The 493,417-nt window shown below is 42.8% G+C and overlaps 10 protein-coding genes, 3 long non-coding RNA genes and 2 pseudogenes across 33 annotated transcripts; 7 read left to right on the top strand and 8 right to left on the bottom strand.

The window, feature by feature from the left end:
- Positions 1–5,913: 5,913 nt before the first annotated feature.
- LOC133511275 (zinc finger and BTB domain-containing protein 14-like) lies at positions 5,914–12,600 on the bottom strand. Its single transcript, XM_061840037.1, has 2 exons — positions 12,450–12,600; positions 5,914–9,891 (listed from the first exon to the last, which is right to left on the bottom strand). Exon 2 carries the CDS (start codon positions 9,869–9,871, stop codon positions 8,687–8,689), a length of 1,185 nt encoding a protein of 394 aa, XP_061696021.1. The 5' UTR covers positions 9,872–9,891; positions 12,450–12,600; the 3' UTR covers positions 5,914–8,686.
- Positions 12,601–16,316: 3,716 nt separating this feature from the next.
- On the bottom strand, positions 16,317–64,291 carry epb41l3a (erythrocyte membrane protein band 4.1-like 3a). Of its 10 annotated transcripts, XM_061838750.1 has the most exons (22): positions 53,597–53,853; positions 42,613–42,797; positions 41,219–41,362; positions 40,289–40,393; positions 40,159–40,201; positions 39,933–40,008; positions 39,609–39,827; positions 38,255–38,342; positions 35,561–35,713; positions 35,384–35,481; positions 33,804–33,979; positions 31,972–32,162; positions 25,705–25,890; positions 25,309–25,365; positions 24,026–24,502; positions 22,586–22,627; positions 21,501–21,569; positions 21,289–21,372; positions 21,090–21,188; positions 20,357–20,437; positions 19,963–20,078; positions 16,317–16,581 (listed from the first exon to the last, which is right to left on the bottom strand). In XM_061838750.1, the coding sequence occupies exons 2-21, from the start codon at positions 42,784–42,786 to the stop codon at positions 19,968–19,970; spliced, it is 2,673 nt and encodes an 890-aa protein (XP_061694734.1). In that variant the 5' UTR covers positions 42,787–42,797; positions 53,597–53,853; the 3' UTR covers positions 16,317–16,581; positions 19,963–19,967. The 10 variants fall into 10 exon arrangements, with proteins under 10 accessions (XP_061694734.1, XP_061694727.1, XP_061694733.1 ...); XM_061838743.1 differs by lacking the exons at positions 22,586–22,627; positions 24,026–24,502 and adding an exon at positions 51,972–52,075 and having other exon boundaries at positions 53,597–53,849; XM_061838749.1 differs by lacking the exons at positions 22,586–22,627; positions 24,026–24,502; positions 53,597–53,853 and adding an exon at positions 64,268–64,291 and having other exon boundaries at positions 42,613–42,770.
- Positions 61,533–63,058, top strand: LOC133511294 (uncharacterized). The gene is made up of 3 exons (XR_009797859.1): positions 61,533–61,685; positions 62,022–62,188; positions 62,257–63,058. It is a non-coding gene; the product is annotated as an uncharacterized LOC133511294 (long non-coding RNA).
- A 2,990-nt stretch (positions 64,292–67,281) lies between the features above and the next one.
- Positions 67,282–79,903, bottom strand: LOC133510953 (transmembrane protein 200C-like). 2 transcript variants are annotated; one of them, XM_061839478.1, is made up of 3 exons: positions 79,795–79,903; positions 74,798–74,895; positions 67,282–68,670 (listed from the first exon to the last, which is right to left on the bottom strand). In XM_061839478.1, exon 3 carries the CDS (start codon positions 68,635–68,637, stop codon positions 67,282–67,284), a length of 1,356 nt encoding a protein of 451 aa, XP_061695462.1. In that variant the 5' UTR covers positions 68,638–68,670; positions 74,798–74,895; positions 79,795–79,903. The 2 variants fall into 2 exon arrangements, with proteins under 2 accessions (XP_061695462.1, XP_061695463.1); XM_061839479.1 differs by lacking the exons at positions 74,798–74,895; positions 79,795–79,903 and adding an exon at positions 73,450–73,520.
- Positions 79,904–80,106: 203 nt separating this feature from the next.
- Positions 80,107–88,443, top strand: LOC133510954 (uncharacterized). The gene is made up of 3 exons (XR_009797745.1): positions 80,107–80,215; positions 83,252–83,339; positions 88,409–88,443. It is a non-coding gene; the product is annotated as an uncharacterized LOC133510954 (long non-coding RNA).
- A 556-nt stretch (positions 88,444–88,999) lies between these two features.
- Positions 89,000–300,747, bottom strand: LOC133510523 (receptor-type tyrosine-protein phosphatase mu-like). Of its 8 annotated transcripts, none has more exons than XM_061838533.1 (34): positions 300,284–300,747; positions 258,398–258,520; positions 239,229–239,503; positions 232,928–233,006; positions 229,687–229,802; positions 228,038–228,212; positions 219,295–219,588; positions 195,395–195,703; positions 193,224–193,333; positions 185,138–185,339; positions 183,778–183,880; positions 167,754–168,027; positions 165,627–165,663; positions 163,994–164,068; positions 159,099–159,234; positions 154,433–154,462; positions 144,136–144,386; positions 142,203–142,283; positions 142,093–142,119; positions 135,371–135,561; positions 129,879–129,966; positions 127,713–127,789; positions 118,615–118,651; positions 108,925–109,022; positions 105,269–105,385; positions 103,811–103,965; positions 103,458–103,593; positions 98,896–99,045; positions 97,547–97,720; positions 96,958–97,089; positions 94,265–94,390; positions 92,207–92,370; positions 91,017–91,152; positions 89,000–89,598 (listed from the first exon to the last, which is right to left on the bottom strand). In XM_061838533.1, exons 1-34 carry the CDS (start codon positions 300,357–300,359, stop codon positions 89,545–89,547), a joined length of 4,608 nt encoding a protein of 1,535 aa, XP_061694517.1. In that variant the 5' UTR covers positions 300,360–300,747; the 3' UTR covers positions 89,000–89,544. The 8 variants fall into 8 exon arrangements, with proteins under 8 accessions (XP_061694517.1, XP_061694519.1, XP_061694518.1 ...); XM_061838535.1 differs by having other exon boundaries at positions 98,896–99,039; XM_061838534.1 differs by having other exon boundaries at positions 135,371–135,558.
- LOC133510526 (uncharacterized) lies at positions 110,947–147,358 on the top strand. The gene is made up of 4 exons (XR_009797630.1): positions 110,947–111,908; positions 121,420–121,512; positions 130,720–130,804; positions 146,436–147,358. It is a non-coding gene; the product is annotated as an uncharacterized LOC133510526 (long non-coding RNA).
- LOC133511612 (5S ribosomal RNA) lies at positions 134,851–134,969 on the bottom strand (annotated as a pseudogene).
- On the top strand, positions 170,093–170,211 carry LOC133511588 (5S ribosomal RNA; annotated as a pseudogene).
- A 41-nt stretch (positions 300,748–300,788) lies between the features above and the next one.
- On the top strand, positions 300,789–331,766 carry rheb (Ras homolog, mTORC1 binding). 2 transcript variants are annotated; one of them, XM_061838543.1, is made up of 8 exons: positions 300,789–300,964; positions 326,628–326,699; positions 327,620–327,687; positions 329,037–329,119; positions 329,191–329,247; positions 329,367–329,414; positions 329,495–329,576; positions 331,201–331,766. In XM_061838543.1, the coding sequence occupies exons 1-8, from the start codon at positions 300,931–300,933 to the stop codon at positions 331,291–331,293; spliced, it is 537 nt and encodes a 178-aa protein (XP_061694527.1). In that variant the 5' UTR covers positions 300,789–300,930; the 3' UTR covers positions 331,294–331,766. The 2 variants fall into 2 exon arrangements, with proteins under 2 accessions (XP_061694527.1, XP_061694526.1); XM_061838542.1 differs by lacking the exon at positions 300,789–300,964 and adding an exon at positions 322,346–322,669.
- LOC133511410 (leucine-rich repeat-containing protein 30-like) lies at positions 306,224–307,123 on the bottom strand. Its single transcript, XM_061840296.1, has one exon. The coding sequence runs from the start codon at positions 307,121–307,123 to the stop codon at positions 306,224–306,226; it is 900 nt and encodes a 299-aa protein (XP_061696280.1).
- Positions 331,767–451,739: 119,973 nt separating the features above from the next.
- LOC133511003 (lymphocyte antigen 6S-like) lies at positions 451,740–452,612 on the bottom strand. Its single transcript, XM_061839565.1, has 4 exons — positions 452,568–452,612; positions 452,412–452,469; positions 452,107–452,226; positions 451,740–451,846 (listed from the first exon to the last, which is right to left on the bottom strand). The coding sequence occupies exons 2-4, from the start codon at positions 452,458–452,460 to the stop codon at positions 451,740–451,742; spliced, it is 276 nt and encodes a 91-aa protein (XP_061695549.1). The 5' UTR covers positions 452,461–452,469; positions 452,568–452,612.
- Positions 452,613–452,876: 264 nt separating this feature from the next.
- On the top strand, positions 452,877–466,573 carry LOC133511002 (gamma-crystallin N-A-like). Its single transcript, XM_061839564.1, has 6 exons — positions 452,877–452,886; positions 453,765–453,856; positions 453,958–454,062; positions 464,117–464,365; positions 464,769–464,914; positions 466,384–466,573. The coding sequence occupies exons 1-6, from the start codon at positions 452,877–452,879 to the stop codon at positions 466,517–466,519; spliced, it is 738 nt and encodes a 245-aa protein (XP_061695548.1). The 3' UTR covers positions 466,520–466,573.
- Positions 456,938–463,866, bottom strand: ly97.3 (lymphocyte antigen 97, tandem duplicate 3). 2 transcript variants are annotated; one of them, XM_061839464.1, is made up of 4 exons: positions 463,809–463,866; positions 459,272–459,344; positions 457,338–457,460; positions 456,938–457,245 (listed from the first exon to the last, which is right to left on the bottom strand). In XM_061839464.1, the coding sequence occupies exons 2-4, from the start codon at positions 459,318–459,320 to the stop codon at positions 457,133–457,135; spliced, it is 285 nt and encodes a 94-aa protein (XP_061695448.1). In that variant the 5' UTR covers positions 459,321–459,344; positions 463,809–463,866; the 3' UTR covers positions 456,938–457,132. The 2 variants fall into 2 exon arrangements, with proteins under 2 accessions (XP_061695448.1, XP_061695447.1); XM_061839463.1 differs by lacking the exon at positions 463,809–463,866 and adding an exon at positions 460,657–460,781.
- A 4,278-nt stretch (positions 466,574–470,851) lies between the features above and the next one.
- On the top strand, positions 470,852–490,058 carry acvr2ba (activin A receptor type 2Ba). Of its 2 annotated transcripts, XM_061839074.1 has the most exons (11): positions 470,852–471,567; positions 475,689–475,905; positions 479,891–480,006; positions 481,499–481,650; positions 483,476–483,619; positions 483,701–483,844; positions 485,090–485,238; positions 485,311–485,425; positions 487,714–487,852; positions 487,938–488,068; positions 489,538–490,058. In XM_061839074.1, the coding sequence occupies exons 1-11, from the start codon at positions 471,516–471,518 to the stop codon at positions 489,730–489,732; spliced, it is 1,554 nt and encodes a 517-aa protein (XP_061695058.1). In that variant the 5' UTR covers positions 470,852–471,515; the 3' UTR covers positions 489,733–490,058. The 2 variants fall into 2 exon arrangements, with proteins under 2 accessions (XP_061695058.1, XP_061695056.1); XM_061839072.1 differs by having other exon boundaries at positions 483,476–483,844.
- The last annotated feature ends 3,359 nt before the right edge of the window (positions 490,059–493,417 follow it).

The following is a 493,417-nucleotide window of genomic DNA, read 5'->3' as shown; positions in this document are numbered from 1 at the left end:
AAAGCCAGGGAAAGCTCTTTTTTTTCCCCAGCTATTTTTAAAAAAAAAAATTAAATATTGAAATTCATGCCTAATATATATTATTTAATAGTTTAGATTTGTTTCTAACATTTTTATAATCGAATTTATTTTTCCCATGATATACATTGTTTCCCTTGTGTGTATTTTAATCTTATTTATGATTTTTTTCTAATAATTTTGCACTTTGTATTTTCCCTCTTTTTTTATTTTCCAACTAATAATTGACATTTTACCCCCTCATTTCTCCGTATACAAATGCCTTACTCTCTAATATTTTACATTATTTCATATTTTACAGTATTTTACTTTTAACGTTTTTCAAAAATCTCAGTTGGATATTTGCCCTGCATTGAAAACAATACCTAAAATTTTTGCCATTTTTTCCAACAATTTTATTATTATCTAATATATATATATTTTCTGGAACATTTTTGTTTCAGATTTCTGTATTATTCTCTAGTATTTTTTTAAATTCCAATAAAAAAAAATCTCCCCCCACCCCCTGCGAACATAACTCTTAAGTATTCCTGGTATGCAGACTTTGGCCACCAGGGAGCAGTGTAGCCATACAACGCCTAGATTTGCTGGTGAAACAATTTTGCCTGTGATTGTCCAGTACAAAAAAAAAGAACAAAGTTTATGATAAAATATAAATACAAAAATATTGTGACAGTTTCCCTGTCCGGTATTATGCGATATGAGAAGTTTGATCAGGTTTTTATGTCACCCTTACATGGGCTTATGCGAGCGGGGGACAGCAAAAGTGCTCGTGGAACTACGAAATCGACACTGAAGATGAAAGCTTGTGTAACGTCCACGATGACATACGGGGGAGATTTTATTGATTTTTATTTTCTCTCCAAAGTCACACTAACCCAAACTATCAAGAAACTTCTCTCAAATGACTGCAACCCTCCACAAAAGCCACTTTTTAATGTCGTTTAGATGGCTGTCAAACAAGGCCCCAAATTCTGATTCGCGGTACAGCCGGGCAGCGACACTTTGGACGTCGTCATCTGACCCCTCCCCCTAAACAAATCATGCCTCGATAGACGCTCGGCGGAAACGCCCACAAATTCGTCGACACACCCTCTGAAACCTCATAACGAGCAACGGTATATTGTTTTACTGCTTGTGTTCAAATAGAAGTTGTTTTAAGGTTTGGCTACTTCAATGCTTATTTCATTAGCCCAGCTATGGCATTTTGCATTGTGTGTCAGCATTAAGACAGGTAGTTTGTTGAAATATACAACCGATAATTCTCTTTGTTTTATGTTTACTTTGATAGTAAACGTCAACTGGGAGCAGCCTTAAAGAGCTCAAAATATAATAATGTTATTATTATTGTTTTTTTAATTATACACTATCTGCCAAACTGCTGCTTGTTGTCAGGCTCACTGTCGCCGTCTCGAATTTCTGTTTGGTGGGCCCACGTGGGACCAGGTGGGACCACTGGAAGGCCACGTGAACCGAGTTGCGCTTGCCAGAGTGTCCAAAAAGACACTCAACACGTTTTCATATCCATGTTTAGCGTTTTCGTCAGCCGACATCGGCCGGGGGAATTTCATTCAGGAAGGTGTGTGTGTGTGTGTGTGGGGGGGGGGGGGTCGACCTCCTCCACGGCTGACAGGGGTGACGTGCCGGATGAAGGACAACGGCCTGCACTGTGTATGTGCAGCACCCCCCCCCCCCCAAGCATTTATCGCGACAGAGGAGGAGGACGACGAGGTGAGTGACGAAGACGAGGGTAAAAGGAAAGCGAGATTCCACACGTCGGTATAAAAACATTTCGGTTTACTTTGCAATTCATTTTCAGTCAACCCCCCCCAACTTGCCCCCCACCAGTCTTTCCTGCTTCAGTGAAAGTTTGCTTTGGTTTGACTTTGATGTTATCTTCGTGCCTTTTTCGAGAGACCAAGACAAAATCAGACAGCCAGCAGGACTTTTTTTTAAAAAACTATTTTGAAATTTTAGGGGTTATCAATTATGCATTCAATTTTTGATATACTAATAATATTAAAAAATTGAATGCATAATTGATAACCCCTAAAATTTTAACACACATTTTAATGTTTTGTATCATTATAAATTATAATTTTTTCCCATTTTTATTTTGTTTTCTGCCAGATATTTCCCATATTTTAGTTGTAGTTTTCTTCAAACATTCACATTTAAAATGAATAAATTTCAAAACGTTTGCATTTGTGTAATATTTTGATTGCATTTTTCATCTAATGTTTTGATGGTATTATTAATGTAGTATTTTGATAATGATCTTATTTTATATTTGGTTCAATATTTTTAAATATCTAACGTGTATACTTTTCAAGTTTAGTTTTTTGTATTTTCCCCCCAATTTTTTTTATTTAAATTTCCATCTAATATCATTTGTGAATTCTGTTATGTATATATTTTGTGAGTATTTTTAAAATGTTTTTATTTTGCAAAATATCTTTTACATTCATGTATTTTTAATCTATGTTTTTTGTGTAATACATTGTGTTTTCTAATTGGTTTGTCATTTTGCCTTAAAAAATGTATTAAAAATTGTAACCCTATATTTTCATATTTCTATATAATATTTTTGGTGTTCTTTTTAAAAATTCTTTCACAAAAATAAAATACAATTTTTATCTGATGTTGAATAACATTTTGGGTCAAATTTTGTTCAAAGATTTTATTTTCTACATCCCATAAAATTGACACATCGGATTCGAGATCAAATACCCAGTATACATGACAAAAAAAAAAAAAACAACGAAAATTAAACAAGAACGACGCAAAGTAAAAATAAATTCTGAGTGCCACTCTTTTTTTTTCCTTTTTAATTTCCATGTGTTGGAACCACTGATCTATAAACCCCCCCCCCCCCAAAAAAAAAAAAAACAAGACTGCATAGGGCATCCACATCGAGCGGTGTGTCGATTGGTTGAAGCCAGCTGGCCGCCATCTTGGTACTCCCAAAACGTGTGACAAACTGTTGACAGGTTGGATGACGGCGGGTTTTTTTTCCTCAAAGTTTGGCATGTAGAATTAAAACTAGTCGTGTGAACTTGACATTTTTCAGTTCTGGTAACATGAACGATCTTTAATTCGACTTGGTGCAAAGGAAAGACATAGAACACCGTGACTACCAAGAAACCTTGGACGATTTCCGTGACAAGTTAACTTTTCCCAAAATTAAGCGCCACTATCACAACATAGCAAAAAAAAAAAAAAAAAAACAGCATTCTTTTGTCATAAAAACATTCAATTTTTAGTCAATCAGCTCGATATATTTTTGGAAATAAGGACTCGCAATGGGAATACATGCTAAACGCATTGTTCATTTAATGTTTAAAAAAATTACAAAATTTTAAACTTGTTTCCGTGCATTTGAAAATCAAATTCAATTTGCAGAATTCTGGATTATGAAATTCTCAAAAATGTGTTTTCTTGCTTATCCACCGACGAAGTTTGGGAAAATATTTACATCGCTTTTTTGCAAAAACTGTCGACCTATCAAAGGTGAAGCAGAGTGAACGGTGAACAACAACCGTAAACAAAACTTTGTTCAAGTGAATTAAGATCATCATAAAATGAAAAATTTAAAAAACCTGTAAAAACAAACTTTAAGAGTGTCAAAGTAAATCTTTCTAATTTACCTGTGGAACGTTTTCTCACAGCCACGAAACTGGCGATTAACGCACAGGTCGGCATGGGCGTTTTGGGAGTATCAAGATGGCGGATGGCGACTCCAGTTTTGGTGGCCAATGAGCTATTTTTTTTTTTTTTTAGATCAGCGTTCCTTCCGTTCGTTTAGTTGAAGTAACACAAATGGCGGAGGTAAAAGGTCACCCCCGCCCATCTGCAAAGATCCACCTTGTGCTGACAGTCGCGAACGAGCGCCCACTCTCTCTCTTTCTCTCTCCTCTACGGAAAATTCCTCAATCCCGATCTGCAACTCTTGAATTTACGCAACGCAAATCTCACTTGATTGATGGTGCTCGCGCTTGCTTTCTGTTGCATTTTTTTTTTAAATCCGCTTTGGTTACACGGAATTCGTATTTGAGGGAGGCGCCGGAGGATCTCTCCGCTCGGCAGGGTGAAAAGTGCACGTGGAGTTGTGTATCTACACTTCCTTATATTTATATATTACTATGAACGTGTATGTATGTAAAAGAGAGATGAATGTAATTAAAGTTGTGTGTGTGTGTGTGTCTTTTTTTTTTTTTTAATTAGACGCTGTTCTTTTCTGGGAAGTCTGTGGCGGTCCTGGGTGGAGCCTCAGTGGAGACAGGAGGCTTGCGGTTGGGCCTACGGAACCACGCCGGCACCAGTAATGGAAATCTTGTGTGTGTGTGTGTGCATATATCCTACTCACACACACACAGTGTCATGGACTGTTTTGTCACATTAGGATAAAAAGCTACGAAACACTCGGCCGCAACACGGTGGAGTAGATGGTAAAGCGTTGGCCTCACAGTTCTGAGGTCCCAGGTTCAATCCCGGACCCGCCTGTGTGGAGTTTGCATGTTCTCCCCGTACCTGCGTGGGTTTCCTCCGGGCACTCCGGTTTCCTCCCACATCCCAAAAACACGCAACATTAATTGGACACTCTAAATTGCCCCGAGGTGTGATTGTGAATGCGATTGGTCATTTGTCTCTCAGTGCGATTGGCTGGCGACCAGTTCAGGGTGTACCCCGCCTCCTGCCCGTTGACAGCTGGGATAGGCTCCAGCACTCCCCGCGACGCTCGTGAGGATAAGCAGCAATGAAAATGAATGGATGGACACTCAGCCACATCAGACAGTGTAGACAAGAATATATGTGCATATTAAACACACTCACAAGCAGTGTGTGACAGTTTGTGCCGCACTAAGACACCAAAAAACAAGAACACGCAATCATCACAATCCTGCGTGTACAACAACCTCGATAATTAATCCAAACGAACAAACACACGTTGTTGTGCCAGACTAAAATTACATAAAAAAAAAAAAAAACATGAACATATGGACAAGAATGTGTGTAACCGCATTGCAAATTTGACTTCACAGACGGGTTGTTTCTCGCTAAAACAGAAAGATGAGAAACATCCACACAATTTACCAGCATCATCTCGTGTGGACAAGAAATTGTGAGCACCAAGCCGCAGAATTTGCATTTAACACGCATACACACAACTTCATGGATTGTGCCGCACTACAAGCGGAAAGACAAAAATACACACACACAGCATCAGGCGACTCACGTCAATGCAGACAAGAATGTGTGTGTACCCCGCACACGCACGCGCGCAGGCTGTCACGAGCCGTGCCAGACGACGTGAGCAATCATATTGCAATATGATTTGCGGCGAACACGCACGCTCGTGTAAACACGATGGCGTGTTTTAGTACAAGTACAATATACAAAAAACTTCACAAAGCACGTACTGCACCTAAACGGCGACGACGTGCACACTCGCGTGCGCGTCCACACGCACGCCTCATGAAAGCGAACGCACGCAACCGGTGCGCTCGTGCACGTCAGCCCAGGCACGAAAGCACGCTGTCATTACGCATGCGTGCGCACGTACACATGCCTGCGCACGCATATATATGTGCGTTTAGCCACGCTCTTTAAATCCCTCTCGGGCCTTCAGGAGCACGCGCTCGCATGTGACGTCACATCCGCCCAAACCATGCCAGACTGACGGAAGTATGAGTTTTTTTGGGGTTTGTTTTTTGGCGAAGAAAGCTCAAAAAGAAGTTCGGGTCGTTTCCGCTGTGTGGTCGTTTTCAAAACGGGCGAAGAGCGCCGCCTAGCGTCTCCTCAAGTGCGTGACCGGGGGCCCCACGGGGGCGAGCACGAGCCCGTCCTCGTGAGACGTCAAGCCGCTCGCGCCGGAAGCGTCACCAAAATAAAAAAGAACACCCAAAACAAGCTAGAGCTTTTATTTTAAAAGGACAAAAGATTATGATATCATATTCAGGAGACAGTGACAGTTGATTTTGTTTTACTTCCAAATACAAACGAGTCATATTTAGATGAGTGTTGCAGTAGGTCATTAAATATACAAAAATATACTTGTATCCTGTGAGTTGAGTTTAACTTGTGAGTTATACAAAAATCACATTAGACTATAGTAAAAGCTTTGGTGAAATGTAATTTCCCTCCCCTCTCCCTGATTATCTTCTATTTTTTTAACTGGGAAAATAAATTAACCAAAAAAAAAAAAAAATAGCAAGAGCACACAATTAAAAATAAAGGAGTCTTGAGGCCACACTGAAAAGGGCAGGAAAAAAAAAGGAAATATCACAATTGAGCATTTTGCAAGAAATTATTGTGATGCCAAAGAAAACCAATGAGAATTAGTTTGTAATGCATCACTTTACAAAAATTGTTTTAAAAGAAAGTCTCATGAGAAAGGTAGTACTCTTTTTAAACAAAAAGTTATGTTAAAAGAATGCAGTCATTTTTTGGCGGAGAAAGTCTTATAACAACAATAAAATCAAATGCCTTTAATTGACTTTTTTTCTTTAGTTCTGAAAATTCATATCCATTATGAGAATAAAGTGGTTTTTTTTTGAAAAGGTGCTGTTTTTCTCTTTATTGCAGAAAAAAAAAATCACATCACATGAACACTATGAATTTATTGTAAAATATCTCATTTCTCATTAATCAACTTTTTTCAGTGTCCTTTTACGGTGGTAGGATTGAATTTCCTTTTGGGTGCGGCCTTAAAATCGCTCCTCGCCGATTTAAAGGTGCACTCTCGACGGCGACGGAAAACAAATCAAAAACGGTGTTTTACTGTCAAAGCGTCAAGAGTGGGACAACGTTCTTAATATTCATATATTTATATACGTATGTGCATAATTCCTTGTCGTGAACTCTAAATTGTGCCGCAAGCTAATCGTTAAGCTACAGTATATACAGACTGACGAGCGCGTGCCCGTTACTGTATGACAGTAAATTAGTCGCCGGCGTTCCGACGCGTCGCCGTCATCGGCGCGTGACAAGACGGCGGGGAACGGCCGCCTCGCTTTATCGTACAGAGCCGCCGATCGCTACGGACTATAAACGCGTCCGTTTAAAAACACCCACGTGAATATACGCAACTAAAGTTAGAAAGGACAAATGGGGAAAACAGAACTTTGCATTGCCTGTGTACAAATATGTCTCTGTGATATTAAAGAAATATCATGTTCATTGTCTATGTTCCAGGCCAGGCTAGCTAGTCGCACTAGCCGCGCAAAACAAGCCGTTGGCTCCGCGGTAGACGGGGGCGGGGCGAGAAGAGTGACTCCACCCCCAATCGGAAGTAGTTTCAACTTTTTGTGCAGTTTGAGCCCAATGTTAGAAAACTTTTAGTAATGACACCTGACAAGTGTTTCAATCCTCCCGTTGTGTTGTCACTCATATTAATCATTGAAAATATGGAGTAAAAAAAAAATAATAAAATGAGTAAATGTACTTTACTGGCCTTGTTTTTCCTTTTCTAAAAAAAAATATTCTGTTCAATGAGTCCCATTTCTCAAAAATACACAACACTATCATACTTTCTAAAGATTGTTTCAATGAGCTGCTCAAAAATGAATACATATTTTTTGACAGTTCAAATTAAATTCATACAAGTGGATGAAAATTAAGTCTAAACGTCCCCTGCACAAATGTCAAAAGGTCAAGCCAAACCATTTCAAAACACTTTCCATTACTGTGCCATAACGTATAACCAAACAAAAAATGAAAGTAAAAATAATTCAGATAATGTAGTTGCAGAAGTCTTCACACCCTCTTGAGAAGTGTTTAAAAATAACCAATCCCATTCAAATTTACTGTGAAAGTGACATGAGGACACAGATGGCACCATTTAAACTGATCACGTTAACTGTAAAGAAGGTTCAGATTTTCCAGGATGCTTTTCTTGTCATTAATATTACAAATGTTTTAAAATGCTGTGTTATTTTTTTTTACATCACAAAAAATTGACATTTGAACAGGGGTGTGTTAACTTTATATCAGGGGTGTCAAACTCGTTTTTAATCACAAGCCACATGGTAGTTAGGGATCCCCTCAGAGGGCCGTTATTAACCGCCTCATCATATTTACAAATGAAATTTATGAACTAGTTTTAGAATCAGAAATCAACATTAACATGAACTATTGTTAATGTTTGGTGACAAAAATAATTGCAATAGCTCAGCATTTATGACAGTTTGAAGTTTCTTTGTGAGGCACAAAAAAAAAAAAAAAAAAATCATTTGGTGGGCCAGATCTGGCCCCCAGGGCCTCGAGTTTGACACCTGTGCTTCGTATCCACTTGCATAAAATAAAATGAAAAAAATCCATGCAAATTTTGATGGTGCTTGTTTTACCTTCAAATTATAAAAAAAAAAAAAAAATCAAAGAAATCGAAAATGCGGAGGGGTTTCATGTCGCGTGGGCATGATGACACAACAGGAGGGTTAAACTCTGAGCGTGTGCATATATATTTATAAAATATGTTTTCATTAAGCTCGCCTTGGCAATCGTGACACCAACAAAAGTAATAATGAGACCGTACATCCAACAATGATTTGTGAGAGAACTAAACATTGATTTTACACGTGGAAACAAAGAAGAGTCTTTCGCGACTGGCGGACCTGGGCTTTTTTTTTTTTTTTTTTTTTAAACGCGCACACACACACGCGCACCAGTCTCAGCAGTCGGAGTTGTGCGAGTGCGCTGCCGCCGCCGCGGCCGCGGCCGCTTCCAGTTTCCAGTCCCGTTGGTCGTCGGTGGTGTGCTGCGAGGCGGCGGGCGACAGCGACATCTGGCGGCGCGGGTTGCCGCTATGCATGGTGTTCCAGTGGCGCTTGAGGTCCGAAGCCTTGATGAAGGCCTTGTCGCAGGAGCCGCAGTTGAACGGCCGCTCGCCGCGGTGCTGCCGCTCGTGGTCCTTCAGGTGCGACTTGTGCTTGAAGGCCTTCTCGCACAGCTGGCAGGCGAAGGGCCGCTCGTTGCTGTGCACGCGCTCGTGCCGCTTCAGGTCGGGCCCGCGGATGAAGGCCTTGCCGCACACCACGCAGCGGTGGGGCTTGAAGCCCGAGTGGATCTTCAGGTGCTCCTTGAGGTGGGCGGCGGTGGTGAAGGCCTTGGGGCAGTGCTCACACCCGTACGGCCGGTTGGCGGTGAGCAGCCGCTCCTTCTTGGCGCCGTGCTCCAGCGGCTTGGCCCCGGCGCCGGGGAGCGAGCCGTGGTCGCGGTGGCCGTACAGCAGGTACTCCAGCTTCATGTCGCCGGAGGACGACGAGCCCCAGCCGTGCACGTGGGGGTCCTTGGGCAGGCCCGTGTTGTAGCCGTGCGGCTGGGGCACGTGCGAGCCCCCCGCGCCGCCCATGCCGTCCATGGTGGTGTCGTAGAAGCTGTTCTTGCGCACCTCTTCCATGGCCAGCTCCTTGAGGATGGCGTCCTGCGCGCGCAGGCCGTGATCGCCGGGCGGCGCCTGGTTCTCGCGCGTCTTCATGTTGGTCAGCTCGCGCTTCTGCGAGCACAGGTTGTCCAGGAAGTTGATGCCCAGGATCTGGCCCGACGACATCATCATGTTAATGTCCTTCTTGCGCACGGCCAGCCGCGCCGTGTACATGTAGTTGAGCACCTCCTCGAAGATGTCCGAGCGGATGAAGTCGAGCTCTACGATGGAGTTGTCCTCGTCGTTCTGCTTCTTGAACAGCTTCTTGAAGTAGTTGCTGCAGGCCGCCAAGACGCAGCGGTGAGCCCGGAACTCGATATTCTCCACCACCACCACCACGTCGCAGTGCTCACCTTCCATGCGCTGCTGGTTGAGCATCTTCAGGAAGGTCGCCTTGTGGTCGTAGTCGATGTAGCGCAACAATTCAGACATGGTGTCGAAGGGGGAGCAACCTGTAAAAAAAGGGGGCGGGGGGGGGAGGGGGAAGCGTAGGGGAGTGAGTGAACTCCTGTGAGACGCGACATTGAGTCAACACGGGCCACCTTGGGTACACACAAGTAAAGGAATTTGAAAATCTATGAGGGGAAAAAAAAAAAAAAAAAAGAGGACCACGGCCTTTTTTTTTACCCCCTTAAATAAAAAAAAAAAAAAAAAAAAATCACATTGTGTTATTTTCATATTCGGTGAATGAAAAGTAACCAAGCAGTAAAAATTACATACAGAATTTTTAGTATCAAGTCAGGCCACGACGGAGGGTTTCTTAATTTACAGGTGGTCAGTTTGTTGTTGACGCCGCGTTGAAATTCAAAGATTACTTTCATATTTCGGTGGAATACAGAATATGCATAGTTTGTGTCAGTAGGAATATGGATTTGATTGCAAATTTTTCCGCCTCGTTACTTTCTGCCCGCCCTGAAGAGCAGGTCACGTTGACCCATCCCAGAAAAAAAAAATTGTCCTGCAGGTATTTTGCTTTTCTTTTCCATAATATAAAACACAATGACAGAATTCATAGCGTTTTTCTATTATTTGATGACAGTTTACAGCAACACTTTTGAAAATGTAATATTTCTAATGACAAATGTAGTCTTCTGCTTTTTTTATTCCACAAAATGTGAAAATAAAAATCAGAATTTGCATTGCATTATTAGACCACTTGAAAGCTCAATTACAAAAAAAAAAAATAATAAAATCTATCTTGTGTGTGGAGTCCGTGCGCTTGTGCTGGTTTTTTGTGAGTACTACTCCGGGTCCTCTTTCAATCCAAAAACCTGTTCAATTCATTGAAAAGACTAAAAACTGTTGTATTGTACGCTTGATGATATGTGCCTTGTGACAGGCTGCTGACCAGTCCTCCTCCTCCTTTTCTGGCTAGAATATCACTTATGAGCCGAGTGAGTAATAAACGGGTATCCCCCCACCCCCTCAAAAGGAAAAGTTTCTTTTCGATCACTATGCGCACTTACACGCATTTACTGACCACGGGGTCAACCGTAAAGCACAAACATGCTTATGCAGAAGCTGCTATCAGCCACAGCTCTCGCACTAGATTCTCACATGCGGATCCCGTATTTTTCTGAACATTTTATGCTCGCAACATGTTTATTTTGTTGAAATGTGTTTTAATCATTGTGAAGGATGTACTTGGCCGTGAAAGCTGATTCTGAACTGCTTCGGATCCCCCCCGGCTCACATACTGCATGTCCACAATGTTAACGTGGATATTTGAATTCAACAACCGCCATCAAAGGCAGTGAATGTTAAATATAGTCTCTTTCTATTGCAGGTTGACACTAGTCGCGGGTGGTTAAAGATTCCGGACTATGGAAGTAGATTAGTGCCACACCATGATTTGAATTTGAAATGTAAAGTGATCACATTTTCAATAGTTTCTACAATTCGCTGTCTAAAATTCACCAGGCAGAACAGGCAGCCAATCACAGTTACGCTTTCTTAGTCACGTGACGTCACATACTAATAAAGCCTAACTGGATTGGTTGGGTGTTCAGTTCTGACCTGAAGTTAACCCTGGCCTGGTGGCACAGACGGTGAATTTCAGACACCAAATTGTAGCCCGTGGAATTGCTAACATGGGGAAGTTACACTGAAATATAACTCTTGAAAATGTGATCACTTTAACATTTCAAAATCAAATCCTGTTTTCTGTGGCAGTTCAAATCCCGTTTCACTTGACATTTCAAATTCAAATCCCGGTGACACTAATCTACTCCCATACTCTGAAACGGATCTCTGTACCTGCGGGCCTTCCCCTCAGCACCTCCATAAACCTGGTCTCCACCTCCTTCCCAATGTCGCCCACATTCTCGCTTTGTCTCCATTTGAACTCACACTGCCGATTCCATGCAGAATGTCTGCATTTTCGACTCTGCCCACTCCAGTTCCGACTTACTTTGACATATTACAGTCCCGTCACAGCAATTTCTTTTTACTTTTGCTGGTTCTTTTTTGTCCAATCATACCTGACACTTTCCTCCACTAGCGCCCCCCCCCCCCCCCCCACATCAACCCCCAAGTATTTCAACTCCTGCATCTTCTCCACCTCAAACACTTGCCAAACATTAACCACCGGCATCCATTTAATTCACATTCACACACACAAACAAACCAAACAAAAATAAAACTCGCTAAACAATCCAAGCGAGGGGTTAAAAAAAAAAAAAGCAAAAAAATAAAATCGAGGACGACGTGCGCGAGTCATAAGCAAAAATGTACTTTCGTTTAGATTTCGTGGTGTGTCAAGGCTTTGGCGCTGCGTTCGAGGCTCGCGTGACAAGCGCGCGCGCGAGAGAGAATATTTCACATTTCACTGCGCCCAGCCATTTTGACCAAGCTCAAGCTTCGCTCGCATGTTGTTCGCAGACGAGGAAGGAGGAGGAGGGGAGGGGGGAAGCGAAAGGAGCGCGGAAACGCAGCCGACGTCCGACCTCGACACCTAAACAACCTTTTTATTGCGCAGCCGTTCGAAGAGGAAACGAAAAAAGGTTCCTACCCGAAGTCCGAATGCGATTGCCCTTGTTGTCACGCAAGGCGAGTCGACGACGAATCCACACTGGCTGCTGCTGCTGCTGCTGTCGTTTTTCCTCTTCCTCCTCTTTCTTGTTGTGACTACCGCGCCGCGCAGGAAACGGCGCTGTGTTCTTGCGCCGCCCGCAGCACCGGAGACGCTACTGCAGCCAAAGATCGGCGAGGAGAAGTACGAGAACTCACTCAGGGAGTGTGAGACGTTAATCGAGGGGGTCGTTATGTTATTAGTTATAGTATATACAAAAAAGGCTTTTTAAATATGAAGAAAAATATTTTGTCCCATTATATTTGTTGTAAGGAATCACTGATGGTGTAGTGGTACACACGCCTGCTTTTGGTGTAGGCAGTGTGTGTTTGAATCCCGCTCGGTGATGGTGTTGATATCTGTCCTGTGACTGACTGCTGACCAGTTCAGGGTGGAGGCCACCTTTCCCCCGAAGCTAGCTGGGATAGGCTCCAGCTTTCCCGCAACCCTTGTGAGGATAAGCTATTTGGATAATGACATGTCATTATATTTATTATGGGTGGCACAGTAGATCAGCTGGTAAAGCATTGGCTTCACAGTTCTGAGGTCCCAGGTTCGATCCCGGACCCGCCTGTGTGGAGTTTGCATGTTCTCCCCGTGCCTGCGTGGGTTTTCTCTGGGCACTCTGGTTTCTTCCCACATCCCAAAGACATGCAACTTTAATTGGACACTCTAAATTGCCCGTAGGTGTGATTGTGAGTGCGACTCTATTTGCCCGGTGGCAACCAGTTCAGGGCATACCCCGCCTCCTGCCTGTTGACAGCTCAGATCGGCGCCAGCACTCCCCACGACCCTTGTGAGGATAAGTGGCTAAGAAAATGGATGGATGGATACATTTATTGTCAAAAGCCGCTTTGTAACAACATGAAAAAGTTGGAATAACTTGAAGACAATTTGCTATTTTGGAACAGACCTTAGCAACATATTTGCTTTTGCAGACCCAGTAAAATAATGTGGTGGGCTGCAGCTGGCCCGAGAGCCACGAGTTTGACAACCGCTCATGGAGTAGAGTGAGAGAGAGAGCGAGACCAAGAGGGAGACAGAACCATAGAAAGCGCAAGAAACAGACCGCTAGATAGAGATAGAAATCTATATACTGTATAACTATAAAGAGAGAGGGAATTGTAGGCAGAAATAGAGATTGATAGAGACAGCGAGAGATGGTTAGAGTGACTATGATAGACAGCACTAGAAAGATGGAGCGAGCGCAAGATAGAGACAGATAGATATAGAGCAAGAGGCAGACAGCGTTAGCTAGAGAATGATAATTTATTCACAAAGAAAATTGCCTAACCTATGAATAATCTAAGCGACGCACGTGCAGTTGGGGTCAAATTTGAGCTGCGATATTAAACAACCGTGCATTTTATTCCGTCACATTAATACGACCTTTCTTAACATGACCAAAGATGCACAAAAAGTGAAAATATTGTATAGATGCTGCAATGTTTGTGTGCACGGAGGACATTCCGGGTCAAATGTGAGCGGCGTCAACTAAAATTAACTTTTGGGTTCATCAGTGTGTATTAAATCAAGAGAAAAATGAAAGGGTAAAACTGGGGCAGAGCGTAATTGTATTTTTTTTTTTTTTAATGTGACAGCGGACTGGTAAAAGTGTCTAAGAGGGAGCTTGAAACAGTCCGGAGAACAGTTTCATCCAATCTTGAAACAGTGAGAGAGTAAAAAAAAAAAAGCTCGAGATGATAATACATTCATAAATGGAATGAACAGAGGTCACACAAAGGTCAGAGTGCTTTTGAGTCCCCACATTAGATGTTTTCATCCATTTATTATTGTCAGAAAGGCTATGAATACTTAAAAAAAAAATCTTCATTGTGTAGTTCAGAATTTGCGTGTGAGGACTTTTTTTTGACCTCGGCTATAATGCGTGAAAATTATTAATTCCATGCGCTCTACACTGCACTAATGTTTTGAAACTGCATATATAAATAGGGCGGTGTTATGAAATATAAAACAAATAGGAGAGGGAAGTGACCTTGTTTTCTAGGACTTTCTCGCAAGCAGTTTATTTATTTCCGGCACGTTGGCCTTCCACCGGTGGGTGGAGCCTGCCTGTGCAGTTTTTTTTTTTTTTTTATGACCTCGGGCATTTTTAAAATCCTGTTATGATCAAGGCTGTTAAAGTCAATACAAATTCAAAACCGGGCAGCATGATGAATCAACTGGAAAGCGTTGGTCTCACAGTTCTGAGGTCCCGGGTTTGATTCCGGACCCGCCTGTGCGCAGTTTGCATGTTCTCCCCGTGCCTGCGTGGCTTTTCTCCTGGCACTCCGGATTCCTCCCACATCCCAAAAACACGCAGTATTAATTATGACACTGAGCCATCGATGGTGTGGTACACATGCCTGCCTTTGGTGCGGGCAGCGTGGGATCGATTCCCGCTCAGTGATGGTGTCAATATCTGCCCTGCAACTGACTAGCCTCCAATTCAGGGTGCAGTCTGCCTTTCGCCCAAAGCTGGCTGGGATAGGCTCCATCTTTCCCGCAACCCTTGTGAGGATAAGCGGCTTGGATAATGACATGACATTAATTGGACACTCTAAATTGCCCCTAGGTGTGAGTAAGTGGAGCTGTTTCTCTGTGTGCCCTGCGATTGGCGGGCGACCAGTTCAGGGTGTACCCCGCCTCCTGCCCGTTGACAGCTGGGAAAGGCTCCAGCATGCCCCGCAACCCGTATGAGGACAAGCAGCTTGGATAATGACATGACATGAATTGGACACTCTAAATTGCCCCGAGGTGTGATTGTGAGTGTGGCTTTTTGTCTCTAGGTGCCCTGGGATTGGCTGGTGACCAATTCAGGGTATACCCTGCCTCCTGCCCGTTGACAGCTGGGATAGGCTCCAGCATGGCCCGCAACCCTTGAGGATAAGCATCTAAGAAAATGGATAGATGGAAAATAACGTTGACTTATTTTTTCCTCCCAAAGACATTTATTGTCCTTTGCATGTAGAAAAAAATTATAATGCCTCAAAAAGCTGATCCAGGACTGATTCCATGTGTTAACTGGGACTCTTTCGGGAAGATGGCTTGAAATGACTTCCTGATTATTTTCCAATATGTCGCTGAGCGTTCATGTGTACTGTTGTGATTGACATCTCCACTCAATTTCATGTTACATTCAAATTCAGTTTTTTTTAAACAACAGATCCCTTTGAATATTTTCTGGAAGCGGCTCATTGATTCAACGGCTTTCCTGGACCATAATATACCCCATGTGCCTTAGGTTGGCAACCACCTGAGTGCACCGTTAGAAATGACGAATATTACACTCGTTCCTGTTGTGACGTGTCAATGTTTTTATTCACCGGGGAGAAGGAAACTGCAATTCAAAACAAGACACACATGGGCTACATTTCCCACACATGGTGAGAAAAACGTTACTTGGCGATGGAGACGGGGCACTACGAGTGGGTGGGGGTTGGGGGGGGGGGCGAACAGCGGACACATTCAAATCATTTCCTTGGCCTCTTGCCCATGAAAAGCCTCGTCAGGGCTTTGATGCTAACAAACACACAAAAACACCGATTGTTAAAAAAAAATGCAGTTCAAGTAAAAATGACAAAAAAAAAAAAAAAAAAAAAAAATCAACAGTAAGCGATCACAGAACGTGGCCCGGTGTTTGTATTTAGTGGCATACCTGACAGGAAATCAGTCTACAGAAAAGTTAAATAGTGCACGCGCTAAATGTTTATGCAGCCTCTATCTGGAGTGATGGCTTTTACTTCATAAATAAACAAAAAAAAAGCTGACTACAATAATTACTTTCATAAAAATGCTTTAAAGTCATAAGGCAGTGAAAGCAACTTGCTTTAATTATTACTTTTAAATCGTACAGCTTTCTGGGATAATCTCATATGGGTGTAAGATGGTGATATCAATAATGCCGTATCGCCTCCTTCGCCGCATGCGTTCCTTTTTTCTTTTTTACATCTGCAGGTTGGATGATTGAGACTAGTGGGCAAGCTGGAAAAGGAGGAGGAGGAAGAAGAGGAGAAGAAGAAGTTTCAGGTCCCGCCTTTAAATGTGGAATTCTGGGATGTCGCGGTTACTCCTGGAAGAGTTGAAGAAACAAGAAGTCAGTGCATCAAAGTCTTCGGAACGTCAGCTCGCCCACCCCCCCGCCAAGCCATCCGGGTCCCAAATGTTGCAAATATTGGCGTGAACTTTCCCCTTTTGCACAGGCCGTTCACAAAATGGCCGCATCAGGGAAGAAGGTGACGATCACGAGATGACGCCGCGGCCACCATCTGCACTGATGTTTAAACATTGCTTTCAACGCGATACAGCAAATTTTTTTGGGTCTTCTTATGTAGTAGTCGCATGGGGGGCGCGTGCAAAAGGTACTCCAGAATCCTGGGACAGTTGTGTCAACTTTCACACAACTCCCTTCTCCCGCCGTATTACGTTGAAAGCAAAGTCACAGATGCCGGAACTTCCTTTCGGAGCTGATACGTTTGCAGGGTCCCTGCTTGACACTCATCCCGTTCCACAGACCACCCGCAAGATCACGTCAAATTAGTAGAAGGGATGCATTGTGGGAGTTAACATTCACACTGCCGGACACCAATACATCAGAACCTCCAAAGTTGAACGCCGCTAAGCAGAACTTGATACTCCAAAGTGGAGTTTTTTTATTGCGTTAAGGTTTTTCCAGTCTAGTAAACTTGTGTTTACACTTGTCGTGAGACATGTTGCAATTGTGAAAATTCAAATTTGTTTTCTTGTCATAACAACATCTAACTTCCATTTCCATTATTCCACATGGGAACATTTGTTTTGATTACTGTCCCTGATCGACTTTAAGAGGTTCCATTGTACGAGGTTATAGCAGCGTCAGAAAAATAACATCTACAGTAAAGCCTCGGTTCTCGAACGTCCCCGTTTTCGGACAAATCAGTTGTCGAATGTGAGGACCACCGTATTAACCCCCAATCATGGCTCCAAAGAAGGAGAGTTGCTTGTTTAAAGTTATACTGCACTCTTGTTCAAAAAAAAAAAAAAAAAAAAAAAAAAAAAAAAAAAAAAAACTTCACAAGGCTGGGGTTCTGAGTCACTACAGATACGGCAGTGCACTCCCAGCCTAGTGTACTCTTCTACTAAAGCATCATTTTAAGCAAAAAATAAATATATTTCTTAAATAATTGTTTTATATAGAGTATTTAAACTATACATGTATTTCTACTATGCAGTTTATTATCAAGAAAAGCCAACAAAATGCTTTAAAAAGCCAATTTTTTAAAGCTTGGAACGCATGATTTCTTTTTCCATTCATTGTAATGGGAAACATCGATTCGGTTTTCGAACAAATCACTTCTCGAACCGTTTTCTGGAATGGATTGTGGTTCAGAACCGAGCCATCACTGTACTTCGCCTGGATAGCACACAGGTTTCCTGGGCGCTGCCGGCAGCGATGTCATCGAACCAATTTTTTTTTTTTTCCATTTGAGTACCAAGCAAGCTAAGACAAGTTAGCTCGCATTTTTTAAAAACCAGAAGTCAAAATCTCACAATACCCGAACAATTAGAATTTTCCAAGTGCTATATCCACTCCGTTGCCGCCCCGACACCGTGTGCGCATCCACGCGTAGCGAAGGAAAACGTTCGCCATCATGTTAGTAGTTGTACTCAGTAGTAAAACGTACACGAATGCACCGAGCGCGAGGCGGCGGAGACAAACGCCGAACATTCCCATGTGGTGAGTCACACGCGCACGCTGGCAAACAATTCCAAACTTGCAACACATTTGGAAGTCGCCGCAGTTGATCCAGACAGCCCACAAGTTGTTACATTTGATTAAACGCGATGAGAGCGGGACTGATGAGTGTTATCCCTGGTAGAAAACTTGATGCTTACTATGGATGGTCGAACGTTACTCTCGTCTTAAATCGTCATCCAATCGGACGCCTTCAGAGGTGCAGCCTCACCCCCCCACCAAAGGTTTCGGGACCCAGTGCTAACATACTCATCATGCTTAATTTGAGCATTTTCCCCACTTTCTGATCAATGCCGGCTAAGACTTGATTATCGGATGTCTCGATAATGTCCTGAAGGATTATCCAATTGGGTGATGGTTTGGCGATTTTTTTTTTTTTTTTTGTCAGGGTTGACAATCAAATATTAAACCTGTTCAATATCTATAATCACATATTTTGGTGTATGTTATACAAGAACATTTATTGATTGAAAGTTAATGAGAGGCAGTTGAAATGCTTAGAGGTGTTTGCTAACCAAAATTTAACAAATTGCCCCGAGGTGTGATTGTGAGTGTGGCTTTTTGTCTCTAGGTGCCCTGGGATTGGCTGGTGACCAATTCAGGGTATACCCTGCCTCCTGCCCGTTGACAGCTGGGAAAGGCTCCAGCATGCCCCACAACCCTTATGAGGACAAGCAGCTTGGATAATGACAATTGAACACAGCCACATCTCCAGTTCTAAGGTGTGCGCACTTTTGTAGCCATATCCTTGGAGTTGTTTATTTTTTACTTGCCCTCTTGAAAAGATTTTATTTCCTTTTCAATTTTATTTCCCCAAAGTTATCGGTCACAACGGCGGAACAACTTCAAATGATTTATCTGACTATTTTTCCCATTACAAAATCCTGACATTTGAACAGGGGTGTGTAGACTTTTATGCACTGTAACCGCAGCATAGCAACATTTGTCTGGAGATTTTGGACAAAATGTTATTTTTATTTATTTATTTATTATTATTTATCCAAAAACGTTCAGAATTAGACATCAGCCAGACTGTGTTGATTTTCTTCTTTCCTGTGCTCAGCAGGTTATTGCGGCAATTATATATGTGGGCTGATTTCGCTTGAAGCTAACTGAGGCTACACCAGTTTTTGACTCAAGTCTGTTGCAGAGGAGTTCCTGAGGCAGCTTTCCGCCGACTGAGGCACGCCCGTGTACGCTTCGGATCAGATTCCGGCAGGATATCGGCATGTTTGCGGGATCCGGTCGAGCAGGTCTTTCACCTCCCTGTGACTGCTGTTACCTCTTTTGTGAGGCTACGCAATGCATGTCAACAAATCCGTGTTGTTTAGACCTGTGTAACATTGTAATGCAAAAAAAAAAACAAAAGAAAAAACAAATCGGGCCTGTTGCCCAAATTTGTACTAAAGAGGGCCAAAGACGTGGGGCGATTCATTAATGTCCAGCAGGATGAATGTGTTCCCACAACACGAGATTGCATGAGAATGCCAGCAGCTTTATGAAAAGAAATTGCAGGGCTTGTCGTAACATGTTGAGATGTAATATCCCTTGTATGCGTGCACCACGGCTGACCTTTTTGCTCCCCCGGCACAACAACAAAATGCATTAGCATGGAAGTACTGTTAAAAAAAAAAAAAAAAAGGGGGGGCGACTGGTTGGGTGATGGAAGAAAAGCGGGCATGCCAGAAGCGGGGAGCAGGACTGGACTGGCTGTCTTACCTGGGTCAGTCCTCCCCCTCCTCTGCTGTGATCTCTGTCTCTTTATGTACCACTACTTTGGTCACTGACATGTCAGGATGCTGCTCTTTAGCCTCCTTTATGGCCTGAGCCAGAGCCTACATGTGTGCAGGTGCAGTGCCAGAAGGGGGGTCACCAGGAGAGGGGACAGAGAACGGGATGGGGAGGGGGCAGGGATAGGAAGTCACAATTATCCAGATTTTCCAAAATCAAAAGTTAAATTCATTTGTTTCGAGGCAGCATGCTTCGCCCCTTTGATTGCAAGTGGATCAGTTGGCGTGCTGAATGGGGATTAAGATGTTTTGATTTCAAAGTTGTTACTGACATCCAATTCAAACAAAGCAAAACCAAAAAAAGCATTTTTAAAGTGAAATACCTCATCGTGGTCGATGTCTGAGTCTCCCGTGATGACGATCCGTTTCTCAATTCTTGTCTCTGAAATGCCTCCTTTCACAGTCTGCGAGATAAGAAAACGCACACATTTAGACCTTGGACAACACTAAACTGAAATAAAAATAGGAGGGGGGGGGGGATTGCCTACAGGCCCAAAACACAGTAAATTAAGCGACAAAAGTAACAAAAATAAAGAAAAAAACGGCACGGTGGAGCAGCTGGAAAGCGTTGGCTTGGGGTCCCGGACCCGCCTGTGTGGAGTTTGCATGTTCTCCCCGTGCCTGTGTGGCTTTTCTCCTGCCTGCCCCCCCCCCAAAACATCCCAAAATAATGCAACATTAATTGCGCACTCTAAATTAAGTCTAGGTATGCTTTGTCTCTATGTGCCCTGGGATTGGCTGGCAACCAGTTCAGGGTGTACCCCGCCTCCTGCCTGTTGACAATAGGGAAAGGCTCCAGCCCTGGCGTGACCCTCGTGAGGATGAGCGGCTAAGAAAATGGATGGATGGATAAACAGAAGCTGCGACGATCTTAACTGGAATTCAGAGTAAACTTAGCCCAAACTATATTCCCGGACCAAAACACATCACAAATGTCCTGCAATTCAGTGTGAAAGGGGATTAATATGTCATGGCATGACAAAAACAAAGCAAAAAATAACAAGGTAAAATTTCTACTTATTAGACCAAATCCAACTGCCACCAATGAACTCTGACCTTCGTGATGTGTGTGGTGGTGGTGGTGCTGGTGGTTTCCGAGGTGATGGTCTGGGCGCTCAGTAACACCCCGGGGTCTGTGTCGCCGTTCATGTCGCCCTTTCGACAAATATCGGGACAAAATGGAAAAAGGCCAAGTTTGAAATGTAACTCAAATTATAGCAGCTTTTGATCACAGAAAAGTGTTATTGGCACATACCACTGCAGCCTCGTATGTGATGGTTTTGGTCTCAGTATGAACCACGGGGGTCTCCTTGGGGCACACCATGCCCCCTTCGGTACCCTGCTCGAAAAAAAAAAAGAGGAAAGGAACATTTATCAACAAAACAAACTCTAGGAGGCGACACAGAACTCTCTGCGGTCTTCTATGCCGATTTAGCACATCTTTTTGTCTTCGGTGTGGATACTCACTGTACAGTCTTGTGGTGCTGCGATTGTTTCTGTGGCAACGAGGATTTTCTGCTCCTTTTCAGTTGATGCCTGCAGATGACATGATGATTGCATCACAATAGGAATGTATGACGACGTGTGTGTGTGTGCGCGCGCAAAAATGTTATTCTATAAATTTATAACTGAATGACAACATATTTTATGAAGTATCATGAGAATGACCTTGGCATATCTTAAGGGAAAAAGTGCAAAATAGTGGTAGAAAGTGGTAATCGTAAGACAAAAAGGTAATTTTGGGACAAAATTTGTACTTTAATAGAAAAGGGTTATTTTATACCCCCCAAAAAAAGCATGTATGTGTATTATAATATATAATATAATATAAAATCATCTATATCTCGCAAAAAACCCTCCAAAACAAAAATCACCTTTCTACCGTAATTCCCGGCCTCCAAAGCACACCTGGTTACAAGCCTCACCGAGTACATTTGTCAAGGAAATACCATCTGGTACATACATATGCCGCAGCTGTGTGAAAGCCGCAGGTTCCCACATTGAAACACGAGATATGGATATTTACAAAGAAAGATGGTAGACAGAAAGAGTTTAACACTAGCGCCGTGCTAAAGCTAGCGGCAACGCTAAAGCTAGCACTGACAATAGCGCTAACGGGGCCAGTCAAAATAAAACTTGGCGGTAAATACCACTGAGACACGCCAGTAACACACCAGCAACACGCTAGCACAGCGCTAACAGAGCCGAGTAAAAGTCACTTCCTCGGCACATATATTCCACCAGTCTCTTTTCTGCTCGAGTGCCCCCTCATGGCAGTTAAAAAAAATGCACAAATTAGCTGCATCACCCCATAAACTGCAGGGTGGAAAGCGTGTGAAAACAGTCGCGGCTCGTAGGCCGGCAATTACGGTACTTATAATTCGATTTTTTTTTTGTGCCCTAATTAACACTCCTATAAAGCAAACAACAAAAGGAACATGGCCTTCCTCATTTCCGCCCATCACCTTGTGCAGAAAATAAGATGCATTTTGACTACGGCAAAAAGAAACCTAAAAAAGTCAGCTTGAGACCAACCAGCAAAGTGTGGTCACCTTTTCGGAAGTCACAGAAGAAGAAACCCATCCGAGAGTCGACTGGCAACGACAAGACATTGGATACAACGAGGAAAGAAGGAAGAAAGAAAGGACAGTGAGATGGGATATCAAAGCAAAAGGAAAAAGAGCGGAAGAAAGGTGGGGAAGTTTCTGATCGATTGTATGGACCTCTGCGGTCAAACTTCTTTCTTTTGTGCGTCTTTGCAGGTAGAGCCATATAATCTTTTCAGAGAGGAGGACTGGGATGAGGTGGGAGAAAAGCCGCAGCATGGCGGCGGGCCAGGTGGCGCTACTGAGTAATTCATGGAGCCTGCTCAAATAAATAAATCAATAGAAAATGGTGCAGCACTGCAAAGGTGTGCCCACCCGCTCGTTTTCCTTATCAGCGGTGGGAGAAGAAGCTAAGTAAGGAAAAGCAAAAAAAAAAAAAAAAAAAAATAGGACATGATTTAGGATGGACAGACCATGTGGAAAAGTTATTTTGTTAAAGTTTTAATTTCACGACTTATAAAGAATAATTTTCATGAGGGGGAAAAAAAGGTACACATTTTATGAGACTAAAGTCTTAATTTTATGATAATTCTGTTAAAGAATATCGCAAAAATCAAGCCGGCTTTTCTTTTTTAGAGCAGTGCAAATTTGACAAGAATAAATGTCATTTTTAACAATATAAAAGCAATTTGACCAAAAAAAAAGTAAATTGTAATATGAAAAAGTTGGAAAAAGGTATTAAAATGACAATTTTTCACTCTGGAAAAAAACCCAGCAAAATAGTTATGTATTTTTTTTATAGGAAGTCTTTTTTTATATTTTTACAAGAGTAGGAATAAAACTGTAAATTTGAGGGAAAGTAGAAATATTACAAAAAAATATTTTAAAGTCAAAGTTCGAATTTGACAATAAAGGTATAATTCTGCTTCATAGAAGAATTTCAAAAATGAAGTAATTTCACCCAAAAGATTATAATTTTTATGAAATAAAATAGTCATCTCTTTGCCAAAGGTATTTAGCAATTTTTAAAGAATCAACTTTTCTACAATCAAGTAATGTAATGAGAAAATAAGTCGTGAACATTTTTTTAAAACTATGAAAACCTAACATTGTACCATAGTGGAAATAAAGCAAAATGGTGCAGCAGAGTCAAAGCGTGTCCCCTACACACTTGTTTTCCTTATCTGCTGTACGAACAGCTGATAAGTAAGGCAAGTTCCGTTTTTTAAAATCTCTAAATCCCAAAACAAATCACGTGCTGTCAAAAAAAAAAAAAAAAAAAAAAAAAAAAGCAACAGAAAACACTGGCGTGAGGGTAAATGTTGGTGGTTAAGGGGACAAGTTAGCCATGCACAGCGCTGGATTTTTTATTATTGTGGTTATTCAAGGGCTGCGTGGGCTGCTGCCGGAGGGGAGGCAATGCGGCAATGCTTTTCATACAGTTACCACTGCTAAGGGCGCCGTCCCGGGGAGTGCAATCTGAGCCACGTCGAGCTTGGACAGCTCAAAGGTCTTCGCCGTCTCCTCAAAGGTCTTCGCCGTCTCCTTGGTCGGCACGCGGAAGACCTCAGACTCCTCTGCCCTCGCCACCTCCGACACCCACGAGGCCATTGCTTTCTTGGGAGAGCCTTTGACCTGAGTCGCATCTTCCATCTTGCTCATGAGATTTTCCGTCTCCGCCTCGGCCTCCTTCAAGATGATGAGCATGCCTCTTTTGTCAATGATGGCCTGGGTCACTTCCTCCCTGACGAGCTTCGCCACGGACTTCTCTGACAAGTCGTCTTGGGAGCTGGGGGTTTTCTCTTCAGCCACGAAAACGTCGTCGTCTGTCGTAGCCGACGGGCTAATTTCCAGCGGCCCCGAAGGGGGCGCTCCATCCGCTACTGTACTATCTGCAGTGCAATTCAGCAGATATCCCGCTGCCTAGGGAGACACTTATCTTATTTGAAATGATATTCTCATGAAATGGAGGAATTGCTGTAGATTTGCGGAACGTCAAAATGAAGAATTCTGAAATTGCTGGCGACGGGTTTGGGGCATACCACGCCTCACGCCTGCTGCTGGCTGGGATAGCCATTTGGAAAATGGATGGATAGTTTTTACCTGGCAGCTCGCTGCTATATAACAATAGCTTTAAGAATGTCTTTTTTTTTGGCTGCTATTTGGGAAAGTTCAGATTTAAGGTGATTTCTTAACATTTGAGGCCTTTAAGAAAAAAGACTGCTATGTCAGATCTTAAGTTTTTTTTTTTTTTTAAAGACTACAGCATTTGTTTTGAATATGGGAACTTGAAGCTGTGAATTTAAGAAGTATGTCATAAGATTATTTAAGGGTTTCATGTTGTAAAAAATGCTTTATTAGAACATTGAAATGGCAGATTAAAGAATTCTTCTAGGGAAAAACTATTTTTAAGACTAAAACGGCAGATGTAAGGTATGACATGTGTGTATTATTAATCTATTAAGGATTTTCAATTTGAAAAATCTAATTAAGGACTTTTTAAATACTGCCAGACAGTCATCTTTTGGGGTGGGGGGGAACCATACAGCTGGAGAGATCCTTTCAGACTCCAACCGCATAACAGACAAATAACTTTTATAATCACACAATGAGAAGAAGGAAAGTCACATTTAGAGCCAAAGAGGGAAATGCCAGCTTTGTAGAAACACAATGCAAAATGACACGTGCAAACAAGCCCATAAAAAAAAAAAAAAGTAGAGAAATGTCACCTCAATGACTTTTGGTTCCGCCTTCCTCTCATCTCCGGTGGGCTCCTCGCTGTCATCCTGTAGGAACAAAAAAGGAACAAGAAAAATAAATTGAAAATTGACCCGCAGTTTAACACTTACTGATCTGAAAAACTGTCATTTTTTTCATCAGTCAAGTTTAGCGGAAGTGGTCCAGAGAAAGTGTTGCAGTGACCATGAGGAAAAAAAAAAAAAAAAAAAAAAAAAAAATCAATGAAAAAGTTTACAACGTACAGAAATCATGTGGTCAAGCTGCTACTGGCAAAGACTCGTTTCCGTTTAATGCGGAGCACTAACTCTTTTCCTTTTTTAAAATATATTGTTCCGCTTATTAGCACACACAAACCCGTACGTCATGATTGCTCATCCGTTGCTTACATCCCGCAGGTCGAGAGGTTCTATCATGGGGGGCTCATCCGCTCGTGCCGAGTGCGCCGGGGACGAGGAGAGCCTTCGCTCCCACTCGGTGAGACCTGGGACGCCGGCGTCCGTTTCCAGGAAGGAGCGCTTCAGCTCGCTGATGTTGGTGTGGTGCTTGACCATCTCAGTGGGGGGTTCTGTGTCCTGCGGTGTGCAGGCCAGGTGACCATGATAAGAGGGGGGGACGGACGGCGACAGCCATGCTTCATGTACACAATGTTATCTTGCAAACTTAAAAAAGGGGCAAAAATAGGGATGGAAAAATGCCAAATAATGAATAAATGGAGAGAGGAATTGGAACCCAATGGTGTAGATGCTTTGGAAATGACTCATAAGTTAAGGTGGAAGCTCCAAGGTCAAAAACCGTTAACGCTAGTAACGGTCATACAAATTTTAAAAGAAGTAAGAAAACCATTCCAATGTTACAAAAATTAAGTTTTTTTCAAATTTAATAAAAAAAAAAAAAAAAAAGGTTCATTGTGCATTTTTTCATGAGAAATTTTTTGGGGGAACTAAAAAATAGCTTTTGGAAGACAAGTATTTTTCTAAATTAAAAATAATTTGGTTACAACAAAATAATGTGCAATTTGATGTTAAAAGTTCATTTAAAAAAATCATGCTATAAGAATCAAGTTTACATTTTGTGAGTACTAAGTAAATTTTTAATTTAACAAGGATGACAATTATTTGAGCAAAAAAAGAAAATTGTCCAAAATGAGTATAAAATTGTGTGTGTGTGTCTATATATATATATATATATATATATATATATTATATATATATATATATATAAAAAAGATGGTATTTTAGTTTGGGGTTTGCTCCATTGCCAACCAGATTTCCGGCACTTCAGCCTCTGGACTTTTATGCGGCTTTGGATTCATATTTTTCCTCCAAAAACAGCTGACTTTCAAATCATACAACTTCAATGTAAAGGTTCAAATCCAAAAAGTGGTAAGTTCAACCAAAAGCAGCCAAAATGCATTCAGATCAGGACCACATTCAAAAATTAAGCAGACGCAGTGAGTCACAGAGCTCGGGGGTGCAACTACCAAATCCTTCTCGCGCCATAAACACCGATTCAGTTGCTGCCGTTTCATGTCTGAATGGTCACAGGAGCAACTCGAGATGCTCATATGCACACAAGAAACCCAAGACACTGCACAAAACACGGCCAGGTCAGTAGTGTTAGGATTATTTTGCTTTTCTTACCAACCTCCAGCATCAGATTACTGTGCTTGACAAAAACATTTTCCCCTTTTAGCCGTCTTATGACACTACACTGCAGGGGAGGAAAAAAAAGACAGGGTTGGTTTCCGCACGACTAAAAACCGAACACAGATTGAAAAACCTGCAACCAGGAAGCCTGGCCAAATAAGATAAATCAAATGGGCTGACCAGTACAGAAGAAGCCAAAATGGAGGGGGGGGGGGGGGGGATTTAGACAACGAAATGTGTGGAGCGAGGGCAGCAGGCACCGAAGCGCGCGATGGTGTGACAAGACGAGGTGTACCTGAGTGCGCATCTCAGAGTCGTCGTCCACATCCGACTGACAGCGAGTGAAGACATTGTGATATGAGCAAAAGGGAGGTCAAGTGGTGGTGGCGGTAAATGCAGGGGGGAAAAAAAAAATAAAAATAAAAAATAAATAAAAATTAAAAAAAATCGGATGTGGGAATATACGGAAAGGAGGATTGGAGACGGCAAGGAAAATCAGTGTCAGTGACTCCGCTTCAGGTAGAAAGAAATAATGTAATGTTGCCTCGTGTTGTGGAGGAGTATTTGGGCCACAGTGAAGGAAAAAAAATTATAAAAGAAATTGAAATTTCATGAGAATTAAGTGAAAGTGTCAAAATTTCCCACACATCTTACGGTGAGTGCTTGTCGTATGACAACTGGTCTAGTAAAATAAATTCTCAATATTAGATATAAACTTCATTTGACTAAGATTACAAGTCTTAATTTGAAATGTAAAATTTCCTTAAATTTTGTGATCAGCCGTTTTTTTTGTCTTTCAAAAGTTACAGCTTCAATCTTGGATATTGGCAATTTTTCTTCACTCAATATTTTCAAATACTCATGTCAGAATATTATCACTTTTCACTTGCAAGATTCAAACGCTCTTTCAATTACAACTTTTCTATTTTTAAATTTACATTATGACTAAAAATTACACATCTACTGATTCTGTTCATAAGTACTTTGTCCTGATGTTTTTTCTTGCAATAGAATGACCCCCCCACCTCAAGTATTTTTTTCCTTGGAAAATTACAGTTTTATCCTCATAACAAGGCAAGTATTTTTTCCCCCATTCGAATTTTTTGCCGCAAATTTACCACCAAACAACTCGATTCTTTTAAGAGGATAAGCGTTCGTCTTGTGCTATTTTTCTCTGAAAAGACTTTCCTCTCCTCACAATATTACAAGACTTTTCTCTAAAATGCATTGCAACATTGCATCTAACTGATTTCTCCACAAAACCAACCTTATTCATGTAGAAATACATTTTTCTCTTTAAAAAAACTCCGGCCCCCAGCCCTCACTTCTCTAAGTTTTGCCTTGTTCCCCTTACAAAATTATATTTATCACAAAATTACTTTGTCATAAAAACACAAGCGATTTTGTTGTATGGTAATATTTCTCTCTGACAACTACACCTTTTCGCTCACGATTGTACAAAACTTTGCTCTAACGTGACACTATCGATCTTTTTTGAGAAGTAATATTTCAACTTTTTTTCCCCCACCCAGAATCTATCCATTTTCTTAACCGCTTATCCTCACAAGGGTCACAGGGAGTACTGGAGCCTATCCCAGTATCAACGGGCAGGAGGCAGGTTTCACCGTGAACTAGTTGCCAGCCATTCGCAGGGCACCTATAGACAGTCGCACTCACAGTCACACTTAGGGGCAATTTAGCGTGTCCAATAAATGTTGCATGTTTTGTGGATGTGGGAGGAAACCGGAGTGCCCGGAGAAAACCCACGCAGGCCCGGGAAGAACATGCAAACTCCACACAGGCGGATCCGGGATTGAACCCGGGCCACCGAAAATCGGGACTGATAATTTAAATGTGCTGCATTTTTTCTTCAGTGTGGCCCTTTGCACTTATTGCGTGTGTGTTGAATCATACTTATTATTGACAAATGTTCCTCATGCACATTTAAAGGAAAATACAATTGACATCTACAACTCAGCATATGTCTCATTCGTGCCTTGAAAACGACGCAGTGTTCCCCTCTACATACAAACCTCTGTGGCGGTCATGTCGCCGTCGAAGGCAAAGTCAGTTTGTTCGCTGTCGGTCTGTTTAGTCAAAGCCGTGGAAAGCATTCCCAGCCGCAAGAAGAAGGAATACAAACAAAACAACACCCCGACATTGTAAAACGCTTGTGAATAACGTTTGTGAATAACAACTTGAGTCTTTATAACGAGGGATGGGAACAAAATGGAAATGAACATTTTTTTTCCCTAGTCAGACAAACACAGCAGAGAAGGTTCTCAAAACAACAAAGAAAGGGGAAAAAAAAGAGAAGGCAAATCAAAATACGGTAGCAAGCATAACAGACTCAGAGGAAATTGAAACCTTCAGTCAGTCAATTTTCGTGGCTGAATTTGCAACCTGACTTCCAGGCCCTCCTCTCCATGCACATTTGACACATCTCTGCATTACACCGTGCGGATTTAGAGAGACCCAAGGTCGTGCATTCATACTTTGGGTCGAGGGAATTACCATTTCAATGCCGAGCAATGCAGCGGGTCAAGAATAATGGAAGCGTTTTCATGCAGTCTGTACTGAAAGGAGTCATAGATAAGAACAATGACATGGAGACGGGTTAGGCACAAAGCTGTGTGTTTCAATGGGATTTAGCTGGGGATTAGTAACTAAACGTAGGGCACTTAAAGGGGACATATTATGGAAAAGAGATTGTTTCATTATTTGTTTACAAATAGCTGGGTTTACCTGGCCAGCCAGTGTGAAATTACACAACCAAGTAATCTTTTGCGAGCTCCCTTGCTCCAAAAATCAGCGTCTCGGGTTGTGAAGAATTTTGTTTGCAATTGACGACAAAAAAAAAAAAAAAAATGAAATTCATCGAGGTGTGTTAAAAAATAACCCCACAGCTCAGTGGTTTGAGCATTGGTTTGGTAAACCAGGGGTCGTGAGTTTGTATCCCACTGGGGCCTGCGGTCCCCCGAGAGGGGTTGCACCAGGAAGGGCATCCGGCGTAAAAACTGTTCCAAACAAATATGAGCGTTCGTCGGAGATATCACGCTGTGGAGACCCCTAACGGGACAAGCCGAAAGAAACTCACTCACATCTAGATGTGTTCAACAACTCAGGACAGAGCACCTTTTGCTTGAGCCACGCACTTTTCAAGTGAGGAAAATTGACTGTTGTTTTTGGTTTTCTTTTAAGCTCTGACAATGTTTCGGTCATCAACTGCTGTCGGTACCCTTGGCCGAATCTGTTCCAAATAGTTGGATTTGCTACGCTGATCAATTTTCCCTCTTCTGTTTCAAAATGCTTTGGTTTTCTTCCATAGACACCTCTCTGCTCTTCATCTTTGCTCAACAACAAATGCAGTCTTCAAAAGGTAAAACTCAAAGCCATAAACAAGCCTTATCTCATGATTCAGAAATCAATCTAAAAGGCAACACCTGAATAGCTGGAAACACCAGTCACTCATGTGCTCAAATTCTTTTGCTCGCTTGAAAAGCGGCCGGCTTCAAACACAAAGGTGCGCTGTGCTCAAAAATCAAAGAAATTGACCTTGTTGTAACTACATTTTTGGAAGGGACTGTAAACTAAGATTAAAAAGGTGAGTAGAATTGAAGTGTTACCGCAGATTAGCGTGGCGGGCTGCTAACTGACGTAAACTTGTATAAATTTTTCTTCACACAAAACTGAACTGCTCTACTTCTGCAGACTTCGACTTGCCAAACAAAAGATGCACTGACAAATTTCAGCTAGGCGAGAAAAAATTGTGCGTGATATTTCTTGACCTTTGTGGTAGTCTGACAAAACTATATCCCAGACATGTTATTAAGACGCCTGAGAATTGCTTTAAATTGTAAAAAAAAAAAAAAAAAAAAGAGCATAGCATGTCTCCTTTAGATTAAAAACAAAACTAAAAAAAGCTGCCTGTGAGTGTCTAACCCTCTCGTTAAGACAGTCAAACATGAAATGGTGACTTTGCTGGATGATGACGAGCGTGAGGTTCTGAAAGTTAAGACAGACACTGGGACAACAAGTCTCCAGGTCGGCTCTGGACTGGCGAGACAGTAGAGCGCCATACGGGACAGGCGTTAAAGGAGTTCAACTCTTACACACCTCCTCTTCCTCTGAACTGTCATGGTAACCCTGGGCTATGCAGGCGGTCAGCGAGGCTGCCTTGGGCTCCAGGTAGCAGAGGCACAGCGCCAGGGGGAAGGAGAGGGTGAGAGCATAGGGCACGGAAAAGGAGGTGGAGAGCAGGAAGAAGAAGATGAAGAGGAAGCAGGGGATGAGCGACGGCGACTTGATGGGCACAAAATTCTGCGCACATTCTGGCAAGAAGCGCATCTCCGACAGGTCGGGGAAGCTAAGGTAGCCGTTCTCGTCCAGGACGGATGACAGGTCGGGCAGATGCAGGGAAAAGGAGAAGAGCGTTCCGCCGCGCTCCCTGGCGCTCTGCTCCAAGCGCTGCTTGCGGGCCGACAGCAGCAGCGCCCGCTCTGCCAGCAGGGCCGCTTGGCGCTCCGAGCGAGCCTGCTGGCGGCGGCGGCCGGCGCTGTCCTTGGCCGGGCTCACCGACGAGGCCCGTTTGCGCGCGTTCTCCCCGCGCCGCCGCCGCACTTTTGTCGAAGACACGGGGGATGAGGGGAGTGACAGCTCGGAGCTAAGGGGGCTGGTGGTGAATGCGCGGGGGGAGCGCTGATGGGGGGAGAAGATGTGTGTGCGTGCGTGTGTGTGAGTGGCAATGGGGAAAGGAGGCCAATATGCATGAGCACACGCGTAAAAGTGTGGGGTTAAAAGGAAGGACAGGGGGGGAAAAAAGCAAATTAGTAAAGCACACAGAAGATGAAAAGCAAAGTCTAAATTAGAAGCAAGTGAGATATTTCCATCAGCCACTACAAGATCTTGAAAACTTCAAAGTTGTAAATAATAAAGAAAACTACCACGGCCTCTAAAAAAAGCTTCTTTGTGTCTTGATAGCGGGGATGCTGCCTGCCAGGGGTTTACCTTAGGTTCTTGTCTGAGCGGCATCACACTGCCGGCGGCAGGTTCCGTCGTCTCGGCGCAGGCATCCTCCTGCTCTGCCTTCTCTTCCTCAGCCTTCTTCTCGGCGGTCACCGTCGTGATGATATCTCCCCTGGCATTGGTGTCGCCGTCGCTGTCCTTCATCAGACTCTCGTGGTTCTCCGTGATGGGTGCTGGAACACGCAAGGACAATGACCGATGAGGTCTGGAAAGGAGCCGGCGTCAATTTGTCGACAATTTTATCATCAGGATGGAAACATTACTGTGGTGAACTGAAAGGCTCAGCGGCTCACGTGATACCGGTTTCCCCAAAAAACATCCAGTTTAGTAGCCAGGTCAATTTCAAGTGGATCCACAAATAAGATTAAAAAAAGAAGACAAGAAGTATGCCAACTTGGTTTGAGTGACACATTTTAGGTGCACTTTCCTTCACAAGCAAATATGTCCGTGAGATTTCATTGCTACCAAATTTGAACTGTATGCACTACACAGGTGGGGGATTTAAATTGTAATAATTTGGTCTTTGTGTAAGGATGGAGGCCGGCATTAAAGTTTGATGACTCATTAAAGTCAGCTATTTTGGTTGGATGTGGATGTCGTAGTTTCCACATTTCCAGGGGACTTTTCAAAGACTATAATGCTTGAAATTCAATTTGAACCAAATTACATTAAAAGATGGGTGAGGCAAAACCAAGGACATTATGGGTTGTTGGCTCAGCAGTAAAGTTTGATGAATCATCATGAAACCATGATTACCGTAATTTCCAGCCTATAAACCGCGACTTTTTTCACACACTTTCAACCCTGCGGTTTATGTGGTGATGCAGCTAATTTGTGCGTTTTTCTAACGGCCGCAAGGGGGCACTCTAGCGTAAAAGATAAGAGTGAGACCGGTGGAATATGTGCGCCGAGGAAGTGACTTTTACCGGTCCGGCCCTGTTAGCGCTACGCTAGCGTGTTACTGCCGTGTCTCGGTGATTTTTATTTTTTTAAACTGGCCCTGTTAGTGCAGCGCGAGTGTTAGCGCATTGGCGCTAGCGTTAAACTCTCTATGTACCGTCTTTCTTTGTAAATATCTTGTGTTTCAATGTGGGCACTTGCGGTTTTTACACAGCTTCGGCGTATGCATGTACCAAATGCTATTTCGTTTACAAATGTACATGGTAGGGCTTGTAACCAGGTGCGCTCTGTAGACCGCGAATTACGGTACCCAAAAATCTGTTTTTGCAGGCATGTTCACAACATTACATTTGTTAGACATGCCTTATATCACAAGATTCACCAAAAAGTGAATAAGAAAAAAAAAAAAACACAGTCAATCTGACATTTTGGTTTAAAGAATTTTTGGTTTCTGTCACTTCATGTGACATAACGACAAAAAATTTAACAAAAATGTTTATTTATCATGAACAGACACATTGAGTAATTTGCAAGAATAATGCTTGTCCATTTGCGCCTTATTTGAGGCATTGGAATTAAGATGGATAAGTGACGCTAAATTGAGAAAAATTTGGATGGGTGAAGCATGGTGATGATGTTTGAAACACAAATCAAAAACTATTTCAGGCGATTTCCAGTAGGAACATGAAAATAGGTAGCCATGTCTTTCATGAGTTGTTTGACGTAGCCAAATTTGGCTCAAATTTAAAGATTTAATGATTTTTTTTCCTGTCACATCAAAATTTGACCCACGTGAACTCAGACAGATGTGCACTGCAACACTGGACGACTTGTTTTATTTTCGTCATTGCATGTGGGCTGAGTCTAGCAACAAAGTTTGATGACTTGCCATAATTCGTATGCAGTGACCTCACCTCCGTCCAAGCTGCGCGACATGTTGTAACGTTTGCTGGCGGAGCGCTCGAAGAAGGGGGCGGGTCGCATAATCTGGGAGCTCGCCCTTCGGGTTTGGGCCTGCGTCCTGCCGCTGTAGCGGAACTTGGAACCGAGGGTGAGAAACTTCTTTGGGGGCGCCTCTGGAGACACGAGCCTGTCAAAGGTTACAAATGTATACAAAGATGTGAGTAACAGTGAAAGATTTTTTTTTGCTTATTTATTTTAAAGCGACAAGCCCTGGGACTTGTGTTAGATGGAATTCATTACTCATGGCAATACCAAAAGAAAGGACAAGTTCATTTGGGACAAGATGGAAATCATCCACTAAAGAATTATGGTGTAAATTTGTGAAGTGGCCTCATTTAAAGTAGAAAGACCACAGCAGTGAGTACTTCAGCAACAGCAGACATTTTGTGAACAAAAATACAGGTTTGGACATCATGTGAGTGGTGTCATGCATTACGGGATTTTTAAAAAAATTTAGTCAGCAATTTTTTTTTTTCTATTGGCTTCATTGCACTCTGAGCCAGAGCTAGAACTGACCAGATTATGTTTATTTTTTACTTTCATTTTTGGTTCCCATTCCTGTTGCCAACATTTTTGCAAAGAAAATAACTGATTTAGAGATAATGTGACTGACGTCATGCATTAAAGTCAACGTGTGTTTTTTTTTAATCGTTTTCCACTTTATGATTCACATATCCATTGACTTGATTGGGCTCTGGCAGAGCTGTTATTCACCAATTTTTTGTGGACAAAATAGATGATGTGGGGCAATTGGAAAGCATTGGCGGGTTCCATCCTGGATCCGCCTGTGTGGAGTTTACATGTTCTCCCCGTGCCTGCGTGGGTTTTCCGCGGGCACTTCGCTTTCCTCCCACATCCCAAAAACATGCAACATTCATTGGACACTCTGAATTACCCGTAGGTGTGATTTGTGAGTGTGGCTGTTTGTCTCTATGTGCCCTGCGATTGGCTGGCAACCAGTTGAGGGTGTACCCTGCCTCCTCCCCGTTGACAGCTGGGATAGACTCCAGCACTCCCAGCGACCCTTGTGAGGATAAGCGACTAAGAAAACAGATGGATGGATAACTGATTATGTGTATTTGAGTCATGACTGCAGTTTTACTAGTTTAGTTTTTTACAGTTTTTTTCAAGTTCAAATTCATATAGTCAATTCAGCTTCAGCTGGTACTGACTTGTTGGCTTTTGTCAAAAAAAAACTTTTGACTTGAGATATTCTGCAACTAGTTTTGAATGACCATTTGTACTAATACTTGTTTTACAATCTACATCTTACTATTTTAGATGTTTTGTAATTCTGGTGGCATGATAGGAGTTTCAGCTAAGACTAGTCATGATGAACAAAGGACTAATTTCATTTTATATATATGTTTCGGGGACTTGGGTCCATCTGCTTCTGATGTTTGACAAAAAGACAATACGATAGCTTCTTGTACTGCTGACTGAATAGATGACAAATGAGTGCTTAAAGATGTTCTTGGAGCACATACGGTCGCAAAGCGCCAAATAAGAATGTTCTATTTGAAGATCTTACCTGAAGAAGGTGTGGTGTTCAACGCAAACCTTCCAGAGCCGTTTGGCAGCACGATGGTTGGGAAGCTTGAAGCCGATGGTGCTTTCAAACTGCTCAAACTGAACACCCAAAACCCTGGTCAGACTGGCTAAAACAAGTGCAAAGGTTTTGATGATAGTTTTTACAACAGTAATTTACCTCGCCGGGCCGGATTTTGATGTAGAAGTTATTCCTCTTGTAGGAGATTTTGAGGATTTTGGGCCAGGCGAACCGGTTGATGCGCAACCTGTCCCTGTAGATGAGAAGACCACTGGCGCACACTCCCAACATGATCTCCACGCCCTCAGAGTCCTGAGAATAAACACGCCGCGGGATGATAAATTGCGCACACAACAACACACTCTGCATGAGACAGCGCTGACTATCTTATTGGGGTAAAGCAGGCAGGTGGTGAGTGGAATCAAGCAAATGGTTCTGCTCCCTCGTTATAGGACTGGAGGGGGCGCCAAAGCAAGAATGGCGAATGACATTACGCTCTCGGGTGGAAGCCATTTGCGAGGGGAGAGCCCATCCAAAGCGGGAGGTCTTACAGGGATGGTGAAAAGTGTGTTCAACCACATGCACATGTGTAAACGGCACACGTATGCACAATAAGCAGCCGCTTACCTCTCCCTCGCCACGAGCCAAGCCTTGATAGAGACGCCCTACCAACTTTGCATTTCGTGAGAGAGGAGACAAAAGAGGGAGGCTGGTCTGATACGCTGGATGACTTCTTTATCATTTACCAAGAAGATAATCCTGTCCTGGACATTTGGCAACAACGCTCACGCTATCTCATCCAGGCTACGTTATCAACTACCCTCATCGGATATAAATCCGCAAATGGAATACTCGGTCGCTGGTTTGTACTTTGACCGGTGATAACAAATGCATGTGTGCAATGGAGCTGTCGCAAAGATGCCAACCGGCTCCCCTCGCAGGCCGAAGAAAAAGTGGTGGAATGATGAGTCAGCAGGTGCAGCAGCAGTCGTGGTGGTGGTGCAGGTGAGGCATCGCAGTGTGCAAGTCAAACAAATTTGTCTCAAGCTACTTTTAATTACATATCAAATTATGACAGGTAAATGCCTTTATAGCGACGATTCCCATTTCCCCGATTAGAAAAAAAAGTTAACTGTATTTCCAGTAATTTCAGACCCAAGTCCTATCATGATGAGCAGAAATTTGATGCACCCAAATGGTTTATAATTGCCCACAGATTCCACAAGATGACAGCAAACCACTACTTTTCTACTAGACAGGACTTTGAACACAAAAAGAGAGAAAATGAGTCCCCCCCCCTGCCCCCCAATAACTGAATAATTAATCATGAACAGGCAGGGAAATACTGTACCTCAGTTCATAGACAATGACATTCATACAGTTTAATTTCTGAACTGCTAAAAACAGGCACAATGAAACTGTTTCTCATGTAAATTCAAGTGTAGCATGTAAATGAATTCCTGTCCCAGTGTAAAATATGATCTTACGTTACACTCCTGAACCTTGTTTCACTGACTAACTTCACTGAACTTTGGAAGAAAGAGGGCTATTTTAGTTTGAAGCGCCCATTTTGGAGTCACTTTGGCCATTTCCGGGAGCCCATTAAAAATCGACTAGTGCGAAAGATTTTGATAGTCTATTTCAATGTTTAACTGCAAATGTAAATTGTAAGAATATTGTGACAGTGAGCAGCTGAACTCATTTGGCGTTATTGCTAACCAAAACAGGAGCATCTACTGTAATTAGGCAAGTAAAAATTTTTTCAGATCAGTCAAAAGTTCACATCTGTGTAGATTCCTCATCATTCAGGTCTTGGTAATCTGCAGAGGTTTAAATATGGGAACTGGACTGTTCTTGTTTATTGAAAAACTAAATTTTAGCCATGGAGTCTCATTATTGATGCCTTGTGTGCAGTTGGCTCTTCAATGTAGGGAGCCTCCATGTTTGTTTGTGAAGATTTTATTAAAAGGCACCTAGTATTCCTTGTTGTTGAAATTTCTCAATTATAGCGGTCCACTTGACAGTTGTAATATTCTGGTAACACTGTTTTAACATTATAGTGACGCCTCGGTTCTCGACCACAATGCGTTCCAGAAAACAGTTCGAGAAGTGATTTGTTCGAAAACCGCATCAATGTTTCCCATTACAATGAATGGAAAAAGAAATAATGCGTTCCAAGACTAAAATATTAGGCTTCTTAAAGCATTTTTTAAACTTTCCTGATAATAAACTGCATAGTAGAAATACATGTATAGTTTAAGTACTTTATATATATATAAATATATATTAAAAAAAGACATTTAATTTTTTGCTTAAAATGTATGCTTTAGTTGTAGAGTAGGCGAGGCTAGGCGCGCATTGCCATATCTGTAGTGACTCGGCCCCCAGCCTTGTAAAATTTTTTTTATTAACAAAAGTGCAGAATAACTTTAAACATGCAACTTGCCTTTACGTTATGTCATTTCCGGATTTTTTTTTTTCTGGGTGGTGTTCGAATTGACAACAAAAGGCGTCGTGGTGGGACAGCTGCTTGCAAATCGTGTGATGTTATTTCCAGGTTTTTTTCGGGGGTGGGGGGGGGCGTTCGAATCGACTATAACAAAACGCGCCGTGGGTGGGACAGTGTACCGGTTTTCATTCAAAAACAGAAGCAAAAAAATCTTGAAATTTTCGTTCGAAAACCGATTTTTTCGAAAACCGATTTGTTCGAAAACTTGGGACATTCGAGAACCGAGGCTTTACTGTACTCCAAAAATAGTGATCTGCAGTTGAGCAAATAAATGAATGAGCCCCCTCCTGTTGTGCGTAGTGACAAAGCAAGCATAAATCCATAAACTACAGCATTCTGATTACCTTAGCGTGGTGCAGATCCACACCGTACATGGACAGCTTCTTTGCATTTTCCAGGAAATGCATTTCGGCTTCAGCCGGCGTCATCCCCCTGATTGGACGACAACACCATACAAGAGAAGCATTGTTTAGATTGACAACACTGTGAACAGACAACACTGGAGAATTGAATCAATTCCAACAGGAAGCAGACTTAATTCAGTTGCATCGAATAAAGTGAATCAATTTCCTCTTGTTGTGTTCATGGATGTTTTCAGCTGAATCTCCACCAAGCTGCTGTGTGTGCATCCATTTTTAGCCATGGCGGCCTTTATGTGAGAGCCTCACACTGAGTGCCACTGTCCTGCGTCTCTGATCCGTTGACTACATTAAATTACTCACAAATCGTTGTGATGCATAGAGAACATGACGCTCAAACACACAACAATGGCATTTTTTTTTTCCATTTGTGGAAAGACAAACCCCATTTGACGGGAACATGAGTTGCCCTCCAGAGAAGGATCACACAAGATGCTACCAAAATGAACAACTTAAAACATTCGCATTCCTAAAAGATTGCATCACGATAACCTACGAATCATAGCATTTCCTCATATAGTGGCTCGTGCCATCTATGTATGCCAGGAATCCATGAGAGTTAAATTGTTTATTGAAGGGAGGCCTTTCTTGTAGATGAGGATTTTTCTAAAAAATAAATACATTTTTTGTAAGAACAAAAGAAGGCATGTGTTCGAAGTGCTGGTTTTATTTATTCACTATATGAGGAAATACGGCATTTACATTCTACTCTGCTAGTTCTGGTACATAGAGATGGTGAAAAAAATCTCGAGCGTACTCGAGCGGAAAAGGCAAGAGTGAGACCGGTGGAATATATTTGCCAAGGAAGTGACTTTTACCGGTCCGGCCCTGTTAGTGCTGCGCTAGTGTGTTACTGCTGTGTTTCAGTGATTTTTATCGGTATGTTTTTTTAATTTTATTTTTTAACTGGCCCTGTTAGCACGGCACTAGAATCAGCATGGCAGCGCTAGCCTTAAACACTATCGTCTTTCTTTGTAAATACCTCGTGTTTCAATATACGCACTTGCGGATTTTACACAGCTGCGGCGTATGTATGTACCAAATGGTATTTCCTTTACAAATGTACTACTACTACTGTAAATCCCTGCAATGAAGGAAGCGTAATTTGTGGTATAGACATCGATCTTACCACATGATTTCACAAGACATTGTGAAATAGAATTTCAGGCACCAATTGGGAGGAAAAAGGTCAATTAAAGTGCAGCGTTCCTTTATTCTAATAGGCACTATTTGAGGTAATACTTTATGACTGTCCCGTCACAGAGCTCAGACCACTCACTTGTAGGTCTTGTGGAGCTCCATGACTTTCTCCTCCAGCTCTTTGGTCTGGTTGGGTGCGAAGCGCAACTCGCTGACGTAGTCACTGCCCAGCTCCTCCGGGTCGTAGTCGCCCAGCTCTGACTGTACCGTGTACGACCCCAGGACGGTGTGGGTGGCAAAGGAACAGGGAAGGCGGCCCGAGACCACATCGTCTCGGAGCTGCAGGCACAGGTAATATCTACAAGGGTAGGGAGAAAGGCGTTACTTAAAAAGAAGTGAGATTTGTAATCATATTATGCCAGTAATGACTGAAAAGTACACAAATAAAAGTAAGTCTACTCACCTTGTGATATCTTCTGTCAGCTGGGAGGGGTCTGGAGGGTAAAACTTTACATTAAATGCAAAGTTCCAGGGGCCAGCTGAGAACCAGAAAGATGTTTAGACAGATTTTTTCCATCAGGCAAGATTTGGACTCTTGTATTATTATTGGGGGGGAAAAAGATTTTAAAAAGCATTGCATGAGAACAACATGAAGACATAATAATAATAATAATAATAAAAACGCATACTCCTGATCTGCTTTTTCAGGTCTTTGGTAGGATCCAGCCAATTCTGCCAAAGACAAAAGGAAAAAAAAAAAGTTTTTCCTGAAAATAAACCAAGACGTGGCCTTGCCAGGGTCATTTATGGTACAATTACCTTCTGTTTCTCCAGATCTCTGTATGTCATTCCAAAGTAGTCCTTCTCCAACAGATTGAGGTGATCGCACACTTTGTCGAAGAGAACCTGGCCCTTGATCCGCTTCTGTGAGAGAATAAATGAGTAATCAACAAAGTCGACTGATTGGTACGCCGTCTTTCATCTTCGACAGCCATCAACCAATTTGAGAACTTTACACTCTTTCCGAGTACACCTCTATGTAATGAAAGGATAATATAATCTAATGCTTAGAAATATTGGAGAAAGTACAAAAGAAAGGGATATTGATCAACTAACAAAGAATACATTTCTCAATGTTGATAATCATGTCATTCAATCAACTGTTTTAAATTGTGAAAAAGCATACTTGGTCTCCTTCAAGGCAAAAAAATAATGTCACAAGATGGCAGCATATTAACACAAATGTGTCCTAATAATGATAAGTGAGCTCCTATCTATATTACAGTACTATTACAGCAACTAGCATGAGGATAGCCTTATGTTATTTGGATAAAGTAATTATTAATGGCACCTGATGGTAGCAAATGACAGTAAATGGGTCATAATAATGGTAAGCACATTTGGACCACAATATCAGTACAGGTACAGTAAATACTTCTGCCACTATTTCCTCCCACAACCCAAAAACATGCACGGTAGGTTAAATGAAGACTCTAAAGTGACCGCAGGTGTGAATGTGAGTGTGAACGGTTGTTTGTATGTGCCCTGGCGACCTATTCAGGGTGTACCCCGCCTCACGCCCAGAGTAAATTGGGATAGGCGCCAGCATAGCTGCAACCCTTGTGAGGATAAGTGGTATGGAAACATAATGGATATATTTATTTAGACCTTCCCCATTCATTTATTACTAGAGATGAGCAAAGACCACCAACCCATCTGTGGCCCTGAACTCCTTTCACGGGGTCTCACCTCCACGTTCAGAGTGTAGTCGGAGCCATCTGGCAATGTCACCTTACACTGCATGATCTTCACCTTCTTCACTCCTTTTAAAGGAGACCTGGAAAGACGACTGGTGGATGACTGGCGGGAATCTTGGTCGTCTTCTTGCGTCTCCTGACGGGTGATGATCAAACAAGTACATATTTTGCCAGATAAATGATTTTACATTGAAAATAAAATTTTGGAGACCTGACAGACCAGACTTCCCGTGCAGTTTCCCTTTGCCTAAATGCTTCATGTAGATGTTTTAAACAAAACCACCAGTTCTGTCACATGTCAGCAAGCTAAAAATAGAGCCAGCTTGAGTTCCTGACACTATTTAATAAACATGTTTCACATACTGTTTCAATTATTTTTCTGTTATGGAAACTACCACAAAGGCCCCAAAAGTCAGTAGCAGTAATTAAAAAAAAAAAAAAAATAGCATCAAACTTGGAGAACTTTACGTATGCGATATGAGCCAATGATTATTCATATTTTATTCCTCCGTAAAAACATCTCTTCCGTAATTCCACTCTGAAAAAAGCCACACGTCATAGGTCAGTGGGTTGCGGCTTTTTCTCCATTTAAATTGGGACATTGACCAAACAAATTCATCCTTCTTGTATTTCTCCTCAATTTTTCAGCCAAAATATGAAAAAGGACAGCTGGGAGTTAATCCGCATCCTCATACCAAACGCTGTTACCAGGAGTGTGCATTTCACTTTGGCAGAAGAAATGTGTTGGTACGGATGATAAAATAAAAGCATCCAACCAGCTGCGACGGCTGCGGAAAAAGCCACAAATGTACTGTACATAAGGTTCGCACGTTTGCCTACAGTCTTACATGACGTAATGATTACAGAAATATCGTCACATATTGCACCGGAATAAAGTATAAAAAGTGGCGGAAATTTTGGAGAAACATTCAATTGGGAATTTTAGTCAATATTCAGTGTGACACTTTCCATAAGGTTAAAAGGTATTTTAAAACCTCAATGCTCTTGCAGTGTGAGTGGTAAAAATACATAACTGATTGATCTGTTCTTTAACAGTGTTGCTAGGAAGATTTGACCTCAGGCTGGTGGGTGGGGACGGATGGGCTAATAGGGAATCCTAACAACCATGGAATGCACTCAGGTGATTACAAAATTCCACATTTCCTTCGAAGGTTCCACCACAGAAGTAAGAACTGTATATTAAAAAGTGAGAGTTCATGCTAAAGTGCGTAAGTGATCCATTACCAGTCGAACGTGAACACATCCCTACTTTGTCATGTGCTCCTCTACAGGCTGAGAATGACCACTTTTCCACACCAAAGGCACAATTGACTCAGGCTGGGCCACGTTTTACAGTTTAGATATGATACAAGTGGACGCTCTGACCTGTTCTTTCCTGGCCGGCGTGCTGTGTCCAACAGCGGCAGGAAGCTGCTCGGGGTGGTTCTGAGGCGAGGCGGCTTCGGCGGCTTTCGGGTTCTCTTTGGGAGCCCCCGTACTCTCCTCTTGCTGCTGCTGGTGCTGCTTGGCCTCAGAGTCCGTCCCTGATTCGGTTGTCATGGTAAATTATGCTGGAGCGGAAGAAGACGAGGAGGGTAAAAGGGGAAAAAAAGCAGATGAGTCAGCTGACCACTTAAGCAGCGCGCATTTGTTTCAGCTGTTAACCTGATGGAGGCTCTGGTTAGACAAGCAAAATAAAGATGCCAAATTAACATTTTTATACCATAACATACTTGATGTAGATGTTTAGTCCTGTTATGGATTTTAGTTTATGTTTCTACTTCCTACTTCCCTTTACTGGTACTGACCAACGTTTTGTGAACAAAAGAATTTTAAATTGGATTCTTGTATCGTTTTATTTTGGTAGGTTTTTCATTTGCAATTTGGTTCCCATTACTGTTGGCTCCATATGCCGCATAAAGGGGGCTGGTGATACTGACCAAACATTCATGAGCAAAAGAACTTACTGTAATTTCTGGCCTATAAGCCGGGACTTTTTTCCACACACTTTCAACCCTGCCGTTTATGTGGCGGTGTGGCTAATTTGTGCATTTTTCTAATGGCAGCAAGGGTGCACTCGATCGGAAAAGGTAAGTGTGAGACCAAATATATGTGCCGAGGAACTGACTTTTACCGGTCTGGCACTGTTAGCGTTGTGCTAGCGTGTTACTGCAGTGTCTCAGTGATTTTAGCCAGTATGTTTTTTTTTTTTTTTTTTTAACCGACCCTGTTAGCGCGGCGCTAGCGTGAGCGCGGCGCTAGCATTAGCGTTAAACTCTCTGTGTACCGTATTTGTCGCTATCTCGTGTTTCAATGTCTGTTTCAATGTGGGCACCTGCGGCTTTTACACGGCTGCGGGCTATGTATGTACCAAATGGTATTTCCTTTACAAATGTACTCTGTGAAGCTTATAACCAGGTGCTCTGTGTAGGCCGGGTATTACGGTAGATATGGTTGTGTCTGATCACTTGAGACCCATTCATTCATTTGTGCAGTCTGCTTAGGAGGAGAATTGAGTGAAGACGTAAACTGCTACGCTAGTTTCTCACACTAGCTGCAATCCACTTATTGCATGTAATCAAATGGTGTCACGTAATTTTTTTCTCAGTTTTGCATGACAGTGGTTGAATTAATTGCAGACTTGTCTACTCATTCTCAATAAAGAAATGTGTAAAGATGGAGACATTTTGTGAGATCTCACAAAGCTATCTCGGGTTCGAAGGACAGCTCAGTAAACGAAAACTAAAAACACGTTACATCCCACAGGTCCTAAACCGGTCTAATAAGAGGAAACACATGACGGCATGTTTTGCCAAAGAACGATGACAGATAGTATTTGGGGCTCTGGGGCCCACTGGTTGTAACTACCCGCAGGCTGGGCTCGAGAGATCAGAGAGCATGTACGCAGGATTTGTGGGTGTCTGCTACTGCGGGGTTGCTAGTAGTGGATGATTACCATTCTGCAGCCACCCTTCTCCTCCTCCCTCCGGTTCTATTTATAGGATGCTGTTTATTCCGCGGTAGGGAGGATGTCGGGGACACCGGATCGACAAAGGCAGCACTGTGGTCTGAGGTGTTCCCCCGAAAAAAATTCTTCGCACAGCGACTGAGAAGATGACACTCAAAGATAAGGATTCAAAGGATAAGCTTAAAATAAAGACGACGAGAGGCCCGCATTACTCCTTTTTGCACTAACGACACTTACATATGTTTTATGAGACCTTCACATTCCAGGCTTCCGGCCCAGATCCAGAGGTCTTACAGAATTTGTACCAAAGTGCAAGGAGCCTGTCTGGATCTATGTACAAAAGTATTACCATTACGATAAAACTGTGATCGTCAGTCAAGGGCAATACGTTATCTGTATACAAAAAGACCTTTGTTCAAAACTGAAACAACATAATCCCAAATAATACGGGTGATTGTTGTTACTGAAGTCTCCATTTTTGTATTAACACAATTTATTGCATATTTATACGTCACTATTTCTGTCTCACACCAAATGGACAACATCAACACATTCACTTTTCATACAAATATTAAAGAGACCAAAAAGATCCTATCATCAAACACTAGCCAGACTGTTGGAACTTCAAACTGTAAACTACTGTACTTGAGATCATGTCAGCACAACCGAAACAAATGAACCAGCAAAGCAGAAATGACTGGTGTTGATTTAAAAGCGGCAGTAAATTTCACCTCGGCAACTAAACAGAACACTCAAAGAGTCTCGGGTGTTTGCAGCAATTCCGAAATTGCTTTCCGTCAGCGTATGCCTCTTGGAACACTTCAAACATACTGATTGGGTTGCTTTAAAATATCCAGACTCTGTAACTTTGACAGGGTGTAAAAAGTTGATTACGAAATAAAGTTTACAAGCTTTTGTGCAAGGAAGTGATTAAGTCACATGATCCAAATAGCAGTAAAGCTGACCTTTGCCTATACTATAAGGGAAAAGACCATTTCAGCACGATAGAAACGAGAGGAACAATACGTTCAGTCATTGGTGACAGGCGCTTCACAACAAAGGACACAAGACGTCTTGTGCGTGGACCGCTATACGCATTATGTGTAAAAGAAAGACACATTCATAACCCATTTTGTGATAGTATAAAGAGAAGAAGGAGATCCAATTCAATTGACAACAATAGTCAGTCCAGTCTAAGCTTTGACAAGTTACTTTCAGAAAGTGTTCGGTTGAAAGGCATTGCCCCAAAAATTTGTTGGAATTAAGGCCTTTATCACTCTAAGTATTTTATTTTGTTAGTCATGGAGTATGCGCCAGAAACAAGGTGTGCAGACGTTTGACAATCGGATTTGTTTCTAGTGCATCTCAGACTGAAAAGTATACCAGGAGTTGTGAATCCTTGAGCACTTGTTGCTTTCTAACTAGCGGTTGGTAGGCTACATTAAATTAGCTAACGATGTTTATGCTGCCTTGTGTTGGCCAACACAGACGTGCTGTTACAGTAGAGACATTGCACTTTATCTTCCTTTTATAGGTGTGAAATAATTATAAAATGTGGACATTTGTCTTTTATAGACAGCTTCCTGCTAATTAGCATTGCATCAACTTATTTCTACAGCGAATGGTCCGCAGTAACATTTGTGTGGAAAAATTGTCCCTAAAAAGCGTTGCGCCACAAATTATGGGTCAAACTTTTTCAAGAATCCAATTACTGTAATTTCCGGCCTACAGACCACACCTGATTATTAGCCTCACCCAGTACATTTGTAAAGGAAATACCATTTGGTACATACGTAAGCTGCACCTGTGTAAAAGTCGCAAGTGCACACATTGAAACACAAGATATTTACAAAGAAAGATGGTACACAGAAATAATTTCCAAAGTTTTAATAACCAGGCCAACTCCTCAGTCGCAACACAGTAGCACAGCACTTAAGAGGCCCAGTTTAAAAAAAAAAAAAAAAAAAAAAAAATTACAGGAAAAAAAACATACCGAAATCACTGAAACGCACCAGTAACAGCAGCAACATGTGGTGCTAACAGGGATGTTAAAAAAAAATAGCGGTAAAAATCACAGACACAGTAGTAACACAGCAGCAACACACGAGCGTGGTGCTAACAGGGATGTTTAAAAAAATATCGGTAAAAATCACTGAGACACAGTAGTAACACAGCAGCAACACGGTAGCACAGCGCTAACGCTAGCGCAGCACGAACAAGGTGGGTTAAAAAAAAAAAACATACGGGTAAAAGTCACTTCCTCGGCACATATATTCCACCGGTCTCACTCTTACCTTTTCCGCTTGAGTGCCCGTTTGAAAAAATGCACAAATTAGAGTCATGACCACATAAGGCGCAGGGTTGAAACTGTGTGAAAAAAGTCGCGGCTTATCGGCCAGAAATTACGGTATTCGAATTCATCGATTAAATGTTTCAGGCCTCATTGCATGTAGCCTGGAAGCATGTCCAAATACATTAAAGTTATCTACAAATGCCATCTTCGCTATTTGTGCTGCTGCAGTCAAGTGTCACCCATTTGTCCACAGGTCAAAATTTTCTCTTTGCATTCCTTTGAGGAACAGGAGAAACCAGTGATGACCTAATTTCCAAAACAGCACCATTAATATACTATTGATCCTTATATTCCTGACTGCCCATCCCAATTTAAAATATTACAGGTGAGGCAAGTTAGGTGTGCTCAATTGAAGTATTCTTACATGTCTCCAACATCGAAACAAAGCATCCTCCCGGGAAGCATGAAGTCTTCTGTTGTTGCCAAAATAAACCAAGAGGAGCTGATAACATCCATCAAAAAGATATTTAAGTCAAAATAGCATAACAAATGTTTCTCATCCACATCGCATGGCTACATTATATCAATGTCACCAAGCGCGTCACTGCTGGCCGGACGGATGTCAATCTCATTTTGAAAGGTCCATTTGAGATCATGTCACATATGCAGAGGATGAGGGGTGACCATCTGCGCTGAGTGCTATTAGCCAGAGTACAACACAGCTGGGCCCCCCCACCACACTTACGAGCAGCCCGGAAGCGCACGGAGGCTACATCGCCTGCATTTTTCTGACACGTCACTCTGGCCATATGCGACGCTGGCCCCTCCCGACACGGGCCGGCGGGAGCCGACAGCTGCCGTGCGCAATCCCTGCCACTGAAACAGGAAACCGCCGTGCGGGGTCTGGACGTTTGGATTGAGAGCTTCCAGATCCCCAAAGTGCTTTTAAGTGGCCTGAATTGCAAACACAAGGAAGGCTGCGCTATTGATTTGTTTGGTCCAAAACAACCTGTTTGCTTGTCTGTAATGATGGGATTATCCCAGAATCTTCATTTACACCCAATCACTTCGCATTGAATTTGAGGCCTTTAAATATTTTTTATCTTGAATCAGGACACTGGTTGACCTCAGATTTGCTCGGATTGAAAAGCAATTATTCCAATGAGAAATAATTTGATAATGGAAACTGTCTCCATCCTTAACTGTGATTGACTGTACAAGTTCAAATTTACCACAAGCCACATTGGCAGTGGAACTGCACTTGGGCTGCCACAAATGATTATTTTGAAGTCACAAAATATTTTGGCGATTAGTTGACAAAACAGATCATAGTGTACCCCACCAGCAAGCAGCTTCTTTTATACAGCCATCATTCCAGTTTGAAATGTGTGAAGGTCAAAGATAATAGAAGCTGGTTATTAAAGGTTAAATGTACTATCAGCACACCTGGCACATTTCTACAAAACACAACATATTCAGGCCTTCAACATTTGTATGTAAATGAAACCAGAAAATTGACAACCACAACAAGGGTCACTAAAAGAAAACTCCTTAAGATTTCTTTTTTCGCAAATATTTTGTATTAAACGGAATAAATCTGCATTGTGTTTCCTCTGCAGCCACATCCGCAACAAGTAGACCAGACCTGAGTGAAACATGGGACGCATCACTCAAATATGAACAGTAAGTAAGTTTCTTTTGACTTATCCCGTTAGGGGTCGCCACAGCGTGACATCTCAGATGAACGCTCATATTTGTTTGGCACAGTGTTTTACGCCGGATGCCCTTCCTAACGCAACCCAACTTGGGGAGTAGAGATACGAACTCACGACCCCTGGTTCACCAAACAAATGCTCTAACCGCTGAGCTATGGGGCCTCATTTAAAACGGCGTGTCATCTCAGATGAACGGTCTTATTTGGTCGCATCACCCAAATATGAACGGTGTACCAAAATTAATGGAACCTAAAGTTGCATTCGGTAAGAGAGTTTTCACCACAGGTACCAGATTGCACTGAAAAGTGGTACTGGATGGGTCAAATATTTAATGATGTAATGCAAAAACACACACATTACCGAACAGTATTGAACCTTACTTGACTGTCAAGTTGGGGGAGTGGGTTTTCCCCATATTTAATTTTAAATATTTAGCGATGTAACACCAAGAAATACATCCCAAATGTAGTTGTATAAAAAAAGTGAAGTGATAAATGTTGGAGTCTTTCCACAACTACTAAAGCCTCCACAAATCTACCACTGACACCAGATTAGACTGGAAAGTGAGACGGTAGAGGTCATTTATTTTTTGGCACAATAACGAAAAAAAATGCGCAATGTACCAAACTGAATAAACCTTAGTAGTCAACAGCACAGCGCTTTTCAGCAAAGCTTGGATCGCCGAGAATGTTTCGACCCCTGGCTACACCCTCCACAGGTCTACCAGATGACACGGAAAAGTGGGGGTGCAACAACGGAACGCTCTGCCCAAGCTTTGTAAATTGACAACACCGCCCAACTTTAGCTCCATCTATTGTGATTGTTGAAAAAATAAATAAAATAAATTGGTCCTTTAATGTTTTAACAAATACTGTCTCGCAAAGTCAACTAAAGTCTTGCGTAATGTCACGCTTGTTGGTAGAACAAATTTAAAAGTTACGTTGACTTTAGAGGAATTTTGTTTTGTTAGCACAACTTTAAGTGTTTTTGACTGAGTGGGCTTCTTTTCCAAGCGAAGATGAGGAAAACATTCCCAGTTTATGCTTTCACATCCTCCTGCTTTAGTCCAGAGTGTCGTACTGGTCTTAACAATTCCAGACATCCAAAAAAGCCGTGATCTGTTTTCATCATCACAGCGTTCAGCCAGGACACTCGATCTAAGCGAGACCCGTATTTCACATACGGAAACTACAAGGTCGTCCAAGTAGCTGTAAAACTCCTCTTTTTGTATGTGTACCTGGCAACAAATACTGCAAAGATATCGCCGAGTCAGCTAAAGGGCTTTATGTGGATCCATCGCAAAACTTCCGTTGATCTTATTTTTGTGACACAAACTCTAAAACAGTATCTCCAAGGTGACACGTTTTGAACATACACACATTGCGAGCGTCCTCTGGATACGGCACAACGACACGTCTCCACCTGCCAATCTAGATTGTGTTTCTGTCGCGGTGGGTTGGCGAGGTCAGCTCCATAAAATTATCACCATTCCATGCTTACAATTCCCTCGTACCATGCCAGTAACAATTCTCTTTTAATCAGCTCGAGGGCAGACCCACCTTCAGCAAACATTGCGCGACATTTCAATGAAAAGCCTTTGAAAAAGGGCGACCAGCCGTATAAAAAAAATATATAAAATAAATGCATGCATACACACAGTGATAAACTTAGCTAGTTAGTGGGAACAAGTCTTACATGAATGCAGTTTCTTAGAAATGTAACAATGTTTGAGGAGCTAAGACCAATGAATCGCATTCCAACATAAATGTAAATGCTTCTGATTGTGTTTTCACCATCAGAAAAAACCTTGCTGACCCTGAGGGGCAACCACAAGTACAGCGGTGCCTTGACTTATGGAGCTCAAGTCGTTCTGTGTCCACGCTCGTATCTCAAAACACTCGTATCCCAAATAATGTTTTCCCACTGGATGAAATTACCATTACCGTAATTTCCGGCCTATAACCCGCGACTTATTTCACACACTTTCAACCCTGTGGTTTATGCGGCGATGCGGCTAACTTGTGCATTTTTTCCTAACAGCCACAAGGGGGCACTCGAGCGTAAAAGATCGAATATATGTGCCGAGGAAGTAACTTTTACCGGTCCGGCCCCGTTAGCGCTGCGTTAGCGTGTTACTGCCGTGTGATTTTTACCGGTATGTTTTTTTTGTTTTAACCGGCCCTGTTATCGTGGCGCAGCTAGCATTAGCGCGCACAGTGGCGCTAGTGTTAAACTTTCTGTGTACCGTCTTTCTGTGTAAATATTTCGTGTGTGAATCTCGGTTTCAATGTGGCCACTTGCGTTTTTTACACAGCTGCGCTCAGTGTACCAAATGGTATTTTCTTTACAAATGTACTGGGTGAGGCTTATAACCAGGTGCGCTCTGTCGGTCGGGAATTACGGTAATTTGATCCATCCTCCCGAAAACACATTTTGTAACTTGTGTTTGTAAAAAGAAATCAAACACTTTACAGTATTGCACTTTATAAAAACATACAGTAGGGGCTTTATTAAATAGAATGTATAAAATTAAATAGCATCAGTGCATAATGCTGCAATAATCATTGACAACGTGCTACTTCTGGTGTGTGGGCGATGACCACCGGGGGGATTATAATAAAACAATGTATATAATAAAACAATGAAGAGTTTCATGAGTGACTCAGAATGGTGCAGTAATAGTTTTTTTCCCCCCCAGAATATATAGAACATAGGCATCAATCGCAAGACCCTGGAGCCATATCTGGCCCAAATCATTTTATGTGGCCCCCAAAAGAAAGAAAAAATTGATTACTGAGGAACCTACTCCACTCCTCATGCTGTGCTTCTCCCAAATAACATTCAATTTGTGTCATTTAAATGCAATTTTGAGGTCAAATTATGCAATTTCAAACGTTACGCTGATTTACATTAAATTGGAGAACATTTTGGAATTTTGGCCCATGCAAACTTATTGGTGGATATTTTAAGTGAAACTTGTCTGCCAATCTGAGAAGGGAAAAAAAAAAAACAAAACTCAATTTCTCTAGAGGCCTTCCACTAACACTTTAGATTATTGGTGCATTAAAGTGGCAATTCCCACCACTCTTAGTATTTTGATAGATTGTCATTTTGAGGAAATTCAGTCATGTTGCTAATAATATTACCCATCTACATGTATTGCTGCACTCTTTGTCTTCAAATCTCTGTTCTTTGGGGGTTATTTTTACCCCAACGTTGATAGTTGTTTCATTCGCATGTCTTTTGGCGTTTTCTGTTTCATCTTAGCATTAACTTTGCAGACATTCTGCTGTTATGTGGTTTCCCTAAATACAAAATGTGTAATTATGTTTAAAATTCAACTGGGAATGCATTCAAGACTTAGAAACAAGAATTTGCTCTCTTATTTGAAGAAGTGTTCACTAGGTGCCGCTTTGTTGTGAAGTTTGCTGCGACTAACGCTTGAAGGTCAAATTTGTGCCAGGACCTCAAAACATCGGCTGAGCAACAGCTCGTGCCTTGAAATACTTGTAAGTCGAGGTTCCGCTGAGGTAATCAATCCACCGGATCAGACTTCATTGGTGAACTGGGAGAATAAAGCATCGGCTGAGCGGCAGCTAGTGTCGGGAAAAACTTGTACGTCGAGTTACCGCCAAGGTAATCAGTCAAATCGGATGAGATTTGGCTGACGAATTTAGAGCAGATCATTCCTATAGACTGTTTTCGACTGACATCAGACACCTTCCGATTAGAACGCGGGTGCCATCTTGGTTTGGTGAAACACACGTACCTAAATGCAGGAATAATTTCAGGAAGGCGTATGAATGGGGCCACACTGCTATGTTATTGGTTGCTCAAACGGGCGTTGTAAATCATCTTTCTTTCCACTGCCACCTGTGATCAAGAACCAGTGCGAGAAAACGGAGCAGTTAGCAACCAAATGGCGACTACTGTGGCTGTCTCGTATTAGCAGAACCGATCTAGCAGCCAAGCACAATACTCGTGTGTGAATGCAATTCATGTCTCTAAAATCTGTATTTTCTGTTTTATTACAATGTTTGCAAAAACGAGTTAGTGCACCGCTAGCTGTTTCGTTATTAAAAAAGTAGCTTTGGAATTGGAGAAAAAAGTGCGGGCTCCAGTTGGGACTCATTCCGGTCGAACCTATCTCTCTCTCCCTCTTGGTAACAAAAATAAAAAATGATAATCTATACCTCTCTTGTTGGTATAATCAACATAATTTAACACAATGCTGACTCTAATCACGCGGTACATATTTAATTTGCATTGTGCGCTTCATTAACTTTAGCAGTGTGCTCACTATGGATACCGCTGCATGACAAACCCAGCCATTGATGAATTAGTTTAAGGCTTCCAGACCTTTGTAATTCTTTAGTTGGTTCACAGTATAAGCACTTGTCGAGAAGAGGACATAGTGGACGATGTCTGGATAGGTGACCGACGCTCACATTTGTGTGCTCCATTTGTCTTTCTCCAAAGCATATGGGTCGATATTGTCGAGCAAAGCGCACTTCTTGTCGTAACGGTTTCTTGAAACAACATCTAACAAGCACCGATAACTTTTCAAAGTCTTTTTCGCCATCCTGCGTCACTTATAACAGTCGGACGAACATTTGTGTAACTATATGCAAAAGCATTAGTGAACCCATCCAACACAGGCCAGGTGCCCCGGATGTAGTTACGTGGTCGAAAACAGTCTATGGGTTGAAAACTCCCCAGAAATCGAGAATGGAAAGGCAGCTCAAGAGATACACACTGATGAAGCAGATGAATGGACAACAAGAGGCACAATGTTGAACAACAACAACAGGCCAGTGTGCGTCTCAAAGGAGAGCCGCTCCACCGCCTCAAGATCAGCTCGCGTAAGGGATGAGAGGATGCGAAAGGAGCCCCAACGACCGAGTGCCACCCTAACCACGCCTACCCGCACTGCAGATCAAAACCAGCCCAACAATGTGCGCCGCCCTGGCTGTCGATAACCTTCCAAATTCCGAACCCCCTCGCTACTCGACCGCGACGGGGCCACAACCGGAGGCGTCATTTTGTGCCTAAAGTTGAGTTCCAGAGTTGTTTTCCATTGACTTCCCCTCCACCCCCCCCAACTCTCGCCTCGAGGCTGATACGGCAAGGCAGCTAGCTCACCTTTTTTAAGTGTCCCTTGAAATAGCCCCACGACAACTTTAGCCACTCATGCTAACGCCCGGTTAGCACAACGTAGGGGGGGGGGGAATTGTTATTTGAACGCTGCTATTCCCGACGTTAAACATCATTGTGTGTCACCTACGTGCCGTCCACGACCCTGAAAGCGGCTGCTCTGACGTGACGAAGCGCTCCCCCCCTACAATTATGAACCGTGACGATACATGAAAAGGTGACAAAATCGTTTTTCATTACCAGTACGAAGACGTTCCTCGCTGGGCTGGTTACGCGGGTTGCACGCGCCGTGCTACGGCTTGTGTTCCCTGACAGCGCGGCTCGCTCGCTCACTCGCTCGCTCACTCACTCACACACACTCCGCCCTCAGACGCAAGCCGCGCCGCGCCACCAGCTCCAAGAGAATTGTGGGAAAATCCAGGCGCGCGCGCGCCCGCACCCACACACCGGCGTTGCGTGCGCGTCCTCGCACGCGCTCCCGCGCACGACCAATTAATGGGACGAGGCTGATTTTTACAGGGAATGAGACAGCACTGTTTCAAAGGCGACCAGTGACGTCACGGGTCGCCTTTGCTGCGTTCAGTGGTTAGACTAAAAAAAAAGGAATATCAAAAATTTTCAGTGATGCAGTAGTCATCGTCTCATTTTCCCATACATTCCTTTAAAAACGTGAATTCTACATAACACGTTGCTTTCTTTAATCCGGCCTTCCGAGAATTCACACGAGCAAAAGACCTGTAATGTTTGTTGCATTAATTTATAAAAAAAATGGCCCTGCTAAAGTTGTCTATAGAACATTTCTAAAGAATTTCCAAAGAACTATAAACCTTTTGGACCCAAGTCCTATCGAATTTCTATAGAAATTATTTTGTTCTGTAGAAATTCTATAGAAGATCACAGCCAAGGTTTTATCGAAAAAGTTCTGTACAAATTCTAGAGAACATTTTTCACAGGGGGGTTGATTTAAAATGTGACAATTAATTTAGAAATCTTGTATTTCACTACATAATCAGTACGTTGATTTATTGTACATAAAATTGGGCAAATAACATGTTAAATGTGCATTAATAATTCATTACATATAATAGATGAATAAAATTGCAAAATGCAACAACACTTTTTGTCACATTTTAACATACTGGGCTGGTCAATATATGGCCTGCGGGTCACATATGGCCCAGTCCATTGATTTATTGTACATAAATTTGGGAAAATACCATGTTAAATGTGTATTAATAGTTCATGACATGTAACAGATGAATAAAACTGCAAAATGCAACAACACTTTTTGTCACATTTTAACCTACTGGGGTGGTCAATATGTGGCCTGCGGGTCACATACGGCCTAGTCCATTCTTCAATCCCTGCCCACACAGGATTTACGCTTGCAAGAGTCCTTGTAATATTTCTTGCATTTTTTTAATAAAAAAATAGGTATTTTAAAAATAAGTTTTCAATTTTAAAATTCTTTTTTTACTTCATTCACATCATTGAATATTTGGTAGATTTATTGTTAAAAATGCTGTAAGTATGAAATAAAAAATTACATGATAAATTAAAGCAATATATATATATAAAATTGGTTCTTTTTAGCTGCATATAGTGACAACACTGCAGAAATTACAGTAATTACGATTATTATTATATTATTATAATTACAAGGGTGCTGAGGGGGTATTAAAAAAGATAAGTTGGAGGTAGTGTATTTGTTATTTTACCAAGCATTTCAATTTATCACAATAATGAAGCTGAACAGCAGATCAGTGCCAGTCTTGAGCAGTCTGGTCAGTCCGAAACAGTGTCAAGACCAAGGCTTTTTGGAGTCAAGTCCGAGACAAGACCAAGACCTTCAAAATGCGGTCTCCAGTCCTGTCTGGTCTCGTGTCTGGAGTGTAATAATCAAGATAAGTGGTATAGAAAGTGATGAAAGGCCGGTTTGCACATTTAGTGTAGCAGTAGCGCAGATGACATGAGTTTGATTCCTGGCCAGTGTTGCAATTCACTGCCACTGCTCCTTCTAAACACCAGTAATAATAATTTTTAAAAATGGGTGTGTTGCATCAGACTTAAAAACTGTGCCCAAAACAATCATGGAAGTTACTTGCCACGACAACCTCGAGATACAATTTAAAAGTTGTACAATAATGGAAACCACACCGAATTTTGACCCGCAGAAATACATCCCCATTCGGACTGAAATCTGAAACGTATACCGCAAAAACCAAAAGCGTCGCCTGTGCCATCAGCAAAAATCTCGCAAGACTTCGCGTTTATGAGCAAAAAGGATGATAACGCACCACTTTGTGGCCGTGTCACTTCACGTTCTCCATGTCAGGTGTCTCCAAAAGGAAGCTACATTAGCTGTATACATGGAATATGGAGACAAGTTGGGAACTCCAGTACAACAAGTCCTACATCCATCTTAGCCGCTTATCCTCACAAGGGTCACGTGGGAGTGCTGGAGCCTATCCCAGCTGTCAACATACACAACTAACTGGTTGCCAGCCAATCGGAGGGCACATCGAGACAAACAGTCGCACTCACAACCGCACCTTGGGGCAATTTAGAGTGTCGAATTAATGTTGCATGTTTTTTGGGATGTGGGAGGAAACCGGAGTGCCCGGAGAAAACCCACGCAGGCACGGGGGAGACCATGCAAACTCCACACAGGCGGGGTCGGGATCAAACACGGCTCCTCAGAACTGTGAGGCTGACACTTTTACCAGCTGATCCACTGTGCCGCCACGAAACAAAAAAATTAATAAAAGAAAAGTAATTTGTAGATCATTCCGATGAGATAAAAATATACAAATCACTTTCTGGGACTGTTGAGTCAAAGCTGGCAAATGTAAATAAACCGCAGGCAGACAGCCCCGCCAAACTAAAAGCAGCCATCAATCATTTAGGTGTCCCTGGAGACGTCAAGCAGTGAGGTTTACCGCCGCACGGCTCTCGACAAAAGTGCCTCCATTACGCCTTTGCCATTCAGTGTCATTCTGGGCAACTGTCACCATGTCTGACAGCACTTATCTTCTTTTTACACTTGTGTGACCAGTAAGAATGTAGAGTGGCAATTAGGCCATTATACTTTATATGCCCTGATCACAAAATGATAAGGGTGAAAAATAATAGAAATATCACAGTAGATGAAATAGGCGGCACGGTGGATCAGTTGGTAAAGCGTTGGCCTCACAGTTCTGAGGTCCCGGGTTCCACCCTGGACCTGTCTGTGTGGAGTTTGCATGTTCTCTCCGTGCCTGTGTGGGTTTTCTCCGGGCACTCCGGTTTCCTCCCACATCCCAAAAACATGTATTCATTTGACACTCTAAATTGCCCCTAGGTGTGATTGTGTCTATGTGCCCTGCGATTGGCTGGCAACCAGTTCAGGGTGTGCCCCGCCTCCTGCCCGTTGACAGCTGGGATAGCCTCCAGCACTCCCTGCGATCCTCGTGAGGATAAGCGGCTAAAGAAAATGGATGGATGGAAGAAATAAAATAATAGAATAGAAAAATATAACAGCATTTAAAAGTTACATGAATAATGACCAAATATGAGAAGTACAAATTTAAAAAAAAAATGAATTTAAAAAGACAAACTGTGTGGTGAATAGAAAAATGATAAAATAAGAATTATAATGATAAAATATCAATACAAAATACAGATGATGTTCAAGAAAATTACGAAAATATGTAACAAAGACGAATAAAATGTTGGGAAGAAATATAAAAATATAAAAATCCTAAAGTGACAAAATTCAAAAAGGTGTAGCCGGAAATACCTAAAAAAAAAAAAAAAAATTACACTTGTGTTACGCCTTGGTCATTAAAGATTTGTATATATTATTAATGGGCATAATAATCAATAAATCGATCATTGATCATTAAGATCGTGTGAAGTTGTTGAGGCAGACTTGAGTCAATTACTCAGATCCAACCAGAAGACCTGATTCAGTCTTGATTAGTTTGTCGTCAAAATGTGAATGTTTTCTTGTGAAGAACATTCATGAAATTCATATTGCTTGATGTGAAATGCAAGCTTTTAGGTGATCGCTTGAATGCATCTCGCACTAAATATTGCAAGACAGAGAGACACACCAAGGCAGGTTTTGGATAGAGTTGTTCCCTTGAGGTGTTTTTGTGTCTTTCTTATCCCTCCCGGATCCCGCAGGTCAAACGTTTTTACTTTTATTTCATTTAATTGCCAACTCGCCGCGTGCCAGCACATACACACGTCCGGCATATTGGCAGCAATTTCCGTGAACGGTGACGGGAGACGTGGCCGGCGTGCTCTAAATAGGTGATTGTTAACCCGGGCTAATTGTAGCACGGCTCATTAAGCAAGCGCGTTAAAATCCAGAGGGAGAGAGTGAGGCATGCCTGCGTGCAGCCTGACGACAGAGGTAGCAAAATATTCCTTTATTCCCACAAAGCAACGCCAGGGGATTATTTTTCCACTTTGACATCGTGGACAAGTACCACAATGTCACAAAGTCATCCTGACTATGATGTGATGCCTCCATTAACTGTGAACAACTCTTTGAGTCAACATCAAGCGCTAGGCACAGGTGTCAAACCCAAGGCCCGGGGGCCAGATCCGGCCCGCCGCATGATTTTGTGTGGCCCGCGAAGGCAAATCCAGTCTGTCAACTTCCACGATTCTTGTGAAAATCTGTACCAAATGTCATAGAATAAATGATAACGTCGAGATATTATAAGCGTTTTTGTGTTACCAAACAATCGTTGAAAAACATTGATTTCTGATTCCAAAACTAGTTGATAAATTTTGCGTGCAAATATGATGAGGTGATTAAAGATTTTTATTGCAGCCCTCTGAGGGAAACCGCAACTACAATGTGGCCTGCGACAAAAATGTATTAGACACACTTGTAATACAAAACAATACACGTGTCAGCTGTGTTGATGCCAACTGTCCCCTTTGGAATCAAAATGTGTTCGTGCGCACGTTAACCTCGTGGCGCAGGCTGGCTCAGCATAACGACAGCCGACATGTGACTCTGCTTCGCTTATGCGGCTGCTTAAGTTGTCACTTTTTCGCTGCACACACACACACACACACTTCCCTGTTCCTTTTCCTGTGCTGCTGTTCATCTCCCAACCTTGACCCCATTTAACCCCGCGTCAGGCACCAGCTTTGTGCCGAACGACCGAAAGCACCTCCTTGTCGACAACTTTGCGCTGAATAAAAGATTGCGAGGCCTTGTTGACCGCGTTCTAATCGCACCCCGCTGTCAACTGAGTTTGCTGACGAAGCAATTGCACCGCTGTCAAAAAACTTGCTCCAGACAGCTAATCGCACCCCCCGGTAACATATTTGCAATGAATCAATCACATTCCGCGCAACACCAATTTCCCACCAAACAACAACGGATCGCCAAGCCACCGAGCACTCCCACCGCGAACAAATTCCCCCGACATAATGTTTGTGCCAAGCAAACGATTGCACCTTCCCTCGAGATCGCAAGAAACAACAGTTTGTGCCTCCTTGGTCTAAAACCACGTCGCGAACAACCAACTGCATCACTAAACAACCGACATCACAGCCCTTCCAAGGACAACATTTTGGTGAACAACAACTTTATATCAATGGACCTTTCTAATGGTGATCTTAAGCTCCGCCCCTTAGCCATGTCCCACAAGCTTGGAAAATGGCGATTGAACAGAACAGGTTTGAAGTCGATTCTGTATTGCGTACTCCAGGTAATATTGGGGTAAGTTCTTCGCCAAATGCGGCAGACTTGTCCAAAAGAGTTCTACAGAGAGGTCTCAACTATTTCACGCAAGGATATGTACACGGAATTAAGATTTTGGACAAAGCACGACGCAATGTCAGAGTAACAGCGAAACGTTGGCAATCGATGCAAAAAAAGTTTGATGCCTCACAAACTTCATATTGAAATGCAACAGGATAAAATTGTGGAATCGTACTGCGCATGTAAAGCAGGGTGAGTACTTTTTACTTGGAAAGATCATGAGTAATATCATTGTAGTCTTTAGAAGTGAGTGGGTGTATTCTTTGACTTCACTCATAATCGAAGCCAGTGCTCTGTCTAAAAAGTCAGATGTGATACAAATAGGCAAGTACACATTTCTTTTGCATGACATCTTGCATTTACACTTCGTCAACTGTGTTTTAGGCTTTGGAAAATGAATCGACCGGGCCCCTTGTAACCTAGCAGGATATCGTTCATCAAAATTGCACGTTCCCCAAGCGCATCTGAGGACCATTTTCTTCGTGACATCAACTTTTCCAAGCGCACACTACTTACAACCAGCATTGCTTGTGAGCCAATAGGGCGAGAGCGGCGTGTCAAGCCAGGGGTTAAGACAATGCAGCTATCTGATTGGCTATTATTGTCTGAGTGAAAGGTCCATCGCACCCTGCACACAACCAACTTTTTGCCAAACAACCGATCGCACCGTCACTAGGTCGTTAATAAACAACCGATAACACCTTTCCCTTGACAACTTTGCACTAAAGAATCGGTCACACCCCCAAACTTCAACTTCACGACACCCAACTGATCGCGCTCACTGTTTGTAATGATTTATGTATTTTATTTGCCGTATCTAAAAGTCATCTTCTTCCCTGTTGTACACTGCAGCTTTTAGCGTCTCATTCCCGACTGAGCTTGGATGCGGCAGCTTGAACTTGATGAACTGCAAACAGGTTGGCTCCCAGCCTGCTTGTTTTTATTTGACCTTCATTTAGTCAAAGCTACCGCCGCCTGCAGTCCGGCACCATTCGGCAGCCGGGTCAGCGAGCACACAAATGGCAACATTAAAACCCGATTTGGACGAACAAACTGGGCCAAAGGTCCCTCATCGCCTCCCCGTGAGCGCACAGTCAGCATGAGGAAAGTACGTCTTATCGCGTGCGGTTGTAAAAAAAAATTGTTTTTGCAACCTTTGGAAAATGACTAACACTGACACTAATGATTGTGACTGCACAGGAAACAGTTTTGAAAGAAGGGAGGGGCTATAATAATAATAAAAAAAAAAACTGCTACAGTCAATGAAACGGGTTGATCTTCAACCAGAGTTGCAAGTTAGGACAAGACACCAAGAAACTCACTAGAGATCCCATAAATGGAGACGTTTTATGAATGATAATTGCTTGAAAACTTGTTGGAAGTCCTCGACCAATGACAGTTTAGCACCAAACGCACCCAAGGCAACAACTTTGGCCAAACAATCAATCGCACCTGTTGAAAAATTCACTGAACAACCAATCACAACCTTCGCAATTAGCACCGAACAAGTGATCACATCTGCCTGAACGTTACTGTGAACAACCGATTGCACACCCATCCGCAATTTGTTTTTGGGTGTGGGGGGGCATCCGAAGGGCGGAACGGTGGATCAGCTGGTAAAGCGTTGGCCTCGCAGTTCTGAGGACCCAGGCTCGACCCCGGCCACGCCTGTGTGGAGTTTGCATGTTCTCCCCGGGCACTCCAGTTTCCTCCTACATCCCAACAGCATGCAACATTAATTGGACACTCTAAATTGCCCCTAGGTGCGATTGTGAGTGTGGCCGTTTGCCTCGATGTGCCCTGCGATTGGCTGGTAACTAGTTCAGGGTGTACCCCGCCTCCTACCCGTTGACAGCTGCGATAGGCTCCAGCGCTCCCTACGACCGTTGTGAGGATAAGCGGCAAAGAAAAACAGATGGATGGATGGATGGATGGGACATCCAAAAGTTATCGAGCCTTCAGAGAACCTAACACATTTTCGTAGACATCGACAACGGTTTAGTCTTCGGTCACTTTAACATTTTCTTTCCTGTACACTTAAAAAACAAGCTAATATTCAAAGAGCAGATCAAACGTTCCTAAAATTCAGAGGCAAATTTGAGTTTTTGATGAACCTCACGTAATTCCCCCCCCCCCATACATATCAAAGACATCCCCAAAAATATCCCAATCTCAGGCTAATCGTCATCCCCACTATAAATAGCCAACTCAGGAGCGGCCAACTCTTATTTATCGGCGTCAAGTGATCAGAACTACGCGTGTGCTGCGATAAAACCTCTTGCAACTGTCTTATCTCGCCACTTGACAGGTTAGGATTATCTCCCGTGGACCCTAAAGGCATCGCGTGCACTTGTGTGTTTTTAAACGCGTCAGCAATTCAGTAGGAAGGAATGACAAACTGTTGATCACATCACTCAGCACATCTGCGCATCGAATGAGATCCTACAAGTCTTTCAAAAAGCTAGTTGTAATATTGTGACTCACTCATGCGGCGGAATATGACCAATATTTATTCAAGTGATCAACGACTCTACCTGATCTAATTAACAAAGGCTTTTGGTGATTTGATGATCTAATTAGCTTCTGCTGGTGTACCTAATGAATTGGCCCATCCTATAATGCAATCATGGAATAGCTGCCAAATGATCAATATGAAATATTTAAAAATGTAAAATGAATATTATAAATGTAAAAAATATATACACTACTACTAATAATAATAAAATAAGTTATTTCATACATTTGTCTTACACAATGTGATTAGGAAAAATAATTCAAATGAATGAAAATGTTAAGCTATGACTAATATTGTTTTATTCTTGTATATTCTGAATGACAGACCGAGGAGTGATTTGATCCTAAATATTTTTCTTTTTTGTGCATTAACTTGTGTAGCAGCTCCAGTGTGATGAGCTCCATTTTCTACCCTCCTCCTCCTCCCCCTGAAGCACAATGGGGAGACGTATTGATCGTAACCTGACGTGACAGCGCTATTGATCGGCAAGCCTGAGATGAACAGTGAGAGACAGGCAGCGAGCCGTCACTTGCTGGTGACATCGGGGGTAAGTAAGAGTCTGTAAACGCCTCACGGTAAACACAGTTTAAAAAAAAAAAAAATGCTGCACTGCAGGTCAAAAAGGGAAACTGGGAATTCCCTGCTCTCAATCCCCCGCAAGTACAAGCCTAGCTGCATCCCATTGGGCTGCTCGGGAGGGAAAACAGACTTAAGTGAGTTCAACATGAATAGTGGTTTTACCTTTTTTAAAACCCAAACTCACTCAAAACCAGATTAAAAAACAAGAACCCCTGCTCCCTGTTCCAAAGCCTGTTTTAAAACCATAACTTGAAAAGTAATAGTTTAAATATCCTCCCAATGAAATTGCGCGAGGCATTCACGCTCGAGGAAAATGAAATTGAAGTTGGACGGAGCGCGACCACGACAGCCGGCATCCTCAAAACACGACTCTCACGGACTTTGGCCCGAGTTTATCTCCCTGGTCCAGTACATTCACCTTAATCGTCCACTTCACTCATAAACCAACAGAAGGTCCACATGGTCACAGACCCATGATGAGCAATACATTTTTTAAAAAAGTCATCAGTCGGTCAATCTTTCTCACTTTTCATTTGTTCAAAATTGATTTTGTAGTCAGCATAAACACCCTGAATAAACATTGCATTTCCATGGGTAATTTAGTGTGTGTGTGTGTGTGTGTGTGTGTGTGTGAAAAAGAACAACAACAAAAAAACATGAAATCACTTGAAAGGCCACTGATGCTGATGTTTGTTTCTCCAACAAATCTTCATGAGTCAGTGTGACCTGCTGCATGTTTTATTGTCAATTTATTTTTTCAATCATTTATGTCTTATCTACCTACTTATATAAAGTTTTTTTGCATTTTTTTCCCCTGATTTTTGTCTTTTAAAACATGTCAATGCACGCCCTTCATGTTTTATCATCATTTTTAAAAATAAAAAAAAAAAATGTTGAAAATTGTTTCATCTTCCATTTTTTTCTACATTTGAAAAAAAAATTATCATTTTAAAATCAGGTAAATTTGACATTACATGCAGGTCATTAAAAAAATGTGTTTTAAAAATTTTAAATATGTATCAAAATTTTTCAATTGTTAAGTTACTCTATTTGTTTTTCATGCTCTCTGCGTATATAATATGACATAAAATACAATAGGAAAAGTTGTCTATTTACATGAAAAATATTTTACTGGATTTTTCAACTTTGAAAATAGGTGACTGTGAGACCCTGAATGTTAAATTCCATAACAATAGCAATAAAATGTTAAAACATTAATAAAAAGGAGAAGCTTTATCCTTTTGATTTTTTGTTTTTGTTTTGAAAACATTTTTTCTTTAGTTTTACAGTTTAAAAATTGGTCAGTGTATGCACATTTCATCAACAAGAATACTGTAGTTGTTGGGATTTTTTTAAAACGTTAACAATTACAATAAAAAATAAGCATCAATTTTGATTCCATTTAATCAAAAACAAAAGGATTTTTAACTTTTCAAAATGTCTGCTACATATTTAAGCACTAAAAATAATTAAAAGTACTTTAAAAAAATACATTTAAAGGCAGGTCAGAATGTGGCAACAAAATTAAATATATATATATATATTATATATATATATATATATATATATATATATATATATAATTATCTTAAAGCTCCTGTGACGTTTTGTGCGTTTTTGCTGTTGCACCAAGACGCATGTACTCCGTATGCTTTGTTGCCAGAAGGCGTGACGCTCACGTTTATTTTGCTCCCGTGAATGAATCAGGACTCACCATTTGACATTCCGGCCGGGCAGGAAGGGGGGGTTGCAGGCGAGAGTGTGGGATGGGGCGTCGGTCACGTTTTGCAGGAGCAGGCCCAAGCAACAGAAACACACATTAAAAATACAATCAGATTCTGTATTTGTACCCTCAGAAGTGGAAGGTGTAAAAAAACAGCCCGACTAAGCCCCTGCACGTGCTGTTATTTATGTACATCATCACGAACAGACAAAGATATATTCTGTACCTGACTCTTTTGAAAAATAGAAACAAATAATGATTATTTTAAAAAAGCTTCCCGGCTGTGTTGGAGTCACCTGGCAGAAGAAAGGAAGTAGCAGACACCTGTTAAGTCCGCCGTCTTCCCTTTTAGCCAAGAGGAACCGAGCCTGGCCGGCCGTAACCCCGCCCCCTTCTCCTGTCCCGGAAGCCGGAGCTCCGCCCACACCGCCCCTTTCGGTACACTACTGCCGCTCAGAGGCGACTTGAAGGACTGCGGGGAATAAACTCATGGTTCAACTGCAGCTTTTGGCCGCTGGAGGGCAGTCGGGCTGTAAATAAGCGATTCATACGCCAGAGAATTGGAAAAGAAGCAGAGCGCGGCACATTCCGAGCCGTTTCCTCTCCTGTGTTTATATTATATCATTACATTATTCAACACCAACCACGAAAGGTGATTGCACAAGAGACATTCCATGAGTGATGAAATACAGCAGAACAGCGCTGGGACTTTAAACTTGGATTAAATAACACGCTGCCTCACAGGCGATCCAGCCATTTGGCCTACAGCAATAGCCATTAGTTATTTTACATAAAATGTGTCATTATGATAATAATATATATTTTTTAAGTGTCCTTCCATGAGTTTTTTTTTTAATTATTCAGAGTAAAAATTAGCTTGAAACAAATGAAAATTGTTTAGTTACATTTTAGTCATGTTTTCAGTCTAATCAGATTAACTTTTGAATAGAAATAATACAAATAATCTTGGTACTATTTTAAAATTAAATTGAACTGGTTGCTTTTCATTGCTAAATATTTACTCACTTGTTTTTGTTTCTTTGTGGATAAAGTTGGCAGGAGATGGCTAACACACAACTTGGTCTTGTTAATTCACACTCAAGCAAGAGTAAACCTGAAAAATAGTGGCCTACAAAGGTGATAAATGAGTAAGTGAGAAAATACTTTGTTGATGTACGATTGAAGATATCAGAATGTTCAGACATCTTGAGTTTTAGCTCCCTTTTTAACAGGGGCAGACGCTATGCCAACGAGCTAACGCAGCGAAACGAGTTCACAGAACTCCACGTCATTTGGCTTCATTTTGGATTTCCGTGAATTAACTAAATGATATGATAACGTGATGCAACTTCACGTGAGTCAGATTATTTCACCAAATGATCCCACAGAAGTGAAACAGTAAAACAACCTTCATTTGTTTCAGTTTTTGCTAACAGCGAAGCTGACACTGGGGCTGCTCGGCACGTTGCGCTTAACATGCACGCCGCTAACGACACTGTCTGACTGTTAGTTGTGGTGGCGGACCCGGATAACTAATTAGATACACAAACTAACCATCCAGCTAGCGTAGCTGTTGTATAAATCAGAATCACAGCCGTAACGATATCCACTATACAACCTCACTACCTTTTGTGTGAAATGGCTTAATTTTCCAAAATTTAGGGTCCCACGGTTATAAAAAATGTGGCAATGAATCTAAAACTGACATAAAAAGACTGAAACTCGTTTCATCATCCTTTAATGGTTGTCCGTGATGCAAGTGAAACTATTTGGCGCAAACAATCTACTTTGCGTTCGCTTGTGCACAAAAAAAGGACACCGACCGTGTCGGGGGGAAGCGGGGTCAAAGGGGTGCGGGAGTGTTGGTCGGCGGTCGCAGTTCAAAAGTTAGTCCGCCATGAAGTGAAACGTGCACGCCGGCTCCTAAATCAAACGTCTACCTGAGATTCATCTTGACAAGTGTAGACTGTTTTAGATTGATGCTACAGGTGCGTCAGTCGCCTTGCAGTCACGTATGAACTTCTACGAGCTACTATTTTTTTCCTCCAACTCTACCGCTGTACAAAAAAAAAAAAAAAAAAAAGCTGGAATCTGATCCTGGTTGTTGTGTACAGACCCTTCGAACGTCTCTAGTATTGCTCTTGCTACATTGAGAAAATAGAAAAAAATCACATCTGAACGGTTGAGCTGTGGTGTGTGCAGAAAAGGAGGCTCCTCGCCCTTTGAGGCTTCGTCGCGGCGTCCACGCTCGCTTCCGGAAGGTACGGAGCAAAGACGTGGACCGGCGCCCCTTTCACACTGGCCATCCAAGCAGGTATTTTTTCCAGCTCGTTGTCCCGCGTCCGCGTGGGATGCGAAGAATCAAATTGACCCGCGATTGTGCTGTCGCCAGAGAGGGGTTAGCGGAAAAAAATGGAACCGCCCCCTACCGGCGTGCTATCCATCTTGTAAGGTAGTGGGATAATTGAGGGGGGAAGTAGACCTACAAATTTGACATCCTCCGACGTAATATCAGAGGTGCAACGGAAGCTGTGGGAAAAGGAATTGGGGAAGAAACCTTGAAAAACAAAAGAAAACTTGGTGTCCTGGATGCTGATGCTGAGGATGTACATAATTATCTGAAGGCATGAATCCGCAATGGCTTTGTGAACGCTCACGACAGACACGACAATGTCATTTTCTCTGAAAGCCGGAGCCAAATAAACGCCGGGTTCACCAGTGGACTGTTTGAAAGGGGGTTCTAAAAGTTTTTCTGGATTCCACAGAGGTGCTGGGCCTCACTCATCCCTGCGCGTCCTCAGCCCTTTTCTCCCGGCTCAGTCGCTGCTACGACTCACCACCCCGAGATTGCCCCGCCCCGACGCGGTCTCCGCAATGTGATCCGAGCTTCTCAGGAGTTTTTAAGGGTTCAAGATTTCTAGTATCGAAGGTGGACAGAAGCTACGAGAGAGAGAACAGCAGAACGCTGGCGATCTGAGCCTTTTCAACCAATGTTGACCTGTGAATTTGTCCGCCGGAGGGTAGTGTGAAAGAGGCTTATAAGAGCTTTGAAGGCTTTGGAATTTGCCAGCTTCCGGCGCGGTATGAGAGGTGTAGGTCCGCTTGTGTGTGAGGACCAATCCTCACGACTCGCTGGCTACGCTCCTTTCGGGTTGTGAGCAAATGTAGCCGTCTCAGATGCTAATGCTGACCGAGCATCTAATTAACTCAATGCGCGAACCCCAAGCGGCGATGTGAATATTTCAACATCCCGGTGCCCGAAAGCCAGAACCGAATAATTACTGGTTTAATGGTTAAGCACTGTGAAAGGGGCTTCGGAGAATTGATCAGGATTTGCTTTAGGATTCCACAGAAGTGTTGGGCGTCGCCTGTCCCTCGTCCCCCTGAGTGTCCTGCTCGACCGCCGCCGCTGCTACTTCCTGCTCGCCGTCCCCCCCTAAAGAAGCGTCCGGCGCGTCGAAGGACTCTCCCCCGAGGTCGCTGAGTTTGATGTAGCCCTTACTGTTGGAGCGTTCCAGGCGGGGGCAGCTGAAGCGCCTGCCCCGCTCGCTCTGGTGGCAGGCCGTCACTGACAGGCTGCAGCGGCGCACTGACCTGGGCGCATCTGTGAGTGAGTTGAGGGACAGACGTGAGCCCATGGCCTTTGTGGCCGGGGACGGCGGGAACAACTGGGGCAACCCGGGAACGGGTACGTCCTCGTGCGGCGGGCTCGTCTCCACTTCGTCGCCCTGTGCTTTCTCATGGTCCTTCTCTGCCTCAATGACCACATCTTCCTCCGCCTCACAATTGTTGAGTTTAATTACAGGGAGGGTGAAGGCGTTTACCGAGGAGGTGACGATGGAGGTGGGGTCCCACTGGCGGGGCCGAGGGGCCTCCTCACTGCCGTTACTGTAGTCCTTATAGATGCTGTACACTGTGTCTGTGAAGGTCTGGACGTCCTTGGACCAGCTACGCGATGGACGACGGAAGACCTCGTCACTGCCCAGTCCGGCAGAAGAGGGCCAGGAGCTGCACCCTGCTGGGTGGCCCCCTGACGGCGCCTCCGCGCTCTTGGACTGGGTGTAGTTGACCAAACCGTTGAGAGGCGAGTACTCCTTGGAGCGGACGCTGTGCAGGTCAATGACTGTGGAGTAGATGTCCCTCAGGTTGATGATTTTGGTTTTCTTGTCACGATTCTCATGAAGGACGGCGTTGGCGCAGATGAAGAGGAAAATCCCAATGCCCATCACCAGTGGTCCAAAGACTTTGAGGTTGTCTGAGTACAGGTAGTTGTCCAGAAAGTCACACAGGAAGCTGCAGTGGGCAGAAGACGGGGCCGGGTTGCTGCCGTTGGAGTGGCTCTGGTTCAGCACCTTAGGAGGATCTCGGTCCGCATTGGAGGATGCGTTGGGGCTTTGGGAGTAACTCATTCTACCGTGCTGCACCCCAGTCCGTCTGCGCTCTTGGTACTGCTGCTGGTTCTGGCTGGGCCAGTACCCCAGCACAGCCATGGAGATGCCCACCATGAGGACCACGAGCCCGACGGCCGCCACCAGGCCGGCGGGTGAGCACAGGTTAAGTTTGCCCTTCACCACCACCACATCGTTCTTCTTCTTCTTCTTGGATTTCCGCTTCTTTTTGTTCTCTGCGCGGTTTTTGGAGCGCAGGGAGTCCTGGCGCCGGTTCATGCGCAGCAGGCCGCCCGTGGCAATCATGGCGGCGCTCGAGCAATAGCCTTGTCACTCAACCTGGAGGTGGGACACAAAAGGCAGAACGTGAGGCAGATGGCAGACGCCTGTTGTAAACCAGAGATTATAAGCGTAATCCAGATTCATCACAGCGGATGGATGGATTAGCAACTGGTGTTCCACCACCAGATGTTCAAAGGGAACTGCTGCTACTGTGACAAAATGCTTTCCAGCTTGGGTTTTACATTTGGCAGAGTACCGCTTCATTTGTAAAATGTACGAAACAATTGGATTCTGGCAGGCAGGTGTTTTGGGTTCAACTTCCATCGTGTTCCAAGCCGTACAGAGTAGTGCAGACATTGTGAAAATGGTTTGAGTAGCAATTAACTTCTCAGGAGTACAGAACACTCAGTTCCTGGTTTGGTATTTAAGCAACCGACTGCCTGTCATTCACATAATTATGCCCCCATTGGTCAATGGGGCTGTTAGTATTGAACCTCATGAAATCTGCCTGGCAGCAATGAATCAAGTTTGTGTAAAAATCTCTCACACGCAAGATCATCTTTGTCATAGCAGTCCTGGGAATCAATTCCATTCGCCTGATATTGACGAATTGATTTAGTATCGATCCATCCTGCAGTAATACCAGAAGCAGAGGGTAGGTTGCGAACTTCTGATACCGTCGATATTGTGATACTGATACTTTAAAACATCAAAGAAAAGGAATATAAATGACAACCCTCCCAATTTCACATGAACATCTATAAACCCAATACCAATGAAGTTGGGATGTTGTGTTCAACAAATAAAAAACAGAATACAATGATTAATTTTCCTTTGTGGTCTGTAGGACACGTCGTCCACAATTTCCAAAACCAATTTGAAATGTGGACTCGTCAGACCACAGAATACTTTCCTAATTAGATGAGCTCGGCCCAGAGAAGTCGGCGGCATTTCTAGTTGTTCTTGATAAATGGCATTTGCTTCGCATAGTAGAGTTTTAAATTGCACTCATGGATGTAGTGCCCAAGTGACATTGGTTTTCTGAAGTGTTCCTGAGCCCATGTGGTGATACCCTTTACACATTGATGTTGGTCTTTGCTGCATTTAACGTTGGTTTTTGGCCTTGCCTCTTACGTCCAGACTCTCTGCACCTTTTTATCATATTATGGACCGATGAAATCCCTCAATTCCTTTCAATTGTGGGTTGAGGAACATTGTCCTGAATCTGATTGACGATTTTCTCATGCAGTTGTTCACAAAGGTGAACCTCACCGCATCTTTGCTTGTGAACGAACGAGAATTTCAGCGACGCTCCTTTTATACGCAGTCATGGCCGCCGCCTTTGTTTGTTCACCTATGGGATGTTCCAAACAAGTGTTTGATGAGCATTTGTCAATGTAGTCTTTCTTTTTTGCCACCCGTTCCAGCTTTTTGGAACATGTTGCAGCCATAAAATTTTCAAGTCCATGATCATTTTCTAAAAACAAAGTTTCACTTTGAACATGAATCATCTCGTCTTCGTAGTGTATTCAATTAAATATTGGTTGAGCATGATTTTCAAATTGGCACGGTGGATCTGCTGGTAAAGCGTTGGCCTCACAGTTCTGAGGAGCCGGGTTCGATCCCGGCCCCACCTGTGTGGAGTTTGGATGTTCTCCCCGTCCCTGCGTGGGTTTTCTCGGGGCACTCCAGTTTCCTCCCACATCCCAAAAACATGCAACATTAATTGGACACTCTAAATTGCCCCTAGGTGTGATTGTGAGTGCGGCTGTTTGTCTCCATGTGCCCTGCGATTGGTTAGCAACCAGTTCAGGGTGTACCCCAACTCCTGGCCGATGACGGCTGGGATAGGCTCCAGCACTCCCAGTGACCCTCGTGAGGCTAACCGGCAAAGATAATGGACGGATGGATGGATTTGCAAATCATTGTATTCTGTTTTTATTTATGTTTAGCACAACGTCCCAATTTAGGTAGAATTGCGTTTGTACCTCCTTGGGAAGGCCTGGATTCCAGATCGTTTCGGCCACTAATATTGGAAGAAGGAGAGACAGAAAGGAGGCTCTATTTTTCAACACCGGGAGAAAAAAAAAAACGGACACAAAGTCAACAAGTAAGGTCTTAGGCAGCATTTTAAAAGCGTACACCTTGCAAAAATAGAAGCGCTACCGATTATTTTGAGCTTCAGTGGGCGAGTCAATCCGGTCGGGTTTGACCTAGAGGAGGAAAACGCACCACTTCAGCTTTATTACTCATCAAAAAAAAAAGCCAACCTGACGCCGCTGGATTTATACTCTGAAAAGAGGGAACGAGGAGAGACCGCTTTCCACGGGTCCATCTGGGTGAGCGTCTCCATCTCCGGGCCGGGCCTCGGCGCCGGCGAGAGTATGTGATGCGTCCAGACAGGAGGCCAGCGGGCGAGTTGAGCCCACCTACGCCCTCCCACCCACAATCCTTCCTGCTCTCGAAGCAAATCAATTTCAGCGTCGGCGTGCTTGGAGATGACAGCCACGCACGCACACACACACACACATGCTGGTAGGACACTTCATTAGGTACACCCTTGCAAGTAGACACTCGTGTGTGAGGCCTATTCCACAACCTGTCCCGTCTAGGCCACAATATTAGGTACACACGTGAAAAACAAAAAATCAGACTTGGAACAAAACACCTCAGCATTAATTTTTTGGGGGTTAGTATATAAGTATTGATAACCTACCTGTGGTACATTTAGTTGACGAGACAATTTGAAAACACACAACTGTCTGCAGAGGGCGAAACCGTCTCAAGAGACTTGAGGCTGTAGTTAGGGCGCAAAGGCTGTAAAACGAGGTCTTAGATTTGTTATTTTTAATAACTAAACATTTCCCTGCCTCCAAAACTGTTCACATCACGTCGAGATGTTGTGTATTTTATGGTGATTTTGAAAGTGTTGCCTGAGGGGGAAAAGGAACAACGAATGTAGTATCAGTGTTGTTGTCTGCGCCACAGCAAGCTCAACAAGAGTTAGCTTGTTAGCCATGTTTGAAAAAAATAAATAAAAATCACTTCCTCGTTCCAAACCCGACGCTTGTGATTGGCTCTCTTTGGTCATGCGCCATTCTGTTGTCGTCTCAAGCATGACATCCATCCATTTTCTTTTGCTGCTTATCCTCACAAGGGTCGCGGGGAGTGCTGGAGGCTATCCTAGCTGTCAACGGGCAGGAGGCGGGGTACACCCTGAACTGGTTACAAGCTAATCGCAGGGCACATAGAGACAAACAGTCGTACTCACAATCACACCTTGGGGCAATTTAGAATGTCCAATTAATGTTGCAAGATTTTGGCATGTAGGAGGAAACCGGAGTGCCTGGAGAAAACCCACGCAGGCACGGGGAGAACATGCAAACTCCACACAGGCGGGGCCGGGATCGAACCCGGCTCCTCAAAACTGAGACCAATGTCAAGCTTGACATACTTTTCTAAATATGACCTCAAGTCACCATCTTACGGTAAAACCTATTATTAGTTTGTCTGAAATTTCCAAAAAAGTCAGACTTATTGAACACATTTGAACACAAAAGAAAATTACATTTTGAACAGTTTCATCTTTATAATTTTGGACTTTTATAACGGAACATTTACTTCTCTGGTTTGAAAGAGTATTATTTAAATTATGCAGATTTGTCATTAGGTCAACATGGTACCATGCTCGACACATTTTTTAAAATGATGTATTTACATCTTATTATGTAATTAACATTTTATTAGTATATAATGTGATATACATATTTATTTCCAAAATATCAATCAATACTTTTAATAATTCTATTAATATTTAGAAAGATTCCAAATGGGAACAAATGTAATTAGTTTTATTACTTTGTGAAAGTATATTAGTTACACTGTAATATGACATTTCCAACAGGACTACTCGTAACTGTACCCAACTATATTTGCAATGTTCTTCCCAACACTGCACATCAAACAAAATGGAATTCTAATATGCATCAAGAGAAAAATTGTTCACATTGAACCTCGTTAGCTTTTGCAGGGGTACCTAATGAAGTGTCTCGTGCACACGTGTAATTACTGAATGACGCCCTTGTCCGCTAATTACACTGTAATAATTAGACTGCTGGTGGTGGGCGAGGTATTTTTGCACGGATACATTTTCTCCTTTTGCATCATATTCATGCAGCATTATCAAAGCGTGATGGTGGAGGGTTTTATTAATATTTTATTTTAGGTCGAGCGGGTTAAGGGTTGGGGCCTCATGAGTGGGTGCGGACCGTTTTGCGTTTCTGCAAAGCTGCTCGATTCGGTTCGGGTGTAAATGTTGGGAAGATGATGAAGAGGAGGAGGAAGGGTGGAGGGTGGTGGGCAGGAGGAGGGTGGGTGCTTTATTTTAGCGCAATGTTGCACGAGTAATGTTCTGTTGACATGACGGCACATCTGTTCCCCCTCTGTAAATGTGTGTACCGCGTTGTACATAAACGTGTACGCGTTCGTGTGTGGGTATGTGTGTGTGTGTTTGCGTGCCTGTAGCTGAAAATGTCCAGAAACGACGCACATGCGAGGAGGCTCCAAACACGGCCGAATTTGGGCACACGAGCTGCGGACGGGTGAAAAAAAAAGACACAATCATACGCGTCTTGTGCTCGCGCGTAATTATTTAATACACGCAAGAACCATAAAAACAAAAAAAGTTCGGCTGCATCGCTCGCAACGGTGGCGCGTACGCGGTCTTCCCAAAATGCGGCGCAACCACTTTAATTGAACAAGGTGCTGTGTAAATGTACAACATGTACATTGACTGAACGCTGTTATAGAGACGGCTGTGCAGTAGAGCGGGCTTACCTGCTTAGAAATTGGGGGCATCCTCAAAAGGAGGCGTCGTCGTCGATGTGCGCCACTTTGGCGGCGGAGCTGCAAGCGAGAGAGAGAGAGGGAGAGAGGGAGAGAGAGAGAGAGAGAGAGAGAGAGAGAGAGAGAGATAGAGAGAGAACGCTCACAATGGATGCGCCTGAAGCTCAAAGGCGAAAGGAGACGAAGCAGGCGAGCAGGGGCGGGCCGAGCAGGAGAGGAAGAGGGGGCTGCGCTCCTCGATGCCGATTTGTCATCTTTGACTTGTATGCGCGATGGCTTGCAATCATCCAGACCTGCACACTCGGCTCTCGTCCAGTGCGAGAGCAGCACGCATGTGTTTTTCGTTTTTTTTTTTTTTTTTGGCAGCCCAATGACAAATGATGGATTCGATTTTAGTCGCCCGTTGTCCATCTGTCCATTTTATTCACACTTATCCTCACTAGGATCGCGGGGAGTGCTGGAGCCTATCTCGGCTGTAAACGGGCAGGGCACATAGAGACAAAAAGAGACAAAAAGCTGCACTCACAATCACACCTACGGGCAATTTAGAGTGTCCAATTAATGTTGCATGTTTTTGGGATGTGGGAGGAAACTGGAGTGCCCGGAGAAAACCCATGCAGAAACGGGGAGAGCATGCAAAGTCCACACAGGGAGGGCTGGGATTGAACCCGGGACCTCAGAACTGTGAGGGGAACGCTTCCCAGCTGCTCCACCGTGCTGCCTCTAATTTATTCAGATTCATATATTTGTTAATGGATCTGCATATTTGCGAATTTATAAATGCTGGGTTTTTTTTTTCGTTTTGTTTTTTTTTACAATTTTTAATATTTATTCATTCTTGTGCTGAATTATTTCGCTCATTTTTATGATTCATGTCTTATTTGACTTGTTTGCGGCTCTTCTGGGGGACAATGGAGGATTAAACTGATCGAGATGACTGACGGTCAGATGTATTTAACGCTAAGGAAGATTTAAAGGGAATTGAGTGGCAGTCTCTAGCATGTATGAATCAATAAAGGGGGAGGTGGGGGGGGATCAATTCTCAGCACTCTGCAACCGAGGAGCCAATCAACAGCCCCTCTGATGATGACCACAGAACAGCAATGTTTTTGTATTGTAACTCTTCTGCCATCTTCTTCTTTTCCTTTCGGCTTGTCCCGTTAGGGGTCGCCACAGCGTGCCATCTTTTTCCATCTAAGCCTATCTCGTGCATCCTCCTCTCTAACACCCAGTCTCCCCGTGTCCTCCCTCACAACATCCATCAACCTTTTCTTTGGTCTTCACTGCATATCACAATATCATCTCCAAACATCATGGACCAAGGGGATGCCAGTCTAACCTCATCTGTCAGCCTATCCATTACCACAGCAAACAGGAAGGGGCTCAGCGCGGATCCCTGATGCAGTCCCACCTCCACCTTAAACTCTTCTGTCACACCTACGGCACACATGACAATATTCAGTTGAACAAGTTGGTCAAAAACTCCACAGCCACCTCTCCAAAACGCTTCCAAACCTCCACAGGAAGTAGCAGCCATCATGAATCATAACATGGCAATGCATAACGGGACGTGGCTACTTTCTGCTTTCCGCTCCTTTGTCCCTGTAACCCAATTAGCGTCCCGTTCCATTTGCAGCAGCGCCCGCCTGCTGTCAGAGACGCATGGCTGCCCTCCCGACCCAACCCCAGTAAGTCCATCTGTCTCGGTGGCCCGCATCGGTCAACAATCGCTCACATTAAGCCGGATGGAACCCGGACGGACTTCAGGTGTTTGATTTACGAGCGGCTAACGCGGTGAATGCGGATTGTGCGCCGTGATGAAGGTCAAGCCCATTGAAGTGCTGTCGGCGAAGCTCCCTGCAGACATTTCGGGTCCCCTTGTGGGATTTGTTGACACATCTGGGAATGGTGCACACTGGGAAATAATCGCTGGGAGTTTGCCGTTGAATTATTGGACTGCAGCAGCCGCAGATTAAATAAATCACATGCGATACAATTAAAGTTCTTCCCTAGTGAGGGCCCGCTTCCTCGGCCGGCTCAGGTGAGTGTAATTAGATGGGGACGCCTTGTTAGTAAATTATTCAAAGCCGTTGCGGCAAGTGGGAAAAGTACACAGAGGTAAGTAGTTGGGATCTTTTGGAGTTTGCCGCTGGGCACACCCGTGCTAAATTGTGCCATATTTGTCGATGCGAAACGAAGAAACGGGCCCGCCTGTGTATTAACGACCAGGGCCGTCGCTAGGTGGAGCACATCTCCAGGGCTTTCCCCCTGATATAAATGTAGATATTTGCTGATCGATAATGCTGGATTGTTCATTTTCAATAATTACTGTATTTTCTGCACTATAAGGTGCATCCAAAAGCTTTTCATTTTCTCAAAAGCTGACAGTGCACCTTATAATCAGGTGCGCCTTATATATGGATCAATATTGAGCCTTTCGTGCAGCTCCATCTAATGGATGCATAACATAACCCCAGCCTCTACTTTACCATCTATTCTATGCGCTTTATTATGCGGTGCACCTTATATATGGAAAAAAAAGTTTTAAAATAGGGCATTCATTGAGGGTGGCCTTATAGTGCGGAAAATATGGTATGGTTTTAAAAAATATATATTTTTGTGTTGAAGAAGACTTGTTTGTGCTAGGAGACTTTCAAGGGTGTCTTCACCCAGCCCTCCGAAAAAAAAGAGTTTCGCAAAATATCCATAGTTAATCTCTAGATGAAAGAAAAAAAATCCAATTCTGTAAAATATATTTCATCTAACTATTTTTAGTACTACTTATTTATAATTAGGGATGTTTGAGACCGATACCAGTACAAAGTATTCCCTTTTGAGTACCCACCAGTCCCAGTCGCAACTAGAGATTTTCAGACGCACAAGATGAGACACTGATGTGTCAAACCTTCACAGTACAGCGCCAACTAGTGGTGAGGAGGACTTAAACGTCTCTTTTTTTTCACCTTAAGAATGGGTGGCTGGTATCGGGAGCATTCAGGAGTACCAGACACCTGGAAATGGGGCGACACCTGGAATAGATACCCACCAGTCCCTATTTAAGAATAATAATTTACCAATTTTTAAATGAAACAAATTATTATTATTATTATATTATTTTAATGCACTCTTTAATTTAATTTTAATTGTTACACGTGATCCATTTTCTGCAGCTATTGTCGTGACTTCGGTCACAGGTACCCAGATTCAAATCCCAAACCTCAGAACTGTGAGGAAGATGGTCTAACCACTCGTTTGCCTTGTTGCCCAGATGTGGAACAGCTCCACCAACCCCCCCCACCCCAACGCCCCCCTGCCCACCTCGTTTGATGTTTGTTGTTTGTCCCTAAAGAGATGACCTATATTATGTCGAGATGAAAGAAAACGCCCCCCCCCCCGCACTGACGCCTTGGCGGTGAGGCGAGAATAATCTCCGATTGCGCAACTGCGGCCTCGACGCACTTAAAGCAGAGAAAACAAAACAAAAACATGGCCCCTGAGCTCAAGGGAATCCAAAAGTGGCGCTGATGAGGATTCAAAGTAATTTGAGCAAACTCAGCTTTTATGGAAACTTCTGGCAAAAGTTGGATTTGCTCTCGTTTCTCAATCTCCAAACCGAACTCCAGACTATGAACTCATCCAACAAACCTCTGGGGAGCGCTTGTCTTCCCTGCAAAAATCCAAGCCTGGATTTTTAGCACCGTCTCAATACCAAAGTACTTCACTTACATGGGTACACACATTCACGGTCAAGATACTAAATATTAACCCCTGCATGCGTTATTGATAAATGGAGCAAACGTGTGGATAATGCCCGAGTAAAGATGCCATTACATCCATCTATCCATTTTCTTTTGCCGTTTATCCTCACAAGGGTCGCGGGGAGTGCTGGAGCCTATCCTGGCTGTCACCGGGCAGGAGGCGGGGTACACCCTGAACTGGTCGCCAGCCAATCGCAGGGCACATGGAGACAGACAACAGGTGCACTCACAATCACACCGAGGGGCAATTTAGAGGGTCCAGTTAATGTTGCGCAGTGCCCGGAGAAAACCCAGGCAGGCACGGGGAGAACATGCAAATTCCACAAAGGCGGGGCCGGGATGGAACCCAGGTCCTCAGAACTGTGAGGCCAACGCTTCACCAGTTGATCTACCGTGCCGCCAAGATGACATTACATTACATACAATAATATTTACATTCACTGTGGTTACTGCTATCCCCAAAGGCCATTTTAGGCACCCCCCCGCCCCTCTCTTGAGGATAAGCGCACGAGAAAATGGAGGGATTAGTGCTCCAAATGTTGCATCCTGTCCTTCCCTTCACCGTTGCCTCGGGAAGAAGAGTCGGCCGCAGGGCTGCTGGGTTACCGTGGCAACCGTTTCACAATGCTCGGCAAAAGACCTGAGAACTCGTTCCTCTTTTTTGTTTTTTTTTTCTTCCATCTGGGCCTCTGGGCAAAAGTGATGGCTGCCGGATGATTCCCCCCCTCTCCTCCTCCACAGGATGCACACTTTGCAAAAAAAATGAAAAATTGTCAGACATAATCTGCAGCTGATTTTGCACATTTTTGACATGTCGGCCAGGAGGCCTGTATGTGTCCCGCTGGAGTGAACGGCCCAATCAGGAGAGAAGAGCGATATGACAAACCGGGCCCAAGTGAAGGAGGCCATGTTGGAGGGGACCGTCGCCATGGATACCAAAACGGCAACGTCACCTGAACAGGTTAATCTGGTGCAAGCTGTGACCTTCAGTAACCTTGCGCCTCTTTGGCTTTGGATGGTATCGAATCGAATGAATTGTATCACTCTGAATTCAAAGTGAATGGCATCATGCAAAATTTTATGAAATTGAGTGGTATGGTGCAATATTTACATACTTGCAGCGGCTTGAACTGCAACTGTACTGTACCAAATCAAACTGTATGGTATCTACTTATATTGTGCTGACTGGTATGATAGCAAATTGAAATGACTTCATCTGCATGGTACTGAATTGACCTGTATCGCACTAAATTGTAACAAAAGGAACTGTATGCTAATTTGATCTGAATGGTACCAAATTGTAGTGTATCGTGTTAAAATGTACAGTTTCATATTGAACATGATAGTATTGAACAGTAAATTGGAATGTGTGGCATATACAAGTGCTTGGAATGGGTCGAACTGTATGGTATCAAACTGTATCGTATCAAAATCACCTGTATGGTATCAATTTATCACGCATTGAATTGCGTACCGAATTGTACCGAATTCAAGTCATTGTATCGAATGTACCGACTTGAACGTATCATACTGCAGTGATGCCTCAGTTCTCGACCACAATCCATTCCAGAAAACGGTTCGAGTAATGATTTGTTCGAAAACCAAATCGATGTTTCCCATTAGAATGAATGAAAAAAAGAAATAATGCATTCCAAGCCAAAAAAGTTGACTTTTTAAAGCATTTTTTTAGCTTTTTCTGATAATAAACTGCATAGTAGAAATACATCTATAGTTGAAACACTTCATATAATAAAATAATTACTGAACTATATATTTTTTTGCTTAAAATGTATGCTTTAGGAGTATGCTAGGCTGGGAGTGCATTGCCGTATCTGTAGCGACTTGGCAAACTTTTTTTTTTATAAACAAAACTGCATAATACCTTTAAATAAGCAACTTGTCTACTTTGGCGCCATGATTGGGGGTTAATACGGTCATCCTTGATAAGAAGAAAAACAACAGTCACTACCACAAAATGTCTGTGTACAGGGGCTGCGTTATACAGGCTAACAAAAGTGCGCTGGTTGCGGCGCACGCGTTATGTCATTTCCGTTTTTTTTTTCTGGGAGGGGCGTTTGAATTGACAATAACAAAACGCGTCGTGGTGGGTCAGCTGCTCGTGCCGCATGCAGTATCTTATTTCCGGGTTTTGTAGGGGCGTTCGACTACCGATATTCGTTCGAAAACAGAATTAAAAAAAAAATCTCAAAATTTTCATCCGTACGAGAACCGAGACTTTACTCTATTTCATGGAATATATTGTTAAGGGATCAAACTGTCATACGAAATCCGACTGTACATGTAACAAATTAAATATCGGATTGTACCAAATTAAACTCCGGTGAATTGTATTGCATCGGCCTGTATCATACCGAATAATATCAAACTGCATGATATCAGCAAGTATCGAATCCTACTGAATTGTACTGAAAGCAACGGTATTGTTCATCAAAATTGCGCATAATAATTAAACGACCCAAAAGCGAAAAGCAAAGAAAAGTGCACGGTGGCGCATTCCGTCATGCGACACATCTCGCAGTCTTGTCAGCTTGTCAGAGCGAGAATAGAAGCTGCTCACCACTTTGAGGAGCAAAGCGCCGGAGTTTCAAAGACTTTTGAGGAGTTGCGCGGCCGTTTCCGTCGCGGCCGGTCGACTCGACACGGACACTTGACTGCTTTTGTGTGCTGCCTCTTTGGAGGCGGCTCGTCTTTTCACATGCTAATGACTTCCTCCGCCGGCGTTATTAACCTCGCCGACCGGGAGGACTGCCGGGAATGACCGAGCGACGGCGGGAGATCGCCTTTGTCAGCGTTTAACGGCCAGTACACGACGTACCGTAATACAGTCCAGAGGCGGGCACGGCGGTGATGTAACAGCGCATCCTTGAGCCGCATCCTCCACAATGGCAGCCCATAATGCCTATCGACTATGTGTCATCTACGCACCGGGGAAGGTCACAGCGGGGTCGACACTTTCACCGACAGGAAAATTCTGAAAGGTATACGGTACATCCGCTACTACAGAGTACAGTACGGCATCCACTCGACGTGTGTAGTAAGAATTGTATCAAACTTACCTGAAATGCTCCGAATTAAACTGTCTTGTGTTGAGATAGGCTCCAGCACTCCCCGCGAAGCCCCTGTGAGGATAAGCGGCAAAGAAAATGCATGGACGGATGGTATCAAAATGAACGATGTTGTGCCACATCGGAATTGCCCTGCATCAAATTTGGATCGGATCGAACTGCATGCTAACGAATTGTCTCATGCTTAGCGCGAACTGAACTTGATGCGTCTGAATTGTATCAATTTCAATTTGGGGGAAGAAACTGAATTGAAGCACATTATATCAAATCATATCAAATCTACTAATTTTGTATATAAAGTTGAACCAAAGGCTGACATTGGATCTCACTGAACTGAATTCCACGCCATCCCATCATACTGGATCAAACCAAACTGCATCACACTAACACTGAATTGTAACAAATTGCATCTACATACATACATGCATATGCACATATATAATATATACGCACAGTATACAGTATATATGGATTTGTACAGTGTCCTATCATATGGTACACCACTGAGATTATATCACATCACAGGTGTTGAACTCGAGGCCTGGGGGCCAGATCCGGCCCGCTACATGATTTTATGTGGCCCACGAAGGCAAATGAAGTGATGACATGATTCTTAAAATTGTCATATTAATAATAATGTCGAGATACTGCAAGAATTTATGCGTTACCAAACATGAACAACAACTGAAAAACTCCTTATCCTTGATTTGTGACTCAAAACTAGTTCAATAAATTTCTTGTGGAAATATAATGAGTTGAGTAAAGACTTTCATGCCCTCACAATTTCAGCAGCCCTTGGAGGGAAACCATAACTACCACGCGGCCCTGACAAAAATGAGTTTGACACACCTGTATTAGATGATGAAGCAGTTTGTGGTATCACGTTGTATCACAGTAATGGCGATCAATAACTACGGATGCCACTTTATATTCTGCCACGCGGCGGGGGGAAGAAAAATAGCATAAACAAGAGGAAGGTGAACGTTAGCTGGCCGAGACCCAAATGCTGATTCCTCAACTTTCCTCCACTGTCAAGTACCCCCCCCCCCAAAAAAAAAAAAAAAAAAAAAAAAAGAAGCAAGGAGACTGCGCGTGGCTGGCGTTGTTTGCAACGTGACTTTCTTTGTCGCTTTGGCTCATTTAGCAACAAAGGCAGAAGGATAAAAAGGGGGAAGAAGTGTTAGAAATGAAACACAATGAACAGCTGATTAAAAGTACTGAAATTAATATCACTAAAACAGATATGAATATTCAAATGTTTTTAGAAACCAGCCTTATCCATCCATCCATCCATCCATCCATCCTTTTTCTTTGCCGCTTATCCTCATGAGGGTCGCAGCAGTGCTGGAGTGGGGTACACCCTGAACTGGTCGCCAGCCAATCGCAGTGCACATATAGACAGATAACCAATCACATTCACAATCACACCGAGGGGCAATTTAGAGTGTCCAATTAATGTTGCATGTTTTTGGGATGTGGGAGGAAACCAGAGTGCCCGGAGAAAACCCATGCAAGGCACAGGAAGAAATCGCAAACTCCACACAGGCGGGGCCAGGATCGAACCCAGGACCTCAGAACTGTGAGGCTAACGCTTTCCAGGTGATCCACTGTGCTGCCTCTGAATAAACATCTCAAGATATATGGATATATATAACGTATGGAAACAAATTTAAAAAACAATATACTTTTACTAATAAATTCCTTACCACTAATAAACTAAATAAGAATACAAAATATTGACAATCAAATATGACCGCAAAGATAACATAAAAATGCCTTTATAAAGTCAAAAGGTCTGGCATTCTAATAAATAAATATAAATACATAAAACAAAAATGTTTGGTTGTAAACTTTTGAAGTCTTTAAAAACACTTTCAAATAATTTTGATAAAGATCTTAATCGGCGGCGGCATGGTGGATCAGCTGGTAAAGCGTTGGCCTCACAGTTTTGAGGAGCCGGGTTCGATCCCGGCCCCGCCTGTGTGGAGTTTGCATGTTCTGCCCGTGCCTGCGTGGGTTTTCTCCGGGCACTCCGGTTTCCTCCCACATCCCAAAAACATGCAACGTTAATTGGACACTCTAAATTGCCCCGAGGTGTGATTGTGAATGCGATTGGTCATTTGTCTCGATGTGCCCTGCGATTGGCAGGCAACCAGTCCAGAGTGTACCCTGCCTTTTACCTGTTGACAGCTGGGATAGGCTCCAGCACTCCCGTGACCCTCGTGAGGATAAGCGGCAAAGAAAATGGATGGATGGATATTAATCGGCGTCCTGGGACGACTCCACTTGTTGCAAGAAATTCTACCAAATGTACATGTCATGAACGCAGTCAAGCTGGCGTGATCGCGGCACCTTGCGGGAACCGAACGAGCGCGCTGCCCGCGTCGCCACCTCACCCCAATTTCCCGAGTCTCTCACTTTGAACGCTCGGCGGCTCAACACGACGCCGCTCGCCAGATAAAGGAACGGACTCCGCGTCGCCATGGCAACAGATGAAGAGACGCGGCCCTCGGTGGAACGTGGGGGGGAGGGGGGGGGCACCGCCGGTTCACTCGTCAGGAAAAGCTGCCATGGCAACAGACTTATCACAAGCGAGGGGCGAAGAGGAGGAAGAGGACGCCGGGTGCCATGGCAACGTGGCTGGCCTGGGCAGGAAGTGACATCGGCTTCGATGAGGACTTGACCCCGGCTATATTTCCTGCAGAAATGACGGAAGAAGATGGCAGAAAAAAAAACAAAAAGCAAAAAAAACCCACGGCTGCTGCAAGTGGTGACGTCGCTTGTTGCTAGGCAGAAATGGTGTGGCACCATTTCCAGAAAATCACGCGTGAATATGTCTCGTCTACACCTCACTCGTTTGTCGCCACGTGGGTGGAGGGAGAGAGGGAGCGGGGGGGGGGGGAACAATAGTGCTCATTATGCCGATTCTCCTTGTCCTTTCTCTGCCAGGATTGGCAGCTCAGTCTGGGTTGTGATGTCACCGATACCGCGTCGTCGTCGTCATCATTCCCCTGTGGAGTAGAGCACACCTGTAAAGGTAAAAGGGGTATTTGTGGGAGGAAAAAAAAAAAAAATCACCTCACCCATTGCAAACTCCTGAATGCTTAAAAAAATTACATTTCTGTAATTACATGAGGAAAACACTGTAAAATACAACCGTGTTACATAGGAAAAATGACCACAAACTCCGTTCCTATAATGAAAATCTGATCATTTTTAAAATATATATATATTTTCCAGAATTGGAACAAATGAGCATTTATCAAAATATATAATCACAGCAAACCTTATAAAAAAAATTCAAAAAAATTAAATACAAACAACACATTGTTTAAACATGAGAATAAAACTATTTTTAAACTTAATATTACAAATACGTTTGTACAAAGAACAAACAGACAAAAACCTGACTGCTAATAAATACCTGATTAAAAGTAAACTACCGGGAGTCCTCGGTCTACGACTGAGATCCGTTCCTAGAGTACTGACTTCACTCGAGTTTCGACTTAAGTCGGATTCCGCCATTAAAGTCAGAATTTACATCAAAATACATTCTATAAAAAAATAAATACATTGAAATAAACAAGAGAAGAAGAAGGGGAGGCTGTGCTAAGCTATCGCAAAGGAACCTGGTCCTCAATCCTCTCCATCTCGACAAGATTTGTGATCAATGCATCCGACATAGGAATGGAACCTTTCACAAGCGCTAATAGCCCCGTCACACCATGACGTTCTGGTCAACGTTCTCTGAACATTTCAATCGTTCTATTTTTCAGCGTTCTCAAACGCGGATGACAAATCTGGCGTGTGATTAACGTGTGTCTAACGCACGAGAAGCGTGTACCCCTAAAAACCATTAGCGTGTGCTAACGTGTCACTGGCGCGCGACGAGCGATTTGTCAATGTTAGACGAGCGTGTTGAGCGTGTGACTAAACGGGTGAATAACGACAGAATAGCGTTTTGCTGGCGTGTAAATTTCACAGTGGAACGGGAACGAAAACGTTGGAAATTTCATACTCACTTCAGTTGTTCTTGTGAGTTTGAAAAGTCAGCATCATGCCGCCTAGACGAAAAAAAGGTGGTGTGCGGACTTCAGCAACTAGCGCTGCAAGTAAGAATGCAAAGCATCGGTTTATATACCCGTCCGTATGCATGGACGTTCGGGAAACGACTTTAGTTACACGCCGTGTGCGCTAGGGGATTGTTCAGCGGTCGTTGACAGGTCGCCAGTGAGCCGTTCACTGCAAAGCAAACGATTAAGTAACAACCAAGTAACGACTGACTAACAATAGCCAAACGCGTGCGACGCTCGGCGAACGTTAGTAAAACGTTCCACGAACGTTCTTGAACGTTCTGCAGCGTTTAAAATTAAACACGGATGAACGCTGGTCTCGTTGAGAAGTTTTGTGCATGTTCAAAACTTTTTTCCGGACCGGCGTTCTCCGCCGATTCCCAGTGAACAATGACGTTCACTACCGACCATGGGCGACTACCAACGTTTCCTCAAACGCTGACCAGAACGTCATGGTGTGACGGGGCCATTCGATACGGGCTTTGTCTTTAATAATTGTCACCACGGTGGAGCGACTGACGCCTTGGTGCTGTTGGTGTCTCTCCTTTCTCCAATCTTTGTATGATCTTGACCTTCGTTTCCATGGTAATGGATTTTCTTTTGGCTGCAGAAGCATTTCTAAAAAGACAGAGCTTTTTTCTTTGGGGCCGTAATGTCGAAAAAGGAGGGCGAAAAATGCAAAGATACTCCCGGCGCACAAACACCGGACAAGCGTTAGCCAGACAAAATGGCGGACGGGGGACGGGCATTGTAAAGTCGAAACTTCGTAGGTCAACACCGTCTTAACCCGAGGACTCCCTGCATAATAAAAACTGCCTTTGTACAAGGATCTTCTTTCACGTAACAAAGACCTTACCGCTTTTGAGCTCCTCGTGCCCTTTGCAAGATAAGTAAACAAACAAGTCACGTTACATCTTGGCTCGCATCGGCACGGGGAAAAAAAACTAAACAGAATGGATTTTCCAGAGATGCGAGCACTTGATGTGTTTATTGTACATCATCGATCCAGTGCACGTGACGGGATTATGTGAAGTTGCCGACGAACACCCCACCATCACCAAATTTTGTTAGTACCGTAGTAGCCAGGGGGGTCACCCAAAGTTTTGTCCGATACCGTTAAACATTTAGAAGGTGATAATAAACGAAATTATGTGAAAAAATGGGAGACACTTGGCATAGAGACCCATATTTCATGCTGAAGTCGATGTTTTCGCCGATAAGAAATTGGACCATCAACCCGCTTCCGCTTGTCTCGGACAACTGGATCTACACATGTATCTGGTTGCGTTAGTTGTCGAGATTTACAGTGAAGCGTAGAAAAGTCTGGACTATTACAAATACTTTGTTGCTGGATCTGTTCTCATCAGGAATTGATCCCACATCATGACGGGTTGACGGCTTGGGAACACGGAAGCGTGTTCGGCCAAACGTTAACCTTTGCCGAAATACATCGATCTTTTCAGCTAGTATTCAATACAAATACCAATATTTAAATAAATGACCCCTGGTTTGACACAAAGTCACATTCATTAACTATGATTGGGGGGGAAAAAAAAAAGACAGCAAGTCGGCTCCTCCGTACATGGAAGCGTATTACGGCCACACATTAAACTTCAGACTTTTTTTTTTTTTTTTTAAATATGCATTGCTCTCAAACGAGTTCATTGTGTGTTTAAAAAAAAGAAAATAAACCGCCGGGATAGGCCTCAGCCCCCGTACATGGAAGCGTGTTGCGGCCACACGTTAACCTACATAAACATCACTGTGACCGACGGTTTATTTTCTTTTTTTTAAATACGCACTGGACACATTTGAGAACAATGCATATTTAAAAAAAAAAAAAAACATCTGTCGGGGAGAGGTTTACTAAAGTTTAATGTGTACGTTGGTTGTTTTTTTTTTTTTTTTTTAACCCATTGTTCTCAAATGAGCCAATTTGGCATTAAAAATACTTATTGGTAATTTGAGATTGAGAAGAATAATTCCTACCTGAAATGAAGCGATCGCTACACAGGCGTGTGTGTATTTTGGTTGGGCACCACCCATCACGTTTAATTACCGAAATCCATTGATCTTTTCTGGAATTTTTAGATTGTATCCCATAGAATGACCTCTTTGAATATCTATCTCGTCTGTTGTGACAACCAACAGCACAACACGTCTCGGGTATTGTAAATATTTAGCTCCGGTTCAATGTCCCCCATAATGTCAAGCAGCTCCGTTTGACCGGCAATATGGTGCCATGAAAATACAAGGTGAAACGTAAATAAAAAAAATAATAAAAAAAATCCACATTCACACAAGTACGTGTCATATAGTTAATGCAAAGTCTCTTTTCGCCACTTTACTATGGCAACCGCCATTTTGCCCAATAGAAATAAACAGAAAAAAAGTTCTTGAGTTTGCTTCTCTCACCAGTTAGCGACTAAACCCAATACACAACTTATAAAACCTCATGACAGCTAAAATTCAGCATAACAGAAATAAGTGTGTGGATGTGAGTGCGCGTGCACACAAACACGCACAGATACACACAAATGAAAAGCATCGCGAGCCACTTCATCTTTCATCGCTCAATTATTCATATCCGGTCTTCAGCGCGGCAGCAGGGAGCGCGTGTGGAAATATCCTGTTGTGCTCATTAAATATGCACGCGCTCATTATCGGCGCGCAGACTTTTTGGCAGCCTATTTGCATGTTTGAGGACGCGCGCAAACGAGGGAGCCGGCGCCCCGCTGATCTTGATTTGACTCGACGACGTTAAGACCATGAAAAATTCAGCCGCTAAAGTCACGCCGGCTATTTTGGGAGACGGAAACGGGCATTATTGCATCAGGGGATGCGAGGGGAAGGCGGCGCCTTGGTGACCGTTTCCTGTTCTACGGTTAGCATCGCGCTTCATACATCACTTTATCCCCGAAGTGCTCGCTGAGCTGAATTCTGGTGAGATTTGCAGGTGTCACGGGCAGGATTATTATTACTATTATTACTATTTTATCGATTACTCACTACAACTGCATGTGAGGTACTTTAGGCTTTAAAAGGCGGGTCCAGCGTGGTGAGTGACGTGGGTGTCGAAGAATGAGAGTGTAGAGATGGCTGACTGTTTCTCTTACACTTTTGTTTTTCAATATAATTATTAAATATTTCCAGCCCAAGCTCACAATAGCAGTATGTTTCAACCTTAGCATTAGCATTAGCACTTGTGTACATATGTTGCGTTGATGCTTGTGGACTTAAAGGCCCGGTCGCTTCCTGCTCCTCATCTTCCCTTGGTTTCTGTTCAGCGCGTACTTTACGTGTGTAATAATTCACCAGCATACTTGTGATTAAAAACGAATTTCCAACCAGCAGCAACGCCAGGGGGCCTCATGCAGAAGGAGCTGACAAAAGAGAGAAGCTTTAAAATTGGTGCGACAAATTCAAACGGAACACATTTGAAGAACGGAAAGGGAAAATGGCCACTCGTTAGCAAAGGGAGGAAGCAACCGGGTCCTATTTGCATAAAACATACTTCATGAGTTCTTCTTAAGGCTGCTTTCGTAATATTGCAGTAAAGCGTTGTAGGGTACTGACCTCTAGTGGTGGAAAACCTCACTTCATCTTCATTGGTCACATCGTTAGGCACACCGATTGTGTCCACTGGGAAGCCATATTTCATTTCCAAAAGTAAACAGATGATTTAGTTGTACATGCAATGCAATTAATCACAATAAAATGAAGGAAAATAATTTTAATTTTAATTTGAAACTTTGTTTCAGCTCGAGTTATCCCCCAAGCTTTAGTTTTTTATTTAAAAGCGCTCCATAGATGTATAATGAAATAAAAATAATTAAAAGTGTCAATTTTAAATAAATGAAAAATAATAGCGAGCATGAAAAACAGCAAGACAATAGAATAAAATTTGAATTAAAAGTTATTGTAAAAAAAATCAATACAACTAATGAAAAATGAAAATTTCATTCTGATAAAAATAAACATGGTTTCAGTATCCATCCACCCATCCATCCATTTCTCCTCACATGGGTTTCAGAGGTTTGAGTATTCAGCCATCCATTTTCTTCACCGCTTGGTTGTGGGAAGTGCTGGAGCCTATCCCAGCTGTCAGCGGGCAGGAGGCGGGGTACACCCTGAACTGGTTGCCAGCCAATCACAGGGCACATCGAGACTAACGGCTGCAATCCCAATCACACCTTGGGGCAATTTAGGGTGTCCAATTAATGTTGCATGTTTTTGGGATGTGGGAGAAAACCCACACAGGCACGGGGAGAACATGCAAACTCCACACAGACAAGTCCAGGGTGGAACCCGGGACCTCAGGACTGCGAAGCCAACGCTTTACCAGCTCAACCACCGTCCCGCCATGTTTCAGCGTAATAGATAAAAAAAGAAATCAGAAATATTACAGAGCAAAAATGTAACATTCATAATAAAATGTATAGCATGAAATAAAAGGAAATTCAAATAAAAATTGTGTATTAAAGTAGTCATTTTTGTATGTAATTCCTCAAATGTCCAACAGATGCCCCCACCGCACCATTTTCACTCAGTCACACAAAGAGACACGTGACACAATTCATCTTGTGTAACATTGATAGAATCGCTTTACTATTTACAAGCCGTCATACAGGAAGACCAAAAGGAAAACGCGCACGATACGGTACATAAAACAAAAACCATGTAAACATATGATTGTCACTCACTGCCAGTCACAAACAAAGTCCAGAAATAAATAAATCTACATTAATCTGTACAATATGCACACGAAGAGAGTAACTTTGGGTCCCCACGTAAAACAAAACAAGCGGACGTACACGGGTCGCGATCACAGCAACATCCAGCCACCTTTTTTTCTTCTTTTTTCGTTTTAATAAATTGATCACCAGTGCATCTTCCAAAAAAAAAAAAATGAAAATTAAAAAAAAAAAAATAACAGGAGGTCATTTCATTATGTACAGGTAGAACAACACGTTCTCATTCCATAAATGTGTGGGGATCCTTGTCCGGTCGGGATCAAGGCAACAAGCGTAGGTCGGCGAGGGGATCGAACGGGAGGACTGTGTGTGTGTGTGGTGTGTGTGTGTGTGTGCTGGCAGGCTAGCGAACAACACACTCGGCACGTCGGACACGTCGTCAAAGTCTTTGGAGTCTCTCGCTTGGCTTGAGGAGTCAGCCGGAATTCAAGTATTCCAGAGCCACTTCGTAGCAGAACTTGTACTGCTCCTGCATCGGGAAAAGGCGGACGGACAACAGTTCAGAAGGACGGGTTTTTGCACCTGCGCACACAACACTGGTGAATAGACTGCTTTAAAATTGTAGCGCTGCGTGTCTGACGAAAACCAAGAGGATGCAAAAATTGCTCTATTCGTGTAAAAGGGAAGAGGAATGTGTTGAAATATGAGGATCTTGCACTAAAACGCCGACACACTCCGAATGTTCTCAGTCGTGCAGAACGACGTCCTTGTGTCGTTTCTCCACTAGTGGGCGCCCTGACGCCTTTCAACCCAATGCGCATCTTTCCCGATGGCGGTCTTCCCGTCCCGGTTCTCGCGCAAGCCTTTGCAACAGGGCTCGGGAACCTTTTAGGCGGAGAGAGCCATAAACGGCAAATATTTTAAAATGTAATTCCAAAAGAGCCATCCAATGTTTTTAAAACTAAATACAAATGTGTTCGTACATTTTATGTAAGACCAAATCTTTATGAGTACAATAAGTCTCTAAATTCATTTAAATAATATTATACTGTTGCTGACCAATGACGACAAAAGTACTTTTTACCATTAATGCGACTTCGTTGCTGATGGCTTAGTCGTCTGTTTCATACGTTATTAAAGGTCCACTGTCATGAAATGCATGATTTTTAGTATGTTATTGATGGAAAAAAATGGCAGCCAGTGTGGTCCCATGCCTTTTTTCCCCCCACCACAAAACATGATTTTGACGTTTATACGGCTTTTAGTAAATCCCGCCATGAAAATTTTCTCAGGAAGCAGGAAGTGACGTAAAGGACACCGTCGCACCCTAGTGGACTCGTTTGTTTCCATTAGTTTTACCTACGGTAAGCTAGCTCGTTGTTCCTTCGTGTTAGCCAAAATGCCGGCTCGTTGCATTGCTGGATATTGCTCGAACACTGGGGAGGATGGATTTACCCTTCGTAAGTTTCCAAGAGACCCGGTTCGTCGTGAAAAATGGATTGCGCGGGTGGAATTGACGAGAGCTTTGTGGGTTTCAAATGACAGGTCGGTGTGTATACAACTACAAAAAAAAAAATATATATATACTTTGGGGGGGGGACCACGTAATCTGTCTCTCATAACATAACAAAAGATCCGCGTATGTATGACATGGATGCTAAATGTCTGGATGTGTGCGTCGGATGGCTTCCGCGTCGGTGCACATGTGGTGCAAAAATGTCGGCGAACTTTTTTCTGACCACGCCGTCACGCGATCGACCAGAACTTCCTCGCGATCGACACATTGAGCACTGTGCGAGCCATACGCAACCACCAAAAGAGCCAGGTGTGGCTCGCGAGCCACAGGTTCCCGACCCCTGGTTTACAACAACAACGGCGGTTTACGTTCGTCCTGCAAAAGCGCCCGAGCAAGATTTTACAGCAAAATTAGGGGGTGGGTTGGCTCACCAGTAGGTCCACCATGTTGGGCTTGTTGTTCCGCAGCGTCTTGACGGCGTGAAAGACGTCGACGGCGCGCTGGTGCTGCAGCATCTCGCACACGATGCTGATGGCGCAGAAGGTCCCGCTGCGCCCGCCGCCGTTCCTGACGAGGCACCCGCGTTAACTATTAGCATTAGCAAGGCCAAGGAGGGTTGTACAAATAAACAAGTAAAAGTCAATGAAATGTACATTTAATTGTCCCTTGAGGGATTAAACTTGTATTCCAAATGGTAGAAGATCCACCCATCCATTTTCTTAGCCGCTTATCCTCACAAGGGTCGCGGGGGAGTGCTTTTGTCATCCATGATTCGATTCAAACCATGAGTCATAGCTGCCAATTTGATTCAAGGATGAAATGAATCAGTGGCGATTCAGCAACTCCATCTATCCATTTTCTTTGCTGCTTATCCTCACGAGGGTCGGCGGGATTGCCGGAACCTATCCCAGCTGTCAACGGGCAGGAGGCGGGGTACACCCTCAACTGGTTGCCAGCCATCGCAGGGCACATCGAGACAGACAACAGCCGCACTGACAATCACACCTGCGGGCAATTTAGAGTGCCCAAATAATGTTGCACGTTTTTGGAATGTGGGAAGAAACCGGAGAGCCCGGAGAAAACCCACGCAGGCACGGGCAGAACATGCAAACTCCACACAGGCGGGATTGAACCCCGGACCTCAGAACTGTGAGGCCAACGCTTTACAGCTGAGCCGCCGTGCCGCCATGATAGAAGATACATTGAATTATTATTTCCAATTAATTAGTATTCAATTTTAGATGTGATTATATTTTGTATTTAAATTGGTTATTTTTATCTATATAAAAGGTCGAGGGGGGTGCTGGCACCCATCCCAGCTGACTACACCCTGAACTGGTGGCCCTCCAATCGTAGGGCACACACACGTATAAGCAAACAATCATTCACACCTACGGGCAATTTGCAGACATCAAATAACCTACCCTGCAACAGTTCTCCTCTTCTGATTAGTTACTGGTGTAAACTTTGACTTTTCGGCGGAAAGCCTTGTTTTATTTTGTACATAAAAATCCAAAGAGACCAACACTTGGGAAGAGAACGTCCGGGTGCAATAAATGCGAGCGTCCACTAGGTGGAAGTGTTGCCACTCTAAGCCGAGTAGGTTTGTTGTGGGACTTACAAACAGTGGACCACAGTGCGTCCCTCGCCGCCGTCGTACTCGTCCTGCCACTTGTCCACCTGGCGGATGAGCTTGAGGAAGGAGCGCTTGGACATGGGCGTGTCCCGGTACATGGGCCAGCCCAGGAACTGGAACTGCTGCACCATGCGGTACCCGTCCTGGGGCTGAGCGAAGCACAGAACGGTCAAAATGCGGAAGGTGACGACTACACAGAAGATGTGCCTGCGTGTAGGTCTTATAGACTTCTTGGTGGGGGGAGGGGGGCCGGCCCCCAGACAGGTCGGATATCTTTGTATTTAGTGCACAAATTAGCACCACTTTGGACCAAACAAATTGAATGCAGAATTGAGGATGGCAACAGGAGAAGTTGCAAAATGGGTATTGACGTACGCAATCAGGCTGGAGGGAAACACTTCTTTTTCTCTAATTTGTTTGAGGAACAATTTGGACAAAAAGTGAGTTCGTCAGCAGCGGGTCGGCATTTAAAGTTTCCTTACGCGTATTATTCCCGAACCGACAATGGGGGAGCATTGCCAAATTGGCAGATGGTAACCGGTTTTTCTTTCCCAGAACTTGACGGCAGTGCTCCGATTTGTACATTTTTTTCGAAAAAGGATCTGTTTTTCGGAACGCACACGGCGCAAGGCCTGCAAACTACCGAGGCGGGAACCGATAGCTCCCGTCCGTCTCTTGGGGCCCCGTACCAGCGAGTAGCCACTAGTTGCCTGACAGAGAACCGAGAGTCGTTGCAGCGCTGCAGTTTTGTCATTGCTACGGGCCAATGTCCGCTGTATCTCGGGGACCGCCTTCGGCTCGGGGCCCCGAGGCAATCGTCTACGTTGCCTTTCCTGTGTCGGAATCTGTGTGAGACGCCAAAAGCGAAGGGCGCCGTGGCTCCCAGGAGACCGGCACTGATGGATGAGCACGGTTACCGCGGGAGACACGCGGTTAAGCAATCAGCAAAGATCCAGACGCTCGAAATCGCACCCCAGACACGTGGATCGATATCTGCCGTCAGCCGTCGCCTGCGATCGGATGAGCCCGGACGCGGCACGTACGCGCAAGACGTTCAAACGGTGCAAAGGTCGGGGGTTGAAGTCGCCTTTTGGCAGAGTTGATGGGCGTGACGTAAGGGGGGAAAAAAGATTTATCATGAATTAATAAAGATAGATGACATTTCTAGAGAACAAAACAGTAAAAATATGTATTTAATGTGAAAGGGTTTTTTTTTTGTTCAGGAAATGTTTATGATTATACAATAGATTTACCAAAAATGTCTGAGAAAAAAAAAACCTCAATGTTGGAAAATGTATTTTCTAAAAGGTTCTCAATGTAAGTTTCAGTCCAATTGTTATGTACACCTGCCCAATAAAAAGATTAAAAAAAGAAATAAAAACACTAAAATGACAAATTAAATTTAGCTAAAAATTGTTTAAAATAAAATATAAACTTATCTTTCATTCAAGAAAATATTTTCCCCCAAAAGTTAAGAAAAAAAAAATTAAAAATGCTTTTCAACAGTAAAATTTTCATTATTATTTGATCATGTATAATTATGATGTATTATTATTGTTTAATATTTATTTGGCATTTTAATTACAAGCTTAACTTATTGCATATTTGAATGATTTGTGATTTTGGATGGTTGATTCTTTTTTGTTCTGCATTTTGGCAATACACAGTGTTTATATAATATACATGATTACACAAACAGTATTTGAATATTTTTTGTTTGTTCTCGCAAAACTTGGCTAACAAAACAAAAAGGCCAGTTCGCGCAAGTTCCTGCGACAATGTTGATTGTGCTCTATTAGAGTAAAACAAAAAAAAATGGAAAAAAAAAAAAACAAAAACCAAAAAACAAGCGAGCTAACAGAAGGCCTCGGCCTCTGCACAGCTTGAACGCACAAATGGCGGCGACTGAGTGGGATGTGTGAGGTGTGCCGGCAGAATAAATTGTCACAGGGAGGAAAACAAGTTGGGAGGAAAACTTACAAAAAAAAAATAAAAAAAAATAAAGGGAAGCAAAAACTCACTAAACATTTAGCGTGCGCGTACCCGAGCTGCGTTATAGATGCGGAATATTCTGCTGATGATGTCCTCCTCCAGGTCGGCGGACACAAACTCCACCTGGATGGGTCCGTGACGGTGGACGCCGTTTTCGGGCCAATACTGAGGGCACAACTGTGGACAGATAAAAAAAAAAAAAAAAAACACGATGCGTCACTACATGGATCAAAATAGAAGATCATGTCTTTGAAAGAAAAATAAAAAAAAAACATACATTTCTTTGAAAAAAACCATGAAGAAAAAAATATTTATTTATAAAGATGAATCTTGAGAAACAATCTGCTGACATGTTTTTTTTTTTAAATTGTCACATGGGGAAAAAAAAAGTTATAGTATATATATATATATATATATATATATATATATATATATATATATATATAAAGTTGAAGTTTTATGCTACTTTTTAAATGGTCGTGCTTATCATAAAAAAATCAGACTTTTGAGGAAAAAAAATATTTGAGGAATAAGTCAAGGATGTTCCCCCCCAAGAAATTATTTTTTGAGAAAGTTAATTTTTGGCAGATATTTCAAAAGACTGGAGAAAGTCTGGAGAAAATATGTACAAAAAAATGAAACAATTGAAAGCAAACATTTTTTCAATTAAAAAAAGTCGCATACTACATTTATATACACTACTACAAAAAAAACAAAAGCAAATTATTGCTGTTGTATTGTAATTATTTTAATAGAAAAAAATTTTCAAGAAATAAAATTGTTTTTTTTTTGGTAGAGAAATTACAAAACTTTTTTTTTGACAACCACATCATGACTTTTTTGAAGCTGCCATATTATTCCCAAAAAATTTAGGAACTGTTGCCATTTTCTTGTCATACTGTACACTCACCTCCCCCAATTGATACTATGAAAAAAAAAAAAAAAAACTAATGAAGACATCAGCCATATTTGTATATTTAAAAGAATGCTTCGGTCTGGCGCTTCCCAGGAGAAGCACGAGTGTGTGTATTTTGTGCGCGGGTATCCCACATGTGGATCGCTCGCACGGGAACACCACACGGAGAGACGCTCACTCACTCGCTCGCTCGCTCACACGACGGCGAACAAACAAGAAAAAAAAAAAAGAAAGAAAAAAGCCCACTTGTGAAGGGTTGAAATCGCGCACACACACACACGCAAGTGCACAACGTACACAATCTGCGTTGTGTGCTGATGTGTGACGAGCACGGATGGAGACGGTGACGGCCGACACGGCACGCTCCCTCGCCACCGCCGCCAGGCGCACTTCCTGCCCGCCTCCCCGCCTCGGTCGTCTACAGTGAGAATTTCCAATGAAAGGCTTCCCCCTCTTCCTCGGCCGGGGAGGGGGCGGAGGAGGGCTGCCGGCTTTGATGGGCGGCTGTTATGACGGAGCCTCGGGCTGAGAAATGTGGAGAGCGACCGGAGCAGCTCGCTCAGCTCACTGATACGCAATATTTTTTTTTTTTTTTTTTTTTTTACCCACATTTCATTGCTGTTGCACGACACAGGAGGCCCTTGGACTTCACCATATTTCTCATTGGTTGAGAACACGTTCCCACTGACATTTTGGACTTTCAACATACTTTTTTCTTATATTAACCCAGTAATAACTATATAATACTCTATCAGTTAAATAAATTCATGCATTTCTTTTCATTTTTATTTATCTTTTTCATTCAAAAACCTTTCAAATCAAAAGGTACTTTGTTTCATTTACTTTTTTTCCCCCTAAATGATCAAAAGGATTCAATTTTAACATTTATATAAAATTTAAAAAAACATTAAAAAAAAAGAAACAAATTGCAAATTAAATTAATAATAAAAATGAAAGAAAATTAAATTACATTTTAAAAAGTAAAAAAATCAAGATTAATTTCTAGGGATTGGGAAGATAAATAAATAAAGGATGATTAAAATGAAATAATGCAAATAAATATTCATTAAATAGAAAAAAAACTAAAGCTAAAATGTAAATTAAAAACTAAGTAAGTTAATCTGTTCTAATCTTTTCCGAGCATTTTTTTAGTCCTGTAGCAGAATTAAAAATAAACTGATTTTAAAAAGTCAAAAAATGTAAATTTGATTTTAGCGATTGGGAAGCTAAAAAAAAATATTAAAATTAAAAATGCAGATACATTTTCATTAAATAGAAAAAAAACTAAAGCTAAAATGCAAACTAAAAACTAAGTAAAATAATCTTGAAGATTTTACTTAGTTTTCACATCATTTTTTTAGTCCTGTAGCAGAAACAAAAATAAACAAATTAGATTTTAAAAAGTAAAAAAATAAAAATTTGATTTTAGGGTCTGGGAAAATAAAATTAATAAAAAAAGGATTATTAAAATAAAAAGATGCAGATACATTTTCATTAAATAGAAAAAAAAACTAAAGCTAAAATGTAAACTAAAACTAAGTAAGTTAATCTGTAAGCTTTTCCTGGCATTTTTTTAGTCCTGTAGCAGAAACCTGGAGGTTTTGTACTAACTCTCACTGGAGGGTGTGTACACTTGTGCAACCAAATTACCAAAGAAGATTTTTTGCTTCAGCTCTTGAAATTATTATTTTTCTAAATGGTGGCAAAAAGTTTGAAATGATTCATCTTGATGTCATTTGTTGCGATCACAAAAGCGTGCCGTGGAGACGAAATATCCACTGCAGCTGTTTTGTGGTCACGATAGCGTGAAAGGGGGCTTAGAGCGCACCTGGGCCGGGTCGACGTCGTTGAGCATGACGATGGAGGTGCAGTGGTAGTCCAGAACCAGCCTCCAGAAGTCCTTAACCGTGTTGGGCAGAGGATGCTGCGTCACGATGAACGCGGATGGCTGCTTGTAACTCTGCCGAGGAGGAGAGAAACAGACACGTCGGACGTTTGGAACATTCCGGACTGAGTTGTAGGCGCGCAGTCGTCGGAGCGTAGTGCAAGAACTCCATAATGCAGTGTTCAAGCCGAGGAGACGCGATGTTTCTCCGAAGGCTGACACGGCCACCATCTGGCGGGCAAAGCTGACGCGCCAGATGGTGGCTTTGACCGAAGAGACCCGAAAGAGACAGAAACCGTGTGGAAAAAGGTCGGGCGCTCATAAAAATGAAAAAAAAAAGCTACATTAATGACAACAGGATGACGGCTTTAGCACGATCGCTTGATAGCTACAGGATGCTAATCTGTTGCGTGGTTACGGAAGTTCTTTGCTACTATTTGAATGGAAAAAGCTGCCGCTAACATCCACGCTAATCTCTCCGGCGACTGTTCGACAACTGCGATGAAACTGCCGGACAACGGTTGTTTCTTACGTCCATGAGGGCGGCGTTGATGTAATTGGAGCTCTCGCCGTCGATGGTGATGAGGAAAGGCAGGCAGCGGTCGGGCGGCAGCACGTCCATGCAGCGGTTCTTCTCGTGGTTCCTGGGAAGCAGCGCGATGCTGCAGTCCTCCACCCGCAGCGTGGGCGTCACCATGTTCAGCGTCTGCGACAGTGGGAAGGAAAAACACCAGCAGGCTAGTTAGCCACATGCTAACAGTATGGGCGAGGACATTTTACGATTAAGGTGAGTTTTTGGGGCATCCAATTTCTCAGTTTCGAGATAAGTTCCCTGAACTAATTGAATATGTCAACTGCGACACACGTTTTATACTTTCGGTAGCAAGTGACCCTCGCAGAAAGCAGGAAATAGTGAAGAATGTTGACTCGCGTTTCAAATACGAAAATCTATCGCCATCTGGTGGATAATTGCAAAAAATAACATTTAAAACCCACCGAAAGATCGCATTTTATTCCCATAAATGAAGAATAAAAAAATGCAGTTTTCAGTGTGACTTTTGTTGTTTAGAACTTTTGATTTTGTCTACCGAAGTAAAAATGGCATTTTATTGAAATTATTCCAATTGTTTTTTTTTTTACATAAAGTATGAAAATTCACTCAAAATTGGGAATTAATTTTTGAAATTTCACATCAAAAGATGAGTCAGTTTGAAGTGTGTTAAAAAAAGTTTTGTGGAATTTGACTTTTTATATTAAAAGAAACAAACCAAAAAAAATCAAAGCCCACATTAAGGCATAAATTTCAATAATGACCAACAATTCCTTAATTCTATACATCACCAATGTATTGATTTTTTTAATGGAAAAAAAATACATATTTTTGCCACCTTGACATTAACTGTGAAAAAAAATTAAAGTAAGAAAAATATATACTTTACGAAAATTATACATTTTTATTTGGTCGTTTTGTCATAAAGACCTCAAGTGTCTTTTTTTTTTTAAACTAAATTTTAATGAATATAAAAGTGAATTGCATATAAAGGCAAATATTGTTAAAAATATATACTTGACCAAAACAATACATTTTTATTTGGTAGTTTTGCAATAGAGACCTGAAGTGTCTTTTTTTTTTTAAACAAAATTTTAATGAATATAAAAGTGACTTGTATATAAAGGCAAATATTGTTAAAAATATATTTGAGTCATTTTCAGTAATAGGAATATATATTTTTTAATATTCTAATATTTAAAAAATGTCTAATTTATAACTGTTACAATAAAAATATAAAGTATTGAATTATTAGTTTGGGTTTTTTTTTTTTTTAAATCATATAGTATCTTGAGGGGTAGTTTTTGGGACAGTGAAAATTTGGGCCTTACCCGGAACTCCTCCTTGATGGGGCTGGAGTTGGTCTGCGGGTCCAGTCGGTTCATGTCGTAGTAGACGGAGCGGAACTGCCCGGCGGGGATGGTGGTGTCGCCGCACAGGCACGCCTCCAGGATGGCGTCGTGGATGAAGACGTACTGCTCCTGCGAGACAGGGCATCCTCATTGCGAATCCGTGTCATTCAAAACAACAACAAAAAAAAAAACAAATACAGGACAGAGACGGGACAACAAACAACCCCAAAATTGTACATTCAGTGAGAAAATTGCAAACGTGCTTTTTAAGACCTTTCCATGAACCGGCCATGTTTGTTCCCGTGCCCCCCGCACCCCCCGGGGCTGTTTACTCTGACTAATGTTTGTCTTTGGGTGCATGTTTAAAGGTCACATGACATATTTTGCTGTGCTTTTTCAGTACTGCAGGAACTACAGTACCTCCAATACTTTGACCTTTTTGAGCCGCTCCCCCCTGACCCAAATTCCACACTGACAACCCCGGAGCGTTGCCGGTTTACAATTCCGGCGTCTTTCATAATGTTCCGATCAAAGATACGCGAACAGAGTTGCCAACCCCTTTTGTCACGACCAAAGCAAAAACTTTAAAAAGCAAAGCCTGTTTAAAACTCCAAAAAAAAATAGGTCTACAATGGACCTGCATTCAAGATTCGTCCTCACCACCTGCAAATAGCAAAAATCTGTAAATAACTGCCGCCCTTTATTAATCCAGCCATCAATTATCCGAGGCGCTTATTATTTTTTTAAATTATCTTTTCAAATTGATGCAAAGAACCGCAGTAGATGGAAAAAAGAAATAAAACACTGCAAAGAAGGGTTTTCTGAAAAAAAAAAAAAGTTCACCCCCCCAAAAAAACAAAAAAAAAAAAATCCAGAACAAAACTAAAAAAAATGCGAGTACCAATATTTGGTGCTACACTGCCGACATTTGCTCCACAAGAGCATTATTATCTTTGTAAAAGATGATTTAAAATGCAGGCCCAGTTTGCAGGTGTACGTAATGAGGACTCTACGACCCAAACTACCGTAATTTCCGGCCTACGAGCCGCGACTTTTTTCCACAAGCTTTCAACCCTGCGGTTTATGCGGTTATGCGTCTAAGAATGAGACCGGTGGAATATATGTGTCGAGGAAGTGACTTTTACTGGCCCTGTTAGCGCTGCGCGAGCGTTAGCACTGTACTTGCGTTTTGCTGCTCTGTTACTAGCGCGTCTCCGTGATATTTACCGGTAAGTTTTATTTTAACCGGCCCTGTTAGCATTAGGGCTAGCATTAGCACAACGCTAGCGTTAGCACTAGTGTTAAACTCTTTATGTGTACCATCTTTCTTTGTAAATATCTCGTGTTTCAATGTGGGTTTCAATGTGGGCACTTGCGGCTTTTACACAGCCGCGGCGTATGTATGTACCAAATGGTATTTCCTTTACAAATGTACTCAGGGAGGCTTATAACCAGGTGCGCTCTGTAGGTCGGGAATTACGGTACACAGAATGAAGCAGGAAATGGCGAAATGTCCCCCCCCCCCCCGCCTCCTCCTCCTCTTGCTCGTCGTTCCATCAATCAGTCAAGCCGCCGTCACGGTGACAGCGCTCGGGGCTTGATGGAAATCTGTTCTGAAGTGACATTTTCAGCCGACACCCGCTTGTCGTCTCCCGGTAAAATCCGCATGCACGCACAAGGTCGGAGAGAGGAGGGCGATTTGAAAGAAAACACGCGCCGCAGTTTAGCTCGGCAACGTCGGGAACGCGACCTTCTGACCGCCGCTTCCGCCGTTGCGCTCGAGCCGCCGTCGATCGAGTGGCACGGAGCTACAAACCGGCCAGTCGCGACGGAGCAGGCCCACGAGGCCGGGAAAAAACAAACAAAACTTCACAACAACAACAACAAAAAATGTTCTTTGGGTACATTTCGTCACTGAGCTTGAAGAGAAGTGAGTCAGAAGTGTAAGCCTAACAACAGTCCTCAATTAAAAGATCATAATGGTTCATATTTCATATTTCTTAATTGTTTTTCGTTTTATTTATTTCATTATTTTTAATTTTATTTTATTTGTTGTTTTTGTGTCACAGAATCAGAAAAATACAGTTGAGCCATAAATTAAATAAGGTAAATATAAATGAAGATTAGATTAAATAAACATTTTATGTATTTAATTGTGGCTTTAAACATTTTAGAAACAATAATTGAACACTTTATTTGTTGTTATTTTGTATATTAAATTAAAAAAAAGTTAATATTGTTTGTTGTTGTCTTTAAAAATTATTTCATACTTATTTTGTGCTGAAGTGGTAATTATTTTCTATTATTTTTCATAGTTTTTATTTGTGATTTTCAGAATAAAATTAAACATAAAATAATTAAAAAAATAAAAATAAATGAAAAATAATAACTAATATAATTAAATATATAAAAAAGCATCGCCGAACAAGGAATAAAAAAATTGATATATAATTCCTCAAATAATTATCTCATTTTTTTAACTCATTAAATGTTAGGCATTATGTATTTTGATTTTTTCCCATAATGTAAAACATAAAAAAGCTACACAGCCAGAAAAAATAAATATATAAATATGTAATAATTACATTTCTATTTAAAATACTCAATCTAAATTAATGAATTGAAATGTTTTTCAATCCCCAACACATATAATAATATTTAGCTATACATCAGACCAGTCTGTCGAGGGGAAAAAAACGACCGCAGGGGGGTCACGGGGCGAACTCGGTTTTGGGACAGTTTGAAGGTCACCCAACTTGAGGAAAGTGAGTCAAGGCTAGCGGCGCTCAGGCAGCGGCGCAGCTCCAATGTTCGCCCATTAAGCCCAACGACGCTTGCCGATTCCAAAGGGAATTACGAGCAAACGATGCGTTCAAGTGGCGCCAGATGGCCGCTGTTGAGGAAAGTCCTTTACCCGCTTATAAGCCTCTAAAGCGCTTTTATGACAGCGGGCGTACATGCCAGGCGAACGTGCGCCCGCCGCAATAAACGCCTTTTGTGAGCAACGCTCAGGTGAAAGTGGCAAGAAAGCGACACCACATTTGCGTGAATAATAAAAATGAAAAAAAAAAAAATCCCGTTTGTGTCCTGAATACGCTGCCATTTGTGCATTTGGTGGAGAAGCGCTACATGGAGAAAACGTTATCATATTTCACAATTAATACAGAGGAGTGTTGACCGGGATTCTGCCGCTTCTTTCTGGCCTTTCTCTAGAAGTTGCCAGGAAAAATGTGTTGTGTGAATACTGACATTTATCTATTCATTTTTTGAATCGTGCCTCATGAATTCTGGCTAGCAACATGAGATCACACGCAAGACAATACTGCCATTTGGGATTAGGGCCATATTTATATTTGACATTTGAGACAGAGGAGTGATTACATGGTTCTTGCCGTGACTCCCTTTCTTTTTGATGCTCCAACATGCCGTAATTCCCGGCCTACAGAGCGCAACGGGTTACAAGCCTCGCCGAGCACATTTGTAAAGGAAATACCATTTGGTACATACATACGCCGCAGCTGTGTTAAAGCTGCAAGTGCCCACATTTAAACCCACATTCAAACACGAGATATTTACAAAGACGGTACACAGAAAGAGTTTAATGGTAGTGCTAACGCTAACGCGAACACCGCGCTAAAGCTAATGCTAACAGGGTGGGTTAAAAAAAAATTACCGGTAGATATCACTGAGACACGCCAGTAACACAGCAGCAACACGCTAGCGCAGCGCTAACAGGGCCGGTAAAAGTCACTTCCTCTGAACATATATTCCATCGGTCTCGTTCTTTCCTTTACCACTAGAGTGCCCCCTTGCGACCGTTAGAAAAAATGCACAAATTAGCCGCATCGCCACATAAACCACAGGGTCGAAAGCGTGTGAAAAAAGTCCAGGCTTGTAGGCCGGAAATTACGGTACAGTATCAGGCCGTTACCCAAAGTTCCTCCGAAAGGCTTTTAAAAAAAAAAAGAACAAACAAACAAACAAAAAACAAGCAGCCCCATGAAATCTGCTTAGCAACAAGTGATTGTAGGCAAACACGCCACATGAGCCAGTGTTGAAAAAACAAAAGAAAACATTTCATAATGGATGAATAGTCGACATTAAATGGGCAACGCTGACAGGAATATTACGAGATGTTTCCCTGTGAATACGCCCTGGCAAGTAGTTACCATGGAAATGTGCAATATTTATATTTCATGCCGGATCTTCCCCCCCCCCCCCCCAATATGGGACAACTGAGCCCTCTGCCCCAAGATGTCAAAAAACATGTCGTGGCCACGACTGGTGTGACACAATTTTCTTTAAGCAGCAAAATTGTGCCGGGCGCATTCTGACCACGTGAGTTATTCTGTTCAATATTTGAGACGGCGATTATGCACATGAATATGTGTGCCTGTATTTTATTTTATTGTTTCAAGTCATTTTCATAATGTGTGTCAGTCTGAGTTTGACTGGGTTCCTGGTGGCCCGCTGTCCTCTTTCCGGTTTATGAGGACCCGATGCCAAGCAACCCACCCCTTTGGTCCCGGAACCCGACCTACCTCAGTCTGGACCATGTTGACACGACGCGATCGAAGCTCCCGGACACAGTTATAGATGTCCACCACGCCTTCGCGCTCCGCCATGTCCAGCATGATGTCGATGACGATGAAGCAGCCCGTCCGACCGGCGCCGGCGCTGTGGAGACACGGCGGAGGTTTGAACAAGAGAGAACAACTCCACACAGGATTTGAACCCCGTGTGTCTGTGTTACGATAGCAGAAAGTTGCTTCTCTAAAAACGAGATGAGATAAAACCCTCAAGAATTGACTCACTAACTCAACTTGTCTTCCTATTTACTGTTTTAAAAAAATTACATGGCACAAGTATGAATTTGTGAGCATACTCTGCGTACCTGCAGTGCACCACCATGGGCCCGGCGTTGCTTAAGGTCTTGGACTTGACGCGGCGGATGAAGCCCAGCAGCCCCGTGGAGTGGTAGGGCACGCCGTGATCCGGCCAGCCCGTGAAGTGGAACTGACGGATCTCTCGGATCTCGTGAGCGCCCCGCTGGGGAATGGCGACAGACACACGGTCGCCGTGGGAACAGATACACGCGAGCGTTCCAAAAAATGGTTTACCTTGTGGTCTAGAGAAATTACAAGTCATTCATTTTCATTGTCGTACGTCGTGTATTATGAATAACTGGCGAAGAGCATATGACAGTTTTTGTCACTCTTCAAAGTACTTCTCACAGTTCTGTTTATTTCTATTGTGCATGCTGATGGTTAGCATTAATAAATCTTACGGCCACGCTACCGTGAGAACGCCCGATCTCGTCAGATCTCGGAAGCTAAGCGGTTTTGTGCCCTGGTTAGTAAGTACATGGATGGGAGACCGCCTGGGAATACCAGGTGCTGTAAGCTTCTCTCCCCGGCTAAAATGCAGAGGGGTTGCGTCATGAGGGGCATCCGGCGTAAAACTGTGCCAAACAAATATGCGTTCATCTGATATGACACGCTGTGGCGACCCCTAACGGGACAAGCCGAAAGGAGAAGAAGAAGATGGTTGTCATTAATAACTGGAAAGGGGAACGATCGTTGGGTGACTGCCTGAGATCGTGCAAGATCAAGTCTATCACCAACATTTCCGTGTCTCTGAAGATAAAGTCTCAAGTGGGGGATATCATGAATAACTGATGAGGAGAAATCGCTTTAATCATATGATACATACATGAAAAATGTGCTCACGAGATTCTATGGGCTCCCAAAATTGAACCCAAAAAACAGGAATGTTAATAGCTGGCATATAGCCCACTAGCCATTGTTGTGTTGAATGTCTGTAGATGCTAGCTGCAGTAGCAGCCCTAGCGGCAGGTGCTAGCTAGCTTCCGCACCGCCCCGGAATACCGTTTCAAAAGAAAGTGAGGTCTGTGTGAAATGTTTTCAAGGTAGCCAACTGGGGACAGTGTAAAGTAAGGGGTAGTGTACCAGATAAATCGGAAAAAAATAGATAGCGAGTGCTGTTACACTGACGCTCCATCCAGGACTTGGGAAGTACACCCAGACAGTTACGAAATCGCTATAAATGCACACATGACGACATTATGATTCTCAATGAGTGACAAAAATGTACCGCGTTTATACATTTGTAACATGACAGATCATGTAGGAATGATACTAGCTAACACTTTTTTTTTTTCACCCCACAACCCATCAGTGCAAGTTGATACAATGTGATTCCCCGCTTTTTCCTTATTCCTATGTATAGTACGCTTTATAAACTGAAGCTTTTTTAAACAAGAAACTGCGTCTTGTACATGGGAAATGACAGCACACTGCGTGGGACCGAACGTGCCGGGTCAGAGCCGTACCTTCTCCACGGCGAAGGTCCGGATGACGTACTCGGAGAGAAGTTCGGTCTCGATGAGCGTCACCTTGATGTCTCTGTAGATCTCCGTGTCGTCCGGCCAGTACTTACAACACTTCACCTAAAAAATGAAAAAAAAAAAAAAATTAAAATTAAGTGCACGTGATAAATCACATCTGATGAGTGCAGTAAAGCCACACGGCGTGCAAGTTGTAAAAATAATTGGCACGACACGCCGCCGCCTGATCTCTCAGCTCTTCGGACACGTCAGGATGAGCCGGGCGGCCCCCTTGTAAAAACTTATCCGCTTTGGGTGTGTTGGGGGGGTGGGGGGTTGGGGTTATCCATTTGCACGTTATTGCTTTTCATCCATCGGCGCGTCGGCCATGGGAAAATGAGGCAAACGGTACAGAACTTGAGCGGCCGGGGAAAAGGCAGAACATGAAAAAAAAAATGGATGAGGGAAAGGGAGGTGGCGGTCCAATAATGATGTGAAATAATAAACCCTGGGCTGTTAAGAACAGATTTCCCTACAGGAATCTAAAACACTCCAGTGGAAATATTACTGGTATTAGCCATAATAAGAGTGCAGAATTACCCGCCCTCTTCCTCCTCCTCCTCCTCCTTTTCTCCAATTAAACTGTTGCTAGTGAGGAAGATGGAGGGATGACGAAAAAGCACATTCACTGGTCCTCCGAGGGGCCCGTGAAAGGGTTAGGAGTGAAATGAGAATTTGAGAACTAGCACGGACGCACACATGCATGTGCACGCGCACACACACGTGCACGCACACACACACACACACACCGCGTAATCCCCCAGACGACATCCACTTCCAGCCATTCGGAGGCCATTACATGATCAGATGTCGGAATGACCCGCTGCACTCAGCCACGATTTGGCCTCATTAAGGTGGGGCTACGTCTTTTACACGGACTGGATTATTTCCAGTCGTCTTGTTTGCTTTTATTGTGAAATGCGGCGGGTTGTCGTGAATAAATGACAAGGACCAGCCGCGTCGCACGAATTACGCGGGTGCGCGTGCCTCCGCAAGGACATTTCCATGCGACTAAGCATGTCGTGGATTTATTGACAAGCACATCTCTAATCGTCAAGTTTATTTCTATCGGGCAAAGTGGCAGTTATCGATCAGTAAAAAGGTCTTAAAATAATTGCGTGCTCATTTGCCTGGGCATCTACAGTGAAGACAATAAGTATTTGAACACCCTGCTATATTGCAAGTTCTCCCGGTTAGAAATCATGGAGGGGTCTAAAATTTTCAGCGTAGGTGCATGTCCACTGTGAGAGAAATAATCTAAAAAGAAAACTCCAGAAATAATGTATGATTTTTTTTTTAATGATTTATTTGCGCGACCCAGCTGCAAATAAGTATTTGAACACCTGTCTACCAGGTAGAATTGTGACCCTCAAAGACCTGTTGGTCCGCCTTTAAAAGTCCACCTCCACTCCATGTATTATCCTGAATAAAGACACCTGTCCACCCCGTACGATCAGTAAGACTCAAACTTGTAACATGGCCAAGACCAAAGAGCTGTCCAAAGACACCAGAGACAAAATTGTACAACTCCACACAGCTGGAAAAGGGCGACAGAGAAATTGCCAAAAAAAGGTCCACTGTTGGAGCAATCATTAGAAAATGGAAGAAGCTAAACATGACCGTCTATGTCAATCGGAGTGGAGCCCCGTGCAAGATATCACCTCGTGGGGTCTCAATGATCCTTAGTAAGGAGAGGAACCAGCCCAGGACTACACGACAGGACTTGGTCAATGACCTGAAAAGAGCTGGGACCACCGTTTCCAAGGTGACTGTTGGTAATACACTAAGACGTCATGGTTTGAAATCATGCATGGCACGGAAGGTTCCCAAGAACATGTCAAGGCCTGTCTTAAGTTTCCCAATGACCATTTGGATGATGAAGAGGTGTCATGGGAGAAAATTTTGTGGTCAGATGAGACCAAAATGGAACTTTATAGTAATAATTCCACTCACTGTGTTTGGAGGAAGATGAATGATGAGTTCCATCCCAAGAACACCATCCCTACTGTGAAGCATGGGAGTGGTAGCATCATGCTTTGGGGGTGTTTTTCTGCACATGGGAGTGGATGACTGCACTGTATTCAGGAGAGGACGACCGCGGCCATGTATTGTGAGATTTTGGGGAACAACCTTTATTCCCTCAGTCAGAGCATTGAAGATGGGTCGTGGCTGGGTCTTTCAACATGACAATGACCCGAAGCACACTGCCAGGAAAACCAAGGAGTGGCTCCGTAAGAAGCATATCACGGTTCTGGCGTGGCCTCGCCAGTCTCCAGACCTAAACCCAATAGAAAATCTTTGGAGGGAGCTGAAACTCCATGTTTCTCAGCGACAGCACGGAAACCTGTCTGATCTAGAGAAGATCTGGAGGAGTGGGCCAAAATCCCTCCTGCAGTGTGTGCAAACCTGGTGAACAACTGCAGGAAACGTTTGTCCTCTGTAATTGCAAACAAAGGCTATTGAACCAAATATTAACATTGATTTTCTCAGGTGTTCAAATAAATAGTTGCAGCTGCATCACACAAATAAATTGTTAAAAAAAAAATCATACATGGTGATTTCTGGATTTTTCTTTTGAGATTATCTCTCTTACAGTGGACTTGCACCTAATGATGAAAATTTCAGACCCCTCCATGATTTCTAAGTTGGAGAACGTGCAATGTAGCAGGGTGTTCAAATACGTATTTTCTTCACTGTACATTGCAAGTGCAAATGTAACCGGATTATTAATTTCCAATCATTGGGATGATTTCTATTGTGCAAGTTGGGAGGTATTTTGATGACCAGGACCCGTGATTGCGTCATTGTGCCATTTACATACATGACAGAGCGTGTTGAGGATTATTTTTGTACTCCATGGATAATTTGGGCGCCCTGACGCGACTAGATTATTTCTAGCTGTTCCGTTTTTATTAGTAATGTGCAAGGCGATAGCCAACGTGTGCGAATCGAAGGCAATTTGCTCGCTTCTTTCAATAAAAATCAGGGTACGGCATACATCAACACGGTCCAGGTGCCGTAGCGCGTGTGTGCGGCAGGATTTCCCAAAAATTCATCAGGCCAGCGCAGCGAGCAGATGGCCCGCCGCGCTACACTCCGGCGACTTTACGAGTTAGCCCGACGGCGCAGCTGCAGCTGCCATTGGCCAGGGATCATATAGCGGTTGCTCGTGGGACACCCACGGGGTGTAGAGGACGCCGCCCGCCGCCACTAAGCAGGTGCGCAGAAGGTGAGGGGCGGGGCTCGGCGGGTTCGGAAGCGGTCTAATGAGGTACCGGGAGAGTAGCTGGGGGTGGTGGGTGGGGTGGGGTGGGGGGGAGTGGGCGATGTGAATCATTGAGCAGCTCTGCTACGCTGCAAAATCAGCAGAAATGTGAAAAGGTGCGCTTGTTTCTCAGCACCTTTCAGCCACCGGGGCGCTTTAATTAACAGCTCTGCGCCGCTCTCGAACGCCGCTCGGCGATTCAAGTGCGGCCCGTTACGGGTTGCGGGAGAGAAGTTGCGCCGCGCTGTTTAAAAATCGTCAACCGTTCCTCCTCGCGTCGGAGCCCAGGAGGGACGGCGTGAAAGGGGCCGGGAAGTCGAGCAGGTGCGCTACTCACCCGGCCTACTTCTACCAAGTTGGTCACCATGACAATGGCCGCCGTGTTCTCCTGCCACACCATCCGCCAGAAGTCCAACACCGTCTCCTGCATCGGGCCTGCAGACGGAGAAGAAACTCAAGAAAATGACAACTGCAACCTAATTATTTCTCCACCATATCGTAGATTCGTGCTGTAAATTGTCGATTAATGAGTTATTCACTCCCAATTATTTGGGTTAATTAGAGTGAGGAATATTAGTTTAATCAAGCACGAGTGTTTGAAATTATTACAAATTAATTAGCGCATGCAAATCAAGGCGACACAGAGGTCTCCGACCTACACCAATTACCTGGAGAAATTAGTCAAATTAGGTAGACGCGCAATTGCAAAGTTGATTATTGAAATGAAAATGAAAATTGGCTTACTTGTTGATTGGATGCATTATAATTACATGCAATAAGAATCGGGTCAAAAACATGTACAGTACAGGCAAAATGTGTGACAATATATAATTACACACCATATTCAACACGAATGGCGACAGATTATTTTAGTAGGGGTGCAAAAAAATGGATGTGATAAATGTTGCTGCATGCTTTGAATGGGTAAGAAGAAGAAGCATCATAATATTGATGAATTTAAAATATTGAAGGCCCCTTTTCCCTTCCTCCATGCATCCCAACATAAATGAATACATGTCCTTAGTGTCAAGATTTCAAATTAATGTACAGTGGTGCCTTGGTTCTCCAACACAATCCAGTTCCATAAGGCTGGTTGAAAACCAAAACGTTCGAAAACCGAAGCATGTTTTCCCATTACAATGAATGGAAAATGAAATAATGCGTTCCAAGCCTAAAAAAAAATTTATTTTTTTTTAATGATTTTTTAAAGCTTATCCTGATAATAAACTGCATAGTAGGGACGCATATATAGTTTAAATACTTTATGTAATTAAATCATTTAAAAATATATCTATCTTTTTGCTTAAAATGTATGCTTTAGCCTAGTAGAATATGCTAGGCTGTGAGTCCATTGCCGTATCTGTAGCGACTGGGCCCCCAGCCTTGTAAACATTTTTTTTATTAACAAAAGTGCAGAATAACTATAAACAAACAATAAAGAGGGGAAAAAACTAATTATTTATTTGCACAGAAAGTACGTAACGTAAAAAAAAATGCAGCTAGAGGTAGGGTTCATGGAACAAAAGAAAAAAAGCAACGCAAAACAACAGTTTCAGATGTCTTCGGTAGGGGTGACTCGCCCCTTTTTCACAAAGAAGCAATCTAATGTTTGTTTCTGCCATCTTTTAAGCACTTTTCTGAAGTGGAATTCTGCTTTATTCAGGTGATGAAGTTCTACAAAATTATGGATGTCGTTCTATTTAGCGCAGATAGCTTTAAGAGAGATCCTTCCTGCCTTCAGCCTCATCAGACGACATCTCCTCCCTTCCTCGCCAACACCATCCCCAGCTAACTGCTGCTCGTTGACGAAAATAAGAAGCAACTTTTCGACTTCCTCCAAGATCTGTGGCCTCTGCTCGGTCAACACGGTTGCTTCTTTAGGAACATCGCTTGCTTTGAGTGCATCCTTCTGTTTCAGGATGGCGCTGAGCGTCGATTTCGTCATGCCATACTTCTTCGATAGCTCAGAAACACGCACACCAGATTCGTGCTTGGCTATCAAATCCATCTTGAAGTCGACAGTTTTACGCACCACTTTCCTTTTTTTTTTTTTACCGATTTTCGTTCGAAAACCAAAGCAAAAAATTCTTGAAATTTTTGTTTGAAAACTGAGGTACCACTTTATTTAAATTTTTTTTTGGTCCAACAGGTGGTGCTCGCTTCCCCCACTCAACGCACGTAGCAAATATTTCACACTTCCTCGCGACTGAAACGATGAAGGCGACATTGTTGCTCGGCGTATTTTGACATTTCAGTTCTTGATTGTGTTTGATCTGTTTTTTTTCATGGCATTTAAACACCTCTTTGTTCAGCTGCACTTGTTTGAAACGCTCCAATCTGTCGCTCCTGTCGGTTCGGTTTGTGACTCCTGCCAAGCGTGTTCTTTGCACAACAACATTTTAACGGTTTGATTTATAAAAACACAAACGACCAAATGACCTTCTGTTTTGTTCTGTTAAGAAAAACAAAAATAAAAGTTATACAAATACCCCCGTGCGCGTCTTTTCGCATAAAAAAAAAAAAACTATAACAAAAAAAAAAGAACTTTGGAGAACCGGCATCATCCCACCCGACCACCTCCCACACTTCTCGTTCCCGTGGGAAGGGAGAGGAAGGAGAAGTTTAGGCGAAAGAGAAGCAGGACAGCTGGTGTGTAGGTAGCACTTGGCATTATTATGATTTAAAAAAAAAAACAACAACAACAAAAAAAAAACACAACATGCACTGGGGGTCTTCTTGCCAAGCTGCATCCCGGATGACTTTCTTGTTATTATTGCGCACAGGACCAGAAGAGGAAGACCTACTGCGAATCTATTTGAATATTAAGAGACATAAAATTACTAACACAGCAATCCACGGGGGTTAGGTATCCCCGCAATAGGCGAAAACCATGAAATAGTGACCACGTACCTTTTGTATTATTTACGCATATATTTTAAAGCTTTATGAACCTCCCTCGACTCATTAATCTTCCACACACTCCAATGAAGTTCTACTTTACTCTTCTAAACACTCTCTATACTCTGATAAAATGTGAAAATTTTGAGTTTTCTTTCTTGTGCGGGGCCTCGGCATTGCGGTGAAATCTGATGCCCCCCCAACCCCCCCATTTTTGATGACTCATTCTCCGGATTGAGCGACAAAGTCAGGCACGGTCGTACGCGAGCACATTAGCGCCGCTAATGAGACACGTGCGCCTATTTTACTCCTCCTCGGTGGTAAAACCTTGCCGAGGGGGCCGCTTCCTCGCACTCTCGGAGATCGAAGCGGAAGAAAATGGAAGCGTTTGAGCGCTCGCTCGCTCGCTCTGGGAGCGGCAAGGTGAGAGCGGTGTTTTTTTTCTTTTCTCCCCCCCCTTTGTCTGCAAAGTTTGCAGACGAGTTGCTTTCAACTGCGAGGGTGGGCGGCGGCGTCGCGGGGGTTGCCGTTGTTTCTTCGTCGGAGGCAAAGGAGACTTGACGGCTGCGGTTAGCTCTGGGGCCGCGTAGGCTGGTCGCGGATCAATCTGCGTTTGCCTGGCGGCGTTTAACAAAATGGCCGACAGATTGTAGAATTGTCACAATGTTACATTCACATAAGTGACAAATGCGCACTTAACCCCAAAACATCTTTTTCATGGCATTATAGTTCTTCAAACACTTTCTCCGGTATTTTCAGATTTTTGTTCCTATGGACAGCCTGTCATGAGCAAGGCTTGGCCACTGCCAAGAGGGGCGTGGCCAGGCCACTGCTCTGGGCGGTGACACCTGTCACCGGTCACAGCTGTTCCACATTTGGACTGTAATTAGACAGGCATTTAAGTTTCTGTCACTGGCATTTGCCAGTTTGTTGCCTTACGTTAGTGAGTTGCATTCACTGCCTGTAGGACTCTACGCTTCTACGAGTAAGTTAGAGTAACCCTAGTCATAGCGATTCTGTGCCCTTTTGTTTGATCCTGTTCTGTTGAGATAGTTTGCTTCAGAGCCATCGAACCCTTCCTGAATGTGTTTTGGATCCCGGTAGCCTAGCATTTCTGTATTTCTGCCTTGTCGGACTGCTACACCGTGTGTGACCCCCTTTCCGGAATAAACCACGTTGATCATTATGCCTCTGCCTCGAAGTCCTGCGTTTGGGTCCGCCCCCGCACCGTTGACACAGCCCGATCGCTAAAATGTTACCAAAGTGAAAGTTGAAAGCTTGAAGTGGAAGCAAACGAAAACGGCAGGTGGCACTTTTAATTCGGGCCTGACTACTTCGCTACCTTAACAGCTTTGTGGAACAAATACAACGTCAGGTATCCTGAAAGTGAGCGATTGATCAAGTGTGCAGCTAGAAAATAATCAAATGTCACTTAATTACCAGATAAAAATATTATTCAACTACAAATGTACTTTTGCTGATCTATCAAAGACGGCTGGAGATACAATAAATCTTTACATCCACCAGCTGCCATTCACACAAAAGTAGCTTTGTGCTTAGAAAAACAAAACCACATTTCAGTACATTTAATAAGTACATTTGTGAAAAGATAATTTTTTTTTAATTATACTGTGTGGAGTTGGCATGTTCTCCCCATACATGCCTATATTCTCTCCTGGAAATCTGTTTTCTTCCCAAATCCCCCCCAAAACATGCCATATGTTACAAACGCTATCTATATATCCATCCATCCATCTATTTTCTTTGCCGCTTATCCTCACAAGGGTGGCGGGGATTGCTGTAGCCTATCCCAGCTGTCAACGGGCATGAGGCGGGGTACACCTTGAACTAATTGCCGGCCAATCGCAGGGCACATGGAGACAAACAGTTGCACTCACAATCACACCTATGGGCAATTTAGAGCGTCCGATTAATGTTGCGTATTTTTGGGAAGTGGGAGGAAACCGGAGAGCCCGGAGAAAACCCGCCCAGGCACGGGGAGAAAAGCAAACTCCACACATACACCGTATTTTCCACACGATAAGGCGCACCTAAAAGCCTTTCATTTTCTCAAAAGCCGACGGTGCGCCTTATAATCCGGTACGCCTTATATATGGATCAATATCGAACCTTTAGTGCAGCTCCATCTAATGGATTCATAACGTAACCCCCAGCCTCTACTGTAACGTCTATTCTATGCGCCTTATAATCCGGTGCGCTTTATATAAGAAAAAAAGTTTTGAAATGGGCCGTTCATCGGGGGTGCGCCTTATAATGAGGTCCGCCTTATAGTGCAGAAAAAACACTAAAAAGTTAAATACAACTGAACTATATTTGTCAAAGTGATTCTTATAACAATAGAGGGAGCCACATTTCGAGAATTACTGCTTTACTGTAAATTACAAATATTTGTTGATTTTATCTATTTTTTTTCCCTATATTTCCAAGCCAAAATACATTTTGGGATTGGACACCCTCTTGTCCCTGGCAGTAGCTGGTAACTGTTGCGGGAAAAAAAAGGTTGGCGGCGGGCCGACCGAATTGATCAGCGCCTCGTAAAAGCGAATCGAGGTGAGACTTTTAATGCAGCGAGTAAATGAGCTGCGCCGCGGATACATCAAAATAGGTAATGAGCGGGCGAGCTCGGGCGATGAGGACTTTTAATGGAGTGACAGCTGCTGCACCTGTCGTCGTCACCTTGACGCCGCAGAGGGACTTCGTCGGTAGCTCCAAAAGCTAATGAGCGCCGCTGTCGGCCATATTCGGCTTTGAGCTTCGCCGGCGCTTTTCCCCGCTTTAGCCGAGCGGCTGTGTGGCCCCGCTTTGTTTCCGCGTCATCAGCCGAATAATTCATAGATGGAGGTCGCTCTCTTTCTCCCGGAGAATACAGATTTTTTTTTTTACCAAACGGGTTGTGGAGGGGGAGGCAACCAGGTGTGAATCCGCAATATGCAGAATGTCACATGACCAACAAAGCCACGGGATAGCTGACTTCCTGCGTATGCTACACTGATGAGCAGGACTAGGATTGATATTGTGACCGTTTGAATCCCAACTTGCTGAAATTTAATTTTCATCATGGAAGAAGTGATAGAAGTCAACGCAAACAAGACCTAAGCATCAGTTATTACCATCTTTGGTATCTGTGTGGTGAGTACCTTAAAAAAAAAATGTAGATGTTGAAGGTTCCCATGGGTGCTGTGTAACGCTAGACTTCGTTTTTCCCCGTTTTGCCAAATGCAGAAGTAGGTTGCATAAATAGAGCCATAAAATCAAATCATGACCTTTGTTCACGTCACGATACTGCCCGTCTAGCAAAGCATTGTTCAATGCTAAGTCGATTGGAGACGACACGAAAATATCTTACAGCGCGACGCCCAGAGTCCTGTCCGATACCGTTAGACATTTAGAAGGTGAAAATAAACAAAGCTGTGTAGAAAAATTAGATAAACTCGGCATAGAGGACCCGTATTTAATGCCGAGGTCGATTTTTTCGTTTCCGCTTGTCTTGGAAAAATGGATTTACACATGTATCTGGTGAGTAAGTCGTCGAGTAGAAAAGTCTGGACGCATACAAATACTTCGTTGCTGGATCTCGATCGCTCTTTTCAGATAGTATTCAATACAAATACCAATATTCAAATAAATGAGCCCTGGTTTTACACAAACTCGCATTCTTTAACGATGATTGAGAAAAAAAAAAGAATTATGAATTTGTCCCCACGGAACGTACACGGAAGCGAAGCGATTGCAGCCACACTTAACCTCCGTAAACCTCTGCGAATTTTTTTTTTTTTTAATACTTGGCATTATAAATACTTCTTCGTAATTTGAGATTGAGAAGAATAATTCCTACCTGAAATGAAGTGATTGCTACACAGTTGTGTGTATTTTGGTTGGGCACCATCCATCATGTTTAATTGCTGAAATCCAGCGATATTTTCTGGTCTTTTCAGCTAGTATCCCATAGAATATTGTTTTTTTAATATCTGTTTCGTCTGTTGTGACAACCAACAGCACAACAACTCTCGGGTATTGTAAATATTCTCCTCCGGTTCAACGTCAAGCAGCTTTTTTTGACCGGCAATATGGCGCCGTGAAAATTGTGACGCCACGTCTACGGGCTCTATATCGGATTAAAAGTGCCTTTTCATATTTTCTAAATTTAATTTTGAAATTTTGCCCATCAAACTTCACCCTCCATATTACCAACTGTTCACCTTTATGTTTTGGTTTTATTTTTATACCAGGTCAACTGCCATTTTCTTTTTATTCTTGAAATTCAAAAATGTTCTCACTTCAACTCGCATCCCGTCTCATTTGTGTTCCGATTTTCTACAGCAGCTCGTTAATGCAAAAAACTGGTTTGGCTTTGATTAAAAGTGTTGTATTATTTGTATTCTTTCCACGGTTCTGCACTAAACTTCCCTCAGTTCTGGTTTCCCTTTCGATTTCGACTGTGGCCCGGGAGGCAGAATACGAGTCCGTCTTGAATTAAAAGTGCCCTCCGTCATGTTCCTTTTATTATCCTTGAAGCTCAAAATGTTCCCTCTTAAAATGTTCTCAGACTAAACTTCTTTCGCTTCCCGTCTGTCTTCTGTTCTAACTTTTATGCCGTGTCGTTTAGGTGCCAAATTCGCCGGGTTGAGTTTCAAATTTCGGCCCTGTGCCACCGTGCGATTTCTGTCTTTGTGTTTTAATCCATAGATACTTCGTTTAGGGAAAAAGCTAGTTGAGCCTGAATTACAAGTGCCTTCTGCCATTTTATTTTCATTCTTCTAACTCAAAATGTGGCCACATTTCCAAAACATCAGTTTTAAATAAGTTAAAAGCGCAAAATGTACCCACAAAAAATTGTTACCTTCAATTTCAATTTCCTTCTGGTCAATTTAAGCGGGAAACTAGTCAGGCGTTAAACAAGCGCGCCCGTGGCAGTGTTTACTGACACTTTGTTTCCTTTATTTCAAAATTTAAAGCGTCCTCTCAGGCAACAAACTAGTCTGCTAAATGTCGTGTTATTCTTTAAGCTCAACGTGCCCCACGTTCGATTCCTCCTCTCAACGATCCAAAATAAGACAAATTGATCTCGGGGAGGCTGCGGCGGCGTCACGTGCGCGCGTTTGGCTGGGCGGTCAGCGCCGTTGCGGGCGCGTCTGGTGAACAAACAGAGCCTCGGCTTTAATTGAGACGCTGAGGAGTAGCGGCGCCGCGCTAATGAACAGCTAATTATGCAACTCCCAGTTCCCCCCGAGCAGCTTGCGAATGCATTAAGGCCTCCTCTTCGCTAAAGACCAACAACAACAACAACAAAAAAAACAGCCTACTGTTTTCCTCTTTTTTTAAAAAAACTTAATATTTTTTTTTTACCATGGAAGTAAGGTACTCAATCTCCAGCCTTCGTGGGCTACGTCAGATGCAAAATTGGTAACCATTGCGCATCAGTCACTTGTTAACCTACAGGCCGATGCTAAGTGGTTGTCGCCTCGTAAGTCCGCCGGGCGGGAGAAACACAGTGACAAAATGTGTCCGCGCATGTCAGATCATCCATTTGTTTATTTTTAATGCCACGGACCGATTAATAGCTGCTGCCGCACAGATGGAAGAGAGACCGACGAACGTGACGACGCATGCAACAGCATTTCACGTACCCTCCGATGGAAAACATCAAACATCACAGGTTTAGAACAACCACAAGGAAATGATTCAAATGAAGTGTAATAGTTCACTTTTTTGTTACAACCTTAAGGCGTGGCCATTGGGGCCGCAAACTCGTCGGGCCTGAACCAAAACTGCCCTTTGCCATGTGGTTTTCGACTGACGTCACACCCCTTCCGATTTAGAATGCGGGCGCCATCTTGGTTTGGTGAATTCAAGTAAACAAACCGTAACTGAGCAGGAATCATTTCAGAAAGGCGTACGAAAGGGGGCGCACTGCTATGTTATTGGTAGCTGAAACGAAAATGGCCGTCGTAAAGCGTCTTTCTTTCGACTGCCAGCTGCGATCAAGAACCAGTGCGAGAAAACGGAGCAGTTAGCGACCAAACGGCAACGACTGTGGCTGTCTCGTTTTAGCAGAGCCGATTTAGCGGCAAAATCATTCCCTCACGTCCGAGTTTGCTCAGAGCATTTTGTTCTTGGTAAGTATTGGATACCTTTTAGAATTTCACACCTACTTAGCTGTAACTAAGTTTTGTGAAGGAGAAGTATTCTTTAGGGCCAAGGGCCTACATAATACTCGTGTGTGAATGCAATGCATGTCTCCAAAATCTGTATTTTCAGTTTTATTATAATCAGTTTGCAAAAGCGAGTTACCGCGCCGCTGGCTGTTTTGTGAGTTGAGAGAAAAATGTAGCCGTGGAAGTGGAGAAAAAGGTGCAGACTCCACTTGGGACTCGTCCCGATCGAACCTCTCTCTTTCGCTCCCTGTCTCGGTAACAAAAATGAAAATAATAATCTACACCTCTTTCGTTGGTATAATCAACGTAATTTGACACAACACTGACACGGTACATATTTAAATGGCATTGGTTGCTTACAATGGATACCGGCGCGTGACGAACCCAGCCATTGATGGATTGGTTGTAGGCCTCCAGACCTTTGTAATTCTTTAGTTGGTCCAGTTGTTATAAGCGCTTGTCGAGAAGAGGAGATAGTGGACGATGTCTGGATAGGTGACCGACGCCCACATTTGTGTGCTCCATTTGTGTGTCTCCAAGGCACGTGGGTCGATATTGTCGATCAAAGCGCACTTCTTGTCGTAACGGTCTCTTGAAACAACATCTAACGAGCCCCGATAACTTTCCAAAGTCTTTTTAGCCATTCTGCGTCACTTTTAACAATCGTACGAACATTTGTGTAACTCCGGTCTGCAAGCAAAAGCCATAAGCTCTATGAATGGTGCGTAAGCGTCAGTAGAGTGAACCCATCCAACATGGCCAGGTGCCCCGGATGTAGTCACGTGGTCGAAAACAGTCTACTGTTTTCCTTTTACCTCCATTAACTTCACTTCCTGTTTACTTCTATAACAACCCGTTTAGGCAGAAATCTAGCGGGCCTTAATTTATTCACTTTTGATGTTAAAAACATGCAAGCAGCACACAAGTCAGGCCTGAATCAAACGCGCGCTTACCTTGCGTGGCGATGTAGTGATTTGGCCTGTGGTAACCCTACGAAGAGAAAGGAAAAAAACATATATAAACATTTTGTTTGAGTGACAGCAAAAGATCAAAGCAAAATGTCCCCGTTGAGCATTTTTTTGCATGATGTGCATTAGTGTGGAGCAGGGGTCACCAACGCGGTGCCCGCGGGCAAATGGTAGCCTGCGAGGACCATATAACGCGCCCGTGAGGTATGTTCTAAAAATGCCATAGCCCACAAATTGTTACTATCATTTGTGCTTGAAATTCTGAATCTGACTTGCTTACGTAAATTAAAATTTGTACATACCTGTAATGTCATTTACTACAATAAATTAAAACGAAAATATTTTGTGTAATGAACTGAGTCTGAAGTTTGCCGCAAACAAGTCACGTGGCCCTTCATACGATCGGTGCTCACGAAGTAGCCCTCGGCCTCAAAAAGGTTGTTGAGCCCTGGTGTTGAGGTAGGTGTAGGTGTGTCAGAAGAATATAAGGTGGAGGTGGGACTGCATCAGGGATCCGCGCTGAGCCCCATCCTGTTTGTGGTAGTAATGGATAGGCTGACAGGTGAGGGTAAACTGGAAAGGAGAGGAATGAAGATTAGCCGAAGTAAAACAGAACGAATGTGAAGGGCGGAGGAGGAGGAATGAAGCTACAGGGAGAAGAGATGGCGAGGGTGGAGGACTTCAAATACTTGGGGTCAACAACACAGAGCAATGGAGAGTGTGGTCAGGAAGTGAAGAAACGGGTCCAAGCAGGTTGGAACAGCTGGCGAAAGGTGTCTGGTGTGTTATGTGACAGAAGAGTCTCTGCTCGGATGAAGGGCAAAGTTTATAAAACAGTGGTGAGGCCGGCCATGATGTACGGATTAGAGACGGTGGCACCGAAGAGACGACAGGAAGCAGAACTGGAGGTAGCAGAGATGAAGATGGTGAGGTTCTCGCTTGGATGTTGTGAGGGAGGACATGAGGACAGTTGGGGTTAGAGAGGAAGATGCACGAGATAGGCTTAGATGGAAAAAGATGACACGCTGTGGTGACCAAAAATGGGACAAACTGAAAGAAAAAGAAGAAGAAGAAGAGGTGTGGACGTGGCCACCTACACACCAATCATAAACGTGTGATACATACACACACGTACGCACACCTCAGGAGCGAAGCGCCAAAGTGTCGATAATCCCCCGCGATACGACCAACGGGACCAGTCTTCACAACGGGCTTCCAGTCTGCGGGATTACGCTAATCCCTTCGAGTTGCGCTTGCCCAAATTCCTTGTTTTGTCCCCGGAGACGGCAGGCGGAAAACAAAACATCAGGAGGACTTAAAGTCTTCCTTCCCCCCATCATCATCATCATCATCGTCGTCACCTTCCTCCCTTATTCACCGGAGCCGGACCGCTGACGAACGCGAGCGGACGCAAAAAGGATCCTTCCCGGTCTTTTGTCCTCCATTTTTAATGACTCCTTTATCTTGTTTGCGCTTTCATGTGACGTCCCGTCAGGCGGCGTCGCCGCATTAGATGCGTGTCAGGTGAGGAAAATGGACGCCGGAGAAAAAGAAAGTCAACAGCGGAATAAATCACGCGCTAAAAGGGAATAAAACATGCTTGGCGGTTGTCTCCCCCCGCCCCCCCTCGCTGCTGTGATCACTTACATGTTGTTTTTGTGATCGCCGCGCATTCTCGCCACTTATCTGCGCGGCCTGTCTGAAACGTTCAGCAGAAAGTAACGTTCGCCCGCAGGCCTCGATTTGCGTTCTCTGACTGAATTAGCACACGGCTGCTAATGGGAGCTTCAAAGCCACAACTGTAATATGCACTCCCCAACCCATCTTTTTTTTTTTTTTTTACAAATATACGCTTGAGTGGATGGATGAAATAAGACTACTGTAAATAGCCAAAAGCTGCAGACGTTATGCACATCAACCGTAAATCCCATAAAAATTGCAATGGTTGAAACAAGACTGGATAAACTCCCTAATAGTTGTGCTAGCAAAAAAAAAAAAAAAAAAAAGCCTGCTTATGAAGGAGAAGGGACTTTTATCGGTTTCCAATAATGCACTATTTAAAATAAACATTAAATAACCATTAAATTTGCCAGATTAATAGAAAACTACCATAAACTCGATACTCTCTATACTCTCTCTAACCTTAACCAGGGGTGCCCCAGACTTTTTTTTTACCCCAGGATCTACTTTTCAAGCAGCCAACCTCTTGCAAGCTACCAACATTTACGGTTAATGTTATGTTGCCTTCTATATTTAAAATACAGAATTAGCTTTTTGGGCACTGTCCGTCTTGTCGATGTTTTTATTCTGGATCAGGCTGTGCCAAGGTGGAATTTGAAAATGACACACCATCTCATCCTGCACTTTCAACTTTGGCTTCAGACCAGACCTTTCCCACTCGGAAAAGAGAAAATCTTGTCTAGTTTAACCACTTTTTCTTCGATTATTCACATACTCGGACAGTCATTGCATCCTAAAACAACCCGTTTCAACTTTCAACTCACTTTTTAACGTTCTCCATAAATATCAAAAGTAAACATAAGCAGCATGTCTAGCTCGTATTTGCTCTACGTTGCCCAGACTGTCGCTAACTCAAGCAGCGGTGGTGGACGCTGTCATGATAAAACACATTGATGGGGTGTATGTACTGTAAGATTTGAAATTATGAGTGTACGTCTTTAAGAGTGGGGGAGGGGGTGTGTGTAAGGTAAACTAGGAAAAAGAGAGTGTGGCGGAGTTCCGTGTGCTGCCTGAAAGAAACCAGTGGCTTCTTCTTTTCATATTTTGCAGTACGTATGTGAATTGTGCCATTGGTAGTAACAACCAGTCATCCCTCACTCACCACCACTCAGCACCCCTGCTCGAAACTCTGTACATGCAAAGGTAAGAAAGACCATGATTCTCTAAATTAGAATCAGCATAAAAGTTGCAAGTTAAAAAGAGATCTCAAAATTGATCACGGGTTAATAGACGAATTTAAAGCTCACAAAATTTGCACAAATGAAAAGATCCCCCTCCATCACAGTTTATATGTTTTTCCAATTTTATCATCTTTGATGTGAGGTATAATTAGCGATGAAAATGCCCAAAATATCCTTTTCCAAGCTATTCTAATTAGTCTTTTACCCCTGACAGTTGAGACGGTCAGATTTCTCATTATAACGCCACAAAGTTGGACTGGTTAGATATAAAATAAGACCCCTGCTAATCCCTCACAATTGACACAGGTTAAAAGACGAGTGTAAATCCCCTAAGAATTGCACTACTTAAAATAAGATGAACATAAATCCCCTGCAAAGCTGAAAAACATAAAATACGGATTCCATAAATCCCATTAAAAATGACACTAGTTAAAACAAGACTACTGTAAACCCCATAAAAGTTGCACTGGCTGAAATATGAGCAAATATTCCACTACTTAAAACAAGACCCGGTTTCCTTCCACATCCCAAAAACATGGAGCATTAATTGGACACTCTAAATTGCCCGTAGGTGTGATTCTGAGTGCGGCTGTTGTCTGTCTCCATGTGCCTTGCGATTGGCTGGGAACCAGTTGAGGGTGTCCCCCACCTCCTGCCGGTTGACAGCTGGGATAGGCTCCAGCACTCTCCGCGACCCTTGTGAGGATAAGCGGCTAAGAAAATGGATGGATGGATGTACAAAATGTCCCTTTAGTCAAAGTGAGCATGCATGTAAACGTATTCCTTAATCAATAACATTTTAAATCAAGAAATCGATAAATTTAAAATTTAAAATTTTAGCTGTCTCAGAATCGAATTGGCGAGGTTATGCGACCTCAGCAAAATATCAAGTTAAACGTTTATGTGCACATCGTGCGAAGACTCTCCGTGAGGTCCACTCTCAACCCAGGCTAAACGTAGCTCCTCCCCAACACGCAAAGCTGGTCTCCGAGTCGAAGTATGTCGTTTCAACATACTTCATTAACACCAATTAATATTCTGACAGAGATTAGAGATAGATGGATGGATGAATATACTTTTCCATGGTTCGAACCCCAGCTCCACCTGTGTGGAGTATGCATGTTCTCCCTGGACCTGCGTGGATTTTCTCCAGGTAGCCCATTTTCCAAAGTGTGGTAGGTTAATTGAAGACTAAACTGACTGTAGGTGTTAATGTGACTGCAAATTATTGTTTGCTTATTCGTGCCCTGTGATTGGCTCGCAACCAGCTCAGGGGGTGCTCCGCCTCCTGCCCGTTGACAGCTGGGATACGCTCCGGGACTCCCCGCGACCCTCGTGAGGATAAGCGGCAAAGACAATGGATGGATGGATGGATAAAACAAGATCACCGTAAATCCCCCCCAAACTGAAGAAGTTAAAAATACAACAACCGTAACTCTCCTGCAAAATGTTGCACCGTCGGCTTCGCTAACGCTAATTCCGATCTTCTTTTCTTGATCCGCCATAATATAATGATGGCCAACGCAGTTGGTTTATCGTGAGTGCTTTTGCATCCGCGCGCTAATATGCAATCAGGGCGAGGGCGCGCTTTCGTAGCCTAATGACTCGACATGTTTGGGGTACATTGACTCGCTTACTGCCGAGCCCTCGTGAAGACCATCATCATTATCATCTGGCGGCTTCTGTGCAATAACAAAAACAGTGGGGATGTTGCCTGTGCGGGCTTTTATCGGCACGTTCTGATGAGTTAGACGCTAGCAAAAAAAAAAAAAAAAAAAAAAAAAAAAACCAACAACATTTGCCGTCTGTCTGCACTCTCTCGAATACGCGCGCGTTCTTGACTTTAAGTGGGCCTCGGTCGGCTTTGTGCGCTGCAGCATAATAGCCCATAAAACCAATAGCGGCCAAAGGTAAATAATTGAAGGCGCACCTCGCATTATGAATTGATGCGGGGAGGGCGGAACAAGAGATTACAAATGAGCGCGTCGGGCAGGTACATCGCCAGGCTATTAGCCGCTCGTCTTCCTCGCGGCGGCGTTTGTGGCGAATCGGGTCATAAAAGCCAGCGAGGCCGCTTTGTAACGCGTTTCGCGTGCCTTTTTAACGACTGCGGCGTGGCGTAAAAGGCGTGGGGGGGGGGATAACATCGTGTGGGATGCAAACTCTTATGAAGGACACATGAAAAATATAAATAAGAATAAAATGAATTCAACAAGACATCTGAAAAAAATGAGAAAAAAATGATAAAAAAAATCCAATGTAGTTTTTAGGTGCGGCTGGAAAGCGTTGGCCTCACAGTTCTGAGTTCCCGGGTTCGATTCTAGCCCTCCCTGTATGGAGTTCACATGTTCTCCCCGTGCCTTGCGTGGGTTTTCTCCAGGCACTCCGGTTTCCTCCCACATCCCCAAAAAAAAACACTCAACATTAATTGGACACTCTAAATTGCCCCTAGGTGGGATTGTGAATGCGATTGGTCGTTTGTCTCGATGTGCCCTGCGATTGGCTGGCGACCAGTTCAGGGTGTCTCCAGCCTCCTGCCCGTTGACAGTTGGCATAGGCTCCAGCATTCCCCGCGGCCCTCGTGAGGATAAGCGGCAAAGAAAATGGATGGATGGATAAAAATTCAACGTAGTTCTTCACGCCCAAACAATAAGAAATTCAGAAAAAATTATTTTACAGGAAAAAAAAATCTGCAAGTATATACACACACAAATGAATGCAGGAATAGTGACAAAATATCGAAATAAATACATCGTTCATTTTTAAGGCTGGATGAATTTTTTTTTGCAAAAATCTGATGAAATAAAGCAAATGAAATAATATCTGAAAAAAAGAATTACGAAATCATTCATCCAGCCTACCCGTTATCCAAACTGCTTGTTCGTATGAGTATTTCGGGTGTGCTGGTGCCTCTTCCAGCTGACTTTGGGTGAGAGAAAGTGCACACCCTAAACTGGTTACCAGGCAATTGCAGATTATGAAATTACTGATTGTTGAAACTGTGCATTTCTTAGTCGCTTATCCTCACGAGGGTCGCGGGGAGTGCTGGAGCCTATCCCAGCTGTCAACAGGCAGGAGGCGGGCGGGGGACACCCTGAACTGGTCACCAGCCAATCGCAGGGCACATAGAGACAAACAGCCGCACTCACAATCACACCTATGGGCAATTTAGAGTGTCTTAATTAATGTTGCATGTTTTTGGGATGTGGGAGGAAACCGGAGTGCCCGGAGAAAACCCACGCACGCACGGGGAGAACATGCAAACTCCATACAGGCGGGTCCGGGATTGAACCCGGGACCTCAGAACTGTGAGGCCAATGCTTTGCATACAATAAAATAAATTGTATAAATAATACCCAGCCATCGATTTTTTTAACACCCCTTATATCCTGTTCAGAGCTGCAGCCTAGCGCATTCGATTTTGGGCATCATGCCGACACAAACCGACCGGTCATCAGTGACCTGCTCACATTCACACCATGACTGAGCAGGAAGTGAAGCGATCCCGTCTGGCCCAAAGTCAGGGGAAGGTTCAGAAGTGACCCGTATAAAAAAACAAATTAAATACTGTATCCACGGATAAGTGGAAGAAAATTGAGGAATTAAAATGAATTATTATCTTTTCTATGCTCTGCCCGCCATCGGTAAAGAAAAACTCGAAAAGGTGGAGAGTTGGACCCCTGGATGGGTTTGGAATAGAGAATAAAAAAAAAAAAAAAAAATCATGCAAAAATTACATATAAAAACACAAACAAAAATGAAAAATTACATACAAATAAAAATCTCTCCCCGCTGGCTTTGTGCACGTAACAATGGCAGCCCTCAGAAAAGGAAGCTCACCTTGCCGCGAGTGTGAAGGTCTCAGAAATGTTGAAGTTTTTCCGCTTCGCAACAAGAGCATAAAAAAAAAAAAAAAACCCCAAAGAGCAGCCTTCTTTCTCGTGCCGGAGAAATTGGAGATTTGTGAAGGTCTGGCGAGAAAATTAAAACAACAAAGATAACATCCCTCGCTTGAATCGCGGTGGAAGGATGACCTCCGACGAGGAGGCCCGGTGGCCGCGACGCGACACCCGAGGATCGTCATCATTAAGTGTGCGACGAGAACTTACGGCGAGGTGGGAAAAGTGGGACGCCAGAGGTCCCGCCAAAGTGACACGCAACTTTAAGACACGCGTTTAAATTCTTTTCAGAATTCTTAACCCTCTGATACGTGAATTATCATAGCCTTGCTTTTAAATTCTTCACAGGACATGGAAAAAAGAAAAAAATGACAGTTTTTTTCCCCCCAAAACATAAAGTTACAGACATGCCGATCCAGTGGACTACAGAATTCTTTAAAGATGGTCACCGTTCGACTGTTATATGGATTTTTTCCATTTTCACAATTTCCCAAGAGAAATTTCTTTTGAGGTCTTGCAAAAATTAATATTTTGTGTTTCAGGCAAGGCTGAGCTGACCTTAAAATATTATCTTGGTATTTATCTATTTCAAGTCTGTTGTTTTATTTATAATACCCCCCCCGCTTGACATTTCATTTTTTTTTTTTTTTTAGTTTTGCACTTTTTTCTTCAAATAAGGTTTTAAATGTTATGTTTTTCATCTCCTCTAAGCATTAACTTGGATTGACTACAACAGAATTCATGCAAATCATAGGAAAATAAGCACTTAAATATACAAAATGGGTGGCACGGTGGATCAGCTGGTAAAGTGTTGGCCTCACAGTTCTGAGGTCCCAGGTTCAATCCTGGACCCGCCTGTGTGGCGTTTGCATGTTCTGCCCGTGCCTGCGTGGGTTTTCTCCGGGCACTCCGGTTTCCTCCCACATTCCAAAAACGTGCAACATTAATTGGACACTCTAAATTGCCCCTAGGTGTGATTATGAGTGCGGGTGTTTGTCTCGATGTGCCCTGCGATTGGCTGGCAACCAGTTCAGGGTCTACCCCGCCTCCTGCCCGTTGACAGCTGTGATAGGCTCCAGCACTCCCCGCGACCCTTGTGAGGATAAGCGGCAAAATAAAATGGATAGATGGATGTAACATAGCATTTAGCCTGCTAGCTTAATGCTAACACTAACACTTGGGAGGGAATGGAGAGAACCTATTAAAGCAAACTGATATTTGAACAAATGCTGCAGCAACGCATTTAGACGTTCAATGTCATAGCACGGCGGCACGGTGGTACAGCTGGAAAGCGTTGGCCTCACAGATCTCCCCGTGTCTACGTGGCTTCCCTCCGGGCACTCCGGTTTCCTCCCACATCCCAAAAACATGCAACATTAATTGGACACTCTAAATTGCCTCTAGGTGTGGATGTCTCTATGTGCCTTGCGATTGGCTGCCAACCAGTTCAGGGTGTGCCCCGCCTCCTCCCCGTTGACAGCCGGGATAGGCCCCAGCACTCCCCACGACCATTGTGAGGATAAGCGGCAAAGAAAATGGATGGATGGATATACAAAATGTCCCTTTAGTCAAAACGAGCACGCATGTAAACTTATTTCTTAATTAATAATATTTTAAATCAAGAAGTCGATAAATTTAAAATAATAAATCATAATCGCGGCATCTCAGAATCGAATAGGCGAGGTTATGCGACTGCAGCAAAATATCAAGTTAAACGTTTCTGTGCACATCCTGCGAAGACTCTCCGTGAGGTCCACTAACAACCCAGGCTAACCTTCGCTCCTCCAAAACACACAAAGCTAGTCTCCGAGTCGAGACGCATCGTTTCAACATACTTCCTTGACACCAGAGATTTGGTGGCACCTCGTTGTATCGTGAGGTGTTTCAAAACGAGGCACAAGATGCTGTACCACAGCGATTCTCGAGTTGGCGTCGAAGCCTTGCTGGAGGTCCTTCCTTCTCGTATTTAGTATCAAGATCTTTTTCCAAGCATGTGTTTGCTCTTTTTTTTTTTTTTTTTGTAATGTCTCTCCGAGCGCTGTCACCCTCTGATCTTTATTGCTCTTAATTCAAGCGCACACTGATACGGCGGCCCTCTGCATTTGTGTGTGCGTGCGTTTGCGTGCGACTCGTCCCCATCCCTCAGGGCCCCCCCGTGACGGCGGCACCGGCGTCCTCCCCGCCACCCCCCGAGAGGAAGCGGCGGTGACCTTTTTGCGTCGGCGGGGCTGGCTGGTGTGCGCGAGTGCGTGCGTGTACTTACATCAACGTAATTTGCATTAATGTAATCGGAGCTCTGTTCGCCCTCCGGGGCCTGCAGCCTGACACGCGAGTGATCATCTGGAAAAAGAGGCAGAGGAAGAAGAAAGCAGCACGGAATTAATGACATTAACCAGGCCACAACATGTTGAGGGGGAGGAGGAGGATGAAGATTGACCGTCACTCTTTAAGGCTTCTCATCCTCGTGCTCACCTGTGCAACGTTGAACATCCGCCATATTCACCTCACCTCAACTTACCGGCTATGGAGATCGTGCGCCTACGTCGTAAAATCACATGACTTTTGTTTACGTCGCTATATTGCCGGTCAAACAAAGCATTGTTGCAAGTTAATCCCGTTGAGATGAAACGAAAATACGTCTTATAGCACGAGAGTTTTGTCCGATACTGTTAAACATTTAGAAGGTGATAATAAACAAATGTACGTGGAAAAATGAGAGACACTTGGCATAGAGGATCCATATTTAATGCCGAAGTTGATGTTTTCCTCGATAAGAAATTGGACTGTTAATTTGCTTCCCTGTCTTGGACAACTGGATCTACACGTGGATCTGGGGAGTAAGTCATCGAGATTTACACGGAGGTGTTTTGAAAGCGTAGAAAAGTCTTCGTTGCTGCATCTGCTCTCAATCCCAGGAATTAATCCCACTCAGCCACTAGATTTTTTCAATACAAATACCAATATTTAAAGAAATGACCCCTGCTTTTACACAAACTCCCATTCATTAACTATGATTGGAAAAAAATTTTAGGACAGGGAGTCATCTTCTCTGTACACGGAAGCGTATTGCGGCCACACATTCATCTCGATCTGTGAGAGACGGTTTATGTTTTTTTAAATACGCATTGTTCTCAAATGAGTCAATTTGGTGTTACAAATAATTCTTGATCATTTCAGATTCTTAAGAATAATTCCTACAGGAAATGAAATGATCATTGGGCACCATCCGACCCGTTTAATTGCCGAAATCCATCGACCTTTTCTGGTCTTTTCAGCTGGTATTCCATACAAAGATCTGTTTGAAGAACTGTTTCAACTATTGTGATAACCACCAACACAATAGGTCTCGAGCATTGTGAAAAATCTGATTAGGTTCGACTCCCGCGCTGCCTAGCAGCTTTCTTTGACCTGCAATATGGCGGCGTGAAAACGGTGATATCATGTGCACGATCTCTATACCTCGAGATGGAAAAACGGGGCTCAGCGGTCAAGAGTTTCCCCACAGATGATAAAGTAATTGATGCTGTAAAAGAGTACTTGGGGGGGCCAAGACTCCACGACTGCATCATTATCTGTGCCATAAAATATCAAATATGTCTTCTTTGCTATTTCTTTGGCTTCTTTTGTTATACCAACACTGAAGGTTATAAAATTTGGACCCCAAAAATAGCAAATATTTTATAATTGGCAGCTTGGTGAATCAGTTGGAAAGCGTTGGCCTCGCAATTCCGAGGTCCCGGGTTCAATCCCGAACCCGCCCGTGTGGAGTTTGCATATTCTCCCACGTGCCTGCGTGGGTTTCCTCCCACATCCCCCCCAAAACATGCAACATTAATTGGACACTCTAAATTGCCCCTAGGTGTGATTTTAGGTGCGACTGTTTGTCTTGATGTGCCCTACGATTGGCTGGCAACCAGTTCAGGGTGTACCCCGGCTCCTCCTGTCAGTAGACAGCTGGGATAGGCTCCAGTACTCTCGCGACACTCGTGAGGATAAGCGGCTAAGAAAATGGATGGATGGATTTTTTTTAATCGCTTTTAAAGCCCATTTTAGTTTCATACCCATTTGATCAAATGTGGCTTTTCGATTGCCCGTTCATGCCTTACGGTTCTCCGCCAATAGCACAGCATAATAACAAGAGCCCATGAGCCAACAATCCAGACCTTGGTACCAATTTTATCCCATCCTTTTGTGTAGGAATATCTCCTGAATTCAACAAGCAGAATTGCTGAGGGCACTGTGGGAAGATAAATATGTAACCGTGGAGCAGAAAGGTCAAAGCTGCTTTGGCTGCGCTGATAATAAAACTCTCGCTTCTTATCCGACGTCGCAAACGCGGTCGCAATAAATCAGCCGGTGGTGGAAAAGGGAGAAAAGAAAAAAAAAGAAAAAAAAAAATCACGAGTGAGGCGTGTTGTTGCGTACGCACATGCAATAATGTTGCCGTATCGGTTCTTCATGCGGTTCTCGTCCTTCTTGGCTGAGTCCCACGGCGCCGACTGTCCCTCGAAGAAACGCTACGAACAAAGACAACGGCGGGAGGTGAGACGCGGCGGCAATTGGAAGCCCTTAAAAAATAAAAAGCCGGACCGACAGTGCATAACAAATGTTTTACACCGTAAAGACTGCAGCGGTCATGACCAAAAACCCTTGAAAACAGCAGGAAAACAATGAAGTGCTCACTGGAAGTCGAAAGGGTACACATTAAAGTTATTTGGGCGTAGATTTTTTTAAAATCAATTAAATCTAATAAACACCAAATGAATTTCCCTCTCTAGTCGACTGAATTGTGAGAATCTTAACATTTCAAAATTTGTTTAAATTTGGAAGTTTTTATTAATTCAATAGATGACTAATTCACAAGGTTAGATTTGAATCAGAACAGTTTTGCACACACTGGAAATGGAAAGTCCACATGAAAATTCTTCATGAAAAAGCAGATTTGCTGTGTGCAACTTCATTTGAACATTTACAATATTACATACAATAAAGCCAATTTGTTTTTGTCATGTATGATTTCCAATGAGCAAGTAAGACAATTGGCAGCAACGTTCTGCTCGTTATTGATGTGATGTCACAGGATGTAAAACAAACGGGATATGAAGTGCATTACGCCTCAGAAAGCTTTTGAAAAGAATCCATCGTAGCGCCTTCCGCTGTTTGGCGTCCCAGAATTGTGAAGAAATTACAAAAAAAAAAACAAAAAGACACATTTTATGATAACTATATTTCCATAATTTCCGGCCTAAAAGATGCCACTTTTTTCACAGGCTTTCAACCCTGTGGATTATGCAGTGATGCGGCTGATTTGTGCATTTTTTCTCACGGCCGCAAGGGGGCACTCGAGCGGAAAAGGTAAGAATGAGACCAGTGGAATATATTTGCCATGGAAGCGTTAGCACTGTGCTAGCGTGTTGCTGCAGTGTTACTGACGTGTCTCAGGGATTTTTACCGGTAAGGGTTTTTTTTTTTTTTTTTAACTGGCCCTGTTAAGTGTTAGCACAAGCTTTAGCACGGCGCTAGCTTTAGCGCTAGCGTTAAACTCTTTCTGTGTACCGTCTTTCTTTGTAAATATCTCGGGTTTCAATGTGGGCACCTACGGCTTTCACACAGCTGCGGCGTATGTATGTACCAAATGGTATTTCCTTTACAAATGTACTGGGTGAGGCTTGTAACCGGGTGCGCTCTGTAGGCCGGGAATTACGGTATTTCCTTTGAGGGGGAAATACTTTTGAAATAAGAAAAACTTGATTATCTACCAGGGACTGTGTCTTTGGTGTTTCCATGATTATCCAATTCTGACTTTTTCTTAAATCCAAACTTTTTATGTATTTTACAAAAAACAAAGAGATTTCTGCTGCGGACGTGACGTCGACGCGTGCGCACAAAACAGGACGTCACATTGCACATCTGCACAAACATGAAGTTTACGGGTGTAAATTTGACCGCTCCCGTATGTCTTGTCATAAATTTTAAATATGTCCAACTGGGGTCATCATTTCGTTATAAGTTTGAAGCATCTTTTCGCCACTGACACTTTTGTGCGCCTATTTTGTCAAACATTGCGACGTTTGTCACCGGGGTGAGCGCGACGTGTAGAATTCTTTTCAAAAGCTTTACACAAATTACTAGCACATCTGACACAGCGCAAATGTCACATTACATCTATCAAAATGCACATGTGGGGGTTGGGTGGGGGGTGATGGGGAGTCATCTGGTTTGGTAAATGCCCTTTTGGTTGTGTATGTGCATCTAATTTGTCATCTACTGTACACGAAAAAAAAAAAAAAAAAAACAACAAAAAAACGTTAGTGGTCTTACCTCGTTGATCTGATCCAAAGTTAAGGTACGAGAAGGGACATGGGTCAGAAAGAGATATAGCGGTAAGTCAACAGCACCACACGCTCCAATTCGCTCAGCAGTAAAGAAGAAGAAAAAGGGCATTAACCTGAGGACACGGTGATGTCATGGCGAAGCCGCGACGTACGAAGATGGAAGGGGGGGTGGGGGGGTTGGGGGTCGTGGGTGGTGGGGTATTTTGTGGTTTATGCCAGGTTGGTTTTGGGCGCGTGAAACCGAAACACACTCGCTGGATTGCGCCTGGAGGGACGCCCAAGGCGGCACAATGATTCCTCCCGTGGTACAGGTGGCCACGCGTGTTGTTCGATCCTCTTTTGCCGCTTCATTCAAATTCAATTCATTTATTTAACATTTCAACAATGTACTTCATATTTTTACTTTTGCGGTTCTCTGTTTCCCTAGATACGAGTCCGCTATTGTATTTAATTATAAATCAGTCATTATTACGTCCGCTAAGCACGAAGGATGTCGTTTATAACGCAAAATGAAAAATAGACACGTTTGAAAAATAAGCGCTATCAGGCTAGGTAGGGCATCATCGCTTTATAAATTTTGGCTTAATGTTTAACGTTTACAGGGAGTTTGTGTTAATTTCGCCATAAATGGCCACATTTGTTGTTAAATCTATCAAAACTTAAACATCATACTCAGCCCCATAAGTATATTTATGTATAGCGGACGTGACCCTATCAAATGTGTATAATAGCTGACCCGCCAGTTTATAGCGCTTGCGCCACTAATACTACAAATCCCAGAATGCTTTGCTAGCATGTTGGCGCATCAGTTTCACAACATATTTTAAATATCAGACCTATAGTTTTTATCCATTTAAATAAGAAACAAATACCACTGATGTGGTTTTCTCATTTTTCTACAATTAGCTTATTCCCAATTCAGTTGAGTTTATATTCACATGTCATGGTTCACCCATTACATATTTGGAGGGAAGGGAAAACATGCTAAACTGCAGTCAATTTTCAAAAAATATGACGTCTTCCTTCAACTTTGTCACAATTTGACACCACTGCTCGAAAAGGAACGCAACATTTTGGCACAATGGATATTTTCTACTTTTGTGCTTTCTTTTTAAAAATAAATATTTAACTCTGAAACATAAGACTGCTTTCTTTAAATTTCTACTTTTTTTAAAAATTTCTTTCCATTATTTTTATTATTATGAAGTGACTTTTATCTTTAATTTCAGATTCTGTTTTTGCCTGTGAAGACTAGAACCTTGCTTGTTGCAGTGGTAGCCAAAAAAATAAAAAATAAAAATCAGAGAGCTTTCTATACTTATGCATGCCAAGTAACAGAACCACAAAATTTAATAATCACCTCTGCCACGAACCTCCAGCTTTGTTGCCCACAATGAAGACTTATAAAACATTTGTTAAAGATTTTCCTGGACTTTGTGTTGTGGTTGAAAAGCCAGTTTGATGTTTTCAAGAGAGATTTGATGATTCAAGGGAAGTAAGGCAAAAGTTCCAGAGGGCGAATGGGAAGAAGGCAGCATTTGACAGAAAAGTGCACAACAACCACGAACAGTAAAAAAACAAAAACAAACCCCCCCCCAAAAAAAAAAAAAAAAAAAACACCACCAACAACATAAGACATTGCAAACAAGCTGAGATGGGTGAAACATTAACAATTTATCCTGAAAGTGCAGCAGAGGTAAAGCAGGCAGAACACAAACGAAGGCATCCACAACATTCGATGAAGCGTCGCAGCCGCATGTCCAGACCCACTAAAGTCTTTTAAAATACCGTAGCAATTGTTTAGCATCTCTTTGGGCAACATTGTGTTTTGGATCATAGTAAAAAACTGCTAAATTTGGTTATTTTGGAGGAATTTTCATTTGATTTTGGTAGGATTTTGTTTCCATTTTCTTTTAGCATTACCATTTTTTTTTTTTAAAGGAAAATTACAGTGGTTTGGAGTAACAATGTATCCAAATGGTTATGTAATATGTACTCTATCTTGATAATGAGATGTTAAATCCTCTCTCATTTAATAGTGTTTTGAGAATTTTTTTTTATCGACAATTATGAATTTTCAGGGGCGCTGCCATTTTTGCGAGTCACATGACCTACGTGCGCAGATGTGGCGTGTACCGTGCCGCAACAAAGGCTCGATTACACCGTTATGCCCAGCGCTGATTTCTCGGATTTATCCTCATCTGATGAAGAAATAGCAGTATTGGTTGATCGGGAAGACGAAGAAATACTTCCATACAGATTTGAACCTGTGTTGAATACTCGGATGGTTCTTCAGGCGGAGTGAGGCGGAGTCTGACGAGCGAGCTCCGCCAGGTGGCAGAGCCGCGAGCTTGCTCCGCCGAGCCACCGATACTGCTATTTCTTCATCAGATGAGGATAAATCCGAGAAATCAGCGCTGGGCATAATTTTGTCCCATCGTAATCGAGCGTTTGGAACCCCACGCAACACGTCACATCCACGCACGTAGGACTTGCGAAAATGGCGGCGTACCTGAAAATTATAATTGTCGATAAAAATCTTCTCAAAACGCTATTAAATGAGAGAGGATTTAACATCACATTATCAAGATAGAGTACATATTACATGACCTATTGGATACATTATTACTCTAAACCACCGGAATCTTGCTTTGTCAGAAACTATTCCTTTAGAATTTTTTTTTGTACACAATTCAGTTTTTTTTTCTTTTAATTTCAAAGTGTAGGTATTGTACGTTTGTATATGTAGGTATTAAGTAGAGTAAGCAGTGATCATCGTGCTTTTGTCTCAAGTTGACTTGACTATTGTAATGGTCTTCTGACTGGACTCCCCCTAAAAAAAGGGCATTAAACATTTAGCTGCAGCTCATTCAGAATGCCGCAGCTCCGGTTCTTTCCACTGGCTCCCAGTCAGCTTAAGAATCTTCGTCGTCTTCTTTTCCTTTCGGCTTGTCCCGTTAGGGGTCGCCACTGTGTGTCATCTTAGATGAACGCATATTTGTTTGGCACAGTTTTACGCCGGATGCCCTTCCTGGCGCAACCCTTCTGCATTTAGCTGGGGAGAGAAGCTTACGGCACCTGGTATTCCCAGGCGGTCTCCCATCCAAGTACTGACCAGGGCCAAACCCGCTTAGCTTCCGAGACCTGACGAGATCGGTCCTTCTCAGGGGAGCATGGCCGTCAGGTCGCAGTCAGTTTTAGAATAGTTAATAGTTAATAATTTTAAAGTGCTGCTATTGGTCTATGAATCACTTCATGAACAACGCACAATTGAGTTACCTGGTGTATGAAATGTGCTTTATAAATACATTTTCTTGCTTTATCGGGGATTAAGGTATGGTCCCCACCCTTCCATACCGATGATTAGCTTCCGACGACTATTGCCGTTGGCTTCAGAACCCCCCGTGAACCTCTTCGTGGAGGAAAAAATGTTGGGATTTATGAAGTTTAGGCAACGATTCCACCAATGACTTTCTTCACAGTACCGATTGGCCCATTGTTATATTTGACTTAAAGAAAATGATTTTAAAAACCCAAGTGTACGTGTGGACATGCGGGCTGGCTTTTGGGACACCCATCCGCCTACCTCGTACTCCTCCTTGAAGCCGTAGCCCTCGGCGCACTTCATCTGCGTGATGTGCTGCAGCAGGTCGGCCACGCGGATGGCCGGGTGCAGCTGGCCGCTCTGGTACGGCACGTCGACCGCCTCGCGCTTCCTCAGCGAGTGCGACTGCACCAGGCTGCTGGTGTCGCTGCCCATGTTCTGACTCTCGTCTGCTTCACGGAGCACAGGGACAAGGGCCCGGGGGGGGTGAGCGCGGCAAAGCGGCAAAACGGAGCGACTCGGTGACACGACGTTGGAAAGCGCTAACCGCTATGTTGTGACATTCTGGCTCGCCGCAGATGGCCGCTTATCTCATTTAAACGCTCAGCATTATGTCACACGGCCACCAGATTGACAAACAACTCTCCAAAACAAGTAATCTGCTTGTAATCGATGGTCAAAAACAACAATAACATGAAGTAAGAGGGTGAGTCATGTGGTGGGAAAAGGTTCAAGTCTATCTGCCTCTGAATATATCGACCGATGCCGCGTTCTGACTTTTAGTTTTAGTTAAAATGACCACTGGCACAAAAAGCTCGACTACAGAAATTAGCTTTTGTTTAGTCAACTGTGATTTTGTACTATCGTACGAACCCTGGTGACCCTCAGTTCACTTGGGGTCAAGGGTTGAGTTCACATACTGGTTCTGTGAAGTGGTTGTCTAGCCGATGAACTCATGAAGTTTGCCTCACTTGATCTCAAGATGAGTGTTCAAAATTCAGACTTTTGGTTCGGCTGGTTTGGAAAGTGGTGCACTAGGTGGTCCTGGTGCAGTTCTCTTGAGGTGAATCGCGCGTTCATACTTTGGTTCAGTTATGTGAACTTAATTCCGTCAAGTGTAAACCTTTTCATGCCAAACTGCTTTGAAGAGTGTGTCTCGTCCCGATTACAAGTGAATTGTGCTATAGTTCGGCTCGCTTGAACTTTAATGTCAAGGCTGCACGGATCGGCATTAAAACACTAAATCCGTGAATAACTACAGTAATTTCCGACCGATAAGGTGCGACTTTTTTCACACGCTTTCAACCCTCTGGCTAATGTGGTGATGCGGCTAATTTGTGCTTTTTTTTTTTTTGTAACGGCCGCAAGGGGCCACTAAAAGCGGAAAAGGTAATAGTGAGACCGGTGGTATATGTGCCAAGGAAGTGACTTTTACCGGCCCTGTTAGTGCTGTACCAGCGTTAGCGCAGTGCTAGCGTGTTGCTGCTGTGTTACTGGCGTGTCTCAGTGATATTTACCAGTAAGTTTTATTTTAACCGGCCCTGTTAGCGCTAGTACTGTGCTAGCGTTACGCTCTTTCTGTCTTTGTAAATATCTCATTTTTCAATGTGGGCACCGCGCTAGCGTGTTACTGCCGTGTCTCGGTGATTTTTACCAGTATGTTTTTTTTTTTTTAACTGTCCCTGTCAACGCAGCGCTAGCGTTAGCACGGCGGCGCTTGCGTTAAACTCTCTGTGTACCGTCTTTGTAAATATCTCGTGTTTCAATGTCGGTTTCAACGTGGGCACTTGGGGCTTTTACACAGGTGTGGCTTATGTATGTACCAAATGGTATTTCATTTACAAATGTACTCTGTGAGACTTTTAACCGGTTGCGCTTTGCAGGCCAGGAATTACGGTAATAACTAAGTATAGAAATCCTCAAATGCATAGGAACTAACAAAAAAAAAAAAAACAACAAAATAATCTGTACCACTACGTACTACAATTGTGAAATCCAAACTCAAAAAGAGGATATTTTGCGTGTGCATTTTTTTAAAATTGCACCATGTCACAAAAAAAAAAAAACCCCGCCAGACGCTAAATTCACATAACAGCAACTAATATAGATTTGTGAAAACCAACAGGTTTGTTTGGTTGACCTTTTGAACGACAAATACCCAGTTAGTGGCAGACGTGAGGCACAGATGTAGTTGGGGTGGTGGTGGTGGTGTAGAGGCGGGGGGGGGGGGGGATTGGTGGGGGCGTGCACCCAGAAACATGGAGGAAGTGGTCGTGGGGCAGAAGGCTTTCGGTGGCGAAGCATCATACAAACAAAGCATCAAATCCACCCTAGCTGACCTGTTCTTTCGATAATAATAATAAAAATAATGAAAAAAAGAAAATAGCCCGGGAGGGAGGCGGAGATGGGGGCGGGGGTGTGTGTGTGTTGTGTGTGTGTGTGTGAGGATGCTGCCGTAAGGCACACGGATCATGCTATGCTCGTGATGCTAATGGTGGCATGGGATGGAGCGGGACAGGGAGGGGTGGAGTGGCGAGGGGAGCGGTGAAATGCTAACACTGGTCATGCAAGTGATGTCACAAAATGTCGGAAGCGGGTCGCTTGCTGTACGACAGAACGACGTCCAACCTCCCCTACCCCCCCAGCCCCCATTCCCGCTTCCCCGACCCCGGCCCACCCGGGGGCCCCACATTGGAGAACTTACCATTAATGGGCACTTTTTAGAGAGCAGATACACAAGAGGTGACAGATATGGAAAAGAGAGAGAGAGGGGCAGAGAGGAGGAGAGAGGGAGAGAGAGAAAGAGAAAGAGGGGATCATCAACAATACAGCATGAGAATCTGGTACAGTGTTCTGAATGCTACGCTACACGCGGACCACCGCGGCACGAAATAATACTTCGGCCCAGTAAGGGTGGAGAGGGGATTATGAGAAAATGGGTACGGGGGGCTGATGGAAGGTGGGGTCATTTGCATGACAAAAGCAACATTTACCAAATAAGGGAGTCGTGGATTTAAAGGAGCGAGAAGGATATGGTCGGATTTGGATCGCTGGGATTGTGGAATGGTGGCAAAGAAATTTTGAATTTATACCAAAAAAAAAAAAAAAAAAAAAACAGATGGGAGTTTGGGGCTTAGTAAAGAAATAAAAAGCGGAAATAGTTTCTCTTAAATAATTTAATCTAATGTCTGGATTTGGATTGCCATGTGATGACGTAAATCATGATTTAAAGCATAATGTGGGCATTATGTAACGTAAAAAAAATTGTAGGATTTCACCCAAAAATATTTAATTTAAAAAAAAAAAAAATCAAAATGTCAAATAATAGAAAAATATTTATTTATTTATTTGAGCTTTTTACAGGCCATATTTGGCATTTTATACCGTTGGGATTGTGAATAGTAATATCACAATGATTTAGATAAAAAAAAACAAATATGAAATCACATTTGATCTGAAAAATGTAACAATGCCATTCAAATTCTAAAATCTGTTCTTTGAAAGAAAATGTTTAGTAAATTTACTATTAATTTGCAATGTCTATATTTAGGTCTGTAGAAATTTATACAAAAATTATGGATTGGTGTTGGTGTTGAATTGAAATAAATACCCCCTTTCTTGAGAACATCAAAATATGTAAACTGAATATATCGGACATATTTGTATAAACTTCATTCTCTGGTGGGCATTGACAGTGGTTGAATTATTCTTACACTTGTATTAAAGTTAAAATTCAGATTTTTTTTTTCCCATGTCAGCATTGTTGGAAAAAAAATGGCGACAATTTGATCCCTGGAACGTCATATTTCTACTCGTCAACATGAATTTTCATGATTATTTCGACGAGTGTGACTGCCGCAACCTCGTGCCAACTGCATCGCGCTTCATTAAAAAGTAACCGAGGCATATGGCACTGATGAAAGACAGCGCTTTAAGTTACGCGCGCTGTTAAACTCCGCTTCCCTTTCTTCTTCTGGAGGGCGGGAAAAAAGTGTGGCACGACGCCCCCAATTTGTCGTCGTGTGATGCGTTACGGGGGCCCGCGTCCTTTTATCATTCCATTTCATCGGGGCGCGAGGAGCAAAACACAAACAAGTGGGCCGCCGACGGCGCGGGGACGACAACATTAAAAAGAATAATAGAGGAGCTCGTTGTTTTGCGGTGGGGGGGGGGGGACCCGAGGGGGAGGGGGCTAAATGAAGAAAAAGGAGGGGAAGACATGGATGTTTTTGTTGAAGGGAAAAGCGCTAATGCTCGTTTCCGCCTCCCAAGCTGCGTTTATGCACATCTGCAAATGCTAAAATAGTAAATCGGAGCCCATCGCCACCTCCAAAACCACTCCACCTCCACCCCCCCGTCCACAATCTGTCCATGCACATGACAGGTCAAGCACGTATGTGACATCACACGCCGATGGGATGCAGCAAAGCCGCCCTCCCCCGCCACCTCCTTTGAGCGGGAAGATGAACAATGAAGTGGTTTAGGCTGGGGGTGTGCAGGCAGGTATGATTGTGAAGATCTTGGAAAGGGAAAAAAAATTACGAAATAAAAGGCCAAACAAAGCTGAAATGATGGAGGGGGGGGGGGGGGCGATGAGGAGAATCTGTGCTTTTCAGTCCCCAAAAATGTAAACGAGTCGCGGCGAATGCGATAAGAAAAGAAACAAGGCCACGAGCTAAAAGGCTAACTGCTCGTGTCAAGGTTGCGCGTCGTCATCTCGCCCCTTAATTCTGAAAATGTATTTTTCACTTCCATCACTGTGCTTCTTTTTATGGCATTTTTGTCACGCGGCACACGGCGATCGCACTCGTGCTCTCGTGCCGCACTTCATTTTCACGGGAATGTGTAGCACACACTCGTCACACTCTCGCTGCACTTTGTCAGGCTTTTTTGTTACAGTCTGTGCTCTTTTCAGACTTTAAAAAAAAAAAAAATACTACATTGCTCTCACGTTCTCTGTACGTCCAACCATCCATCTATCCATCCATCCATTATCTACCACTTTTCCGGGTCAGTTTGTGGGGGAAGTAGCTTCAGCACGGATACTCAGACTTCCCTTTCCCCAGCCACTTCTTCCATCCCGAGGTGTTCCCAAGCCAGCCGAAAGACATAGTCTCTCCAGCGTGTCTTGGATCGTCTTCGGGGTCTCTTTCCGGTGGGACATGCCCGGAACACCTCACCCTGGAGGCGTCCAGGAGGCATCTGGATCAGATGCCCCAGCCACCTCATCTGGCTCCTCTCAATACGACGGAGCAGTGGATCGATACTGAGCCCCTCCCTGATGACCGAGCTTCTCACCCTATCTCTAAGGGAGAGCCCGGACACCCTGCGGAGGAAACTCATTTCGGCCGCTTGTAGCCGGGATCTTGTTCTTTCGGTCACGACCCGCATCTCGTGCCCACAGGTGAGGGTAGGAACGTAGATCAACTGGTAAATTGAGAGCTTCGCCTTTCGACTTAGGTCCCGCTTCACCACAACGGACCGATGCAAAGTCCGCATCACTGCAGACGCCGCACCGATCCGTCTGTCGATCTCCCGCTCTGTTCTTCCCTCACTCGTGAACAAGATCCCAAGATACTTGAACTCCTCCCACATGGGGAAGGATCTCATCGCCCGACCTGGAGAGGGAACGCCACCCTTTTCCGACTGAGGACCATAGTCTCGGATTTGGAGGTGCTGATTCTCTGTATGTCTGCTCTCACTCTGTTCATGGGGTTGACTTTACGACTCTGCATTGGCATTTAAACGCTTGATTTCACATTACTAATAATCACGTGTCTTTGGCATCTCATCTACCGATTGGCCAATTTGCAGAGGACTTTCAACTTGCCCGTCAACTGCCGTCACCAGACACACTGTGAGGCGGCGAACGTTCAGACGGAAAAGACGACACAGTTTTCACGTCTGCTTCGGCAATTCCAATCGCCAGCATCGTCTCGAAATTTTCGTACCGGGGGGACCACAGGACTGGCACCGAAGAGCGAGAGAAGCGGCACGAAGTGAGGCTCCGCTGACGTTGACCGTGTTGAGCAGGCAGAAGCCGCAGATCATGGAGGAAGTTGAAAAGTTGCTTTTAATTTTCATAAACGAACAACAGTTAGCCGGGGATTGTTTCAAAGATTTCGTTCACTTGAGTTCCGAGTTAATGTTTTTGGATACGTTACTTTTTGTAAAAATAAAAAAAAATATTTAGCCCCCCCCCCGATTATTGCTTGTTTAAAGTTATTCTGCACTTTTGTTAATAAAAAAAAAAAAGTATACAAAGCTGGGGGCCGAGTCGCTACAGATACGGCAATGCACTCCCAGCCTAACCTGCTCTACTACTAAAGCATGCATTTTAAGCAAAAAATAAATATATTTCTGAAATTATTTTATTATATAAAGTATTTAAACTATACATGTATTTCTAATATGCAGTTTATTATCAGAAAAAGCTAAAAAAAAGGCTTTAAATAGCCCAATTCTTTCAGCGTGGAACGCATTATTTCTTTTTCCATTCATTGTAATGGGAAATATCTTTTGGTTTTCGAACAAATCACTTCTCGAACCGCATTCTGTAACGGATCTTGGTTGAGAACCGAGGTTGTACCGTATAGAGTTATATTGTTCGATCTTTCTACTTTCTCACTGTTGACTGATGTCACTTCTCATCCCGAGCGCTTTCTTATGCTTTTGCACAACATGCTGTTGTCACGCATTGTCAGGCTCTAACCCCATGCCTCTTTTCTCTGGCTTTTATCTAGCACATGGCTGTCAAGGTTGATTCTTTTCCCAACGTTTGTGCCACCTGCAGCTGCTGTCGCACGCAACCCCCCTCCCCAAAAAAAAGTCCCGAAACAGAAGCACATAGTGAAAGAAGTGAACAATATTCTTGAAGAATAGCGACGAGATTTCTGGGTTGTGACATCTCGCACATATCCTCATTAATCCTCATTAACACGTCGTCTACAGCATAAGAGAAAGGGGGGGGGGCGGATTCTCACCTAAGATGGCGGTCGGCACAAACGGATCTGAGGGCAGCGTTTGGAGGAGGAGAAGAGTTGCGGTAAATACAAAAGAAAAACTGTGAGTTTAGCGTTCCATCTTTCTGTACCTGGGTAAAAGGCGCTGGTCGGGATGGAGGTGCTGAGCGTGTTGGCTTTGGGCAGCGTGAAGGAGGACGGCGATGATCCGGCTGCAGACAAAAATAAAAAGAAGCGAGATTTAGGAGGAAATTGAGCAAAGAAGGCCTTGTACACAAGCGTTCAGTATATTCTGATTACAGTTTTTCAGTCACTGTGATTTGACGCACGCTATCGCACTTGCAAATCTGCACGGTCGAGCACGAAAAGTCACGCGCGTAAAATTTGTCACGAGTAGAAATACATAGACACTGAAAGACGTTATGTATTTTGTGTAGTCTTGACCAATGTTCCCTCTAAGCTGCGCAATTACGCAATTTCCGCACACTCGGTCCACATGAAAACCGATCCAGCGCAGTGAACCACAGCCTGACGTCTTTTTTTGTTTTTTAACATGGATGCACACGGTCTCTAACAACGAGCACCGCCCCCCCTCCGCTCTTAAAGGGGTACACTCATAATTAAACAGAACACACACCCGCAACTTGATAGCTGCGGGCATGACCGTTGGACCGCACCTGTAACTTTATATCTGCGGGCATGACTGACCACACTCTTAGATTTTTCAAATTTGAGTGACTCGTACTTCATCCGATTGAGGGCTTTATATAGCACACCGCTGTTACGCTCTCACTGCTTCTTTTTAAGTCTATGTAGCACATTTTTCTAGTTTTTTTCCCCCACTCAATGATACCAGGCTTTCTGTGCATCTTTTTCATGCTTTGTCATGTTCTGCTCCTTTTTGAGACACACATCACAGGTTTTGTCACTCCTTGTGCATACTTATCAGGCGATTACGTAGGATACAACTGTCTGATTTTCCCCCATTCTCGTGCTTCTTTTTCAGGCATTTGAGTCACACACCACCATCATACCATCATACACTCTACACATCTTTTCTGGCATTTGTGTCGCACCCTGCTGCTGCGTCACATTGTCCTGCTGTGTTCTCCGTAGTCAGCCTTCTCCGCATAACTCTGACAGGCTTTGTCACTCTCTGTGCTTCATTTTCAGGCTTTGATTGGGGACACCAATCAGTCACACTGTCACTCTGCGCTTCTTATTCAGGCTTTTGTGTAGCGCACCACCACCTCGCGCTTCGTTACTTGTCTCGCTTTGTGCTTCTTTTTCAGGCTTTTGTGCAGCGTGTGATTTAAGCGCAACCAAGAAGCTCAGTCGCCCCCTGTCGATGTTTGTTTATGAATTTTTCCCGGGTGAGCACAGAGGCCACAGTAACCATCAAGTGAACATGTGGATTTAAGAGGGTCAGTATGGCGGGGATTAAGCACAAAATAAAGTGGATTGCGGATAGGGAGTAAAAATTCTGGAGGCAATATGGTCGATGTCGAGACGCGCAAAGACCATTATTACGAGTCAAATGTCTAATCTATCACTTATTAATCCCAAACGGCACTGTCACTTAAGGTCGCCAGCAGCTACCCTGATCACAAGTCAGCCGTTTAAATCTTAAAAGCTCGCAGACAACAAATCCGGAGTCCACGCCGACAGACAGTTAATCAAGGTCAACGCGTCATTGGGGCTCCCACCCGGCAGGGGCCTGCGCGCGGGCAGGACCGCTCCGTTTGTTTAATCAGACGCTCGGGAGGCGGGATTACCGCGGGTCGAGCCCCTGGGCGCAGATTTAGCCCAGCTGCCCATCAACAAGGGGATTAAGTGGACCCTGCGAGGGGCCGAAACGAAGCAGTCAGCAACGTCACAATGCATGCACGGTGCTGGGTGTGGACGTGAGGTCGGTGCTTCCAACATTGGAGGCCAGCATTTTCAACCCCAAAAAAACACTTTCTAGAATTTGCTGGATGTGTGTCATATGCGCTAGCTGCACATAGTACAGGAGAGAGAAATTAACACTATCAAAAACTGATTCAACTTTTGCCCACATCTTACCTCGGCCGTTGAGGGTGAGCGCGCATTCGCTGCGCGCGTTGAGGGTGAGCGCGCACTCGCTGCGCGCGTTGATGGTGGTGAGCGCGCACTCGCTGCGCGCGTTGAGGGTGTGGCTGTGCGTGTCCATGAAGGAGAGCGCCTCGTCGCAGTTGGTGCCTTGCTCCGTGTAGCTCTTGTCCATGGAGTTCACCATCACAGTCATCTCTTGGCGGGTGCTGTTCAGCGTCTCTTTGCGCTTCTTGGCCAGTTTCCTTCAAAAGAGGAGAGATAAAAAAAAGAACCAATGTAATAATAGTATAATAACAATGTAATAAAACTTTAATGAACTTTTAAACATGGCATCATCCATCTAGTTAGTATAACTGGATCAAATTTAGCAGAAACTACAGGAATACCCTTAACCAGTGGTCCCAACGTTTTTTGTTTTTTTTTGCACCAGGTACAGGTTTCACGAAGATATTTTTATGTTATGACAGACATAGAAACACCCAAAACAAAATGATTAGATACATTGTACAGCTTGCTATTACATGAAATTTAAAATGTGCACGTCAAACTTAAATAACACCCTAAAACCAAACCAAAGTAAATGACTACTCATACATTCCAGAAGTCATTTGTCATGAGAGGGTGGGTTACTTATTGAGTTCTGGTTTGTGGTCGCATTAACTTTAATTAGGGAGCAGATGACTTCGGCAGCTTTAAAATGAAACAAAAACGTGTGATAATATGGAGGAGGTGGGACATCTTGACCCAAATCCATCAGAAGCCCAAGTGATTGAAAGTCCACCATCTTGGACAGAGCAGTGTGAAGCCCCACTGTTGTGTGTATTCTGACCCACTTTTGAGAACAATACAAAACTATATATATATATATATATAATATATATATATATATATATATATATACACACACACACAAGCCTCATCAAGGACGTTTGTAATTGAAATTCCATTTGGTTACATACATACGCCGACGCTGTGTAAAAGCCACAAGTGCCCACAATGAAACCCGAGATATTTACAATGAAAGAGCCTAGAAACAGACAGAAAAAGCTTAATGCTAGCGCTCACGCTAACAGGGCCGGTTAAAATAAAACTTACTGGTAAATATCACTGAGACACTCCAGTAACACAGTAGCAACATGCTAGCACAGCGCTAATGCTAGTGCAGCACTAACAGGGCCGGTAAAAGTAATTTCCTCGGCACATATATTCCACTAGTCTCATTCTTACCGCAAGTGCCCACATTGAAAGCGACATTGAAACACGAGATATTTACAAAGAAAGTTGGTACATAGAGAGTTTAACGCTAGCGCCGCCACACCAACACTAACACTAGCGCTGCCGTGCTAACAGTAACGCTAGCGCCGCCGCACTAATCTTAGCACCGCGCTGACAGGGCCGGTTAAAAAAACAACATACTGGTAAAAGTCACTGATACATGGCAGTAACACACTAGCGCAGCACTAACAGGGCCGGACTGGTAAAAGTCATTTCCTCGGCACATATATTCCACCGGTCTCACTCTTACCTTTTCCGCCCTCTTGCGGCCGTTAGAAAAAAATGCACAAATTAGCCGCATCACTGCATAAACTGCAGGGTTGAAAGCGTGTGAAAAAAGTCACGATTTGTGGGCTGGAAATTACGGGATATAAATCTATACATGTATAATTCCACAATTTTAGTAAGATACGTTTTATTTCTGTACTTTCTTTTTAAATGCTTTTAAATGTTTTATGTAATGTCGAGCACACCGAGTTACCTCATGTAAGATATGTGCCATATAAATTAGGAGGCCTTGCCTCAAAATATTAGATTTATTAAGGTTTTTTTCTAGCCTTTCTGCACGAGAAAACTTTTTTTTTTGCAAAGGAATTTATAGTTATATGAAAGCAAAGAAAAAATTTGCAACATTTTACATTTTTATAATCAGGAAAGCATAATACAAAAAAAGTGAAATGTGGCTTTATAAACTGCCTGCACCGCACTACATTTTGCATCGCTTGTCCTGTCATCGACGGGCGGATAAAAGCTTAAACAATGATTAATAGCAAAATCATAATCCACAGCGAGCGAGCGAGCGGAGACGAAAGACTCGTTTAATCAATGTGATTTCTTTTGTGGTCGTCCTCCTTTTTAATTAGCCATGCTTATTGTTTTACTCTTTGATTCACAAAGCCTCATCTCGTCTCTGTATTTTTCATAACTTTATCGCACCGCTCGTCCGAGTCAAACCTTAAAACACCAGAAAGCCATTCAAACTTAAAAATCTGGAATTTCTTTCCTCTTTTTGACAGAATAAAAAGATTTCCCAAAAGAGACGCTCTCTGAAGCTGAGCCTGACCCCAGGAACGGAGGAAGAAGAGAATAGAAGAGCGTCCCCGGGGCGATTAATAAAACATGGATTCAACGCTCCGTTATTCCACAAAAAAAGTAGCTGGAACTCTGTCGGAATGATCGCCTTGCGTTGATGACCCCTCCGCTGCGCTCTCCTGCTGCTTTGTTGTCGCAGATCTCCTCTGTTTGTTCAATTTCCCGGCACATGGCCGCCTCGGGGAGACCCCCCGCTTGCGCCGAAGTCCTCCGCGCTACGCCGACGCGTGGTAAATTCCCCGGCGAGCAAAAAAGCGACAAAGATGTGACATTTTCACGACGGCAAACGCTCGCTCTTTTTAATCAGCAATTAAGAGCGTAGACAAAAAGACGTTGTTGTCTGTAATTGCGACACAGGAGGAGGTGGCGAGCGAGAGGGGGGAGCTTCGAACGGAGCCCGCCGTGAAGAAATGAACAGTTTTTGGGTATGCGCCGATTGTTACATACAAGTCACTAACGCTGACATTGCACAGCTAAAAACATCAAGAAAAAATAGAAACTTCAACGCAACTGCATACCCTGTACACAATTCCCTATCATCGAAGCCAGGGGTGTCAAACTCGTTTTTGTCGCGGGCCACATTGTAGTTAGTTTCCCTCAGAGGGCCGTTATGACTGTGAAACCATCAAAAGTATTTAATAGTATTGTCACATTACACACGAAATTTACGAGCTCGCGTTAGATTCAGAAATTGAGGGGAATGCGTTTTTTCAACGATTCACATTTGGTTGAGCAAAATTGCTTGGAATAGCTCAATGTTATCGTTTATGATATATGACAATTTGAAATTTGACTTGCAGATTTTCACATGACTCATGATTTGCTTCCGCGGGGCACATAAAATAATGTGGGGGGCCAGATCTGGCCCCCCGGGCCTTGAGTTCGACACCTGTGATCTAAGCAATGTGACACGAAAATGCAGAATGAAACATGCATTGTTTTAATAAAAAACGTGTGCTTGTGAAGTGCAGTTATTATTTTTTCCCCCACTTAGTGTCCCCATTATTTTCAACTGTAGTATCTGTGACGTAATGTGTACGGCTGTAAAAGGTGGAGTCTGCCCTAGTAAGTAACGTGGGGGTCAGTGAATGAAAAAAAAAAAATTGAATAGATATTGTGCTGCTCCTTCTGGTGTCGATGAAAGTTCCATTACAAGCTCCAGTAATATTAGTCATACTTTCCAGCGGATAAAGAATGTGTGCCCGTGAGCGTTCCGATACTATCTGGCACTGCTCCTCTGTTTGTGTCCAAGTACCCGTTGCCAAAAATGAATCAGTGACACAGCTGCTATTTTGTTTTGTTGTCAGATGAGACCAAAATGGGACTAATTCCACTAAACGTGTTTGGAGGAAGACGAATAATGAGTTCCATCCCAAGAACACCATCCCAACTGTGAAGCATGGGGGTGGTAACATCATGCTTTGGGGTTGTTTTTCTGCACATGGGACAGGACAACTGCACTCACTATTGTGAGATTTTGGGGAACAACCTCTTTCCCTCAGTCAGAGCACTGAAGTTGGGTCGTGGCTGAGTCTTTCAACATGACAATTATCATCTATAATCTATCAGATAGAATTCTGACGCTCAACGACCTGTTAGTCCGCCTTTAAAAGTCCACCTCCACTCCATGTATTATCCTGAATCAGATGCACCTCTGTGAGGTCGTTAGCGGCATAAAGACACCTGTCAACCCCACACAATCAGTAAGACTCAAACTTGTAACATGGCCAAGACCAAAGACCAAAACCAAGGAGCGGATCCTTAAGAAGCATATCACGGTTCTGGCGTGGCCTCGCCAGTCTCCAGACCTAAACCCAATAGAAAATCTTTGGAGGGAGCTGAAACTCCGTGTTTCTCAGCGACAGCACGGAAACCGATCTGATCTACAGAAGATCTGCGTGGAGGAGTGGGCCAAAATCCCTCCTGCAGTGTGCGCAAAACCTGGTGAACAACTACAGGAAACGTTTGACCTCTGCAGTTGCAAACAAAGGCGAATATACCAAATAATAACATTGTTTTTCCTCGGGTGTTCAAATACTTATTTGCAGCTGCATCACACAAATCGGAAAAAAAAAATCATACATGGTGATTTCTGGATTTTTCTTTTTAGATGATCTCTCTCTCAATGTGGACATGCAGCTACGATGAAAATTTCACATCCCTCCGTGATTTCTAAGTGGGAGAACATGCAATACAGCAGGGTGTTCAAATACTTATTTTCTTCACTGAAGTTGCACCGTTTCTTAAATTTTTTTTGCCACATATTTTGATCCAGCATGTCTATAAACGAGTTTTGTTTGGACTTTTAAACGGGATGCCCTATTTTTATATGAATGTTGATGGGGGTGCGTGGCTTCGAAATGTGTTTTTCCTTTTTTTTTTTTTTTGCAATATAGCAGGGTGTTGAAATACTTATTTTCTTCACTGTACCTTGCAGAATAAAAGAAATGAAATTTGGGGTCTTTGCGCACGACTGAGTGACATTCCAGTTGAGTTTTTCAGCATCTGCTACCAGTGGGGGAGGCGCCGCACAGATGAAGGGAAGCTGCTTGCTCGGCAGCGCGGCTGATGAAGATGAACGACGGCGCTAATGCTGCGCTAATTTATATGAGGGGGGAATTTAATGATGGATGACTGGATTAACGACTCTTACGCGCCACCAGAGATAAGTCGGAGAAAAGTGCGCTGTAAAATGTTTGCGCGACTTGACAAATGGGAGCGGTCCTCGCGTCGCGATACCGACAACAAGCGCTGTCGAGGCTTGTGAAATTAATCGGAGGGAATGTGACATTCTCCGCATAACGTTAGATTGATAATAATAAGTTTTTCATACTGCTCATGTGTACAATAAAGATTCCGTACTACTTCGTAGGTTGGGGTATGTTCCTCAGTGGGAGCTGCACTTTTTCTTAGCGTGACGGGGAAAAAAAAATGAATTCTTTCGGCTTGTCCTGTTACGACATCTCAGATGAACGCTCATATTTGTCTGCCGCAGTTTTTACGCCGGATATGACTAGAAATAACTCGGAAAGTGAAAACCAAGGGGGACATTCGGTCATTGTACGGACTGTTTTGTAAAATTACTGCAATGCCATTTTTTTTTAATGATACTGTAAACCTGTACAAAAAAAATAAATCCAATTGGTGGACAAAGTACATCATACGACTAGAATTTTTTTTCCCCACAGAGTATAAACATCCATCCATCCATCCATCCATTTTCTTTTCCGCTTATCCTCACAAGGGTCGTGGGGAGTGCTGGAGCCTATCCCAGCTGTCAACAGGCAGCAGGCGGGGTACACCCTGAATCGGTCGCCAGCCAATCGCAGGGCACATAGAGACAAACAGCCGCACTCACGATCACACCTCGGGACAATTTAGAGTCTCCAATGAATGTTGCGTGTTTTTGGGATGTGGGAGGAAACCGGAGTGCCCGGAGAAAACCCACGCAGGCATGTGGAAAACATGCTAACTCCACACAAGCGGGGCCGGGATCAAACCCGGGTCCTCAGAACTGCGAGGCCAACGCTTCACAGCTGTGGCACTTGAAAATAATCTATGATGAAAATATTTCACGGCACTTGGTAGAATTAAACCGTACAATGCACGTGGATATACAAACACTTTAATGTGATGCACAAAAATATTACAAAAAATAATCCAACAACACAAAAGATGCCACATATCCGAGTGAGTTAACCAAATGATCAAAAATGAGAAGAGCGTCTACACATGGGATGGATGCACAAGGCACCGCGCAGTTGAATGCTAAATAAAAAAAAAACGAGTGAGTTTTGAAGCTCCGCCTTGAAAGCGTCACTTCCCGCCGTCGCCGTTTCCCCATTCAGTTGTGGGCTGAACTCCTGCGGCTCGGAGCTTCAGACTCCGGCACTAATGAGGCGTGACTGATGTTGTCGCCCGCGGCGTTTATGCCTTGCCTCCGCAAACACCTCCGTGCGCTCGCTGTCTCGTCTATTGTTGTCCATGGACTCTATTTTATTTATTTTGGTTGTCGTGCTTTCATTAGATTCATTTTGCGGTCATTCAACGTATGACGGCAGTTGAGCCCTGGATTAATCACATCCTGGCTATATTTTTTTTCAATTTTATTATTATTTTTTTAAATCTAACAATTGAACAAAGGGAGCGTCTGGCATCATAGAGTGCTTTAATGCACACTTTTTTTTTTTTTTTTTTTTAAAAAAGGAAAGAACCAAGTTCAGAGTGAATTGCTCTTTTTGTACAGAATTTTGAAATGGCCCGCTGACCTTCTTGAAGAACTCAGAAATAAACAACAGAAATGAAGGCAATGTTTAGATTTAATCCACATTCAAAACATTTATGGAATGAATGTAAATGTCATTTATTATGATCGGTCAAGGCAAATGGTGATTACGGTGGTTTTAAAAAGTCACGTTCTCAAAAGCGCTAAGACTTTCCATATTCTGAACCACTTCACGCACCCATCACTCCTCATCAAATTTAAGCAGCTGCGGCGTATGCATGTACCAAATGTACTCGGTGAGGCCTGTAACCAGGTGCGCTCTGTAGGCCAGGGAATTACGGTAATGTGTACTTCTACTCTTGAAACACATCAGACTACTTACACAATAGAAATGTGGTTACCTTCCTAAAACATATGGCACCAAGCGTGCTTCCGCTCCCCTTAACTAAGGAACCAATGACCGTGCCTTTCCTGTTGCAGTAGGTTCAGAAAAGACCAGGGACGAGATAACAAAACGATTCATAAAAACACAATAAGGTTTGATATGTAAGGAAGCAAATCAGGTTCCTGATAAATAATGAAAGTAATACTAGAAATTTCAGTTTGATTATTATTCTTCGTTTTGAACGAATGCAACAACAGCACCTTTGGATGTGTGGAAAACAACATTTTTTTCAGGTAGGGGGATTAGTTAAAACCGCAACAGTTTAAAATCCTATCAATGTTATTCCCAACACCCCCCCCCCCCGACATCCTGCCCACCTTCCTCCCGCTTCCTCATCCTGCCTGCTCATCATCATGCGGCGCAGCGACTCCGCTGAATCTGCCAGGCTGCTTGTACCAATTAGCGTGACTCTTGCCGCGCGCGTGCCGCGCTGCCTTTAATGAAGGCGTTTGTTCGTCCGGGTTGTGCGCGCTGGGGTTTCACACACACACACACACACCGCGTTTAGCGTACCTCCTGCCTCTCGACAGCGCATCCACCCATTATTTATGACATGGTTATATACGAGTGCTATAAAAAGTAAGCAAGGGGACGAGCTTGGACCAGCCACTAGCGTTAGCATCCCACTAAGGCTCCAATTTGCTGCTTTGGTTGTAGAGTTTTTGGTTTGCCGTGCAATAAACTACTATTTTAGTTGTTGTTGTAAACGCAGATAATAGAAGCAACATCAATTGCATTAAAATTTCCGATCATTTTGGTTTCACTTCTTATAAAGACGTTACGAGAAAGTACTGTTGTTAACTTTCACAGAAGAGGACTAACATGTCTTAGTGACTAGTTTTAGAACTACATTTCTCCAATTTGCAAATACCATATTTAGTTTCCTACATCTTGCCATTTTTATAGCACCTCCCGTTAGAATAGCAACATGGAAACTACAGGCATTATATTATTCAAGTGCAAATGTTTCACAAAATTTAGTAACCTTTTTAATCTCCTATATTTTGCAAATTTGTAAAGCAACCACTGAAATTGTAGATGCAGTTATTCTCTCCACAGAAAGGCACTAGTTTGAACGAACCACAAGTGGTTAGCATCAGATTTGAGCTTCTCTTCACCGGCCAATCACGTATTAGAACAGTTTCTTAGGTTTCACCGTTTTTAATAAATGTATTCTACGTTAGCCACCTGGAATTTTAAATGATTACACCCTGATCCAAAGAAGTGTTAGGTTGAATTAGCCGCTACTGTTAGCATTATGTCTGAGCTTCATGTCACAAGCTTATGCTAGCACATTTTTGACTTATTCTTCATATATTCTGAAGACAGCTACTCACCCATGAACTAAAAATGGAATTTGTTGCTCGTGTTAGAGCCATATTGACTTCCACTTGTTTCATTTGCTACCATTTTTGTCAAGATTTTTTTTTTTTGTTGTCCATTTTTGACTGCACTTATGATAGATACACAGAAGAGATAGAAGAGACCGAGCCTGGACTAGTTGCTCGTTTCAGGATGACATCACGTGCCAAGTTGAACTTAACTTAAACTAGCTAATATTATTGCATTGTTGTTTTCCAATATTTCACCGCATTATTGCATTCTTGTCACATCTACATGCAAATGTCGAGCGCTATTGGAAACTTGAACTGGAACTAGCCGTTCGCATTAGCATCCCATTTCGGCCTTGTACACAGACTTTGATTTCTTATATTATAATGAAATCATCTAAATGAATCCATACATTCAGATGAGGTTTAGGACACTCTCGTTGGCTGCTGTTTGATGGTTCATTCACACCCTCACGGGACCTCGGGAGTCCTTGAACGCGATTCCACCATGCCAGCACGCCAATACCCCCTGTGCACCGGGCAGCCAGGCTGCTGATTAAAAAGCGACGCTTTTGACGGCACATGTAAGCGCATGCCTAACGAGCATGCCGAGTGACTTCAGTTGGTTGCCACTCCTGGCGGTGGTGGCAGAAGTGCATATTTTGGCGATGGCACTTTGATGCACGCACATCAGCATTCACAGGCTTCATCAATCATACAGGTGACTGCTTGTGTTAAGGAAAGACGCGCCACAGGAGCACCTATAACTAATTATTCATTGAGTGTTAAAACATGGATGAGAACAACTGTCGCAAGGCGAAGAGTTTGCATTTCATTGAATAAACCTGACTGTCCACCGAATAAGGCCACTATATACCAAGTGATCTGATTGCTAGCATAAGCGCAAAACACGCCTGCAGTAGGAACTCCATATCAAGTTTGGATTAAGGTAATTTGTGTATAATACTAAACATTTTTCCCCCTCAAAAATGCAAAAGTCAATAGAGAGCATTATACATAGGTATAAAGTAAACTTTTATTTTTTTTTTATGCTGTATAAAACGCGGTTCTCTTTACACGGCCTCGCTGTTACAGAGATTTTGTGTGTGTGTGTGTGTTTTTTTTTACAGTGTATAGGTAGCCTTTAAAAAAAATAATAAATTAATAGCGTATGAACGTGCAATGTATTCTACATCTTGATTCGCTCAGGGACAACCCACATTTGGTGTCAATCAATCTCCTTGATGCCAAGTGTCCTGTACAGTAAAGAATGCGTTCGGATTGTCTAATTTACATAACATCTTAATAACATAACACAATAACATAACATCTTAACACAAATAAGAATCTTTTTGTCAGTAAATGTGTGTTATTATGACATTATTTTTTTTTTGCAGACGTGAACGATATGCTGAGTGTTGAGCGCACCGGCATTATCTGCAGGTACATTATGGGATGTCCTTTGAAGTGAGGCAGCCGCCGTGCCGTCCCAGCGATCAACGCAGATTATCTTACAAAGATGCTACGCAGCACAATGTGAGCCTCCTCGCTATTCATGGCTATTTTTTTTTTTATTATTTTTTGTTTCATTGTTTTGTGCGTGTTAGCGATATTTGAATGGGGAACTTGAATAATAACCTCATGGTTTACACGTGTGGTAAGCCGAAAGCATGCCGGGGAGAGGAAAAAAAATGAAATCAGGTAAGCCAAACAAAAAGCATGAGATAAAAAATGTGGGAGGATGACGTGGGGGGGGGGGGAGAACAACTGCATGCTAAATATGTGAGACGTGCTCAAGAAGCTAATCCTGCAAACGTGGCGTGTATATGGAGGTGAGGTAAGTAGGCTGGTGGGTGTGTTTGCATGCGGTTCAGAGAGAAAGCATGGAGACGAACATGGGCGCAGAGTTTGGTTACTTACAGGTAGTAAGTGTAGGAGTGAACGGTTCTTCTGCCGAGTGGGGTGGTGGTGGTGGTGGTGGTGGTGACGGTGGTGGTGGTGGTGGTGACGGTGACGGTGGTGGTGGTAGTTTTTTTTTAAGCAGTGGAGCACGAGGAGAGAAGGGGGAAAGAGGACGGGGATGGAATGGAAAGAAAAAGTAAAAATATATTAATGTTTTTGGAATTTTAAAAAAAGAACAAAATCAAGACATGGTGGCAACGCGTGGAGGCTTGACTTTGTGAGGTGATTGCAATGAGGTTCACCAGAAACCGTGTTCTCCCGCGTGGAGGCCGTAAAACTGAACAGTTTTCGAAAGCCACGTTTGAAACAATTAGCTCGACTGGTCACGAAAACCTGTCCTTGAAAAGATGACTGCTTTTCATTGGGGATGCGGGTTTAACGAGATTTTCTTGATAAATTGAATTAGTGGAACAATGAACATCCTTCAGAAACATTTGTCCTCTCGTTTAACAAAGGATAGGTGGTGGGCCGGATGTCCTTGCGCAATTAAACGGGAAAATTAACACGTTTTTTTTTTTCAATTTCTTTTTTAACAACTTGCTCTGTTGGCGTGCAACAATTGTTCTTTAAAACACATACATCCGCTTTAGACTAAGGATGGACGGTCAACTTAGTTTCCTAGATCGATTAAATGTGAAAATTCATGATTGTTCCTCTATTCAAATATTTGAAACACTGTTTTAAAGTAGCCACCAGGATTGTTACTGTTGCTGTGCTTCATCAACAGTACAGGTGATGCCTACCGAGTTACAGCTAGTTATAGTACTGATGTATAACCATGTTTTTGACACGTACAGTGAAGAAAATAAGTATTTGAACACCCTGCTATATTGCACGTTCTCCCACTTAGAAATCACGGAGGGGTCTGAAATTTTCATTGTAGGTGCATCTCCACTGTGAGAGAGAAAGATGGAACTTTTTGGTCATAATTCCACTAAGTGTTTGGAGGAAGATGAATAATGAGTCCCATCCCAAGAACACTATCCATGCTGTGAAGCATGGGGGTGGTAACATCATGCTTTGGGGTTGTTTTTCTCCACATGGGACAGGACGACTGCACTGTATATTAAGGAGAGGATGAACGTGGCCATGTATTGTGAGATTTTGGGGAACGACCTCTTTCCCTCAGTCAGAGCATTGAAGATGGGTCGTGGCTGGGTCTTTCAACATGACAATGACCCGAAGCGCACAGCCAGGAAAACCAAGGAGTGGCTACGTAAGAAGCATATCAAGGTTCTGGCGTGACCTAGCCAGTGTCCAGACCTAAACCCAATAGAAAATCTTTGGAGGGAGCTGAAACTCCGTGTTTCTCAGCGAAAGCCCAGAAACCTGCCTGATCTAGTGAAGATCTGTGTGGAGGAGTGGGCCAAAATCGCTCCTGCAGTGCGTGCAAACCTGGTGAACAACTACAGGAAATGTTTGACCTTTGTAATTGCAAACAAAGGCAACTGTAACAAATATTAACAATGATTTTCTCAGGTGTTCAAATACTTATTTGAAGATGTATCACACAAATAAACCGTTAAAAAAAATAATACGTAATTTCTGGATTTTTCTTTTTAGATCTCTCTCACAGTGGACATGCACCTATGATGAAAATTTCAGACCCCTCCATGATTTGTAAGTGGGACAACTTGCAATATAGGAGGGTGTTCAAATACTTATTTTCTCCACTGTATGTCCGATGGCCGCCAGAACCTTTTCAAATGAAGTACACCCGCTTTAGATTAGGAATGGCCTTCTAACGAGTTATGGTTTGGAAACCATAATAACACCTGTCATGATGTAAACAAAAATTGCATTTCATCCCATAAACATCTCTGTCCGACAAAATAAAAAACAGCTTTCATAATAAAGTATTTAGTATTGGAACTGTTGTACAAAACCTGCATGTTGGCTTTAGAATTAGTACACTCGACAAAAAAAGGTTCTCAAAACAAGTTAAAAAAATGTTTTTTTAAAAATTGGACATTTTATCCCAAAAATTGTTATCCCACTGTGGAAGTAATATAAGTACTTGATTCCAAAAATAATAGCTTGTATCTTAAAAGAAGACAAGTTTTAAAATAACCACAGCGAGATGTTGTCAGTAGAAATAAACTGGTAAAATTGGTAAGATTGTTTTTGCAGTGTATTTTATTATAAGCGTTATGTTATTTCATACCCATTTCTTTTACTCCTGATAAAAATGGAAATGTAATACACATATTATCATTAATAACACAAAAGAAGGTCCACATCTGACCTCGCAGGTTGGACCTTAACGAGGCGCTCGTATGTCCGCGCACGCGACTTCCACCGGCCCAACCCGACACCCCCGGTCGGCCCGACTCATTTGCGGTAAATTCTCCGGCCTCGGTTTTGATTGACTCCGAGTGAAAACAATTACTGCTCCGGTGGGGATTCGCGGGGAGAAATGAAAACTCTTTATTAGCGGGCGACAAAACACAAATCAATAAACAGTTTTTACCACCCGTACCCTGTATCTCAACACATTTAGCTCACGAGAATAACGATAAGAATGAAAGGACAGGAAAGAATCGTGTCTCTCTGAATTATTAGAATAGAGAAGTAATACAGCAAGTTCACTTTACTTTTCCCCATCTGTCTATTATAGAGCTCGTGCACGTGACGTCACCATTTCCATGGCGCCATATTTCCGGTCAAAAAGAGTTTCTCGACAGTGTGGGGGACATTGAATCGGAGGAGAAGATTTACAATACCCGAGACATGTTTGTGCTGTTGGTTGTTACAACAGATGAGAATGATATTCGAGGTAATTTTATGGAATACCAGCTGAAAATACCAGAAAATATCAATGGATTTCCTTAATTAAACGTGATGAATGGTACTCAACCAAATACAAGACTGTGGAGCGATCACTTCACTTCAGGTAGGAATTGTTCCCCTCAATCTCAAATTCCCAAGATGTATTTATAATGCCAAGTTGGCTCATTTGAGAAGAATGCGTTTAAAAAAAAAGAAAAAAAAAACCCGACTGAGTCATCTCCAACGTACACAGAAGCGTGTTGCGGTCACACATTAAAAATCGGTAAACCTCTCCCCGACAGACTTTTTTTTTTTTTAATATGCATTATTTAAAAAAAGAAAAAAAATTGTCGGTCACAGAGAGGTTTACGTAGGTTAACGTGTGGCCGCAACACGCTTTGCGTACAGAGGAGCCGACGCCATCTTATTTTTTTTACCGCATTTTTCTCAAATGAGCCAACTTGGCATTATAAGTACTTCTTGGGAAACGCAACGGGGGAGCCGACTCGCTTGTCCTCTTTTTTTTTCTTTCCCCAATCATAGTTAAAAGGTCATTTATTTAAATATTGGTATTTGTATTGAATTCTAGCTGAAAAGATCGATGGATTCCGGCAAAGGTTAATCTGGGCAGAGGTTGCAAATTTGCAACAGGTTTATATTGAATCGAAAATTTTAAGTATCATTTTTTGAAAGATTTTTCTCTCTGCAAAATTTTATTTGGTCCACAGAGGGTTAATGTTTCACCGAACACGCTTCCGCGTTTACGAGCCGTCAAAACCGTCAATTAACAGTCAAATTTCTTATCGGCGAAAACATTGACTTCGGCATTAAATACGGGTTCTCTATGGCGAGTTTATCAAATTTTTCCACGTACCGTCGTTTATTTTCACCTTCTAAATGTCTGACGGTATCGGGCAAGACTCTGGGCGTCGTGCTACAAGACGTATTTCCGTGTCGTCTCCAACTGACTTAGCATTGAAGAATGGTTTGTTTGACCGGCACTTCTGGCCAGTGACGTGATTTGATGACGTAGGTGCACGAGCTCTATACCCGCTTCCAATAGGGGCTCATTTGGAGGAATTCCCTAATAAGAGTTTGCCCTGGCACGAGTCCTGAAATGCCCCCAAAATGTTTGTTTCAAAGCAACATAACTGACTTCCTGTTCAGTTTTGGGCACGGATTCTCGAGTCTTGTTTTATGCAACCTGTTATGAGAAACATTTCCACGCAGTTGTACGTTGAACGGATAAACTGGCTGAAGCTCCCCTGAAACTTCTGCTTAAATTCCCCAAAATTGATTGGATTGTTTGTGGCTATTCCAAAATTTGTATGTCTCAGACCCCCTAAACCAATTACGCCCCCCCTCCCTCCACCAGGGGTTGAGGATTGTATTTTCTCAACCCGCCGACCCACCAAATCCGTCACATCTTGTGACGCCCTTGGATAAACTGTTATAAAGCGCATGAAAGAATTTTCTGTTCTCGCGCAACGTGACGTCTCACACAGCAACAGAATTGAAATATTTAAAAAAAAAAAAAAAAAAGTATAAACAGTCACTGTGGAGGAAAGGGATGCTTGATATTTGCAGAGCTTCGCTTCTTATTACTGCAGCTGCATGAGGAGAGGGGCCTTATGTAAACATAGCCTTTAGCGACGCATTCATACACTTCCAGAATATTAGAATATTTCTTGACGGCTTATCTCCTTCGCGCGGTTTCGCGAGCTCCCCCGACGGCATTTTGTCGGAGGGCGCGGCGTCAAGGGATTGATATTGCCCCAATTGGGGGCGTGACCGCTGGACTGAATTATTCACAACAACAGCACGGAAAGCGGGACACAAAGAACTGACAGCTCACCTCTTTTTCATGAGGAGCACCACGCCGAGAAAGATGATGACGAAGAGCAGGATGCCGGCGATGACCCCGGCGATCTTCACCGTGTGGTCCGTCTGCTTCTCCGGCTCAACGGCGTCGGGCTTATGGGTGGCGGCACCTGTTGAATGGACAGAATTTTGCTCAATTAATAGTAATCAATAAAGAACGTAATTCGAGCACTTTCGACTGCACTTGTTTCCCAAAAAGAAGACAAACTATTATGTTCACCTTTTCTAAAAATATAAGAATTAAGCTATTACAGTATGTGGGATTCTATACCCCCCCCCAAAAAAAAAAATAAATAAAAATCTATTGCGTCATTGTTTTGCCTATTTAAGCATTATTGCAGAAGTCAAAGTTTGGAATTTGATGCTGCACTTTCCTAACAAGAAAAGATTTAAGTGATATGTTGGTAAATATTTAGTGTCTTTTTTTCATGGTATACATATTTCATTACTATATTATATTATATTATATATTTTATTATTATTACAAATACATATTTATTTGAGTCTTTCATTTTTTGGCTTGCAGTGTGATGCTGTATTTTCCTAAAAAAGGAATGATTCAAGCTGCTAAAAATCATTACACATTTTGTTTTGATCTTATTTCACACATTTAGTTTGATTAGGTTTGATTTACAGTACTGCTAGCAGTTTGTATTTTTTGTTTAGTTTAAAATGTAATTAAATGTCTTGTTTTGCACTTTGTTCCCTTACTGTAACTCGTGAACCCAAATCGGGTTGCTAATAATAGTTTTATTAGATTTAGTTACTTACCGTATTTCTCGGCCTACAGAGCGCACCTGGTAACAAGGCTCAACAAGTACATTTGTAAAGGAAATACCATTTGGTACATACATAGGCCGCAGTTGTGTAAAAGCCGCAAGTGCCCACACTGCAACCAACATTGAAACGCAAGATATTTACAAAGACGATACACAGAAAGAGTTTAAACGCCAGTGCGGCGCTAATGCCAGTGCCGCGCTAAAGCTCGCACTGACGGGGCTGGTTAAAATAAAACTTACCGGTAAATATCACTGAGGCACGGCAGTAACACAGCAGCAACACGCTAGCACAGCGCTAACGCAAGCGCAGCACTAACAGGGCCGGTAAAAGTCACTTCCTCGGCACATATATTCCACTGGTCTCATTGTTACATTTTCTGCTCGACTGCTCCCTTGTGCCCGTTCGAAAAAAATGCACAAATTAGCCGCATCCCCGCATACACCGCAGGGTGGAAAGCATGGGAAAAAAAAAAAAAAATCACTGCTCGTAGGCCAGAAATTACAGTAATATATAATAGGGCTAGCACAGTTCTGTCAGAGGAATATTTTGGGTTTATTTGGAAGATGCATCCACATTTTGCATATTAATACAATAACCTGGAAAGAGCATAGAGGATTTCTCCAGTTTTGATGCATTCATAATTATTCTCCATCCTAATTTTTTATCAATTTACTTTGACATAACGATATTAATTAACGCTACAAAACAGTGATCAGCAACATGATTGTCAAACTCGGCCGCCATGATCCAACCACGCTAGATGGCTTCGCCGTGGTCAAAGATGCTTTGAATATTACCGTCGGCCATTTGTCTCATATACACGGTTCAAATCTCTCGGATGCGTGCGTCCTTGACAGCTCGACAGGAATAGCTAAAATGAGCATAAAATGGCCACTTTGAACCAAAATGCCAGACTGTGTCTTTTCTGGCTTGGGTTTCGAGACTTTCTGGAGGGTCTACTCATGTTGGACGAAGAAACAGGAACAGACCCTCCTCGGTCGAGGTAATAAATAAAAAGCAGATCTTGTTAAAATTCTGCCGGCTCCCCGCTAGCCGTGCGAATCGCTCGGAGAATCTCAATCCCGCCGGGGGGGGGGGGGGGGTGGTTGAGACGGGAATACAGACGAGCCTCTTCCTCTTTCCTGACGAGTTCAAAGTGCGGATTTGTCACACAGTCGTGGTGAAGTTAGGGGAAAAAAAAAGCGGTGAAATGTGGCATCAGCTCCATCAGTTCGCGACTGATTGCTACCGTGTCAGTCTGGGCAATGGAATGGTGGGTGGGGGGAATCTTGATCGGGGCCCACCAGAGCGAGAACAATATCTCACTGGGATGAATGTGCTCCTTTTTCTCCTGATAGGGAGACAACATAGCTTCGCATTTGCCTGACGTGGTAATTCGCCATTCTATATTTAGCGACGCAGATGTTTAGGCGCAGGACACTTCTTATCGCCCCAAAACTCTATTCCCCACTATTACACCTTGGCTATATCTACACACTAGCAGATGCGTAGCGTTTTGGTTATTTCAGGCGTTTAAAAAAAAAAAAAAAAAAGTATCTTCTCGGGTTTTTATCTTCTCCGCCCTGCATCTTTTGTATATCGAGCCCAGAGCGTTCGAGCCGCAAATGTGATTAAGTGAGGGTGAACTTATCCGGCTTCGAGCTCGGGTCGGGAAGTCTCCGAGAGGACAATGCAGAGTTGCCGACATTTATCTACGCTGCGAAAGCTTTAATCACGTCGGCGGTCCTCACCACGGTGGCGTGTCGGCTGTTTAGCTTTTAGCCACTTATGCATGAATTCTCCAAATGTTCACATATTTAGTATTTTGTAAAACGTTTGAAAAAAAATAAATATTAGATGGGCTGTGGGAAACGATTCAATTTCAGTTCATTTGTTCAAGATGTTTTACATATTACGACAAATAATGTATCTTTGGTAATCTATTTATGCCAGTAGATGGAGTCGGTGCAGTTAAACTTTGTATGCACCTGTTGTCATTTATACAACAGAAGAGCATTGTTATATTTCAGTAAATTTGGAATTTGAGACACGGGATCATCATTATTTCAGAATATATACACTTTTTATAATTTTTTTTTTATTATTAGTAGTGTCCCTTGATCTTTTCCCAATAGCAAAGATATGTCCAGAATTCTTGCTTTGAACCAATACAGCTGACTTCCTGTTTGTTTTTAGCCACAACTAACATGTTTTTGTTGGTCATATTATAAAAAACATGTCAAAATTTCAAGTTGCTTAAAAAAACAGGCGTCAGGGACTTAAAATCATCGTTTACATGGCCAATCCCTCAAATGGTCATTAAAGATTAAACATATCATGCTTCACCCAACATTCAATAGCACAGGCCAAACAAGCTTTAAAATCGTATTACATCATCCATCTGTTTTTGTCCTTTGAGCCATGCCATAGAATATATTTAACATACATATATATATATATATATATATATATATATGTATTTTTTTTTTGCTCAACCTGTTAAAATAGGTCTGCATATTTTCACTGACAAAACTCACACCCCACATTGCTGCTTTCCTTGTTCACAGCCTCGTCACTTCCCGGCTGAACGGTTGCAGATCTTTCCCGTTTGGTCTCCATATTCCCACAGACACACCCCATTACAACCCCCTTTGGCTGCTTGTCCGATCCCGCATCCGCTAAAACACACCGACGTGCACCTTCAAGGCCCCGCTATCTCTCATTGACCTCCTTCAAGTTGCCATCTCCTCCTGTTTTCTGAGATCGTCGTCCCCTGTCCAACTCACTGTCCCTTGAGGATTTCTTAAAACTGTTTGGATGGTGACCTTGTATGCCATGAAAAGCAAATAATCTTCTTCTTTTCCTTCGGCTTGTCCCGTTAGTGGTCGCCTCAGCGCGTCATCTTTTTCCATCTAAGCCCATCTCCTGCATCCTCCTCTCTAACACCCACTGTCCTCAAGTGCTCCCTCACAACATCCATCAACCTTTTCTTTGATCTTCCTCTCGCTCTTTGGCCTGGCAGCTCCATCCTCACCACCCTTCTACCAATATACTCACTCTCTCTTGTCGCTGAACATCTCCAAACCATCAAAGTCTGCTCTCTCCAAAACATCCAACTTTGGCTGTCCCTCTAATGAGCTCATTTCTAATCCTATCCAACCTGTTCACTCCGAACGAGAACCTCAGCATCTTCATTTCTGCCACCTCCAGTTTGGCTTCCTGTTGTTTCTTTGGTGCCACCGTCTCTAATCTGTACACCACGGCCGGCCTCACCACTGTTTTATAAACTTTGCCCTTCATCGTAGCAGAAACTCTTCTGTCACATAGAACACCAGACACCTTTCGCCAGCTGTTCCAACCCGCTTAGACCCGTTTCTTCACTTCCTTACCACACTCAACATTTCTATGGATTGTTGACCCTAAATATTTGAAGTCGTCCACCCTCGCTAGCTCTTCTCCCTGTAGCCTCATTCTTCCCCCTCCACCTTTCTCATTCACGCACATATGTTCTGTTTTAGTTCGGCTCTAATGAAATATTATTATAGGTCTACAAGCTGAGGAGCCAAAGTGTCCATGGCCACCAGAGACTGTGATTCTGCCACAGTCATCTTCTTCTTTCTTCTTTTCCTTTAGGCTTGTCCCGTTATGGGTCGCCACAGCCTAACTCGTGCATCTTCCTCTCTAACACCGACTGTCTTCATGTCCTCCCTCATAAAATTCATCAACCCTTTCCATCCTCAGCACCCTTCCACCAACATACTCACTCTCTCGCCTCTGGACATGTCCAAACCATCGAAGTCTGCTCTCTCGAATCTTATCTCCAAAACATCCAACTTTGGCTGTCCCTCTAATGAGCTCATTTCTAATCCTATCCAACCTGCTCGCTCCGAGCGAGAACCTCAACATCTTCATTTCTGTCACCCCCAGTTCCAGACTCTGCCGCTGTCATGATCGACTAAATTTCACGCACCTAAAGTGGAACTGGTTTTCGGCGACTGAATCCCTCCCCAAAATTACCGCTTTCATTAACATGCCTGGCTAATGGTTAGAAATAGAAAATATTGCGGCAATGGTCATGTCGGTTCTGACCTGTGAGCTGGTGGTCACCGGCTGCCGGGGCGATTCGGAGGTATGGCGTTGTGAGCTGAGTCACGAGGATGGCGGCTGAGTGCGGTAAAGGTGAGTAGATCCACAAAGCCATGCAGCAGGTAACGAGAGACAGGACACACACACACAAAAGAGAGAAGCCACACTATCTAAAATTAACACTGCTGACTGCCAATATGAGTAACATTAAATGGACAAAGGTATTTGGAATAAATGTCATATAACCTATCGAAAGTCAACAGGCAATAAGAAAAAGCTGATATATGACAATCTGATGGATATGTTTTTTCCAGTCCAAAATTAGTCTGATGATCAAGTGATTGAACAATTTTGTCCCAAATAAATGTATAGTCTTCCTTGAATTGAAAATGTTTGAAAATCGACTGATTTGGATTTTTTTCATCGACACTATTGCTATTCTATTCTATAGTATCTCTCTTTTTCTGATATGTGCCACATCTTGGCTCAGGTAGTAAGGCTTTGAACACTTCATTTTTTTATTAGTATTTTGGAACTTTATCAAAACTATAACCATATTGGGTTTTAATTCTATAAGACAAGAGTTGGCCAAGGTAGATGGAGTCCACAATGGGATTTTCCAGAATTCTCGCATCGGAACAGCAAAGGTGACAGAACTACTGTCCTCAGCGAAGAAAGAAAGCAAATGATATTTCATGATCTCTGACAAATATGACTTATAACAAATGAACAGGGATTGACGTCTCGGCGGGTACCGCGAGATAACCAAACAAATAACACCACCATCGATTAATCCAGTGGTTCCCAAAGTGGGGTCCACGGACCCCCAGGGGGTGAAAAACGTCTTTCCAGGGGGTCCGCGACACGATGTCTGAGACAGAGTAATAATAAAATATTTTTCTGAAGAAAAGAACAAAAAAATCCAGCAGCATTTTGACCACCATTTTACACCTGATGAATTGTCTGGAAAAGAGGAATCATGGGTTCAAGACCCTTTTGGCTTCGATCTCGACACGATGCACGACGACGACGACGACAGAAAGGAAGAACTCATCGAACTCCGTCATTCAGAAGCCGTCCGTCAACAATTTGAGAGCAAGTCAAACAGCACCTTTTGGTGCGAGGGGTTGGAACTGTTCCCAAAACTCACCAAATCAGCCGTGGAATACTATGTTCCCTTCGTTTCTACGTACAAGTGTGATGCGGGGTTTTCAACTCTATAAGATGTGAAGACGAAAAAACTCAATCGTCTAATCATGATGTGAGAATTGCTCTTTCCAGTGTTGAACCACGTTTTGATTTATTGTGCAAAAATAAAAAGCAAGACCACATGAGCCACTAAAATTGAGTATTTCTTTGTACCACATTGGCATAGCTGTGTCCGGCACTACATTATTAGCGAAAGTTGAGGTTGGGGAGCCCCGGGAGCTTTTTGAACGACTCACCGGGGTCCGGGCCCGGGTTGACTTTGGGAACCACTGGATTAATCGAAGCTGACTCGACTATCATCACCTCAGCGTCGACTACGCTAAAAACAAAAGCCGTTGAACCTCGACAAATCAAGTGTTTCTGTTAATGTGTTAATTTGTTAGAATTGCGTACACACAACCTAAAACGGACTCTTTCGGGGTGTTACCTTTGGTGGCAACTCTGACACAGTCGATCTTGGTTTCCTGATCAAAAAAAAAAAAAAAAGAGAAGAGAAGAGGCAGGACAAAAAAAAGTTGTTATATAAGCTGGGTGTACAAATCCCAATAATAATTGTGAGCAGCCCACTTTAAACTCATCCGGTAGCAAATAAACCTTGTGCAACTGAATGACTGCAACAAAGAAACGGACTTGAACGAGAAGAACTTTCGCGCGGGTTGGCGGTGGTGAGCAAGAACCCGTGACCGACCTTGTGTCTGAATGTATTAACCCTCCCCCCCTACAAAAAAAAAAAAATAAAAAAATTGTTTTGGCCTCTAAAATGGAGACAGAAGTTTTCCAAACATTCAAGTACTGAAAAGAATAAAGGACACAGGCAATAACAAGCAGGCCGTGAGCCACACAAAGGACAGACATGTTGTGTCCCTGAGGTGGGCCTAACTGCTGAAAGGTCGGCCAATGATGGAGGTAGACACTCACTTGCCACTTTAATATCCAAGAGCAAAGCATTCCATCTTTACAAAGATAACTAAAGTGGTTACTTCAATTTGGCGCTTCGTGGCAAGTAATCAAAGGTTCAGCTCACATCCGAGCACGTGGATGCCCGCCCGTGTTGTTCGGCTTGGCCTTTGAGTTGATGCAATTAGCAATTAGGGAAAAAAAAAATATATTCATTTTTAACATTGAGGAAATTATTTTCTTCAAATCGAGGAATTTGGTCCCATGAAAAATTCTTCAAACTGGCTGACCTCCTGTTCAATATCATGTATTTGTCCTCAGGATTTGTTCACATTCCCCCCAATGATTCACACCCAATTTGGTGTTGATCGGTTAAGCTAGTTTTGGGGGCCACTAGCCACAACGAATGTGCCCACACAACATGTCCTCCCAATTTCATGTTGATCTTGTGGTGTTTTTTTTCTAACTTTCTACACGGCACTACAAACTGCTGTTTCTGGTACCCCCAAATCACGATTTTACGTCGTAACTTCCACACCCAGCGACTCACGCAGGAAAAGTTTGCTTAAGTGTTCTATTCCGGAGTACCAACCGGCTAATTGAATTCAACCAGGGCCTCGCGCGTTATTACCGCTGCCCTCCCGGAACGGACGTGCCGCCGTTGCTCAAGGAGGCTGGCGGCAGCACATTCTCATTCGGCTCTGGCGGCTCGCGCGCTCTGCAAATTGCTATCGAGCGTCTAGCGAGGAGGGAGGGGAGTGAGGGTCACATAGCTTCAACTCGAAGATGGGGGTAGGAGCCTGTACGACCGGTAGGCTGGCCCCGCCGTCGCGCGACGCTAGCGACACTTAACCGCCGCAATGCCTTAGATGCAAGCCATTTGGTATTATTAAGATGACCACAATCCAGTCGGTATGGGTTTCGTTCCTTCACTGACTTAAAACAAGGGGGCAGTACATTAGCAATATATAGGCAGAGTTTCATAAATGACTCAGCAAGCTGCATTAGCTGTTTTGAAAAGGCAAAAGAATATAAGATTGTGCATATTTAATCCATCTACTTGTAATGCTTCACCATTAATGCTCAAATATTTTCTGCTTAAATGACGATGCTCTTTTCAAATATGCAAGCACTTAAGTAGCAGACATTAAGACGATTTTAAATACAGAACAGACTTTTTTAGTTTGACAAATGCAAACTGGGAATGGCCAGAAACAGCTTGAAGACTTTTTTTTTTTTCTTCCAGTAATTGGTCGCAATTTGCCAAACTGTTGCTTGTTGTGAAGTCAGTTTGCTATCAATGTAGCGCCTGTATCTCACGGGTTTGCCTGCAAGTCAAAGCGAAAATAAATGGTAAAAAAATAATAATCCATACAATAATTGAGTTACAAGCACTTACAAATAGGGTCAAAGCACCACTGTACTGGTTATTGTTGCAAATGTTCGTGTATGTCACATCTTTTGTAACCTACTGGTTATTGTTGATGTATCTGACTTTGAACATACTTGTTGCTGACACAACATGTCTGCCTTTATTGGTCTTCCTTTCAACATCCTGGTTATTGATTTTATGCATCTACATTCCGGTTACCGGTGTGCTGCTTCTGCTTCGTCACAATATTTTTCTTCTACCCACCGAGACGCTGTCAAGTCTCACCCCGTTTGCGGTGCTGACAGCCTGGTAGTAGATGCTGTAGCTCTTCTGAGGCAGCAGAGGTGCGTTCCAGTATCCACTGTAGGTCTTGTTGTCGCCCACCGTGAAAGGTTGGGAACCGTAGATCCCGCTGGTGGGGAACTGGGCGGCGAAGTAGTACTGTGAGTTGAGCTGGGTCGCGTTCTGAAAGTGGATGGGCACTGGGTAGCAGCGCAGGATCTCAGCTGTGCCCCGCGTCCGTCTTGGACGCTCCTCCTCCACCACCACTTGATAGGCACTGCGAAAACAATGCCACATGAGATAAAAAACAACAATGGCCGGCAAAACCAGTTTTCCCAAATCAACACTAAAATTGATGGACAAATCTATCATAATAGGACCCCCGAAAAGGTCTCATGGACCCATATACCTGAAACAGAACAGGAAGTCGGGATTTTAGTTTGAAACCCCCCTCTGCGCTCATTCTAGGAATCTCATGGACTTCGACGGTTAGCAAATAGCAATTTCTGCCAAAATCAGCCTAAATCGAAAACAAGCCAGCGTCAAAATGTGATAATGCGCACATTTTCCTCAACTTGGCTATAATATCAAATAGGAGGCTTTTCTTGCCAATTTACTGCATGGTTTCTGTCAAACTCTCCACCACACAACATTACAATACTTTGGAACCAACCAAAAACCTTTAGTTTTGGAAATATTTATGTTGGTAAATTTTTTTACAGCGAAAAACAGCCTTTCAGAGCAAGTTGCGCACATTTTCCTCAACTTGGCTATAAAATCACATGGGATGCTTTTCTTTGCCCATTTTCTGCATGTTTTCTGTAGAACTCTCCACCGAAAACGCTTGGAGGGTACATTTATCACAGCTTCCACCCCTGGTAACTCGTTTCACTAAACAACAGGAAGATTTGGTGGACATTTCCTTCCTTTGGACGAATATCAGGGCAGTGATATACGTCGATGGACGACAACAAGGGCTTTTGCCAAAATTGCCGACAATTGAAAGCAGGTTGGCGGCACGGTGGACTCAGCTGGTAAAGCATTGGCCTCACAGTTCTGAGATTCTGGATTAAATCCCGGACCCGCCTGTGTGGAGTTTGCATGTTCTCCCCGTGCCTGCGTGGGATTCCTCCGGGCACTCTGGTTTCTTCCCACGTCCAAAAAACATGCAACATTAATTGGACACTCTAAATTGCCCCTATTGAAATTGAGTTGCGGGTGTTTGTCTCGATGTGCCCTGTGATTGGGTGTACCCCGCCTCCTGCCCGGTGACAGCTGGGATAGGCTCCAGCACTTCCCGCGACCCTTGTGAGGATAAACGGTGAAGCGGTGGTGAAAGCAGGTTTTTAGGCCAGATGGGCGATGCTAAGTTGCAACACATTCTTGTCTGTGCCCTCTAATGTGGGTTTAGCATGGCATCTAGGTTGGATAATCATTATTTTATGACAACAAGAGTATGCTCAATGCCGCTTACAGTTTTACAAATTTCACCAATTGACAAAATAGGGCGGACATGTCTATGAGAAAAGGATGCACAAAAAAGTTGCAAGGACCAATGGGCAAAACTGAAAAGGAAGTCACCCATTTTGGGTGAATTCCAGTGCTCTGATCCTGCTTTGATGAACTCTTAACTAAGGAATCCTCCCAAATGAGCCCTAATTGGAAACAGATATTCGGGACAGATAAGCGATGTTTAATTGTGAAGCGTTCCTGCCGATACCCTCTAATGTGGACTGAAAATGGCATCAAGGTTGTACGATCAAGCTGTGGAATCGCCATGAAAAATGGGGTGCGAGGGCTCGTTCAGTTGCTTCCTTGTGCTGTTTGCTTTTACCCTTTTGACCCCCCGCGACTGTAATTAGAGGCATTACCCTCTTTCCCTCGGCGGGATTAACTATTTCATCATTTCGAGCTGCTGATAAACAGGCGAACGGCTGCACAAGTGAGGGCCCTCGTGATGAAGTGTCAGGTTTAAGAGTGCATGCTCTACACGCTAAGGCGTGCTTCATCATCCTAGTTCCCACCTCGGGGAACAATTAATCATCTACGGTACGTGTGTGCACGATCATCAGATTGCACGTTAGCTAACGTGTTTAGTGGGTTTGCTTCAAACTTGCAAGGTCAGCTGCACACATTGATATGAATGCTTGAGGATCTCAATATGACATACTGTATAGTTGCCAACTATGATAGAAGATTGAACGGATGATCATCAAATCAATTTCCAAAATATAGAATGTTCAAGCAGAAAAAAAACAATACACCATATTTTGAGACCATTTTAGAAGGATCTGCAAATTTGATCTTAGATTAAATTTACCCATATAGAATGGTCATTATTATATTATGGCCACGCTACCCTGAGAACCCCCGATCTCGTCAGACCTCGAAAGCTAAGCGGGTTTGGCCCTGGTTAGTACTTGGATGGGAGACCGCCTGGGAATGCCAGGTGCTGTAAGCTTCTCTCCCCGGCTAAATGCACGAGGGATTGCGTCAGGAAGGTCATCCGGCGTAAAACTGTGCCAAACAAATATCCGTTCATCTAAGATGACACGCTGCGGCGACCCCTAACGGGACAAGCCGAAAGGAAAAGAAGAACTTTTGAAAAGGCTTTTTAAAAAATATTACAATAAAAAGGTGACAGAATGCTGAGTGATCCCTTTGCAGGGTATAAAATTCCAATTACTGTACTTTACAAGTACTTTACTGTAACAATTTTTTTGAGAAAAAAAATTGAGAGCACAATCTGTATACACAGTAGGTCAAAGAAAAGTGAAAACATTGTAACATTGTATACACATACCAGTGCCCAATGGTGTGAAAAGGTGTAGTCATTCCAAAATATGCAATTTTGTACATTTGTATATATAATAGTGTACTTTTTTTGAAGCTCACTGAGTGTGTGTTCTGAAATTTTGAGGGGGGGGGGAGCGAGAGAGAGAGAGAGTGAGTGAGCAAGAGAGATAGAGAGCAAGAGAGAGAGAGAGAGTGCAAAAAAGAGCGAGTGAGCGAGATAGAGAGTGAGCGAGAGAGATAGAGAGGGAGACAGAGAGAGAGCAAGAGAGAGAGAGAGAGTGTGAGAGAGAGAGAGAGCGAGAGAGTGAATGAGCGAGAGGGATAGAGATAGAGAGGGAGAGAGACAGAGCGAGAGCGAGAGAGAGAGTGTGAGAGAGATTGAGTGAGCAAGAGAGAGAGAGAGCGAGAGAGAGAGAGCAAGAGTGAGTGAGCGAGAGAGATAGAGAGGGAGAGAGAGAGCGAGAGAGAGAGAGTGTGAGAGAGAGAGAGACAGAGAGAGATCAGTGAGAGAGAGAAAGAGAGAGAGAGAGAGAGAGAGAGAGAGAGAGAGAGAGAGAGAGAGAGAGAGAGAGGAGAGAGAGAGAGAGAGAGAGACTGGAAGAGGAAGCAAGCTAACTGTCACGATGGCTACAGTAAGTCCCACAGGAGCTGTGATTTGTTCTTTAATAATAAACCCCAAGATAATGGACGCGGGTCTCCCGTGGTCATTGAAGACGCCAGGGTATTAATTACAATATAATACCATATCATTGAGCAATGATATGAGTCCATCATCTTTGCTTTTTGCTAATACAAGAATGAGCAGAAAGGCCTGGTGAGAAAGCACAAAGTCCAATGTTTCTTTGAAAAACCCAATGCAAGTTGAATAAATTTGACAATATTTCCAAATGTTCTGACTGAGGACACAACAACTGTGATATAAAAAATACTCAGTTAGAATGTTGAGACAATGTGAAATGGCATTGAAACAATGCGAGAATGTTTCAGAATACTCACACTAAAAAGTATAACACACATACATATTTTGTTTCATACATTACAAATATGAAGCAGACTCTTGGTATTGCAAACACATTTTTTACAAAAACCCATTTCCACCGTCGCAGGACAACCTCGGCGCAAACAAGGCAGCTGCGAGCGGTCTCTGCGTCGACCTGCCACTTGTCGATAATCGCGGCGGGTTAGCAACGCGCATTCTAAACCGGTCCGAGCGAGTCTCCGCTCCGATTCCAATTAGCCAACCCAGCGGACAAAGTGGTCTCTGTCAGATACACAGAAGGGGCCAAAGTGACGAGGGGGAGAGGAAACGGGCAGAGCGGGTCGACAAGTTAGCACCAACTCCGAGTCAAATGTTAATTTTAGTCTCTGCTGTAGGCTGCGAAGAAAATGGATGTTCATAATTTTGACACTTTATTCAAACCTTGCAAACTTTTTTTGACCCAGCCGCCTCCCAGCCCCAAAACAGCAGATTGACTAAATCTGTACTTTCTGTTCTGCATATCAGCAGCTTGCAGTGGTGGTGGTTGGGGGGGAAGGGGGAGGGGGGAAAAATTCACAAATAATAAAAAGGAGACTCCTAGAGGTGTCTCTGTGTGATATGACGACGGGGCTGCTTCATGCATGATTTAATGATACAGCGCAGGGACGGCTGCTTTTCCTTTCCCGCGGCAAAGTAGCGAGTGCCAAAGGCGAGGAGGCTCCCGGGGTTAAGAACTCGTGTCATGTGCAAATCACGACCTGCTGCTCCGCATCTGCGTGCGTTCGATTCGGGGAGGCTCACAGGCTAGAACGGTAAACATTTGCAACAGTTTGTTAACAAGGAGAAGCAACGACGACTTCACCAGATGATTTAGGGTGGGGTGGGAAGCAGTTATTCTGTTCATAATTCTCAATAATAACAATCGCTGCGGTCTGATTAATGTGAGCCTTTGTCACCAGCTCACAGTTAAGAAGTCGACTCACTTGGACCGGCCCATAGCGTAGGATACAAACGCATGGATGTCAAAGTAATTGAAAATAAACAACAAAAACCTTCAATTTAATGGTAAATTCGAAATAAATGATCCAAATTCAATCCCGACCAACGTGGGCGTCAGGAGAAAAATCCGCTCCAGTGAGAGTTGGAGGTCCTGGCTGGAAGATGCAAAACTGAGATCAACAAACTGGACACGCTCTACAACACAGCTGCACCTAGAAATTCTGTTCATAAAAGTTGAACAGAATCGGTGACAAAGGGAAGCCTTGGCAGAGCCCAACCTTCACCGGAAACAAGTCCGATTTACTGGTGGCAAAGGAGACCAAGCTCGGGAACCGAACAGCCTGTATCAAGGGATCCGGTACCCCATACTCCTGAAGCACCCCAAAAACAGATTCCATGAGGAACACGGTTGAACGCTTTCTCTAAGTCCACAAAACACGTGGACTGGTTGGGCGAACTCCAATGCACCGTCGAGGACCCTGCAGAGGGTGAATAGCAGACAAAAACTGCACTGCTCCTTTTGAATCTTAGATTCGACTTCCCAACAGAACCTTCCTTTGCGGCACCTCTGAATAGACATTAGCAGGGAGGCCAACGAGTGTGATCCGCCTGTAGTTGGAACACATGCTTTGGTCCCCTTTCTTGAAAAGGGGGACCACCATTCCAGTCTGCCAATTCAGAGGCACTGTCCCTGATGTCCATGCGATGATGCAGAGGCGTGTCAACTCGGACAAACCTTTAAGAACTTTGGGCAAATTTCATCCACCCCGGGGACTTGCCATCAACGAGCTTTAAACACATTGGTGACCTCAACCCTAGAGATCGCAGAGCCCGCCTAGAAGACCTCAGACTCTGCTTTTTCTTGGGAAGGCATGCCAGTGGAATTGAGGTCTTCGAAGTATCCTCCCCACCGATTCACAGCGTCCTGACTTGAGGTCAGCAGCGCCTCATCTCCACTATACACAGTATTGATGGCACACTGCTTCCCCCTCCTGAGACGCCGGATGGTGGACCGGAATGTTCTCAAAGCAGTCTAGAAGTTGTTCTCCACGGCCTCACCAAACTCCTCGCACCCCCGGGTTTTTGCCTCAGCGACCACAGACGCTGAGTTCCACTTGGCCAGCCGGTACCCATCTACTGGCTCAGGAGTCCCACAGGCCGAAAAGGACCAATAGGGCTCCATCTTCAGTTTGAGAGCATCCCTCAGGGCTGGTGTCCACAAACTGGTTCGGTGATTGCCAGCAAAACGGGCACCGACTGCTTTATGTCTGTGAATGCTAAGCTTACTCAAATTTTCTCACAGTCGCAGCTGAACGGACGAGTGTCGCAGAGTTTTGTTTGGCTCCCCGCCTATCCCCCCACCGAGTTTAAGAAGAAACTACCTTTTGGATTCATACGTGATGGTGTTGTGGAATAAACGTTTTTGATTACGACATGGTAGCCAATCAGCATAAAATGCTAATTTTTGGCGGACACTCATCAAGCCGATCAGATCTATTTTCAAGCCCTTGAGACTTGTGGGTTATCTTTGACGTGTTCACCCATTTCTATGTTCCTAAGTACAGTTATTATTGGGGGGTGAATTAAAAAATTAACCACTTTTCACGTCACAAACTTAAGATGATGGACATTTTGGATTGAAGGACACCTCTTGGGCGAATTTAGAAGATTTCATCAATTCCAAGCAGGTATCCGTGACATCTGCAGAACATAGCTTGAAAGTTTGATCATTTTGATGACTAATTGATGAAATCATTGCTTGCATTATTTTTCTTCCCCAAGAATTCACATTTGCTCAATTCACCGTTGCTGTTGTCCCTTTTAGCGATTTCACGCTTTGGGTGGTTAAAAGGACCTAATCACAGATAATAACTAACAGCGCCATCTTAAAAACCGTCTGTATGAAAAGATTGATTTGATCCCAGCTGTTAAAAGTGGTTCGGAACAAGGTGGCGCGGTCCCGCCGCAACATGCGCCGACACCAATTAGCACCCCCACCGCCTCTTCCCACCCGGGCATCATAGATTTCTCCTCCGCAGACCAATTATGCTGGATTGACTCGCCCTCGAGTGGACAGAGGCCACGGCAGTCAGATTTATTGTTCATGTGGGCTGATAACAGGGGCGGCGGCCCCTCCATCACCGTCTTGACTCGCGCTAATGCTAACGAGGGATGATTTAAGGCGGCCGTAAACTTAACGACTCCGGACCAGACATCGGTGCAGCTCACGCTGTAACATAAGGTGCAAAGACTTTTGGATCACGTTTAATCACAGCTATTAACACGTGCCTGCCTGAACCAAAAAAAAAAAAGAAAAAGTTATTGCTTATTTTCAGGGTGTGTCAAATCATTTAGCACAGTCAAGTGTAGCTTCCGTAAGTTTTTTCACCCGCTTTCAACCCTGCGGTTTATACGGTGATGCCGAAAATTTGTGCATTTTTTTCCTGACAGGCGCACGGGTGCACTCGAGCGGAAAAGGTAAGAAAAAGACCTGTGGAATATATATGCCGAGGAAGTGAGACTTTTCCCGGCCCTGTTAGCGCTGAGCTAGCGTTAGCGCTGTGCTAGTGTGTTGCTGCTGTGTTACTCGTGCGTCTCAGTGATATTTACCGGTAAGTTTTATTTTAAGCGGCCCTGTAAGCGTTAGCGCGCGCTGGCATTAGCACTGGCATTAAACTCTTTCTGTGTACCGTCTTTGTAAATATCTCGTGTTTCAATGCGAGTTTCAATGTGGGCACTTGCGGCATTTACACAGGTGCGGCGTATGTATGTACCAAATGGTATTTCCTTTACAAATGTACTCGGTGAGGCTTATGACCAGGTGCGCTCTGGAGGCTGGGAATTACGGTAGTCTGATGCTACAGTCGAGGGGAAGTACATACTGGAGAGCATTTGCAAATAAAAACAAGCTTACCACAAGTAAATATATTTTTAAAAATTACAAAAAAAAAAAATCATTAATCAAATATTTATCGATAAAATCATTTATATATAATTTATTAAAATGAATATATATATATATAAATACACACACACACACACACACAGGATATCCATTCATCCAGCTTCTGACCGCTTATCCAAGGTTTATTTGAATGTTTATGAATTTAATACTTTTCTAAAAAGAACATCCATTCATTGTCTGAGGCGCTTATCCTCACAAGGGTCACGGGAGTGCTGGAGCCTATCCCAGCTGTTAACGAGCAGGAGGCGGCGTACACCCTGAACTGGTTGCCAGCCAATCGCAGGGCACATAGAAACAAACCACCATTCGCACTCACAATCACACCTACGGGCAATTGAGAGTCTCCAATTAATGAACATGCAAACTGCACACGGGCGGGGGCTGGATTTGGACACCGGTCCTCAGAGCTGTGAGGCAGACGCTCAAACCCTAAAAATGTGAAATGAAAAATTATTTGCAAAATGCTATATTTTTTCGATTCCAAAATCTCTGGGAATGTAAAATATGAATAAAATGTATAAAATATATTTTAACAACATTAAAATGTGTTTGAGCAGAAAAGCCCCAATAAAAAAAAAAAAAAAAAAATCTGTGGTGAGAAAATACATCAAAATCTTATTTTCTTACCCTAAAGGCGCTTGCTTATTTTAGCACTGTGCCAAATCACTTGCCACGCTCCTGTGCAGATAATCTGACGCTACGGGGAACAAGCAAGCATCTCATTTGCAAAAAAAAAACAAACTACACTTTGCAAGAGAGCGAGAAAAAGAAAAGGCGTGTATATTAAACATCTCTGCTGGCTGGAGGCAAAGGTGACGCCGGCAAAAGAGGTCTGATTTAGTGGCGGCGGAGATAAGCGGCGGCATCTCGAATCGTTTATTTCCGCGCTAGCTTGTAAACGTTTATTTTGACGCGAGGGTGGGTGGATTCTGGCCGACGACGAAGGGGGCAAACGTTCTAGTGACATTATTGATAGACATTCGTCTTAATCCTCTTAAAGGAACAGTGTCCCCTCTGGTGAAAAATGTTCCCAGGGATTAGCAGCCCAATCTGCGCGGTATATATATATATATATATATATTTTTGTATGATAGCAATTAGCTTCTCCTCGGATAATCTCTGATAGGACTGTAATTCGGACAGTGCGGCAGATGCTTAACGGACGGCCGCCACGGCGCCATCATGTCGTCTTCCGGCGGGCTTCCTGCGGAACATCTCCGAACGGCCGCAGGCGCCATCAACTCCCAAACCCAATCAGCGTGCCGCGTGATCAAATCAAATATACTCTTGCTGCTCTGATGCTATAAACTAGAAAAAAAAAAAAAGAGTGACCGAATCCATCTCACGCTTCTTTCCCTAAAAGGGCTTTAAAAGTGATTTTCTAAAGTGTTCCATTTCAGAAATGAATTAAAGGTGAATTAAAGTTCTTTTTCCCCAACAACATGCACATCCTTCTGTGTCAATGATTTGATTTCCTTTTTGGTCATTTGTGAATGTGAGTCATTACAGATGACACCCCCCCACCCCCCCCCCCCCCACACACACACAATTTGAAACGATTCACAGGCAATTGAAATCATCTGCAACATGCTTTTGTCAAAACAACCCAAGAAGTGACAATGACTCCACTTTTCAACAACTTTTCCCAGCCCCGTCGCAATTGGCCCATTTTAGTAGAAGGTGAGCCTGTTTCTTGAGAAACTGCGTTTCCCCTCTAAAGCAGGGTCAACACTGAGCACAGCTTTCATGACCGTAACAACATGGGGGTCAAAAATGATTTTCAACTGTTTGATATTTTAAAAATCGTACAAATGTATTACAATTTTTTTCAACTATTAATGATAGAAAAGAGTACATGCGTTAATGTTTAAATTATTTAAATGAAAACAATGTTTCCATTTTTGTTTTATTTTTGCAAAAACTCATCCATGTTTTTTTCTCAAGTAGACTTGACTACTGTAATGGTCTTCTGACTGGACTCCTAAAAAGAGTATTAAACAGCTCCAGCTCATTCAGAATGCTGCAGCTCGCGTTCTGACCAAAACAAACGGGTCAGAGCATATAACGCCAATCCTAAAGTCCTTGCACTGGCTCCAAGTCAGCTTTGGAATAGATTTTAAAGTTCTGCTACCGGAACATGCAATTCTGATGATAATCCTGCTAGGTTACAAGAGGCCCGGCCGATTCATTTTCCAAAGCCTAAAACGCAGTTGACGCAGTGTCTACGATGGGGTTAAGGCTTGCGGAAGAGTGCACGTACAAGTGAATATGGACACCATCAACAAACACAAGGCTGTATGATCGAAGGTAAGTGAGGGAAATATATCGTCGCTGAATTTGATTGAATTATTATCAGTGCGTTATAAACTCCCGAAGAACAATTTTCACTTTGTTAGCGTATAACTGACCTGCCGAATGAAGTGTGCACTCGTGATCTTCCCAAGTAAAAAGTACTCACCCTGCTTTACATGTGTAGTACGATTCCACTATCTTATCCTGTTGGATTTCAATATGGCGTTTGTGAGGCGTCAAACGTTTTTTCATGGATTGCCAACGTTTCGGTGTAATTCTGACATTGCGTCCTGCTCCGTCCAAAATCTTAATTCCGTGTACATACCCTTGTGTGAAATAGTTGCGACTTCTCTGTAGAACTCTCTTGGACAAGTCTGACGCATTTGGCCAAAAAACATACCCTAATATTATCTGGAATACGCGATAGTGAATCAACTTCAAACATGTTCCGTTCGATCGCCATTTTGAAAGCTTGTGGGACATGGCTAAGGGGGCGGAGCTTAAGGTCGCCATCAGCAAGGTCCATTAAAAAGGTGCAGAGCCGGGGGCAATAAGTATACCCACACCTGTTCGGCGCCTCTCGCCGTAGCCAACTCCAGAGTTGAAGAATTTCCAACCCCTCTCATTAGGACTGGTACCAGTAGAGGTGTGGAGAGGTGAGTCCGAATGATATCGAGCCGGAACTTATCGAGCTCACACACCAGGTCTGGTTTCTTGCCTGCCAAAGAGGTTCCACCTCACTCGAGTCAACTTCTGTAGCCAGTGATCGGATCACTAAGGTCCCTGCCTTCAGCCACCGCCCAGCTCGCACAACTCCTTAAACTTGACAAATACTACACTATACTACTATCTATGCTATGTGCAACCATGTGCCCGCAGGCACCATGTTGGTGACCACTGGTATATAGAATATGTGGTCATCAAAATACATATACATAGTATGCATTCGTTTTCCACTTCAACAATGAGTACCAATCAATTCATAAATAAAAATGCTCCCGAAATGATCAGCTTCGATCGTCTCAGATTCAATCTATGCAGGTATACCTAATATTGCGGTGAAAGAAAAATGCGCATGACAAAGCTGATGATGGCACAAAAAATTAAAAGGGAGGAAAGAAGTAGGTCTAAGAAAGCAGAAGTTATTGTCTCCAAAGACTTTTTGGGCTGGCGGTAAACAAAAGCAGCAGCCTGCTGCGCTAATTAATGGAAGCTGCGATTCACCACGCGCTTCGTCATCATTTGAGCTTTGTAATTTGCCCGCTGACGGGACGCCAGCCGGATCGCTCCCCCCGGATGGTACCTGCGAGCCGATTAAAAAGCCATCCTTCTTGCCGCGGAGGCACGGCGCGCTAAACACTGAAATTGTACCGACTCGAGGTAAGACTGCTGCGGAAATGCAGATTTGAGTCTCTTGCACACGCCGCCCGCCCGGGAGGGGGCTCGGCTGGGGCGCTCGTGCTCACCCAGTCACCCTCAGAGTCTGGTACAGTGGAGCCCTTGCCCATTCGCGGTTCACCGTTCGTGGCCCCGGATATTTGTGGGTATAGAGCACGCGCACGTGACGTCACCATTTTCATGGCGCCATATTGCCGAGGAGAATATTTACAATACGAGAGACGTGTTGTGCTGTTGGTTGTCACAGCAGTCGAGACAGACATTCAAAGAGATCATTTTACGGAATACCAGCTGAACAGACCAGAAAATTTCCATGGATTTTGGCAATTAAACATGATGGATGGTTCCCAACCAAAATACACACACTCTTGTGTCGCGATTGCTTCATTTCAGGTAGGAATTATTCTTCTCAATCTCACCAAAAAGTATTTATAATACCAAGTTGGCTCATTTGAGAACAATGTGTATTAAAAAAAAAAAACGCTTCCGTGTACGTTCCGTGGAGAAGACTCCGTCCTCTTTTTTTCTTAAATCATAGTTGATGAATGCGAGTTTGTGTAAAACCAGGGGTCGTGTATCTAAATATTGGCGTTTGTATTGAATACTAGATGAAAAGAACGATGGATTCTGCCAAAGGTTAATGTGTGGCCAATCACGCTTCCGTGTTCATGAGCTGTCAACCCATTATCATGTGGGATTTATTCCTGATTGAAAACAGATCCAGCAACAAAATATTCGTATGCGTCCAGATTTTATATGCTTTCAAAGTTTTTCGTGTAAATTTGGACGACTTCCTCACCAGATCCACGTGTAGATCCAGTTGTCCAAGACAAGCGCAAGCGAATTAACAGTCCAATTTCTTCACGGCGAAAACATTGACTTCTGCATTAAATACGAGTCCTCTGTGCCGAGTTGATCAAATTTTTCCCACGTACCTTTATTATTTTCACCTTCTAAATGTCTAACGGTATCGGACAAGACTCTGGGCGTTGTGCTACAAGACATATTTTCATGTCGTCTCCAACCGACTTAGGATTGAACAATGCTTTGTTAGACCGGCAATATGGCGACGATAACAAAAGTCACGTGATTTTATGACATAGATGCACAAGCTCTATTGCTTTTCAAGTTTTTTTTTTTTTAATAATGCATTGGATTTTCATGATCGCAGAGGTCTTAAATTGTCATCTAAATAGTTAGACATGGCGTCTTAAAATGTGAAACTTGCATTGTCCCACAATCTGCCTGCGTAGGCAGCTCATTACTGACGATGCAGTACACACATCGGAACGAAAATGATCACACCACAGCAAACTGAATAGCATACCCAGCAAATAATAAAACGAATGAAAAATGACTCAGGAAATCATTTGCACTAAACGTGCACTTTAAATGCTATTTACATGCTCCCAGCATGCTTTGCGGCACTAAGGCCCTCCTTAGTGCCGCAAAGCATGCTGCACACAGTGGCAGGCAGCGCGTGGGCCAATGTGAGCTTCTTCTTCTTACAGATGTGGAATCCAATTGTTCCTCACTGCCTCGTGAGCGCCATCAAATGGTAGCTTACATACGCATTAAAACAGGTCATGGCATGCATGCTAACAGTGTAACCAGTGTGTTCAAGGGTACTTCATTGGACAAGTTACACAACTATTGTGCACGTAAGGTATGCTGTCCATTTTGGAGAAAATGTAACATGGTTAAAGATCCACTGTCATGAACTGCATGATCTTTAGTATGTTATAAATGGAAAAAATGGCAGCCGGCATGGACCCATCCGTTTTTTCACTACAAACCATGATTTTGGCGTATAGGACTTTTTGTAACTCCCGCCATGAAAATCCTCTTGAGGGATTTGGTTTTGAGAAGAAGCAGAAAGTGACATCAACAGCAGCAGCGCACTCAGGCTGGCTCATCTGTTTCTACTAGTTTTACCTGCTGGAAGGTAGCTCGTTGTTCCTTCGTGTTAGCCAAAATGCCGGCTCGTTGTATTGCCGGATATTGCTCGAACGCTCGGGAGGATGGAGTCACTCTTCATATTTTTCCGAAAGACCCGGTTCGTCATGAAAAATGGATTGCACAGGTGCACAGAACAAGTGTTTCGTGGGTTCCAAATGACAGGTAGGTGTGTGTACGGCTACTAAAAAAATAATAGCTGGGGAGGACGTATTCCATAAATCAGGGGTGCTAAATGTGTCTATGTACCAACCCAGCCGAAGCCATGATCGTGATCATCGCGGCGCCGGGCCGCGTTAGCCCATTTCCCCCGCGGAGGTGGATCGGACGGGGAGGCGGTCTGGCCGCGGCGTCGTCGTCGCTCATGGGTGACGTTTTTATCAGTGCCGCCCGGAGGTGGATTGGGTGGGGAGGTGTTTGGGTGCGTGCGGTTTGGACGTACTCCGCATATCATCTAAATATGGCTCAAAACAGTAAGGTAATATTGCCCCGGTCACTTCACTCGGTTGTGAGATGTTCTCTGGGCACAGCGTGTTTTCAATGGCGAATGTCCCAGTGTGACATCACGGACCAAAGATGCAGCCAACATGGCGACCACTTGGATGTCGTCGAATGAGACTTCCGCAACTTTGCGCATGGATGACACGCTCTCCGCTCATATTTATTTCTTCGTATAGCCATTGAAGTGAATAATGCTATATGTATTTTTCATGACAATATCTATTTTAGAATGTTTATAGGTATTACACTTGACCATTAAGTGCATCCTATGGTTGCAAAAATACGATACATTACAGTTAAATTAATATTGCGTCCATTTTCCACCGATTGCGGGGGTGTAAGGAACGTAACCCCTCTGAATAATGGGGGGAACACTGCACTTCTTAATGAGAGCTCCAGAGCTAAGTTCCCTGCCCAAACGGGGACAGTCACGCTCACCTCATCGCACTCCCCAAAAAGTCAGGTTCGTTTTGTTAATGAGGGGCCCAGAGCAATGCGACCAGGCCTGCTCAAATAAGTGCCTGCCCAACAGAGGCCTCAGCTGGACTACTCATGCTCAACCAGTTGTCCCATGTCTGGTTCTTTTTTTTTAAATGACTGATCCAGAGCAAAGTGCCCAGGCCTGCCCAGGTCGTTCGCCCTCTAGACAAGCTTCAGATTGGGGATACGTGCTCAATCAGTTTCCTCCCTAGTCTGATTCTTTTTGTTTCTTTTCTCTCAAAGACCACATATTAAAGAACCTGCTAGCTAAGGCCATTATAAATATGTATTTCATATTTGTTTGTGGTGGCACAGTAGCTCAGATGGCAAAGTCTTGGCCTCACAGTTCTGACGTGCCGGGTTCAATCCTGGACCCGCCTGTGTGGAGTTTGCATGTTCTCCCTGTGCCTGCGTGGGTTTTCTCCGTGTACTCCGGTTTCCTCCCACATCCCAAAAACATGCAACGTTAATTGGACACTATAAATTGCCCCTAGATGTGATTGTGTCCATGTGCCCTGTGATTGGCTGGCAACCAGTTCAGGGCGTATCCCGCCTCATGCCTGTTGACAGCTGCGATAGGCTCCGGCACTCCCCGCGACCCTCGTGAGGATAAGCGGTGAAGAAAATGGATGGATATTTGCTTGTGTTTTCAGTAAACCACAATACTAACTTAAAGGCATTGCAAAGTACATTCAGAGATTTGTTTCTAAATAAATTAAATGTTTGAAGATAATTTCTGAAAACACCCCAAGACACAGAGCTATGTACGACTAAATTATGGAAAGATTTCACTTTTCACGATTGTTTTTGGGCACGGCGAAAACAGTGTCATCCAGCCTGAGGCCTGCCCTGCCCCTCACCCCCCAGAAGTAGTTTTTGTTGACGGGTGACAGCGGCACGTAGTTCAAGCACATTCAATGGACACGCCCGCCGTGTTCGCAAGCAGAGAGAACGGCCTGAGTTTTCATCATTTTTAAGGCTTTCATGTGTGGCAATTTTTGGACAAGGGTGTTAACACTTCTCTGTGGTGTGTTAAATTTACAAGTTTGAAAGTATTTATTGTAATTCCACAGGGATAGTAGCTAAAAATCTACAGTTGTAATGACTAAAACATATCCTACAATTGTTTACAATGCTGTTCAACTCAACGGGCATCCAATGGACTCAGATGGGATTTCATGCTCACCTGGACCCTTAAAAAAATTCAACTTTATTATTTTTTTAAAGTGAAAAGTCTTTGGCATCTTTCAAAAATGGTTACCACTGCAATAATCTGCCATTTTTTTTTTTTCAGCCCTGTTAATAGACTGACAGTGTTGTGCCTTCAGCGAACCAAAACGATGACTCTGCTCAACGGCGGACACAAACCCGCTAATAACGCCCGGTAAACGCTCCGACAAAACCGGTTCAAAAGAGATCCTCGGCTGCCTGGCAGCCCGTTGTGGTCCGGGGTGAGAGTCCCCGCTAACATGAAAGACTCGCAGAGGCGGGACGTTTTGGAGCGAGCTCGTGCCAACCGCTCCTAAATTTCTTCTCATCTTCAAAGCCAAAATGCACAAAGCTCTGAGGAGGAAACTCTTTGATAATTCTCCCACCAATGTTGTAAAGCTCTTTAATGTTGTTTTTCGGGTTTGGTCTGCGGTTTTACTGTGAAGGCGTACCTCACTGGAGCGCCCCTGCTCTGGGCCGGCTTCAGCAGGACCGTCACCGTGCTGTCCGTCTGGTTTAGTGACGTCTCCTGGTCGTATGCCGGCATGGACGGAGCTGGGGGAGGAGGTTGAAAAGTCGAATTTTGCAATTTTGAAAGCTGATTATCGTTTAAAACATAAATTTGTGAAATACCAACAGCACACACATACTGCAATTATTTTTTCTGTAGAACAAAAATATAAAAAAAAAAAGAACCAATTCCGTTTCCAAATATAATGTCTATAATGTATGTACAGTGAAGAAAATATGTACTTGAACTCCCTGCTATATTGCAAGTTCCCCTCCTTAGAAATCATGGAGGGGTCTGAAGTGTTCATCGTAGGTGCATGTCCACTGTGAGAGAGCTAATCTAAAAATAAAAATCCAAAAATCACAATGTATGATTTTTTTAATGATTTATTTGTGTGATACAGCTGCAAATAAGATCAGATCTAGATCAAAGAGGTTTCTGGGCTGTCGCTGAGAAACACGGAGTTTCAGTTCCCTCCAAAGATTTTCTATTGGGTTTAGTTCTGGAGACTGGCTATGCCACGCCAGAATCTTGATATGCTTCTTACGGAGCCATTCCTCGGTTTTGGTCTTTGGTCTTAGCCACGTTACAAGTTTGAGTCTTAGTGATTGTGTTGGGTGGACAGGTGTCTTTATGCAGCTAACAACCTCACACGGGTACATCTGATTCAGAATCATACATGGAGTGGAGGTGGACTTTTAAAGGCGGACTAACAGGTCGTTGAGCGTCAGAATTCTAGCTGATAGACAGGTGTTCAAATACTTATTTGGAGCTGTATGACGCAAATAAATCATTAAAAAAAATCATGCATTGAGATTTCTGGATTTTTCTTTTTAGATTGTCTCTCACAGTGGACATGCAGCTACGATGAAAAATTTCAGACCCCTCCATGATTTCTAAGCGGGAGAACTTGCAATATAGCAGGGTGTTCATATACTTATTTTCTTCACTGTATGTTCTATGGTCCTCACACAGTTTTTTTTTTTTTAACCACAATTAAATCAATTGTTTTTTTTTTTTTGAAGAGTAATGCAAATCAATTTGAAATGATAAAGTGATCTTGTGTCATATTTTGAGATATAGCCAGGGTTTTGGCTATTCATAGAGGCAATTATAAAAATGTGCACAAAATCCTCAAAAGCATAACTAGCCGAACTAAACTAGTCGAGAACTGGCATATCAATGCATTTGCATAAGGCAGTAGAGGAAAAAAAAAAAAGTATAAATCGTATCGTTCCATTTTTCATTGACATGACTTGAACGAGCTTCATGGTTTATTCAGCAGACCCACAGACGCCGACCTGAGATCTTGGTGGTGAACTGGGTGACCACGGCGGGGCCGTAGCCCTTGGCCGTGCTGGCTCGCAGGGTGAAGGAGTACGTGGAGCCCGGGTGGAGGCCCGTGAAGGCGTGGGCGGTCTCGTTGCCCGCCTTGGCCACTTTGCCACTCTGGTTGGACAGGTCCAGCTCGGGGTCGAAAGAGCTCACCGCCTTGTAGGAGATCTGTGAGGGAGATGAATATTCAGTGGAGTGTGGGTGCTGCTGCGCTCCGGGTTCTGCATCTCCAACCATTTTGACTAGTCTTGAGAGAATCGAGCAGGATTTCATACCCAAAAAAAACAAACTACTGTACAGTTAAATCGACTCAAGTTTGGACGGATGTTCAGGGTGTCCGCATCTGCATATTTGATTCAGCTGTTTATAAATATGTAGACCGTGGTATTTGCTGGTCCAATTACACGGGCAGTTGTCTTCTTAAATATAATACCGCTGAATATTATTGCTACTGTTCACATTCACTTGCGTGCATTTAAAGTATGAGACTACCAATGTACAGTACATTCACATGTATATATTGTTTGTATATTTATGGACAACTAATGTATACATATGATTTATCTGCTCCATACAATTCTGCCATCTATTCTTGCTGCAGTTCACATTGACTTCTGTTTATGGGATTTATTGTTTGCCACATATTCTCTCTACATATTGATACATACAATATGTAGTTGGTTTGCTACGTACAACACTTCCGACTATTAACTTTGTATGCATTGGCTCTATTTATTCATGTCCAGTTTGCCATTTATGCAGACATTTGTAGTAGGTCAGTAGTTTTTGGCCGCAGACAATGCTGCAGACTATTTGCTGTATATGAATCATTTATTTATGGACAATTTGCCAACCCTATACTGTATATAGTGTACTTGTTGCAGCGTGCAACACTGCTTTCTATTGTTGCTATTGCTACTCATTGAATTCTTAAAATACATCGGATTCATCCAAGCGCAGTGGCTTTTACAAAATTACAGAATATAAACCTTTTATTGATACATTTTTTTATGCATACAATGATGCTGACTGTGCTGACTGTTTTTCTTATGTACCTTTGCATACATCAATATACATCCATCCATTTCCTTAGCCGCTTATCCTCACAAGGGTCACGGGGGTCCTGGACCATATCCCAGATGTCGACGGGCAGGAGGCGGGGCACACCCTAAACTGGTTGCCAGCCAATCGCAGGGCACATAGAGACAAACAGCCGCACTCATAATCACACCTAGGGGCAATTTAGAGTGTCCAATTAATATTGCTTGTTTTTGGCATGTGGGAGGAAACCAGAGTGCCCGGAGAAAACCCACACAGGCACGGGGCGAACGTGCAAACTCCACACAGGTGTGTCTGGGATTGAACCCTGGACCTTAAAACTGTGAGGCCAACGCTCTACCAGCTGACCCACCGTGCTGCCCCAATATACCAATATACAATAATTCATGTAGAGCACAGTTGTCAAACGCAGGGCCCGGTGGCCAGATATGGGCTGCCCCATGATTTTATGTGGCCTGCAAAGGTAAATAAAGTATGTAATGCGAACTTCTACGATTCTTGTGAACATCTGAAAAAGTCACATGGTCATATATCATAAATGACGACGAGATATTACAAGCATTTTTGTGTCACCAAACATGAATGGTTGAAAAAACCCATTGCCCTCGATTTCTGATTCCAAAACTAGCTCATAAATTTCCTGTGTAATATGATGAGGTGATTGAAGATTTTTATCATTTCACAGTCATAACAGCCCTAAGAAGGAAACCGGAATCATATCAAATATCTGATTTATACCCTGCGGACTTTGTATCGGTCCGTTGTGGTAAAGAGGGAGCTAAGTCGAAAGGCGAAGCTCTCAATTTACCAGTCAATCTACGTTCCTACCCTCACCTATGGGCACGAGCTGTGGGTTGTGACCGAAAGAATAAGATCCCGGATACAGGGTGACCGGGCACTCCCTTAGAGATAGGGTGAGAAGCTCGGTCATCCGGGAGGGGCTCAGTTTCGAGCCGCTGCTCCTCCGCGTTGAGAGGAGCCAGATGAGGTGGCTGGGGCATCTGATCCGGACGCCTCCCTGGTGAGGTGTTCCGGGCATGTCCCACCAGAAAGAGACCCCGAGGACGACCCCAGGACACGCTGGAGAGACTATGTCTCTCGGCTGGCTTTGGAACACCTCAGGATCCCTCCAGAAGAGCTGGAAGAAGTGGCTGGGAAAAGGGAAGTCTGGGTATCCCTGCTGAAGCTCCTTCCCCCGCGACCCGACCCGGAAAAGCGGTAGATCATGGATGGATGGATGGATGGATGGATGGATGATTTATACCCTCATACGAAAGAGGCCTGGGTCAGATTTGAGGGGAAAAATTGAATTGTACTGTTCACTTTGACATGGAAAAATGGACAAAATTGGATTTGAATTGTCATGTGAACATAGCCAAAGGGTGCGAACGAGGCTGTTCTGTGTATTTAGTTGATGGCTCCCTGCCGTACTACTTCTTTCCCCAACTTGTTTATTAAGAGCTTAAGTGGCGAGGTTACAGCCCATTTGTCAATTCCCCCCCCCCCCCCCCCCCCCCCCCGCGCCGTGCACACGGCTAATGTGTTGATGATGCCGTACGCATTTATATTTTATGCGTTTGTGACGCTTCATAAATCCCGACAGCCGGTATCAAGGAAGAAGAAGAAAAAAAAAAAAAGCAAAGCAATATTACGCGGAACGGAATTTGCCGACATGTTTTCCATTATTTCTGGCTGTCACATTCATTAGGACAGCGAGAGAGGCGCTGACGTGTAATTTCAAACTGAGACGTTGCGATACGTGCTCGTGTGCCGCAGACAAAAGGACTAAATGAGCGAAGGCTTCAGAGCCTTCCCAAACTTGATGGACACAAATTACGCGGCGCTCCCTCCTCTCCTTTGTGTGCCTTAATTGGAATGATAATGGAACTCTTCCTTTTTATGAGAAGCGCGTGTGGCGTTTTCTTGAAGTGGGAACTGGAGTTATTCTAAATGGATATTAGCAAAAGCACTCGCCTTAATGCCTCCCCGCGGATCCGACACAATGAAAGGCACTGCCACTTCCTGGCCGCCGCGACTCGTAGCTGACAATCGGGCGTGTTGTGGCCGCCGCGGCCGCTGCTAATTTTAAAAATGTCAGGAACAAAAACCTCCTTGACGTTAAGTCGCAAGTTTGGAGCCGTCTGAACTTTTAAATGCAACACGAGAGTCTGGAATACGTGAACAACATATTCGGAACATTTAACAGCCTGAATGCCGGTCTTCAACAGTCTTGGATGTTACCCCTAAAATCCTGTTTTGTGTGTTACCCCTTATATACTGCATATAAATGGCAAACTATACATGAATCACGAGATTCTATAAAAGCAAAATTGAATTTGAACAGCAGCAAGAACTGGTTAGCACATCTGCTTCACAGTTCGAAGGACCAGGGCTTATATCCTAGCCCCTAATGTTTGGAGTGTGCACGTTCTTCCTGTGCCTATGTGGGTTTTCTCTGGGTACTCGTGATTCCACATTCCACAACCACACATGGTAGGTTGATTGAAGACTCTAAATTGAATACATGGAAATGATTGTCTGCGCCCTGCGATTGCCCGGAGACCAGTTCCGGATGGACCCTGCCTCTGGTCCGAAAATAGCTGGGAAAGGCTCCAGCACGCCCGGGTGAGGAGAAGCGGTACAGAAAATAAATGGATGGGTGTATAGACAGAGATCAAAGTGAACGGCAGCAACAACAGTCGGCCCTCATTTTTCTCTGGTCTTGTCACCTCCAGTGACAGGCAAAAGCTAAGGCCAAAGCGCTCCCATTGTAGTCCGCTGCAGACTAATATTCCCAATTACATCTGTGTGTGGATAGCGGATAGCTGCCAGTGTTCAAAGAGTACTAAACAGCCTCTGACGTCGGCGACGACAACGATCCTGACACCCTAGGAAAAACATGTTGGATCAATACCGTTCATGTAATGGACCGATTTAGAGTTCAAATTGTGAATTTCGCCAAAAGGCCACTTACTGGCATGTATCATACATGAATAAATACCATATCAACAGATGTGACTGTGAACAGCAGCACAAATAATTAGCACCATTAGATGCAGAAAAAAAGTAGTAAATTGTATCAATGATGATATATATCCTGTATGTGAGTCGTAAACTCTACATGAATAAATATTATACACCCAACAGTTTATAAAATTGAATGTAAAGACCAGCACGATTAAGCAGCACCAAGCAAATAAAGATCACCAATGTCTTATCACCAGAAGAGTGGTCACAATAGATTAGGGGTGCCCAGACTTTTTTACTCCAAGATCTACTTTTCAAGCAGCCATTCCCTCGCGACTTGGTAATGATGATGCTCCCAAACTGTTTTAAGGTTAATATTATGTTGCCTCCTATATCTAAAATACAGAATTAACTTTTTGTGCACTGTATTGTCTATGCTTTCATCCTGGATCAGGCTGTGCCAAGGTGGAATTTGAAAATGACACACCATCTCGTCCTGCACCTTCTACATAGGCTTCAGACCAAACATTTCCCACAGGGAAAAAGAGAAAATTTCGTCCCAGTTAACCACTTTTTCTCCGATTATTCACATACTCCGACAGTCATTGCAGCATTTCTTTTTTAACTTCCACCATTAATATCGAAAGTAAACATAAGCAGCATGTCCAGCTCGTCTTTGCTCTACGTTGCCCAGACTGTCTTGCTAACTAAAGGAAGCGGCGGTGGACGCTGTCATTATAAAACACATTGATAGGCTGGTTAAGTACTCTAACATTTGTCGGGGGTTTGTGTAAGGTAAACTTGGAAAAAAGAGAGTGTGGCGGAGCAGCGGTCCCTGTTCGAGAAAGTTCCATGTGCTGCCTAAAAGAAACCAGTGGCTTCTTCTTTTCATTTTTTATAGTATGTATGTGAATTGTGCCATTAGATGTAACAACCAGTCATCCCCTACTCATTGAAACACGTTGGAAAATGCCACAAACTGAATAGCTGTATGTTATACTTTCAATTTGCATTGAATTATTAAATTTTTTTTGCACGCAACGCAGAATATCTGAGAAGAAACTGCATCGGCGGTGCACCACTGCGCACGTACGCAGTTTAGAGGGAACATTGGCTGACGTCTTTTTTATTTTTGGCACGCGGTCCCGCGATCGACCAAAACTGCCTCGATCGCAATCGACGCATTGAGCATCTCTGCAATAGATTTTATAATTATAATACACACACACACACAACTACACAATGCTATAGATGTGGCTGTGAGTTAAAAAAAAAAAAAAATCAGTCCCATTGTATAAGGTCACAATTACTTGTTGGATTGTCTAATTTTCACGTTATTGGAGTGAATAAAAGCCTGAAGTTTCAGGGCCGTTGCAGTAAGTGGTGGGATCTGAGACCCTGAAGGCAGTTATGTTATGGAAATTGGATCACACCCGCGCATATGCACACACACTCACGCACACTTTCCTTTCACGTGTTGCATGAAATTTTAAAGAAGATAAACAGCCGAGACGTGTCGCTGTTTAAGCCATTAAAGCCAACCTGTGTGTGTTGTATTTTCTTTTTTTTTTACTGACATCGTCTCTGCATCCGCTCGACTAAACAAAGCCTCCCGCCGTCACTTAATCCTCGCTCTCGTCCAATGAGAGGAGAACCCCGCTAACCCAGTCAAAATAACGACAGCACGGCGAGCAAACAGCGACCGGGGATGGAATCAATCTGTGGGAAAGGCGGCGGGGATTACTTCCCAAACCGTCGGCTTGGTGAAGATCAATCTGCGTGTGGGTGTGTTGCCGTGCGCTTGCCCTGATGGAGGCATGAACAAGGATGGCGAGCGGCCTTGAGTAAACATTTGCTCACCGCGGCGGCCGCGTCGCAAGAGATTGCGCTTTCGATAGAGTTCAAAGGGCAAAAGAGGAGTTTCGTGCGCTTGGACAAGTGCCCGATTTTTTTTTTTTTTAATGCATCACGAATAAGCGTAGTTAGTCTATATTTGTACTTGTGTGTATTTTCAAATGTGCACAAGTGTATTGACCTTACATTATGATGGCGACAGCAATTTTTTGCACCTGGACAAGTGTCGTATTGATTTTACGCATTACTATTGAGTCCTTTTTATCCTTGTATGATTTCATTTTTTGATTTTTACATTTTCCAAGCACAAGTGGTTATCTTATTTTTTACACTTGTACGAGTGTCGTTTTTTTTTTTTTTTTTTATACATCACATTCGAGATCGGTTAGCTTATTTTCGCATTCGTGCAAGTGTCTAATTGTTTTTATGTTATTATTGAGAGTTTTTAACTTTTGTCATTTTACAGTCAAGACTGGTTAGCTTATTTTTATTATTTATGTTTTTATGTTATTATTGAGAGTTTTTAACTTTTGTCATTTTACAGTCAAGACTGGTTAGCTAATTCTTATTTATCTTTTTATTTATTTTCTGTACAAATGTCTTATTGTTTTTATGAGTCACAATTAATGGTTTATGTAGTTTTAGATTCATCCACCTTTTTTACGTGTTATGTATATCATATCATCACATCATATTTCGACTTGAAGTTGTACCTTATTGTTTTTACGCCTACTGTTGAGTGGTTTCCTTAAAGGTCCACTGTCATGAAATGCATGATTGTTATGAATGAAAAAAAGCCAGCCGGAATGGACCCATCCGTTTTTTCACCACACAACATGATTTTGACGTATATGGCTTTTTGTCACTCCCGCCATGAAAATCCTCCCAAGGGATTTGTTTTCGAGAAGAAGCAGGAAGTGACATTAGTAGCAGACGGCCACTCAAGCGGTCTCGTCTGTTTCCACCACTTTTACCTGCTGGAAGGTAGCTCGTTGCTCCTTCGTGTTAGCCAAAATGCCGGCTTGTTGTACTGTTGTAATACTTTTCAAAAAGACCCGGTTCATCATGAACAATTGATTGGACGCGTGCAATGGAAGAGAGCTTTGTGGGTTCCAAATTACAGGTAGGTGTGTATACAGCTACTAAAAAAAAAAAAACAATAGCTGGGGGGGAGATGTAATCCTCTCATAAGGTAACAAAAGATCTGCGCACATAAATCATGGGTGCGAAATGTATCGATTTACCTGTCGGCGCCTTGCACAGCTTCGGACGAGGGTCACAGCTTCGGCCGGGCTGGCTCATACATACTGTCTGGGAGTCTGTTAGTTAGTTAGAAGTGATCCGCATATCATCTAAATATAGCTCGAAACAAAAGGGTAATATTGCCCCAAACACTTCCATTGATTGTGTCTGCGGCGGACGGCTTCGGCCGGACTGGCTTACACATACTGTCTGGGAGCCTGTAGTTAGTTAGAAGTGATCCGCATATCATCTAAATATGGTTCAGTCACTTCACTCAATTGTGAGATGTTCTTTTCTTTGAAAAGAGCTTCCATGTCCCATAGTAGGCGGCACAGCGTGTTTTCAATGGTGAATGTCGCTGTGTGATGTAATGAACAAAGGATGCAGGCAATCCGGCGACCACTTGGAAGTCGAATGAGACTTCCGCAACTTTGCGCATGGATGACGCGCTCTCCACTCATATTTATTTTTTCGTATGGACATTGAAGTGAATAATATATGTATTTTTCATTACAATACCTATTTTAGAATGTTTATAGGCATGACACATGACCTTTAAATCTATATGCATTAAGCAGAGCTGTTACTTCTTTTTTTACACTTTTAGGTCTGTCATTTGTAATTAAAAAAAGGAAAATGGATGAATACCTATTATCTGTTTTATAAAAAGCTTGTACTCATTCCTTTTTGGCGTCACAGTGGCACAACTGGTTAGTGTGTTGGCGTCATAATTGTGAGGAAAAACATGCATTAATTGGAAACTCTAAATTGCCCCTCGGTGTGATTGTGTGACTGTTGTCTCTGTGAGGATAAGTGGTTCAGAAAATGGATGGATGCATCATTTCTCATTATTTTCATTGGATATAGTAGTTGTGGTAGAAACCCAATTCGACTGAACTAAATTGACAAATATTTTTAGTGCGTGCGTACCTCATATTTCGTGATGATGCCGTAGGTCTGCGCCGGCTCTCGCCATGTGACCACAATCTTCTCCTCGTAGGCGCTGCCCTGGATGGACTCCAGCGGTACAGCGCCGGGCACTGCGGGGACACAAACACGTGGAACAGATTAGTGACACCGATAAATAAAAGTCGCGCGCGTCGTCGTCACTGCGATTTATCCCGGGCCCGACAATCATCCAAAGAGCTTTTCAAGGACGTCCATTACACAAATGGCCATTGGCCAAAGTCAAAGATATTTTAATGGAAATATTTCAAGGGGTTGACATTATCGACACGCATGCCGCGTGTCGTACGGCGGAGATGAGTGTAAATAAAGGAGGGGGGTGCAACATCTCTTATGTGAGGACTTGGGTGTTTGGGTGTAGGATTTATAACTAAGTATTTGAACACCCTGCTATATTGCAAGTTCTCACACTTAGAAATCATGGAGGGGTCTGAAATTTTCATCGTAGGTGCATGTCAACTGTGAGAGAGATCATCTAAAAAGAAAAATCCAGAAATCTCAATGCATGATTTTTTTTTAATGATTTATGTGCGTGATACAGCTGCAAATAAGTATTTGAACACCTGTCTATCAGCTAGAATTCTGACCCTCAAAGACTTGTTAGTCTGCCTTTAAAGGTCCACCACCGCTCCATGTATTATCCTGAATAAAGACACCTGTCCACCCCGTACGATCAGTAAGACTCAAACTTGTAACATGGCCAAGACCAAAGAACTGTCCAAAGACACCAGAGACAAAATTGTACAACTCCACACGGCTGGAAAGGCCTACGGAGAAATTGGTGAAAAAAGGTCCACTGTGAGAGCAATCATTAGAAAACGGAAGAAGCTAAACATGACGGTCAATTTCAATTGGAGTGGAGCCTCATGCAAGATAACACTTCGTGGGGTCTCAATGATCCTTAGAATGGTGAGGAATCAGCCCAGGACAACACGACAGGACTTGGTCAATGACCTGAGAAGAGCTGGGACCACTGTTTCCAAGGTGACTGTTGGGAATACACTAAGACGTCATGGTTTGAAATCGTGCATGGCACGGAAGGTTCCCCTCCTAAAAAATAGGTTACATGTCAAGGCCCGTTTTAAGTTTGCCAATGACTATTTGGAAAGTTTTGTGGTCAGATGACACCAAAATGAGACTTTTTGGCCATAATTCATTAACTGTGTTTGGAGGAAGACGAATGATGAGTTCCATCCCAAGAACACCATCCCTACTGTGAAGCATGGGGGTGGTAGCATCATCATGCTTTGGGGGTGTTTTTCTGCACATGGGAGTGGATGACTGCACTGTATTAAGGAGAGGACGACCGCGGCCATGTATTGTGAGATTTCGGGGAACAACCTTTATTCCCTCAGTCAGAGCATTGAAGATGGGTCGTGGCTGGGTCTTTCAACATGACAATGACCCGAAGCACACTGCCAGGAAAACCAAGGAGTGGCTCCGTAAGTAGCATATCAAGGTTCTGGCGTGGTCTAGCCTGTCTCCAGACCTAAACCCAATAGAGAATCTTTGGAGGGAGCTGAAACTCCATGTTTCTCAGCGACAGCCCAGAAACCTGTCTGATCTAAAGAAGATCTGCATGGAGGAGTGGGCCAAAATCCCTCCTGCAGTGCGTGCAAACCTGGTGAACAACTACAGGAAATGTTTGACCTCTGTAATTGCAAACAAAGGCTACTGTACCAAATATTAACATTGGTTTTCTTAGGTGTTCAAATACTTATTTGCAGCTGTATCACACAAATAAATCGTAAAAAAAAAAAAAAAAAAAAATTCTGGATTTTTCTTTTTAGATGATCTCTTTCACAGTGGACATGCACCTACAATGAAAATTTCACACCCCTCCGTGATTTCTAAGTTGGAGAACTTGCAATACAGCAGGGACTTCAAATACTTATTTTCTTCACTGTAGTTGCACCTTTTATTAGAATGTTTGCCACATGTTTTGATCCACCATGTCTATAAACAAGTTTTGTTTGGACTTTGAAATGGGATGCCATATTTTTATATGAACGTTGACGAGGGTGCGTGGCTTCGAAATTAAATAATTACATAATAATATATAATTAAATAAAAAAAGGTGTCCCAGCCAAGCGGGCTCTCGGGCGGGCAACTACCCGAACAGCTCTGCAGCTCACCGTCTTCGTCCGTCTGCACCTCCAGCTCGGCGCTTTCCTTGATGCCCTCCGGGTTGCGCAGCACCAGCTTGACGCTGAGGTTGGTGTAGGGGGTCAGGTTGTGGATGGTGTGCTGCGAGTCGCGCCCCTGCGCTTCGTAGCAGACCTCCTCGCGGGTCTGGTCCTTCCCGCCCACCCGCGAGCGGTACTGCGCCGTCAGGTTGTAGCTGTGGCAGCGTGTCACGTTGTAGCCCAGCGGCTCCCAGCGCACCGTCACCTGCTTGGACTGCACGTCCAGCACCTCCAGACGGCGGGGCCCGTGCATGGGCTCTGCGGGGACAAGACGGAGGAGAGAGTGTGAGGCGACATGCATAAAATCAATTAGGCCTCATGAAATGCCGGGTGGTCCGCGTTAGTCTCGGCAAAACGAGGGAAATGGATGCGGCGCGTGTGGCGGCACAGCCTCCGCCGCTGTTCTTTTCTCCGTTCTCAACATTTGACACCGGGTCAAATTTCATTTGTTTGAAGTTGATGCGCTTCCTGTTTTAAAGGCGCAGCGTGAGAGAGCGAAGAAGCAAAAGGCGACATCCCGTGCCGACACACTCCCGCCACAACCCCACGGCGCTGGCTCTAACCCGCCACAGGGAGCGCAGCATGTTTTCACAGGGCACCGGTTTTTTTTTTACCCCAAATGGCGTGCGGCTATTAATGGCGCCCTGTATGGATGTAGTCGGTCACCGGCAATGGTGATAATTACACGTTTCAGATGAAATACATTTTCTACGAATACTTGTGGGTTTCTTCGGAGTGCTGAGACTGCAAAGTCACACACAATGTGGATTGCTCTGGACTGTTGATTAATTCTAGTAATATTATTTTGTATTAATTTCAAATATTTGTTGTCATATATACTATAATTTTGGGCCAATAAGACACGACTTTTTTCACATGCTTCCAACCCTGTGATTTATGCGATGATGTGGCTAGTTTATGCATTTTTTTTCTAGCAGCCGCAAGGGGGCACTCGAGCAAAAAAGGTAAGGGTGAGACCGGTGGAATATATGTGCCGCGGAAGTGACTTTTACAGGTCCGGCCCAGTTAGCGCTGCGATAGCGTGTTACTGCCATGTCTCAGTGATTTTTACCAGTATGTTTTTTTTTTTAACCGGCCCTGTTAGCGTGGCGCTAGCGTTAGCATTGCGCTAGCATTAGCGTTAAACTCTCTGTTCCGTCTTTCTTAGTAAATATCTCGTGCTTCAATGTGGGTTTCAATGTGGGCACTTGCGGCTTTTACAGAGCTGCGGTGTATGTATATGCCAAATGGTACATTTAGATTTTGCATGAAATTCTACATTTTCACTGAGGAAGCTTTACCAGGTTATTTTGGGACTGAAATTTCCGGCATATAAGCTCTGACTTTTTTCCACACGCTTTCAACCCTGCAGTTTATGCGGTGATCTGACTAATTTGTGCATTTTTTCTAACGGCCGCAAGGGGGCACTCCAGCGGAAAAGTTAAGAGTGAGACCGGTGGAATATATGTGCCGAGGAAGTGACTTTTACCGGACCGACCCTGTTAGCGCTGCGCCAGCGTGTTACTGCTGCATCTCAGTGATTTTTACCGGTATGTTTTTTTTTTTTAACCGGCACTGTTAGCGCGGCGCTCAGCGTTAGAGTTAAACTCTGTGTACTGTCTTTCTTTGTAAATATTTCGCGTTTCAATGTACTTGCGGCTTTTACACAGCTGCGGTTTATGTATGTACCAAATGGTATTTACTTTACAAATGTCCTGGATGAGGCTGTATATATATATATATATATATATATATATATATATAATATATATATATATATATATATATATACACACACACACACACACACACACACACATACATACATACAGATAGATACATGCACTTTATTTTTTCTTAATGCTTTCCCCCAATAAATATTATCTGTCTTAATATTCATATTTTAGTATTAAGTTTAGTATTTTTTCTCATATATTTCCCCTTTTTGAAAATGATTTTGTCATAATATTTTTGGCATAAAAGTATTTCTCTGTATTCCAATCACGGAATAATGAGAATGATAAGGATAATAATTTGGAGATACAATTTTCATCAGAAAGTAACCGGCGATTTATAATGTTTGTATAGATACCGTACTCGCAATATCCCGCCCCCCCCCCCCAACCCCTACAAGACAGTGTCCGTCGGACAGCACCTTCCTTCCTTTTCCATTTATTAGCGCAATGAATTCCAGCCGATAAGGAGTTGGCCCACCGTGGTGCCACATGACCCCCTCAAGTCATCCTATCACCTCTAACCATTCCGCTTCCTCCGTTGCGTTTTCCGAGGCCCCCCCCCCCCGATACCTAATCCTTATTTTGCCGCCGTCCCGCCTCCCTGACAAGAAGGTGACGCCGGGCGGCAGCGAAGGTAATGGGATCAATTTCCATTCCAGGTTAAATTTGCTGCCCGTTTCTCTGGGACTTAACACTTTAGCAGCTATTAGGGAGGAGACGGGGGCTCCATTTTGGCTCCCGTTCCTCCCCTGGGACGCTCGGTCCTGGCGGCGGATCGGGCGCCCGGCCGTGTTTAACATTCATTGTGTGCAGCGAGCTGGGTGATTGTGTTGTCGGAATCTACACCGAAACACTTTGGGATGCTGGGGGGTGGGGGTGGGGGGTGAACATTGCAACATCTGGAAAGAAGAGTTACAAGACACGTGGAGAAAAAAAAAAAGAAAAAATGAGGGTTACATTCGGGAAACGATGCCATTACGTTAGATTGGGAGACCCGAACTAACGCTAGGAGAAAGCGGCGGCCTCCAGACGGCTCAGCGACAGACGGAGCAGCTGCGAAGCGGTGGATGCTTTCCCTCCCGAAAGAGAAGATGAAACGGCGTCGCAAAACCGCCACCCTCCGGGTGCGGTAGCGGCGGCGTGGCAGTTCACACGCGCAGCTAGAGCGCTACAAACATGCCAGTCTGCAAAGTGGAAAACATCTGTCTGGAGGGGGGAATGTGCAAACCAAGGATTTTATGCGGCGGCCTGAAAAAAAAAATGGTTTGAAATGAACGGGAAGCGCAATACAAGTAAAACCCCCACCTAATTGCAAGATCACCAAGTTTACATTTTTTTTCTGTGGTGTCTAAATTTAATCTTAACATTAACCAGAAGAAGGGCTGGATTGCAATATGCAGTCGTTTTGATGTAATACACTTTTTTATGTATTTATTTCTGAGTGATGGAGAAGATACAGACATGCAACTCTCAGTTTCAGGAGGCAGGACACCCTCTGCCTCACATTAAGGGTATGTTTACATTTTAATCTACTGTAATTTTCAGCCTACAAGCCGCCACTTTTTTCCCCACACGCTGCGGTTTATAAGGTGATGCGGCTAATTTGTGCATTTTTTTCCTAACGGCCATAAGTGAGCACTCGCACGGAAAAGGTAAGAGTGAGACGGAAATATATGTGCCGAGGAAGTGACTTTTACCGGCCATGTTAGTGCTGTGCTGGCGTTAGCTCTGTGCTAGCGTGTTGCTGCCGCGTTACTGCCATGTCTCAGTGATTTTTACCAGTAAGTTTTTTTTTTTTTAACCGGCCCTGTCAGCGCCACACTAGTGTTAAACTTGCTGTGTACCGTCTTTAAATATCGCATGTTTCAATGTAGGTACTTGCGGCTTTTGCACAGGTGCGCCGTATGTATGTACCAAATGGTATTTCCTTTACAAATGTACTGGGTGAGGCTTATAACCAGATGCGCTCTGCAGGCAGGGAATTACGGTAGTTAACATAACAGCTTAAAAATGAGCAGTTGTGTTTACCTCCCTCTAACGTGGAAATATTAGCCGACAGAGGTTTGACGTCTAACTTGAGAAAGCATATTGCGGGAATTTAATTTTTTTTTAATTTTTTTTAAATCTGTCCTCAACATTTATTTATCCTAATATTTCTGTATTGTTTTGTCACTTGTTTTTCAATAGTATTCTATGTATTTTCCCCAATAATTGTCCAGTAACTAATATTTTTTATATTTAATTAGGATTACAAATATTTTGCAAATGTGTTTTGTTTCATATTGCATTGTTGTAGTATTTTGTCCATCCATCCATCCATCCATCCATCCATCCATCCATCCATCTTCTTCACCACTTGTCCTCACGAGGGTCACGGGGAGTTCTGGAGCGTATGTAGTATTGTGTAATTGCTATAATTATTTCAATTTTTGATGATTTGCCCGTTTTTTTGTATTTTTTCAGTTTTTTTCATTTTACGTCACATTTGGATCATTATTCTTTTTGCAAGTAACATGATATCATATCCAGTGTATCGATATACATTTGTATTATTTGTCTTTTCTCTATTTTTCATTTTAAGTAATATTTGAAGCCTCATTCTTTTTGCAAGCAACCTGAAATCCTCAGTACAAGTTGCACAAAAGATGGCTAATAATGCTCGACGTCCAAAAGCAAACAGTCTGGTGTTGTGACATTTTCTCCGTCTGCAGTTTGTCGACACACGGGCCCATTTTGTTGACACACGGAACCATTTATCAGAGGCGTTCCACCTAGATGCAAGTGTGACAGCCCGCACAAATCACAGCGAAGGGGCTTGTCTGCTTGAGATTCACACTTTCCCGCTTTTGTCCTCTTTTTTTTTCCTCCCCCTTTCCCTCCAAGCTTTAATTTGATTTGTGTGGCCAGCCACCCTGCAATTCTGCCACTGTTTAGCAGATCCCTTTCGGCCCAGTGCAGCTCCCAGATAGTTCCGCAAATGAAAGACCTTAAAAACTTCCATTTTCTGGTCAGCTCACCACCATGAGACGCTTGTGAGGTCCATCTTTTCCTCCGTCGAATTTATCTTTTGCCCCTTTTCCACTGCATGGTACCTAGCTGCAGCATTTACTATTTCTAGTTGGTAGGCCAACTGAAATCGAGCGTTTTCTACAACTGGCAATCAGGCTTTCAAACCTCTGTGGGGTTATTTTTGCCCACTCTTTCTCGCAGAATTGTTTCAATTCAGCAACAATGGAGGATTTTCAACCGCAAATGGCCTTTTTAAGGTCATGTCAAAGTATTTCAATGGGGCACTCAAATACCTTCATTTTGCTTTAATTTGGTTTTCCACCCATTCAGATGTCGACTTGCTGGCGTATTTTGGATTATTTTGTCGAGTTGATGCCCGAAAATACACCTTAGGGATTTTCTTGTAGCACGAAATTCATAATTCCATCTATCGCAGGTTCCTTCCTTCCTCCATGTTCCCTTCCTGGGTTCCTTTGTGACGATATTTTTTTTTAGGCAGGTCCAGTCCTGGTAAGGTTCACCATTGTTCCATGTGTTTTTTTTCATTTGAGGATAATGGTAATAATAATAATTTGAGATAATGGTGAGGCGGAACGGTGCATCAGCTGGCAAAGTGTTGGGCTCACAGTTCTGAGGTCCTAATCCTGGCCCCGCCTGTGTGGAGTTTGCATGTTCTCCTCGTGCCTGCGTGGGTTTCCTCCGGGCACTCCGGTTTCCTCCCACATCCCAAAAACATGCAACATTAATTGGAGACCGTTTGTCTCAATGTGCCTTGCGATTGGCTGGCAACCAGTTCAGGGTGTACCCCGCCTCCTGCCCGTTGACAGCTGGGATAGGCTCCAGGACTCCCCGTGACCCTCGTGAGAATAAGCGGCAAAAGAAAATAATGGATGTTAATAATAATAACACACCCAACCATGATTTTCACCATGCCATTACGCCGCGAATACATACTAGCAAGCTTTATGTAAGATTTGCTCCTCGATTCTTGCATGAGCACGGACTGTACCACAACGCGATTGAAGTCACACCTTCCCTCTTCCACATCTCACACAAGGTCTTGTGGCTTTACAGGGTAAAAGTAGCGACAATAGTGAGTGTAATACACCCTGTGGAAAAAGTACCAAGAGAACATCTTCACATCTGAAAATGAGCTCCGGCAGACAAATATCACCTGCAACGCTGAGAAAATTGAATCATTGGAATTTGACATTTACATTTTCACCCCCCCCCAACCCTTCATCATTAAGGTGTGACATTTGAATCATGTTGTCACAAATTAACAGCACATTAGCGCCACTTGTCAAACGTTTTTTTTTTTTTTTTTTTTTTTGTGCATAAGAAATCAAGGGACTCCATGACTGCGTATTAGAACAGCAATTTTCAACCAGCGTGCCGTGAGAAATTATAAAATTTAATGTGATTGCTGTTTCTTTGTTCATATATCTATGGAAGTGATGCATAATGACAAAACAAATACTTTTTTGAATATATATAGTTTGTTGACGTGCCACAAGATTTTTCAATGGTAAAGTATCTGGTGTGGTTCCATAAAGGTTAGAAATAGCTGTACCATGAGAACTGCATGTATCGTAATTCCCGGCCTCCAGAGCGCACCTGGTTATAAGCCTCACCGAGTACATTTGTTAAGGAAATACCATTTGGTACACACATACGCCGCAGCTGTGTAAAAGCCACAAGTGCCCACATTGAAACCCACATTGAAACAGGAGATATTTACAGAGAAAGATGGTACACAGAGAGTTTAATGCTAATGATAGTACTGTGTTAATGCTAACGCTAGGGTTAAAAAAAAAACAAAAACATATACCGGTAAAAATCACTGAGACACGGCAGTAACATGCCAGCGCAGCGCCAACAGGGCCAGACCGGCAAAAGTCACTTCCTCGGCACAAATATTCCCCCGGTCTCACTCTTGGCTTTTCCGCGAATGCTAACGCTAGCGCTGCTATGCTAACACTATTGCTATCGCCATGCTAACGCTAATGCTAGCACTGCCACGCTAACAGTAATGCTATCGCCGCGCTAACAAGGCCAGTTTAAAAAAACAAAAACAAAACATACCTGTAAAAGTCACTGACACACGGCAGTAACACACGAACGCAGCGCTACAGGGCCGGGCCGGTAAACGTCACTTCCTGGCACATATATTCCGCCAGTCTCACCCTTACCTTTTCCGCAAGAGTGCCCCCTTGCGGGCGTTAGAAAAAAAAAATGCACAAATTAGCCGCATCACCGCATCAACAGAAGAGTTGAAAGCGTGTGAAAAAAGTACCGGCTTATCGGCCGGAAATTACGGTGCATACTAAGTTTTAAAAGATATGTTGTGATCCATCTTTCCCTCCTCCATTTGTGTGCTGAAGCGCTACACACGCAACATCTGCTTCTGCCTGGCTGTTGCACGGATGAGCAATTAGCTTATCAGATCATCCCCGGGCGCCACAAGCACACAGAGTCTTTATCGGATCCGCATCGATTAAGTACGAAGACGCCGCTGACTCCCAAACATGGGTGAGAACACTTTGCCGGTGATTAGACATCAGCGTGGCTATGAGGCTAGCTCCCATCTTGGCGCCTAAATAACCAATGTGTGGTTGCGCATATTGTAAAACAATATGATACATTGAAATACAAACTATTTTTTTTTCTTGCGAAATTGAGCTTTTCACAATTTTGTCTCAATGCAAATGAAAACTAATCCTTTTGGGATTGCAACAATTATTAACTTCTCTTTATATCTATGTACATTGTACAGAAAATGTATTTATATTAACATGAATCAATGTTCAATGCTTGTGAATGGATACGAGGGACTCATATTATGACATGATTTTGAACTTTGTATCAATATGAAGATTTAATGCTAATGTTTCAATACCGCATCATAATATATGTTGCATTGTGAAATCAATATTTTCTTCCTCCTCTCGATTGACATTGGATTCGTAGGTAAGGATAGAGGACAGTTAAATGTAACTATAACAATATGTAGTTGTACCCATACTTAAAACATCCATATCTCGACAGTTGTGTACTGATACTGTGTCATAACAGAAAACAACGCATGCACAATATCACAAAACATTGTGGTATTGAGATTTTTTCTTCATGTCCATTTAAATTGCAATTTTTCCGAGTCGATAACCTTTACAGTATGCATCGATACTGTATGACAAAGAAAACCAATACATTATCATACCGATGTTTTGTCCAGTCTGCAGATAAAACAACAATATTTTATGGCTGGGTATAGATATCAAATCATAAAATAATACAATACGAAGCGATATCTATATTTTGTCATACGTCGATAAAACACATATTTGACTATTTGTTTTGATACTGCACCATACAATACAAAAAAGCAATACTTTACAATAATGTTCTGATACCCCTTTGTTAAAAACAGATTGATATTTGGTGCACATAATACGATGTACATGAATATATTTAAGTATACAGCCTCTGGGTAAAACTGGATATTTGGTTTTTGTGTTATTGTAATATTTTGTATATTTAGTCCCACCCCTTGAGAAACAATAATTTGAAGCTCGTGTATTCTGTATCATAACAGAAATTGAAAGGAAACAAAATGTATATTTTGTTCGTATAAAATCAGTTTCACTCAATAGTGTATACAGTGATAATTACAATACACGGCTCATATCACATATCATCAATATAATATACTGTAGCGCCGGAGAAAAGGAGTCGGAGGCGGAGTGTCGGACACAGAAACAGAACTTGCTTTATTGTTCGACATCACCAAACTACTCGCATAACGGCGGGAACTCTGTTAACCTTTCCTCCGGAAGCGCAACAACAAAAACAGTCCGTGCGGAACCCCGCACCCCAACTCGAGGTCCCGCGGGTGAATTATGTAAACACCACACAAGCCCCCCCTGAATTCACCCATAGTCAAAATCCTTGTGCCGTGGAGGGATGATGACCCGACCCCGGCGAGTGTGCATTGTAGGGGCCGATGGGGGCGGGGCCGCACTGTCCATTGAGTCACGGGACAAGGGCTCAGGCGGGGTCAAGGGTACCCCGGCGGGCGCAGGGGCACAGGGCAAAGGGGGACGACCCCGACGCGGGGGGAGGGCCAACCCCAAAGGCTGGGCATTGTCCAGGTGCGCGGGTTTGACCCTGTCCACGGAAACAGTCTCGGGTCTGCCGCCAATGTCCACGAGCAGGCTCTTATCCCCGTGCTCCAGGACCCTGAACGGCCCGTCGTATATGGGGGGCGGAGAGGTCCACGGTGGGCGTCATGACGAACAAACACAAAATCCGCAGAGCGCAGGTGACGGGGCAGCCGGGCAGCTGGGGTGCCATGTTGCGACGTGGGAACCGGCGCAAACCCTTTTGCGGCCTCCAGCAGGGAGGACCGTTGCCTGGCTGCGGACCAGGGCGCTGTGGCGTCCGGGATGAATTCGCGGGGACCCGCAGTGGCTGGCCGTAGACGAGTTCGGCGGATGAGGACAACAGGTCCTCCTTGGGGGCACACCTGAGGCCGAGCATGACCCACGGGAGCTTATCCAACCAGTTGCCGTCCGTCAAGCCGGCACGCAGGGCTGCTTTCATGGAGCGGTGGAACCGCTCGCAAAGACCGTTCGCCTGGGGGTGATAGGCGGTAGTGCGGTGCAGCTTGACCCCCAAACTCTCAGCGACTGCGTTCCAGAGTTCAGAGGTAAACTGAGGGCCACGATCTGAAGAAAGGTCGCACGGTGTCCCGAAGCGTGCAACCCACGTGCCGATGAACGCCCGGGCCACGTCTGACGACGTTGTCGAGGAGAGGGGAACGGCTTCGGGCCAGCGGGTCGTCCTGTCCACCATGGTGAGCAAGTAGGTGAATCCGTGCGAGGGAGGAAGTGGACCTACCAAGTCAACGTTGACGTGGTCAAACCTCCTCTCGGGGACAGCAAAGGGCTCCAAGGGGGCTTTTGTGTGGCGATGCACCTTAGCCCGCTGACAGGCCACGCACGAGTCGACCCAGGCCTGCACATCTTTCTTGAGACCGCGCCACACGAACTTCTGGGCCACCAGCCTCACGGACGGTTCCTTCCGGGGTGGGAGAGGTTGTGGACCGCCTCGAAAACAGCTCTTCGCCAGTTTGCAGGGACCAGCGGCCGAGGCTGGTCAGCCGAGAGGTCGCACAGCAACCTGACGCCCGAGTCACCAACCGCGACTTCCTCCAGGCGCAAACCCGTGTCAGAAGTCTTGAGGGCCTGCACCCCGTGGTCCGAGGCCTGGTCTGCGCTCATGCGGGAGTAGTCGAGACCCAGATGCACAGTGCCGACGATCGCCCTGGAGAGGCAGTCCGCGACCACATTGGATTTGCCGGCGATGTGTTGGATGTCCGTAGTGTACTCAGAGATGAACGACAGTTGGCGTTGCTGGCGGGCGGACCATGGCTCGGCCACCTTGGACATGGCGAAAGTGAGGGGTTTATGGTCCACATATGCCGTGAACTCACGGCCTTCCAATATGGAGCGGAAGTGGCGGATCGCCAGCCAGAGGCCGAGGAGCTCTCTATCGAACGTGCTGTATTTGCGCTCCCTGGGGACCAGCTGACGGCTGAAAAAGGCAAGCGGTTGCCAGGCGCCGCCGACCCACTGTTCGAATACGGCTCCAACAGCGTAGTCCGATGCATCGGTAGTGAGAGCGACAGGGGCCCCGTGGGTCGGGTGAGCCAGCATAGCGGCACGACTCAGTGCGGCCTTCGTAGCCTCGAAGGCTTCCATCCTCTCGGCCGTCCATTCAACGTCCCGGTTGGGGGCCTTGTCTTTAAGAGCCTCATAGAGCCGGCGCATGATGTGGGCCGCCCGGCGGATGAACCGGTGGTAGAAAGTCACCATCCCCAGGAACTCCCGGAGGCCCCGAGCCGAGCGAGGTCGGGGAAAAGCGGAGACGGCCTCCACCTTTGCCGGAAGGGGGGCGGCGCCGTTCTTGTCTATGAGGTGCCCGAGGAACTGGATAGAGGGCACCCCGAAAACACACTTTGCCGGGTTGATGATCAGGCCATGCTGCTCAAGTCTTGCGAAGAGGTCGTGGAGGTGCATCAGATGTTCATCCTCCGAGGAGCTGGCGACGAGGATGTCATCCAAATAGACGAACACAAATGGCAAGTCCCTGAGCACAGAATCCATTAAACGCTGGAAAGATTGTGCCGCGTTTTTAAGACCAAACGGCATCCTCAGAAACTCGAACAGTCCAAACGGAGTGATTACAGCTGTCTTGGGAACGTCTGAGGGGTGCACGGGAACCTGGTGATACCCGCGCACCAGGTCGACCTTGGAGAACAAGATTTTGCCTGCCAGGTGGGCTGAGAAGTCCTGAATGTGTGGAACAGGGTAGCGGTCGGGCGTAGTGGCGTCGTTAAGGCGGCGGTAGTCACCACACGGTCGCCACCACCACTCGGTTTAGGGACGATGTGTAGTGGCGAGGCCCACGGCTATCCGAGCGGCGGACGATGCCCAGACGCTCCATGTTGGCAAACTCGGACTTAGCGACTGCTAGCTTCTCGGGATCAAGCCGTCGGGCCCTCGCGTGGATCGGGGGGGCCCTTGGTCTCAATGTGGTGCTCGACCCCATGTTTAGTCGTGGCAGAGGAGAAAGTGGGCCGTGTCAAGGCAGGGAACTCACCAAGGAGGAGTTGATACTTGGTGCCGTCCGATAGCGAAGTGGAGAGACCACCATAAGTCGCCTCATTGCGGACGCAGGCGACCGTGGAAAAAGTCAGTGCATCCACCAGACGGCCCCTCTTAACATCCACCAGCAGCCCGTGGGCACAAAAAAAATCAGCGCCGAGGAGAGGGAATGAGACATCCGCAGTGACAAAGTCCCATGTGAAGCGCTGACTCCCGAAACACAAGTCCACAGTCCTCATGCCATAAGAGCGGATAGGGGAGCCATTAGCGGACAGTAGGGGTGGCCCATGAGTCCCGCCAGCGGCGTCCTCCGCAGTGGCCGTCAAGACGCTCCTCTGGGCGCCGGTGTCACAAAGGAATTTGCGCCCGGAAAGGTTGTCCTTGACGAACAGCAGCCGGCTCTTCGCGCCCACGCTCACGGCCGCTGCGAAGCGTGGGCTTTGGCGTTTCCCGACGCGTCGTAGTTGCAAGGGGCGCGGCACCTCTTCGCTTTCGCACCGAAACGGGCATGGAAGTAGCACAAGCCTGTGCCGGCACGGCCGTCGGTGCCGAAGGGGCCCCTGCTGGATGCCACCCCCGCGCCCGAAAGTGAGTAACTGCGCGTCGCGGCCAGCGTCTCAGGGGAGAAGCGCTGGGTTGCCAGGAAGAAACGGTCGGCCTCCTCGGCCAGGGCCCGAGGCTCAGTGATAGTACTGTTCGCGAGCGCCGTCTGAACATGCGGTGGCATTTGCCTGAGAAACAGTTCCATGAAAATGAAATTGGGCTCTTCCGTGCCCAGCAGGTTTAGCATCATTTCCATGAGTACGGAAGGTTTGCTGTCCCCCAGTCCATTAATAGCCAACAGACGTCGGGCACGTTCCGGCCGTGAAAGTTCAAAAACCTTGAGAAGGTGAGCCTTGATCCCAGCATACTTATCTCGGGCCGGGGGAGAGGTGATGAAGTTCACTGCTCTGGCCGCCGTTGAGCTCCCGAGTGCTGAGACAACGTGGTAGTAACGCGTGGAATCATCTGAGATCCCGCGGAGGGCGAACTGAGCCTCAGTCTGTGCGAACCACGCTGCCGCGGACGTCTCCCAAAACTCCGGCAATTTGAGGATGGCGGTTGCCATGTTCGTTTCAGTCTCGAAAACGCCGGGACTGACGTCGGGGTCACCAGTGTAGCGCCGGAGAAAAGGAGTCGGAGGCGGAGTGTCGGACACAGAAACAGAACTTGCTTTATTGTTCGACATCACCAAACTACTCGCATAACGGCGGGAACTCTGTTAACCTTTCCTCCGGAAGCGCAACAACAAAAACAGTCCGTGCGGAACCCCGCACCCCAACTCGAGTTCCCGCGGGTGAATTATGTAAACACCACAATACCGTAATTCCCGGCCTACATAGCGCACCTGGTTATAATCCTCATTGAGTACATTTGTAAAGGAAATACCATTTGGTACATACACAAGCCGCACCTGTGTAAAAGCCACAAGTGCCCACATTGAAACCCACATTCAAACACGAGATATTTACAAAGAAAGATGGTACACATAAAGAGTTTAACACTAGTGCTAATGCTAGCGTTGTGCTAATGCTAACGCTAGCGCTGCATTAACGCTAACGCTACGGTTAAAAAAAAAAAAACACATACCGGTAAAAATCACTGAGACACAGCAGTAACATGCCAGCGCAGCGCTAACATGGCCGGCCCGGTAAAAGTCACTTCCTCGGCCATATATTCCCCCGGTCTCACTCTTGTCTTTTCCGCTCAAGCGCCTCTTTGCAGCTGTTACTAAAAAAACGCACAAATTAGCGGCATCACCGCATAAACCGCAGGGTTAAAAGCGTGTGAAAAAAGTCCCGGCTTATAGGCCGGAAATTTCGATAGTATCTATAGTTTGTCTCGCATTTTAGTAACACTGAATATTTGACATTTGTCTATCGATAATGATATGATACATAAACAGGAGAAGGTGGCATGTGTTTGGATCACTGATGTAAAGAAAAAAAAATACAAAATTTTATCTGGTTGGCATGCTGGCCTATCAGTGACAAAATGTCAATGAGCAACATTTAATCACGGACTGTTTTTTTGCCCCCTCCAGGTGAAAAGATCGGAGGTTTGTTTACTGCCTTCTATTACACCATGGCGGCGGCTCCGGCGCCAGCTATTGAGGTAATGACACAGCTTGGACACTCAGGAAATCATTTTCATATCCTGCACAAGCGAGACGTAATGATAGCTGCTGATAACCGACAATCAGAGTGACTGTTCAAGTGTTAAAGAAGGGGGGGGGGGGATTTTTTAAAATGGGGATGAAATGGAAAAGGGTATGAAATGCTTGCGTGCAAAAGAACAACAACGATAAGATATCAATATCACGATGCATTTGTATGGGTTTCTTTTCTATTTTGACCCTCAAAGAAAATCATGACACTAGTGTCAATCATCAAATATCATTTTCACTATGGGAGGGGAAAAATGAGGATATTGTGGCTTATGGTATCATTTGCTGCTATGATACAGTATCAATACACAATTGTCAAATGATAAGTTTCAAGTTGAAGTGGGATAAACTCATTTTTAATTTTTATACAGTATTGATTAATGTTTGGCTGAAACTATCAGAGATCAACTTGAGTAATTCAATTATGAAAAAAAAGTTTGAAACATAATTTCTGGTTCAAAGCTTCGCAGGGATCATATTTCCACGATGTTATTACTGTGAAATCCATCACTAGATAGTAATAAGTTGGCCCAATGGCAGCAAGCACGGAGGAAAATGTTTGTATAAATTTTGTATTATTTCAGACAATAAAAGGAAGATAAAGTGAAACGTGAACCACAACAGCTCATCTACGATTGGTATCACAAAGTCACGTTATATTATTATTATTATTATTATTATATAATATTGCCTGGAGTCACTTATTGAACAAACGGGTAACTAAATAGTCTGGATGACAGCTCAAATGGTTAATAGCCAGTCGACGCAACACATTTTAATTCCCCGATGCCGAGGTCACTCACCAGGCCAGCCCCGACTTTTTAAAGCCATACACGCTCAAAGTCACAGATAAAACAGTAGAATGTAAGGATGGTGGCCACAAGTGGACAAAAAAATAAAAAATAAAAATACATGCACCTCACAAGCATGTTTATTAATGTAAAATCAATTTCCATCGATCCATTTTATTTGTGGCTTATCCTCATGAGGGTCGCGGGGAGTGCTGGAGCCTATCCCAGCTGTCAACATACACCCTCAACTGGCTGCCAGCCAATCACAGGGCACATCGTGACAAACAGTCGCACTCACAATCAGACCGAGGGGCAATTTAGAGTGTCCGATTAATGTTGCATGTTTTTGGGATGTGGGAGGAAACTGGAGTACCCAGAGGAAACCAACGCAGGCACGGGGAGAACCTGCAAACTCCACACAGGTGGGGCCAGGATCGAACCTGGGTCCTCAGAACTGTGAGGCCAATGCTTTACCAGCTGACCCCACCGTGCCGCCTCGTAAAAATCAATTTGTTTCTGATTAATGGATTAACTGATGGGAATATAGGTTGAATATGTCATTGAGTTTTTACAAGGGGTGGGTCAAAATATTGATATTGTAACATTTTCTGTTATGAAAGAATACAGATAAATGTTACATGTTCTGTTTTAACTAATTCACCACCGCTTTTGTCTCAGCTGGAAAGCGACGGCCTGACAGTTCTTAGGACCCGGGTTCGATCCGATCGTGTGGAGTTTGCATGTTCTCCCCGTGCCCGTGTGGGTTTTCTCCGGGCACTCCGGATTCCTCCCGCACCCCCAAAAACATGCAACATTAATCGGACACCCTAAATTCCCCCTAAGTGTGATTGTGAGTGCGGCAGTTTGCCTCCATGTGCCCTGCGATTGGCTGGCAACCAGTTCAGGGTGTACCCCGGCCTCCTGCCCGTTGACAGCTGGGAAAGGCTCCGGCACTCCCTGCGACCCTTGTGAGGATAAACAGCTAAGAAAATGGATGGATGTCTTGTAATACGGTATTGATACAGAAAACATCTTTAACATCATACCATATTGCAATTTTCCCACTGTGGAACTAATTTACCCCTTTTCCGTTGTGTTACTTTGCATTAGGGTTGAGCGCCACCCCCCCGAGGAAGAAGTCGGTGTTGGCAACGACGGCAACAAGTGGAAAGAAGCCCTCATCTTGACAGGCGTGCGCGTCTTATGACAGATGGCGTTTAGGCAGCGCACGTGCGTGTTCCTTGCTGCTCCTACATCGGCCTCTACATCCATTACCAAGTCAAAGAGAAATGCTAAGGAGGAGGGGGAGGGGGTAATCCCCCCCCCCCACCTCCACACACACCTATATACAATATCCATATACACACACATATAGGCTGGGCGGTACACCTTGGGGGCGTGGATAATCACCAGGATTTATTGAATGGTGCTGGCCGCTCCTCACTCTATCAAGTCGTTCTTTATAGGCCCGCTGATAAATGATACTGCCACCCTGACTGAGGATGGAGGAGGCAGTGGGGGGACGGGGAATGAGGGGGGGGGGCGGCAATGAAAGTACAAAATGAGGCGTTGCTCCGGCCTGAGCCGTCTTTACTCCCCCCAACCCCACGAAGCAGTGAAGGTGGAGATGGATGGGTGATTGTCTCCCGTCAAAACAACAGAAATGAAACGCAGTGCAATACTTTCTTTTTTTCTGCAACTATACACAGTATACAGCACTGGCATTATTTGACATATGACATTATTTGTAGGAACTAGCGTCATTTCCGGCCGATAAGCCGACAACTTTTTTCACACGCTTTCAACCCTGCAGTTTATGCGGGGGTGCGGCTAATTTGTGCATTTTTTTCCAACGGCCGCAAGGGGTCACTCGAGCGGAAAAGGTAAGAGTGAGGCCGAGGAAGTGACTTTTACCGGTGCGGCCAAGTTAGCGCTGCGCTAGTGTGTTAAAGCCGTATCTCTGTTATTTTTACCAGTATGTTTATTTTAACTGGCCCTGTTAGCACAGCGCTAGTGTTAACATTAGCGCGACGCCGCACACACACTCTCTCTACCGTCTGTCTTTTTAAATATCTCGTGTTTCAATGTGGGCACTTGCAGCTTTTACACAGCTGTGGTGTATGTATGTACCAAATGGCATTTCCTTTACAAATGTACTGGGTGAGGTTTATAACCCGGTGCCTTCTGTAGGCCGGGAATTACGGTACATTGTCTTGACGATATATGTGATTAGAGCCATGTATTGTAATTTTTACTATATACACTATTGAGTGAAATTGATTTTATATGAACAAAATATACATTTTGTTGCATTTCAATTTCTGTTATGATACAGAATACACAGGCTTCAAATTATTGTTTATCAAGGGGTGGGACAAAATATTCTATAAAATATTACAGTATCAACACAAAACCCAAATATCCAGTGTTACTCAGAGGCTGTCTACTTAAATATATTCATGTATATAGTATTACTGTATATGCACCAAATATCCATCCGTTTTTGTCTGTAGGCCAGGAATTATGGTAAATACTTTTTTTTGGACCAATTCAAAGAAATTGGATAACTTTCCACAGTAGACCTGATAACCTCCTCGCCTCATCATTTAATAGACTAACACCATTTTGCTGTCCAAACAAATGCCGAGCAAAATGATTTTTGCCTTCTCGCAGGCGCTGAAGGTCACTAGATTATTCATGTTTAGTCGGGACACATCAGGATGAATGGTCCCAAACCTGCTGCACCGCCCCCCCACCCCCCCCACAACCCCTCTGTGGTCCCACGACCAGGCTGCCAGTCAAACTGCAAAAGACGGATGACGCCGGTGGCCGCGGAAGCTGCTCTTGATCTTGTCCGGCTTCTCTCCCTGACAGGCCGGGCCGTCGGCCTCGGATCCTAATTGAGCGGTTAGGACTGGCGGGGCTGGATTTCGATACATCACGGCGGTTCCGGACAGGACGGGACACACTTCCTCGCTCCCCCCGCTTTGCTCGTCTGAGAGAGCTATAATAAAAATCTGTGGGTCCACCTCTGTTGCTTTGCAAATTGAGCACAAAAAAAAAAAAAAAAGGGAAGGATGTCTAACATTCAATCAGAGAGCAAGGCAGCAGCGGCCTTGTGAGGTTTCACATCAAAAGCAGAGGTGCGTACCATTGTTCTCGGCCGCTATTTGCTTGAAACCGAAGAACGACTTCTTTGCTTTCAAAGGCTCGCAGGAGCATTTTATTCTTGTTATCCTCGCTTAAGTGCACGGATCTTATAGATTGCTAACTTTCAAATGTCTCCATTTTTCAGCATTTGGCAACAGCACTCTCGCTTCCATTTATCTGCCAAGTTTAACAAGCCCGCACTCCAAATGATCAGGCGGTGGCTCCGGCAGAGCATCTCGCAGGGTGGTAACTCACACTTTTCGGTGACACTGTCGAGGGTCCGTCGTCGCGCCGAGAAAACCACTTGCAGCCCCCAGCGAGGAGGCGGATTCAACTTTTAACAACTCTGCAGTGAAGTTTGCTTGTTGAATCCCAGCAGTGGAGAAAGTAAAACACTCCAAAATAGCTCGATAATATACAGCGGCCCCCGAGATCAGACAGACGGGCTAACAAAAAGATACAAGAAAACCACTTGCAACCAGATACTTTTTAATCTTTGACAAAAATGACTAAAATTACTTCACATTACCAAATCAGTTGTGAAACAATGTATGAGAGACTTGATATGATATACCGTAATTCCCGGCCTACAGAGTGCACCTGGTTACAAACCTCACCGAGTATATTTGTAAAGGAAATACCATTTGGTACATACGTACGCCGCAGCCGTGTAAAAGCCGCAAGTGCCCACATTGAAACAGACGTTGAAACCCGAGATATTTACAAAGACGGTACACACAGAGCTTAATGTTAGTGCCGCTGGGCTAACGCCGCCATGCTAACGCTAATGCTAGCGCCGCCGTCCTAACGCTAACGCTAGCTCCGTGCTAACAGGGCTGCTTATAAAAAAAAAAAAACATACTGGTAAAAATCACTGAGACACAGCAGTAACACGCTAACGAAGCGCTAACAGGGCCGGACAGGTACAAGTCACTTCCTCGGCACGTGAATTCTACCGGTCTCACTCTCCCTTTTTCCGCACGAGTGCCCTCCTTGCGTCTGTTGGAAAAAAAATGCACAAATTAACCATATCACCGCATAAACTGCAGCGTTGAAAGCGTGTGGAAAAAAATCGCAACTTATAGGGCGGAAATTACGGTACATTCCACCTATTTTCCAGCTATCTGTGCAACTGGAGTCAGGAGCTATTTTTTAACACAGACTTTGCAGGAATATTTTTTTTGTCCCCTGGGGGGTAAATCCTGTCATCATATGTAATTATGACCCCTAATATGCATACATTTTCACCAAGAGAGACGCAGTTATTTAAAACCAATTCGTGTCCATTTTTGGGACATCATGATATTCACGCATTATATCATTCAGTATATCAAAATATTAAAGTGTTTTAATATGAAGCCATAATTTGGTATCAAGAGAGGTTAACTCATCGGTCAATGTTAGCACCGAGCTATTTCCTTTTCTTTCCTTACCCAACATGGCTGCCTCAAGTACACATGGAGCGTTTTCCAAGAGAAGAAAGGGAGAAACCAAGTTTGTCTTCAAAATGCTAATCCATCAGTATTATTAATGCATAAGTGTTGTTCTAGAATGAGAATTAATTAATAAACATATCTCTAGTATCTACCACTTCACAGAACTGATAACATAGCAACATCTTTTTTGCCCTTTGTTTTATGCGTTAAACAAAAAATAATTATTAATTAATTATTTAATATAGTTATTTCCTTGATTGTGGCCTGTTAGGAGACTTTTATCTCAATAAGGCAAAAAAATGAATGGGTTCAAATTAAAATTTGCGAGCAGCGATCATCGGGGACCTTACGCAGGCCCCTTTATTATGGCGAATCCGGGAAACTGTTTACAAACTCATCAACTGACTCGGACCACGAAAAAGAAACATATTCGCGAAAAAACCCCCGCCTGCCCGACGGCCGTCTGCGTTCCCGTGTGATGCTTGGAGATGGACTCCATCCATCTCCTCGTTTTTACCCGGTGAGATGCGTCTAATTAACACTCCCGTGAATGAAAAGCCTTCCTCGGCGTACCGCCTCCAAGAACATCACTCGCCGCATACAATGGCGAGCCGTCATGTGAAGTACAGCATTGGCGAGGGTTTGTGAAAAGACTGAATTTGTCGGCCCTGGGAGAAACAAAAACAACGAAAAAAAAAAAAAAAAAAACTAGACGGGACCGAGTTCTATGGGAGGTTGTGGGAGAATGGCAATAAAGTCTTTTTTTATCCAGATTATTATCACAGCCAGTTGGAAGAAGAAGAAAAAAAACGGTGTTGCTATAATGTCAGCTCCGGGAAAAGGCGATTTGTGCGTTGCTCAAGGACGCGTCTTCACACGAGTGGCACCGGAGAACTGACAGTATAGACTCTTCATTATGGTTATTTCCCCTCATCTTCAGACACCCGAGTTATCTGTTCTCTAAAAACCCGAGCAACCGTCGCAAGTGCATTTACGATACGGTACATAGTTGAAAATGGATATAATTTATTGATGTTTGCAATTCAGACGCCGCAAATGTTTAGAAGCTGGTCTCATCGTTTTGGCAAATGTTTGAGGGTTGTAAGAACACAGTGGGGGTTGGGGGGGGGGTGAATATGGATTCCGTGCATACCTTGGTTTGAAGGTCACAGCTGGATCCATTTGGATCATATTTTATTCTTTTGGCAGATATTCATAGTAAGTTTCTTTCGGCTTGTCCCGTCTCATCTCAGATGTTTGTTTGGCGCAGTTTTTACGCCGGATGACCCTTCCTGACGCAACCCCTCTTGGGGAGCAGAGGCCCAGTGACATACGAATTTACGACCCCAATGCTCTAACCACTAAATTTCTCTACTTATGTCCAATTCTTCATTGGCACTCACTTTTGCCAGCTACCAGGCAAGCATACGGGCACATCACCCCCCATCCCCCCTCCCCCCTAAGTAAGAAAAAACTGTTGTTATCAAAGTGTGCTGATGACTGCGTGCTAACAATCATCATGGCGGCTGTTTGTCACCTCCACTCGGGAGCCTCTGGAGAACTCGAGTAGCATAAATTTAGTGGCACTCTTTGGCGCTCTCGGCTCATGTTTATAAATTCAAACCGAAGTGCTTCTCAAGGTCTTTAAATGTTTTCTATTCACCACCTTTAATTATTCATGCGCTATCTGCTGTAATTTTTCCCAGTTATTATTTTTTTGTATTTTTTTAACCTCCTCTCCCACTCCCTCCATCCTTTCCGCTAAATTATGGATGTCGCTCTCCCCCTCGCTCGCTCCGAAGCACTCATTCAGTCGGCTCGCGTCGCTCATAACATCTCCCCAAACACGACAGCCGAGACGTGATTTATTCGACGTTTTCCGCCCCTCCTGTAAAAGCTTTATCTCGGATTTCACGCGCCTCCTGAGTGGGGCGGCGGCGAGCGTTTCGCAAAGTGCTTCACTTTGATTTATGCTCTCGAAAGGGTTAATTCTTTTTTTTTTTCCGTAAATGACAGTTCATGAAGATTTACACTGAATGTGGTGTTTATGTCTGGAAATAAGGGCATGTTGGCAGCAATAGTTTTTTACTGAATAAAGACATACAGTGGCAGCTTATCTTATGACAATATCTGTTAATCGGCTAACCTTTTAAGAATTTGAACTAAAATTGGACCCACACATTTTTGCCAAAAGGAAAATGTAGCCCCACTAGTATTACTAGCTTTCGTTATCGTTAAGTAGCTCGCCACATCACACGAAATCTCACAGGGTTTTTGATGGAGAAAATGTAGTCTGCAACATTAGCTTTTCATGCTAGTCGCTAACTATCTAGCTATTACAGTATTTGAGCTGAAAACGTATGACCACACGTGGGATTCTGACTGAGCAAAGATGTAGATTGCATGTTAGCTTGTCGTGATGGCTGCCTACAAGCTCGTCATTAACTAGCTAGCCAAAAATTACATTACCCTTTACTAGCTTGTGATGAACTAACTGGCCACTTCAATATGTGAATTTCAAATAAACAACCTTCCTGACACATCAGTGTACAAGATACAGACTGTGATGTTGTCTTTTGATGCCACGAACAAGCTGGCCACGAAACAGGCGAACCATATCAGCACCGGACCGGAAAATTTACGACCATGTGCGAGACGTTGCCCTATGTCAAAGGTTTTTAACCGAGTAAAGTTGTAGACCTTGCTATTAGCTAGGCCCAAACTACTTAGCCACTTCAGTGTTTGAGACAATGTACAACCTCACAAGACAAGTGTACGCCTCAATTTTTTACCGAGTTACGATGCATACTTTTACATCATCTTCTTACACTACTCACTTAGCCACTTGGCATTTCAACTGAAAATGTACAACATACAGAGCGATGCCAGCGTAGGTCTTTTTTTTTTTTTTTTTTTTTTTTTTTTTTAACTGAGTTAAGACATACATCGCTAAGATAGATTTTCACCCTTGTCACTAACTAGCAAGTCATTTGAGGTTTTAAGTTGAAAATGTAGAGGTGACACGGTGGATGACTAGTTACCATGTCTGGTTAACAAATCTGCCTCACAGTTCTGAGGACTGAGAATATAATCCCAGCCTCTCCTGTGTGGAGTTTGCATGTTCATGCCTTTGTTGTATTTACTCTAGTTTCCTCCAACATCCCGAAAATACGCAGGTTAACTGAAGTATCTAAATTCACCGGAGGTGTGAATTTGCACGGGAATGGTGGTTTGTTTACACGTGCCTTGCTAATGGCTGGCAACCAGTTCAGGGTGAACCCCGCGTCTTGGATAAAAGATAACAGGGGCAGACCTCAAGCATGCTTGCGACCCTTGTGAGGATGAAGCAGTACAGAAAATGAATGGATGGATGATAAGGTGATAAAGTGAAAGCTTCCAGGAAGGGGGGCGGGGCATTTTACTGATCCATATTATTCTTTTTATATAATTTGCTAATGTGATTTTATTTTCTGTCATTGATTGAGATTTGACAGCTAGCATTTTGCAGTTTGAGGTTGGACTTTCCTAAAAAAAAAAAAAAAAAAAAAATCCATTTAAAAAAACTGAAATATTACCACAGTTTTCCTTTTTAATTTATATTACTTATTTGATAAGCTTTCACAGTTTACAAACTTATGCTGCATTTCCCTAAAAAGAACAAACTTTTGTGTAGATTTTTTTCATTTATTTGAGACATTTAGTGGATAATTTAATGCTATTAGTTTCATTTTTTTTTTAAATGTAATTAAATGCATGTGTTTAGACAAAAAAAAAAAAAAACTTTATTTTTTATTTTTAGGGGATTTTAGTCTCTTATTCCACTGAATGTGAACTGTATCCTTTTTAAACAAAAGTACACACCCGACTGTGTTTTTACTCTGTTGGCATCAGCCTTGTGACCTCTTTCGTGACAGTACACTATGTCCACGGTAGCTCCAAACACCTGTTCGGTCTCCACATCTATCATGTTTGGTGACTTCACTCCCATCTGCTTGGTCTTTGGTTTGGCGTGAACGGCCGTGAGGGAGGGAATCCGCTTTTTAATCGGGGCTCAGACCTCACTTACAGGAAGCGGAGGGAGGAGTTGAAGTCACCGCACCGACCTGCTTACTTAGGATTTAGCTCTTACTGTGTGACAAAATGGCTCAATGAGACGTCAGCTTAATTCACAAGTCTTTGATGGCGTGAAATCATAGACCACAATGCTAGCTTCTCATGCTAGGTTCTGAATAGCAAGCCACGCCAGCCTTTGAAATAAAAGGTACACTATACAGCAGCATACAGCACAAATTCTGGACTGACTGAAGAAATAGATGTTAGCTTCACACCTTAGCCTGAAACCAGCTACCCACTAACTAGCTAATCACTTCATACAGTTTCACCGCATGACCTCATGCTTGGCGCCATCTTAAATCACAACTTTTTGACTGACTGAAGACGTACATCTCTAGGTTAGCTTCCCATGTATCCAATGAAACTAGAAATCTACGAGCCCACGTGAGACGACATATGTATCTCACCATCGACACTCTACATTAGCTTCTCCCGTTATTTGGGAACTAGCTAGCCACTAATAGCTAAGTACTTCGGTGTATGACTAAAAATGTACAAATTCACATGGGTTTTACACAGACTGAAGATGGCGCACCAAATTAGCTTAATGCGCTAGCGACTATCTATCTAGGCACTTCATGTACAACACCACGAGATATCAACAAAGTTGTCCAGTTTCAACAACATTACCCTCTTATGTGAGCTGCTAGAGCCTTGTTAAAGACCTCAGTATAAAAACCTACCATTAGCATGCAGATTAAAATTACCACAAAATAACCATAATAAGAAAGTTTACTCACCGGCACATCTGGTCCGGGCCCTCAGTGGCGGTCCAGGTGCACCAGTGCCACCCTCCAGAGGCCTGGTGAGCAGCACGCTGATCTCATACTCGGTGTCGGGGTCCAGGTGTCCGATCTTGTGCGTGGTCTTGTCAACGGGCTGCAGGTCGTACATGGTGCCCGACACCGTACGGTATTCCACCTCCCGGTCCACGATGGGTCCGTCGCCATTGATGGAGTTGGCGTTGAGTTGGATCCACAGATACGTGGCACCCACAGCGGTTAGCTGGGGCGGCGCAATTGGCACTGGAGGCTCTGGAGGGGTTAGAGGTACGTGTACGTTTGGTACCTGATGATAATAATTAAAATAATTTAACTTTTAACTTTTGAGTCGAAAGCAATTTCTTTGTGAAAACCGCTTTACACTTCACACCAGAAATTAAAAACATTCCGTCTTTGTAGGTAATATGGGAGTCGCTGATGTCTGACAACTATTTATACTTCACAGTATACGCCGCCACCGATGTAACTTTCTGATTATGGGGTCACGCGTCACTGTGTGAAAACGGACACGGCGGCGGAAACGTCTCACTTGGTTGGCCCTGTGAGAGGGACTGCTGTGAATATGTGACAACCTTGACAGTGACCTTTTCCTCCGACGAGTCGCCGTTATTTGTCTAATTTGGCTCGAACCTTGTTCCGTCTCCTCCTTAATGAGCCTTCTACAAATGTCAGCACAGGTTCTTTCATCTGAGACTGGCATTTCGATTAGACGATTGTGTTCAGCAATACTAAGTTGGCCACAACTTCTGTAAGTCGATTTATTGTTCTGTATAGCTCCGATGATATTTACTAGCTTTATTTCATTGAGTATTTTACACAGTTATAAAATGCAAAATGTATGTTGTTTTAATCAAATCTAACTCACCACACTGACATATTTCATATTTTAAACAAACTCCTCCTAAGGACTACACTGTAAATTTACATTCATTTATGGCACATATTTACAAATGTACAATACAGTATTTGAATTATATTGAATGTTCTATACATGAGAAATGTCCCATATCGACATCCCAAGTAATCCATCCATTTTCTTAGCTGCTTATCCTCACGAGGGTCGCTGGAGCCTATCACAGCTGTCAAAGGGCAGGAGGCGAGATACACCTTGATCTGGTCACCAGCCAATCACAGGGCACATGGAGACAAACAGCCGCACTCACAATCACACCTACGGGCAATTTAGAGTGTCCAATTAATGGTGCATGTTTTTGGGATGCGGGAGGAAACCGGGGTGCCTGGAGAAAACCCACGCAGGCACGAGGAGGATATGCAAACTCACACAGGCGGGTCCGGGATTGAACCTGGGACCCCAGAACTGTGAGGCCAAGGCTTTCCAGCTGTGCACTATGCTCCCCCATTCCAAGTAATATTCTGTACAATTCAATGTTCTATTGATGTTCTATACAAAGCGAATTTACAATATTTAAATCGTACTTAATATTCCATACAACACTAATGTAGCATATTTACATCATGTACACAATGTTTTATACAAATTACATTTACAGTTAATGCACCTGTTTGAACACATATTTCACATTTCTATACACCTAATTGAACATTTGTTTAATTTAATACACAAATACAATTGACTGTATTTACATCATACGTAATGTTCTACAGTGATTCCCAACCAGTGTGGACATTAGTGTGCTGAGCTCCTTTCAGGTGCGCGGTGAGAAATTATAGCATTTTTTTTCTTAAATGCTCTAAAAATCATTTCCTAGAAATGAAGTATTTTTATTCATCTTTTTATGCCACTAAGGGATAGTGACAGAAAAGTAATTAAGGAAATACATACAGTAATTAATTAACGTATCCGCTTTTTGTGACATTTTTGTTTGTTGGCGTAATGTGAAAATTTTCAAATTATAAAATACGCGTATGTCCGTTGACTCCATAAAAGTTGGAAATCACTGTTCGATACAATACTAATTTGCATAGTTACAAATCTAACGTATTCTAAAGGAAGTAGGGTGGAGCACACACTGATCTCAAGTCAGGTTAGGTTCTTTAAACTGCGTCTAATTCGAACTTTCAAACATCGCCTCAAGTCTACCAGCTAATTCACCAGACCTCAAGACTGTCGGAGGGCCCTGAGTATGGCTTTGTATTGACGGGTTTTGGGGGTCTAGTGTCTTTTTAAGATGCAAAATTCAACAACCCACGATGAGAAAATGAGAAAAAAAAAAAGTGTGTTTTTCGGGCATGCACGAGGAGATTAGCCTTTCCAAACTTTTGAAACCAAGTTTCCCCACTTCACCCCAATGCAAGAGTTGGAACACACACACAAAAGCCCAAACATTAGCTGTCCTCTCACGGGTAAACTTTCCAAAATATTTCCTGCCACATTCCATTCAGACAGCGGGAGCGCAACGCCTGTCCACCGCGACACAAAAGCCAAAGCGGTTTACGGTGATTAAAGCGCGGAGGTGCGCAAAACCTGGCGTGTTGAAAATTACAGATTAACCGTGTGAAATACACTCAAGTGCTGGCACACGTCGGAGGTATTAATGACTTGCTTTTCCCAGCGCTGGCGAGCTCGACCGTGCGTCGGCTTGGAGACGGCCGACAGTGGGCGTGCGACATGGGCGGCCAAACGCGGGGGTCGGCGAGCAGCTGCCTTTGCGATGTTTGACCACACGGCCGAGCGGAACGGCGACAGCTGCTTCCTCCTCAACTGTGACATCTGCAGACTAACAACAGCTACTTCTATATACTGTACGCGTTGAATGTGTGAAAATAAACCATATGTCCCAAGCTGGACCATTACGGGAAAACAGAAGATGGTGGATTTTGTAGCCGTGAATCCTCTTAAAGGAACTTTTCACAGTATAAAAATGTTTTCATCTAATCGTAAAAGTGTGCTTTTGTGCATTTTTTATCCAAAATGAATCATTCTGAAAAGGGAAGATATCTTATTATTCATACAGTGATGCCTTGGTTCTCGACCACAATCCGTTCCGGAAAACGGTTCGAGAAGTGATTTGTTCGAAAACCGAATCAATGTTTCCCCATTATAATGAATGGAAAAAGAAATAATGTGTTCCAAGCTTAAAAAATTTGGCTTTTTAAAGCATTTTTTTAGCTTTTTCTGACTGCATAGTAGACATTATATATTATATTATTATGTATAGTTTGAATACTTCATATAGTGAAATAATTTCAGAAATATATTTATTTTTTTCTTAAAATGTATGCTTTACCAGTAGAGTACGCTAGGGTGGGAATGCTTTGCCGTATCTGCAGCGACACGGCCCCCAGCTTTGTAAACTTTTTTTTATAAACAAAAGTGCATAATAACTTTAAACAAGCAACTTGCGTTCTTTGGAGCCATGATTGGGGGTTAATATGGTCGTCCTCCATACGAAGAAAAACAACAGTCACTACCGGGACGTGTCTGTGTACAGAGGCTGCGTTATACACAATAACAAAAGTGCGCTGGTTGCGCCGTGCACGTTATGTCATTTCCGTTTTTTTTTTTTTTTTTTTTTTTTTTTTTTTCGGGAGGCGTTCGAATTGACAATAACAAAGCGCATCATGGGTTGGTCAACTTCTTGCGCATTGCGCAATATGTTATTTTCGGGTTCTGTCAGGGGCGTTCGAGCACCGATTTTCGTTCAAAAAAAAAAAAAAAAAGTGAAATTTTCGTTCGAAAACCGATTTGTTCGAAAAACGGGGACGTTCAAGAACCGAGCCTTCACTGTATTTAAAAAAAAAAGTCTCCTGCAATCTTTAAAAATGTACACATTTCTTTGCAATATTGTACCTAACGTTTTGTACACACTTCAACTATATGATCATAAGAGAAGGCTTTTTTTTGTAGTTATAAATAATTATAATGAACACTTTTTGTTTTTGAATTCACAAAAGTGAAGGAACTTTTAGCTAAAGATCAAATCCCCACAAATTTTTGTGTGAAATTAAAAAACTTATATAGGAAGGCTGTTGGCGCATGAAATTACATTTTTGCATGAAATTATACTTAAATCTCGCGCAGAAGAAGTGACTGCTTTGGTAGAAATCAGAACCATACATACCAATATTCTGTAGAAAATAATTTCTTTTATAAGGTTATTTTGTTTGAGAAAAGACTTGTCAGAATTAATGAACTAGGGGAAGAAAATAGAAATCATTTAACATTGAAATCTTTATAACGGAACCATTTTTGAAAAAAAAAAAAAAAAAAATTCCAACTGGTAGGTTTACGTGGCTAACAAAATTCCTACAGACCAAACTTATTAAAAGGTTCTACTATTCTACTTAATCTTCACGAATTCCACATACTTAATTGTATTTAAAAAAAAGAAAAAAAGTACATTCAGAATCATCAAACTAGAATTTGGTAAATTCAAAATAATCTGAATAATATCCTCACAATAGACTTTTGAATGAAATTCCACCAAAACTTAATGAAGGAAGAAACTCAAATTCACATGTGGCATTTTGGTAAAAAAAAAAAAAAAAAAAAAGTTTAGCCATAGCCAAATGAGGAAATAAATATAAATAATAATAGATAAAATAAAATAATATATTTTAACCAACTAAAAAAAAAAAAAGGAAAAAAAAAAAAACACTTTTTTTTTTTTTAACTCACTGAATTCCAGAAAGAATAGTTCAAGTTCATGCAAACGTGAACACCCAAGTACACGCGGAGCCTTTCATCTGTCAGAGTGTTGTCACGGTCCTGTTGATTGATTGTAATAATAATAAATCCTACTTTCATTTGCCGAGAGCCTTCTCTCTCAATAAGATGGGGGGGGGGGGGGGGTCCTCGCGACTCTCCTAACCGGCCTGCAAAAGACAATCGATCGCTTCTGGGAAGATGACCAGCGATTCTGGCTTCGTTTTTTTTTTTTTTTTTGTCCCCCCGCCCCCTCTTCTCAGTGGCTATTCTCATTAGCGCCGACGCGGGCCAGAACGCTCAGCTGGAGCTCTGTGAACTCGGGGGTAAAAGGAGTACGGGTCTAGACGGGGGGAATAATTATCCGCCCTTTCAGAACCACTACGGGAGAGCCCATCAAGAGGATGGAAAGTGGTGGTTTGGGAGTGGGGGGGGGGGGGGGGGCAAGCGGGCTGATCCATATGGCACGGCACAGTTCCACATAAATCTGGCATGAAAATCAGGGCTGATTATCAAGGATAATCAAGCATTCATTCTCCTCCTGTTGACCAAGGCGGCGCTGTACTGTAATGAGGCGGGTTGAAAAATCCACAGTCAGTGGTCACTCCCGTACACATTTAATGGAGGATTTACGAGTCATTGCTACGAGGAATGAGGTGGGGTGGGGGGTGTGGATCGTGGGGTTAAGCACTTGTTTTACGGTGGCGGATGTGGAGATAAGAGGAGACACTTGGAAGCGTTAAAACGACAGCTTTTTTTTTATTGGGTGGGGGAGGAGGAGAACATGAAGGCACCTTAAGATGACTTTTATATTTCTGCTAATGCGCTATTTAGCCGTCGCTTAAGTGCTAAAGATGCGGGGGTTGTATTGGGACACACGAATGCGGTCATATTTCATATTTCTCAACGATTACCTTCCAATCGTCTACTCCGAGCATAAGAATAAGCGAATAAGAAGTGCTTGCGTGAATTGGTCCGTGGTGAAAAATAAGGTTGGGGACCACTTCTCTGTCATACAGTACTGTACATTATAAAAAAGATAGTCACATAATTAAACACAATGTAAAGAATTAAAAAGTTTGTTTGTCATGATTACCGTATTTTCCGCACTACAAGGCGCACCGTCAATTTTCTCACAAACTGATGGTGCGCTTTAGAATCTGGTGCGCCTTATATATGGATCAATATTGAGCCTTTAGTGCAGCTCCATCTAATGGATGCACAAAGTGAATCTGTAGCTGCAGTAATAATTGTTGTTTCTCACGGTTGAAGAAGGGTTGACTTATCGAGAAATAACGACATGCTTGCAATAGACAAACATTTTGCATGCAATTGTACTGCATTTTCACTGAGGGAGCTCTACCAAGTTATTTGGGCACTGAAATACCGTAATTTCCGGCCTATAAGCCGCGGCTTTTTTCACACGCTTTCAACCCTGCAGTTTATGCGACGATGCGGCTAATTTGTGCATTTTTCCTAACGGCTGCAAGGGGGCACTCGAGCGGAAAAGGTTAGAGTGAGACCGGTGGAATATATGCGCCGAGGAAGTGACTTTCACAGCGCTGCGCTAGCATGTTACTGCCGTGTCTCAGTGATTTTTTACCAGCATATATATATTTTTTTTAAACCGGCCCTGTTTGCGTGGCGGCGCTGGTGTTAGCGTTAAAGGTGTGTACCGTCTTTCGTTGTAAATATCTCGTGTTTCAATGTCGGTTTCAATGTGGGCACTTGCGGCTTTTACACGGCTGTGGCCTACGTGTGTACCAAATGGTATTTCCTTTATAAATGTACTGGGTGAGGCTTAAAACCAGGTGCGCTCTGTAGGCTGGGAATTACAGTAATCAAAACTGAAACACGTGTGAAATTCCAACAAATGGATACAAATCAATAGGAAAAAAAATTAAAATTCTACTAAATTATAATTTAAAAATTATAAATTTCACACAGACCCACATCAACAAAATACCATGCATATGCTTTATAATACATACCACTAAATGCTCATACAGATGCTGTGATTTTTGTAATACCCAAATCCTCATATTACGCAACATTTTCCACCAAATTCTACTAAAATTACAAGAGATTAACATTTTTTGAACAAAATTCTGAACAGGGAAGGTTTTTTTTTTTTTTTTGTAGCCCTTATCTCCCTCGCCCACTCTGTTGTGTCCATTCCCGCGTGATTGACAGAGCTTGATCTGCGGCAGCAGGATTAAACCTATCAATCACATAAGGCTCGGAGACAAAAAAACCCAAAGAGAAGGAGACTGAGGTAGAGGGGAAAAAAAAAAAATCAGGGCAGTAAATTCAATTGAGAGCACACGGAGAAGATTGAGGTGAAGAAATATAGGAGGCCATTATTGGACGACTATAGGGGCTGTAAGGAAAGTGAGGCCTTGCAGCGAGAGACGACTCCATAAATTCATATCAAATGACTGCAGGAGTCAAACATCAGTGAAGCTACTGTAAACCCGCCTACCGCTTGCCTTTGTGATCCTTTAAAGTGCCATTGTGCTCAGTCAAGGACGGACCCTATTTTACAGGGAAAAAGTCCTCCAGATAACAAATCACCATATAAAAAAATAAATAAAAGTGTGTGTGTATGGGGGGGGCTGAAGAGCCCTAAAGTATATTTACACAGCTTTTGCTTTGTGTTTATCTCCCACAGACTTTGCGTGAAGGTAACTTCTACTGACTGCGGCTGAATTTGAAATGTTTCTGAATTATGACTAACTTTTGAGGAAAACAAATCTTTCAAAAATTGGGACATCTCTAATTGACCTTTTAAATTGTGGTATGGAAAAACACACACACACACACACACACACACACACACACACACACATATATATATCTATATATATATAGATATATATATATATTATTTTTTTATAAAGGAGGGCTGATTTGGGTAATAACCAAACCCTAAAAATAGACATACCATTTGTAGGAAATGTTTTTTTGTGAGAGATGACCAAATCGGTTTATTTTTGGACGTGGATTGTTGAAAATTTTTGTTGTCGTTGTTGTTGCTCTGATCATGACAGACAAGCCTACCAAATTTCAGATTGCGAAATGAAACACACTTCGGAGTATCTAAATCTGTAAGTGATTGTGAGAAGATTGGTTTCGATGTACCATGAATAGTCGGTGGGGACGTTCGAGGTCCCCACTCTCGAACAGAAAAGATTTTTTTGCTTCTGTTTTCGAAGGAAAATCAGTACTCGAACGCCCCTGGCAAAACCCGTAAATAAGATAACGCGCGCGGTCCGACCGGCTGACCCATGACGTGCTTTGTTATTGTGTATAACGCAGCCTCTGTACGCAGACGTGTCCCGATAGCTACATTTACTGACTGTATTTTTTCTTCCTATTGATGACTATTAACCCTCAATCATGGCTCCAAAACTAGATAAGTTCTTTGGGAAAAGGTTAAAAAAGGAACTTCCAGGGGGCGAGTCACCCATACCGAAGAGATTTGATACAGTAGTTGATAATTTTGCCTTGCTTTTTTATTGTCAACTCTAATAATGCTCTGTTCCATGAGCATTTCTACATTTTTGTTATGTTTCAAAGATTTCGTTAACTTGACTTACGAGTTAATGTTTTGTAAAAATAAAAAAACAATTCTTTGCTTCCCCCCCCCCCCTCATTATTGCTTGTTTAAAGTTATTCTGCACTTTTAACAATAAAAAAAAAAAGTTTACAAGGCTGGAGGGCGAGTCGCTACAGATACGGCAATGCATCCCAGCCTAGCCTATTCTACTACTAAAGAATAAATTTCAAGCAAAAAATAAATACATTTCTTAAATTATTTAATTTTATAAGGTATTTAAACTGTACATGTATTTCTACTATGCAGTTTATCATCAAGAAAAGCTTTAAATAGGCAATTTTTTTAGGCTTGTAACGCATTATTTCTTTTTCCATTAATTGTAATGGGAAATATTATTTTTTTTTTTTTAACAAATCACTTCTCGAACTGCCTTCTGGAACAGATTGTGGTCGAGAACGGAGGTTGTACTGTAGTTTGCGTTTGAGTGTGTGGACAGATTCTGCCTCAATACTCACGCTTGATGGTGAGTTCCCCGTAGTTGGAGACGCCGACCCCTTTGTCTGAGTGGACGATGCACCGGTAGCGGCCCGAGTCGCCCTTGGTGGTGTTCTCCACGTCGAAGGTGCCGATAAAGCGGCGGTTATTCCAAGGTTTAGTAGCCTTCATCGGGGCCTCCCGTCCGCCCATTCCCTGTTTGAACACATACACGTACGCACAAGTGGTTTCGCCTTGTGTGATGTAGAATCTCTAGTTTTTGTTTGTTTGCGAGGAATACATTAATCCCACTGCAACGGACAGAAAGGCAGCAGTTTCTCCCCAGCTGTCACCCTTCACAGTTAGCAGATGGGGGGTAGAAAGAGCATTTGTTCATTAGAAATGTTTCTCCACCGCTGTCATCGAGCTGGAATTTGGCCTAATGTTTGTTTTGCAGCTCTGGAGCTAATGAGAACACATTTGTGAAAATGATGGAGTACCTGGCGCGGGGACCTTTTAAGAACAACGATCACACGAGTGACGGCACGTTGGTATTGTGGGCCGAAAAGGTTCTGGCCTGCAGATGCACCACGTTTGTCCTTCGGATCAAGGTCGACCGTAGGCTGCCGCGTGCCAGATATAGAAGGCGCTCTCCACAGAGCCCGGCCGGGGCGTCTATCTGGGTTAAGCATGTACGGCACTGACACCTGTAATCCCTCTCTTGCCAGGCGGCGGGTTACACGGAGGATGGAATGAAGCAATGTGTGAATGTCACTGTTTGAACTTTGGACTTGTCACTCAGATTTCAAGACAAAAAGAAAAAAAGGAGATTTCGAAGGCTGTGTTGCAAAGAGTGAGTCCAGACGAAAATTGAGGAAATTGTGAGACAGAGTTAAGAGCATGGGATCTCGAGCCACCTTTCCGCTTGCCTCGTCAAGAAATCCTTTGTTTCGGCTGTTATGTTTCTGCGAAAAAAGACTTTCTCCAAACCGAAAATTATGATTTTCAGTGGCCGAAAATATGTTGCATGCCTCGTGCCTCAAGTGTCTGTCTACAGACCAAGACCAAGGCTCTGTTAGTACTGAATGGACAGGTAAAAGTGAGACAATAACTTTGTGAAGAGAGATAGAAAATAGCCGAACCACCTTTCCGTTTGCCTCGTCACGAAATCCTTTGTTTCGGCTGTTTTGTCTCTGCAACAAAAGACTTTCTGCAAACCAAAAATGATGATTTTCAGTAGCCGAAAATATGTTGCGTCCCTGGTGCCTCTAGTGCAGGGGTCGCCAACGCTGTGCCCCCGGGCGAATGGTAGCCTGCGAGGACCATATAAGCCGCCCGCGAGGTATGTTCTAAAAATACCGTGGGCCACAAATTGTTACTATTATTTGTGCTTTAAATTCTGAATCTGACTGAATCAAAATTTTAAAATCCCTGTAATGTCATTTACTACAATAAAATAAAACAAAAATATTCCATGTACGTGTGATGAATGGAGTCTGAAATTTGCCGCAAACAGGTCAGGTAGCCCTTCATACGATCGGTGCTCACGAAGTAGCCCTCAGCCTCATAAAGGTTGCTGAGCCCTGCTCTAGTGTCTGTCTCCAGACCAAGACCAAGGCTCTGTTAGTACAGGTAAATGTGAGACTCGCATGTAACCTCGTGAAGAGAGATCGAGCATAGCCCCCCGTACCTGAAGCCATAGCCGGAAACTGTCCCGCTTGCGTCCGTTGACGGTGCAGTGAAAAGACGCCGTCTGCCTAGCGTTGACCTCCACTCCCTTTATCGTCAGAAAGTGTGGCGTGTTCACTGAGGAAAAAAAAAAAAGACTTTATCAGGCAAGTGCGTTGAATGCAAAGCGGAATTAAACTGTAGAGTTGAATGTCAGATGTGTGCCTGCGCGCCGGGAAGGAAATTACAACCACGGCGGTATGGCTCGCGTGTGAACGTGAACGGATGAATGCTGCACTTTTGCTTTAGTATGTGCGCCTCAAAACGCCTCAGGCCCCAAATCGCTCGGTTGAGGAATAGGCGGCCACCTAAATCTCCAGAACAAGACACAAGAGGCCGTTCTGATGCTAATTGCGCTATTGCTTGACTTCCCCCCGCGTGCCCTGAGTTAATGATACGGCTCTTACAGAAGCATTTTCTTATTGATTGCGCGTGCTGCAGGTAGACGGTAAGGAGTCAGGATGAGGATTAGAGTTACATGGAGAGGTAAAGGTTACGGTTCAAATTAGGTGTCAGGGTTACAGCATAATAGAGTTTATGTTTTAGAGGTTATGCTTAGCAAGAAAGTTTGGGATCAGGGTGAGGGTTTGTGTTTGGGGTAAGGGATCGACTCTAAGATGCGGTTTCAGTGGCAGGTTTAGTTTTTTTTACATTAGTTTGGGGATAGAGCTATGGTTAGAACCCTGAATTTGTATTTCAAGCGTGGGAATTTTGTGGGTTAGGCGATAAGGTTAGGATTACGACAAAGGACCAGGGTCGGTATTTGGAGCTAAAAGGCCAAAGGTAGGGTCAGCTGCTATTTGCGCTGATCCTTCATTTCATTCCAACACGAAATGAAGCAAAGTGCTCTTAAGAAAAAAAAAAAATTGCAGGAAACAACTTGTGTGGAACATTTTTATGAGTGCAGGAAAAATTAGGGCAATCTTGCCAGGCGACCTTGATTTAAAAGCCTCGGAGAGGAAAAAAAAAAATCTAATTCTAATCGCTTTCATCGCAAAGACTTCCACGAGTCCTTTAGATTTTTTTCTTTTATTTTTTTTACAACCTCATTCTTCAGCAGCGTCCTCTATCAGTTCAGTCACTGCCAAGAGAAGACGTGTCTATTTTTTCCCTCTGCTTTAATGATGAGGGAACGTCACAGCATAATCACACCTTTGTCTTGGATATTCCTAATGGCCGTTTAATTAGAAAATGAATGCTTTTGTGCTGTTGCCTATCAGTCAAAGAGAGGTGATTGCCACTGAGAGCAACATTGATCCTACCTTATGCCCCCCACCCCCCGTCGCACTTAAACATTGATCGGGTCGCAAAAGGCCTCATTGATCGCCTTGGATGTATTCAAATGCAACACGTATAGCCATACAAATCTATTGTATTGACAGCATTTGTAGGAATTGGGTCGCTTTCAAAGTGTTGGGGCGTCTCTAACATTTAACAAGCAGCGTGCGATACGACTACTGCATGAAGGCCAAAACAAAGTCTAAATCAATGAGTGAAAACCCACGCAAGCTATCGATTTAGACTTCAAGATCAGACCGTGAAAACCCTCTCAGTCTAACACTGGAGTTCACTCACACGGTTAGGAACAGAGGCTAGGGTTAGGGATAAAATCCTGTGTGCACTAGTGATTTAGACTAGAGATTCAAAGAGCCAAAGTGTCTCACTTCCCAATCAGTAGCACTATTCTGACTTTGGGCTAGGGTCGGTAATACAAGTGTTTGGGTTAATGCAGTCACGAGTACAAAAAAATAGATATTGAAAGACGTCGCTTATTTTGTGTAGTCTTGATGTTAATTTGTATGTTTATTTCATAAACGTTAACCAAACAAGCCTGCTCCTAAACAATCGGTATTCACCCGGAAACAGGAAATGCAAGTGAACCGGACCGAGCAAGTCCAGAAGTGATGACGAAAGCGCATGTTCCGAGGTGCTTCACGTACTGCGAGGGCATTTACGTCGAAAGTCATCAACATCATGAGCCATATCAAAGGAAATTCAGTTACACCAGGGGTGCTCAATGCGTCGATCGCAAGGCACTTTTGGTTGGTTCTGTGACTGCGTAACGCCCCCCCCCCCCAAAAAAAAAAAAAAAAAATACGTGAGAATATCATCCACCTATCGCTTGATTCAGGTGTGTACGAGCACACGCACTTAAAGGTGTGTTCTAGCAAGCCGGTAGTCCCACGATGCGTGCCCCCCACCCCCAACAACACATCATGACTGCCGACAGGAATGTTTGTTACAATGTAACGCTAGCTTGTTGCCACTCACGCCGATTATGTTGAACTAAACTTTCAGCATTTTCAAAAGATTGCGGGTATAGACCGTTCGTGTTTATTCCTTGACAGGCCAGCACATTTAACTTTTCTTCAGATAAAGTTTGTCAGATCAAGAATTTTTAATCGATGAAAAATTTTAAATACCGTTTTATATTTCTATTAATATCAGTTGAAATTAGAAATGATCATTTCTGAGTTTGAAATTTTCGTTTTCTATTTTAATTATGCATTCCATCTCTAATCACACCCGCAGGTTTATCTGCGGGCATTACTGACCACAGCCGTACTTTTTTCAAATGTGACCGACTGGGTTAACGGTTTCGGGATTAGTGGGAAAGGTTAGTGTTAGGGTTGACGGTGAGGACTACCGTTTTTTTCCAGATCACTAGCCGCTACTTTTTTCAGGTGCTGTGAACCCTGTGGCATATTTAATGATGCGGTTGAAATATTGTTGGATATTTTATTTATTTTTTTTGGTCGCTAGTGGCTTTGAGTTTAAAAGTACAACAAAAAACTTGCTCGAACGAAAAGGTTAAAACATGGCCCTTCCCTATCGGGTTTGGCTATGTGCATACGCCTCCAATGTGTAAAAGAAGATGACAGAGCGCCTAAGAGACGAGCTGCTTTGCTGCAGATCCTCAAGGAACGAGAGCACGAAGTTGGTATTCGTTTTTCATTCAACTTTTCTTTTCAACTTTTCTTTTTTTTTTTTCCTGTGCTACAATGTCTCACTTCGGCATCCCGAGCAAACCACACACTTGTAAATCTTAAGGGAGCTCCAAGGAGAACGTTTTTGCGACTGCCCTTTACGTGGCGGGAGAGCCTTGAAGAGAACAACAGTGTATATTTGGAGCGGTGTCATGCAAGGGACAATGGCTTTTTGATGATGTTTTATGATGGAGGAGAAGGAAAGGGAGGACTTACTGCACTGGTGGCCTTGGACCAGGACATCTTTGATGGCTAGCATGCCGCGCTGCCCGGAGGTTACAGCTTCAAACACGATCTGGGGAGTAGATACGATTCATGAGGCAGGCCATAAAAAAATGAGACGCGATCTGAGTGCTTAGACGAGAGACTTAATTTAATTATTTTTGTAATACGTCCACGATGATGTGCAGTGTGACATGCAAGACTATTGTTTCCATTTTTTTTTCCCCTCGTGGCTCGGTTTGCTTTGAAATCTGGTGTCCGTTGGGCATGCTTGTCAAGCAAAGTCACCTTCAATCCGGTTAGTCAATTGCAGTTGCGTGGGGAAGGTCATTCGTGGTATACACGTATACAGAAAATGTGTCACGAAATGTGGCCATTTGGCTCAAATTCACCTCGTCATCTGAATACCATTTTGGAACAGGGGAGAAAAACAAAGAGCGATAGGAGCTGTTATATGAAAAAAAAAAAAAAACTCCAGTTCCAATGATATTGGGATCCTGTAAAAATTGTTAATAAAAAGTTTACAGCTATGAATAAGAGCTAGGCTTTATGGTGTGTAATTTTGTGTTAAGACCAAGGGACGACTAGGTAGGAGTTTCGAGACTGGGGCTAGCGTTAGCGATTAGGGTCACTGAATAAGATGGGATCTGTGTTAAAGTTTGTCATGAGCGGGGCTTGGCCACTGCTGAGAGGGGTGCGGCCACGGCACTGCTCTTGCGCGGTGAAACCTGTCACCGCTCACGCCTGTTTCACATTGGGATTGTAATTAGACAGGCATTTAAGTTGGAGTTTTTGCCAGTTCGTTGCCCTGAGTTAGTGAGTTGCATTCACTGACAGTAAGAATCTCCACCGCTGCGAATAGTGTACTGTTGAGCTATCCTCGTCACAGCGTTTCTGTGCCACCGCAGTTTAGTCCTGTCTTAGTTTATGTTTTATAGTCAATGTCGAGTCCTTGTTCGTGTTTCCTTGTTTGTCTCCTAGTCATCAGACCTGGCTTCACATTTTTGGATCCTGCCTTTGCTTCGCGTTTGGTGCGTCTGCCTTCTCAGACTGCTATGACCCCGTTTCCTTGAATAAACCACGCCTAACATCTTGCTCGTTTCTCGGAGTCCTGCATTTGGCTCCAGCCCCTCACCGATAGTCCGTGACAGTATTGCCACAGTTAGGGTTAAGAATTTTATTTCACGGGAATTGAAATTTGATGCACAGCTGCTGCTGTACGTCAAGCGTTCCAAGGGAGAGAACTCTTCTTGCCATCGTGATATCCAAACTCCAAAAGGAGCCACACAACTGTTGCGCTGGAAACAGCAACTCCGTTCTGTGACACGCGCTGGCGGATAAAAATAAAAATAAAAAAATTGTGCACAGGCCTGTGTGAGGGTGTGTCCCTACAGAATGTCAGTTATTTACTTGCTGGTCTATGTGATAAAAAAAGGAAACCGACTGTCCGTGCCTTCCCAAACTCAAGCTGGGGCCCACCGACTGCTTCACACTCCCTGCCACGACACGTGCTCTGCATACCGTAAGTCTATACATACAAACATATGCATTAACTGTCTTCGTTCCCATATTACAATGCCACACTGATTTGCTTCCCAGCGTCCTTCGCCGAGCATCTCTGATTCCTTTTGGAGCCTTTGAATGCGGCGGCGGAGACGTGTCTCATTGTCATCTGGGAGGCTGGATGCCTTCAGATAAGGCGCTCTAATAATTATTAATTCCACGCTCGAATATGAAAGGGAATAGCAGGGGGCCACCGATGATGGCCTCATTACGGTCTAATTTAAAGGAAATTAAAAAGCCGAGCACTTCGTTCATCGCCATCAGACAAATGAACTGGACCCCGGCGCCTAATTGAAATCCTTTTGTTTGCGCAACAGACATCAGTCAGCCCGTCTTAACGGCTGCAATATAATTGATTCAGGCGTCATTGATAGCGCCCGGCGTAATTGGGACCGACCTCACATACGGGGAGAGGGATCGCGAGCCGCAGACGTTGTCACCACAACAAAGTTCAGCTTCCTCATTTGTCAGAGGGACGGGCGGCTCGTCAACGCTGCAGTGCCCCCCCCCCCCCCCCCGGTCCCCCCGTCCCCGAGGGACGTGGCTAAGTAGTACATTACAGCGGGATTGATTACCTCCGCCATTGGCCCCATTTTATTGAAATCAAGATGGATGAACATATGCCCCCCCCCCCCCCCCCCCGAAATCCAGGACAGCTCAACAGACATCTAAAAATCTTTTGTAAATATTCAGCGCTAATTTTTCGGGATAACCCTGCAAATAAGTGATTCTCCATGCTGTGAACGCCTAAAAAGCTTTGCAGGTAATTAAAAAAAATAATCAAGACTCAGGTGGCTTCCCTCTGACAATTGTGTACTTTAGGTGCAATTAAAGATACATATAATTAGTGCTGTGTAATTAATTAGCGACAGTTGCAAGCTTCTTTTTTTTTTGTGGCTGCACGTTGAATGAAGATCATTACCCTCGCCGTTCCATCACTCAGTGCTGCAGCGGGTTCATTTTCGATTCATAGTTCGGTCTGCAAACGGCGGAAAATTGGGTCACGCAATTACTGTAATCGTTCCTTGCCAGTTAATCAGGAAATTCAGAAAAATCATGACAAATATCCACCTATCTACATTTTTTTCAGTGAAACGTATTCTCATCCATTTGCTGAAAACCATACCTAGACTGATTTTTGGTGCTCTGGAAAGACCTTAAGATGCAACAAAATGGCACTGTGACAATGCTAGTAGATGTTGGTGTCAAGGAAGTATATGCTTAGAGGAGCAACTCTAACCTAAGTATAATGTAGTCCCCCCCCCCCCCCTCTGCTGAGTAGTTATCAAATTATAGAGACCTTACCGTTTCTTGACAAGTGATAATTTTAAATTGAGACTTATATTTTTCATCTGTATGATCCATTTTTAAGGGTAGTGTAAGATGATATTTTAGTGTTTCGAGAGCATATTTTGTGCCATATTTACAAAACTATTATAAACAGAACTGTATCCAAAAAGGCGTCACGGTGGGCTCAGCTGGAAAGCGTTGGCCTCACAGTTCAGCAGTCCCGGGTTCGATCCCGGCCCCGCCTGTGTGGAGTTTGCATGTTCTCTCCGTGCCTGCGTGGGTTTTCTCCGGGCACTCCGGTTTCCTCCCACATCCCAAAAACATGCAACATTAATTGGACACTCTAAATTGCCCTTAGGTGTGATTGTGTCTATGTGCCCTGCGATTGGCTGGCGACCAGTTTAGGGTGTACCCCGCTTCCTGCCCCTTTGACAGCTGAGATAGGCTCCAGCACTCCCCGCGACCCTCGTGAGGATAAGCAACGAAGAAAATGGATCTCTTGGATTTTGTTTTGTGTTGAGAGCGGACGTCACAGTGTTGTAAAGTGTTTTTTTTTTTTTAAAGAAGAAAAACATTGGTACATCAATGATAAACGGAATGTAAAGAATTAAACAGTTTTCCTCACATTTTTTTGCATTATAACAACTGAGTTCAGTACTCCGCCTCCTGCCCGAAGAGAAAAAGACAAAGATAGCGGTGGAGAACAAAAAAATTAAACAATTCTTGGTCTGACTCATTTGTTTTCATTGCCAGCACGCAAGGTTTGTCTGCATGTACCGGCATGTTCCATTTGTTTAAACCTCAAAATAAATGACCTATAATCAGTTTTCATTATTATATCTCTATTATTTCAACAATGCAACAAAACATAAAAATTAAATCATGGAATTTAAACTTAAAACCGCATTGTACAGCAGAGTTGTCACATGATGCGTCATTCTCTCCAGGATGCGCTCAAGGAAAAATAAACAATGAATCATGAACGCTTATTATGTGATCTGGATAGTGAGCTAATATCGACACAGCATGTGTTGCCTTCATCATAAGGCTAAAACAGGGCTTTTCATTTTTTGGCCCATTATGGGTCTTTCAACATTTTGGGTCGGCGATCCTTGGTCGATGTGTTGCTCCACCATCAGCTAGCGGACGTTAGCGCTCACGCACCTACGTCACGTGACTGGCCATACTGCCGGTCAAGCTAACCATTGCTCAATGCTAAGTCGGTTGCAGACGACACGAATATGTCGCCCAGTTTTGTCCAATACTGTTAAACATTTAGAAGGTGATAATAAACAAAGGCATGTGAAAAAATGAAAGACACTCGGCATAGAGGACCCGTATTTAATGCTGAAGTTGATGTTTTTGCCAATAAGAAATTGGACTGTTAACCCGCTTCCGGTTGTTTTGGACAACTGGATCTACACACAGATCTGGTGAGTTCGTCGTCGAGATTTGCACAGAAGTGTATAAAAGTCTGGACGCATACAAATACGTCGTTGCTGGATCTGTTCTCAATCAAGAATAAATTCCACAAAGTGATGGATCCACTCAGATTTTTTCAATACAAAAAACAATATTTAAATAAATGACCCCTGGTTTTTACACAAACTCGTATTCATTAAATCATGAAAAATGATGAAAAAAAAAAAGACAGCGAGTCGGCTCCTCGAACATGGAAGTGCGTTGCGGCCACATGTTAAACTTCAGTAAACCTCTCCGTGACAGACTTTTTTTTTTTTTTTTTTTCCCAAATATGCATTGTTCTAAAATGAGTCCAATGCGTATTTAAAAAAAGAAAATAAACTGCTGGGATAGGCTTCAGCCCCTGTACACGGAAATGTGTTGCGGCCACATGTTAACCTACGTAAACCTCTGTGTGACCGACGGTTTATTTTCTTTTTTTAAAATTGCATTGGACTCATTTGAGAACAATGCATATTAAAAAAAAAAAAAGTCTGTCTGGGAGAGGTTTACCGAAGTCTAATGTGTGGCCGCAACACGCTTCCGTTTACGTTGGAGACGACTCCTTGTCTTTTTTTTTTAAACACATTGTTCTCAAATGAGCCAACTTGGCATTATAAATACTTCCTGGGAATTTGAGATTGAGAAGAATAATTCCTACGTGAAATGAAGTGATTGCTACACAGTTGTGTGTATTTTGGTTGGGCTCCATCCATCACATTTAATTGCTGAAATCCATCGATATTTTCTCGTCTTTTCTGCTGGTATCCCATTGAATGATCTCTTTGAATATCTGTCTCGTTTGTTGTAACAACCAACAGCACAACAAGTCTCGGGCACTGTGAATGTCCCCCACCCACAGTGTCGAGAGCTCTTTTTGACCGGTAATTTGGCGCCGTGAAAATGGTGACATCACGTGCACGAGCTCTATAGGGAATATTTTACATGGTTGCTTTGAACACACAAAGCATAAATATCTGCTTTTGTTTAGATTCACAGTAAAGTTCATTTTGGTCACTCAGCCGCAGCCCTTACTACTTATATTTTATACAACCAGTTTATTTTGACACACTCTTATGTTTTTATACAATACAGTGCTATTTTTCTTTATTAAAAAAAACTGTGGCATATTATGGGAAGTTGGAACACTTCATGGGATTTCAATATCCACTTTTTCAAGCGGAAAATGTATTTGATGTACGAGTTAATTAAGTTAAGATCTTGGTCACAGAACAAAAACTCCTAATTTAAACTACAATTCTACATGTAGTTCATGCAAAATAGTCGCTCAAGTTTCGATTTGGAAGCATCTGAGCAGACTGGGATTGCATTAATTTTTTCCATACACGGCTCGGGGTGCCGTTGATAGTCAAACTCTCTTAACCGTTGCCTCCTGCTCTCTGGTGTCCGTGCACCTCTCATTAAGCGCCCTCTCCTATCTTGTGTTCGGCAGCGGGAAAACTCAGCAGCGTCCCTTGTTAACCGAGCTATCGGCCTGCCTTTGGTTTCCCCTCTCAACCGCCACCCACCTACCACATAATTCATTTACAGAGCAGCCCCCACCTCCCCCCCCCAAACCCACGTCTGGAGGTTAAGGGGTCTCTCTGCATCAATTAACATTTGGTGGACTCGGAGAAGAAGCCCTGCGAAAGAGTAATGGGGGAGGGGGGGGGTGTGAAATCACCCTGCCCCGGCCGCCGGTGGTGCGCACCGGTAAGTGAAAATGAGTTTCAGAAATGGGGACGAGATGGAGGAGCGAGTGAACAGATTACCATGGATACCGAGGGAGCCCGGCGAATCAATACGAGGTGTTTTCAATGGGGCGACATTGTTTGGGCCTCCTCAAAAGAAGCCCTGTGTCGAGCTCGGTCTCATTAAGACACTTTAATGACTTTGGCGTCGTGACAAAAAGCCCTGTGCAATGACTCCTCTCGTTATTCACCGCGTGAGGAAAAGAAGGAGAACGCCGGCGTTTCCTCACCTGGTAGAAGTTCGGCCAGTAGGTGCTGACGGCCAGCTCCACCTGACCCCAGGCACGGGACGCGGAGGCCGACACGTTCCACACGGGCGTTCCCATGGGGCTGTTGTTCTCTTTGATGTAGACGTTCAGGTGGCCCGGGTGGCCGTTGTCCCGGCCGCCGATGTAGTAGTGGAAGATGACGCAGTGGGTGTCGTTCTCCCGCAGCTGGGGGGTCAGCAGTAAGGCCTTCTGTCCCGAAAAGCGTCCAGATGTGTTGACCATCATGAAGGCTGCACCTGCGACGTGAACAAAAAGGGATGTCAACAACTAAAAATGGTCCTTGATAGCCGCTTTTCCTCCCAGCGGACACAAGTCGTTTGTCCGTGGCTACAACCTTGGGGACTTGTGCTACTAGTTTCATTTCTTATCGCCCATCTGTCTGGCTCAAATCCGATAGCAAAACGGACAAACTCTTAAGGGTGACTCTTTGAAGGATTACTGAAAATGGCCAAATAACCGTAAAATGGCCAAACTGTGAAGACGTCTCCTCCTTTTTTTGGGGAGCTAGACAATAACAAACGTGCCAAAAAAATGCTGTGTTGCAAAAGCAAAACAGGCTTGAAGATATTTTTGGATGGAGGGTTATTTTTCTGCCGACACGCATTGGTGAAACCCCCAACATAGCGTCGTTATATTGAAAGCTTGCAACAGAGCGTCGCCAATCAGTCTAATACATGCGGCTCAACTTTGGTCGCAATTGGTCAAATTTTCAAGGAGGATTTACTCAGTGGAATTTATCAAAAACAACCTATAATGGCCTTTTTCAAAAAATATGACAAGCTTCCTATATCTGCTCCTGTGTCACCTCCCCCCTCAGACCTCGCTTTGTCATGTAAACATGACAGGACCCCCCCTCACGACTCCCCGCCACTCACTCGTTATCTCAAGTCAGAGGCAGATGGAATCGCAAAGCGTTACGCGCGCTGCACAACAAGACAAGCGGAGCGAGCTGCACTCATTGACTGAACAAATAGGCTATTGTGAGAGAGCGCCGGGGCGAGGCTGGTGATGCACTCGGCGTTATTTGCCCCCGTTTCCAGCGCCGCAACGCCCAAACTCTTCGCCAGATGTTGACTTTCACGACAGAAAATTCGGCGCTTTCAGCTCCAGCGCAGTCTCACATTGGCAATTTAAAAAAATAAAAAAAAAAAAAAAAAAAAAAAGGATAATGACAAAAACAAATGTGGTATCTTGTCAGTTTGCCAGCATAATACTTCTCACTTTTGCTTTATTGGCACCACACGAGGAGCATTAGTTTAACTTTTAATATCCAACCAAGCAATAAAAGCTAAACGGGGGCATTTATTGATTTCCCATCACTTCCTCCGGCTCCCTCGCTAAAGCAAAACAGTCACCACAAATATCTTTCATCTTTAAGACGGCCTGTTTTGTATTCTTATTGACGGTAATAGTCGCAGAAGTCAATTTATCAAGCGATAAGAGCATTTTCTCATTAAAGCACTTAAGGAAGCTTTCGGTATTCTGCTGTAATTATGCCTTTAATTTAGACCTACTACGATAAGATAATCCTTTATTCGCCAACGTTACTGTACGTGCAACTCATGATACAACTGGCCATCAGTTAAAAGATAACGCCAAAATCTACAGTTCAAATCCAGAACCGTCTCTAATCCGTACATCATGGCCGGCCTCACCACTGTTTTAGAAACTTTGTCCTTCATCCTAGCGAAGACTCTTCTGTCACATAGAACACCAGACACCTTCCGCCAACTGTTCCACCCCGCTTGGACGTGTTTCTTTACTACCTTACCACACTTTCCATTGCTCTGTATTGTTGACTCCAAGTATTTGAAGTTATCCACCCTCGCTATCTGTTTTACTTCGGCTAACCTTCATTCCTCTCCTTTCCAGTGCGTGCCTCCATCTTTCTAATTGTTCGTCCGCCTGCTCCCCGCTTTCACTGCAGATTACAATATCATCTGCGAACATTATGGTCCAAGGGTATTCCAGTCTAACCTCATCTGTCAGCCTATCCATTACCACTGCAAACAGGCAGGGGCTTAGAGCTGATCCCTGATGCAGTCCCACCTCCACCTTAAATTCTTCTGATACACCAACGGCACATCTCACCGCTGTTCTGCTGCCCTCATACATGTCCTGTACTATTCTAACATATTTCTCCGCCACACCAGATTTGCGCATGCAGTACCACAGTTCCTCTCTTGGTACTCTGTCATAGGCTTCTTCTAGGTCTACAAAGACAAAATGTAGCTCCTTCTGACCTTCTCTGTAATCCCCCTTTAGTCATAAGTCAATCACAAAAACTGCCTTTTACCATCTGAAGAACATATCCACAGTGAAGACTTGTATGTAAGAGAGAAGGTGTCCTTTGGTAAGGCAACCGGTTTTACTGGGGACACCATCTCAGTTGTGTGGTTCCCAATTAGGTAGCTGGGAGTTGGTTGGTTGGTTAGGGCTGATGGGCCACTCAGGACAAGGAATTTGAGAGACAGAAGTCTTTAAAACTGAACTAGTGCCCTTTTGCATGGCCCTTCTTTGCTGGGTTCCATCACCTCACTCGTGGTTCACCTTCACACCTTGCTAAGCTTCCCCGAGGTCCTGAGTGTAAAACTGATTACTCGATAGTCTCATCTTTAACGGACGCTCCTTTTTATCGGGAATTTTAAAAATTGTGCTATTCAAGAATGTATGTTCTGCGCTATGGGGGCATTTCCATGGCAACTAAGCAAACTGCAGGATGCAACAGCTCTAGAGATGACCCAGAGCAAGCTAGTTTAATTTTTTTCCCCCCTTTTTTGGGGTGGTGGTGTTTGATGAATAAGTCATGTAACAGGTGCAGCGAGGCTCGGGAGAGATTGAGAAAGTTGGGAAGGGCCATCTGGTACCGAAAAGGTTAGATCCTGAGGCTAGGGAAGCATTTTGATCCAAAGATGGCGACGCCACTAAATGCTCCTGATTAGAGAGGCCGTCCTCGTTATGGTTGCCCTGGCGTGGCTCATTGTAGTCGCTCACGCTGCGTTTGTCTTTCATCAAAGCGACATTATTTCGGAAACGGGAAGCGGCACTCCAATGCGAGCTGGCTTCGAGGCGTTTCAGGTGTCGCTTGGCGTGAGACGGCGGCTGATGTTTCGCTAATAACGCTCGACCATCTGTTGTGAGGCGAGGCGTCAACACTTCTCGGTGACTTGATGAACTGTTGAGTTGAGGCTCGCATTGCAAAGTCATATCTCTAGACTCACGTTTTCGCATTATAGCAAAGCGCCCCTTTTGTTTGGAAATTAGTATGGTGGAGTGGGAGTGGGGGCTACAACCACAATCCCCTGCCCGAGCTGCTTTTTTTGTAAGCCTCTCTAAATGAATAAATAATAACACACAATAGGTGCATATTATGGAAAATTGACTTTTTAAATGTTTGCACAGATATAGTTGGGGTGGTGGAGTGCATGCAATTAAACAACCAAATAAATATTTTTCCCACATATAGATTAAGGGGCACAACTTCGTCATAGTTCTGAGGACCGGTGTGACGGTCTGAGCGCTCCCGGTATTGCAAAATCTCCTTGTGATTAATGCACATGCACGTCTGAAACATCCCCATCCAAGCTTCAACTTGTCGCCGAGTGTTCACGTTCGCTGTGGACGTCTCAGAAAGACGAACACAGCGAACGTACATACATGTGTATATCTTTTTTTTTTTTTTTTTTTTCCCCAAATCAACTTTTGTTTTACGGTTAGGGGAGAGAGACTGAGCTTCCCCCGGTCGGAGCCAGGAGAAGAAGTGCACGGTCCTTCCTTCTGAAGATGAAGATGTGTGTCGGATGTCCCGTGCAAACCACAAATTAGGTTCCAAAGCACACATTTGGATTGTTCAGTCTTGGCAATTATCTGCACTTTACCGCATTAAATTAGTGACGGCAAATTAGCTGTAAGGTCACGGATGTCACTTTGCTGAATAGAAGACGAAGAAAAAAAAAAAAATCACTTTTCCTTGACAGTCAGCCATCATAATAGTACAGTTGCCATTGTCACCAATTTCCATTCACTCTTCCGCTACGATGTGTGAACCTGCTACAATCGCCACCGCCTAATTAGTCTGCAGAAGCATAAGAGCAAATGATAATGACATTATGTTAACATTGTGCTAATGGACTGGGATTTTTTATTTTTATTTTTTAAACAAACAAACAAACAAGTGTGTGTGTGTTTTCTTTAATGGTGGCGTGTTCGAGATCAATTAAAAAACAGAGCAAGCTCTCAAGGCTGCCTTCACTGTGCTACTCAGACCATCAGATTTCTTACCATTACAAATGTAGGCCACCTTCACCTTCCATTACAATGACGGGGTGCAGAACGCACGCGGCGAGGCTATGAAATATGAATTAGATTAGAAAATGAAGTGCCCTGCGTCAGATGAGGCTGACGTCAATGTTGCAGCTCTCCACAGGTGAATGTGGAAAACTGATGGGTGGCCGATGCTTCGAAGTGAAAAAGTGAACATTTTTGATTCAATTCACTGATCATGAAGAATTTTGTCGATTAATCATATCCTGATAATTACTTTTTTTTGTGATGAAACAATACATGAATGTATAGTATTATTGTAATTAACGATATCATGTCCCAGGTGAGGAGTGGGGAGAAATGGATGGATACAAGTGTCAAATTTTGATCAGTTTTCACCAGGATTGCAACAAAATATTATTATGATCTGTTAATTTTGATACAGAATCAATGCAAAAGCATTAAATATTGTTCAGTTTTAACTAGCGGTGTGACAAAATATATATTTTTTCAATACACAAGGTTCAAATAGTTTAGCTAGGAGTGGGAGAAAACTGTAAATCCATATCACATTGTTTCGTATCATTTTCTTCTGATGCAATATCAAAACATACTGTAAACAGTAAAATCAGTTTCAACTCTGGTTGACGGAACACCGTATCCTGTCTTGTTTCGTTTATGTATTTATGCATCAACGGCATCAAATATGTTCTAATTGGGGATATTTTTTCATAATAGTATTAATACTTCAAAGCAAGAAACTATCAACAGTGCATTGCATCCAATAGTTTCATTTATGATACAGTATCCATACAGTGCAAACCGTTGGACATAAAAGTGACACATCTTAACTGTAAAAACAATGCACTCAAAAAATTATTTTTTTAAAATGTAATTGCAGTGATCGAAGTGTACAGTTAGAAGGTATTTAGACGAATTCGGAGCTGAATGATGCTCTGAGCAGAAGATATAATTTGCAATAATGACGAGCGCTCATTATTTCTCCCATGCACGGGTCCTGAACTCAGAGGAAAAATCATATATGCGTGCGGTGGGTGGTGGTAACGGCGATGAGGCGGGGTTGAATGAAAATGAAGGGGGGCGCTTTAAAACCCCAAAAGCCTGCAGGTCTCATTTGCTCATAAAATTCTGAGAGGTCGCAGCGGCAGAAAAGCGCGCTTGCCACTCAGGGAAATGTCAATGAAGACGGGGCCCGTCCTATATGCCACCAATCAAAAATGGCTCCCACTGCTAATATGGCCCAACATGAAAGGCGGCCTGATAAAAAAATAAAAATAAATAATAAAAAAAAAAGACGGCCTACATGCTTACCTCAAACCGTCAATCAGGACCACTGAGCCGGCCTTCTTCCTTCATTCGACTGCAACAATTCATCATAGTGTGTGGCAGGGCTAGTAGTTATCGTGGTTTTTCAGACTTTCCTTGTTCTTTGTTTTATTTGGCTCAATGAGCGAGATGGGACTGCGCAGGCACCGTGCGGGAGGACTGCGGCGAGTGAAGAGCGAGTGCGTACGAGCGTGGCAATGGCGACCGCGGAAGAGTAGCGATTACAGCTGGATCAGTTGACAGAGGATGTGTGGAGTAGCTAATAAAGCCATCCTGGAGATGGGCTGCGCTAAAGGCTCAATGTTGACCCATGTATAAGACGCACCTGATTATAAGGCGCACTGTCAGCTTTGGAGAAGATTAAAGGCTCTTAGGTGCGCCTTATAGTGCGGAAAATACGGTACGTGTATATAATCTAGGACATCTGAAATTTTCTGACAATCGGGTCACGCATATGCACAAACATGCGAAAAGGTAACTGCAGCTGTGCTAACAAGCTAGTCAGAGAGTTCATTGCAATTTTCTTTTTAATCTCTCAGTGTTTCCTTCTAAACTTAAGGGTATAAAAATTAAATGGGGGAGCTGGACCAACTAAGAAGAGGGAAAAATTTACAACTCTCATACGGAATGCGAGGAAGAGAATTTTTCCGTTCCACCCTAACTGATGAACATTTGGAAGTGTGCTTGAGTACTGTCCGTACTATGATTGATTCATTTCAATGCAAGTCACTGGTGTAAACTAGGGTATTAACGAAAAATAATAAAAATTTTGTTGTGTTGTACAAGATTGGCTCATGTGGTGTTGCAAGATACATAAAAAAAAAAAAAAACTGTTGAGCTGTGTCTGCAGTCCAAAATTTTAGCTCACCGGTAGTGTTCTGCGCTCTAAACCAGAGACATGGTCGCGATCCCCACCCAAAGTTCCGTAATTTCTCGAGTATAATGCGTCCTGAAGTATAATGCGGACCCCCAAAGTTGACTTGAAAAAAAAAAAAAACAAACAAACGGGAAAACCTTTCTACCAATGTACAATGCGCACCCCCAATTTGCTGCTATGTATATCCTCAAAACATTTGGAATTATCTGTATTTCCATTTTCTATTTCGACATTTCTTTTAAAAGCAGCTGCACAGCGAGCCCTTGTGGTCAACATTTTTTGTCTCCGTTTAATTTAAAACAAACTCACGGGCAGTCGTTTCTATATTTGGTACAGTAGCAACAAATATGCTACGCTAATGATCATTCAATGCAAAGCTTCCCCCACCCCACCCTCTTGAGGAGGTCAGAGTTCAGGTTGATGGCGCACATTACCGTAATACATATATAAATATGTAACAGAAGACGTCGAATATCATATCAAAATTTATATGTATACCTTTTTTTAACCACTATGTACCTGTATGCGACGATACAATGTGATTGTATTTTTTATTTTTCATCCATACCGAAATATTATGGGCTCTAATGACTTTTTGAAAATATTTTTGGAAAAAAATTGGACATTATTTTCAAGAAATTACGGTAGATCGCGTAGGATTGGCTGCTTCAAAAGTAGATCTTGGGGCAAAAACGTTTGGGCACTGCCGACTAAGACGACGACGCTGCACACGGTTTAGCCACTAGCAAGCCTAGCTCATCTTAGCGCCTAGCGTTCCCCGGCAGTTCCTGAGCAGCCTCTGTGGTCACTTCCAACTCCAAAGTCAGAGTTGCTTGAGCCATTTTTCCACTGAGGGAGATTTAACGACGCCATCAACAAGCAATATCGTGACTAGTCGGTAGGGTACAAATCTACACTTACTGTCATGCTCCTGGGATCCTGCCCAGGCTGGGCGTGGCCAGCCAATTAGTCGGCACACACCTGCACCTTGTTTTGGCTGATTACGCCCGGTACTTATAGGACTCAGTGATGACTGGTCCTCAGCCAGATCGTTGAGGTTCATGCCCCGTTCCAGCACGCCCGTATCTCTGATAGTATTCCTGTGTGCACCGACCTCCGTCTGTTCTCCAACCGACCCCGTAAGCCAGCCTCCTTTGACACTATTGCCTTCCTTGATCGATCTCACGTGTACCGACTCCTGCCTGCCCGCTGATCTGCTCTCAATATCCGACGTCCTGATTACCACTGCTATACCTGACTGCCTGCCCGATCCCTAACCTTGGATTAATAAATGTTTTTTCCCCGGATTACCCCTGCGTCTCCCGAGTCCTGCATTTGGGTCCACCCTCCATTCCGATGGGTCGTGACGCTTACTCAATCGAGAGAAAATTGTAAAATCTACAATGTGCATTGCGCAAACACTACACTCCAAATTAATACTGATATTTGATGCCTGCAATTTCAATAGCACCAATGTGCCATCTTAAAAAGCAGTATGGATAATTGTCTTTGCTGCAATCAACGTGTGATTTGTGGGCGATTACACAAGAGAAGCGACTGCCGTGAGTTACCTGTCGGCATCATTAGCAACAGTGACACGCCGAAGTTGAAATATGTAAATACGCTCTCTGTTCTCCGAGCCATTTTAATCCTGTTTGTCCAAATCTCGTTTTCCGCGACACCCTACGCATGCACAAACATTCCAAATATCCCAGCATGCATCTCCACCCAAGAATTAATCCACAAATGTATAGCGATGACATAATTTGACGTTCCGTTTGGTCCTCTAATCGTATAATGGGCTTTCTCCTTAACCTTGCCAAGTCTGCGGTGGGACCTCACACAAACTTGTGAATGGCTCTAAAAGCAATTAGCTTATTTTGTGAAACACCGCGTATCCCCCCCCCCCCCCAGCTGCATCCTTCCGCTGCCTTCCCACCCACTGTGGCAAATCTCATTTTTGCCTGATGTGATTTGAATTCTGATTCAATTCAAGATGTCCTTACAGTCATCCTTCCTTCCACTCTTTCACTTCAAGGTGCATCCAAAAACAGCAGACCACCTGTTGTAGGGGGACAACTCGTTTTTTAAGATTTTGCATTGGGATTTTGTTTGAAATGTCTTTTATTTAAAACAAAAAAAAAATTAAAATGCTTGATTTTGTAAAATAATCTTTTTATATTGCTGCATTTAAAATTTTTTTCAAAATGACTTATTGTTTTTTGTTACCATAATTCATTCATTTATTGAGAATATGCCGATTGCGTAAATTAACACTTTGGAAAGGTTTTTCAAGTAAATTGGAAAAAAAAACAAATCCATCCATCCATACATTATCCGAGCCGCTTATCCTGACAAAGGTCGTGGGAGTGCGAGAGCCTATCTCAGCTATCTTCGGGCAGGTTCCCATAACAATAATGATTTTTTTTTTGTTGTACGAATCGTAAATCACAAATTTCTAAAAACAAGAAACTTTCTTGAAAATACATTTATTTTGTCACAATGATAATAAACACAAATTGGTAAAAATCTAGCATATCATGTAAGTACTTTAGGTGTTGCTGATGTTGCCCAATAGTCCACCTAATTTCATTTCATCTATTGTGGGGCTATGGTTGTTGTAATTTTTTCATATTTTGGGAGGAATTTTCCCCTCCATTTCCTCTGCCGCTAAAATTTCCAAGTTGTGCTACTTCAACCGATCCATCCATTTTCTTTGCCGCTTATCCTCACGAGGGTCGCGGGGAGTGCTGGAGCCTATCCCAGCTGTCAACGGGGAGGAGGCGGGAGTACACCCTGAACTGGTTGCCGGCCAATCGCAGGGCACATCGAGACAAACAGCCGTACTGACAATCACACCTATGGGCAATTTAGAGTGTCCAATTAATGTTGCATGTTTTTGGGATGTGGGAGGACACCGGAGTGCCCGGAGGAAACCCACGCAGGCACGGAGAGAACATGCAAACTCCTCACAAGCGAGGCCAGGATTGAACCCGGGTCTTCAGAACTGTGAGGCCAACACTTTACCAGCTGCCCCACCGTGCCGCCTGCCACTTCAACCATGGGATGCAAATCTATCTTGCGTGGTGAACTCAATCATCCAGACCCTTGTGCCGAAGAAAATCTCGCCCTCGTGATTGTTTCCATCGTCACGTTATACTTGTAACCGCCACACGAATGGCAAGTAGCCTTGTTTATGCCTCCATGCAGCTCTGATTACAGGCTTGGGCATCTTTAGGGGGGCTCAGCCCGATTCAAAGGCCGTTAATACCCACCCCTGCCTTTTCATTTTATTTATTTATTTGAGCAGCGCACCAGCTGACTCTCAAGCAGCCGCGGCCCGGCCTTCCCGAGGGGCTCGTTGCGGGGAATCGCATCCAAAAAGGATGCCGGAAGAGTCTCAAACTGAGATTAATTAGGGTTCGTGTATTACGTCGGGCACAATGGAAAGTGCAGCTCCTGCTTAATGACTTATTGTCTCGCTCCAAATATGTTGCGCGCCGGCAAATTGAACGTCCTCGTCGGGTCTTTTGTTTTGAAAGCGCAGCCTTGTTTGGCTGGTGACACCGAACATAATCGTGCAGGACTAGTCTAGTGTCATCTCTATAAATATTCTAAAATAGATATTGAAATGAAAAATACATTATTTACTTCAATGTCTATACGAAAAACTAAATATGAGCGGAGAGCGCGTCATCCATTCGCAAAGTTGCGGAAGTGTCATTCGACGACATCCAAGTGGTCGCCATATTGGCTGGATTCACTGTCCGTGACATCACCCTGGACATTCGCCATTGAAAACACGCGGTGGCCCCAATCATAGGACACGCCCCTTCAGACAGGGAAGCTCTTTTCGAAGAAGAGAACATCTCACAACCGAGTGAAGTTAACAGGATATGTGCAGATGATATGTGGATCACGGGCAAACCACCTCTGCGCGGCGGTGATAAACGCCCACTTCCGCGGCGGACATGAGCCACCGCGGCGACGAGCCATCTTGGCCGACAAGGCCGGCGGCAGATCCTTCTAAGGCTCGGCCTTGTCGTCAAGGCCGGTAGCGATCCACAAGACCTGCGGAGACCGTCCTTCAGCAGCTGCTGCACAGAAGCCTTACGATGCGCACATCGACACATTTAGCAACCCTGATTTATGGATTATGCCCTGCCCCCAACTATTGCTGTTTTTTTTAGTAGCTGTACACACACCTACCTGTCATTTGGAACCCATGAAGCTCTCGTCCATTGCACCCATGCAATCCATTTTTTCATGATGAACCGGGTCTCTTGCAAACTTGAGAAGGGTAAATCCATCCACCCGAGTGTCCAGCAATGCAATGAGTCGGCATTTTGGCTAACACGAAGGAACAACAAGCTACCTTCCTGGAGGTAAAACTCATGGAAACAAACGAGTCCACTTGAGGACGGTCCTGCCATGTACGTCACTTCCGGCTTCTTCTCGAAAACAAATCCGCCGAGAAGATTTTCATGGCGGGAGTTACAAAAAGCTGTTTACGTGAAAATCATGGTTTGTGGTGAAAAAAATGCATGGGTCCATGTTGGCTGCGTTTTTTTTTTTCATTAACATACTAAAAATCATGCATTTCATGACAGTGGCCTTTAAATCTGACAACATATGTTGGTGCAAGTTTTGTCGAAATTACGGGTGAAAAGCCACCAGTTGGGAGCAGTTTTTGACGACTCCACTTTCCGGTTTTTCATGATAAAAACCACAACAGAAACAAAACAATGAACTACAAGAAAATATTCAGCCTAATAAAATAAATGACGCCCACCGCAAAGCATAATGAAGCGGACTTATGCGACGCCAAAGCTGAGCACGAGGTTCAACTCCACTTTACGTCCATACAACCTCTTCACTTGTAACTGCAGCGTGGGGGGCTCCCCACAGCGATATTTGAAATTAAAATAAGACGATCAATTTTAATTATGTGAGCCTTTCCATCAGCCGCACGCACGCCGGAATTAATTAGAATGCATTGTAGTCATTCGAAGGCCGCCGCTCTGCTTAAAATGCACAGACGCTGCCAGACACCTGAGGAATGGCACTAATGGAACGACAAAGTTTTCATGTTCTAACAAAGCCCCTGATGGATGTTGTTTTCCCTCGCCAGAGGACGGATTGCGGCAGGCCTCGATTGTGTCTGGCCTCCCCTCGGTGACATGCTCAATTAGCGCGGCCCTCGCTAATTTTAAGCAGACCCTGATTTGCTCCGTGTGGCCACACACACAAAGGAGAAATTTACTTTCCACTTCTGATCAATGTCAAGGCGCGCAAGAACGAGTAAAAGGTCGGAGTGGAAATCGGAAAAGGGTGACCTACAAATTAACACCTCGCACGTGCTCTAAATTTATTGCAAAGTTAAAATGTTGCAATTAACTCGACTGTAATTAAATCTACTTGTCAGTTCACCACCACATTGCGCCTCGGAACCTTAGCTTTCGTATGGCCTCATTTTTGTAGAAATTCACAAGCTAACTTTTGTCCTGGTTTCTACACACCCAGTCGGTTTTGGTATCCAAAAAGAACTTTGGCCATACATTTCCCAAAAGAAAAATGCATATTTAAAATGAAAAGTCTGTAACGGAGAGGTTTACTGAAGTTTAACGTGTGGCCGCAACGCGCTTCCGTGTACGAGGAGCCGACTCGCTGTCATTTTTTTTCTTCCAATCATAGTTAATGAATGCGAGGTTGTGTAAAACCAGGGCCAATGGAAAGGCATAACGATGTAACATCCTGTCTAAAGTCAGAACTTCAAAATGAAATAATTTAGGAAAGCAACAGCTTCATCACAGTTTCTTTTTAGTATAGACCTCGTGCACATGACGTCACCATTTCCACGGCGCCGTATTGCTGGTCAAAAAGAGTTGCTCGACAGTGTGGGGGACGTTGAACCGGAGCAGAATATTCAATGATCGAGACTTGTTGTGCTGTCGGTTGTTACAACAGACGAGACAGATATTCAAAGAGGTCATTCTACGCAATACCAGCTGAAAAGACGAGAAAAGATCGATGGATTTCGGCAATTAAACATGATGGATGGTGCCCAAACAAAATAAACAATATGCCTGTGTAGCGATCGCTTCATTTCATGTAGGAATTATTCTTCTCAATCAAATTCCCAAGAATTATTTATTATGCAAAGTTGGCTCATTTGAGAACAGTGTCGCCTCGCTGTCTTTTTTTTCCCCAATCACAGTTAATGAATGTAGGTTTGTATAAAATCAGGGGTCATTTATTTAAATATTGGTATTTGTATTGAAAAAATATGAGGGGCTCCATCACTACGTGGGATTTATTCTCGATTGAGAACAGATCCAGCAACGAATTATTTATATGCGTTCAGACTTTTCTACGCTTTCAAACTTTTCTGTGTAAATCTCGACGACTTACTCGCCAGATCAATGTGTAGGTCCAGTTGTCCAAGACAACCGGAAGCGGGTTAACAGTCCAATTTCTCATCGGCAAAAACAACTTGGGCATTAAATATTTCTCCTCTATGCCAAGTGTACCTTTGTTTATTTTCACCTTCCAATATAGGACACAACTCTGGGGGTCGTGCAACAGTGAAGAAAAAAAGTATTTGAACACGCTGCTATATTGCAAGTTCTCCCACTTAGAAATCAAGGAGGGGTCTGAAATTTTCATCGTAGGTACACGTCCATTGTGAGAGAGATCATCTAAAAAGAAAAATCCAGAAATCACCATGTATGATTTTTTTAAAGATTTATTTGTGTGATACAGCTGCAAATAAGTATTTGAACACCTGAGAAAATAAAAGTTATTATTTGATACAGTAGCCTTTGTTTGCAATTACAGAGGTCAAACGTTTCCTGTAGTTTTTCACCAGGTTTGCACACACTGCAGGAGGGATTCTGGGCAATTCCTCCACACAGATCCTCTCTAGATCAGACAGGTTTCTGGGCTGTTGCTGAGAAACACAGAGTCTCAGTTCCCTCCAAAGATTTTCTATTGGGTTTAGGTCTGGAGACTGGCTAGGCCACGCCAGAACCTTGATATGCTTCTTACGGAGCCACTCCTTGGTTTTGGTCTTTGGTCTTGACAATGTCACAAGTTTGAGTCTTACTGATTGTGTGGGGTGTCCAGGTGTCTTTATGCAGCTAACGACCTCACAAAGGTGCACCTGATTCAGGCTAATCCATGGAATGGAGCTGGACTTCTAAAGTTGGACTAACAGGTCTTTGAGGGCCAGAATTCTGGCTGATAGACAGGTGTTCAAATACTTATTTGCAGAGGTATCACAAATCGTTAAATAAAAAAAAAAAACACATACATTGTGATTTCTGAATTTTTATTTTTAGATCATCTTTCTCACAGTGGACATGCACCTATGGTGAAAATTTCAGACCCCACCATGATTGCTAAGTGGGAGAACTTGAAATATAGCAGCATGTTTAAATACTTATTTTCGTCACTCTGTTTTCGTGCCGTCTCCAACCGCCTTTGCATTGAAGAATGCTTTGCTAGACTGTCAATCTGGCCAATCACGTGGCTTCGGTGACCTAGGTGCACGAGTTCTATAGCAAAAGCTTCCTCAGACTTTCTTTTGGCCCATCGTGGCTTATATAGCAGATACACTCAATCAAATAAAAGCACAAAATAGTGGTGTGCGACTGCTAAATAAGTCAATATGTGGCCAAAGAAAGTGGAAACGAGGAAACCAAATCGTACTGGTGCGCCATTATTTTGAAGGCCTGACTTGCTTTTGACAAGATATTACACCCGTGTTTCCTCAATTTGTCAGAGTGCCGCTGAGCAGACTGGGACGGTTGTCACGACTGCCTTGCAGGGTTAATAAAAAGCTTTCATTCTGGAATAGGCCTCGCCGTCTCTTCACACCATTTTCACAAAATACGAGAAAAAGTTCAGAGTTAACGAAGAAGTCGAGAAACACTTTAAAAAAAAGAATAAATCAAAAAAAGAACTTGCAGCAATGTATGAAAATAGTTCCCACTCTCCTTTCCGTCATTTTTTCATACGCTATCACATCAAATCTTCAAGCAAGGTAAAAGTGATGTTAAATCATGGGTCCAAACTATGGCCTGGGGTCTATTTGCAGTCAATGGATCCATTTTCAATGTTCCGCAGCAAAAGAAAAAAAAAAGTGGAGATTAGCATCATGAAACGTGTGGATTTTCGAAAAATTTGTAGATTTGCGTGAGTGGTATATGAAGATATATCAGTTTTAGAAGCAAGTATGATTTCTACCACTTTTCTCTCATGTGACGGTCTGATTTGTGAACATATCACATGATGCTAAGCAACTCCTTTAAAAATGATCAGGTTACTACAGATTGCTCTCGGTTTGGTTCTGAACTCGGAGTTGGGAATCAACTTCTGTTTAGTGCAGGGGTGAAATTAGTCGTATAAGTGTTGTACAGTAACTATTGTATATTGTAAAAACAAAATAGGATTGCTTGGTTGATTTATTTTAGCATGTTCAATAAAGGAAAGTTGAAGATTTGGACCTTGCATCCCTCGATTATTGTAGGTGCGGCCCTCAAACGAAAACATTTTTGGGGTTTCTTGGACAAAATAATTGGCTATAATTACATTATTTCCTCTGGAAATATTGCTTTGTACAAACTCAGTTCCAATTAAATTGGGGCAGTGTGTTAAATATAAATAAAAATCAAATACAATGATTTGCAAAACAAGTTCAACACATTTAATTGAGAACGTTCCAAAGACATTTATTGTTCAAACCAATAAACTTCATTGTTTGTAGAAAATAATCATTAACTTACATTTATGGCTGCAACACATTCCAAAAATTTTGTTGATAGAATTCTTTCCCATTCTTGCTTGATGTGCAGGTTCCACTGTTCAACAGTCCGGGGTCTCCATTGTAATATTTTATGCTTCATAATGCTGCCTAACCCTAACCTGGACTGCAGGCAGGGAGTACCCGCACTCTTTTTTTGACGAAGCTACTCTGTTGTGTAGAATGTGGTTTGGCATCGTCTTACTGACATAATCAGGGGTGTCCATGAATAAGACGTTGCTGGGATGGCAGCAAAACCTGTATGTATCTTTCAGTATTAATGGTTCCTTCACAGATGCTGCCTTTGGAACTTTGTGCCCATAACAGCCCGGACGGTTCTTTTCTTTTGTAGCCTGGAGGACATGTCGTCCAAAATTTCCAAAAACGATTTGAAATGTGGACTCGTCGGAACCACAGAACATTTTTCCACTTTGCATCAGTCCACCTGAGACGAACTCAGGCCGAGAGAAGCCGGTGGCATTTCTGGGTGTTATTGATAAATGGCTTTTCCTTTCCGCAGGAGAGTTTTAAGTCGCACTTACAGATGTAGTGCCGAACTGTATTTACTGACGTCGGTTTTCTGAAGTGTTCCTGAGCCCATGTGGTAAAATCTTTTAGACATTCCTTGTTGGTTTGCCGCGAACATGCAGTGATTTCCCCAGATTCTCTAAACCTTTTGATGTTATGGACTCTATATGATGAAACTCCTACATTCCTTGCAATGGCATGTTGAGGAACTTTGCCCAAAAGCTGTTTGACTATTTTCTCACAAACCTATTCACAAAGAGGTGAACCTCACCACATCTTTTCTTGATGCAATTCAGGGAAGCTTCTTTTCCAGTGAAGAAAATAAGTATTTGAACACCCTGCTATGTTGCAAGTTCTCCCACTTAGAAATCATGGAGGGGTCTGAAATTTTCATCTTAGGTGCCTGTCCACTGTGAGAGAGCTAATCTAAAAATAAAAATCCAAAAATCACAATGTATGGTTTTTTTAACAATTTATTTGTGTGATACAGCTGTAAATAAGTATTTGAACACCCGAGAAAACTAATGTTTATCTTCAGTACAGTAGCTTTGTTTGCAATTACAGAAGTCAAAAGGTTTCCTGTAGTTGTTCACCAAGTTTGCACACACTGCAGGAGGGATTTTGGCCCACTCCACCACACAGATGTTCTGTAGGTCACACACGTTTTTCTTTTTAGATCATCTCTCACAATGGCGATGCACCGACGCTGAAAATTTCCGACCCCTCCAAGATTTCTAAGTGGGAGAACTTGCAATATAGCAGGGTGTTCAAATACTTATTTTGTTCACTGTACACCCTATCATGGCAATCACCTCTTCCCAATTAGCCTGTTCACCTGTGGGATGTTCCAAACAGGTGTTTGATGAGCATTCGACAACTTGTTTTTTTTTTTTTGCCACCTGTCTCTGACTTTTTAGAACGTGTTGCAGCCATAAAATTCCAAGTTAATGATTATCCGTCAAAACAAAGTTTATCAATTTGAACATTAAATATCTTGTCTTTGTAGTGCATTCAATTAAATCCAGGTTGAGCATAATTTGGACATGATTATTTTCCGTTTGTATTTATGTTGGGTTTGTATATTGCTTTCGTACAATTTGTTTTTTGTCAAACTTTGCAAAAAAAAAAAAAAAAAAGGTTCCGTAATCGAGAGTAAAAACAAAAGTAATGTAATCCCTCCTTTCACCCGTAACAACCACCATCTCGTACAACAGAAATAAACAATGACTAGAAATAAGCCACAGTTAAACGAACACTTCCCGCTTTGTCTAACGTATCACCTCCCATAAAAAAGCAAATCTGTGCAGGCTTATACGCCACCGCTCCCACATTCAGCTTTTTCCTTTTTGTTTGTTTTCCAACACTGCCAGATTAGTATGTTGCACATCTTTCTCCATTTCTCGGCACTCAACCTGTCACGTCAAATTGTCACCTCCGCCTCCCCCCTCTTCCATTTTGAGCACTCCAAAAAGGATGGAGAAATGTATCGAGCACGAGTGCCGAAATTGTTTTACGCTCTGAATGCGTTCAGGTGCCACAAAAAGCCTTCGGCGCCTCCCGATTGCCGCTTCGCTCTTAACCCGTACTTAGGATTCTCGGCGAAAATGACCTCTCACAAGAGATTGTTATCCCAGCTTGTGTCTGTGCCATGACGGGGGGAGGTAATTGAAGGCATCGGCGCTTGAAACATTTTTTTTTTTTTTTTTTTAAAGAAACTGCTTGGAGAAGGTGCAATTTGTCCATCACTGAGCATCGACTATTCATCAGATTTGGTAAAGAACATTTTTAGGGGGGGGGATATATATCACAAGTGCTTGTTGTCATTGTTAACATACATAATATAAGATCTCCCAGGTGTCTCAATCACGTATCCTTGAGATAAGAAAACACATCACAACACATCACCAACAGACTTCCACCGCATCAACAAGTAAAACATCCAATCATCCGCTATGAGAAATCAACTTTAAAATTTTCGGTTGTCAAGTCAATGCACATCTGCTTACCTTGTTAGCTTTGACATGATAGAAAGAGTGTCACAACTGTGAGGCATGTAAATGTTTCTGTATGTTTGTTTATGTTTTCAGAGGCAAGCCAGGGGTCACCAACGCGGTGCCCGCGGGCGAATGGTAGCCCACGAGGACCATATAAGGTGCCCGCAATGTATGTTCTAAAAATATCATAGGCCACAAATTTTGACTATTATTTATGCCTTAAATTCTGAATCCGACTTCCTTACGTGAATCAAAATTTTAAAATACCTGTAATGTCATTTCATTTACTACAATAAATGAAAATATTTTATGTACGAGTAATAAACTGAGTCTGAAATTTGCTGCAAACAAGTCACGTGGCCCTTCATACGATCGGTGCTCACGAAGTCGCCCTCGTCCTCAAGAAGGTTGCTGAGCCCTGGGCTCGACACTTGAAAGTGGCTCTGGATCTTGGCCCACCCTTACTGCTCATGGTATTGATCTTGAAATATGTTGATGAGGCGACCATTAAGGATTATATACATATGTACACACACACACACACACACACACACACACACACACACATAGTGCATATTGGTGACCCAATTATCTGTCTACAAGCTATTACAAAGGTCACTGCTCCATTTGTATCCACCCTTTAAAAAAAAAAACCTGCGGTTCATGCGGTGATGCGGCGCTAGCATTAGCGTAGCAGGGGGGTCACCAACACCATGCCCGCGGGCGCATAGTAGCCGGTGAGGACCACTTAAAGTGCCCACAAGGCATGTTCTAAAAATAGCACAGGTCACAAATTGAAATTACTATGATTATTAATTGTGCTTTAAATTTTGAATCTGACTAGCTTACATTAATGAAATTAAAATATCACATATAATATAAAGTCTTTATATATATATATGTGTAAAATACAAAGAGTTCTGTTATTTTGGAAGTTTGCGGCAAACAGGTCGGTGCTCACGAAGTCGCCCTCAACCTCAAAAAGGTTGGTGACCACTGGCGTAGCTAATGCTAGCACCGCGCTAGCGTTAAACTCTTTCTGTGTACCGAGGTTTATAACCAGGTGCGCTCTGTAGTCCGGGAATTACGGTATGTATTTGATGTAAACGTAATACTTTTGTGACAAACTACAGTCCTGTGTGTATAAAATACCTGTGTGACTCTGACAACTGCTTTCAGCACAACAGGGTGGGTTGGGAGAAGATGGAACATTTTATCCATATTCCAACGTACCAATAATTTGCGCTCTTCTCTTATTGGTCACAATAAATGGGAAGAAAGGGACTAGTAACTTTCTTATTAGTTTCGGCATCCCCACCTGAGGGCATCCATGGATCAAACGAAGGCTTCTCTCTGGTGTTCACCTGCTCCCAGTCGAGGTCGTCGTCTCTGCCTTGGCTGTAGCCGCAAGCAGCCAACGGCTTCGCGAAGTTGCAATCACCTGCGACAAAGAAAAAGAATTTAAAACTCGACAGAGAAATAATCATATGCACGAGAAATACTATATAGTAGGGTGCGTCAGGAACAAAATGTCCCATAACAGAATTCGATCGTTCGTTCGTTGTTAATGATTGGTGGTGTTATCAACTTACACGATGAAAAACAATAACAGCCCTAAGAAATAGTTAAGGATGTTCACCACTTTTTTTGTTTTTTACCCCAACAGAAACAAGTATGAGGATTCAATCAAGGACCAATATCAATACAGGGAGTCCTCGGTCTAAGACGGTCTCGATCTACGATGTTTTGACTACAACGCCCGTCCCCCGTCCACCATTTTGTCTGGCTAACGCTTGTCCGTGTTTGTGCGCCAGGAGTATCTTCATATTTTTCGCCCTCCTTTTTAGACATTTTGGCCCCAATTAAGAAAGCTGTGTGTTTTAGCAACACTTCTGCAGCCAAAAGAAAATCCAGGACCATGGAAACAAAGCTCAAGATCATAAAAAGATTGGAAAAAGGAGAGACACCAACGCCACCAAGGCTTCAGTCGGTCGACCATGGTGACAATTATTAAAGACAAAGCCCTTATTTTAGCACTTGTGAAGGGTTCCATTCCTGTCAGACACAATGTTCACAAAACAAGGACCTTTGATACTTGTCGAGATGGAGAGGATTGAGGACCAGGTTCCTTGGCAATAGCTAAGCGCAGCCTCCCCTTCTTCTTCTCCGTAAACCTCTCAACAGTAATGCTAAGTACATCATCTCGTTTATTTCAATGTATTTGTTTTTTTATACAAAATATATTGATGTAAATTCTAACTTTAAGGATGGAATCCGACTTGAGTCGAAATTCGAGTTAAGTCGCAACTGTGAGAACGGATATCAGTCGTAGACCGAGGGCTCCCTGTATTGATAATTCATAAAATTTTGGAAAAACACCTCTTTTTCTGACACCCGATTATTCGGCTCAGTGTCAAACTCCTGGCAAGGAGCGCTTACTTGATGATGTTGCAGGAGTCTTAAATTGAGCCTAAGTTAGTTCAGTTTGCTGTTTCTTATTGCCCCGACAAAAGAACACGACTGCACTCGTGTAATCGATTCCTACAAGCAACCTTAAATGCCACGTGGAGGAATACAGCTGTATTTCTGCTCTGAAATGTGCTTTCAACACACAAAACTCGACAAAACAAACAAGTATGAGCATATTAATCCATCCAACTGTCCATATTCCTGTCTGCTGTTCCTGTGAGACAGCAAGGCCAAAACAATACAACATTTCTTCTGACATTCTGCAGCATAAAGGCTACAAGCTGACGGGCTTCTTCTTTTTTTCTTTGCCTTGTTTTCCAATTCATCTTGCCGGTGACATTTTCAGCATAACGCGCAAATGAGCAGCGATCACAGGATAATTAATATCCAGCTGGATAGGGCAGCCGCTAATGATTTATTTGACGACTTGTCTGCTTTCGGCTCGTGGGGTGTGGGTAGAGGTACAAAATGCCAAAGTATCAGAGGTAACGTGTTGAGGAATGGTTTATTTTTTTGTGATCATTAAAGCCAAAGATGTGACCTCCTGCAAGCTAACTTTAGTTTTCTGCTGTTAGCGAGAACCAATAAATGCATCAAGCAAAAAAAAAAAAAAAAAAAAAAAAAAAAAAAAAACAACATTTATGTCGTGGGCCACACTGCAGGGACCATAATAATGTTTGTCTCGTCATATTACATTACAAAAGGATGGATTTTTGTAATCAGAATTGAGGGACAACTCAGATTACTGTAAAAGGGGGTTCGGTAACCCCGCAAAAGTGCTTGAAATATCAGAATATTATCAGATCTGAACATTTGAAACTTTGGTGCAGATTTTAGCAAGATCTAGGGAAATGATTTGCTTTTGTAGGCCACAAAAAAACGTGGCAGGTTGGATTTTGTCCAGGGTTCTCGAGTTTGACACCTGTGATCTAAGCAATAGCAATGTAGATGAACGAGTTAATATAAAAATGTTACCAAGCCAAAAATGGAATGAATGGCTCAATTCTTTTTTTTTTTTTTTTTTTTTTTTAACGGTGACTGCCATTTAATTATACAAAAAACAATGACATTGTTGTATCTCCTCGAACATTGCTACAGAAAAATGTGATGCAATATAATGTAAAAAAATATGTAAATCATGAATATTGTTGGAATCATGGACATCCAACGTATCTATGAAACATTTTGATGAGATTTAAGGCTAATCAAAGAACAAATAACTAAAATAATAAATATAAATAAATGAAATATATAATATAATAATAAAATAAATAAATAAAAAAGCATTTGCCAAAATTTGAGTGTGAAAAATAATTTTAAAAAATTCTGCGTAGCACTGAAAACAATTAGCATAGACATTATTACAACCTCAACTTTACGATGCAAAAATTTGCAAACAGAACCACAAAAATGTCCGTACATAATTAGTACATCCAATGTCACAGTGTACATTTTTTCTAAATTGAAATTTAAAATTTTTTGTAATTAATACTGTACCACAACAAACACCAGTGTACATTAGTAATACATCCTTGAACACTACAATGGAACCACGAGATGAGATTTTGAGCAAACCATTGGAAAGATAGCATCATTAATGCCACTTAAAATGTTGCAGTGTAAAAATTTAAGAACAAAGAGCACAGTAGACATCTCTTCCAAGGTGACTGAAAAAAAATTGACGTTATTTGAAAGAGTGCATGCATATATATTCAGCACTTCAAAAATATTTAATGTAGGCATTTAGAAATAAAACACCGATATCTGCTACGAGAGCCTTTCTAATAAATACAAATATCCATTGCTGTGATGCAAGTTGGAGAGCATTTACGTGGTTCCTTGGCCATGGCTTCACTGCCACTGGCTGGCTTCCATCAATATTTGCACTCAATAGTCCCAAGATCCTTCCCCTCCTCTTTCCTCAGTCAGAAGCGCCCTCCCCTCCCCCTTCTGGGCAGACCACCATCCTGTCACAGCACGACCGCATTCAAAAGGAGGTGGCTTTTATCGGTTAAGGTTGATATTCAAAATCGATGGCTTCGGCCAGCAGCAAAATGTATTCTAACTCGGTGGGAGAAGCGGAGGCGGGGATGGGGTGTGTGTGTGTGTGGGGGGGGGGGGTGTAGTCATCAAAAAGAATACACACAAAGCGGTGAAGTTTGTGTGTGGGTGTGTGTGTGTGTGTGTGGGGGGGGGTTCTTTCTAAGCCAACTTTTCATTTAATAATGAATCAGAAAGGTCTCGCTCCATTGCCTTCAAAGGACATCATCAACACTTGTGTGCTATTAATGATTCACTGGGCGCGCATACAAAAGACATCCTCATCAGACCTTATCTCTTTAGAAAATGAAAGACGGATACAACACTCCGCTTCTCTTGTATGGCAAATGTATTCATTCGCAGTTCTGGTGAGCTAATATGGGAGATGTATCGTATCGATTGCTGGGAGGCCTTCATTTGGGGAAAAAAAAAATAAAAAAAATCAGTTTTAGATCTTTCGCAATATTGCTGTTATTTCTCCATAGATTATTCACTCAACTGAAGATCCAAGAGGCGGGACTGGCGTCAATTTAAATATATTTCAAATCCGGTTTTCTATTCCTCTTTCCAATTCGGTTCCAAATGATTCGTAACTCCTATTCTTGAGTAAAAAACAAAAGTGGTGTAAATAAAGGCTGTTCAAACTACTGTCATCCATTATTTTTTTGCAGCCTGCACACACTAAAATGAACATTCGACAGAACTTGTGTTGTTTGACTGTATTGCTCTACAACAGGCGTCAGAAACCTATGGCTCGCGGGCCGTACCTGGCTCCTTTGCTGGTTGCATACGGCTCGCAGAACCCTCATAACGACGTGCTGTACATGTAATTTCTGTCGTGCAGAGAAAGTTTGTCCTAGCGGGGTTGCCGTAGTTTGGGGCGGCAGTTGACGTCCACAGTCGCAGAAGGGTACAACGCCGATCGTGTCGCAACAACTAAAACACGATTGACAAAGAAAAAAGGACGAAGAGTACCAAAGTTTTCAACAAGAATGGACAGCCTTCGTGGAGAGGGAGGGTTCTGCTCACAGATGGGGAGTATTCCAAAGCATTCGTACTCCACTTTGCCAATAAGACAAGATAATCAAACGAATAAAAGACACGCCTTTGTCGGGAAGAACTGTTCGCCATCGCACCGGCGTGATGGCAAATCAAACTGAATTCTGTTCACGATGAATGGATGGAAGTCTCGACGCCTGCGTGAAGCTTAATCTGACGACGTGTGAAAGACTAAAAAGCCATCAGGCAGCACCAGATGTCGCATTAATGGTATGAAGTACTTTTGTCATCATAATGACTTATTTTGCTTTAAAAGTGTTTGTCTTAGATGAATGCGCAAATACACCTGTACTGTACTTAGTTTTTAAAATACCATATGGCTCTTTCAAAATTACATTTGAAAATATTTGACATTTATGGCTCTCTCAGTCGAAAAGGTTCCCGACTTTCTACGCTGGGTGGCAGGCCAAGAGAAGAATGCTCTACACATTGCTCACTTCAGTATTTTGAACAAATTGCTCATTAATCGGTAGTGCCATTGCCCCCCGCCCCCAAATAAAATCACTTATTAAACATATTTTGAAATAGTATCACACCTTCAGAGGATCGGGGTTCAAATCCCGGCCCCCCGCCTGTGTGGAGTTTGCATGTCCTCCCCGTGCCTGCGTGGATTTTCTCCTGGCACTTCAGTTTCCTCCCACATCCCAAAAACGGGCCTCAATTGGCAACCCTAAATTGCCCCTAGGTGTGATCGTGAGTGTGACTGTCGTCTGACTCTATGTGCCCTGCGATTGGCCGGCAACCAGTTGCCTCTAGCAGTCCCGTGACCCTCGTGCGGATAAGCAGCTCAGAAAATCAGTCCTTCAAATAACGTAGCCTCCAGTACACTGATGGATTTGTTTGTGTTAAATTAAAGATGTCAAAGTGGCCCACCAATTTACAAGTTATATGTGGATTAAATCGGAATTTCTGTATGAATTTTAATTCCATTGACTTCTCCAAACATTACCATATCTCGTATCATAGCTACGGATATCGCAGATGGAGGGGGAGAGGATGGTGTCGACTATGAGGGAGACCTAAATAGAAATTTCATCATACAGTACCAGGAGGCTTAATTTTCTCAAAAGCAGAGGGTGAAGGCACGTTTGGAGGGAGACATCTGTGAGCTGCGAGGGCTGAGCAGTGGCTTCGTTCGGTACTAGGAGGTTACGGGGGTCACCAGTGGGAAAATTACAAATATCGCTTCTTATTGAGTCATTTTTTCTGGATCTTGTCACCTGGATATGAGACAAGCTTTCCAGTGGGCCCCCAATCCACCAGCGCAAAAGGGGCCGAAGATGCCCTGCATGCAGATGAAGGCATCAATCAATGGCGTCGGATTGCCACATCGCCCCCGCGGGTGGTTGATATTTTCGCCGCGGCGCGCCCGTCGCCATCCGGCGAAAAACGCCGGGCCCGCCGCGTGTGCCGAGAAACAATTCATACCGGAGCGACAACACGCAACAGTCTATGTTCTCACGCCGAGTGCATTTCAAAGAAATCTATCCATCTTTTTCCCCAGATGGAGCCAGAGGCCAGAATCAATGTCAAACCCTCTGCACCGCTGCCAATTTCTCCTAAAGATTTTCACCTCCAAGTCAGACTTAAAAGGCCTTTTGTTCCAGTACCTGTAACAAAAAGTCTACTTTTTTTCCCCCCCGCCAAAGTTTGTCGCTGTGCAGCGGTATGCTATGCTTTTATCTTCTGAATGTGGGGAGCTTCGTGGAGGACAAAGACATTTCAGCAGTGCATTTTATTTATTTCATAGTGAATATATGTGGTACTGAAAATGACGGTATTGAAGCTTTGTAGTATAAAATGTAGCCCAAAACTGCTTACCTTATTTTTTCATAACCGCAAATATATCCAGTAGTACCTTCACTTACAAACATCTCTAGTAACAAAAAAATTCAGGTTACAAAATGCCTCGTCTCTAGTTATGAAGGAAAATTCAGGATATGAAAGGAAAAAAAAACGCACTGGATTCGCAGGCCCCAAATTCCACTAAAGGTAAACATCCTGTATCTTGGTTTGTGTGGCGAGAAAGAGCTGCTCTCCCATTGGTTATCCCTCCAGCATCTTCCTGGCATCTTATTGGCTAGGAGGGACGTCAATCTTTACCCATGATGCTTTAGGTTTCCTTTGAACAAATCAACTGCATCATGCTAGCGCAGATTGGTAAAAAAAAAACCCATCTTTTTCATAGGTTTAGCGTGTGTGCTTTTTTTGCACTATTATTCATCTTTATTCACCATCAGCCCCAAGAAACTTTGGTGGAATTAACGTGTGCATGTGTACATTCGTACGTACGTTTTCTCTCAGCTGTCAAAACGTTTGCCTCTTTCTCCATCCCCAATGATGCCTTTTGCTCGTCAGTCACCCTTCCAAATACATTGTTGCCCAACGCCAAATGTAGATAAAATTGTTTATCTTTCTTTACATTATGAACTTTTAATGCTTATTGTTGGTGGTGGTGGTGGTGGGGGGGAGTTCGTGGGGCTTGGAAGAGCTTAGACTGTTTACATGTAAAAAAGTGCTTCTACCTACGGAAAATTCACTTTCCAAAACGTCTTCCGGAACGCATTAACTTCGTAAATAGAGGTACTACTATATACAGCACAGGTGTCAAACTCAAGGCCCGGGGGCCAGATCCGGCCCACCACATGATTTTATGTGGCCTGCGAAGGCAAATCATGGATGTCAACTGGCATGAATCTTGTTCAAAATTTCAAATGGTCACATCATAAATGATAGCGTTGAGGTATTGCAAGTATTTTTGTGTTACCAAACATGAACAATAGTTGGAAAAACCCATTAGCCTTGATTTCTGATTCCAAAACTAGTTCATAAATTTCATGTGTCAATGTCATGAGGCGATAAACGATTTTTAAGTCTTGGCCTTCATCACAGCCCTCTGAGGGAAACCAGAACTACAATGTGGCCCGCGACAAAAATGAGTTTGACACCCGTGGTATACAGTATAATTAGGACCAGGTTCAAATCCTGGCCAGACCTGTGTGTAGTTTGCATGTTCTCTGCGTGCCTACGTGAGTTTTCTCCGGGCATTCCGGTTTCCTCAACATGATCACTTGGGACATTATCAAGATTTCATCCAATATCACTATAGTCATATTTGATGAAATCTGACGCAAATAATGTTGGACAATGACATAAAGTAAAAAAAAACAAAACTATTTCAATCTCACTATGGAAGAATATACTGTAAATCCTAGAAATGGAGGATAAAGATTGATACATCCGTCATTTTGTAAAACCATTTCGAGATCCCAACTGAAAAATTTCTAGAAATTGTTGACACAGTTGGCGGTGGACATTATTCCACTGTACTGGCCGATGTGATGAGATTCAAAGCTTATAATTTCAATAAATGGCTGGCAGGAGTTCAAAAAGAAATTGACATTAAGACCTCCTATTGAAAACTCTGTCCCACGTTGCAATCTTACTAAAAAGTTAACGACTGTGCAAGGTCGCGGTCTTGAGAAGACAAGACAAAAATAGGACGTCGCCATTGTCGAGGAGCCTCATTCTGTCACGCGTGGCACCATCAAATGAATTTGATCCAATCTCTTCATATTTGAGGCCAACTTTTTTTTAAATATCTCGACAAGCCGTCAATCAAAGCGGAACTCCAGGAAGAACTAATTAGCAAAATGTTTGCAATTATCACCACAGGACACCCATACGCAAGGAATATCACACGAAAAAAAATGAGTCATCCAAACTCTATATTTGTCTTAATAGGTGAGGGACGGGGACTGATTTGAAGCAGTTCCTTGACAGGTTCAGTGATCGAGAATGTTGAGCCCGACTGGGAAAGAAAAAACAAATCCTTCAAAACGGGTTCACATCAGACTAGAAGGCTGCCCGTCATTGTCAAATTCCGTAGAAGGATGCGCGTGACGTGTCGCGTGACTGCAAAGCGCATCCATCAAGTTTACGGCCACGGTTTTGCCGCGCACAATATAGCCGGGTGGGGGGCATTCTTTACTGTAATGAATTTCCGCAACATATTTTGGAAAAAGCCTCAAAACATTCCGCCGCGCAGATGGCTTTGTTTTGCAAAAACGGCGATGAAGAGCGCGCCGCTTAGCTCGGCAGATTACCCGTGGAAACGTTCGCTGCTGACTTATTTATTTCCCGGCGAATCAATGCGACCGACGGCGAGACGTGATTGATAATGATATTGAGATTGATTGTCTAAATCCCCTCCTGCAGTTCAAAGTCCCCAAACAGATAATATATATACATGCAATTCAGTGCAGAGATGGCTCTTGGCAGGAGCTGCGAATAGATAAGTGAAATAGGGCCGGAGTGAAAAGGCCCATCGGTCCCTAAAGAGCTTAAAAGCGGCAGGATTCCGCAGCTCAACGCTGGCCGCGCTAGAGGAAGATAGTAGACATTGGTTTTAAATTACCCGAGATTGCCTCTTGCTCTTGGTCTTCGGGGGCCACCAGCAGCAGGCGAGATGTTTGTTAAAACAAGTGTAGTCTTGGAGGCGGATTGGGCCGACGGGCAGACCGTTTTCCCCGGTAGGTTGGGCGGGTTTGGAAGGCCCGGTAATTGGCGGGATTGGCGTGGCGTGTTTAACGAGGTCTCGCGGCGATATTTGCCAGTAAGACTGAAGCGGTCCTGATTACAATATTTTTGTTCCCCAGAGGCAAAAAAAAAAAAAAAAAAAAGATACCATCAGCCTACTCCAAGTATGGATAAAAATGACAGCATGTCTGCATGCGAGTGTCTGGGCGTAAGCTGTGGCCCACAACAGGTTTTTGCGCAAGTGTAATAATTGTTTTGTGATTGCATTTTAATCACTTCGTTCTCAGGAAAGTAAGTATATTGTAAAAAATTTAAAAACTCCAACCCCTTTCCCATCTTGAAGCTTTTCTATTCCGAGAAGTGGTACGTTTTTGTCTTCTTTTTATAAGGAAGTATGGAACAGTCACAATTATTTTGCTCTAATTATAATAATGGGTGGGGGTCGGTTGCGAAGACGGGAAAGCATTGGCCTCATAGTTCTGAGCACCCGGGTTCAATTCCAGCCTCGCCTGTGTGGAGTTTGTATGTTCCCCCCGTGCCTACGTGGGTTTCCTCCGGGCACTCCGGTTTCCTCCCACAGCCCAAAAACACGCAACATTAATTGGACACTCTAAATTGCCCATAGGTGTGATTGTGACTGTGGCTGTTTTTCTCCATGTGCCCTGCGATTGGCTGCCAACCAGTTCAGGGTGTACCGCCGCCTCCTGCCTGTTGACAGCTGGGATAGGCTCCAGCACTCCCCACGAGCCTCGTGAGGATAAACGGCTAAGAAAATGGATGGAATCAATCTTGAGGCACGGCTGCCGCAGAGCGAAAAGGAGGCGGAGATTTACAACACTTCTCGGATAGTTCAAATGTGACAGTTAATATATTATCGAAAATGGATGGATGGATAATAATGGGTGTTTTTTTTAATGTGGGAAGAAGCCAGGGTAAAACTCTGAATCTCAAAGTTGGAGACAGACATGCTAACGACTACTCAGCCTAGCTGCAACTAGCGACTAATAATCTATAATTAAAATGCACATTCCCCACACTTAATTTGTAACAGAGATTCAAATAATCAAAGCCACAATAATCTTCACAAGTGTATTGGACATATTGGGGGAAAATAAAAAAACAAAAAACAAAACGGCCAATGGCAAGTGAACGTCCTACTGTCCACTGGCTCCAGACACGCAAGGATGGTTTAGAGTGAAATTAGCCTCCAGCATCGATTCCCAACAGCACCAAACTCAATACTCCCAGGATATGAGGAGCTGAAACTTCTTCCACTTTCGCATTTCATCCAGGTACAGCCTTGGCAATCAAACAACGCTGGGAAGTAGAAGTACAAGAGAAAGAAAAACTGGTTTCCGCTGAATAATACCGGCAGATCCTTGGACTGGGAGATCTCTAGAAGGCGGAAGAAGAAAGAGCGCTGTGCTAAATCCCTCCCCCGCCCCCGCAGACAACAACATCCAGACTCGAAAGTCGATGACCCTTCAGTGTAAAGCTCCCCGATCCTCCCGAGCTCCACTAAATCAACAATTCTTTGAATTCTGCCTGAGCGGCGCTACGAACAGCAGGTGAAATGCTAATGTCGCTATCAGTAGATTTACCCCACGGTCCTCCCCCCCCCCCCTTTCCCCCTTTTCTTTTCTTCCTTCCGTGTCTTTCCCAGCATCTAATTTGTCAGACAAGACGATAACAATAGCAGAAATTAGTCCGGAGGGAGGAGTTCACGCAAAAAGGAAAGCATTACCGCGTTTGATCACGGAATAAACAAGAGGACTCTTTTGTGTTGTGGAACAAATGCTTAGTTCTGTACTAGCGAAAGATTCAAGGTTGAAAGTCAAAAGTAGAAACGACGCGGCTAATTAGAAAATGACAAGAATGGTGGAAACTATTCCCCTTGGGGGGGGGGGGGGAATCTGGGTTATTGTGTTATCGTTTGGAATTACCAGAAATATGAACAATCTACTTTGATGTCATTAGTTATTGCCTGTAATTTACTTACAGTCAACACTGCCCTCAATAGCGTGTAAACAACTGTATATTTATGATTTATTCATGTGTTACTGTCGCACCACCAGTGATCGGTAATTACTGCTTTAATTACATAGCTACATTTAGCTCACCCTCACATCTTCAAATACAGTGTGCTTGGTTTAGTCCAGTGTTTTAATCCATGTATAGATGTCAATTCACTGCTTGATTATTAAATTTGATATTTTTGCTGTATTGTTTCCAAATAGCTACTTTCCAGGAAGTCTCCCCAAAAAAACCCTTCAACTTGACATGATAATCGAACTATTTTCACTCGCTATTGTCTTAAAAAATAATAATAATGAGTCTTGGCGGCACGGTGAGTCAGTTGGAAAGCGTTGGCCTCACACTTCTGAGGTCCCAGGCTTGATCCCAGACCCGGTTGTGTGGAGTTTGGATGTTCTCCCCGTGCCTGCGTGGGGTTTCTCCGGGCACTCCGGTTTTCTCCCACATCCCCAAAACATGCAACATTAATTGGACACTCTAAATTGCCCCAAGGTGTGATTGGGATTTCAGCCGTTATTCTCGATGTGCCCTGCGATTGGCTGGCGACGAGTTCAGGGTGTACCCTGCCACCTGCTCGTTGACAGCTGGGATAGGCTCCAGCACTCCCGTGACCCTCGTGAGGATAAACGACTAAGAAAATGGATGGATGGAATCAATCTTGAGGCACGGCTCCCGTAGAGTGAAAAGTAGGCGGAGCTTTACAACAAATGCGATCTATTTTGTACGCTTCAAACTGGTTAATAACGTTACAGACGTCGTGGGGACGGGCCAAATGTATCAATTTGTAAAAACGTCAAATTTAACCATATTTAGACATGCCAGTTTAGCTTTTTACAGTGATGATACACTCTTGCTGCCTTTTGTTCACATTCACAGCTGCAGAAAAAGCACCCACCATAGTATTCCGTTAATGTATACAGACTAATGATACAATATATAATTTTTTGCGACACACCATCCCTGCTGGCTATTCTTTCTTCTTTTGTTTCCAAGACATTTAAAAGTACAGTATATGCCGTTTGTATCAATCCCCTGCTAAGTCAAAATGTAAGACGTCAGGAATGAACTTATTCAGTGATATGTATATATATTTGTTGCTGCGTACACTGCTACTGACAACTTGCTGTTGTTCTATTTCATATCTGCAAATGTGCATTATTTATGATTACTTATTTAGTCAATCCACTGCAGATTAATACTCCTGGTTTCTATCAGATAGTCTAAATGCTGTCAACATTCACTCCTGTATACTGTTAATCGAATCTATTCATGCATTTTGTCATTACCATAAATATACACACCACTGATACATTAGATTTTTGCTCATTGCATGGAATACTCCTAGAGGATGATCTAATTCATTTCCATGGTTATCAGTCTGTATAGCCACCACGCGCAAGAAGACGACAGGTGCGAGCTGGGGTCAAAGGGTGGCAAATGACGTAGGCCTTGACAGATGCAGTCGAAGAGATTTCAATCCCGCTGAGAGAACGAGAGCGCTCTCGAAAAAAAGGCCCGTCTTGAGGCGCTCACCTGCTCAGTTCAAACGCGTCGGGGCTCTTTGTTTCTTGTGCTAAAGCCCCCCGAATCATCTGGAAGGCTTCGTCTTCCCGGGTTCAATGTTGAAAGCTCGGGGTCCCCTTTCGAATGGACTCGCTGTGCTCAACTCTTAACAACATCTTCAAATCTGCTCTTCATCCGTCTTATACAGTTTCTACCTGTTCCCTGACAAAATAGCACAGTGCAATTAAGTCAAGTGGCATGAATAAGTCACGCCAAAGAAGAAAATTCCCCGAGTCGCATTAATAGTATTAATCTTTAAAACCAATTATTATTTGACAGCTGCTGACCCATTTTCTGCTTTTAGAGTCTTGTCAAATCCTGCCAGCATCCCAGAGTGGCGGGATTTACGAAAGTACCTCTTTTCGAATTAAATATATGTGAAATATGTTTCCTTGCGCCGTTGGTGGGACACATTGTCACACCCTGCTGGTCCAACCAGTATTAATTTTGGGAACATATACTGTAAATTATCGCATGATTCGTCATTATTTTACACAACTGTAATTGCACTGGACTGTGACCGTGAATCGCGAACGGGTAAGGGCCCTCTGTATAATCTTAACGTGGGGCGTCGACGCACTCTAGCTGCTCTAAATGCTACGAGACTCTGCATCTTTGCACAACTATGAATCTTATAAAGGATATCCATTCATCCACCCATTTTCTTAGCTGTTTATCCTCACGAGGGTCGCGAAAGTGCTGGTGCCTATCCCAGTGTCATGAGCAAGATGTGTGGCCACTGCCAAGAGGGGCGTGGCCACACATCTTGCGCCTGTCACCGCTCACAGCTGTTTCACATTGGGACTGTAATTAGTTATTGTGTTAGTGAGTTGCATTCACTGCCTGTGGGACTCTCCGCTCTACGCGTAAGTTCGAGTAACCCTCGTCACAGCGATTCTGTGCCCTTTTGTTTGTTACTGTCCTGTTGAGTTGTTAGTTTGCCTCATAGCATGTCTTTTGGATCCCGCCGAGCCTCGGGTTTCCGTACCTCTGCCTTGTCGGACTGCTACACCGTGTATGATCCAGTTTCCGGAATAAACTACCTTGAACGTTATGCCTCTGCCTCGAAGTCCTGCATTTGGGTCCGCCCCCCGTACCGGAGGTTCCTGACGCCCGGCTATCTTTGGAAAGGAGGCGGGGTACACCCTGAACTGGTTGCTAGCCAATCGCAGGGCGTAGAGAGACAGACAACAGTCGGACTCACAATCACACCTTGGGGCAATTTAGAGTGTCCAATTAATGCATGTTTTATTGGATGTGGGATGAAACTGGAGTGCCTTAATAAAACCCAAGCAGCCACGGGGAGAACATGCAAACTCAACACAGGCGTGCCCGGGATTTAAACCCTGGTCCTCAGAACTGTGAGGCCAATCCTCTATAGCTGCTCCCTCTAAAAATGTCTTCTTCTTTTCCTTACGGCTTGTCCCGTTAGGGGTCGCCACAGCGTGTCATCTTAGATGAAAGCTTATTTTTGTTTGGCACAGTTTTATGCCGGATGCCCTTCCTGACGCAAGCCAGGAGAGAAGCTTACAGCACCTGGCATTCCCAGGCTAAAAATGTATTTATAATAAATAACGGATCTTTGTTCATCTATTTATGCGAATGAGGCATAGTCACAGACAGAACAAATTAAAGATCGTGAACAACACGCAGTAAGACAAACAGATTATTCTTCACGTTTCTACAAATGCTACCATTTTGATGAGACTTTTAGGACACAAATCATCTCCACATAACATAATTATATCTTTAAAACGTATTTCTGACATTTGGTTGGACCCCAAATTTAAATGTGCTTTACAAGGTGCTGCTGTTTTTGCTAGCAACAGAGTTCAAATTTTATCCATTGACACATTTTGTAATGACAGATGTTCAGAATGTTGACAAAGGAACAAAATGCTAAGACTAAATGTGCTTCAGGTGGTGCTACTGTTTTGGTTAGCAAATTTTAAACGTACGCGCAGAACATTCCGGAGCGATTCCATGTGAAGCAAATCATCTAACAATATGGTGATGGTCCATGCATTCCATTTTTGTACTCCTTTTTTGGTTAGCAACTGAGTATAAACGGGCTTTAAAGGGTGTCTGGAAATGATATCATCTATGAAAAAAGGAGGGTGTCTCATGACTAAAGTCTAGACTTTACTAGACTAGAGTGAATAATGACCTTAAAGACAAAACTATCCATCCTATCTATTGATTGATCACAATAACTATTAAAAATGTGTAAATAAATTCCTGCTGCCCGTCGGTACGACAACACCTCAAAACTTTTAAATCCAAATTGATTCGTAGTGCTGGGGGGGGCAACCTTCCGTCTGTCAAATCTAATCCGTCAATCTCTGGACAAAATGCGGCTGCAAAGGTCATGCCGCTCATAATAATAATCATATATTTGAGGAAATGCGTCTCATACAGTCAGGCGTCACTAGGAGAGGTTCCTGCTTGACCGTCCCAGAGGCGGTTGGGCTTATATTGGTTCGACCCGAGGCGGCGATTCAATCACGGATTGAGGGAGAGCTGCCAAAATGCTCTTTCACACCAACGATGTGAGGGGCTGTCATACGTCAGAACATCAAAGACATGAAAGACGGATGTAAAACACACTGTAAACTTGCCAAAATATTCACTCAGACATTGAAATGACGCATGTCATACTTTGGGAATTGGAACAAATTTCCTTATATTGTCATGAGGAAAATTAATTAGTAAAAAGTACCAACATAAGCAATACGGTACTCGTACTTACTATGTATTGGATTACAAAAACACTTAAGTCAAAAAAATACAATGTGATGTAGCAATTTGATAATGCATCCATTAAAAATGTTATTGTGAGTATGAATGTTGTCTGTCTCCATGCGTGAGGATAAGTGTCTCAGAAAATGGATGGATGGATAAAAAGTGTCTTCATTGGCCATATTGTCACTTTATCTACATGATAAATTACAAAAATGTTTAAAGGTCTCGGGAATTCATTAAATTTGTGCAATTTCATGATGCAGCTCCTTTCGTTGTTGGAAAATATGGATAATGAGCAGAGGCAGGTTGAGTCAAATACTTTACTGTGCTGAGCCCATGACCAAGTTTTGACAAGTACACTGTGGAAATTTGATCTAACCCTTTAGACCTTGAAAAAGACCTTATGGTGCACAACCCAAAATATTATTATCTATTAAATACAGCACATCATAAAAGTCGGGGTTTATTGTCAGAAAAGCATTGACCTTTTGTAACAGTATGACTACAACATGAGTATTTCATCCATCCATCCACTTTCTTAGCCGCTTATCCTCACAAGGGTCGCGTGAATGTTGGATCCTATCCCAGCTGTCAACGGGCAGGAGGCGGGCTACACCCTGAACTGGTCTCCAGCCAATCGCAGGGCACGTAAAGACAAACAGCCTCACGCACAATCACACCAATGTAACTACGAGTAGTCAGAAAGATTTTGTCTACAATATTAATGTATTGATAAAAATAAGTCCCAACGACCGCTGATCCTTACAAGGGTCACGGAAGTGCTGGGGCCTATCCCAGCTGTTGACCACCACCTGAACTGGTTGCCAGGCATTGGCAGGGCACATAGAGACAAACAATCGGACTCACAATCACACCGATGGGCAATTTAGAGTGTCCAATTAATGTTGCGTGTTTTGGGGATGTTGGAGGAAACTGGGGTGCCTGGAGAAAACCCACGCAGTCACGGGGAGAACATGCAAACTTCACATATGGAGAACGGGATTGAATCCGGGTCCTCAGAACTCTGACGCCAATGCTTTCCAGCCGCACCACTATGCCGATGAGTATTTCATCTCAGAGGAATAGAAGTTGAAAAATATTTTGGCTGGTCTCTAGCGCTATTAAAGAAATGAACATTTTAAGGTCACCTTTTGATTTTGGAAAAAAAAAAAAAAAAACAAATTCATTAAAATTGAGCAATTTGGCGATTCATCCAATTTTTTTCCTTATTGAGATAAAAGTCTCCTAACAGGCCACAATCATTGAAATAACACTTCTTTTTTGTTTATGATTAAATTACATAACTTTACTCATTTATAATCTTGTCCCAAAAATCTAGCCGCTAACTTTGACCGATGAGTTATCATCTCCTGATTCCAAATCATGGCTTCAGATTATAACACGTCAATATTTTGATATACTGAAGGATATAATGCGTGAAAATCATGATGTCCCAAAAATGGGACGCTGCCCACGAATGGGTTAATTATTAAAAGGTAATGGTATTATTGTTCCAGTAGTCACTTGCAAAATAACATACAGATCATGAAAAAACATCTTTATCGGTGATTTGATGGCGCACCCATCTTAATTAAAATTGTCAAAATAAAATGTTTTATTACCATGCATATCATCAGTACTGACCCTAAATCTCAATTTTTTGGGGGAAAATTGATTCAGTTTTTAACAATTTAACACAACATCCATCTTAGAAAGAAAAATTATCAGTATCAAGCCAACTGATATCAGTATTGGCATCAGTGGTGAACTCTCTTTGAATCTCACTTCAAGCGTTCACCCGTGAAGTGTGAAAATTACTCGAGTTTTGCTCACGCACACAGAGTACATATTATTAACCTTGAGTTAGTACATTGCTTACAAGCAGAAACAGACCCGCTTTGGGGTGGTTGGGCCCATGGCTAATTACTCGCCGGGACCACGACAAAGCCACTTAGACGACAATGCGACGGAACAAACCGCAACGATTGGTGACACCGGCCGTCCTCGGCGGAAGCCTGAGACGACATGATATCGGCGCGTTTCACCATTCCTGACGCAATCATGTCATCGCCATAACATGGAGGGAGACAAGAGACAACAACGTCTCGGCAACTATAACGACAGCTCGGATGGAGAGGGAAATAAAAACGCCTGACAGTGAAAACAGGATTCTTTATTTTATTTTTTTTACAAGACAGTTTTAAGTGCTATATTCAAGTAATCCACAGCAATTTGTCACATTGACAGCAGTGTTGCAACACTTGTACGGGGCCTGGCTGTGGGCCACTGGCCGTGAAGGACTTTTTTTCATGTTTGTTTGTTTTGACTTTGCTAAGCTGTTCCACGTGAGCATTTTGATACCTGGCAACTTTACAAAGCAGTGACCTAGTATTGTTAATTTTTAAATATTTTCACAAAAAACAAATAAATATCCACGTCTGGCCAGTGGGGAACACAAACTGCATACAGTGCATCCGAAAAGTATTTATATCGCTCGACTTTATCCACATTTTTTCATGTTCTAGTTTTATTCCAAAATGGACTGAAAACAAATATTCTCCATATAACACCCTATAATGACAACGTGATTTTTGTTTTTCATGTGTACGAATAAATTTGGAAAAAAAAATAAGAAAGTACATGTTGATGTATCTTTGTTAGCAAATATAAGCTTAAGTCTTTTTCAATTAGGGGCCACTTACCACTTATTAACAAATTACTGTAATTTCTCATTTAACCAGTTATACACTCAAGTATAATACACACCTCACGGTCTGGCCCTGTGAACAGCAAGGGTCCACTGTACATCTATCACTTTTTTCTTTGATTTCGGGGGGATCGGGGGGGTTTGGAACACATTAGGCTGTTTACATGAAAAAAGTGCTTCTACTTACGAAAAATTCCCTTTGCGAAACGACTTCTGGAACGCATTCATTTCGTAAGTAGAGGTACCATTGCGTACAGTATCATGAAGACCGGGGTCCAAATCCTAGCCAGACCTGTGTGTAGTTGGCATGTTCTCCCCGCTGCGTGCGTGGGTTTTCTCCGGGCACTCCAAAATCATCACTGGGGACATGATCAAGTTCTCATCCACACTAAAAGTAAATGAGCTTCTTTCGGCTTGTCCCGTTAGGGGGTCGCCACAGGGTGTCATCTTAGATGAACACTCATATTTGTTTGGCACAGTTTTTAATGCCGGACGCCCTTCCTGATGCAACCCCTCTTGGGGAGTGGAGTCACCAGTGAGAAACGAACTCACGACCCCTGGTTTACCAAACCAATGCTCTAACCACTGAGCTAAGAAATCCTGGTATTCCACTTTGCTAAAAACAAATGATTGAGATACACATTTGAGAATCTTCAAAAGTTTTACTTTAAATGTCATTTCCAATTGGATTCTGTTCCCTTACTGTACCCAGTGACCCAAACCTTAGATATCGTCATTTTCGGCGTACATTTATTATTGTCCATGATAATTTTCTTGCGCTGCTCGGCTAACAATACACCTGAAATGACTTTGGAGATTTATGTTTCAATGTTGCCATTCTTCACCCGTTTCAATTCCTTTTTTAATGCTCTGAACAAGACCTCAATGATGTGACCTGAAGTGAGGGAAGGACAATGGATGTCTGCCAGCTTGCCTTATCTCTTCCTCCACACAACCGGTGCGCATCATTGCGGCTGTGCAGCGCGGCCTTTATGGACGAGACATCATCAGTATTGCCTTCCAAATCAACGCTTCACAAAAGGAAAGAAGAATAGGAGACAGTGCAGTTATCTTCACCAATCTCTGGTGGGTATTTTTCTCCTCTTTATCCACCTGTCAACTGATTGTCTGCATTTTCCGCAACCTTTCTTGCTTCTTTTTAATGGAATTAGCTCGAGATGGGTTTTTTTGACCTTGACAAGCTAAAGTTTCGTCTTCTTCTTCTTACGTGACTGAAGTAAAACACCAGACCGAAAAAGATTCTGTGTGGCGTCCATTTTACTCGGCAGGGGTGAGGTGGGAGGGGGTGGAATTCGTTTCCGACGACACGCGCCGCGAATCGGAGCGACATTTCGCGTCGTTCCACTGACAAGTGACGACCGGCAATGCATCCGGGCCGGCTGCCAGCGCGCTGGAGTAGGAAGAGCCGTGGGCGAGGTGGAGGAGGAAGAGGGAAGGAAGGGGAGAGTCTTCAAGGAGACAGAGGTTTAGCAGTGACTGACTCCCTCCGTCAACAAAGTCTCCTACGCTTCGTGCAAAAGATGTGACAGTCAAGCTGCGCTGATTTGCAGCCTGATGCATGTGACTCATCCGGCAGTCACGCCGTATCATAGCATCCATGATATGATCAAAAAAAAAAAAAAATGCCATGTGGCAAAAATGCAGTACAGCTAAGCTAAGCAAAGTTCCTCGCTAGGCTTTACAGCGATTTGATCGGTGAGATCGGTATTGGCTAATCATGAGCATTCAATGCTGATCGGTTGATCGGCTTTGTCGTAATTCACCGATCCGATCAATGACGTCAAGAGACATTTACTCCGCGACCCCATCGTGGCCAGTATATTTGAATCCAAAAATGGGATTATCTTTAGCATTCTCACCTCCTTCGACAGTAGAACTGTAAATATCTGACGGTCAATAAAGTTATTTAAAAAAAAAAAACAAAAAAACATCGGCTGGATGGAGAGAAGAAGGCGGAGTGACAACACGTAAAGCGTGGATCAGACTACAAGACAAATTTGCTCTCCCAAGTATACTGTGTCAGACCACTGAAACAAAATCCTGTATTTCGATACCAGCACATCCCGTTTTTTACCATCAGTGGGCTTTTATCTGGTCAATGCAAACGTGACCGGATACAGTCGCTACCGTGGGGAAGACAATGCGAGTGGATCGCAGCAACTATATTATAAGAGGACCTAAGAGGTCGTTTAAATAGACTAATTGGTCTATCTCGTGATCAGATCGGTTATCGTTTTTTTTAAACTCACTAGTTGGCCCTAAAAATTCTGATGATGTAAAAGCCTGGTCCTCACAGTTGGTGGTATGCAACTGAAATATGAACAAGTAATACTAAAATACAAGTATTTCCCAGTCTTACTTACCAATATAACAATACCAGTCCAACAGATTTATATCTACAGGTTTTCACCTGTACTATCAATGAAACATTATTTTTGACAAAAGTATTCCAGAAACATTGTACAGTCGTTAACTCAAGCAATAATTCTATATTTAAAACATCCCTGGTGCACTACCCAATTTCGCTCTTCTGAATCAGTTCTATATCACACCGGCCATGACTGCAACATGAGCATACCATACCACAAAACGAGTATTGCCAGGATGTTGGTGATGTAGTACCTCAAAAGTCATCAAATAACAATAGATAATAACCATTTAATCTCAATCGCGTTTAAAAGGAAAATCTACGTAGCGTGACCACAATAGGTACACCGCAATAAATAGATATGTTACTCTACTCATATTTTGTGGATATTATTGTCCATCCCCATCAGATTTGAGTCCATTTCTCTCATCTCAAGGTCAAGCAGGTTAAGAAAACTTTACTTTTCGCCGCTGGTGTGAAAGTAAAACATACAGCAGCCATAAATAAACACTAATTGGTAGCTAATTTTCTTAGCTCTTCCCTTGCTTGATTCAGCGCCTTTGGGCTTGCCCATGAATTATTCATGGGGATGGCAAAACAGCTTCATGTAGACCCCTACGAGGCACCGCACATTCATTACGGTATCACGCCGAGCGATTCCAGGCACCGTCGGCTGGTATTAGAATAATATGCATATTGGGTCCTCTTCCTTTTTTTTTTTTCCTGGAGCGTTTGGCAGGCCGCAATAGCGCTTCCGCTGGCAGCCACTGAGAGGGATGCGGTGGCCCTCGTGGCTGACAAAAAACCCTTGTTTTGATCGAGGGTTGAGAGAGCGGGGAGAGGGGATTAGATTTGTGGTGGTCATGCTGGCGGGGGGCGGTGAGTCGTGCGTTCCTAATTTCTGGAGGTCCCTGAAGGCACCGCATGCACGTCTGGGTGGAAGAGAGTCTCCGGAGAACCACAATGTGAACTATGCACTGCTATGAGGCTGGCTTTTTTCCCCCCACCATGATGCATGCTTTGCGCCTCTACGAAAAGTGCAGACGCAAAATAGGGGAATGAAGTGTAACCACAAATGTCTCCGTTTACAAGTAGAATCAGAGGCATAACGGGACAGCAGCTGTGTTAAAGGCAATTGCAAGTCAAAGCTGGCATTTTCTCCATGCTTCACTGCTGTGTGTGAAAGGTAATCCAGGAGAATGTACCAGAAGGACAATCCAAAGTGGTCCAGACGCTGAGATCATTTTTTCGACCAGCACATACTACTGTTAAATCACTGATGGTGTCTCTTTACAATTTTAACTTAAAATGTTAATTTGAAACCCCAATTTCAAAACCGAATTTTGACGTAAAACCTTAACTTGAAGCCACAAATCTAGCTCAAAATCTGAACCATGGATTGAAACCCTAATTTAACACCTCAAACCTGCCTTGAAAGTTAACAACCCAGGCTTGAAGTCCTAATTTGAAACCCCAAATGTGGTCTGATGGATGACTTTAGAACCCTAACCCAGGTTTGAATTGATTGACATTTTATTCCTTTCTTTCTTTTAACGAACTCGCTATCCGGTGACAAATATGAATGGAGCAATTAGCCATTGAAGTGCACTTGAAGTCAATTTGGAATTCTCCAAAATTTAGGCATTTGAATTTCCAGCACATCAGTCCTTCAGATATTCACGCAAGAATGTAATGTATGTCATGTACGTCATGAGTGGCCCTTCAGAATGCTCTGTAAAAACGTTTTTTTGTGCTGTCAATTATATGCAGTTACATTCAGCCCAACACTTGCAACAATCTGATGCCGCCAGTCTGATTGCGTGTGAGGTTGCCGAAAGAAATTATCCTTCGACCAAAGTGGACTTCCCAAAGCGTGGCTGCCAATATTAAGCAGCGTTAGCATCAACGCTGGGCACGACAGAGCGGAAGACGACCCGACAGACCACGAAACAAGAGCGAGGTAGCCTGATTAGCGGCAGAATTTGTGGCTTGAATCTGCAGCGTGTGGCTGCTGATTTCAAGTCTTGTGTTCAAGGGTACTGCTCTTAAGACTTTTGATTGCACTGAGAAAATTGCCGCTGAGAAATGAGTGTTATATTTAAGACAGCACGAAGCAAATCTTAAAGCCTAATTTAAAACCATACCCTAGTCCTGACTTGAAACATTTGAAATGCTAACTTTACATGCTAATTCTGTCTTGATCCACTAATTTTGAAGGCCAAACCCTTGCTTGAAAGCTTTAACCTAAATCCTAACCCTGTCTTGGAAACCTAAATTAAAACCCTACCCTAACCCTAACTCCAACCCTGGCTTCCAACAAAATTTAAAACCTTAACCCTGCCTCGGAAAACTGTGAATGTTGCCTTTAAACAATGATTAAAATGCCAACCGTGCCTTGAAAACCAACATTTGACCTCAAATTTGAAACCCGAACCCATACTGGAAAGCCTAAATTTATAAACCGAACTTGAAATGCAAACCCAGTCTTGACACTCTCGTTTGTAATGAAGATCCTGCCTCGAAACCCCAATTTTAATCCCAAAGCCATACTTGAAACCCTAATTTGAAAAGAACACACTAAATCCCTGATTGGGTTTAGGATAGGCAGGACTGGAGCAAGTGGGGTGAAACAATTAAGCGTGCGGCTCGCAGCAAATTGGTATGCATCCACACAGGCGGACGTCAGCAATGTCAACGCAAGCGTTTCCCCGCTAGTTTTCAAGAAACATCCGAGCACGCGTGGCCAAGCGACTCAGCCTTTCTGCATCCGAGGGCGAACCTTACAAGGTGTGACAGAATAATTGGAGTGATGAAACTTTGCAACGGCCTCCGAATGATGTCGTAAATCCTGGAGGAGCACAAAGGTGAATTATCAGAGGAAATGTCAGCTCCGCCCATTGGCTGAGAAGCCTCATCGCCACGACTGTGAGCAAGCGTTGCAGTCTGGAGTTACAAGTGAGGTTTTGTTTTTCCACATCATGGACTGTCAACTGTACCGTATCCAAAAATGACAACAACAAATCCAAATAATCACTTCACACAATGGCACAGGATAAAGTTTACCCCATGAACACCTGTTTCATTTCATTATGTCATGCGTTCCCCTAACTTTGGTTTGAAACCATACTTTCCCAAAACACTTATTTTATCCTTTGCAGAAAGACTATTTTGAAATCTTAACCCAGGAAATTTACCGCAACCAAGTTTTCGAATCCAACCTTGAAACCTTCATTTTTAATCAGAACACTAATTACAAAGCTATTCCTGTCTCGAATCCCCACTTTCAAGCCCTAAACAGGGCATGAAAGGTTAATATGAAACCTTACCCCTATTGGAAACCCTGAACCAGGCTTGAAAGACTAATTTGAAATACCCACACCACTGCTTTCAAACCCTTACTTGAAAGCCTATCCCTAGTTTAAACCCAAGCCTTAGTTTCGAAACCTTTAAAACCTGAACTTGAAGTTCCTACCTTAACCCATTCATGGACAGGGCGGCAATTTTTTGCCTTATTGAGATAAAAGTCTCCTAACGGGCCACAATAAAGGAAATAACACTTCTTTTTCATTTATGGTTAAGTTATATGATAACTTTACCAATTTATAATCCTGCCCCAAAAATAGGACCCTGCCCGTGAGGGGGTACTTGGGTTTTCTTAGTAGATCGTCCCAAAAGCCAGAATCAGATTAAAACACTTAAATATTTTGATATACTGAAGGATATAATGTGTGAAAATCATGATGTCCCCCCCCCAAAAAAAATGTGACTCTGCCCACGAATGGGTTAGGTAAAACCTTCAACATAATTGGAATCACCAACCCTTGCTTGAGACCTTGAACTTTTTTTGAAACCCAGACTTTAAACTGTAATTTGAAACCCTAAACTTGAAACCCTAATCCATTCTTGAGCCCTCATTTTCTACCTCTAAAGTTGAAACCCAACTTTATAACTCAGATACATTCCATATTTGTATTTATTTCTGGAAGCGCCCAGATTCCCAATCAGAATTTTGCCACTTTAAAGAATGTATTACAAAATCCAGCCTCGGTGGAGATACCACAGTCCAATCGACAATGAACTTCCACCCTTGCCGACGACAATTAGGACGATTAGAATGAAATTGCAGGCCGCTTTTGGTGTGGGTCAAATTGCCTGTAATGATGATGCATAAAAAGCATTTGACACATCTTCAGGAAAATTGCCCACGTTCGAGAAACACAGTTAGCGCTCGGGCATAGAATAGGCAAAGCGACACATCACTCACCGCTCAATTGTGATGAGACAAGGATGCTAAAATTGACATTTGAACTAGCGGGGCCGGCCTTCGAAGTGAAACACCTCATTATCTCCCGGGTAACGAATGCGCATGAATGCATTCACCCCCCCAAAAAAAAAAAAAACGATAAAACTAATCCTATTCTTAATCCATTTTTTTGGAGTCAGGTGTCTCGGGAGGAGCTTGGCCACCTTTGGGGATTGCATCCAATTAAAAATGTGCTGCTCAAACTTAACCGAGCAAACCCGCCTCCTCTGCTCCTCGCCGGGAAGCGGCGTTCTACCTCCCCTGTTTCATCTCGCAGAAGAGAAAAATCACATATTTTTTCGTGGTGTCACCGCTGACTGGGTCTCTAATTACGCATTCGCACATAATCTGGTATGGAAATGTCTTCTGGTTTTTCTTTCATGTGCGCATGTAGAACAGGCAAGCTTCACGCATATGCACACGCACACACACACGTACACAAACAAAACACAGACAGTGGGCCGCTCGAGTAAACCTCACTTGGCATTAATGCAAGTTCAAGCGGGTCAGTGCATGCACTTCAGATACAACATTCAGGACCAGAAAAGACCTTAAGGGCCAAACAAGCTTAGCCTCAGCGGTGAGGAGTTAAACACCTTCCAATCTCAGGGTGTGAGTTGGTGATGCGGTTTTGTTTGAACATAACGTACAACTTTTAATTCAGACTACATGGCTGACATCGCATTTCGGCAGTTAAATACCAGGCCTTTTGTATCAAGTATGTATCAATGTGACTGCAGTTTACATACATTAGTGATGTATAACTTGCAAACCAAATGAATGCTGCATTCTCTCACAACAAGTCTTACGTAAAGATTTTTTAAAATATCATCTTAAAAGGGAGTTAGCAATTTTCATATGTAAATCTCTTCACAGTGAAATGGCAGTTGTACGAGTGAAACGTGTGAAAAAGAAGGAACGAAAGCATCCCTCTCTGACCCCATCTTGTATCACTTATTTAATTTTTAAGAAACGACTCTAGCTCACAAAAAATAACCAATCATAGACACAATGTACAAGCGACAAAATGTCATTTGCCGCGCACCCATCAGCGCATTCATGGCAGGTACACGGCCTGCCTCGTGCCGCCGTGTCATCTTGGGCTTCAGGAGCTTTACTGAAACTACGGCAGAATATCAACTTCCAAAAAATCAAAAAGGACCCATCCCTCACTTACAAACAACTGAGAATAAGATTAGCATACAGAAGCGTTAAAGGTACCTAAATGGATGCAGACGTGATGTAGAAATACGTACATTTGTCAATTTAGATTTTTTGATTTATTGCACATTCCAAAAAAGAAAACTTCGAACTAATAATATGAAGTGTTGTACTAAACCACCATTACAAATATCATGCTACCAATGTAGCCACTGTGGTTAACGTCAGCTAACGTTGCTAATGGTATCTTAACATTGCTAGACTGCTCCTATTTTGAAGAACCTCGAAGCATTCTGAGTAATCATATATATGCACTTTGATTATCATAAACCATTATGAATGGCCACGTTTGACATCTGCACTTGTGGACATTGGATTTGGTCAGTGATTTAGGTTTATTGAAATGAGGCTACATTGAAATCCTGCAAGCAGTTTTAACATTTCTAACATCTGCTTTAACAATGAAACTGAATTTTGGATCTGTGAATGACAAATTTCAGTTTCTAATTTCCCTTTCAAAATTCCACTGTGAGACAATAATTATCTTAGAGGTTATATCTAATATATATAATATCATAGAGGCACAATCAGAAGAGGATTTGCTAACCCTCACAGCTGCCAAGACATCTCCCGTAAAAGAAAACACAGGACATTCTTTAGATAATTTTCTTTTTCTTTTTCTTTCCTTTCCTGTGATTGTCTGTGCAAAAGACACCGGACCACTGACTCATTGTTTACACGCCAGCATGTACAAGCCATCGTGGTCAGCGACTGCAGGATGGCCTATTATCGTGCTATGACAGGAGGCGGCCGGGGAACGGAGGCCTTGGCGAGACCGCGGGCCCGAATAATTGGTGCCACCGCTGCGGAGGGGATTGAACAAGGCGCTAACCAGACTGGCAGTCTGGACCTCGTACCGGTGAATTAAGCCCAGTCATGATCATTTGCAGAAGACGAGAAGGGAAAGTGTGGGATCAAAAGCCTGCAAAAGCAAAGAAATCCAGCTGGTCATTCAAAGGTTGATTTCTACCAGAACCTTCTTTTGCCTCCTCGTAACACACTTGTGAACTCTCTTTCCCATTTTTGTCAGGGATGTCAGCCATATTATGCTGTGCCGGTTCTGCGGGAGGGGCAAACATCCTAAATTCTAAAAAGCATTCATCTTAGGTTAATTGAAGATTCTATAATGTCCATTGGTGTGAATGTGACTATGAAAGGTTTTTTGTTTTTTTTTTTTGCCGAAGGTGCCCTGCAGTTGTCATGCAACTAGTCGAAAAATTAAACAAAATAAACCCCCCAAAAAATCAACAAGCATAAACATACAAGTTCAACTGTAGAACCAAAGTAAAGGGTGGAAATTAAAAACTAACAGGTCAAAGTTAAATGATGTTAAAAATGTAGAAAAAAAAAAAAATCACCACTATCTTTTGTCATCTCTGCACAAATACTGGCTCTATTCATGATAACTGCATCATGCTATTCTCATCCGTCCCATTAAAACGAAAAGATTTCTGCCAATGCTGAACTTTAAATAAAGAAATTCACAATGGCATTTTTATTCCACGGTAGTGGAATAATCAATCAGTATCAAAAAGAGAACTTGCGTTCATACAGATCAGCACTTTAGATTAAATAATGTGAAAATTTCATCTCAATTCATTGAAGTAGGACATTTTTCATTGAGTCGACCCAAAGCAGGAATGCTGAAAATATAAAATCTGTTAAAATATATATATATTTTAAAATTTGAACCCAAAAATTGTGAATATTAGAAAAACATATCTACAAAGAACAAAATCTTGGCATTTTAGATGAGCAAATACAACTGTCAGATAGGCAATGTCTCTTGTTCTTTGTTCTTGTTTATTCTTTGTGCTGAATGTCATACCAAGGCGCCACCGACTACCAGAGACAATTTTTTTGTGTTGTTACAAGCTGATTCTGTTTCTTACCCACAGGTACAGTTAGTGGGGTTGAAGAACTCATTGTGATAACCTACACCATAGATACATATTTGCAACCCTAAACCTAACAGAGCCTTAAAACACCTAAAGTCAGTAGTTTTTGCAAGCCTCACGTTGTAAGTCGGCAAAATAAAAAATACTACAGTTTATTAAGATTTACATTCGCAAAAAGCTGAGCCTGCCAACCTAATCCAAGACAACAAATTGTCACCGAGGTAAAGGCACGTAAGAGGATCATTTACATGCATAAAAAAAAAAAATGGGTTTCAGGTGGAAATCCAGCTCTTGTCCCTGGCCTCTTTGTCTGAATAAATTTCAGTGCCTACCTCCAACTGGAATCCTATTATGACTAATTCCACATTAAGATCTACTAGGAGTGGCAATGGGGAAATCTGTGGTTAGCCCGGAGACTCGCTCAAAGACTTACAGGAGGAAAGGAAAAGATATATTTACATTTGAGCCAAGGTGAGGCTACAGCAGCCGGTTAAATTGAGGGAGAAAATATTCATAAGGGACTTCAAAACACTTTAGCTTTTGGAGAGCACCAAGTAAATTATGATGGTGCTCTCAAAAGGCCACGTTAACGGCTTTCTGTTATAATATGTGACGCGAGAGTGTGGCAAAACAAAGTCTGGAGGGGATGCAATGTAATATGTATTAAGTACAAAATCTACAAATTATTGAGCCATAACCGAAACCATCTAGTCAAAACATAAAACGATTTAAAGAAAAAAAATTTAAATGTCAAGTAAAAAAATAAAACTATTGAAAAGAAGGAGTGAAAAAACAATTTTTTTTAATTCAACTGTAAATAAGTAAATGAGAAAGTATTGCAAAAAAAGAATATTAAAAACAATTAAATAAAATGAAAAATAAAACTAACGTTCAATTAAAACAATATGGACTACAGTAAAAATAATACATATACAGTAAGAAAAATGAAGACAACATGTAGAACAGTAAAAGTATTAAGTAAAAATCTAAAACAAAGTGTAAATGTAAAGCTCAAATAAAAAAAAATGTTCTTTAAAAAAAAGTTAAAAGGAAAAAAAATAAAAGAACTAAAATTATGTAGGGAAAGCAAATTAGCAAGAAAAGTGTCAATAAGTAAAATAACTTAAAATTAAAAAAAAAAAAACATGTGACTAAATCAAAATGGAAAACTAAAAGTTTAAAAAAAAAGTGAAATTTGTTTTTGAAAATTAAAAACTAAACCCTACTATGATAAAACTAAGTAAAAAAGATTAATAGACATTAAAAAACAAAACAGATAAATGGAAAACTTTTGTAAAAAGTATACACTATAAAGTAAAAAGCTATATTAAGTTGTTGGCGAATTATTGCATTCGGGTTTGCCACAGGGAGTCACTAGTCACATGATTTGTCACGGTTTATAGTAAGAAATAATCGACAATGTATCAGGTAAATAAGTAAAACTGTTGAAGGAAAAACAAACTAAGATTGGACCCAGCTTGATTCTGTAATAGTGTTACATCACCTGTCAGACTCGCTTCGCTTTTTGTTTTTGGAGAGGCACGTTCTGTACTCAAATGTGTTGAACTTTTTTTTTGGTCCCTCCCCACCACACGTCACACGACTCCGGCGGCCTTGTAATTTCTCTGCATGATTACAGGGTGGGATCGCAGCGTTGGGCCAAGCGTCATCTTTCCTTGATTATTGTTTGCCTGTGCATCTGGTGCTTGCCAACGAAGGGAGCGACGGAGCGAGAGTTGGCGTGTTTGGCGTCGCCCCGTTTGCTCAGCCAGGCTAATAAAAATGAACTTGACACTGGTGATGTCTACCACCAGCTTTATGAACACATTCAGGGCTTGAAATAATTGCTCACAAATGAATGGCACAGAAGGGCAACTGGAAATAAATAATGTTGCCTGTTCCTGTGCTTTGTAAATGAAATTGAGCCGGAAACCAATCCGGGCAATCAAAGCAAAGAAATTTCTCTTCAGGATAAAACGGTAACATTACAAATACAAGCAAAAATATCAGAATGCGAGGAGGTTGGGTTTAGGATTTAGGGTTATGGTTAAGGCTACCGTTTCTTGGTCAGGGTTCGGTTCAGTCGTGCAACACGAGGTGGTGGGTCAAGATTAGGTTTACGGTTTTGTGGCTACTGTTTCACAGAGACCATGTAATGATTGAGATTAAGAAAATAAAGATCTATCCCTCGAGACAGAGTAGGCGTGGGCAAAGCTTTTATCGTTTTCAACCTCACCTTGGTCTTAAAATCACGAGATTAAGTTGAAAAAGATTTGATACAAACATTCACAAAATGTATTGGTCATACTACATAAGTACAGATTTAAATTAATAGACTGAAATACATTTTGAGGTCTGAATATTGTGGTTATGTATCAGGGTTGGGGTTTATCAGTTAGGGTTAGCGCTTTGCAACATGGAGGTATTAATTATGATTTGGGTAGCACAAGGGTCTGTTCTCCACGTGGTGGTTGGTGCATATTATTATTCTGTTTGGTCGAGAAGCATTTCAGAACATCATTGACATTTAACAACTGTCAGACGTGCATTAAAAGTTTGTACAGTTTTTCCAAGTAACGAGCTGTCTCTTGATCGATTTTTGTTTTCTTTGCGATCCCAGGCAAAACTTTCCGTGCGAGCGACCTACCGATCAATTGCAAGGGGGTGGAGCCACGTGGCACTCCACATAAGAATGTGACATGGTTAGCAACGTAAGCGTTCAAATAAATACACTATTGGTCCCTAATCAAAGGGCCACAGATACCACAGTAGCATGCGTGACATCTCTGAGGTATTCATTTGCCACGAGACCAGTCTATGATAAAATTGCATCAAATCTCACATTCTACATCATTTGTGGATGCTTCTGTTTTGCCCTTCAAAATTTGGATGCAGCTCCTCCTGTTAAATTCACGCAAGAGGAGGTTTGGCTACGTATGGTCATTGTCCTGACCGAGAGTTGGTGAATTTTATGAAGCACTCTGTGACTTTTTGCAGTCTGCCCATTTTGCCATCGTGTTGCTGTGGTTCCAGAAACCCTCACACTACTCAACAATTTTCACAAAACACAAGTCTCTGGGCAGATATAGCAGCACAAATGTTTGATCCAGCAAATTAGCATTTTCACAGTCATCTCTTTATGTATAACGTTTAATGTTAAAGGAACATGTTTGATTTAGATTTCGATAAGAAATACAAGAAATTATGGTAATTGTATTTGTTTTGTGTGTAAACGTCAACAGACTAGCAAAAATCAGCTAAACGCAAACACTGTGCATCAAATTGTTCAATATCCGTTCCTTGTAAAAATTGACTGCTTCGCTTTTAGGATTCATAACTCAAAATCCTGCTCGGAATACAAGACAAGAAAATCAGACAAACTGAAAGCTCGTATCTTGAAAAACTCGGAAGTTCTGTCACTCGCAAATCGAGGTACGAAACAACACCATTTTAACTTGGGCACTTACACTGCTACACCATAAACTGAGCAACTCTGATTTGGTGTTAACTTCCATAACCGCATACAGCGATCTATACTTTTCTTTGCATTATATTGAGAAGTCTCACTCACTGCGTTCTCCAGCCTTCAACTAGTGATCAATCCCCACGACAACTCCATTAAAAGCACCTTTTCGAAGGCATCCAACAACGGAACTGAAAGCTATAATACGTGAATTTTTCCAGCAAATAGTTATTACATTTAACAGGACAGTTCGCAAGTACATGAGTTTTGGAATGGTGAATTGGTGTATTATTGAAGGTGAAATGAAGGGACAAGAATTTAATGATCTACTTGATAAGAGGTCAATTATTACATGAAGAATAAGCTTGTCCGAGGGTCATTGACATTATAAAAACTGTATATATATATATATATATATATATATATATCCATCCATTTTCTTAGCCGCTTATCCTCACAAGTGTTGCGGGAGTGCTGGAACCTACCCAAGCTGTCAAAAGGCAGGAGGCGGGGTACACCCTGAACTGGTCGGCAGCCAATCGCAGGGCACATCGAGACAAACAACCACACTCGCAATCACACCTAGGGGCAATTTAGAGAATCCAGTTAATATTTTTGGGATGTGGGAGGAAACCAGACTGTCCGGAGAACACCCATGCAGGCACGGGGAGAACATGCAAACTCCATACAGGCAGGCCCGGGATTTAACCCGGGACCTCAGAACTGTGAGGCCAACGCTTTACCAGCTGATCCACTGTGCTGCCCTGTATATATATATATATTGTTTCAAATATTTGGTTTTGTTTTTCTTCTTTTTGCTTCCGAGGTTCTCACTATGTACCCCCCTCCTTTTGGAAGATGGTGATAATTAAAAGGATCCCTGGAGCACGAGTCACACCGAGGACGAAGAGTCCGGGCAGAGGGTGAGGTTTAGGGTCTGACTGCAGACCAACTGTCACGTGTCTACAAAATAGACAGCACAGCACGGGCAACTGGAGTATAATCAGCGATATTGGTCAATAATGCATCATGAGTGCCTTTTCATACAAATCTATGATGCCCCCCCCTATCTCTCCATTACTCAGAGGCCCAACTGTTGCACCATTCATCCTTGGGGGACGGCTTCATTATCGAACAGTTAAACGGTCAATAGGTGGAGCGCCGGGCGGCCTTTTTAGCGCAAGGGCAAACGGCCCACTGCAAACGACTGGCGAGCCGGGCGAGGCCCTAATGCATTAATGAGCGCGTGTGACGTGCGCTAATGTGACTGCAACAGATTCACGCTGACAGTAATGGAGGATTTTGCCCCCGGTTGCACTCATGAGTGCGCCCCTGCCCTACGCGCGCACAGACCCAGGCGAGCACCCCCTCCTCACTTAGCCCGGCGGATGGAAGCGATGGAGGCATGTTCACCTTTCCTGCCGCCGGAGCCTTGACACACGCTTAATAAATAACAGGAGACAAGGTGGAACAAGCAGTAGCGGCACACCCCCGCTCGCCCTACATACACCCCCTCCGTGCTGCTACTTGGAGCAGCCGCAGTTAACAGCAACACTGGTAGCTTTTTGGCAAGTCGCCTCCTGATACAGAAAGATTCGGCACACATTTCTCAAACTTTTTAAACCACGCAGCCCCTTCAACTTCTCAAAAAAAGAGGTTCCACTATATACATCCTCATTAGAACGTCATTAAAATAAAGTCATCATGTTTACTAATGCTAAAAAGATCAAATGTCATAAAACAGGCTTAACCAAGGCTTAAAGTCCCAACATAGTGAAAATTAAGATTCCTAACGTAAAATTTCACAAACATCACAGTGTTGTTAACAAGCCTCCCTAATTTCAGTCACTCACATTTGAAAAATGTACGGGTGTGGTCAGTCATGATCACAGATAAAGTTGCGGGTGTGATTAGGGACGGGATCTCAATACCTTAAAATAACTTACTGGATTAATATAACACAAATGTAAATTAAAAATAAAATAAACAAATACATAACTAAAATGGAAAAAAAAATTCAAACTGAAATTAGTAGAACATGATATAAAACGGTATTTAAAATTTTTCATCAATAAAAATTCTTGATCTGACTAACTTTATCTGAAGGAAAGTTAAATGCGCTGGCCTGTAAAGGAATAAACACGAACGGTGTATAGTCGCAATGTTTTGAAAATGCTGAAAGTTTAGTTCTACATAATCAGTATTGTTGTTGGGGTGAGGGGGACACGCAACACGGGACTGCCGTTAATAGGAGACCGTTTTGCTAGAACACGCATGTATGTGCGTGCGCTCGACATATTGGCCACACCAGAATCAGCCGATGAGTTGGATGATAGTCTAACATGTCTTTTTTTTTTTTTTTTTTTTTTTTGGGGGGGGGGCACGCCGTCACACTGTCTCGCGACTTTCGACGTAAACAGGCTCGCAGTACGCGCTTTCGGCCTAACTTCCGTACATGCTCAGTACGGTTAACTTGCATTTCCTGTTTCTGGGTGAATACTGATTGTTTAGTTAACAACGTTAAAGAAATAAACACGTAAATTAATGTCAAGACCACACAAAATAAGCGACGTCTTGCAATATTATTTTTTTCTACTCGTAACAAATTTTACGCGCGCAATTTTTCGTGCTCGACTGTGCAGATTTGCCAGCACGAAGGCGCCCGAGCGCAGTCGCGCTTGTCAAATGTGAGTGACTGTAATTTGAATCACTGAAACAATCAGATAAGGAATTAGGAAAGCCATGTAATAAACCCGCTACTGACATTTAATTCAAGCCATGCGGTAAGTCAACGTCATTCACAGTTGTGTTAGCAACATGTAAAGATTTCCTAAATATATGTCATGTCATTATCCAAGTCGCTTATTCTCACTAGGGTTGCGGGAAAGCTGGAGCCTATCCCAGCTAGCTATCGCCAGTCAGTTGCAGGGCAGACATCGACACAGTCACTGAGTGGGAATCGATCCCACGCTGCCCGCACCAAAGGCAGGCGTGCATACCACTACACCATCAATGACGCTTCTCATTATCCAAGGCGCTTATCCTCACTAGGGTTGCGGGAAAGCTGGAGCCTATTCCAGCTAGCTTCGGGCGAAAGGGGGACTACATCCTGAACTGGTCGCCAGTCAGACGCAGGGCACATATCGACACCGTCAATGAGCGGGAATCCCACGCTGCCCGCACCAACGGCAGATGTGTGTACCACTACACCATCAGCAACCCAAGTTTGGAAAATGTATATGGATAAGTGGAGTTCTTGATTGAACGAACCCACGACAATCAACTGCTCATTACTAAAGAACGGAAAAAGCTCGAAACAAAAGAAAATCTCCTCTTTCTTTTGGTAGATTCTGCATTTATGATGTCACAACATTCTGTGGGTCCTGAAAGATCATTCATCCATCCATCCATCCATTATCTACCGCTTTTCCGGGTCGGGTTGCGGGGGAAGTAGCTTCAGCAGGGATACCCAGACATCCCTTTCCGCAGCCACTTCTTCCAGAGGGATCCCGAGTCGTTCCCAAGCCAGCTGAGTGACATACTGTAGTCTCTCCAGCATGTCCTGAGTCGTCCTCGGGGTCTCTTTCCGGTGGGACACGCCCGGAACACCTCACCAATTAGGCGTCCGGGATCATCTGAATCAGATGCCCCAGCCACCTCATCTCAATGCGGAGGACTAGCAGCTCGACACTGAGCCCCTCCCGGATGACCAAGCTTCTCACCCTATCTCTAAGGGAGAGGCCGGACACCCTGTAACCGGGATCTTGTTCTTTCGGTCACGACCCGCAGCTCATCCTCATAGGTGAGGGTAGGAGCGTAGATTGACTGGTAAGTTGAGAGCTTAGCTCCCTCTTTACCACAACGGAATCAAAACAAAGTCCGCATCACTCCAGACGCTGCACCGATCCGTCTGTCGCTCTCCCGCTCCATTCTTCCCTCACTCGTGAACAAGTCCCCGAGATACTTGAACTCCTCAACTTGGGGATGGATCTCATCCACGACCTGGAGAGGGCACGCCACCCTTTTCCGACTGAGGACCATAGTCTCGGATTTGGAGGTGCTGATTCTCATCCCAGCCGCTTCACACTCGGCTGCAAATAACTCCAGTGAGAGCTTGAGATCACGGCTAAAAGAAGTCAACAGAACCACATCCTCTGCAACGTGCAGAGATGCGATGCTGAGGCCACTAAACCGGACACCCTCTACGCCTCAGCTGCGCCTGGAAATTCTGTCCATAAAAGGCGGGGACCTTGGCGATCCGATCCCCAGCTACAGAAACTAGCTCTAGGGACATGGAATGTCACCTCTTTCTCAGAAAGATCATTCAAAACGTGTTAAAATGTTTGACCGTGTGTCAAACTGCTTTGCAAATGGCTGGCAGTGAATGAGTTAATCATGGCAAACGTGATCAAATAATCGGACAACAGATATTCCCTACCTTTTTAAAACTCACACACAACATTCAACCTACAGAGAAAGATGGCAGACTTTTCTTAATATTTCATTTAGATGGATTCTTCCTCCTCCCGGTCATCACCATTAATAACAATCGAGAGCCTCGGACCATTAATTAGTGCATTTATCCTCAGTGCCAAGCCACCTACGACGCACACGAGCGTGACTGGCTGCATACCAACTTGTTTTTCCCCCCGCCACATTTTTTTTCCCCCTTACATGTGTTGACGCAATCGCACAATTGTTCAAGCACGCCTAGCAGACACACAAACAGTCTCCACACCGCTCGCTTCATTACACTGCCCCTGTGTCGGACTGCGTGCAATTCATTAGTTTTCAGCCCCCTTCCTTCCTTCCTCCTCGCGCCGTAATTAGAGCAACTCTGTTTGTCCGGCATCCTTCACTCAGCTGCATCATCTCAAGGCCAATTATCATTCCGCGGCAACAGCTCCCCTCATAACGCCGCCGCCTCAAGAGTCGACTTCAGAACTATTACTGCCTCTCAAGAATGTAAATAAAATGGCTGGCAAATCAGCGGCTAATGATCGAATGTGGAGTGGCACCCGCGGGACCCGCGAGATGAGGACTGATGAGTTTGGGCCACACTTGCTCGCGAGAGCTCAGGATGGGCCGGGTTTATTTTACACCGCTACGTCTATTTATGGACGGGTTCTTTTTTTTTTTTGTGTGTGTGATGGTGCTTCACTTCATAGCGATTTCACATTCCCTGTGGTTCTTTTTTCTTTTCTTTTCAATGCAATACAGTGGTTGTCAAATATGGAATTCAACCAAAAAAAATATGCCTATAAAGTCACACACTAAACTGGCTGCTGCAGTGATAGGGACAGAAAGTAAACACAAAGTGAGCAAAGTTTGGCATGGGCCTACTTTCAAATTTATTCGATGGGTCTCATCTTCTCTTAATTCCAACATTCCCATCTTGACTGCACAGGTCAAAATGCCGAAATGACATGCGTGTCGTCATTACGTTGTTAGACTAGTCATTATTCAAGCCCCTGTCCACTTTACGGTTTGTACCCTCACTCAACTCGATTTAGGAAAAAACACAAGCTGAAACTTGTACTTTGCATCACCTGCCAACCTCAGAGTTGACAAATCAATGACTTTAATTAATCCATCCGTCCATTTTCTTAGCCGCTTATCCTCACGAGGGTCGCGGGGAGTGCCAGAGCCTATCCTAGCTGTCAGCGGGCAGGAGGCGGGGGGTACACCTGGAACTGGTAGCCGGCCAATCGCAGGGCACATGGAGACAAACACCCGCACACATACACACAATCACACTTAGCAAAGCAAAGCAAATTTATTTGTATAGTGCATTTCATACACAAGGTAACTCAATGTGCTTTACATGATTAAAGGCCTTTGAAAACAAAGAGATAAAACATTTTAAACGGCATCAAAACAAACAAGACAAACAAAATATTTAAAAAAGACAATTAACACCGCATATTGTGCAAGTAATATGATCAAAAAGTGGATATATTCTAAAAATCATGAGAAAAAAAAAAGTTTTCAACCTGGATTTAAAAACATTCACACTTGGGGCTGACGTCACCTCTGTTGGCAACTTATTCCATTTGTGTGCAGCATAATAGCTAAATCCTGCTTCACCATGTTTGCTATTTGACCCGAGTCAGTAGATCTCAGAGCTTAGGGGCAATTTAAAGTGTCCAATTAATGTTGCATGTTTTTGGGATATGGGAAGAAACCAGAGTGCCCAGATGAAACCCACCCAGGCACAGAGAGAACATGCAAACTCCACACAGGCGGGTGATTGAACCCGGGACCTCAGAACTGTGAGGCCAACACTTTACCAGCCGATCCACCGTGCCGCCTGCTTCAATTAATTTTAGTAGAAATTCCCAACACAAATCATGTCTGTGTCAGACCATATGAGCAACAAATTAGATGGGACCTAACTATTAGTTTATTCTACTTTTTGTTACCAAGTACTGTAATCAAAAATTTCTTAATCGAAAACTAAACTCACGCTTTAATCTTTTGCTCGGATTTGTTTACATAACGCGTAACTCATGGTCGTTCCCTCAACCTGCATTTTTTTTTTTTTTATACTTCCAAACTAATCCGCCTCAAATCCAATTTTTATATCCGGACCTTCAAGCCACAAAAGCACTCAAGTCAGGAATGATGAGTATACAATCACCCCCAAACCCAAAGATTACATGCCTGTTTGTCATTCAAGATGGAGGCATGAGACGCTAGATAATGTGCAAATGTGCCACGTTTACGTTTTGGGTCTTTTTTGTTAGAGTTCTCCCAGCAGTTAAAAAAAAAAAAAAAAAGCATAATGCTCCCGTCAGTCATCAGCTCAAAAGACATTAAAATAGCAGCACTTAGCATTTCAGAACTTCAAGTTTCTTCTCAGAATTTGAAATCAACACAATCAATCTAATTTTTTTTTCCCCGCTGGGGTTGTGGGGGGGGTGTCCACAAAACTTATGCTGCACTGGGCAAAAAAAAAAAAAAAAAAAGCTTTCCACCGCCTTAATTACCATCATAATAAAAGTGTCTGAGAAGCAAAGTTACAGAAGAACGTAGACACCTCAGTGGCTGCTTTGTACTATCATCAATCCTCCAACATGGTTGGTGGGGGGGGGGGGGGGAGAAGAAATCATGCATATTTAAATTAATTCTGCGCCGGCACCCACAAAAGGAAACTGCCATCCGTCAGGACACCTTGCGGAAAAACTCTATTAAATCCGAGTCAGCTGGGAACGAGGAAAAAAAAATGAGCGAAGAACTAAATGATTGCTTCCAATTAAGTTGTTTATCTCACTGAGGAACGTATGTGCCGCTTCTCTTTCGTTTGAGTGTGCACGCCAATCAGGCCCGACTGAGTTGCTCAAGAATGACTAGCTGTGATCGGCGCGTGGTTCGTCCCTAGAACAACGATGGGCAATGTAACAAAACACGTCTCTCTGGAATTTCATGCGGTGGGTCCCAAGAGATATTATATACAGAGAGGAGGAAATTAGTTATATCCCAACGGCCAAAATGGCTTGCTGTACCGTGGAAAAGGAATGCAAGCAGGAGGAACAGCAACTTTACTGAGTGAAAGTTACACTAACAGTTAATGTCCAACTAAGTTTGCCCCCTAAATAGGAGCAAGATTTTGTGTTTTTGAATCAATTTAAATATTACTACTCAAATACTTGGCACCAGAAGGCAAAGTGTGCATTTCCTCAAGGCCTCCATAAACAGGTTGATGTGGATAAAGTACCGTAATTCCCGGCCTACAGAGCGCACCTGGTTACAAGCCTCACTGAGTACATTTGTAAAGGAAATACCATTTGGTACATACATAAGGCGCAGCCGTGTACATGCCGCAAGTGCTCACATTGAAACCCACATTGAAAATGAGATCTTTACAATGATGGTACACAGAAAGAGTTTAACACTATCGCAACACTAGCGCCACGCTAAAGCTAGCGCTAACGCTGCGCTAATACTAATGGGGCCATTTAAAATAAAACATACCGGTAAACCCTACTTAAAAAAAAAAATTCTATAGTATTTGTACAGAAAAACTTGTTCTATAGGACTTTGGCTGTGATTTTGTACATAATTTCTATTGAACAATAGAATTTCTGTAGAAATTGGGTCCTAAAGTTCTATAGTTCTTTAGAAATGTTCTATAGAATTTTTTTTTTTAGCAGGGAATATCAGACACGCCAGTAACACAGCAGCAACACTCTAGCACAGCGCTAACGCTAGCCCAGCGCTAAAAGGGCTGGTAAAAGTCACTTCCTGCCACATATTTTCCACTGGTCTCGTTCTTCATTTTCCACTCAAATGCCCCCTTGCGGCTATTTAAAAAAAAAAAAAAAAAAAAAGCACAAATTAGCCACATCATCGCATAAACCGCAGGGTTGAAATCGTGTGAAAAAAGTCGCGGCTTGTAGGCTGGAAATTACAGTACTCGAAACAAGAAGTAAAGAAGGAGAGTTTTTCAGAGCATTGTTTTTATATTTTTTCATGTTTTTTCTCTACTAATTAGTACAAGCTCCAAAAGTCTGCTGCCTAATTGGACTGCTCAAGATAGAGACACCAAAGAAACAAAAGGTTGGCTCGGGACCGTTTTTCAGGAAAATATATTCACCTAATTGATAGAAGAACACAAAGTACGTTCACAGTACAAGCTCAACAACTTAACCGCCTAAATGGACTGAAGTAGGGGTCAAAGTTTGCTGTGGGATGATTTTGGAAGAAAAAAATAAACTACATGCCAGCAAAAGTGTAAGCAAGAGTCCAAATCCAACTAATACTCAGAAATCAGAAAGGCAAGTAAACAGGAAGCGAGTTGAGTTTCATCCGGATTGATGTATATAAAAAAAAAAAAAAAAAAAATTGTGTTTCAGCACTTGACATCAAATAGCAGCGTTCACAATAACACAATCCAGTACCGTATAACTTGCTTCCTAAACTATCCGCTCTTGAGCTCAAAACAACAAATGAACAAAAAGTTATTTTTAACGTGGATTTTACGACTTGGCAATAAAAAGCAAGAGTACATAGCACAACCTCAAACAGTTTTGCTGCCCAAACAGGACGCGGCAAACATTGAAACAGGAAGCAACTAATAAAGGAGAAAATTTTGGTGCTTATTGGGGGAAAAAAGAAAACACACACACACACACACACACTTGGAAGCAGGAAGCAGAATATGCAATATTCCAAACTACAAGCCCAATCAATTTGCTGCCTTGATGGGCTGCTGTTGACATCAAAATAGGAGGTTAAATGAAGAGGAGGAAACTTTGGTGCTAAATTAACATGCGAAAATTGGTTTCGCTACTTTGTATTATGCAATTACAACAACGCCTGCCTAAATGGACTGCGGGAGAAATGGAAAATTGAGATAATTAGTCTGGGAGCACAATTTAGCGTGGAAATAATTTGTAAAAATGAATTTGACTACAGGATAAAGGAGAATATGCAGTATACAGTATAGTACAACTGCCGTTGCGATTCAGACAGCCTTTTCTTTTTTTCGACTGGACATCCCTAATAGAGACATCGGAGGAAAAACCTTTCAGGGGGGAGGAAAAAAAAAATGGTCGTTGTCGCGTGGCGGAGAAATCCAGGCCCAACACAACATGATTTATCGTTGTCTCCGAGCATCCTGGGCACCAGAAGACAAACGCGTGTTTGTGTGTCGGGGGGTGGGTGGGCGGTGGGGATTCCACACAACAGGGAGGGAGGGGAGAGAAAAAAAAAAGATGGAAAAGGTAAAATTTCAAGATGGGTTTGAGGGCCCCAAGTGGACCAACACACTGTGCGTGATCTGATTAGTGCATGAGCTGTTAGTACATCCCCTCCATAGCAAACACACTGGCCTGATGCATGGCTGATCCGTCACCTCACCGGGGAAAGACTGAAATATTGATTTCTTCCTAGTTAATATATTTACACACACACACACACACACACACACACACACACAAACTTGTGTGCAATTAGTAGGGCGTTTATCGACAACTCCAGCACCACCAGGGAGCCCCCTGCCAATAAACGGCTGCACCCTCACTCAGGGATTCTTTGGCGCACAATCTAATAAATAGTACATTTTTAAGAAAGAATATTACTGTATATGATTCTTCAGCAAGTGTTTTAAGTTTCCATCTGCTCCGCATCACTCCATCCACCGACGCCGCCGCACGCGTGTGCAATACTGCCCCCAACAGGACCCCCAGGGTAGCGCTTGTTGTAGTCGCTCAGCCAACTTTTTAAATATGAGCTCGAGGGGGAGATATTCGGGGTTATTTAGGAGATGAATCGATTATATCGGCCCTCCATTATCGCTCATCAGCGGGAGAACAACGTCCTCTTCTGCTGTCGGTATGTGCACTTCAGGGATCCTCGGGCGTTGCATTACTGAGCAGAACCAGAACTCCCCTAACACCCCCACAAAAAAAAAATAAAAAAATGAATTTTGCATGAACTTTGAGTTAAACTAACAAATATAAACACATGACACAAAATCAATCCCAGGAACAGTTATCTTAAAATATGAGTGTTTTGTGAATTAAATCATAAGGTTTGTTTCCCCGTGTTATTTTAGCAGGTAACAGTCGGGACACTGGAATCCCTCGGAGATTAATCATATTAGAAATGGCAACTTATAAATGTAAAGTTAGACGCGCACAAAACAGTCAACCCACTCCACCCGGCCCCGTTGGCGTACGCGGCGAGGTGGTCGCACCTGTTCTGAATCCTGCCCCGTATTGACGCAGCTTTTCTTTTTCTTTTCATAATTCAAATTGTTTTTGCTTTCACTTACCTTTAAAAACTTCTCCGCGGGCGGAGAGCAGAAGAAGCGTGATGGCGGCGAACCCCCAACCGACAACTTTATCCATGTCGACGGCGCCGTGGCGACCGCGGCTTTGGCAAACGGCAACTCTTCGGCGCTTGTCTCACAACTTGGACTGCTCGAATCCTTCAAATAATAACAATGACAATAACGGGTGGGGGGGGGGGGGGACAAAACCTCCGCGGTTGTCCTTGTGGTCTTTTATTTTATTTTTTATAAGCGGGCTGTCGTCGCCCGGTGCCACCGCCGCTTCTTCTTCGCGTCCACGCTCCTCGGCTCCGCGTCCACACTCGCAGGAAGACTACGAGCGAGTCCTGATACTGCACACTCGCGCGTGGATGGAGTGAGTGGTGCCTTCGCCGCTGTGTGGGGGCCGTGTAGCCGAAAGAGGGCGCGTGTGAGCGGGGAAGACGGAGGAGCGAACCCCCCCCCCGTCATGCTCTGAGCTGGGCGAAACCCTTCAGGTAACCAAGCACTTTTGTACAATTGTGGATTACTTTCAGAACTGCTATCAACTATATTTGACATCACTTTCGTATTTTACTCAACTCTGTCCGTTTGTATTGGTGTTTTTATGAGCAATTTAGCTTTTGGTTTGATCAAAGCGATTTCCCAAAATGGCGTCGTCTTCTTTACAAGGCTACACACCTGGTAAGTCATTAAGCCAGAAAAGAATAACGAGGGGGGAAATTTACAATCGATAATTTTGTTTCGTGGCTAATCCGTACATATTTATGCTTAAATATGAGCAAATTAACTAAAACTATCAGTTAAATTTACTATTTTAATCGATAACGGGCTTTACTTTGACTCTTGTGACTCTCTTGTTGTGTATTAGGGTTAGCTACATTATCTCTCAAGTGAAATTTCAGGATAACCCTAAAATGTACTCCAACGTTTAGACGTGAACTTAATTTAACTTTTCTAAACTTTTGAATGCACAACTCACAATCTTGACACTTGCAATGTACATAAATCATAACTGATACCGTGAAACCGTATTAAAGGATAACTATTAAAAGAGTCAATGAAAATGCAGTATAAGATAAAGATGGTGTTTTTCACAGCATTTCATCTTTTATATATATATATATATATATATATATATGTGTGTGTGTGTCAGAAGACCCCGTGCCTGCGTGGATTTCCTCCAGGGACTCTGGTTTCCTCCCACATTCCAATAAACATGCAACATTAAATGGACACTAAATTGCCCCTAGGTGTGATTGTGAGTGGGGCTGTATGTATGTATGTGCTCTGCGTTTGGCTGGAAACTAGTTCAGGGTGTACCTCGCCTCCCATTGAAAGCTGGGATAGGCTCCAGTACTCTCCGTGACCCTCGTGAGGATAAGCGGTGAAGAAAATGGATGGATATCCGTCAGAAGAATTTAAGGTGGAGGCGGGATTACATGAGGGATCCGCGCTGAGCCCCTTCCTGTTTGCGGTGGTAATGGATAGGCTGATAGATGAGGTTAGACTGGAATCTCCTTGGACTATAACGTTCGCAGATGATATTGTGATCTGCAGTCAAAGCAGGGAGCAGGCGGAGGAACAATTAGAAAGATGGAGGCACGCACTGGAAAGGAGAGGAATGAAGATTAGCCGAAGTAAAACTGAACGAATGTGAAGGGAGGAGGAGGAGGAGGAGTGAAGCTACAGGGAGAAGAGATGGCGAGGGTGGAGAACTTCAAATACTTGGGGTTAATGATACACTGTGAGTGTGGTAAGGAAGTGAAGAAACGGGTCCAAGCGGGGTGGAACAGTTGGCGGAAGGTATTCTATGTGACAGAAGAGTCTTCGCTAGGATGAAGGGCAAAGTTTCTAAAACAGTGGTGAGGCCGGCCATGATGTACGGATTAGAGACAATGGCACCGAAGAGACAACAGGAAGCAGAACTGGAGGTAGCAGAAATGAAGATGTTGAGGTTCTCGCTTGGACTGAGGAGGTTGGATAGGATTAGAAATGAGCTCATTAGAAGGACAGCCAAAGTTGGATGTTTTGGAGACAGGATTCGAGAGAGCAGACTTCGATGGTTTGGACATGTCCAGAGACGACAGAGTGAGTATATTGGTACAAGGGTGCTGAGGATGGACCTGCGAGAGGAAGACCAAAGAAAAGGTTGATGGATGTTGTGAGGGAGGATATGAGGACAGTTGGTGTTAGAGAGGAAGATGCACGAGATAGGCTTCGATGGAAAAAGATGACAAGCCGAAAGGAAAAGAAGAAGATTTCATGTTTTGTATGCTCAGGTACTTTTTTTTTTTTTTAAAGGTTTAAAGTAATGATGGAGGAAAAACATGAACTTTAAAATTATAAATGCCCGTATTGATGCAGAAGGTGACACAAGGCCGACATGGTTCGTAGTTATTTCGGCCGCCGGATCGTTGTGCATTGCCATGCCGACGTCCAATAAATGAGCAAGAATGCACAAAAATACCAGCTAGAGCACAACCGCTTGCTTTGTGAGACGCGTTGACCAAAAATGTGCGCGGCTCAAGCGCTGATATTGACAGCAACGTCATGAAATCCATACTCCTCCATCATACCGCTGCCACCGCCTGCACCGGGGCCGAAAATCCGTTAAACAAACACGATGAGGTAAATGAGAGGTAATAATCAAGTGTAGTGTTGTTTGTTGACAAGTGCCACATGGGAGGGCTTCCTTGGTGTCGTGCAATTCAATGGCACGGCTTCAAACTTGAAGCAACGGGGAGGCTTTCTTTTATATTATCCTTCTTGATTGTCAAAAGGCTCCGTGTGGCATTGATTAGCTGTCAAAAGGCACCCAGCAACGATACTAACGTTTTTACACAATTTTAAATTGGGGCCTCTCTAAATTGCCCTTAGATGTGTTTGTGAGTGCGGCTGTTTGTCTCCATGTGCCCTGTGATTGGCTGGCAACCAGTTCAGGGTGTACCCCGCCTCCTGCCCCTCGACCCTCGTGAGGATAACCGGTGAAAATAAAGGGATGGATGGATGAATGTCATCCATAAAAACATGCCCGAGTTGATCAATAACATCAATTAATCGCTCAGCCCTGCCTTCAATATTCATTCAATAATTCAATAATTTCACTGACATTTTTTTAGTACTCAAAATAATTTCTATTAAGTTGATCTACATTACAAAATAATACTTTGAAAGTAGTAGAATTTGGAGTTGGACTGCAACAAATGCCTGAAGTCAATCAAAATACAGAATTCATTTTGTGTGACATTGGATGCACCCATTCCAACGGGTCTTGTTCTTGTGTGTGTGTGTGTGGGGGGGGGGGGCTTTTACGTGATTTTGGTAAAGTTGATGCCAAAAATAATAACTGTAGAACAGGAAATGGAACCACCTGTGAGATAGGAAAGGATTTGAGACAGACAAATTACTTTGTTTTAATAGAACAAGGTATAAGATTAGCAGACCTATAGCATCATCACGAAATATGAGGTACGGACGCACTTAAAATATTTGTCAATTTATCCATCCTTCCAATATCCAAGCCGCTTATCCTCACAAGGGTCACGGGAGTATTGGAGCCTATCCCAGCTGTCAATGGGCAGGAGGCAAGGTACGCCCTGAACTGGTTGCCAGCTAATCGCAGGGCACGTAGCGACAGACAACAGTCGTACTCACAATCAGACCTTGGAGCAATTTAGAGTCTCCATTAATGCATGTTTTTGGGATGAACTGGAGTGCCCGGAGAAAACAGCCACAGGCACAGGGAGAACATGCAAACTCCACACAGGCGGCTGCGGGATTTGAACCCCGGTTCTCATAACTGTGTGGCCAACGTCTACAGCTGCTCCACCGTGCCGCCCCATTCAATCCATGTTTATCTTAAAGATCACAAAAATCTGTCTCTGCCTCATGATGTCCACACTTGAGCCTTCTATTTTACATTTTTGTCAATGGGCGGCATGGTGGAGCAGCTGTAGAGCATTGGCTTCACAGTTCTGAGGACCGGTGTTCAAATCCTGGCCCCGCCTGTGCGGACTTTGCATGTTCTCCCTGTGCCTGCGTGGGTTTTCTCTGGTTACTACAGTTTCCTCCCACATTCTAAAAAACATGCATGAATTGGTGACTCTAAATTGCCCCTCGGTGTGATTGTGCCCTGCGATTGTCTGGCAACTAGTTCAGGGTTTACTACGCCTCCTGTCCGATGACAGCTGGGGTAGGCCACAACTCTCATGAGGATGAGCAGCGCATAAAATGAATGGATGGACTCTGTATTAGATGGTCCTACTAGAGTAGTTAGTTGGAGGACTACTTAGTACTTGAGTCATCATTCTGCCAGAGAGAAAATGTATGTAATAACCAGTAACCTCCAGCAGAGGTCACTTTTCTGCCTTTGCCGGTGTCTTGGTGCCGAAATGATAGCGAACGCTGGAGAATCTTTGAAAATTTATATTGTATGGTTAATACATGCACAGAAATCCACAAATCAGTAATAATATAATACTTCTTGTGAAAAAACCCGGTTATAAACATCTGTGCCAGATTCATGACGGAAGTATGTGTCAAGGGTCATCAAATAATCAGCCAAATAAGATTTCAATTCTGAAATTTTGTTATAATGCCATGCAGAAACACTGCCAGAAATTTTCTTTTGCGTTCATTTGATATGCACATACAGTAATGTTGTAGGAGTTTGCACTATAGTTAATCCATTTTGGTGAGGAGAAAAAAAAAGAGGAGTACACTTGTTGAATCTGTTTTTCTCCGATATACAGTGCATGCATTTTTTTTTTTTTGAAGGGGGGGTGTCTTAACTACAAGGAAAGTTAATCATGTTATACTATCCCCACTAAATATTTGTGCTGCAAGAATGATCCAAATACCACGCTATCAACTTTGGTCTTTATTGATTTGTAACACTGCTCGTTACCTTTGCTTCAGTTTTTTTCGTCTGTATGCGCTCTGCAACCTCATCAAATATAACTAGAACACCTTACAACTTATTGTATTAAAACTTAAAGTAGTAATAGAGTGATAATGACACTGTGTGTACTTTGAGTTTCATCACAAAAAGGTAATGGAAAGGAAAGGTAATTAGAAGTCATTCCGATTTAGCAATTTGATGATGCATCCACCTTCATTTTGAGAGAATATTATAAATGCGATAACTGGCCTTTATCGACTTGGACAGAGGCCATGGAAATTCCTCCATCTTTAACAATTTGATGATGCATCCACTCATAAATGTTAAGTATGGTTATCGGTGGTATATCGACAATACTTTGGTTTTTTTTTTCCTTTGTATTAGGTCACAAAAACTCTTAAAGTCATGAAAATATATTCAGATTTGCCAATATGAGTTGTTTCTAATAAATTCAGTTATTGGTGATACTACTGCATTTACTGTACCTACTATTGGATCACCACTATTGCAGTATCCCATGACACTAAAAGACCTTCAACAACTTCACATTTTAACACTTATTTACAAATAACTTTTCAGTCCAAGCAACAGCTTCACTGATATTTCCATTGCATACTCAAGTAGTCATTTAGGAATCTTCCCATTATGTATCACACACTGGAGATCTTCATCTCCTCCTTCTTACATAATTTTTTCCCTTCATGCTTTACTGTACTTTTCACTGACTGATCCCCATGACCTGATTGCGACAGACCATGTGTTTGTTAGCTGTCACCCCGCCAACCACTCACCACTAACGAGCCTCCAAAAGTGGACCTGTGAATTTTTGCTACCTCCTATTAACCCTCAACTGACATGCTCTGCATCACGCGCATGGTCGCCGTTTGTACGTGTTTATTTACAGTCAACGATACTTGAAATCTATTTGTGTTACTGCAAGATGGCCTGTGATGTAACACTGATTGTGGAATATGTGATCGGGCAGGTATGTAGTGTCCGTGAGCACCCGTGCGTCCAGCGTCGCACTTGTTGATGGAGTCTCACGTTGGTTTGAGGTAGTTATACAGGGAGCTTAGTCCTCCTTGCAGTACCTCCTTGATGGGCTTGAGCAGGGGGTTATGGATAATATGGAGACCCTTGTCCAAAGGGTGGCAAGCCAACCTCCTGAGCCTGATCAACAAGTACATCTCCACCGGCACGTTTTGCAGTTCATTGAAGTCCACATTGAGGAGCTCTAAGGACTCAAGGAAGCACAGGGTCTTGGGAAGTGTGTGGATGCTGTTCCCTTCCACGATAAGGATCTTGAGATTGACCAGGTCCTGGATCTGGTCGGCGATGGTCTCCAGGCGGTTGCAAGCCAGGTGGAGGAAGACCAGCCCCTTCATCCTGTAGACACAAGTAGGGATGTGGCTGATGCGGTTGTGGCTTAGGTTGAGCTTGGTCAAGCTACGCATGGCTGCCAAACTACCAGGCAGGGCGCTAATCTGGTTGTTGGCCAGGCTGAGCACCTCCAGACAGGTGCAGGAGCCGAGCTCCTCTGGGACCTCGCTCAGGCGGTTGCGACAGGCGAAGAGCACACGGAGCTTCTTCAGGAGGCCAATTTCGGGTGGCAGGCATGTGAGGTTGTTGCCCCACAGGTTAAGCACCACAAGGTTGTCCAGGGCACTGAGGGCTGGTGGTAGCGAGCAGAGGTAGTTCATAGAGAGGTTGAGCTTTTGGAGATCGCGCAGCTCCCACAGTTCGGCCGGGGCATCATCAAGACCACGCATGGACAGGCTCAGGGTGCTGTAACCAAAGTGTACCGTAGCGTGTCTGCGGATTTTCTCCGCGGCTGAGGACAGGCTGGTCTGGTCGCTGCTGTTGCTTCTCCGGCCTCCTTGTATTATGCTGGTCTCGCTCAGCTCCTTGTTGGAGAACCCATGAGATTGCTTCCCGCCCATTGCGACGGGTGTCCGGGTGTGATTCCCTGATGCTGAGTTGTTGCTCTCTGGACCGCATCAGTGGTGCTAGTGCTGAATGTGTTCTGAGCTGCACGCCACTGTGGGGGGCTTGCACACGGTTTGCTTGTCCCCAGACAGTATGTGTCTTACAGGGTTTCATTCCCCAGCTGGCCCTGTCACTTGTCAGGTCCACAGATAGAAGCATGCTCCCCACCCACTCTGCAAGCGGGGGTGGGTTCTGTATCAATGCCATGACCTCATACTCAGACACAGGGGGCACACACACACACACACACACACCACATGACAATTTGTGTACTTGTGTTGATCTTTTCACCCTTGTCCCTTGGTAGAGGAGGGGGGGACCTTTTGATTTAAGGCACAACATGTGACCATACGTAATCTCCTTTGTCCGCACTCTCAAACAGGACGGATGTTTTGCCGCGACTTAAACTTGACACCAAGGAGGCAGAAGTAGCACTTCTCAAAGGCATTAACAGAGCCTCCACTGCAGACGTGCGACACGGAACATTCCTGCTAAGCTTCCCGGAAACTTCCACTGCAGGATGATGGCTTTCATCTGGTCCCTAAAAGGGCAAATCTCTCCCTCACAGATTTTGGGAAAAATGAATCTCCTGAAGACAGTTTTTCCTTGCAACATGAAATTTTGGAGACATGTCGATCATGAGATTTTCAAGAACCCATGCCTGAAAAAACACGGGATGTCTGGGATTTGAATTTGAAGCGGGCACCATTGGACCTTCATAAATCAACTTGTTCTGGAGATTTTTGTCCACTTGCAATGAAATCTGAGGCCTGGACATATGGGCGACACTAAACTCCAAACACTTAACATTATGTGTAGGCGGAGCAAGGCAGAAGTGTTTGATAAATCACCATGAAACCCTAAACTATAACTCATTTAATACCAAAGGCATAGTTGTACGTCATTAAAAAACAACCTTATCTTATTTTCCCAATGTTGTAGTTCTACTTCCTTTTTTACTCCATAGACAACAGAAGGTGTTGACTTTACTCCTCACCAAAAGATTTAGTCTGAGCAATTTTAATGCCCGTAAAAATTGACTCTAGATGGCACAAGTGCATATAATAAGAGAACAAGACCTGGGGGGGGGGGGGGGGGGGTGTTACCTTCCTATTGCCTTGCAAAACAAAATAGGTAATGGAAAGTCGTGAACATGTACAAACAAGAAAGAAAGACAATTGACAATCAAGGATTGTCTGGGGAAGAAATCATCATCAACGAAGGTGAGAAGAGTAGAAAATAAAGACTTTATGACTCTTTGGCGCACGGTGATAAAGAAGACACACACCACCACCTAGCAAGCTTCGAGTTCCCCCGGGCTGCTTGCTTCATGGAGATCACGCTCCGTTTTGCACTTTTGAGGAGGACGAGAAGGAGACAAGTGAGTCGGAGCTCGATCTGGATTCATCTGATTATTGGATCCCGACAAAATGCTACTTCATATCTTGAACAATCATCAAATAATCTGATATACGTTTAAAAGGTGATTGTGTGTGTGTATGAGACAGAGTGAGATGGGGAACTTCCACACTGTAACACTATAGCAAAATATTTTTTGGTAACTGCGTAATCCGATAAATTACAGTTGACCCAATACCAGAGGTGACACGATTGGTCCCAGCAAATGAGGCATGGAGCACTCAGGAATGTGGAAAAAGAAATGCACATGAAGTCAGGCACCTTATAACAGTGACCCACCAAGTTGGCTTGATGGGAAGCTAAATAAACAAACTGAAATATTTGAAACACACCAACAAAAAGTTGAGGCCAAAAAGACCCCGAGCCAAGGCCACCGTAGCAAAGACCACAATTTCCTGTAGTGAATTTTGTGTGCCCTTGTACAAAGGCACATATTTTATTGCATATCATATGAAAACAATTTATTCATTGTAGATGCACGTGGACGCACTCGCAGATCCAATGGACATAGATGGGACTGCATCAGGGATCATTTCTGAGCCCCTTCCTGTTTGTAGTGGTAATGGATAGGGTGACAGATTAGTTTAGACTGGAATCCCATGATGTTTGCAGATGACATTGTGATCTGCAGTGAAAGCAGGGAGCAGGTGGAGGAACAATTAGAAAAGTAGCCGCATCCACTGGAAAGGAGGGGAATGAAGATTAGACAAAGACATATTTGCATGAATGAGGGGGGGTTGGGGGGGAAGACTGAGGGAGACTCCAGGGAGAAGAGACAGTTGGGGTGGACGACTTCAAATACTTGGGGTCAACAATTCAGACCAATAGTGAGTGTGGTGAGGAAGTGAAGGAACCGGTCCAAGCAGGTTTGAACAGCTGGCAGAAGGTGTCAAGTCTGTTATGTAACAGAAGAGTCTCTGCTATGATGAAGGGAAACGTTTATACAACAGTGGTAAGGTCAGCCATGATGTACAGATAAGAGAGTGGCAGAGCTGGTGTTGGTGAAAATGAAGATGTTCAGGTTCCCTCTAGGAGTGAGCAGGTTGGATAGACTTGGAAAACAAGATCATTAGAGGGACAGCCAATGTTAGATTTTGGCAACAAAGTGAGAGAGAGCAGACTTCGATGGTTTGGACACGTCCACAGAAGAGCGGGTTGGTAGATTGTAATTTGCTATAAGAGTGATGAGGATGGAGCTGCCAGGCAAAAGAGCGAGCGGAAGACCAAAGAGAAGGTTGATTGGATGTTGTGAGGGAAGACATGAGGGCAGTGGGTATTAGAGAGGAAGAGGAAGATGGTCTTAAATGGAAAAGATGACACATTGTGACGACCCCAAACCAGACAAGCCAAAAGGAAGTGAGGAATTTTGATAAAACCTGTCTGTCCGATCACAAATTACTCCAGAACAGAAAAAGGTAGAAACAGACTTTTGTTGTTGTTGTTTGAATGATGGAAGTCTAATCTTTCATTTGGTAGGTGCCATGTATGTATAGCCGTAGAAAACAATATAGTAATAGCTCGTTTTTCACAGTTGGTTAGGAGCAGAACCACCCGCGAAAAGTGTGTGTGTGGGGGGGACACAAAGCAGTGAATCCGCAAAAGTGACTCTCGAAGTAGCGAGGGAACCTTGTTTTCTGTCTGCCTTGAAAGATTATCTAAAATGGATGGGAGTGAGAGAGGTTCTCATTTGAAAAATGGCAGGGATTGAATGAACTCAACAACTCAACTCCACAAGGTCCCAGCAAAAGCCGGTATGACGGTCTGAGCACTCCCCCGTGCTGAAAAGTCTCCTTGTGATTAATGCGCATGCGTTACTAACAGGGGAACTCTGGGTACGTAGCAGATGCTTACTGGGAAATCACCCGGTCTCATAGTTCCTCTTCTTCTACATTGAGGGAGCCAACATATGTTATAACCTAACCTTAAAACAAAAGTTGATAAAAAAGATATACACATATATGTATGTTCGCTGTGTTCGTCTTTCTGAGACGAACATGAAGACTCGGCGACAAGTTGTCGAATGGCACATGTTGAAGCATGGATGGGGATGTTTCAGACTGGTCGGATGTTTACAAAATAAACGCGCATGCGCATTAATCACAAGGAGACTTTTTAGCACCAGGAGTGCTCAGAGTGTCACACCGGAGGAACTGCGTTTAAAGTTTTAAATGCGCCCACAACTGCCAGAAGACGCAATTACACGAATCACTTCTTGCAAGGTTAGGCGTTCCAATATTTTTTTTTCCTCAGAAACGTGTAACCGTTATTAATAATTAATGTTCTTTGGCAAAAGTTGACAAGAATGATTCTCGTATCCAGACGTCACTCATCACGTTAGAACTATTATGGTTGGTCAACGTGACTTGATCCAATTTTCCAGCAGACGCTACAGAACGGAGGCCGCATTTAACTTTGGCCGAAGTCATCATTTCTGGCTGTGCTCGATAATCAAAAGAACTTGGATGACTTAGCAGCCATTTCCAACTCCAGGATACTCGCCGCACTGCCTGCCAGCTACATCAGCACTTATGAGTGGCAGCTGGAATACTGACTTTGCTGAATTGGACATTAGAGATGGTTAGAGTGCGCTGTAGCTTGTCGCAGCTGCGCGTTTTAAAATAAATGATCGGTCTTTTTATAACACCCGGTTGGTGAGTAGAAACTGAGTTTATGACCTAAAATCATGATAAAGCCCAGTAGTGATTATGAATCAAGGCCAGAAGAAGAATGGTTCTTGATATTGTTAATGGTGTTTTTACTTTAGTGATTCAATAGTAGAATTGATTCATTTTCATCATTTATCATACCCGTGCTGTATTTTGAAATATCAGGGCCCAAAGATTCATCTGTGTGAAGACCCTTTTGGATTTCATGTATCCAGCCATCCATTCATTTTCTGAACCTCCTAATATCATTTAAATTATGAATCACATTTTCAGGGCGGTGGGGCAAAATAAGACCCAAAACATTTTTTTTTAAAAATGCTGTTAATCTGGTAATTCAGAAAATGACCCCTCAAAGGGCATATGGTAGTGGTCTCAGAAGTGTTAATTACCTCTAGACACCAGCTTCACCAACCAACATGAAATTTGGTGGACGTCTATCATAACCAGATCTGCAAAAAAAGTCTCAAGGAGGTGTCCTTGAAATTAAACAAGTATAGTTCCGTTTTGCTTTGAAACAGCCGAGACGTCCAAACCTAGTACTTTGACAGACTATCATCCATCCATCGATCCATCTTCAACCGCTTCTCCAGGTCGGGTCGCGGGGGAAGTAGCTTCAAGAGGGATACCCAGACTTCCCTTTCCCTAGCCACTTCTTCCAGCTCTTCCGGTGGGATCCCAAGGCGTTCCCAAGCCAGCTGAGTGACATACTGTAGTCTCTCCAGCTTGTCCTGGGTCTTCCCCGAGGTCTCTTTCCAGTGGGACATGCCCGGAACACCTGACCAGGGAGGCCTCCGGGAGGCATCCAAATCAGATGCCCCAGCCACCTCATCTGGCTCCTCTCAATGCGAAGGAGCAGCGCCTGGACTCTGAGGCCCCCCCGATGACCGAGCTTGACCCTGTGGAGGAAGCTCATTTCGGCCGCTTGTCACGACCCACAGATGTGCCTCAATTTGCAAATATCCTTCAAATGCCACCTTTGCTGCCAGAGTATAAAGGGTTGACCAATATGAGGATTCACCATCAAAAAAAATTCTGAATATTGTCACTGTTTTTCAGCTTTATTGCCAGGATAATTTAATTTCCTTTTTCCCAGCCTCGACATGCGTTTTTGCGATTGTTTTTATCCTTGTGAAAAATTAAGGGATCTTTCTTCTTCTTTTTTTTTTTTTTTTTTTGCCGATTGCCATCTGAGCATGGCTTCAAAGTTTGATGATCATTTGATGAAAGAAAATAATTTGAAAGGGTGTACTCATTCAACATTGTTTCATATCTATAATGCATCGTTCTGACAACTGTTTCAAATACATTGACCCACTCGTGTCTAAATTAAATAACAGCCGCATTAATAAATGTCTTTCTGACTTTCCTGATCAAAACTGAGCCTTCTCTTCGTTTTGATGCTGAATTTTTGTATCAGATTAGTATTGCCTAGTGCATCTCCAACGGGTAAGACCATGCGGAGTTATTATAGCACTACATAACCCCTCAAAGAAGATCTTATTTGTCACCCCGGCGGGGTGTGCAACTGTGCCGGTTCTCATTTCAGCGCTAATGACACGCCGTATTAAAAAAAAAAAAAAAAAAAAAAAAAAAAAGTGTCTCGCAAATGCACGAGGAATAGCGGATCCCATTTTATGGTCATTTAAATGTCAAGCTGTTTTCCCACGTTTCTTCCTCCGGGGTGCGTGGAAAAAAAAAAACACATGCATGGGATAAAAGACGCGTTTTTAATGAAGAGCAATGAACCCAGTGGTCACGTTACGGCGACAAGTCATTGTGACATCTCTCAAGGCGTTGACTGAGCTCCCTCGCTAAGTCCAGCTTCTTGCTAAACCCTCTTCGAGCACGTGAAGCCTTTTCTGCATATTTGATTCCGTGTGATCCGAGCCTCGCGTTGCTGCTGCGGGACGTGGTGTCACCATACAGCTGAGGTGTCAATTTTCATATAAATAAATGAGCGCATCCTTTCTTGATAATGCATTTGATGCTCAGGGATATGTGGACAGGAATACAATGGATTAGTGCCAGGAACGAGACGTTGCACCACCAGTTTAGATTTAGATGTCTTTTTGTGTGATCCCAACACAGAATTGTACCATCGTTGGCAAATAGGAACTGTGCAACAATAACCATAGAACAGGAAAACCAGTTTAAAACAGAGCTACTTTTGGGTACTGTTGGAGGACGCTTCTTTCCTCCGCGTGTTCATTAAATTTCGGTTAGTGAGAATGTTAGTTATCCAAATACAGGCTGGAGATGATGAACAGTTTCTTCGATGCTTTTTACTTACAGAATATTATGAGTTACAGACAACGGCTGTAGGAGCTCACAAGTGCAAAGGTACAGAGAGCGCACACATGTTTTATCTTGTCTTAATGTCGGAACATGGGCGGTATCTAACGTATTGCACAACATCGGACAAAGAGTTTCTGTCTAAACCGGTTCTAACTGGCAATGCATTTCCAGTATACAGTTCGGCAAGGTTAGCTTACCCGAAGAGCATCACATGACCTGGGAATTGCCCCATGCAGCACTTCTGTGTAGCATGTGCGTAGCCTGCTGCGGACATATCAAAAGAAGTTGCTGCAGAGGGAAAGCCACTGAGCTCACCTCTCATGATTGGACCTTTTTAGTCACATGTTGTGATGATGTATCCACTGCTCCTCCCAGCTATTCCCCTGCTCTCTCGATCGATTTTTCAGCCTTAAGTGTATCGTGTCGTTATGTGGGTCCATTTATTCAAGCAAACGGGCTTCCACGGTCGCAATTTTTGTTACTTTGTTGTTTGTTACGGAAAGGAAAGTGAAAAACAACAATTGGAAATGGCCAAAATGTGCTGAGGAAACCCCACCCTGTGGCGTCCTAGCCAAAACTAGCCGTAGCGGCACCTCTGACTTGGAGAAGAACTGCAGTACATTTTCAAAAATTAGCGCATGGGTTGCCCTTGAGTATAAATGCAAACTACGCAAAGGAGCGCCACACGCGGATGTATAAAGAAGCCATTACTATAATTATATAGAATGATTTAACAGAGTGGGAAAGTGAGGAATATTATTAAGCAACACTTTATGACGATAAAGTTTTGCAAATGTTGACGTGGGGAGGAGCTTCCCAATCTAGCTTTGCTCATACAAGCTTCCGATTGGGACTCTCGAGTAGGAGTTAAAAAGCCCTGTAATTTTCCTCAAAATGGATGCTTCAAACCAACATGGCTTAGTTCCAAAACAATTTTCAAGTCTGGGTCTGACTCCTTGAGATTTTTATGTTTTTGGGGGTTTATGCATGTACTTTTTGACAGACCCACTCCCCCCAATTTTATATCAATCTGTGAAACTCTTGTCCCTCGTGAGGATAAACGGTGAAGAAAATGGATGGATGTGAAACTCTTGTTGCGTGTAAATTTTCCCAGCTTTAATGTAATACTACTGATCGGGTATAGGTGTGACCTGTGATGGAAATATATTTTTGACAAGAATACACGTGTTTGTATGTTTTCACTAGTGTGGATGTGGTAGTGGTTACTTTCTTCCTTTTTTTTTTTTTTTTTTAGTTTATTTTCAACTTGTCCCTGGTTTTATATATTATTATCTATTTATTTTATTTATATATTTTTAAAAATAGGAAATGGAAAATTGAAAAAGAATTGTTCTTCTTATGTATCGGAACCAATATGAGAAATGGCGTAGTCTCAGCACGCCGGGTCTTCAGATTAACACAGTAGTCACTGTCGCACTTGGACTAACCGTGTGATCACAAGCATAACAATTACTTGCAAGCGTGAAATACAGTGAAGCTTCAGTTTCACCCTATCGAAAGACCGACATCTTAAACGTTCTCCAGTCTTTAGCAAAGGGCATCATTTCTGAATGCAGCTCATGTAATGGATCTCAGTTGCATGTCCACTTGCGCCTGATGTGGTCTTCACTGGCTTTACATACCTTCAAGTGCTCATTCATTACCTTCAAGGCCTCGCCACCACAGAATCTGCAATGAGGCTTTTTGAAGTGTGAGAAGTACCTGGCAAACACTTGAGCTCCTTACTGTCTCTACATGACTCCCTGAAGGCCACACCACCAACTGGGGAAACTCCTTCGGTCAGAAGACGGGACGAGTTAGGGTCAGAGAAACTAGACATTTTCATGCCGCGAGGCCCTCTGAGGATTGGGGCCATTAAACGGGGCATAGCAAGTAGAAGCGGGTGAGCTAATCATGATCAATTTTTCACGAGTCGCATATAGGAATATTGAGATCGGTGGACACATCTCCTGTTTAAATGGAGCATTATGAAAGCAAAGAATCTTTGAAGGTCTGAATCTACGGAACGACCTTCCACTGACCATCAGACAAACACCCTCTCATTTATTTTTAAAATCCACCTCAAAATTTTTATTCCACAGTTTTGAACACGGCTTCTGTGCTTGCTGTGTCTTATTTGTATCGTTTAATTAATTTTATTGTTTCAGCTTTTTGTTTTGTTTCTACATAATGTGATGTGAAATTGTTTTAGTTGCAATTGTTCTTTTTTGAGGGTTGACTTGAAATGCTCTAGTTTTTGATGGTGGTGGGGGGGTGTTTGCTAGTGTAAATAATGGAGTTATTATAACGTCGGCATTAGAAAACTTTGAAGCTAGTCGATAAGGCAGCCCAAACAATTGAGATAGGCATCCTCCGTGTTCTTGGATGATTATCCTTCCTTATCGAAGAAATGAAATTCTACAGTTTTGTCATCTACTAATCTTGCTCCAGGCTGACTATAAGTAGTTAGCGCTTTGGCGAGATACAAACGGCGAAACAAACTGGGCCGACATGATGAATGGACGATAACGACACCCAGGGGAGCGCCTGATCCAGGTAACTCCTGCGTATCAAGATCGCATCTGTTGTGTGTGTGGAGAAGCTAACTGGGCTCCGAGTGGCTGCATCACAGTTTTCTGAGGCAGCAGAAGAGATGACGCCGATGTGGTTGTGACGGCAACAGACGGGTTGATGAAATACCACCGAGGAGCCTAAATGAGTCCCACAGCACTGATATTAGTGGTACTGCGAGTATAGCAGTCAGTTTGACTGATTCTGATGACAGGTCCTGTAAGCACCTTCCGTGAGACTGAGATCGATCTGTGTTTAATGCTACCAAACATGTAGGTTAATTTCAGTCTCGAAATGATCTTCAAATTAACATTGACAGTACATAACATTAACATTTACATTTTTTCTTTAATTGTCTTAAAAATACATGGTTTTGATGCAAAGTGTGCACAGTCTACCCTGGTCTATTTGGGGGTGAGGTGGTTTCTGGGGGTCGTGGGCCGTGACAACTCTTAGTGTGGATGCTGCCTTTCCGGGCACGGGTTGCAAATTTGTAAGAGGTTTAATATAATTGAGAATTTTAAGACCAGAGTATCATTTTCTGAAAATATCAGATTTTTCTCTGCAAAATGTTATTTGGTCCAGAGAGGGTTAATAGTAATAATTAGTTAGCCTTTCCGCATTGGAGAGCCATGCAACTATACTCGCTGTGGGTATGAACGCATTTGTGTGTTTGTATGGTTGTGTGTGTGTGTCCTTGCGTGGGGTTTTTAATTTGTTATATTGCTGTTAGTTTTTTGTAAAGCTGGAGGTGGCAGAAATGAAGATGTTGAGGTTCTCGCTGGGAGTGAACAGGTTGGATTGGATTAGAAATGAGCTAATTCGAGGGATAGCCAAAGTTGGGTGTTTCGGAGACAAGGTTAGAGAGTGCAGAATTCGATGGTTTGGATGTGTCCAGAGGTGAGAGAGTGAGCATGTTGGTAGAAGGGTGCTGAGGACGGAGTTTCCGGGCAAAAGAGAGAGAGGAAGACCAAAGAAAAGGTGGATGGATGTTGTGAGGGAGGACATGAGGACAGATGGGATGAGAGAGGAAGATGCACGAGATAGCCTTAGATGGAAAAAGATGACATGATCTGGCGATCCCTAACGTCACAAGCCAAAAGGAAAAGAAGAAGACTATGTATGAAAGGAGCTTTACAAAAAGTTTGATTTGAAGGCTAAAGTGTTTCTTATTGTTGACAAAAACACACTTAGTTCACAGAAAGCAAAATTGTGTTTACAAAACAAATGGACAGCACGGTGATCTGCTGGTAAAGCGTTGGCCTCACAGTTCTGAGGTCCCGGGTTCAATCCCAGACCCGCCTCTGTGGAGCTTGCACGTTCTCCCCGTGCCTGCGTGGGTTTTCTCCGGCCACTCCAGTTTTCCTCCCACATCCCAAAAACGTGTAACATTAATTATACACTTGAAACTGCCCCTAGGTGTGATTGTGAGTGCGGCTGTTTGTCTCGATGTGCCCTGCGATTAGCTGGCGACCAGTTAAGGGTGTACCCCGCCTCCTGCCCGTTGACAGCTGGGATAGGCTCCAGCACTCCCCGCAACCCTTATGAGGATAAGCGGCTATGAAAACGGATGGACAGATGGATGTTTACAAAACAAATGTTGTGCTTGTTGAAAATTAACCCATTCATGGGCAGGGTGGCAATTTTTTTGCCCTATTGAGATAAAAGTCACCTAACAGGCCACAATCAAGGAAATAACACTTCTTTTTCGTTTATGGTTAAGTTATATGATAACTTTACTAATTTATAAGACGCTGCCCTCGAGAGGGTACTTGGGTTTTCTGTGTAGATCGTCCCAAAAACCAGAACCAGAATCAGATTAAAACGCTTAAATATTTTGATGTACTGAAGGATGTAATGTGTGAAATTCATGATGTTCCAGAAATGGGACGCTGCCCACGAATTAAATGGTTGAAAACATACAGTAGACACCCAGTTCACTAAAAATAAAACTGTTTACGAAAACATGGTAAACATTTTTTGAAGACTAAATTGTCTTTAAGGTACAGCAGGTTCTTAGACGACGTGCTGACACCAACACACATTAACGGTCGAAACATTAGAAATAAAAGTAAAGTTTTCTCTGTGTCTGGTTTGAGACCTTTTGAGCATATTCCTGTAAATTATCACAAACAGGGGCTCTGTTACACAGCAGGGCAGTGGGGTTAGCTGGATAAGATTTACTAATGAGTTCCGCAGCAGCGGGACGGCACAGAGAAAATTCCCGCTTTGAAAACGGCAACTAAGGCTCTGAATTAGACCGCGTTGACGGCGGCTGGACTAAGGCCTTTAAGGTATGTCAAGTGCAATGGACCGAGCTACATTTCAACGTTCTCATTTCCGTCCATCCTCGTTCTGCGGCGGATTATTGTTCTGGCATGGCTGCGTCAAACAATGGGATGTGACGGGACTCTCTTCTGGAAAATAATGGCACTTGCCAGAGCGTATCAATGCCATAAATGTTTCTCGCCGCACTGATATGGTAATCACTGAATCTCCCACAATGGCACCCTGTGCGGGATGCCTTTTCAGGCTCGTGTGACTCTGGACATCACCCAAGTGCTAAAATCCAAACCGCTCAAAAAAGACCTTCTTTCTTAGAAAAATTACAGTACTCGTACATGTGCAGGAAAACAGCAGCTGGGATTATCTTGCCAAGAGAGCACGGTGCACATGCTGAGACGTGAGCGCCATTGTCCCAGTTAAATATGCAATTCTGTTTTCACGAGCGTGGGTCCAGGTGCCCGTCGGTGGCCCCAGTCCAGCTGGAGGATGTGGCTGATTCACTTCGGCCGGTTTGCAGCCTGGCATACTAATGGAGTGCGACAAGGCTCAAACTCCTGCCTGGTGTCCACGGGTATGCGTGACGAGAGGATTACCCAAGATATGTTGCAAGTCGCACACATAACCACTTGCCACATTTAAGGAGCAGTAATTTCTGAGTTGTGGGGTGGGGAGTTATCTACAGCTTCCCCTAAAAAGGGATCATTAAATCTAGTCGTTCCTGGTTGGACCTAAAATATGTAATCACATTATCAGGGATGGTCACCTTTCGGACACTTTTTGAGTTATGATTCTCGGAAAATGCTCAGAGTGAAATCTCAAAAGGGGACTCTTTCTGTGCCAGAGTTCTTTGTGGGTCTCTGTTCGGTCTGTAGCCCTGTTCACTCATTTTACTCGACCAAACAGACCACAAGAAGGGTGAGAACAAAGATGGTTTCATATGCCGTCAAGTTCTGTTCTGACCATGACCAAACCATGCTGAGGTTAATTTGGAGATCTTGCACCAGTTGGTTCAGTCCCCACACGAATTTCCTTACGTAATGTAACCAAACGGACCGTATCAAAAGGATTAACCCACTAGGGGGTACTGGATCAACGTCTAATTGTGTTTTCAATCTTATCAAACTCCGACAGATTTCATTTGATGGTCTCTGATTGATTGGTTTGTTTCGGACCAATTCACTCTACCTGACCAAATGTACTGCAGCAAGTCGTACGGTGAAGATGGTTTAATCTATCTGTTGGACCAGATCAATGTCCGATCATATTCTTTCTGCTACCAGACCACACCAAAGTTTGTTGGTCTTGGATCACTTGATTCAGTGCACACTTTTTTTTTTTTTACCTGGCTAAATGCACCACACAGAGGGTGACAACAAAGACCGTCATTTGCCAGTTGGACCAGATAGAGGTTGGATGACGCTCTCACCACAACCAGACCGCGCCAGATTTCTTTTGGCGATGTCAAATCACTTGGTTTGGTTTGGACTCGTCTGTTTTACGTGACTAAATGAACCGCAACAAAGGGGGAAACCAAGAGCCCGGTTGGGTATAAAGACGGCGTTGCAATCTCATCGGAGGCGAACCACGCCAGAGTCCGTCTGGTGGTGTCGGACCACTTGGTTCGGTCCGCAGGTTTAATTCCCTTGACGCATCGAAGCACACTGATTTGGAATACAAAAATTGGTTGGAGATCAAGGTCCTTACCATTTTGGTGGTCTCCCACCAGTTTATTTAACCAGCAACTGGGTTTGCTTACTTCACCCGACCGACCAATCTCCCTTTCAAGAAATGGGTTAGTTTCGAAAGTGAAACCACACTCGTCTGGGCACCATCATGGAAGGCCTCTGTACCCCAAAGAGCTCAATGTATTATTTCACCAAGGCTTGTTTTAAGCCTTTCATTAAAGTGAAACAATCTTGTCACACACCTGTTGCTAGTTCTAGAGAGGGGTATTTATCGTCAGCCGCTTTCAGCGCACGCTTAATCCCAGGCCGCTATTACCAGCGTGACCTATTCATGGTCATCATTTTATGTGATTGTGTAGTACGTACCCCTACAGCCTTCTCCATCCACTATCCATGCTTTTTTTCTATTCTTTTTTTTTTTTTAAACCGAATCTCATTGAGACACAACAGTCTACTCCTGACAATCCAGATTTCCTCCCTCATGTGCTGAAGTGTGTGAAGGCAAAACACTTGGGTCTGACCAACCGGGGGCCTTGGACATTTTCCCTGTGTCGTTGGTACAGAGGGTTGGAAAAGCTACTTTGCTCTGGCGTGTAGTGTTTGGAGAGTGGTGTTGAAAAACATTTGGGCTTTCTTACAAGGAAACACCAAAAGAGGACTGAATGCCATCCTCTCATCACCTTTGCCTTGAATTCCACCATCTGCCCGCGGGGCTTAACCCACTAATTGTGGCCGCACTTCCTACGCCATTGTCGCATGCCTGCGGCTGCCTTTTCCGAGGCACGGTTATATTAAGAAGTGAGTTTTTTTAGTGCAACGGACGTCACGCCATCAGCTGAAATGATCCGCGTTTGTCTTACGGCCGCCTGATTGATGTCCCTGTGGTTCCTGTGGTTCGGTGTGAAAGAGGCTTTGGCTGAGTCTGGCTTCTTATTAGATAGTGCCAAGGATGGACCTAAACAGTAATTAGGACAGTGGGTTGTCATGGTAATGTGCAATATATACAGTGGCCTATAATAGCGCGTTTGAAGAGAGACTGGTACAGAATAGGTTCCTTTTGAGATATGTCACAATGGGGACATCTATTGGCGAACTTCGGTCAAGACAACACATTTGGAAGTATTTTTGAGGGGAATCTTCTTCAATTTCGTTTTGGTACTACTACTTATTTGTGATTATTTGACGTGTTAAATGTGGTGTATTTTTTTTTTTTATTTTACTGAAACTACTAAACCTTTCCTACAAAACTGATTACTGAAAATGCTAAAATAATACTGAAGCAAAATGGGATGTTTGTCATGAAATCTTGTTTTATGATTTAAAAAAAATATTATTGAACGAAAATTTAATCAACACATTTTTCTTGTGGTGTGAATGTTAGTTTGTTTCTATGTTCCCTGAGATTAGTTGGCGACCAGTTCTGGGTGTACGTGGGATAGGCTCGAGCATTCCCACGGCCCGTTTGAAGAGAAGCATCTCAGAAAATGGATGTATGGAACCCTTTTTTTTTTTATTCAAAGCAAAAATACTGAAACTTTAACACTTATTTTAAATGTAGAACAAAGGAGAAAAATATTAACTCTACATTTGTATTTAATGTATTAATACGATATTTAAAAATGGTAGTTTTATTATTTGAGCTGTTTTTCAGTTTTCTACAATTTTTTTATTCATCACTACAATGTTGGTGTGAACCCTTTTTTTAAAAATTGTATTCAATATAAATTTAGCTATTTTATTAAAATAACATTTGTTCACTTGTTACCTGTTAATGCTATTGTTAAAAAGATTAAAAAAAACATGGAATCGTATTTTTAAAATAAATTATGTAATTCAACTTTTGATTTAATCCCGCAATTTATTGACAAAATGATAATTCTCACTTTTATATTGTTGCTGCTCCTCTTCCGAACAGTAATGATCATAAAAACCATCGCAATCAAATATATTGACCACAATACACATTGTCACCGTGTTGTAAAATGTAAATAAAATCTCCAATTGAAAAGAAAACCAACGGCAGCTCGTGTCGTCCTCGTAGAAGCATCTTTGCTTCCAGGCCCCCAAAAAAGATGTCAACGACATTGCGTTCGCGTCACGATGCTCGCGTCGACCAATCACGTCCTCCATCTGGACGACTGTTATATGACGAACAGCCACGTCGTCCAATCGTAGCCTTGAAACGGCCCTTCCAGCACGCCTCCTTTCACGGCGCAGCCAATCAGGGCGGAGCACTTATTACTAATTCATTTCAATGCGAAGGGGAGTGACGCAGATATCGAAAACCCCAAAGCTACTCCACTCTTTCCGGTGCATGACCTGAAATAAACTCCGCATATCAACCGCCCCTTAGTTCCCCTCCTCACCCCGGGCTGCGGGCGCGAAACCTCGGGCGGAGGACATCGCCGGTTTCGCGGACGGGGACTGTATGTGCCAGTCGCCGCCCTCCTTGGGATTGGGGGTGCCATACCGGTTGGAGGTTGCGGTCGAACCCCGAGGACTCGATGCGATAACCAGTGGCTAGACATGCCGCAGCCCAAGTCACGAAAGCTCGCCATCCTCGGCTACCGATCCGTAGGTGAGAGCCGGTCACGCCGACGATAAGCGACGGTCCGCGATCCCCGGGTAACGCGCGCTTCGGCCGGGCTCGGCTGCGGAGTGGGCCCGTGGTACTCGCACGATCGCAGCATCCCTCCAGCAGGTGAGGGCGGCCCCGGCGTCACAGGCCTCCGCCTTAAAAACCCACATAGGTTCGTCGTCAAACCGCGACATGTCCGCGAGTGGACACCCCCCCCCTCCCCCATCCCCTCACACACACGCACAACCACCAAGCTAAGACGCGACGGGGGAGTTTGAAGCATGACTGACCGATTGTGTCGCCGCTAGCACGGCAAACGGGCGCAGTTGGGATGCGGTTAAAAAAAAAAAGAAAGAAAGATGGAGGCCCAGGGTGATGGATGCTCGGATATACAATTTGTACTGTCGAGTTGTAGAGGTTTGATTTTACATTTTTATATATTAAATTGGTAACTATCCTTCATATTTCCCCACTTGCATTTTAGTTGATGAATTAATATTTTTATTCCTCGTCCCTTGTTAGGAAAAATCTGCTCAGAAACCGGATGAATGAATATTTTTACAATTTTATAATGTAAAGTTCACAAGTGGGCGGCAAGCTGGGTCAGCTGGTCAAGCGTTGGCCTCACAGTTCTGAGGTCCCGGGTTCAGTCCCGGCCCCGCCTGTGTGGAGTTTGCATGTTCTCTCCGTGCCTGCGTGGGTTTCCCTCCCACATCCCAAAATCATGCAACATTAACTGGACACTCTAAATTGTCCATAGGCGTGATTGTGAGAGCGATTGGTCGTTTGTCTCCATGTGCCCTGCGATTGGCTTGCAACCAGTTCAGCGTGTGCCCTATCTCCTGCCCATTGACAGCTGAGATAGGCTCCAGCATGCCCTGCGACCCTCGTGAGGATAAGCGGTGAAGAAAATGGATGGATGGACGTTCACAAGTGATGCCAGAATACGCAGGTAGGGCTAAAAATAGCGACACATAACATCTATCCATCCATTTTCTTTGTCGCTTATCCTCACGAGGGTTGCAGGGCGTGCTGGGGCCTATCTCAGCTGTCAACGGGCAGGAGGCGGGGTACACGCTGAACTGGTTGCCAGCCAATCGCAGGGCACATCGAGACAAACGACCAATCGCACTCACAATCACACCTATGGGCAATTTAGAGTGTCCAATTAATGTTGCATGTTTTTTGGATGTGGGAGGAAACCGGAGTGCCCGGAGAAAACCCACGCAGGCACCGAGAGAACATGCAAACTCCACACAGGCGGGGCCGGGATCGAACCCGGGACCGCTGAACTGTAAAGCCAACACTTTCCAGCTGCCCCACCGTGCCACCCAACACATAACATAGTAGGTATAATTTTACTACAATTTACAGGTTCTTATTCTGATGTGCATCACTTTTAATAAACACTTCCAAAATTCATTCTTAAGTTACAGTTGAATAAAGATATGATTATGATTCCAAAAATAGAGTTTTAAGGGAAGTGTTAGGGTGTCCATCCGGGGTTAGGGTTTCTATCTGGAGTTGTGGTTTCAAGTCTGGGTATGGGTGGAGACCCTAAAAGTGGTGATTTGCCCTTTCCTGTCTTCGTTTTAGGCATTGTTTCCTTCCTCTCACGCTTTCATCTCTCCTTTTTAACATCATTTCCATCATTCCTCTCTACCTCCCTTAATTGAGGAAATATTTGTTTCGTAGGGACTATTGACGAGGCTTTACATCAAGATTTTTGGGGTTGATCTGTGAGTTAAAAAAAACAAAACAAAAAACAATAAGGGATCCCTGAGCCGATCACAAGATGGAGCAATGTGTCCATTTAAATGACTTGTTCATTTACTGCATCTACTCATGTACTTACAGTGAAGAAAATAAGTATTTGAACACACTGCTATATTGCAAGTTCTCCCACTGAGGTCTCATGTAGGGGTCAAAAATATTCATCGTAGGTGCATGTCTGTGGAGACAGTCCCTGGTAAAACCCGTCATGGAGGGGCTCCTCGTTCCAACGGGTCTCGGCAGCACGGATCCGGAATTCAATGGCGTAGTCGGACACGCGGCGACGTCCTTGACGAATTGTCATGAGCGAGGACGCCGCCTGGCGTTCCGGAGCCGCGTACTGGAAAACCTGGGCGAGTGCGCAGACGAACCTCGTCCGTGAACGGCAGATCTCCGAGTTACGACTCCACTCGGCAGTGACCCACGCCTCCGCCATCCCCGTCATGTGGGAAATGACGAAGGCGATAAGGGAACGGTCCGTGGGAAAAGCGGCCGCTTGCAGTTCAAAATGGAGGTCGCACTGCGCCAGGAAGGGCTTGATGTTGCCGGAGTCGCCTGAGAACCGCTCTGGTCGGGAGAGCGGAGTTATGCCGGGACGGGGAGGCTCCGTAACAGGCGGAACGACCCTCGCTGGCGTAGCAGCCGCGCTAGCTTGAGAAGCTAGCCACGGTTCCAGCTGGGCGCAGAGCTCATGGATCTGTTGGCTAGTAACCTGGAGAGCAGCCTCTTGCTCGACCAGGCGTTTGCCCTGAACTTGCAGCGCACAGCGGCTGGCTTCGGAGTCGGCTGGGTCCATGTAATGGCTAGATCGTTCTGTCAGAGGCCGCTCCTATCCTGCCAGAGGCGTGGTTCGTGTCCGGCTTCACCTTTCATGCTCCTGGCTTCCTGTCCAGGCTGGGCTTGGCCAGCCAATTAGTCAGAGCACACCTGCACCGTGTTACAGTTGATGACGCCCAGTATATATAGGACTTGGGGGACGACTTGTCCTTCGCTAGATCGTTGTCCTTGATGCCTCGTTCCCGCACTCCTGTTTTCCTGACTTCTGCTCTTCGTGTACCGACCCACGCCTGTCCACTGACCACCCTCGTAAGCCTGCCGGACTCTTACTTCTGCCTGGTTTGGACTGCCTACCTGAACACTGACCTTGGACTGAATAAAGGTTTCCTCTGCACCGTCTGCGTGTCTCTGGAGTCGTGCATTTGGGTCCGCCCTCGTGCCGCGTTCATGACACTTTTACTCACAAGGGTCGCGAGAGTGCTGGAGCCTATCCTATCAACGCGCAGGAGGCGGGGCACATTTCATTCATTCATTTTCCGAGCCGCTCATCCTCACAAGAGTCATGGTGGATAGTCAGACAGTCCGGGCAGGAGGCAGGGTGCTCCCTCAACCGCTTGCCAACCAATCGCAGGGCACAACACCCGCACTCCCAATCACACCAAGGGGCAATTTAGAGTGTCTAACGAATGCATGATTTAGGGACGTGGGAGGAAACCGGAGCGCCTGGGGAAAACCCACGCAGGCACGCGGAGAACATGCAAACTCCACACAGGCGTGGCCGGGATTTTAACCCGGGTCCTCAGAACTGTGAGGCCAACGCTCTACATCTGCGCCCTCTATTTATAATCAGTAACTGATGAATGGATTGATAAATAATGTATCTTTGCCCATCTATTTATGCCAATGAGGCATAGTGACAGACAGAAGAAATTAAAAATCTTACATTCGATGGCAGGAAGTACATATGCTAATGTGTCTACTTTTTGTCACATTTTTGTTTGTAAGTGTGCTGTGACATTTTTCAATTGTAAAGTATGTATGTGCCTTGGCTCCATAAAGGTAGCAAATCACTTCTCTGGTCAGATCATATATTCAACAAGATGGCAGCACGTCTGCATGCTAGTACTAGCTTGCGAGGCTACGTAAGGTTTTGTCGCTCGCTTGCGAGCTGTCGGATTAAAAGTACGTGAACATACCTCAAGCAAGTCTTCCACGGACCTCCTCCCCCGTCTTGACCACAGGTTTATCAGACACTTTTATAAGACATTCCCCAAAAATGGTGATGCTACAATGAAGAGAAAAGTATTGAACAACAATGTAAATTATTAGATTGAGTCTACCTGTCTAGTGGGTCGCCTCGGGTTTCTGACGATTGCTGTTATGATTTCTCCCATCTTTTCTTTTCCAGGCAAGTCCTCTTTGACCATTCAGTTCGTTGAGGGCCAGTTTGTGGACTCCTATGACCCCACAATAGAAAACAGTAAGTAGTAAGAGGATGATAACTTTTTTTGTCTTGTTTTCCATCAGTATTTTGCTTGTTGTACATTTGGATAGGGATTTGCATATTGGCAAATTCGAACAAAATTTTACACATACAATTTTTTTTAACGGCAGTATTTGAAGGATTTGGCAGCCATCTCAGTAGCATGTCTTTGACACGTTTTTGTCAACATACCCAGAAGATTAAAAAAAAATAAAAATAACAATGAACACTTTACACATTGTTTTGACCTTGATTGAGCAGTTTTGAGTAAGCGGTCCTTTCTCGAGCAGAATTCATCATTTGCAGGGTGATGAATTACACGGTGGATCAGCTGGAAAGCGTTGGCCTCACAGTTCTGAGGTCCCTGCTTCAATCCCGGACCCACCTGTGCGGAGTTTGCATGTTTTCCCCGTGCCTTGCGCGGCTTTTCTCCGGGCACTTCGGTTTCCTCCCACATCCCAAAAACATGCAACATTAATTGGACACACATTTGAAGAATTGATTGCCAGATGAGCAAACGCTCAACTGTTTGAGTACAAGCCATTAAAAGTACCTTTTATGTAACAGGAGGATAACTTCAAGCGCGTCTGTCACATTTGCAACAATCCATCAGATGTTGCAGACTTAACACAGTCCAAAGTTTGTTTGAAGGTTTCACGGCTTTCCCCTGGCGAGCCCGACGTCTGGCAACTGCGCGGCGAGCCTCTATAAATAATTTGCAAGCGGTTAACGTAAAAGCAAAGTGTCAGCGTTCTCTCTGCGGCGCATCGGCGGGCACGATATCGACGCGTTCCCGGACCCGATGAACCTGGGTGGGGATGGATCCGTTCCAAAGAGTGTGTGGTGCATTTCCAAGACGTTGCGGAGATACGACTGTCTTATGCGTTGTCTTTTTCTTTTTGCTCTCCCCCCTGCAGCGTTTACTAAAATGATCACGATAAACGGACAAGAGTATCATCTTCAGCTGGTCGACACGGCAGGACAGGTTGTCCTCTCTTCATGTTTATGTTTGAATCAGACGGGTTGCAATTTATAATAATCAAGATCAAATTAATCGGCAGCTGTGTTCATAATTCATTATTTAGTGCATTGTTTCACTCTAAATTTATCCGGCTTTCTGTAGTCATGTATGAAAGCAAACAAATGATCTCATGTTGAATCAAAATAAGATATTGGAAAAAATCGGCTTTCATTTCAGAAAGCAATCTTCCCTTTTATTCTGACATGTTATGGACCAAAAAAATTAACTGAAACATAATCACGTCAGTTTTCTGTATTCTAAAGATAACTGAGTTTTACATTTATAATGAGCTAGCTCATAAAAAGACAGCAATATAATATTGTGATAAAAATCTCAATTTACAAATGTCCTACTATACATAAAAAAGTAAAAGACAGCATTTTTTTGAGCAACTAGTTATATTTTTCCTACAGATTTCACTTTTTATTTCAATAAAAAAAAATCCCAATATATGGAAGACAAAAGTGTCTCATATTGGGCAAATAGTTTTTCAAGAAAAGCAATGTAATTTTTTTAGAGGAAAAAAAAATAGTATTGGGAAAATAAATTCTCCTTTTTTAAGAAGAAAAGAAGTAGTATTCCAAGAAAAAGGTTCATCATGTTTGGTAAATAGAATTCTTGGCATACAAAGTTTTAATCTTCCAAGCTAAAAATATTCAGAGAATGAAGTCCTACTTTTTGTTCTTTTGTATGTCATTTTATGAAAGGAACAAGTCAGAATATTTGGAGACTAAAGTCATATATTTGGTTTTGTAGGGGGGGAAGCCCTGAAAAGTTATATTTAAAGAAATAAGTGCCAATACTCATATATGGCAGCTAAACATTTTTCTTTTACTTTTTAACAAGTACTTAGTCCTTTAGTCTAGTTTTCTTTTAGAAAGCTTTTTTTTTTTTTTTTTTTTTTTTTACGAGTAGTTCTAAAAATTGGGGAAATTTTTACCCCAGGAAAAAAGTTTGTATTCAGATACTCAGTTATATATTTTTATTTCATTTTATTCAGGGAGAAATAAAAACAAATTGTATTATTTTTAGTATAACTCATGACATAGATTTGTAATAACAATGTTATATTTCTACTGAAAAGTCCTAATATTCAGTGGTTGTTTCTATTTTATTTATTTATTTATTTTGAAGAAAAGAGTCATTATATATCTCGGTGGTGGTGTAGTGGTACACTCGCCTGAGTTTAGTGCAGGCAGCGTGGGTTCCGTTCCCACTCAGTGACGGCGTCCACGTGTGCCCTGTGACTGACTGGCAACCAGTTCAGCGTATAAATGGATGGATGGATTGTCGTAACATTCCCGCCTCCACAGGACGAGTACTCCATCTTCCCACAGACGTATTCCATTGACATCAACGGCTACATCCTGGTCTATTCCGTCACGTCCAATAAGAGGTGCACGCTACTTCTGCCAGCGCTGAATAACACGGCGGCAAAATCACTCGTTTGTTGCAATGTTTCCGCAGCTTTGAAGTGGTCCAAGTCATCCACGAAAAACTGCTGGACATGGTGGGGAAAGTTCAGTGAGTACACCACGTGCTTCTCTTGTTTTTGAGAGAGTGTGTTTCAAAAAGGGGTGTGGAGAATTTTTTTTTTTATATATATTTTAAAAAAACGTCTCTTTACTTTCCCCGTCCTGCAGAGTTCCCATCATGCTCGTCGGAAACAAGAACGACCTGCACATGGAGCGGTACGTTGTCCGACGATGTGTGCTCTAGATCAAAAGGGGTGCGCAGCTTTATGTTATGCCGCTGATCTTTTCCCTTCTAGAGTAATCAGCTGCGAAGAGGGGAAAGCTCTCGCCGACTCCTGGAACGCCGCCTTCATGGAATCCTCGGCCAAAGAGAATCAGGTGCCGGATAAAAATATTTTGCTCATTTTTCAAGGATAATTTTGGTTTTTTTTAGGTGCTAGATGATCCAAAAAAACATAGTGAATGTTGACAAAATGGTTGTTTTGTAAATTATAAAAAATATGTTTGCAAATGTTTTATTTTAATGAAAATCACAAAGATAACCAGCCTACTTTATTGTTATGATGATGAATATAAAAAAAACAACTCCCACCTCCTCCCCGCCCAAATGAAAAGGCAGTTGTTCAAGTCCGAAGAATAGCTTGAAATTGTACAAACTACGATCGATGGCGGACATGCAGAGCTTATCACTGCTAGTGCAACGGGTCAAAAGTTTCAGAACACGGCAATTTTATTTATGTATTTTTTTCAATTGGATTTCAAGTAGTTCAAATTCAATCAATAGCCACACAGTTTTGGAAACTTCCACAACAGATCATATTTCATTCCATTTTAGAGATGATGACAAGCGTGTGTCCAGTTGTCACATCTGCCCTACTTCAATAAGTCAAAAGTTAAGGATACCGTTTTGTTTATAGATTTATTCCAGGACTTCTTTTGTAACTTGAAAAGCTCCTTTGTTGAATAAAATAAGAAACTGAAATGCATGACTAAAAAAAAAAAAAAATACTGGAAAAATGTGTTCTAAAACATTTGAGCAGTTGAGTCATTATCAATACAGTCAGTCACATCTGACGAGCGTGTTCGCGCCCGTGCGCCATCGCCGTCGCCAGTCTGCACAGTCGAGCATGAAAAATCACGTGCGTAAAATTTATCAATGTTCATTTGTTCATCAATGGATTGACAATAGATACCGTCGTAAATTACTCACCCGTAAATTAATTATAACAATACATCATAATAAAATAAAATGATTTGATGATGTGAATATTATTATATTCTATCTACTATTGACCGTTTTAAAAATGTCTGTCTCGGTCAGTGCAGTGTCAACAAATTATGATTATGGTATTAGGTAACAACTACATACTTGGATATAACAACTCGGGAAATTATTTTAAGGTCTTGAGATTCCATCCCCTAATCACACCCGCAACTATATATCTGCGGGCGTGACTGACCACACCCATACATTTTTCAAATGTGAGTGACTGTCAATATTTAATGTTGAGAGCCAGTATTTGAACAATTTTTAAGTTAAACGAGCTGTCCAAATGACTGATCACTTATCAAAAATAAAATAGTAATCCATTAATTTGATGAATTGAGTCGCTGATGAATCAAACAATCATTGTAGCTCGATGAATTTCGCCTCAGGTCCCTCGCTTGAGTTTGTGACAGATTTGGACACGTCGAACGTGCGTGCTGTTCATCTATGCTGTTAACTTGGCAAGGGGCGGGGCTTTCACCTTCACGTGCAGGTGAAAGAGGCAAATTTGGGGGTCACAGTGCCGCATCATTTGCGCCTTCCCACACGGATTAGCATCTGAGCAAACTGTATTGACTTTTTACGTAATCACGCCCCCCTTGAAGTCCCCAAACTCATCCGGTGGGCGTTTCGCATTTGACTGAAAACTTGATTTATCACATATCTATCAGGTCTTGTAAAATGAGGCCCCTGGAAGTGATAAAAACAGCGTAATGTTTGCTGCTTGGTACGCAGACTGCCGTGGAGGTTTTCCGCAGGATGATCCTGGAGGCGGAGAAGATGGATGGCGGCGCACAGCCCGGCAAGACGTCCTGCTCGGTCATGTAGGAAAAGGCCACAAACAATGCGCCTACACACAGACACAAACACACACAGGACAACTGCACTGGGATATCCCGTTTTACTTGAAGGCTACCTAACGCCAATTCTCCACCACCACGCCGGGTCCTGAATATCCTCCATGGCCCTGGATCTTATTTATCAGTATTGTCATCCATCATTTTCCTTTTAGCGCGCTCGGTTGTGGAAGCCGGACGAGTGGCGCTCATGTATTTAATCCCAAATCGTGTATCAAAACAAGCGTCCCACCCACCCCTTCCCTCCCCCCAACCATGTGGTCATAATTATAATAACTAGATAAAGACTTTTCTTCCGGTACGTTTTATTTTGTTTCCATATAGCAGTAAGTGTCAGCCAAATAGTAGTGAACAAACAAAATGTCATCCATTTTCTAAAGTTGAAAATGTTGTACAAATGTTTTGGATTGTAATCATTAAAGCCAAAAGTGGTTATGTACAAAGCGCTCGGCAACTCTTTCTTTTTTTTATTTTTTACCTTGAAGCCCATCCTTTGCTCGAGACCCTAATTTGAAGCGCTAATGCTAATTTGAAACACTGATTAGAAAATACAACCTTTGTTTAAAACCTGAGCACAGACTTGAAACCTGAATCCTTTTTTTAAAATATGCTCTGACCGCTTTGTTCTGGTCAGAACCTGAGCTGCAGAATTCTGAATAATATTAGGCAGGGATGGGGAATTTTCCGCAGATTCACGGAATTCTGAGTTTTTTCATCTGAAAATATTGAGAAACGTGTAGATATTGATGATAATTTTTTTTGGGGGGGGTAAGGCTTGACGCGGGGCGAGGCTATGGACAAGACCGGCCGCCAGCATCTATCGGCAACCCTCGTCGTGAAATGAGTCACAGCCGTGATACCGAGAAACGGCATTGCTACCACTTAGCATTAAATTTGGTGTTTATAATAACGACGACATTGCGATTTCCGGCAGCATTTTAGCAGTATTTAAGTGGTTATTTTCACTCTGATATTAACATTTCATAGAGAAGCATTCTGTTTACTACGGCATAGATATGACTTATAGCCATACATACACATATATTATCGAGCAATCTACACGTTTTCCAGTATTGCGAAAGTCTCGGAGCCAAAAGATGAAGATCGTGCCAGGGAAATTGCTAAAAACCACGGGGTGAAAAAACAGTTTCAGATGGGCATGGCTTGAAAAAAGTGAAACCGTGGAGATATGAACGAAAACTTTATCAACATGTCGAACCGAACACATATAAAAAGTGGACGTTCCCGGTAAAGTGCCGTGCACTCTGTGTTCCGATAGGAGCAAAAAATGTCCAAACGAGGAAACGCAAAGGTAAGTTGGACGTAACGTTCTCAAATATTATATGATTGACAACTGTTAATACGATTAGCCACCGGTCCTGTAGATCATGCATTTTATTGCTCTTATTTACATTTCATGATCACTCTCTCTTTCTCTGTCTCTCTCTCCTTTATATATAAACAAATTACTTGTGTACTTATTTCTGAAGTATAACTTATAAGTGCAGTAGGCCATTTGATATAAATTTCACTCAGTTTACATTTTATGTCTGAAGTTTGGCAAAATTATTTCGGTTGTTTGGACTCATATTTGAAGTTTTCAAAATATAATGATTGCCCTGTATTTACACTATTAGAAGTAACCATAGGTCACCATTTAACAGTGTGTTTTATATAAAAAAAAAAAAAATGACAAGACAGACATTTTCAGTGTTTTTCCAAATTGGCCATTCTCATATAGTCAAGTCAACTTGAGATAAAAGCATGGATGAGCTTTTCCTGGTCTGCCTTCACTCTAGATATGTTCTTCAGAGCAGAGCAAGCAGCCAGTTTTTGTGATTGATTTGATATGACTGTTGTTACTAACAGCAATTCTCGGTTTGGTTGTGGTTTAGTTGAAGAAAATTGTGGCTCATCCAGTTATCTGCTTTAGACAGTGGCACAATACCGCAATTGATTTGTAGTCATCTGGAGACACTGCCAAATATAACCGTGTGTCATTTGCATAGCTATGATCGTCAAAGTTAAAGTTTTGAAGAATTTGACCCAAGGGTAGAAAATACAGGCTGAACAGGAGGGGTCCAAGAACGGACCCTTGAGGGACCCCCATAGGTCATTGCCATTTGTTGAGTTTGAGCACTTCCAGTGGTGACAAAGTAGCTCCTTTCCTCCAGGTAGGACCTAAACCATTTAAGGACCGTTCAGTTTAGTCCTACCCACTTTTCCAACCTGTTCAGTAGTAGATCATGAACTACCGTATCGAAAGCCGAGCTGAAATCCAACATACCAAAATTGACACCTTTCCTGAGTCAGTATTCAACATTTATATCATTTAGCACTTTGATTAGAGCAGATTATGTAATGTGATGAGTTTGGAAAGATCATATGAATCGTGAATGAATGACAAGCAGATCCGTGAATACACAATATAGCAGGTCAGCATCCATTTATGTATCACCCCACCAAAAGAAGAATGAATCCAAACACTCACTTAAATATTTTTATTTTTTTTAATGCTTTGGAAGCCAGCTAAAGCAGGGGGTTCTCAACTGGTGGTTCAGGGCCCAAAAAGTGGGCCGAAGCCTCATTTTAGATGGGTCGCAGACAGAACAACATTACAATTATTTGTAGTCCCAACTTTTTTTGGTACAGGCTGGAAAGGAGGGGTGCAAGAACTGACCCTTGAGAGACCCCATCGGTGTGCCAGGTTCCCACATGGAATTTACGGTAAGTGTCAGTAAATGTGACCCACTCGTTATCTTGTCTGGTCAGGAATTGACTCCATAAATAAATATTGTGCAACTCGTCCCTGGCTGCCGAATGTCGAACTCCATTGAAATAGATTTTTAAAATATAACGCACTGTACAAGTGTTTTCAGAGGCTATTCTGAAGTTTCCAATTTCTACAAAAGTGGGTCGAGAATTTGCAACAAGAGGGAAATGCGGGTCACAGGGTGACAACAGTTGAGAACCGTTGAACTAAAGGACACGGGTGAAAGGGAAGTCTTGGTGCATTCTTGCCGCTTCGGCGTTCCTGTTGGAGAAAGGAACATACATTCAGACTTTGTCACGGCGATGGGTAAACAGTACATGCGATACAGTCTCACATATATAAAGTATAAATACCATTTACATATTTCCGGTACACGAGAAAATTCCTGGGAAATGCCCCCCTGGCGGTCTGGTCCCCATTAACCACAAAAAATGAGGGATTAATTCAAATATTTCCAAAATGTGTTTGGGTAACAGTCCTGAGTTAAAACCAAGGAACATGACTTAAATATGAATTTAATAGATTTTTTTTCTTGTGTGTCATAAATGTATAATTGGGATAAACAGGAACTAGAGTAGCAAATATGGGGGAAAAAAAAGATTTCTAAAAGATTTAAATTCTATTTCATGCTAAAGCTGAATTTTTAGGAAGCGGGGACAGGTGACAAATGTTTCCCTCAGTCATTTGAAATAATCTCAAATTGGATTTATGAAATGTACAATATTGGAATACTTGGCTCCGCAAACGTGTATTTTAACGTAAATTTTGTTGTTTACAGGGACGGAAATGACAGTGATTCCGTCCAGAATGTCATTTAAAACCTGTGTGATACAGAGTACATGCTGTATTGCGTGTTTATTAATTTATCGATTTTTTTTTTTTTTTTTTTTTTTTTTTTTTTTTTTAAATCCATCAGTGGCATGGTGGGGCAACTGGTTAGAACATTGGCCTCATAGTCTTGAGGACCAGGGTTCAATTGCCGGCCACGCCTGTATGGGCAGGAGGGTACACACCTTGAACTGGTTCCCAGCCAATGGCAGGACACATAGAAGCAAACCAGTTTTTGGGATGTGGTGGGGAAACTGGAGTACCCGGCTAAAACCCGCAGGGGCCTGGGGCGAAAACTCCAAACTCCACACAGGTGGGGCCAGCATTTGAGCCCCGTTTCTCAGAACTGTGAGATCTACGTGTCGCGCCACCGTGACACCCCGTTTATTTTTATTTTTTTAGGATTATTTCTGTGTCGTTTACAAATAGCATTTGTATCACACGTAGGAGAAGAATACTGACTGGAGGTATGTGGTTTCTTTTCGTAGCTCATCCTCGGACTGATGATGGTTATTTCCCAGGGCGGAAGGCGATGGGGTTTGGCAGCCAAAGTTGGCCAACAAAGTTATTGTGGTCTTCATTTCTGAGAGCACGGAGGTGCGAGCCACCACTGGCCAGCTCCCTCGCTTTATGAATTGCTGCGGCATCTGCGCCTAAAGAATTAAAACCCGCCCCCCCCTCCCCCAAAAAAATGATGTCAGCCACATACACAAAAACTGTTTAACCCACTTTTCATTTATTTCAGCTGCAGCAAATAATTTTGTCTGTGTTCATCCATTTTCCAAGCCGCTTATCCCCAGAAGGGTGGCAGGAACGCAAATAATAGTAATGATGAGATTGAATTGTAAATGGGTCTTAATCTAATAAATGTGCAACTCTCAAACTTGAAAGTAAAGTACAAATGAATTGTAGTTGGGTAGTGATTCTTTCGTGTACTCATCCAAGCCAACAGAAGCTTTAGAATATAATTTCAATGTTATTAAACCATTTTTAATGGTGGAACACTGGCTAAAATAGCAAGTAATATAATTGAAAATGTGCAAAAACAGATCAGCCAATAATATACCAAGCAAATAATGATGAAACTAAACAAAGGTTCTTGAAACACAATATGTTTTAAATAATTAAGTCTTATCTTAAACCAATATGTAAAAATTTCTAAAAGCTCCACTATAAAGTACCGTAATTTCTCGTGTATAATGACAAAAATTCTCCCAAATATTTTCAAAAATCAATAGAGCGCATTATATTTAGGTATAGATTAAAAATAAAAATATAATGGCGTTATATAGTTGTATACATGTAGAAAGGGTGGGAGAAAAAAAGGTATACGTTTATATTTCAATATTATATTCATTGTCTTTATATGTACAACAGTAATGTGCGCCACCAACCTGAGATTACTGACTAGCTCGCGGGAGTTTGCCATTTTTGAAGCGTTGGCGTGAAATATTTGTTACTACTGCAGCAAACATCAGAAACAGCCGCCCACGAGTTTGTTTAAACTTAAAGACAAAAAATGTCCCCTACAAGTGCTAGTTATGCAGCAGCTTTTAAAAAAAAAGCCATCACTGCTGCCGAAGCAGTGCGACAGTTTCCACACAAAGGATGATGAGTTCCACAGCGATGCACCAAAGTTAGCTACGATGGATCTTTTTCAGATTGGAGATGAGTCAGATGCTTCTTTTGAAGACTTGGCCAATGTAATGGAGTGGATAAACTGCACTAGGCACAAACATTTTCTGCACAAATATTGAAAGAAAAATCATGTTTCCGTGCAAAGTTTACGTAAAGACTGTAATACGTGTTATCAACAGGAATTAAGTATTAATAAAATGTCATACCATATAGCATTTATTTTAGTTGGTTGAGGAATTCTGTTCTGAAAATTTTAGGAACCGCAGGACAAACATGTCCTGTGACCTGTCGCAAACTATATATTACCGCTACATCAGAACTTGTACAATTATTATTCATGATAGTTGTACAGACAATTTTTTTTGAAAAACGATACAAGTACAAACCTAGCAAAATAGAAATACAGATCATTCATAATATTTTGAGCACATGGATAGCAGCAAATTGGTGGTGCGCATTATACATTGGTAGAAGGGTTTTCCTGATTTTTTTTTTTCATTTTTTTAGGGCAACTTTGGTGGTGCGCATTGTTAATTGTTGATTTAAATGATTGTGGTACAGACAATGTTTTGTAAAATGATTCAAGTACGAATGTAGAAAAATAGAAATACAGATAATTCTTCTTTTTTTTAACATATGGATAGCAGCAAATTGGTGGTGCGCATTATACACTGGTAGAAGGGTTTTTCTGATTTTATTTTATTGGTCAACTTTGGGGGTATACACGAGAAGTTACAGTTTCCCAAGCCGAGTACTTTAACCTAGCATGAAAAATTTTTCTGGTGTTACTTTGATCTACCTCAAGCTCTTCTGCCCAATGAAAGCGACACTCACCAGCTGCCGGGAGCAGGAAAACGGTCAAGCCCAAGAGCACCAACTTCATTGTGCTGTTCAACACGAGTAGCCTGCAACACGCATTCGGTTTTCAACAAGATACATGAAGCCACGTTTTTCAAAACGCAACCACAGATTGCACGTCTGCTTACCTTGTTAATTTGGAGGTTTGGCTTTGTGTGGTTCAATGCCACCGATGTGTGAACAATCACTTTTTATACCAGCTGATATTGACTCAGTGGGTTCACACACCCATTGGATGCTTTCCAAATATGCCACCGCAAAGATCCGGCTGCCATTTATCTTCTGTTGTCTTCTCAAATATGTACCTGTTATTCATCCAGATAATAATTATTAATAATATTTCCACATCAAAATGGATAATGTGATGACACAGAATTGTGTGTTCTTGCCAAATTTTCTTTCCACTCATCAAACCTCCTCCCTCGTGAAGATAAGCAGCTCAGACAGTGGATGGGTGGATTGATGGTGGGTGCAGAATGTTTTAAAATCATTAAAGTTCATTCCTAGTCGTCTTTGTTACAAAGTATTTGTATGCGTCCAGACTTTTCTACGCTTTCAAACTCTTTCGTGTAAATCTTGACAACTTACTCACCAGATATGCGTGTCGATCCAGTTTTCCAAGACAAGTGGGAGCTGGTTAAAAGTTTTTAATTTTTTATCGACGAAAAGATCGGCTTCGGCATGAAATATGGGTCCTCTGTGCCAAGTGTCTCTCATTTTTTCACGTCCTTTCGTTTTTTTTATCACGTTCTAAATGTTTTACGGTATCGGACAAAACTCTGGGCGTCGTGCTATAAGACAGATTTTCGTTCCATCTCCAACCGCCTTCGCATTGAAGAATGCTTTGCGAGACTGTCAATATGGCCAGTCACGTGACTTTGGTGACGTAGGTGTACGAGCTCTATAAAGCCTTCGGAGCAGCAAACCGGTGCTTCGTACCATTGTTGCTCTGACTCTCAAAGCGTCTCCCCTGTGTCTTCCCACCCCGGCCTGCCAACCATTGCCACAAAGGTTTTATAGTTCAAGATTTGAGTATATATGTGTACTTTTCTTAGTCTCACATATCTAAAGTACTGTTTACATATTTTAATCATTCTGGTACACACACGAAAATTCATGGGAGATGGTGGGGATGGTCTGGTCCCCATTCGCCGCGAAAAATGAGGGATTACACTAAATATTTCCAAAATGTCTTTGGGTAACAGTACTGAGTGAAAACCAAGGAACATGACTTAAATGTGAAATTGATCAGATTTTTTTTGTTTTGTGTAATAAATGTACAGTATGGATAAACAGGAACTAGAATAGCAAATTTTGGGGGGGGGGGGCAACATTTCAAAAAGATTTAAATTCTATTTCATGGGACAGTCTAATTTTAGGAAACGGGATTTGATTAGGTGGAAGAGTCCATACTGTACAGTATGTCATTTAAAAGCTGTGTGAGACAGAGTACATGCTATATTGTGTGTTTATCAATTTATCGATTATTTATCCATCGGCGGCTCGGTGGTGCAACTGGTTGGAATGTTGGCCTCATAGTTTTGAGGACCAGGGTTCAATTGCCTAGAGTATTCGGATAAAACCCACGGAGGCCCGGGGAGAAAACTCCAAAGTCCACGCAGGTGGGCGAGGATTTGAAACCCGGTCCTCAGAACTGTGAGGTCAACGATGGAACGAGCCGTGCCACCATGCTGCCCCTTTTATTTTATTTTTTTAGTATTATATCTGTATTGTTTACAAAGCCTTTATATGACATGTAAAAGAAGAATACTGACTGGAGGTATGCCGCTTCTCGCAGCTCATCCTCAGACTGATGATGGTTACTTCCCTGGGGGGAAGGGGTATGGCAGCCGAAGTTGGCCAACGAAGTTATTGTGGTCATCATTTCTGAGAGCACGAAGGTGCGAGCCAAGAGGAGCCCAGTTTTGGAGCTCCTTCTCTTCATTATTAGCTGTGGCACCTGTGCCAAAAGAATTAAAAAAAAAAAAAACAAGTAGCTGAATCACTCATCCAGGCCAACAGACTTCACTGCGTTCCAAAATTTTGATGCAAATTAAAGTTTTGTTTGATTTCACTGAATAGTCAATGCCAATTTAGCATTATTTTGAAGCTTTAGACTATGGTTCAATGTTATTCAACCATTTTTAATGGTGGAACAATAACTAAAATAGCAGATAAAATAATTGAAAATGTGCAAAAACAGATTAAATAATATAACAAGCAAAGAATGATGAAACTCAACAAAGGTTCTTGAAACACAATATGCTTAAATAAGTCTTGAATCAATATGTAAACATTTCTAAAAGCTCAAATAAAAAGTACCGTAATTTCTCGTGTATAATGAGCAACATTCTCCCAAATATTTTCAAAAAGTCAATAGAGCACATTATACTTAGGTATAGATTAAAAATAAAATTGCATTATATAGTTGTATACAGGTAGATAGGGTGGGGGGAAGAGGCTATACATTTACGTTTCAATATAATATTAGCACTAGCGACCTGACACTACAGAAGAGTTGCGACAGATTGGAGCCCAATGGCTGCGCTACTAGCACTGTGGAGAGTCACCTCAACACGCTGACAATAATGAGGAATAAAGGGAACCAAGACTATTAGGATTCAAAAAGTGTTTCCACTCAAACGATGAAACTGACGTGTTCCACAGCGATGCACCAAAGTTAGCTACTATGGATCTTTTTTAGATTTGAGATGAGTCAGATGCTTCTTTTGAAGCCTTGGCCAGTGTAATGGAGTGGATAAACTGCACAAATATTTAATGCAAAAACATGTTTCTGTGCAAAGTTCAAGTTAAGATTCTGTTCAGATAATTCCTTATATTTTGAGCATATGGATAGAAGCAAATTGGTGGTGCGCATTGTACATTGGTAGAAGGGTTTTCCTGATTTCTTTGGACTTTTTTTGGGTGATCTTTGGGGGTGTGCATTATACTTCAAGACACGTTATACAGAAGAAATTACGGTAACTCCAAATCAAGTACGAGAATTTACAGTTTCCCAACCTAGCATTTAACTTTTTCTGGTGTTACTTTGGTCTACCTCAAGCCCTTCTGTCCAATGAAAGCGACACTCACCAGCTGCCAGGAGCAGGAAAACGGTCAAGCCCAAGAGCACCAACTTCATTGTGCTGTTCAACACGAGTAGCCTGCAACACGCATTCGGTTTTCAACAAGATACATGAAGCCACGTTTTTCAAAACGCAACCACAGTATGCACGTCTGCTTACATTGTTAACTTGAAGGTTTGGCTTTGTGTGGTTCAATGCCACCGATGTGTGAACAACCACTTTTTATAGCAGCTGATATTGACTCAGTGGGTTTACACACCCATTGGATGCTTTCCAAATATGCCACCTGAAAGATGTGGCTGGCATTCTTCTTCTGTATCTCAACAATAAAGGAACCTGATTATCCAGATATTTATTAATAATAAAATTTCCACATCAAAAGTCATTTGAGGGCACCGAATTTTGCTCTTGCCAAATTTCCATTCCAGTCAACAAACTTCCTCCGTCGTGAAGATAAGCAGCTCAGACAATGGATGGATGCATGGATGGTAGGGACAGAATGTTTTAAAATCATTTAAATTCATGTTTCTCCATTAAAAAAAAAAAAAATAAAATAACTGTTTAAATTTTTGCCGATTTATTTAAAAAGAGAAAATTTTAAATATCACACAGCTCTTGTTTTCTACCAGGGGTGAACGTCGCTTGTAGTTACTGAGTCACTGTAGACTGTGCCAAACTGATTTGGAGTCATTAGCGCCGAGTGGTTTTCTAGTTTAACTGCATCGTCCCTTTTTGCAATGTGAATTTCTTTCGTCAGCTGATTTCTACTGCGATTGTAGCGGGCCCTGTCCCCGCTATGATATGCGATCTCTTTGGCCTGGCGGAGGCGCCTCAGTCTGGCTGAAAACCACGGCTTGTTGTTATTGAACGTGCGAAAAGGATTTTGTTGGAACACACAACTCCTCACAGAAACTGACATACTCCGTGTATTCATCGAGGCTGCGCGCTGAATTTTCAAAGACACTCCAGTCTGTACAGTCAAAGCAGCTTTGAAGTTTTTATTTGGCCTCGTTGCTCCACTTTTTAATTGATTTTACTACAGGCTCCGCACCTTTAAGTGCTTGCCTGTATGTCAGAATTAGGTCCAACAAACAGTGATCGGAGGAACCAATGGGTGTGCGAGGGATAACAAGATATGCGTTTATAATTGATGTGTAACAGTGATCTAGAGTGTTATTTGCCCTCGTTGGACATTTCACGTGCTGCTTACATTTAGGGAGTTTGTGGTTAAGTTTGTAAGTTAAGTTACAGCGGTGTGATATTTAAAAATAATCCCTTTTTTAATAAATCTGCAAAAATTTAAACAATTTTTTTTTAAAATGGGGAAAAATGAATTTAAATGATTTTAAAACATTCTGTCCCTACCATCCATGCATCCATCCATTGTCTGAGCTGCTTATCTTTACGAGGGAGAAGTTTGTTGAGTGGAATGGAAATTTGGCAAGAGCAAAATTCGGTGCCCTTAAATGACTTTTGATGTGGAAATTTCATTATTAATAAATTTCTGGATAAACGGGTACATATTTGTTGAGACACGGAAGATAAATGCCAGCCGCATCTTTCAGGTGGCATATTTGGAAAGCATCCAATGGGTGTGTAAACCCACTGAGTCAATATCAGCTGCTATAAAAAGTGATTGTTCACACATCGGTGGCATTGAACCACACAAAGCCAAACCTTCAAGTTAACAAGGTAAGCAGACGTGCATACTGTGGTTGCGTTTTGAAAAGCGTGGCTTCATGCATCTTGTTGAAAACCAAATGCGTGTTGCAGGCTACTCGTGTTGAACAGCACAATGAAGTTGGTGCTCTTGGGCTTGACTGTTTTCCTGCTCCTGGCAGCTGGTGAGTGTTGCTTTCATTGGACAGAAGGGCTTGAGGTAGACCAAAGTAACACCAGAAAAAGTTAAATGCTAGGCTCAATGACTTGATTTGGAGTTACCGTAATTTCTCGTGTATAACGCATCTTGAAGTATAATGCACACCCCCAAAGTTGACCTTAAAAAACCCAAAGAAATCGGGGAAAACCCTTCTACCAATGTACAATGCGCACCACCAATTTGCTGCTATACTTGTACTTGTATCGTTTTCCCCAAAACAAACAACAATCATTAAAAATAATCTTGCAAGTGCAAGTGTTGATGTAGCAATAATATGTATTTCGCGACACGCCAGAGGACACGCTTGTCCTGGTTCCTGTAATTTTCAGAATAGAATCTTAACTTGAACTTTGCACAGAAACATGTTTTTGCATGAAATATTTGTGCAGTTAATCCACTCCATTACACTGGCCAAGCCTTAGGGTTAGGGTTAGAAGAAGAAGAAGAAGAATCTGACTCATCTCCAATCTGAAAAAGATCCATAGTAGCTAACTTTGGTGCATCGCTGTGGAACTCATCGTTTGTATGGAAACACTTTTTGAATCCTAATAGTCTTGGTTCCCTTTATTCCTCATTAATGTCAGCACGTTGAGGTGAAGCTCCACAGTGCTAATAGCGCAGCCTCTTGCCCTCCGTTGGGCTCCAATCTGCCGCAACTCTTCTATAGTGTCAGGTCGCTCGTGTAGTCTCAGGAATCTCAGGTTGGTGGCGCACATTACTGTAGTACATAGAAATGTGTAACAAAAGACATTGACTATTATTTTATTTTTCCCCCACCCTATCTACCTCTATACGACTATATAATGCGATTTTATTTTTATTTTTAATCTACGCCTAAGTATAATGTGCTCTATTGACTTTTTGAAAATATTTGGGAGAATTTTTCTCATTATACACCAGAAATTACGGTAGTTTTTATTTGAGCTTTTAGAATTTTTTACATATTGGTTTGACTTAATTATTTAAACACGGTGTGTTTCAAAAACCTTTGAGTTTCATCATTCTTTGCTTATTATATTATTTAATCTGTTTTTGCACATTTTCAATTATTTTATCTGCTATTGTATCCATTGTTCCACCATTAAAAATGGTTGGATAACATTGAGAATCTATTCCAAAGCTTCAAAATAATGCTAAATTGGCACAAACTATTCAGTCAGATCAAACAAAACTTTAATTAGCATCAAAATTTTGGAACGCAGTGAAGTCTGTTGGCCTGGATGAGTGATTCAGCTACTTGTTTTTTTTTTTTTTATTCTTTTGGCACAGGTGCCACAGCTAATAATGAAGAGAAGGAGCTCCAAAACTGGGCTCCTCTTGGCTCGCACCTTCGTGCTCTCAGAAATGATGACCACAATAACTTCGTTGGCCAACTTCGGCTGCCATACCCCTTCCCCCCAGGGAAGTAACCATCATCAGTCTGAGGATGAGCTGCGAGAAGCGGCATACCTCCAGTCAGTATTCTTCTTTTACATGTCATAAAAAGGCTATTTGTAAAAGATACAGGTATAATACTAAAAAAAAATAAAATAAAAGGGGCAGCATGGTGGCACGGGTCGTTCCATCGTTGACCTCACAGTTCTGAGGACCGGGTTTCAAATCCTCGCCCACCTGTGTGGACTTTGGAGTTTTCTCCCCGGGCCTCTGTGGGTTTTATCCGAATACTCTAGGCAATTGAACCCTGGTCCTCAAAACTATGAGGCCAACGTTCCAACCAGTTGAGCCACCGAGCCGCGGATGGATAAATAATCGATAAATTGATACACACAATATAGCATGTACTCTGTCTCACAAACTCTTCCTCTGCGTAACGACAAGAGTGCCATACAGAGGCATGCTTCGGAGGCCCTATCTTTTTGGAATTTTTTCAAACCAGCCTTTTCTTGCCAAAAGGCCTTGGTCTCGAATCAGAATGCAGCCTCTATTTTGCCAATTATCCTATCAGGCCAAGGTGCCACCTCTTGGGCACCGAGGAGGAAGCTTTCGCAGGGGCACAATACGTAGGTGGTATTGTAACTCGCTAAAAAAATTCTAACACAACACTAAGATACAGTACATTTGCGAGACGGGCAACAGTGTGTATGAACAAGTGAAACAAGTAAATATTGGGACAAGGGACGTTGCTGGGTGAGGCTTCGATGACATGCAGCCCATCAGCTCACGGGATATAGCCAATCGTGCTCTCATTGGTCAAGTATTTAAGAATTCCACGCAAAAAAATTAACCTCTGTTACATTGACGTGACAAAAAGTCTGAAAGTTTTTTTTCTCCAACAGGAACGCCAAAGCGGCAAGAATGCATCAAGACTTCCCTTTCACCCGTTTCCTTTAGTTCAGTGGTTCACAACTGTTGTCGCTCTGGGATCCCCATTTTCCTATTGTTGCAAATTCTCGACCCACTTTTATAAAAGTTACGAGCTCAAGACTAGCCTCTGAAAACACTTAAGAGTGTGTTATATATTAAACACCGTTTCAAGGGGTTTGACATATCACCAAAACCATATCGCTTGCAATGACATTCGGTAGCCAGAGACGAGAGTTGCACAATTTTCATTTACTGTCATTTACCATAAATTCTATGTGGGAACCTGGCACACCTCAATACTGTACCAAAAAAAGTCAGACTACAAATAATTGTATTTTTGTTCTAGCTGTCTGTGACCCATCTAAAATAAGGCTTCGACTCAATTTTGGACCCTGAACCACCAGTTGCGACCCCCTGCTTTAGCTGGCTTGCAAAGCATTACAAAAATAATAAAAAAAATATTAAAGTGAGTGTCTGGATTCGTTTCTCTGTTGGTGGGGTTATTCATAAATGGATGCTGACCTACTATATGCAGGGGTTTTGCAGGTTGAAGACTTGCCATTCACTCAAAGTACGTATCATATGATCACGTTTTTATAATCATAAAATTACAAATGAAATTGTCTTTCACTCATCATTTGTATGATAATCTATTCAGTGGTAAATTATAAAAACAATGTTGGGGTCAAATTGGGGTTTCAAATGAGGATTAGAGCTTTAAGGGCATTTCTTACAGATTCGTCAAGTATGTGAAGTGTCCCACCAGAGAAGACAAAAGCCTGGACCATGTTTACTCCAAAATTAAACATGTATACAGGGCCACCCCCCCCCCCCCCATCTTGGGGGATCCGATCATGTTTTCGTCTCCCTTACCCCAACATATATCCGCCTACAAAAACAAACAACCCCGCAAACAAAGACAATTACAACATGGCCTGAGAATGCAATTTTTCATCTGGAGGACAGTTTTTCACGCACTGTTTGGAAATTATATGAACACCAGAACCTCCAGGCTCACAGATACAGTTTTGTCTATTATCCAAAACTGCATAGACACTGTGACTGTCAATAGACGGATCTGTGTTTTCTCCACCCACAAACCCTGGATGACCCAAGAAATGAAGGTACTCCCGAGATGCCGTAGCACCTCCTCCAGGTTAGGGACAAGGTACAATACAGTGCTGCCAGAGATGACCTAAAGAGAGGCATCAAATTGGCCAAGCCGGCCTATGAAAGGAACACTGAGGAATGCTTCATAAAAAATAACTAAAAGAAGATGCGGGAGGGATTACAACACATCAAAAACTACAACAAAAATGACCAGATATGCTCCAGAAACACAAACACCTTGCCGGCAGAGGAACTAAACTTCAGTCTCATCAGCATCACCTCCCATCAGCAAAACACTGAGGCTTCAGGAACATGAAGTGAGACGTGTGCTCCGGACTGTTGCATGTCACATAAGGGGCTAACTCCATCCCCTCTTTAGACCCCTACCAGTTTGCCTACAGAGGACACCGGTCCACCGAAGATGGCATCGCAATAGCGCTCCACACTCCACCTAGCCACCTGGAATGCCAAGGGAACCATGTAAGGATGCTCTTCATGGACTTTAATGCCATCAATCCAGGTATCGTGGTTGACAAACTCTCCCTCCTTGGACTCTATGTACTGAGCCCTCCTCTCTACTCTCTGTACACATATGATTGCTTAGCAGTCCATCCCAGCAAGTCCATCAAGTTTGCTGATGATCCCACTGTGATTGGGCTCATCCAAAAGGAGATGAGTCTGCCTACAGAGATCAGAATGTAAATCTGTCAAAGTGGTTTCCGCAAACAACCTCAGACTAAACAAAAATGAAGGAAATCATCCTGGCCTTCCGGAAGTGCAGCATGGAACCTGTCCCACTGTTCATCAATGGGAGTGCGTCGAGAGGGTCCATCTTTTTTTTTTTTTTTTTGATTTCTGGGAGTCTGCATCACAGATAAACTCACCTGAACTGTAAATACCACAGCGGAGGTAAAGAAGGCCCAGTAGCGACTCCACTTCCCAAGAGTGCTCAGGAAGAACAATTTGGAAGTTAAGTAGCTGCTGGCTTTCGAGAGAACCACCGTGGAGAGAATCCTCAAATACTGCATCAGCAGCGGACAACAAAGCTCTGCAATGAGTGATCAACAGCCCCCAGAAGATCCCTGGCCTCCCTCGAGGACATTGCCAACTCCCGCTATCACATGAGAGCTACTAACATCACTAAGGACTTTTCCCATCCTGGTCACCACCTGTTTAACTTACTGCCCTCGGGCAGCCGGTACAGGTCCCACAAAACACGGACAAGCAGACTCAAAGACAAGTTTTTTTCCAAGAGCCATCAACACCTTGAACTTAAGACCACTCCAGATAAGTGTAGTGTATTCTAAAATTATGAAACTGCACTTCTTTTTTGCTTTTGTTGGTTTTAGTTATCTTACCAAGGCCCCCTGGACAGGGATAAGACAGAAAAATACACTTTATTTACAAGTTCTTTTAGCAATAAATGTGCCTTGATTGTAAATATTTCCCATTGGAGTTATAACATGATTGGATCCCGCAAGATGGGGGAGGGGTGTGGCCCTCTATCCACGTTTAATTTTGGAGTAAACCATGGTACAGGGTTTTGTCTGCTCTGGTGGGACACGAATTTGTAAGAAACGCTACCTTGCAGCCCTAACCCTTATTTGAAACCCCAACTTTGAAACTGCAATTTGACCCAAACATTGTTTTTATAATTTATCATTGAATAGATTATCATACAAACGATGAATGAAAGACAATTTCATTTGTAATTTTATGATTATAAAAACGTGATCATATGATAGGTACATTTGGTGAATAGCAAGTCTTCAACCTGCAAAAACCCTGAATATAGTAGGTCACCATCCATTTATGAATATCCCAACCAACAGAAAAACGAGTCCAGACACTCACTTTAATATATTTTTTTATTATTTTTCTAATGCTTTGCAAGCCAGCTAAAGCAGGGGTTCTCAACTGGTGGTTCAGGGCCCAAAATTGAGTCGGAGCCTCATTTTAGATGGGTCACAGACAGCTAGAACAAAGACTTGACTTTTTTTTTGGTACAGTATTGAGGTGTGCCAGGTTCCCACATTGAATTTATGGTAAGTGAAAGTAAATGCTACCTACTTGTTATCTCATCTGGTCACTAGTCAATGCAAATGAATATTGTGCAACTCTCGTCTCTGGCTACCGAATGTCATTGCTAGCAATATGGTTTTGGTGATATGTCAAACTCCTTGAAATGGTGTTCAAAATGTAACACACTGTTCAAGTGTTTTCAGAGGCTAGTCCTAAATTCGCAACTTCGATAAAAGAAGGTCGAGAATTTGCAACAATAGGAAAATGCGGGTCCCAGAGTGACAACAGTTGAGAACCACTGAACTAAAGGACATGGGTGAAAGGGAAGTCTTGGTGCATTCTTGCCGCTTCGGTGTTCCTGTTGGAGAAAATAACAAACTTTCAGACTTTTTGTCACGTCAATGGAACAGAGGTCAGTTTTCTGCATGGAATTCCTAAATACTTAAAATATAGCCACGTGGCAATCATGCTAACAGCATGTTGACATTCAGTACAGCGATTCAACAGGGGGGTGGGGGTGAAAGGTTTGTTGGGTTTAAATAATATATATATATATATATATATATATATGGCGTTAATACAAGAAACGTGATTGGTTCCTGGCACGACATAGACCAATGAAAGCCTCACCCAACACTTTCTTTCACTCGTTTCGTACACACTTTTGACTGTCTCGCATGCCTACTTTATCTTAGTGTTGTGTTTCTGATAACATTTTTAGGCAGAACATTTTTTTTTTTTTTATTATGTAGGTACGACAACACCTCCGCATTGGGCCCCTGCGAAAGCTTCCTCCACGGAGCTCAATAGGTTGTACCGCCGCCTGATAGAAAATTGTGAAAATAGAGGCTGCATTGTGATTCACCCCCTCGAGAGCAAGGCTTTTTGGCCAGAAAATCCTGGTTTGAAAAATTTCCAAAAAGATATGTCCTCAGAAGCGTGTCTCTGAATGGCGCTCTTGTCGTTACGCAGAAGAAGAGTTTCCTACACTCATCAGTGAGGAAGGAACCTCCCTGAGCAAGTTTTTAACCTGGAGGAAACGGGGCTTTTTTGGAAGCGTACTTTCCACTTCAAGGACCGTGTTTGTGACCAACATGTGGCAATGCTGCAGGTGAGTGAACTTAAAGCCTCTACAACCCTCTCCTTTGCCACCAACACGAGCCCTTTCGCCTCTCTCAGCTCAGAAGGCAACATTGATGAATGGAAATCTGTGAGTGAGACTGGACTGTGCAGGTGTGGGGAGCAGAAAGAGTGAGAAGGGATAGAAAAGCAGCACAAGAGGGGGGCAGTGTGTACAGGTGGAAGTTTAGTGATGGCGACCAGGGAGGCGTACTGTAGTGGGCAAGAGAGGACATGTTGAAGGTGAGTGCTTAAAGGAACTAATAACGCATTATTGCTCCTACCCTGTGTCTCCCCACCCCGGCCTGCCAACCATTGCCACAAAGGTTTTATCGTTCAGGATTTGAGTAAATACGTGCATTTTCTTAGTCTCAAATATGTAAAGTATATATACTGTTAACATATTTTAATCATTCTGGTACACACACGAAAATTCCTGGGAGATGGTGGGGATGGTCTGGTCCCCATTTGCCGCGAAAAATGAGGGATTACACCAAATATTTCCAATATGTCTTTGGGTAACAGTGCTGAGTGAACCCCAAGGAATATGACAAATGGGAATTTATCTGATTTTTTTGTTGTTTTTGTTTTGTGTAATAAATGTATAGTTGGGATAAAGAGGAACTAGAGTAGCAAATGTGGAGAAAAAGCAACCTTTCAAAAAGAATTAAATTCTATTTCATGGGAAAGTCTAATTTTAGCCAGCGGGATCTGATTCGGTGGAATAGTCCATACTGTAAAATATGTCATTTAAACGCCGTGTGACACAGAGTACATGCTATATTGTGTGTTTATCAATTTATCAATTATTTGTCCATCGGCGGGTCGGTGGCGACAACTGGTTAGAATGTTGGCCTCATAGTTTTGAGGACCAGGATTCAAATTGCCGGCCTCGCCTGTGTGTTTACATGTTCTCCCCGTGCCTGTGTGGGCTCCAGGCAGGGTACACCCTCAACTGGATGCCAGCCAATGGCAGGACACATAGAAGTAAACCAGTCACTCACAATCACACCTAAGGACAATTTAGAGTCTCTAATTAATGCATGTTTTTGGGGTGTGGGGGGCAACTGGAGTACCTGGATAAAACCCACGGAGGCACAGGGAGAAAACTCCAAAGTCCACACAGGTGGGCCAGGATTTGAAACCCGGTCCTCAGAACTGTGAGGTCAACGATGGAAGGAGCCGTGCCACCATGCTGCCCCTTTTATTTTTTTTTCATTTTTTTAGTATTATACCTGTATCGTTTACAAATAGCCTTTATATGACATGTAAAAGAAGAATACTGACTGGAGGTATGCCACTTCTCGCAGCTCATCCTCAGACTGATGATGGTTACTTCCCTGGGGGGAAGGGGTATGGCAGCCGAAGTTGGCCAATGAAGTTATTGTGGTCATCATTTCTGAGAGCACGGAGGTGCGAGCCAAGAGGAGCCCAGTTTTGGAGCTCCTTCTCTTCATTCCTAGCTGGGGCACATGTGCCTAAAGAATAAAACATTTTTTAAAAATGTAAAAAAAAAAAACAAGTAGCTATCAGTCACGTTCACCAAAAACTGTTAAACCCATTTTTTAAAAGCAATCATTCCAGCTACAGTAAATGTTTTCATCAAATTGTTCATCCATTTTCCAAGCTACTTATCCTCACAAGGGTGGCAGGAACACCAATAATAGTAATGACGAGATTACATTGTAAATACCTTATAACTTTCAAACCAACAGTTCTTCATCTAATAACTGTTCAACTCTCAAACTTAAAGGTTAAATAAATACAACTGAAATATACTTAGGTAGTGATTCTTTCGTGTACTCCTGGAGCAGCATTGTTTGAGAATCACTCATCCAGGCCAACAGACTTCACTTTTAATCAACTCCGCTAACTCCGGAGGTAGAACATGCGGCGCTTCCTCTTCTACATCGCTTACATCAGACTCATCGTCAGTTGCAGTTCTGACTATTCCGGCCTTTCAGAATCCTGACTGAATGGTTTCGGTTGTCGATCCGTCCAATGACTTCCGGAAAAGTTGCACGGCGCATTCTCGCCGTTACCGAGAAGCTGTGCTCTCCATCCGCTAGCCACTGCTCCCACAGGTCCCGCAAGACGCCTTAAAGCTCCTTTTCAAGTGGCTGGAGTATCTTGGTTAAGCCTCCAGGGATGACTGCAGGTATGGAGTTGAGATTTTTTACATTTCTCTCTGAACTGTGGCGTGATGTGCACTCGCATGCTATCCATCACAAGTAGAGCTTTGCGTTCTCTAAAGTAGCCAACTAGACGCTTAGTCTAGCACTTTGTAAGCCATAAATTCATAATTTCTCATTCAATTTCTCGGCGCCATCCCGAAGTGTGGTTTCTCGAGACCAGTCGTTACGATATTCACGTTGCGCTCACTTAAATGCTTCTCAGTGAACTCACGGAAACTGCCGCACTTGAATTGGAAGTCTTCTGGCAGTTTTTGGGACATCGTTGTCCTTGCTCTGATCCGATTGCGTCGCATGAATCAATGACACCGAAAAGTTCCTCCTGCAAAGTCATTTATATTCATCTCCTGGCAAATACTTTGGCTTGGAGACAAGTTTCTCCCGGCAGGAGGTTGTTCAAGCACCTATGCACCAAAGTTAGCTCCGATGGATCTTTTTCAGATTGGAGATGAGTCAGATCCTTCCTTTGAAGTTCTTGACCAGTGTAACATAGTGGATAAAGTCTAAAGTCCAGCTGTACTCAATGAAGAGCATCCTTACATAGTTCCCTTGGCGTTGCAGGTGGCTCAGTGCAGTGTCGAGAGCTATTACAATGGTATCCTCGGTGGAAGGGTTTCCTCTGTAGGGAAACTGGTCGGGGTCAAAAGAGGGAGGGAGATAGCCCCTTATGTGACGTGCGACTAGCCTCTCAAAGGACTTCATGATCAGAGGTGTGAGTGCAACAGGCCTGTAATCATTTCGACTGTCAATGGCTGACTTTTTGGGGACAGGGATAATTGCATTGATTGCACAATGTTTTCTACACAAATATTTCAAGCAAAAACATGTTTCTGTGCAAAGTTTGAGATTCTATTCTGAAAATTACGGGAACCAGGACAAGCGTGTGCTGTTGCGTGTCGTGAAATATTGATCACCGCTACAACAGCACTTGCCAAAAGATTATTATTGTTGATTTAAATGATTGTGGTACAGACAATTTTTTGAAAAACGATACAAGTACAAACCTAGCAAAATAGAAATACAGATAATTCATATTATTTTGAGCATATGGATAGCAATAAATTGGTGGTGCGCATTGTGTTTTTCTGGTTTTATTTTTTTGGTCAACTTTAGGGCATTGTACTTAAAGACGCATTATACACGAGAAATTATGGTGTACCAAATCAAGTACTTTAACCTAGCATTTAATTTTTTCTGGTGGTACTTTGGTCTACCTCAAGCTCTTCTGTCCAATGAAAGCGACACTCACCAGCTGCCAGGAGCAGGAAAACGGTCAAGCCCAAGAGCACCAACTTCATTGTGCTGCTCAACACGAGTAGCCTGTAACACGAATTCGGTTTTCAACAAGATGCATGAAGCCACGCTTTTCAAAACGCAACCACAGATTGCACGTCTGCTTACCTTGTTAACCTGGAAGTTTGGCTTTGTGTGGTTCAATGCCACCGATGTGTGAACAATCACTTTTTATAGCAGCTGATATTGACTCAGTGGGTTCACACACCCACCAGTTTTATTCAAAATATCCCACCTGAAAGATGCGGCTGCCATTTATCCTCCGGTGTCTTATCAAATATGTCCCTGTTATCCATCCAGATAATTAATATTAATAACATTTCCACATCAAAATTGGACATTTGACGGCACAGAATCGTGTGTTCTTGCCAAATTTCCATTCCACTCATCAAACTTCCTCACCCTTTTCAAGGCAACAACACGAAAGGTTCCAACTGAGCTAGCAGGAACCATCCCAATTCTGACATTTGTCTCACAATTCAAAGGAGAACCTTCAGTTGGATTTAAACCAAGATCAGCGATGTAGAGAAACTTTTCATTGATCAAAACAAGAGCTAGGCCATGGATGGCCCCACATCTGATGGAATGTATCATTCAATTCAATAGAATCTTGTATATGTAGTCAGTACGGGGCTGCACAGTGGAACAGCTTGTAGAGTTCTGAGGACCAGGATTCAAATCCCGCCCGCGCCCGTGTGGACAGGATGACTGGTTGCCATTGATGAAAAGATGAATGTGGCCAAGGACAGGGATATCCTGGATGAAAACTTTCTCGAGAAAATTCAGGACCTCAGACTGGGACGAAAAGTCCCCTTCCAACAAGACAATGACCTTAAGCACACAGCTAAAATAATGAAGAAGTGGGTTTAGAACAACTCTGTGACTGTTCTTGAATGGCCCAGCCCCTGACTTAAACCTAATTGAGCATCTCTGGAAAAGACAGAAAGCAATCCAAACTGACAGAAATGCAGAGGATATGCAAGGAGAAATACCAGTTGATGCCCATATTCAGGTGTGAAAAACTTTCCGTCATTCCCAGAAAGACTCATGCCTGTATTAGCTCAAGAGGGCGCTTCCACTAAATACTGAGCAGAGGGTCTGAACACTTATGGTTGTGTTATATTCCACTTTTTGTTTTTAATTACCAACTATATAACAATTCAGTTTTTTTCCCTGTCTGGATTCGTGTAGCTGTAGCTGTACTGTCCACTCAACCCTTTTTAAAACTTCCTGCTGATCCTAGATCTGAACCCATTTTGGTCACAAACTGTCGCACCGCTGACAAGTTCATCTGCCACCCTTTTCCCTCCAGCATTTTATCAAATATTTACTTGTTACACATCCAGATAGTCATTATTAGTGAGATTTACACATCAAAGTCGATGTTAGAGGATAAGAAATTTTGCCAAATCCCCATCAGAGAAGATAAGAAATCTTGCCAAATCCTCATTACAGTCAACCGACGACCTCACCAATCTCCAGCTACCAACGCGGGGTTCATATGTCCAAAGGATCCTCCAATTGTGCTGACACCATCTGTCACAAAGTTCTGAGAATTTTAATCTGGGATGTGAAACTAGATCTACTGAAGTAAGTAACCAACCATTGATAAAAACAAGAACTAGGCCAATGGACGGTCCCACTTCAGACACCATTTATCACGTAATTCTGAATGGGAGTACCCTCAAACTGGATATGGAAGTAATCTCCTGAGTGAGCGAGAACCAGGTATTGCATAGCCACAATTTCATATCAATTTCTCAGAAATTGACACTAACTACTAGAGGGGCAGCATGGCTCAGGTGGTCAACTGTCGTGTCACCATTCAAAGATTGCAAGTTCAATCATTAGCCCTTCTTACTTTGTCCTTGAGTAAGAGCCCAAACCCCGAATTGGTCTTGAATCCTGTAATTGTCGTGTTATGTCTGGAAAGTTACTCGTTCAAACAAACATTCCTGAATGGAATCACTTCAAGAACTGATTCATTCTTTTCTCATTCACGTTGAGCCCAGCCGTGAGCATGTGCTGCAAAAGAAACTGGACACTGTCCCGTCTTGTAATAAGCCGTTCAGTTCATGTAGCGAGTTCGGTGGTTCAGCGGGCGGAAACGAGCTGTAAGCAACAAACTCTGGTGCTGTTTTAGAAGCTAGACCGAAATTGTGATGTCCAACCCTGGCCGTTATGTAAGAACAGCAAATGTTCTATACTGTGGTTGGAATGCAAATACACAGTCCAAAGGCAACATCAATTCTAATATTTTCAATTAATAGCTAATACATTATCTGGGTAAACAGTTTGGGATAATAATCACGTGTTAAGAAGGTACATGCAAATATTGACCAGTGTCAGAGTTTCTAAGTAGTTAAGTAGGCTTTTAATACTTGGAAGATGCCACATCTTTTATTTTAGGAGCAAATGTTTTGTACTGTGGTTGGAATGCAAATGCACAGCCCAAAGGCACCATTCATAATAATAAGGAGGTTCTTAATTAATTGCGAATACATAACCTGGTTAAGAAGTTTGTGATTAAAAAAAAAAAAAAAACACACAAGTTAAGAAGGTTCATGCAAATATCAGCCAGTGTCAGAGTTTCAAAGAAGGTAAGTAGCCTCAGAGTACATGGAAGATTCTATAGCTTTTATTACATTTTTCGGTAGATGTGTATGTTTTTAAGACACACATCCCCTTTAATGTGTTGGCAGGTGTGTTTAGGTTAATCTACACAAGGCCTCTGGACATGTCCAAACAGTTGACATCTGCTCTCTCGAATCTTGTCTAAAAACATCCAACTTTGGCTGTCCCTCTAATGAGCTCATTTCTAACCCTATCCAACCTGCTAAACTCTGAGCGAGAACCTCAGCATCTTCATTTCTGCCACCTCCAGTTCTGCTTCCTGTTGCTTCTTCAGTGCCACCGTCTCCAATCCGTACATCATGGCCGGCCTCACCACTGTTTTGTAAACTTTGCCCTTCATCCTAGCAGACACTCTTCTGTCACATAACACACCAGACACCTTTCGCCAGCTGTTCCAACCTGCTTGGACCCGTTTCTTCACTTCCTGACCACACTCTCCATTGCTCTGTATTATTGACCCCAAGTATTTGAAGTCGTCCACCCTCGCTATCTCTTCTCCCTGTAGCCTCACTCTTCCCCCTCCACTTTTCTCATTCACGCACATATATTCTGTTTTACTTCGGCTCATCTTCATTCCTCTCCTTTCCAGTGCATGTCTCCATCTTTCTAATTGTTCCTCTGCATGCTCCCTGCTTTCACTGCATATCACAATAGGATCTGCGAACATCATGGTCCAAGGGGATTCCAGTCTAACCTCATCTGTCAGCTTATCCATTACCACTCCAAACAGGAAGGGGCTCAGAGCTGATCCCTGATGCAGTCCCACCTCCACCTTAAATTCCTCTGTCACACCTAAGGCACACCTCACCATTGTTCTGCTGCCATCATACGTGTCCTGTACTATTTTAACATACTTCTCTGCCACACCAGACTTACGCATGCAGTACCACAGTTCCTCTCTTGGTACTCTGTCATAGGCTTTCTCTAGATCCACAAAGACACAATGTAGCTCCTTCTGACCTTCTCTGTACTTTTCCACGATCATCCTCAAGGCAAATAATGCATCTGTGGTACTCTTTCTAGGCATGAAGCCAAACTGTTGCACGCAGATACTTACTTCTGTCCTGAGTCTAGCCTCCACTACTCTTTCCCATAACTTCATTGTGTGGCTCATCAACTTTATTCCTCTATAGTTCCCACACCTCTGAACATCCCCTTTGTTCTTAAAAATGGGAACTAGAACACTTTTCCTCCATTCTTCAGGCATCTTTTCGCCCGCTAGTATTCTGTTGAATAAGTTGGTCAAAAACTCCACAGCCATCTCTCCAAATTGCTTCCATACCTCTACCGGTATGTCATCAGGACCAACTGCCTTTCCATTTTTCATCCCTTGTAGTGCCTTTCTGACTTCCCCCTTAGTAATCATTTCCACTTCCTGGTCCTTCACTCTTGCCTCTTCAACTCTTCCTTCTCTCTCATTTTCTTCATTCATCAACTTCTCAAAGTATTCTTTCCATCTATTTAGCACACTACCGGCACCAGTCAACACATTTCCATCTCTATCCTTAATCACCCTAACCTTCTGGACATCCTTCCCATCTCTATCCGTCTGTCTGGCCAACCTGTAGAGATCCTTTTCTCCTTCTTTCGTGTCCAACCTGGTGTACATGTCTTCATATGCCTCTTGTTTAGCCTTTGCCACTTCTACCTTTGCCCTACGTCACATCGCGATGTACTCCTTTCGCCTCTCCTCAGTCCTCTCAGTATCCCACTTCTTCTTCGCTAATCTCTTTCCTTGTATGACTCCCTGTATTTTGGGGTTCCACCACCAAGTCTCCTTCTCCCCTTTCCTACCAGATGACACACCAAGTACTCTCTTGCCTGTCTCTCTGATCACCTTGGCTGTCGTCGTCCAGTCTTCCGGGAGCTTCTGTTGTCCATCGAGAGCCTGTCTCACCTCTTTCCGGAAGGGCGCACAACATTCTTCCTTTCTCAGCTTCCACCACATGGTTCTCTGCTCTACCTTTGTCTTCTTAATCTTCCTACCCACCACCAGAATCATCCTACACACCACCATCCTATGCTGTCGAGCTACACTCTCCCCTACCACTATTTTACAGTCGGTAACCTCCTTCAGATTACATCATCTGCACAAAATATAATCCACCTGCGTGCTTCTACCTCCGTCTTGTAGGTCACTATATGTTCCTCCCTCTTCGGGAAATAAGTGTTCACTTCAGCCATCTCCATCCTTTTTGCAAAGTCCACCACCATCTGCCCTTCAAAGTTCCTTTCCTGGATGCCGTACTTACCCATCACTTCTTCATCGCCCCTGTTTCCTTTACCAATATGTCCATTACAATCTGCACCAATCACAACTCTCTCGCTGTCTGGGATGCTCAGAACTACTTCATCTAGTTCCTTCCAGAATTTCTCTTTCAACTCTAGGTCACATCCTACCTGTGGTGCATAGCCGCTAACCACATTATACATAACACCCTCAATTTCAAATTTTAGTCTCATCACTCGATCTGATACTCTTTTCACCTCCAAGACATTCTTAGCCAGCTCTTCCTTTAAAATAACCCCTACTCCATTTCTCTTCCCATCTACGCCGTGGTAGAATAATTTAAACCCTGCTCCCAAACTTCTAGCCTTACTACCTTTCCACCTGCTCTCTTGGATGCACAGAATATCAACTTTTCTCCTAATCATCATGTCAACCAACTCCTGAGCTTTTCCTGTCATAGTCCCAACATTCAAAGTCCCTACACTCAGTTGTAGGCTCTGTGCATTCCTCTTTTTCTTCTGACGCTGGATCCGGTTTCCTCCTCTTCTTTGTCTTCGACCCACAGTAGCTGAATTTCCACCGACGTCCTGCAGGTTAGCAGTGCCGGGGGCGGGCGTTGTTAACTCGGGCCACGACCGATCCGGTATGGGATTCTTTAGATGAACGCTCATATTTGTTTGGCACAGTTTTTACGCCGGATGCCCTTCCTGACGCAACCCTCTGCATTTATCCGGGCTTGGGACCGGCCTAAAGATTGCACTGGTTTGTGCCCCCATAGGGCTGCATTCCTTACCACACTCACCATTGCTCTGGATTGTTGACCCTAAATATTTGAAGTCGTCCACCGTCGCTGTCTCTTCTCCCTGTAGCCTCACTCTTCCCCCTCCACTTTTCTCATTCACGCACATATATTCTGTTTTACTTCGGCTGATCTTCATTCCTCTCCTTTCCAGTGCATGCTTCCATCTTTCTAATTGTTCCACCAGGGTTAGGGTTAGAGATCACAATATCATCTCCAAACATCATGGTCCAAGGGGTCTCCAGTCTAACCTCATCTGTCAGCCTATCCGTTACCACAGGAAACAGGAAGGGGCTCAGAGCTGGTCCCTGATGCAGTCCCACTCCACTTTAAATTCTTCTGTCACACCTACAGTCCACCTCACTACTGTTCTGCTGCCCTCATACATGTCCTGTACTCTTCTAAAACCTTTCTCCGCCCCACCAGACTTATGCATGCAGTACCAGAGTTCCTCGCTTAGTACTCTCTCGATCCGCAAACACACAATGTAGCTCCTTATGAGTTTCTATGTACTTTTCCACTCGCATCCTCAAGGCAAATTACGCAACTGTGGTACTCTTTCTAGGCATGAAGCCAAACTGTTGCCCGCAGATACTTACTTTTGTCCTGAGTCTAACCTCCACTACTCTTTCCCGTAACTTCATTGTGAGGCTCATCAACTTTTCCCTTTCTTCCTCGGTAGTTCCCACAACTATGCAAATCGCCTTTGTTCTTAAAAATGGGAACTAGCACACATTTCCTCCATTCTTCAGACGTCTTCTTGCCCGCTAGTATTCTGATGAATAAGTTGGTCAAAAACTCCATAACCGCCTTTCCAAACTTTTCATCCTCTTTCGTGCCTTTCGAACTTCCCACTTACTAATCATTGCCACTTCTTGGTCCTTCACACTTGCCTCTTCTGCTCTTCTTTCTCTTTCGTTTTCTTCATTCATCAATTCTCAAAGTATTCTTTCCATCTATTTAACACCCTCGTGGCACCAGTCAACACATTTCCATCTCTATTGTTAATCACGCTTAAGTCCTGCACATGCTTCTCATCCCTATCCCTCTGGTGTACATGTCTTCATATGCCTCCTGTTTAGCCTTTGCCACCTCTACCTTTGCCACCTCTACCTTTTCCCTACGTCACATCTCAATGTGTTCCCTTCGCCTCTCCTCACTCCTCTCAGTATCCCACTTCTTCTTTGCTAATCTTTCCTTGTAAGACTTCCTGTATTTTGGGGTTCCACCACCAAGTCTCCTTCTCCCCTTTCCTACCAGAAGACACACCAAGTAGTCTCCTGCATGTCTCTCTGATTACCTTGGCTGTCGTAGTCCAGTCTTCGGGAGCTTCTGCGGTCCATCGAGAGCCTGTCTCACCTCTTTCCAAAAGGCCGCACAACATTCTTCCTTTCTCAGCTTCCACCACGTGGTTCTCTGCTCTACCTTTGTGGAAGGGTTTCCTCTGTAGGGAAACTGGTCGGGGTCAAAAGAGGCATTATACACGAGAAATTACGGTATACCAAATCAAGTACTTTAACGTAGCATTTGATTTTTTCTGGTGGTACTTTGGTCTACCTCAAGCCCTTCTGTCCAATGAAAGCAACACTCACCAGCTGCCTGGAGCAGGAAAACGGTCAAACTCAAGAGCGCCAACTTCATTGTGCTGTTCAACACGAGTAGCCTGCAACACGCATTCGGTTTTCAACAAGATGCATGAAGCCACGCTTTTCAAAACGCAACCACAGATTGCACGTCTGCTTACCTTGTTAACCTGGAAGTTTGGCTTTGTGTGGTTCAATGCCACCGATGTATGAACAATCACTTTTTATAGCAGCTGATATTGACTCAGTGAGTTTACACACCCACCAGTTTTATTCAAAATATCCCACCTGAAAGATGCGGCTGCCATTTATCCTCCGGTGTCTTATCAAATATGTCGCTGTTATCCATCCAGATAATTAATATTAATAACATTTCCGCATCAAAAGTGGACATTTGACGGCACAGAATCATGTGTTCTTGCCAAATTTCCATTCCACTCATCAAACTTCCTCACCCTTTTCAAGGCACCAACACTAAAGGTTCCAACTGACCTAGCAGCAACCATCCCAATTCTGACATTTGTCTCACAATTGCGGTCCATCGAGAGCCTGTCTCACCTCTTTCCGAAAGGCCGCACAACATTCTTCCTTTCTCAGCTTCCACCACCTGGTCCTCTGCTCTACCTTTGTCTTCTTAATCTTCCTACCCACCACCAGAGTCATCCTACACACTACCATCCTATGCTGTCGAGCTACACTCTCCCCTACCACTACTTTACAGTCAGTATCCTCCTTCAGATTACATCGTCTGCACAAAATTTAATCCACCTGCGTGCTTCTACCTCCGCTCTTGTAGGTCACTATTTGTTCCTCCCTCTTCGGGAAATAAGTATTTACTACAGCCATCTCCATCGTTTTTGCAAAGTCCACCACCATCTGTCCCTCAAAGTTCCTTTCCTTGATGCCGTACTGACCCATCACTTCTTGATCGCCCCTGCTTCCTTCGTCAACATGTCAATTGAAATCTGCTCCAATCACAACTCTCTCTCTTTCTCTGGGATGCTCAGGACTACTTTGTCTATTTCCTTCATAAGTTTGTCTTTCGACTCAAGGTCACATCCTACTTGTGGGGCATAGCTGCTAATGACATTATACACAATACCCTCAATTTCAAATTTCAGCCTCATCACTCGATCTGGTACTCTTTTCATCTCTGAGTCATTCTTCGCCAGCTCTTCCTTTAAAATATCCCTTACTCCATTTCTCTTCCCATTTACTCAACCTTTTTCCAAATCATAATGTCAACCAACTCCTGAGCTTTTCCCGTCATAGTGCCAACATTCAAAGTCCCTACTCTCAGTTGTAGGCTCTGTGCATTCCTCTTTTTCTTATGCCGATGAATCCGCTTCCCCTTTTCTTTGTCTTAGACCCACAGAAGCTGAATGTGGGGCATTGACACACTCGTAGCTGCTCTAAATTAAGAAGACTTTGCATCTCGCACACCTGTGACTCTTATAAGGAATCGTTCCTGGTAACTGAATCTCCCTTGTTCTTTGTTGTTGTTTTTTCTTTGTTCTGAATGTCGTACCGGGGCAGCACCAACTGCCGGAGACAAATTCCTTGTGTGTCGTTACATATATAGCCATTAGAGCTGATTCTGATTCTGAATGATGAATTAAAAAGCAATTTTAGCCCTCAAAATTTTGTGATTTATTAATGAGCGTGCGTCGTTTAGTGAATGAGAGTTCTTAAACCTGCAGAAACCCTGAAAACACATTATATACTGTAGTATGTCAGCATCCATTCATGTTTAACACCAACAGAAAAGATTCAAAATGTTAATTTATTTTATTTTTTTTTTTATGCTTTGCAAGCTAACCAAAGGACAAGAGTGCTAGAGAAGTCTTCATGGAGTCTTCCTCAATGCAGTCCCTCTGCTTTGGTCCTCCTATCGGAGAAAGTGAAAGAGCATCAAACATACCAATGGATAAATGTTTCTTAAAAGACAGATGCGGTATGTGCCAAATCTCAAGACAAGCAGAGCTGAAGAAACGGGAGAGATGGTTTCTGACAGCTGCTTCACTTTGTTTTCAGATTAGGAACATCAGAAATTATGCGCAATTCAAGATTCTAAACTGCAGCAATGTTTCATCTTTCTAAAGCTTTGGTCTGGTTTGTCTTGAAATTCAGAAATTATGTGTATCCTTTGTGTAAATACATCTGAGGTTTCCCCAAACTCTCCCCCCCAAAGTCAAAGAGCAAATTCCACCCGAGGTTCAGTTCGCCCAATTACATTAAATTGCCTTGTAAGTGCACAATTAGACATTCCAGTAAATCTGTTTTCAAAAACCATTCCACCACTAATATGTACCACACTTAAAATAAGATTACTGACGAGAGTTCAACTGCTCACCTTGGAACTGAGTGATATCTTTTTCGTGGGCATTGCATGCTGGACAGGAAGGTTATTTTGGTCAGCATTGATACCGGTCCAAAAAGGATCGCCCGGTTGCTGGACATGGCACCAGACCCAGTTCAATCCATGACGATACCTGCAGCCAAAAACGAAGGGTTATGAAACGTACAGACCAAATACTCCATGCGTATTGATCCATCCCACGTGACTTTACTCAGCCAATCAAGTTTGCATTCCAGGCAATAATCGCTGACAGCACGCAGGCCAGAAAACTGATTGTCTCACAAATTCTGCAAAGGTATGTAGCCTCATGACCACAAATGCACGTATTGCCAGTCATATTTTTTAGTTTTGTTTTTCTTGACAATAATAATTGCCAAAAGGTTTTTGAAGTCTGATTTCACTGAGTTATTGATTACAAGCAGTTGCAGATACAACCATCAGGCCACTTATCATATTAAATCTGAACTATAATCTTTGCTTCAAAAAGAACTACAAATGTGTACCTCTTGATATAGATCCGATTTGGGTCAGCACGTGAGTAGCAGCCAGGTTCACCAGGCTTTAGCTGGCAGTACCCGAAGCGACGGCCCAGATGATCGGTCTCTTTCAGAAGATCTTTGTGATTGTCACTGAGTTCAGCAACTGCGCATGAACATAATAATAATAATAATAATCAAATGCATCCATGGCACACAAAAGAAAATAACAATACCAAATTTTAAACCAAGTTTGAAAAACATTCCAGTGACTGATGAAACAACAGAAAAAAAAATATTGGTAAAGTGTGGTGAAAACAGAAGTAGTTTGTCTCTGGTAGTTGGAGATACTCTAGTACAGCAGGAAACAAGCTACTATGACAAGATATCGTATACATTTTGGTCATAAACGCGCAGGAAAAGAGTCGGTGCGCAATGGAGAAATTCTGTAATTTTGGCAATCGTGCAAAACATGCAGAGAGTTGTCAAGCTATTTACAATCACTAGTTGTGTGATCGATATGATACAGCAAAATATAGGACACAGTTTTTGCTATTTTTGTCCACTGGAGGGCAGACTTGAATGACCACTTACAGGAAAACAAAAAAACAAAACAAAAAAAAAACAACATTGTGACATTGACTGTTATTCTTGACGTCTGATTACGATGCCCTCGTGAGGACTAAAATTGGCCATTTCAGGAGCACAGTAAGCCTACTTCAGATAAAATCCTCTGCCTCTTTTGTGAAGAGTAGCGCTCTGTGAAAATTAATACCTCAAGTAGAAATGTTTAAAGAGAATAGGAATAAAAATAGTCAGTAAATATCTTCACTTCAAAAGAGGCTGGTATGGTGGAAGTCTTCATTTTTTTTCTTTATTCATGCACTGCTACAATTTGAATTTTTATATACACTGCAGGCCAGGATACGATTTTTTTTTATATACAATTTATGTATTTCTACTTAACACAGAATAGTATAAATCCGAAACATTGTGTGAAAGTAGCAAAAATAAATCTGTACACAATGTAGGCTGTATAAGTGTTGTTTATTAGTTTTGGTTGATTAGAAATCTGCAATAGTACTGTGTAAAAATAGGACAAGAACAGTAAAGTGCAGCAACAAATAATTTCTAGTTATCAAAATGAATTAAAATGTACAAAAAAGTATTGAACATCACTAAAATATAAAACAAATTGATAAATAATGATGAAAATATTTTGCGCTTTCTGAAACAATATAACAAATTTAAGAATTACCATTGTCTTCAGACTGTGTAAAAAAAATACATTATAAAAGTCTGAAATCTTTGGGAAAAAGTGGATCAAAAAAACAAACTATTGAGCTACCATTTTTTTTCTTTTTTCTTCATCAATACTAAACCCCCATGAAAAGAAACAAATCAGTGTAATACACGAGAATCTTTTGAGTGTTACTTACTCGTCACGGGGCCCTCGGCAGAGGTTGAGTTCGCTCGGGCCTCGTTTGGCTTTTATCGCGTCAAATGAGAGATGCGTACTCACCGTCTGCCAGGAGCAGGAAAACGCTGAAAACCAAGAGCCCCAACTTCATTGTGCTGGTAAACATAAGTCGCCTGTCGCAGACATTTCTTCAGTTTATTCCCATTATTTTACATTTTTTTTTCCACTTTTGCTTACAAAAACTACAAATAAAGTATCACTTGTGAAAATATGTCCACATACCTTGTGAAGCTCGGTGGTTTCGGTATGTGTCGTTCAATGATAGTTTATTAGCGGTCACTTTTTTTATCGCAGCTTTTATTAATGCATCATCTTTATGCAAGCGCTGACTGTTTTCCATTTGTGGAGATCTCACCTGAAAGATGCGGCCGCCCTTTATCCTCCAGGATCTGATCAAATATGTATTTGTCATCAATCCAGATAATTAATAATAGTGAGATTAGGACTTCAAAAGTTCAAGTGAGAGGGTACAGTTTTATGTGTTCTTGCCAGATCACCATCCCAATCATCCAACTGCCTCACCCATCTCCAGGGACAAACACGAAGTCTTCACGTTGCCCTAAGGGTCCTTCCAACTGGAGAGGCACCATGTAACCATCGCAGTTCTGACACGATTGATCATAACAATAACTATCACCATTTGTAATAATAATACATTTCAAAAAGATAACAGTTTGAAAACAACATTTTTAAAAATTACAAAAAAAGGATACAAGATAAAGCAAAACACATTAATGGAAATAGAGCCAGAAATAAATCGTAGGGTGGCTTCTGACAAAGGCAAGACCAATTTCCTAAGAGTGAAACTAAAATCTAACTTCTGTATTGTTCTATTCATCTTCTTTCTTAATTTATTTCCCACAAATTTTGGATTGGTTTGCATGTTGTGTATACGGAATTGGAAAAAAATAAAGAAAAAACCTTCACATTTTATGACTGTGCTATCATCTACCGGTTATGAAGAAGTTGTACACTTTTATTCCGATGTGCCACCACCACCTAGAGGTTGGATCATTGGATCAAAATATTCTGCAGGAGACAGCAGGAAGAAAGGATGTCAGGTGCTACTGTACAGAGTCCAAGATCGTCACCAGCAACTCCGTCTTTAGATACAACAGGGTGACTGGAATTCAGAAAGCTTTGCTGGTGCTTTGGCAATTGTGAGAAACGGAAAGCCATTCATAGATGGGGAGTTTACCTAACTGGTCATTCTTGATCTTGACAGTGTACTTTTTGACAACTTTTCACATAAAGACAAGATAATCAAATGTACAAAAGATGTGGGGAGGAATTAAAAAAATTAAACGATTAAATTAGACCAGATGATTTTGAAAACTTACACCATAGTTCCCGTCACATACAACGCTCTGTGGCGTGTGAGTATTGGTGGACTGAAAATGTTTTAATCTTTTGAATGTTTAAAAAAAAAAAAAAAAAACATTAAAACCAACCTACGTTCACGTATGACGGATGGAAGTCTCAACGGCTTCATGGAGTTTGATCTAATCACGTATGAAATGACTACGAAACCATGCAGTACCAGAAGTCGCATTAATGGTAAGAAGTACTTTTGTCATCATTGGTTAACAACAGCATAATGTTATTTAAAACAATTCAGAGAGTTATTCTACTCTGGGCAAATAAACTTGTATAAATATTATATGGCTCTTTTGGAGTTACATTTTAAAATATTTGGCATTTGTGGCTCTCTCAGCCTAAAAGGTTCCCGACCCCTGCTCTAAATTGCCGTTAAGTGTGATTTGCCTGTTTTTATGTGGCCTGCGATTGGCTGGAAACCAGTTCAGGGTGTACACCGCCTCTTGCCCGAAGACAGCCGGGATAGGCTCCAGCACTCTCGTCACCTTTGAGAGGAGAAGTGGCTCAGAAAATGGATGGGTGGATAAATAAATCAATACTCACGATAACATGAACAGTCAAGTTGTTTCTGCGTACCTTGTTGACTTGGCAGTTGCAGATTATGCCTCTCAATATAATTATTGATATTTGTGACCCTTTTTTCAATAACAGATCTTACTGATGCATCATGTCAACACAATCAACTGAATGCTTTCCAATTGTGAAGATGCCAATGAAAAGACGATGACACCCTGTCCTCCAGCGACTTATCAAGTATGTATTTGTTCTCCACCCAGATCATTACAATTTGTGATATTTCCACTTCAAATGTTGATGTTAGAACGTGTTTTTGCCAGATCGTAGTTCCAAATGTCAAACTGCCACACCCGTCTCCAGGGACCAATAGGAAGGGTTCACGTGTTCCAAGGATCATTCGAGCGTTGCAGTGATTAAATGACAGCTAGGCCAAACATGGCCGCACTTCTCACAGCACTTGTCACAAAACTGTGAAACAGTACCCTCAGCTATAATTTGAACTCAAATCTACTTGGTTATGACAATTTCCACTGATCAAAACAAGAACCAAATCAGCAATGGCCCAGTTTTCATTCATCATGGAAACTAAGGCCTGATATGCTATTCTTGGATCAGATCTACAGGACTCCCCGAGGAACACGGTCAAACACCTTCTCCAAGTCCACAAAACACATATAAACTGGTTGGGCAAACGCCCACGCTCTGAGGATCCTGCCGAGAGTGTAGAGCTGGTCCACTGTTCCACGGCCAGGACAAAAACCACATTACTCCTCCTGAATCTGAGATTGGACTTCCCAATCCGAGAGAGTCCAGCTGCAGCACTCAAGAATAGAGATTACCCGTGAGGCTGAGGAGTGTGATCCCCCTATAGTTGGAACACACCCTCCTTCTTAAAAAGGTAGACCACAGCCCAAGTCCACAAATCCAGAGGCACTGTCCCCGTAGTCCACGCGATCTTGCAGAGGCGTGTCATCCAGGCCAGCCCCACAACATCGAGAGCCTTTAGAAACTCTGGGCAAATCTCATCGACCACCGGGACCCTGCCACCTGGATGACATCAACCCCAGAGATAGAAGAGCCCGCCTCAGAGAACCCGAACTCAGCTTCCTCATGGGAAGGCATATCGATGGAATTGAGGAGGTTTTTGAAGTATTCGCCCCACTCACTCACAACATCCCGTGGTGAGGTCAGCAGTGCCCCATCTTCACTTTACACAGTGTCAACAGTGCACTGTTTCCCCCTCCAGAGACTTCAGACGATGGACCAGAATTTTCTCGAAGCCATCTTGAAGTCGTTCTCCATGGCCTCACCGAAATCCTCCCAAGCCCTGGTTTTTGCCGCTGCATTCCGCTTGGGCAGCTGGTACCTATCAGTTGCCTTGATACTCTCACAGGCCAGAAATGCCCGATGGGGCTCCTTCTTCAGCTTGATGGCATCCCTCAATGTGGGTTTGTACTTGAAAATGGGTGAGGCAGTTTGATGACATTTCCAACAGCAACTTTTGAAGTGTAAATCTCACTGCTAATGATCTGGACTGATGACAAATATGTGATGAGATGCTGGAAGACAAAGGTGGCTCCTTCTTTGGGGTGACCGCTCCACAAATGGAAAGTAGTCAGTGGTTGTGTAAACACAATGACTCAATATAAACTGTGCTAAAACCGCGACAAGAAACCCTTACAGCACACACTGAAACCTCCAAGTCCACAAGGTAGGTGGACGTGTTTTTGTACGTTACTTGATTTTTTTTTATGCTCCAAAAAACAAAATCAAATATAAATAAACTAATGCGTGACAGGCTACTCACGTTGACCAGCGCAATGAAGTTGGGGCTTTTGGCTTTGAGCGTTTTCCTGCTCCTGACAGCCGGTGAGTGCGAATCGCTTGTTGGACGGGACAAAAGTCGGCCGAGGCCTGAGCGAACTCAGCCTCTGCTGAGGTTCCCCGCGACGAGCAAATAACAGAGGAGAGAGCCTGGAGTTTTATTTGATCTTTGCATGGGATGTAGTAGTGAGGACAAACAGAAAACAAATTTTACAATGTAATTATTCATTTTTGACTAGTACTTTGAGACTTCTTTCATTAAATGAGCTCAAATAAGTGTTTTAAGATCAAATTTAAATTTGCCCGTTTAAGAGCTTTTTTTTTTTTTTTTTTTCAAGTTGAAATAGTCTTTCATTTCAATCAATGTGACCTTGTAAAGATTCAGATTTAAGGAAATACCAGCGGCCCCCGACCCTAACCAGGATAGGCGAGTTTGAAAATGACTATTCTCACGTCTTTACACCTAGAAAAATGTTTGAGACTCTGTTGTGCAGAATATACTTTTTTCATCCTTTGAAAAATATCTTTGCTCATTTCCTTGGGAGGTTCATTTCAAGAAAGCATTTGATATGAAAAGGTTGACAACTTGAAAACGGTCGATTCATGGTTTGAACTCATTCAAAATTTAATCAGAGACATACTCAATGATTTTTTTTAAAAATTGGTTTTCAACATTATTTTTTTTCTTAGGGTGACTGATTTGTTCATGTTGTGCAGGATATACTTTTTTCATTCTTCAAAATATCTCGAGTAGAGTAAAACCATATACTGTTGATTGGACTTGATTCAAAATGTGTGGTTTGAACTCATTCAAAATATAAGCCGAGACATACTAATTGATTTTTTTTTCTCCCTCATTGGTTTTCAACATTTTTTTTTTTAGGGTGACTGATGTCCATGAGATCTTTTTGTTCTGCTTGTTCTTCAGGCACATGTATTGAGCACCACGCTGATCTCGAAGAGCTCCAGATGGAAACTGCCAATGGCCCAAACTCCTACCAGAACTATCTTTGCAGCTATGGACGACATTGCCGTCCAATAGCAAAGTATTCAACTAAAGTTTAAGAAACTGCAAATCCAAAAAAAAAAAAAAAAAAAAAAAATCATTGAAGCCAGGTCTGAAAGAGGCAGCACGGTGTCGCAACAAGTTAGTCAGCCTCACCGTTCTGAGGACCGGGATTCTAATCCCAGCCCTTCCTGCGTGGAGTTTGCATGTTCTCTCTGTGCCTGCGCGGGTTTCCAGGCACTCCAAATTCCTCCCACATCCCAAAAACATGAAACATTAATTGGACACTCTAAATTGCCCCTAGGTGTGATTGTGAGTGCAGCTGTTTGTCTCGATGTGCCCTGCGATTGGCTGGCAACCACTTTAAGGTGTATCCCGCCTCCTGCCCAATGACAGCTGGATAGGCTCCAGCACTCCCATGACCCTTGTGAGGATAAGCGGTGCAGAAAATGGATGGCTGGATTAGCTGAGGCTTGACTCTCATTGGGTTGATTTGGGCTGACTGTTACAAAGCACTAAGTAAAAACCTAATGATGGTTGCGTCGCTTAAAATAGTCACAATGGTAATCATCACCCTTCTTTTTTGGTCCTAGAAATAGTTTTGGTCAGTGGGGTCCACAGGGCTACTGTCAATGCTGGCAATTACCACTGATTAAGGGGCATGGCTTTTCCGCAGGTATGGTGAGTATTGCTTTTTCACAAATGATACACAGTATGTAAATAAAGAAATGAATGAAGCAGAGTTTGGGAGGAGGGGACGACTTGTACTCCATATTGTTTGGTCTCCACATGCCATGAGCATTACGTAGCTATATTTCACACATTTGTGAATATTATGCTCAAAACTCACTCCTGTTACTTACAGTCCCCTTCTTCGTCGACATTAGACAGACACAATGGCATAACAATAAAAAAAAATGATTGAAATTCAGCACTCTATATTTTGAATACTTAAATATGTGGATTTTCTTGGAAGATTTTATCAAGCTAAAATCACTGATTTACTGGGATCACTAATTGTACTCTTTTGAAGTGATGTCATAGAATTGCGCTAACTCAAGCTTAGGCAAAAACTGTAATTTTCTCTGAGACTTTGGAAAAAAAGAGCTTCTTGACACAACCGACGTATTTACACAAGGGATACACGTTCTTCCTGAGCAATGGTGAGTGTGGTAGGGACATAAAGAAATGGGTCCAAGCAGGGTGGAACAGTTGGGGGAAGGTGTCTGGTGTTCTATGTCACAGAAGAGTCTCCGCTAGGATGAAGGGCAAAGTTTCTAAAACAGTGGTGAGGTCGGCCATGATGTACGGATTAGAGACGGTGGCACTGAAGAAACAACAGGAAGCTGAACTGGAGGTGGCAGAAATGAAGATGCTGAGGTTCTCGCTCGGAGTCAGCAGGTTGGATAGGATTAGAAATGAGCTCATTAGAGGGACAGCCAAAGTTGGATGTTTTGGAGACAAGATTCGAGAGAGCAGACTTCGATGGTTTGGACATGTTCAGAGGCGAGAGAGTGAGTATATTGGTAGAAGGGTGCTGAGGATGGAGCTGCCAGACAAAAGAGCGAGAGCAAGACCAAAGAAAAGGTTGATGAATGTTGTGAGGGAGGACATGACTGTAGGGGTTAGAGAGGAAGATGCACAAGATAGGCTTAGATGGAAAAAAAATGACACGCTGTGGCGACCCGGAACGGGACAAGCCGAAAGGAAAAGAAGAAGATACACGTTCTTACTGAATTTCAAGGCAAATCAAAGCAAACCTCCAGAAAGGACAATCACAGCTGAAGTTTGGAGCCCTGAATTGCACATGAATTCTGATCATACCGATCTGCACACAAAGTTTGTCGGGTTGAGAATCATTGATTTAAAAGCTGTGTGACATGAAGTGCTTTGCATTTACAGAATAGTAGATGAAAATTAATATCTACCCGGTGGCATGTTGGAGGTCTGAAGTTCTTTCACTTTCTCCGACAGAATCACCAAAGCGGCAGGAGTGCAACAACGAAGAGTCCATGAAGACTTCTCTCTCCCAATGTCTTTTACTTGGCTTCCAAACCATTCACAAATAAATACATACATAATAGAAAAATATTCAAGTGACGATGTGGAATGTCTTTGGGGTTTTACTGTTAAACATGAATGGATGCTGAAATTCTATATCACGTGTATCAAGGCTAACTGCAGGTTGAAGGACTCTGGTACACTACAAGTGCATGCTGTGAGCTCATTAATTTATCACAAAAATTTGAGGAACGAAATCGCCTTTTAATTTATGATTGGGCCTTTTCAATTGTTATTGTTCATATTTAAGATAATCAATAAATTGGTACACTGTCAAATGTTCCTGGGTACTTCCAACCTCAAGGGGCAAGACAATACAATTGGGATTCTCCCATGAAAATGTTCGGGTTTCAAATTATCTCTTATGTTGGAGTTTCTCTAACCCTCTGGAAAGAAACAAAATACGATAACACTAAAGACTCTCTTGAGCGTGACTTGTTCGTCACGAGGGGAGGCCCTCGGCAGAGGCTGAGTTCGCTCGGGCCTCGGTTGGTTTTTATTGCGTCCAATGAGAGACGCGCACTCACCATCTGCCAGGAGCAGGAAAACGCTGAAAACCAACAGCCCCAACTTCATCGTGCTGGTAAACATGAGTCGCCTGTCGCAGACATTTCTTCAGTTTATTTCCATTATTTTCCATTATTTTATTTTTGCTTACAACAACTACAAATAAAGTAACACTTTTGAAAATATGCCCGCATACCTTGTGAAGCTCGGTGGTTTCGGTATGTGTCGTTCAATGATAGTTTATTAGCGGTCACTTTTTTTATCGCAGCTTTTATTAATGCATGATCTTTATGCAAGCGCTGACTGTTTTCCATTTGTGGAGATGTCACCTGAAAGATGCGGCCGCCCTTTATCCTCCAGCATCTGATCAAATGTGTTTGTCATCAATCCAGATAATTAATAATAGTGAGATTAGGACTTCAAAAGTTCAAGTGAGAGGGTACAGTTTTCGGTGTTCTTGCCTGATCACCATCCCAAAAATCCAACTGCCTCACCCATCTCCAGGGACAAACATGAAGTCTTCACGTTGCCCTAAGGGTCCTTCCAACTGGAAAGGCACCATGTACCCATCGCAGTTCTCTGTCGCAGACATTTCTTTAGTTTATTTTTACAAATTTACATTTGATTTTATATTTGCTTGCAACAACAACAGAGAGAGTGGAGTGCACACTGACCGCTGGACCTCCGTGACCGGCGGGAAGGCGGGCACGGACAGGCCTGGAGTCGGAGCGGCGGTGGGCGTTGTTTGACTGACATTGGCAGCACTGGTCCTGGACGTGAGCCATAGTTCCAAACGAGCGCATATTTTGAGTAGTCCCTGATTCATTACCTTGAGAGCAGCCTCCTGTGCGGCCACCCTGGATCTGTAGGGTGGGATGGATCTCAGTTGAGTCGGCTGGGTCCATGTCTTTGCCAGATCATTCTGTCATAACCAGAACGCGGAGTTGGACCCAAATGCACGACTCAGGAAACGTGGAGGCAGTTCCGGTAATATCTTGATTCAGTCCAGAGTCGGTAACCAGGTAGCCAGTCCAAGAGATCACCAGTGATAATGACGTCAGGCTTACAGGGTCGGTACACCGGGAGTCGAGATCAGAGCAGAGGATGTGCGGGAACGAGGCATCAATGGCAACGATCTGGGAAAGCCAGACCGTCCGCTTGGTCCTATAAGTACTGGGATTCATTATCGCAGGTGTGTAGGGGACCTGCTCTGCCAGCGCTGGAACCGGCAGGACCATGACTGGGTGGAGTAGCCAGGTCCACCAGGTTGTTGCTGGCAGGAGTCAGACTGAGGGTCCAGATCAATGGTGCCTTTCTGTAGAGCTTTGTAAATGTCATTTAGTTCAGCAACTTTGCACAAAAAAAATAATAATAATAATCAAATGGATCTGTGGCACACAAAAGAAAATAACAAAACCAAATTTTAAACTGAGTTTTAAAAATTCCTCTGAATGATTAAACAAAACAAATATTGGTCAAGTATGTTGAAAACACACAAGTAGTTTGTTTCAGGTAGTTGGAGATACAATATACATTTTGGACATAAACACACAAGAACATCGAGCAACGTAGAAATTCCGTCATTTTGGGAATCGAGCAAAACATGTAGAGTTGTCACGCTATTTATAGTCACTACTGGTGTGATAGATATGATCAACAAAGTATAATTAATGATAAAGATCATGGTTCATGGCCATGTGCACGTGGTTCTAAAGCTTTACGGCAATTACCACCTCAAATTGTACTTGGCGTTCCAAGTACGTAGCACCATCAAGACCGGCAGTACCAAATTTAATGTAATACTCGAGACTCTCTTGAGTGTGACTTGCTCGTCACAGGGCCCTCAACGGAGACTGAGTTCACTCAGGCCTCGGCTGGCTTTTACTGCGTCCAATGAGAGACGCGCACTCACCATCTGCCAGGAGCAGGAAAACGCTGAAAACCAACAGCCCCAACTTCATCGTGCTGGTAAACATGAGTCGCCTGTCACAGACATTTCCTTAGTTTATTTCTATAATTTTACATTTGATTTTATATTTACTTGCAACAACCACGAATAAAGTATCACTTTATTCTAAAATTCAAATTCTAAAAATGTGTCCACATACCTTGTGAAGCTCGGTGGTTTCGGTTTGTGTCGTTCAATGATAGTTTATTAGCGGTCACTTTTTTTATCGCAGCTTTTATTCCTGCATCATGTTTATGCAAGCGCTGACTGTTTTCTATTTGTGGAGATGTCAACTGAAAGGTGAGGCCGCCCTTTATCCTCCAGCATCTGATCAAATATGTATTTGTCATCAATCCAGATAATTAATAATAGTGAGATTAGGACTTCAAAAGTTCAAGTGAGAGGGTACAGTTTTATGTGTTCTTGCCAGATCACCATCCCAATCATCCAACTGCCTCACCCATCTCCAGGGACAAACACGAAGTCTTCACGTTGCCCTAAGGGTCCTTCCAACTGGAAAGGCACCATGTAACCGTCGCAGTTTTTTAATCGCAGCTTTTATTCCTGCATCATGTTTATGCAAGCGCTGACTGTTTTCTATTTGTGGAGATGTCAACTGAAAGATGCGGCCGCCCTTTATCCTCCAGGATCTGATCAAATATGTATTTGTCATCAATCCAGATAATTAATAATAGTGAGATTAGGACTTCAAAAGTTCAAGTGAGAGGGTACAGTTTTATGTGTTCTTGCCAGATCACCATCCCAATCATCCAACTGCCTCACCCATCTCCAGGGACAAACACGAAGTCTTCACGTTGCCCTAAGGGTCCTTCCAACTGGAAAGGCACCATGTAACCATCGCAGTTCTGACACGGTTGATCATAATGATAACTCTCACCATTTTTAATAATAATACATTTCAAAAAGATACTCAACAGTTTGAAAACAACATTTTTAAAAATGACAAAAAAAGGGCACAAGATAAAGCAAAACACATTAATGGAAATAGAGACAGAAAAAACTCCTCATGGAACAGTAATCATGGCTCAAAAACGTAACTTTAAAGCCCTCAACTTTATTTTGAACCCGAATTTCAAACCCTGATTCTGCCTTGAAATGTTTTCAATTCTTTTGCCTGGGTAGTGTGCCTTCTGACAAAAGCAAGGCCAATTTCCTAAGAGTGAAACTCAACTTCTGACTTTTGTCATGGTTGTTGTTGCTGTTGCTGTTGTTGTTGAGTCACTCGAGGATGGTCCTCAGAAGCGCTAGACTCACATGTGGGATGCTCCGTAGTCCTCTGAAGAGAAGATGATGACGAGAGAATCTCAGTAGCAAAGATATGGAGGTAGACGGGGCGCTGTGACCACCAGCCTGTGCCACCGGGGGTAGCGGGGGAGAACCCGATCAGAAACTGCAAACAAAGCCTTGAAGTCCCTTTGACTATCGGGTCTTGCCGGTGCAGGTCTTGTGGAATCCCCGTTAGCAGGCAGTACAGGTGACCAAAGCAAAGTCACAGAAAAGGGCGCAAGTCAGAATGAAGTGACCAGGTTTCGTAAGGCTCCCCAGGAGGAGAGCCCCTCGTGGGACACCACGCAAAGGTACCTGGTCTTTGTCCCGTTGTTGTTGTTGTTTTATTATCATGTTCTGTCTTTATTTCCCACAAATTTTGGATCGGTTTGCATGTTGTATATTAAGTAATGGAAAAAAAAACCTTTGCCTTTTATAACTGTGCTATCATCTAGAGGTTATAAAAAAAACTGCAAAATTTCATTCCGATGTGCCACCACCACCGAGAGGTTGATGAAAGGTGTAGGCTACACTTTCATTCAAATAAGAGGGTTACATGGATAAATAAATCAATATTCATGATAAAATGAACAGTCAAGGTGTTTCTCCATACCTTGTTGACTCTGCTGTTGCAAAGTAAGCCTCTCAATATAATTATTGATATTTGCGACCCTTTTTTTTCAATAACAGATCTTAGTGATGCATCATGTCAACACAATCAACTGAATGCTTTCCAATTGTGAAGATGCCAATGAAAAGACGATGACACCCTGTCCTCCAGCGACTTATCAAGTATGTATTTGTTCTCCAACCATATTATTATAATTTGTGATATTTCCACTTCAAACGTTGATGTTAGAACGTGTTTTTGCCAGATCGTAGTTCCAAATGTCAAACTGCCACACCCGTCTCCAGGGACCAACAGGAAGGGTTCACGTGTTCCAAGGATCATTCGAGCCTTACAGTGACTAAAATGACAGCTAGGCCAAACTTGGCCGCACTTCTCACAGCACTTGTCACAAAACTGTGAAACAGTACCCTCAGCTATAATTTGAACTCAAATCTACTTGGTTATGACAATTTCCACTGATCAAAACAAGAACCAAATCAGCAATGGCCCAGTTTTCATTCATCATGGAAACTAAGGACTGATATGCTATTCTTGGATCAGAACTACAGGACTCCCCGAGGAACACGGTAAAACCCCTTCTCCAAGTCCGCAAAACACATATAGACTGGTTGGGCAAAGTCCCATGCTCTTAGAATCCTGCCGGGGGTGTAGAGCTGGTCCACTGTTCCACGGCCAAGACGAAAACCACATTACTCCTCCTGAATCTGAGATTGGACTTCCCGACGTACTCTCCTCTGCAGCACTCCTGAATAGAGCTTACCAGGGAGGCTGAGGGTGATCCCCCAATAGTTGAAACACACCCTCTGGTCCTCTTTCCTAAAAAGGGGGACCATCACCCTAGTTGCAGACGCATGTCATCCAGGACAGCCCCACAACATACGGCGCCTTTACAAACTCCGGGTGAATCTCATCCACCCCCGGGGCACGAGGGGTTAAGTTAGTTAGTCCCACAGGCCAGAAATGCCCGATGGGGCTCCTTCTTCAGCTTGATGGCATCCCTCAATGTGGGTTTGTACTTGAAAATGGGTGAGGCAGTTTGATGACATTTCCAACAACAACTTTTGAAGTGTAAATCTCACTGCTAATGATCTGGACTGATGACAAATATGTGATGAGATGCTGGAAGACAAAGGTGGCTCCTTCTTTGGGGTGACCGCTCCACAAATGGAAAGTAGTCAGTGGTTGTGTAAACACAATGACTCAACTGACTAAACTGTGCTAAAACCGCGACAAGAAACCCTTACAGCACACACTGAAACCTCCAAGTCCACAAGGTAGGTGGACGTGTTTTTGTACGTTACTTGATTTTTTTTTATGCTCCAAAAAACAAAATCAAATATAAATAAACTAATGCGTAACAGGCTACTCACGTTGACCAGCGCAATGAAGTTGGGGCTTTTGGCTTTGAGCGTTTTCCTGCTCCTGACAGCCGGTGAGTGCGAATCGCTTGTTGGACGGGACAAAAGTCGGCCGAGGCCTGAGCGAACTCAGCCTCTGCTGAGGTTCCCCGCGACGAGCAAATAACAGAGGAGAGAGCCTGGAGTTTTATTTGATCTTTGCATGGGATGTAGTAGTGAGGACAAACAGAAAACAAATTTTACAATGTAATTATTCATTTTTGACTAGTACTTTGAGACTTCTTTCATTAAATGAGCTCAAATAAGTGTTTTAAGATCAAATTTAAATTTGCCCGTTTAAGAGCTTTTTTTTTTTTTTTTTTTCAAGTTGAAATAGTCTTTCATTTCAATCAATGTGACCTTGTAAAGATTCAGATTTAAGGAAATACCAGCGGCCCCCGACCCTAACCAGGATAGGCGAGTTTGAAAATGACTATTCTCACGTCTTTACACCTAGAAAAATGTTTGAGACTCTGTTGTGCAGAATATACTTTTTTCATCCTTTGAAAAATATCTTTGCTCATTTCCTTGGGAGGTTCATTTCAAGAAAGCATTTGATATGAAAAGGTTGACAACTTGAAAACGGTCGATTCATGGTTTGAACTCATTCAAAATTTAATCAGAGACATACTCAATGATTTTTTTTAAAAATTGGTTTTCAACATTATTTTTTTTCTTAGGGTGACTGATTTGTTCATGTTGTGCAGGATATACTTTTTTCATTCTTCAAAAATATCTCGAGTAGAGTAAAACCATATACTGTTGATTGGACTTGATTCAAAATGTGTGGTTTGAACTCATTCAAAATATAAGCCGAGACATACTAATTGATTTTTTTTTTCTCCCTCATTGGTTTTCAACATTTTTTTTTTTAGGGTGACTGATGTCCATGAGATCTTTTTGTTCTGCTTGTTCTTCAGGCACATGTATTGAGCACCACGCTGATCTCGAAGAGCTCCAGATGGAAACTGCCAATGGCCCAAACTCCTACCAGAACTATCTTTGCAGCTATGGACGACATTGCCGTCCAATAGCAAAGTATTCAACTAAAGTTTAAGAAACTGCAAATCCAAAAAAAAAAAAAAAAAAAAAAAAATCATTGAAGCCAGGTCTGAAAGAGGCAGCACGGTGTCGCAACAAGTTAGTCAGCCTCACCGTTCTGAGGACCGGGATTCTAATCCCAGCCCTTCCTGCGTGGAGTTTGCATGTTCTCTCTGTGCCTGCGCGGGTTTCCAGGCACTCCAAATTCCTCCCACATCCCAAAAACATGAAACATTAATTGGACACTCTAAATTGCCCCTAGGTGTGATTGTGAGTGCGGCTGTTTGTCTCGATGTGCCCTGCGATTGGTTGGCAACCAGTTCAGGGTCTATCTCGCCTACTGCACAATGACAGCTGGGATAGGCTGCAGCACTTTCATGACCCTTGTGAGGATAGGCCACCCAGAAAATGGATGGATTAGCTGATTCAGTCAATTGGGAAGGCTTGACCCTCATTTGATTGGGCTGTATATTTCAAAACACTAAGTAAAAAAACACAATGATGGTTAACATAGTCATAATGGTAATCATCACCCTTCTTTTTTGGTCGTAGAATGGGTTTTGGTCAGTGGGGTCGACTGGGCTTCTGTCGATGTTTGCCAGTACCACTGATGAAGGGGTTCGGCTCAGGCGCACGTTCGGTGAGTATTGCTTTTTCACGAGCGGCACAAATGATCTACAGGATGTAAATAAAGAAGCGAATGAAGCAGATTTTGGGAGGAGGGGATGACTTGTACTCCATATTGTTTGGTCTCCACATGCCATGAGCATTACGTAGCTATATTTCGCATATTAGTGAATATTATTCTCAAAACTCACCCCTGTTACTTACTATCCCTTTTCTTCGTAGACGTTTTTTTATATGGACGTAAATCTGTGCCACCAGGATTTGAATTAAAAATGCCACCGAAAATTTGATGTCGTAATATTCACATTATTTCAAAGTGATCACATTTTCAAAAAGGGTATTTCAGTTTAACTTTTCAATATTAACAAATTTGCCGTGTAAAAATATTAACCCTCTCTGAACCAAATACAATTTTGCAGAGAGAAAAATCTGAAACTTTCAGAAAATGATACTCTGGACTTAAAATTTTCGATTATATTAAACCTCTTGCAAATGTGCAACCCCTGCCCGGAAAGAGTTAAACCTTTAAAATTTCATTTGCAATATTTTCAGTCTCCTGAGATTCATCTGGCTACAATTCGCTGTCTAAAAATTCACCGTATGTGCCACCAGGCAGGGTGACTTCAGGTCAGAACTGAACAGCTAGCCAACCCAGTTACTTATTCTTAGTTCTTAGTCATGTGACGTCACATACTCACATTCAGTGGGTGTTTGGTTCTGACCTGAAGTAACCCTGCCTGGTGGCACAGACGGTAAATTTCAGACAGCGAATTGATGTCATAGAATTAGTCTAACTCGAGCTGAGGCAAAAAATGCTGTAATTTTCTCTGAGACTTTGGAAAAAAGAGCTTGGGGACACAACGGACATATTTACAGAAGGATACACGTTCTTCTTTAATTTCAAGGAAAACCAAATCAAAGCTCCAGAAAGGACAAACAGAACTTCAGTCTGGGACCTTGAATTGCACATGAATTCTGATGTTACCAATCTGCAAACAAAGTGAAGCACCCATCAAGAATTTTCGCTCCTGGCCAAGGAACATATTTTCAATTAAAAACTCATACGGCACCCCAACAAAAAAAAAACATGTCACATAAAGTGGCTACATGAATTATGCTACGTACTTCCTGCCATCTAATACAATTGCATTTACTTGTTCGGTGTGTCACGATGCCTCAATGGCATGAATCGATAAAGGTACATTATTTCCGGGAAATACAGTAACACATTTTTAAAATGTTATGATTTCCCACGGCACACCTGGAGAGCAATCAGGGCACGCCAATGTGCCAACGCACACAGGTTGCGAATCACTGATATAAAAGCTGCGTGACACGGAGTAAATTGCATTTTCAGAACAGTCGATAAGTAATATCGACCCAGTAGCATGTTGGAAGTCTGAAGTTCTTTCACCTTCTCCGACAGAAGAGCAAAGGCGGCAGGAGAACAACGAAGAGTCCATGAAGACTTCTCTCTCGCCGATGTCCTTCACTTGGCTTCCATACCATTCATGAATAAATACATACATAATTGAAAAACATTCAAGTGATCATGTGGAATGTCTTTTGGGGTTTTACTGTTAAACGCCAATTGATGCTGACGTTCTATATCATGTGTATCAAGGCTAACTGCAGGATGAAGAACTCTGGATTCCATGTTTGCATGACATTCACACTTTAATCTTGTGTCACAAAGAATTGGGCTGAAACCAATACGAGTGTATTTTTTTCCATGTGCTCTGCGATTGGGTGGCAACCGGTTGAGGGTGTAACCTGCCTCCTGCCCAACAATAGCTGGGTTGGCCTCCAGAACTCCCGGGACCCTTGTGCGGATAAGCGGCTCAGAGAATGGGTAAATACAAAAATATTCACGTTAATACAAACAGTAAAGGTGTCTCCACATTCTTGTTGGCTGAGCGGTTGCACTTTGTGCCGCTCAATATCATTGTTGGGTTTTTTTGGGTCCCTTTTTTTAAATAACAGATCTTAATGACCCATCACGTTAACACAATCAACTGAATGCTTTCCAATTGTGAAGATGCCACTTTAAAGATGATGCCACCCTGTCCTCCAGCGACTTATCAAGTATGTATTTGTTCTACCCAGATAATTATAATTTGTGATATTTACATTTCAAAAGTTGTTAAAAGGCGTTTTTGCTAGATTGTAATTGCAAATGTCAAACTAAACACTCGTCTCAAGTGACCAAGACTCAGGATTCATGTGTTCCAAGGGTCATTCCAGCTTGACAGTGACGAAAATGACAGCTAGGCCAATCATGGCTGCACATCTCACACCGCTTGTCGCAAAACTGTGAAATCGTACACTCACCCTGGATTTGAAACTACAATTGGATTCAGGAACCTTTCACTGACAAAAACAAGTCAGATCATCCATCCATCCATTTTGTACCGCTTCTCCAAGTCTGTTCGCGAGGGAAGGAGCTTCCGCAGGGATACCCAGACTTCCCTTTCCCCAGCCACTTCTTCCAGCTCTTCCAGAGGTACCCTGAGGCGTTCCAAGGCCTGTTTTAGAAATCCTGATTTGAAACTTTCATGCTCTTCCAAATCATAATCCTTCTTTGAAACCCAAACTGAAATCCTCATCCTGGTTCAAAAGCTTTGAAACCCTAACGCTGATTTTAACTCAAATTCTAAACCCTAATATTAATTAAAACCCCAGCCCCGTCTCGATACCCGAACTTCTTGGCACCTTTACTTTGTCTTGAAGCCTTAATTTGAAACGTTAAAATTTCAATGGGCCAATCCCAATTTTATTATCTTGACGCCATCGTCTTGATTTTTCCAAAAGGTTGAGGTTTGAAAGAACCCGTAGGGTTTTATAGTGTAGTGTCATATAGGTTATCATAAATGTGAATAATAATAAAATAAAAAGCAATTTCAGTCATCAAAATTTAGTGATCTAGTAATGAGCTTGCGTCATACACTCCTGCTGCTCATTTCATGAATGAGCCTTTTTAAACCTGCAGAAAGCCTGCAAACACACGATACAACATTCATTCATGTTTAACACCAACAAAAAAGATTCCAAATTCTTTTATTGTTTTTACATTTTTTTTTTTCCAATGCTTTGCAAGCTAACCAAAGGACACGGGCGCGAGAGAAGTCTTCATGGATTCTTCCTCCATGCAGTCCTGTTTCTTTGGTGCTCCTATCGGAGAAAGTGAAAGATCATCAAACATAGCGATGGATAAATGTTGCCTATGATATCCTACTTTACTGTAATTGAAAGTTACTCCACATCGCGCAACACAGCTTTTAAATGAGCTTAAATCTTTCAATCCAGTGTCACATAGAATTGGGTTGAAATTAATTCTAAGACTCAGTTGGGAAAAAACATCCGTACACAATACAGACGCAGTATGTGCCGAATCTCAAGACAAGCAGAGCTGACTGTCTTTCTAAAGCTTTGGTTTGGTTTGTCTTGAAATTCAGGAATGATGTGTATCCCTTGTGTAAATATGTCTGTTGTGTCCTGAAGCTCTTTCCTCCTCCAAAAAACGGAGAAAATTCCTGCATCTTTCACCGGAGGTTCGGTAAGGCCAATTCCACGACATCGCCTTGAAAAAGTCCAATTCTACATTCCAGTAAATCCGTGACTTGCTTGTTAAAATCTCCTATAAAAATGCACACATTTAAATAATCAAAATATGTGTAATTGCAAATTTCAGGCTAAATATATTTTTTTATTTTAACGTCATTGTTTAATTGGAAGAAAACTATTCATTCCAGGAATGGGACTGTAAATGTCATAAGCCAGCGGCACGGGGGCGGACCCAAATGCCGGACTCCGAGGCAAAGGCGTGATATTAGTGTTTTGATTCCAGAAGGTCAAATACAAAAAGGCAGTCCAAAACAGGTGGAAGTACAAAAATGCTAGGCAACAGGCAAGATCCAAAAATGTGCACAAGGTCCGATGACTATGAGGCAAACTAAGAAACATGGACAAGACGTGGTCAAACTAAAGAGGCACAGGCTCGCATGCGCAACGAACTAGCAAATGCCGGTGACACATTCACCACTGAAGTGGTTGGTTAATTCAAGTCCTGAATGCAACGCAGCTGTCAGAGGTGGCACCGCCCAGTGCAGTAGATGACGACAGCGTAATTACATGCTTGTAGTCAAAGGAACGCCGTAACCATGCACATTGCCATCTTGCCCATCATTAGCTCAAGTGTACATTTCATTTCAGTCGTAAAGCTCAAACTGAAATGAAAGAGTTCTGTGAAACAGACTGAATTGGACACATGCCGATCCAACCGAGACAGTTGAACTCAACTGTTTGCACGGTTTTCAAAAACCATTCCAAACCATTAATTTGTACCACACATAAAATAAGTTTACTGATGAGAGATCAATTGCTCACCTTGGAACTGAGTCACGTCCTTTTAGGGGTCATTGCCTGCTGGACAGGAAGGTTATTTCGGTCAGCATTTACATCGATCCTAAAAGGGTTGCGCCGGTACCGGGCCCGCAACCACATAAACTGTGATCCGGATTGAAACCTGTAGTCAAAAAAAAAATATTAGAGGTATGATTTGAAACCTTTGGGAGGACAGCTATTCATATATATATATATATATTTTTTTTTTTTTTTTTTTTTTTGCTGTTCATCATAGGCTATTAGAACCGTACAGACCAAATACTCCATGCGTATTGATCCATCCCACGTGACTTTACTCAGCCAATCAAGTTTGCATTCCAGGCAATAATCGCTGACAGCACGCAGGCCAGAAAACTGATTGTCTCACAAATTCTGCCAAGGTATGTAGACTTAAGACCACAACTGCACATATTGTCAGTCATATTGTTTAGTTTTGTTTGTCTTGACAATCATAATTGCTAAAAGGTTTTTTAGTTAAATCACGGGATTTCACAGAGGGATTGATTACAAGCAGTTGCAGATACAACCATCAGACTACTTATCATATTAAATCTGAACTAGAATCTTTGCATCAAAAAGAACTACAAATGTGTACCATTTTGCATAATTTGGAATGTCCGGATATGTCATTGCCCAGGTGGAGTAGTCACGTCCACCAGGGTGTTGCGGGCGGATCTCAGAGTGACCGCCCAAATCAACGGTGTCTTTCTGAAGATCTTCGTGATTGGCATTGAGTTCAGCAACTGTGCATGGAAAAAAAAAACAATAATAATAATCAAATGGATCTGTGGCACACAAAAGAAAATAAGAAAACCAAATTTTAAACCGAGTTTTAAAAATTCCTCCGACTGATTAAACGGAAAAACAGTATTCGTTGAATATGTTGAAAACACACAAGTAGTTTGTTTCAGGTAGTTGGAGATACAATATACATTTTGGACATAAACACACAAGAACAGGGAGTCATCGAGCAATGTAAAAATCCGATCATTTTGGGAATCGTGCAAAGCATGTAGAGTTGTCAAGTAGTCACTTGTGGTGTGATAGATATGAGACAACAATATGTAATTAATGATAAAGGCCATGGTTCTTGGCTATGTATACATGGTTCTCAAACTTTACAGCACCTCGCCTCCACCACCTCAAATTGTACTTGGCATTCCAAGTACGTAGCACCATCAAGACCAGCAGTACCAAATTTACGGCCTGTGTGACAGACCCGGCCCATCAATTCGACCCGTTAGTGTAGAATATATCAAACAAAATGCGATTTTTCAGTCAAGGTAACTTTTTAGTTTAATCTGAATTGAAAGACTATGAATAGAATACGATGCGTTTGTGAATAATCAGTACAAATGATGTCATTTCAATAATCAATGATGTGGTTAAAATGTACAAAAATTCAATTATTAAATATCAATAAATAATACAACAAACTGATAATGATACAAATATTTTATGCTTTCTGAAACAATGTGACACAAATTTAAGAATTACCACTGTCTTAAGACTGCATTAAAAAAAAATAAAAATTAAAGCTTTGGTAGAAAGTGAATCAAAACACCAAACTATCGAGCTACCATTTTCTTTTTTCTTCATCAGTACTAAACCCCCTGGAAAGAAACAAAATACGATAACACTCAAGACTGTCTTGAGTGTTATCGTATTTTCTCGAGTGTGACTTGCTCATCACGGGGCCCTCAACGGAGACTGAGTTCACTCAGGCCTCGGCTGGCTTTTACCGCGTCCAATGAGAGACGCGCACTCACCATCTGCCAGGAGCAGGAAAACGCTGAAAACCAACAGCCCCAACTTCATCGTGCTGGTAAACATGAGTCGCCTGTCACAGACATTTCTTTAGTTTATTTCTATAATTTTACATTTCATTTTATATTTACTTGCAACAACTACGAATAAAGTAACACTTTATTCTAAAATTCAAATTCTAAAAATGTGTCCACATACCTTGTGAAGCTCGGTGGTTTCGGTTTGTGTCGTTCAATGATAGTTTATTAGCGGTCACTTTTTTTATCGCAGCTTTTATTAATGCATCATCTTTATGCAAGCGCTGACTGTTTTCCATTTGTGGAGATGTCACCTGAAAGATGCGGCCGCCCTTTATCCTCCAGGATCTGATCAAATATGTATTTGTCATCAATCCAGATAATTAATAATAGTGAGATTAGGACTTCAAAAGTTCAAGTGAGAGGGTACAGTTTTATGCGTTCTTGCCAGATCACCATCCCAATCATCCAACTGCCTCACCCATCTCCAGGGACAAACACGAAGTCTTCACGTTGCCCTAAGGGTCCTTCCAACTGGAGAGGCACCATGTAACCATCGCAGTTTTTTAATCGCAGCTTTTATTCCTGCATCATGTTTATGCAAGCGCTGACTGTTTTCTATTTGTGGAGATGTCAACTGAAAGGTGAGGCCGCCCTTTATCCTCCAGCATCTGATCAAATATGTATTTGTCATCAATCCAGATAATATTTTGCTTTTGCGAGCCGTATACAGTAAAATTATGTTGGCCAGATCTGGTCTCCAGGTCTTGAGTTTGAAACCTGATAGAAGGTATGGAGGTTTGACGCCTGCAATTTTGATTCGTCAGCATGGCGAAGGTGGGCAATATTTGCTTTGCCAAATCCCGTTTCTATGATTTATTGGCAAGGCGGCAAAGGGGCAGCACAAACCCTGCAAATGGAGTAGATCGTGTTGAGGGTAATCCTCTTCAGTATTACGGGACAAATGGTGTCAGAAGTAGAGTGGTTGGATGGTGCCCTCCCAGTTTGAAGGTTCTTTGAGGTAAGTGAAGCCACACTGTTTGTCCTTGGAGATGGGTGAGGCAGTCTGATGACATTGCCAACATCGACTTTTGAAGTGCAAATCTCACTGGCAATGATCTGGATTAATGATGAATAATTTTTTGATAGAATGCTGGAGGAGAAAGGCGGCTCCATCTTTGGGGTGACCTCCCCACAAATGGAAAGTAGTCAGTGGTTGTGTAAACACGATGAGTCAATAAAAACTGCAATAAAACAGGGAAACGATAAACCGATACGGCACACACTGAAACCTCCAAGTCAACAAGGTAGGTGAAGGTTTTTTCATAAATGTGCAAAAAATTTAAAAAAACTAGTGAAAATCAAATCAAATATAAAGAAACTAAGCAAATGTTTGTGACAGGCTACTCGTGTTGACCAGCACAATGAAGTTGGGGCTCTTGGTTTTGAGCGTTTTCCTGCTCCTGGCAGCCGGTGAGTACGAATCTCTCATGGGACGCAGCAAAAGTCGGCCGAGGCCTCAGCGGGCTCAGCCTCCGCTGAGGCCTCCGTGACCAGCATTGAACAGATAAGAGAGCCTGGAGTGGTATTTGATTTTTTTTCCCGTGGACCGAGTACTGAAAAAGGACAGAGAAAAAAAACAGTTTTAATTAAGGTAGACTTAAAAAAAAAAAAAAAAAAAAGATCAAATAAGGGTCTGAAGATAGAATTCAATTTGACCTGGAAATGTTTTTTTAAAAATTGAAATAGTCTTTCATTTCAGTGGAACAGTGGGGCAGCAGTAAAGGGTTGGCCTCACAATTCTGAGGATCGGGATTCAAATCCCAGCCTCCCCTGTGTGGTTTGCATGTTCTCTCCATGCCTGTGTGGGTTTTCTTCAGGCACTGCGGTTTCCTCCCACATCCCAAAAACACGCATTCATTGGAGACTCTAAATAGCCCGAAGTTGTGATCGTGAATGCGGCTGTTTGTCTCTATGTGCCCTGCGATTGGCTGGCAACCGGTTCAGGGTGTACCCCGCCTCCTGCCCATTAAAAGCTGGGATAGGCTCCAGCACTCCCTGCGACCCTCGTGAGGATAAGCGGCGAAGAAAATGGCTGGCTGGATGTTGTATTCCGTGATAGTCCTCAGTAGAGAAGGGAAGCATCTTGACAGCTGGTCTTGTTGCTAACACCAGGCTTCTTCTAATTAGCAGGCCATGCTCACGTAATGATGAAACACATAATTATCCATAAAAAAAAAAAAAACAAGAATACAGTCCCACAGGTTTCAAAGTATCCAGGAGTCGCTGCTTCCCCTAAAATTTTTAGGGGGGGGGCGGGGGGAGGGCCGAGCATATCAGCAAGAAAAAGATATCAATAGAAGTAGAGCAAGTAATAACGCGTCTGTACTGTAGAGTAAAGTATTTTATCCGGTGCTACTCTGTAAAGTTGGAGAACTGAAGCTCATTGGTCTTTTCTCACAAAATCAATTTTCACCCTATGTGAATTTACATTTTGACAAAGGTAAAACCATATACTGTTGATTGGGCTTGATTCAAAATTGAAGTTTTCAACTCATTCAAAATATGATCTGATCAATATTAATGCATTTTATTTTTCTTAAGTTGGTTGAATGGCGTTATTTCTTTCTTCGCGTGGCTAATGTCCACGTTGTTGTCGTTGTTCTTCAGGCACAGGTGCAGAACACCACGCCAATATCGAAGAGCTCCAGGTGGAAAATGAAAATGGCCCAAACCTCAACAGTCTTGCTCATCGTGAACGTGATCGCCGTGAATTTCCAATGTATTCAACTAAAATTTAAGACGCTACAGATCGAAAAACATTTTTTGAAGAAAGGTCTGGAAGTGGGGGCGCACGGGGGTTCGGGCGTTTGCTCCACAGTTCTGAGGACTGGGGCTCAAACCGGCTCTGTCAGTGTGGAGTTTCCGTGTTCTTCCCTTTGCTGTGTGGGATTTCTCCGGGCATTCCGGTTTCCTCCCACATCCTCAGCACATGCATCAAAACTGGCCATAAGTGTGATTGTGAATGTGATGGGTTGCCCTGTGATTGGTTGGCAACCATTTTGGGGTGCACCCCACCTCCTGCCCAAAGATAGCTGGGATAGGCTCCAGCACTCCTGTGACCCTTGTGAGGAAAAGCGGCTCGACGATGAATGGATGGATTACCTGATTAAGTCAGTTGGGAATATTTGACTCTCGTGTATTTCATCATCTACCAAAGCACTAAACATGAAGCCTATGATGGTTGCGCCGCTTATAATACTCAAAATGGTAATCATAACCCTTCTCTTTTGGTCGTAGGTGTTCCACACCACCATTTTGTGTCTCGGGTTAAAAAGGACCTCTGTAAAGGCTGCCCACCACCATGGTTGAAGGGGTATGGCTCAGCCACAAAAAGTAGTCGTGAGTAGCACCAGTGACTATTCTTTTTCCATGAGTGATACAAATGATATGCAGTATTGGAAATGACAAAGAAATGAATGTGGCAGAATTTGGGAGGAGGGGATGGTAAATGGGATGTACTCCATAACATTGTTTAGCATCCACATGCTCCATACATATTTTGTAATTAACTCTTATGGCACCAGAACAAAAAAAAAAAATGTCACAAAAAGTGGCGACATTAATTATTTTACGTTCTTCCTGCCATCCAATGTGTCACGATGCCTTGCTGGCATAAATAAAGATACATTATTTCTTGGAAACAACACTTTTTTTTCGAGCAATTATGTATGGTTATAATTTCCCACGGCACATTTGGAGAGCGATAACGGCACTCTCATGTGCCCCGGCACACTGGTTGAGGATCACTGATATAAAAGCTGTATGACATGGAGTACATGAAATTTACAGAACAGTATATGATAAGTACAGTAATATCGACCCAGTGGCACGTTGCAAGGCTGAAGTTCTTTCACTTTCTCCAGCAGGAACGCATCAAGGCAGAGTCCATGAAGACTTCTCTCTCACCCGTGTCCTTTAGTTGGCTTGGAAAGCATTGAAAAAAAATGTTTAAAAAAATAAAGAAATAAATGAAAAACATTCAGGTGAATATTTGGAATATTTTTTTCATTGATGCTTTTTTTTAACATGAATGGATGATGCTGACTTACTATATCATGTGTATCAAGGCTGACAGCAGGTTGAAGAACTGGTTCACTAAATGGCTGCCACAACTGCACGCTGTGAGCTCATCGTTGTATCACAAAATTTTGAGGAATGAAATTACCCTTTAATTTATGATTGTGCCTTTTCATTTATGATAATCTATACAATGGCACACGAAAAAAAATGTGACCAGGTACTTTGAAACCTCAAAGGGTCAAGACAATATCATTGGGATTGGCCCATTAAAATATTAGGGTTTGAAATTACGGTTTACTACATAGTTTTCTGTAAATCAAATGTATTGATTGTCTCCATGGGTTTTAAATGGCATTCATTCTTTCGATCCTGCGTCACAAAGAATTGGGCTGAAACTATTGTGAGTGCAAATGGTTGTTGTTTTTTTGAGGATGAGTGGCTCAGAAAATAGATAAATATGTACGTCTCCATACCTCGTTGACTTAGCGGTTGCGGTTTGTGCAGCTCAATATCATCGAGTTTTCTGTCCCTTTATTTGTTTTTTTTTTAATATATAACAGATCTTATTGACGCATCATGTGAGGATATTCACTGACTGCTTTCTAGGTGTGCAGAGGCCACTTGAAAGACAATGATACCAAATTCTCCAGCAATTTATCAAGTATGTATTTTTATCTACCCAGATAATTAGAATTGGTGATATTTACATTTCAAAAGTTAATGTGAGAAGGTGTTTTTGCCAGGTTGTAATTCCAAATGTCGAACTGCTACACTCGTCTCCAGGGACCAACAGAAAGGATTCGCGTGTTCCAAGGATCATTCCAGCTTTACAATGACTAACATGACAGCTGGGCCAAACATGGCCGCACCCCTCACACCGCCTGTCCCAAAACTGTGAAACAGTACCCTCAATTTTAATATGAACCCAAATCTACCGGATTATGGACATTTCTAATGTTGAAAACAAGAGCCAGATCAGGAATGGCCCCATTTTCATTAATCATAGAAATTAAATACTCACATGCTATTCTTGTATCTGATTCCAGATCTACTGTGTGAAGAAATGCCACTGATCCAAACAAGAACCAGACCATAGACACAAAGGGCGTAACTTTTTAATGAGTGCTTCATGGGGTAGGACGACTGACTGCCAGCCAGGGGCCTGGTAGTCACAGTAACAGAGGGGAAGATGGGATTTACAGTTAGTTGGTGAGTTAGATGCAACTGAGGCCGGGCCTAAATGGATAGATGGCTGCTTGCCATCAGGGCAACCTCTTATGGCCCGTGGCTAATCCCTAGCTTCCCACCCTAATTTTTATCTTGTCAGGTTCCCCAATTCGCCCTCTTTTCCCAACAAATAAGGGATATTCTCACATCCTCGGGTTTGGGGGGCGGGGGGTACAGGCCACATCGCAGGCGCTGTGGGTTGTGGGGGTCGGTGACGGAAAGGGGTGGCTGGGGGTGTAGCATTGGGTCCCTGGGTCCCTCGCAGGAGTGCTGGATCCATGCATCCATCCATGGTACACCCTGAACTGGTTGCCAGCCAATCGCAGGGCACATAGAAACAAAAAGCAACTCACACCGAGGGGCATTTTAGAGTCCCCAATGAATGCCTGTTTTTGGGAAGTGGGAGGAAACCGGAGGGCTCGGAAAAAACCCACCCAGGGACGCGGATAACATGCAAAGTCCACACAGGCACAGCTGAGATTTTAACCCCGGTCCTCAGAGCTGTGAGGCCAATGCTCGTACCAGTTGCTCCACCGTGCCGCCCAGGGACACACCCTACCTATAAATTATTTAAATTCCTGTAAGAAGTACACTTTTTTCTTAACTAAGGGTGGATAGCAAACACAGCCCAAAGGGGCTATTAATTATAATATTTTTAATGCATCACATGTACACAGAAGCCAATAAACACAAAATGCAAGTATTGTACATGCAAAGTACATCAACCCAATTTGGAACTTCAAAGTAGAACTCAGCAATCGCAGAATGTTTGTGCTTGTAGTCCACATTTGCTCACACCCTGTTCATCTCCCAGCGGCTAAAGCCATCTCTCTCGCCCAGAGCTTGTGTGCCCAAAACCCCAGTGAGGACATGCGTGGGGAAAATGAAGGAATGCCTATTAATCTCTTTTCTGTAATATTTGTTTTTACATGGTTTAAAATTCTGTTCTTCACCTCTAGAGTTTATTTGGAAATGTGTTATTAGTAATATTATTATTGTGGTGATTTTAGCTGTAATCATGGAAGTTGACACCCAAGATTTGCTTTTGCGACCTGTGTAATATTATGTTGGCCAGATCTGGTCACCGGGCCTTGAGTTTGAAACCAGACAGAAGCTTTTAGGTTTTGAGGCCTGCAACTTTGGTGCAATATTCACTTTGCCAAATCCTGTTTCTTTTATCCATTGGCAAGTTGGCATGGGCAGCACCAACCTTGCGAACGGAGTAGATCATGTTGAGGGGAATCCTTTTCAGTATGACTGGACAAATGGTGTCAGAAGTGGAGTGGTTGCATGCTGCCTTCCCAGTTCGAACGAAACCTTGAGGTATGGGAACCCTTACTGTTTGTCATGGGTGAGGGAGTCTAATGACATTGCCAACATTGACTTTTGAAGTATAAATCTCACTAGTAATGATCTGGACTGATGACAAATATATGTTTGATTAGATGCTGGAGGATAAAGGCGGCTCCATTTTTGGGGTGACATCACAAATGGAAAGTAGTCAGTGGTTGTGTCAACACGACGACTCAATAAAAACTGGGATAAAACAGGGATCCGATAAACCGATACGGCACACACTGAAAACCTCCAAGTCAACAAGGTAGGTGGATGGACTTTCATGAATGTTACTTTATTTATTTATGTGGCAAAAAATAATAATCAGAAAAAAAACATTGAATGTAAGAAAATTAAACAAATGTCTGTGACAGGCTCCTGTTGACCAGCACAATGAAGTTGGGACTCTTAACTTTGACCGTTTTCCTGCTCCTGGCAGCCGGTGAGTACGAATCTGTCATTGGACCCGACAAAAATCCGTCCAGGCTTTAGCGGACTTAACCTCTGCTGAGGGCCCCGTGGCCAGCATTGAACAGACAACAGAGCCTGGAGTTGGATATGATTTTTGTATTGGACGTAGTAATGAGGAAGAACATAAAAAAGGTAGAAAGGAATAAAGGTAGTTCATTTTTACTCACTTTTTCATACTGCTTTTCGACAATAATAAGGGTTTCAAGATCAAATTAAACTTGACCTGTCAAGATGTTTTTTTTTTGTTTTTTTTTAACTTGAAATAGTCTTTCATTTTAGGAAATGTGACCTTGTAATGATTCAGATTTGACAAAGTACCAGTGCCCCGCGTCCCCAACCAGGTTAGGCAGTGTCGAAAATCACTATTCTCATGTCTTTAATCCTAAAAAAATTTTTGGTCTTTTCTGCAACCAGGGCCTTTCTGACGGTCACTTCCTCACTAGTTGAGCAAACTTTCCCTTCTGATTTTAAAACTAGCTATCGATCAATTTGTTGTGTTTGAAAAAGAATAAGATGAGGTATGGTTTCACTCTCACGACGGCCCTCCGACGGAAATTGAAACGACAATGAGGCTCTCGAAAGCTCGTTAGTCTTTTCTCACAAAATCATTCTTTACCTCGTGGGAATTTAAATTTTCACAATGGTAAAATGAAATTGAAGGTCTGAATTCATTCAAAACATGTTGTAATCAATAATAATTGTAGTTGGGTCAAGGGCATTACTTTTTTCTTACGGTGGCTGACGTCTAGGAGATTTAATTTTTTTTTTTGTTCTTGTTGTTTTTCAGGCACTGTTGCTGAACACCACGGCGATCACAAAGAGCTCCAGATGGAAACTGCAGATGGCCCACACCACAACTCAGAGGATCATGGCCATCGTGGACGCGACCGCCGTTCAGCTGAACAGTATGCAATTAAAATTTTAGAAGGTCCAAATCAGAAAAAAAAAATTCTTGAAGAAAGATCTGGAAGAGTGGGGCACGGTGGTTAAGGAGTTTGCGTCCTAGTTGTGAGGACCGGGATTCAAATCCCGGCTGTGCCTGAGTGGGTTTTCGCCGGTCACTCCGATTTCTTCACACAAACCCAAAACCCGCATTCACTGGAGCCTGGAAATTGTCCATAAGTGTGATTGTGCCCTGCGATTGGCTGCCAACCAGTTTGGGGTGTATCCTGCCTCTTGCCCAAAGATAGCTGGGATAGGCTCCAGCACTCCCGCAACCCTTGTGAGGATAAGCGGCTCATACGACGAATAGATGTATTACCCGATGAAGTCAGTTGGGAATGCTTGACTCTTGTGTAATTCGGCTGTCTGTTTCATCATCTACCAAAGCACAAAGCCTATGATGGTTGCGCCACTTCTAATTACTGTTCTCATAATCGGAATCATAACTTTCATATCTTTTTTGGTCATAGATGTCGCCCAATTTGGATATGTTAAACGGAATAAAAGGGAGCTCTGGCCAGCCCAGTGGCTGAAGGGGTATGGTAAGTATTCTTTTTCCGTGAGTGGTACAAATGATTTACAATATGTAAATGACAAAAAAATGATTGAGGCAGAATGTGGGAGGAGGAGATGGTAAACGGAAGTACTCCATATCATTGTTTAGCACCCCATCAAAAAAAAAAAAATGTCATAGAAAGTGGTTACATGAATTATTTTATGTACTTCCTGCCATCTGATACAGTTTCATTGACTTGTTCAGTGTGTTCCGATGCCTCGCTGGCATAAATCGATAAAGATACATTATTTGTGGGAACAAACACTTTTTTGGAGCAATTATGTAAAATGGTTATAATTTCCCACGGCACACTTGGAGAGCGATAACGGCACTCTAATGGCAGACTTGTTGAGAATCATTGATACAAAAGCTGGGTGACATGGAGTACATTAAATTTACAGGACACTATGTGATAAGTACAGTAATATTTACCCAGTGGCGTGTTGGAAGGCTGAAATTCTTTCACTTTCTCCAGCAGGAGCGCATCAAGGCAGAGTCCATGAAGACTTCTCTCTCACCCATGTCCTTTAGTTGGCTTGCAAAGCATTGAAAAAAAATGTAATAAATAAATAATTGAAAGAAAAACATTCAAGTGAATATTTGGAATCATTTTTTCATTGATGTTTTTAAACATGATTGGATGATGCTGACATACTATATCATGTGTATAGTATTGGGCCTTTTCATTTTGGATAATCTATACAATGGCATACGAAAAAACGTTAAGCAGTAACTTCCAACCTCAAAGAGTCAAGACAATACCATTAGGATTGGTCCATTAAAATGACGGGGTTTCAAATTATGGCTAACGAAAGTGCCTTGTGAAAGTATTCGGCCCACTTGAACTTTTCAACCTTTTGACACATTTCAGGCTTCAAACAAAGATACAAAATTTAAACTTTTTGTCAAGAATCAACAAAAAGTGGGACACAATCGTGAAGCGGAACGAAATTTATCGGATATTTTGTACTTTTTTAACAAATAAACTGAAAAGTGGGGCGTGCAATATTATTTGGCCCCTTTACTTTCAGTACAGCAAACTCACTCCAGAAGTTCAATGAGGATCTCTGAATGATCCAATGTTGCCGGATGATAATAAATAGAATCCACCCGTATGTAATTAACTGTCTGTACAAATGCACCTGCTCTTGTGATAGTCTCAGGGTTCTGTTTAAAGTTCAGAGAGCGTCATGGAAACCAAGGAACACACCAGACAGGTCCGAGATACTGTTGTGGAGAAAATTAAAGCCAGATTTAGAAAGCAAAAGATTTCCCAAACTTCAAACATCTCAAGGAGCAAAGTGCAAGCAATCATATTGAAATGGAAGGAGTGTCAGACCGCTGCAAATCGACCAAGACCTGGCCGTCCATCTAAACTTTCACCTCGAACAAGAAGAAGACTGATCAGAGATGCAGCCAAGAGGCCAATGATCACTCTGGATGAAGAGTGCAACAGGCCTGTAATCATTTAGACTGTCAATGGCTGCTTTCTTTGGGCTGGGGATGACTGTTCCAGATTTCAGGCAAGAGGGAATGGTTGATTTTTGCAGGGATCTGTTAAAGATCTTTGTGAAAACACCAGTCAGCTGATCAGCACAGGCCTTCAGTACCTTACCCGGCACTCCACATGGGCCAGCAACGTTCCTGGTATTTACAGTCCAGAGCACACCTCTCACTTCATGTTCTTAAAGCGTCAGTCTGCTGCTGATGGGAGGTGGTTGTGATGAGCCTCGGTTTGAGCTGTCCATCTCAAAACAGGCAAAGAAATGGTTTAGTTTCTCTGGTAGCGAGGCGTCTGTGTTTCTGGCACACATCTTGTTCTTATTGTTGTAGTTTGTGATGCGTCGCAATCCCTCCAACATTTTGTTCAATCATATTGAAATGGAAGGAGTATCAGACCACTGCAAATCTACCAAGACCCGGCAGTCCCTCTAAACTTTCACCTCGAACAAGGAGAAGACTGATCAGAGATGCAGCCAAAAGGCCCACGATCACTTTGGATGAACTGCAGAGATCTACAGCTGAGGTGGGAGAGTCTGTCCATAGGACAACAATTAGTCATACACTGCACAAATCTGGCCATTATGGAAGAGTGGCAAGAAGAAAGCAATTTCTCAAAGACATCCATAAAACGGGTCATTTAAAGTTTGCCACAAGCGGCCTGAGAGCCACACCAAAAATGTGGATGAAGGTGCTCTGGTCAGATGAAACCAAAATCAAACTTTTGGCCGCAATGCAAAACGATACGTTTGGCGTAAAAGCAACACAGCACATTACCCTGAACAGACCATCGCCACTGTCAAACATGGTGGTGGCAGCCTCATGGTTTGGGCCTTCTTTTCTTCAGGACGGACAGGGGAGATGGTTAAAATTGATGGTAAGATGAATGGAGCCGAATACAAGACCATTCTGGAAGAAAACCTGGTGGAGTCTGCAAGAGACCTGAGACTAGGACGGAGATTTATCTTCTGACAGGACAATGATCCAAAACATAAAGCCAAATCTACAATGGAATGGTTCACAAATAAACGTAGCCAAGTGTTTGCATGGCCAAGTCAAAGTCCAGACCTGAATCCAATCGAGAATGTTACCAGGTCCTTCCTTCCTCAAAGGGTCAAGACAATACCATTGCGAATGGCCTATTAAAATGTTACAGTTTCAAATTATGGTTTACCATATAGTTTCCTGTAAATCAAGTGAATTGAATGTCTCCATGGTTTTTAAATGGCATTCAGTCTTACGATCCTGCGTCACAAAGAATTGGGCTGAAACTATTGTGAGTGCAAATGGCCTCGCGTTTTTGTGCCTCTTCCTTTTTGCTTACCAGTGTATGACCTTAGCCTGGTATAAAACATCCTCTACATCGTGTCATTGTTTCAGAGTCCTGCATTTGGGTCATGTCCCTCGCCACATGTTCATGAAAACATCTTGACGCATCATGTTAACACATTGACTGCTTTGTGTGAAGAGTGTGAAGAGGCCACTTAAAACATGATGACACCCAGTCCTCCAGTGACTTATAAAGTATGTACAGTATTTGTTCAACACCCAGATAATTATAAACTTTGATATTTACACTTCAAAAGTTACTGTTAGAAGATGTTTTTGCCAGGTCGTGAATCCAAATGTTTAACTGCCACACCCATCTCCAGGGACCAACACTAAGGATTCAGGTGCTTCAAGGATATTTCCATCTTTACAGTCACTAAAATGACAGCTGGGCCAAACATGGCCGCACCTCTCACACCGCTTGTCGCCAAACTGTGAAACAGTACCTCAAGCTTAATTTGAATCCGAATCTACCGGATTATGAAAATTTCTACTGTTGAAAACAAGAGCAGGATCAGGAATGGCCCCATTTTCATTAATCACAGAAATTAAGGATTCATTTGCTATTCTTAAATCTGATTCCAGATCTACTGTGTTAAGAAACTCCACTGATCCAAAACAAGAGCCAGACCATGGACACATGGCACTCGAACACTAAATCCATCGGTCATCTGTTCCAAATATTCATTTGACTTGGCACGCCACAGGTAAGAATTTCATCTTTGACAAGTAAATCATGCAAATGAGCCACAGTTCCAGAGAAGACAGCCATGGGTAGCTTCAGAACTTCCTTTGCCACCCCGTTGCAGGCACAGCAATTACAGGACTTTTCTGTCAGTCTTTTATGCATGCACAATGGTCAAAATTCAATTTCAATTTCATTTGCATGTGTTCGTAGGCAGACAGCCCTGGGATTCTTTCATTGGCTGTTGATCCACTCACTTTTTGCGAAAAATAACTGCAGAATACGCGTATATAATTTAGTATACGCAAATTACTTATGTATCCCCCATTTATATTCTTGCCCTAGAGACTCCAATATCTCAGCCAGACCCACCATATTTCAGTTGTATAGCCGTTGTTTTACGATCCTTGCCTTGCATGCTTCTTCCCCTTGTCCTGTCTAATCTTGTCGTGTCTTTATTTAACAGGAATAAATGTTATAGTCTCGAGCAACATCTGTATTTGTTTTTTTTGTTTTTTTGTAGATATGTATTGATATACTTTTCTCATTCTGTTTACAGTTTGCGCTTTATCGTTGTCTCCATGATCACTCTCTAAATTCTGTCCAGTTCGTCTGATCGACTCTGATCCTCAATAAACTAAATGAAGCTCAAAAACACCACCCCTGAGGCCCAGTAAAGTTGTTCTGGGATAATTGCGATGCAGATTCTCCATTCTGCTTGGTCTGACAGCCACCCCCAAAATAAATGAATTAATAAAAATAAAAATACAGCGACTAGCAATTGGGATTTTTACCTTAATATTGGCAATTAAATTAGTATACGTAATTTTTTGGGTCAACTCAAGAAATCTGGATGCAAATCCAGGTTGAAGCTCTCATCTGAAAAATTTGCAAGGGTATCTATTGCCTAGTTATTTGGTGAATAGGTCATCCATCCATTTATTCATCCATCCATCCATTATCTGAGCCACTTATCCTCACAACGGTCGCAGGAGTGCTGGATCCATGGATCCATCCACCCATCAGTCCATCCATCCTGGTTACACCCTAAACTGGTTGCCAGCCAATCGCAGGGCACATGGAGACAACAAACCAGTCACACCAAGGGGCAATTTAGACTCTCCAATGAATGCATATTTTTGGCATGTGGGAAGAAACCAGATTGCCTGAGGAAAAAACCCATCCAGGGACCCGGATAACATGCAAACTCCACACAGGCGGGGCTGGATTTTATCCCCGGTCCTCAGAACTGTGAGACCAACACTCTAACCAGTTGCTCAACCGTGCCACCCAGGGATGCACCTCACCTATGAATTATTTGTATTCCTGACAGAAGTACACTTTTTTTTTCTTAACTAAGGGTGGATAGCAAACACAGCCCAAAGGGGCCATTAATAATAATGTTTTTAATTACCGTAGTATCTTGTGCATCACATGTTCACAGAGGGTTAATGAACACAAATTGAAAGTATTGTACATGCAAAGAACATCAACCCAATTTGGAACTTCAAAGTAGAACTCACCAATGTCACAGTGTTTGTGCTTGCACTCCACATTTTGTCACACCCTGTTCATCTCCCAGTAGCCAAGCCCATCTCTCGCCCAGAGCCAGTATGCCCACGACCCCAGTGAGGGTAAAGCGTGGGGAAAATGAATTGAATGCCTATTACTCTCATTTCTGAATGATTTGTTTTTACACGTTTTCAAATTGTTCTTAACCTCTGGAGTTTATTTGGAAATATGTTGATGACTAGGAGAAAGGTTGATATATTGTGCATCCAAGAGAGCAAGTGGAAAGTGAGTAAGGCAAAAAGTTTAGGAGCAAGGTTGTAATTATTTTACCATGAAGTAGATGGGAAGAGAAATTGAGTGTTTTTTTTTTTTTTTTTTTTTTTTCAGGAAGAGCTGGCTAAGAATGTCTTGGAGGTGAAAAGAGTATCAGATTCATAACTGTCAACTCGTACGGTTTAGCCGTAGTTCATACGGATTTTGTGGTGAATTTTACGTACACGGCCGTATATCACAAATCATACGGATTCTGAAAATTTCCGTTTGCGTATGCCCAGAATGGCGCTCGTCTACTCTATTGTGGGGAAAACACAAAGCTGGGGAATTGCAAACGTAGCCTGCATCAAAGATTTTTGTCGCAGCAGGTATGATGTGCGGCGGCAAATGTTGATTTAGATTAGCAAAATACTTTCATTTCCGGTAACTATTATGTATTAGCAAGTTGGCAACGGGGCATTGCCAACCCTGCTAACGGAGTCGATCGTGTTGAGGGTAATCCTCTTCAGTATTACGTGACAAATGGTGTCAGAAGTGTGGTGGTCTCATGCTGCCCTCCCAGTGAGAAGGTTCTTTGAGGTAAGTGAACCCTCACTGTTTGTCCTTGGAGACGGGTGAGGCAGACTGATGACATTGCCAACATCGACTTTTGAACTGTAAATCTCACTCGTAAGGACCCAGACTGATGACAAATAAATGTTTGCTAAGATGCTGGAGGACAAAGGCGGCTCCATCTTTGGGGTGACATCACAAATGGAAAGTCGTCAGTGGTTGAGTAAACACGACGACTCGATAAAAACTGCGATTAAACAGGGATCCGATAAACCGATACGGAACACACTGAAACCTCCAAGTCCCGAGGTAGGTGGATGTACTTTCATAAATGTTACTTTATTCATTTATGGACACGACAAAAGTCAGCCGAGGCCTGAGCGAACTCAGCCTCTGCTGAGGGCCTCGTGACCAGCATTGAACAGATGAGAGGACCGAGAGTTGTGTTTGATTTTTGGCGAGGACCTAGAACTGAGGAAGAACAGAAAAAAAAGATTAATTTTTTTAATAAGCTCAAATAATGGATTGAAGAACAAATTTAACTTGACCTGTCAAGATGTTGTTTTTTTTTTTTTTTTTTTTTTTGTCAATTGAAATAGTCTTTCATTTCGGTAGAAAATCCAAATACAGAAACAAGAGAGTGCAGCAGGTGCAATAATGTGTACATAGTAACAAGGAGCTTAGTTTAGGCAATAAGTGTCAAACTCAAGCCCCAGGGACCGGATGGCCCCTCACATCATTTTATGCGGCCTGCAAAAGGAAAACTTATTTGTCAACTTCCATGATTCTTGCTAAAATCTGAACAAAAATTCAAAATTGTCCAATATATTGAACAATAATATTGAGATCAGGCCTTTTTCTGCAACTTTTTTACGGTAACTTATTCACTGGTTGAGCAAATTTATCCTTCTAACTTTAAAACAAGCTATCACTCAATTTGTTGTGTATGCAAAAAAATAAGATGAGGTATGGTTTCACTCACATGACGGCTCTCCGACGGCAATTGAAACGACAACGTGGCCCTCGACAAAAATGAGTTTGACACTCCTGGTTTAGGCAAACAAGAAACCAGTCCAAGAGCGAGATCGAGGGTTGGCAGGATCCCGGTTTGGAGCAATATGGCAGGAAAAGAGTTCGGGTTGTCAGAAGATGGCGGTAGGTGGGCATCGGGTGGCAGGAATTAAAGACAAATGACAGACTGGGAACAAAGAGCAAGAACAGATTACAAATGAACTCACAAAAACATTGGGGAATCTGAGGGGATCATGCGGCTTGGCTATGAACGTTGACGTGTTGGAGTCCCACTGTGGCTTGCAAGAAAGTCAGGTGTCTTAGCCGCTGCGAGACTCCAAAACATCACACCGGCATACACTCAGGACACACAAAATGGGAGGGCTTCAGGGTGCCAAAGCTGCAGCCCTGACACTACGTATAGTTCAGCTACGTGTTCAATCCAGTCCATAATTTTGAATTGTGTTTGATTCATTTTTATTGTCTTTATATTTTAAGTAACCCCAAAAAATGATGAAATAAGATTGGTCCCATCAATAAGCATTTTCAGGCTTGGTTCAGTTCCAAAATATAAACAGAAAAGGGGGACAGAAATGGAACAAAATGGTGAAACGTTAATCCGTGGGTGCTGAACTGCAAATATGAGGGAGTCCACTATGATGTAACTTGCGTATTTTCATGTTGATCTTCTTTACCATGGTCGAGCAAACTATTTTTTCAGGAGGTACTTTGAAAAGTTGGAAAACTAAAGCTCGTTAGTCTTTTCTTACAAACCTTTACTTTCGATTGGGGTTGATTCAAAACTGAAGGTTTGAACTTGAATATGATCTAATCAATATGAATGAATTTTATTTTTCTCAAGTCAGTTCAATGGCATTGTTTTTTTCTTAGGGTGGCTGATGTCCATGAGATTTTTTTTTTTGGTTCTTGTGGTTCTTCAGGCACTGGTGCTGAACACCAAGGTCGTCTCAAAGAGCTCCAAGTGGAAAACACAAAGGGCCTAACCCAAAAGTTGGAGCATCATAGACGCGACCGCTGCGAATACCCACAGTATGCAAAAATTTTAAAAGGTCCAAATGAAAAAAAAAATCTTGAAGAAAGATCTGGAATAGGGTGGAACAGTGGTTAAGTTGTTTACTTGTCAGTTCTGAGGACCGGGATTAAAATCCTGGCTCTGCCTGTGTTTTCCCCGTGCCTGTGTGGGTTTTCTCAGGACACTCCGGTTTCTTCCCACATCCCCAAAACATGCATTCATTGGAGTCTCTAAATTGCCCATAGTTCTTTCACTTTCTTTGGCAGGAACGCATCAAGGCAGAGTCCATGAAGACTTCTCTCTCACCCATGTCCTTTAGCTAGCTTGCAAAGCATTGAAAAAAAAATGTAGAAAAAAATAAATAACTGAATGAAAAACATTCAAGTGAATATTTGGAATCGTTTTTCCGTTGATGCTGTTAAAAATGAATGGATGCTGACATGATGGTCTCTTGTATGCACATTATATCAACTTTCCTCCTGCTCATCATGTCAACCAACTCCTGACCTTTTCCTGTCCTAGTCCCAACATTCAAAGTCCCTCCATTCAGTTGTAGGCTCTGTGCCTTCGTCTTCTTCGACATACTATATCAAGTATATCCAGGGAAATTTCAGGTTGAACAACTCTGATTCACTAAATGACCGCTACAACTGCATGCTGTGAGCTCATTATTATATCACAAAATTTAGAGAAATGAAATTGCCTTTTAATTTATTATTGGGCCCTTTCATTTAGGATAATCTATACAATGGCACACTCTAAAACGTTAAGCAGTAACTTCCAACCTCAAAGGGTCAAGACAATACCATTAGGATTGGTCCATTAAAATGACGGGGTTTCAAATTAGGGCGGCACGGTGACTCGGCTGGTAAAGTGTTGGCCTGAGAGTTCCGAGTTCCCCGGTTTAATCTCGGACCCGCCTGTGTGGCGTTTGCATGTTCTCCCACATCGCAGGTCCTGTGGGTTGTTGGGGGCAGTGGTGGACAGGGGTGGCTGGTGGTGGTGGTGGTGGTGGGGGGGGGGTTATCGGGTCCCTGTGTCCCTCAGGGTGGGACGTGTCTCGTTTACAGTGTTGTTCTCGGGTAAACCTGTGGTCCCGGTCCTGTCCGCAATGGATGCAGGCACAGCAATTATAGGACTTTTCTGTCAGTCTTTTGGCAGTCCCGTGCCCCCCAGGGACACGCCTTACCAATAAATCATTTGAATTCCTGCAAGAAGTACACTTTTTTTTCTTAACTAAGGGTGGATAGCAAACACAGTCCAAAGGGACTATCAATAATAATGTTTTAATAATAATAATGACCGTTGTATCTTATGCATCACATGCACCCACACAAATAAACATAAATTGAAAGTATTGTACATGCAAAGAACGTCAACATCAACCCAATTTGGAATTTCAAAGTAGAACTCAGCAATCGCACAATGTTTGTGCTTGCAGTTCACATTTGCTCACACCCTGTTCATCTCCCAGCGGCTACGCCCGTATCTCGCCCAGAGCCAGTATGGCCACGACCCCAATGAGGATATGCGTGGGGAAAATGAAGGAATGCCTACGTATTACTCTCATTTCTGTATTATTTGTTTTTACACGGTTTAAAATTCTGTTCTTCACCTCGAGAGTTTATTTGGAAATGTGTTATTAATATTGTTATTTTTGTGACTTTAGCAGTAATCATGAAAGATGACACCCATGATTTGCTTTTGCGAGCTGTTTAAAATTATGTTCGCCAGATCTGGTTCCCAGGCATTGAGTTTGAAACCAGACCCAAGGTTTTAAGTTTTGAGACCTGCAATTTTGATTCGCCAGCATGGCGAAGGTGGGCAATATTTGCTTTGCCAAATCCCGTTTCTATGATTTATTGGCAAAGTGGCAAAGGGGCAGCACAAACCCTGCAAATGGAGTCGATCGTGTTTAGGGTAATCCTCTTCAGTATCACGGGACAAATGGTGTCAGAAGTAGAGTGGTTGCATGCTGCCTTCCCAGTTTGAAGGAACCTTGAGGTATGTGAAGCCTCACTGTTTGTCATTGGAGATGGGTGAGGCAGTCTGATGACATTGCCAACATTGACTTTTGAAGTATAAATCTCACTAGTAATGATCTGGACTGATGACAAATATATGTTTGATTAGATGCTGGAGGATAAAGGCGGCTCCATTTTTGGGGTGACATCACAAATGGAAAGTAGTCAGTGGTTGTGTAAACACGACGACTCAATAAAAACTGGGATAAAACAGGGATCCGATAAACCGATACGACACACACTGAAAACCTCCAAGTCCGCAAGGTAGGTGGACGTACTTTTATAAATGTTACTTTCTTCATTTATGTTGCAAAAAATAATAATCCTAAAAATAAAATATAAGGAAACTGAACAAATGTCTGTGACAGGCTACTCATGTTGATCATCACAATGAAGTTGGGACTCTTAACTTTGACCGTTTTCCTGCTCCTGGCAGCCGGTGAGTACGAATCTGTCATTGGACCCGACAAAAATCCGTCCAGGCTTTAGCGGACTTAACCTCTGCTGAGGGCCCCGTAGCCAGCATTGAACAGACAACAGAGCCTGGAGTTGGATATGATTTTTGTATTGGACGTAGTAATGAGGAAGAACATAAAAAAGGTAGAAAGGAATAAAGGTAGTTCATTTTTACTCACTTTTTCATACTGCTTTTCGACAATAATAAGGGTTTCAAGATCAAATTAAACTTGACCTGTCAAGATGTTTTTTTTTTGTTTTTTTAACTTGAAATAGTCTTTCATTTTAGGAAATGTGACCTTGTAATGATTCAGATTTGACAAAGTACCAGTGCCCCGCGTCCCCAACCAAGTTAGGCAGTGTCGAAAATCACTATTCTCATGTCTTTAATCCTAAAAAAATTTTTGGTCTTTTCTGCAACCAGGGCCTTTCTGACGGTCACTTCCTCACTAGTTGAGCAAACTTTCCCTTCTGATTTTAAAACTAGCTATCGATCAATTTGTTGTGTTTGAAAAAGAATAAGATGAGGTATGGTTTCACTCTCACGACGGCCCTCCGACGGAAATTGAAACGACAATGAGGCTCTCGAAAGCTCGTTAGTCTTTTCTCACAAAATCATTCTTTACCTCGTGGGAATTTAAATTTTCACAATGGTAAAATAAAATTGAAGGTCTGAATTCATTCAAAATATGTTGTAATCAATAATAATTATAGTTGGGTCAAGGGCATTACTTTTTTCTTACGGTGGCTGACGTCTAGGAGATTTAATTTTTTTTTTGTTCTTGTTGTTTTTCAGGCACTGTTGCTGAACACCACGGCGATCACAAAGAGCTCCAGATGGAAACTGCAGATGGCCCACACCACAACTCAGAGGATCATGGCCATCGTGGACGCGACCGCCGTTCAGCTGAACAGTATGCAATTAAAATTTTAGAAGGTCCAAATCAGAAAAAAAAAATTCTTGAAGAAAGATCTGGAAGAGTGGGGCACGGTGGTTAAGGAGTTTGCGTCCTAGTTGTGAGGACCGGGATTCAAATCCCGGCTGTGCCTGAGTGGGTTTTCGCCGGTCACTCCGGTTTCTTCACACAACCCAAAACCCGCATTCACTGGAGCCTGGAAATTGTCCATAAGTGTGATTGTGCCCTGCGATTGGCTGCCAACCAGTTTGGGGTGTATCCTGCCTCTTGCCCAAAGATAGCTGGGATAGGCTCCAGCACTCCCGCAACCCTTGTGAGGATAAGCGGCTCATACGACGAATAGATGTATTACCCGATGAAGTCAGTTGGGAATGCTTGACTCTCGTGTAATTCGCTGTCTGTTTCATCATCTACCAAAGCACAAAGTCTATGATGGTTGCGCCACTTCTAATTACTGTTCTCATAATCGGAATCATAACTTTCATATCTTTTTGGTCATAGATGTCGCCCAATTTGGATATGTTAAACGGAATAAAAGGGAGCTCTGGCCAGCCCAGTGGCTGAAGGGGTATGGTAAGTATTCTTTTTCCGTGAGTGGTTCAAATGATTTACAATATGTAAATGACAAAAAAATGATTGAGGCAGAATGTGGGAGGAGGAGATGGTAAACGGAAGTACTCCGTATCTTTGTTTAGCACCCCATCAAAAAAAAAAAAGTCATAGAAAGTGGTTACATGAATTATTTTATGTACTTCCTGCCATCTGATACAGTTTCATTGACTTGTTCAGTGTGTTCCGATGCCTCGCTGGCATAAATCGATAAAGATACATTATTTGTGGGAATAAACACTTTTTTGGAGCAATTATGTAAAATGGTTATAATTTCCCACGGCACACTTGGAGAGCGATAACGGCACTCTAATGGCAGACTTGTTGAGAATCACTGATACAAAAGCTGGGTGACATGGAGTACATTAAATTTACAGGACACTATGTGATAAGTACAGTAATATTTACCCAGCGGCGTGTTGGAAGGCTGAAATGAAGTTCTTTCACTTTCTCCAGCAGGAGCGCATCAAGGCAGAGTCCATGAAGACTTCTCTCTCACCCATGTCCTTTAGTTGGCTTGCAAAGCATTGAAAAAAAAATGTAATAAATAAATGAAAGCAAAACATTCAAGTGAATATTTGGAATCATTTTTTCGTTGATGCTGTTAAACATGATTGGATGACATACTATATCATGTGTATAGTATTGGGCCTTTTCATTTTGGATAATCTATACAATGGCATACGAAAAAACGTTAAGCAGTAACTTCCAACGTCAAAGGGTCAAGACAATACCATTAGGATTGGTCCATTAAAATGACGGGGTTTCAAATGATGGCTTCAAACAAAGATACAAAATTAAAACTTTTTGTCAAGAATCAACAACAAGTGGGACACAATCGTGAAGCGGAACGAAATTTATCGGATATTTTGTACTTTTTTAACAAATAAACTGAAAAGTGGGGCGTGCAATATTATTCGGCCCCTTTACTTTCAGTACAGCAAACTCACTCCAGAAGTTCAATGAGGATCTCTGAATGATCCAATGTTGCCGGATGATAATAAATAGAATCCACCCGTATAATTAAACTGTCTGTACAAATGCACCTGCTCTTGTGATAGTCTCAGGGTTCTGTTTAAAGTTCAGAGAGCGTCATGGAAACCAAGGAACACACCAGACAGGTCCGAGATACTGTTGTGGAGAAAATTAAAGTCAGATTTAGAAAGCAAAAGATTTCCCAAACTTCAAACATCTCAAGGAGCAAAGTGCAAGCAATCATATTGAAATGGAAGGAGTGTCAGACCGCTGCAAATCGACCAAGACCTGGCCGTCCATCTAAACTTTCACCTCGAACAAGAAGAAGACTGATCAGAGATGCAGCCAAGAGGCCAATGATCACTCTGGATGAAGAGTGCAACAGGCCTGTAATCATTTAGACTGTCAATGGCTGCTTTCTTTGGGCTGGGGATGACTGTTCCAGATTTCAGGCAAGAGGGAATGGTTGATTTTTGCAGGGATCTGTTAAAGATCTTTGTGAAAACACCAGTCATCTGATCAGCACAGGCCTTCAGTACCTTACCCGGCACTCCACATGGGCCAGCAGCCTTCCTGGTATTTACAGTTCAGAGCACACCTCTGACTTCATGTTCGTGGTTGTGATGAGCCTGGGGTTGAGCTGCCCATCTCAAAACGGGCAAATAAATGGATTTGTTTCTCTGCCAGCGAGGCATCTGTGTTTCCGGCAGACGTCTTGTTCTTATTCTCGCAGTTTGTGACGTGTCGCTATCCCTCCCACATTTTTTAAGTTGTTTTCTGTGAAGCACTCCTCGATATTTCTTTTGTAGGCCACCTGGGCCACTCTGATGTCCCTCTTTAAGTCGGCTCTCGCGGCACTGTACTGTGCCTTGTCCCCTGACCTGAAGGCGGCGTTGCGGTCTCTCAGGAGTGCCTTAGTCGCTTGGCTCATCCGGGGTTTTTGATTGGGGAAAACCCTGATCTGTCTTTTTACCTTGTTGATTTAGTAGTTGCGGTTTGTCTCGCTCAATAAGGAATAGTTTCGATAAAGCTCGTGCACCTACGTCACTGAAATTAAGTGACTGGCCATACTGCCGGTCAAACAAAGCATTGTTCAATGCTAAGTGCGTTGAGACGAGACGAAACGAAAATATGTCTTATAGCACGATGTCCAGAGTTTTGTCTGATATTGTTAAACATTTAGAAGGTGATAATAAAAGAAGGTACTGTACATGGAAAAATTAGACACTTGACATAGCGCACACATATTTAATGCCGAAGTCGATGTTTTTGCCGATAAGAAATTGGACTGTTAATTCGCTTCTGCTGTTCTTGGACAACTGGATCTACACATGGATCTGCGGAGTAAATCGCCGAGACACAGAAAAGTTTGAAAGTGGATAAAAGTCTGGACACATACAAATACTTCGTTACTGAATCTGTTCTCAATCATGAATAAATCCCACATCGTGATGGACCCACTTGGATTTTTTTCTCAAAAAATAGTCAATATTTAAATAAATGACCCCTGGTTCCACACAAATTCACATTCATTAACTATGATCGCGGGGGTTTGGGGAGGGGGACAGCGAGTCGGCTCCTCCGTACAGAGAAGTGTGTCGCTCCCACACGTCAACTTCTGTAAAACTCTCAGTGACAGACGGTTTATTATTATTTTTAAATACGCATTGTCCTCAAATGAGTCAATTCAGTGCTATCAATACTTCTTGATCATTTGAAATTGAGAAGAATAATTCCTCCCGGAAATGAAACAATGGCTACACAGGAGTGTTTATTTGGTTGGGCACCATCCATCCCATTTAATTGCCAAAATTCATCGATCTCTTCTCGTCTTTTGAACTGGTATTCCATACTGGTATTCGTCTCGTCTATTGTGACAACCAGAACCAAAATAGGTCTTGGGCAATTTGAAAAATCTGCTCTGGTTCAACAGCTCCCGCGGTGCAGAGGAGCTAGGCAATATGGCGCCGTGCAAACTATGACGTCACGTGCACGAGCTCTAGCAACAGAAATGTCTTGTGTTTTGTTCTTGTTGCTTTGCTGTTCTTTGTTTTGAATATCCGACTGCCGGAGAAAGATTCCCTGTGTGTTTTTACACAATTGGCCAATAACGATCATTCTGATATCATGATTGGGTTTTCTGTCCCTTTTTTTATGACAAATCTGTCAGGAGCATGGCCAAGCCACTGCCCCGGCCAGTGATGCCTCTGGCATCAGCCCCATAGCACCGCCGCATGGATGCTAATTTGGCCAGGTATTTCAGTCTTGAGTGTGTCTCATTCATTTGCCAGTTAGTTGTTTCTGTTTGTGTGTATTGGACACTGCATCATCCTGCGTGAGTATGCAAGCGTCTTGTTCTGCTTCCCTTCGTTACAGCGTTCCTGTGCCATTATGGTCTTGTGACATTTTTGTTCAAGTTTGCAAGTTTTCCCCTCATAGTCATCAGACCTTGTTTCATATTTTTGGACCTTGCCTGTAGCCTCGCGTTTTTGTGCGTCTGCCTTTTTGGACTGCTTACCATTGTATCACCTTTGCCTGGAATAAAACCATCCTCTCCATCATGTCCTTGGCTCGGAGTCCTGCGTTTGGGTCCTGTCCGTCGTCGCGTGTTCATGACAAGCTATTATTGATGCATCATGTTAACACATTCATTGACTGCTTTTCAATAGTGAAGAGGCCACTTGAAAGATGATGACACCCAGTCCTCCAGTGAATTATAAACTATGTATTTGTTCTCCGCACAGATAATTATAATTTGTGATATTTACACTTCAAAGGTTAATGTTAAAAGATCTTTTTGCCAGGTCGTAAATGCAAATGTCGAACTGCCACACCCATCTCCAGGGACCAACACTAAGGATTCAGGTGCTTCAAGGATCATTTCAGCTTTACAGTGACTAAAATGATAGCTGGGCCAAATATGGCCGCACTTCTCGCACCGCTTGTCGCAAAACTGTGAAACAGTACCTCAAGCTTAATTTGAACCCAAATCTACCTGATTATGGACATTTCAACTGTTGAAAACAAGAGCCAGTTCAGGAATGGTCCAATTTTCAATAATAATAGATTATTAGATTAAAGACTCATATGCTATTCTTATATCTGATTCCAGATCTACTGTGTTAGGAAACACCACTGATCCAAACAAGAACCAGACCATTGACACATGGCACTTTGGACACTCGATCCATGTGTTCCATATATTCATTTGACTTGGCACGCCACAGGTAAGAGTCTCATCTTTGACATGTAAATCATGCGAATGAGCCACAGTTCCAAAGAATCCAGCCATGGTTAGCTTCACAACTAACCACGCCATATTTGAAACCATTCTCTCATTTCAGTAATGACCTTCAACCTGGTTTTTACTTTGATTCAATACAGTACAAAGAACATGTTACCCAGAATGCATTCACAGCATTATTCTCTGGAGTGATAAAACCTCAACACTGTGTGGCCATTTACGCAAAGAATGTAGGAATTTTTTTTTTTTTTCACAGGTTATATAATGATGTAGTTGTGCCAATGTGTCCATTTTAATTGGCAAAAGGTGCTGTCTGTATGAAAGGAGAATATTTTTCCTGCTCAGCTTTTGGTTTGATGAAAGGCACATATTTGAGATGATGCCGGAGGACAAAGGGCGTAACTTTTTAATGAGTGTTTCATGGAGTAGGACGAATAACTGCCCGTCAGGGGCCTGGTAGTCATAGTAATAGAGGGGAGGATGGGTTTTGCAGTTAGTTGGTGAGTTTGATGCTATTGAGGCTGGCCTAAATGGCTAGAGGGCTGCTTGCCATCAGGGCAACCTCTTATGGGCCGTGGCTAATCCCTAGCTTCCCACCCTAATTTTTATCTTGTCAGGTTCCCCAATTCGCCCTCTTTTCCCAACAAATAAGGGATATTCTCACATCCACGGGTTTGGGGGGCGGGGGGTACAGGCCACATCGCAGGCCCTGTGGGTTGTGGGGGTCGGTGACGGAAAGGGGTGGCTGGGGGTGTAGCATTGGGTCCCTGGGTCCCTCGCAGGAGTGCTGGATCCATGCATCCATCCATGGTACACCCTGAACTGGTTGCCAGCCAATCGCAGGGCACATAGAAACAAAAAGCAACTCACACCGAGGGGCATTTTTGAGTCTACAATGAATTCCCGTTTTTGGGATGTGGGAAGGAAACCGGAGGGCCCGGAAAAAACCCACACAGGGACGCGCAGACAACATGCAAACTCCACATAGGCACAGCTGAGATTTTAACCCCGGTCCTCAAAGCTGTGAGGCCAATGCTCGTACCAGCTGCTCCACCGTGCCGCCCAGGGACACACCCTACCTATAAATTATTTAAATTCCTGTAAGAAGTACACTTTTTTCTTAACTAAGGGTGGATAGCAAACACAGCCCAAAGGGGCTATTAATTATAATATTTTTAATGCATCACATGTACACAGAAGCCAATAAACACAAAATGCAAGTATTGTACATGCAAAGTACATCAACCCAATTTGGAACTTCAAAGTAGAACTCAGCAATCGCAGAATGTTTGTGCTTGCAGTCCACATTTGCTCACACCCTGTTCATCTCCCAGCGGCTAAAGCCATCTCTCTCGCCCAGAGCTTGTGTGCCCAAAACCCCAGTGAGGACATGCGTGGGGAAAATGAAGGAATGCCTATTAATCTCTTTTCTGTAATATTTGTTTTTACACGGTTTAAAATTCTGTTCTTCACCTCTAGAGTTTATTTGGAAATGTGTTATTAGTAATATTATTATTGTGGTGATTTTAGCAGTAATCATGGAAGATGACACCCATGATTTTATTTTGCCAGATCTGGTCCTCAGGCATTGAGTTTGAAACCGGACGAAGGTTTTAAGTTTTGAGACCTGCAATTTTGATTCGCCAGCATGGCAAAGGTGGGCAATATTCTCTTTGCCAAATTCTGTTTCTGTTATCCGTTGGCAAAGGGGAAGCGCCAACCTTGCTAACGGAGTAGATCATGTTGAGGCCTTCCCAGTTTGAAGGAACCTTGAGGTATGTGAACCCTCACTGTTTGTCATTGGAGATGGGTGAGGCAGTCTGATGACATTGCCAACATTGACTTTTGAAGTGTAAATCTCACTCCTAATGATCTGGACTGATGACAAATATATGTTTGATTAGATACTGGAGGATAAAGGCGGCTCCATCTTTGGGGTGACATCACAAATGGAAAGTCGTCAGTGGTTGTGTAAACACGGCGACTCAATAAAAACTGGGATAAAACAGGGATCCGATAAACCGATACGACACACACTGAAACCTCCAAGTCCGCAAGGTAGGTGGACGTACTTTTATAAATGTTACTTTCTTCATTTATGTTACAAAAAATAATAATCCTAAAAATAAAATATAAGGAAACTGAACAAATGTCTGTGACAGGCTACTCGTGTTGATCATCACAATGAAGTTGGGACTCTTGACTTTGACCGTTTTCCTGCTCCTGGCAGCCGGTGAGTACGAATCTCTCATTGGACGCGACAAAAGTCGGTCGAGGCCTGAGCGGACTTAACCTCTGCTGAGGGCCCCGTGATCAGGCCTTTTTCGTCAACCACTGCCTTTCTTATGGTAACTTAATCACGAGTTGAGCAAACGTATCCTTCTGATAAAACTAGCTATCGATCAATTTGTTGTGTATGAAAAAGAATAAGATAAGGTATGATTTCACTCTCAGATAGCCCTCCGACGGAAATTGAAATGAGAATGTGGCCCTCGACAAAAATTAGTTTGACACCCCTGGTTTAGCCAAACAAGAAACGACTCCGAGAGCGAGGTCCAGGGTTGGCAGGATTCTGATTCAGAGCAATATGCCAGAACAAGAGTTGGGTCGTCAGAGGGCGGCGGGAGGTGAGAATCGGGGGGAAGGAATCAAAGACAAAGGACAGACTGGGAACAATGAGCAAGAATGAATTACAAACGAGCTCACAAAAACATGGGGGAATATGAGGGGGATCGTGCGGCCTGGCTATGAACTCCGTAAGGAATGTTGACAGTCTGGCAACATGTTGGAGTCCCACCGTGCCTTGAGAGAAAGTCAGGCGTTATGATGTAACTCTCGTATTTTCGTGCTGATCTTCTTTATGGTGATTGAGCAAACTATTTTTTTAGGTGGTAGTCTGTCAAGTTGGAAAACTAAAGCTCGTTAGTCTTTTCTTACAAGATCACCTTGTGAGAGTTTACATTTTGACAATGGTTAAACCATTTACTTTTGATTGGGCTTGATTCAATTTAAGGTTTGAACTCATTCCAAATTGATCTCATCAATAATAATGCATTTTATTTTTCTTAAGTTGGTTCAACAACATTATTTTTGCCTTAAGGTGGCTTATGTCCATGAGCTTTTTTTTTTTTTCTTGTTGTTTTCCAGGCACTGTTGCTGAACACCACGGCGATCACAAAGGGCTCCAGATGGAAACTGCAGATGGCCCACACCACAACTCAGAGGATCATGGCCATCGTGGACGCGACCGCCGTTCAGCTGAACAGTATGCAATTAAAATTTTAGAAGGTCCAAATCAGAAAAAAAAAATTCTTGAAGAAAGATCTGGAAGAGTGGGGCACGGTGGTTAAGGAGTTTGCGTCCTAGTTGTGAGGACCGGGATTCAAATCCCGGCTCTGCCTGAGTGGGTTTTCGCCGGTCACTCCGGTTTCTTCACACAAACCCAAAACCCGCATTCACTGGAGCCTCGAAATTGTCCATAAGTGTGATTGTGCCCTGCGATTGGCTGGCAACCAGTTTGGGGTGTATCCGGCCTCTTGCCCAAAGATAGCTGGGATAGGCTCCAGCACTCCCGCAACCCTTGTGAGGATAAGCGGCTCATACGACGAATAGATGTATTACCCGATGAAGTCAGTTGGGAATGCTTGACTCTCGTGTAATTCGGCTGTCTGTTTCATCATCTACCAAAGCACAAAGTCTATGATGGTTGCGCCACTTCGAATTACTGTTCTCATAATCGGAATCATAACTTTCATATCTTTTTTGGTCATAGATGTCGCCCAATTTGGATATGTTAAACGGAATAAAAGGGAGCTCTGGCCAGCCCAGTGGCTGAAGGGGTATGGTAAGTATTCTTTTTCCGTGAGTGGTACAAATGATTTACAATATGTAAATGACAAAAAAATGATTGAGCCAGAATGTGGGAGGAGGAGATGGTAAACGGAAGTACTCCATATCTTTGTTTAGCACCCCATCAAAAAAAAAAAATGTCATAGAAAGTGGTTACATGAATTATTTTATGTACTTCCTGCCATCTGATACAGTTTCATTGACTTGTTCAGTGTGTTCCGATGCCTCGCTGGCATAAATCGATAAAGATACATTATTTGTGGGAATAAACACTTTTTTGGAGCAATTATGTAAAATGGTTATAATTTCCCACGGCACACTTGGAGAGCGATAACGGCACTCTAATGGCAGACTTGTTGAGAATCATTGATACAAAAGCTGGGTGACATGGAGTACATTAAATTTACAGGACACTATGTGATAAGTACAGTAATATTTACCCAGCGGCGTGTTGGAAGGCTGAAATGAAGTTCTTTCACTTTCTCCAGCAGGAGCGCATCAAGGCAGAGTCCATGAAGACTTCTCTCTCACCCATGTCCTTTAGTTGGCTTGCAAAGCATTGAAAAAAAATGTAATAAATAAATGAAAGCAAAACATTCAAGTGAATATTTGGAATCATTTTTTCGTTGATGCTGTTAAACATGAATGGATGCTGATCCTTTCGGCTTGTCCCGTTAGGGTTCGCCACAGTGTGTCATCTTTTTCCATCTTAGCCTATCTTCTGCATCTTCCTCTCTAACCCCAACTGCCCTCATGTCTTCCCTCACCACATCCATAAACCTTCTCTTTGGTCTTCCTCTCGCTCTTTTGCCTGGGAGCTCCATCCTCAGCATCCTTCTACCAATATACTCACTCTCTCGCCTCTGAACATGTTCCTGCCTCTTCTGGAAATAACTCCTGCCATTTCCATCCTTTTGTGCAAAGTCCACCACCATCCGTCCCTCAAAGTTCCTTTCCTGGATGATGTACTTACTCATCACTTCTTCATTGCCTCTGTTTCCTACACCAACATGTCCATTACAATCTGAACCAATCACAACTCTCTCTCTCTCTCTCTCTCTGGGATGCTCAGGACTACTTCATCTAGTTCCTTCCAGAATTTCTCTTTCAAGTCTCGATCACGTCCTACCTGTGGGGCATAACCGCTAATCACATTATACATAACACCCACAATTTCAAATTTCATCCTCATCACCCTATCTGATGCTCTTTTCACCTCCAAGACATTCTTAGCCAGCTCTTCCTTTAAAAGGGCCCGTACTCCATCGCCTCCATGGTAAAATAAATTAAACCCTGCTCCGAAACGTCTTGCCTTACTACCATTCCACCTAGTCTCTTGTATGCACAATATATCAACTTTGCTCGTAATCATCATGTCAACCAACTCCTGACCTTTTCCCGTCATAGTTCCACCATTCAAAGTCCTTACATCAAGTTGTAGGCTCTGTGCCTTCCTCTTCTTCGACACCCTATATCATGTATATCCAGGGTAGCTGCAGGTTGAAGAAATCTGATTCACGAAATGACCGCTACAAGTCCATGCTGTGAGCTCATCATTATATCACAAAATTTTGAGGAATGAAATTGCCTTTTAAATTTTAAAAACCTGGTTTTTACTTTGATTCTGGCTTGACTCGATTTTAAAATACAGTACAACCAACATGTTACCCAGAATGCATTCAAAGCATTATTCTTTGGAGTGCTCCAACCTCAACACTGTGTGTCAATTTATGCGTAGCCTGTAGTTTTGAATGGCAACAAATAATTGAAATGAGTTGCTTCTATCTTAAAAGGTGTGAAGAAATTGTGACTTTTTTCAGAGGTTATATTACAATGTAGTTATGCCAATGTGTCTATTTGAATTGACAAAAGCTATTGTCTGTGTGAAGGGTGTTATTATTCATTATTTTAGCAGTAATCATGAAGGTTGACACCCATGATTTGCTTTGGAGAGCTGTATAATATTATGTTGCCCAGATCTGGTCTCCGGGCCTTGAGTTTGAAACCAGATAATAGGTTTGAAGTTTTGAGGCCTGCAATTTTGATACTTCAGGATGGCGAAGGTGGGCACTATTCACGTTGCCAAATCCTGTTTCTATTATCCTTTGGCAAAGGGGCAGTGCCAACCCTGATAACAGAGTAGATCATATTGAGGGCAAAGCTCTTCAGTATTATGTGAAAAATGGTGTCAGAAGTGTGGTGGTCTCATGCTGCCTTCCCAGTTCGAAGGATCCTTGAGGTATGTGAACCCTCACTGTTTGTCCTTGGAGATGGGTGAGACAGTTTTATGACCTTTACATCAACCTTTGAAGTGCAAATCTCACTGTTTATGACCGAGACAGATGACATATCATTGATTAGATGCTGGAGGGTAAAGGCGGCTCCATCTTTGGGGTGACATCACAAATGGAAAGTAGTCAGTGGTTGTGTAAACACGACGACTCAATAAAAACTGGGATAAAACAGGGATCCGATAAACCGATACGACACACACTGAAACCTCCAAGTCCGCAAGGTAGGTGGACGTACTTTTATAAATGTTACTTTCTTCATTGATGTTGCAAAAAAATAACAATCCTAAAAATAAAATATAAGGAAACTAAACAAACGTCTGTGACAGGCTGCTCGTGTTGAAACTCACAATGAAGTTGGGACTCTTGACTTTGACCGTTTTCCTGCTCCTGGCAGCCGGTGAGTCCGAATCTCTCCTTGGACGCGACAAAAGTTGGTCGAGGCCTGAGCGGACTCAGCCTCTGTTGAGGGCCCCGTGACTAGCATTAAACAGAAAAGAGAGCCTGCAGTAGTATTTGATTTGTGTATTGGACGTGGTAATGAAGAAAAGAAAAAAAATGTTTTCATTAAGATAGTTCATTTTTATTCACTTTTTCATCATGCTTTTCGACAATAATAAGGGTTTTAAGATTAAGTTAAACTCGACCTGTCAAGATGTTTATTTTAAGTTGAAAGATTGTTTCATTTCAGTAAATGTGACCTTGTAATGATTCAGATTTGACAAAATACCAGCGCCCCGCGTCCCCAACCAGGATAGGTGGGGTTGAAAATGACTATTGTCACGTCTTTACCCCCCCCAAAAAATAAGTTTGAAACTGTTGTGCGCAATACCCTCTTTTCATTCTTCGAAAAATGTCATTACTATAATGTACTGAACAATATTGTTTAGATCAGGCATTCTTCTGCTAACACTGCCTTTTTTAATATAAGAGTATCGTGCGGCCTGACTATGAACTCCGTAAGGAACGTCTGGTGACGTGTTAGAGTCCCACCGTGCCTTGAGAGAAAGTCAGGTGTCAAGATGTAACTCACGTATTTTCATGTTGATCTTCTTTATGGTGGTCGAGCAAACAATTTTTTCAGGTGGTAGTCTGTCAAGTTGGAAAACTAAAGCTCGTTAGTCTTTTCTTACAAGATCATTCGTCACCTCGTTTGAATTTACATTTTGACAATGGTAAAACCATTTACTTTTGATTGGACATGATTCAAAAGGTAAAGGTTTGAACTCGTTCAAAATTGCTCTCATCAAGAATAATGCATTTTATTTTTTTTAAGTTGGTTCAACGGCATTATTTTTTTCTTAGTTTGGCTGATGTCCATGATTTTTTTGTTGTTGTTCTTGTTGTTTTCCAGGCACTGTTGCTGAACACCACGGCGATCACAAAGAGCTCCAGATGGAAATTGCAGATGGCCCAAACCACAAGTTGGAGCATCATGGCCATCGTGGACGCGACCGCCGTGAAGCTGTCCCGTATGCAACTAAAATTTTAGAATGTCCAAATGAGAAAAAAAAAAAATCTTGAAGAAAGATCTGGAGGAGGGCTGCACGGTGGTTAAGGAGTTTGCGTCCCAGTTCTGAGGACCGGGATTCAAATGCCGGCTGTGCCTGAGTGGAGTTTACATGTTCTCCCTGTGCCTGTGTGGCTTCACTCCAATTTCCTCTCACATCTAAAAAACATCCATTCACTAGAGACTCTAAATTGCCCATCGGTGTGATTGTGAGTGCGACTGGTTTTCTGTCTCCATGTGCCTTGCGATTAGCTGGCAACCAGTTCGGGGTGGACCCCACCTCCTGCCCGAAGACAGCTGGGATCGGCTCCAGCACTGAATGGATGGATTACCCGATAAAGTCAGTTGGGAATGCTTGACTCTCGTGTAATTCGTCGGTCTGTTTCATCATCTCCCAAAGCATTAAGCATAAAGCCTATGATGGTTGTGCCACTTATAATACTGTAGTCATAATCACCCTTCTTTTTTGGTCGTAGATGTTACCCATGGTTTTTATGTTTAACGGAATAAAGAACCTCTGTAAAGGGTGCCCACCCCGTGGATGAAGGGGTCTGGCTCAGCCAAAGAAAGTAGAATAGCTCCAGTGAGTATTCTTTTTTTTTTTCATGTGTAACAAATGATATACAGTATGTAAATGACAAAGAAATGAATGAGGCAGAATGTGGGAAGAGAAGATGGTAAATGGGATTTACTCCATATCATTGTTTAGGGTCCACATGTTATGAGCATTATGTAGTTATATTTCACGCATTTGTTAATTTTATCCTCAAAACTCACTCCTGTTACTTCCAATTCCCTGATTCGTAGAAGTGTTTAATGACAGTAAATAAGTTGTCTGAAATTCATCACTCCATATTTTGATAACTTAAATATGTGGATTTTCTCAAAGTTTTATCAAGCAAAACTCCCTGATTTACCGGGATCACTAATTGTACTCTTTCGAAGCAATGTCATTGAATTGTGCTAACAAACTAAAGCGAATAATACCGGAATTTTCTTTCAGATTTTTGAAAAAAAGAGCAAAAAATTCTGTAATTTTCTCAGACACTTTGGAAAAAAGAGCTAAGGGACATAACCGCCATATTTACACAAGGGATACACATCATTCCTAAATTTCAAGGAAAACCAAATCAAAATTCCAGAAAGGACAAACAGAACTCCAGTCTGGAACCTTGAATTGCACATGAATTCTGATGTTACCCATCTGCAAACAAAAGGAAGCACCCATCAAAAATGTTCTCTCCTGGCAAAGGAACATATTTTCAATTAAAAATTATTACTGCAGCCTAACAACAACAAAAAATGTCGCAAAAAAATGACGACATGAATGATTCTACGTACTTCCTGCCATCTAATAAAATAGCATTTACATGTTCAGCGTGTCACGATGCCTCACTGGCATGAATGGATAAAGATTCATTATTTCTGGGAAATCCAGTAACACATTTTTTTTCAACAATTATTTAAAACTTTATCATTTTAAACAGCATACTGGTTGAGAATCACTGATATAAAAGCTGTATGACATGAAGTGCATTGCATTTACAGAATAGTATATGATTCTTAATATTTACCCAATGGGATGTTGAAAGGCTGAAATTCTTTCACTTTCTCCGGCAGGAGCGCATCAAGGCAGAGTCCATGAAGACTTCTCTCTCACCCGTGTCCTTTAGTTGGCTTGCAAAGCATTAAAAAATAAAAATAAATAAATGGAAAAAACACAGGTGAATTGTTTGAAACGTTTTTTTCGGTGGGGCTTTTAAACATGAATTTTTTGCTGATATACTATTTTACAAAATTTCAAGGAACGAAATTGCCTTTTAATTTCTTATTAGGCCTTTTCAGTCATTATTTTTCATATTTATGATCATCTTTACAATAGCACTTTATAAAATGTTTCTGGGTACTTCCAACCACAAGGGGTCAAAAACAAAACCAAAAGGATTAAAATGGAGGGATCCCAAGTCTTTCCTGGGCCAGCCGAGAGACATCGTCTCTCCAGCATGTCGTGGGTAATCCCCGGGGTCTCTTTCCAGTGTGACGTGCCTGGAACACCTCACCAGGGAGGCGTCCGGATCAGATGCCCCAGCCACCTCATCTGGCTCCTCTCAATGCAGAGGAGCAGCGGCTTGACACTGAGCTTCTCCCGGATGACCGAGCTTCTCACCCTATCTCTAAGAGAGAGCCCGGACACCCTGCAGAGGAAACGCATTTCTGCCACTTGTATCCGGGATCTTGTTCTTTCGGTCATGACGTTACCTTAGGTGAGCGTAGGAACGTAGATCCACTCGTAAATTGAGAGCTCAGCCTTTCGACGTAGCACCCTCTTTACCACAACGGAATCAAAACAAAGTACACATCACTGAAGATGCTGCACCGATCCGCCTGTCGATCTCCGGCTCCATTCTTCCCTCACTTGTGAACAAGACCCCAAGACACTTGAACTTCTCCACTTGGAGCAGGATCTCATCCCTGACCCGGAGAGGGCACGCCACCCTTTTCCGACTGAGGACCATAGACTCAGATTTGGAGGTGCTGATTCTCATCCCAGCTGCTTCACACTCTGCTGTGAACTACTCGATTGAGCTTTGGAGATCACGCCTTGATGAAGCCAACAGAACCACATCATGTGCAAAGAGCAGGGATGCAATACTGAGGCCACCGAACCGGACATCCTCTGCACCTCAGCTGCGGCAAGAGATTCTCTTCATAAAAGTTATGAATGAAATCAGTGACAAAGGGCAGCCTTGGCGGAGTCCATATCTAACAGGAAAAAAATCCATCTTATTGCCAGCAATGCGGACCAAACTCTGAAACCAGTTGTACAGGGATCAAACAGCCCGTATCAGGGGGTTTGGTTCCCCATATTCTTGAAGAACCCCCGACAGGACCCCGCAAGGGACATGGTGGAATTCCACTTCAAGTCCACAAAACACATGTAGACTGGACAAACTCCCATGCACCCTCGAGGATCCTGCCGAGGGTATAGAGCTGGTCTACTGTTCCACGGCCAGGACAAAAACCACATTGTTCGTCCTGAATCTGAGATTCGACTTCCTGACGGACCCTCCTCTCCAGCACCCATGAATAGAGCTTACCAGGGAGGCTGAGTAGTGTGATTCTCCTATAGTTGAAACACACCCTCCGGTCCCCCTCCTTGAAAATGGGGACCACTACCCCAGTCTGGCAATCCAGAGGCACTGTCCCCGATGTCCATGCAATGTTGCAGAGGCTTGTCAACCAGGACAGCCCCACAACATCCAGTGCCTTTAGGAACCTGGGTGAATCTCATCCACTCCCGGGGTCCTGCCACCAAGGAGGTTTTTAACCATCTCGGTGACCTCAACCCTCGAGATAGAAGAGCCCGCCTGTCACAATCCCTCACTGGCATAAGTAGATGATCCATTATTTCTGGGAAATACGGTAGCACTTTTTTTTTTGAGCGCCAACTTCTATAAACTACCCAAAAAAAGAAAAGAGAAAAAAATCCTTATAACATACCGAAGCAAATTATATGTCAAATCAACGGAGGGAAAAACACAACATTTTTCAATGATTTTTATTGTAGATCTCCATAATGATAATATCTGAAGTTAATGTCTAATTCTACTCAGTCGAATGATAAAAAAAGATGGCTATTTATCAGCCAGGCTACAAGACCTCAGGTATTTGTTAGAGAGATTCACCAAAGAGAATCAGTGACGGGAAAAGAAAAATATTTTGAAAGATGACATATCTACTGAATGCCCATGATCAATTCCTTTTTTTTTAACGAATATGTATGATAAGGCGCCCTCACAATCATACCTATGCGCAATTTAGAGTTTCAAATTAATGTTGCATGTTTTTGGGATGTGGGAGGAAACCGGAGTGCCCGGAGAAAATCCACGCAGGCATGGGGAGAGCATGGAAACTACACAAAGGCGGGGCTGGGATTTGAACCCCGGTCCTCAGAACTGTGAGGCAAACTCTCTAACCAGTCAGCCCACTGCTAATCCCGCCCTATTGGTGGGAGAGGTCTTATTTAATATAAAATATAAAATTAAATTTAAAAAAAAAAACAATGGAGTTAAATTGATGTTTATTATTTGTGTATTTTCAAGTTCAAGTTTCAACTGTTCATGAAAGAAAAAAAATTGTGGAATTGTCGCAATACACTCACCAGGTGTCAGGAGCAGGAGAACACTTCAAGCCAAGAGCAGCAACTTCGTTGTGCTGTCCAACACGAGTGGCCTGTAATAAATACAAATAAATAAATGAAGCACCGCTTATGAAAACATGAGAATTAGAAATGTCGACATACCTTGTTAACTTCTTGGAGGATTCGGTTTGTGCCATCCAATGACATCAAACTGTTGTTAGTTCCTTTTTTATTGCAGCTCTTAATGACTCATTGTGTTTCCACAACCACTGACTGAAGGAAAATGGTGCTTGAGCGATATGACCGCCCTTACCCCTCCAGCATCTTATCAAATATGTACTCATCCCATCCAGATAATTATTTTTGGGTAGATTTGCACATCAAAAGTTTTTAGAGGGTATAAAATTCTGTGTACTTGCCACAAGGCCACTCCAATCATCCAACTGGCAACCCTCTGGCTCCGCCCCTACCTTGAGTCTCTCACAAAGCCTTCGTCGGCGTCTTGGTCTCATTTTGCACCAGTTAAGACAGTCTGCCAAAATATGACTTTACACTTAACTGGTATGTGGTGCAAATTAGCAGTGGGCCAACTGGTTACAGCATTCGCCAAACAGTTCTGAGGACTGGGGTCCAAATCCCTGCCCCGCTTGTATGGAGTTTGCATGTTCTCCCCGTGCCTGTATTGGGTTTTCTTCAAGTATTCCGGTTTCCTCTCACGTCTCAAAAATACACATTAATTGGATATTGTCAATTGCACTTAGGTGTGATTGTGAGTTTGACTGTTGTCTGTCTCCATGTGCCCTGAGATTGGCGGGAAACCAGTTCAGGATATACCTGGCCTCCTCCGCGAACTTAGCTGGGACACGTTCCTGCTATCTTTGTAAGGATAAGTGGCTAAGAAAATGGATGGATGGTGCAAATTATATCGAGGACCGCTGACCTGAGTGGGTTGAGATACTTTCCCAAGATCAAAACAAGAGCCAGACCACAAAGGTCCTCACTTCTGACACTGTTTGACATGGAAACTGAGGAGTTGCTACTTGGTTGCGCATAATTTTGGTGTCACAGTTGGGATTCTTATCTCTGGCGTGGCAAGTTAGATGGAACATTGGAACCGATGACCAATGGATCTTGTGTCGGAAGTGCCAAGTGGCCACTGTCTGGCTCTTATTTGGATCAGTGGAGTTCCTTAACTCAGATCTCGATTCAAACTTAAGGAAAGTGTGATACTCTTTAGTTTTGTATGACAATAATGACAAAAATGGGTCCATGTTTGGCCTGGTTCTCATTTGATCAGTGCAAAGTTTCTTCACCCAATAGACCAGGGTTAAAATTATGGTTGGGGGTATCTCTCATCGGTTTCTCTAAGAGAATTTGTGTGCTGCGGTCTGCATCTTGTTTTCATCGATGAAAGGTTTCTGAATCCAGAAGTTTTTGCTTCAAATCCAGGTTGAGGGTACTGCTTCTCAGTTTTGTGACAAGCGGTGTTAGAAGTCACTGTAAAGCTGGAATGATCCTAGGAATACGTGAACTTTTACTGTTGGAGCCCTGGAGATGGCTGTGGCAGTTGGATCTTTGAATCCGGCATAAACACCATCTAACATCAACTTTTGAAGTGTAAACATCACAAATTATAATTATCTGGATGAATAACAAATACACACTTGATAAGTTGCCGGAGGACAGGGGGGCATCATCTTTCAAGTGGCATCTTCACAATTGGAAGGCAGTCGATGAATTATGTCAACATGATGTGTCAATAACATCTTATATAATCATAAAAATAAAAATAAAAGTGACAGAAAACCAAATGATGATATTGAACGGCACAAATCACAACCGCCAAGTCAACAAGGTATGTAGAGGGACCTTTTCTGTTCATGTTGTCATGAATATTTATTTATTCACTTGCTTACTGAAACATTCTGTAAAACAGAAGTTGTCTGTCACAGGCTGCTCGTGTTGAATAACACAATGAAGTGGGTGCTCTTGGTTTTCAAGGTTATTCTGCTCCTCAAAACCGGAGAGTGTACCGTCTGACTCTCATTGGACATGACGTACCAAACATGATGTACTAGAAAAAGTGTTTTGATTTATTTCATGATTTTGTTTATGGTTTTACATTAAAGCTATTGCACATTTTTTACATAGTGAGGCCAACCCTCTAACCAGTTACACCACTGTTCCTTCTGTTGCTGTACCTATTAGTAATACAGCCACAGTCTCCATGTCTTCCCTCACAACTTCCATCAACCTTTTCTTTGGTCTTCCTCTCGCTCTTTTGCCTGGCAGATCCATCCTCAGCACCCTTCTACCAATATACTCACTCTCTCACCTCACTTCAACCAATATGAGTATACTCTCTCGCCTCTGGACATGCCCAAACCATCAAAGTCTGCTCTCTCGAACCTTGTCCTGTCCCTCTAATCAACTAATTTCTAATCCTATGCAACCTGCTGACTCCGAGCAAGAACCTCAACATCTTCATTTCTGCCACCTCCAGCTCTGCTTCCTGTTGTCTCTTCAGTGCCACCGTCTCTAATCTGTACACCATGGCCGGCTTCACCACTGTTTTATAAACTTTGCCCTTCATCCGACCAGAGACTCTTCTGTCGCATAGAACACCAGGCACCTTCCGCCAGCTTTTCCGTTTCTTCCCATGGTTACCACACTCACCATTTTTCTGGATTGGTGACCCCAACTAATTTACATTTTTTGCTAAATATTTGAGAACCACTGTCTTATATTCAGTTCGCCACTTAGTGCTTTATCACTTAGAATGCTCAACCCCTGTCTAGCCAAAGTGTTTCTTCATTTAATAACTAGACTTGTTATTATGCCTTACTGGTTAATTCAGCAATGAATAATTACTAATTACTCATGGCCCGGAGCTCGAATTTAGCGTGTTGCCCCTTGGAAGTGTGGGTAAGGAGAACAACTACCAGTACTGCATGACCTTTCCTACATTTTTTCCTGTTTCGCTTTCTTTCCTCAGGTGAGGCTTTGGATCACTAGCGCTGCGTCCCTCTACTGGCCCATTCAACGTGTGAACACCCGAAAGATCACACCCGGCACCGCTTGTGTGGAGTTTGCATGTTCTCCCCGGTGCCTGGTTAGGTTTTCTCCGGGCACTCTGGTTCCCTCCCACATCCCAAAAACATTAACAACGACATTAGTTGGACACTCTAAATTGCCCCCAGGTGTGATTGTCAGTACGGCTGTTTGTCTCTATGTGCCCTGCGATTGGCTGGCGACCAGTTCAGGGTGTACCCCGCCTCCTGCCCGTTGACAGCTGGGATGGGCTCCACCACTCATGCGACGCTTGTGAGCATAAGCGGCTAAGAAAATGGATGAATGGATGGATTTCATAAATCAGAATGAAGAATTGGATTCCATTTAATCCCTATTTCAATGACAAAAAAAGTGGACTTCGGGTTTCAGAATAAAGTTTCACAACAGAATTAAGGTTTCAGCGTCTCAGAATTCAATCCCCTTTTCAAAGATTGTGTTTTAAATCAGAGAATAAAATAATGTTTTAACGAGAAAAAATAATATTTGAATACATGAATGAATAATAAAAATTGTGACATTCACATTTCTGAAATATAGATTTGTTTTGGTGTGTCTTGTGATCGGGCACTTGTACAGATCGTGTTTTTAAGGTCGCACGGTACAAGTGGTTTGTCTTTTATGTGGAAAATGAATCGTGCCGAAAAGTGCAACAGTGAGAGATGGTTGAGAAAATCCAAAGTGAAATAATTCATTACAGTTTCAAAATAAGACATGCGAAAAGCGGGAGCGCTGTTTTCCAGTGTCACCCCATATTTGCGGGAGGAGAACATTCAGTGTCATATCTGTTTCCGCTGCACAAAAGCTGAAGACGTTTTCAACTTTTTGTCACTTGCTCCGAAAATGTTAACAATCAATCAAAGCATAATTTCGCTGCACGGACGTTTGATGCGGACGGATGCACTGCTTAAGCTGTGAAAAGCATTGCCGAAAAGGGGGGGGGGGGGGTGTCTGTAAGTAATTTTAAAGACAATATCCGCTGTATAATGTACATATAGTATAACATGATGTCCAAATTAGCTAAATAGTAGTGATTTTTTTTTTTTTTTTCAAAATCTGAAATGGTCATTGTTGCGCTCTAATGCTAATGGTCACGTAATTTAGCAAAGCCTCTATCGTCTCGAATTATGCACAGTTTATCCACTCATTACCATCATATGGAGTTCGAAGATTAAAGTCCGGCCCTCATGAAACTGGATCAAATGCTTATTAAATGTATATGTGAGAAACAGTACACTATATATTGTATATAATTTTATATCTATGCTCAATGAGTGAGTGAGGATATAATACGTGAAATATAGTGGTCATTTAGTGAATGAGAGTTCCTAAACCTGCACAAACTCTGGATACACATTATAGTATGTCAGAATCCATACATTTTTAACAGCAGCACCAAAAAAAAAAAAAAAATATTCCAAATATTCACTTGAATGTCTTCCATTTACTTATTTATTTAACTTTATTTTCCTTAATTGTCTTGTTTCTCTTGATACATCTTGATACTTGATCTCCCTCGATACAATCCTGCCCTTTGGGGTGCCTTTTGGAGAAAGTGAAATAATTTCAGACTTTCAACATGCCACTGGGTAGATGTTACATATTATTTACTGTTCTGTAAAGAACTAGGTAGGGGGGGGGGGACTTCAGGAGACAATACACATGCAGAACAGTATGTCCTGATTCTCAAGACATGCAGAACTGAGGAAACTGGAGAGATGTTTTCTGACAGCTGCTTCACTTTGTTTTCAGATGCGTAACATCAGAAATCATGTGCAATTAAAAATTCTAGAATTCAGCTCTGTTTCTTCTTTCTGAAGCTTTGGTCTTGAAATTCAGGGATTATCTGTGTCCCTTGTGTAAATATATCTGTTGTGTCCCCAAGCTCTTTTTTTCCAAAGTCTCAGACAAAACTACGGCACTTTTCACCTCAGGTTCTGGTTAACCCAATCTGGTGACATTGCCTTGAAAGAGTACAATTTTCCATTCCAGCCAATCGGTGCCTTTTGTGTGATAAAACCTAAAGAAAATGCTTATATTTAATTACTCCAAATATGTAGTATTAAATTTCATCCGGATTATCATTTAAATGTCATTATTCAATTGTATATTTGTATCTTGCATACACAGTGCATCCATCCATCCATCCATCCATCCATTCATCCATTTTACAGACACAAGGCAAACCATTTGTACTGTGCGAGCTTAAAAACACGATCTTTACAAGTGCCCGATCACAAGACACACCAAAACAAATTTAGATTTCAGAAAGCCGATCCCAGCTGTCAACGGGCAGGAGGCGGGTTACACCCTGAACTGGTTGCCAGCCAATCGCAGGGCACATTGAGAAAAACAGCCGCAGTCACAATTACACCTAGGGGCAATTTAGAGTGTCCAATTAATATTGCATGTTTTTGGAAAGTGGCAGGAAACCAGAGTGCCCAGAGAAAACTCACGCACGCACGGGGAGAACATGCAAACTCCACACAATCGGGCCAACACTTTACAGCTCCAGTTGTATATTTACGCTCAATGAGTGAGTGAGCATATAATTAACAAATACATAAAATATAGCTACATATTGCTCATAGCATGTGGACACTAAACAATGATATGGAGTACTTGCCATTTGCTATCCATTCTTCCCAAGTAGCAGAAATGAAGATGTTGAGGTTCTCGCTCGGAGTGAGCAGGTTGGATAGGATTAGAAATGAGCTCATTAGAGGGACCGCTAAAGTTGGATGTTTTGGAGACAAGATTCGAGAGAGCAGACTTCGATGGTTTGGACATGTTCAGAGGCGAGAGAGTGAGTACATAGGAAGAAGGGTGCTGAGGATGGAGCTGCTAGGCAAAAGGGTGAGAGGAAGACCAAAGAGAAGGTTTATGAATGTGTTGAGGGAAGACATGAGGCCAGTTGGGGTTAGAGAGGAAGATGCACGAGATAGGCTAAGATGGAAAAAGATGACACGCTGTGGCGACCCCTAACGGACAAGCCGAAAGGAAAAGAAGAAGAAGACTGCTCATGAAAGAATATTACTCACCGGTGCTACTGCTTTTTGTGGCTGAGGCATGCGCCTTCAACCATGGTGGTGGCCAGGATTTCGAGGTCCAGTGTGGTCCCGACGTGGCCTCGGTGGGCTACACCAATGACCAAAAAAAGAAGGATCACAAAAAATGGATGGATGTCACAAATTCAGCCAGAACATATGAACACAACTGTGCGTACCATCAGTCTTCCGTAATTGTTTTGTGACATTAATCAATACCAACATTTTTTGTAATTTGTATAGAACTAATTTCATATGATGTATTGATAACAAGCAGATGTAGATACAACAAATTAAATACATATCACAGTAATATACGAGTATGATCTTTCAGACCTTTCGTCAAGAATTGTTTAAATTTCTGAAATTTTTGTTGAATACCGTTGGACATCAGGGCAATTGGCGAGGCCAAGATGCTTCAGGTTGTGGTTTGGGCCATTTGCGATGACCGTCTGGAGCCCTTTGAGATTGGCACGGTGTTCAGTACCTGTGCCTGAAGAACAACAACAACAAAAATAGGATGGACGTCATCCACCCGAAAAAAATAATTCTGTTGAGCCAACTTAAAAAATTACAGCAAATGTATTTGTATATCTCATTGTATTTTCAATCAAAAGTATTGGTTTTGCATTTATCAAAATGAACATTCAACAAGATAAAAATAGATTTTATGAGAAAGGGCCATAGAGCAGTTTTTCCTCTTAGTTTCAGAAAGTATCACCTTGAAAAATAATACTTTGCTCTTCAAGTACCACTATCAAGAAGATCCACATGACTATACAGTAACCACAAATTTTTGCAGTTCACCACCCGCAGATTCACGTTTCAGTATTTTGTTCCATTTTTTTCCCATTTCCCCCCATTTTTTGATCTTATAATCAATATGTGGGACAGTTCTCATTTTTGGGGGAGGGGGTTACTTGGGTTACTAAAAAAAAAAAATGTCATTAATTTTATGCAATTTCACAAAAAATACTTTTTTTCTCCCTAAAAGTTATATTTAATCTTATTGTAATTCACTGTAATGTTATGCACGGTTTGGACACTAATAGTGCTGAAATATAGGACATTTTAATAAATTCAAAAAAATTAAATTGTACCTCACATCAGAATTCAATAAAAGCTTTCACAGAAATAAATCTTTTTAAACAAAGGCTTTAAAAGATGAAATGTAGTAATTTTACAAATCAGGTTATCTGGGAGAAGCTCAGAGTCGAGCCGCTGGTCCACATCGAGAGGTGTCTGACATGGACAGGATGGATATATTGATGGACGACTCGATAATTTTCAAGTTGTCAAGTTGGGGTGGGTGGTTGAGGGAGTTGAAAAACGGACGCGCTCTTGTGGTGTCCAATGAGAGATGCGCACTCACCGGCTGTCAGGAGCAGGAAAATGCTCAAAGCCAAGAGCCCCAACTTCATTGCGCTGGTCAACCAACACAAGTAGGCTGTCACAGACATTTGTTTATTTATCCGTGTTTAACGTTACCTTTATATATTTTCTGCAGCAATATACCTGTAAAGAATCTTCAAGCTTCAATCAATTCAATCAATCAAGCAACACTCATGAAAATATATCCACATACCTTCTGAACTCAAATGTTTCAGTTTATGTCCTTCAACGATAGTTATCGGTCACTTTTCGCATCTTTTATTAACTCTTCGTGTTTACACAACCACTGACTGCTTTCCAATTGTGACGTCACCTGAAAGATGTGGCCGCCCTCTGTCCTCCAGCATTTTATCAAATATCTCTTTGTCATCAGTCCAGATAATTATTGAGATTTGCACTCAAGTTGTCATCCAACGGCCTCACCCATCTCAGGGGACAAACACTGAGGGTTCACATACCTCAAAGATCCTCCTAAATAGGAAACCAGCACGTAACAATCCCACTTCTGACACCATTGGTCACATACTGTAATTCTGAAGAGGGTTTTAATCTGAATTTAACGTGAGTCTACTTGGTAAAGAAACTTTTACTGATCAAAACAAGAACTAGTCTATCGATGAGCCCCACTTCTGACACCATTTGTCACGTGACAGTGAGGAAGAGTAGCCTTAATCCGATTTGAACCGTGATCTTCAAGGTTTGTACCGTTCATATCCATATCGTTTTGTGTGTCAGCAAGATATGGCGGGGAGATGTTATTGATGGCATTCAAGGTGCAGATCAGAAAGAGGAAAGAGAGTTTGTCTTAAATCTTAGGTTAGCTCTGATCTCAAATGCAGCGCGTTTTCACGCTGTTTGCGGACTGCATATTTTGTTCTGAGGTTAATTCAGGATTTATTTGAATCTGTTGTCTCCTGAAGCTCTTTCGTCCCCATCCCCAAAGTCATAAAACTAGTTTAATGCTAATTCTACATGACATTGAATTGACAAAGGTGTCAGTTTAAGAGCTACGCGGCATCCATGTAAATTGACTGTACTTATATGGAACCTGAGCTACACCATTGCAGTGCTTTCCAAAGCCTCACATTCACCCGCACCAATGGGTGACTTCTGCCGTACGAAGCGGTGCCAGGCCCGCTGGGATCAAACTAGGGTTCAGTGTCTTGGCCAATGACACTTCCACGTGTGGACCGTCGTAGCCGGTATCCGAACCATTGACCCTTCGGTCACTGCTTGACCTTCCCTACCTACTGAACCACAGGCACCCACGTCACTCCCAGCATGCTTAACGTTGACACCTTGGCACAAGTCTGAAATTATTTTAATTTGGTGTATAATGTGTGTTTGAGGGCTGGTGGGAAATCTTGTACAGTACTTGCAGCTTGTGTTAAATGATCCAATCTGTTTACACAGGTTATTTGTAAGGAACTAATTAAAAACATCCTTTTTAATAATCACTTTGAGCTGTTTGTATTCCACCCGCAGTAAAAAAATAAATCCTTTCCTTTCATGAATCAAAATAATAATTTATCGGTGAGGTGTGTCCCCCTGGTGGAACAGTACGGGAGGTGTCTGCTTCAACTCTAATCCTCTGAACCGGCTGCATTTTTTTCATCTTGCACTATTTTTGCACACTCGTGCAAGATTTTCTGAAGCCAAAAAGAATGAAACATTAGTTTTCCAGTAAATGCCAAGCAGTACATTGGTATTTCTTTAAATTTTTAGTCGGGCTGGATCAGTGATTTTCAAACTTTGCTTTCTTGTGTGTTATTCTAAAGTTGGATTGAAATTGATGTCCAATTCAATTAAACTTAATCATTCAGAGCTGTTTGTTTTTAAACATTTATGTGCTAAATAAACAGTACACAGTATTTAGGTAATATTAAAGTACTTTTTTTTTTTTTTTACCCCTATAGTCAGTGATAATGGTCAAACTGCATGTTTTACTTTGGCTTACAATAATATTACATACTTTATACATTAGCTTTAAGGAATACAACTTTTTTGTTTGTTTTTGACGAACACCTTTTCTGCACCTTTTCAGTTGCGCCTTCTTTCCTCAGGTGAGGCTTTGGATTGGTCTCGCTGCGTCCCTACCGAGCCATTCAACATGTGAACATCGAGAGGAGGCGCGCCCGCTGCAGAAGACGTCGTGGGGCAACATCACAATCGAATCCAAGTGAGTGGAATTTGTTTTTCCGTTTCATTAAACATAATCTATAGTCGGATTCCATTTGATCCCAATTTGAATTTAATTGCAAATATGGTGTATGGCCGCCCTTTCTTTAGCGTCTTCAAAGACCTGAACATGCATATTTTTGGAATGTGGGAGGGAGCTGAAGGTTCCGAAAGATGGGCACCGGTTGAATTGACTCAACAGGACTTTTCTTGTTTGTGGAAGACATTTCACCTTGAAGGTTGTTTTTTGGGAGGGAGCATCTCACAATTTATACCTCTGCAGGGTTGGTGACAACGGACCTTTCCGATTGGCGATCTTCAGCTCTGCCCTCGCTAGCAACAGTTGTCATGCCCCATAATCTTCCAAAATGGCGACTGAACATAACAGGTTTGAACTGTATTCTCTATCCGCGTATTCCAGATAATATTGTTTTTTGCCAAATGCGTCAGACTTGTCCAAGAGAGTCCTTCAGAGAGGTCTCAACTATTTCACGCAAGGATATGTACACGGAATGAAGATTTTGGACAATATTGTCAATGTCAGAGTGACAGTGAAACGTTGGTGATTGATGCAGAAAAGTTTGACGCCTCCCAAACATCATATTGAAATCCAACAGGATAAAATAGTGGACTCGCACTATGCACGTAAAGCAGGGCGAGTACTTTTTACTTGGAAAGATCACGAGTAATGTCATTGTAGTCTTTATAAGTGAGTGGGTGTCTTCATTTGACTTGGCTCGCAATGGACCCTAGTGCCCTGTCTAAAAAGTCCGATGCGATCCAAATAGACATTTCTCTTGCATGACATGGTGCATTTACGTATCCCGAACCTGACTCTTGGGCATAAAACATTACACACTTCTTTCAGCAGGTCAGTGTTACACTAACAAAGTGAAAGTTGTTCTCCTTCAATGTAGAAAGCACTGATAATTATTCAATCAAACTCAGAGAAGATAATTCTCCCTCACTTATCTTTGAACATACACCCTTGTGTTTGTTGATATTGTCCACACTTAGTTGTACGTGCGCTCTTCTGCGAGCCTTAATCCACCGTAGACATTTCCTGAACTGTGTTTTAGGCTTTGGTAAATGAATCACCCTGTCATGCTCCTGGCTTCCTGTCCAGGCTGGGCTTGGCCAGCCAATTAGTCAGAGCACACCTGCACCGTGTTACAGTTGATGACGCCCAGTATGTATAGGACTTGGGGGACGACTTGTCCTTCGCTAGATCGTTGTCCTTGATGCCTCGTTCCCGCACTCCTGTTTTCCTGACTTCTGCTCTCCGTGTACCGACCCACGCCTGTCCACTGACCACCCTCGTAAGCCTGCCGTACTATAACTTCTGCCTGGTTTGGGCTGCTTACCTGAACACTGACCTTGGACTGAATAAAGGTTTCCTCTGCACCGTCTGCGTGTCTCTGGAGTCGTGCATTTGGGTCTGCCCTCGTGCCCCGTTCGTGAGAGAACGATCTAGCGAAAACATGGACCCAGCCGACTCCGAAGCCATCCGCCGTGCGCTGCAAGTTCAGGGCAAACGCCTGGTCGAGCAAGAGGCTGCTCTCCAGGTAACCAACAAGAGGCTCCATGAGATCTGCACCCGGCTGGAGCCGTGGTTAACCTCCCAGGCTAGCGTGGTTGCCACGCCACCGGTGGCCACTCCACCGGTACCACCGTTTCCGCCCGCACCGTTCTCCACGGAGCTCCCCTTTAGCAGCGTTATCCCGCTCTCTCGACCGGAGCGATTCTCAGGCGACTCGGGGAACGTCAAGCCTTTCCTCGTTCTGTGCAAGCTCCATTTTGAACTGCAAGCGGCCGCTTTTCCCACGGACCGCTTCCGTATCGCCTTCGTCATCTCCCACATGACGGGGAGGGCGGAGGCGTGGGCCACTGCCGAGTGGAGTCGTAACTCGGAGATCTGCCCTTCATGGACGAGGTTCGTCTGTGCGCTCACCCAGGTTTTCCAGTACGTGGCTCCGGAACGCCAGGCGGCGTCCTCGCTCATGACAATTCGTCAAGGACATCGCCGAGTGTCCGACTACGCCATTGAGTTCCGGATCTGCGCCGCCGAGAGTCGATGGAACGAGGACGCCCTGCACGACGCCTTTTTCCAGGGGCTTTCCTCCCAAATCCGGGGTCTCCTCATCGCTGTAGATCTTCCTCCCTCGCTGGACGCACTCATCGAGTTGGCCCTCAAGGTTGACCAGCGACTAGTAATCGAGGATCAACTCGCCGTGATGACTGAGGGAGAGAGGGAGGGGTCCAGTCCGGCTGCCGCCCGGTCGTCCACTGCTGAACCCATTCAGGTGGAGGGTCTCGACGGGCCAGTGGAGGAGCGTCTGCGCCGGCGACGGGAGGGTCGTTGTTTTTACTGCGGGCGTTTGGGACACTTGATCGCCCGCTGCCCGATTCGACCAGAGCACTCTGACATCAGGATCTCTACTCCGGTGAGTGTGCGGTATACCGCGGCGGGGTCAGGGAGGTCCCTTCTTCACCTCACCTTGGGAACGGACTCCCGTTCATGCACTGTGACGGCTTTCATAGATTCCGGGTCGGACGCAAACCTGATAAATCCCCGGGTGGTCGAGGAGCTGGGGGCAGCAACTTTCCCCACGCAATGGCTTCGTCACGCCTATGCCGTCAATGGCAAGTTCCTTTGTCGGGTTACACATCGCACTCAGACGTTACGTATGAGCTTTCCGGACGCTCACTCGGAGCGTATTAGCTTTCATGTCTTCAACGCACGTAGTAGCGACATCATCCTGGGCAGCCCGTGGCTCAAAGAACATAACCCGCACATAGATTGGGCCACGGGTCACATCAAGACTTGGGGAGAGGACTGTCTCAGTCACTGTTTCGCTGTCCAGGAAAACAAGGATATTCAAGTCGCGCCGGTTCGGCTAACAGAACCTAGTACCGCCTCGGAGCTGACCGCGGTGCCCTCCTGCTACCATGACCTCCGGGAGGTCTTCTTTGAATATAAGGCAAAGTCTCTGCTGCCACATCGGTCATACGACTGCGTGATTGAACTCCTGCCAGGCACCTCTCCTCCCAGAGGGAAACTGTTCTCGTTAACAGGACCAGAGCATCAAGCCATGAGAGACTACATCGAGGACTCACTGGCAGCCGGACTCATTCGCCCCTCATCCTCACCAGCCGGTGCAGGGGTTTTTTTTGTCAAGAAGAAGGACTCCACGCTGCGGCCCTGCGTCGACTACCGAGAACTGAACGACATCACACTCAAGAACAGGTACCTTTTGCCGCTGATCGCTACAGCATTCGAACTCCTTCAGGGAGCCCGGATCTTCACCATGCTCGACTTGCGCAGCGCTTACCATCTGGTGCGGATTCGGGAAGGGGATGAGTGGAAGACAGCGTTCAACACCCTCACAGGGCACTATGAGTATCTTGTGATGCCTTTTAGACTGACAAACGCCCCGGCCGTCTTTCAAAACTTCATTAACGACGTGCTTCGGGAGTTTCTGAATAAATCTGTCTTTGTATACCTGGATGACATTCTCATCTTTTCGGGAGACCTAACCTCTCACATTCGACAAGTCAGAGAAGTGCTCCGGCGTCTGCTGCAGCACCAATTGTACGTGAATATGGACAAGTGTGAGTTCCATCGGGCATCCGTTTCCTTCCTGGGCTTTGTCCTGGCTGAGGGAGAGATACGGATGGAACCCGGGAAGGTCGCTGCGGTGGCCTACCCCCGCCAACAGGAAGGACGTACAGAGGGTTTTGGGATTCGCCAATTTCTATAGGAAGTTCATAAGGAACTTCAGTTCCGTGGCCGCTCCTCTGCATGCGCTCACCTCGCCACACCACTTTCACGTGGTCCGGGACCTGCCAGGAGGCCTTCAGCAGGCTAAAGGCAAGTTTCACTGCTGCGCCCGTTCTCATTGTTCCGGACCCAGATAACCAGTTTGTGGTGGAGGTGGATGCATTTAATTCAGGAATCGGAGCAGTCTTGTCACAGAGGAGTGCGCGTTCCTGTCTAGGAAGCTGACCCCGGCAGAGAGGAACTACGATGTGGGAGATCGGGAACTGCTGGCGGTCAAGAGCGCGTTGGAGTGGCGGCACTGGCTGGAGGGCTCGCAAGTACCGTTCGTTGTTTTCACGGACCATAAGAACCTTGAATACCTGAAGCCTGCGAAGAGGTTGAACGCCCGCCAGGCCAGGTGGGCCCTGTTTTTCACCCGCTTCCGCTTTACGGTGTCCTTCCGCCCAGGCTCCAAGAACGGCAAGCCGGACGCACTCTCGCGGATCCACGAGGGAGGGCACACGGATTCAGAAGCCGCTACTATCCTGCCAGAGGCGTGCTTCGTGTCCGGTTTCACCTGGGCGGTCGAGTCTCGGGTGAAGGAGGCCCTGGGAGAGACCCCGCCGCCCGCGGATTGTCCGTCGGGCCGCCTTTTCGTCATTCCATCTCTGCAGGGAGACGTCGTCAACTGGGCCAATACCAACAAGACGGTCTGCCACCCGGGTATGGCAAAGACGTGTTCAGTGGTCGAGCAAAGGTTCTGGTGGCCCAACCTCAGCAAGGACGTAAGGGAGTTCGTCAACGCCTGCCCGGTGTGTGCGGCCAATAAGACTTCCCGCCTACGGCCTGTTGGTGAGTTGCGACCCCTGTCCACCCCCTTTCGTCCGTGGTCACACATCGTGCTGGACTTCGTCACCGGCCTGCCGCCTTCCCAAGGGAACACAGTGGTGCTGTCCGTAGTGGACCGTTTCTCCAAGATGGTCCACTTCGTGCCGCTTCCGAAGATCCCGTCGGCCAAGCAAACAGCCCAGTTGGTATTAGACAAGGTCGTCCGTTACCACGGCCTACCCCAGGACATCGTTTCGGACAGGGGTCCGCAATTCAGTGCCCGTTTCTGGAAGGAGTTCTGCAACCTCATCGGCGCTTCAGCTAGTCTGACATCGGGTCATCACCCGGAGTCTAATGGCCAGACTGAGAGGATAAATCAGGAGTTGGAGACCGGTCTTCGATGTCTGGCATCCAGGGACCAGAGCACGTGGAGCCAGCACATCAAGTGGGTGGAGTATGCCCACAATTCTCTACCGTCCGCCTCAACAGGTATGGCTCCACTCCATGTCGTGCATGGCTATCCTCCGTCCCTGTTTCCTCCACCGGCCACAGACTCCGCGGTCCCGTTGGCCCTGGCCGTGGTGCGACGCTGCAAACGGACCTGGGAAGCAGCTCGGAGGACACTGCTGCGCATGAGCAGCGCCTACAAGTCCGCAGGGACCGCAAGAGAAGGGCCACACCAGAGCTCGGAATGGGACAGTGAGTGTGGCTCTCCACCAAAGATCTCCCGCTGCGGACGGAATCCCGCAAACTTGCTCCCAGGTTCGTTGGCCCGTTCCCGATTTCCAAGATCATTACCCGGTCGCCGTCTCGCTGAAACTGCCCAGGTCGATGAGGGTGCAACCTACGTTCCACGTCAGCAGACTTCGCCCGAATCGCACTTCGTAGCTGGCTTCAACATCATTTCCACTTTTTTCAAGTTTCGCTGTTAGAGTAAAGTTGGACTCAAAAGAACATTCAGGTAAATCAAAGAAACATCAAACATGGCATCGAGGAAATGCTCGGTATACTTTCATGCCCTTTCTGAAAGTCCGAAAAAAGAATGTTAACATTAAAACATTTTTACAAAAAAATAACAAAAATTTAACTAACACGAGTGGGTTGTTGAAAGCCACACTCAACAAGCTTGTTTGTCACCATTGTATACAAACTACCCCATTACCGCGGAGTAAATAAACGATCGATGGTGTAGCGCCGGAGAAAAGGAGGCGGAGGCGGAGTGTCGGACACATCAAAACACTACTCGCATAACGGGGGGAACTCTGTGAACTCGTCACTCCGGAAGAGCAACAACAAAAACAGTCCATCCGGAACCCCGCACCCCAACTCGAGGTCCCGCGGGTGAATTATGTAAAAGCCACAATGGTACTGGTTTTAAAACCGGTTAATCGTTTTTTTTGCTTCGGCTGGTCGGTTAAAACCGGTTATGAAAGTAAGCGTTTTTTTGCGATCCCTTGTTGTTAGGTTGTGCTTGCCAGGCCAGCCTGCAAACTGTAACCAGTTGTTCAATATGAACAGTCTTCAACAAACAAGATAATTCCAGGGTGCCGAGATTTAGTTTTTGCAAATACAAATGTCGTGGAGTGGTGCTGTGATGATGTGGATGAGTGATATAGCAAATGTAAAAAAAAAAAGTTGGGGGCAGATGCTGGAATGGTTGAATGACCTTTCCTCCCATTTCAATGGGGAAAGATGATTTGTGTGACGAGTGTTGCCACGGAACAAAATGAATTCATATCTCAAGGCATCACATTTTCCTGGGATGAATCAGAAGTTCTTGATTACAAAAGAAGAAGACCGTTACGGTCAGAAAGTTATAAGCGGTGCTTCTCGACTTCTTTGGCTGTTTTCTGATTCCAACTGTGTCTGATACAACGTGCCCTGTCACCTTATTTGGAGTTCAAACTGTGCAACACTGGTCAGAGATATTGGAATCACATCGTTTGAAAATGTTTGAATACAGTCTTTATCACAGTCTCATTACAAGTAAATTGAATACATCCGAGTCAGAAGTGTTTCAATGATTTTATTGGCTCACAGCTCAAAATATCATACAGATGACTTTTGAGCACTGTGATTCAAGCAAAAAGCGGTTATATATTGGAAGCTTCAACCAAAGGTTTTCTTCCTTTGGTGGCACCTGTGGTTTGATAGAGCCATAGGGAGAAATATGGATTATTGCAACCATGAAAACACATCAATATGTCTCAAGGGTGTTGGGGATACCTGGATATGGAAAATGCGCGTTTTTCCCCATCTCATCCGTTAGACTTTGTTGCACAAGTTGGTTGAGCAGCAGGGTCCCGCATAGTTAGGATTGGTTTCCAACCAATCGCACTGATTTTGAGTCATGCATCCCTGCAGTGGACGATCCGACAGGAAAAGGAAAAGTACGCTAGTGTAATTCACGCCAACCGCGCTACACAGTTAGCGTGTGGAAATCAAACACAATTAGAATACAAAGCAAATTTATTTATATAACGCATTTCATACTCAAGGTAACGCAAAATGCTTTACATGATTAAAAAGCATTTAGAGACAAAGCAGTAAAACATTTTTTAAAAAGTTAAAACAGCATACATTGCAAGAAATATTTTAAAGTGGAAATGTTTCTGAAATCTTGAAGGGAGGAAAAAAAAAGTTGTAACCTGGATTTAAAAATATTCACACTTGGGGCAGATGTAACCTCAGTTGTCAACTTATTCCTTATTCTAAATGCTGCTTCAGCATGTTTGCTTTGGATCATAGCAAGTATTCAAACTTGTATCATTTAGCACTTTGATAAGTGCAGATTCTATACTGTGATGAGTTTGGAAACCTGAAAATTGTCAAAAAGTCCATTTCAATTGAAGACGTTGATGTTTAATTTAGAGTGTCTAATTAATGTTGCACGTATTTGAGATGTGGGGGGAGGCAGGCACAGGGAGAACATGCGAACTCCACACAGGCGGCTCCGGGATTGAACCCAGGATCTCAGACCTGTGAGGCCAACGCTTTACTAGCTGATCCACCATGCCGCCGCATCGTAATATATGTACCAAATATAGACCTCTGAGTGTGACGATTAAAAATAAAAAAAACCCACCAGTATCATGCTGGCATCAGGGAAAATCTTTTCATTTCTAAATACATAATTTATCAGGAAAAACAAATTTGAAAAATAAAAGGTTTTGTCTTCATCGTTAAAGGCAGCAAGCTACTGTATTATCAACACAGTAATATTTAAAATGAACGTGAAATTAACCATCTAGCTGCCATCTTAAAGGGGGATGAGCTCTAATACTTAAAACAACTACAAAGCAATTTCATAAACTGCCGTGTGAATTAGTATTCTACATTTACCAAATCTGGGGTGAAAGAAAGTCCCGCAAACCTGCCCACTTGGACACTCCTCCAGTTTAGTACCACATGACGTCTTTTGGGTTGTGACATCAGACCTTCACCTGAGAAAAAAGAAAGGGCAAATAAGGACAAAAAAAAAACCAGAACATTTTGAGTCACGTGCCCGACTTCAAGCCCCAATGCAAATGCATTAATCCTGTAAATGTATCATACGTGTTCCAGCCACCTCAAATGTCTGGCCGTCCCTTAAAACTTGAGTGATGGAAGCCTCAGCCGCTGTGAAGACCAGGACAAAGCTTAAAAACAAGAGCAGCCACTTCATTGTGTAGTTCTATGAAGAAGAAAACGTTTACATTTTAGAGGCCACACCTCTCACTAAAGTTTCCATTTCGTACAATTAATCATATTCGTGCAAATTTGTATTGATACCGCAAAGCTTCTGGATCTTTCCCGTGTACCTTTTTGGTTGTCACTCGTTCCTTTATTGTTACTTGTATTTACTTATCGTATTTATCCAATCGCTCATCCAAATACATTTTTACCAAAAACCCAAATGAAGATTCTTAGTCAGTTAAACAGAAAAGGAAAACGCCTTCAATGAGTTTGCAGAAGCCTGCAAAACTTTGGTGCTGCCCACTTCACTGAGAAGTGTACCTAGACCTATTTTATGCCCCTTGAAAAATAACGGAAGACGTGAGGAGAGGTACGGATTGAAGTTTTTCACCCTTGAAATCCAACCGTTTATTGGGGCGGGAGGTCAATCCCTGCCCTGGAATAAAAAAAAAAGTTTATATAATAACTTATTTATAGATACAATAGTTGGTTCTCTCATAATTAACACATTCTGTATTGTTTTTCTTGAGATAAACCAATTGTATTCTAAGTAAATTGTAATAAATTATTTCAAACATTTTGCCTACAGATGTTTAGTGTACACCAAAATATTTTTGGGAAATACAGTTATGTGTTAATTGATGGAAAGAATACTTTGAGAAGTTGATGAATGAAGAAAATGAGAGAGAAGGAAGAGTTGAAGAGGCAAGTGTGAAGGACCAGGAAGTGGAAATGATTACTAAGGGGGAAGTCAGAAAGGCACTACAAAGGATGAAAAATGGAAAGGCAGTTGGTCCTGATGACATACCGGTAGAGGTATGGAAGCAATTTGGAGAGATGGCTGTGGAGTGTTTGACCAATTTATTCAACAGAATACTAGCGGGCGAAAAGATGCCTGAAGAATGGAGGAAAAGTGTTCTAGTTCCCATTTTTAAGAACAAAGGGGATGTTCAGAGCTGTGGGAACTATAGAGGAATAAAGTTGATGAGCCACACAATGAAGTTATGGGAAAGAGTAGTGGAGGCTAGACTCAGGACAGAGGTAAGTATCTGCGAGCAACAGTATGGTTTCATGCCTAGAAAGAGTACCACAGATGCGTTATTTGCCTTGAGGATGCTCGTGGAAAAGTACAGAGAAGGTCAGAAGGAGCTACATTGTGTCTTTGTGGATCTAGAGAAAGCCTATGACAGAGTACCAAGAGAGGAACTGTGGTACTGGATGCGGAACTCTGGTGTGGCAGAGAAGTATGTTAAATAGTACAGGACACGTATGATGGCAGCAGAACAATGGTGAGGTGTGCCTTAGGTGTGACAGAGGAATTTAAGGTGGAGGTGGGACTGCATCAGGGATCAGCTCTGAGCCCCTTCCTGTTTGGAGTGGTAATGGATAAGCTGACAGATGAGGTTAGACTGGAATCCCCTTGGACCATGATGTTCGCAGATGATATTGTCATATGCAGTGAAAGCAGGGAGCATGCAGAGGAACAATTGGAAAGATGGAGACATGCACTGGAAAGGAGAGGAATGAAGATGAGCCGAAGTAAAACAGAATATATGTGCGTGAATGAGAAAAGTGGAGGGGGAAGAGTGAGGCTACAGGGAGAAGAGATAGCGAGGGTGGACGACTTCAAATACTTGGGGTCAACAATACAGAGCAATGGAGAGTGTGGTCAGGAAGTGAAGAAACGGGTCCAAGCAGGTTGGAACAGCTGGCGAAAGGTGTCTGGTGTGTTATGTGACAGAAGAGTCTCCGCTAGGATGAAGGGCAAAGTTTACAAAACAGTGGTGAGGCCGGCCATGATGTACGGATTGGAGACGGTGGCACTGAAGAAACAACAGGAAGCACAACTGGAGGTGGCAAAAATGAAGATGTTGAGGTTCTCGCTCGGTGTGACCAGGTTGGATACGATTAGAAATGAGCTCATTAGAGGGACAGCCAAAGTTGGATGTTTTGGAGACAAGGTTAAAGATAGCAGACTTTGATGGTTTGGACATGTTCAGAGACAAGAGAGCGTGTGAATGTTGGTAGAAGGGTGCTGAGGATGGAGATGCCAGGCAAAAGAGCGAGAGGAAGACCAAAGAGAAGGTTTATGGATGTGGTGAGGGAAGACATGAGGCAGTTGGGGTTAGAGAGGAAGATCCAGAAGACAGGCTAAGATGGAAAAAGATGACACGCTGTGGCGACCCCTAACGTGTAGCATAACGGCTAAATGTTGCTTCACCATGTTTGATTTTAGCTACACAAGCTCATCTGAGTCTGAAGATCTTAGAGCCCTACTGCATTTATATACCACACACACACACACACATATATATACATAAAATCAATGTTCTTAGCCGCTTATCCTAACGAGGGTCACGAGAGTGCTGGAGCCTATCCCAGCTGTCATCAAGCGGACGGCGGGGTAACCCTGAGCTGGTTGCCAGCCAAGCGCAGAGCACATGACACAAGACAGACAACACTCGCGCTCACAATCACACCTAGGGGCAATTTAGAGTGTCCAATTAATGTTGCATGTTTTTGGTATGTGGGAGGAAACAGGAGTGGCCGGAGAAAACCCACGCAGGCACGGGGAGAACATGCAAACTCCACTCAGGCGAGTCCGGGATCAAACCCGGGACCTCAGAACTGTGAGGCCAATCGAACTCAAGCTTCAGTATTCTGAATGAGTGTCAGCTGCCAGTCAGAAGAGCATTACAATAGTCAAGTCTCCTAAAACTATATGGATGACCTTCCCCTGGTCTGCTTGGGACATGCAACCCTTCATTGTGAGTTTCCATCATCCATTATCCAAGTTGCTTATCCTCACAAGGGTCACAGGAAAGCTGGAGTATGTCGTAGCTCGCTTCGTGCGAAAAGCGGACTCCACCCTGAACTGGTCACCAGTCAGTCGCAGGGCAGGTATCGACACCATCAGTGAGCGGGAATCGATCCCACGCTCCCCGTACTAAAGTCAGGCATGTGTACCACGACGCCGTCAGTGACTCATTATTAGTTTGTTCCGCATATCATCAGTTAGTGCTTCTTGACATAAACTGCGGTACGACCTTACCATTCCACCTTTGACACCATTCGAATGAATATTATTCGCAATATTTACACTTTACAAGGACACGGCTTTCTCTTGGTGGATTATGTAATCTGAACATCTTTGATTGTATTCACAGTTCAGTGTTTTTTTTTTCCAGTCCTAAATGACAGCAAAGGAAGAATCACCTTTTTGCTTTCATGAAATCATGTGTGCATGTGTAGCATTTCAATCAAAATGATTGCACAATTTTTTTCCCTGACAGTGTCCGATGCGAAAAGAAACACAAAAGTGGTTCAATCATAATTCAATGGTCGCAGTGTTTATCCCCCTGGCCCCCCGCACGCACACAAACGCAGTATTTCAGAGTCGATATCCGGAATCTACTCTGTAGCCAATGTTGGCGAGTAACTACCGGTAATTACAAGTAATGATTTTTATATAATCTAATTACAAAATGAATGCTATTGTCGTCCGTTACATTACGGGAAGAAAAGTTGCTTTTGCAAATTTCCAAACTTACAATTGTAGTTTAATTTGAAAAATAATCACAAAAGTTCACATGAATTTATTTATTTTTTATCCCACTTCCCCCTATAGCCGACACTTGTGATTGGCTCCATCTGGTCATGTGCCATTCAGTTCTACTCTCAAGTCTCGTTTGAAAATGTTTGAATACAGTTTTTATCACAGTTTCATCACGTGTAAATTGAATAAGTCCGAGTCAGAAATGATTCAATGATTTTATTGGCTCACAGCTCAAAATATCATACAGATGACTTTTGAGCACTGTGATTCAAGCAAAAAGCGGTTATATATTGGAAGCTTCAACCAAAGGTTTTCTTCCTTTGGTGGCACCTGTGATTTGATAGAGCCATAGAGAGAAATATGGATTATTGCAACCATGAAAATGCATCAATATGTCTCAAGAGTGATGGGGGTACCTGGATATGGAAAATGCGCGTTTTTCCCCATCGTATCCGTTAGACTTTGTTGCACAAGTCGGTTTTGCAGCAGTGCACTACATTGAAGCCACTGTCTTCAAGGTAACTGCACTGAATTTCAGGGGTGCATAACTGAACTGGGCCACCTGACAGAAAAAGGAAAAATACACAAGCATTTAAAAACAAAGCAATAAAACCTTTTTTTTTCTTTTTTTTTTAGGAAGGAAGGACTTTAAAATTGCAGCGTTAAAGGCAGCAAGCTATTTTCAACACTTGAACCTTGACCAATAATATTTAAAATTAACATGAAATTAATCATCTGGCTGGCATCCTTTGATGAGCTCTAATACTTAATAACTACAAAGCAATTTCATGAGCTGTCAAGTGAATTAGTATTCTCCATTTACCAAACGTTCTGTGCGTGGTAGTCACGCAAACGTCCCCACTGTCTTCACAAAACTCCACTTTGAGATTACATGTGTTCGAGTCTATTGTTTCCAGGCAGTTATAGCACTTCAGACCTTCACCTGAGAAAAAGAAATGACAAATAAGGAAAAATAAACAAAAACATTAACGGTCACATGCCCGACTTCAAGCTTCGATGGAAATGCGTTAATCCTGAAACTTTATCAGACGTGTTCCAGCCACCTCAATAGTCTGGCCGTCCCTGAAAATGTTGACTTCAACAAAAGTTGAGCGGTGGAACCCTCACCTGCTGTGAAGACCAGGGCAAAGCTTAAAACCAAGAGCAGCCACTTCATTGTGTAGTTCTATGAAGAAGAAAATGTTGCATTTTAGAGGCCACACCTCTCACTAAAGTTTCCATTTCGTACAATTAATCATAATCCTACAAATTTGTCACGGTACCTCAAAGCTTCTGGATCTTCCCCGTCTACCTTTTTGACGTGTAGTTTTCGATTTCTGGCAGTCAGTGGTACCATTTGGTTGTCACTCGTTCTTTTATACTTACTTATATTTACTCATCATATTTATCCAATCGCTCATCCAAATAAATTTTTACCAAAAACCCAAATGAAGATTCTTAGTAACTTAAACAGAAAAGGACAACGCCTTCAATGAGTTTGCAGAAGCCTGCAAAACTTTGGTGCTGCCCAGGGCACTGGAAAACGTACGTAGACCTATTTTATGGCCCTTGAAAAAGAACGGAAGACGTGAGGAGAGGTATGAATTGAAGTTTTTCACCCTCTGGGGTCAATGCCCACCCTGGGGAAAAAAAAGTTTATAAAATTGCTCGTTTGTAAATACAGTAGTTTGTTCTCTCATAAGCAACATATTCAGTATTATTAATCTTGAAAGAAAATAATTGTATTATAATTCCATTGAAATAATTTATTTCAAACAACAAGCAATATAGAAAATGGATGTATGAATGAAAATGTCCTCACGGGATGAATACGGTGTGAGATACAGGAATCCCCCGCTAAACCACGGTTCTTTTACTGTGTAAATGACACCGATAGCCTGAACTTGCTCCTTGCCTTGCTCAAGTAGGCCCCTCCTCCAGTGTGTGCCACAAACAAATGTATTTGCGCTGTCCACTCCTGTGATGGTTCAAATCCAGAGGGGAAAAAAAAAAAAAATCGGGTGTAGCATAACTGCTAAATGTTGCTTCGCCATGTTTGCTTTGTGCTCCACAAGCTCAACTGAGCCTTAAGATCTCAGAGCCCTACTACATTAATATTCCATGAGTCTTTTACAGTATATATATTCAGAACGTAAATGATTTAGTGATTTATAGACCAGTAGCGGATCTTTAATGTCAATACTTTAGCTTACTAGAAGCCAGTGTAGAGACTTTGTGTTTTGATCTTTTGCTTCTGGTCAGAAGTCGAGCCTCAGTATACTGAATGAGTGTCGGCTGTTTAATGCTGAGTCCAGTCAGAAGACCAGTGCAATCGTCAAGTCTACTTGAGCTTGAACTTGTGAGTTTGTTCCTCATATCATCAGGCAGTGCTTCTTGACAAGAAGACATTTTTGCTTAACAAGTAAAAGATGTGGATAATAACTACGGTACGACCCCATAGCCTCACGCCATGCCACCATTTGTCACAAACCAGTGGAAGAGAATCCACTCTCGAGTTAATGTAATATTGTAAACATCACGTGGCCGTACCAGAGGTCTCGTTGAAAGAGAGATCCGCCCTTTGTCCTCCAGCATGTTCTGAAGTCAACCGCCCAAATTAATATTATTAGCAATATTTGCACTTTACAAGGACATGGCTTTCTCTTGGTGGATTATGGAATGTAATTTTGTAATCTGAACATCTTTGATTGTTTTCACAGTTCGGTGGGTTTTTTTTCTTCCCAGTCCTAAATGACAGCAATGGAAGAATTACCTTTTTGCTTTCATGAAATCATGTATAGCGATTCAATCAATAAAATCATTGCACAAATTTTTGCCGTACAGTGTATGATGCGAAAAGAAACTGAAAACTTGGTTCACTCCAAATTCAGTGGTCACAATGTTTCTTTCCCACGCACGCACGCACGCACACACACGCAGTATTTCCAAGTCGATAACGGGAATTTACTCTGTAGCCAATGTTGGGGAGTAACTGCCAGTAGTTACATGTAATGAGATTATATAATCTGATTACAAAATGAATGGTATTGTAGTCCATTACCGGAAGAAAAATACTTAATACATTACGGTTGTTTTGCAAATTTCCAAACTTACTATTATCGTTTCATTTGAAAAATAATCACAAGAGTTCAGATGCATTTATTTATTTTTCATACCACTTCCCTCTATAGCTGACACTTATGATTGGCTCTATCTGGTCATGTGCCATTCAGTTCTTGCCTCAAACATTGCGTATTTCCAAATATGACTGAAGCATCAACTTGTGGTAAAATCTATTAATTTGAAATTTTGAAAAGATTAGACTTTTGAAGACAAAATGTTCCCTTTTGAACCGTTTCCGCTATAATTTGATTTTTTCTTTTTCTTTTTATGGGAACATACACATATCTGGGTTGCCATATGAGGCGATATTGTGCAGTCTTTGAGTAATGCGGCATGACACTGAAAAATCCAACCGATGATCTTTGATTTTAGACATTCACTATCTCTTCTCCAGCCAGACTGTTGCAGAATTTAGAATTGTAAATATTTATATCTTATTAGGTGAAAAATTTACACCCCTGCTTAACGCAACTAATATTTGAATACCAACAATGTAGCTACACATTTAAGTATTCAATATAACAGGACAGTCGACATGAGCAAGACTTAGCCACTGCCAAGTGGGGCATGCCCACACATTGTGACTGTAATTAGGGATTTAAGGTGGAATTTTTGCCACTGGCATTTGCCAGTTTGTTGCACTGGGTTAGTGAGTTGCATTCACTAACCATCGGAATCTCTACCACTGAAAATATTGTAGTGTTGCGCTATCCTTGTCACAGCGTTTCTGAGCCACCACAGTTTAGTCCTGTCCTAGTTGATGTTTCATAGTCATAGATAAGTCCTAGTTCATATTTCATAGTTTGTCTCCTAGTCATCGGACCTCGCTGCATGTCGTTTGGATCCTGCCTAGCCTAGCGTTTCTGTAACTCTGCCTTCTCGGACCGCTTACACCATCTATGACCTCAGCTTTGAATAAAACTACGCTTAACATCATGCTCTCGTCTCCGAGTCCTGCATTTGGGTCCAGCCTCGCACCGGAGGTTCTTGACAACAGTACTCAGTTACATTTTTTTGTCTGTGGCAAAAGTTATAAATATAGTTATGTCATGACTGCCTGGTTTCGTAGAGTGAAATAGAATAGTTATTTTTTTCAGTGAAAAAATGTAAAAAGAAAAAAAAATTTGGGCGGAAGCTGGAATAGTTTAATGACACTTCCTCCCATTTCAATGGGGAAAGATGATTTGTGTTACAAGTGTTGCTACGGAAGAAATTTAATTCGTATCTCAAGGCATCGCTATACATTTTCCTTGAATGAATCAGAAGTTCTTGGTGACAAAAGAAGAAGACCGTTTCAGTCAGAAAGTTATAAGCGGTGCTTCTCGACTTCTTTGGCAGTTTTCTGATCCCAACTGTGTCTGATAAAACGTGCCCTGACACCTTATTTGGAGTTCAAACTGTGCAACACTGGTCAGAGATATTGGAATCACACGTTTGAAAATGTTTTAATTCAATTTTTAGTTTCAATTTTCAGTTTCATCACATGTAAATTGAATAAGTCCGAGTCAGAATTGTTTCAATGATTTTATTGGCTCACAGCTGAAAGTATCGTACAGATGACTTTTGAGCGCTGTGATTCAAGCAAAAAGCGGTTATATATTGGAAGCTTCAACCAAAGGTTTTCTTCCTTTGGTGGCACCTGTGGTTTGATAGAGCCATAGGGAGAAATATGGATTATTGCAACCATGAAAACACATCAATATGTCTCAAGAGTGATGGGGGTAAATGGATATGGAAAATGCGCGTTTTTCCCCATCTTATCCATTAGACTTTGTTGCACAAGTCGGTTTTGCAGCAGTGCACTACATCGAAGCCACTGTCTTCTAGGTAAGTGCACTGAATTCTAGGGAGGCATGACTGAACTGGGCCACCTGACAGAAAAAGGAGAAATACGCAGCATTTAAAAACAAAGCAATGAAAATTTATAGATAAAAAATAATTGATAAAAAATTGCATCGTTCAAAGCAGCAAGCTATTTTCAACACTTAAACCTTGGCCAATAATATTTAAAATTAATGTGAAATTAATCATCTGCCTGCCATCTTAAAAGTGTTTGATGAGCTCTAATACTAAAAAACAACTACAAAGTGATTTCTTAGAGCTGCCAAGTGAATTCGTATTCTCCATTTACCAAACGTGACGTGCATGGTAGTCACGCAAACGTCCCCACTGTCTTGACACTCCTCCACTTTGAGATTACATGTGTTCGAGTCTATTGTTTCCAGGCACTTATAGCACTTCAGACCTTCACCTGAGAAAAAGAAATGGCAAATAAGGAAAAATAAACAAAAACATTAACGGTCACATGCCCGACTTCAAGCTTCGATGGAAATGCGTTAATCCTGAAACTTTATCAGACGTGTTCCAGCCACCTCAATAGTCTGGCCGTCCCTGAAAATGTTGACTTCAACAAAAGTTGAGCGGTGGGTGGAACCCTCACCTGCTGTGAAGACCAGGGCAAAGCTTAAAACCAAGAGCAGCCACTTCATTGTGTAGTTCTATGAAGAAGAAAATGTTGCATTTTAGAGGCCACACCTCTCACTAAAGTTTCCATTTCGTACAATTAATCATAATCCTACAAATTTGTCACGGTACCTCAAAGCTTCTGGATCTTCCCCGTCTACCTTTTTGACGTGTAGTTTTCGATTTCTGGCAGTCAGTGGTACCATTTGGTTGTCACTCGTTCTTTTATACTTACTTATATTTACTCATCATATTATCCAATCGCTCATCCAAATAAATTTTACCCAAAACCCAAATGAAAATTCTTAGTAACTTAAACAGAAAAGGACAACGCCTTCAATGAGTTTGCAGAAGCCTGCAAAACTTTGGTGCTGCCCAGGGCACTGGAAAACGTACGTAGACCTATTTTATGGCCCTTGAAAAAGAACGGAAGACGTGAGGAGAGGTATGAATTGAAGTTTTTCACCCTCTGGGGTCAATGCCCACCCTGGGAAAAAAAAGTTTATAAAATTGCTCGTTTGTAAATACAGTAGTTTGTTCTCTCATAAGCAACATATTCAGTATTATTAATCTTGAAAGAAAATAATGTATTATAATTCCATTGAAATAATTTATTTCAAACAACAAGCAATATAGAAAATGGATGTATGAATGAAAATGTCCTCACGGGATGAATACGGTGTGAGATACAGGAATCCCCCGCTAAACCACGGTTCTTTTACTGTGTAAATGACACCGATAGCCTGAACTTGCTCCTTGCCTTGCTCAAGTAGGCCCCTCCTCCAGTGTGTGCCACAAACAAATGTTGCGCTGTCCACTCCTGTGATGGTTCAAATCCAGAGGGGAAAAAAAAAAAAAATCGGGTGTAGCATAACTGCTAAATGTTGCTTCGCCATGTTTGCTTTGTGCTCCACAAGCTCAACTGAGCCTTAAGATCTCAGAGCCCTACTACATTAATATTCCATGAGTCTTTTACAGTATATATATTCAGAACGTAAATGATTTAGTGATTTATAGACCAGTAGCGGATCTTTAATGTCAATACTTTAGCTTACTAGAAGCCAGTGTAGAGACTTTGTGTTTTGATCTTTTGCTTCTGGTCAGAAGTCGAGCCTCAGTATACTGAATGAGTGTCGGCTGTTTAATGCTGAGTCCAGTCAGAAGACCAGTGCAATCGTCAAGTCTACTTGAGCTTGAACTTGTGAGTTTGTTCCTCATATCATCAGGCAGTGCTTCTTGACAAGAAGACATTTTTGCTTAACAAGTAAAAGATGTGGATAATAACTACGGTACGACCCCATAGCCTCACGCCATGCCACCATTTGTCACAAACCAGTGGAAGAGAATCCACTCTCGAGTTAATGTAATATTGTAAACATCACGTGGCCGTACCAGAGGTCTCGTTGAAAGAGAGATCCGCCCTTTGTCCTCCAGCATGTTCTGAAGTCAACCGCCCAAATTAATATTATTAGCAATATTTGCACTTTACAAGGACATGGCTTTCTCTTGGTGGATTATGGAATGTAATTTTGTAATCTGAACATCTTTGATTGTTTTCACAGTTCGGTGGGTTTTTTTTCTTCCCAGTCCTAAATGACAGCAATGGAAGAATTACCTTTTTGCTTTCATGAAATCATGTATAGCGATTCAATCAATAAAATCATTGCACAAATTTTTGCCGTACAGTGTATGATGCGAAAAGAAACTGAAAACTTGGTTCACTCCAAATTCAGTGGTCACAATGTTTCTTTCCCACGCACGCACGCACGCACACACACGCAGTATTTCCAAGTCGATAACGGGAATTTACTCTGTAGCCAATGTTGGGGAGTAACTGCCAGTAGTTACATGTAATGAGATTATATAATCTGATTACAAAATGAATGGTATTGTAGTCCATTACCGGAAGAAAAATACTTAATACATTACGGTTGTTTTGCAAATTTCCAAACTTACTATTATCGTTTCATTTGAAAAATAATCACAAGAGTTCAGATGCATTTATTTATTTTTCATACCACTTCCCTCTATAGCTGACACTTATGATTGGCTCTATCTGGTCATGTGCCATTCAGTTCTTGCCTCAAACATTGCGTATTTCCAAATATGACTGAAGCATCAACTTGTGGTAAAATCTATTAATTTGAAATTTTGAAAAGATTAGACTTTTGAAGACAAAATGTTCCCTTTTGAACCGTTTCCGCTATAATTTGATTTTTTCTTTTTCTTTTTATGGGAACATACACATATCTGGGTTGCCATATGAGGCGATATTGTGCAGTCTTTGAGTAATGCGGCATGACACTGAAAAATCCAACCGATGATCTTTGATTTTAGACATTCACTATCTCTTCTCCAGCCAGACTGTTGCAGAATTTAGAATTGTAAATATTTATATCTTATTAGGTGAAAAATTTACACCCCTGCTTAACGCAACTAATATTTGAATACCAACAATGTAGCTACACATTTAAGTATTCAATATAACAGGACAGTCGACATGAGCAAGACTTAGCCACTGCCAAGTGGGGCATGCCCACACATTGTGACTGTAATTAGGGATTTAAGGTGGAATTTTTGCCACTGGCATTTGCCAGTTTGTTGCACTGGGTTAGTGAGTTGCATTCACTAACCATCGGAATCTCTACCACTGAAAATATTGTAGTGTTGCGCTATCCTTGTCACAGCGTTTCTGAGCCACCACAGTTTAGTCCTGTCCTAGTTGATGTTTCATAGTCATAGATAAGTCCTAGTTCATATTTCATAGTTTGTCTCCTAGTCATCGGACCTCGCTGCATGTCGTTTGGATCCTGCCTAGCCTAGCGTTTCTGTAACTCTGCCTTCTCGGACCGCTTACACCATCTATGACCTCAGCTTTGAATAAAACTACGCTTAACATCATGCTCTCGTCTCCGAGTCCTGCATTTGGGTCCAGCCTCGCACCGGAGGTTCTTGACAACAGTACTCAGTTACATTTTTTTGTCTGTGGCAAAAGTTATAAATATAGTTATGTCATGACTGCCTGGTTTCGTAGAGTGAAATAGAATAGTTATTTTTTTCAGTGAAAAAATGTAAAAAGAAAAAAAAATTTGGGCGGAAGCTGGAATAGTTTAATGACACTTCCTCCCATTTCAATGGGGAAAGATGATTTGTGTTACAAGTGTTGCTACGGAAGAAATTTAATTCGTATCTCAAGGCATCGCTATACATTTTCCTTGAATGAATCAGAAGTTCTTGGTGACAAAAGAAGAAGACCGTTTCAGTCAGAAAGTTATAAGCGGTGCTTCTCGACTTCTTTGGCAGTTTTCTGATCCCAACTGTGTCTGATAAAACGTGCCCTGACACCTTATTTGGAGTTCAAACTGTGCAACACTGGTCAGAGATATTGGAATCACACGTTTGAAAATGTTTTAATTCAATTTTAGTTTCAATTTTCAGTTTCATCACATGTAAATTGAATAAGTCCGAGTCAGAATTGTTTCAATGATTTTATTGGCTCACAGCTGAAAGTATCGTACAGATGACTTTTGAGCGCTGTGATTCAAGCAAAAAGCGGTTATATATTGGAAGCTTCAACCAAAGGTTTTCTTCCTTTGGTGGCACCTGTGGTTTGATAGAGCCATAGGGAGAAATATGGATTATTGCAACCATGAAAACACATCAATATGTCTCAAGAGTGATGGGGGTAAATGGATATGGAAAATGCGCGTTTTTCCCCATCTTATCCATTAGACTTTGTTGCACAAGTCGGTTTTGCAGCAGTGCACTACATCGAAGCCACTGTCTTCTAGGTAAGTGCACTGAATTCTAGGGAGGCATGACTGAACTGGGCCACCTGACAGAAAAAGGAGAAATACGCAGCATTTAAAAACAAAGCAATGAAAATTTATAGATAAAAAATAATTGATAAAAAATTGCATCGTTCAAAGCAGCAAGCTATTTTCAACACTTAAACCTTGGCCAATAATATTTAAAATTAATGTGAAATTAATCATCTGCCTGCCATCTTAAAAGTGTTTGATGAGCTCTAATACTAAAAAACAACTACAAAGTGATTTCTTAGAGCTGCCAAGTGAATTCGTATTCTCCATTTACCAAACGTGACGTGCATGGTAGTCACGCAAACGTCCCCACTGTCTTGACACTCCTCCACTTTGAGATTACATGTGTTCGAGTCTATTGTTTCCAGGCACTTATAGCACTTCAGACCTTCACCTGAGAAAAAGAAATGGCAAATAAGGAAAAATAAACAAAAACATTAACGGTCACATGCCCGACTTCAAGCTTCGATGGAAATGCGTTAATCCTGAAACTTTATCAGACGTGTTCCAGCCACCTCAATAGTCTGGCCGTCCCTGAAAATGTTGACTTCAACAAAAGTTGAGCGGTGGAACCCTCACCTGCTGTGAAGACCAGGGCAAAGCTTAAAACCAAGAGCAGCCACTTCATTGTGTAGTTCTATGAAGAAGAAAATGTTGCATTTTAGAGGCCACACCTCTCACTAAAGTTTCCATTTCGATTCAATTAATCATAATCATGCAAATTTGTATTGATACCTCAAAGCTTCTGGATCTTTCCCGTCTACCTTTTTGACGTGTAGTTTTCGGTTTCTCCCAGTCAGTGGTACCAGTTGTTTGTCACTCGTTCTTTTATAGTTGCTTGTATTTACTCATCAGGTTTATTCAGTCGCTATCTCATCCAAATAAATTTTTGCCAAAAACCCAAATGAAGATTCTTAGTCAGTTAAACAGAAAAGGAAAACGCCTTCAATGAGTTTGTATAAGCTTGCAAAACACTGGTGCTGCCCAGGGAACTGAGAAGGGTACATAGACCTATTTTACGCCCCTTGAAAAAGAACGGAAGACATGAGGAGAGGTATGAATTGAAGTTTTTCACTCTCGGGGGTCAATGCTCACGTTGGGGAAAAAAAGTTTCCCAGACTCCGATGGTTTGGACATGTTCAGAGGCAAAGAGTGACTATATTGGTAGAAGGGTGCTTAGGATGGAGCTGCCAGGCGAAAGAGCGAGAGCAAGACCAAAGAAAATGTTGATGGATGTTGTGAGGGAAGACATGAGGACAGTGGGTGTTAGAGAGGAAGATGCACGAGATAGGCTTACATGGAAAAAGGTGACACGCTGTGGCGACCCCGAACGGACAAGCCGAAAGAAGAAGAGTGTTTTTCCAAGCACGCGGTACTAAAATCCATTCATCAGGCGGATCGCAGGTGCGGCTGACCTCGAGTCCAGGAAAGGCGGAGTAGAGCCTTTCTGGGGATAAAAAGACAACCATTCACAATCACACATAAAATGGACAATTTGCTGAATTAATCTAACATACATGCTTTCGCAATGTGAACTATTACCTGTGAGGCAGAAGTGCTTCCATTTTTTTTCTCTACGGCACTTGAGTTTAAAATACAAAATATAAACACAGCAACCCTGTCTCTTATTTCAACATCATGTTGACATACTGAAGTTTGCTCACAAAAGAAGAAGTAATATTGTGACACCTTAGCTAATATGTACTTGTCATCCACCCAAAGGACTATCATTATTCCGCTTTGCATTTTAAAAGATAAAGATGATACCACATTGTGTATTCTTGGTGGATCGGGGTTGGTTGTTCTATTTTGTTTGTTTTGGGGTTCCACGTCTTGGGTGTTCATTTTGTTCGTTGTCTCCACCTGTTCTCGTTCAACCTTCACCCTAGTGTTGACCAATCAGCTCCCTCCTGCCACTCACGACCTGTCCAGGTGTTTCTCACTGTCTCGACAATCTCTGTGTATTAACTCTGTTTTCTTCCAGTTCTTGTCGCTCCATTGCCTTCGTGCCACGTGTAGTTAAGGTTCTAAATTTAAGTTGCACGTTTCTTATTTCATTATTTTATTTTGTGCATTGTTTTTTTTCTTGAAAACTAAATACTTTTTCATGTTTCCTGTAAACCAGCCGAGCGGCCCTGCTTCCTTGCACTTGGGTCCTCCACGCCTCACCTTGGCTTCCTCACCGTTCACTAGCCCCGACCGCCTACAAAAAAACGTTACTTCAACACAGGTACTCAACATTCTACTAACCATACCACTTTTGACAACTTCTGTTACCAAATGAACAGTAAAAAAAAATTTGCTTAAGATAACATAATAGTTTATTAATAGTTAATTTCTTATCCTCCATGAACACCCAAAATCTGCAAATAATGGATGCGGTATTAAAATACCAATGTATGATATGTAAATACCCTATTTTTGTGACCATAAGGGGCATTTAAAAGTCTTAAATTATCTCCAGAATTGACAGTGCACCTCATGTGCACAAGTTCCAAAATCTGTAACTGTTGTTGTGTGAGTAAACCAATGGAGTACACTTAAACACACTGGTTACAAACTTCATTGGACGAGTCACATATTTTGGAAGTCACATCAGGCATCCCACTTATAAGGTGCTCCGTCTATCGAATATGCTATGCCGCGAACGGTGAACAATCAATGGGCAAAGTAGTTAGGGAGAACCCATACAAAAATTCAGAGCCCTGATTTAAATCCCAAATCTTTGAACTGGTTGGTGGATGTGTTAGCTACACCTTCACTATGCCATCTGATACTAAACCGAAAGCACAAAATACAAATACAGTGACCTTTTCTGGAATGAGGTGAAATAGGAGCCTCATTTCCTGCAATTCCAATTGCCACGGGTTGCGGACGGCGCCTCCGGCGGGGTCGACCTGCGGCGGCGGGGTCGCGTCCTCGGGGCGACGTCGGAGAAGATCCGAGAGGTGAGAAGCCCCACAGTGCACCTCTGCGTCTCCTCCGACGATCCCGTCGTATCCCTTGAGCCAGCCAGCTCTGAAATCCTCGCAGATTATTTTTAGCCTCTCAACTTTCTCTCCTTTGTCTTCGGGGTCAATGCGGTCCTCTTGCCTGTCCCCTTCATAATCCAAACGCAGTTAGAAATGACGATTGAAAAAAAGAAAAAAAAGTACAGCGCTGGTTCACATAATAATTTTTGTTAAGAGATTTTCAAAATGACTGAAAATTTGAAAATCGGCACTATAATAGTTATATCACACACATCAGTTCAGTAAATCCGAGTCAGAAATATCAGCATGCATTTTATTGATTCAAAGCTGAAAGTGTAATATCACTTTTGAGTCGCCATTCAAAGAAAAACTTGATGTAGGATCGAAATGACCACTGAAAGAATCAACACGTTACTTTTTCTAAAGACTGAAAATGATATCTGGAATTCCAGTGATGTTTTTTTTTCCCCCCCTGCCTTGATCAGACGTTGCACAAGTTGGTTGAGCAGTACTCTGCGTTAAATTCCGGATTTCTTTCAAACCACATTACTCGAGAACTAGTCATGCATTCCTGTAGCCGGCCATCTGAAAGAGAAAAGGGAGACGAAAATAAAAAAAACATAAAACATTAGTAATGTGTGGACCTTTGAGAATGGAACACAATACACAGTAAATTTTTCACAGTTTCTGTGACATTTTGGGTCCAATGCATTCACAAACTGGCGTTTATGCTAATGTTAAAAACAAAACAACATTCACAATTTTTGTACACAACAGTTCCACAAAATCTTTCATCTCCTTCACACTCCTGCACGGTGACGTCACATGGTCTTCCCCCTGGTCCGGGCACACATTTATAGCACCTCAGCGCTTCACCTGAGGAAGTAAAGAGCAAATCAGGGCGGGAAAAAAAATGTCCGGATATCCTTTAGAATTTTTTGAAAAACATTTTCAGCGGAGAAACTTTTACCTGCTGTGAAGAGCAGGGCACAGCTTAGAGCCAAGAGCAGCAACTTCATAGTGTTGTTCTGTGAGAGAAAAGGTTAACATTTTTACAGACCACAAGCAAAAGTTTCAACATCGTGTAATTTCATTTAGTTTCATAATTCAACCGTATTCCTGCAGGTAGCTCAAGTCTGCTGTTCCATCGATGTACCTTGTCGGTTTGTAGTTTTCAATCTCTCTGTGCCAATTTGTCAGTCATCCGTTCTTTTATAGTTGAACATTTTTACTGAGCATGTGTGTCCACTTGTTTTTCTCGTATCCAAATACTGTATGTATTTGTCATCTGATTAAAAAAAAGATCATTAGTAAAATAAAGGATTTGTCAGGTGTGGCACTCAGATGAGTGGTAAACAGTTGGGTCTCTGAGAAACATGGCATTTTTTTAAGGTAAAAAAAAAAAAAAGTTAATTTTAATAATGAAATGCTCCTAATTAATTTTCACTTTTCTATTGTGTATATACTGTAGTTAATTTCATTACAATAATTGTATATGATTTAATAAAATATAAACCTTAAATGTACAGTATGAGAGTCACTGATGGTGTACACACGTCTGCCTTTGCTGCGGGCAGCGTGGGATCGATTCCCGCTCAGTGATGCTGTCGATATCTGCCCTGCGACTGACTGGCGACCAGTTCAGGGCGTAGTCCGCCTTTCACTCGAAGCGAGGCGGGATAGGCTCCAGCATCCCCGCAACCCTTGTGAGGATAGGCGGCTTGGATAATGACATGTCATGTACAGTATATGTTCATTCGTTACACAGTTTCGGGTTATAACGGCATTAGCATCTGAAACTTGCTTGATTGCACCATTTTGGCTATACGTACTGTATGTCCAAAAAAAAATCATTTTGGGTGGTCACTTGTTATCCAAAGAGGAAATGACCAAATACCAGCAGAGATGAGCAAACGAAAGAGGAAAAAATTTTAAAAAGTTTCATATTTCAAGGGTGCTTTTATTCACTTTCGGGGTTCTTCAGCATCCGTAAAAATTGGTCAGAAATGCCTGCCGGTGTAGTATTGTATAGCCCTCTATCAGTAAAAATGATGGAAAAAAAATCAATGCTGGTCAGATGATAATACTTTTCAGAATGTCTGAGATTCTAAAATCAAATTTGAAGTAAATATTTGAAAATAAGCTCTATCACAATTTTATCATGCTCAATATGTACATACATATGGACATATATATGTATGTATGTATGCATGTATGTCTAATCAACACAAATCAAATAACGGGTGAGATTGTTGATTTTTATACATTTGTATTTTCTTTATTTTTTTTTTAACCATGAAAAGAGTCTTCTCTCTCTTTTTTTTTTTTTTATGAAAAAGCAACATTGCACATGTCATGGTCGCAACATTTGATGTGCATGAAGCTGTTGTCCATGAGCAGCATGCAGTCTTCCACGGCCATGCACTTCTGGTAGGAACCGTCTGGAGGAGAGAGACGAGCAAGAAATTTTCCAAATTAAAATGTAAAACACCCCGTCGATGGGGACCGTCCGATACGAGCAAACAGCTCTCACATGGCGGGCGGAGGAACTTGGCGACGGCGCAGCCGTTTTTGTCGGGTCGGCACGTCTCCGTGGTGAGCTCGCAGTCCTCGCCGGCCACTCTGGAAACGCAGCGATGGCAGTTGAGGGCCTCACCTGACCAAAAAAAAAAAAAGAGAGAGAGAGAGAGAGAAAATGAACTTATTGTGGTATTTGTGTTGGATGTGTGGCCGTTCAGGGGCATTGCCAAGTGAACCGCTGGAGTCGTGTTGGCCAGTTTGTACGGTGGGAGCTTCTGGGTGTGAGCTGTGGCCTTTAGAAGCTCCTTGCAAGTGTTCTCATCTTGTATATTGTATAAGCGGCTCAGGGTGGATGGCTATACAAGATATACTTTTATTTTAGTTGTAGTTATAGATTTTGATACGCTGTTTAACGCTCGTGCAAGTGACGTCACCATTTTCACGGCATCGTATTGCCGGTCGGTCAGAGCTGCTCGACATTGTGGGAGACGTTGAACTGGAGGAGAATATTTACAATACCCGAGACGTGTTGTGCTGTTGGTTGTTACAGCAGACGAGACAAATATTCAAAGAGATCATTTTATGGAATACCAGCTGAAAAGAACAGAAAAGATCGATGGATTTCGGCAATTAAACGTGATGGAGGGTGCCCAATCAAATACGCACACGCCTGTGTAGCGATCGCTTCATTTCAGGTAGGAATTATTCTTCTCAATCTCAAATGACCAAAAAGTATTGATAATGCCAAGTCGGCTCATTTGAGAACAGTGCGTTTAAAAAAAAAAAAAAAAAACTGTCGCAGAGGTTTACGGAAGTTAAGTGTGGGCACAATCGCTTCCGTTTTTTTCTTAAATCATAGTTGATGAATGCGAGTTTGTGTAAAACCAGGGGTCATGTATCTAAATATTGGCGTTTGTATTGAATACTAGATGAAAAGAACGATGGATTCTGGCAAAGGTTAATGTGTGGCCAATCACGCTTCCGTGTTCATGAGCTGTCAACCCATTATCATGTGGGATTTATTCCTGATTGAAAACAGATCCAGCAACAATGTATTCTTATGCATCCAGACTTTTATACGCTTTCAAACGTTTCCGTGTAAATCTTGACGACTTACTCACCAGATCCATGTGTAGATCCAGTTGTCCAAGACAAGCGGAAGCGAATTAACAGTCCAATTTGTTATCCGTGAAAACGTCAACTTCGGCATTAAATACGGGTCCTCAATGCCGAGTTTGTCAAATTTTTCCACGTACTTTCGTTTATTTTCTTTTAAATGTCTAACTGGATCGGATAAGAATCTGGGCGTCGTGCTGTAAGACATATTTTCGTGTGGTCTCCAACCACTTACCATTGAACAATGCTTTGTTAGACAGGCAATATGGTGACGTAAACGAAAGTCATATGATTTTCATCACGTAGGTGCACAAGCGCTATATAAAGATCTGGTTTCAAATATAATAACTGCCCATGGCATGATCAGCTGGGTTGGGCAAAGATCCAAAGCCACTTTCTAGCAATAGCTGCACTCCGCACTGTCATGTAAAGGCACCATGATGCATTTTGGGGGGAATTTACACACAATGTAGGGAATAAAGTTCTGCTTCCACAAATCCACAGTTTTATATTACCTTCACACCTCGGGTAGAATCCATTATGGTGGTGAGGTTTTTAGCTCTTTTAAAAGCAATAGGATTCTTCTTCAAAAATATTGAAATGACGCCTCAGCGTTTTGAAAATATCACTAAAGAGCACCAGGGAAGACGAGTTCAACATCCTGTATAATCAATGGTCTTCGCTCCTCTCCGGGTTGTGAAATTTGCACACCGCGCAAAATAAACATGCCCTTTCAATGTCCGAAGTCCGAGATTAGGACCTAAGTAAAAATCTATCAAAAAGTACAAGTGCTTTGTTGTTTGCTCAGTGGGAAATGAGTGACTCGCTCACCTGCAGCAAATAACAACGCGACGCTTAAAGCCAACAGCAACAACTTCATTGTGACGTTCACTACAGCATCAGCCTGTGGGCACAAAGAAAGCCGATGTTTTTGCATGTTGCATATTTATCCCACCGCAGAGCTCCTTTGGAATCTTTTTAGGGCAGAATGATCGTCAAGAACTCGTTTGCCTTGGAACGTGCAGAGCAGAGTTTGAGTCCAAACAGACACTAAAAGTCTGCCCTTTTTTTTTTGTTTTTTTCAAACCATTGCAGGCTCGTCTTCGCCATTTTCAGAGGTCATTCAACGACAAAATTGTCTTCGAGATTTTGACCAATTGTTGTCATATTTGAACCACGTACTCCTGGACAGACGAGTGATGCTAAAGTATGAAATCTTTGAGTTTTCATCTTTGTGTGTGATCAGAGCACAGTGGGGAAAGTTGATGACTCGGCATAAAACACCACCGACCCCAAAGTTGGCACTAACCTTTCGTAATTTGAAATTTGTAATGACTGCCATAATAGGGTCATTTTGGCTATTTAACTGGGGGACAGCTGTCCCCCTAATCCTCCCTGTTCAACATCCCTGGCGTTACCTATAATTCTAATTTTGTGTTTTATGGTGAGTTGTCAAACTTAGCCGCCACGCTCGGCCCGTAACGAAGGCAAGAACGTTTTACCATTTACAGTCACTCGTCTGCCTAGTCTGCATGGCTCAAATTTAGATGAAGAGCAACTAAAAATGAAATACAAAATCTTTTGTTTTGTCTTTGAGGGACACCTGGAAATGGTCAAAATCATGGTTAAATGGGCACTTCAAAGCAAAATGGCCGATGTCCTGTGTCTCTAGTCTGCATCACACTAAGAGCCATTTCTAATATTTTGGAAAACGCAAAGCCTGAAGGACAGATCTGGCCCGCACATTATAGTACCCATGTCCATTTTCCAAACCGCTTATCCTCACAAGAGTCACGAGAGTGCCGGAGCCTTTCCGACCTAGTATTAGGCGACTACATCCTGAACTGGTCGCCAGTCAGTCGGAGGACACATATGTGTCCACTTCATTTTCTTACCAATGGGTTTCCTTCTTTTAATTTTGGCTGAAAATCTGTCCAAAAGTACCAATTTTTGTTCAATTCTTACATGTATTTCAAACATTTTTTCAACAAGAGCTTGATAAGATGAGATTTTTGAGTTCTTGGACATTCACGTAACTGGACACACTAGTCAGTCTATTTAAACTAGTATGACAGTAACGTTAGCTATACACACAGATAAGACTCGAGCGTAGTTTTTTATAGAAATATAAAGCGATGTGATAAAGACAAGTCAAATAGAAGTCTGTCGTGTAAAAAAAAAAAAAATCGACACTCGGTACTTTAAGATAATCATACCTTGAAGACTTGTGGGTCTCTGCCAGTAAAAACAATGACCTCGCCGACTTGCCGCTTCTTTTTATAGGCAGACGTATTTGCGCGTCCCCCGCCGGATTTGTCCGTCCACGCCTGCGTGTGTTCCACGGTGGTCAGGGTTCAATGCCGTTGTATCGCCTTACGTAAGATACGTCCGCCCGTTTTGTGCCGCCGCACTTGAGCAAATATGCGTCCGTCAAGTCTTTCACTATGATATATTTAGCGCTTTTCTAGTGTATACAAAGGACACGCCGATGTTGGTCAAAGGCTTGCTGTGTTTCAACCTTGGCAATTATTAGAATAGCTTCAAAGACCAGTTTTGCTCACCTTTGGGATTGTCACATTTGTTATTTTTGTCTTCATTATATACCAACCGCTTGGCAAACAGGATGGTCCTTCACCACCCATGCCGGGCAACAACACCAACCGTGTTGTAACCACGAAAGCCATTAAAAATCTTAACATGCCACACTTTGAAAAATTAGAACTGAAAAAGATTTTTGGATTAAATGTTAACCGTCTTGAACATTGTAGATTAAAGGGGAAATCCAGTGGTTTGCATGAACAATGTATCCAATAGGTCATGTCATATGTGCTTTATTTTGACAATGTGATGTTAAATCCTTTCTCATAAATAAAAAATAGCAGTATCGGTTGATTGGGAAGACGGAGGAATACTTCCATACACAGCTGTGAGCACCATTTTCCCGAGTGGATGAGCCGTGAGGTCGTTCCCCAAGCCCTGGAGCTCGCTCACCGGGGAGTGAACTCCCGGCTCCCCCGAGCACCGGTGCTGTGCCGCTCACGGCTACGTATGGAAGTATTCATTCGTCTTCCCCATCAACCGATACTGCTATTTCTTCATCAGATAAGGATAAATCCGAGAAATCAGCGCTGGCCACGATGCAATCGAACCTTTCTTGCGGCACCTTACACGTCACATCCGCGCACGTAGGTCATGTGACTCGCGAAAATGGCAACGCCCCTAAAAAATTTTAATTGTCGACAAACATCTTCTCAAAACACTATTAAATGAGAGAGGATTTAACATCACATTGTCAAAATAGAGTACATATTACATGACCTATTGAATACATTGTTAGTGCAAACCAGTGGATTTCCCCCCTAGCATCACTTGGATGACTGCAAATCCAAGTGAGCAGCTGTTAACGTTACCACTGCCAATAATGATCCAGGGCTTTTGGAGGTTTCTCACATTGCACAGATTTCCAAAAGATTGTTCCGGTTTCTGTTCCGGTCTGGCACAAGTGCAGATGATGAAGTTTTCTTTTAACAGCAAACTCATCAGAGCAAGAAAGTATTTTAGGAACTTCTTGCTGTGCTGGGAACAGACAAAGAACTTCCATAAACTGTTTCAACAAAGCAGGAAACCTACTATTTAATTTTTTTTTAATGAAATTTTGTTGGAATTCCACCTAAATCATCTGAGAAAATATCAGGGACAACAACATAAAAAAAAATGCCTATAACAACCTCTTTTATAAATTCTTCACTTTCATATCATGGTACTTTCTTGACCCTTAACACCCATTGTCTTTATTAATCTTATCAGTTGCCCCATACTTTTTATGAATAAAGGCTTCAGTCTCTACCGAACATACTGCCATATTTTCCTCTTCGTCACGTGAGATCACTGTTTACTTTTTGTCTCACCGGACCTTAATTTACTTTGCAGAATCCAATTTACAAGTCAAATGTTGCTCAAGGGAAGACATTACCAGTTAAGTACTGATCAGAATATGGAGCAGATGATAAGTTCCATTAATAGTGTTTGCTTTTTGCTGCTTTCATATTCTGTTTTTGGAAGCCCGAGGAGTGAATTTGATTTACATGTGTTTTGTATTCAGTATCTTTTAATAAAAAATTAAAAAATGAATCCAAAGTCAGGTGAGGATGAACTCTTTGATTAAAAAAAAAAAACAATAAAAATAATGTCCTTTTGTAAAATGTCCATGCCCCAAAAAGACTCAAAATGTCTGCCATTTTAGCCATTTCTAGTGGTCCATTAGAGGTAAACTTGTCCTAGAGATTCTTTCTTAGTTGCTACCAAATTTGAAATGAATTACAAAAAAAAGTGCAAAAAGGTTCAACTTTTGTTCATTTTTCTCATTAAAAAAACTACAACTTTAGATCCTGAAGAAAAGTGGCCCACCTGGCTAAAATGTGGAGATGCGAAAACTCCAAAGCGTTTGAAAATGAAAGCGACCCCCTGGGTCTATTGTGATCCAAAGTCCAACCTCAGCAGTGGCACAATGTGTCAAAAAGTGCCCATGCGGCAAAACCAATAAGCCGGCCATTGTTGCGCTTTTGTATAAGTCCTCGAAGCCAGGCTCGTGGCGGCCGTTTGGAACAGCTAGGACTGTGGAAAATGTCTCAGAGCTCAGGAAAGGTGAGTACCCAAACAGAAAAAAAGGTCAAGTGGTAATAGTACACAATTAGAACCTAGTACAAACCGGATTGTTTTTTGCGTTTTGGAAAAGTTGCGTGGAATATTATTCCATTTTCATGAGGACTCGCTTATACTGCAGCTAGTGCTGTAATATGCTTGCCAGCCCACTAGTTGGTGATAGTAGTGATCATTGCAGACGAAACATTTGAATACTTTTTGTTTCCATGTTCGTATCCAACATCGTTGTTCCGTGTTTAGATGACAAAAATAATGGATTGTTGGCTATCAAGAATGCGTTGGTCGATTGTGCGGAATTGATTGTTGATTTACTGCGCCGTAAAACCAGTGAGGTAACCTGGAATATACAATACGACTCATAAGTGTTAGATACCCAAAGACACAAGAAGTCTTCCGTTTTGGGCTTTGGTGCCCATTTTAAGGCTCATTTTGGCTGATTTTTACGTTTGTCAGAGATAGAAGATGCAAAAATCAAGGGGAAAATTACTTTCTGCTGAGTAATTTTGAAACGTGTGAAAGCAACTGTTGTATACTTCTCTCAATAAAGGCTCATATAAACAAAGAAACAAGAAGTCTTCCATTTTGTTTTGAAGAGGCTATTCAAATACGAATTTACACTTTTGCGATTTGCCATAGAATTATGTTTTAACTGTGATACGTAGCTAGTCCCATTTTTGAAATACATCCATCCTGACCAACACTTTACCTTTAGTTATGTTGAGCAGCTAGTCGATCAGCCTCTAACGTCAACAAACGCCAACTGCTATCTATTGGAATCTTGTGTTCCACTGCTCTTTGATGTCGAGACGGCTTATGGTAAATCTAACACTGGCTACTCCTCTGCTAAAATGGCACCCTAAACGAAATGGGATCATTTTAGGGCATTCCAGAAATATTACAAAATTATCCGAACTGGCATGAATAGACGAGATAGTCACTTAAGGAATCGAGACAATTAGGGTTGGCCAGAACTCCCCCGCCAAAGCAAACACTGCCGTCTCCTTCCAATGGCAGATCGTGCTGTACGAGGGCAAGAACTTTACAGGCCGCAAGCTGGAGTTGTCCACCAACTGCGACAACTTCCAGGAGCGCGGCCTGGTCAACCGCGTCAACTCCGCGCGAGTGGAGAGCGGCGCCTTCGTGTGCTTCGACCACCCGGACTTCAAGGGCCAGCAGTACGTCTTGGAGCGCGGCGAGTACCCTGAATTCCAGCGCTGGAGCGCCCTCAACGATCACATGGGCTCCTGCCGTCCAATTAGAATGGTAGGTAGGGTAAATATTTGGTGGGTGAAGAAAGACAAAGGCAAGCGGGCTAGTGTGCTTAACCCCTTTGTACATACATACACAGGGAAGTTGCTGACATACTTTTTTGGTTTGAGGTGAGTGAACCACTACAATACTGACCCTTCAGATGGTCCTTATTTATTCATTTTTGCTAATGTTTTGAAATGGCTACTATAACCACACACAAAAAATGCTAACTTCGATCATGATAAAACCTGAAAAAAGCAAGCAACCAGTAGAAAGTGCAGATATCAGTTTTCCGTTGTAGGGACTAGAATTTAAAAGTAATCAGAAAAATCTGCTTAAGTACAGTCATAAAGTATTTATATTTCAATACTTCCCAGCACTGGTGAACAGTGAACGGTGTGCTTCTCCTGCCCAGCACGGCGAGCACTACAGGCTGGAGATGTTTGAGGACGACAACTTCAGCGGGCAGCACGTGGAGCTGAACCAAGACTGTCCCTTGCTGCAAGCCAAAGGCCTGACAAAGACCTGCATCAAGTCCCTCAAGGTCTACGGAGACGGAGCGTATGTGCAACACACCACACGCACAGTGCCAACTACAATATACACTTCATTAAGTACTTAGTACAGGGAGTCCTCGGTCTACGACTGAGATCCGTTCCTACAGTAGCGACTTAACTCGAATTTCGACTCAAGTCGGATTCCGCCATTATAGCCAGAATTTACATCCAAATACTTTGTATAAAAAAAACAAATAGATTGAAATAAAGATGACGTACTTAGCGTTACTGGTGAGAGGTGGATGGAGAAGAGCTATTGCGAAGGAACCTGGTCCTGTTATCCTCTCCATCTCGACAAGTCTCAAAGAACCTTGTTTGGTGATCATTGTATCCGACATAGGAACGGAACCCTTCATATCACATCCACTAATATACGTGCTTTGTCTTTAATAATTGTCACCACTGTTGACCCACTGAAGCCTTGGTGGTCTCTCCTTTCTCCAATCTTTTTATGAATCTTGAGCTTCGTTTCCATGGTCCTGGATTTTCGTTTGGCTCCAGAAGCATTGCTAAAAGATACAGCTTCCTTCTTTGTGGCGATAATGTCTAAAAAGGAGGGCAAAAAAATGAGAAGATACTCCCGGCGCACAAACACGGACAAGCATTAGCCAGGCAAAATGGCGGACGGGGGACGGGCGTTGTAGAGTCGAAACGTCGTAGGTCGAGACCGTCTTGACCCGAGGACTCCCTGTACATACAATGCAATGAGAGCCAATGCTATGTTGGCGAATAATGCTGAATTTTAACTGACAGATATTGTTAGTTACACGCTGTTTAAAAAGGTGGGGGACTCGAACCACATCCCTTGACTCGAGTCGAAATATATTTTGTGACTCAGTGATAGTGTATATGACCTGCTTAACTTGATAATAATAATAATAATAATTGACTTTTTTGCTTTAAATTTACTGGGAACTCAATTGGGATAATCGCTCGATATTATGATTGAGAGAAATATGATAATCGTGCCTTAACCCATTCGTGGGGAGCGTCCCATTTTTGGGACATCATGATTTTCACGCATTATATCCTTCAGTATATCAAAATAATTAAGTGATTTAATCTGATTCTGATTCTGTTTTTTGGGACAATCTACTATGAAAACCCAAGTACCCTCTCACGGGCAGCGTCCCAATTTTGGGACGTGATTATAAATTAGTAAAGTTATCATATAATTTAACCATAAATGAAAAAGAAGTGTTATTTCCTTGATTGTGGCCTGTTCGGAGACTTTTATCTCAATAAGGCAAAAAATTGCCACTCTGCCCATGAATGGGTTAAGTGCAAGGGTGTGAAATGCTCAAATTTGGAGCTATTTTCAGGATGCGTGTATCGCACTTTAGCCGTCTTGTACTAAGCAGCCCAAACAGAAACTTGTCACCCTTTAGGCTATTTCCACTTTCCAGGTGATCGTCCCCTTTTTTCATTAAATGGAAATAAATACATGTTTTTCTGTTAACTCTCTCTTCGCAGTTGGGTGCTGTACGAGGAGCCCAACTACCGCGGTCGCATGTACGTGGTGGAGCGAGGAAGTTTCGGCAGCCACACCGAGTGGCAGGCGGACAATCCCAAAATCCAATCTGTTCGCAGGGTCGCCAACTACTTCTGAGATGGCGCAGAAACAATTCTGGGAAAACAGCGAAGGCTGAAGAAACATTTGATAAATTGCCCCTTCACTTTTGTACCGCCTTATTCCAAAGCCACAAATAAAACAAATGTATCGTATGTCATCCATTCGTCCATTTTCCGGGCCACTTATCCTCACAAGGGTCGCGAGAGTGCCGGAGAACTACCCCAGCTATCATCGGGCAGGAGGCTGGGTACACCCTGAACTGGTTGCCAGCCAATCGCAAGGCAATCAATAATATGTCATATTATCTATCATTTAACTCTCAACCGCAGTGTACCCCAACTGGTGTTGAGCCAACTCGCATATTTTACGTCAGAAAACTCTCACAGCACACCTCCCCCAAAAAATCTCGCTAAAATATACATACTGAAATAAAGATATGGTTTACATTTATGCAAAACCTTACTAAGTGTGAAATATGGGCAGTAATTTATGGTAGTTGAACACAGTTATCATTCATTCAGCTAATCCTACCTTCTGCCATTTAGAAGAATATCTAATTGTTATGCCCGTCATTAGCATATATGAATGAGCAAAGGCACATCCTTTGTTGACTTTTTAAAAAATATATATTTTTTTATGAACAAAGAGTGAAATTGTCTGTACACTAATGCATCATTTGCTCTGGCTGAATAGCCGCAGAAACAGCCATTTTTTTCCACGCTAAACAGACGGTAATGAAAGAATATCGCATAAAGTCGCTGGTGTTCCATGATCGATGTGCGGTGGCTTCCTCAAAACAAAATACTGTGGAAATGTACCACACTCTACTACAGGCAGGAGAGTTTTACCTCCTCCAGGGAACTCTGCTACCACCTGGTGTTAGTGATGCACACGCTGCAAAATATTCAGTAAACCTGCAAGCGCAATGTGGCAAAAAATGTATTATGTTGTCTTTACAGAAATAATATGAAAGAGTACGTTCAATCACTTTCACAGCGCATTTTAGTTCATGTCAATGATACACTTGCACAATGTACCTCATACTCAACGAGCTGTGCTTAAGCAGCTTGCGTAGCTGTTACGCTAGCCCACCACCAAGGAAAAACAAAACAATAAACATGCCATGGCCATAATAACCCATTATCATTTAAGAAATTAAAATCTAATGGATGAAGGGAAATTTACTGTTGATTAGTGGTCAATTTTAATGATAGCTCAAGATTTTAGAGAACGTTTCAATGGACACACAACACTAAAACGCTAACATGCCAGCAGTTGTTTTGCTCGTAAACCGCAAGATAGCGAACTGAGAATTAAAAAAAGGCAGATGAGAAATTCACATCACACTTTGCTGGTACTATTTTGACACCTTGTGCCATTTAGTCATGTACGATACTATTTCTAATGAAAAGTGGTAAAATTGTAGCATCCTAGAGCAGTTTGAATGGTAATATAGCATAAAAAGTGCCAAGGTAGCTCAATTTTACATCACTTTCTTGATAAATCACCAAACGACAAGAAAAAATAAGATGAATCAATTCAGTTTTTTCCTCATAGTTTGTCTTTGATATGTTTCATTTTATTGGCTTTCCTTAGATTCTCCATAATCACCTCAATTCCTGGCTGAACTGTGCTATTGATTGAAGTAATTGATTTCCTGCTACATGAGCGATAGCACGTTATAACGAAGGTCAACTTCCTGGACTCATAGTCGCGTGTTGTTTTTTTTTTTTTTTTTTTTTTTCTGTAACGCTCCCTCTTGGGCGAAGGCCCCCAGAGGCTCTAATTTCCCAACCCCGATCACACTTTGAACCATTGATGCGCTTTTGTCGTCTCATTGAGTTACGGGCCGGCTCGATGAGGAAGGGCTTTTTGTCTTGAGTTACATGCGGGAGTTTAAGGGCGATTACCTGCAGGTAACCTGATTCCTGGCACATTTGCTGCATAAATTGCCTCTTTTTGGGTGCGTGTGCAGGACCAAAGATTGCTCAATGGCATTGCTAATAATGTTTTGCTGATGCCGTTGATCATTTGGCTACAAATTGAGTCTTTTTCCAAAAGCTCATCCACCATCACTGATATAATATTACACAATAGAAGCTCCAAAGTTGAACACAGTCTGAGTAAAAAAAAAAAATAAATAAGTGTAAATATTCAATAATCCAGCACGATGGAGAAGTTGGTAAACCGCTTGCGTCACAGTTCTGAGGTCCTGGGTTCAATCCCCGACCCGCCTGTGTGGAGTTTGCATGTTCTGCCCGTGACTGCGTGGGTTTTCTCCGGGCACTCCGGTTTCCTCCCACATCCCAAAAACATGCAACGTTAATTGGACACTCTAAATTGCCCCTCGGTGTGATTGTAAGTATGACTGTTTTCTGTCTCCATGTGCCCTGTGATTGGCTGGCGACCAGTTCAGGGTGTACCCCGCCTCCTGCCCGTTGACAGCTGGGATAGGCTCCAGCACTCCCTGCGACTCTTGTGAGCATAAGCGGCTAAGAAAATGAATAGATGAATGGATGGATGGAATTCATTAATCACCAATTTATTGATTAACTGAAAAAAATCTGTTGTAGGGTCTTTAATCCAGCCCACTGAGCATTCTTTAGAGTTCGATAATATTTGTTGGGTTAATTTAGCCATTTTTATCCACAGTTGGTAAATAATGTATTTATTCATTTTGCATTATTTTTAATTTAAAGTATTTTTTAAATGGTTAATTTATTTTTTGTAAATAAAACAAAACATAGGAAAAACAATTGGCTGATTATAATTAGATTAGTTATAAAACTGCAAATGAGCATGAATTATTATTTCATTGTAAAGCACAGGTGTCAAAGTCATTTTTGTCGCAGGTGTGTGGTTTCGGTTTCCCCTCAGAGGGCCGTCAACACCATAAAAGTCTTTAATTGCCTCATTATTATGCAAAAAAAAACTTGTTTTGGAATCAGAAATCAAACTATCAACTATTGTTCATATTTGGTAACACAAAAATACTTGCAATATTGCGTTATGATGTGACAATTTGAAATTTTGCTACAGATTTCAACAAGAATCATGGAAGTCGACACACATGATTTGTGTCTGTGGGCCATATAAAATCACGAGGCGGGCCGGCTCTGGCCCCCGGGCCTTGAGTTTGAAAGCTGTGTTGTAAAGTATCTTACATGCAGTATTTGAACCACTATATTGTGGTAACTTTTTTTCCATTCAGATAGTGATTTAGATTCTTTACAGGTGCAATAAAATCTGGGCGATATTCGTACATCTTGGTAATTGATATGTCAAAAAGCAACTTATGGACAATTATGCCATCAATCAACCTGTCATGCGTGTTTTTGGAATGCGGAAGGAAGTACCTGGAGAAAACCCACGCAACCAAGAAGGCTGCAGGCAAATTTGAACCGACATCAAAACTGGGAGGCGGATGTGCGAACCAGTCTCCACTGTACTGTCAATAATTGATTGTTTATTTTTTTTGATTTAATATTTTCAATCCCCTTGATTGAAAATTAGGCCATACTAATAAATTGAGCGGGCATTAGACTCACAGTTCTGAGGTCCCGGGTTCAATCCCGGACCCGCCAGTGTAGAGTTTGCACGTTCTCCCCGTGCCTGCGTAGGTTTTCTCCGGGCACTCCAGTTTCCTCCCACATCCCAAAAACATGCAACATTAATTTGACCCTCTAAATTGCCCCTAGGTGTGATTGTGAGTGCGGGTGTATGTCTCTATGTGCCCTGCGATCGGCTAACAACCAGTTCAGGGTCTACTCCGCCTATTCCCCGTTGACAGCTGGGATAGGCTCCAGCAGTCCCTGTGACCCTTGTGAGGATAAGCGGCTAAGAAAATGGATGGATGGATCGTAAATTGATGAAGAGTCATTTACTGGTTTGGTCAGTAACATGAAATGGGCAAAAATGTTTATCATTGTTGTCCAAATTAAAAAGCAAATATTTGCAAATGTCATATGATGAAACACAGAAAACATCAGTGTGGTTTCATGGATTGATCTGCGCATTTGGACAATTGTAAGTTTGAAAAAATGTTGCTAAATGATGAAACTATTATCAAAATAATCAATTTATTTGACAATTCATGAGTTGTGGCTGAATGGATTCCTGCAACTGGAGAAATACTGATAGTGATGCATTGTTTTGCAAAACAAAGAACTGTTTTGCTGTGGACTTTTGTGAGATGTTTTTAATATATATATATATATATATATATATATATATATATATATATATATATATATATATATATATATATATATATAAGTTAAATAATGGTTACGTGTCGACTGCAAGAAAGAAAAGAAACGCAGGAAATTACGCAATTTCAGACCAATAATCGGAGGACAACGTGCGAAAATTACGCGTTTAAGAGCAACGTTAATCCCCGCGGGGGGGCTTCCACAAACAAATCCCCACGAATTAGTTGTCGTCGGGGTGAGGGGAGTGGGGGACACACACCGTCCTCCTTGAAATAAAAAATAAAAGTCTCTTTTGTAGGTGTGAAACAAGGGCGAATACACCGGAGTGGCGCTGAGGTCACTCGGGCTGCGGCTGCCTCAATTCCCCCCTTTGTGTTTACACATCCGGGTTTTCTAGGCTCGCAGCCCCCGCTCCCCATTTCGAAGCCATTTTGGACACACATCCCACTAACATGCACGTAAACCCCGGGCGACCTCGCGACGCATCGTTGCCAACAGCACCGCTTTCCGCCACAAGGACCGAAAAACGCTCGTTTCTCCCTCCCGGTTCTTTTTTGTTTTCTTCCCCAAAGCCACGCGGGACGAACCGAGCCAGCCGGCGGCTCGACTAATCTGCCCCCCCCCCCCCTCGGTCTTTTCTTCTCGGAGGTGGTGGTGGTGGTGGTGGTTGGTGTGGCAGCGGCGGCGCTTACGAGCCAGGGAAGGCTCGAGCTTGGAGGGGGGCCTGCGGTCGCTTTTGACTACGCCGGGGCAGAGGCGTGGATGTGCGGGACGGATTCCAAACGGCGGAGCTCCGTGGTGGTGCTTTTTAAGGACGGAACATGTCTTTCTCGTGGCTGACTTGTTCACTTCTGCTGGGAACTTTATGCGCAGGTAAGCGGCCGCGAGGGGCTAGCATAGACGCTGTCGCCTCTTCGAGCATTTATTCCAATTATTATTATTTTTTTTTTTTACACCAGTATGTATGTTTTAATCATATTCCACAGTCGATGTATGTTACCTTTTTTTGTATATGTCAAATGTTTAGGTTGATAATGTTGATTTTTTTAAAGACAAAAAAATGCTCGAAAGTGTGGTTTGTCACAAAAGGTGTTGCGTGCTAAAACTGTTGCGTTCAATGCCTTTTGTGAGCTCAGGGCAGGAATAGAAAGCAGCAGCTGCAGCAGCAACATTCTGAAATCTTATATGCTACATAACACGCTTACCCAACAGCAACCACCCCCCCCCTCCAAAAAAAAAAAGAAAAACACTGTTCAAAAGACACTTTTTAAAACCTCAGTATTCTGGAGCGGACAATAGAATAACAACTAAGTGGAATTGCACAAGGGAGCGGAGTTTTTCCCACCCCCCACACAGCTTTCAATAAAGTGACTCCACAACGTGGCCTTGCTCTCTGACCTTCTTTATTATTTTGGAACATACGGCCTCCCCCCACCCCGGTCCCCTTCTCTCGCCCCCCCCCCCCTCCTCCCGATTACAATGACAATAAAATATCTGCACAGCTACGACCCCCGCTTAAAATATATGCGACTGTCTGTTTCACGCATCCATTTTTTAATTTTATATGGTTTATAGATTGTTATAGTAAGCCCCTTCCTCTGGAATCCATGTTGTTGGGGGTTAAAACCTCGAAGTGACAGGAGGAGGGGGGGGTATATTGTAGTAAGAGTCTTCCAGCCTCACGTGACCGAAAATAATCACAATGCACCCTCATTAATTATTTTTATGATTTTAACTTCCATCTTTTGAAGCGTAATATTTCTAAATATTGAAGTCCATTGTTAGCTGCCGGACATCAAAATGTGTGTGTGTGTGTGTGTGTGTGTGTAGTGGGGGCGGGGCACTCTCCTTTGGGAAGGGATTTAAAGATACAGGCACTATTTTTTTTTTCCCAACCTTAACAAAATTAGACCGACTTGCTGTGATTTTACGTGCCCCATTTGTGTGGGAATAATAGAGGAACAATTTAATTGAGATATTTAAACTAGTTAAGTATTATTTTTGATTATGCATCCCCAAAGCAAACATTTGTGAGATTTTGACAATGACAGCCAAGAGCCACTTTTAAGTAAATTCTAAAAACAGTATCATGTGGTGTGACACAGAAAGTATTTGGTGTCGGACAGTGTCAATTTTAACGCCACAGGCCTGAGACATGATTGTCGTGTAATTAAAACTTCCTATCGAGGTCCAGATTTCTGCTATTCCCTTAAACCCCGCCATCATAACAAAACTAGTCCTTTTTGTGACCTTTTATTTACCCCATTGTGTGTGTGAACAAAGGTATGGAGCATTATTAAGCCAGGTCATTTTGCTGCTGTTATTATTAAATGTACAGCAGTGACGAAGGGTGTTTTTGTACATTTGCTTGACTTTGGTGTAAGCAGTTTTGGTTCAGTTTCCACTCATTGACAGTGTGAATGTAAGAGTAAACATGTCCGTGTCTGCGACTGGAGTCCACTTTTCACCCAAAGACAGCTGGGATGGGTTCCAACTCCCTGTCACCCTGAACAGGATAAGCGGTATAGAAAATGGATAGATTGATTGATGAATGTAAAAATGCAAGCATTTGTAATTATTTTTTTATACAAAGACAGACGCATAAATGTTCAAAATGGTAGTCCCTCATGCATGAAAAATTAGCTAATCTAAGACAATGTTACACACTTGGCCCATAAAGCTGATTGTGATTCTGATCATCAAGGTCTTTCAACCAATCAGCGGTGGTGAAGAGCGGTTAGTGTCTTGTTGGCCACGGCAAGTTTTCTGACGACGAGCCTCTAGCTGTAATTACAGAAAAGTGAGCAGCATAAATGGAATTAGTTCCAAAGCCTAATGACATCGCTGCGATGTGGGACTATTTTGGTTTCAAGTCAGATGAACGTGGCTATCCCACTAACACCAACGAGCTGGTATATTGAATTTGTATGAAGTCGCAACAAAGAACACAACTTAAAACATCAATGGGACAAAATCAATTTTAAACACAAACATCCCCCCATAAACTGGGCCCTAAAAAAAAACACAGTCTTTTCCTGTATCTCGTCAGGTTGCAGTCATGGAAGACTTTGCCAAAAAATGCAAATACAAACATGGATATGGCGCGCATACGCTCACCTTTATGTACAGTATAGTGTTACCATTCTAAGAGATATACCCAATGAGGAGGTTGACAAGGGTGCATTTAAAGAAATGCTGGAGATTTTTTAAAAGTAGTACAAAACTTGAATCCAAACAGGTTCCTTTGATCTACTTGTTATTAATGTTGCTACTTCACACGTTTTCTTAACCAACTGGAACCTGGCAAAATATTCCCTGATGAGGTATTCCTGACTGTTAATATCGCTGTGCCTATTTGTTCAGGTGCCCTTTTTGTGACCCCGAGTCTGTTTTATTATTTTGAATTCCAAATATTTAATGGGAATTAGAGCTAAAACCTGAACTGCCTTAAAGAGATGTACTTGCATTATTGTGCTTTAAACCTGATAATCTAATCTTTTTCTTTTTTTATAGATATATTTTTGTTGTCATTTTTACATATAAAAAAAACGTCAACAATGCTATTTTTTGCCATGATAGTTTTGAGGAAAATATTTTGTTCCAAAAACTTTCTATCATGATAGGCCTAAACGCATAGACTGAGGGAGAGAGCAAGATCGATGGGACAACGCAAAAATGTTGTTCAAACGGTATAAAAATAGATTGACTGTATTAAAAATCTGCACTACAGCAGGACAGCAAAGCAAGAACCGCCATTTCCTCCGCTATGTCCCGGTTCTATATTATTGTATCTGTATTCCGTGATAATCGGTTTCAGTGATTCATTGTTCCTGGGTTACGACTGATTGTTTCCATCTTATGCGCATCGCAGAACTCGCACAGTCTCGAGTGTAAAAATGATCTACTAAACATTTTCAGTTGTAGTTTTTGGAAGCGTTTATTTTTGCCAAAGTCATTTTGAAATGGAAACGCCAGAGAAAACATGACTGGGTTTTGCCAACCCTGTCATGTGTATACGAATAACCATTTTTGCGTGGTTGTCATCATGTGCACGTAGCCTCATTAAAGCGTTTTCACTTGTTTTTGTGACAGGTTTCTGAATGAGCTTCACAAATACTATCATGTATATGAGAAATTGCCAAGAAAAACTCTTTGCTCATTGTGTAAACTTGGTCTCATTTTAAATGATTTTGTCATTTTTACAACAAATTTGTGAATGTTTCAGCAATGCTGTTTGTATATAAGTTGTTGTCATTCATGCATAGTGTCATTCAAGCACGAAAAATGTTTTTCCTTACAAATTTGCAGTACAAACAACCTCTTACTAAGGAATTCTGTCATTTCTGCACCAGGTTTGTGAGCGTGTCACAGCAAAGTTTGCCGTTTGTAGGTCGAAAACATTTTTACAAAATTGTTCACAACGTGGTTTGTGAGCAGACGTCTACAACTGTCGTTTTTACTTGATGACTACTGATTTATTTCGTTATTTAAATGCCTCACTTGATGGGTGCGCTGCCTCTCCAAAGACCCAACTATTTGTGTACAAAGAAGAACACATCACTTAAAGTTAAGAACAGTGAAGAATAATCGCTACACCGTATCCTGCCGCTTGGACACGCGTAAACGGCATCTGGGGATCCCTCTGCTGTGCCGTGACGTCTTTACTTGATAACTGACAGTTCGAGCCCAGAGGTAGATGTACAGTACACACGGCATGTACGGTAAAATGTGTACTCCAGAGTGTAATCCCTTGTTTCGTGTTTTATCTATAGAAGCGTCTGGCGTACTGTTATGTTTTGTTTCGTGGCTAATTAAAAGTCTAGAGAGATCTTTTAAGCGCAGCGGATTATTCGGCAGCAATTTCCCGAGGCCCCCGAGGAACTCCAAAACTTGGCGGCGGTCCAAAGCGATAACTCTTAAGACATTCTCAAAGCCTGCCCATCCATCTTTCCTTATGCTTTGTCCAAATTATGACTGTCTGGTTGTCTCACAAGGGTACAGCGTGGGCGAGGCGGAGACGCGCGAGTGCGTGTTCTACAACGACAACTGGCGGGCCGAGAAGACCAACCAGAGCGGCTTTGAGCGCTGCGACGACAAGGATAAGGACAAGGACAAGCGGCTGCACTGCTACGCCTCCTGGCTCAACTCCTCAGGGACCATCAAGCTGGTGAAGAAAGGCTGCTGGCTGGACGACTTCAACTGCTATGACAGGTGAGCCATTGGAGAGCGGCTGTGTGACAGGCAATAGCAGAAAGAGCTCCCGACGCTCACTTTTCCCCGGAGATGACGTTACGCCATTTAATTCTGAGGTCAGGTTGGGGTTCTTCCAAAAAATTTTGGAAAGTTGGAGTTTTTCCTGGGTCACCGTCCTGTGTAACTGGTCCCAACACAGAATGAGTTGAAGTGGACCTACATAGAACCTAGAAAAGGGAATAACGGAAGTCAAGGGCTACAGTTTTAAATTTTAAAACTTCAAAATCATTTCTTCTAATAGGCCACGCGAAGCCTTTTTGTTTTGCAGCCCCTTGCAGGTTAAGTATCTTCGGCACGCCACCCGGAAACCCCTCTCATAGTGCTCATCAAGCCACATTCGCCCCCTTTGGCGCTGTTCTTTACGAAAGGTACTTACAAGGAATTTAGGTCGACCTGCACATTTCCCAGCTTCCGCGGTAGTATTAAAGATGTAGCCGAGGTGGGACCTGGAGCCCGTGTAAAAGGGAATAACAGAACGGCAGGACCGGGATGTAAAATTCAACACCAGAGGCTCACTTCGCGTCATTATTTAGAAGGACAACGTGCCCGACAGGTTGCTGATCTTCCCGCCAAATTAGGGAACTGGCAGCCAATCATAAAGTCCGATCACACTGTTCATCAAAGGTGGCTTCATTCCTAGTCACTGGAATGGGGGAGTTGAAACATATTTTGACTTCTCATGAAGGATGTTGGCTGTGTGAAAATGAATATAAGAAATTTACGGGCTGATGTGACTTGGCTGTACCATAACATCTGTCGGTCCTTTCCCACTACATCCCTACCTAATAGGCACATCAACGGTATGATGGGAGAGCCCATATTTATTCATATGTGCTTTTCATACAGAACTTCCCCAAGTCTCACAAGGGTACAGCGTGGGCATGTTTTCACAGTCATTGCGGCTTGTTGGATTAATATATGTATGTTTTGGTGTCAAGGCAAGTGCGTTCCACACAAAAGTCGTTGGCACTGCATAGCCCTGTCACAATGACATTTTTTTTTAAGACTTAAGAGCTTCTGTAGCCGGGAATCAAATCGTCAAGGTCCCTGGCTTCGGCCACCTACCCGCTCGCACTATACCTGACCCCTGTGGGCCCTCCCACATGGGAAGGGGGAGCCAAGTTACCATTATGGACTGAGCCCGGCCAGGCCCCATGGGTGCAGACCTGGACACTAGGCGCTCTTCTTTGAGCCACACTTCCAGGCCTGGCTCCAGAGGGGGACAGCGGTATCCCGTGTCCGGGCATGGGAAACCTCGATCTATTTGTATTTTTCTTCTCGGAGTCTTATAGAGCTGGTGCTCCTATGCCATAAAATCACAGGACTTTTGTTTACCTCGCCATATTGCCAGTCTAGCAAAGCATTGTTCAATGCTAAGCCGGTTGGAGATGACACAAAAATGTCTTATAGCATGACGCCCAGAGTCTTGTCAGATACCGTTAGACATTTAGAAGGTGAAAATAAACAAAGATAGGTGGAAAAATTAGATTAACTCGGCATAGAGGACCCACATTTGATGCTGAAGTTGATGTTTTCGCCGATAAGAAAGTGGACTAATATACCAATATTTAAATAAATGACCTCTGGTTTTGCACAAACTCTCATTCATTAACTATAATTTTGGGGGGGGGACGGCGTCGTCGCCACGGAACTTACACGGACACGATTGCGGCCACACTTTAACCTCTATAAACCTCTGTGACAGACAATTTTTTTTTTAAATACACATTTTTATCAAATGAGCCAACTTGGCATTATAAATTCTTCTTAGTAATTTGAAATTGAGAAGAATAATTCCTACCTGAAATAAAGCTATCGCCACACAGGCGTATGTGTATTTTGGTTGGGCACCATCCGTCATTAATTGCTGAAATCCATCGATATTTTCTGGTCTTTTCAGCTGCTATTCCATAGAATAATCTCTTTGAATGTCTGTCTCGTCTGTCGTGACATCCAACAGCACAACAGGTCTCAGGTATTGTAAATATTCTCCGGTTCGATGTCTCCCACAATGTCGAGCAACTCTGTTTGACCGGCATTATGTCGCCGTGAAAATGGTGACGTCACGTGCACGAGCTTTATAGCTATGCTTTATCTGGCCCCTCACCTCGGACCCGTTGGTCATGGGTCGCCATACAAGGCTTGTGAACCCCCAGACAACTTAGCTTCTAGGATAATTAGGATGCACAGACCTCTCCACCACGATAAGGTGACTGCTTCCTGGAGGGGTGACTGGGTGTATTTAATTAAATTTATTTGCATTTTTGACAAGGTTTAATTGTCCAAAGTAAATTCCCATGATAGACGTAGGCATGTCAGGACGCACTGTCGAGAGAATATCCCATTTGTAAATTATTCAGTGTTTTGTAATGCACTGCAAGAGCTGGAGAATATGCTGAGGCGACATGAAAGCTGATTTTAATAATCTGGTTTTGAAAACATTGGGGTCAGGTCTCAATTAGACGCGGGTGGATGTTTCCATACGTCGAGAGTTACTGGACGTGGGTTGCAAAGTAACACTCGGAAGATTTTCCTCATCCGGGCTATCCTGTTTTCGAAGTTTTGACAGTAACGGAAGAAAGAACCCGGCCGATGTCGATATTGATAGGCTTCAGTTTACACTAGTTGTGGATGGTTCCTTATAGCTTCTGAGTTTTTTCTCGTTTCCACGGATGAGTAAATAACTGAATTCTGTTCCTGCAGAAGAATAATTACTCTAACTGGGCTATTCTATAAATCAAGGAGGTGTTGAGTCGTGATATTGACAAATTAATTTTGTCGTGGAATTAAGTTTGTGATTGGTTTTCCTGGCTTTTTTTTGTTGGACATTTTAAAGCAATATTTTACATTCGTCCCATTTTTGAGGCACGGGGAACTGTGCTGTTCGTCCAGAAGAAGAAACCGTTTGACTGGGCCATTTTTCTGTACAACACAATGATGCCGAATGGGAGCGTTGACATGCTTTAGGTTAATAATCCTGAAGCTGTGCTGCCTGTTAAGCTTCCAACATTAATGAAGAGTTCCAAGATTTTTTTGGGGGGCATGGATGAATGACTGAACCCTGCAAACATAGCAGAAATGCTTTGAACTTCATATAGTGACCATTTTATCTATTGATTTTATAGACTTGTTTGATTTTTGATTATTGCTTCAATTATCCATTATATTATTGGTATCTCGGTCTCCCAAGACCTTTGTAAGCATGTTTTTAAAGTTTCTATCTAAAATATATTCCCCCGCTTGATTGTTGTATTGGCGGCAGGGTGACTCAGCTGTTAAAGCGTTGGCCTCACAGTTCTGAGGTCACGGGTTCAATCCCGGACCCGCCTGGTCTTCCCGTGCCTGCGTGGGTGTCCTCCGGGCACTCCGGTTTCCTCCTGCATTCCAAAAACATGCAACATTGATTGGACACTCTAGATTGCTACTAGGTGTGATTGTGCCCGTTGACAGCTGGGATAGACACCACCACCACTCCACGCGACCCTCATGAGGATAAGTGGCGAAAAAAATGGATGAATGGTGGTCAACGCTAATCCAATTTTTATGTGAGTAAGGTACCCAGAACTCGCCATCTGATTTCTTTTAAGTTCTCTGAAAGCGACTGGGTATCTAAAAATAATCCGCATAAAAAAACTTGCACAATTTCAAATTTTTCACAAAATATTGAGTTTGTCCTGTGACTTTCTCACAGATTTTGAGTTTGACACCCACGCCGTAGACTATCGAGCATGAGGCTTTGCGCTTTGGGCTCCTTCTTGTCAAACCGATGGACTCAAAATGAAGTTTCAAATCAACATTATTCATAAACAGTTGTTCAACGATAAATACAACATTCCTTGTCTCTGTCCGGTGTACACTCCCGCCATTAAAAATAGCCGCAATAGACTACTGAGCCACTAACGCGGGTGTGTGTGCGCGCTCGTGTGTGTTCCGATGGCTTCAGGCAAGATTGCGTCTCCATGGACGAGAACCCTCAGGTCTTCTTCTGCTGCTGCGAGGGCAACTACTGCAACGAGCGCTTCACCCACCTACCCGACTTGATCAGCGTTGGCAACAGAGGTGAGGGGCGAACCCCGTATGCGTATGTTTATATATATATATATATATATATTATATATATATATATATATATATATATATATATGCGCGAACATACATACATACAGACACACGCACACACCGTGTGTTGCTGAATATGAATGTTAACGTCCCACGTAGATGTCATGCGATGAAAGTTTCGTGTCATAAGCTTGGAAAGGAATATGGTCCTAGTTATCAGTGTTATCACCAAACTGATAAAAAAAAATGTCCCTCAGGTATTGGTTAGTACGAGTGGTATGAGTATTACAAAAAAAACATTGACAAAATTATTAAACAAGAATAATATTAAGTGGAAAAACAGAAACGTGACAAAAACTTCAAGATATGTGTATAATAAGAAAGATATCTTAATTAGGGGAACTGCTATTGTTATTATTGAGTACTGAACAGGAAAAAAAGAGGTTACAACCGATTTCTGTAGTTATAAAGTCGCTACACTGGCTCTCAGTCGGTTTTAGAATACATTTTCAAGTTCTGTTACTGGTCTATAAATCACCTGTTTGTGGTTTAGCTCCTGAAATACAGTACAGGGCATGAAAAGAATACTCCTGAAGTAAAAACCCAGTCGGGCTCTGAAATCGACAGACTTGAGCCCAATAGTGGGGCGCAGAGTCCAAAGTCAACATGGTGAGGCAGCATTTGGCGATTATGCTCCACACAAATGGAATTAAGTTACCTGCAGAGATGTCCAGGTTAAAGCTTAATGGTTTCCTCATGCTTATTCGAGCATTTCTACTTTTTCAATTATCTTTCTTGCATTGTTGTGCTTAATTAATAATTGTTGTCATTCTTGTATTTCTCTTTGTTGCACATGTTTATTTTGCAGTTGTTTATTTGTTTTTAGTTACTTTTAATCATATAAAGAACATCGAGTTACCTTGTGGATGAAATGCACGATATAAATCGTTTGCTTTGCTGCAAAATACAGTATCCAGTTTTCTGAATACTAGATACAGTATTTGATAGAAAAATAGAAGAAGTAGAAACATAGTAGATGAAATCTTTACAAACAAAATGAACAAATATTAGGCAAAAGATTACATGGATATTAAACCAATATTAGGAAATGGTAGAATAGATATGATGAAAATATTGGAATATTACAAAGTGTTCGACAGATAAAAATACACAGTTAAACATATCACAGGATAAAGGACAAAAATATTGGAAAAAAGTATTTTTTTTTACAAAATTCAAATGAAGGAAACACACGAAAATTTTACATGAAAAATATACTACTGTGTAAAAAAAGAATATCCAAGCTATTATGATTCAGAAATATTAGATAAAAAAGGCATAACATAGGGGGCACATTAAAAACATATTTAACTAGCTGATTTTTGAAAGGAGAGCAACGCTTTTGCTTGTAAAGCGTTTCATGCCTAATGCTGATGGTTTCTACCATTTGCAGTGTTCTTAATCATGGATTTTGTGTTTCTTTTCCACACAGTCAAAATTCGCCCTCCGCCCCGCGTGCTGTCCATGCTCAACGTGCTGGTCTACTCCCTGCTGCCGCTATCCGTGCTCTCCTTAGCAATCATTCTGGCCCTGTGGATGTACCGTCACCGCAAGCCCCCCTACGGCCACGTGGACCTGAGTGAGGTGAGCCGGTCGACAAATTCCATTATTTTTGCAGTAGCATACGATGTGTGGCGAGAGAGATCCACACAGGTAATGAAGGTAGCATTGTCATTCAGTTCCACTTCATAGGCTCCAGCAATTGAGAGGGTTGAGTACCTCCACTTATGATCTACGGCAACACAGTAATGCAGCAGTGCGACTTCTACTTTTAAATCTGATGTTTTGGGATCGTTTTGCATCCTCTTAAAAATCCGTAACACAGGAAAAGAGACTCGAGCTACGATACCCAATACCAAGACAAAAATGTGAGAGAGAGTTAAGACAGTAGTTTTGGAGATACAGTGGTACCTCGGTTTTCGAACGTGTCTGTTTTCGTACAAATCGGTTTTCAAACGAAAATTTTGAGGTTTTTTTTTTTTTTTTTGCTTTGGTTTTCGAATGAAAATTGGTATTCGAACGCCCCGACCAGCTGACCCATGATGATTTGTTATTGTGCTTTCGAACGCACCCGGGAAAAAACCCGGAAACGACGTAACGCTCACGACGCAACAGTTGGCCCGCACGCCCCTGTGCAAGCAGATGTGTCCAGTAGTGACTTCTTTTCTTCCAATTGAGCAATATTAGCCCCCAATCATGGCTCCAAAGAAGGCAAGTAGAACTGGTTGGTGCTGAAAAAAGGAAAGTGGCAATCTGGTGTGCGTTTTTCTGAGCTATCGAAGAAGTATGGCATGGCAAAATCGGCGATGAGCACCATTCAGAAACACAAGGATGCCGTCAGAGTAAGTCATGTTGCTAAAGGAGCAACCGTGTTAACCAAGCAGAGGCCACAAATCTTGGAGGAAGTTGAAAAGTTGCTTCTTATTTTCGTGAACAAGCAGGAGTTAGCTGGGGATAGTGTTGCCGAGGAAGGGAAGAGATGTCCTCTGATGAGGCTGAAGGCAGGAAGGATGTCCCAAGTGCCAATATAAAAGCTATCTGCGCTAAATGGAATGACATCCATAATTTTGGAGAACTCTATGCCCCAAACAAAGCAGATTGTTGCAGATTACTGCAAAATTTCAATGACGTTGTTATGACGCACTTCAGCAAAGTGCTCAAAAGACGGCAGAAACAGTCAACATTAGATTATTTCTTTGTTAAAAAGGGGTGAGTCACCCTCACCAAAGACATTTGAAACAGTTGTTTTGCATTGCTTTTTTCTTTTATTCCATTAACCCTACCTGTAGTTGCAAGTTAATTTTTTTAGTACATGTACTTTCTGTGCAAATAAAAAAAAAATATTTGTCTGTTTTTTTCCCCCTCATTATTGCTTGTTTAAAGTTATTCTGCACTTTTGTTAATAAAAAAAAGGTTTATAAGGCTGGGCGCCGAGTCGCTACAGATACGGCAATGCACTCCCAGCCAAGCATACTCTACTGCTAAAGCATACATTTTAAGCAAAAATATAAATGTATTTCTTAAATGATTTAATTATAGAAAGTATTTAAACTATACATGTATTTCTATTATGCAGTTTATTATCAGGAAAAGCTTAAAAAAAAAAAAAACGCTTTTAAAAAAACAATTTTTTTGGGTTGGAACGCATTATTTCATTTTCCATTCATTGTAATGGGAAAATGCACTTCGGTTTTCCAACGTTCCGGGTTTCAACTGGCCTTGTGGAACGGATTGTGTTTGAGAACCGAGGCACCTCTATATTTCTGAAGAATTTCTACAACATACTGTACCAGCAAATGGCCGAGTGCTCGACTTAAAGCGGTGTCTAATACTTTAGTCGGAGACGTTAAATACGATTTTACCAATCATTATTTTTTAATTCCTTTTTTTTTTTTTTTTTGTGGTTCAGGACCCTGGACCTGTCCCTCCATCGCCCATGGTGGGCCTGAAACCGCTGCAGCTGCTGGAAATCAAAGCCAGGGGCCGCTTCGGTTGCGTCTGGAAAGCCCAACTCATGAGCGAATACGTCGCAGTCAAGATCTTCCCCGTACAGGTGGGCCATTGCTTTTGCGCTGTACGTTCAATTTTCACCCGATCGGGGTCTAGAAGTCGACATCTGTTTGTGGTCGCACAGGATAAACAGTCGTGGCAAAATGAGCGAGACATCTTCCTGACACCGGGTATGCGGCACGAGAACATCCTGCGCTACATTGCCGCCGAGAAGCACGGCAGCAACCTTGAGACGGAACTGTGGCTCATCACTGAGTTCCACGAGAGAGTAAGGATTCACTTTTATTTAATGTCATCTATAGGCGCCCGTGTGCCGTCCTTACCGACCTGCTATGTGTTTTCCAATATTGGCCTGCGCCTTTTGTGTACCTTTGCAAAAGGGCATCGCAGCTTTTATTAAAACTGCAGTTTTATTAGACAGCGGCCAGGATATATTACACACTTTTTCATGCCTTTTGTTGAGCCCTAACTAATCTTTGTTTAATTGATGGCACGGTACTTGTATAAATAAAGCTAATGCAGTGTAATCATTGAAAAAATCATTTAACTCTGTTGATGCAACCCAAAATGGCAAATCAAAAATTAGGGTCTCTATCAGTAATAAGGCCCAAAATAGTTGTTGGTCTTTTCCTTCCGACTTTTGAGATGGCCAAATGTTTCTATTAATTTGACGTAACTCAGGCTTGCTAGTAAGTAAAAGCAGAGGACTTGGTCCAAAAATGGCTGATATCCAGTTCAATTCTGAAAATCTTCCCTTGAGGCTTTTCCCGGAGTCTTATGATAGACGTGTCCACCAATTTTCATGTCTAACATTTAAATGGTTTCAGAGCAAATATTAGTTGATTTTGGGTGGTCATGCTCAGGAACCCTGAAAATAAACAATTTTACCAGGTTACAGAAACTAAATGAGTAAAATAAATGGAACTAGAAAATGCCAGTTGATGCCCGCTAAAAACTATGTAATAACTTGAAGCTGTCACAAGATAGCAACAAATACACCATCCAGCTATCCATCCATTTTCTTAGCCACTTATCCTCACAAGGGTCACGGGAGTGTTGGAGCCTATCCCAGCCGTCAACAGGCAGGAGGCGGGGTACACCCTGAACTGGTTGCCTGCCAATCACAGGGCACATGGAAGCAGACAAACACTCGCACTCACAATCACACCTAGGGGCAATTTAGAGTGTCCAATTAATGTTGCACGTTTTTGGGATGTGGGAGGAAACCGGAGTGCCCGGAGAAAACCCACGCAGGCACGGGGAGAACACGCAAACGCCACAGTGGCGGGGCCGGGATTGAACCAGTGTCCTCAGAACTGAGAGGCCAACGCTTTACACCTTCTCCACCGTGCCGCCCAAACAAACCTTTTCTCATCTAAATGAGGCGTTCAAACTTGGCGGAAGAAAAGTGTATGTCTTTTTTTTGTAGCATATGTAATTTTGCGGTTAGAAGTATATTTCTTATATGAAAACGGTCTCGTTATGTCTTCAACGCTCTTGTTGTTTTGTTCAGGGTTCGCTGTCTGACCACCTCAAGGGCAACACTGTGACCTGGAGCGAGCTGTGCCTCATAGCGGAGACTATGTCCCGCGGCCTAGCCTACCTCCACGAGGACATTCCCAGCAACAAGGGAGAAGAACCCAAACCCACCATCGCACACAGGTACGCTCAAAAAGTGACGGTTGAGTTAACGCGTTGAAATGAAATGATTAATGACTCGTTCTTCCTCGTCAGGGATTTCAAGAGTAAGAATGTAATGCTCCGGAATGACCTGACTGCAGTCATCGGAGACTTCGGGCTCGCTGTATGCTTCGAGCCCGGGAAACCTCCAGGGGACACTCACGGACAGGTAAAAAAAAATAAATAAATAAAAATGATCTGCCATCCTCATTTGAAATGATTACGGATGCTTATGGCAAAAAAAAAATGCAAATGAAAAAAAGTCTTTATCTGCATCCCAGTGTTTTCGTTGCATATGTTATAAAAAGAAAAAAAAAATTCTGCACATTTTTAAGTTTGGAAAATGTCTAGAAATTTACAGAGATTTTTTTTCGACATATACAAAAACAATTTGAAAAATTCATTGTCAAGAAATGAAACAAAGCATATAGAAATATACCACACTAGATATTTTGGAGGGATAGCAATGGAGGCTACTGGAAATGTTAATAGTTTACACAACCGGAGATTTTCAATAAATGTAAACTTTTTAGGAAATTTACTGAACACATAAGCCAGGGGTAGTTAAATATAATTTGTGAAAGTGCAAATTGCCGCTAACGCAGGCGTGTGTGCATCAAGGTCTATTTACTGTTCTCGCGATGATCATACATTGCGTCTCGTTGCTGTGGAGCATAAAATGGAGGATTTGTTTAATTTTAGTAGTAATTTCTTTCTTTTTTTTTTGCCTTTAAACATCGTGTCCATCATTTCAGTCATGCATTCTTTAATTTCTGCATCTGAGAATGGACGCCGCGCTCGCTTATCGGAATTCCATGCCACTTCAAGTGAGGCTCTGTTGCCTTGTGTCCTGTCATCGATACCACAACAATCCTTTCAGTCCATTTATTGTTGTGGTTTTTAAACCTCAGTTTTAAATCAGTTTCTTTACGAAATTGATGTACTTTATGTTTCAAATTGAAGATTTTCATCACAGCTGGAGTGTCCTGGCCTATTAAGTATGTGTTTTGCTGGTGGCTGCAGGAAGAATGATTGCAAATATGTCAGTTTGTTCTTGGAAATATAGATTTTCAGTGTCTACTTCTCTTTTACCAGTCAATTTGGAACACTGTTTTTGTGCAATCTAGACTTTTACACAAGGCAAAGGGTCAGCGAAAGTTAGGGATTACTCTTGCAGCAGTCAACTCAATGAGTGAGCAACAGGCTGTCCGTGTATCATTGGCATGAAGACAAGTCTCTGTGTAGACGTGTTGACAGAACTAAAAGTTAAGGACATATTTTTTTTAGTCTGGGCGCGCCTTCCATGCAGGAGACGCCCAGTCCGTGTGCTGCCAAGTCGACGGGTCAACGGCACATTGCAGTGGCTTGCAGCCACGCTACTATTCTGAGAACGCTCGATCTCGGGTGATCTCGAAGAGTTTTGGAGGCGCACATAGGCGAGCTTGCCGCTTGCAGTCTGCCTTTTGACAGCCATTGGCAGAGACTGAGGAAAAATCGTACTATAGTAAAGCCTCGGTTGTGGAACGTGCCTGTTTTCGAACGACTTACAAACGAAAATTTCACGGGTTTTTTTTTTTTTGCTTCTGTTTTTGAACGAAAATTGGTACTCGAATGCCCCCACAAAACCCAGAAATAACATATTGGGCACGGCCATACCAGCTGACCCATGACGCGCTTTATTGTAAATTCCAACGCCGCCGAAAAAAAACGGAAATAACATAATGCACGTGGCGTAAGCAGCTGACCACCCACGATGCGTTTTGTTATCAATTCGAACGCCCACCCCCCCGGGAAAAAAACGGAAATGACAATGCGCACGGTGCAACTAGCACACTTTTGTTATTCTGTATGACGCAGCCTCTGTACACAGACGTGTGCTGGTAGTGACTGTGGTTTTTCTTCTTATCGAGAACTTCCGCATTAACCCTCAATCATGGCTTCAAAGAAGGCAAGGTGCTTGTTTCAAGTTATTCTGCACGTTTATTAATAAAATAGTTAACAAGGCTGGGGGCCGAATGCTACAGACACGGCAATGCACTCCCAGCCTAGCGTACTCTACTACTAAAGCATACATTTTAAGCAAAACATAAATATATTTCTTAAATGATTTTATGATATAAAGTATTTAAACTATACATGTATTTCTACTATGCAGTTTATTATCAGGAAAAGCTAAAAAAATGCTTTAATATGCCCAATTTTTTAGGCTTGGAACGCATTTCTTTTTCCATTCATTGTAATGGGAAACATCGATTTGGTTTTCAAACAAATCAGTCCTCGAACCGTTTTCTGGAACGGATTGTGGTAGAGAACTGAGGCATCTTGTATAACTAACTCATGGCCAAGCTTCTACATCCGCCTTCCACAGTTTCCACTGGTTACTGTCGCTAAGCCATTCGTGGCAAAACATCCACATTGAATCTGAGGCTAACGCCCAACTGCTTGTGGTACGCCCAGGTGGGTACGCGACGCTACATGGCTCCTGAGGTGCTGGAGGGAGCCATCAACTTCCAGCGAGACTCCTTTTTGAGGATTGACATGTACGCCATGGGCCTGGTGCTCTGGGAGCTGGTGTCTCGCTGCAGCGAAACGGACGGTAAGCCCACCTTCAAGGAGGCTCGAGTTGATCCTCGTTGAATAGGAAGTGTGAGCTAAACATTTTGTCACGATGTCCTTCTCAGGTACCGTGGGCGAGTACTTGCTGCCGTTTGAGGACGAAATAGGGCAGCATCCAACCTTGGAGGATCTGCAAGATGTGGTCGTGCACAAGAAAATGCGTCCAGTCATCAAGGACTGTTGGCTCAAACATCCGGTGAGTAATTTCATTGTGGGGACGAAAAAAAGGATGTGAGACGAAGGACGCCAACCTGAATGGCGCACCACTAGAGAAAAAAAATAGTAAGACTATGAAAAAAATTTCTTAGACGAAAAAAAAAAGTCCAGCCGGAGATGTGTACCTACCTTACAGTAGCAAATCTTGTTTGTGCATTGGCAACCGTATCATGTCCAAGTCCAAATTTTCTGCTGGGACATTTATGAGCCTTGAGCTCGTAGAGAAAAAAAAAAAACAAAAAATTAAGCTAAAACATCTTCATGGTATCAAAATAAAGATTTTATTTTAATTTAAAAAGGTGGTGCCAGGCATGTGTATCGGGCTTAAAGGTCAAGTGTCATGAAATGGATGATTTTTAGTATGTTAGTATGGGGAAAAAAAGGCAGCCGGAATGGACCCATCCGTTTTTGTTTTTACCACAAAACATGATTTTGACGTATCCAGCTTTTTGTAACTCCTGGCATGAAAATATTCTCGAGGGATTTGTTTTCGAGAAGAAGCAGGAAGTGACGTACAAGGCAGGACCGCCCTCAAGTGGACTCGTTTCTTTCTATTAGTTTTACCTGCGGGAAGGTGGCTCGTTGTTCTTTCGTGTTAGCCAAAATGCCGGCTCGCCGCATTGCTGGATATTGCTCGAGAGGATGGATTCGCTCTTCATACTTTCCCAAAAGATCCCGTTCGTCGTGAAAAATGGATTGCACAGGTGCAAAGGACGAGAGCTTTGTGGGTTCCAAATGACAGGAAGTGTGTATACGGCTACTTAAAAAACAATAGTTCGGGGCGGGGGGGCATAATCCGTAAGTCAGGTCAATGTCAATGTGTCGACGTGTGCATCGGAAGGTTTCTGAAGGACGGCCTCCGCAAGCCTTGTGAATCGCCACCGGACTCCGCGGCGTGGAGGTGGATCGGGCAGGGAGGTGGTTTGGCCGTGATCCGCATATCATTTAAATATGGCTTGAAACAATAGGGTAATATTGGCCCGGACACTTCCGTCGATTCGTGAGATGTTCTCCTCTTCAAAAAGAGCTTCCGTGTCAGAATGGGCGCGTTCGTCTCCCATAGTAGGGGCCACAGCGTGTTTTCAATGCCAAATGTCCCAGTGTGACATCACGGACAGAAGATGCAGCCAATGTGACAACCACTTGGATGACGCGCTCTCCGCTCATATTTCTTTTTTCGTATAGACATTGAAGTGAATAATGTTGTATGTATTTTTCATTTCAATATCTATTTTAGAATGTTTATAAGGATGACACTTGACCTTTAAGCACTGCAAGAAAAAAAAGTGGAGGCGGGGGGAGTCACACATGAGCAATTGGACTGTTCCCGGGTCCACCTCTTTTAAGTAGACTGGGACAACAAGAAGGAATAGTGAAAAAATAAGTCGCAACGTTGCTGGAGTCGAGTAGTATTTATCTTTGAGCAAGGAAAAAATTGTCACCCGGCAGGGTCTGAGTCAGCTGAGCGAGACCATCGAAGACTGCTGGGACCACGATGCCGAGGCCCGGCTTTCGGCTGGCTGCGTGGAGGAGCGCATCAGCCAGATTGCCAGGACCACCGGCGGCACTACCTCAGACGGCCCGGTCTCCATCGTCACGTCTCTCACCAACGAGGACCTACCTCCCAAAGAGTCCAGTACCTGAACATGGGCAGTGCTCCAGACATTTTTTTTATTTTTTATCTTTTTTTTTTTTTTTTCTTCAAACCCAAACTCAGTGGATCTTGGTGAATATTTAATAACATGCAGCTGCTATTTTATCCCAAATACTGGTAATTTTTTTTTTCCTGGGATGTCAGATCTTACTAACACATCCATCTGCTGTAGTTTGGACATAGTATTAAGCTATGCGACAGGCAACACTAAATGTCGTCATTACCTCATGTATTTTTTTTCGTTAATTACCTCATAATTTCTTTTTCTATTTTTTTTTTTTGAACACCCCCGCCCTCCCTCTCAATCCCCTCCAATCCCCCCCCCCCCCCTCCCATCAAGTGAACTTTAAGCTCCAAAACCTCTGGAGGATTTTGAGACTGTTAAAATGAAATAGATTCATTTTCCTCAGGGGTTGAAGGTCCTCTGGTTTTTTTTTTTAAAGGAACTCTTCAAAGTGTCGCTCTCCAACTTTTTAAACCTGTGAATGCCTCCCTCTCGACAGAAAAGGAAAAGTTACGGAAAAAAAAAATACTACAGCTAGCGTGTGTGTGTGTGTGTGTGTGTGTGTGTGTGTGTGTGTGTGTGTGTGTATGTATGTATATAGATATATCTATATACATACACACACATGGATGTGTATGTGTGCGTATATACACTGCAAAAACACTTTTGTCTCACTGAAGTCACTTCAAACTAAACATCTGTTTCATCTCAGTTAGCCTCCCCCAAATTATTTAATCTTGTCAAATGCCACAATAATGAAAGCGAGAATTTGTTTTGAGGATTTTATTTTATTTTCTTCGAGGTCAACAGTTTATATTTCCTTAGTTAGGAGTAGCATATCCTTTGAAGTGCATGATTCGGCTGGGTTAGATGTTTTGGGGTAACCTTCCGCAAGCTTCTGAATGTACTCTGCAGGAATCGTGGCCCATTTCTCCTGACAGAACCGGTGTAACTGAGTCAGGTTTTTCGGTTACGTCTCGGCAAAACGGCCCCGCCATATGATGCTGCCACCTCCATGCTTCACAGTTGGGTCGGTGTTCTCAGGTCTACAAGCCTCCCCCTTTTTCCTCCAGATGTAACGTTGGTAATTGTAGGACTCCTTTCACTGTGGATGATACCACTTTCTGATCAGCTTCATCCAGCATCTTCACAAGGTCTTTAGCTAATATTTCCTAGGTTGAGTCGCATATTTCAGACCAAAACGTGTTCATCTTTGGGACACAGGAGTCCGTCTCCTTCCTGAGCAGTGTGTTGGCTGGGCATTCCCTTCTTTATGCTTGCGTATAACTGTTTGAACAGATGAACGTGGCACCTTCAATCATCTAGAAATTGCACCCAAGGATGAGCCAGACTTGTGGATCTTCACTCTTATTTCTCTGCTTTCCTGGCTCATTTGTTTTTTATGTTTCCATGATTTCAAACAAGGAAGCACAGTGTTTGAGGTGTGGCCTTAAACTCATCCCCAGGCGTGCTGTCAATTAACTTGCGTTGTCAGTTAACCTATCAGGAGCTTCCAAAGCCATGACCTCATCATCTGGGCTTCCCCATGTTCTTTCAAGACGTAGTACTTTATGGAGATGTAAATTTTGACCTCGAAGAAAATAACGTAAAATTCTCTTGAGAAATTCTCTCTTTCATTATTGTGGCATTTAACAAAGTTAAATAATTTTGGTGATCCTGACTGACCTGAAACGGGGGCAATTTAGTGTAATTTGACTTCAGACAGTGAGACAAAAAATGAAATATGTGTTTTTAGACTGCATTTAAACTTCTGGCTTCAACACACACACACACATACGTGTGTGCGAGTGATATATATTGTGTGTGTGTGGACGTGTTGCGCGTGGTAAGCTAAAATGGGTGCTGGACTTGTTGGAGATTTTAGGGACACCTTGTGGTCTCACGGCGAACTACCTCTCAGGTATCCAATAGGCTTTTTTGTGTGTCCTCTTGCGCAAGAGGAGGAGCCAAGCAAGCTGTCATTATGGACGTGTTCTCCATTGATTGATGATGATTTGTACTCATTCTCATTGTTTTTATTTGTAGAGTTACTCGTTTAGCCAGTGCCCAGGGGCATTGATGAATGCTGTCTGGAGTTGCAATGTTACACATTCTCGAGTTTTAACTATGTCTGTCTACGAATGTGTGTGTGGTGTGTGTGTGTGTGTGTGTATGTATGTATATAGATATATCTATATACATACACACACATGGATGTGTATGTGTGCGTATATACACTGCAAAAACACTTTTGTCTCACTGAAGTCACTTCAAACTAAACATCTGTTTCATCTCAGTTAGCCTCCCCCAAATTATTTAATCTTGTCAAATGCCACAATAATGAAAGCGAGAATTTGTTTTGAGGATTTTATTTTATTTTCTTCGAGGTCAACAGTTTATATTTCCTTAGTTAGGAGTAGCATATCCTTTGAAGTGCATGATTCGGCTGGGTTAGATGTTTTGGGGTAACCTTCCGCAAGCTTCTGAATGTACTCTGCAGGAATCGTGGCCCATTTCTCCTGACAGAACCGGTGTAACTGAGTCAGGTTTTTCGGTTACGTCTCGGCAAAACGGCCCCGCCATATGATGCTGCCACCTCCATGCTTCACAGTTGGGTCGGTGTTCTCAGGTCTACAAGCCTCCCCCTTTTTCCTCCAGATGTAACGTTGGTAATTGTAGGACTCCTTTCACTGTGGATGATACCACTTTCTGATCAGCTTCATCCAGCATCTTCACAAGGTCTTTAGCTAATATTTCCTAGGGTTGAGTCGCATATTTCAGACCAAAACGTGTTCATCTTTGGGACACAGGAGTCCGTCTCCTTCCTGAGCAGTGTGTTGGCTGGGCATTCCCTTCTTTATGCTTGCGTATAACTGTTTGAACAGATGAACGTGGCACCTTCAATCATCTAGAAATTGCACCCAAGGATGAGCCAGACTCGTGGATCTTCACTCTTATTTCTCTGCTTTCCTGGCTCATTTGTTTTTTATGTTTCCATGATTTCAAACAAGGAAGCACAGTGTTTGAGGTGTGGCCTTAAACTCATCCCCAGGCGTGCTGTCAATTAACTTGCGTTGTCAGTTAACCTATCAGGAGCTTCCAAAGCCATGACCTCATCATCTGGGCTTCCCCATGTTCTTTCAAGACGTAGTACTTTATGGAGATGTAAATTTTGACCTCGAAGAAAATAACGTAAAATTCTCTTGAGAAATTCTCTCTTTCATTATTGTGGCATTTAACAAAGTTAAATAATTTTGGTGATCCTGACTGACCTGAAACGGGGGCAATTTAGTGTAATTTGACTTCAGACAGTGAGACAAAAAATGAAATATGTGTTTTTAGACTGCATTTAAACTTCTGGCTTCAACACACACACACACATACGTGTGTGCGAGTGATATATATTGTGTGTGTGTGGACGTGTTGCGCGTGGTAAGCTAAAATGGGTGCTGGACTTGTTGGAGATTTTAGGGACACCTTGTGGTCTCACGGCGAACTACCTCTCAGGTATCCAATAGGCTTTTTTGTGTGTCCTCTTGCGCAAGAGGAGGAGCCAAGCAAGCTGTCATTATGGACGTGTTCTCCATTGATTGATGATGATTTGTACTCATTCTCATTGTTTTTATTTGTAGAGTTACTCGTTTAGCCAGTGCCCAGGGGCATTGATGAAT

Source organism: Syngnathoides biaculeatus, chromosome 13 (assembly GCF_019802595.1).
Source record: "Syngnathoides biaculeatus isolate LvHL_M chromosome 13, ASM1980259v1, whole genome shotgun sequence".
Lineage (NCBI taxonomy): Eukaryota > Metazoa > Chordata > Actinopteri > Syngnathiformes > Syngnathidae > Syngnathoides > Syngnathoides biaculeatus.
This window is presented reverse-complemented; position numbering and strand designations above follow the sequence as displayed.

Bases quoted from the DNA above. Each gene is read 5' to 3' on its own strand.
- LOC133511275 (XM_061840037.1), bottom strand. From the start codon at position 9,871: ATGTCTGAATTGTTGCGCTACATCGACTACGACCACAAGGCGACCTTC.
- epb41l3a (XM_061838750.1), bottom strand. From the start codon at position 42,786: ATGACAACCGAATCAGGGACGGACTCTGAGGCCAAGCAGCACCAGCAG. The intron at 32,163-33,803 runs GTGAGGTCACTG...TGCGTGTTCCAG, and splicing joins GTCGCGCAGCTTGGACGGAG to CACCCATCACGGAGAACCAC. The intron at 20,079-20,356 runs GTATTTCACTTT...GCACACATGTAG, and splicing joins CAGACATCGACCACGATGAG to GCTCTGGCTCAGGCCATAAA.
- LOC133510953 (XM_061839478.1), bottom strand. From the start codon at position 68,637: ATGATTGCCACGGGCGGCCTGCTGCGCATGAACCGGCGCCAGGACTCC.
- LOC133510523 (XM_061838533.1), bottom strand. From the start codon at position 300,359: ATGGATAAAGTTGTCGGTTGGGGGTTCGCCGCCATCACGCTTCTTCTG. The intron at 195,704-219,294 runs GTGAGTAAACTT...TTGTCCCCGCAG, and splicing joins GGCCCGGACCAGATGTGCCG to AGCCCATGCACGGGCCCCGC. The intron at 97,090-97,546 runs GTAAGAAACAAC...CCTCCTCGGCAG, and splicing joins TCAACGCCGCCCTCATGGAC to AGTTACAAGCAGCCATCCGC.
- LOC133511410 (XM_061840296.1), bottom strand. From the start codon at position 307,123: ATGGGCGGGAAGCAATCTCATGGGTTCTCCAACAAGGAGCTGAGCGAG.
- rheb (XM_061838542.1), top strand. From the start codon at position 322,618: ATGCCGCAGCCCAAGTCACGAAAGCTCGCCATCCTCGGCTACCGATCC. The intron at 326,700-327,619 runs GTAAGTAGTAAG...TCCCCCCTGCAG, and splicing joins TGACCCCACAATAGAAAACA to CGTTTACTAAAATGATCACG. The intron at 327,688-329,036 runs GTTGTCCTCTCT...CCGCCTCCACAG, and splicing joins TGGTCGACACGGCAGGACAG to GACGAGTACTCCATCTTCCC.
- LOC133511003 (XM_061839565.1), bottom strand. From the start codon at position 452,460: ATGAAGTGGCTGCTCTTGGTTTTAAGCTTTGCCCTGGTCTTCACAGCA. The intron at 452,227-452,411 runs GTGAGGGTTCCA...TCTTTTTCTCAG, and splicing joins TGCCCTGGTCTTCACAGCAG to GTGAAGGTCTGAAGTGCTAT. The intron at 451,847-452,106 runs GTAAATGGAGAA...TTTTTCTGTCAG, and splicing joins TACCATGCACGTCACGTTTG to GTGGCCCAGTTCAGTCATGC.
- LOC133511002 (XM_061839564.1), top strand. The intron at 454,063-464,116 runs GTACTCAACATT...TTCCAATGGCAG, and splicing joins AAAACGTTACTTCAACACAG to ATCGTGCTGTACGAGGGCAA. The intron at 464,915-466,383 runs GTATGTGCAACA...CTCTCTTCGCAG, and splicing joins AAGGTCTACGGAGACGGAGC to TTGGGTGCTGTACGAGGAGC.
- ly97.3 (XM_061839464.1), bottom strand. From the start codon at position 459,320: ATGAAGTTGTTGCTGTTGGCTTTAAGCGTCGCGTTGTTATTTGCTGCA. The intron at 457,461-459,271 runs GTGAGCGAGTCA...TTTTTTGGTCAG, and splicing joins CGCGTTGTTATTTGCTGCAG to GTGAGGCCCTCAACTGCCAT. The intron at 457,246-457,337 runs GTGAGAGCTGTT...TCTCTCCTCCAG, and splicing joins CAAGTTCCTCCGCCCGCCAT to ACGGTTCCTACCAGAAGTGC.
- acvr2ba (XM_061839072.1), top strand. From the start codon at position 471,516: ATGTCTTTCTCGTGGCTGACTTGTTCACTTCTGCTGGGAACTTTATGC. The intron at 471,568-475,688 runs GTAAGCGGCCGC...TTGTCTCACAAG, and splicing joins GCTGGGAACTTTATGCGCAG to GGTACAGCGTGGGCGAGGCG. The intron at 485,426-487,713 runs GTAAAAAAAAAT...TGGTACGCCCAG, and splicing joins CAGGGGACACTCACGGACAG to GTGGGTACGCGACGCTACAT.